Source organism: Scyliorhinus torazame, chromosome 2, assembly GCF_047496885.1.
Source record: "Scyliorhinus torazame isolate Kashiwa2021f chromosome 2, sScyTor2.1, whole genome shotgun sequence".
NCBI lineage: Eukaryota > Metazoa > Chordata > Chondrichthyes > Carcharhiniformes > Scyliorhinidae > Scyliorhinus > Scyliorhinus torazame.
The window spans coordinates 207,691,412-208,235,750 of NC_092708.1; the positions used below are offsets into that span (position 1 = coordinate 207,691,412).

At 47.6% G+C, this 544,339-nt stretch overlaps 1 protein-coding gene and 1 pseudogene across 4 annotated transcripts; both read left to right on the plus strand.

The window, feature by feature from the left end:
• Window positions 1–11,263: 11,263 nt before the first annotated feature.
• Window positions 11,264–328,774, plus strand: bard1 (BRCA1 associated RING domain 1). 4 transcript variants are annotated; one of them, XM_072483151.1, is made up of 11 exons: window positions 11,264–11,562; window positions 16,456–16,512; window positions 20,523–20,671; window positions 80,083–81,152; window positions 87,809–87,889; window positions 91,358–91,530; window positions 230,297–230,405; window positions 232,429–232,561; window positions 260,612–260,704; window positions 319,196–319,299; window positions 327,885–328,774. In XM_072483151.1, exons 1-11 carry the CDS (start codon window positions 11,450–11,452, stop codon window positions 328,218–328,220), a joined length of 2,418 nt encoding a protein of 805 aa, XP_072339252.1. In that variant the 5' UTR covers window positions 11,264–11,449; the 3' UTR covers window positions 328,221–328,774. The 4 variants fall into 4 exon arrangements, with proteins under 4 accessions (XP_072339252.1, XP_072339258.1, XP_072339266.1 ...); XM_072483157.1 differs by having other exon boundaries at window positions 11,267–11,539; XM_072483165.1 differs by lacking the exon at window positions 11,264–11,562 and adding an exon at window positions 11,590–11,608.
• LOC140408067 (U2 spliceosomal RNA) lies at window positions 275,031–275,232 on the plus strand (annotated as a pseudogene).
• Window positions 328,775–544,339: the final 215,565 nt, after the last annotated feature.

A 544,339-nucleotide genomic window follows, 5' to 3' on the forward strand; every position in this document is an offset into this window, starting at 1 on the left:
GCTCCTCAATGTGGATGCTAAGCTATTGGCGAAGGTACTGGCCACTAGGATTGAGGACTGTGTCCATGGGGTGATTCTCGAGGACCAAACGGGATTCGTAAAGGGCAGGCAGTTAAATACCAATGTGCGGCGGCTCTTAAACGTGATAACGATGACATCAGAGGAGGGAGAGGCGGAGATAGTGGCAGCTATGGACGCGGAAAAAGCCTTTGACCGAGTAGAGTGGTAGTACCTCTGGGAGGTGTTGCGCAGGTTTGGGTTCGGGGGAGGGTTCATTAGATGGGTTAAGCTCCTTTACAGCGCCCCGGTGGCGAGCGTAGTGACAAACCGGCGGAGGTCAGAGTACTTTTGGCTGTACCAAGGGACGAGACAGGGGTGCCCCCTGTCCCCCCTGTTGTTTGCATTGGCGATCGAACCCTTGGCCATATCACTTAGGGAGTCTCAGAAATGGAGGGGGATAGTCCGCGGGGGTGAGGAGCATTGGGTATCGCTATATGCGGATGACCTGCTGCTAGACGTGGCGGACCCAATGGAGGGGATGGTGGAGGTCATGCAGACTCTGAAGGAGTTTGGAGAGTTTTCGGGCTACAAGCTTAATGTAGAGAAGAGTGAGCTTTTTGTATTACAGGCAGGGGACCAAGAAAGAGGGATAGGGGACCTACCGCTGAGGAGGGCGGAGAGGAGTTTTCGGTATCTGGGGATACAGAGAGCCAGAAGTTGGGGGGCCCTACATAAACTGAATTTGACGAGGGTGGTGGAGCAAATGGAGGAGGATTTTAAAAGATGGGACATGGTCCCGCTCTCGTTGGCGGGTAGGGTGCAGTCGGTCAAAATGGTGGTCCTTCCGAGGTTTTTGTTCGTGTTTCAGTGCCTCCCCATCGTGATCACCAAGGGCTTTTTCAAGAGAGTAGGTAGAAATATTATGGGGTATGTGTGGGCAAATAAGGCCCCGAGGGTTAGGAGAGGGTTCTTGGAACGCAACAGGGACCGAACCTAGAGAGTTACTACTGGGCAGCAAATGTGGCGATGATCCATAAGTGGGTCATGGAGGGAGAGGGGGCGGCATGGAAGAGGATGGAGATGGCGTCCTGTAAAGGAACGAGCCTGGGGGGCGTTGGTAACGGCATCGCTGCCGCTCTCGCCGACAAAATACACCACAAGCCCGGTGGTGGCGGCAACACTAAAGATCTGGGGCCAGTGGAGAAGACACAGGGGTGCAATGGGAGCATCGGTGCGGTCCCCGATCAGGGGTAACCACCGGTTTGTCCCGGGGAAGATGGACGGGGGATTCCAAGGTTGGCATCGGGCGGGGATAAGAAGAATGGGGGACCTGTTCATTGACGGGACATTTGCAAGCCTAGGGGCACTGGAGGAGAAATTTGAGTTACCCCCGGGAAATGCATTTAGATATATGCAGGTGAGGGAATTTCCGTTGCTCCCGGCACAAGAAGTTCAAGATAGGGTGATCTCGGGGGTATGGGTTGGGGAGGGCAAGGTGTCAGAAATATACCAAGAGATGAAAGAAGAGGGGGAAGCGCTAGTAGAAGAACTGAAAGGTAAATGGGAGGAGGAGCTGGGGGAGGAGATTGAGGAAGGACTATGGGCCGACACCCTGGGTAGGGTTAATACCTCCTCCTCGTGTGCCAGGCTCAGTCTGTTACAATTTAAGGTGGTTCACAGAGCGCATTTGACGAGGGCGAGTCTGAGTTGGTTCCTTGGGGTAGAGGATAGATGTGAAAGATGTTCAGGGAGCCCGGCGAACCATGTCCATATGGTTTGGTCATGCCCGGCATTGGAGGGGTTCTGGAGAGGAGTGGCAGGAGCAATATCTCAGGTGGTGAAAGTCCGGGTCAAGTCAAGCTGGGGGCTAGCAATATTTGGAGTAGTGGATGAGCCGGGAGTGCAGGAGGCGAAGGAGGCCGGAATTCTGGCCTTTGCGTCCCTAGTAGCCCGGCGCAGGGTCTTGCTATTGTGGAAGGAGGCGAAGCCCTCTAGCCTGGAGGCCTGGATTAACGACATGGCGGGGTTCATAAAATTGGAGAGAATTAAGTTTGCTTTGAGAGGGTCTGCACAGGGGTTTTACAGGTGGTGGCAACTGTTCCTAGAATATCTCGCGGAGCGTTAGAAGAAGGTCGATCAGCAGCAGCAGCAACCCTGGAGGGGGGTGGGGGGGGGGAACGAGAGACTGTTTGAGGCGATGGACGAGCGGGAGATAGCATGGAGGGTGGGGGGAAACGGTACGCGCGGCCAAGAGCCAGTGTATAAAGCTATGTAAATATACCATCTTGCCTTGTATATATCTTGCTCAGGGAGAATTTGCGTTATTTTGTTACGGGGGGGGGTTATTGTTTGTAAGGGGAAAAAATTGTGTTGTTAAAAAAAACCTTAATAAAAATATTTTTTTTTTTTAAATGTAAGGGTCTGTATACCCTGCTTGATGCGGTCGAATGTCCTCTGGGCGATCACGGAGACCGCTGCACCAGTGTCCAACTCCATCTCAAGCGGGTGACCATTGACCCGTACTGTCACCTTAATGGGGGCCACATGTTGAGCTGCCACACAATGCAGCTGCAGGCAGTCGTCCTCCGTCTCCACGTCCTCAGGAGTAGTCGCCGCAGGTTCATCCACATGGAAGGTACGGCCCCTTGGCTGGTCCCAGTTTTGGTCGGAGCGACGGCGCCTCTGGCGCCCCCAGGACCGGCGTCCGTGACGGGGTCGGTGCCTACAAGTCTGACACAGACATGGCTCCTCATCAATTGGTTCTGGAGAAGGCTCCCTTCTGGGAGGAATGTCCGACGGCCACTGGCGTCGATCCGGACGTCGCCTCGCCCAAGGTACCGCAGGAGTGTGGGGGGACGTTTTTGGATGGAAGGGGTTGCGCCCTAAGGCATGCACTTCCATTCCCTGTAGCTCCTGCACTCCTCGTTCTGCGCTCTCTCGGGACAATACTATTTGAATGGCCAGTTGAAAAGTCAATGTTGGCTCAGCTAACAACTTTCTCTGGGTGGCCGCATTGTTAATACCGCAAACCAAACGGTCACGTAACATTTCTGATGAGGTCTCACCATAGTCACAGTACTCCGCAATCCTGCGTAGCCTGGATAGAAAGTCGGCAAGGGATTCTCCTGGGGTCCTGTCAGCGGTATTAAACCGGTAACATTGGACTATCGTGGACGGGGTTGGGTTAAAATCGAGGGGTGGCGATCTTGGTGGGAAAGAAGGTGTCGTTTGAGGCGTCGAGCATTGTGGCAGATAATGGCGGCAGGTACATAATGGTAAGTGGTAAGTTGCAGGGAGAGAGGGTGTATGCCCCGAACTGGGACGATGCGGGTTTTATGCGGCTTATGTTGGGTCAGATCCCAGACTTGGAAGTGGGGGGCCTGATAATGGGGGGAGACTCTAATACGGAGCTGACCCGGCACTGGATCGCTCCAGGTCTAGGACGGGTAGGAAGCCGGCGGCGGCTAAGGTGCTGAGGGGGTTTATGGACCAGATGGGAGGGGTGGAGCCTTGGAGATTTGCAAGGCCGGGGGCTAGGGAATTTTCATTCTTCTCACATGTCCATAAGGCTTATTCCCGAATCGACTTTTTCATCTTGAGTAGGGCATTGATAGCGAGAGTAGAGGATACTGAGTATTCGGCCATAGCCATTTCGGACCATGCCCCGCATTGGGTGGACTTGGAGATGGGGGAGGAGAGGGACCAGCGCCCGATGTGGCGCTTGGAGGTGGGGCTGTTGGCGGACGAGGAGGTGAGCGAGCGGGTCCGAGGAAGTATAGAGAGGCACCTGGAGACCAACGGCAACAGGGAGGTCCGAGTGGGGATGGTATGGGAGGCACTGAAGGCGGTGGTGAGGGGAGAGCTGATCTCCATTAGGGCCCACAAGGAGCGGAGGGAGCGGGGGGGGGGGAAGGGAGAGGCTGGTGGGGGAGATGGAGAGGGTAGACAGGAGGTATGCGGAGGAGTCCAAGGAAGGATTGTTGAGGAAGAGGCATAGCCTCCAGGCCGAATTTGATCTGGTGACCACCAGGAAGGCGGAGGTGCAGTGGAGGAAGACCCAGGGGGCGATTTACGAGTACGGGGAAAAGGCAAGCCGGATGCTGGCGCATCAGCTTCGGAAGCGGGACGCAGCTAGGGAGATCGGGGGAGTTAAGGACAGGGGAGGAAGTGTGGTGCGGAGTGGAGCTGGCATCAATGGGGTCTTCAGGGACATCTACGAGGAATTGTACCGATCTGAGCCCCCAAGGGAGGAGGGAGGGATGGGCCGCTTTCTGGACCAATTGAGGTTTCCAAAGGTGGAAGAGGGACTGGTGGCGGGACTGGGGGCCCCGATTGGGCTGGAGGAGCTGATCAAAGGGATAGGAAGCGTGCAGGCGGGGAAGGCACCGGGGCTGGACGGTTTCCCGGTCGAATTCTATGAAAAAATATATGGACCTGTTGGGCCCACTGTTAGGACCTTCAATGAGGCAGGGGAGGGGGGGGCTTTGCCCCCAATGATGTCCCGGGCACTGATCTCCTTGATCCTGAAGCGGGTCAAGGATCCCCTGCAATGTGGGTCTTACAGGCCGATTTCCTTGCTAAATGTAGATGCCAAGGTGCTGGCGAAGGTCTTGGCCACGAGGATTGTGGATTGTGTGCCGCAGATCATCCATGAAGACCAGACGGGGTTTGTGAAGGGGAGACAGTTGAACGCGAATGTGTGGAGGCTCCTGAACGTTATTATGTTGCCGGCGAGGGAGGGGGAGGCGGAGATAGTAGTGGCGATGGACGCTGAGAAAGCCTTCGATAGGGTCGAGTGGGGTTACCTGTGGCAGGTGCTGAAGAGGTTCGGGTTTGGGGAGGGATTTGTCAGTTGGGTTAGGCTGTTGTATGAGGTCCCGATGGCGAGTGTGGCCACAAACAGGAGGAGGTCCAAGTACTTTCGGTTGCACCGAGGGACATGACAGGGTTATCCCCTGTCCCCCCTGCTCTTTGCACTGGCGATTGAACCCCTGGCTATGGCACTGAGGGAGTCGAGGAACTGGAGGGGGTTGGTGCGTGGTGGGGAGGAGCATAGGGTGTCACTTTATGTGGACGACCTGCTGCTGTATGTGACGGACCCGGTGGGAGGAATGCCAGAGGTAATGAGGATTCTTAGGGAATTTGGGGACTTTTCGGGGTACAAGCTCAACACGGGGAAGAGCGAGCTGTTCGTAGTTCACCCAGGGGACCAGGAGAGGGGGATTGGCGAGCTCCCACTAAAAAAGGCGGAGAGGAGCTTCAGGTATCTGGGAGTCCAGGTGGTCAGGAGCTGGGGGGCCCTGCATAGGCTTAATGTTACAAGGCTGGTGGAGCAAATGGAGGAGGAGTTCAAGAGGTGGGACGCGTTGCCGCTGTCCTTGGCGGGTAGGGTGCAGTCAATAAAAATGACGGTGCTCCCAAGGTTCTTGTTCCTGTTCCAGTGCCTCCCCGTGTTTATCCCGAAGGCTTTTTTCAGGCGGGCTAACAGGAGTATAATGGGGTTTGTGTGGGCGCGAGGGACTCCGAGGGTGAGAAGGGTATTCCTGGAGCGGAGTAGAGATAGGGGGGGACTGGCACTGCCCAACCTCTGTGGATACTACTGGGCCGCCAATGCGACGATGGTGCGCAAGTGGGTGATGGAGGATGAGGGGGCCGCATGGAAGAGGCTGGAGACGGCATCTTGTGTGGGGCGCTGGCAACGGCGCCGCTGCCGCTCCCTCCAAGGAGGTATACCACGAGCCCGGTGGTGGTGGCTGCCCTCAAAATCTGGGGGCAGTGGAGGCGGCACAGGGGGGAAGTGGGGGCCTCGTCGGGGACCCCATTACGGGGGAACCACCGGTTCGCCCCAGGAAGAACAGGTGGAGGGTTTGCGGGGTGGCACAGCGCAGGGATACGAAAGTTGGGGGACCTGTTTGTGGACGGGAATTTCGCAAGCCTGGGTGAGCTGGAGGAGAAGTACGGGTTCCCCCCCGGGGAACATCTTCAGGTACTTACAGGTAAAGGCGTTTGCCAGACGGCAGGTGGCGGAATTCCCGCGGCTACGGCCACACACAGTACAGGACAGGGTGCTCTTGGGGTGGTGGGTGGGAGTGGGGAAGATCTCGGAAACTTACCAGGTGATGCAGGAGGAGGAGGAGGCCTCGGTGGTGGAGGTGAAAGGTAAATGGGAGGAGAAGTTGGGAGAGGAAACTGAGGAAGGGACGTGGGCAGCTGCCCTGGGGAGGGTGAACTCTTCCTCATCGTGCGCGAGGCTCAGCCTCATATAGTTTAAGGTGCTGCACAGAGCACACATGACCGGGACAAGGATGAGTCGGTTTTTTGGGGGAGAGCACAGGTGTGTTAGATGCTCAGGGAGCCCAGCAAACCACACTCATATGTTCTGGGCATGCCCAGCGCTGGAGGAATTTTGGAAGGGCGTAGCGAGGACGGTGTCGAGGGTGGTAGGATCCAGGGTCAAGCCGGGCTGGGGGCTCGCAATATTTGGGATGGCAGAGGAGCCGGGAGTGCAGGAGGCGAAAGAGGCCGGAATTCTGGCCTTTGCGTCCCTGGTAGCCCGGCGAAGGATTCTTCTTCAGTGGAAGGATGCGAGGCCCCCAAGCGTGGAATCCTGGATCAACAATATGGCGGGGTTTATTAAGTTGGAGAGGGTGAAATTCGCCTTGAGAGGGTCGGTACAAGGGTTCTTTAGGCAGTGGCAACCGTTCTTAGACTTTCTGTCAGAGCGGTAGACATTGGTCAATGGCAGCAGCAACTCGGGGCGGGTGGGGGGGGGGGGGGGTCACTTTATTTTTTTGTTTTTGTTATTTACACTGGAGGGTCTGAGGGGTTGTATATACTTGTTGTATTAAGTCAGGGTGCTAATGTTAATTTATTATTTATGTACAGGGGGGGAGGGGGGTATGGAGGGTTGTTTTTCTAGACTGTGTTTTGTACTTAACCCTGTTGGGTTTCTTTCTCATTTTGTTATCGATATTTTATGAAAACATTTAATAAAAATTATTTTAAAAAATATATTTTAAGTGTTGGTGGCCTGTATGTGTTCCACGGATCCAGAGCACCCAACACATCAGTTATAACAACTTGTTAGGCCACAGCTAGAGTATTGTGTGCAGTTCTGGTCTCCACACTATAGGAAGGATGTGATTGCACAACAGAGGGTGCAAAGGAGGTTCACCAGGATGCTGCCTGGGCTGGAGCATTTCAATTATGAAGAGGGGCTGGTTAGGCTGGGGTTGTTCTCCTTAGAGCAGAGAAGTCTGAGGGGGGGGACCTGATTGAGGTGTACAAAATGATGAAGGACATAGATAGTGTCATAATATACACCAGTATATCATGTTGCAGACACACACATTGATGGACACGTAGTGGGACCAATCAACACAAACAACACCGCAGCCAATCACCAGTTAGAGCACATGCACTATAAAGACAGGTGGCATCAGAGTTCCCGCTCATTCGAGCTGCAGCTTCCTAGTAGGACAGAGCTCACAGCCTGCAGCACAGATCTTCACCATGTGCTGAGTGCATAGACTGGTTAGGACAAGGCATAGGTCTTTAGTTCAATCTAATATTGTGTTAACCCACAGTGAAAGTATGTTAAACAATTTCTGACTTAATAAAATAATGTTGCACTATTTTAAGTGTTGGTGGCCTGTATGTGTTCCACGGATTCAGAGCGCCCAACACAACAGATAAGGTAGATCGGAAGAAACGTTTTCTCTTCAGTCAGGGTCGATAACCAGAGGGCATAGATTTAAGGTAAGGGTTCGTAGGTTTAAAGGGGATTTGAGGAAAAACCTTTTCACCCAAAGGCGGTAGGAATCTGGAACTCACTGCCTGAAAGGAGTGTAGAGGCGGGAACCCTCATAACATTTAAGAAGCATTTAGATGAGCACTTTAAATGCCACAGCATACAAGGCTACAGACCAAGTGCTGAAAAATGGGATTAGGATAGGTGCTTGATGGCCAATATGGGAACGATGGGCCGAAGATCCTCTTTCTGTGCTGTAAAACTATGACTCTATGACCAAAAGGTTGCTCTAAAAGGTAGATTTTAAAGAGTCTCTAAGGAAGCAAAGAGAGTTGGGGAGGTGCAGGGCCAGAGAACTAGAGCTTAGGGCCTAGGCTTCAGAAGGCACAGTTCCAATGATAGGGCAAAGAACATCAAGGATGCATGAGGGGACCAGAATTGGAAGCGTGCAGAGATCTTGCAAGTTGGAGAGCTGAAAGGGATGACAAGTGGTCTAGAGGGCGGCACGCAGGGATGGATTTGAACAGAAGAAAGCAAATTTTAAATTCTCAGTGTTGCTGGACCAACATATAAAATCCTGATGGGACTGGACAAGCTAGATGCAGGCAGAATGTTCCTGATGTTGGGGATGTCCAGAACTAAGGGTCACAGCCGAAGAATAAGGGGTAAGCCATTCAGGACTGAGATGAGGAAGAACTTCTCTCAGAAAATTGTGGACTAGGGGCTGGTTTAGCACACTGGGCTAAATAGCTGGCTTTTAAAGCAGACCAAGGCAGGCCAGCAGCACGGTTCAATTCCCGTACCAGCCCCCCCCCCCCCCCCCCCCCCGAACAGGCGCCGGAATGTGGTGACTAAGGGCTTTTCACAGTAACTTCATTTGAAGCCTACTTGTAACAATAAGCGATTTTCATTTCATTTCATTCATTGTGGAATTCTCTACCACAGAAAGCTGTTGGGGCCAGTTTGTTGGATATATTCAAGAGGGAGCTAGATGTGTCCCTTGCAGCTAAGAGGATCAAACGGTATGGAGAGAAAGTGGGAGTAGGATACTGAATTTGCATGATCAGCCATGATCAGGAGGCAGTGGCATAATGGCATTGCCACTGGACTAGTAAACCAGAGACCTGCTCTGGGCACCAGGTTCAAATCTTTCAGGGGCTGTTTAGCACTGGGCTAAATTGCTGGCTTTGAAAGCAAACCAAGGCAGGCCAGCAGCACGGTTCAATTCCTGTAACAGCCTCCCCGAACAGGTGCTGGAATGTGGCGACTAGGGGCTTTTTACAGTAACTTTATTTGAAGCCTACTTGTGACAATAAGCAATTTTCATTTTCATTCATGATCATATTGAATGGTGGTATAGGCTCGTAGGGCCAAATGGCCTACTCCTGCACCTATTTTCTATGTTTTTATGTTTCTAGGAGCCAATGTAGATCAGTGAGCACGTGCATAATAGCTGAATGGAACATGATGCGAGTTAGGATGGGGGCAACAGAACTTTCCTCCATCTCTCTTACAGTACTGAGGTTCAATAGCCAGGGATTCTGTTCTGAGTATTTGATAGAACGCTCATTTCAAATTATTCAATAAAATGAATAAACCTCCCATGAAGCAAGGTAATTTATCTGAAACATTAATTCCACTTTTGCCTACACAGATGCTGCCTGCCCTGCAAAGTGTTTCCAGCTTTTACTGCTGTTACTTCAGATTTCCAGCCTCTGCAGCACTTTTCTCATGCACGTTCTGTTGCATTGGAGTGTTCCACATTGACCGGCAATGGGATCTTTTGGTCCTGCCACTGTCAACGGAGTTTCCTGTCTTTCGCCACCCTCTGCTGCCAGGGGAACCCGCAGCAGGGGCTCACCAATGGCTGGACCAGGCGATCCCGCTGGTGGTGGTGGGGGGGGGGGGGGGGGGGGGGGGGGGGGGGGGGGGGGGGGGGGGGGGGGGGGGGGGTGGGGGGGGAAGGCCAGAAAATCCAGCCCCATGTTTTCAAGTGATTCAAAGCTGAGTAACACACCAGAACATTTTGACGGGATGTAGTTCAAAGAGACCAATCAAATAGATACGTGAATGTCAGTGGATTTAACATTCCAACCATATTGTGAGGCATTTCTGGCTCAATGACCCTCTGACCAGTAGACTTTGAAAAATACTTCAATTTATCAAGCTAGTGTGCACCCATCAAAATATTTGGATTTTTGACATTTTAGTCAGTGAATTTTCCAGTTTTTGAAGTATGTGCTTTCTTTCCATACGTAAATATTTTATGATATTCTACTACTTCTAGTAGAGTAGGTCAGTGTTAAACAGAATGCATCCTACCAAGCTGGGAGGAACAGGTGTAATGTTGAATCATGTATGCTGTGGTAATCTATTATTAACAGAAGAATATGTTCAAAACTTCAATTCTTCACAGCCCGCTCCTTCGCTGCCTCACTTTCGATTCCTCATTCTCTTGGTTTCTGGTCACCTAGGACATTCAGTGGAATGTAGGTGAAATGTACTTGTGCACATCTTTTCTTCCCAGGGTAGCTGCTCCACGGATCTGCAAGAGGACTTCGGGCTTTATTTTTTGGGGGTGCCTAATTTCTCCTCACATAATAAATAGGATGGCTGGAGGGTGAAACCCCAATAATTTAGTGAAAATAACACTGCCTGACCTTGTGAGTCCCTCTGTTAAAGAAGAACTAATTTCAGAGGATTTTAAGGCAATTCACTATAATCATCACCAGAGCCCATTTACAGACTTTGCAGCACACTTGAAGAAACACAAAACACTTGCGGTGTCCCACCAAATATGAAAATCCCTAAAACAACGCTAAAGCAGATTAGTTGCTCAGTATGACATTGTTGGCTGTAATTGCAATAATATTTGAAACATTGAGCAGTTGCCACCAATGTCATGTCACATTGCACTGCCACATTTGGGGTGCTCCGAGGGCAGCTGGCCTATGATTTTTAGCTGGGGTGGGGCCTAAGGAAGATCTTGTGGTGGTGGGTGGCAGGCTTCCTTCTGAGTCAGAGGCTTCAGGTGAGAGTGACACCCTAGGAGCTGATGGAAGTATGTGTGTTCCTTTTGTGGCCAAACAGGTTGATTATCTACCTGGAAATCCTTCTTACATATGCCAATGACAGGCAGTGAGATTGGGAAATATTCCTGGTCAGCAGCTGTGTGATGGAAAAAACATTAGAGCCCCTACCACTGAGCCAAAGCTCCAAACTAAGACATGCACATAAAAATGCATGTTGCCATAGTGTATTAGAGGGCTCCCTAACTTTCCTCCAAAATCCCGCACCCAGCCACTCAACCTGCCGCCTGTCGAAACTAGTTCATTCACCTGACCGGAACCCTGGGCAACTAACTCCTCCTTCCTCCCCCAAAGGGACAGTGTGAAGCCATCTGCGCACGCACCGCCCACCCTGACCAGCCGTCAATCAATTCCAAGCCGCGCCCCCGACAACTCGTCCAACCCATTCGGTCGATACTGACAAACCCGCGTCACCGCCGCCTGTCAATCAAATCCATCCCGAGCCCCCTGGACGACCAGAGAGCAGCGAAGCCCTACCCTGGGTTGTCAATCATTGAAAGGCCCCGCCCCTGTGCGGTCAATCATGACCAGGCCACGCCCCTATGCTGTCAATTATGGCGAGACCACTCCCGCTCCAACTTTGATGTTTTGGCGCGAATGACAGTGGCCGATGGAGCGAGCCGCGATGTTGGGGCCGCAGCCTGAGTCTGGGCTGAGACAGGACTGGAGCCGTACAGCCGGGGCCTTGGCCGCGCTGGAGGTGATGCTGCAGTGCTCGGGCTGGTAACTGCCGATCTTATAGCGCTGGCGGTTAGAGAGCCGGGGAATGGTGAGGGGCAGGGTGGTTGTTATGGGAGGGAGGGTGTTGTGGGCGTAGGGGGGTGTCTGGGTGGGGGTAGGAGGGTGTGTCTGGGGGGGGGGTGGTAGGGGGGTGTGTCTGGGTGACGGTGATGTCTGGGTGGGGGTAGGAGGGTGTGTCTGGGGGGGGTGGTAGGAGGGTGTGTCTGGGGGTGGTGGTGGGGGGGTGATGTCGGGGTAGGGGGGTGATGTCGGGGTAGGGGGGTGTCTGGGTGGGGTGGTAGGGGGTGTGTCTGGGTGGGGGGGTAGGGGGTATGCCTGGGTGGGGGGGGTAGGGGGTGTGTGTCTGGGTTGGGGGGGGGTAGGGGGTGTGTGTCTGGGTGGGGGGTAGGGGGATTTCTGGGTGGGGGTGGTGTTGGGGTGTCGGGGTAGGGGGTGTCGGGGTTGGGTGAGGGGGTAGGGGAGGTGTCGGGGTGGGGGGGTAGGGGAAGTGTCGGGGTGGGGGGGTAGGGGAAGTGTCGGGGTGGGGGGTAGGGGGGGTGTCTGGGTGGGGGGGTGTCTGGATGGGGGGGTAGGGGGGTGTCTGGGTGGGGGTGGTGTTGGGTCTGGGTGGGGGGGTTAGGGGGGTGTCTGGGTGGGGGTGGTAGGGGGTATGCCTGGGTGGGATGGTAGGGGGTGTGTGTCTGGGTGGGGGGGTAGGGGGTGTGTGTCTGGGTGGGGGGGTAGGGGGTGTGTGTCTGGGTGGGGGGGGGGTAGGGGGTGTGTGTCTGGGTGGGGGGTAGGCGGTGTGTGTCTGGGTGGGGGGGTAGGGGGTGTGTGTCTGGGTGGGGGGGGTAGGGGGTGTGTGTCTGGGTGGGGGGGTAGGGTGTGTGTCTGGGTGGGGGGTAGGGGGTGTGTCTGGGTGGGGGTGGTGTCGGGGTGGGGGGGTAGGGCAGGTGTCGGGGTGGGGGGTAGGGGAGGTGTCGGGGGGGTGTCTGGGTGGGGGGGTAGGGGGTATGCCTGGGTGGGGGGGTAGGGAGTGTGCCTGGGTGGGTGGGGGGGTAGGGGGTATGCCTGGGTGGGGGGGTAGGGAGTGTGCCTGGGTGGGTGGGGGGGTAGGGGTGTGTGCCTGGGTGGGTGGGGGGGGTAGGGGTGTGTGTCTGGGTGGGGGGGGTAGGGTGTGTGTGTCTGGGTGGGGGGGGTAGGGGGTGTCTGGGTGGGATGGTGTCGGGATGGGGGGGTAGGGGAGGTGTCGGGGTGGGGGGGTAGGGGAGGTGTCGGGGTGGGGGGAAGGGGAGGTGTCGGGGTGGGGGGGGTTAGGGGAGGTGTCGGTGTAGGGAGGTGTCTGGGTGGGGGGGTGGTGTCTGGGTGGGGGGGGTGTCTGGGTGGGGGGGTAGGGGGATGACTGGGTGGGGGGGGTGTCTGGGTGGTAGGGGGGTGACTGGGTCGGGGTAGGGGGGGGTGTCGGGGTAGGGGGGGGTGTCAGGGTTGGGGGGGTGTCGGGGTAGGGGGGTTGTCGGGGTAGGAGTTGTCTGGTTGGGGGTAGGGGGTGTGTCTGGGTGGGGGGTGTAGGGGGTATGCCTGGGTAGGGGGGTAGGGGGTGTGCCTGGGTGGGTGGGGGGGTAGGGGGTGTGTGTCTGGGTGGGAGGGGTAGGGGGTGTGTGTCTGGGTAGGGGGGTGTCTGGTTAGGGGGGGTGTCTGGGCGGGGGGGGGTGTCTGGGTAGGGGGGTGTCTGGGTGGGGGGGCTAGGGGGGTGTCTGGGTGGGGGGGTAGGGGGGTGTCTGGGTGGGGGGGTACGGGGTGTGTCTGGGTTGGGGGGTGTAGGGGGTGTGTCTGGGTGGGGGGGTAGGGGGTGTGTGTCTGGGTGGGGGCGGTAGGGGGGTCTGGGTGACGGGGTAGGGTGGGTCTGGTTGGGGGGGGTAGGGGTTGTCTGGGTGGGGAGGTAGGGGGTGTCTGGGTGGGGTGTTTGGGGGGGTAGGGCGTGTGTGTCTGGATGGGGGGGTAGGGGGTGTCTGGGTGGGGGTAGGGGGTGTCTGGGTGGGGGTAGGGGGTGCCTGGGTGGGGAGGTAGGGGGTGCCTGAGTGGGGGGGTGGTAGGGGGTGACGGGGGTAGGGGTGTGTGTGTCTGGGTGGGGGTTTAGGAGGTGTGTGTCTGGGTGGGGGGTTAGGAGGTGTGTGTCTGGGTGGGGGGGTACGGGGTGACGGGGGTAGGGGGTTTCTGGGTGGGGGGTAGGGGGTGTCTGGGTGGGGGGGGTCAGGGTCGGGGAGGGTGTCTGGGTGGGGGGGTAGGGGGTGTGTGTCTGGGTGGGGGGTAGGAGGTGTGTGCTTGGGTGGGGGGGTAGGAGGTGTGTGTCTGGGTGGGGGGGTAGGGGGTGTCTGGGTGACGGGGGTAGGGGGTGTCTGGGTGACGGGGGTAGGGGGTGTCTGGGTGACGGGGGTAGGGGGTGTCTGGGTGACGGGGGTAGGGGGTGTCTGGGTGACGGGGGTAGGGGGTGTCTGGGTGACGGGGGTAGGGGGTGTCTGGGTGACGGGGGTAGGGGGTGTCTGGGTGGGGGCGGTAGGGGGTGTCTGGGTGGGGGTAGGGGGTGTCTGTGTGGGGGGGTTGGGGGTGTGTGGCTGGGGGGGGTTGTCTGGGTGGGGGTTGGGGGGTGTCTGGGTGGGGGGGGTGTCTGGGGGGAGGGTAGGAGGTTTGTCTGGATGGGGGGATAGGGGGGGGTGTCTGGGTGGGGTAGGGGGGTGTCTGGGTGGGGTAGGGGGGGTTGTTTTTTTAAAACTTTTGTATTTAACCCTGTTGGGTTGCTTTTTCATTTTGTTATTGATATTCTGTGAAAACCTTAATAAAAATTATTTTTAAAAAAGAAAGAAAATCATAATATAATTAAGTCAACTCTGTTTTATGAAAGGGAAATTATGTTTGACAAATCTCAGTGTTTTTTGAGGGTGTAACTTGCATTTGGATTATCAGAAGGCGTTTGGTAAGGGGCTGCACAATAAATAGGCTTGTGATACACGATCACAACCCATGGGATTTGGGGTAAATTAGCATGAATTTAAGATTGTTTAATGGACTAAATGCAGACCTAAATGGATCATATTCAGGGTGGCACGGTGTAACTTGTGAATTGTTACAAGGACTCAGTGTAATAATAATAATTGCTTATTGTCACAAGTAGGTTTGAATGAAGTTACTGTGAAAAGCCCCTAGTCGCCACATTTTTATGCAAGTTTGCTGACAATGCATAGCTAATTAGCAAAGTAAGCTGTGAGGAGTATGTTCAGAGGCTGCAAAGGAATACACTCAGGTTAAGTGAGTGGGCAGTAAAGCGCGAGATGGAATATAACGTGAGAAAATACCCACTTTTCGTATAAAAATGGAAAAGCAGAAGGTAGACGTCAATAGATATTGGTATTTAAAGGGGTTTGGGCGTCATTGTCGGAGTTACAAAGTTAACATGTGGGTGCAGCAAGAAGTTAGGAAGGCAGATGGCATGCCAGCCTTTATTATGAATGGGTTGTAGTATAATCATAAGCAAGTCTTGCTGCAATTTAATGGGGCTTTGGTCATGCCACACCTGATGCTGTGTGTACAGTTTTGGTCTCCTTAGCTGAGGAAAACTATACTTGCCTTTGAGGGGGCGGTATGAAGGTTCACTCCATTGATTTCTGGGGTGAGAGGGCTCTCCTATGAGGAAATTTGGAGTAGAGGTGGACCTACATACTGTTGAGATTAGAAGAATGAGAGATGTCTAATTGAAGTAAGCATATAGAATTCTTTGGGAGCTTGACAGGGTAGATGTGAGAGACCTGTGTCGCCTTGCCGAAGAGTCGAGAATTGGAAATTTCAGGATAAAGAATTGGCTATTTGGGATGAGCTGGGGTGAAAGTTGTTATTCGGAGGCTTTAGAATTTTCTACTCCAGAGAGCTATGAATGCGTAGCACATAGAACATACAGTGCAGAAGGAGACCATTCGGCCCATCGAGTCTGCACCGATCCTCTTAAGTCCTCACTTCCACCCTATCCCCACAATCCAATAACCCCATCTACCCTTTTTGGGCACTAAGGGCAATTTAGCATAGCAAAACCGGCACATCTTTGGACTGTGGGAGGAAACTGGAGCACCCGGAGGAAACCCACGCAGGCACGGGGAGAACGTGCAGACTCCTCACAGACAGTGACCCAGCGGGGAATCGAACCTGGGACCCTGGCGCTGTGAAGCCACAGTGCTAGCTACTTGTGATGCTGTGCTGATCAAAAGCAAAGTGGAGAATGTGAGCAGTACTTGAGTATATTCAAGGCAGATGTCATAGTATTTAGGGGCACGAAAGGAATCGAGAAATCTGGAAATAGAATGCTAAAGCTAAGTTAACGTAAGAGTTCAGCCATGATCTTACTGAATGTTGGGGCAGACCCGTGAGATTGTAAGGCCTACTCCTGTACAGATCCTTATGTCAAATTATCACTGCCAGAACAAGAACCCATATGATCTGCTCATTCACTTTCTATGTTTAGGGGCTTTCTGCGAGTACTGCAGCTTCTCTGCATGGGTTAATTTTTTTCCCCTAACAAATACCAAAAAAACTAAAGCATAAATCATTTAAAAAAAAAAAAAAAAAATTTAGAGTACCCAATTATTTTTTTCCAATTAAGGGGCAATTTAACGTGGTCAATCCACCTAAGCTGCACATTTTTTGGGTTGTGGGGGTGAGACCCACGCAGACATGGGGTGAATGTGCAAACTCCACACGGACAGTGACCCGGGCAAACATCCTTGTCCGGTTTTTATATGCATTTCCTGTGGTGTGTTTTCTGTTTTCGATAGCTGCACATGGAGAGCAGAGAATATGTTGTTTATTTTATGGTATGTGTCTTGATTATTCAGGAGTGTTTCTCTTTTTCAGTTGCAAACTCCTGCAGGAGCCTGTCTGTCTTGGAGGCTGTGAGCATATATTTTGCCGGTAAGAGCGTAGTGTAGGAGGGGTTGTCAAAATCTGACTACTGTCAAATAAAATTGCTGTTAAGGATGCTGTTATCTTGTAATTATTGTAATTGCGCGGGAGCTATTAGCAATGACATTTCAATGAGCTAAGCCATCCCACAAACAATGTATCAGGAAAAAGCTCTGTAACACTGGCGTGTCCAGTCACAAATGGTGGTGGACAATTTAGTAACTAACAGAAGGAGGCGACTCAATGAACATCCCCCATCCTTAGTGACGTCAGAGCCCAGGAAAAGAAAAGGCTGAAGCAGATGCAACCATCTTCAGCCAGAATTGCTGAGTGGATGATCCTTCTCAACCTGCTAGAGCCCCCAGGATCATTGATGCCAGCCTTCAGACAATTCACTTCATTCCGCATGACACCTGAGTTCAGAGAAGGCAAAGACTACCAGTGCTGATAATAGCTGGCTGTCGTTTTGAAGAATAATTTTCCAGAACTAACTGGGCCTCTGTCTAAGCTGTTCCTGTACATGGCTATCTGTCTGACAATTTGGAAAGTTGCTCAGTTATGTATCTCCTGTCCACCAGATGCTCGACAAATCCAATCTGGCCAATTGCTGCCTGAGACGTCTGCTCTCCAGCATCAGTGAAATTGGTGAAGGTGTCATCAAACAGCATTTACTCAGTAATAACCTGGCCGTCGAGGCTCAGTTTTTTAGGACCACTAATCTCTGGACCATGGTCCAAGCATTGACAAAAGGGCAGAATTCCAGAGGTGAGACAGACTGCTCTTGATATTAAGACAGCATTACTCCCAAGTGCGGCACGAAGGAGTACTGGCAAAATTGAATCAATGGAAACAAGGGGGGAAATTCTCCGGTGACTGGAGTTGTACCCAGAACAAAGCAAAATGGTTATTGGGGGCCTGTCATCTCAGCCCTGTAACATTGCCACAGGACTTCCTGGCTTCTTGACCGGTTCGGCGGCTGGGTGTGGTTGATGTTAAAAATGAATTGGGATCCTCTGATTATGTTGAGAATATATGATTCCTGCTGCCAACTTAGAGGACATGTCAACCAGTGAAATAGATTTATTTTTCTCTAAATACATCCATACTTGCAGTATTCAACTGGTGAAATATATTTTTGCAACAGTCTCCTCATTCCTTTGCCTAATCACCCATGTTATCTCCGTGTCTGCTGTATCTTGTAGCTAGCATGCTGCGCCAGGGCTCTGCAAGGAATAACATGATAGTGCCGTAATTAGTATATTACTAATAGTAATAATAGTACTAAGCCAGTCTTCAACCTTTTTTTGTGGGAAACCTCTATCAATATTGATCGAAATGTGAACCCTTGTGATTACCTGCACATATATACACAGCACTCAGATAGGCGATTTTCGCTGAGCAGGCGAAATACATAAACATTGGGTGGTAATCTCTTTAGCCAAAGGTAGAAGGAGGAGATGTATGCAAGGTAATTTATAATTTCCAGCGGCCTATATCACCAGTGGAGGAAACATGTAGTTGTTTTGAATGCTGTCCTCCTGAATTATTTTTCTGCTTTCCTTTTCAGATTTCCAATATTTTGCTCTTTAATTTTATGCCAGTTCTTGGCCAAAATCAACACGTTGGACCACAGTCTTTCAATCTATATATAAGGAAAATTACTGTTTACTGTTCAAGCCCTTGGTAAAATGGTGATGTTAGGAGATGTAACTGCTAAGTGCCCAGGCCTGTCTCAACAGAAGGCCAGAAGTTGAGAGCTAAGATGCAAGTTCCCGTGGCCCTGTATAATGGTTATCTAAAGTATTGTCAAAGTGCAGGCATCTTTGCCATTGTCAAAGTTTCTATGGTTGAAAAGAAGATGGACTTGCACTTCCACAGGCCCTTCATGCCCTCAAAACGTTATAAATATCTTTTCAGCCAATTAAGTACTTTTGATCTGCAGTCACTTGTACTGCAAAAATGATGCATTGATATTGATAAATGGCTTTGATTTTATGGAATTATCTGAGCTGTAACCATTTATTGTTTTTTCAGCATTGCTGGGGGGGGTGGGGAGCTGGAATAGGCTAAGCCCAGGGATAGCGGGATTGATTAACAGCTCTGTTTTGCGAAGAGAGGGTATCATTGATTGGCTGGAATCTTCTTTAACACTCACGATAATTGTAGCTGAAGAAAGATATTCAATGCATCTTAATGTGTCCATCCATAATGACCCTAAAGACCCTGTACAGCAATAGCCAATTGATTCTTGATTTTGTTTGTTTGCTCTGGGGATATGGGCAGCACTGTCAAAGCAGTAATTATTATTGCATGAAGGGTCAATCCCAGTGGGATCGTGTTGCATGCTGGTGACTTTGTTATTTCATGTATCAGAGAGAATAGAGTAATGTATATTTCACTATTTCCTGCTCATCTGTCTGGTATAAATGAAAACAGTTGTTTCAAAGGCTGGGCACTTGATAGGAATGATAATTCAGTCCACTGAGGTTAATCATGTAGTCAGTGTTTAGAGCTATTCTGCTTATGTATTGCTATTACCGAGATAGTGAGGAGAAAAATGTGCCCTTTGATTTGCAAGGACCCTGAGGTGAAGGGTCCAATGACACTGAATCCAAGAGATATTTAGCTTATAAACTCAAATGTAATGATCGGAATTGTGAAAACAAGTTATTCTTCATTCGGCTAACTAATCTTAAAGTGAAACATTGTAAATTACTGTGCCTACCTGATCAATTTGATATAACTACTTCAAATGTATCATACTGTATTGCCCAATAAAAGCACCAGGGTTCTGTAATGAGAACTTAGTATTGGTACTCACTCCCACATTCCCCTTTGTCTCAAACAAAAGAAAAATTATCTGATAATGCATCTCATTGCTATGCAGAAGATGGCCATCACTTTTCCCTCCAGTCACCGTATTTGGATATGATGTGAAACCCTTTGAGATGTTTCTGAGACTTGATAAAGTGCTATATAAATGCAAGTCTGTCTTAACATTATTATAATTGAACATAGTTTGTTTCTCATTTAAAACAGATTCCTACCTGTGTAGGCAGACATGCACATACACATTCATGAAAAAGTTGAGATGGGTTATTGTGCCCTCCGTAGATTCCTCAACAGTACCAGAAGGACGACGATTTGAAAAAGCCTATTTCTTAATTTAACCGTGATAATTTCATTGGGGATACATTTCTTTTTCTCCCTCTTTATCTCTGTCTCTCTCTTTCTTATGTAAAATGCATACTCTTGACATTTCCCTCCACTTTTTTCTAATTGTGATACTACACCTGTCCACTTACTACACTAAATATGGTCCACACTTTCCTCCCACTGATTGACCTGCTGAGTGTTTCCAGTATTGTCCCATCTTTTTTCTTAAGATTTCCAACATCTGCATTATTCTGTTATTTAATTTACTTCAGCATGTTTTCAATTTTGGGAGGGTTGCTGGATGGTACAGGGAAGAGGCCAGGTTGCTCTCACTTGGAATAAGAGGGTGATAATAAGGCTGATTGTCCCTTAGCAATTGCTGCCCCCACACCCAGGGGCTGCCAGCAGAGTAATAATGGGATAATATTGAGAATGATTTGCCTGCTCCCACGTTCACTTGGGGAAACAATGGGTGGTGTGATGAATTTAGGGAGAGGGAAGGAATGGTTCATTAACGTGGCCATATAATCCATAAAATCCCCATAATGCAGAAGGAGGTCATTCGGCTCATCGGGTCTTCACCAACCCTCTGAAAGAGCATGCGACCTAGCCCTCCCACGCTCTATCCCCTTTAACCCCGCACATTGATCATGACAAATTCACCTAACCTGCACAACTTTGGACTGGGAGGAAATCGGTGCTCCCTGAGCAACCCAACACAGACACTGGGAGAATGTGTAAACTCCACACATGCAGTCACCCAAGGCCAGAATTAAACCCGGTCTCTGAAAAATTGCAGATGATTTGAATATTTTGTGTGAAGTTGGTATGAACTGAAGTATGATTTTTTGTTTTTGTTTCAGAGTTTGTGTTGCTGATTCTTTTGGGAAGGGTTGTCCAATATGTCACAGTCCAGCCTGGGTGAAAGATCTGCAGCCAAACAGACAGCTACACAGCATGGTCAACCTGTGCAGCCAGCTTCGAGCTCTACTGGATGACAGAGGCTCTCCAGGTAAGGCTACAACTTGAGAATGGTGTTTGCCATTGACAGTTTGATACTGACTCATACAATGAAAGCAAAATACCCGGGATGCTGGAGTTCTGAAAATCTCAGCAGCATCTATGGAGAGTGAAACCAAGTTAATCTTTCGAGTCCGCTGTGACTCTGTCCATTCCAAAGAATAGTTGCATTGGAGCCTATGTTAACTCTCTTTTTCACTCCAGAGATGCTGCTGGATTTTTCCAGTTCTTGCTGAAAATGACTTCTGTTCAGGTTGAAGGGAAATTATTGATTCTGCTACTTTGAAAAGTTTCCTTTTGCCTGTGTTGACTGAATTTGTCTCACTTGAGTTATTTTCTCCTCAAATAACTTGAATATAAGTTAAATAAGCTCAGCAAAGTTGAAATACTCTGAAAGTAATCTGTTGACGTCCTTTCCTAATGCTTTAGTGAGTGTATCTAGAATTTCCCAGCGTTTGTGTCTCCATGCTGCAGTGTGTGTTGTATGAATTTGTTTTAACTCCGTTACTCGACAGTAAATCAGGTGAGATCAAACAGGAGTTTAAACTTTTCAAACAAATGCTTTTATTTTAAAAAAAAGTATTTTATTACAGACATGTATCAAAACAGGTTACAGCCAATAAACACCCCGGGAAACATAGTTCCCAACAATCGACTATACAGCCTGTACAGATTCCCCCTCCCCCACACGATGACCAGCCCCTCAAACACGGTCACAAACATCCCCCACCTTCCCTCAAACCCCCCTGAAGAGCCCCTTAACTCATACTTTATCTTCTATAATCGCAGGAAGTCGTACAGGTCCCCCAACTAAGCCGCTACCCCCGGTGGCGATGCCGACCACCACTCCAGCAAAATTCGCCGTTGTGCAATCAGAGAGGCGAAGGCCATGACATCGGCCTTCCTCCTCCCCATGACCTCCAGCTTCTCTGAAACCCCCAATATCGCCACCAAAGGGTCCGGGTCCACCACTTCCACTATCCAGGCTAAGACCATGAACACATGCGCCCAGAATCTTCCCAATTTTTCGCAACCCCAAAACATGTGCGCGTGATTCGCTGGCCCCTGCTCACACCTCTCAGACTCATCTGCTACCCCCTGAAAGAACCCACTCATTCTCGCCCGAGTCATATACCCTGTGCACTACCTTAAACTGTGTCAGGCTCATCCTTGCACATGAGGAGGTCCCGTTTACCCTACGCAGTGCCTCACTCTATACTCTCCAATTGATCTCCGCTCCCAACTCTGCTTCCCATTTCTCCTTCACCTTCACCACCCGCTCACCTCCCTCCTCCCCCAGCCACTTGTGTATATCCCCAATTTACCCTTCCCTTCCACATCCTGAAGCAGCAGTTGCTCCAGCAGGGTGCATCCCGGCAACCGAGGGAACCCCCTCCAGATCTTTCGCGCAGAGCCCCTAACCTGCAAATACCTTAACTCACTCCCCCTAGGCAGCTCTACCCTCTCCCTTGGCTCCTCCAGACTGGCGAACCCTTCCTCCAAATACAGATCCCTCACCTTGACTAGCCCCACTTCCCTCCACCTCCTGTATACATTATGTATCCCCCCCCGGCTCAAACTCATGATTCTCGCACAGTGTCGTTAGCACCGACATCCCTTCCACCCTAAAATGCCTTCTCAACTGATTCCATATCTTCACTGTGGACTGCACCACTGGGCTCCTTGAATACCTACTCTGAGCCATTGGCAACGCTGCAATTACCATAGGCCTCAAACTAGACCCCTTACAAGATTCCTCCTCCATCCTAACCCACTCAACCCGTTCTCCTTCCCACCACCGCCGCATTTTGTCCACATTCGCCGCCCAATAATGAAGCAAGTTCGGCAGGGCCAACCAAACAAATGCTTTTATTAACAACCCAGATTTACATATAGTGATGCAGCCAGTGGTTAGCACTGTTGCTTCACAGCCAGGAACCTGGGTTCGTTTGCCGGCTTTGTTCACTGTGCGGAATCTGCACGTTCTCCCTTTGTCTGCGTGGGTTTCCTCCGGGTGCTCCGGTTTCCTCCCAAAAGACGTGCTTGTTAGGTGAATTGGACATTCTGAATTCTCTCTGTACCGGAACAGGTGCCGTAGTGTGGCGACTCGGGGATGTTCACAGTAATTCCATTGCAGTGTTAATGTAAGCCTACTTGTGACACTAATGAAGATTATTAAGCCAACCTTTAGATCATAAGTAGAGAGTTTGAAACTCTGAATTGCTGATTGTTCTGCTTCATAAACACGCAAAGGTTAATCCTCCGTGCGTGATAACTTAATAATCCACTGTCATTTTGTGTTGTGTTCTTCAGGTCTATCTTGTGGACAGACTTGCGGACTTTTCTTGAATCTATACTGTTCTTGAACCTATCAGTAACTTTCTATTCCCTTTCCTATGGGTACACAGACTGATGCTAACAGGCAGCACATGTGGGTACCACAGTTCCTGAAAGCCTCCTTTACTGTAGCCATCTGGTCAGTTTATGTAACTCTTTGAGAGTTTTGTTAACCTTCCCTGTATGCACTCTTGAACAGTTGATTTAACAGCCTTCTCCACCAACTGCCCTTTTTTTATCAGTTAATTTAGCTAAAGTGCAAGAATCCTTCAATGTGTATGTGTACATACCAGTGAGTGTCATCAGTTGTAGGTTTAGGCAACTTTATAATCGACAGGAATAATTCTTACAGAGGGAGTTTTCCAACGAGAATGGATTTTGAAATACTCACGTACACGTATAAATGTTCAATTTAGTTCAAGAATTAGATTAGAAAGCAGAGAATTTTCAATCTTTTCATTCATTGCTTACGTATTATTAAATAATTTCCTGATGTGTGGTGTTCAATTTGAATTGTTTCTTTCCATCCATTTTCCAAAGTAGAGATTGGGTCAACATAAGAATATGACTACAAGTAATAGCATAGTAGACCATATGACCTTCCCAGTCTGCTCCTCCATTCAATACCATCATGGCTGATCTTGGGCTTCAACTCCAGTTTTACATACAGTATCCTGTACAATTGCAACAAAACTTCTTTATTCCTGTACTCCAATCCCCTTACAGTAAAGCCCAACATCCATTTGCCTTCCTAATTGCTTGATATATCTGCAATCCTTGTGCAAGCACACCCAAGTCTCTTTGAATAGCAACACTTATAAGTTTCACACCTGTGATGAATGTAGGAAATTGCGAGATATTATATTTTATATTTATTGCAGTAATGTTATGAATAACCCTGGTTTAAGATATATACAGGCAGTATGTGTTCTAAAGCTGTGAGTAGGGGGTTGTAAAAGTGAGGTAATCATTGATTTTAACCATTTAATTTATCGATAGATGTCCAATGGAATCTTGTTTTGATTTTGGAGGATCCTGGGGTGTAGATAATTTACGAGGGATGGTATTAATCCTGGATAAACAGGACATCGTGGGACATATTGGTGAGAGGAGACTGAAGAATACCATATGATGTAATTAATGGGTGGAGCCAGGTCTGCTGTAGCTTGAAATTTGCTAAAGGATTTTAGTTTGATATATTAGACGTTTAGCTGCTGTTGTATAAAGAGTCCTACTCCTTTCCACAAACACCTTTATTTTGCTTTAACAGACTTTGCACAAAACTCTATCATCACATCACCTGACACAAAGGCCACCTGAAGCCTCTTTACATATCAGTGTCAATTATTGGATACTTAACATAAATGAGACAACTAATTGGAATGTCTCTTAACCCATTACTTAACATGATAAGACAGGTCTTCAGCTGGCTCTTGAAAGGTTCTCTCCAAGGTCTTTACACAGAGAAAAGCAAGTAAACCTGATTGTTAACTTTGTTTATAAGTGGCCTTTGAACTATATTGGTTTGCTTAATTGGAATATATAGTGATAGGTGTAGGGAGTAAGTTAAAGTTTTTCCTTTTATTTAAGAAGTATTTTAATTGATAACTAGAGCTGTTATTTTGTTCAGTAAGAAGCCTTACAACACCAGGTTAAAGACCAACAGGTTTGTTTCAAATCATTATCTTTCGGAGCACTGCTCCTTCCTCAGGTGAATGGAGAAGTAGGTTCCAGAAACATTTATATAGACAAAGTCAAAGATGCAACACGATACTTTGAATGCGAACATTTGCAGGTAATTAAGTCTTTACAGAGCCAGAGAGAGGGGTACCCCCGTGCATCCTGGGAAAGTAAGTGATACAAATACCTTTTCACTTGTGGGGGGAAAACTGAAGTGAAATCACAGTAAAACTTTGACCTGATTGGCTGGTAGGAAATCTGTTAAATTTGGAGAAAAAAACCCCATTGAGAATGTAACTAAATCTAATTGATTAAGTAGATAGTGGAGTAACTAAACCTGAGGGAAGAGATTAGTATTTAGCATTTAATTGTACAATAAAAATCTAGCATCAGGGTCACATAGTTAATTGTAATTCAATCTAACAATAATTCAGGTGTTTATTTTAAATTAATTAACTAGTGCTTAAATGTCACTCAGCAGGGTGCAGTGCTCCAACTGTGATATCTATCCCCCTCATTCTGCTGTCTCCTGTCACACTTGCATCCTTCTTCGCTCCCTCCACTTGAATGCCATTCTTCACTATGATGCCTTAGCCAGTCCACTCATCCACCTGCCCTTCTCATCCATACAATTAACAAGCAACTCGTACCTGTTCAACAAAGTCAGGGCCTGAGGTTTCTCCATCACTACATGCTGTTTTCCCATCCTTGCCTGACTTGCAGTCACATGCACCTGTCCCTGACCATTGACCAAACGTAAAGTTTTGCTTAACTATGGGGTGTGACTGCCTCCTGGAACAAAGTACCCAGGGAACTCTCCCTCCTCCCTAATGTCCTCCCTAATTTCCTGCAATGTCGGCAACTCGGACTCCAGCTCAACATGTCTGAGCCCGGGTTGTCTATACTGCAGACACTTTCTGCAGATATGGTTGTCTGGGATCGCAGTGTATTCCATGGATTCCCACATGCTATACTCATGGCACACTACCAACCTTGCCATTTATGTCCAGCCTTACTTATTCATTAAGATCCCAGACTATCTTTGGACTGTGGAAGGAAACCGGAGCACCTGGAGGAAGTCCAAGCAGCCAGGGGGAGAACGTGTAAACTCCACACAGACTGCACCCCAAGGTCTGAGCCGAACCCGGGTCCCTGGCGCTGTGAGGCAGCAGTGCTAACCACTTCAACTGTAAAATATTATATATTAGTAACATGTTTGTGGAGGTGGGGGCCTGCGGTTAGACCTCTAACAGAGAGTGACACTTGAACTATTTATCACCGTTACCTTAGTTTTTGGATGTGTTGCGTCAGAACACTCCAATCTTTCTGTTCAATTGGGGACTGGCTCAATTCTGCTTTGTGGCATTTGCTTTTTTAAAAATGTTTCGCTGGTTATAGGTGTCATGTTGGACAGTGATAAATGGCAGGCTCCAATAGTCTAATTATGTGGCTCGAGCTGATGGGTGCTTGTGTGAAATGATGTGACCTGCAGACCACAAGGTTTCATTTCACTGCATGTTACAAGAAAACAAAAGACCCTGAGTCTCTATATGGATTATGTACATTTCCTGTATCTGAGCAAACATTTCCCGCTTCGCTGTTCCTTCCAGTCTCGGAATATAATAATAACCTTTATTATTGTCACAAGTAGGCTTACATTAATCCCACTGCAATGAGGTTACTGTGAAAAGCCCCTAGTCGCCACACCCCGGCACCTGTTCGAGTACACAGAGGGAGAATTCAGAATGTTCAATCCACCTAACAGCACATCTTTCAGGATTTGTGGGAGGAAACCACCCGGAGGAAACCCACGCAGACACGGAGAACATGCAGACTCCGCACTGACAGTGACCCAAGCTGCGAATCGAACCTGGGACCCTGGCGCTGTGAAGCAACTGTGCTAACCACCTTGCTACAGTGCCACCTAAATTTTGTAAGTTTGTGTTTGATACTGACTTTCTAAGGGAGTCAGGAATGGTGGCAGTAAGCCTCAAAGTGGGTGATCCCAACATCAGCGATTCATTTAGTTTCAATTTTGTGGAATCGCTCTCCTGACACCCAACCAACCCCAGGCAATGGGATAAACTGTCTGAGCTCAGACTAGGCTGTGTGCAACCTTGGTGTCATATTTGTCCCCAAGATGGGTTTCTGACTTCCCGTGCTGTGAATAAGATGGCTTATTTCCACGTCCATAACATTGCCTGATTTTGCCTCTGCCTTAGCTCATCTGCTGGTGAAACCATCGCTCCTGCTTTTGTTACCTTTAGACTTGACCATTCCAGCTCACTCCTGGCTGGTCTCCCACATTCCACCCTTTGTAAACTTTGAGGTCATCTAAAACTCAGCTGCAGCATCTTTATTCACAAGTCCGCTCACCTATCATCCTTGTGCCCGCTGACCTTCACTGGCTCCAGTTCAGGTAATGTCTTGATTTATTAAAAAATTCTTAACCTTGTTTTCAAATCCAGCCCATTCCTAGATGGATAATCTCCTGCAGTCCCACAACCCTCCGAGACGTCCACGCTCCACTAATTCCTACCTGTTAAGAGCATCTCAATTTTGATTGCCTTGGCCCTGAGCTCTGGGATTTCCTCCCTAATGATATTGGCCCTTCTCTTTAAGACCCTCCTTAAAACATAACGCTTTGGCCAAGTTTTGACCATTTGCACTCATTTTCACTATGTGGCTTGTCGTCTGACTTTGCTCTCTAAGGCTCAGATGAAGTGCTTTGGAATGTTTTATTGCACGAAAAGCGCTATATAAAGATGGTGGTGTTTTGTCACTGCTGATCCCACCTGATTGTGAGGAGGGGCTACGCCTGACGAATGTGCAGGAATAGAATTCATTCTATAAAGTTCTGTGAAACTTCCACGTTGAGTGACACACGGGTAAAGTTTGAATGCATTTATGTTGTTAGATTTATTAACTCAGCTCTTTAATTAGAATTGCTCCCCAGCCCCCAACTATGATACCTATAGATGTTGAAATAAAACATTAATAACAATCAATAGAAAAAAAAGGAAGCTAATATTAAATAATACATACTTCTTGGTAATGGTCTGATTTTTTTTTTTTAATTGAAAAGAAAGGATATTAGAGGCACCAGTTAGTTCACTCCTCTTGTCGACAGTATTTTCCATCATATGTTTTCCGCTCCAAAAATCTTGGAAAATGCTACATTTCAATATGTGAACTGAGAATTTTCAGTGCCACAAGAAAACCATTGCACCCAACAAGTTTCTCCCCATTTGGCCTGAGTAAACACCACCTACCAACATTTTCACCATGCTCTTCAATTGCTTCTCTCAGTAAGAATTGGATCTGACCACTTCCGGTGGCGGGGATTGCTACGTGTGTTGGTGGGGCGGGGGGGTGTCACAAGCCTTCGACGGGTATGTATCCTGCAACCCGGAATAGGGAAGTCTCATAAGGGGGGAAATAATTGCTTAGGGCACCTCGGGACAGGAAGGAGAGGAGGGCTAGGCAGCAGTGGGTCGACTCCATATTGGAGGTGGACAGGCGGTACTCCACGGCCCTGACCGTGTAACTACTGGCAGAGAGAAAAACATTACACATGGTATTTGACCTGCTCCACTGGGAAAGCAGTGCACCAACTACGCCAGGCACGGGGGACCTTTTATGAGCATGGAGTCAAGGCAAGCTACCTATTGGCACACCAGCTGAGAAAGCAGGCTGCCACAAGGGAAATAGCACAGAAAAAGGACAGGAGAGGCAAGCTAGTCACAGCGCCGCACAAGATCAATGAGGCCTTTATGACTTTGTTGCTCTTTCTAGCTTTAGTCTATTTGGTCTGTTTAGGTCACCTTTTCTCATGAGTCGCCAGGTATCTTTATGATACCGCCACGTGGTTCAAGTTCAGGTTATGATTAATAACACAGCACACCGCTTAGTAAGGATTAAAACAACGGTCATTTATTATATACAACAAGCAATATTAATACCCTAATACTACTTTCTATATAACAAACCTATCACTACTGGCCAATACTTAACTTAGGAAGAGCCCACCAGGTCAGGGAAACGAATGGCTTGTCCAATCAAATCTGGCCCGCGGGATTCAAAAGGCTGCTACAGGTTGGTGGCTAGGTGTCTCTACCGAACAGCGATCGGATTCAAACTTACGATACACGGTGGCTGGTCTTGCGAAGGTCTCGGGCAGGCAAAGATGAGAGAGAGCGAGATCTGAACTTGGACCTTTACTTTTATAGGGCCCAGGGGCTTCCCGCCTCCCGTGCGGCCCTTGACCCTGAGTCCCAAATGATTGCATTCTGTCCCCAGTCTCTGGGGTCGATGTGTCCAATGGTGAGGCGATTCCTCGATCGGGGGGTGGTCGCTCAACTGTCTTTGTTTCGGCCACTGCAGGTGCCGACTGGTCTGGCCCGGTATTCAATTGCTAATATGTTGCAATTGTTCCCGGGGATAGCCGATTTAGTTGTGGATGTCTGAGTAGATTAGGTGTAAACAGTCCTGAATGCAACTGCGGATACCTGGGTTGATGAGCTGTTGATAGCCCTGAGTATCGATCTGGGCTACGTTCCCCGAGCTGAATATGCAAACCTGTCTGCAGCTGCCTGCTTGTGTCTTTTTGGCTGCTTTTCCCAGCAGTCTTTCGGGTTAGCCATTTTAAACTGGGTTTTGGCCAGATTAATCGGAACGCAGCCATTTTACATGGCTACAACTTCCTACCAAGCGCTGTATACCTACAAGCCCCCCGGAGGGGGACTTGAGGATGAGACCGTTCCTCGACGGACTGGAGATATCAGTTGTGGGGGGAGTAAAAGAAACAGGGACAGGGAACACCACTAGAACTGGGTGAAGTAATGGAGAGTATCAACTCCATGCTGTCGGGGAATGCACCTAGGCCGGATGGATTCCTGGTGGACTTCCATAAAATATTTGCGACAGCATGGCCCTGCACCTACGGAAGATGCTCAACGACTTGCTATCGAGAGGGACCCTGCCACTCACGTTGGCACAGGCCTCGATATCACTGATTCCTAAAAAAGACAAAAGATCGAACTGAGTGCGGATCATATAGACCCATCTCGCTCCTAAACACTTAACGCAAAGGTTCTGGCGAAGGCCCTTGCGAGACGACTGGAGAAATTAAAAAATATATATAAATTTAGAGTACCCAATTCATTTTTTCCAATTAAGGGGCTAAAGCGTGGCCAATCCACCTACCCTGCACATCTTTGGGTTGTGGGGGCGAAACCCACGTAAACACAGGGAGAATGTACAAACTTCACACAGACAGTGACCCAGTGCCAGGATGGAACCTGGGATCTCGGCCTCGTGAGGCAGCAGTGCTAACCACTGCGTCACCGTGCTGCCCTGAGACTGGAGATTTGTGTGCTAGATGTGGTCGTGGAGGATCAGAAAGGCTTTGTCAAGGGCAGGCAACTAATGGCGAACATCAGGCATGTGCTGAACATGATCATGACCCCACCTAGCACAGAGACACCAGAAGTGATCACGTCCCTGGACGTAGAGAAGCCAAAGTCGAATGGAGAGACCTCATGGAGGTACTGGAACAGTTTGGGTTTGGGCCAGGGTTCACCTCATGGCTGAAAATATTGTACAGCACTCCCATAGTGAGCGTCCGAACAAACTCCAGCTCTGAATACTTCTGGCTGCACAGAGGCTCGAGGTAGGGATGCCCTTCATCTCCTCTACTATTTGCCCTGGCAATCAAGCCACTGGCTATTGCTTTCAGGTCGGCGAAGGGGTGGAGAGGCATCCAAAAGGGAGATAAGGAGCACAGAGTCTCACTCTATGCGGATGACCTGCTTCTCTACGCCTCGAACCCCCAGCCAGCATGGAAGGAATAATGGAATTCCTAACGGAATTCAAAACCTTTTCAGGTTACAAACTTAACCTGAACCCGCGGATAGTGTGGTTGGTTTGGGGGGGGGCGGGGGGGGGGGAGGAGGGAGGGAGAGAGAGAGGAGGAATCAAAGCTGCGGAAGCTGCCGTTCATGCTGGCCGAAGCCAAATCCTGATATCTCAGGATCCAAATGGCCCATGACTGGACTGGAACCTGTCGAGTCTAGTGGAAGGGTAAAGAGAGGTGGGACTTGTAGGGGGGGGGGGTCCAAAATGGAGGAGAATTCCTGCACGGGGACAGATATCTGAGCAATGGCCAGGGCCCCACTCCAATTCCCCCCAGCCAGATACTCAAGAAGTCTAGTGATAGTGGCCACACTGAAAACTTGGAACCAACTGTGACACCACTTTGGCCTGATTGCAATGTTCACCATGGCCCCCATCTGCAAGAACCATGGGTGGGATTCTCCGGTGTCCGACGCCAAAAACGCGTTTGACGATCGGAGACTCCCGGTTTGCGACGAAATCGGAGACTGCGGCGCTTTTGCGATGATCCACCCCCTCCAAAGCAGCATACTCTAGGAGCACGCCATAAGGACAGCTTCAGGACGTTACCTGAGGCCCTCCCCCACACTTGTTGGGGCTGGATAGCCTTTTTTTGAGGCGATGTCCATGGTTGTGGGGGTGAGGGTGGAGCCATGCTCTCTAATAGCGGTTTTCGGAGTTTCGCAGCAGCCAGAGCTCTTTATGGTGGGAGGGGCAGGCACCTTTGCCGTTGCTTCCCGTATCTCCCACCGAAGACTACTGCTCGGCTGGCCATCAGCAGCACCACCCAAGGCCACCCGACTTGGCAGGTTGGTTGCCCGACTTGGCAGAGTTTTTCAAATTAAGAAATGAAATACGCCATTTGGGGATTGTAGGAAGCCTTCCACAGCACGCGGAGGCTACTCACCAGCCTGTTCCAAGACCTGTTTGTGACCAGCAACCAATAAGCGAGGGGAAGGGAAGGAGGACTGAACCAGACAATGGAGGGAGATGGGGAGGGGGGGGGGGGCGTTGGTGGGAAGGATAGGGATGGAGGGAAGGGGAGGGGGAATAAGAGGGCAGTGAAGATGCCAAGGCGAACACTAGGGCAAGCAGGACAGGGGAGCCAGAAGGGACAATGGGCGAAGGCACTGTGAGCGAACACAATGGCCACAGCAGCAAACCTGAAGCTCTCACACCGACGACAAACATTCCCCCACCCCAGTGCGGTTGTGACAACCAACCCCTGGGGGCTCACAAACAGGGGCCCCCATTCCTGTACATGGGTCCATTTGCGTGAATGTAAAAAGGTCTGTTAGTTCCTCATTATTTTCATTTGTATACCCATTTTGTGGATGTTCATTCTTCGTTGTTTTTACTATTGTGCGTTATCCATGACAAATGTTATTGTAAATAATTGTAAAACCAATAAAAACATTAAAGAAAAAGAATTGGGTCTGATCGTCATTTAGCCCATTTGTACTGCTCTGAGTTGGGTATTTATTGTAACTCTTCAGCTTAATTGGTGGTGAGAATCAATCGAGGCTTATTATTGTTAACTAATTGGTTTTTATTAACACTAAGACAGAAAGTTGACAAATCCATACTATCTTTTAAAATCAGTAGTCCGACTGGAAAGTCTGCTTTGGGAGACTGAGGGCTGAATTTTCCTTCTGGTGGCAGGAACAAGAAACGTGGACCAGTTTCCTGCATGGCCCAATCCAGGCCCACCCACTGCTATTTTTAAAGGAATGGCCAAGTAAGGGTCAGAGAGTGGGCACTAATAGGGGACTAATCTGGCACTTGCAGATTGGCTTTCTGCCTCGCCAAGCTAGAAACCGCTGATCTGAAGATGAGAGAGGGAGCCAGGTTAATCTTGTACTGAGGGACCCCGGCCCCGTTTCTTACTCTCCCTGCCCATTGCTCACTCTCCCCGCCCTGCCACAATCCCCCCCCCCCCCCCCAAGCTTTCTCCGGTTCCCCCCCTCGATCTCGCCCTACCATCCTTAAAATAAGTTAATGCTACAGCATCTGATAACTACACGAGTTCCTCACAGACTCTCGATAACCTTCAAGACAGCCTTCTGAGTGAGGTATTTCCACTGTGACGGACTCTCTCGGCACTTCCGTTGCACAGCCCATTTAACACTTTTGTCAAATTAACACTTTCACCCATACCCAGCTGCTTTAGCCGATAATTAAATTTGGTTAGCAGCCAATTCTTTTAGTTTCCAGAGAAGCGTTTTCCATTTTACATCTTGGCACTTTATTATACTTTGATGGGAAGTTCTGCTTGACTTAATTTTTTGCTCTAATACCCAACTCTATCACTTGTGACCACTGCTATTTGACTGTTCTGCTGTAGTGAAGAATTAACCCTGATCAATTTTGGTCTGGCCCCTCAATCTTGCAAACTTCAATTTGATGTCTTCAAAATCAATTTCCAAAACCCAAATTGTTAAATGTTTCCTGTAAGAAGTACAGTTGATGTTCTATGATGTGCTGTGTTTTTTTAAAAATGTGGCGTGTATTTCGAATAGTTTCCACACATCCCTGCATGAAATGTAATTCACACTTTTTAAAAAAATGTATTTTATTTCAAACATATTCAAAAATACAAAAACATAAATAATCTGGGGAACATTCTCCCCAACTCCCAATTTTATAGTCTATACAAGATTTTCCCCTTCTTCACCAACCCCGCCCAACGACAAACAATTCCTCAAACATGGTTGTGAACAATCCCCACAGTGTCTCAAAGCCCTCCGCTGAACCCCTCAATTCAAACTTAATCTTCTCCAACTGGAGGAAGTCGTACAGGTCCCCTAGCCAGGCCGCCACCCCGGGCGGCATTGTTGACCGCCATTCCAGCAACATTCTTTGCCGGGCAACCAGAGAGACGAAAGTCATGACATTGGCCTTCCTCCCCTCCATCAGCCCTGGCACTTCCGATACCCCAGAAATCACCATCATAGGGTCCAGCCCGACCTCTACCCCCACAATCTTTGCTAGCGTTCCGAACACCCTCTCCCAATATCTCTCCAGCTTCTCACAATCCCAGAACATATGCGCATGGTTTGCTGGTCCTTGCCCACACTTCTCACACTTGTGTGCCACCCCCTGGAAGAACCCACTCATTCTCGCCTGAGTCATGTGTACCACCTTAAATTGTATCAAACTCATTCTCGCAAACGAGGAGGTCGAATTCACCCTGCACAGCGCTTCACTCCATGCTCCCTAACCTGTCTTTCCACCCCCTCCCCCCCCCCCCCCCCAACCTCCAACTCCTCCTCCCATTTCTCCTTGATCCTTGCCACTTGGGCGACCCCCCTGCTCCCCCAGCCACCCATTTGTGTCCCCAATCCTATCTGCCCCTTCCACATCCGGAAGCAGCAACCATTCCAATAGGGCATACTTCGACAGCCTGGGAAACCCTGTCCACACCTTCCATGCAAAGTCCCTCACTTGTATATACCTAAATTGACTTTCCTTTGGGAGCTCTACCCTCTCCCTCAGCTCTTCCAGACTTGTGAACCTCTCCTGCAAATATAAATCCCTCACCCTCACCAGCCCCACCTCTCTCCACCTCCTGTACATGCCATCTGTCTCCCCCGGCTTGAACCTGTGGTTCTCACACAACATCGTTAACACTGACATCCCATCCACCCTAAAATCTCTCAGCTGGTTCTACATCTTTATTGTGGACTGTACAACGGGCTCTCAGTATGCTTCCTCGGTGCCAGCGGTAGCGCTGTCGTAACTTTGGCCCTCAGGCTGGACCCCCTACAGGACACTTCCTCCATTCTTTTTTAAAATAAATTTAGAGTACCCAATTCATTTTTTTCCAATTAAGGAGTAATTTAGCACGGCCAATCCACCTACCCTGTACATCTTTGGGTTGTGGGGGTGAAACCCATGCAGACACTGGGAGAATGTGCAAACTCCACGCAGACCGTGACCCAGAGCCGGGATCGAATCTGGGACCTCGGCGCCGTGATGCAGCAATGCTACTCTTCCTCCATCCTGACCCGTTCTAACTCCTCTTCTTCCCACCACCACCTCACATTCGCTGCCCAGTAGTAGTGCAGCAGGTTAGGTAATGCCAACCCCCCCCCCCGTTCTGCTTCTACCTCTGTAGCAGGGCCCTCTTTACCCTGGGCACCTTCCTCGCCCATATAAACTCCGAAATCACTGTGTCCAGCTTCCGGAAAAAGGCCGTCAGAGCATAGAACGGGAGTGTCTGGAATACGAATAGGAATCTTGGCAGGACATTCATTTTCACCACTTGTATCTTCCTCATCAGGTGCAGTGTATCCCACCTCCTGAAGTCCTCCTTTATCTCCTCCACCAACTTTGTTGAAGTTCCATTTGTGAAATGTCACTCACTCCCCCGTCACCTGGATCCCCAGATATCTAAACCTACCCCTGGCTACCCAAAATGGCAACACCCCTAAATTAGCTCCCCGACCCGCCTCGTTCACCGAAAACACCTCGCTTTTCCCCACGTTCAACTTATAACCCGAGAAAGCCCCGAGCCTCTAATAAGCCCATAATTCTCCCCACATTCGTCCGCATACAGCTACACCCGGTGCTTCCTACTTCCCCTCATAATCCCTGTCACTTTGCTGACCCCCTAAGGGCCTTCACCCAGGGCTTTATCGCTAGCGCAAACAACAGCGGCGACAGCCGTAAGCTCATCTTGTTGGTCTGTACACTCACCACCGGAGCCACGTACAGCAGACGTATCCATGCCACAAACTTTAGCCCGAACCCAAACCTTCCCAGAACCCCGAACAGGTACCGCCACTCCACCCGGTCAAAAGTTTTCCCCAACTCCATGAGCACCGCTACCTCCGGTACCCCTCCTCTCGATGGGGTCATGATCACATTCAATAGCTGCCTTATATTACTTGAGAGTTGCCTACTCTTCACGAAGCCTGTTTTATCCTCTGCAACCACCCCTGAAATGCATCCTTCCATCCTCCCCACCACTAACTTAGCCAACACTTTCACATCTGTATCCAACAGTGATCTGGGCCGATATGACCCACCCTCTTCCTTTCTTTGGAATTAGCGTAATCATTGCCTGTGTCATTGTCTCTGGCAGCTGCCCCTTCCCCAGCACCTCGCTAAACGCCCCCAGCAAATAGGGTGCCAACTCCACCGCAAACTCCTTATTAAACTCTGGCTAATCGTCTGACCCTGGGGCCTTCCCCAACTTCATCCCTCTTATGCTTTCCATCACCTATCTCAACCCTAACGGCTCCTCTAGCACCTGCCTCCTCTCCTCATCCAGCCGTGGGAATTACAACCCATCCAAAAACCGCCCCATATCCCCTTCCCCACCTCCCGGATCGGCCATATACAATTTCTCATTATACTCCCTGAACTCCTCATTTATCCTCCCTGGCTCTGACACTCCCTCCCCCTTCCCTGTCCTTACCCTCAGGGTTTCTCTGGACGCGGCCTGTCTCCATAGCTGATGGGCTAGTATACGGCTTGTCTTCTCTCCATATTCATTCTGCGCCCCACCCCCCTTGCCCTCCGTAGCTGCCCAACAGTCCTTCCCGTCGCCAGCCTATCGAACTACACCTGTAACCTCTTTCTCTATACCTCCCCATTTTGGTGAAACTCCATGTAATCCTTAATCTCCAGCCTTATCGCAGAACCCTCTGTCCGCTAACAGCCCCGGGTCTAGCTTCCATCCCGGCCTTTGTTCCTGTCTCAAGCTAAGTCGAACCTCCAGCCAGTGTGGTGCGTGGTCTGAAATTATGATTCCCGCATACTCCGCCCCCGCGACCAGCACCTCACAGCTCACCACAAAATAATAGATTCTGGAGTGTACCAGATGTGCGAGAAGAAGGAGTACTGCCGTTCTCCCGGGTTCTTAAACCTCCACGGGCCCACTATACCCATCCTTTCTATAAACCCTCCCAGTTCCTTCGCTATTCGTAGCCTTCCCATTGACCTGGGGCGCGACCTGTCCACCCTTGGATCCAGTACACAACTAAATTCCCCTTCCATAATCAACTGATGTATGGCCAAGTCCAAAATTGCTCCCAGCAACCCTCTCATGAACCCCACGTCGTCCCAATTTGGTGCATATACATTCACTAGCACTGCCGGCATTCCCTCCAACACCCGCTCACTATCATATATCTCCCACCTGGGTCCCACACTTCTTTGGCACTTATCGACTCTGTTTTCTTACTCAACAGAATGGCCACCCCCCGCGACTTAGAGTCAAAGCCTGAGTGAAATACCTGACCCACCCATCCCTTCCTCAACCTAGCCTGATCCCTCACCCGGAGGCGCGCGCGCACCCCCCCCCCCACCTTTCCTTCTTGATGTGTATAGACGGCTTCCTGTGAACTCTCCCATCCATAAGACATAGGAGCGGAAGTAAGGCCATTCGGCCCATCGAGTCCACACCACCATTCAATCATGGCTGATTTCAACTCCATTCACCCGCTCTCTCTCTCCATAGCCCTTAATTCCTTGAGTGATCAAGAATTTATCAACTTCTGTCTTAAAGACACTCAACGTCCCGGCCTCCACAGCCCTCTGTGGCAATGAATTCCACAGACCCACCACTCTCTGGCTGAAGAAATTTCTCCTCATCTCTGTTCTAAAGTGACTCCTTTTCATTCTAAGGTTGTGCCCCCGGGTCCTAGTCTCCCCTGCTAATGGAAACAACTTCCCTACGTCCACCCTATCTAAGCCATTCATTATCTTGTAAGTTTCTATTAGATCTCCCCTCAACCTCCTAAGCTCCAATGAACATAATCCCAGGATCCTCACACGTTCATCGTATGTTAGGCTTACCATTCCTGGGATCATCCGTGTGAATCTCCGCTGGAACCGCTCCAGTGCCATTATGCCCTTCCTGAGGTGTGGGGCCCAAAATTGCTCACAGTATTCTAAATGGGGCCTAACTAGTGCTTTATAAAGCTTCAGAAGTACATCCCTGCTTTTATATTCCAAGCCTCTTGAGATGACAACATTGCATTTGCTTTCTTAATTACGGACTCAACCTGCAAGTTTACCTTTAGAGAATCCTGGATGAGGACTCCCAAGTCCCTTTGCACTTCAGCATTATGAATTTTGTCACCGTTTAGAAAATAGTCCATGCCTCTATTCTTTTTTCCAAAGTGCAAGACCTCGTACTTGCCCACGTTGAATTTCATCAGCTATTTCTTGGACCGCTCTCCTAAACTGTCTAAATCTTTCTGCAGCCTCCCCACCTCCTCAATACTACCTGCCCCTCCACCTACCTTTGTATCATCGGCAAACTTAGCCAGAATGCCCCCAGTCCCGTTATCTAGATCGTTAATATATAAAGAGAACAGCTGTGGCCCCAACACTGAACCCTGCGGGACACCACTCGTCACCGGTTGCCATTCCGAAAAAGAACCTTTTATCCCAACTCTCTGCCTTCTGCCTGACAGCCTATCGTCAATCCATGTTAGAACTTTGCCTCGAATACCATGGGCCCTTATATTACTCAGCAGTCTTCCGTGAGGCACCTTATCAAAGGTCTTTTGGAAGTCAAGATAGTTAACATCCATTGGCTCTCCTTGGTCTAACCTATTTATTATCTCTTCAAAGAACTCATAACAGGTTTGACAGGCACGACCTTCCCTTACTAAATCCATGCTGACTTGTCCTAATCCGACCCTGAATTGTTGGGATATTACTCGTGTCTTCTACTGTGAAGACTGACGCAAAGTACTTATTTAGTTCCTCAGCTATTTCCTTGTCTCCCATCACTAGATTACCAGCGTCATTTTGGAGCGGCCCAATGTCTACTTTTGCCTCCCATTTGTTTTTAATGTATTTAAAGAAACTTTTACTATCATTCCTAATGTTACTGGCTAGCCTACCTTCATATTTGATCCTCTTTCCATATTTCTCTCTTTGTTATCCTCTGTTTGTTTTTGTAGCCTTCCCAATCTTCTGACTTCCCACTACTCTTTGCCACATTATAGGCTTTCTCTTTTGCTTTGATGCATGCCCTGACTTCCTTTGTCAGCCATGGCTGCCTAATCCCCCCCTCTGATAACCTTTCTTTTCTTTGGGATGAACCTCTGTACTGTGTCCTCAATTACTCCCAGAAACTCCTGCCATTGCTGTTCTACTGTCTTTCCCACTAGGCTCTGCTCCCAGTCGATTTTCGTCAGTTTCTCCCTCATGCCCCTGTCGTTACCTTTATTTAACTGTAACACCTTTACATCTGATTCTACCTTCATTCTTTCAAATTGCAGACTGAATTCTACCATATTATGATCACTGCCTCCTAAGTGTTCCTTACTTTAAGATCTTTTATCAAGTCTATCCAAACAAACAAAGATCCAAAACCACAGGTCACCTCTTCTAAAAAATAAATACCACCACAGACTGGTGGGGGGGGGGGGCTAATAAGTTTATTACCCCTTAACAAATAATCACCACAGTGAAATCTGCCCCCCCGAGAAGAAAGGGGGGAAAAAAATCCTCCGGCCCCCACACTACTCTCATCCGCCGAACTCCGTTGTGCCAAATCTTCCGTCTCCCATCAAAGTTCAGTTGGCCTCCTCTGGGGTTTTGAAATAATACTCCTGGCCTTCAGAAGTCACCCACGGTTTTGCTGAGTACAGCACCCCAAACCTGAACTGCCGTCGATAGAGAGCCGCCTTGGCCCTGATGAACCTGACACGCCTTTTCGCCAGCTCTGCCCCAATGTCTTGATATATTCAGACCTTAATCCCCTTCCATTCGCAGTTCTGTTTCTCCCTGGCCTACTGCAGGATCTCCTTTCTTCACAAACTTGTAGAGCCTCACAATCATTGCCCGTGTCGGCTCTCCGCTCTTGGTTTCGGCCTTAGGGACCTGTGTGCTCTATCCACCTTGTCCAGCACTCCCTCTGCCACGAGCCCCGCCAGCATCCTCGAGACATATCTTGTAGCACCCGTGCTATACCCTCCATACCCTCAGGCAAGCCAACGAGACGCAGGTTCTGCCTTCTAGATCTGTAATCCTGCTCCTCTACCTTTGCCCTTAACGACTTGCAAAGGTCCCCCAGGAGCCCTACCTCCACCTCCAATGCTACCACCCGATCGTTGTGGTCAGCCATCACGTCTCCATCTCCCGGATCTGTGACCCTTGTATCTCCAAGCACTTCGCGACTGTCTCCATCGAGCCTTTCAGGGGTGCAATCGGTCCTTCGATCGGTCTTCCTGCATCTCCTTTCTTTGTTGGTTGAACTCCTCTCGATGAATGCCATCAGCTGCTCCTTCTGGGGTTTTCCAACTTGCGATGACCCTCCCCTCTCTGCCATCTTTCCAGTTGTTGCTGCGCCACAGGTCTCTTCCAATTACTTGGCCAGGTCGTTAACCTTCTGGTAACCAGCAGACATGCCACTCCCGGGGGAACTTCTCCTTCACACCTTCAGCTACACTTTCCCATCAAAATTCTCCGGGTAGCACATTGGCGCAATGGGTAGCATTGCTGCCTCACGGCGCCGAGGTCCCAGGTTGGATTCCGGCTCTGGGTCACTGTCCGTGTGGAGTTTGCACATTCTCCCCGTGTTTGCGTGGGTTTCGCCCCCACAACCCAAAAAATAAAATGTGCAGGCTAGGTGGATTGGCCACACTAAATTGCCCCTTAATTGGGAAAAATTAATTGGGTACTCTAAATTTTTTTTTTTTTAAATTCTCCCGATTTTGTGTAAAAAGAGCTCAAATCCACGCCTTCGAGCTGGAGCTGCCCTGTGTGCGACCACTCACTCCATGGCTTCCACCCGAAGTCCTGTAATTCCCACTTCAGCTGATTTGTTCCCATTTGTTTTCTAATCAGATATTTTCTATTATAAGATGCAATGAAGCATGGACTATAAGATATTTTTTTTTAATGAATTTAAATTCTTGTTCAATTTCTTTCTAATAAAAATGTCATTCATTTTGTAGGTAACAAGCTAGACATTTTTGGTGGGAGGCTAATAAGGAGCTGAATTATATTTTATTGTTTTTGGCTGTGTACAACTTTTGCTTCTTAGTGCTGCTAGTTTGATTAGTCATGTTCATTCAAATCATTTCTTCTGTGGTATCTGTGTTGGCACCACCTGTGTAATAAAGGAACTCTGGAGTAATGGCCTGGTAAAGGGGCTCTAGTCTTGTGACTTGTTTTAAAGGAGCAGGCAGTAACTTTTTATTTTGTCACTGTAGCTACCCCTCAGTGTAGCATTGAGAAAATGGTTGTTGGTTCCTGTGTACCACTGCACAGCTAAATTGATTGCTCTTTCAATGGACTGGCCTCCAATAGTCTGTGGTTCAGTTCCACAACAACATGGTAAGCAAGTGGGTACTGTCATAAAATCCACTCGTGTATAAAATGAGATACAGACAGGCAGTGATTGACACATAGGATGACCAGTAAGCATACAACACAGCCAGTCATCAGACAGGACACTACCACTATAAAGCCAGAGGGCACTAGATTTCCCCCTCTCGGGACCCAGCTACTGAGACAGTCAGAATCCACGAGCTAGCAAGCACAAACACCATGCGGTAGCTAGTAAGTCTGGTCAGGCTAGTACAAGGTCACTAGTCAGATCAGTATAGTGTCGACCCACAGCTGAATATGTGCACCAGTTCATCTAGTTGAATAAAACAGTGTTGGATCTTCTCCTGTGTTAGACGTCTGTTTCTAACTTCCCTGCATCGAGTGCAGTCCACATCGAATCAACCTGCCTAACACATCATGGTACCAGAGTGATATTGATCTTGACGGACCTACCTCGAGTAAATCAGCATCGACCAGTAAGCAGCCATCCAGCGAAATGGAAAACATCCAGCCTCCTCCGCATCGCGCCAACCATTGGTGCCAACTGGAAAATCTTCAAGCAAAAGTTCCTCTTGTACATCCAGGCCTCCGACCTCTAGGCAGCATCGGATGCCAGGAAGATCGCGCTATTTCTCCCCACTGCGGGTGACCACGCCATCCACATCTACAATCCGCTTATGTTCGCCGACGGCGAAGACAAAACAAAATTCAAAACAGTCCTGTTGAAGTTCGACAGCCACTGCGACATTGAGGTGAATGAGAGTTTTGAACGGTACATCTTCCAGCAGAAGCTTCAGGGTAAGGATGAACCTTTTCAGTCCTTCTTGATCCATCTCCGCATCCTAGCGCAGTCATGTAACTATGACTCGACGGCTGATTCCATGATCCGGGATCAGATCGTTTTCGGGATCCACTCCGACTCCCTGCGGCAGCAGCTCAAAATCAAACAGTTGACCCTCTCTGTCGCTATCGAGACATGCGTTGTCCATAAGCATGCCAAGAATCGTTACTCCCACATCAGGGCGGCAGAAACTGCAAAACTGGCCTCCCACGAGGCAGAAAGGGTGCAAACTATTGCACAGATGCAGGGCCTGAGCATCGAGGAGCGTCGCCGTTTCACTCGTTTTCTCGGATCCCTGCCCATGCGCGCCACGACCGAGTGGACGACGAGCCCGAAAACCCGACTGCGCAGGTGTGTACGCCGACCGCACTGCGCATGCGCGATGGCGCACGGATCGCGCTGATGTCAGCGTCATGACGTGTCCGAATTGTGTCTCCGCCCACTTAAAGCGGCAATGTCTGGCAAGAGGACGCCGATGTCTCCAGTGTGGCAAGCTTGGCCACTCTGCAATCCTCTGCAGATCCGCTCCACCGCTCAGCAGCCAGCAATCCCATGCGGCGCAGAAGTATCCGCTCAATACAACAAGGCATGCCAAATTCTGATCCCGACAGCCTGATGCTGACTGCCTCAAGTCTCCATATCGGGTGGGCATCATAACCACACACGAGCTGGCCTCCACCACACCTGCGCACCGCCTCGCGATCCTCAGTGTGGATCCTGACGACGAGTGGTGTGCTGTCCTCACAATTAACAAGGCTCGCATCCGATTTAAACTGGACACCGGCGCGTCTGCGAACCTCATCTCCCAATCCGACCTCAACACCATCCGGGCCCGACCAAGCATTCTTCCACCGGCCTGCCAGCTCCTTGACTACAATGGCAATGCCATAGCTGCCAGTGGCTCATATCAACTAGGGGTATCCAACAAGGCGATCAAGGCAACGTTACGATTTGAAATCGTCAGGCCTAACAGGGCATCCCTGCTCGGTGCTCGCGCCTGCAAGCTCCTGAACCTGGTTCAGCGAGTCCACACCATGTCATCGTCATCGGCCTCGCCGATGGAAATTTGCAAGCCGACATAGACGACATTATCACGCAGTACCACAGTGTATTCGATGGAATGGGCACTCTCCCGTACCGATACAAAATACTGCTCAAGCCAAACGCTACCCCCGTAATACATGCACCACGCCGGGTGCCGGCGCCCCTCCAGGATCGTCTGAAAAAGCAACTACAGGACCTCCAAGACCAGGGCATCATCTCGAAGGTCACTGAGCCAACGGACTGGGTCATCTCCATGGTCTGTGTAAAGAAGCCATCAGGGGAGCTCTGCATTTGCATTGATCCCAAGGATCTAAACCGCAACATCATGCGGGAGCACTACCCGATCCCGAAGCGTGAAGAGTTAACCAGTGAGATGGCTCATGCCAAATTCTTCACTAAGCTGGACTCCTCCCGGGACCCCGTTCAGCCGCTACTGTTACAACCGCATATCTGCCTCCGAAGTGTTTCATCGCATGATGGAGCAGATGATGGAGGGCAAAGAGGGGGTACGCGTATACGTGGGCGACGTGATCATCTGGTCCACAACGCCCCAGGAACACATCGCTCGCCTCAAGCAGGTCTTCCAGCGAATTCATGAACATGGTCTCCAGCTCAACAGGGCCAAGTGCTCATTTGGTCAATCTGATATAAAGTTTCTAGGCGACCACATCTCGCGGCAGGGTGTGCGGCCAGATGCCAACAAGGTCTTGGCGATCAACGCCATGAAGACCCCGGAGGACAAGAAGGCGGTCCTCCGCTTCCTTGGGATGGTCAACTTTCTCGGGAAATTAATTCCCAATATGGCATCCGACACCACGGCCCTCCGCCATCTTGTCAAGAAGTCAGCGGAATTCCAGTGGCTGCGCACACATGAAGCGGAATGGCGTGAGCTGAAGGCAAAGCTCACCACAGCCCCAGTTCTAGCGTTCTTCGACCCAACCAAGGAAACCAAGATATCAACTGATGCAAGCCAGGATGGCATTGGGGCGGTGCTCCTCCAGCGAGTTGACTCTTTGTCCTGGGCCCCAATGGCATATGCCTCCAGGGCCATGACGCCCACTAAGCAATGGTATGCCCAGATAGAAAAGGAGTGTCTGGGTCTCCTGACGCGAATAGTCCAGTTTCATGACTACGTTTACGGCCTGCCGAAATTCACGGTGGAAACGGACCACAGGCCTCTAGTCCACATAATCCAGAAGGATTTAAATGACATGACACCTCAGTTACAGCGAATTCTTCTTCGACTCCGCCGCTATGACTTCGAACTTGACTACACGCCAGGCAAACAGCTGATCATTGCAGATGCCCTATCCCGGTCCATCACCACACCATGTGAACAAGGTGACTTCATCTGCCACATAGAAGCGCAAGTGCAATTGTGTGCCACCAACCTCCCAGCCTCTGAACGGGTGGTCCAAATTCGTGAGGAAACGACCAAGGATCCTTTACTGCAGCGTGTGATGCAGCAGCTGGCAGAAGGGACAATGTCCCCAATTCTTTAATGTTAAAGAGGAGCTGACGGTTGTGGAGGGAATCCTTCTGAAACTCGACAGGATCGTTATTCCTCAAAGCATGCAGGCTATGGTGCTGGGTCAACTCCATGAGGGTCACCTTGGAGGCGGGAAATGCCGACGCAGAGCTTGGGAGGCGGTTTACTGGCCGGGCATCAACCAGGACATTGCCGACACAGTCCTCCACTGCCCCACCTGTCAGAAGTTTCAACTGGCTCAACCCAAGGAAACACTGCAACAGCACGAGATCGTGACCTCTCCGTGGTCCAAAGTAGATGTAGACCTTTTTCACGCCAAGGGGTGTGACTACGTACTCCTGGTCGACTACTTCTCCAGTTACCCAGAAGTGGTGAAACTGTCCGACCTGACGTCGAAGGCGGTCATCAAAGCCTGCAAAGAAACGTTTACCAGGCACGTGATACCGCTCAGAGTAATGAGCGACAACGGTCCATGCTTTTACAGCCAAGAATGGTCTGATTTTGCACAGTCCTACAACTTCCGCCACGTTACCTCCAGTCCCCACTACCTGCAATCAAACGGGAAGGCCGAGAAAAGGGTCCATATTGTCAAGCGGTTGCTGTGCAAAGCTGCAGACTCAGGCTCCGACTTCAACCTGGCAATGCTGGCATACAGGGCAACCTCACTGTCCACTGGGTTGCCCCCAGCGCAAATGCTCATGAATCGCACACTGAGGACCATAGTTCCAGCCATCCATGTTCCAGACCTTGACCACCTCACGGTACTACAAAAAGTGCAGCAGTCCCAGGCCCAGCAGAATGCCATATATGATGCTCATGCCACGGATTTACCTGAGCTGGCTCCAGCCGATCATGTTCGCATCCAGTTGTTGTCAAACAAGTTGCCCCGAGGTCTTTCATTGTTCGCATGGCTGATGGCTCCTTGCTACGGCGCAACGGATGGACATTGCGAAGAGTTCCACGCCCACCACCTGACCGCAGTGCTCCGCCGGCTATCATGCTTCCTCCGGACGTACCCTGCCACGAGGCCACCGATCTGCCAGCGGTCCTGCCAGCCCACTCGACCACCGCAATGGCAGCGATCCCACCTCTCCACGTGCAGGCGGCTCCTGATCCACCTCTGAGGCGATCAACAAGAATTTGTCGCCCGCCACAAAGACTGAATCTGTAGACTTAACTTTTGTAAATTTTTGTCGACTTAACTCTTGTAAATATTGCTTAGTTTGCCATGTATCTGCACTATCGACACCTTCCCATGTATATACGTTTGTTCAATCACCGTTTGTGTATAGTCAGGCATGTGTGTATGTATATTATATATATATATATATATATATATTATGTACACACCTCAGTATTTATTTAACTAAGAAAAAAAAAGGGAGATGTCATAATATCCACTCGTATATAAGATGCAGACAGGCTGTGATGTGACACGTAGGATGACCAGTAAGCATACAGCACAGCACAGCCAATCACCAGACAGGACACTACCACTGTAAAGCCAGAGGGCACTAGGTTTCCCGCTCTCTCTGGACCCAGCCACTGAGACAGTCAGAGTCCACGAGCTAGCAAGCACAAACACCATGCAGTAGCTAGTAAGTCTGGTCAGGCTAGTACAAGGTCACTAGTCAGATCAGTATAGTGTCAACACACAGCTGAATATGTACAGCAGTTCATCTAGTTGAATAAAACAGTGTTGGATCTTCTCCTGTGTTAGACGTCTGTTTCTAACTTCCCTGCATCGAGTGCAGTCCACATCAAACCAACCTGCCTAACACATCAGGTACAAGGCGTTTTGGCACCCAATTTGTGTACTTCACAATATTTCAATTGCCAGAGAGATGCTGGATTATCACCAATCTGTGTGCAAACCCTTTCTTCTCGCAGCGCAGGGTAGGAATTATGCTGTCAGCAAGAGGATTAAATGGTGGCATCATTTTAGCAGCTTCTGCATGTATTGTTGCAACACATTTTGTCCCAATGTTTTGAACTCCGGAAATGAATGGTATTGTGAATGGTATTGTATGTTGAATAGCAGATGGCCGAGCAAGTTTCATGTGGTGGGGGCTGGTAAATTTAGTTGGCTGGGAGTGAGTTTTAGTCAACACAGCAGAGTGGAGCTCTTCATGAATGGCTCTTCCCTCTGGAGTATATTGAACTGGCATTTCCCATACATCTGCAGAAATGGTAATGTTGTTGGTGCAGACCGTAGCTTAGCACTGCGGCACAAACAGGCTTATGCATTTTCACAAGACCTTTTGGAGTTTGGCAGCGAAATGTGGAGCTGTAATTAGCAAGATGTTTTAAGTTCTGTGTATCAAATATCCCAAAATCATGGGATGGCATTGTAAAAGGAAAGAAAGAAGCTCCATAGTATGATGACCCTTAGTGCTTCACAGCCAATGAAATACTTTTGAAATGTTATCCATGTTGCAACATAGGATACGGGAGAGCAAGTTCCACAAACAACAATGAGATAATGACAGATAATCTGTTTTAGTGATGTTGGTTAAGAGCTAAATGGACATCCAAATTCAGTGGGATATTTGGCATAAACTTGAGAAGGTGGATGGGGCCAGGCTTTAAATCTCAGCTGACTAAAAAATTTGACCATTGTTTTTTGGGTGTGGGGATTGCAATGCTTGATTACCTCATGCTCGTTAGGGGCGCTGGAGGCAGCAAACATTGTGCTGCTCGCTCAGCATGATTACTACGTGCAGCTGAACACACAGCCGGCTGACTACACGTTCAGCAGAGGGCTCATACGTGGAATGGCTAGCTTGAGTCTCTGCCAGCCTAATGGTGTTAAAGCAGCCTGCGCCTCTTGAATTGGAGGCACATTTTGGCTGCAGCAGCTGCTTAAATTGTCTCAAAAGTATTTCTGGGAATAAATAAGACCACCAGTGAACTAGTAGGCCAGATAAAGGGTTTCCAGGTTATCTATGCCATGGAGACCTTAATCCAGGAAGCGGCAATAAGGAGAGAGCTCATATTTCTGCAGGAGTCCAGGTGACCCGTGAGGCACAAACTGCGGAGGGAATCGGAGCAATTAGCTGAAGATCAGTTCATGGAGTGTAGACCCGAGAACCTGGCTGCAGTGCAGCAAAAAGCTCAGTGATGACACATGGGTAGATAAGGTCAGTGAATACATCTTCAGTTGCGATTTCTTATCCACTGCACCATCAACTTTCACGCAATGCTTCTTGTACATCAGTCACCATTAAGCACGATAGTGGCAGAATCAGCGATGGTAATGCTATTGAATTTTTTGGAGTGATGGTTAAATTCTCTCTTAATAATAATAACCGCTTATTGTCACAAGTAGGCTTCAGTGAAGTTACTGTGAAAAGCCCCTAGTCGCCACATTCCGGCGCCTGTTCGGGGAGGCCGGTACGGGAACTGAACCCGCGCTGCTGGCCTTGAATTGTAATGCTGCTGGCATTACAAGTCAGCTGTTTAGCCCACTGTGTTAAACCAGCCCCTTGATGGAGATGGTCATTGCCTGGCACTTGCCTGACCTGAATGTTACTCCAGCCCAAGCCTGGATAATGTCCAGGTCTAGCTGCTATACATTGTGCAGTCATCACCCCTACTTCTGACCTTATTATGAAAGGAAGATCATTGATGAAGCAGCCGAGGATGGTTGGGCCTGGAGCACTACCATGAAGAACTGCAGTGTTGTTTTGCACTTGAAATGATTAACTTCCAACCACCACAGCCTTAGTGCTAGGTATGACTCAACCAGTGCAGGGCTTTCTCCCTGATTCCCATTGACTCCAGTTTTGCCAGGGCTCCTCAATGCCATACTCGATCAAATGCTGCCATGATATCAAGAGCAATCAATCTCATTTCACCTCTGGTGTTCAGCTCTTTTGCCCATGTTTTGAACCAAGGTTGTAATGAGGTTAGGAGCTGAGTAACCCTGGCTGATCCCAAACTAAGCAGTGAACAGGTTATTGCTAAGCAAGTGCGGCGTGTTAGTGCTGTTGATGATCCCTTGCATCACTTTACTGATGATCAGGAGTAGACTGATGGGCGGTAATTGGCTGGGTTGGATTTGCCCTGTTTCTTGTGTACAGGAAATACCTGGGCAATTTTACACATTGCTGGGTAGGTGCCAGCGTTGTAGCTATACTGGAATAGCTTGGCTAGGGGTGCAGCAAGTTCTGGAGCACAAGTCCTCCGTATTATTGCTGGAATATTGTCAGGGCCCATAGCCTTTACAGTACCATCAGCCATTTCTTGATATGTGGAGTGAATTCAATTGGCTGAAGACTGACATCTGTGATGTTGGAGGAGGCTAAATGAATAATCTACTCAGCACTTCTGGCTGAAGATTATTATAAATGCTTCAGCCTTATATTTTTGCACTGATGTGTTGGGCTCCTCCATTATTGAGGATGGGGATTTTTGTGTAGCCGGCCCCCTCCAGTGAGGTGTTTAATTGTCCACCACCATTCACGACTGGATGTGGCAGGACTGCACAACTTAGATCTGATCTGTTGGTTGTGGAATCGCCTAACTCTGTATATTACTTGCTGCTATGTTGTTTGGCATGCAAATAGTACTGTGTTTGACCTGGTGCCCTGAGACTTCATGAGGTCCGGAGTCGATATCGAGTACTCCCAGGGCAACTCCCTCCAGAATATCACTGTGACACTGCCACCTCTGCTGGATCTGTTGTGCTGGTAGGACAGGATATAACCAGGAATGGTGATGCCTGGGACATTATCTGTCAGATATGATTCTGTAAGTATGACTCGTCTGAAAATCGGCTCACCCAATTTTGGCGCAGGTAAGGAGGACTTTGGTTGACAGGTTTCAGTTCAGAGGGCATTTTCAGAGTCAACCGCATTGCTGTAGGTCTGGAGTCACATGTAGGCCAGACCAGGTAGGACCATTAGTGAACCAGATGGGTTTGGGTTTCATGGCCACCATTAGACTTTTAATTCCAGATTGTTCATTAAATCTGCCATGGTGGGATTCTAGTCCAGGTTCCCCAGAGCCTTATCCTTGTTTTCCGGATTACTAGCAGAGCGACAATATGTCTCTCACATAAAGTATTAGCATTATTGAAAGTAGAAACTCACAGCCCTACAAACTCCACTGGCCTTGGAAAAGTGCAGCATCAATCCTTCCAACATCAACAACTTTTGAGAGCCCTTTCAACAATGCAGGAACAAAAGAAAGACAAAAGCAGCTCACCTGAAAATCCCACAGAGATGCTATTGAATAGGGCTGGTGAGGAGAGACCTTGTGTTTGGCTGAGTGTGTTTTAGAGGGAGTTAACAGCAGCTGCAAGGTCTAAAATGGGAAGTGGGGCATCAAATCAGTATTAGACTCATGATTTGCCCACTCTGCTTCTGGTGCAGGCACAGCAAGTTCACGATAGAGCCTTTACATGCTGCGTGGTGCAACTCATCAATTTTGGGACTCTGGGCTTTGTAGCGCCAACACCAGTGGTACTACGGATCCAAATTTTGCTGCCAGCACTTCTGTACTGCACTGGAGTGTCAGCCTAGATGAGATTGTGTACACATCTTGGGTTTGAACCCATAGCATGAACCAGAGATGGGACTGCTACTTTTTGAACCCTGGCTAACGGATCTCTCTTTTATAAAAACATATCTATCCATTAATTACTATATAGAGTTATATCTAACTCTATATAATGTTTGAGATTCAAAATCCTTATTGCCTTACTGTCTGGCATCTGCTTTTACTTTTCATAGCTGCTATATCTTCCTTAGATGTCACTAGCAGCTGCTTCTTCAGATCTTGATGGATTCAGAACCATGTTCACAGGTTCCTTTATGTTTCACCTGTTTATTCTGCAGACAGCCAAATAAAGTATTCTGAGCTCTGTGCCTAGTTGGTCCCAGAAAGCACAAGAAGGCACAAATGTGGATCTGAATGACATTTAAAGATCATGTAAATTCAGCTGTGTTATCATAGAATTTACAGTGCAGAAGGAGGCCATTCGGCCCATCAAGTCTGCACCGGCTCTTGGGAAGAGCACCCTACCCAAGGTCAACACCTCCACCCTATCCCCATAACCCAGTAACCCCACCGAACACTAAGGGCAATTTTGGACACTAAGGGCAATTTATCATGGCCAATCCACCTAACCTGCACATCTTTGGACTGTGGAAGGAAACCGGAGCACCCGGAGGAAACCTACGCACACACACGGAGGATGTGCAGACTCCGCACAGACAGTGACCCAAGCCGGAATGGGGCCTGGGACCCTGGAGCTGTGAAGCAATTGTGCTATCCACAATGCTACCGTGCTGCCCCCCCCCCCCCCGTGTTGCGGTCTAATAACTGACCAAAGTGTACAGTTTTAACTGTGCGCTACACGGTATTTTTTTTCACAACAATGGCGTAATTTCTACCATTTGAAATTATTTTCTATTTAACTTTTTCCAAGAATGTATGATCTCAGTGATGTTTATAATCTGCAAAAACATGATGCCTGTCTGGTAGAACAGGGCCTTGAGAGCATTGGAGACTAAAACTCATGCTGCAAAGAACTTCAGGAAGTTTCAATAATTTATTTTATATTCAACCAATGCACATATTGTGAGTTTGATTATTGTACTATTTTAGTATCTTGCTGCAGCTGTGTTGTTTTTTTTTGCCTGTAAATAAATCTGATTTCATAGTTTTAGCCTGTTCTTGTTACCCTGGTGATAATTTTGATTGGGGTGGCCATTCCACATATTCTTCACCAGGCACTTTATTTACTCTGATCAGGGGTTCATTATTAAGTCTGCACAGAGTGAAATAGAATCCAAGTTTAATTTTATAAAGGACTGATGTACTTGTGGGATAATTCCAAAGATCAATGTGTTGGGTGTGGCGAGTATGAAGAGATCATTCAGCATCTTCCTTGTGTTTCTTCTGCTGCTTGGATGTATTGCACTCAATCACCTGATTGGCTGTGTGATGTCAGATACTGGGCTTGATTTTAACTATATGTTGGATGGAGTTTGAAAGTTAAATTTAATCTCCCCACTCCTTAAGATGAAGATAATTTTTTTCCTTGTGATGGCCATTTTGTTACTTGTTCTGTGACTTTAAAAGAGCAAGTTAAACATGCCAGATGGATAGCAATGGAGAAATTCTGAAGCTAAATGTACGCACCTTTGTCGTTTTCCACAGCTGAAGAATTGCAGAAGCTAAGGGCCCTGGGTGTATTGTAAATCTTTCTAATGTTGCTGGGGGATGGGGCAGCAGGGTGCTGCTTTGTCAGGAAAACAAATTTGAACTATTAAATATTTATTTTCCCTAAAATAAAATAAAGCTAGTCTGACTGATAATACTCTAGGGAAGCTCTAGGCTAGCAGTGTGAATCAAAATAATTCGGGGTGTCACTTAGTCACTGAGCAATTGCACAGAATTAATGGGACAGCCACAGAGCAGTTCATCATTTTATTTTTAACGAGTCTGCCACTGAGCCTTTTCTACAAGTGGAGCTTGGCTTCTGTCATTTTCATTTGATTCTATTTTGCTGCTTTCAAACTCTCAGGAATTGCACACCATAGGATTGGATCATTTGCTAGACCTTGATTGCAGACTAGAATTTGATTTTTTACAATGTTCTGTTTCACACCACGTTCACCTGCATCACCTGATGAACATGCAGTAGTTTTCCACAATTGACTGTGTTGTAGCAGCAAAATGCAAATGTGTACTGCGCCACTCATTGTTCAGCACAGGCATAGAAAATCTTTGGCATCTCTTCACGGAGTTACAGAAAGAATAAGTATATCATTAGTGATAACCTGCACAGTTATCAAGGTGATTGCATTGTTACTCTGCTGTTCTTGTCTGCTGTTATTGCTGGCTTTGTGCAGTCTTTTGGCGAAGCAAACAAATTATGATGGTTTGAGCAAACCAATTTAAGTTTGAACAATTGATGTATTCTAACCTCCAGTTTGACAGTCAATTACTTTTTTGGTCCCATGACGCTGTAGACTCTCAAAAGATGAAAATAAAAAGCTATAATGTTGACGGTTCACTGAAATGCGGCAATCTACTTGATTTTATTCATTGTTTTATACTTCAGGGTTCTGACTTATGTAGCTTATGCCATGCTATCATGGACGGCATGGAGGTCGAGAAGGCAGAAGCAAAAAAGCCACAGCCTTTGCAATTGTCCAACAGGTTTGAGGTTCTTTAACCCTATATGGATCAGAGCAGGGGCTACAGGGTTATGAGCAAATGGACCATGGCACTGGACGTCATTCAAGTGGTGGGGATTAAGTAAGTAGGGATGTAGTAGTGGGAACAGTAGAGTCCGAGGAATAGACACAGAGAGCATTACACAGAAGACTGTGTTGCCTACCCGGTGCCAGTTGCTCAGGGCTGGAAAGGAACCTGCAGTGTGAGGGGTGGATCCATTTGCGTATTCGATGTAGATACCAACGACATAGAATAGAACTAGGAAAGAAGTTCTGCTCCATGGAGTGAGCAGCTAGGGGTTAAATAAAAAAACAGCGCCACAAAGATGGTAAATTCTGGATTATTATCTGAGCCATGAGCAAATTGGCACAGGGTAAGTAAGATTAGGGAGTTGGATGTTTGGCTTAAAGATTGGTGTCGGCAGAATGGGTTTCGAGTCCTGGGGCACCGGCACCAGTATTACATGGGAACTGTTGGGACCGTCCTCATCTGAACGGTATAATTCGGGCAGTAGAGAGGGCTTTAATCTAATTGCGGAGGGGTGAGGATCACTTGAGAAAGATGTGGTAAATTAGAGGACAAGGCAATAATGTAAGGTAGCAAAAAGGGTAATAACAATAAGAAAGTACAAATTTAAGTGTGCACCAGTAGATAAGGCGAGAGATTGCAGAAATAGGAGAAAGTCAGAATTAAAGGCTCTTATCTGAATTTGTGCAGCATTCATAACAAAGCAGATCAATTTTAAGCACCAATACGTGTATGGCCTGATAGCCATTAGAGAAACCTAGCTGGGACCTGAATATTCAAGGGTACTTGGACAATTTTGATAGGCAAGAAACTCTGAAAAGGTGGTGGTAGGGTGGCCCTGTTAATTATTTTTTTGAAAATGTTTTTATTATTTGTTTGTTATTTACAGAGTAACCCAGTTGGTCCCATTCCCAGCACTATCTCTGTAGCCCTCTAAATTCATCACTTTCAAATAAATCTTCAGCTCTCTTTTGAAACCTCCTATGGAATCTACCTCTTCCACTCTCCCAGGCAGCACATTCCAAATCCCAATAACTGAGTAAACAAGTTTCTCCTCGTCACATTCCTTGCTCTCTTGCTGACCATCTTGGAATTGTGATCCCCAGTCACTAACATACCAATCAGTGGAAACAGAATATCCTTTCTTTACCCTGTCAAAATTGTTCAGAATTTTGAACATCTCATTAGAGTTTTTTTCTTTTGATACACAACAAAAACAAACATCAACAAATCTGTACACATCAGTTCCAGTTTAAAATTTACAAAAGCCCCGCATTAGAATTAGCCTCCTAACCCCAACTCCCCCACCACCCCTTCTCCGAGACCCCCTCCCCCTATTGCTATCTGCTGTGTTTTATTTATTTGCTTGTTCATCAATCTTGTACATAGCTAGGTAATATAGTGATACATATGTTACATTGTGATAGGTTGTTCTTATTTAATTGTCTGCATTTAAAAACCTTCGATTCTCCCCCCCACCCCCCGCCGCCTCCCAGGAACGGGGAGGGAGGGGTGAAATGAGGGGGAAGAAGAGGGAGGGGGTTGGTCAGCTTATGTGCTTCCCAAATCCCTCCCCACCCCTCTCTCTCCCTTTTTGTTGGTGTCTGTGGTTCCTCTGAGGGACCCCCCTTCCCTGCTGCCCTGTAGTCTACAAACAGGCCCTTGAACAAGTTGGTGAATGGCCTCCATGTCTTGTGGAAGCCCTCTTCCGACCCCCGGATGGTGATTTTGATTTTCTCCATTTGGAGAAATTCCGACAGGTCGTCCAGCCAGTCCACAGCTTTGGGTGGTGCTGCTGATCGCCAGCCGAGCAGGATTCTTTGGTGGCTGATGAGGGAGGTAAAGGTTAGGGCATCGGCCCTCCTCCCCATAAAGAGTTCTGGCTGTTCTGATACCCCGAAAACTTGCCATTTTCAGGCACGACTCCACCCTCATCCCCAAAACCTTGGACATTGCCTTGAAGGCTGTCCAAACCCGACACGTCTGGGGCATGCCCAGATCATGTGGGTGTGGTTGGCCAGACCTCCCTGACACTGTTCAAATTTGCCCTCCACCTGTGAGAAGAACCTGCTCATTTGGGTTCTGGTTCGGTGCGATCTATGTACTACTTTCAGCTGCATTAAGTTTAGCTTTGCGCATGTGGAGGTGGAATTGATTCTGTTCAGTACCTTGTTCCAGAAATCCCATCCTATTTCAAACCCTAACTCTTTCTCCCATTTTTCTATTGTCTCATCCAGTGGGGAGCGTGCCTTCCCCAGTAGTCGCCCATACAAGTCCCTGCTGTCGCGCCCCCCCCCCCCTACCAAGTTGTCCGCAACCAGTAGTTCTTCTAATAGTGATTGTCTCGTCGCCCGTGGGTATGTCCTCGTTTCCCACCGTAGGAAGTTTTTGATTTGCATGTATCGTAACTTGTTCCCACCGATCAGTTGGAGCTTCTCTGTCAGTTCCTCTAGTGTTGTCAGTCTGTTGTCCATGTAGAAGTCCTTAACTGTCATTGTCCGTCCCCCCCCCCCCCCCCCCCCCCCCGATCCTGTCTCCATCTTTTGAAGGTGACATCCATTTTGGCTGGCTTAAACCTATGGTTATTGCAGTTGGGGGCCATGACGGACATTTCAGTCAGACCTAAGTGATGTCTCAGCTGGTTCCACAACTGGAGTGTGGCTGTTCTTTTGGAGAAATCCGTCCACTTGTGCAGGGGCAGTAAAATAATGCTCCTTATGCTGGTAGGTAACCCAAAGCTTGGCTGGGTAAAGCATGCTAAACCTGACCCACTTTTGAACAGGGCCGCCTTCGCTCTGTTGAATTCGGCTTGGCGCTCGGCCAGGACTGCCCCAATGTCCTGATAAATTCTTATCTGGTGTCCCTCCTAGTGGCAGGTTTTTGTCTGCCTGCCCATCTCTGGATCCTTTCCCGTTCTTGGTACCGGTGCATCTTTGCAATTACTGCCCTCAGTTGCTCTCTGGCCCTGGGGTTGGGTCGGAGCTACCTGTGTGCCCTGTGTATCTCTGCCGGGCTGGGGAAGCTGTCCCTTCCCACCCAGGTTTCCCAGTATTTGGGCCACATAATCCGTGGGATTTCTGCCTTCGGTCCCCTCTGTCAGCCCCACTATTCTGAGGTTTTCTTGGTCATCCATCTTCCTCTTCAGGCTTCCAGGGTCGCCACGAACTTTGCTACGTCCACCTCTAGGGCGACAATCCGGTCACTTTGGTCCGTGGAGGCCTTTTCTAGTTCTCTTGATTGTGTTTTCCTGGGCCTGTTTGTCGAGGGCCGCTGCATGGTGGCCAGTATTTCATGACTGCCACCTTGATGGCTGCCTGGATCTCAAGCCTTATGCCCTCTTTGAGCTCCTTTAGCTCTCGGGTGAGGAATTTCCTTCAGCCATCGTCCGGCGAGGGGGGATTCCTTTCCCGGCTCATTAGCTCCTCTCTTTTGGGTGCAGCCAGGGTTTCCTCGCCTCGTGGGTCCATTGTCTCGCCCGTTGGTTTCTCTAGGCTCCTGTTGCCTCTCGTCTCCCAGCGCCATCTGGTGCAGCTGATGTTCGGGATTTCGGTTATTTACTTGTACCTTCTTTAGTGGGTTGAAGCGGAGGTGATGAGGGGATGCCTTTTCCCCAGACCTGGCACGCTAATTTTGGATAAAACTGCCTAAATTCAATTTCCTAGGAGGAGAGCCACCTTCCGTGTGTCCGCTCAGCACATCCCCATCACCGGAAAGGTGGATCTGTTAATTAAGGATGACAGTACAATAGTGAGCGATGGGCTTAGTTCTGAATCAAAATGTAGAAGCAGTTTGGGGAGAGAAAAGATAACGGTGAGATGTCACTTGGAGTAGTTTATTGGCCCCCCTAACAGTAGCTATAGTGTGTCAGACAGAGTCTACCGGAAAGAATAGCGGAGACTTGTAAGAAAAATATTCAAGGGTGAGAAGTGTGGATCTAAGACTAATGTTTTAAAACTTAAATCAAGGATATGAAGGCAGAACTGGCTAAAGTGAACTGGGATACTAGGCATGGCAGACATTTAAGAAGATAGTTCATAACAGACAACAAAGATACAACTCAGTGAGACATAAAGACCATGAGAAGGATACCCCACCCGTGGCTGACGGAGAAGAATAATATCAAATTGAAAGGAGAAGAATAATATCAAATTGAAAGAAAAAGTGTACAGTTCTCTCCAGAGTAATAGTAGAAAATTGGACTGGATTTAAAAAACTGCAAAGAATTATTTAAAAGTTGAATAAGGGGCGAAGAGAAATTAAGAGCGCGAGAGAAAGCTAGGTAGAAATATAAAAATAATTGATAATTTTTATAAATACTGAAAAATAAAAAGAGTAATTAAAATGAGCATTGGTCTTCCAGAGAGAGGCAGTCTGGAGAATTAATAATGAGAAACAAGAAAAGGAGCGGTATCTTTGAATAAATTTGTTGTTGTTTACTCCATAAAGAACATCCCAGAAATCAAAAGATGAAAGGGAAGGAGAAAATTAAAACAATTGCAATCACCAGGTAAAGTGTACTGAGGAAACTATGAGAACTTAAGGCTACCAAGACCCCAGAACCTGAAGGCTTGCACTCTAGCGTGTTAAAAGAAGTGGCTGCTTAGACAGTAAATACATTGGTTGCAATTCTCAAAACTGCCCTAGATTCTGGAAAGATTCCATCAGATTGTAAAATAGTGAATGGAATACTATTCAAGAAAGGAGGGAGACAGAATGTCTAACATCTATCATAGGGAAAATGCCAGAACCTATTAATAAAGACGTTATAGCAAGGCACTGAGAAAATCTTAATACAATCAGGCAGAGTAATCATGGTTTTTATTCGAGATCTTGGAGGACGTAACACGTCAATGGATAAAGAGACTTTGTGGTAGCTAAATTTGCTGATGACACGAAGATAGGAGAACAAGTTGTGAAGAGGGCATAACGAGTGTGTAGAGAGATTTAGATAAGTTGGGTAAGTGGGCAAAACTTTAGCATCTGGAGTATAATGTGGGAAAATGTCACCTTGTTCATTTTGGCAAACGAATAGAAAAGCCAAATATTATTTAAAGGGAGAGAGATTGCAGAATTCTGTGGTGCAGAGCGGTCTAGGTGTCCTGGTACACGAATCACAAAAGGTTAGTATGTCGATACAGCAAGTGATTAGGAAAGCAAATTAATGTTGATGGTTATTGCAAGAAGAATGGAATGTAAAAGCAGTGAAACAGAAAATAGGAGCAGGAGTAGTCTATTTGGCTCTTTGAGCCTGCTCTGCCATTCATTATGATTATGGTTGACTTCTGGTGACGGGGATGTGCTCAGCGGACGCACAAAAGATGGCTCTCCTCCGAAGAACTAGAAAATAGGCACTTTTGACCGAAATTAGCCCGCACAAAGCGGACAAAAATATCCCCTCACCCTCTAAAAAACACAGGCCAGGAGAGATGCTGGGTAGCAGTAGCTCCAGAGGCCGCAGAAGCCAAAAGCAGCAGCAAAGGGCAGGAGAAGCGAGAGGACAGATCAGCAGACCCACGAGGCAGGAGGCTCCCGACAACACCCGAGAGAGGGAGACCAGCAAAGCCACAAAACGAGCCCCCCTCCCCGCAGAGCATGGATGGGAGCAGGAGAGAATTCTGTGCTGGGTCAGGTAAATGAAGGCCTTCAACTTGGGGGGGGGGGGGGGGGGGAAATATATCGGGACATTGGGGCGGACCTGGCAAAGCACCTGTTGGAGGGAAGGAATACTCAGTCTTTTCTTGACTGCGTGGAGTTGTAAATGTTGTTTTTATTCAAAATTGCTGTATGCACACAGATTCTGCTGCTACCCTTTAGCTCGCAAAAGTCAGCTCTGATCATATTCAGGGTTACATGCATACATGTTTAAAGTTCTTTCAGAGTTACAAGTAGGCATTGACGTCATCGATTTATTCCAAACAATACAAGATGATCAGTAGGCATATTTTTCTCGGCTCCATAATGGGAAAACGATTTATTAATACAATGCATCTTTACAATTTCCCGGATCCTGTTCAAAATATTCCCCTTAACCTGAACTCCTTGATGGGGTGCAAATGTGTTTTTATTCCCTGCCTTTGGGCTGCACAATGAATCTCCTACAGACAGGCTGGAATCATGGTTTCTCTGACGTGGGTCCCCATTCTTATTCTAATGCTCTGTAGGATGATTGAATTATCCCGAGTGCAGGTGACTTTTCTTTAAGGTTCAACATTTTAACCCCTTGCCGACTGGTTTTCCCCATGCCTTGTGCTGCTATGAACCTGGAACATCTTTATTATTACTTATATCAATTCTTTAATACATATAGCAATTTCTTCCGCTAACAGCGCCAGGTAGAGTGCCAAATGTGGCAAAAGAACTAGGGGCATTTATGGAGCGGATGTGGGCAGTGGATTTGAGGAGATTCACGCACCCAGGGGAGGAGGAGCTTCATTCTTCTTGCAGATACACAGGGTTTACACTTCTTTGTAATGGGGAAATTGGTGCTTCCAGGGATAGAAAGAACGAAAACTCCGCAATCGTAATCCTCGGCCACGCTCCACAGTACATGTATGTGAGGTTGGAGCGGGACCGTTCCCAACACTCCATGGAGGTTGGACTTTATCCTGCTATCCACTAGGAAAGCAGTGCACCAACTCCACCAGACATGGGGGACCTTCTGCCCACTGAAGAATCCTGCTCGGCCGGCGATCTGCAGCACCACCCAAAGCTGCAGGCTGCTGGCCGACCTATTGGAATTTCTCCACCTGGAGAAAATCAAATTCACCATCTGGGGGTCAGAAGAGGGCTTCCACAAGACATGGAAGCCATTCACCAACCTGTTCCAGGATCTGTTTCAAGCCAACAGTCAATAGCGTGGGGGGGCTCCGCGGAGGGACCACAAAAGCACTAAAGAGTAAGGGAGAGAAGAAGTGGGGGGGGGGGGGGGGGGGGAAAGGGGAGGGACGGAAACCGCTAAGGCAGACAACAGGGGGCAAGGCCACAAAGAGAGGACCCGACAGCAGGTCAAAAGGTCCCAGGTCAGAACCGGGGGCAAGCACTTGCCAAACTAACCCTGCACAGGGAGGGGCACCACCCCGCCTCCTCAGATGGAAACATGTAAATAAAACTGGCGAACAAGCCAAACCAATACACATCCAAACGGGGACAGGGATAGATGTAAGGTTATCTGGATACCCTGCATATAATGCCTCCCGTTCCTGTTTCCAGATGGTGCTGCCACATGTAAATAACTAAAACCCTAAATATATGTATCATGAAATGCGAAACCGATGAAACAGTTAGGGCTGAGACAGGTGGGAGTTAGCTGATATTGGTGTGGGGGGAGGAGGGTGAAGGGGGTTACCCCTGTCATTAATAATAATCTTTATTATTGTCACAGTAGGCTTCCAGGCCCCTCATAATCTTGTACACCTCGATCAGGTCGCCCCTCAGTCTTCTCTGCTCCAGCGAAATCAACCCAAGCCTATCCAACCTCTTGTCATAACTTGGAAATATTCCATTCCAGGCAACATCCTGGTGAGACACCTCTGCATCCATCCCAGTGTAATCGCGACCTTCCTATAATGTGGCGATCAGAACAGCACACAGTACTCCAGCTGTGGCCTCACCATTATTCTATATAACTCTAACTGACCTTGCTTTTGTAATCGATGCCACGATTGATGAAGGCAAGTGTACCATATGCCTTTTTCACCACCCTATTAACCTGCCCTTCTGCCTTCAGAGATCTGCTTACAAACATGCCAAGGCCTCTTTCTTTCTCAGGACTTCCCAGTGTGGTGCCATTCATTTAATATTTATTGTCAAATTGCTCCTTCCAAAGTTTAACACCTCTCGCTTTTCAAGATTGAATTCCATCTGCCATTTTTCTGCCCATTTGACCACCCCGTCTATATCTTCTTGTAATCCAAAACTTTCAGCCTCACTGTTAACCACCTGGCCTATCTTTGTGTCATCCGCACACTTACTGATCCTAAACCCCCACATAGTCATCTAAGTCATTTGTATAAATGGCGAATAATAGGGGACCCAGCATAAACCCTTGTGGTACATCACTGGACCCTGGCTTCCAGTCACTAAAGCAGCCGCCTGTCAACATCCTCTGTTTTCTACAGCTCAGCCAGCTTTGAATCCACCTTATCAAATTCCATGGTATCCCATGTGCATTTGCCTTCTTTATAAGTCTCCCATGTGGGACCTTGTCAAATGTTTTGCTGAAAACCATGTAAATTATATCGACTGCACTAACCTCATCTACACACTTAATCATGTGCTCAAACAATTCAATCAAAACCATGACAAAGCCATGCTGATGATCCCTGATCAAATCGTGCCTCTTTAAGTGGAGATAGATTCTCTCCTTCATAATTTTCTCCATTAGTTTCCCGATCAGTGACATGAGACTCACTGGCCTGTAGTTCCCCAGATTATCCTACAGCCTTTCTTAAATAGTGGGACCACATTAGCTGTTCTCCAGTCCTCCGGCATCTCTACCATGGCCAGAGAAGAATGCAAAATTTGGATCAGGGCCCCTGCAATTTCCTTCCTCTCCTCCCACAGCAACCCGGGTCACAATTTGTCCAGGCCTGGAGATTTCTCCACTTTTAAGACTGCCAACACCTCCAATACCTTGTCCCGCCCCATGGCAACTTGCTCAATAACCTCACAGTCTCTCTCCCACAGTTCCATATCTGCCTCCTCATTCTCTTGGGTGAAGACAGATATGAAATATTCATTTAACACCCTAACAATTTCCTGTGGCTTCACCCACAGATTTCCCCTTTGGTCCCTAATGGGCCCTACTATTTCCCTAGTTATCCTCTTCCCATTGATATACTTAGAGAATATCTTGGGATTTTCCCTACTTTTGCCAGCTAGAGATCTCTCATATCCCCTCTTTGCTCGCCTAATTGCTTTCTTCAGCTCCATCCTGCACTTTCTGAACTCCACTAATGCCAATGTTGATTTGCACTTTAATCATTGAAAGCCTCTTTCTTCCTTCTCATTGTATCCTGAATATCTCTGATTATCCATGGTTCTCTGGGCTTGTTACTCCTTCCTATTACCTTACTGGGAACATGTTGGGACTGTACCCTCCCCATTTCCTCTTTGAAACCCGCCCCCCCCCCCCCCCAATGCTATTCCGTAGCTCTCCCCGCCAGTAACTTGTTCCAATCTACCTTGGCCAGATCCTGTCTTATTTTACTAAAGTCTGCTCTTCCCCCAATCCAAGACCTTTTTCTGCAATTTGTCTATTTCCTTGTCCTTAACAAACTTAAATTGCACCATGTTGTGGTCGCTATCACAAAAATGCTCCCCCACCATAACATCAACCACCTGTCCAGCTTCATTTCCCAGAATTAGGTCCAGCACTGCACCATCCCGCGTTGGACCCTCCACATGTTGAGCTAAAAAGTTCTCTTGTATATATTTTACGAACTCTGCTCCATCTGAGCCCTTAACACAATGACTATCCCAGTTAATGTTGGGAAATTAGAAATCACCCACTATAATTACCCTATTATTATTTTTGCACACTAATGCAAATTGCGCACATATTTGTTCCTCAATTTCCTGCTGACTATCTGGGGTCTGTAATAAACATCTAGCAATGTGGCTGTCCCTCTTTTATTCCTTAGCTCTACCCACAAAGCTTCATTTAATGCCACTCCCAAGATATCATCTCTCCTTACTGCAGTAATTGACTCCTTAACGAATAGTGCAAAGCCTCCCCATCCTTTGCCCTCTCCCCCTGCCTCCTAAAGATTCTGTATCCCGGGATGTTAAGCTGCCAGTCATGCCCATCCCTCAACCACGTCTCCGTGATGGCTCCTCTCTCATAATCCCACATGTCAACCCTCACCCTTAACTCATCCATCTTCCCTGTTATACCCGTTGCATTAAAGTAGAGGCCAACCCAGCCTTGTCTTACTCTCCTGAAACTTACTACTGTTGTATTCTCTCTGACTTGATTATTTTTCTGTGATACACTTGTGTCCCTATTCTGCTAACAGTCTGCGTCCCCTCCCCCACCAAACTAGTTTAAACTCTTCCCAACAGCACTAAGAACAAGAACAAAGAAAAGTACAGCACAGGAACAGGCCCTTCGGCTCTCCAAGCCTGCACCGACCATGATGCCTGTCTAAACTAAAATCTTCTACACTTCCGGGGTCGTATCCCTCTTCCCATCCTATTCATGTATTTGTCAAGATGCCCCTTAAACGTTACTATCGTCCCTGCTTTCACCACCTCCTCCGGCAACGAGTTCCAGGCACCCACTACCCTCTGTGTAAAAAAAACTTGCCTCTTACATCTCCTCTAAACCTTGCCCCTCGCACCTTAAACCTATGCCCCCTAGTAATTGACCCCTCTATCCTGGGAAAAAGTCTCTTAACTATCCACTCTTGTCTATGCCTTCATAATTTTGTAGACCTCTGTCATGTCGTCTCTCAATCTCCTTCGTTCCAGTGAGAACAAGCCAAGTTTATTCAACCTCGACTCATAGCTGATGCCCTCCATACCAGGCAACATCCTGGTAAATCTCTTCTGCACCCTCTCTAAAACCTCCACATCCTTCTGTAGTGTGGCGACCAGAATTGAACACTATACTCCAAGTGTAGCCTAATTAAGGATCTATACAGCTGCAACATGACTTGCCAATTTTTATATTCAATGCCCCGGCCAATGAAGGCAAGCATGCCGTATGCCTTTTTGATTACCTTCTCCACCTGTGTTGCCCCTTTCAGTGTTGTCCGCAAACTTACTAACTAGACCAGTTACATTTTCCTCCAAATCATTTATATATACTACGAACAACAAACGGTCCCAGCACTGATCCCTGCGGAACACCACTAGTCACAGCCCTCCAATCAGAAAAGCACCCTTCCATTGCTACTCTCTGCCTTCTATGACCTAGCCAGTTCTGTATCCATCTTGCCAACTCACCTCTGACCCCATGTGACTTTTGTACCAGTATGTCATGAGAGACCTTGTCAAAGGCCTTACTGAAGTCCATATAGACAACATCCACTGCCCTACCTGCATCAATCATCTTTGTGACCTCCTCAAAAAACTGTATCAAGTTAGTGAGACACAAGCTTCCCTTCACAAAACCGTGCTGCCTCCCGCTAATACGACCACTTGCTTCTAAATGGGAGTAGATGCTGTCTCGAAGAATTCTCTCCAGTGATTTCCCTACCACTGACGTAAGGCTTACCGGCCTGTACATAAGAACATAAGAACTAGGAATAGGAGTAGGCCACCTGGCCCCTCGAACCTGCTCCGCCATTCAATGAGATCATGGCTGATCTTTTATGGACTCAGCTCCACTTTCCGGCCCGAACACTATAACCCTTAATCCCTTTATTCTTCAAAAAACTATCCAACTTTATCTTGAAAACATTTAATGAAGGAGCCGCAAATGCTTCACTGGGCAAGGAATTCCATAGATTCACAACCCTTTGGGTGAAGAAGTTCCTCCTAAGCTCAGTCCTAAATCTACTTCCCCTTATTTTGAGGCTATGTCCCCTAGTTCTGCTTTCACCCGCCAGTGGAAACAACCTGCCCGCACCTATCCTATCTATTCCCTTCATAATTTTATATGTTTCTATAAGATCCCCCCCGCATCCTTCTAAATACCAACAAGTACAGTCCCAGTCTACTCAACCTCTCCTCGTAATCCAACCCCTTCAGCTCTGGGATTAACCTAGTGAATCTCCTCTGCACACACCCTCCTGCGCAGTACGTCCTTTCTCGGGTAAGGAGACCAAAACTGAACACAATACTCCAGGTGTGGCCTCACTAACACCTTATGCAATTGCAGCATAACCTCCCTAGTCTGAAACTCCATCCTTCTAGCAATGAAGGACAAAACTCCATTTGCCTTCCTAATCACCTGTAAACCAACTTTTTGCGACTCATGCACTAGCACACCCAGGTCTCTCTGCACAGCAGCATGTTTTAATATTTTATCATTTAAATAATAATCCTTTTTGCTGTTATTCCTACCAAAATGGATAACCTCACATTTGCCAACATTGTATTCCATCTGCCAGACCCTAGCCCATTCACTTAACCTATCCAAATCCCTCTGCAGACTTCCGGTATCCACGGCACTTTTTGCTTTACCATTCATCTTAGTGTCGTCTGCAAACTTTGACACATTGCACTTGGTCCCCAACTCCAAATCATCTATGTAAATTGTGAACAATTGTGGGCCCAACACTGATCCCTGAGGGACACCAGTAGCTACAGATTGCCAACCAGAGAATCACCCATTAATCCCCACTCTTTGCTTTCTATTAATTAACCAATCCTCTATCCATGCTACTACTTTACCCTTAATGCGATGCATCTTTATCTTATGCAGCAACTTTTTGTGTGGCACCTTGTCAAAAGCTTTCTGGAAATCCAGGTATACCACATCCATTGGCTCCCCGTTATCTACCGCACTGGTAATGTCCTCAAAAAGTTCCACTAAATTAGTTAGGCACGACCTGCCCTTTGCGTCTGCCCAATGGGACAATTTCCATCCAGATGCCTCGCTATTTCTTCCTTGATGATAGATTCCAGCATCTTCCCTACTACCAATGTTAAGCAACTGGCCTATAATTACCCGCTTTCTGCCTACATCCTTTTTTAAACAGTGGTGTCACGTTTGCCAATTTCCAATCCGCTGGGACCACCCCAGAATCTAGTGAATTTTGGTAAATTATCACTGGTGCATTTGCAATTTCCTTAGCCATCTCTTTTAGCACTCTGGGATGCATTCCATCAGGGCCAGGGGACTTGTCTACCTTTAGCCCCATTAGCTTGCCCATCACTACCTCCTTAGTGATGACAATCATCTCAAGGGCCTCACCTGTCATAGCCTCATTTCCATCAGTCACTGGCATGTTATTTGTGTCTTCCACTGTGAAGACCTGTTCAGTTCCTCAGCCATTTCTTCATCTTCCATTATTAAATCTCCCTTCTCATCCTCTAAAGGACCAATACTTACCGTAGCCACTCTTTTTTGTTTTATATATTTGTAGAGACTTTTACTATCTGTTTTTATATTCTGAGCAAGTTTACTCTCGTAATCTATCTTCTTCTTTATAGCTTTTTTAGTAGCTTTCTGTTGCTCCCTAAAGATTTCCCAATCCTCTAGTCTCCCACTAAACTTTGCCACTTTGTATGCTTTTTCCATCAATTTGATACTCTCCCTTATTTCCTTAGATATCCACGGTCAATTTTCCCTCTTTCTACCGTCCTTTTTGTTGGTATAAACATTTGCTGAGCACTATGAAAAATCGCTTGGAAGGTTCTCCACTGTTCCTCAACTGTTTCACCATAAAGTCTTTGCTCCCAGTCTACCTTAGCTAGCTCTTCTCTCATCCCATTGTAATCTCCTTTGTTTAAGCACAAAACACTAGTGTTTGATTTTACCTTCTCACCCTCCATCTGTATTTTAAACTCCACCATATTGTGATCGCTCCTTCCGCGAGGATCCCTAACTATAAGATCATTAATCAATCCTGTCTCATTACACAGGACCAGATCTAGGACCGCTTGTTCCCTCGTAGGTTCCATTACATACTGTTCTCGGAAACGATCGCGGATACATTCTATAAACTCCTCCTCAAGGCTGCCTTGACCGACCTGGTTAAACCAATCGACATGTAGATTAAAATCCCCCATGATAACTGCTGTACCCTTTCTACATGCATCGGTTATTTCTTTGTTTATTGCCTGCCCCACCATAATGTTACTATTTGGTGTCCTATAGATTACTCCTATCAGTGACTTTATTGCCTTACTATTCTTTGTTTCCACCCAAATTGATTCAACCTTATCCTCCATAGCACTGATATCATCCCTTACTATTGCCCGGATGTCATCCTTAAATAACAGAGCTACACCACCTCCCTTACCATCCACTCTGTCCTTCTGAATAGTTTGATACCCATGTATATTTAACTCCCAGTCGTGACCATCCTTTAACCATGTTTCAGCAATGGCCACTAAATCATAGTCATTCACGATGATTTACGCCATCAACTCATTTACCTTATTCCGAATACTACGAACATTCAGGTAAAGTCCACTTATGTTGGCCTTTATACCTCTGTTTTGAATCTTAACACCTCGATCAGTAACCTCTCCTAAGTTATATTTCCTCTTAACTTTTCTCCTAATTTTCCTTGTCGTTGAACCCATATCTTCATGTAACAACTTGCCGCGTCGATTTCCATTTATGTTTTTACTTCCCGTTTTATTCCTTTTAATATTACTGGTCCTATTCACTGAGCTCCCCTCAGTCACTGTACCTTGTACTGTCGCCCTTTTTGATTTTTGACTATGGCTTCTCTGCCTTACACTTTCCCCCTTACTGCCTTTTGTTTCTGTCCCTGTTTTACTACCTTCCGACTTCCTGCATCAGTTCCCATCCCCCTGCCACATTAGTTTAAACACTCCCCAACTGCTCTAGCAAATAGCCGCCCTAGGACATCAGTTCCAGTCCTGCCCAGGTGTAACCTGTCCAGTTTGTCCAGGTCCCACCTCCCCCAGAACCGGTCCCCATGCCCCAGGAATCTGAAACCCTCCCCCTGACACCATCCCTTCAGCCACGTATTCATCCTATATGTCCTCTCATTTCTACGCTGACTAGCATGTGGCACCGGTCGTAATCCTGAGATCACTCCCTTCGAGGCCTGATTTCTTAACTTCCTTCCTAGCTCCCTGTATTCTGCTTTTAGGACCTCATCCCTTTTTTTTATCTGTGTCGTTTGTACCGATGTGTACCACGACCACTGGCTGTTCATCCTCCCCCACCAGAATGTCCTGTACCTGCTCCGAGACATCCTTGACCGTAGCACCAGGGAGGCAACATACCATCCTGGATTCTCGTTTGCAGCCACAGAAACGCCTGTCTATTCCCCTTACAATTGAATCGCCTTTAACTATTGCACTGTCACACTTATCACCCCTCCCTCTGCAGCAGAACCAACCGTGCTACCACGAGTTTGGCTGTTGCTGTTTTCCCCCGAGAGGCCATTCCCCTCAACAGTATCCAAAGTAGGATAACTGTTCTGCAGGTGATGGCAGTTCCCTGGATTATCCTTGCCACCCTTCTTAAACAAAGGAACAACATTGGCTATTCTTCAGTCATCCGGGACATCACCTGAAGACTCGCAAACCTGCCAGCAAGGATGTTCGTCACGCTAGGATTTAGATGTAGACCATGCATTCATCTGTGCTAGTCTCCTATTTCTATACTCGCTAGCACGTGGCACTGGGAATAATCCAGAGATTACAACCCTAGAGGTCCTGCTTTTTAGACTACAGCATAGCTCCCTGAATTCCTGATGCGAATCTCATCTCTCTCTCTCGACCTATGTCATTGGTACCAACATGTACCACAACCTCTGTCTTTTCACCCTCCCCTTCAGGATGCCTGCAGCCGTTCAGTGACATCCCGGACCTTGGCACCAGGGAGGCAACCCATCATCCTAGGGTCACGTTGACGGCCACAATAGCGCCTATCTGCTTCCCTAACAATTGAATCCCCAACCACTATAGCCCTGCCATTCTTCCCCCTCCCCTCTTGTGCAGTAGATCCACCCATAGTGCCATTAAGTTGGCTGTCGCACTTCTCTGTAGAGTCATACAACCAACAGTATCCAAAACAGTATATCTGTTGGAAAGTGGGATGGCCACGGGGGACTCCTGCACTACCTGCCTACCTCTACTCTTCCTGGTGGTCACCCATGCCCTCTCTGCCTGTTCAATCCTCACCTACAGTGTGACCACCTCACCGAATGTGCTATCCATGACCTGCTCAGCATGGCAGATGCTCCAGAGTGAATCCACCGTCCGCTCCAGCTCCAAAATGCGGTTAGTCAGTAGCTGCAGTTGGACACACTTCCTGCATGCACACATGGCCACTAGGGACAACTGGAGCTTCCATGATCTGCCACATAGCACAGGAGGAGATTATCATGAGTGCGAGCTCTCCTGCCATGACTCGGCCCCTTATTTACTCCCTTTTTACAAAAGATTAAGCTATATAAGTTAAAGTAATCAATTAATTTGTTTAAAATAAACTTTTTTACCTGCCTTTGGTTTCGAGGTTTCCTGCACCGTGCCACTATCACTAATCACTGCTCAGCTAGGACATTGGGTGAGTGGTTGGCTGTGATTGATTAGGCAATCAACGGGATGTTTTGCTTTGTTCAAGATAAATACAAATTGTTGTGATACATCTTGGGCTGGATTCTCCGCCGGCGGGATGCTCTGTCGGCAGCTCGGGGGTTTCCCGATGGCATGGAGCTTCCCCACACTGGGAAACCCTATTGACCAGCCGGCGTAACAGAGCATCCCGCCGGTGGGGTGAACCTGCAATGTGGCGGGGCGGGGCGGAGAATCCAGCCCCTTGTGTTTGAATGCCCTGTGTACATTTTGTGGTTAGCTCAGATATGGGGCAATGTGCAAGAGGGCTTTGGGCATGTGTGCACAATGCCCCAGGCAAACGTGCCTGCCTACAGGAAAGAAAATGTGAAGGAAACAAATTTGAACTGAAATAATATTAGCACTACCCTCAGTTGAGTTTCTTTCATAGTGAGTGGTTTAATAAAGGCCAAGTTAAAAGCCAAATTTAGTATTTGGAAGGTTAAGGAGTAATTTGATCAAAGTTTTCACATTATATGGGGAACTGATGGGGTCGATAGAGACTATTTCTGCTTGTTGGGGAGTCTAGGACTAGGGACCACAGTCAAGATTAGAGCAAGAACCCTCGGGAGTGAAATCCGGAAATATTTCAACGCGCAAAGTGTGTTAGAAGTTTGAAACTTTCTTCAGCAAATGCCAATTGATGCGAGATCAATTGCTAATTCATTTTCAATCTGAAATTGATAGATTTTTATTAACCAAAGGTGTTGAGGGATACAGGGCAATGACGAGTACATGAAGTTAGGCAGCAGATTATCCATCATCTTATTGAATAGTGGAACTGGCATGAATGGGTAAATAGCCTACTCCTGTTCCTATTTTCCTAGTTTTATTGTACGTTGCTGCTAAACACATTGCAAAAAAACCTTTGTTTTGCTTTCTTAGCTGAATGCAGACTATAGCTTGCTGATAGCCACTGTTTTTTTTGTCACCGCCGAAGTATAACAGAAAGAGAGCCTGCACAGATCTGCACAGTTTGGTTTCCGTGTGTGGGAATGCAGCAGCTGGAATGAGCTAGCTCCGAATGACTATAATGGCTATTTATGCAGCAGTACCGAGCTTCAGCATCTGTGTACCTATGGCATAATGTTTTATAATTGTTTACCAGAATACTGAATTGAGGCGAAGGCCCTCCTACATTCAATTCACTGTCTTCATTGTGGCGGGTTCTTGATTGAGTAGAAAATTATAACTTTGTCATTTTGCAGTTGGACAGAGAAATGTTGGTTTAATACAGATGTTAGTTTAATTAGACTCCTTTCCTTGTAGGTATAAGTAGCACAAGCAACTGATCTGATCTCCTTTCAAACCCTATTGTGAGAATAGACCTGTATCTAGCTTTAATTGGTAAAAAAAACCAATTCACTTCAGCTGTGCAATCTCATCTTTATCTGTTTGAAAGGCGAAGGGGTTCATATTTTTGAAAAGATCTTTTATTTGTGATTTATTATTTAATGTGCAGAATTACTGTAATTATTGCAAGTAATTAGAGGGACTTGTCTGCTCAATGCCAAGCATTTAATGCCTGGGACAATTATGGTACAAGTTGCCTATTTAAAGCCAGCCTTGCAAGATTAAGCTTTCAATATGTCGTTGAACTACCTTTGTTTGATGTAAGATGTCGTTTGTTGAAAGAAAATTGACTCCAGTAAAGCTTTCTACTAGTTTGCTTCATATTTGTGCCTCCTTACTTTTCAAATTGTTAGATAAATGAGATTACTTCAATGTGTTGATTGCTCGATTTCTTTACTTTGATAACAGCTAAATTTTATGGATGGTTATAATCTGAGCAGTTCATTTTTCATTCTCCCTCATATAACGCGTTAGAGTGAAGTAATTTTGGGGGCATGAGGGGAAGAGGGAAAAACATAAGTGGAAATGAAATGAAAATCGCTTGTCACAAGTAGGCTTCAATGAAGTTACTGTGAAAATCCCCTAGTCGCCACATTCCGGCGCCTGTTCGGGAGGCTGTTACGGGAATTGAACCGTGCTGCTGGCCTGCCTTGGTCTGCTTTCAAAGCCAGCGATTTAGCCCACTTGACAAAGTGGTTAACAAAGTTAAAGAGAGGGCTAAATTGCAAAATGCTGGCATCATTGAGGAGTGTTGTTTCATTATTTGTTGACAGCAAGTGAGCCTAATGAGAGTGAGAATATAACATGGTACAAATACCAAAAGAAAACCTTCGGTCTGTCAATCCAGCCTATCCACTGCATCTTCTTGTACATTTCTAATAAGACTGAATCCCATATGTTGGCATCTTGTTGCTTCTTGAAACCTGTTAAAAGTTTCTGGTCTACTGCACATGCCACAGACATGATTAGCATAGTTAGCACACCTTTAGTTAAACAGTTCCTCCTGCATTTCCTATTTTATGTTGAACTTAATATATAAATCAAGTCCCTGTGTTTACAACAGGAATTTAAAATTCAAATGCAAGACTATGTGCTGTACTCCATGTTTAACAAAGGAGTGTTCCACTTTTAAAAATATTCAAATCCTATCTCTCACTTACCTTTATCCACAAGAGCTCAACCTAGACAGATGCTTTCTAGAAGGTTATGATTATACCCCAGCAATTAGAAGTCAACAGAACCTGCATTATTTCACATTCCACCAATAGGGCAGTGGAGTCAAAAGTAAATACTCTGTGATCCAAATGCAGTCTCAGAGAGAATGATTACAATTTTTCCCAGTATCTATCCATGTACAGCAGAAAATCTAGCATTGTCCTCACTATTTGCAAGTTTGGTTATTTGCTAACTGGTTTAATGAACAGCCCATTTTCACTGTGAACTCTCCCCAGAGTTAACCACTGTATTTTGGGGCCCCACTCCTTTTCACCGAGTGGGCTTTACGTGAAAATTTGCGACATAGTGAGGCAACTAACCCACTTTACTGCATCTTTTTTTTTTCCAATTAAAGGGCAGTTTAATGTGGCCAATACACCTACCCTGCACGTCTTTTTTGGTTTGTGGGGATAAGACCCATGCAAACGCAGGAAGAATGTGCTAAGTCCACACGGACAATGACCAGGACTTGGATCGAACGCGGGTCCTCGGCGCCCTGAGGCAGCATTGCTAACCACTGCGCCACGTGCCGCCATGAAATAATTATTGACAATTCATTTAGAAAATCTTAATATGATCAGACAAAGTCAACATGGTTTTATGAGCGTGAAGATCATGTTTGGTAAATGTATTACAACAGTTTGAGGATGTAACTAGGAGGGTTGGTAGAGGAGAACCATGGATGTAATGTACCAGGATTTTCAAAGGGTGTTTGTTAGGATGCCACATAAAAGATTGATATACACGATAAGATGGAATTGAGAGTAATATTGAAGCATGGATAAAGGATTGGCTAACAAATGGGCAGCATGTCTTCCGGTGGTGGCCATGGAGTGAGTGGCCGCTTATTTGGTAGGTCCCACTCGTGGTGGACCTTTGAGACCTTTTTCCCCGACTTATGGGGGATTTGATTGGCAAAACAGGAGATTGGTGAGGTAGAGGAGAAGGATTCTCCACCAGTGTATGAATTTGTGGACCAGAAGTGGTCTGAAAAGGAGGGATCGTTAGTCAAAGAAGGGAGTGGAGTCTGCAGCACAGAAAAATATGGCGGAGAGTCAGGGACTGGGATTGCCAGCCCAGTGGTCAACGGAGCAGCTGGTGGACTTCCTCCAGGAGAGCTTTGCCAAGCAGAGACAAGAGTACCTGGATCTGATTAAGATGGGGATTGACTGAGTGGAGCAAAGATTGGAAGCCCAGGGCCAGGTGATTAAGAAGGTTGAAGAGGTGGTTGCTGAGCCTGATGACCAGCTGGCCGCAATGGCGGTAGAGATGGGGATGATGAGGGACCACCAGAAAAGGCTGCAAGAGAAGATGGAGGATCTGGAAAACGGGTCGCGCAGGCAGAACCTGAGGATTGTTGGCCTCCCAGCGAGGGATCGAACGCAGGGGCATATGTGGCACGTATGTTCGAGAAGCTTCTGAGGGAAGGTGCGTTTGCTCGGCCCTTGCAGGTGGACAGGATGCACAGAGCGCTTATGAGGAATCTGCTGAAGAATGAGCTGCCGAGGGCGATGGTGGTACGAATGCACCGGTTCCTGGACAGGGAACAGATCTTGAGGTGGGCCAGACAGATGAGAAAGAAATGGGAAGATAACAAGCTGCATATTTATCAGGACTTTGCATGTGGAACTGACTGAAAGAAGGGCGAGCTTCAATAAAGTTAAATCGGCCCTCTTTAAGACGGGGATGAAGTTCGACATGCCTTACCCAGCACATTTGTGGGTCACTTCCGTGGGCCAAGAACTTTATTTCGGATCTCCAGATGAGACGACAAACCTTGTTAAGGACAGGGGACTGGCAGGTGATGGTGGACATGGAACTTGGGGTGAGTGATTCTGTACTGATGCTGCTAAATTCCTTTTCTCTTTGGGTTCTGTGTGTGTTGTTTTTGTACTAATTTTTGGGCTGTTGCTCAGTTTTGTATGCGGGTGAATTTGTTCTTGATGGGGGATGGTGGGTGGAATTTTCTTCTTTGTCTCTGTTGGGGATTGTGATGTTTTGCAAATGTATGTTCGAGTGGGGGTGGGGGGGAAGGGAGATCAGTGGGGGGTAGGATGCTTGGCACCATGGGCGGGGGCTAGCTGGGCACGCTAGCTCATGGAAGTGCAGTGGTGGGGGCGAGCAGGTGATAAGTTTATTGAGGGGGGTTGGGATTGCTATTTTGTAATAGGAAGGGAGGGGGGAATTATTCTGACCGGGGGAGGGTATGGCGCTTGGAAACACCTTGGAGGTTGATGACGGTGGGCACTCGAGGGCGGGTTTGAGGAGGCGTGGGATGTGGGCTGGAGGCTGGCCTAAGAAGGGTGATGGCTGGGTGGCCCCCTGACCAGGTTGACCCCATGGAACGTGAGAGGACTGATTGGGCCAGTCAAGAGGGCTCGTGTGTTCGCTCATTTGCAGTGTTTGAAGGTGGACCATAAGACATAGGAGCAGAATTAGGCCACTTGGACCATCGAGTCTCCTCCGCCATTCAATCACGGTTGACATTTTCTCATCCCCATTCTCCTGCCTTCTCCCCACAACGTGGCAATGCTGTAGGAGACATACCTTTGGGTAGTGGATCAGACTAGGCTGAGGAAGGGATGTGTTGGGCAGACTCTAAGACTAGGAGGGTAGTGACCTTGATCAATAAGCGGGTGTCATTTGAGGTGGGGAATATAGTGGCGGACTTGGGGGTAGGTATGTTATGGTGAGTGGGAAACTGGAGGGGATGCCGGTGGTATTAGTGAGTATCTATGGACCAAACTGGCATGACATGGAGTTTATGAGGCGGCTGTTGGGGAAGACCTGGACTTGGACTCACATAGGCTGATCATCGGGGGGGGGGGGGGGGGGAACGGTCGGGTTCAAGGACAGGGTGGGTGCCACCCGGGGCAAAGGAGGTTATGGAGCAGAAGGGAGGGGAAGATCTGTGGAGGTTCGGATGGTCAAGAGCGAACAAATTTTCTTTTTTCTCCTATTTTCACGAAGTGTACTCCTGGATTGAATTTTTCATTTTTTACAGGGCTTTGCTGGGCGGGGGTGATGAATGCCGAGTATTCAGCGATTGTTGTGTCGGACCATGCCCCACACTGGGTGGATTTATGGGTGAGCAAGGAGGGGGGCCATTGCCCGCAGTGGAGATTGGATGTAGGACTGCAAGTGGATGAGGTGGTGTACGGGCAGGTGAGGGAGGCCATCCAGAATTATTTGGAGAGAAATGACACAGGGGAGGTTTCGGCAGCAACGGTATGGGAGGCACTGGAGGCCATAGTTAGAGGGGAACTGATTTTGATATGGGCTCATAGGGAGAAGGTGGAGTGGGCAGAGATGGATAGATTGGTTAGGGAGATACCCCAAGTGAACAGAAAGTACTCTGAAGCCCAGAGGCGGGGCTGTTGAAGGAGCGGCAGAAGCAGCAGGTGGAGTTTGGTCTGATATCTACAGGGAAGGCGGTGGGGCAGTTGAGGAAGGCTAGAGGGGCGATATATGAGTACGGTGAGAAGGCCAGCAGGATGCTAGCACACCAGCTTGGGCAAAGGGAGGCGGCCAGGGAGATGGGAAGGGTGAAGGACCGAGGGGGAAACACGGTCTTGGACCCAGCGGGGGTGAACGGGGTGTTAAGGAGTTTTACAGTTGGCTGTATATGAGTCGGAGCCCCCAGCTGGGGGGAGGGGATGAGTCAGTTTGTGGAGGGGTTGGAGTTTCCGAAGGTGGAGGAAGGGTTGGTGGAGGGGCTGGGAGCCCCAGTCGGAATTGTAGAAGTAGGAGAGGGATTGGAGGCCATGCCGTCTGGTAAGGCCTCGGGACCAGACGGCTAGCCAGTGGAATTTTGTAAGACGTTTTCTGGGATGCTGGGCCTGCTGCTGGTAAGGGCATTTAATGAGGCTAGGGAGCGGGGTGTTCTTCCCCCAACAATGTCACAGGCTTTGATCTCATTGATCCTGAAGCGGGAGAAGGACCCAGATCAATGTGGGTCATACAGATCAATCTCCTGCTGAATGTTGACACAAAATTGCTGGCCAAGATTTTGACCTTAAGAATAGAGGATTGCGTTGCGGGAGTGATAGGGGAAGACCTGACTGGGGTTTATCAAAGGCAGGCAGTTAACGGCCAATGTTTGAAGGCTCTTGAATGTAATCATGATGCCCTCCGGGGGCGGGGGGGAAGAGAGGTGAAGGTAGTGGTTGCTATAGACATGGAGAAGGCCTTTGGCTGGGTGGAGTGGAATTATCTGTGGGAGGCCCTGGGACGGTTTGGGTTTGGGCAGGGCTTTGTGAGATAAACCGGGTGAGTTCAGACTACTTTGGACTGCACCGGGGGACAAGGCAGGGTTGTCCCCTCTCCCCACTGTTGTTTGCCTTGGCTATAGCGCCATTAGCGATGGCGCTGAGAGCGTCAAAGGACTGGAGGGGGCTAGTCCGGGGGGTGGGGGGGTGCAACACAGGGTCTTGTTGTATGCAAAGACCTGCTCCTGTATATATCTGACCCGTTAGGGGAGATGGGAGAGATCATGTGGATATTAGGGGAATTTGGCCGGTTTTCGGGGTACAAATTGAACATGGATAAGAGCCAGGTTTTTTTGATCCAGGTGAGGGGACAGGAGAGGAGACTGGGGGAGTTGCTGTTTAAAGTGGTGGGAGGGAGTTTTCGGTACTTGAAAATCCAGGTGGCACGGGGATGGGAGCAGTTGCATAAATTAAATCTGGCCCAGTTCGTTGAGCAAATGAAGGCGGACTTCCGGAGGTGGGACATGCTCCCGTTGTCACTGGCGGGGACGGTACAGACCGTAAAGATGGCTGTTCTCCTGAGAGTTTTGTTTGTTTTCCAGTGTCTCCCTATTTTTAAACCAAAGTCCTTTTTTAAGCGGGTGAATAGGGTGATCTCTGGGTTTGTGTGGGGGGTAAAACCCCGAGAGTAAGGAAAGTGCTGCTGGAGTGGAGCCGAGGTGGGGGAGGGTTGGCACTGCCGAACTTTAGGAACTGTTACTGGCCGGCAAATATAGCCATGATTAGGAAGTGGGTAGTGGGGGAGGGCTCGGTGTGGGAGTGGGTGGAGGCGGCCTCATGTAAAGGCACAGCTTTGCGGGCATTGGTAACGGCTCCTCTGCCTTTCTCGCCGGCCCGGTACTCCACAAGCCCAGTGGTAGTGGCTGCCCTGAGAGTTTGGGGACAGTGGCGGAAGCATAGGGGAGTGGAGGGAGCATCGGTGTGGGCTCCAATTTGTGGTAATCACCGGTTTGTCCCGGGGAGGTTAGATAGGGTTTCGGAGATGGTAGAGAGCAGGGATTGGGAGACTGCGGGATCTGTGTATTGATGGGAGCTATCCCTGTTTGCAGGATCTGGTAGAGGGGTATGATTTGCTGGTAGGGAATGGGTTTTGTTATCTTCAGCGAGGGATTTTGCGCGAAGGGAGGTTTCGACCTTTCCGCCGCCACAGGGGATACAGGACAAGGTAGTTTCTAGAACGGGAGTGGGGAGGGGAAGGTATCGGAAATCTATAAAGAACTTATGGAGTGGGAGGAAACCCAGATAGGTGAGCTAAAGCGTAAATGGGAAGATGAGTTGGGAAAGGAGTTAGAGGCGGGTCTGTGGGAGAATGCCCTGAGCAGAGTCAACCCGTCCTCATCATGTGCCAGGCTCAGCCTGATACAATTCAAGGTGGTTCAGTGGGCACATATGGCAGAGCCTGGATGAGCAGGTTTTTTGGGGTGGAGAACAGGTGTGTGAGGTGTGCAGGAGGACCAGCGAACCATGTCCACATGTTCTGGACATGCCTAAAGCTTAGGGGATTCTAGCAGGAATTTGCGGATGTCATGCCCACAATGCTAAAAATGAGTGTGGCGCTTAGTCCAGTGGTGGCGATTTTTGGAGTTTCTGAAGACCCGGGAGTCCAGGGGGCGAGAGAGGCTGACGTTTTGGCCTTTACCTCCTTGGTAGCCCGGAGACGAATCTTATTAGCATGGAGGGACTCGGAGCCCCCGAAATCGGGGGTATGGACTAGCGACATGGCAGGGTTTCTCAGGCTTGCGAAAATTAAGTTCACCCTGAGAGCATCAATGTTAGGGTTCGTTCGGAGGTGGCAGCCGTTTATCGACTTCTTTGGGGAAAACAAAACTGTTAGCAGATTCAATAAGGGGGGTTAGGGATTAAGGGGGGGAAGGGGGAGTTAGTTTAGTTTAGGCGGGAACAGTGAGAAGAGATGGAGGGGGGTGCTACGCACTGAATTATGTTTACATTTGTATTTGTATCTTTTGTTATAAAACCATAAATGCCTTAATAAAATGTTCGTTTAAAAAAAACAAATGGGCAGCAGAGTCGGGATGATCAGAACATTTTCATTAGACTGTAACAAGTGAAGTGTTGAAGGATCAGTGCTGGGCCCTCAGCTGTTTACAATCTAAAGAGACCAATAGTTTGCTAATGATACAAAGCTAGGTGGGAACATAAGGAGCACACAAAAAGGCTGCCAAGAGATATGGACAGATTAATTGAATAGGCAACAAGCTGACAGATGGCATATGATGTAAGGAAGTGTGGGATTATTCACATTGACAGTAAGAATAGAAAAGTAGAGTATTTTTAAAAAGGAATGAAACTTGCAAATGTGATGTTCAGAAGGACTTGGGTGTACTCATACAAGGAACAAGGTAGCATAGTGGTTAGCGCAATTGCTTCACAGCTCCAGGGTCCCAGGTTCGATTCCCGGCTGGGTCACTCTGTGCGGAGTCTGCACGTTCTCCCCGTGTGTGCGTGGGTTTCCTCCGGGTGCTTCGGTTTTCTCCCACAGTCCAAAGATGTGCAGGTTAGGTGGATTGGCCATGCTAAATTGCCCTTGGTGTCCAAAAATTGCCCTTAGTGTAGGTTGAATGGGGTTACTGGGTTATGGGGATAGGGTGGTGTGGGCTTGGGCAGGGTGCTCTTTCCAAGAGCCGGTACTGACTCGATGGGCCGAATGGCCTCCTTCTGCACTGTAAATTATATATGAACACAAAATGATCATGCAGGTACAGCAAGCAATTAGCAAGGCAAATAAAATAAAAACAGAAAATGCTGGATAAACTCAGCAGACCTGTCAGCATCTGTGGAGAGCGAGTTAACGTCTGTATGATTCTTCAGAGCTGAAGAGGGGTACAAGTGTGATGGATTATATAATGGGAGAGGGGGATGGAGAAGGTGGAACAAAATAGAAGGTCGGGGGTAGGCTGGAGCCAAGGAGAGATTGACAAAGGGCACAAGACAAAAGGGAGTGTTATTGGTAGCATTAAGGACTAAAAGTGCTGATAGTGGCATAAAGGTAAGATGTCAGAATGTTTTAATAGGAGAACAAAGGTCAGTGCTCAGTGAAAGGAAAACTTAACGAACAAGCAACAGCTGACCCTGGGAGGTAGGGGTGTCCCAACACAAATCCTTGTCCCCCATAATCTCAGGATAAGGGACCGATCATTTAAAACCAAGATGAAAACTTTCTTCACTCAAAGGGTTGAGTCTTTTGGAATTGTTGATCGCAGAGGGTTGTGGATGCTGCATCATTGAGTATTATGCAAGGCTGAGATAGGCTGATTTTTGAACTCTTGAGGGCATTAAGGAATATGTGCAACAGGCACGAATTGAGGCAGAAGATCAGCCACGATCATATTGAATGGCAGAGAAAGCTTGAGGGGAAGAATAATACACGTGCTCCTATTTCTTATGTTTCTATAACACCTTTCACAACTTTAGGATGTCCCAAAGCACTTTACAGTTTACTCTTATGTCTACCCACTGTTGTAATGTAGGAATACAAATTGAGAAGATCTTACAGCTTTTAACAAGGCTGGCAGCAAGCAGCTTTGAAAATGACAACCGTGAACCTATTTAAAAAATGCACGCGAGAAGCACCGCCTTCTGACGTCAGCGCGCTGACGCAGGGGAAGATTTTTTTAAAAGTTCACTGTAATCTTCCTGCCTGAAGCAAGGCAGAGAGCAGGTCACGTGTCCAGAACACTGACGTCATGTGCTTTGGGCGTGATTGCGAATCCTCCATTTTGTCAGCAGCAAACAAGTAAGTGAGAACCAAGCATGCTCACCTCTCGCATTAAAGGTAAGAGAAAATGGTGGGTCACAAATGTCGGCCGGTATGGGTCACTAAGGTCGGCCCGCCTGAGTCTTGAGGGTCGGCCGGCATGGGTCGGCCAGGAGGGTCGCGAAGGTCGGCCGGCGTGAGTCCCGAAGGTTGGCCGGTTGGTAAAAATGGGCCCCGGCAAAGAAGTTTGAAAAACACTGGCCGAGATAATGGATATAATTATATCATTAAGTAGTGCAGTTGGCAAGGCTAAAATAGATCTGGTGGTTAGAATTGGAATATCTGGAACTCTGGGACCCCTGGCATTGCAAAGGTAGGAGTGGGTCAGAGGCCTGGAAAATCAAATTGCTTTTTCCTTTTTAAAAAAAAAAACTAAATTTAGAGACCCAATTATTTTTTTTCCAATTAAGAGGCAATTTAGCGTGGCCAATCCACCAAACCTGCACCTCTTTTGGTAGTGGGGGTGAAACCTACGGAGACACGGGGACAATGTGCAAACTCCACACGACAGTTACCCAGGGCCGGAATACGAAACCGGGTCCTCAGCTCCGTAGTCCCAGTGCTAACCACTGCGCCACGTGCCACCCAAATTCCCTTTTTCCTAATCTTGCTTCTTGGAAAAGGGGCTTCTGCAACCCAAGGTGGAGGAAATTTGGAGTTTTTTGGCTAAAGGTTAAGGAAAGTTGGTCCTACATTTTGTTTCTGATGTACTGCTTATTTATTGGAAATTACATGCAAAGTATTTGTTTTTTAAATCATTGTCTAATTTCCTTGTTCATTTTAGCTGCTAAATGTATTCCAGCTGGACCAGAAAATAGTCCTGAAGGAGTAACTGGTAAAAAATGGCAAATGAGAACTTGGTTCAGTCCACGCAGTGGAAAAATGAGGTGTGTGCTGGATATGAATGTTATGACGAAGAACCAGAAAGTGAATCAAAGCTCTGATTTTATTGCGACGTCACCGTCTGTGTTTGAATTCTTGTCATCGCCATCTCCTCCACACGACTCTCCAAAGAATAAACCTCTGGCCAAGTCAAAACAGGCAGTGAGGAAAAGATTGGCTAATGCCAATAAAGATTGGGGTTTTGGAAAGCGAAGAAGCAAGAAAACAGAGGGAGAAAATGCCAACCCTGGAGAAATGGATTGTGATAGAGTTGTCTCGTTTTGCAGCCAACCAGTGGTCTTCAGCAGTCGGAGACAAACAATTCCAGGTGAGATGGGTGAGGATTCACTTGCCGATCCACTGGCTGACAGTTTGATTAGCTCCAGTGCAGAGTCTTCAACCAAAAATATGATTAACCATCTTTCTGAAGCAAGTTCCATTACAGCCGTTTCCAGTTCCAAGGATGTTACCCTTGAACAGTTGGGTCAAACCTTCAAGAAGAAAGGAGACACTTCTTCTTTTCCTGTACCAACAACCCATTTTAATGCCAAAAGGTCAAGAAAATCACCAGATTCAAGCACAAAAACTCCCTCAAAAAAGAGCAGAAAAGAAGTACCGAGTTCTTCTTGCTTTGAAAGACCACCTGCAAGTTATAGTGCGAATGAATGTGAGCCCGCTAAATTCGACACACACCAGGAATCTCCAGCTACTACACGACTTGGATCCGAGCTGAACGAGAATATTACTGGGACAGGAGCCTTCCCTTCAACAGAAAATAACTGTAGAACACCATCTGGCAGACACAATAGTCAGAGAAAACAATGTGCAACACCGAAATCTCCTCGAACGCCACTGCCTACGTATAGAAACCAGACACCTGGAAGTTGTGCAATGACTCCGATATCTCCTCTTACTCCCACGATGAAGAGAAATCACAAGGGTGAGACTCCACTTCACATCGCTTCTATAAAGGTACAGTACACCAATAAAAGCTGAAAGATGACAAAAGCATCCACTTCAAAATTACTTTCATTTTGCCTCTGTTCTGAACCACTCACAGCAGATTATCAGTATGTCATTTCTGGGTTATCTGCAGGCTTCAGCTCCAACCCTGTCCCGTCAGCTCCAACCCTGTCCCGTCAGCTCCAACCCTGTCCCGTCAGCTCCAACCCTGTCCCGTCAGCTCCAACCCTGTCCCGTCAGCTCCAACCCTGTCCCGTCTGCTCCAACCCTGTCCCGTCTGCTCCAACCCTGTCCCGTCTGCTCCAACCCTGTCCCGTCTGCTCCAACCCTGTCCCGTCTGCTCCAACCCTGTCCCGTCTGCTCCAACCCTGTCCCGTCTGCTCCAACCCTGTCCCGTCTGCTCCAACCCTGTCCCGTCTGCTCCAACCCTGTCCCGTCTGCTCCAACCCTGTCCCGTCTGCTCCAACCCTGTCCCGTCTGCTCCAACCCTGTCCCGTCTGCTCCAACCCTGTCCCGTCTGCAGCACGGTAGCACAAGTGATTAGCACTGTGGCTTCACAGCGCCACGGTCCCAGGTTCGATTCCCCGCTGGGTCACTGTCTGTGCGGAGTTTGCACGTTCTCCCCGTGTCCGCGTGGGTTTCCTCCGGGTGCTCCGGTTTCCTCCCACAGTCCAAAGACGTGCAGGTTAGGTGGATTGGCCATGATAAATTACCCGTAGTGTCCATAAGGGTTGGGAGGGGTTATTGGGTTGCGGGGATAAGGTGGAAGTGAGGGATTAATGTGGGTCGGTGCAGACTCGATGGGCCGAATGGCCTCCTTCTGCACTGTATGTTCTATGTAACCCTGTCCCGTCTGCTCCAACCCTGTCCCGTCTGCTCCAACCCTGTCCCGTCTGCTCCAACCCTGTCCCGTCTGCTCCAACCCTGTCCCGTCTGCTCCAACCCTGTCCCGTCTGCTCCAACCCTGTCCCGTCTGCTCCAACCCTGTCCCGTCTGCTCCAACCCTGTCCCGTCTGCTCCAACCCTGTCCCGTCTGCTCCAACCCTGTCCCGTCTGCTCCAACCCTGTCCCGTCTGCTCCAACCCTGTCCCGTCTGCTCCAACCCTGTCCCGTCTGCTCCAACCCTGTCCCGTCTGCTCCAACCCTGTCCCGTCTGCTCCAACCCTGTCCCGTCTGCTCCAACCCTGTCCCGTCTGCTCCAACCCTGTCCCGTCTGCTCCAACCCTGTCCCGTCTGCTCCAACCCTGTCCCGTCTGCTCCAACCCTGTCCCGTCTGCTCCAACCCTGTCCCGTCTGCTCCAACCCTGTCCCGTCTGCTCCAACCCTGTCCCGTCTGCTCCATCCCTGTCCCGTCTGCTCCATCCCTGTCCCGTCTGCTCCATCCCTGTCCCGTCTGCTCCATCCCTGTCCCGTCTGCTCCAACCCTGAACACTGGTATGGTTTAGTTGGTTAAGATAAGTAACATTTTTCTCTACTGGTTACTGCAGAATCACAAAGGGGGAGGGTTGCATAGAAAAGATGGAATAGCGAGAAAGACTCCCATGGCCAAGGAATGTGGGAAATAAAGTGTATAGTCCCCATGTGTGGACCATGCTTCTAGCTATGTATCAATAGGAAACCCCCTCTACTTGGTTAGGCTCTAGCATCATCCAGTTCCCATAACAGGACATCAACCTGAAACGTTAACTGTTTGTCTCCACAGCTAACTTGCCCAACTTGCTGAGCGCCTCCAACACTTGCATTTTTATTTTAGAGTTCTTGCATCAACAGCATTGCGCTTTTCTTTTTAAATACATTGGTGCTTACTTGGTCATTGGGATTTTATCCAATTTCTGTGACGTGACAATTTAAATTTGCCATCTGTTTAAATTTGACAGTCATATATTTATGGCTGGATGAAGAAAATTTGGTTGATTTGATATGCGCTATGGGAATGTGTCTGAAATGCGGTACAGATAATTAAAAATGGAATATTACAGCTTGAGGTCACTGTGCTTTGTCACTGTCTTTGTGACTAGTGTGCTGAAGCAGCTTCCACTTTGGAATGGTGACAGTGTGGAAGAAAGGTTTGAATTGTAATAGCACCTTTTCAAGACTGCCCAATATGCTTTAGAGCTAATTAAATACCTTTTAAGTATAGTTCCTGTTGCAAGGGAAGCATTCCACAACCAATAAAGAAATAAACAACCAGATAGTTTGTTCTCGGTATTGCTTGGGGAATAAAAATGGTCCAGGATGCTGTTGAGAATGCTCTGTCCTTCAAAAAAGTGTCAAGGGATCTTTTGCTTCGACCTGAGGGAAAACAGCGTCTCTGTTTAAAGTCTCACCCAAACGTTAGCTCCCTCCGTCAGAGCAGAACTCCTTCAGGAAGGCACTGGAGTGAAATAGGAGCGCTTTGCTATTCATCTGAGGTTTGCAACCGGCTGTAGGTCAACTGCGGTTCGGTCAGGTAGGGTCAGATACATCTCCCAGTAACATAATCTCATCTTGAGCTCGGTGACAGACGAGCAGGGAATTGTGAAATTGTGAATTCACCAAATGACATTTAGTGAAATGTCAGCAGATTCCTGAACTACCTACATGGGTTGAATGACATTTTATTGTCGGAGAAACAAAAAGAAAATGACCCCCTGATAGTTGTTTGGGAAGCTGCTCTGCCAATTTTATTTTCCTTTGCACACAAAGTAAGCTTGCCCCAAGTTCCCTTCCGACCCTTAGAATTTTTGACAAGTAATCCTAGTCATTCAGTTGATTATTTTTCATGTATTCATTTATTCATGGAGTGTGGGTGTTACTGGCAAGGCCAGAATTTATTGCCCATTTATAATTCCCTCAAAAGGTGGTGGGCTGCCTATTTAATTGCTGCAGATTGTATGATGAAGGTACTATTCCCACAGACAATGGGTAGGGTGCACCAGGATTTCTACCTGGCAATGCTGAAGAAAAGGCAGTGGGTTGGATTCACCGATTGCTGATGGTGAAATCGCAATCTGAGATCGGCCGCAGAAACCATTTTTACGCTGGAATTGGGGGCGGCCCTGTTTTCCGATGTTCCAACCCCTCAAAAACAGCGTCCTCTAGGAATATGCGCACGCTGTCGTGACGGCCTCGGGCATCACCTGAGGCCCTCCCCTGATGCTCCGTTCCAGATAGCGTGGGACACGTGTCCTCACACCCTTCGGGGCCTCGCGTGGCGGCTGCGGACTGTGTCCAGCGCCACCACAGTTTGGGGGGGGGGGGGGGGCGTCCGCTGGCGGAGGGGGGGGGCGTTCCGCTGAGGGGGGCTTTGGCGGGGGCTGGGGGACTGGTGAAGGGTGGTCCGGGAGTGGCGAGGAGGGTGCACATTTACGGATCTGGCCATTCTGCGGCCATATCCGCAGATAAAGCCGGAAGTGGCGCGGCTGCTAGCCCCCCACCGGGTGGAGGATCGGTGCGGGAGTGGCGCCGACTTTCTGGTCATAAGACCAGACGGATCCTGCGGACATAGCCACAGAATTGGAGAATCCAATATATTTCCAAGTCAGGATGGTGGGTGATTTGGAGCTGATGTTGTTGCCAAGAGTCTGCTGCCCTTGTACTTCCAGGTGATAGAGATTGTAAGTTTGGAAGGTGCTGCCAAAGGAGCTTTGGCAAGTTACTGCAGTGCATCTTAGATTGTGTATGTTGAACCCATGTTACATTAGTTGTGGAGGGAGTTAATATTTAAGGTGGTAGATGGGGTACCAATCAAGCTTTGTTTTGGTTGGTGTCGAGCTTCTTCGATATTTTTGGAGTTGCATTCATCCAGGCCAGTATCCCATCACGTTCCTGACTTGTGCCCTGCAGGTGTTGGAGAGGCTTTGAGGAATCCGAAGATGAGTTATTTGTCACAGAATAACCAGCCGCTGACTTGCTGTTATGGCCACAGTATTTACGTGACTGATCCAGTTACGTTTCTGGCCATTGGGGAATCTCAAAAGATGTTGGGGTGGGGCGTTCGACGATGGTAATGTCAGTGAATGTAATGGGGAGATGGGTCAACTGTCTCTTGTGGGAGTTAGTCATTGCTGTCACTTGTGTGGTACGAATATTACTTGCTACTTTTAAGCATGTGTATCATCCAGGTCTTGGTGAGGGCACAAACATTTCATTATTATGAATGGAACTGAAACCATTGCAATAATAATAGTAATCATCATATTTATTGTCACAAGTAGGCTTACATTAACACTGCAATGAAGTTAGTGTGAAAAGCCCCTAGTCGCCTCATTCCGACGCCTGTTCGGGTACACCGGGAGAATTCAGAATTCTCAGCTGGTCGGGGAATTGAACCCGCGCTGCTGGCCTTGTTCTGCATCACAAACTAGCTGTCTCTCCCACTGAGCTAAACCAGCCCTGGTGAACCCTCTGACCTATGCAGGAGACGTCATTGATTCAGCAGCTGAAGATGGAATATTTCCCTGAAAACTCCGCAATGTCCCGGGGCTTTGTGCTACACAGGACCCCAGCTAATGAATAGTTTCCCCTTCCAGTTACCATTGACGTCAGTTTTACTGGGGTTCCTTTGTGTCAAACTCGGTTAAATGCTTGCTGCCTTTGTGCCAAGAGCACTCGCACTCACCTCTGCTCTGGATGTTGGCTCTTTTGACCATGTGTAGACCAAGACTGTAATGAGGTCTGGAGGTGAGTGATCCTGGTGAAATCCAAACTGGACTCTGGTAAGAAGATTTTTGCTGACTAACAGCTACTCGATCGCTCTGCCAATGACACCTCTGCCACTCTTGTGATAGGATGGCAAGTGATGAATGGATTCTATTTGTCTTGCTTTTATGGGCTGAAAATATCCAGGTAATTTTCCACTTTGTTGGGTAGATGCCAGTGTTGTAGCTGTAATGGGGCAGCTTGGCTAGAGTTATGATAGTTTCTGGAGATCATTACAGTAGGGATGTTGGGGTCCATAATCTTTGCTATCTCTCGTGTACTCATGCTTGATACTGATACTATGTGGATTGAATTGGCTGAAGTCTGGCATCTGTGATAATGGGGCTCTTGGGAAGAAGCCAAGATGGATCATTCACTTCTTACTGGCTGAAGATGGTTGCAAATGCTTTAGCCTTGTGTTGCACTGATGTGCCGGGCTCTGCCATTGGTGAACATGGGTCTATTCCTAGAATCTCCTGAATTTTGCTTAATTTTCCATCACCACTCAAGACTGGATGTAACAGGACTGCAGAGCTTAGACCTAATTATTGGTTGTGTAATTCCTTCGTGTTCTCATTCTGCTCAGCATCCAAATATAGTTCTTTGTTTTGGCTTCACCAGGTTCGCACCTCATGTTTTCTGGTAGGCTCCTCATTCAAGTATTTCCAAACTGTACATGATTTCATTATTTCTTGTGGGTCCCCTTGTGACTGGATATGCAGGATTGCCATGGACACCCACAGAACTGGCAGTTCACATTGCTATTGATGTTTCTGGAAACTTCTGCAGCTGCACCACCCTCTGGGCATATTGTGTGTTGCGGATTTGACTTCGAAATATTCTGAACCATATTTCACTACTTGCCACTATGTGGATCGGTCGGCTGCATTGTTTTCTCAAGAGGAGTGGTCTAAAATGCTGAAACTTGTAAGGCTCTAGGTGTCCTAACATCATTTGTGTAGTTACGATCTCCATAGAGACTGATAACTGGAAGTTTGAATCTCTTTTTAAAAGTTTGTAACTGGAAGAATGACATGACAAGATTTCATGTTTTAAAACTTTTACTGGAGCATGTGACTAAAAGCACTACTGACTTAACACTGTTTTCTGTTTGTTGGCAAGTTATACTGAACCAGAGTGAGGAACATTCCCCTTTTATACCTATCATGTGTATCCCTCTCCACATAATTACAATCCTTATAAAAAAAAAACAGTCCGCAGTTGCTCTCAGCCTTCAGTGGGTTCCAGTTTCCCCCCTTTGCTGAGTAGTCACTTTGAGTGTTCATCTCCAGGCACTTTGCGCAGTTTTTGGAGAGTTTCTTAAATCCACCACCAACAGTAAAACCTGTTCTGATGATTCTTCTTTCTCCTAGCTGTGTCGGAACAAATTTGGAATCCGTAGAAGACTACAGGATGCGTCTTTTCGACTAGAAACTGCCCATATCTGGCTGTGGTGGCTCCCAAAGTTGAGCTGCCTTTGCTGACCACGGAGAACTTCTGCTGTCTGATACTCCTTGATTTGTTGGGATGCCTGTAACTTGATCTCAAAAATGGCTTCCTCTGCCCTCTTTCCCCATGGCAGTATGAATCACATTAACCTTGCATCTAGGTCGAACTGCTGAAGAGCTATTCTTCACCCAACTTTCTTTTATCTTTGACCTAATTCGATGGTATACAGCACAACTGTTCACACCCTGGTATCGACCAGGTTTGAAGGGCTATGAAGTTGTCTCATGTTCCTATCTCTTGTGTTCATATCATAAGGATTACAATGCTGAAGCGAGCTGAAGGCAATGGGTGAATTGTATTTAATATAAAATCTTTTAAATAACATTGCAGTTCTGATAAATTGCTCACTGTATATTACCTTACCAAAGCAAAATATTAAAAATGAATTTATGTATAAGCAGATTATGTACAAAAACGGAGTGTGCCGTATTATTTAACCAGTGTAATACTGATCCGACCATTTTACTGTGTTTTAGGGCGACATTGCAGCAGTGGAGCAGCTATTGGACAATGGAGCTAATCCAAATATCAAAGACAATGCAGGATGGATGCCATTGGTATGTATTTGTTCCTATTCACAAAATAATTTTTTTGTATTTCTGCATCTGATTTAAAAACGTAAACTAGTTCGAACTATTTGTCAATTAAGTGTGACTGTACGTTGCCAGTCAGATATGATTATCTTTTCTCAGTAGGATTGCTGTAACTTATAGCTTAGCTGCCTGCCTGCGAATTACCTGTCAGTTGTTTTAAAGGAGATGCTTACGTCTCATTGCAATCAGGATGATTCGCTTTGTCTCACTACCTTTCTCAAGGAGTAGCAGCAGCAACAAGTTTCCCTAGATTGGGATACCTGACAAAAAGCTTCAGACCGTTTACAGTGAGTTAACCCACTATAAAGGGCAGCAAGGTCGTTAGCACTGCTGCCTCAAAGCACCAGGGACCCGGGTTCGATTCTGACCTCGGTTGACTGTCTGTGCGGAGTTTGCACGTTCTCCCTGCGTCTGGCTGGGTTTCGTCCGACTGCTCCGGTTTCCTCCCGCAGTCCAAAGATGTGGAGGTTAGGTGGATTGACCATGCCAAAAATTGCCCCTTAGAGTCTAAAGATGCGCAGGTTAGCAGGGGTTACAGGGATAGTGTGGGGGGGGGGGGTGCATATGTAGTGTGCTCTTTCAGAGGGTTGGTGCAGACTCAAAAGGGCCGAATGGCCTCCTTCTGCACTGTCTGGATTCTATGGAATCTGAGGCTTCCACTCCCAACTAGAAACTGTCTCCCTCGAGCAACGTCCACCCATTTACAATGTAAGCACTGTTGCAGCTTTCATGGTAGATCAGAAAAGTGTAGGACTGCAACACCAACAATTGCCCAAGCTAAGGCATGAATTCAGTGTTATGGTTGCTGTTCAGTTAAGGAGCTGCAGAGGGTGATGTGCCATGACTGAGATCACTAGTTTGTGGTAGCCAAGTAAGGCAAACATGCTGTTCATGCATAGGTTCTGCTTTTTGCGGTTCTGGATTTTATCAGTGTTTGGGAAATGCATGTTGCGCTGCGTAAATTACCACACTTTTTCTGCACAGGTTAAACAACATCTATAGACATTCGCAATTTGCTTAATTGGCTTTTTCAATTCATTTGCATTTGACTGTTTCAAAATAAAGTAATTTACAGAACTTTTCAAAGATTGTGCTGTTAATTATACAAATTATTGCAATTGAAATGTTGCTGTTAAATAACAAATGCATTATCACTTAGCTAAGAGCCAGCCTTCCTGAAACTTTACTATTAGTGGCAATCAGATATTTGGCCATTATTTCATCTTCTGAACTTTTTATTTTCTTTCATGCAGCAAGCTTGGTAAAATTGGGATAGTTGCGTTTCCAGTAATGTGTGAACAGATGTGTCCACAGGTTCTCCAGGGAAAACCCACAGTATTCTTGTTCCTCAAGCAGTGCAGTGTAATAGACAGCTGTGCCTGGAGAGCTGAGTAGGAATTGGCAGCAGATCACAAATTGCATGGAATGAAATGATAGATCATGAGATTTTGTGACCCAGCAGTGCCAAATCCAAGTTTTGGGTATTTCATCACATGCTGCAATCTCAATGATCTTCCGCAAAAAAAGCCCTGATCAATGCCCACTGGCATGAAGTGTAAAAAGTAACAAAGACTTAAAATATAAGGAAAATTACAGTATCGTCCCCAAAAATAGAGTTTTGTTCAATTCTAGTCTCAAAATTGCACAAGCTGCAACAAAAGGAAATCACTTCAACATAATTCAGATTGTTCATCAATGTCTGGATGGCACTAAAGTAAAAGATATTTATTTTGCACAGTGCTTTCAACGAAAGGCAGAACTCCTTTAGATGCAGGCGATGGGAATGTATGAGAACAAGGGGTTTGTTATTGAGGCTCAGCTTAGTTTCACTGCATGTCGAACAGCACTGGCTGCATCTAAATCAGTTTGATGTCTATCCCCATATAGGTGATTAGTTTATTGAGAGCACTCTGGGCGAGCAAGCTACACTTAGCTGTGCTTTCTTGTAGCTTTCTTTTACCCACAAAAAAATTTCCATTTGCAACAGATCCACATCAGAAACCAGCCTGGAGTAGCTGATCAGAAAAAATGTTAAATACTGTTTTGCTTTATTCAAGTCCTTTGAAAGTTGGACGGTGCTAAAAAATAATTTACATTTCATAGAATTTATTTAATAGAATTAACAATGCAAAAAGAAGCCATTCGGCCCATCAGGTCTGCACCGGCCCTTGGAAAGAGCACCCTACTTAAACCCACACCCCCATCCTATCCCCATAACCCAGTAACCCCACCTAACCTTATTGGGCAATAAGGGCAATTAAGTACGGCCAATCCACCTAACCTGCACACTTTTGGACTGTGGGAGGAAACTGGAGCACCCGGAGGAAACCCACGCAGACACGGGGAGAACGTGCAGACTCCAGACTCTGCACAGTCAGTGACCCAAGCCGGGAATCGAACCTGGGACCCTGGAGCTATGAAGCAACAGTGCTAACCACTGTGCTACCAAACAGAAAATGAGTCCGTTTTTGGCAGACCTGTGGTGTTACATATAATTTTAAAAATTGTGTTTCTATTTTTTTATAAATTTAGAATATCCAATTCATTTTTTCCAATTAAGGGGCAATTTATCGTGGCCAATCCACCTATCCTGCACATCTTTTGGGTTGTGGGGGCGAAACCCATGCAAACACGGAGAGAATGTGCAAACTCCACACGGACAGCGACCCAGAGCCGGGATCGAACCTGGGACCTCGGTGCCATGAGGCACTTGCGCCACCGGGCTGCCGGTGTTACATATAATTAAGTAGAATACACGGCATGGAAATGGGTCATTCAGACCAGTTGACACATGCTGGTGTTCATGTTCCACACAAGTGTCCTCCCAACTGTCTTCATCTATTCCTTCTCAGCATATCCTTCTATTTCTTTCTTCCTTGTACTTATCTAGCATTCTTTATATGTATCAATGCTGTTCACCTCAATTGCTCCGTGTGGTAACAATTTCCATATTCTAATCAACCTTTGTTTAAAGAAGTTCATTTAGCTGTTGCAGATTGTGCAATGAAGTCTACCAGTGTTTGTCGCTGTGTTATAGTTTTTGTCCTGGGATCTTCCGATCTAGATGATGGAGAGCAGGAATTGAACATATGCGGGGGGTTGTAGATTAACCTCATTGCTCAATGGAACTCTGCCCCAATTTGCTGCTCAAGCTGTTTTAGCATTAGAATTTTTTATTTGGTACCTGCCCCTGTAACTTGTGAATATTAACAAAATGTATGCGTTTGTAGCTCCAATGTGTTCTCACAGAAAATAAATACTGCTTTTCTCTCAAATATTTGGGAACTGTCCAATGCTGGAGTCTTAAATCTATTGCTTGATTGCTAAGCTTATTCATCTGACCCCATGTTTTACTATTTGACTTGATGTTGGCATTGTGATCTTTGTGCATATCTTTCTTCAAGCTTTTAATAAATGGCTATGTGTTTGTAGCACGAAGCCTGTAACCATGGACATGTGGAAATTGTCGAGCTGTTACTGAAATTTGGCGTTCTATTGAACACGCCAGGATACCAGAACGATTCTCCCTTGCACGATGCTGTCCGGAATGGGCATGTGGATGTTGTCAAGCTGCTGATCTTGCACCGAGCCTCTCAGGATGTGATGTGAGTAATCATTGCTTGGTCCAATCATCAGCCGAGGGTTAAATCTAGTTCAGTATTACCAAAGAAAATATGTCATCCTGATTAAATAATGCTGTTAGAGGAGACTGCAGAATCTGTAATAAGGAATATACTTCATAATCAGCTGGAAACAAAATTTGCAAAGAAAATTGTCTTAAAGATTAAATCTTATTCTAAGGGTGTATATGATCAATTTGCAGCCAAGTAATTTTCTATTTCCAAAATATTTCTATGTTCAAAGGTGCATTATTGTGCAATATGAATAACGGCTAAGACTGGTGGAATTTTGAGATTATAATTCATTTGAGGAGTTCTGTTGCCCTCATAAATCTGCAGAGTAGTTTGAATGCTTTCAGCAGAGTCCTGACATTGAATTACAATGTTAAATTGTCTCTCTAATGTCTATTAGTTTATGTAATGCTTTTAGGCATAACTTTCACTTTTCGGTCATCAAAGAATAAATTGTTGCATTACCCTTGCCCTGGCAAGAGTTTGAATTCACTTATCCTAATTACATTATCGGTAGCAGCACAACAAACAGGGATGGTAATAGTTAGCCATTGCTTTGTCTGTGACGTTGTTTAATGTGTGATGGATTCAATAATTTGATAAATCTCAGTTCATAATTTTGCATTTTGTTGTATGACTTTGTAGTCCAGCACATGAAGCTTAAAAAAAGTAGAGCCTGCCTGATGCAGGCTATCCTAGCCCCACCTGAATCTTCTGATGCCTTCTGCCAATTCAATAGATGAGGTTCTTTGGCACTAATCCTCTGCTTTTTACCATTTATTTTCATTTCCACTATACTAAATTGATTGAATTTTTCGAGGAAGTGATTGGGTATGTGGATGAGGGTAGTGCCTTGATGTAGTTTATATGGATTTCAGAAAAGCCTTTGACAAGGCACGGTGGCAGAGTGGATAGCACAATTGCTTCACAGCTCCAGGGTCCCAGGTTCGATTCCGGCTTGGGTCACTGTCTGTGCGGAGTCTGCACATGCTCCCCGTGTGTGCGTGGGTTTCCTCCGGGTGCTCCGGTTTCCTCCCACAGTCCAAAGCTGTGCAGGTTAGGTGGATTAGCCATGCTAAATTGCCCTTTAGTGTCCAAAAGGTTAGGTCAGGTTACTGGGTTACGAGGATAGGGTGGAGGTGTGGGCTTTTAAGTAGAGTGCTCGTTCCAAGGGTCGGTGCAGACTAGATGGGCTAAATGACCTCCTTCCGCAGGTAAATTCTATGATTCTAAGGCCCATATGGGAGACTGATAAAGAAGGTGTCATGGGAGTGTCCCTTTAAAAAAAAATGTTTTTGTCTTATCACATGGCTTCAGTGATGTCACTGTGTGGGTGGTGCTGGGCTGTGGCTCTGAGTTTTACTTTTGCTTTGAGTTTGGACTGGTTTGAACTGCACAGGTTGAAAGAAGTGTCTCTCTGCAATTTAAAAGCTGTTTCCAGACCGCTTGATAACTTGAAAGAGATAATGGCTTTCTGGAAAGAATTCAAACCTGCTGTTTGAAAAGGGGAACAGAGTATCAGTAACAAGTCTTATACCAGTGAGAATGCCGTGTGCTGGGCCACACCTTTGAAAGGGGTTTCTGGTTTTACTTGGATTTTGTTATTGGATTGGAACAGTTAAGGGGAAATTCATTAAGGATTATACATAGATTACTGTAGCTGTGTGGGGTCTTTATGTTTCTAGTTGATAATTCTTACTCTGTGTTTATACAAATGTTAACTAAATTCTTAGAATAAAGCTTGTTTTTTTGATTAAAAGCGCCTAAGAACTCTGTTGAATAACACCTGAAAGACAGGCTCTTGTGCTCATCGTAACCAAAATCTATAAACAGTTGTAGGTCAAGTGAACATGATATACTTTGGAGTTTTCTAAACCCTGGCCCATAACAAAGATAAAACCACATCGGATCCAGAGTAACTTAGTAAGTTGGGTCCAAAACTGACTTAGTGGTAGGAGACAGAGGGTGGTGGTAGAAGGCTGTTTGTGTGACTGGAGGCCGGTGTCCAATGATGTACCACAGGAATCCGTGCTAGGTTTGTTATTGTTTGTGATATATAAACAATATAGATGAGAATGTTAGGGGGATAATAAGTAAGTTTGCGGATGACTGGAAGATTGGCAGGGTGGTTAATATTGCGAAAGAAGGTCTTAGGTTGCAGGAAGATATAGACAGGTTGGTCAGATAGGCAGATCAGTGGCAGATGGAATTTCACCCTGAAAGTGTAAGCTGATGCACTTTGGGAGGAGTAACAAGACAAGGGAGTACTCAGTGGACACCAGGAAGCTCAGAGGAATCTTGGGGTGCTTTTCCACAGATCCCTAAAGGCGCTGGACAGGTCAATAGGGTAATTAAGAAGGCATATGGGACACTTGCCTTTAGTCATGGCACAGATTTTAAGAGCAGGGAGGTTATGTTGGAGCTGTACAGAACTTTGGTTAGGCCACAACTGGAGTTGTGTGAGCAGTTCTGATCATCTTACTATGTGATTGCATTAGAGAGGGTGCAGGGGAAATTCATTAGGACGTTGCCTAAGAGGGGCTGGATAGGCTCTGGTTGTTTTCTTTGGAACAAGGAGGCTGAGGAGGGGGACCTGATTGAGGTGCACAAGATTGCGAAACAGGGTGGAGAGGAAGCAGCTGTTAGTTGAAGGATCAATAACGAGAGGTCATAACTTTGAGGTGAGGAGCAGGAGGTGTAGAGGGGATTTGAGGAAACATTTTATCAGCCAGAGGGTGAAGGGAATGAATGAATGAATGCACTGCTTGGGAAGGTAGTGGAGGCAGAAAACCTCACAACCTTTTAAAAAGTACATGGATGAGCACTTGAAATGTCATAACATTGAAGGCTAAGGGCCAAATGCTGGAAAATGGGATTAGTGTAAATTTAGTGTAGTTCAGTTGGTGTAGACTCGATGGGCTGAAGGGCCTCTTCAGTACTGTATGAATCTATTACCTCCAGCACTCACAGGGATGGTTTTTGAGGCTAGGAATTAAGGAAACATGAGGACACCAACTGGCCACTGAGTGCAACGAGTCACAAGAGTGTGAGCGTGGGAATTTGCTGAATGAGGACATTTTAAGGGTTAATCTCTTTCAAAAATCTAGTCTAGTTTGCATTTCAAATTTAACTACAATTTACTCGATCCCGGCCCGGGTCACTGTCCCTGTGGAGCTTGCACATTCTCTCCTTGTGTGTTTACCAAATTGGTCACGCTAAATTGCCCCTTAATTGGAAAAACACAATTGGGTACTCTAAATTTATTTTTAAAATTAACTACAATTTACTGTTAAAGTTAATTCTCTTTCTGTCTTTGGGATAAACAAGCTCGATGCAGGAGAGGCAGCTGAGGTTAGTTGGCTAGGTAGCTAGTTTGAACTAAATTCTCCAGGCAGCGGCACTGACTCATCTCTGTAGAATTTCAGCTAGTATAACTAGAGGTGGTCTTGTCAAGTGCATGAAGTAAGCAGGCGTGAAGACAGCGGCTGGTCACCCGAGTGCAGCTAGTTACAAATTGTGAGCTTGGAAAATTGGTGAATGAGGGAAGAGCTGCAATTCATGTAAGAGTTACCATAACTTTGAGTTTAAAAGAGTGTGGAGAAAGGCAAAGCAGTTTAAAAGAGCGTGGAGAAAGGCAAACCAGTTTAAAAGAGCATGGAGAAAGGTGAAGCAGTTTAAAAGAGCGTGGAGAAAGGCAAACCAGTTTAAAAGAGTGTGGAGAAAGACGAAGCAATTTAAAAGAGCGTAGAGAAAGGTGAAGCCGTTTAAAAGAGCGTGGAGAAAGGCAAACCAGTTTAAAAGAGTGTGGAGAAAGGTGAAGCAGTTTAAAAGAGCGTGGAGAAAGGTGAAGCAGTTTAAAAGAGCGTGGAGAAAAGCAAACCAGTTTAAAAGAGTGGAGAAAGGTGAAGCAGTTTAAAAGAGCGTGGAGAAAGGCAAACCAGTTTAAAAGAGCGTGGAGAAAGGTGAAGCAGTTTAAAAGAGTGTGGAGAAAGGTGAAGCAGTTTAAAAGAGCGTGGAGAAAGGCAAACCAGTTTAAAAGAGCGTGGAGAAAGGTGAAGCAGTTTAAAAGAGCGTGGAGAAAGGCAAACCAGTTTAAAAGAGCGTGGAGAAAGGTGAAGCAGTTTAAAAGAGCGTGGAGAAAGACGAAGCAGTTTAAAAGAGCGTGGAGAAAGGCAAACCAGTTTAAAAGAGCATGGAGAAAGGCAAACCAATTTAAAAGAGCGTGGAGAAAGGCAAACCAGTTTAAAAGAGCGTGGAGAAAGGCAAACCAGTTTAAAAGAGCGTGGAGAAAGGTGAAGCAGTTTAAAAGAGCGTGGAGAAAGGCAAACCAGTTTAAAAGAGCGTGGAGAAAGGTGAAGCAGTTTAAAAGAGCGTGGAGAAAGGCAAACCAGTTTAAAAGAGCGTGGAGAAAGGTGAAGCAGTTTAAAAGAGCGTGGAGAAAGACGAAGCAGTTTAAAAGAGCGTGGAGAAAGGCAAACCAGTTTAAAAGAGCATGGAGAAAGGCAAACCAATTTAAAAGACCGTGGAGAAAGGCAAAGCAGTTTAATAGAGCGTGGAGAAAGGCAAAGCAGTTTAATAGAGCGTGGAGAAAGGCAAAGCAGTTTAAAAGAGTGTGGAGAAAGGCAAACCAGTTTAAAAGAGCGTGGAGAAAGGTGAAGCAGTTTAAAAGAGTGTGGAGAAAGACAAAGCAGTTTAAAAGCGTGTGGAGAAAGGTGAAGCAGTTTAAAAGAGTGGAGAAAGGTGAAGCAGTTTAAAAGCGTGTGGAGAAAGGCGAAGCAGTTTAAAAGAACGTGGAGAAAGGCGAAGCGTTTAAAAGAGTGTGGAGAAAGGTGAAGCAGTTTAAAATTTCATTTCATTTCAAAACCAAGTCAAAGTATTTTGGGGAAAAAAAGCAAGTAGTGAGCCTGAGGATTGGGAACTTTTCAGAATTTAGCAAAGGAGAAACTGATAAAGCGAGGGTACATAGAATACGAAAGTAAACTTGCAAAAAACATAGAACGGACTTTAAAAGTTGATATAGCTTTGTAAAAAGGAAAAGATTATCAAAGACCTATGTAAGCCGGTTACAGGCAGAGACAGAAATGAAAATGAAATGAAATGAAAATCGCTTATTGTCACAAGTAGGCTTCAAATGAAGTTACTGTGAAAAGCCCCTAGTCGCCATATTCCGGCGTCTGCTCAGGGAGGCTGTTACGGGAATTGAACTGTGCTGCTGGCCTGCCTGGGTCTGCTTTCAAAGCCAGTGATTTAGCCCTGTGCTAAACAAGAATTTATAATGGGGCATAAGGAAATGGCAGAGCAACTAAACAAATACTTTATGTTTGTCTTCATGGGGGAAGATCCAAAAACCTCCCTGAAGTACTAGAAAACTTAGTAGTGGGAATGAGGAATGGGAAAACATTACTGTTAGTAAAAAAAGTAGTACTGGAGAAACTGATGGTGCTGAAAGTTAATAAATCCCCTGGACTTGATAATCTGAAAGAGGTGAGTGAATGCATTTGTTCTTTCCTTGCAAATTCTATAGATTCTTGAACGGCTCCTGTAGATGTTGCCTTTTTTAACCTGCTATAAATATGGCAATCAATAAGGTTGCCCTTCTTTCTTTTGATATCGATATTATATTGCTCAGAGTCGCCAGGTATCAAATGATACCACCACAAGGTTTAACCGGATCCCGATCAAAGAGCCAAACACCAGTTAGTTAGTTCTAGATCAATGGTACTTTATTTACACACACAATTATCATGCAACATAAACACTACTAGTTAAACTACACCTAACAACTCTGACAACCTGTACTTAACTTCAGGCATCCGTCTTAGGTCAGAGGAACAGTGGCCTTTGTTCGAATCTGGATCTACTGGGTCTGGAGAAGTAACTGCTGCTCAGCTGGGCTCATCCGTCTGGTAGTGGGCGTAGAACTTGAACTTGCTTCTGGTGGTGCTGCACTTGGAGGTGGACGTTTTCGGAGCGCCAGGTCCAAGAGAGGTTGAACGCATGGCGGTCACTCTTTATCCTTGGGGAGTTTCGCGCTCTTTTGGGCGATCCTTCGGTTTGGATGGCTGGGTGTGACCTAAGTGGTCATTGACCCTGTTGTTGATGCTTCCTGAGTACAGGGAGTGGCGCCAAAATGTCTGGGATTGTATTGGTTACTCAAGTATCAGTCTTTTATCTTACGGAGATGGGCCATCAAAATGCTAATCGGTTGGGGGTTTTGATGTTGTCTGGATTCTTCGCTCACAAATATACCTTCAGGCTCTGAGCCTGCCTGAACCTTATATTGTCCACATTTCTTGTTATGCTTTGCGACCTTCCATGTTTCTTATTGTAAGTGGCCATCCCAGGTGGCTACATAGATTAGAAGGTCACAAGTGTAACCCCGCTGTTAAAGAATGGAGGGAGTGGGAAAACGGGAACTACAGACCTGTTAGCCTGACATCAGTAGTAGATAAAATGCTAGAATTTGTGATAAAGGATGTGATAACTGAACAATTAGAAAATAATGCTAGATTGGGCCGAGTCAACAAGGATTTATGAAAGGGAAATCATGTTTGACAAACCTGGTGAAGGTTTTTGAGGATGCAACCAGCAGATAGATATGGGAGAGGCACTGAATGTGGTATTTAAATTTTTAGAAGACTTTCGATGAGGTCCATAAGCAATATTAGAGCCCATAGAATCATAGAATTTACGGTGGGATTGAGGGAAATATACTGGCGCAGCATGGTAGCACAGTGGTTAGCACAGTTGCTTCACCGCTCCAGGGTCCCAGGTTCGATTCCTGTCTCGGGTCACTGTTTGTGCGGAGGCTGCACATTCTCCCCGTGTCTGCATGGGTTTCCTCCGGGTGCTGCGGTTTCCTCCCACAGTCCAAAGACATGCAGGTTAAGTGGATTAGCCATGCTAAATTGCCCTTGATGTCCAAAGAGGTTTAATGGGGTTACGGGGATAGGGTGGAGGCGTGGGCTTGAGTAAGGTTCTCTTTCCAAGGGTTGGTGCAGACTAGATGGGCCGAATGGCCTCCTTCAGCACTGTAAATTCTATGAATTGGAATAAATGGGTTAGTCTCAGGTTGGCAGGCTGTGACTAGTGGGAGCTGCAGGGAACAGCGCTTGGGCCCGAGCTATTCACAAACTATATCAACGATTTGGATGTGGTGACAAACTATAATATGCTGATGACACAAAACAATTTTCTTTTTAAATTTAGAGTACCAAATTATTTATTTCCAATTAAGGGGCAATTTAGCGTGGCCAACCCACCTAACCTGCACATCTTTGGGTTGTGGGGCTGAGACCCACGCAGACACTGGGAGAATGTGCAAACTCCACACAGACAGTGACCAGGGGCTGGGATGGAACCCGGATCCTCAACGTGGTAGGCAGCAGTGCTAACCATAGCACCAATGTGCTGCCCCTGATGGCGCAAAACTAGGTAGGAAAGTAAATTGTGAGGAGGATGCACAGAGGCTTTGAGAGGATTTAGCCAGGCTAAGTGAGTGAGTGAACATGGCAGTTGGAATATAATGTTGAAAAATGTGAAGTTATCCACTTTGGCAGGAAAATCAGAAATACAGTTTTTTAAAATGATGAGTGATTTGAGATGTGTTGCTGTCCTAAGGGACTTGGGTGTCCTTCTTCAAGAGTCACTGATAGCTGACATGCAAGTTCAGCAAACAATTAGAAAGACAAAAGACCTGACGTTGGCCTTTATTACAAGAGAATTTGCATACTGAAGTAAAGGTATCTTGCTGCAATTTTATAGAGGCTTGGTGCAACTGCACCTGACATAATGTGTATAGTTTTGATCTCCTTACCTAAGGAAGGATATACTTGCCACAGAGGGTGTGCAACAAAGGTTCACCAGAATAATTCCTGGGGACCTCGGCGTGTTTGTCCATAGATCTCTGAAGGCAGAAGGACAGGGTAAGAGGGTGGTGAAAAAGGCATTTGGGACACTTGCCTTTATCATTCGAAGCATAGATTACAAAGTAAGAACTCTTACAACACCAGGTTAAAGTCCAACAGGTTTGTTTTGACTCACTAGCTTTCGGAGCGCTGCTCCTTCCTCGGGTGAATGAAGAGGCGGGTTCCAGAAACATGTATATAGACAAAGTCAAAGATGCAATACGATACTTTGAATGGTAATTAAGTCTACAGGTCCAGACGGAGCAACTGGGAGAGGGATAATCACAGGTTAGAGGTGTGAATTGTCTCAAGCCAAGACAGTTGTTGGATTTCACAAGCCCAGGCCTGATGGTGGGGGGGTGAATGTAATGCGACATGAATCCAAGTTCCCGGTTGAGGCCGTACTCATATTGGCCGAACTTGGCTACAAGTTTCTGCTCAGCGATTCTGCGTTGTCGTGCGTCCTAAAGGCCGCCTTGGAGAACGCTTACCCGAAGATCAGAGGCTTTGACTGCTGAAGTGTTCTCCGACTGGGAGGGAACATTTCTGCCTGGCGATTGTCATGCGATGTCCGTTCATCCGTTGTCGCAGCGTCTGCATGGTCTCGCCAATGTACCGCGCTTTGGGACATCCTTTCCTGCAGCGTCTGAGGTGGACAACATTGGCTGAGTCGCACAAGTATGTACCACGTACCTGGGGGGTGGTGTTCTCACGTGTAATGGTGCTACCCGTGTCGATGATCTGGCAAGTCTTGCAGAGATTGCCATGGCAGGGTTGTGTGATGTCGTGGTCGCTGTTCTGAAGGCTGGGTAGTTTGCTGCAAACAATGGTTTGTTTGAGGTTGCACGGTTGTTTGAAGGCAAGTAGTGGGGGTGTGGGGATGACCTTGGCAAGATGTTCGTCTTCATCAATGAAGTGTTGAAGGCTGCGAAGATGATGTCGTAGTTTCTCTGCTTCGGGGAAGTACTGGACGGCGAAAAACTCTGTCGGTTGTGTCCCGTGTTTGTCTTCTGAGGAGATTGGTGCGTTTTTTTGCTGTGGCGCGTTGGAACTGTCGATCGATGAGTCGAGCGCCATATCCCGTTCGTACAAGGGCATCTTTCAGCATCTGTAGATGTCTGTTACCCTCCTCGTCTGAACAGATCCTGAGGATACAGAGGGCTTGTCCATAGGGGATGGCTTCTTTAATGTGTTTAGGGTGGAAGCTGGAGAAGTGGAGCATCGTGAGGTTATCCGTGGGCTTGCGGTAAAGCGAAGTGCTGAGGTGACCGTCCTTGATGGAGATGTGTGTGTCCAAGAATGCAACCGCTTCTGGAGAGTAATCCATGGTGAGTCTGATGGTGTGATGGAACTTATTGATGTCATCGTGTAGTCGTTTCAGTGATTCTTCACCGTGGGTCCAAAGGAAATAAATGTCATTGATGTATCTGGTGTATAACGTTGGTTGAAGGTCCTGTGTGGTGAGGAGGTCTTGTTCAAACTTGTGCATGAAGATGTTGGCATATTGAGGTGCGAATTTGGTCCCGTATGGAACAACCATGTGACACTAATAAAGATTATTCTGTGTTCTATCAGGTGACCTGCAGAATGCAATAAACATATCTCTTGTTTCCCCCTGTGATCTTCAGGAGAACTCTTCTGTTTGAAATATACTTGCTTCTTCTTCCACCACTGCAACTTCCAGACGCTTGTACTTTGACATTTTGCCAAACAGCTTGAGGTGCATTGACCTTTTCCCACAACATTGACCAGGACTTCAATCAGCGGGAATGAGGGAGAAATTTGCATGTTATGTCCTCCATTGTAGTGTTAACCTTGACCCCTGCTTCTGAATCAGGGGATAGATTCAAATTCTACTCACGGGCAGCACGGTAGCATTGTGGATAGCACAATTGCTTCACAGCTCCATGGTCCCAGGTTCGATTCCTACTTGTGTCACTGTCTGTGCGGAGTCTGCACGTCCTCCGCGTGTGCATGGGTTTCCTCCGGGTGCTCCGGTTTCCTCCCACAGTCCAAAGATGTGCAGGTTAGGTGGATTGGCCATGATAAATTGCCCTTAGTGTCCAAAATTGCCCTTAGTGTTGGGTGGGGTTGCTGGGTTATGGGGATAGGGTAGAGGTGTGGACCTCGGATAGGGTGCTCTTTCCAAGAGCCGGTGCAGACTCGATGGGCCGAATGGCCTCCTGTACTGTAAATTCTTTGAAATCTATGAAATCCAGGTGCCCGGCTGACACAGTGCAGAACTGATGGATGGCTGCACTGTTGAAAATGCTATCTTTGGGATGGGATGTTAAATTCAGAATGTCTATGTCCAGGTGGAGTTTGCACATTCTCCCCGTGTCTGCGAGGGTCTCATCCCCACAACCCAAAAAGATGTGCAGGGTAGGTGAATTGGCCACACTGAATTGCCCTTTAATTGGAAGATGAGAATTGGGTAGTCTAAATAAAAGAAAACAATTACACGCAGGTTTTAGGATTAACAAGGATTACAAAGTACATCTTGATCTACAATGGTTTCATTAACACAAAGTCCCTTTAAAGCACACAGGATGACTGTGGTCAAATACACACCCATCGTTCTGAACCTAAGTTAATATCTGCGGATCTTTTCACAGATTCCCCCCAGATGCCGATCACATTAGAGTTTCCATTCTAAAATTTAAGTCCCGGTTTTACAAATGACTCTTTTAACACAAGCTTCCTCTCGATTCTTAACAGCGAATCCAGTGTAGGATTTTGCACCACCCCTTTTAGGTTCCTTTTGTCTTCACCACTTTTACACAAACTCGGCGACCCAGCCACCGATTTTCATAGTTACTTCAGCTCTCATTCCACAGGCTGTAGTATAATCTCACAAACCTGAAAGTTACTTCAGATATCTTTCCTGGAGTCTCCGCCTTTTTCTCAGTTCTGTTTATCTTTGCTGAACAGTTCTCTGTTCTCGTACCTTTAAGCTCAGACTTCTTGGAAACTTTTCATTTCTCTAGTTTCCTTAACTTGCTGCTCTTCAGGTCTTTGCACTTGGTTTCTTAACCAGGACTCCATGGTTTTTCTTCTCGCAAAGCTGAGGGCTGAGAGACTTCCAAAATAAACTGGTTCTAGCAGAGCTGTGAGAATTACCTTGTCTCTCACAACCTCTCTCAACTGCAATCAAATTAGCTAAACTAAAATTTAAAAGCTTCTCTATCTTACAAAGCCCCAGTTGCTAAACAACGTCTGCATACCTCTGCTGGCCTATTTGTTATTCACATCATAGCCCTATCTAAACACATTAGAAACACAGTTGGAACTTAATCAACATGCTAACACCTTTGTCCAGACTGAATGTATCTATAGCTTTTACCCTTCCAAGCATAGAAACATTAAATTAAATTAAATTAAATCAAACACACTTATTTCTAATGTTTACCAATACCAATCTAATTCCATTCAAACTACCTTTATTTTTCCAACACATTGGGCTGGATTCTCCGATTTTAAGGCTATGTCCTGATGTTGGTGTGGGAACGGTGGTGTTTTATGACTGAAAAGCCGGCGCAAAATGGACACCGATCCTCCATTTGGTGGGGGGAGCTCCCAGCCCTACCTGCCGATAAGGCCAGAGAATTGCCGAGTCCGTGGCTCCGCATGCGCACGGCGCCGGCCTGCAGTGACCACGCTGTGCAACATGGCGGTAGCCGCGCGTGGACCTGGCCTGACAAATAGTGCACCCCCTTTGGCCAGGCTCGCAACCCACGGACCACCCCTCAACAGTGCCCCCGGCCCCTGCCAAAGCACCCCCTGCCTGGCGCGCTCCCAAGTGTGGTGGCGTTGTACTCCGTCCGCAGCCTCCACGCCGAGTTCCCGACAAATAATAGCATGAGCGACCCATGCTGTCGGGAACCCGGCCGGTCGCGGGCGGAGCATCTGGGGTGGGCCTCGGGTAACGTCCTGAGGCCGTCGATACGGCATACGGTGTATTCCTAGAGTACGCAGCTTTGGAGCGGAGCATCGCAAAAGTGGTGCCACCCCCGATTTCGGCGCCAGCATTGATTCTCCGGTCGATCACGAACGCGATTTTGGCGTCGCCGACCAGAGAATCCCGCCCATTGTTATAGCAAGCACAGTGAGCCTCATGAATAGCCTTTTTCCAGTGCACCCTGAAGCTTTTGCTTTTGTGTTTATTTTAGCAACTTGGGCATCTCCCGTTTTCCTAGATGGCTTGCAATAATGTAGAGTTAGCCTGCTTATGTCTGAGGAACGAGAATTGAATTGGGGTTGCTATGTGAGCACTGTTGAATAACAGTTCTGGCAGGGCCCTGCCCTCCGGATCATGGCTGATTGTGGCTTTCCAATCCTTTTTGTTTCAGCTTTTATTTAAATTTTCCAGCATTTTCAGTACTTCTCATCGACTATTTTGTTCCTTTGGTATCTTTTCAGCAATTTACTGAAATGGAATTTATGATGTCACATTTTGTATTTTAATGAAAGATCTATTTAACTTTTAATACCTCTTCTTCCTCCATTTTGTTTTGTTTATTATCCAGTTTAAAATCGAGCTTCTATTTGCAACACTGAGAATTATTTAATATTTTATGGAGAGTGGGGAAGGATGGTTAACAAATTTATCTTTGTCTGCCTGGTGTGGTCATTGATATTCAAAAGAGTAGCCTGCCTTTGTATTGATTCCTCATAGACATGTTCTTGCCAGGGTAAAATTGATTTGATTGTTTTCTCATACTGTGTATGTGGATTTCACTCTGCAGAAGCATTCTGGATTGTTTCACCGGGTAATTAGATAAAAGGGAGCGGCCCTACTTTTGCAAAACTCTAATGAGACAGGTTTGATTTGTTTTGAGGGTGTAAGTATCTGCTGAAAACCAGTTATGAGCACAACCTTTTGTCTCTGAAGTAAGGCTTGATTGACAGTTACATCTTTAGAGATGAAGCAAGACCTATTACCGGAACTGTTGACAAATGCATTAGTTTACATTATTCAATTAATTAGTTCCGTGTTGCTGAGCTGTTGTCTCTACAGCCTAATCGATCATGTATAGCAAATAATTTCAGCCAAAAAGCCACAAAGGAAATAAACTATGAGAATTCTGACCTTGAGTTTTAAAGTATTGGTAAGAATGAAGTACTTTTTATTTATTAATGTGCAGTTTGCTTCCATATAATTTGTAGTATAATAAACTCTCTGCAACTTTTAGCCTAAGCCACATTGTCTGTAAGGTGGTGATATTTGCTAGTTGGAGAGATCTGGAAGACATGGTTAGTGGGTTGTACTATTTCTTGCTCCAGTATATTTAATGGTATCAAGATTAATTGTTTACCCTGCAGTGTACTAGCTAATACATCAAACACAAGATTAACTATTGGTTCAAAGGAATCGCAGAGGATAGTTTACTTTTTGTATCAAAAAAGTATTGAGTAAAAGTCTAACAGCGAGCTTGGTGAATATAGAATGCTGTACTCTGTTGTGTTACTTTCCCAAATATATTTTACTGACTTGGATCACTGAGGAGATATTACTGTGGTTCAGGGAGATTCACCGTTATAGGTTCTGAATGCAAATCTGGTTTGGGAACTGTTCATTTACAAATAAAATCACAACAAACGAAGTGAAATTGTGGAGAGAATATTCTAATTTTAAAAGTGGAGTGGAAATAAAAAAAATTCAGTGCAATAACGGGGAAATAAAAAATTGAATAGTAAGCGCAGGTAACTCTATCACCTACAATCACCATTGTAATCAATATGGTGTTTCAGTTGCATTCCTTCAGCCTTACTCTTTGTTGTTATAACTGAAAGTTATAGGACTTCCATGGAGGAGTAGGTCGCACATTTGATAGCTCCCGCCTGTAACGGACCGTTGGACCTTTTCCCCCTGTTTTTTTCAGATTTTATGGGATAAATCAGTGAAGAGTGAGATAGTGAGGAGAAATCCCTCTCCGGTGTATGGAGAATTGGACCAGAAGTAGCCGTGTGAGAAGACAAAGTCCTATAAGGGAGACGCAAGCAGAGCTGGTAACACGAGACAGCATGGCGGAGAGCAAGGGCCGCGGGGAGACGGCACAGTGGTCGACGGAGCAGCTGGTGAATTTTTCGAGGATTGCTTCGCCAAGCTGAAGAAGGACACGCTGGACCTGATTAAGGCTTCGATTGTTCAAGTGGTTCAGAATCAGGAAACCCACGGGAGAGCGATCCAGGAGGTCGAACAAAAGTTGTCAGAGCACGAGGAGTACATAACCGTGCTGGAAAACAAGGTGGGGATGATGAACGACGGCCAGAAAAGAATGCAGGAGAAGCTGGAGGACCTGGAGAATAGGTCCAGGAGGCAGAATCTCAGAACTGTTGGCCTCCCTGAAAGCAGTGAGGGGTCGGATGCGAGGGTTTATGTGATGGACATGTTGGAGAAGTTGATGGGGGCTGGGGCGTTCCCTCGGCCCCTGGAATTGGACAGAGCACACAGAGCCCTCACGAGGAAGCCCAGAGCGAACGAGCCGCCGAGGGCCATGGTGATATATTTTCACAGTTTCATGGACAAGGAACACGTTTTGCGGTGGGCCAAGAAAGAACGGGTCAGCAAGTGGGAGAATTGTGAGTTGCGCATCTATCAGGACCTGGGAGCTGATTTGCCAAGAGGCGAGCTGTGTTCAATAGGGCAAAAACGACCCTCTTTAAGAAGGGGGTGAAGTTCGGGATGCTGTACCCAGCCCATCTGTGGATCACACATGAGGAACGGGACATCTACTTTGAAACGCCAGATGAAGTATGGATCTTTATTAAAGAAATGAAGTTGGAGGCGAATTAAAAGACACTTAAGCCTTGCAGAAGTACTGTGGCAGCAATTTGTGGTGCTGGATTGTATAAATTTGAGTAGCTCTATGTGAAATAATGGGCTGTGTGGATGGTTAAAGGTTGATCTGTCTTGCAGGGACCTTGTTAGAGGGGGGATGGGCTTTGAATTTAGTTCTGCTTTTTGGTTGACTATTTTTCTAAAGTGATTGTTTCTTCACTGTTTTTTTCTGTTGTTTGTTTACTGGTGAATTGTGATGCTTTTAAAATGTTTATTCATGTGGGGGGGAGAGTACAATAGGGAGACAGACTGCTTGGTGCCAGGGGCAGGAGCTATCGAGTCGGCATGGGTCAGCTGACTCTCAGAAACGCAGTGTGGGGTGAGCAGGTATTTAGCTGGAGCTTGACTTGGGTGATTAGGTTTCTAGTGTTGTTGGGGTAGGGAGGGGGCTGGGAGCTGCTTTGCTGACAGGGGAGGAACTGTTACTACGGGACAAATGGGAGGTCGGGAACGGCGCTGGCCCGAGTGGGGACTCGAGGAAGCGTAGGGCACGAGCTCGAGGCTGGCCTAAAAAGGATGATGGCTGGGCGGTTGCGGGGGGGGGGGGGGGGGGTTTGGAAGCCCCCTGTCCAGGATGATGAGAGGACTGAATGGGCCGGTCAAGAGGGTTCGCCTGTTTGCGTAGTTGAGGAAACTGAAGGCGGACGTGGCAATGCTACAAGAGACGCACCTAAACGATACAGACCAGACGAGATTGAGGAAGGGGTGGGTTAGCCAAGTGTTCCACTCAGGACTGGACTCAAAGACCAGGGAGGTAGTGATCTTGATCAGCATTCGAGGCAGGGAAAATTGTGTCAGACAAGGGGGGTAGATACATAATGGTGAGTGGGAAGCTGGAGGGGGTGTGAGTGGTACTTGTGAACATACATGCTCCGAATTGGGACGTGGAATTTATGAGGCGAGTGTTAGGTAAGATCCCAGACATAGAGTCACACAACCTGATCAAGGGAGGGGATTTCAACACAAGTCATTGATCCGGAATTGGACTGGTCAAAATCCAGGACAGGGAGGAGGCCGGATGTGACAAAGGCATTGAAGGGTTTTATGGAACAGGTGGGGGGGGGGAGAGTAGACCCATGGAGGTTTGCACGGTTGAGAACGAAGGAGTTTTCCTTTTTTTCACATGTCCACAAGGTACACTGTCTCATTGACTTTTTTGTTCTGAGCAGGGCGCTAATACCGAAGGTGGTGGATACTGAATATTCGGCAATTGCAGTGTCGGGTCATGCCCCGCACTGGGTGGATCTAGGGGTTAGTGTAGAGAGAGGGCAACGCCCGCTGTGGAGACTGGATATGGGATTGCTAGCGGATGAAGCGATCTGTGGGCGGGTTAACCAGTCCATCCAGAACTACCTGGAAACATGATACGGGGGAGGTCTCAGCAGCGACGGTTTGGGAAGCTTTGAAGGCCGTAGTCAGAGGGGAATTAATCTCTATACGGGCCCACAGAGACAAGGTGGAATGGGCTGAGAGGGATAGATTAGTGGAGGAGATACTCCAGGCGGACAGGAGATACTTGGAAGCCCCGGACGTGGGGCTACTGAGGGAGCGGCAGAGGTTACAGGTAGAGTTTGGGCTGTTGACCACAGGGAAAGCAGTGGAACAGTTAAGGAAGGCAAGGTGGGTGATCAATGAGCACGGGGAAAAGGCAAGCAGAACGTTGGCGCACCAGCTCAGGAAAAGCGAGGCGGCCAGGGAGATAGGTAAAGTATACAGACGGTAATACTGTCCTGGACCCAGCGGGGGTGAACGAGGTGTTTAAGGACTTTTACAGTAAATTATATGTGTTGGAGCCCCCGGCTGGGGTGGAAGGGATGAGGCAATTTCTGGATCAGTTGAGGTTCCCGAGGGTGGAGGAGGACCTGGTGGAGGGGCTGGGAGCCCCAATTGAGATTGAGGAAATAATCAAGGGGCTGGAGGGTCTGTAGTCGGGCAAGGCCCCGGGCCGGCCTGACGGCTACCCGGTGGAATTCCATAAGAAATTTTCAGTGATATTGAGCCCTCTGCTGGTGAGGACATTTAACGAAGCGAGAGAGAAGGGAGAGCCTGCCCCCCAATAACCATATAAACCTTACAATGTCTGGAATTATTTCTGTTAGAGTGCGAATGGCTGTTGCAATTTGGTCAGCGGCTTGGGATACTGGAAAAATGAATGAATCTTTTAAAATTGATAAACCAATGTAGCAGGCCACGGTTTAATAAATAAAATAAAAATATTTTAATACAAATTTCAAGATAAATCAAGAACTAGTTCTTAGTCTTTTAATTTCAGCTCTGCTTTGGTTTTATAAAGCCTATCTGTTGAAGTGAGTAAGTCTGTTGGGCCGGAGAGTTTGCAGGTTTAGTGACAAGTTGAGATTTCCATTTGAGATGGGGGGAGATAATGAAGCCAGGAATGTTGATAGCTGCCCAGAACCAACCGGTGTAGTCATCAACATGTAAGAGGCGGTGTTTTGTTTTTCATAATTTTTCTTAGATTTGGACAATGGGGTTGCTCAGTGGATGGTGGTGAGTTCCCTCATTGAACCCTTGTAATTTTTGTGATATTTGTGTTCCCACAATAGTATGACGTAGGAAATCCACCAGGCTGGTTTAGCACAGGGCTAAATCGCTGGCTTTGAAAGCAGACCAAGGCAAGCCAGCAGCACGGTTCAATTCCCGTAACAGCCTCCCCGAACAGGTGCCGGAATGTGGCGACTAGGGGCTTTTCACAGTAACTTCATTTGAAGCCTACTTGTGACAATAAGTGATTTTCATATAGACTCAGTAATGAAGCCTAGATACCAGTCCACTCTAGAGGAAGTTAACCGTCAACAACATATTAGGAACTGAAGTCAATTATAGGTGAGGTCATGTCAGTGTGGCAGGCATCCTTCCCTGAAGAACATTAATGTACCAGTCAAGTTTTAAAAATATTTTGTGGTTATTTCTCTGGCGCCAGCTCAAATATGACTGAATTTACTATTTACTTTCTGTAATTTAAATGGTGCGATTTGAACTCTCAACTGGTGCTTGGTTGCAAGCCCTTGTAACACTTAAATTATATGAAGAAACTTGATTTGAAGAATTAAAAATATATTTTTACTGATCTTCCAAATGCATGGTTATAGAGGCCTCCAGCACACAAAAGGCCCTCGCGTCTGCGCAGGTCAAAAACAACCACCTAACCACCTTCTAATCCCATTTTCCAGCACTTGGCTTTGTATGCATTGGCATAGCAAGTGCACATCTAACTACTACTTAAATTTTATGAGGGTCTTTCACGCAGTGAGTTCAGGCTTCCACCACCCTCTAGATGCAAAGGTTTTTCATCACATCCCCTCTAAACCTCCTTCCTCCTACCTTAAATCTATACCCCCCTGGTCATTGATCCCTCCACCAAGGGGAAAAGTTCCTTCCTGTCTCTCTCTGCCCTTCATACTTTTATACATCTCAATCATGTCCCACCTCAGTCTCCTTTGCTCCAAGGAAACCAACCCCAGTCTATCCAATCTCTCTTCATAAACTAAGACTCTCCAGCCCAGGCAACATCCCAGTAAACCTCCTCTGTGCCAATTCCAGTGCTATCACATCCTTCCTTTGATGTGGATTCCAGAACTGCATACACAACTGATCAAGTGGCACTGAATTGGTCGTTACGTTTGGATCCATGAGGTGCAAAGGTGACCATAGAGTTAAAGTAAGAATGACAGAAAATATTCCATGTATATAGAAAGTAAAATATACCAAGCTTCCTGTTGCCCATCCTTTACCGTAACTTTTCAAATTGTAGCTCTATCATATTGTTCATAGATATATAATTTTCTCATTCAACTAATCACGTTTCTCAGAAAACCAAGCAACCAGTTTTTGTTTACAATCCTTCGTGGGTTACTAATTGGTCCTGCCGTTCTACAAATTACTCGTTAATGTTGGGTTGGAATAATACTTGTGGACCTAGGGGCTAGATTCTGAGATGCATCTATAATCACGCATCACTGCAGTTACTCATTTTGGTTGCAGGGCTCTAAGTAATATATGCTATTCACTAGGCAATATATTTTGCTCTTGCCTTTATTATTATCCAAAAAAATTCTAATTGGAAATTAGAAATTACTCTGAATCAGCATGCAACCTAAGAAATTTGAAAGCATAAAATGTTTTAGTCATTATTAAATTTATACAGGAGTCATCAGCCATGAACATTTTTATTGTATTCTTCCTACCGTATATTTTAGTAGAAATGATTTTGGAGCTACTTTAAAAAAAATATATATTTTAGAATATCCAATTCAATTTTTTTTTCTAATCAAGGGCAATTTAGCGTGGCCAATTCACCTACCTTGCACATCTTTGGGTTGTGGGGGTGAGACCCACACAACATGGGGAGAATGTGCAAACTCCACACAGACAGTGACCCTTGGCTGGGATTGGGGTCCTCGGCGGCGCCGTGAGGCTGCATTGCTAACCACTGCCTCACCGTGCCGCCTGATGCTATTTCTTCTGGTACAAGTTCCACCATTATAATCAGGTAGGCCACTAACTAAGTGATTTTGCCCAACTGCTTTGTTTTCCTGATGTGGCCTAGCCTGGATGTGACTCCAGTTCCCCGCTAATGTGGTTAAATCTTAACTGTCCTGTGAAGTCACTGAGCAAACCACTTTACTGTATCAAACACGTCTCAGAGAATCTGACAGTGGTTCAAGAAATCATGATTTTCTCAGATGGGCAAAGTTGCCTTGACAAGTGACCCCATTTCTGGGAATTGTTACGAAACCCCACTGATATTATGTACGGGAATGTTCCAACCTGAAACGCTGGTTTCACGTGGAATATTTATTTTGGATATTAGTGAGAAACATTTGCAGAAGCGATGAGAACTGAAACCTCTCTTTAATTAAACAACAATAAAAGTATTTATTAAAGTAAAAGAAAAATAATGAAATGCTACATAGAACAATCTTATACTTTGGCACATTAACAGTAAGCACTTAGGCCCTCAAAGACTGGAAACCTAAAAGCAGCTATTTTCCCATAGTCCTAAACTCTACTGAGACCCCTCCGTTTCCCAAGCATCACCATCAGTCTATTGGTCAAATCTAACCAGTGCCTACTACACCGTAGAGCTTAAGTGACCAGGACTTGGGAATGGCCTTTGGATTAAGGACAAAAACAGACTTTTGCACAAAATGACTTTTTGCCTTTAGCACTTCATCTCTAGCTGATCTGTTTTCCTGAGGTTAGCTGCACCCCCCCCCCCCCCCCCCCCCCCCCAACCGTTTCTTTCCCTCTCTTGCCGTTGCTTCTTCAACCCTGTGACAAACTTCCTTCCTGGCTTCTAAATGTATCAATTGCAAAGAACAACCTGTCCCTTATTTTTTCATTTTTCTTTCTTTCTCGTAGTTGTTGCCCAGACATGGTTTACAAAATACATGGCAATTTGATTTTAATTGTGCAAAAGAAATATTCATTTTAGTCGCATCCTACCAATTTGTGACAGAATTTAACAGTACACTTCTCCATCTCATAACAATGAATTTCTTGCCTTTTTATTTCTTCTGGTAAAAATGCATTGCGTTTACCTATTCAGGCCATTTAATTAGTCAGATAAAAGCTTAATGTGGCAGTTATACATTGGCATAAGGAACACTATTGTAATTAAAGGAAGTACTGGAATTTTCATCCTTCGCAATTTGGTGGAAGGCTTGTATTTTAAGTAACTTTATTCTGTACATTTTCAAAACAATATAATAACATGTTCTAAATGTGAGTCCTGCCAGTGTTTGGGTCAGCTTGAAACTAGTTAATTAAACCTATTATATTTTTATCAAGAAGAATAACTTTAAAAATATATTTTAAGCTGTAGTGTCTGGACATCAATATATCTCTAATGAATTGAATATAATTTTTTTAAATAATTCAGTAAAACTGGATGAGTTAACATTACTATGCACATGGATTTATCCATAAATTGTAATGTGAAACGAATTTGTTATGGTGTAGGTTGCTACAATTGTCTCCTTGCTTTGTGAATTGTTTCGCTCTTATCTCCTTTCAGTGGGTTAAGTACAGCCTGAAAACCGGTTTATGGTCACTTATCCAAAACACATCCTGCCTATGCGAAGTCCGCTAAGACCACCCAAAGTTATGCGCTGGGAGTGGAGTAGCATTCTGTTGGTTGTGGTTTGGCACTGGGGTAGAGTGCCCATAGTCATAAAAAATTATATTCAATTCATTAGAGATATATTGATGTCCAGACACTACAGCTTAAAATATATTTTTAAAGTTATTCTTCTTGATAAAAATATAATAGGTTTAATTAACTAGTTTTAAGCTGACCCAAACACTGGCAGGACTCACATTTAGAACATGTTATTATATTGTTTTGAAAATAATCCACTATGCATCATGGTGGCATGAGGAGCATTGGAACCACTGAGATACTCCTCTACCTGTGTGTCAGCACAGTAGCGCCGTGGTTCTCACTTAGGCTCTTTTTTGAGTCTAATCTTTTCCTGACATTTGGAGGCGTGGAACTTGTGTGGATACCTTGGTCATCAGTACAACCTGGACACTTGTGCTTCTTCCCGAATGCAAAGGAGCACATTGGTACAGTTTACATGGGTTTCAGTGTTTCTGTTCCTGTTTCTGTCCATTTTAAAAGATGCTCAACAGATGGGAAAATGTATCTATTCTGCTGCTAAAATTACCCCATTTGTGCTCTTAGAAATGCCAACTGAACCTGTTGACATTTTTTGAGCATTTGGTACTATGGTTCTTTTATCTGCAATAGTGCACCAGTGTATTACAACTGCATCAATATTAAACCAGTGTACTAAACGCTAAAATAAAATCAAAAGACTGTGGTTGCAAGAAATCTGATCTGAAATAAAAACGGAAGTGCAGGAAAGACTCAGCAAGTTTGACAGCATCAGTCGGGAGAGAAACCGAGTTAATGTTTCAAGTCCATGATGACTCTTCTTCAGAATTATAGTTAATTCTGTTTCTCTCTCCACTGATGCCAGGCTGGCTGAGTATTTCCAGCACTTTTGATATTTTAAACTAAGTACAATCTGTGTACCCATTTGCGCATGTTTTGGTCATTTTAATGAAACTTTGATTAATTAGCTCAGTCATTTTTGCTGCAAACATATAAAGGAACAGGCCAATTGGCAAAGGCTGTATCTTGACTGCTGCTAATTTCATCGTCTTAGCTCAATGGTGCAACTCCTCATTTTGGTAGGAAGAACGGGGCGAGGCGATATAAAGGGTACAATTGTGAACTGAATGCAAGAGCAGAGGGACCTTGGGGTAAATGTGCATATATAAAAATCATGAATTTCTTGTAATTTCCTGAATCACAATTTCCACTATTTTCTGTGTTCTTCAAAATGTGCCATGAGAATGGTTCCAGGGTTGAGGAACGTCAGTTATGTAGATAGATTGGAGAAGCTGAAGAGAACAATCTTTCTCCACCACTGACGCACAGTAGCAGCAGTGTGTACCATCTGCAAGATGCACTGCAGGAGCTCACTAAGGCTCCTGAGATCACACCTCCCAAACTCACAACACTGCCATCTAGAAGGTAAGTGCAGCAGATACATGGGAACATCACCACATGGACATTCCACTCCAAGCCCCACACACCATCCTGACTATATCAACTGTGTCACTGGGCCAAAATCCTGGAACTCTCTCCCGAACAGCACTGTGGGTGTACCTCCACCACATGGACTGCAATTGTACAAGAAGACAGCTCACCGCCACCCTCTAAAAGGCAATTAGGGATGGGCAATAATTGCTGGCCCCAACCAGTGACTTGCATGTTCCATAAATGAATTTTAAAAAACAAGAAGTAGTTGAGAAATTTGTGAAAGAAAATCATGAGGGGTATGGACAGAGTAGATGAAGAGAAACTGTTCCCATTGGTGAAAGGATCAAGAACTAGAGGACACTGATTTAAGGTGATTGTCAAAAGATCAACTGTTACGTGGTTAGGATCTGGAATACAGTGTCTCAGTGTGGTGGTGGCAGATTCAGTCTTTCAAGTGGCTTTCAAAATATATATTGATAATTTCTGAAGAGAAAAATTTGCAGAACTACAGGGGTGGTAAGTCTAGGTAGTTGGCTCATGTGAGACAGCGGCACAAACCTAATGAGCCAAATGGCGTCCTGTGACCACTCCATGCTTCTATAGCAACAACCTTGTCTGAGTCAGAATGGTGAGAGTTCAAGTCCCAATCCAGAATTTTAAATATACAAATCTAGAACTGATACTCCAGTACCAGTTGTAACAAAATGTTGCACTGCCTGAGGTGCCTCTTTTAGATGAGATATTGCACCAAGACTCCGGTCTTCCTCTCAGGTGAATGTAACATTTCTCATGGTGCAATTTGAAAGGTCAGAGCATTCTCCCAGTGGCCTGGCCAATATTTATCACTCAACCAACTTAATTGAAAGAGTTTAATTGTTCACTTGTTTCACTGCTGTTTGAAGGACCTTGTTGTATGTACGTTACCTGTCACAGTTCCCCCTAGAGTGACTACTTCAATTGGCAATGGCAGGCCTTGAAAAGCCATGAGATTGTGGAAGATGCTATAGAAATGTTCTCTTCCACCTGCAAACTCTGCTTCCTTGTATTGATTTTTGGAACAAAAGATGGTCACCGTAAAAATCATACTCTTGTTCTTCATTGTTTTGAAAGCTGTACCTCTGCATTATTTTGACTCCTGTTTGTTTACCAGTGTAGAAAACTTTCAAAAATTGCAAACATTTTGTTGTGCAAATTATAAATTCAGCCACTTCTGATTTAATTTTCAAAATGCCAATTCAAGCATTTAGCATGATAATTGTGTGCACATTGCTATCTCATGCATCAAAGCCATCGTAGGGATCGAAAACGGGCAACAGGACCCAATTCCTGCTCCAATGTCAGCATTTTCCCACATAAAAGCTGTATCAACTCCTTAACAATTTAGTGCAGAATGTAATAAAACAAGTATAAGCTCTGTCTTTGCTGGGCTCACCCGTCAGGTAGCGATCGTTGGTCTTGAACTTGACTGGCTGTTCCTGCTGCATTTGGGTTGGCACAGGCCAGATCCAAAAGACACATGGTTGTGCTGTCTTTTATCCCTCTGGGATTTCGTGCTCTTTGGGGCGGTCTTTAACTTTGAACCCAATAGTTTGACAGGGCTCTGATCACTGTCTTTGATTTCGGTCAATGAAGGGGCGGGTGCCTTGGTAGCTGGGCGGGTCCTTAGCAGTCATTGACCTTGGCAGTTGGGCTTTCTGAGTAAAGGGAGTGGTGCCGATCAGTCTGTGGCTGTATCGGTTGCTTGATTGGAGTTCTATTCTCCTGGAAAAATGGGCCATTTAAATGCAAACGAGCGGGGGTTTCGATCAGGTCTGATTACCTGTGTTTCAGATACACATAGGCTCTGTATCTGTCTGTGTCCTGGGTTGGCCATAATTCCCATAGCCCTTTGCAGGTGGCCATCTTAGATGGCTACATCCTGTCCTCTTGATCCTGAACGTGAAGCGTGGTGGATCACACTATTGATCCCTGTTCATCCTTGGCGACCTGGTCACCTTTGGTCAAGGCAAGGTTCTACTCTACCCTATCTTATGGTTTGGGACATTTACCTAATATTTCATTAATACATTCATAAATTAATTCATCTCTTAACGATTACTCTAATCCAGGTCACTATAAAACATTTAATTTATCCGCATAGTTGATCTCTAGCTAACACTATCTAAGCTACTCTCATGCTGCTGGTGAATATCAAAGAATTTGTATGCAGTACAAAATTTAAAACAGCTGCATCACATTTCTACTTAATCCTAATAAAGTTAAAGTGGTACATGGTTTATTCCTAGCAGCGATTAGTACATGCGTTTAATTTTGTTGAATTCCAAAGAAGGGGGTTCGGACTGTGTATATCGGGGAGCGGGAGGCTTTTACTCGCCAATTCCGGAATCTGAATGACACTGCATATTATTGCAATTACTAGAAGGGCCTCTACTATGTATGAATGGGGGTTCCATTTGGCAATGTTTTCACACCAAGTGGGGGTTTCGATGTCTGCCTTTATGTGTGGTGTAGTGTCCGGGCCGGTGGTGCCCTGTTGTGTGGTATTGTTCGAGGCTGGTGTGGGGTTTGTAACAAGAGTCCGTTGCGTGCGCAGTTGCAGAAGTCCAACGCATGTCAGCAGTCCTTGCTTCATCCTTTGTTTTCTGTTTTCCGGGTAATCCTGAGGGTGCAATCATAGTATCTGTTATTATCTTTGGTTAATATCTCGTTTTATTAGTCTTTCTCTCCTTACTCCAACTACCCGTTATGATTGTCACCATGTGTGATTCCCTCATTTTTTCTTTTTGAAATACCATTTTGGAGAGACAAGGAATGCAAATTCTTAAGTAAGAGACTCTTGCAGCTTGTGGTCGATGCGGGTAATGGGCAGACAATTTCTTTGACCCATCTTTTCTTTACTTCACAACAATTGGTGGTTGAGGCTGATCTTAACCAGCCGAATTTCAGGGCGGCCAGTTTTATAGCGTTTCGTCCCAGAGTTCAGAGGTAGTTCACGTGTATAGCAACCAATTGTGTCATATGTGTAAATAGCGGGTGGGGAGCGACCAGGGGATTACGGAAGGTAAAGGAAAGAAGGGGTGAGCATACAGACCGTGGCAAAATGCATTCTTTATACCACAACCAAAGGGAAAGTAGAGAAGGTGAAACTATGCCTGCTAAAGGCAGTGCAGAGTGTAGACAACCATTCCAGAGCGTATGAACTAACGGGAACATGAGGTGTGTGTGGGCCCCTGCGGGATAAGAATGGGTGGAATCCCTGGTAGGGCGGGGGTTAGTGCCGTTACTTCACTACCCGAGCTTAACTGACCGGATGCATTTGGGGTCCTCGGGTAGGACTGGGATCAGTGCCGTTACTCCCGACCTGGGTGGACGGAAAGAGTTTATAGTCGTGTGGAAACTTGCCATAAAGACTGGGAGAACAGTGATCTGTTTGTCAACAAACGTGCACCTTTAACTGTCATAGGGCATCGTACCCTCGAATCAGAAGAGTAATTTTGTGTCGGGCGACATGAGTTAAAACCATGTAGTAGAAAAAAGGAGGAAAAGGCGGGCAGGCTCCATCAGAACCCGGACACCTTAATACATAGGCGCTGTCTCTTTTTCATCATCTGGACACCTCAGGATTCTGTACCAAACAGTGTTGTAAAAGCATTACCGAAACGAGTCAGTATCTGAATCGTCACCATCTCCCGGTTGCCAGACTTGTGTCTGCCATTTCTGTCCCTTGGTTGCGTGGGCCGTCGGATTGACCGAATCGTCGTGCCTTACTAGTCTGCAAGAACTGTCGCGGTGCCAAAGAGGGGCTTGTTTGTTGTGAGACGTGTTGTCTGCGGTGGCTGTGGAGGGCAAGTTACTGTGGTCGGGCTGTGGCGGTGGCTGGGGGAGGGAATATAGGGGGTCAAAGATATCTAAGTCGTGGTTCCAGGGGCTGGGGTGACTGGGGGCAGAGAGATCGTGCCAGTGTTCAGGTGTAGTAATAAAATCCGGGAGGATCTCGCTGTCGTCGGAGTAGAGTTCAAGGTGAAAATCTGGACCTGTGGGCGGAGACAAGTTCGGGTTTGTGGGCGTGGACAAGGGATGAATGCCGGCATGGCTGGGGGAAGGTTGGCGTAGGGGTCAGACTGGGTTGTCGATGGGCGGGGCATACTTGCCAGAGAGATGTGGTGTGAGTGGCTACATTGGGATCCGTAGACTTTGAGTTGGTTGATGTGGAACCAACCAGTTATACCGTTTGGGTACGTTATCTTGTACACGGCGCTCGCTTTGTCGGAAATGGAGTAGGGTCCTGCAAATCTGGGGGAGAGGAAAGAACTGGGATTGTAAAGTGCACCCATTACTTGCTGACCGACTGTGTACTCTATGGGGTGGGCAGTTTTGTCAAAGCAGGCTTTACTCTGCTTCCTTCTCGCGCCTAATCGGACAGCTGCAGCGAGTTGTGCCGCTTTAATGTTATTTGTAACCTGTTGGACTGCTTTTTCGTGGGTGAGGGCGGTTACTGAAGGGCTTGCCAGATCGAGGCCTGATAAATATTCAAAACTCTTCATGGGACGTCCTGTCATGAGATTGGGGGTGGGAGGTGAAACCTGTTGAACTGGAAATGGTGTTCCGAATAAACATGAGAGCAAATGAGAGGACTGTGTCCCACGTGGTATTGTCCTGTTGCACCATCTTCCTAATGGTCGCTTTTAAAGTTCGATTCATTCTCTCGACAATGCCACTGGATTGGGGGTGATATGCTATATGGAATTTCTGCCTGATCCCAAAAATTGTTAAAACATTTTGCATAACTCTGCCGGTGAAGTGGGAACCTTGGTCTGACTCAATGCTGTGGGGAGACCCCAGCATGTGAATATCTGTTGGGTCAAAATCTTAGCGGAGGCGTTTGCTGTGTTTGTCCATGAGGGAAATGCTTCTACCCATTTAGTAAAGGTGTCGATTACAACCAGCACATACTTGAAACCATTTCTGCAAGGGGGAAGGGGGCCAATGTAATCTATTTTCAAGTTTGTCCAAGGGCCATTCACAGGTCGGGTGTGACGTAATTGTCCTTTCTTTGAGTAACGTTCAGGATTGTTCTGAGCACAGATAAGGCAATTCTCGACATAATGGGTTACATCGCCTTTTAAATCGGGCCACCAACAAAAAGGTATTAAATGGCAATGGTATTGTCTATTTTCTGATGTCCGTCATGAAATTGTAAATGAGCTGGTTTCTATCCTGGGTGGGGACCACATAAATTCCTTTTTTTAAAACTATGCCGTCCTGTACAGTCAGTGTGTCCTTCCATTTATCATAAGGGGCTGGGAAGTTGCCGTCTAAAAACTGTTGGAGGGTGTCGTCTGCTTTGAGATAGATCCTCAATATTGGTCTGGGAAACCTGGACTGAGTGTATCGGTTCGCTTTCGGGTGGCTGCCAGAAGTGACTATGGAGTGATCCTGCTTTGGCTAAGGTGCCTGCCTTTACATTACCGGGTGGGGACGAGCGATGATGGCTTCTTACTTTAATGATACCGTATGTGCGGTCTGAGGCTGTCTTGAGAATGTGTTTTAATAACGGGGCAGAGAGGGTAAGGGTTTTCCATCGGCTGAAACAAACCCTCGAGATTCCCACAGGGGCAGGAATTCTGTTAAACTGTTGCACACCTATAGGCTGCCGGAGTGTATGTCTGCGGGAGTTGGAAAAGAGTCAGGGTGCTGAATTACATAGGCTATGGCTGTGAGTTCTGCTGCTTGTGAACCTCGGTGGCCGGGCAATTTTAAAGAGATCTCTTCTAGTGGGCATCCCTGCAAGTCTTCTACGTAAATTCCACAACCAGTAATTCTAACTCCATTTACGATTGTGGAGGAACCGTCTACATACATTTTTAAAGCGTTCCCTGTGGTTTGGGAATCCTGTGTCTTACTGCCTGCTCGTGGGTATAGAGATTTTTGGGATAAAGGGTCCTGTGTGGTGTTGGGCTGCTATGAACTGGCACTCATGTGGGGCCCTGCATATTGGAGATTATCGGCCAGAAATGTGTGGGTCTTGGTGTGTTTTACCTGCCTTGTAACAATAGTGTCCAGCGAGATGCTCTGATCTGGCTGACTGAACCATCCTTTAATCTATCGTCTAGTAATAGTTGAGTGGGGGTGTGCTCGGTCAAGATCGTTACTGCGTTGAGGCCTGTGATGTACGCAAAGTACTGTACTGCCCAAAAGACTGCAAGCAAGTGCCGTTCGCAGGCTGAGAATCCTTGCTCTACGGGGTCTAATACTCTTGAGGCATAGGCTACAGGTCCTAAGTGATCTTGTCGTTCTTGCAGGAGTACTGCTGATAGGGTTCGGTCGGTGGTTGCTACTTCTATGGCATAGGGCAAGTCTGGGTCTGGAACTTGTAAAGCGGGGGCTGTGCCTAGGGCACGTTTTAAATCATCAATGACGTCTGTGTGCTGCGGAAGCCATTCCCATGCGGTGTTCTTTTTGCGGAGCTCTGGAGAGTGGGGCTGCTTTGGTGGCAAAACCATCTATATGATTTCTGCAATATCCTATCAAACCTAGGAATGACCAGAGTGCAGTGACATTTTGGGGCAGGTGCAATTTAACGATCGACTCGATCCGTTTTTGCTCAATTTCTCTCTTCCTGTGGGTGATGATGGTGCCTAAATAAAGAACTGTTTCCTTAAAAATCTGGGCCTTTTGGGGTTGACCTTGCACCCGATGAATTGCAGTAGGCCTAGTAATTCCGATAAGAGCTCTACATGTTCCTCTTTTGTGTCCGTTTGCAAGAGCAGATCGTCTACATATTGTATGAGGTAATCGGTCGGGAAAATTTAGAAAGTCCGTTGGCCAATTGTCAGTGGAAAATGAAGGGGGAGTTATGGAATCCTTGTGGGAGGCATGTCCTCGTGTACTGCTGCCCTTGGAATCGTAAACGCGAACTTATACTGACAGGCCTTGTCTAACGGGATGGACCAACAGCCATTGCTGATGTCCAGCACTGTGAAGTATTTTATCCGTACTCCCTGTTTGAGCATGGTCTCGGGACTCGTGACAACGGTGGGGGTTGCTAAAGGGGTTATCTTGTTAAGTTCTCGGTAGTCGATCGTTAGTCACCATGAACCATCGGGTTTTTTACGGGCCAAATTGGGGCATTATTTGTGGACGCTATGGATCGAATAACTCCTTGGTCTAACAAATTGTTAGTAACCTTCGAAATCCCACCCTCGGCTTGCTGTGGGAAACCGTATTGCTTTTGCGGCTTTGGACCGGGACCTGAAATCTTTACTGCACCTGGGATCTTCCCACGATCGTGTTTGTGTTGTGCGAACGAAGCTTTGTGATTTATGAGGACCTCTCTAATCGTCTGGTCTGCACTAATTGTTTGCGGATTAAACCAGTAGTCCCCTACTGAGCAAACCCTGTTTTCATAATCCCCTACTGTGAGCGTAGCAGGAGCCCTAGCTGTTTTGGCCATTTGCCATACACATTAGTTTACTGGGTCAAACGAAAGGTTATGGGAGCTCATAAAATCAATGCCTAAAATGTGCTCTGCTGTTTGGGGTAAGTCAACTAAAACGACGGAGTGTCTGGTGCTAATGTTCCCTATCTGGATGGGTACCGGAGCTGTGATATATCCTTGCTGTATGTGGCCGGTGAATCCACTCAGGGTGATGGTGTCTGTGGTGGGCCATTTGTCCTGTTGAAACATGGTGGAGGAGTTCAAAGTGGTGCGGGATCCTCCTGTGTCCCAAAGGAAATAGACTGTATGTCCCCGACTGTGCCTGTAACTACTGGTCTGCCTGATTTGTCCCAGCTTGTGTCACAGACCGAAGTTGGGGAGTTCGAACACCGTCAATCTGTGGAGTTAAACGCTAAATCGTCTGAACGGGCGCTAACGTTATGCATGAGCCTAACATTGTTCCTGAGTGGGAGGTTTGGTTGTTGGTGTCGGTGCTGGTTCGGGGGGTTTTGTCAGCAATCGCGGGCGTAATGTCCCATGTGGCCACAATTGTAACAACCTCATGGTGCCTGTGCTCTGGGGTGCTGTCCCTCGTGTCTACCCTTGTTTATCCATGCTGGATCCTGGCTAGTCCTAAGTGGGTGCATGTTTGCTTCTATCTCGCCCTGATCTGTCTGTCGGTGTAGGGTTTGTTCCCATGCTCTGGAAAGTCGTTTCAATACCCAAACTTCATTGTGTGTGTGGTCTGCGGGGTTGTAGTTTACACAAGCCTTTTGACCTGCGTCTGTGGCATGCGGGACCATTTAGTGGTGTCCTCCTCATTTAGGTGTGCGTGGTTCAATTGTCCATAGACTGCCATAAAATGAATCCATAGGCAACCAGCAAATGTGGTTGGATGCTCTCCCTTCTTTTGCCTGCAGTGATTTAAACCCTCGACTGGATCTCCTTTGTTGTACCTGATGGCATCTAATATGGCTGTTTCATTTCCTGTAGGGTTCCTGCTGCTACATTTTGGGGTTCAGGCAAAGCTGATCTTACAGACTGGCTAAGGCTCATAACTATTAGCTTTACTTCCTCTCTCTCATCAAGGCCGTACAAAACTTTTTGTTGGCGCACCTCCTCAAAGAGGGTCTGCGGTATGCTGGAATGGACTAATTTTCGTGCATGCTTCTCTTAATTGGGTTATGGATAGTGGGGTGGTGTAAACAATATCAGGCTCATCCTGATCTGATGACTTGCGTTGTGTGGTTCTGTTTCCTCTCTTACCAGGACTGTGTGCTGTGTATCTTGGTAGGCTTTATCGTACTGGGTTTGGAAGCTACGAAGGTGAACTAGACCAGATTGATGTGCACGTTTTACATCAACCATTTCCTTATCCTGCTAACTGTTCATGGAGTTGCTCAATTATCTTCTTGCTTTTGTTACTGTTTCCCTCATTCTGTTCTTCCTTCTCTATTAACTGCCTACGGAGCATCTTCACGACCTCCTCTGTGCCTCGCAACTGTGCCAAACAGGACACTATTGCCATCGGCTTTCTGACTTTCCTTACATTTTTCTTGTGGACCTCGCTTGGGTTCTCCCACCAAGTTTGTCCAATCTTTCCTGGACCTGACTCATCATTAGCGCAAAAATTCGACCAAAGGGGCCAATCTTTCCCCTTTAAGTATTCCCTTAACTCTTCCTCCCATATGGGGCATTGCTCTGCTCTGTTGGTCGCTGCGACCTCGGGTTCCTGTGGGTTCATCAATCTTTCCATTGCTTTAGTGGCCATTACTTCTCTTATCTCTTGCTTTACTTTTAATTTGGGACAGGGAAATAAGGCGGCGATTTGAACAGCGGATATGGCTTAAACTATTTTCCAGCTCACAATCCCTCGATAGTTGTACACAATTCTAACGAGTTTACTCTTCCTGTTAGGTACGCATGCGGGTTAGTATACACTTCCGAAATTCGGTTATTTAGTCGATATGGGACTTGCACTTGTGGTTCTTTCTCTTTCTCACAATTGGATTCAAAGTTTGTGGGTTCTCTCGGAGTTCTAATCAAGTCCCACCAGAATCGCCAATAATGTCCGTTTTCGATCCCAACAGCGTCGCCAATACTGTTGCTAATATTAATGATGTCCGTGAACCACAAGTCTTCCCTTATATCGATCAAATGACCACACAACCAGTTAGTTAGTTCAAAAGATGGTTTATTTACATACACAAGAGTTACTTCGACATGCAAACACATTAAACTACACCTACCAGCTACAATAACTTGTACTTAACTTCAGGGCAACCGGCACTGTGCAAATGGATAAGGCCTTTATCTGGATTTCACTCTGCTGGTTCGAAGAAAGTGGCTCTGTCTCTGTTGGGATCATCCGTCAGGTAGCGATCGTTGGTCTTGAACTTGGCTGGCTGTTCCTGCTGCAATTGGGTTGGCACAGGCTGGAACCAAAAGAGACAGAACACATAGCTGTGCTCTCTTTTATCCCTCTGGGATTTCGCGCTCTTTGGGGCGGTCCTTAACCTTGGACCCAATAGTTCGACAGGGCTCTGATCACTGTCTTCGATTTCGGCCAATAAAGGGGCGGGTGCCTTGATAGCTGGGAGGGTCCTTAGCAGTCATTGACCTTGGCAGTTGGGCTTTCTGAGCAAGGGGAGTGGTGCCGATCAGTCTGTGGCTGTATTGGTTGCTTGATTGGAGTTCTATTGTCCTGGGACGATGGGCCATTGGAATGCAAACGAGCGGGGGTTTCGCTCAGGTCTGATTACCTGTGTTTCAGATACACATAGGCTCTGTATCTGTCTGAGTCCTGGGTTGGCCATAATTCCCATGGTACTTTGCAGGTGGCCATCTTAGATGACTACAGTCCCTGCACATGGTTTAGGTGAAATAGGCACCAGTGAATTATGATTCCTAATACTGGACATTTAATTAGCACACTCGGTCAAATTAATAGCAGTTTGAAGCCATATATGCCTGTGAAAGAATTATGGCCTTTTACATTAACATTATTTTAATTATGAGTACTTTATTGTTCACTTGTTAAAACATTTCTAAGGTTGTCAATGCATGACATATTCAGCAACACAGTGGCCTAGAAATTGAGGTGTGTATAAAAAAAAAACAACCAAAAAAACATTTCATAGGCATAAAGTTACTGTCTAGAATGCAAGATGTTGTCCAAGGTGGATGCATGCATGATTCTGATAGGAAGACTGCAGCTCTCTACATTTAGTAGGAGAGCGCGCTCGTAAGAGTTTTGCATGCAAGGTGTGAAGGAGAGAAATCGCATGGACAATTGTATCGTTACCTGCAGGACATGCTTGCCATTTTGGAAGGCACCAGTGTGTCGGAGAAGATGCTGACCTCGCTCAGGAGAATTTAGTGATAGCAGGTATGAAGAGCCCCTGACCAGCAATGTTGAAAGGAACTTGCAGCAACATTTCTGGCCTATAAATGATGGCTTAACTTCTAGGTGACTTCTAGCACGATTTAAAAATCAGTTTATCTGCTCAGGGAGGAGGCAGGCTGCTTGTGCACTGCTGTTGTCGTTTCCTTCACACATTATAATGCTCAAAGTATAGGGATCTGTTTGGGAGACCTCTGGAATCGCAGCATGACTAGGAACATGAACCAAGAGATCACAGAGCAAGTCTACCTGCCACAAGAGGCTGGTATTCAGTGGGAAGCCATATAGACGAACGGTTTTCAGGAAGCACTTCTGTGTCAGCTTCAGTGAGGAACAAAATATGAGATGCCTTCATTTACCAAGGAGGCTGTTAGTGAATAACATCACCTGCTGAGGCCACAACTGCAAAGTTGAGCCAGAGTATGGACATTGCTGCCTGTGACTTTCAAGATCACCATTGCCCTCAACCTTTAATGCCGCAGGTTTTTTGTAGGCTGCAACAGATGATATTGGTACAGTCTGGCAGTTTGCTGTATACCAATACACTGTGGGATGGGGGTTGGGGTCACAAGTCTCTTCACATCGTGAGAAACATTTGCATCCCCTTTCTTTATAGACTGAGAGAATCACGGCTTTGCTTACACAAGACTTGCAGCACAGACGTGGCCATTCAACTCTTCGTGTCTGTGGCGGTTCGCTGCAAGAGAAACTCAACGAATTCCACTCCCCTCCCTTTCTCCATAGCCCTACAAACTTTCTCTCTCCGGCTGCTGATCCAATTTCCTTTTGAAAATCAGGATTGAATCTGCCTCGACCACACTTTCATGCTGTAACCATTCGCTCTGTAAAAATGATCACTATTGATTATTTTTCCAGTCACCTTAAATCTCAAAGAACAGCATCTCAACTTCTCCAGTATATCCACAATAACTATAGTTCCTCATTCGTGGAAATATTCTTGTAAATCTTTTCTGCACCTTCTCTAAAGCTAAAATGTGGTGTTCAGAAATGGACACAGTACTCCACTTCACCCTCACCTGGAGCTTTTGGAAAGGGTCATATCTTCCTTGTTCATGTACTCTGTACCTCCATCCATAAAGCCAGGATCTCATGCCTTTTTAGCCAATTTTTCTCAACCAGCCAGGCCACCATCAACGACTTGTACAACTATACACCCAGGTCTCGTTTCTGCACTCGCTTTAATATATATACCCGTCTAATATGTATTGCCTCTTCTAGCTCCTCATACAAAATATACCATTTCATACTTCTCTGCATTAAATTTCATCTGTTATGTGCCTGCCCATTCCATTCCACAGCCAGTCTATATACTCTTGAAGCCTATCACTGTCCTAGTTCACACTAATTCCAAGTTTTGTGTCAACTGCAAAGTTTGAAATTGTGTCCAGCACACCGATGTCTATGTTAATAATATGCATCAAGAATAGCAGTGGTCCTTGCACCAACTGTGGGAACCCCACTATATCTTCCTCATTCTGAGAACATATATTCGCTAATATCTGTTTCCTGTCATTCAGCCAACTTTGTATCCACCCTGTTACTGTCCCTTTTAATCCATGGGCTTCAGCTTTGCTACAAGTCTATTGCGTGACATTTTATCATACAGCTTTCGGAAATCCATGTACAGTATATCAACATGACAGGCTTGATTCAGTGCAAGGTTTCATTTACCGCATGCACAAGAAAGTTCATCAGTTGAAAGGGTTTCCACTACTTTAATGTGAAACTAGTTTGTGACCACAGGCAGCACATCATGCAGATCTGTGTCTGCTCTCCTGGAACAATTACAACTTTGTTCTCCATCAGTCCTCCTGTCACCTTTATTACAACCACGCCTCCCAAGTTAAAGGGTGGTTATTGGGCAACAATTGCTCATGGCTCTGCTAAGGTTTATAGTGAGGGCCTTGCTGACATTACGAATCCTCTTAAGCAAGCATTGAGAGTCATCCGTCAATGCTTCCACTGCATGGACCATATAGGATCAATTGCATCCACTGCTGAATGGATATCCAGATTTGTGGGATGTCCAGAATTGTGGCCATTTGCTGCACACTGCACTACTTTTGCCATTAGGAGGGACCAACTTTTACTGTCACCTGTACACCGATAAACAGGGGAAAAGAGGGGCAGCATGGTGGCTCAGTGGTTAACACCGCAGTCTCACGGCGCCGAGGTCCCAGGTTCAATCCCGGCTCTGGGTCACTGTCCGTGTGGAGTTTGCACATTCTCCCCATGTTTGCGTGGGTTTCGCCCCCACAACACAAAGATGTGAAGGGTAGGTGGATTAAACAGGTTAAATTGCCCCTTAATTGGAAAAAATGAATTGGGTACTCTAAATTTATTTTAAAAAACAGGGGAAGAGAGGAAGCAACCAAGAGAACCCATTTCTGCCCGAGCTCTGAAGAGAACAGCTGGTTGAGGAACTATTCAGTGAGCCACAGCTTCCAATCCCTATTCATTAGCAGTCCCTCACTCCTTGCCTATCTCTTTGCATTCATCATCACATTGTCCTCTCACTCAACCTTTTTTTAAAACTTATTTTGACTGCAAGCAAAAGCTACTCCAAATTCAAATTAAAAGACAAATTTATGAAATCCATAATCTCACCATTCCTTTGGTTGCTCTGTTCTTTTCCGTTGCCTATTCTGGTGCTCCTACGAGGTACTTCCCTAGTGGTTGAAGCTTGAGAGGCGGAAGGCAGTTGAGATTCCACTGAGGCGACTAGATTTCCTTGGAGGATGATCGCAAACAGTTTTGGGCTGCAGACTGCACCATCTTAAGCTGCAGCAATTTGACCTGGATGTCTGCCAGGCAGTAGCTAGGGCATTGGCAGTGGCAAGTGTGGGAACAGGTGTGCGATCATTGTGACTGATGAAACCGATTCCTCTTCCTACTGCCACTCTCCTGGGATGGTGCCTCAGCATGTTTAGTGATCTGTTGAAAATAGTTTGCTGGACTGCTGAGACATGCTGGTAACCTTTTGCAACAGTGGTTATCAGTCCCCTAAAGATAGCCACCTGAACCTCCAGGCCAGCAGTTTGTGCTATGATGTCAGATTCATAATGAAATGGTCCATCTTGCTGAATTCTACAGGTGTGCTATGGAGCAGACCTTCTACTTTGGAAAAGCTGGGCTCCATGCTCTGCAAAGTCCTGCATCAAATTGGTGGTGGACTCAAATATTTTCCAGCGGTTTTTACAGTCATAAACGATCTTCCCTTTAAGTGATGCTGACTGTTTTTAAGTAATGTTGTGGATTCCTGCAATTAACCCCCTCCTAATGTGTGTAGCCAGTAAATAGCATTGGTATTGGTGGCTGCAAACAGCAATTGTTTTAGTAAACAGGCAGCTGGTGGCAACGCTCCCAATGGGTATGGGTTAATCACACGCTGCAGCCCTTGAGCACGTGCTTCTGTGACTAATCATAATCAACTTGCAAGGCTGTTGACGCATTCAAATTGTCATGATGTCAATTCTTAGAGCATTATCAAAAGTAAATTCCTTAATATATCTGAACCTTTAAGTGAATTAAACCTATAAAACATGTTTTTGCTTGGCTGCTGTGCAATTTTATGCTGTACTTTAATGTGTTTTTAGTTAAAGCTGGGTATCTGATAAATTTGCCTGCTGGCCAATCACATTCAAATACAAAATTACTTCCAGTGGGACCAGTTGTCCTGATTTGTACAGATTCTTCATCCTCCTTATGTTTGTCTGGTGTATTCAACATTCCACACTCACTCATTTATTCTTATTATCCAACAAATGGAATGCACCCATGAGAAATCACTAGGGCAGAGTTTTGTGTCCTGGGAGTCTTGGATGAGTCCGTACTGTAAACTGTCCTGGGAGTCCATACTGGAAACTGCTTTTCAGCCTGTTGCTCAGTGGCTTACATTTTCTCCCTTATAAATCAAAAATGTTTTTTTTAAAAAAAATCTTTCTTGTGCCTGTGCCTGGATTCAAACTTTGCATTTTCCATTTGACTTTTTTTTGAAGATGGTGTTTATTTTGCTGATCACAACTCTGCTCGCCAACTCTCAATCTTCAAAGTTGGGTTTGCAGTTAAATCAGCTGAGTGATTTTTATATTTTCTCATTGATGTTAGTCTGTTTCAAAGCACTGATTCAGACACGCTACATATTGTTTCAAATGAGCAAGGGAAAACCATTGGACACTTCCACAAAATGTCTGATTTTCCTGTACTCGTTTCCGAAAAGCTCAGTGTCGTTTTGAGTCGCAAGTGATGTTGAAGTGCATACTTGGAAGTTTCTATAGCAAGGTAGTGTCTTGCTTCTATTGTCAACTTAATTGAAAGCATGTATGCAACCACTGGAACAAACCTCTTTGATGATCAAATGTATCCTTAAGTCATCAGTCGACACTTCACCTCTGTTGCACATTATATATTTGGACCAGAAGATGTCTTGTTGTCCCTTTCAGCAGGAGGATCAAGATAATAATAAAACAATCTTTATTATTGTCACAAGTAGGCTTACATTAACACTGCAATGAAGTTACTGTGAAAATCCCCTAGTCATCACACTCCGGCGCCTGTTCGGATACACAGAGGGAGAATTCAGAATGTCCAATTCACATAACAAGCATGTCTTTCAGGACTTGTGGGAGGAAACCGGAGCTTCTGGAGGAAACTCACACAGACATGCGGAGAACGTGCAGACTCCACACAGACCGTGACCCAAGCTGGGAATCGAACCTGGGTCCCTGGTGCTGTGAAGCAACAGTGCTAACCACTATGCCACTGAATTAAGAAAACATTTCTTTACACTGAGTGTAGTTAGGATGTGGAACATGAGGCCACATGGGAGTAGTTACGGTAAATAGTATAGACCAATTTAAAAGGAAGCTAGGTAAGTGCATGAAGGAGAGAGAAATAGAAACATCGATAGGTCCAGTGGGATGGAACTAGCATTGATGGGTTGAGCCAAATGGTCTGTTTGTCTGCTGCAAATCCAATGCAAATCAAAGAAAAACAAAACTAATTAAAATAAATGGATAAACTGGCTTCTGACTGTTACCTCAACACATGTTGAGCAGGTCTTTAAACAAGTTTGTGTCAATAGCAGCACTGCTGTATGTACCTTTACCTGGAGTATTTGAAAGTTTGCGTTTTACTTGAGTCCTAGAACCATTGGAGAGACCCACATGCATGGGAGTGTTGGAGCTAGTGGGGATATCCACTTCCATACCATTTCCTTGCCCTCCTACCAGCTCTGCAACAGCTGCAGTTTGAAAGGTTTTGAGTCAGCTCTCCCCAGCCTGAGCCTGGTGAACAGTATTTAGAGTCCCACTGGCAACTCGGGAAGTTATCTGCACTTCCTCACCAATGATCTTTGATGTTTCCCAAATGTGCATGAAATGAGGAATGGCCTGCTGAGAAAATATCCAAGAAATTGAATAGTTGGGGTGCCCAGAACATTTTCTTTTTTTTATAAGATGTTCTTATTTGAGTTTTCATTCATGACAGGGAAGTCGAATCAATATAAAGTTCAATTGTACAGTTGCATTGATCCTAACTGAGGTTACAAATAAATTATACCGTTTTACTTTACATGTGGTCTAAATTTACATTAGTGTTATCCAATAAAAACAGCAAAAGAAAAAACAAAAATATGACAAAACAGATACATTGTCTATTTACATTACAGTGATCCGCATAGTATGGGTATTGTCAGAGCTGTCCCTACGTGGCCAGAGTCGTTGGATACCTCGCGGATATCGCACCCCAGGTTGGAGCGAGACTCCTGTCCATGTACACGTTTTTTACCGTCAGTACCCCTCCGTCCTCTCTCCACATTTTAAAGGGGTTTCTATTTTGGCCGGGATAAATTTTAGGTTCCTGCAGATGGAGGCCGCAATTGACATGTCACCCAGTTTAAAGTGGTGTCTGAGCAGGTTCCTTGTCCGTAATGTGGTTACTGCAACCAGCTCCGAGTGCTTAGCTGGGGGGAATGGGAGTGAGGCAGTGGCCAGCACCGGAGGATCATCCCAGAAGGCTTCCTGCATCTGCGCCCATTCCGCCTCCTTCTCCCTCAACCACCCCGCACCCTCTCTGTGTTTGTTGCCGAGTGATAGACTATGAGGATCGGTAGAGCTAAGCCTCCTTTGTAGGACGGTTTTCCCTATCTTAGGGTTCTTTCCCACCCAGACAAATGCCATGATCAGTTTATCCACCCTGATGAAGAAGGATTTGGGGATGAAGATCAGGGGTGATCTGAATTGGAAGAGTAACCTTGGCAGCATGTTCATTTTTACCGTCTACAATCTTTCCGGCAAGGAGAACGGGAGCATGTCTCTGTCGGAGCAACCTGTGGGTCCAGTCCACCTCTGGGGGCTTGATGAAGCCCTCCTCCCCATTCAGCTTTTGGAGCACCAAACCACAAATTCTGTTGTGTCCCTCCCCTCTGTGCCCTCCGGTAGCTCAACGATCAGAAGATTCTTCCAACAGGACCTGTTTTCCACATCGTTTACCTTTCCCTTCAGTTCCTTCTGTGTCGTCAAAAAACCTGGCCACCTCTGCTTTGAGCGAGGCAATCAGCTCCCCCTGGTCTGTGGCTGCCTTTACCAGGTCCCGCACCGTTGCCTCTTGGGGCCCCCAGTCACCACTCCACTCTGTCCATTGCCTCCTTCATGGGGGCCAACGTGGCCTCACTGCCACCATGAGGTCGTCTTTCTCTGCTTCTCTGTGCTTCTGGAGTTCCGTTGTGATGGACTCCATTGGCTGGGCTGGCGTTGGTGGATCTGTTAGGTCCGGCATACTTGGTTATGGCTGCCTTGCGGCACCCCCTGTTCTGGGGTTGAGTTTTCCTCTCCCTACGTTTGCTGTTTTTGCGGCCTGGTTGCTGGCTCGTTGGCATCTTGGTCGGTTGAGTAGTAGATGGGGGTTAAGCTGGGGAACGCTTTGCACTTTTGGTGCCCATTTGGTGGGGTTAAAAGGTCTAAACCAAAGTTTATAAGAGAGAGACACCTTTCATGTGACTGCTCAGCTCATGGCCACCACCAGATGTCCAAAACCTAAAGCATTTTCTATGTAAGGCTGTGGTGAATATCCATCACAAATGGCTCAGGTTGCATCTGAATCTGGCAGGGCAACAGTGCTAGCCCCTTTGAAAAAGAATAATGCATTGCCAATGATTGTACTCAAATATTAACCATCACGTGAAATTGTTGGTGTTAATGGTATGTTAGTTACATTGTTTAAGATACACAGGTGAAGGGTATTGTTTAATTAAGTTCTTGAGCATATATAAGTAGGCGACAGCTGGGACTCTGGAGATTGGAGAGGATGAGACTGAACAATGTCAATAAATTCTCAGTCAAGAAAAGCTTTATGTTTTGGTTTTTGGATTCTATTAAGACCAGAGGACACTGGAACAGAAGTAGGCCATTCAGCTTGTTGAGTCTGCTTTGCCATTCAATGAAATCATGGCTGATCTGATGCAATCCTCAACTCCACTTTCCTGCCTTATCCCCATAACCTTTGATTCCCTCACTGAATAAAAATCTGCCTATCAGCTTTGAACATACTTAACGATCCAGCCTTTACAGCTCAGTGATAAAGAATTCCACAATTCACTACCCTCTGAGAGACGAAATTCCTCCTCGTCTCTATCTTAAATGGGTGACCCCTTACTCTGGGATTACATCCTCTCAGCATCTACCCTGTGAGGCCTCTGAGAATCCTATATGTTTCTATAAGATCACCTCTCATTCTTCTAAACTTTAATGAGTACTTAACCTCTCCTCATAAGAAACTCCCTCAATATCCGGGATCAACCTAGTGAACCTTCTCAGGACTGCCTCCAATGCCAGTATATCTTTCCTTGGATAACGGGACCAAAACTGTGCATGGTATTCTAGGTGTAGTACAACTAGTGCCTTGTATAATTTAAGCAGGACTTCCCTATTTTTATATTCCATTCCCTTTGAAATAAAGACCAACATTCCATTGGCTTCCCAATTATCTACTGAGCTTGCATATGCTAGCTTTTGTGATTTATGCATGAGGACCCCCAAATCCCCCTCTGCTGCAGTTTTCTGCCGTCTTTCTCCATTTAAATAATATTCAGCTCCTTTATTCTTCCTATCAGTGCATAACTTCACATTTTCTAAATTATACTCCATCTGCCAAATTTTTGCCCACTCACCTGTTTCCCTCTATAGACTATATATCATCCTCACCACTTGCCTTCCCACCTATTTTTGTGTCATCCGCAAACTTGGCAATGGTTCATTCACTTCCCTCTTCCCAGTTATTAAAATGTATTGTAAATAATTATGGCCCCAATGTGGATCCCTGTGGCACTCCTAGTTACAGGCTGCCATCCTAAAAATGCCCCAGTTATCCCAACACTGTCATAGAACATTACAGCTCAGTACAGCCCCCCCCCCCCCATAAGCCTTGATTCCTTTAGCCCCAAGAGCTATACCTAATTACTTCTTGAAATTGCACAATGTTTTGGCCTCAACTACTTTCTGTGGTGGTGAATTCCACAGGTTCACCACTCTCTGGGTGAAGAAATTTCTGTTCACCTCAGTCCTAAAAGGTTTACCCCTTATCCTCAAACCATGATCCCTAGTTGATGATAAGGATCAATCAGAAGAAATTGTACTGCTCATCAGAAGCTTTCGTCTGGTAATGGGTGTTCTAGTTGTGGGCTCATTAAATTTTATAATAATAATCTATAATAATCTTTATTGTCACAAGTAGGCTTACATTAACACTGCAATGAAGTTACTGTGAAAATCCCTCAGTCGCCACACTCCGGCGCCTGTTCGGGTACACACGGAGAATTCAGAATGTCCAATTCACCTAACAGCACTCCTTTTGGGACTGGTGGGAGGAAACCGGAGCACCCGGAAGAAACCCACGCAGACATGGGGAGAATGTGCAGGCTCCCCACAAACAGTGACCCAAGCTGGGAATCGAACCTGGGACCCTAGCGCTGTGAAGCAACAGTGCTAACCACTGTGCTACTGTGCCGCCCCGTGCTGTATTAAACAGTAGGTACACATCACACTGTGGAGTGGATCGGTTAAAGTGTTACCTAGATTCTCTAAATAGTAAAGACCGAAGTATGGTTAAGGAATATGAAAATTCTACTTCCTTCAGGTTCAGGAACGGTAACATATGGAGTGATGATTCCATGTAAAATAGTCAGGGTAAATGATTTTATTAGCACAGATGTAGTATCCAGTGAAATACCCTTACTGTTGAATGTGCCATCTGTGAAAAAAGCTCAAATGAAGTTAGATTGTGCTGAGCTAATTTCAGAGCTAGAGGCTGATCATTTGAAATCAGACTCAGTGGAATACGATGCAATTGTTTTGGGGAAATCTATAGATTTACACATTACACTAAGGGGACATTGTATCTGCTGAACAAGACCTAACATTTCTAATCATGATGTATAAGTATTCTTTACTTCAAGGGATAGGAATTTAAAGGAAAAAAGACAAATTATTTTAAGACTGCATCGGCAGTTTGACCATCCATTTTGTCATAGGTTAAAAATTCTACTAAAGGATGCAAGGGAAATGGATGCTGAGTATATTGAACTTATAAAAGAGATCAATGAGAAATTTAATGAATAGAATGGAATCTGAGGGACACCAGTAGCTACTGATTGCCAGCCAGATAAACACCCATTAATCCCCACTCTTTGCTTTCTATTAATTAACCAATCCTCTATCCATGCTACTACTTTACTCTTAATGCCATGCATCTTTACCTTATGCAGCAACCTTTTGTGTGGCACCTTGTCAAAGGCCCAGGCCCAATCCCTTGTGATATCCCTCTAACCCCACCTAATCTTTGGACACTTGAGGGGCAATTTAGCACAGCCAATCCACTTGACCTGCACGTCTTTGGACTGTGAAGGGAAACTGGAGCACCTGGAGGAAACCCACGCAGACACCGGGAGAATGTCCAAACTGGGGGTGGATGTTTGAGGGTAAATCAACATCTGACATGTGGAGAGGCTTTCAAATGTCAGTTGTAAGGAATTCAGGACCAGCATATTGCTGTGAGGAAGAAGGATAAATTTGACAAATTTCAGGAACCTTGGATACCGAGAGATATTGTAGGCCTTGTCAAAAAGAAAAAGGAGGCATTTGTCAGAGCTAGAAGGCTGGGAACAGGCGAAGCCTGTGTGGAATATAAGGAAAGTAGGAAGGAACTTAAGCAAGGATTCAGGAGGGCTAAAAGGGGTCACGAAAAGTCATTGGCAAATAGGGTTAAGGAAAATCCCAAGGATTTTTACACATACATAAAAATCAAGAGAGTAGCCAGGAAAAGGGTTGGCCTACTGAAGGACAGGGGAGGGAATTTATTTGTGGAGCCAGAGGAAATGGGCGAGGTACGAAATGAATACTTTGCATCAGTATGCACCAAAGAGAAGGAATTGGTGGATGTTGAGTCTGGAGAAGGGCGTGTAGATAGCCTGGGTCACATTGAGATCGAAAAAGACAAGGTGTTGGGCGTCTTGAAAAATATTAAGGTGGATAAGTCCCCAGGGCCTGATGGGACCTACCCCAGAATACTGAAAGACGCAAGAGAGGAACGTCCTGAGGCCTTGAAAGAAATCTTTGGATCCTCACTGTCTTCAGGTGATGTCCCGGAGGACTGGAAAATAGCCACTGATATTCCTTTGTTTAAGAAGGATAGCAAGGATAATCCAGGGAACTACAGGCCGGTGAGCCTTGCGTCAGTGGTAAGAAAATTACTGGAGAGAAGAATTACTTCTTCGAGACAGGATCTGCTCCCATTTGGAAACCAGTGAGCGTATTAGCGAGAGGCAGCACGATTTTGTGAAGGGGAGGTTGTGTCTCACTAACTTGATACAGTTTTTCGAGGCAGTCACAAAGATGATTGATGCCGGTAGGGCAGTGGATGTTGTCTATATGGCCTCCAGAAAGGCCTTTGACAAGGTCCCTCATGGCAGACTGGCATAAAAGGTGAAGTCACATGGGATCAGAGGTGAGCTGGCAAGATGGATACAGAACTGGCTAGGTCATAGAAGGCAGAGAGTAGCAATGGAAAGGTGCTTTTCTTTTTAAAAAATTATTTTTATCAGGGTATTTGCAAGTTTTTAATAATAATAACATTAACAGCGACATAAACATGGAATAATAAACATTTCCGCCCCCATCACAATCCTCAAACACCTCAACCATACAACAACAATCCGCCCCCCCACCCCTCCTTTGGAATACTGCATCTGCTGACATTTTAATTTTCCCCGAGAAAGTCGACGAACGGCTGCCACCACTGGGAGAACCCTAACATTGACCCTCTTAAGGCGAACTTTATTTTCTCGAGACTGAGAAACCCAGCCATGTCACTAACTCAGGTCTCTGCACTCGGAGGCTTTGTGTCCCTCCACATTAATAAGATCCGTCTCCGGGCTCCCAGGAAGGCAAAGGCCAAGACATCGGCCTCTTCCGCCCCCTGAACTCCCGGCTCTTCGACACTCCAAAGATCACTACTTCCGGACTCGGCACCACCCGTGTTTTGAGTACCGTGGACATTGCCTTAGCGAAACCCTGCCAAAACCCTCTAAGCTTCGAGCATGCCCAAAACATGTGGACATGATTTGCTGGGCCTCCCGTGCACCTTGCACACCTGTCCTCTACACCGAAAAACTTGCTCATCCGGGCCACCGTCATGTGTGCCCGGTGAACTACCTTGAAATGTATCAGGCTAAGCCTGGCATATGACGAGGATGTATTAACCATGCTTGGGGCAACCGCCCACAGACCCTCCTCTATCTCTCCTTGCTCGTCTTCCCACTTGCCCTTAAGCTCCTCCACCGGAGTTTCCTCCGATTCCACAAGTTCTTGGTAAATATCTGATACCTTCCCCTCTCCCACCCAGATACTGGAGACTACTCTGTCCTGTATCCCCCGTGGCGGCAGCAATGGGAAGGCCGGAACCTGCTTTCCCAGGAAGTCTCGCACCTGCAGATACCTAAACCCATTCCCTGCTGGCAATTCAAATTTATCCTCCAAGGCTTTCAAGCTGGGGCAGCTCTCGTCTATAAATAGATTCCCATCCTCCTAATTCCTGCTCTTTGCCATCTCCAGAACCCACCATCCAGCCTACCCAGTGCAAACCGATGATTATTATAAATCGGGTTCCAAATCGATGCTCCCTCCACTCTCTTATATCTCCTCCACTGCCCTCAGAGCCGCCACCACCACCGGACTTGTGGAGTATCGGGCCGGCGAAACTGAAGAGGTGCCGATATCAGTGCTCCCAAACTTGTGTCTTTTCATGACGCCGCCTCTATCCGCTCCCACACCGACCCCTCCCCCACTACCCACTTCCTAATCATGGCTATATTAGCCGCACAGTAGTAGTTGCAGAAGTTCGGCAGCGCCAACCCCCCCCCGACTGCGCTCCAGCAACACTTCCTTCACTCGCGGGGTTTTACTCGCCCACACAAAGCCCGAAATAACCTTATTCACCGGCTTGAAAAAGGCCCTTGGGATGAGGATGGGGAGGTACTGAAAGACAAACAGAAATCTGGGGAGGACCATCATTTTCACAGTCTGTACCCTCCCCGCCAATGATAGTGGGAGCATGTCCCATCTCTTAAAGTCCCCTTCCATTTGTTCTACGAGCCGAGATAGGTTTAACTTGTGCAGTGCCTCCCATTCCCAGGCCACCTGGATTCCCAGATATCGAAAGCTTCTTCCTACCATTTATAAAAAAAAAAAAAAAAATTTTTTTATTAAAGTTTTCACATATCAACAACAAAATGTAAAAGGAACCCAATAGAATTAAATACAAAACAAAAGAACCCAGCGCCCCCCTCCCCCTATACATAAATAATAAATTAACACCCGCCGAAACACATAGCAAATATATACACCCCCTCAGAACCCCCAGTATAGACAAACAAAAATAAAATAGAACCCCCCCCCCCCACGGGTTGCTGCTGCTGACCATTGTCTACCGTTCTGCCAGGAAGTCTAGGAACGGTTGCCACCGCCTGAAAAACCCTTGCACCGATCCCCTTAAGGCAAATTTCACCCTCTCCAATTTAATAAACCCCGCCATGTCGTTGATCCAGGATTCCACGCTTGGGGGCCTCGCATCCTTCCACTGAAGAAGAATCCATCGCCGGGCTACCAGGGACGCAAAGGCCAGAATGGCGGCCACTTTCGCATATTGCGAGCCCCCAGCCCGGTTTGACCCTGGATCCTACCACCCTCGACACCGTCCTCGCGACGCCCTTTCAAAATTCCTGCAGCGCTGGGCATGCCCAGAACATATGGGTGTGGTTTTCTGGGCTCCCTGAGCACCTAACACACCTGCCCTCACCCCCAAAAAACCGGCTCATCCTTGTCCCGGTCATGTGTGCCCTGTGCAGCACCTTAAATTGTATGAGGCTGAGCCTCGCGCATGAAGAGGAAGAGTTCACCCTCCCTAGGGCCCACGTCCCCTCCTCGATCTCCTTCCCCAACTCCTCCTCCCACTTACCTTTCAGCTCCTCCACTGAGGCCTCCTCGTCCTCCTGCATCACCTGGTATGTTGCCGAAATCTTCCCCTCTCCAACCCACACCCCCAAGAGCACCCTGTCCTGTACCGTGCGTGGCGGCAGCAGCGGGAATTCCACCACCTGAAGCCTGGCAAACGCCCTTACTTGTCGATAACTAAAGGTGTTTCCCGGGGGGAGCCCGTACTACTCATCCACCTCACCCACGCTCGCGAACTTCCCATCCACAAACAGGTCCCCAACCTTCTTATCCCTGCCCTGTGCCACCCCAAAAACCCTCCATCTATTCTCCCTGGGACAAACCGGTGGTTCCCCCATATTAAGGTCCACACCGAGGCCCCCACTTCCCCGCTGTGCCGCCTCCATTGGTCCCAAATTTTGAGGGTAGCCGTCACCACCGGGCTCGTGGTATATCTCATTGGAGGGAGCGGCAGCGGCGCCGTTGCCAGCGCCTCCAGACTTGTACCCTCACAAGACGCCGTCTCCAGCCTCTTCCATGCCGCCCCCTCTCCCTCCATCACCCACTTGCGCACCATCGTCGCATTGGCGGCCCAGTAGTACCCACAGAGGTTGGGCAGCGCCAGCCCCCCCATTCCTACTGTGCTCCAGGAACACCCTTCTCACCCTCGGAGTCCCTCGCGCCCACACAAACCCCGTTATGCTCCTGTTGACCCGCCTAAAGAAGGCCTTCGGGATAAGAATGGGGAGGCACTGGGACAGGAACAAAAACCTTGGGAGCACCGTCATCTTGACTGACTGCACCCTACCTGCCAGGGACAGCGGCAACGCGTCCCACCTCTTAAACTCCTCCTCCATTTGCTCCACTAGCCTCGTGAAATTAAGTCTATGCAGGGCCCCCCAGCTCCTGGCCACCTGGACCTCCAAATACCTGAATCTCCTCTCCGTCCCTTTTTAGTGGGAGCTCGCCAATCCCCCTCTCCTGGTCCCCTGGGTGAACCACAAACGACTCGCTCTTCCCCATGTTGAGCATGTACCCTGGGAAATTCCCTGAGCTTGTACCCTGAGAAACTCCCTGAGGATCCTCATTACCTCCGGCATTCCCCCACCGGGTCCGCCACAAATAGCAGCAAGTCGTCCGCATAGAGCGACACCCTATGCTACTCCCCACCCCGCACCAACCCCCTCCAGTTCCTCGACTCCCTCAGTGCCATAGCTAGGGGATCAATCGCCAGTGCGAAGAGCAGGGGGGACAGGGGACACCCCTGCCTCGTCCCTCGATGCAACCAAAAGTACTCAGAGCTCCTCTTGTTCGTGGCCACACTCGCCATCGGGACCTCATACAACAGCCTAACCCACCTGACAAACCCCTCCCCAAACCCGAACCTCTTCAGCGCCTCCCACAAGTACCCCCACTCTACCCTATCGAAGGCCTTCCCAGCGTCTATCTCCGCCTCCCCCTCCCTCGCCGGCATCATAATAACGTTCAGGAGCCTCTGCACATTTACGTTCAACTGCCTCTCCTTCACAAACCCCCCCACCGGCCTCATTGAAGGTCCTAATCAGCAACGGGCCCAACAGGTCCACATATTTTTTGTAAAATTCGACCGGGAAACCGTCCGGCCCCAGTGCCTTCCCCGCCTGCATGCTCCCTATCCTTTGGCCAGCTCCTCCAACTCATTTGGGGCCCCTAATCCCGCCACCAGTCCCTCCTCCACCTTCGGTAACTTCAGTTGGTCCAGAAAGCGGCCCATCCCTCCCTCTTCCAGTGGGGGCTCGGACCGATACAGTTCCTCATAAAAGTCCCTGAAGACCCCATTGATGCCAACCTCACTCCGCACCACACTCCCTCCCCTATCCTTAACTCCCCCGATCTCCCTAGCTGCGTCCCGCATCCGAAGCTGATGCGCCAGCATCCGACTAGCCTTTTCCCCATATTCATAAATCACCCCCTGGGCCTTCCTCCACTGCGTCTCCGCCTTCCTGGTGGTCAACAGGTTGAATTCGGCCTGGAGGCTACGCCTCTCCTTCAACAGTCCCTCCCACGGCACCTCCGTGTACCTCCTGTCTACCCTCACCATCTCCCCCACCAGCCTCTCCCTCTGCTCTCTCCTCTCCTTGTGGGCCCTAATGGAGATCTGCTCTCCCCTAACCATCACCTTCAGCGCCTCCCAGACCATCCCCACTCGGCACTCCCCGTCATCGTTGGCCTCCAGGTATCTCTCTCTGCGTCCTCGGACCCGCTCGCTCACCTCCTCGTCCGGTAACAGCCCCACCTCCAAGCGCCACAACGGGCGCTGGTCCCTCTCCTCCCCAGCTCTAGGTCGACCCAATGTGGGGCGTGATCCTAAATGGCTATCGTCGAGCACTCGGTATCCTCTACTCTCGCAATCAGCGCCCTGCTCAGAACAAAAAAGTTGATCTGGGAATAGGCCTTATGTGTTCAGTAATGGGTTAAGAGACATTGCAATTAGTTGTCTCATTTATGTTAAGTATCCATTAATTGATACTGATATGTAAAGGGGCTTCAGATGGCCTCTGTCAGGTGATGTATAGTGAGAGTTTTGTGCAAAGGCTGTTGGAAGGAAATAAATGTGTGTTTGTGAAAAAGGAACAGAACTTTAGACTCTTCATATCACAGCAACTAAAACGTCTAACAATTGGTAGCAGAGGATGGTTGCTGTGTAAATGTGAAGGGTTGAAAGATACAACTTTACAGATCAAACCAAGGAGTGAGTGAGAAAAGAAAAGAAAAAGGGATGTATGGCTGAACCAAGGATAAAGGTGGCTGGATATGACTATCCTCCCTTATTTTCTGAAAGGGGATCATACCAATGGAGAAGTGCAGTAGTTATGTGGACTAAGCTAACTCCTTTGGGAAAGAAAAAACAAGGTATGGCATTGGCTCTTTCTCTACGTTATGACAGTAAAATCCGAAACAAAGTGCTTTCTGAGCTGGAATTGGAAGAATTAGACTCAGAAGAAGGTCTGGAGACTTTATTACATTATATGGATAAGATTTATAAGAAAGATGACTTGTTAAGTGCGTATGAAGCATGGTCGGATTTTGCTAAGTTCCGGAAAATGGAGGATATCTCCATGGAAGACTATATAATGGAATTTGGCAGACTATATAAAAGACTGCAGAAACACGACCTGGAATTTCCACAGTCTGTGTTGGCCTTTAAATTACTTGACTGTGCTAGAGTGAGCAACATGGATAGGCTCCTGGTTTTGACAGGAGTTCAGTTTACTGATATGGATACCTTATTCGAACAGATGACAAAAGCTTTACAAAAGTTTCTGGGGAAACATTCGATTCCGATGGCTCTGATGACCCAAATAGGTCAGCCTGCAATAAGGCAGGATATGGAAGATACACTATTAACAGGATGGCAAAACCGTATGGCTACGAACAGGGCTCAAGACTATAGAAGGAGACCGAGACAAGGAAATTATGAAGACAGAAACCCAGTTAGAACCTACAATAGGAAGATGAACCCCAGAAATGCACGGGGCATGATAAATCGATGCTTTCGATGTGACTCTCAATACCATTATGCTTTCAACTGTCCAACTCATTATGATAGAGTGTTTGAAGCGATACATGACACGGAAGAGTCAGAAGAGGAAAAAGATAGTGACCAGAAAGAAGGCATTGACCTATTGACAAGCAGTTTTACGCTGGTAATGAGGGCGTTGGTTGCAGAATCCTTCAACTGTGCTGTTTTGGACAGTGGCTGCACATCTACTGTGTGTGGAATTGACTGGTTAAAATGTTACCTGGACTCTTTGAAAATCGTAACAAGGTTAAGGAATTTGAAAGTTCCACAAGTTTCAGGTTTGGGGATGATAATACTCTAAAGTCGCTGAAAAGAGTGGTGATCCCTTGCAATATTTCCGGAGTGATCATTTCATTAGCATGGATGTTGTATCAAATGAGATACCTTTGCTTCTGAGCAGACCGTCGATGAAGAAAGCACATATGGAACAGGATAAGTCAACAGTTTTTGGAAAGACGGTGGACTTACAATTTACACAGTTGGGACACTATTGTATTCCATTACTGACAAATAATTTTTCAAGTAAAGTGGTTAAGGATGTGTTAATGGCAGTTAAAAATGGGACTTTAGCTGATAAAAAGCTTGTGGTATTAAAACTGCATAGGCAATTTGCACATCCGTCTCCTCAGAGGCTGAAAAATGTATTAAAGGATGTAGGGGTAAGGGATGACGACTATACTAAACTGATAGAACAGGTTAGTGACCGCTGTGAAGTTCATAGGAAGTACAGAAGGACACCAGCACGACCGATAGTAACCTTACCTTTGGCCAGGGATTTTAACGACATTGTGGCCATGGACCTTAAGATCTGTGATAAAGCAAATAATATATTTATTTTGCAATTTGTAGATTTAGCAACCAGATTTAGTCAATCAACGATTGTACGAAGTAAAGAAAAGAGAGTAATTCTGGATCAAATCGTGGAAAAATGGATAGGGACGGGCAAAACTCCTTACGGACAATGGGGGAGAATTTGCTAATGATGAGTTTAGGGATATGTGTGAAAACATGAATATCAGAGTTATGAATACGGCTGCAGAAAGCCCATTTAGTAATGGTGTCTGTGAAAGAAATCATGCTGTCATCGATGACGTGCTTCGGAAGATTTTGTCAGATCGACCAAATTGCAGGCTAAATTCAGCTTTAGCATGGGCAGTACAAAGAATTCATTGCAGATGGTTGGGGGCTATAGTCCTTATCAATTAGTGTTTGGAAGAAATCATAAAACTCCATCCATTTTGGATGACCAGCTTCCAGCTTTGGAGGGGACTACAATTAACTCTGGTTTTGCTGAACATTTAATGCATTACATCACAGTAGAAAAGCTTTTTTGGAAGCAGAAGTCTCTGAAAGAATTCGCAGAGCTTTAAGACATAATGTACGTCCATCAGATGCTGTTTTTCAGCAAGGAGAAATGGTATACTATAAGAGAGACCATTCTAATGAATGGAAAGGCCCAGGGAAGATCATAGGCATAGATGGCAAAACAATTATTTTGCAACATGGTAATCAAACTGTTAGGGTACATTCATCAAGGATAATGGGTACAGATTACAAATTTTCAAACTCAGACAGACATGACGAGGAACCAGAGTCATCTGGTACGCATGTGTTACAGAACTATGAGGACCAATTAACTGATATAGACAGGGTTTCTGTGGAGGAACGCAACACTTCTGATGAATTAGAACAGGCCATTTTTCCGAAAGGGCAACTGCCAAAAGTTGGTACAAAAGTGACATACTTGCCTGAAGGGTCTAGTCAATGGCAGGATGCAACTGTTATTAGTAGAGCAGGGAAGGCCACTGGGAAAGTATAAACATTGGTTGAATGTACAGCATTCAGGGGAAGGAGTCAAGACAATGGATTGGGAAAACGAAGTTCAAAAATGGAGGGCACAGAAACGCAGTGCCAGTTCAGATAGTACATCAGATAGTGAATAGGTCCGCAGGAATAGGTCGAGAAATATTGAAAGGACATCCCACAGCAGAAGGGAAAGATCAAGCAGTAGCAGTACAGAACGAGATACCACGTGGGAGAGGGGACGTAGTTTATCAAGATCTCGGAACATGAGTAAGACTACGAATACTAATAGGAGTAGAAGCCCACATGCACGTGAGATTTTGGTGGCTTCAAATAAATTAGATGAAAAAGTTTTCAAAGAAGCTAAACAGCAAGAATTGCATATTTGGAGTGAATTTGGGGTATACACGGAAGTACCGGATAGGGGACAAAGAGCTCCATCCCACAGATGGATTTGCACGGAAAAGGTTCTTCCGGATGGAACTTATAAGGCAAAGGCCAGGCTTGTGGCAAGGGGATTTGAAGAAAACTTAGAAGATCAGGATTTAAGGGTAGATTCATCACAGCAGGAAAGGTTATTTTAAAGAGCTTCTTGGCTCGATTAGCCACAAAGGCATGGGAATGCAAATCTATAGATATAAAAGCTGCCTTTTTGCAGGGGCATCAGCTCCAGAGAGACATTTTTCTCCGTCCTCCTAAAGAAGCAGCTAACACAGAAGGGGTTCTCTGGAAGTTGAACAAATGTGTATATGGATTAAATGATGCATCTAGAGTCTGGTATTTTTCAGTAAGGTCAGTTTTGTTAAAGTTAGGCTGTTGCCAGTTGAAAGCAGATCCTACAATGTTTTACTGGCACTATAAAGGAAATCTTTCTGGCATTTTTATGATGCATGTCGATGATTTTTTGTGGGGTGGGACTAGTGATTTTGAAGCTATTGTGATCTCTGGTTTGAGGAAAGAATTCAGGGTTGAAAGTCAGGCTTCCGGTGCATTTAAATATATTGGACTGGAAATTGGACAGACTAAGTTAGGGGCAACTTTACGTCAGCAATCTTATTTGGAAAGCATCAGCCCAATAGCACTTAGTCGTGGCTGAGTTTCACAAAAAGACGCAATGGTTTCAAAGATAGAACCAATTAAACTGCAAAGTTTAATTGGGCAACTGAACTGGTTAGGTAGACAGACTAGACCGGACTTGAGTTTTGATGTCTTAGAGTTGAGTACAAAAATGAATGATCCCAAAGTGGAAGACATAATGAGAGCAAATAAAGCGTTGGCCAAACTAAAATGCAGGAGTGTGTTTTGAAGTGCCGGTTTTAGGTAACCGTAGGCACTTGAAACTCATATTTATAGTGGTGCTTCCTACGCAAATTTATGTGATGGGGTTTCAAGTGCAGGAGGTTTTATAATTTTCCTTTTGGGGAACAATGGTAAATGTTGCCCGCTTGTGTGGGAAACAAAGAAAATAAGGAGAGTGGTAAAAAGCACTTTGGCTGCTGAGATGTTAAGCCTTGTAGAGGCGGTGGATATGGCCTTTTATATAAGTATGATATTGACAGAAATTTTTGGATTAGGGGATTTGGGTAATATACCTATTGACTATCTCATTGACAATAAATCCCTGTGGGAAAATGTGCACTCTACAAAAAGTGTCAATGAAAAGAGGTTACGGATAGACATCACAAGTTTGAAGCAGATGTTGGACAGAGGGGAAATAACAAAAATTAAATGGGTCCACAGGAGCTATCAACTGTCAGACTGTTTTACGAAAAGAGGGGCGAGTTCACAGAAACTTTTGGATATTGTTAATGAAGGGCACTTGTTTCTGTGACTTTTTCTTTCTTTCTCGTCCAAACAAAAAAAAAGGGGGGAAATCATGTGTGTGTTTTTGAGTTTCTTGAAATTTTGTTTTCACCTAATTTTTTTTTCTCCAAGGAAGGGGAGACTGTTAAGTAATGGGTTAAGAGACAGTGCAATTAGTTGTCTCAATTATGTTAAGTATCCATTAATTGACACTGATATGTAAAGGGGCTTCAGGTGGCCTCTGTCAGGTGATGTGCAGTGAGTTTTGTGCAAAGGCTGTTGGAAGGAAATAAATGTGTGTTTGTGAAAAAGGAACAGAACTTTACACTCTTCATATCACAGCAACTAAAACGTCTACATTATGAACGTGCGAGAAGAATGAAAATTCCCTAGCCCCCGGCCTTGCAAATCTCCAAGGGTCCACCCCTCCCATCTGGTCCATAAACCCCCTCAGCACTTCAGCCGCCGCCGGCCTCCTACCCGTCCTAGACCTGGAGCGATCCAGTGCCGGATCCAGCACTGTGTTAAAGTCTCCTCCCATTATCAGGCCCCCCACTTCCAAATCTGGGATCCTACCCAACATGCGCCGCATAAAACCCGCATCGTCCCAGTTCAGGGCGTACACGTTGATCAGCACCACCCTCTCCCCTTGCAGCTTGCCACTTACCATTACGTACCTGCTGCCATTGTCTGTCACAATGCTCGACGCCTCGAATGACACCCTCTTTCCCACCAAGATCGCCACCCCCCACCTCCGATTTTTGGCATCCAGCCCCGAATGAAACACCTGGCCTACCCACCCCTTCCTCAATCTTACCTGGTCTGCCACCTTCAGGTGTGTCTCCTGGAGCATGACCACATCCACCTTCAGCCCCTTCAGGTGCACGAACACCAGGGCCCGCTTAACCGGCCCGTTCAGTCACCTTACGTTCCAGGTTAGCAGCCGGATCAGGGGGTTGTCAGCTGGATCAGGGGGCTACCCGCCCCCCCTCCCCCGCCGACTAGCCATAACCCCTCCTTGGCCAGCCACACGCCCAGCCCGTTCCCCACGGCGGCAGACCCCCGTCCCAACCCCCTCTACTCACTCCAGCTCCCCCTTGACCATACCAGCAGCATCCCGGTGGTTCTTCTCTCTCTCCCTCTCTTCCCCCCCCCCCCCCCCCCCCCCCCCGCGGCTAGGACCCCTCCTAACTGCATTGCTCCCCCCATTGCACTCCCGCCAGTCAGCTGACTCCTGCTGACCCCGGCTGCTCCCGCCTCTCCTTCGACTCCTCCCATTGTGGGACTTCCCCTCCCCCTCCGTTACCCACCAGCAGGCTCTCCGCCTCCCCCTTCCATCCCAAGCGCGGGAAAAAACCTGTGCTTCCCCACCCCGGCCCCGCCCCCTCCAGCCTTCAGCGCGGGAAAAAGCCCGCGCTTTCCACCTGCCCGGCCCCGCCACCTCTGACGCAGCTCCTTTGACAGGCCCAGTCCCCTCACCCCCGACTCGGGCCTCCCCCTCCCCAGCGGGGCCCCATCCCCCCCTACCGGCCATCCACTCCCTACTCCGTTTACTTGCCCCCCTCCAAGAGCCCACCTGACAGACCCAACCAAAACAGTGCCCAACCCACCCTAACCACCCACACCGAACCAAAAATAAACAAGAACAAAGAACCTCCCCTCAAAATGTACCACAACAACAACGATCCCCGACCACCCCCACGCCCGACCCCCCATCCCGTCCCTCAGTTTGTGTCCAGCTTCTCGGCCTGAACAAAGCCCACGCCTCCTCCGGGGACTCATAATAATGGTGCCGGTCCTTGAAGGTGACCCACAGACGTGCCGGCTGCAGCATGCCAAACATCACCCCCTTCCTGTGCAGCACCGCCTTCACCTGGTTGTACCCAGCCCTCTTCTTCGCCATCTCTGCGCTCCAGTCCTGATATGTTCGAACCTCCGCGTTCTCCCACCTGCTGCTCCTCTCCTTCGTGGCCCACCTGAGCGCACACTCCCGATCAGCGAACCGATGGAGCTGCACCAGCACCACCCGCGGCGGCTCGTTAGCCTTGGGCCTCCTCGCCAGCACTCTTTGGGCCCCTTCCAGCTCCAGGGGCCACTGGAAGGACCCCGCTTCCATCAGCGAGTTTAACATGGTGACCCCTACGTCCGATCCCTCCAGCCCCTCCGGGAGGCCCAGGATCCGCAGATTCTTCCGCCTCGACCGATTCTCCGTCTCCTCGAACCGTTTCTGCCATTTCTTGTGGAGCGCCTCGTGCGCCTACACCTTTACTGTTAGGCCTAAGATCTCGTCCTCGTTATCTGAGATCTTTTGTCGGACCTCGCGGATCGCCACCCCCGGGCCGTCTGGGTCTCCAGCAGCTTATCAATAGAAGCCTTCATCGGCTCCAGCAGGTCCGCTTTGAGTTCCCTGAAGCAGCGCTGGATAACCTCCCGCGGCTCCTGCGCCCACTGCATCCACGCTGCCTGGTCCCCACCCGCCGCCATCTTGCTCTTCTTCTCTCGCACTTTCTTTGGCTTCACCACCACTTTTTTAGTCGTCCTGCTCCTGGTCCAAGCTATACACTGTCGGGGAAATGTTGCAGTCCTCTTCCCACACCGGGAAATGTCAAAAAAATGCCGTTGGGGGCCCTGAAAAAATCCCAAAAGTCCGTTCCAAGCGGGAGCTGCCGAAAGTGCGACTTAGCTCTGCATAGCCGCAACCGGAAGCCTTCCTACCATTCTAAACGGCAGCTCTCCCAGTCTCTTCTCCTGCCCTCTTGTCTGGATCGCGAACATCTCGCTTTTCCCCATGCTCAATTTATACCTCGAAAAATTGCCCGACGATCCACATAACTTCCCCCATCCCCTCCAACGGGTCCGAAATATACAAGAGCAGGTCATCTGCGTAAAGCGAGACCCCGGTGCTCCACCCCTCACCCCGAACCAGCCCTTTCCAGTTCCTAGAGGCTCTTAACGCCATGACCAATGGCTCTATGGCCAGAGCAAACAGTAGCAGGGAGAGGGGGCACCCTTCACTCATCCCTCGATGTGGTTTAAAATACCCCGACCTCAGCCTGTTCGTGTGCACACTCGCTCCTGGTGCCTGATAGAGCAACCGCACCCAGTCAATGAAGCTCTCACCAAACCCAAACCTTCCCAGTGCTATCCACTCCACCCGATCAAAAGCCTTCTCCGCATCCATCGCTACCACCACCTCCACCTCCCCTCCTTCTGAGGGCATCATAATAATATTTAAAAGCCTTCGAACATTGGCCTTGTGTTGCCCCCCTTTTACATATCCCGTCTGATCTTCCCCTATCGCCTCCGGTACACAATCCTCTATCCTTGTGGCCAGTATCTTAGCCAGCAGTTTGGTGTCCACATTCAAAGAACAAAGAAAATTCCAGCACAGGAACAGGTGCTTCGACCCTCCCAGCCTGCGCCGATCCAGATCCTTTATCTAAACCTGTCTTCTATTTTCCAAGGATCTACTTCCCTCTGTTCCCCGCCCGTTCGTTTATCTGTCTAGATGCATCTGAAATGATGCTATCGTGCCCGCCTCCACCACCTCCGCTGGCAATGCATTCCAGGTACCCACCACCCTCTGCGTAAAAAAACTTTCCACGCACATCTCCCTTAAAATTTCCCCCTCTCACCTAGAAATCGTGACCCCTTGTAATTGACACCCCCACTCTTGGAAAAAGCTTGTTGCTATCCACCCTGTCCATACCTCTCATAATTTTGTAGACCTAAATCAGGTCCCCCCTCAACCTCCGTCTTTCCAACTAAAACAATCCTAATCTTCTCAACCTTTCTTCATAACTAGCACCCTCCATACCAGGCAACATCCTGGTGAACCTCCTCTGCACCCTCTCGAAAGCATCCACATCCTTCTGGTAATGTGGCGACCAGAACTGCACGCAGTATTCCAAATGTGGCCTAACCAAAGTCCTATACAACTGTAACATGACCTGCCGACTCTTGTACTCAATACCCCGTCCGATTTGGCATGCATGCTGTATGTCTTCTTGACCACTCTATCGACTTGCATTGCCAGCTTCAGGGTACAATGGACCTGAACTCCCAGATCATTCAGTAGAGAAATTGGCCGCATTGCTCCGGATCCTTTTCCCGTTTCAGGATCAATGAAATCGAGGCTTGCAACATTGTTGGGGGGAGGACTCCCTTCTCTCTTGCTTCATTAAATGTCCTCGCCAGCAGTGGGCTCAATATCTCTGAAAACATCTTATGGAATTCCACCAGGTAGCCATCCGGCCCCACGGCCTTGCCCGACTACATGCCCTCCAGCCCCTCAATTATTTGCTCAATTTCAATTGGGGCTCCCAACCCTTCCACCAGATCCTCATCCACTCTCGGGAACCTCACTGACCCAAAAACTGCCTCATCCCCTCCACCCCAGCTGAGGGTTCCGACTCCTATGATTTGCTGTCAAAGTCCTTAAACACCTCATTCACCCCCACTGGGTCCAGGACCATATTCTCTTTACTCTCCCTATCTCCCTGTCCGCCTCTCTTTTTCTGAGCTGGTGCACTAACATTCTGCTAGCCTTTTCCCCGTACTCATAAATCCCCCCCCCCCCCCCCCCCCCCCCCTCCTTGCCTGCCTCAGCTGTTCCACCGCTTTCCCTGTAGTCAACAGCCCAAACTCCGCCTGTAACCTCCACCGCTCCCTTAGTAGCTCCGCGTCCGGGGCCTCCAAGTATCTCCTGTCCACCTGGAGTATCTCCTCCCCTAACCTATCCCACTCAGCCCGTTCCGCCTTTTTTCTGTGGGCCCGTATCGAGATTAATTCCCCTCTGACCACTGCCTTCAAAGTTTCCCAAACCGTTGCTGCAGAGACCTCCTCCGTATCATTTGTTTCCCGATAGTTTTGGATGGACTTGTTCACCCACCCACAGATCGCTTTGTCTGCTAACAACCCCACCCCACATCCAGCCTCCATAGCAGGCGTTGTCCTCTCCCCAAACTAACTGGTCGATCCACCCAGTGTGGGGCATGATCCAACACTGCGATTGCTGAGCACTCGGTATCCACCACCCCTGGTATTAGAGCCCAGCTCAGAACAAAAAAGTTGATGCGAGAGTATACCTTGTGGACATGGGAGAAAAAAGAAAACTCCTTTGTCCTTGGCCGTGCAAACCTCAATGGGTCTACTCCCCCCATCTGTTCCATTAACCCCCTCCCTGTCCTGGATTTGGACCGGTCCAATTCCAGATCAATGACTGCATTAAAATCTCCCCCCATGATCAAGTTATGTGACTCTTAAGTCTGTGATCTTACCTAACACCCGCCTCATAAATTCCACATCATCGTCCCAATTCGGAGCATATCCGTTCACGAGTACCACCCGCACCCCCTCCAGCTTCCCACTCACCATAATGTACTTACCCCCCCCATGTCTGACACGATTCTCCCTGCCTCGAATGCCACTCGTTTATTGATCAAGATCGCTATCCCCCTGGTCTTTGAGTCCAGCCCTGAGTGGAATACTTGGCCAACCCACTCCATTCTCAATCTATTCTGTTCTATAGCCTTTAGGTGTAACATTGCCACGTCCGCCTTCAGCCCCCTCAAATGCACAAACACGCGAGCCCTCTTGAGCGGCCCATTCAGCCCTCTAATGTACCATGTAATCAGCCTGGTTTGGGGCTCCCCCCCCCCCCCCCCCTGCCAACAGGCCATCAGCCTTTTTAGGCCAGCCTCCAGCTCGCGCCCCTGGCCGCCTCAATCCCCCCCTCGGGCATTCGCCGTACCTGACCTCCCATTTGTCCCCTAGCAACAGTTTCTCCCCTGTATCAGCAAAGCAGCTCCCCCCCGCCCTGGTAACAGCACTAGAAACCCAACCCCCCTTCCCCATATCAAGCTCTAGCTTAACACCTGCTCGCCCCCCCACTGTGCTTCCGTGAGTCAGCTGACCAAGCTGATTTGCTAGCTCCCACCCATGGCACCAAGTAGTCTGTCTCCCTCGGCGGCTCGTTCACTCTGGGCTTCCTCGCGAGGGCTCTGTGTGCTCTGTCCAATTCCAGGGGCCGAGGGAACGCCCCAGCCCCCATCAACTTCCCCAACATGTCCGTCAAATAGGCCCTCGCATCCGATCCCTAACTACCTTCAGGGAGGCCAACGATTCTCAGATTCTGCCTCCTGGACCTGTTCTCCAGGTCCTCCAGCTTCTCCTGCATTATTTTTTGGCGGCCATTCATCTCCACCTTGGTCTCCAGCACGGTTAGGTATTCCTCGTGATCGGACATCTTTTTCTCCTGGATCTCACGTCCGTGGGTTTCTTGATTCTGCACCACCTGATCAATCGAAGTCTTGATCGAGTCCAGCGTGTCCTTCTTAAGCTTCGCGAAGCAATCTTCAAAAAACTTCACCAGCTGCTCTGTCGACCACTGTGCCGTCTCCCCGCGGCCCTGCTTCTCCGCCATGCTTTCCCATGTTGCCAGCTCTGCTTAGTCTTCTTAGTAGAACTTTGTCTTCTCACACGGCCACTTCGGTCCAATTCTCCATACACCGGAGAGGGATTTCTCCTCTCTGTCTCATTATTCACCGATTTATCCAAGAAAACCGGGCGAAAAAGGTCCAAAGGTCCGTCACAAGCGCGAGCTGTCAAATGTGCGACCTACTCTCCTCCATGGCTGCCACCAGAAGTGGCTGCTTTTCTGATTGGAGGACTGTGACTGGTGGTGTTCTACAGGGATCAGTGCTGGGACCTTTGCTGTTCGTGGTATATTTAAATGATTTGGAGGAAAATGTAACTGGTCTGATTAGTAAATTTGTGGAAGACACAAAGGTTGGTGGAAATGCAGATAGTGATGAGGACTGTCAGAGGATACAGCAGGATTTAGATCGTTTGGAGACTTGGGCGGAGAGATGGCAGATGGAGTTTAATCCGGACAAATGTGAGGTAATGCATTTTGGAAGGTCTAATATAGGTGAGGAAATATACAGTGAATGGTAGAACCCTCAAGAGTATTGACAGTCCGAGAGATCTAGGTGTACAGGTCCACGGGTCACTGAAAGGGACAACACTGGTGGAGAAGGTAGTCAAGAAGGCATAAGGCATGCTTGCCTTCATTGGCCGGGGCATTGAGTATAAAAATTGGCAAGTCATGTTGCAGCTGTATAGAACCTTAGTTAGGCCACACTTGGAGTATAGTGTTCAATTCTGTTTGCCACACTACCAGAAGGATGTGGAGGCTTTAGAAAGGGTACAGAAAAGATTGACCAGGATGTTGCCTGGTATGGAGGGCATTAGCTATGAGGAGAGGTTGAATAAACTTGGTTTGTTCTCACTGAAACGAAGGAGGCTGAGGGGTGACCTGATAGAGGTCTGCAAAATTATGAGGGGCATCGACAGAGTGGCTAGTCAGAGACTTTTTCCCAGGGTAGAGGGGTCAATTACTAAGGGGCATAGGTTTAAGGTGCGAGGGGCAAGGTTTAGAGGAGATGTACGAGGCAAGTTTTTTTACACAGAGGGTAGTGGGTGCCTGAAACTCGCTGCCGGAGGAGGTGGTGGAAGCAGGGACGATAGTGACGTTTAAGGGGCATCTTGACAAATACATGAATAGGATGGGAATAGACGGATACGGACGACAGAAGTGTAAAAGATTTTAGTTTAGACGGGCGCAGGCTTGCAGGGCCGAAGAACCTGTTCCTGTGCTGTACTTTTCTTTGTTCTTTATTCCGCACAGTCACTTGAGGTCAGAATTGAACCCGGGTCCCTGGTGTGGGCAGCCCATGTGAAGAATTCAATTCAAATGGTTTGGGGCTGCAGTCCCCATCAAATAGTTTGAGATTCGAAGTCCAAACGTGTGCAGGTATAGGTGGATTGACCATGCTAAATTGCTTTTGAACTTGTTGGCCGTCATTAAAGCTTCTCAGTCATGATGACTTCCACTTGTAGTGGTATTCCTAGCTTCTTCAGTCGTCCTTGTTCTTGTCAAATTACAACCTCTACTCGTCTCCCCCCCCCCCCTATCTCTTTCTGCTACTGCTATACGATCGCTTAGTGTCCAAAAGATTCTCATAATCATCATTATTGTCACAGGTGGATTTGCATTAACACTGCAATGAAGTTAGTGTGAAAAGCCCCTGGTCGCCACACTTCGGCGCCTGTACACTGAGCGAGAATTCAGGATGTCCAATTCACCTAACAAGCACGTCTTTTGGGACTTGTGGGAGGAAACCGGAGCACCCAGAGGAAACCCACGCAGATACGGGGAGAACGTGCAGACTCCGCACAGTGATCCAAGCGGGAATAGAACCTGGGACCCTGGCGCTGTGAAGCAACAGTGCTAACCATTGTGCTCCCATACCGCTTGTTGGGGTTACTGGGGTAGGGCAGGGGAGTGGGCCTCGGTAGGATGCTCTTTCCAAGGGTTAGACATAGAACATACAGTGCTGAAGGAGGCCATTCGGCCCATCGAGTCTGCATCGACACACTTTAAGCCCTCAGTTCCACTATATCCCCCTGAGCCAATAACCCCTCCTAACCTTTTTGGACACTAAGGGCAATTTAGCATGGCCAATCCACCTAACAGGTTGGTGCAGATTCGATGGTCCGAATGGCCTCCTGCACTGTAGATATTCTATGATTCCATAGAAAATTTGGTGAGCCTTACGGCAGTACATAAGGTCATTAGAAATCAATTTTAATCCTGGGACATGGTATGTTATAAAAGAGAAGAGCAAAATGACAGAAGGCTAGGACAGTGATGGAAAAACAATAATTTTGTAACATGATAATCAAACTGTTAGGGTACATTGGTCTAGGCTAATTGGCATTGATTATACATTTACAGATTCTGAATCGGTAATAGAAAGTGAAGAGGCATCATGTACTTCACATACACAAATGTTGGACAATTGAATGCAGCAGATTATGGCAGATAAGGACCTGACTGAATATGAACAAGTGATACTGAAGCGCAGGATAAGGCTATTTATCTTGAAGGACAACTACCAAAAGTTGACACTAGAGCGACATATGTGCCAGTAGGGGCCAGTGAATGGAAGGATGCCACCATTCTAGGGAGAGCAAGAAAAACCACTGGCAAAGACAGATTCACCTTGCTGAATATGCAAGGTGAGGGGCAGACGGTAAAAGACATTGGGCGGGATTCTTCCCCCCCCCCCCGGGGTGGGAGAATCGCCGGGGCGCCACGCCGCTCTGACCCCCGCACGCGATCCCCCCCCCCCCCCGAAACCAGCGGTGCACGAATCGCGCCGGGCTGCTCGGAGAATCGCGGTGAGCGGCGATTCTCTGGCCCAGATGGGCCGAGCATAAACGGCCTAGTCCCGCCGCCGCTCTCCACACCTGGTCACTGCCGGCGGGTACCCGTCGCAAAGGCGTGGGGGGGGGCCTCCGATGGGGTCTGGCCCGCGATCGGGGCTCACCGATTGGCGGGCCGCCCCCCCCCCCCCCCCCCCCCCCCCCCCCCACCCCGGCCTACTACCTTGCGCGACCGGCCCCAGAACCCCAGCGCCATGTTTGTGAGGGGCCGGAGACGCCGTGAGGTTACCGCACATGCGTTGGTTGGCACCGGCGCCACTGCGCATGCGCGGGACCCAAGGCGCCGCATCTTTTACGCGGCGCCGGGTTTCTGATGCCACGCCAAGGCCCCACTCCGTAAATCGCGCAACGCCCCTGCTAGCCCCACGGAGGGCGGAGAATAGGGGTCTGGGAATCGACGCCGGAGTAAAACACTCCGGTTTTTACTCCGGCGTCGGCACTTAGACTCCCGTTGGGAGAATCCCGCCCATAGAGTCCTGAAAATGGACCGGGAAGTGCTCAAAGCCCTTGGAAAAGACCGTGGGCTTGTAAAAGAGTATCTGGTCGTAAGAGCAGGTGATCATGTAGTGATAGTTCAGAAAGAGATGGAAGGCGAGTAGAGGTTGTAATTTGACAAGAACAATGATGACTGAACAAACTAGAAACACCACTGGAAGTGGAAGCTGCCATGATTGATAAGTTTTAGTGATGGGTGACAAGTTCATAGGTTGTTGATAAAGGATGCCAAACAAAAAGAGAGATTTGTTGATCAACGTGTCAGACTGGACATCCCCACTGCAGGAAAAGTGAGCTTGAAGATTTTCTTGGCTCTTTTAGCAACATATTCCTGGGAATGTAAATCAATTGACCTAAAAGCTGCATTTTTGCAGGCGAGAAATTTCAAAGGGTAGTGTTTTTGAAACCACCCAAGGAAGTTAGCGATATAGAAATTAATCGAGTGCAATTATGGGTTGAATGATGAAGCATCAAGGGTGTGGTGTTTCTTAGTTCATTCTGTCCTTTTGAAATTTATATTTAGCCATAGGCAGACCCAGCAATATTCTCTTGGTATCATCAGGAGAAACTAGCCAGCATTTCAATGATGCACGTTGATGATTTGATGATTTTCTATGGGGGCGTTCTGCAGAATTTGAGCGATGGGTGATAGGTAAAATTAAGAAGGAGTTTAATTTGAAGTGTGCCTTCAAGGACCATTAAATATATAGGGTTAGACATTATGTGAAATACGTCAAAACTGTCCTTGAATCAACAATGTTATTTTAAAAAAGTCAATTACATCCCAATAAATCATACCAGGTCCTCACCAAAAGGGGTGCATCCAAGGAAGATAAAGACCAATTACAAAGTTTGATTCAACAGTTCAACTGGTTGTGCTATGAGACTAGTCCTGATGCTAGTTTTGATATATTGGAACTGAGTGCTACAATGAAAAATGCTACAATTGAAGAAGTTTTGAGAGTAAATAAAACATTAAATTAAATTCAGAGAACACTCCAGCCTTGGGTGATCCTGAAGATATGAAAGTCAGTTTTGGCAAGCTTCACGTGCCAATCTTCTGGATTGATGTTCTGGTACAGCAAGGTTTATCATATTCTGGTGGGAAAGAATAAAAAATGTTCTTCATTATCCTGGGAAGTGCTTTGATCATACATAAATAGGGGACAGCTGGACACAGAGTTGAAAGGAGAGGTATGAGACTGAACAAAGTCAATAAACTCTCTTAGTAAGTAAAAACTCTGTGTCCTTTTCTTTGACTTCACCAACTGGCTTGGATTCTATTAAGTTAGGACACTTCAAAAAGTGCAAACATGGTATCTTGAAGTATGGGGAGTGAGCCAGATGGGGAATATAGTTGGATGATATGGAGAAAGAGCAGCAGTGCTGACTTGGTGAACAGAAGTTTGTGCTGAGCTCTGATGTTCCTCCTCCCAAACCAGCCCCAGAGGAAGGTTGCCTTTGAGTTGTCCAGAGTATAGCTTCTATATAAAGATTGACAGTTGGACAAGATTTACCACACTGAGAGTCAATACCTTCCGGAGAAGAAGCAAGATTGGTCAGCGACAAAAGTTTCTCCAATGTTTAAAAATATGCTTTATTCAAATAAGGAGAAACATAACAATGTACAATCAATCAGTAAGAAAATGAACAAAATGCAATCCTCCTAAAATTTAGATTTTTAAAATTTTATTTCTATTAACCCCCCCCTCCCCCACTTCTCCCTCTTTCCCCACTAATATATCTGCAAACAGAGACAAGAACAGATTCCATCTCATCCAGAATTCCCCATCTGAGCCACAAAGGGCAAACTTAATTTTCTTAAGTTTAAGGAAGTTCACAAGAGCCCCTAATCATGTCAATATTTTTGCCAGATCTTCGGATTTCCATTGTAATAAAATTCACCTCTGGACAATCAATATGGCAAAGGCCAGCACATCGCCTCTTTTCCCTTCTAATTGTCCTGGTATTTCGGACATTCCAAAAATTGCTTCAAGAGGTCCAGGTAATACTTCCACCTCCATAATTTTTGATAATGTTTTAAATACCAAGGTCTAAAACACCACAAATCATAGACATGGCCAGATCATGTGGAGTTGGTTAGCTGATCCTCCTTTGCACCTCTCACATTTATCTTCTACCTCTGTGAAGAATCTACTCATTCTTTCCTATGTCATATGGGCCCTCTGTACAATCTTGAATTGTATTAAACTTATTCTAGAACATGAAGATGCAGTATTGACCCTGTGCATAATTTCACTCCATAGTCCCCAATTCCAATTCCATATTAAACCCTCCCATTTTTGTTTTATTTCTTCAATCGGTGTTTTCTTTATGTCCATCAACCATCTAGCAATGTTGGTAATTTTCCCTTCCGATATTTCTACCTAATATTTTTTCCTATAAAATGGATAAAATTTTGGATTTTATATGGGCTAATAAAATTCCACGAACTCAACGGATATTTTTACAAATATACAAAGGAATAGGCGGGTGGAAGGGTTGAGCACTACCCAGCTCTAGTATTATTATTGGGTGGCTAATATAGGAAAGATTTGGCAATGGTGGAAAGAGGAAGAAGCGGAATAGGTACAGGTGGGGGAAGCATCATGTAAGGGAGCTAGCTTGAAGGTTTCGGCTGATGCCCAACTCCCATTTATCCCGGGGAATTTTACCGAACATCCGGTGGTGGCATCGTCCTTAAAAATCTAGAACCAATTGAGCCGACATTTTGGTATGGGAAACATGTCGGTGCTAGCCCCTATTTATGGAAGCCACTGATTCACCATGACAAGATTGGATATAACATTTAAACAGTGGCATAAAGAGGGATTAAGACATGTAAAAAAAATTATTCTTAGGTAGATTTGCCAACTTGGGAGAAGTGAGGGAAAACGCAAAATGCAGAAGGAGGAGAAGTTTAAATATCTTCAATTACGAAATTTGGAGAAAAAAGAATTGTCCGCTTTTCCTCGACTACCAAATAACAACCTCCTTGATACATTGCTCTTGCCAGATGATTTGCGAGATGGAAAAATTACTAACATTTATAGATGGCTGATGGACGCAAAGAAAACCCCAATGTTTTAATCATCCTGAAAACCCTCAACTGATGTCACTAATTCAATTTAAAGATCCCATGAAACAGAATATGAGTTTGCCGTGAATAATGATCACAGCAAGGATTGGAAATAGTGCCAACTCTTATTAAAATTTATTCTCATGCTACATGATTCTGAGTAGCAGACATCATGTTGTGTTTTAGTCACATTAAAAATTTAACACAAAACTATAATTTCTTCCAAAAGCATTTTGTCACCAGTTCAGGAAAATTTAATCCACTCATCTTCCAGGGAGTGATTTCTTTATACTGTTAGCAGCAAAGCAATCAACCGTACAAGGTGGATAATAAACCACTCTGATAATCACCAAAATTCTGGAGAGGTTAGGAAAATTGCAGTTGAAACAACAACAGATGACACTGAAAATGCTCTGCAGGTCTGGCAGCATCTGTAGAAGGGATAAATGAAGCAATGTTTCAGGTCTGTGATCTTTCACGAGAGAAGGATTGAACAGGATACGGGACTGATGCATCCAAATCATATTAATTTCCTGACAGGCTAAATTAAAATTTCCCTCCAAGTTGCATGGAGCCAAGGCAGATAGATAGAGTTAAGATATAGATCAGCCACGATGTTATTGAATGGCAGAACAGGCTTGAGGGGCAGAATGTCCTACTCTTGTCCCTGTCTCTCTTAGAGTAGGTTGCTGTCTCTGACAGTGCAAGAAAGCTGAGTTAATAAGCATACAGCTGAAACATGCTGAATTAATAATAATTCTCGATGATTCAGCTCCCTCACACTGTCCAAAGCTATAATTCTTCCATGCCATTGTTCCTAATTATTTCATTTGAACTCAATTTACGCATGGGAAAATTATATATTAAATACTTCCATTTTGTCTTGCAACTTATTTTCTTTTGGAAGTTAGCTAAAAGCATAATTGACTGTTTTATATCCTCATCCTTTTAATCTCCTACTCAACATCTTATTCCTCTTGTTAAAATACTCTGATATACAATTTTTTCATGGTGGAAACTGTAAAGAAGTGAGTTGTTTGTAACCATTGAATCTTTGGAAAAGAGTTCTGAAGGCGAGGCTTGCTTTTGCAAAATTGGCGCCCACTTGAGCCAACTGCAATAGATGCTCCGAGGGTTAAAGAATTTCACTGGCTTCCTTTAAATCTAGCTCTCCTGAGAAAGAATTGAAAAATCAAATGAAATGTTATAGACCACTAGACCTATTAATTGGTCAGCTGGCAACAGGAGACGTTAATCTCACAACAAATTCTCGAGTAATTTCAAACCACACAATATCACTAAATTTCATTCTCTGCCTCACATGCACACGTGGCTCGGCAATTTGGAATTCATTTGCTTGTTCCTGTTAGCACTGGCCTAAGTGCCTAGCAGCATTTATTTCAGCTAGTCTCCTTTTATCCCTCTTTTAAAAATTGAGAATATGGTTGCTTAGGATGAGGTTTCTCCTTTGATCTAATTTAGAACCTTCCTATCTCTGGTTGGTGTGTGTTCAAAATGAAATTATATTTGCACCATGTTTGCAGAGCAAGACGTTATGTTCTTATGTTGGCCTGCTTTAGGGATGTTGTGTTCCACAAATAATTCAGGGTCACACATTATCAGCACAGCCAAAGGCTTTTATATTGCAACTTCACACATGAAAGATGCTCCACTGTGCCAGGCGAAATCACTTTCTTTTAATTTAAAGTGGTTCGAGGAAATAGTGTGATTAAAAAATAATTAATATGTATGTATTTTTAATCCTGCTCTCACAATTTTGGAATATCAGGTTAACTATGCAGTTGAGCATAATAGAAATTCTGATCCATTTGTGCAGCTGGATCAAGAGAAGCTAGTTTCAGCTCGGAGTGCCGACACACATTCAAATGGGTTAGATATGAATCTTTTGTTTTTTTTCAAGGAACCTGCACCTGATTTACATTGCTTTTGATAGAATCTTGGTTTCCACTAATAAAGTACTGAACAATAAAATCGGTGCATCTGTAGCATTTTGATGTCGAGCTTGTACAAGACATTAGGTTGCAGTTGAACTATTCTGTACAATTCAGGCACATTATAGGAAGTAAGTTAAATGACAGGAAGGAACTTAATTTATGTCCTCACGATATCCAAAAGCGCTTCAAAATTAATGAATTACTGTTGATGTGTAGTCACTGCTATTTATGTAGTGTATACACAGCACATTCCCAAAGATGGCAGTTGGATAAATAACCATATAATCTGTTTTGATTATATTGGTTGAGGAATGTGATGCTTGGATGGGGAAATTTCCTGCTGCTCTTTGGCTCGTGCTTTTGATCTTTTGCATCTGTCTGAACAAGTAGACAGTTTAATGTATGAGTGACTAAGGTCTCAGCTTGTCTTTTTTATATTGAAATAAGATATTGCTATCTCTAAAAATTTAAATCTGGGCAATGACCTAAAATGCTGAATCTGTCTGTCTATGACTGCGAACAAAATAAGCTACCTGAAGGTATCAGGGAAACTTGCACATTGTTATCCCTGAAGAGCCAAATACCAAATTCAAAGAGTTATACAACCGCCATTGCATTTCATAACCCAGGCTGGCCAACAGGAGTCCACTTGTCTGCTAAGACAGAGGGACCCATAACCTTCCTTTCAATTCTAAATGGTCGAGATGTTTAACAATCCAGATGACGGATGCAGGTCCTTTGTGAAAGATCGTGTGGCGAGATGGGAGTCCTGTGACATGGGCTTGTGGAACCAATAATATTGTCTTGCTGAGCTGCAAAGTCTCAGGCTGCAATTTATTATCTAACTAGCAGCCTCACAGATGAGGTTCTCTGGCCCAAGTTGGATACCTGACCCCATCTCTATCCTGCTTCTGCTGGCAGTTCTGTACCATTGCCTAGGGCGGCACTGCAGCACAGTGATTAGCACTGTTGCTTCACAGCGCCAGGGTCCCAGGTTTAATTCCCGGCTTGAGACACTGTGCAGAGTCTGTACGTCCTCCCCGTGTCTGTGTGGGTTTCCTCCAGGTGCTCCGGTTTCCTCCCACAAGTCCTGAAAGACGAGCTGTTAGGTGAATTGGATATTCTGAATTCTCCCTCCGTGTACCCGAACAGGTGCCTGTGTGTCAACGGGGGATTTTCACAATAACTTCATTGCAGTGTTAATGTAAGCCTACTTGTGACAATAAAGGTTATTATTACAAGACTGACATCTCTACATGCTGATCTGAAGCAGAAGCCATGCATTTGTTTCAAAGTAAATTAAAATTTTAAAATACTTAAAAGAGTATAGAGCGCATGCAGGAGTGTGCAGTGGGACTAGATGATTTGAGTAGAAAAATATTGTCAAAGACTTGATTGGCTGAATGGCCTGTTTCTGTGCTGTAGTACTCTACGTAAACCTTGTAACAATTCAGTATGATGTGTGGATATTGCATTCAATTTAGACTGAAAAGTGTCAGCAGTAGAATTTGTCCCTCCAACCTTGGATTGTATTTGCATGGAATATTTTAACACTACAGCACTGGGGTGAAGTACTAGTGGTCAGCGGTGGAAACAATTTGAGATGATTAATTGAAAGCGTCAAGCAGCATTGAGGCTTATTGACTAAACCGGTTTCTTGTGCAGTATGTGCTAAGTAAAGCTTGTGGCAGAACTGCAGTGCTGGTGCGGAGGGTAGAGCTAGTGTACGGCATGACTTAAGTGCCTCCAGTTCTGAGTTTGGTGCAGACTTAAGCCATCATTTTTTGTGTATGCTTTACTTTGTCCAGACAGTTTCTGGATTACTCCTGTAGCATTATTTTGAAAATGGATTCAAGAATATTGAGATCGTCACAACTATCCTGATATGGCAAATAGTCAGTTCTGAAGAAGTCATATTGGACTCAAAACGTTAGCTCTGTTTGTCTCTCCATATATGTTGCCAGACCTGAATTTTTTTCAGCACTTTTTTTTTATTTCAGATCTTAGCATCTGCAGTATTTAGCATTTGTTTTATTATTTGATTCACTGCCACTTCTCTTCCAGGAGTGCCTACCTTGAAGAGGTTCAGCTCTTCTCTCTGGCGAGATTTTTGTTTTGTCTCTTTCACTTTTTTCGCCTTCAATGCTTTCCATTTCCTTCCTGGTGTGTGATAAGGTGTTCACCAAAGCTGACTTTCATTGCTACTTCTCCTTCTTCAGTGACTGTCTCCAGCTCTAATTTAACTCATATGGTAAGAAGTCTTACAACACCAGGTTAAAGTCCAACAGGTTTGTTTCGAATCACTAGCTTTCGGAGCACTGCTCCTTCCTCAGGTGAATGAAGAGGTAGGTTCCAGAAACTTAGCTTTGACAAAGAGTCATCGGACTCGAAACGTTAGCTCTTTTCTCTCCCTACAGATGCTGCCAGACTTGCTGAGATTTTCCAGCATTTTTTCTTTCGTTTTAGGTTCCAGAAACATATATATAGACAAAGTCAAAGATGCAAGACGATACTTTGAATGTGAATATTTTCTGGTAATTAAGTCTTTACAGATCCAGAGAGAGGGGTATTCCCAGGTTAAAGAGGTGTGAATTGTCTCAAGCCAGGACAGTTGGTAGGATTTCGCAAGCCCAGGCCAGATGGTAGGGGGTGAATGTAATGTGACATGAATCCAAGGTCCCGGTTGAGTCCGTACTCATGTGTGCGGAACTTAGCTATAACCCATATGAATTCCAACTGAAGTTCCATCCTTGTTTCAAATTCACCCAGGATTACAGGTATCTCAGCTGCACAACGTTCTTTGGACTGTTCGAACCACGACCTGAGAGCCACAGTTGATGCCCTGCGCCGCCACATGTAGTAGTAATAATAATAATCTTAATTATTATTAGTCAGTTTACATTAACACTACAATGAAGTTACTGTGAAAAGCCCCGAATCGCCACATTCTGCCGCCTGTTCAGCATTCAGGGAGAATTCAGAATGTCCGGACTACCGAACAAGCACGTCTTTCGGGACTTGTGGGAGGAAACCGGAGCACCCGGAGGAAACCCACGCAGACACACCGAGAACGTGCAGACTCCGCACAGACAGTGACCCAAGCCCGGAATTGATTGGGACCCTGGTGTTATGAAGCAACAGTGCTAACCACTGTGCTACCGTGCCGCCCACAATAAACCTCACTCTTCAGCAGCAGCCACTTCTATATCAAAGCTGCCTTGATCCCCAATTTTATTTAATTCGCCACCTCATGAACAAGAAACCTTTTTGCTTCCTCTCAGGTATTTTCTTCAAGCCAAGCTCTAACAACTTGTGGTACCAATGCCCCTCCAGATCCTTCCTCCACTTCCCTTCTCTCTGACCCTGTATTCACCATACCCTCTGACCTTCCCCTCTCTGATTCCAAATGACCTGTGCTCAGCAGAAGACTCAGTCCTTGCGCTTCAGGAGAAAGCAGTTCTAAAGAAAAGTCATGGCAGATGTGACTCAGCAGTACTATTTTGTAGACATTCTCTTGACTATTCCGTTGGTGTTGTGCCACTCATTGTGAATCCCAGTAAATTATCATGATAGCGTGTGAATTGTATGCAATGTCTTTATGGGAACAAATGAAGTGGTATAAAAGAAAGCTTTGACTTTTCAAACTTGGGTTCTAGAGTCATAAAAACATACCTGAGATGATGGGCTGGAAAAGGCCAATTGGTTCAACAGTCCTGTCTAATGCTCCTGATTGTTGGAGCATTGTGGCTCAACACTTCTTCCCTACTCTGATGGTAAATTTTCATCCTGGAATCCAGTTACCAGCTGTGTACCACAGGGATCAGTGCTGGGTCCTCTGCTATTTGTGATTTTTACCATTGACTTGGATGATGGAGTTGAAGGTTGGGTTAGTAAATTTGCTGATGACACCAAGATTGGTGGAGTAGTGGATGAGGTGGAGGGCTGTTGTAGGCTGCAAAGAGACATTGATAGGATGCAGAGCTGGGCTGAAAAGTGACAGATGGAGTTTAACCCTGATAAGTGTGAGGTGATTCATTTTGGTCGGACAAATTTGAATGTAATTACAGGGTTAACGGCAGGGTTCTGAAGAATGTGGAGGAGCAGAGAGATCTCTGAGTTCATGTCCATAGATCTCTGAAAGTTGCCACCCAAGTGGATAGAGCCATGAAGAAAGCCTATAGTGTGTGCTGCCTGGATTGGAGGGTAGGTCTTGTGAGGAAAGGTTGAAGGAGCTAGGGCTTTTCTCATTGGAGCGAAGGAGGATGAGAGGTGACTTAATTGAGGTGTATAAGATGATGAGAGGGATAGATAGATTGGACGTTCAGCGACTTTTACCTCGGGTGGATGTAGCTGTTACAAGGGGGCATAACTATAAGGTTCATGGTGGAAGATACAGGAGGGATGTCAGAGGTAGGTTCTTTACTCAGAGAGTGGTTGGGGCGTGGAATGCACTCCCAGCGATGGTAGTGGAGTCGGACACTTTAGGAACTTTCAAGTGGTTATTGGATAGGCATATGGAGTGCACTAGAATGATTGGGAGTAGGTTGATTTGCTCTTATTTTCAGACTAGTTCGGCACAACATCGTGGGCCGAAGGGCCTGTACTGTGCTGTACAGTTCTATGTTCTACTCCTGAACTACCCGTCATATCCACCCTCATTAATCTCTGAGAAGTAAAAAAAAACTTAACCAATAAGAGAAAAAATTCTCCATAAAATTCCTCTAACCCTCTTAGACAATTAAAAACAATACAGGAGTCACGTGGACCAGGTGTTATAGAACATACAGTGCAGAAGGGGGCCATTCGGCCCATCGAGTCTGCACCAACCCACTTCCTCGCTATCCCCGTAACCCAATAACCCCTCCTCACCTTTTTTGGTCATTAGGAGCAATTTATCATGGCCAATCCACCTAACCTGCACGTCTTTGGACTGTGGGAGGAAACCAGATCACCCGGACTCTTTGAAGAGATAATAAATAGGTTAGACTAAGGAGAGCCAATGGATGTTATCTATCTTGACTTCCAAAAGGCCTTTGATAAGGTGCCTCACGGGAGACTGCTGAGTAAAATAAGGGCCCATGGTATTCGAGACAAGGTACTAACATGGATTGACGATGGGCTGTCAGGCAGAAGGCAGAGAGTTGGGATAAAAGGTTCTTTTTCGGAACGGCAACCGGTGACGAGTGGTGTCCCGCAGGGTTCAGTGTTGGGGCCACAGCTGTTCTCTTCATATATTAACGATCTAGATGACGGGACTGGGGGCATTCTGGCTAAGTTTGCCGATGATACAAAGATAGGTGGAGGGGCAGGTAGTATTGAGGAGGTGGGGAGGCTGCAGAAAGATTTAGACAGTTTAGGAGAGTGGTCCAAGAAATGGCTGATGAAATTCAACGTGGGCAAGTGCGAGGTCTTGCACTTTGGAAAAAAGGATAGAGGCATGGACTATTTTCGAAACGGTGACAAAATTCATAATGCTGAAGTGCAAAGGGACTTGGGAGTCCTCGTCCAGGATTCTCTAAAGGTAAACTTGCAGGTAATTAAGTCCGTAATTAAGAAAGCAAATGCAATGTTGTCATTTATCTCAAGAGGCTTGGAATATAAAAGCAGGGATGTACTTCTGAAGCTTTATAAAGCACTAGTTAGGCCCCATTTAGAATACTATGAGCAATTTTGGGCCCCGCACCTCAGGAAGGACATAATGGCACTGGAGCGGGTCCAGCGGAGATTCACACGGATGATCCCAGGATTGGTAGGCCTAACATACGATGAACGTCTGAGGATCCTGGGATTATATTCATTGGAGTTTAGGAGGTTGAGGGGAGATCTAATACAAACTTACAAGATAATGAATGGCTTAGATAGGGTGGACGTAGGGAAGTTGTTTCCATTAGCAGGGGAGACTAGGACCCGGGGGCACAGCCTTAGAATGAAAAGGAGTCACTTTAGAACAGAGATGAGGAGAAATTTCTTCAGCCAGAGAGTGGTGGGTCTGTGGAATTCATTGCCACAGAGGGCGGTGGAGGCCGGGACGTTGAGTGTCTTTAAAACAGAAGTTGATAAATTCTTGATTTCTCGAGGAATTAAGGGCTATGGAGAGAGAGCGGGTAAATGGAGTTGAAATCAGCCATGATTGAATGGTGGAGTGGGCTAGATGGGCCGAATGGCCTTACTTCCACTCCTATGTCTTATGGTCTTATGCACAAGAATTGCTCCATTACGCGCACGCACACACACACACACACACACACACTTCGTATGTCACACTCATGGAAAAAAAGAATTGTACAACTATAGATAATAACTGTGAAGAACCACAGAAATGAATAATAGTTCACATGATTCCTGGAGTCCGGAAGTCAAATTCCAGTGTTTTCTTCGCAGGTGAATTCAGTCTCAATGTGTGTTTTTTAATAAATTTAGAGCACCCAATTCAGGGGCAATTCAGCGTGGCCAATCAACCTACCCTGCACATCTTTTTGGGTTGTGGGGGTGAGACCGACATGGGCAAATATGCAAACTTCACATGGTCAGTGACCCGGGGCCGGGATCGAACCCGAGTCCTCAGCGCCGTGAGGCAGCAGTGCTAACCACTGCTTCACGTGTCACCCCTAAGTCCCGATGTGTTAATGGTTGGAGACAACCATACTAAAACCTTTAACACGAATGGTGCTATAATACAATGGGTTTTCTATGCTTAGACCGCTTGGCAGGTGTTGATCAGAGACTTTGAAAAAATCAAGTAGGCTTCAATGAGTTAAGAGCTGATAACTGACTTCTTGCGCAGCCTCGTGGCTGGAGTCCTTTCCAGTTGGTGTTAAAACAGCAGTCTGCCAAAGGTATAACGTTAAACTGTTGGAAAGAGCCGAGGCTAGGGTCATGTGACTTGGCACATTAATTGCAGTTTAATAATCTGAAGTTCAGTGCTTCTGGTCAGAATCCATTGTTTCCCCCAATAATCCCATTTTTAAATGGATCTTGACAGTCCAGTGTATGAGATGAGCCTTAACAGCTCTGCAGGCATTAACAGTTTTGATTTCTTTCCTTTGTTCATGTTGGGGGATCAGTTTTTCTGCACTTCTTTTGCTTTTATTGATCAGTTACAAGGGGCCTGTACTATAAGGTGTGAGATTCACAGGCTGAGAATAATTATAAAAGCAAATTACTGCGAATGCTGGAATCTGAAACAAAAACAGAAAATAGTGGACAATCTTAGCAGATCTGACTGTGTTTGTGGAGAAAGAAGAGAGCTAATGTTTTGAGCCTGGATGACTCTTTTTCAAAGCTGAGAATAATTATTTTGTTCTAGTAACTCCTGGCGGAAGCTCCCAGCACTTATGGCCATGTGACTTGTATCAGTAATCCTTTTTGATTCAGCAGTAAGTCCTTTTTTAAATAGGACCAAAAAAAAAAGTTTTGGTTTTCTTTTCATACAATTGACAGTGCAGAAGGAGGCCATTTGGCCCATCGAAACTACACCGGCCCTTACAAAGAGCACCCTACTGAAGCCCACGTATCTACCCTATCCCTGTAACCCCCACTTAACATTTTGTGGACACTAAGGGCAATTTAGCATGGCCAATCCATCTAACCCGCACATCTTTGGACTGTGGGAGGAAACTGGAGCACCCGGAGGAAATCTACGCAGACACGGGGAGAACGTACAGACTCTGCACAGACAGTGACCCAGGAATCAAACCTTGGACCCTGGAGTTGTGAAGCAACCCTGCTAACCACTGTGCTACCATACTGCCCATGTCATGTGAACCCAACCTTGGTCTCTTCAATCTGAGTATGAGCTTCTATTTGCATTCTCCCTGACGAACATTCGATTCAGCATTTTCTCTGTGCAAGTTGCAGGACTAGCTGCTTCTATCGCCTCTCTTTTCCTTTTTGATGGCTGTAGATATCAGGGATATCTTCAAAACCGTGTAATTGGACACTTGAACTCTAACCTCCCATAAAGCCCATCTCCATAACATAGGAATCACATGGGCCTTGGAACCAGATGGAAATATTAATTAGCTATCCTCTAGCTATCTTGCATTTAACTTATGTGCCATATTCCAAGTAAAGATTCTTTACATGATAACAATTTCATTGCATCAGAGCTTGTACCAACCTGGCAACATTGCTTTCATTTATTATGTTCTCTGTATCAAAAAGAAATGTCTTTAAGTTAGACTTTTTAAAAAGGTTTCACAGTGATAAAATACCACTAAGTAACATACTCATTTTGCAATGGCAGCTTTCAATAATTTTCCATACAAATCACAAGGTTACGGGTTCAACTCCAGGCACAAAAATCAATACAGTACAGAGGGATGGGACAAGAATCAACGTTAGATGTTGCATCCGCTTGATTGGGCGAATGTTAAAAGTCCCATTGCTTTGTTCCAAAGAAGAGTTTTCCCCAGCGTCCTACCTGATGTCTATCCTTCAATCAACATCACCAAAACAAATGATCTGGTCATTATGACATTGCTGTTTGTGGGAGTTTGCTCTGCACAAACTGGATGCTACTTCTACAACGGTGACTACACTTAAAAGTACCTAATTGGCTGTGCAGCGCTTAGAGATGTCTGGTGGGAGTAAAAAGTGCTCTATAAATGCATGTTTTTCTTCTTACAATTCCTATTTGTTGGGTTCAGTAGATCCTACTTCACGTTAAAAGATACCTTGAATGATCTTTAGAGCCACACTTGCCAATTTTAAACCTTTCAAATCATACAATGCCATGATGAAACAAATATTCCAGTAATAAAATAAGTGAAATTTCCAAAGTCTTTGTGCAATAAGACTATTAAACCTAATACTAAATTTGAACGTAAATACATTTTTAAATTTTTTCTTTGATGTAACTTATTTCTCTTTTCTAAAAAGAAAATTAATTTAACCTCTGTTCCTATTGTGTTATTATATTGCAATCATTTTTGGAGAAGCCTTTTTTAAAAAAAGCTCTTTTGGAAACCTGGTTCGAACAAAAAGGGTGATGATCACATTATATAATTGCCATTCTTGCACTATTTTGCATATTACAAAACCATTGTGCCTTATGTTAAGACTTAAAACTTTTAATCCCTGCATCCAAATTATGTCTGCTGTTTTGGTAGTCTCCTTAAAAAACATTTTTACACTTTAGACCATTCTTCTTGAGCTTCATCATTCCATTTTTCTTATATTTCTTTCTTACCTCAGGCAACATCCATCTCGATCTCTGATATTTCGCAAGGGGACGACCGAAAAAGTGCAGCATTCACTGGTGTTTGAGATAGAGGGATAATTGGATCTAGGCAGAGGAATGGGTGAATAGGCAGGGAGGAGTGGGAAAGGGAGAGCAAGAAGATGGGAAAACGAGGCAAAAAGAAGGACCTGCTCAGTGGTGGGGAGGTAGAGGAAACATGCTTGAAGAGAAGGCGTCGGAAAACATGTTAGATATGCATACTCAATAAGAAGTTGCTGGGGAAAATAGTCAGCTGGGGCAGGTAACAAGGTATGCTGATACAAAATGGAAAGGAAGATTGGACGTTTTACTACCAATGGACAGCCTAAACCGTTACGGAGATGGCAACTGCAAGCTTGCTCAATAATGGCAATGGCAACTGCAAATTTGCCCAATCAAAACATCAGGACCATTCATGCCTGGACTGTTACCAGAAGAGCAACATATATAAATCATCATCTTCAGTTTTCTGACTGACAGCACGGTGATCTCCACCAAAGGCAAGCAAGGATGCAAGTGCCAAACACCAGCCGGAACAAGGATCATACCTATGCTGTTGCCACAAATCTTATCATGTCAGCTGTCCAGCCAACTAGGTCGGAATTACTGTGATACCATGCACTGTTACATTCCAGAAGTGAATAGCGGTGGTGGAGACTCCAATTTTATTTATATCACATGGCTGACCAGGAAGTCTTGCCATTCTTACTGCCCACCATATGTTGAAGGATTTACAGATTAGTATACAACCTGTGGCCATCAAGTCCTGAAAAGGGACAGGAAACCGCAGCTTCTGGCTCAGAGACGGGGATGCTACTCACTGTGCCACAAGAGCACCTTTTATATACATATATCTATAAACAGAGGTTAAAAAATATTAACAGACCGACTTTGTTATAATTTATTTTGTTGTAAATCAGTCCATCTGCTCAGGATTCTTTGTTGTGGAGCCACCCAGTGACAAGCATGTGGTGTTGCAGAAGTGCAGAATAACAGACTTTTTAAAATAAATTCATTCCTGGGATATGAGCATCTCTGGCAAGGCCAGCATTTATTGCCCCTCCCTAATTGTTCTTGAGAAGGTGGTGGTAGGCTGCCTTCTTGAACCTGCTGCAGTCCATGTGTTACCAGAACACCCACACTGCTGTTAGGAAGGGATTTCCAAGATTTTGACCCAGCGACAGTGAAAGAATGGTGATATAGTTCCAAGTCAGGATGGTGTGTGGCGCGGAGGGGAACGTGCAGGTGGTGGTGTTCCCATACATCATCTGTGCTTGCCTTCTGGGTAGCAGAGGTCACTGGTTAGGAAGGTACTGTCAAAGGAGTCTTGGTGAGTTTGCTGTAGTACATATGTAGATGATACACACTACTGCCGCTGTGCATCGGTGCTGGGGGTAGTGAATGTTTAAGTTGGTGGATGGGATGCTAATCAAGTGGACAGCTTTGTCCTGGATGGTGCTGCGCTTCTTGATTGTTGTTGGTGCTGCATACATCTAGGGAGTGGAGAGTTGAGGATTAGTTGGGGATTCAGCAATAGTAATGCCATTAAATGTCATGGGGAGATAGTTGGATTCTCTTTTTTTATTAATTCAAGGTATGTGGGGGAGGGGGGGGCAACTTCATTGGCTAGGTCAGCATCCAGTGCCAGTCCCTAATTGCCCTTGAGAAGGTGGTGGTGAACAATCTTCTTGAACCGCTGCAATCCATGTGGAGTTGGTACACCCACAGTACTGTTGGGGAGGGAGTTCCAGGATTTTGACCCAGTGACACTGAAGGAATGGCGATTACATTTCCAAGTCAGGATGGTTACCGATTTGGAGGGGAGCTACCAAGTGATGGTGTTCCAATGTGCCTGCTGCCCTTGTTCTTATAGGTGGTAGTGGTTGTGTTTGGAAGATTTGATCTTGTTCGAGATGGTCGTTGCCTGGTACTTGTGAGGTGCCAATGTTACTTGCCAATTATCAGCCCAACCTTGACCATTGTCCGGGTTTTGCTGCATATGACACAGACTGCTTCAGTATCAGAGGAGTCCCGAATGGTGCTGAACATTTGTGCAATCATCCGCGGATATCTGCACTTTATGATAGAGGCCATTTATGAAGCAGTGTAAGATGGTTGACCCAGGAGTCTCCCCTCAGGAACTGCTGCAGTAATGTCCTGGGACAAAGATAATTGACCTCCAAAAACCATCTTTGACAATAGAATTAGAATTTACAGTGCAGAAGGAGGCCATTCGGCCCATCTAGTCTGCATCGGCCCTTTGAAAGAGAACCCTAACCAAACCCATGCCTCCACTCCATCCCCATAACCCAGTAACCCCACCTAAGGGCAATTTATCATGGCCAATCCACCTAACCCGCACATCTTTGGACTTGTGGGAGGAAACCGGAGCACCCGGAGGAAACCCACACAGACACGGGGAAAACATGCAGACTCCACACAGACAGTGGCTCAAGCCTAGGAATCGAACCTGGGACCCTGGTGCTGTGAAGCCACAGTGCTATCCACTATGCTGCCATGCTGCCCAATTTTCCATACAAATCACAAAGCTTTTTTTGAAAATGTTTTATTCAGGTTTTCCTTATAGAAAACAAGGATGAAAGTGAACATACAAAAAATTTATATACATCAGGTAGAATTCACATTTTTTTCAGATGACCAGCTTTGACTTGGCCTCCTAAGCCCTTCTCCCCCTATTTCCCAATTTCAGTCCGGAGGAGGTCCCCCCATCTCTTCTCTCCTCTTTCTCCCCCCCCCCCCCCCCCCCCCCACACACCCCCTATCGGATGTGGGATGTCCCACTGTGAATCTCCCTCCCCGGCTGCTGGCTACAAACATGTTTTGGACAGGTTGATAAATGGCCTCCATCTCCCTCTTCCAACCCCGGATGGTGAATTTGATTTTTTTCCAATTCCGACAGGTCGGACAGCCAGTCCGCAGCTTTAGGTGGTGCTGCCGATCGCCAGCCGAACAGGATTCTTTGGCGGGCGATTAGGAGGCAAAGGCTAGGGCGTTGGCCCTCCTCCCCATAAAGAGTTCAGGCTGTTCTGATACCCCGAAGGCGGCCATTTTTGGGCATGGCTCAACCCTCATTTCCACAATCTTGGACATCGCCTGGTAGATGGCTGTCCAGAACCCAACAAATCTGGGGCATAGTCTCATAGATGTTTACAGCATGGAAACAGGCCCTTCAGCCCAGCTTGTCCATGCCGCCCAGTTTCTATCACTAAGCTAGTCCCACTTGCCCGTATTTGGCCCATACCCTCTATACCCACCCTTACAAAGCCATGCTGACTTTCCCTAATTAACCCTTGCCTGTCTAAATGCCTCTACATCCTGTCCCTCAGAATACCTTCGAACAATTTACCCACTATAGAAGTACGGCTAACCAGTTTGTAGTTCCCAGGCATATCGATACAGCTCTTCTTAAACAAGGGCACAGCATTTTGGTTGTGCCTCGATCTTCAGGCACCTCGCCTGTGGCTGTCGATGATTCAAATATCTCAGCTAGGGGTCCAGCAATTTCCTCCCTAGCCTCCCACAACGTCCTGGTATACATTTCATCAGGTCCCAGGGATTTATCTATCTTGATGCACTTTAATACCTCCAGGATATTTCCCCTCTGGTCTCTTTTATATCTCTCCCCTGTCTACCTTATCTATGCTCCTCATTATTTTACAGACTTCTATAAGATCACTCCTAAACCTCCAGGGAAAAGTCCCAGCCTGTCCAGCCTCTCCTTATAACTCAGACCATCAAGTCCTGGTGGCATCCACGTAAATCTCTTCTGCACTCTTTCTAGTTTAACAATATCCTTCCTATAATAGGGTGACCAGAACTGAACACGTGTGTGGTCTTACCAATGTCTTGTACAACTTCAACAAGACGTTCCAACTCCTGTATTCAATATTCTGACCAGTAAAACCTAGCATGCCGAATGCCTTCTTCACCACTCGTCCACCTGCGACTCTACCTTTAAGGAGCTATGAACCTGTACTCCTAGGTCTCTTTGTTCTGTAACTCGCCTCAACTTCCTATCATTAACTGAGTAGATCCTGCCCTGATTTGATCTACCAAAATGCATTACCTTAAATTTATCCAAATTAAACTCCATCTGCTATTCATCGGCCAATTTGGTCAAAGATCCTGTTGCAATCTTATATAACCTTCTTCACTATCCACTATGCTACCAATCTTCGTGCCATCTGCAAACTTACTAACCATGCCTCCTACATTCTCATCCAAATCATTAATATATATATAACAAATAACAGTGGACCCAGCACCAATCCCTGAGGCACACCGCTGGTCACAGGCCTCCAGTTTGAAAAACAACCCTCCACAACCACGCTTTGGCTTCGGTCGCACAAGCCAATTTTGTATCCAATTGGCTACCTCCCCCTAGATTCCGTGAGATTTAACCTTTTACAACAACCTACCATGAGGTATTTTGTCAAAGGCCTTGCTAAAGTCCATGTAGACTAGGTCGACTGCACTGCCCTCATCTACCTTCTTGGTTACCCCTTCAAAAAACTCAATTTCATGAGACATGACTTTCCCCTTACAAAGCCAAGCTGACTTTCCCTAATTAACCCTTGCCTGCATAAATGCCTCCAGATCCTGTCCCTCAGAATACCTTCGAACAATTTACCCACTACAGAAGTACGGCTAACCAGTCTGTAGTTCACAGGCTTATCCCTACAGCCCTTCTTAAACAAGGGCACAACATTTGCTACCCTCGATCTTCAGGCACCTCGCCTGTGGCTGTCGATGATTGAAATATCTAAGCTAGTGGTCCGGCAATTTCCTCCCTAGCCTCCCACAACGGCCTCGTATACATTTCAGCCGATCCCAGGGATTTATCTATCTTCATGCACTTTAATACCCCCAGCACCTCCTTCTCTGTAATATATACACTCATCAAGACATCACTTTTTATTTCCCCCATTTCCCTAACATTCATGCCTTTCTCACAGTAAATACTGACGAGAAATATTCATTTGAAGACCTCTCCCATCAACTATTTTATTTGGCTGTAAATAGTTCCAGCTCTACTGTTACTTGAGGGAGTCTTGTGTATCAGTGGGTAGCGTTCCTGTCTCTGAGCCAGAAGCTCCAGGTTCAAGCCCCACCCCAGGACTTGATGACCAGGGAAGGTGCGTTTAAAACTCAGTCGAAAAGATTGAGTGTTAACCTGCAAATCCTTCCAAACATGTCAATAGCTGGCAGTAAGAGTGGGGGAGACTCCTGGTCAGCCATACTGGATGTAGAATAGCACTCCTCAAGCCGTAAACCTCTGGTGACAGACAAGTCTTGTTCCTGGAATAACTAGCAATGGAAATGGATGAAAGTCTGCCTTGGTGCACCACTAGGTGCGGGAAGAGAATTGGGACTATTGTTATCTAATTTAGTCGCTCAGTGATTTCAGGCAGGAAATCCAGCACCTTTAACCATGCTAACTTGTTTTGCAACGAGGGATGGCATCTTTTAAAGTAACATTACAGAATAGACATCAATAAAGGAAGAATAATTTATTTAGAAATGACCATAAGTGACCACAGATTCATGACTCCCTGTAGATGCCAAATGGAGAAATATATTTTTTTGTCCTTGCATCATGGAACTAAATTTGAAATTTTTACATTCTGTATATCCCGATTACTATCCCAATCCATCATCGGTGGCAAGTGTATTATTTTCCAATGTACTCACTTTTATACTAACACTCATTCAAGCAAAGCCAATCAGTAGACATTTCTAAGACGAATGGTACTTGATGGCCCAATTTATAGGAAATGTATTCACTTTCCTGCAAAACAGTTTAATATTGTTTCTCTGAAGTGAGAAGCTCCATCTGGTGTACTCTTGGAGAAATTACGGAAATGATCACCCATCTACAATTCTTCATTCTTCCTTAATCGTGGTTTCCCACCCACTATGGTCAACGAGACTCCCAGCTGTCTGAACCATTACCCAAATCTCTGCCCTCACCCCCTCTCCTCCCTCCCAGAATGAGAATCATCCTCTGCCAGTTCCACCAAATCCAACATGATTCCACCACCAAACACAACTTCCCCTCACTCCCCCTGTCAGCATTTCACAGGAACCTATCCCTGGTCCACTCCTCCATCACCCCCAATACCTCACTCTCTTCCCACGGCACCTTCCCATGCAATGCCCCTTTACCTCCTCCCCGCTTACTATCTCAGGCCCTAAACACTCTTTTCAGGTGAGGCAGCACTTCATGTGCACCTCCTTCAATCTGGTTGATTGAATTTGCTGTTCCCAGTGCAGTCTACTCTACATTGAAGAGACTAAACACAGACTGGGTGATCGCCTTGCAGAACACCTCTGGTCTGTCTGCCATTTCAACTCACCGTCCTGCTCTCACATCCAGATGCCTGTCCTTGGTCTGCTGCAATGTTCCAGTGAAGCCCAGTACAAACTGGAGGAACAGAACTTCTGGGGACTAAGACCCCCACGCCGGAAAACGGGCGAGAATCACTCCGGACTTTTTCCTCGAGGGTCCGGGATAATTCTCCATTTTCCAGGGGGCTAGCAGAGCCCCGGCGTGCGTCCTGCAGCTCTGGCTGCCGGCGGGGTCTTGCTAGCCAGACCGCACGGCCGCGCATGCGTATGGTGGCCGCAAGCGGGTCCGCGCATGCGCGCGGCGGCCCACCTCGGTGCAGGCGCCGCCAACATGGCGGAGCCACACAGCGGGCCCGCGCGGAGGAAGGTAGATCCCTCCCAGATTGCAATGGCCCACCGATCGGTGGCCCCCGATCGCGGGCCTGGCCACCGCTGAGGCCCACCCCCCCCCGGGAGTCAGATACCCCGCCCCCCACCAGGGCCGCTACCGCAGCCGTGGGTCCCAGCTCCCACCTGGTGTACCACATGTAAACCACGCCGGCGGGGTTTCGGCCGGTCGATCGCGGAGAATCGCCGCGGGAGCCTGTTCCAACGGCCCCCGACCGGCGCCGCATCGACAACACGTGCGGGACTGGCGAGTCCGCGGAGAATCGCGGAAGCGCCGCAGCATCGGATTTCTGGCGTGAATGGCTATTCTCCGCCCCCGCGCAGGGTGCGATTCCGGCGCAGAGGGACGGAGAATCCCACCCCTCATCTTCCGATTTGGCACGTTGCAGCCTTCCGGTCTTAACATTGAGTTCAACAACTTCAAACTGTGAACTCTCTCCTCCATCTTCAGTTTTTATTTCTATCAATTTATTTTTATTTTCATTTCTTCAATTGATCTGTTTTCCCCTCACCATTGTTCCCCCCTCCTCCCACTCCACATGGCCAACTGATTCTAGTCGCCCTTTAACGCGCTGCTCAAATTTGTTCTGCCATTCAGTATTATAGTTATTATATTATAGAGTATTATAGTTAGCTATCGCATTTCTATTAGAAATCTAGTGCTAGGAAACAGATAGTTGACAGTAACTTTGCAATTTAAAAAAAAAGTATTTTTTAAAAAAAAAGACAAATTTTAATTAATTGACGCAATGTCAGTTAGAGGGGTGCTGTGCTCTGACTGTGAGATGTGGCAGGTCCGGGAGGCTTCCAGCGTCCCGGATGGCTTCATCTGCAGAAAGTGCATCCAACTGCAGCTCCTCACAGACCGCATGGTTCGGTTGGAGCAGCAATTGGATGCACTTAGGAGCATGCAGGTGGCGGAAAGCGTCATAGATCGCAGTTATGTAAATGTGGTCACACCCAAGGTGCAGGCAGAGAAATGGGTGACCACCAGAAAGGGCAGGCAGTCAGTGCAGGAATCCCCTGTGGTTGTCCCCCTCTCGAACAGATATACCCCTTTGGATACTGTCGGGGGGGATAGCCTATCAGGGGAAAACAGCAGCAGCCAGAGCAGTGGCACCACGGCTGGCTCTGATGTTCAGAAGGGAGGGTCAAACGCAGAAGAGTAATAGTAATAGGGGACTCTATAGTCAGGGGCACAGATAGGCGCTTCTGTGGACGTGAAAGAGACTCCAGGATGGTATGTTGCCTCCCTGGTGCCAGGGTCCAGGATGTCTCCGAACGGGTAGAGGGAATCCTGAAGGGGGAGGGCAAACAGGCAGAGGTCGTTGTACATATTGGTACTAACGACATAGGCAGGAAGGGGCATGAGGTCCTGCAGCAGGAGTTCAGGGAGCTAGGCAGAAAGTTAAAAGACAGGACCTCGAGGGTTGTAATCTCGGGATTACTCACGTGCCAGTGAGGCTAGAAATAGGAAGATAGAGCAGACAAACACGTGGCTAAACAGCTGGTGTAGGAGGGAGGGTTTCCGTTATCTGGACCACTGGGAGCTCTTCCGGGGCAGGTGTGACCTGTATAAGATGGACGGGTTGCACCTAAACTGGAGAGGCATAAATATCCTGGCCGCGAGGTTTGCTAGTGTCACACGGGAGGGTTTAAACTAGTATGGCAGGGGGGTGGGCACGGGAGCAATAGGTCAGAAGGTGAGAGCATTGAGGGGGGAATAGGGACAGTGTGGCTCTGAGGCAGAGCAGACGGGGAGAAGTTGCTGAACACAGCGGGTCTGGTGGCCTGAAGTGCATATGTTTTAATGCAAGGAGCATTACGGGTAAGGCAGATGAACTTAGAGCTTGGATTACTACTTGGAACTATGATGTTGTTGCCATTACAGAGACCTGGTTGAGGGAAGGGCAGGATTGGCAGCTAAACGTTCCAGGATTTAGATGTTTCAGGCGGGATAGAGGGGGATGTAAAAGGGGAGGCGGAGTTGCGCTACTTGTTCGGGAGAATATCACAGCTATACTGCGAGAGGACACCTCAGAGGTCAGTGAGGCTATATGGGTAGAGATCAGGAATAAGAAGGGTGCAGTCACAATGTTGGGGGTATACTACAGGCCTCCCAACAGCCAGCGTGAGATAGAGGAGCAGATAGGTAGACAGATTTTGGAAAAGAGTAAAAACAACAGGGTTGTGGTGATGGGAGACTTCAACTTCCCCAATATTGACTGGGACTCACTTAGTGCCAGGGGCTTAGACGGGGCGGAGTTTGTAAGGAGCATCCAGGAGGGCTTCTTAAAACAATATGTAAACAGTCCAACTAGGGAAGGGGCGGTACTGGACCTGGTATTGGGGAATGAGCCCGGCCAGGTGGTAGATGTTTCAGTAGGGGAGCATTTCGGTAACAGTGACCACAATTCAGTAAGTTTTAAAGTACTGATGGACAAGGATAAGAGTGGTCCGAGGATGAATGTGCTAAATTGGGGGAAGGCTAATTATAACAATATTAGGCGGGAACTGAAGAACATAGATCGGGGGCAGATGTTTGAGGGCAAATCAACATCTGACATGTGGGAGGCTTTCAAGTGTCAGTTGAAAGGAATACAGGACAGGCATGTTCCTGTGAGGAAGAAAGATAAATACGGCAATTTTCGGGAACCTTGGATGACGAGTGGTATTGTAGGCCTCGTCAAAAAGAAAAAGGAGGCATTTGTCAGGGCTAAAAGGTTGGGAACAGACGAAGCCTGTGTGGCATATAAGGAAAGTAGGAAGGAACTTAAGCAAGGAGTCAGGAGGGCGAGAAGGGGTCATGAAAAGTCATTGGCAAATAGGGTTAAGGAAAATCCCAAGGCTTTTTACACGTACATAAAAAGCAAGAGGGTAGCCGGGAAAGGGTTGGCCCACTGAAGGATAGGCAAGGGAATCTATGTGTGGAGCCAGAGGAAATGGGCGAGGTACTAAATGAATACTTTGCATCAGTATTCACCAAAGAGAAGGAATTGGTAGATGATGAGTCTGGAGAAGGGGGTGTAGATAGCCTGGGTCACATTGTGATCCAAAAAGACGAGGTGTTGGGTGTCTTGAAAAATATTAAGGTAGATAAGTCCCCAGGGCCTGATGGGATCTACCCCAGAATACTGAAGGAGGCTGGAGAGGAAATTGCTGAGGCCTTGACAGAAATCTTTGGATCCTCGCTGTCTTCAGGGGATGTCCCGGAGGACTGGAGAATAGCCAATGTTGTTCCTCTGTTTAAGAAGGGTAGCAAGGATAATCCCGGGAACTACAGGCCGGTGAGCCTTACTTCAGTGGTAGGGAAATTACTGGAGAGAATTCTTCGAGACAGGATCTACTCCCATTTGGAAGCAAATGGACGTATTAGTGAGAGGCAGCACGGTTTTGTGAAGGGGAGGTCGTGTCTCACTAACTTGATAGAGTTTTTCGAGGAGGTCACTAAGATGATTGATGCAGGTAGGGCAGTAGATGTTGTCTATATGGACTTCAGTAAGGCCTTTGACAAGGTCCCTCATGGTAGACTAGTACAAAAGGTGAAGTCACACGGGATCAGGGGTGAACTGGCAAGGTGGATACAGAACTGGCTAGGCCATAGAAGGCAGAGGGTAGCAATGGAGGGCTTTTCTAATTGGAGGGCTGTGACCAGTGGTGTTCCACAGGGATCAGTGCTGGGACCTTTGCTCTTTGTAGTATATATAAATGATTTGGAGGAAAATGTAACTGGTCTGATTAGTAAGTTTGCAGACGACACAAAGGTTAGTGGAATTGCGGATAGCGATGAGGACTGTCTGAGGATACAGCAGGATTTAGATTGTCTGGAGACTTGGGCGGAGAGATGGCAGATGGAGTTTAATCCGGACAAATGTGAGGTAATGCATTTTGGAAGGGCTAATGCAGGTAGGGAATATACAGTGAATGGTAGAACCCTCAAGAGTATTGAAAGTCAAAGAGATCTAGGAGTACAGGTCCACAGGTCATTGAAAGGGGCAACACAGGTGGAGAAGGTAGTCAAGAAGGCATACGGCATGCTTGCCTTCATTGGCCGGGGCATTGAGTATAAGAATTGGCAAGTCATGTTGCAGCTGTATAGAACCTTAGTTAGGCCACACTTGGAGTATAGTGTTCCATTCTGGTCGCCACACTAACAGAAGGATGTGGAGGCTTTAGAGAGGGTGCAGAAGAGATTTACCAGAATGTTGCCTGGTATGGAGGGCATAAGCTATGAGGAGCGATTGAATAAACTCGGTTTGTTCTCACTGGAACGAAGGAGGTTGAGGGGCGACCTGATAGAGGTATACAAAATTATGAGGGGCATAGACAGAGTGGATAGTCAGAGGCTTTTCCCCAGGGTAGAGGGGTCAATTACTAGGGGGCATAGGTTTAAGGTGAGAGGGGCAAGGTTTAGAGTAGATGTACGAGGCAATTTTTTTACGCAGAGGGTAGTGGGTGCCTGGAACTCACTACCGGAGGAGGTAGTGGAAGCAGGGACGATAGGGACATTCAAGGGGCATCTTGACAAATATATGAATAGGATGGGAATAGAAGGATACGGACCCAGGAAGTGTAGAAGATTGTAGTTTAGTCGGGCAGTATGGTCGGCACGGGCTTGGAGGGCCGAAGGGCCTGTTCCTGTGCTGTACATTTCTTTGTTCTTTGTCTTTGTTCACATATTCTAATCTCTTTCATTGTGCCACAATCAGCATCTTACTTAGCCTTCATCGCCTCCATTTACATTCCTTTCGCCTTCTGTCCTCGACATCTTGTCTATCTCCACCAATTGCCAGCCCCTCTATCCAGTCCCACCGCTCCACAGCCCCCCCACTAGAATATAAACCTGACCCCATTTCCAGTTCTCTCTAGCTTTGATAAAGAGTCATCCAGACTCGAAACGGTGAAGACCAGAACATGTGTGCATGGTTGACCGGTCCACCCTGGCACTGTTCACATTTGTCCTCGCCCGCGGGAAGAATCTACTCATCCGGGTTTTGGTTAAGTGTGCTCCATGTACCACGTTTAGCTGAACTAGGCTTAGTTTTGTGCAAATGGAGGTGGAGTTGACCCTATTCAGTGCCTCCCCCCAGTGTCCCCACTCAATTTCAAACCCACGCTCTTCCTCCCATTTTTCTCTTGCCTCGTCCAATGGAGAGCATGCCTTTTCCCAGTAGTCACCCATACAGGTCCCATATTGTCCGTCTCCCCCCCCCCCCCAGTAGGTCCTCTGACAGTGATTGTTTCGGTGCACGTGGGTATGCAGGAAGTTTTTAATTTGCAGGCATCTTAACAGGCATGCATCTTAACCGGTCGATTGGAACTTCTCGGTCAGTTCCTCTCGTGTATTTAGCTTGTTATCTGTGTCAAAGTGCCTGATTTTCAGTGTGGTGTCCATTTTGGCTGGCACGGGCCTGTGGCTATTGCAGATTGGGTACTTGATGGACATTTCAATTAGACCGAAGTGGTGTCTTAGTTGGTCCCACGACCAGCAGGTGGGCGTGGGGACTTAGTCCCCAGAAGGGTGAATCCTGCCCGAAGTTCTGTTCCCCCAGTTTGCACTGGGCTTCACTGGAACATTAGCTGTTACCGCTGGGCTCGTTGGGTGCTTAGCCGGTGGACATGGGAGCGCTGCCATTGCCAGAGCCTGGAGGGATGTACCCGTGCAGGAACCCTCCTCCATTCTTAGCCATTTGGCTTCCGGTTCCTTTATCCACCCTTCAATCTTTTGGCTGTTGCTGCCCAGGCCCACCCCCCATGCTTCTCATTCTTTGCCAGACTTTTCGGGGGATCCTTGGGTTCTTTCTCCCCTCCCCACACAAACGCCATGATCGTTTTTTCCAGAGAGTTGAAAAAAGCCTTGGGGGTATAGATCGGTATGATTCTGAACAGGAAAAGGAACCTGGGCAGTACCTTCACCATGATCATCCGTACACTCCCCGCCAGAGAGAGTGGTAGTGTGTTCCACCTCTGCAAATCCGTTATAACTTCCTCCACCAGACTGGGCAGATTTCACTTGTGCATCCATGTCCAGTCGTGGGCGATCTGGATCCCCAGGTAGCAGAATTTTTGGGGGGCTGTTTAAATCGAAGCTCTTCCCCCTCTCCCTTGCGGGTTCACCAGGAAGATTTCTCCTTTGCTCAGGTTGGGTTTGTAACGCGAGAAGGCTCCAAACTCTTTCAAGAGCGCTATGATTCGTTCCATGTTGCTTTATAGTTCTGTGACATGGGGAGCAGGTCATCTGCATAGAGCGAAACTCTGTGCTCTCTCTCCAGAACCCCTTCCAATTCTTTGCCGCTCTGAGTGCGATCGCTAGTGGCTCGATCGCTAGGGCGAACAACAGCGGGGACAGTGGGCATCCCTACCTTGTACCTCTGTGCAACTGGAAGTACTTTCAGCTGCTGGTGTTTGTCCACATGCTCGCCATGGGAGCACTGTAAAGGAGTTTCACCCAGGCGGTGAACCCTGCTCCTAGCCCGAACCGTTCCAGTACCTCTATTGGGTACTTCCATTCGACTCTGTCGAAGGCCTTTTTTGCATCCAGGGAGATGATTACCTCTTGTGTTCTGTCTACCCGTAACAAAGCCTGTCTGGTCTTCTGCCATCACCTCTGGTATGCAGTTCTACAATCGCCTGACTAGGATTTTAGCCAGTATTTTCATGTGTATATTGAGCAGTGAAATGGGTCTGTTAGGCCCGCATTCTGTTGGGTCTTTGTCCTTCTTGGGTATCAGTGAAATTGAGGCTTATGCTAGTCTCGCCTTGTGTGTCCGCCGTCTCAATCGCTTGATTCTCCTGATTTCTGCTGCTTTCATTACAGCCTCTGGATATACTGTTGCTCGGCACCGTCCCTTGTGCTGTTGTCAGATAGGGTGAGGGGATACATTTTTCCCTGTTTTAATGGGCTATTTTGAGTAAAAGAGCCTCATTTCAGGTTCTTAGGAGAAGTGCCACCTGGTGTGCGACTGCTCAGCTCACCCCCATCACTGGTAGTCCTACAAATCATAAAGTTATGGGTTCAATTCCAGGCGCAAAAATCAAGGTTAACACTCCAATACAGTACTGAGGGATCAAACATAAACCAACGAGAACTATCTTATTTTATGCTGGATTTTTCTCCAACCAGTGAAGAGTTTTCACCCTGATTCCCATTGACTCCAGTTTTGCTAGGGCTACTTGATGCCAATGCTGCCTTAAACTAAGGGGCAGTCACCCTCACCTTATTTTGAGTTCAGCTCTTTTGACCATGTTTGGACGTAGACTAATTGAGGTCAGGAACTGTGGCCCTGGCAGAACCCAAACTGAGCGTCAGTGAACTGGTTATTGCTGAATAAATGCCACAATGTAGCACTGTTGATGACACCGTCCATCACTTTGCCAATGAGTAGACTGATGGGACTGGGTTGGATTTGTCCTGTTTGTTTGTGGACAAGACATACCTCAGCAGTTTTCCATATTGCAGGGGAGATGCCAATGTTGTAGTGCTGCTCTGTTTACTTGCTATAAATATGGCAGTTAAATATGGTCGCCTTGCTTAATCCTAATTATGTGTATACTTTCAGAGTCGCCAGGTATCTCTTGATACCGCCACAAGGTTCAACCCGAATACCGATCAAAGAGCCAATACACCAGTTAGGTAGTTCAAAGTCAATACTATTTATTTACACACAGTAAGATCTACTCATGCACGATAATACTACAAACTAAACTATCTCTATCACTAACACCTATACTTAACTTCGGGTACCCACTTAGTCAGAGGAACAATGGCCGTTGTTCGGATCTGAGGCTGTTGGGTTTGAAGAGGTAACAGGAGTAAAGCTAAGGTCGTCCGTCTGGTAGCGTGCGTTGACCTTGAACCTACTCGCTTCTAGTGATGCTGGTGGATGGGTCTCTCCGCTTGAGAGCCGAATCCAAGAGGCTGAATCTCTGGTGGGGGGTTCCTTCTTGTACTTGGAGGGGTTTTGCGCCCTTTTAGGCGGGCCATAAACTTGGTCCCAATTAATTGGGCAGCTTCTTGATCATTGTCATCGATCTAAACCAATAAAGAGGTGGGTGCCCTGATGGCTGGGCGTGTCCTAGGTGGCCGTTGGCCTTGCTTTGTTTGTGTCTTTCGGTTGGGGTACTGGCGCCGGGATGTCTGCGACAGTATCGACTACCTGAGTATTAGTCCTTTGTTCCTCGGAGATGGGCCATCAATATGTTAATCGACCCAGAGTTTCGATTCCGTCTGCTGACTGCTTTCCAAATATACATTCAGGCTCTGTGCCTGCTTGTTGCTTAGTATTGTCCATATTTCCCTATAGTCTCTGTGAGTGTCCATTTTGTGTTCTGAAAGTGGCCATCCCAGATGGCTACAGTAGGTGAACTGGAACAGCTTGGCTCAGCATGCAGCAAGTTCTGGTGCACAAGTCTTTGGTACTATTGTCAGGGCCCATAGTCACTGCAGTATCCAGTGCCTTCATCGATTTCTTGATATCACAAGGAATGCATTGAATTTGCTGAAGCATGGCATTTGTGGGCCTGGAGACCTTGTGAGGAGGCTGAGATGGATCATTCATCCAGCACTTCTGGCTGAAGATGATTGCAAATACTACAGCCTTGTCTTTTGCATTAATGTGCTGAGATTTCCCCATCATTGAGGTGAGGATATGTTTGGGTCCTCCTCCTCCTGTTAATTGTTTAATTGTCCAGCACCATTCACAACTGGATGTGGCAGGATTGCAGGGCTGTTGCGTTGTTTGTGGGACCACTGCACTGTCTATTGCATGCTGCTTCCACTTTGTGGAGGCAAGTAGTCCTGTGTTGTAGCTTCTTCGGGTTAAAACCTCATTTATGGTTATGCTAGGTGCTGCTCTTGGCATACCCTCCTGCACTATGTATTGCATCAAGGATGGCTTGATGCTAATGGTAGAGTGGGGGATATGCCAGGCCTTGAGGTTACAGATTGTGATTGGTTACAATTCTGCTGCTGATGGCCCACAACCCCTTATGGGTGCCCAGTTTTGAATTGCTAGATCTGTTCAAAATATTTCCCATCTAATTATATCCCATCTAGCATGGTGGTAGTGCCACACAGCCCAATGGGGGTTATCCTCAATATGAAGATGGGACTTCATCTCAACAAGGACTATGCAGTGGTCACGCCTACCAGTATTGTTATCTGCATCAGGTAGATGTGTGAGGATGCGGTTCCGTAGGCTGTTCCCTCTTCTACTGAATCATAAGGGGCATGCGGTACATGGTAATCTTCAGGAAGTTTCCCATCCCTATATTTGGTCTGTTGCATTGAGATATAATGGGGTCGAGAGCCGATGCTAAATACAGGGCAACTTCCTCCAAACTGTATAGTACTGTCCCACCACCTCTGCTGGGTCTGTCCTGCTGGGGGACAGGACAGAGTCTGGGGTGGTGATGGTGGTGTCTGAAACATTGTCTGTAAGGTATGGTTCCATGAGCATGACTATGTCAGGCTGTGGAACAGCTTTCTAAATTTTGGCACAAACCCCTCGATGTTAATAAGACAGTCTTTGCAAGGTCAACAGGGCTGGATTTGCTGTTTTCCTTTTTGGTGTCTAAGTGGATGCTAGGTGATATGTTCATTTCACTCTTTTTAGAATTGGTAGTGCTTTGATACAACTGAGTAGCTTGCTAGGCCATTTCAAGGGCAGTTGAGAATCAACACCATTGCTGTGGATCTGGAATCGCATGTAGGCCAGATCGGGTAAGGACAGCAGATTTCCTTCCCCAAAGGACATTAGTGATCCAGGTTTTTACGACAAAGGACGATGGTCTCGTGGTCACCATTACCAAGACTAGCTTATAATTTCAGCGTTATTAATTGAATTGAAATTCCACCAGCTGCTGTGTGGGATTTGAACCTGTATCCCCAGAGCATTGGTCTGGGCCTCTGTGACCTCTGGCTCAGTGACATTTTCACTATTCCACCGCTTCCCCAGATGATGCTTTAGAAGATTGCATTTTTTTTTAAACTGAAATTTATCCATTATAGTGCCAATACAGATGTAATAGGTGTTGCATTCTTGTGAATTTGGTGGCCCAATCAACAATTTTAGCGTGTAGTAGGGAGGTAGCACTTAAGCATATGTGGTTGTCTAGCTGCAGCACATAGGAACACATTTGGAAAGGGGATCTCTGATTTTTTTCCAATCTTTTAAGCCAACCAGCAATATATGAGAAACAGCCTGACTTATAAACAGTTCCAGTGAATGTTTTCATTATAATTCTCTATGTCCACGTTGATAATGTAAACCGTATTGTGCTTGCCACTCTGCAATTTCACAGTGGAACTGCAAGTGTAGCAAGTTTCCAGAGGTAGTTTCTATTCTTCTGCAGACATAGGCAATTATAATGGAAAATACAAGGAAGTACTTCAAAATGTGAACAGAATTAAATTTGTGTACCTTGATCTTACTCACCTATCCTGCTCTGCCTGATCTTTTGCTCCCCCTAGGAGATCAACTGGCATTCCATTAAATTTCTTGGCTTCATTTCGGATTTATCATTTTTGATGTGGAAGTTCCCTGAAGAGACCATCTGTTATGCTTTTCGCACCACATCACCTTCTCTACCTGCATTATTTTTTTAATGTAAATCTCCCGAAAGGCTCAGATTGACCATGACCTTGATTGCCAGTGTTTCTGTTACATAAAGCTGTGATCAACAAGAAAAGACTTGCCAGCACAGGTTTGAGTCCACAGTTTGTGGAGTGCGGCTAAACTTTATGACGGTTTGTGGATTTCTACATGTTGGCTTATCCCAGTCAAGCGTTCAACTGTGCTTGACAAGGTGGGTCTCTTGTGGTGCATGCATCAAGGATCTCATCATTCTCCAACTTTGCGATCCTTATTATGGCGATGTAATTCTTCCTGTATGATAAATGAAGTTCCATTATTAAGAAAGCAAATGAGGGGTTGATGTAAATCTCCCTGAATTGGCTTCTAATAGCTTTCACTTCCAAACACTAACTGAATCAACAAGGAGCTGCAGAGAGACTCTGGAGGTTTGAGACGTGTCTGGCTGCAAACAACACAAACCTTATTGCATTAACTCTATTCTGTTTGCGAGTGGAGTTAAAATGATAAGGGACGGAAGGGCGGGAGACTGACCAAAACTGAAAATAAACCATAACTAAGATCTTCCAATTTGAAAGATCTTTCATAGTGTTCCACATGTACTTTGCTTTAGACAATCTTTTGATCTGCAAGGGAGTTAAGGGATAAGGGGGAAGTGGAGTTAAGGCCATGATGAGATCAGCCATGATATTAATATCAGGACGGGCTTGAAAGGCAGATTGGCCCACTCCTATTTCTTATGACCTTATGATCTTTCAAGAGAGCATTAGTGATTTTTTAATGACAAATGCATTGCTAATTATTCCATAAATTCTTTTTTTTTCTTGCCTGTAAAGCACTGAAATTTTGTTCTTCTACATGTGTCTTGTTACCAAATTTGGGCAAATCGTGCTGTTTTCACCAGTTGCAGAAGAGATGGTCTGCATTGAACAATGAGTAGGACAAGTTAAAATGAATCATTTATATTTCAGCACCGACTACACTTCAGAATTACTTCATTGGATGTTAAGTACTTTGGGGGAAGTCCTGAAGTCATGAATAGTGCCTAATAAAAGCAAACTTTCTTTTTCTTTAAAGAGAATGTGTTGTAAAGAAAGTCTCTTATGAAGTTATATAGTTTATTTATTCACTGATGTGTACTTGAACATTAAATGGTATAGATAAAGTGAACCTAAAACATCACTTCAAGTCAAGGTAGTTGGATAATAGGACATGATTTAAACTGCTGAAAGGTGAATTCTAGACCATAGAATTGTCAATATTTAATGGCAAATATTATAATATACACCGAAGGAGGCATTTAGCCCATCGTATCTATGCCAGCTCTGCAAGAGCAGTTCACCAGATGCCACTCCCCCACCTTTTCCTGCAGCCCTGGAAATGTTTCATCTTCAGGTAATGGTCCAATTCTCTTTTCAACACTATGATTGAATCAGCTACCACCACACTCGGGCAGTACATTCTAGATCCCAACCATTCGCTGCATAAAAATGTTTTTCCTCATGTTGCTATTGATCCCTTTACCAATCAGTGTCCTCTGATTCTTACACCAATGGGAAAAATTTCTGTCCTATCTACTTCGTCTAGGCACCTCATGGTTTTGGACATATGTATTACTGAGGAGAACAGCTCCGGCTTCTCCGATGTATCTGCACAACTGAAACTCCTCATCCCTGGAACTATTTTTGTGAATCTTTTCTGCACCATTTTTAATATCTTCACATCCTTTCTAAAGTATGATGCCCAGAACTGGACACACTACTCCAGTTGAGACCAAACCAGTGTTTTATAAGCTCACTGGGCTAAATCGCTGGCTTTTAAAGCAGACCTAGGCAGGCCAGCAGCACGGTTCAATTCCCATACCAGCCTCCCCGAACAGGCGCCGGAATGTGGCGACTAGGGGCTTTTCACAGTAACTTCATTGAAGTCTACTCGTGACAATAAGCGATTTTCATTCATTCATTTCATTTCATTCATAACATCCTTGCTTTTGTACTGTATCCCCTCTATTAAAATAAGAAATGTTTTTGTCTTAGCACATGGCTTCAGTGATGTCATTGTGTGGGTGGAGCTGGGCTGTGGCTTTGGGAGTTGGTTTTACTTTCGCTTTGTGTTTGGAGCTGGTTTGTGGCTCTGGGTTTATGCTTTTGTTTTTCACATTTGGCTGCTGTAGACTCAGACAGAGAAGTATTTTGGCCAATTTCTCTATTTTCAATTTTAAAGAGTTATTCCAAGGAAGAAATCCAATTATTATAGTTACCGACTGTTTTGGTAAAAAGGTTTTTTTGGTTTATGGGATCTTGTTATTGAATTGGAACAGTTAAGGGGGAATTTATTAAGCATTATGCGTAGATTACTGTAGCCGTGTGGGGTCTTTATGTTTCTAGTTGATAATTCTTACTCTGTGTTTATACAAATGTTAACTAAATTCGTAGACTAAAGCTTGTTTTTTGATTAAAAGTGTCAGAACTCTGTTGAATAACACCTGAAAGGCAGGCTCTTGTGCTCGTCGTAACCAAAATCAATAAACAGTTGCAGGCCAGGTGGACTCCATAATATACTTTGGAGTTGTTAAACCCTGGCCCATAACAATGAGACCTATTGCATTGCGTAAGCAATGGACATTATTGGAAATGTGAGTTTTGACCTTTTGTAGACTCGGAATATTGTAAATAGATTGTGTATTAATATCTAGCCATCGTTACAAGCAATTCTGCATTAGATTGAACTAAACTACACCATTTCCTCACCTGGATATTTCATCTAGAATTCTTTCTTCTATCCTTGAGCTCCATTAGTCTTTTCACACTCGATCTCTGCTGAAATGCAGCCTTTGCAGTCAGCATCCATTTTCTCCGATTTTTCTTTTTTTCTTAAAATGCTTCATTCGAACAAATATAAAGAACTTCTTGAGATTGATTCAGAATTGAGCCTCACAGTCAGTAAATGAGATCTGGAAAGTATTAGGCCGTCTCGCTCGGAAATTATATTGCTTACAGAATATTAATAACCAGGAGAATGTTAGAATGCTGTTACTGAAATAGGTTTGCAGATGAGATCCTCTAAATCCAGAGGCTGTTTGACATTTTATTTTCTTCTTCAACTTTCACTCTTTCTCTCCTAACAGTACTGACTCCTCATTGTTATATGTTTGTACAGGTCCAATACTTTGGCCAAATGGTGTGCTTCATATTTTGTAGACTTCTTAGCTGGACAGTATGTGGGGCTGTTGGGGGCGCAAGAAGGGAGCTGAGCACAGTCGCCCTGAAATTCCTCTGATCTGCTCCGACTTCACCAGTGCTACTTCACTGGAGATCCGATGGAAAATAGGGTTTATGTGCTTAATTGGGGCTTTTGCCACACTTCCAGTAATGCAGCAACGCAGCAGCAAAAGCTGTGAGGAATTTCCCAGCCAGTGAGTTGTAATGACGTGATTGGACTTCATACTAAAAACAGAAAGTATAGGGGCGTGTAATTAGAATAGCTGAAGTGATCAAATTGCTGGAATTGACCTGCTAAATCATGAACCTCCTGAAGAATGTGCTCAACAAAAGAAGTTGTACAAACCTTTCTTGCGCTCCTGAGAGGCCAGGCTGGTGCCTTTAGCCTCCACACTATTATGCTTATTTTTAAGTTTTCCCAGTACATAGCTCTGCAATGCAGTTTTCTTCTGGAATGTTTAAGTCATGATATACTGGTGAGAGAATCTTGTTGACTAGTTGACATTTTATTTTAGCTTTGAAAGTACAATGGTGTGTTTATGCAGTGCTAGGGTGAACTTTGAGTTGACTTGATTGGTGCCATTATCTGTTATGTGGGGGAATATTTTACAATTGATAGGAAAGCAACACATTTATTTATGTTACACAGTAACATGTAGTTCACTGATGGATCTCTGTGTCTATTCGGAACCCTGGATATCCGTTATCCCTTCTCTGTTCCCGAATAACAGAGTACCCCTGTGGTTTTTAGCAAAGTCCACTTGTACTTTATTTGTCAGCTGTGCCACTGGTAAACTTATTTTCAATACAAAATTTAGAAAGTTTCCAATTAGCCCTGCAGCAAGCTAATCAGATTGATTGTCTTAAGCGAATACAGTAGTTGATTTTTCATTCAGTTATAGATCGTAGTAATTCTTCAAATCATAATACACCGGATAAAATAACTAAGTAATTTAAACAAAAGAAAGATGCCGATTAGCAAAAGCAAGCAGAAAAGGAAATAGGTTTCAGAAATATAGATGGGGTGATCCCGGGATGAGTTTTTCCATCCTCGTGAGTGATTCTTAAGGAGATTATTATCTTAAGGTCTAGCCTTATTTTTACTTTGAAAGTACAATGGTGGGTTTATGCAGTGCTAGGGTGAACGGATACGGGGCCCTGAACTTACGGTCAGGAGTCCGCGGATGTGCACGGCGGCAGCCTGCAGCGGCCGTGCCGTGCACGATGACTGACTCGGACTGCGGACCGTCATCCAAAATGTAGGTCGCTCCCCCCCCCCCCCCCGAGATCACCCGCACCCGCGGATCTGTGCCGCCCAATTGCTCCCCTGGCTGTCCATGAGGACCCCCCCTCCCCAGTGATCGATCCCCCCCACCAGGACGGCCGCGGACTAAGTCCGCAGCCGCCACCCAAGGCTCCTGACGGCTGATACGTGGTTAGAACCACACCGTTGGGAACTTGGCCAGTTTTGCGCGAAGAATCGCGGGGGGTTGGCGCATCTGCCCCTAGCCGCGCTGCGTAGATCGTGCCCGAGCGATTCCCTGAGGACCAGGAAATCGCTTCAGCAACGCCGGTCCCGATTTCCTCGTAAATGGCCATTCTCTGCCCCCGCACCGAACGCAATTTCGGCGTGGGGCAGTGGAGAATCCAGCCCCTGGTTTCTGATCCAAGTCGCAGCTATTGAATCAACCCCAGGTCTTCTAAGGTACTTAAAGAGTTGTCTGATCTTCGCAGTATAAGGTTCAGGACAGGTCATTCAGGAATTGACCTAACCTGACCTAGAATGAAGAGTTGCTGAATATCCCATTACTTTAGAAATTAGGGGTTTAGCTGCATGCAGTCTGATCTAAGTGCACCGTGTTATAATGAAAGATCTTTTGATAAATTTATGCCATTAGGAATGTTAGCACAGGACATTTAAGGCATTTTGCATGTAATGTCAGTATTGAGCTTCCCAATTTGCATTTGGTATAACAAGATGCCTTGAGCTCAGCTTCAAACAAGCATTCCTCCTGGCCCTGTATTGCTTTTTTATGCTCTTAGACCACATTCTGTTTGATGATCCCAAATGTAGTGTCAATATGTGGGATGTTTTCTTCTGTAGCCCTGTGCTAGAAGGACCGCTGTTGAAACTCTCCCAAACTTATTTTCTTTCAGATCACAGATGAATATACAATCTGTCAGCCAGGTTTATAATTCAATCCCATCAGACTATTATATTTAAGGCTAGAATGTGGACTGTAATTAATGGCTTACTCCATTTTAGAAAAAGTACAAAAATTATTGCACTGAAAAATATGGCAGCTCGTATTCTTTGGTTAAAAAGAATGGCTAAAATATTGTAATTTCAAAAATGAATATTTGATAAGATTACTGTTTGCATGAGCTGTTTACTTAATGTCATTTGATATTCTTTGTTCTGTCATAAATGCATTTAGCTGTATTTCTTCTAACAACATGCAAATTGGATATTTAAATTGGGCATAGAATTTCCCAGCAGACAACTTGAAGCTATATCTTGATTAAGTTGCATTGTTATTAGAGTGGTTGTTGCTTGTAAATCACACACAATTTATTGGCTATAAAGTTTCATACTCCACAGGTACAAAGGATGATTAAAAACTCACACACGTAATGAAGTAGTGTATGTGATAAAACACAGTTAACGCTGCAGTGATACCAGTACTGAAATCCAATACCTGACTTCATTTGCTGGTTAGTTTATCTCTAAGAATCAGTCATTTTGATCCTTCAAGCATCCCCTCCATGGTGTCAATTGTTCTCTCTGTATGATGCCATTCATCAGTATTTGTTGTACAGAATTTACAGCACCAAAACGGGGCTTTCCAACAGGTCCATGCCACTGTTTATGCTCCACACGAGCCTCTCTCCATGCTACATCATCAAACTCTATTCACATATCTTTCTATTCCTTGCTCCGTCTTGTGCTTGTCTACTTTCCAGTTAAAATGCATTTATTCTACTTTCTTCAAATATTCCATATGATAGAATGTTGCACAGTCTCACCACCACTCTTTGAGTGAAAAGGTTTCTCCTGAATACCATTATTTGATTTAGAAATTACTGTCTCTTATTTAGGACTCCCGTGGAAGTCAACATCTCCTAAGTCTGCGCTGTACATCTCCTAAGTCTGTCCTGTCAAACTCCTTCATAAATTAGAGACCCCTGTTAGCTAACCTCCTGGTCTTCTCTTCAATGAAAAGAAACCAAGACTGTTCACCTGTTTGTTCGGAATTTGACTCGTTCCCCATCTGAAAAGATTTTGAACAATGGTTTGAAACCTTTTTGGGGGGTGGACAGGACAGCGGCTTACTGCTAGATAAAAATGTTTTTCCAGTCGAGAGCTGTGAATACTGGATGAAAAGGCACACTTGCTAAATTCTCTGTGTGCCCAGAAGGCGATAGAGTAATGTAGTTGCATTAAATGATCTGATAAAATGTATACATTACCCTGAATATACAATAGTGTAGAAAATGGCCCATTAAAATGATTTAAAGGTACTCTGAGAAAATGGTTTTGGTTTCTGAAAGTTGAAAATCAATTGCAAATTTTCTGGTGAACAGTCCTTTAAGTGCTTTTAACGCATTCCTTTTAAATACACTCTCCATCATTTGTGTCTTAGAATCTCCAGGGAGGTTTGTGGGAGAAGCTACATTCCCTGGGTGAAAATCACCATCCACCCATCAATCTAACCAAGCAGACAGTCCTTTCATGCAGTATTGAGCATATGTGCCAGAAATCTGGCTCAGAAGTATGGGCTGGCATTATTGAAAACCTGTCATTTACCGCTGTTTGTGGTTTTGGAATTGTTCAGTTCCCTAACCTCAGTTCTTACTGGAAGAGAAAAACAAGGTTATCACAACAAAATTCTCAATATACCATGCGCCCACTTCACCATATAAAAAGGACAACCATAACCTCGCAATTGTCTCTGAGATTACAAGAGTTGAATTTATTATCCTTTCCTCCTTCCCCTTCAAGCGCTATATATGTGATTTTCAGTGACTAATCAATATCGTTGTAACAAAATTTTAAAAAACGGCAAGAACAATTTGCCATGTGTGAGCTTCTTCTATAAAGTCTACTGATTTTCTTAGCTTTTCTATTTCAGCTATTTCTGTCACTGCTTATTACAACAAAACCAACAGAATTAATCTAACCATGTGAATTTATTTTTGCTGATCAAGTTGATATGTTGATTCCCAAATTTCTTTATCCGTCAGCCTGGCCTCAATAAAAGTCGAGATGGATTTGCACGTAAAAAGAAGTTATTTTATTCAGCTTGCAAGCTTGATTCATTTCACAGAAACATAAGAGACATCCAGTCTCCTACATCCCAGAAAGCGAATGAACAAAGAGACAAAGGGATCTCTGCAAATCAATTCAAATGGTATCAAGTTTCACATACTCGACGCCCATAGGTCAGCCTATATCCCTCCTGACCTGCTTGATCTATTCTGATTGGCTCACTTCCAATCCCTTTCTCTGGCCCCTATCAATGCAGCATCACTCTCATAGACACACCTCTTCCTGCTTTTTCCATGCGGTCTCAAATCCCTTTGTCTCTATCTGCCAGAATCAAAGTGGCTTATTTCTACATTACATTAACTAATATCTCTAAAGTAACTATTTTATATCACATTCGTCAGATAAATGATTTAATAGCCCCAGGTTTTACATACAAACTCCATGTTAAAACTCTGCGCAGTTTAGATACAATTCTGAAGCCTTTCCCGGTTGTCCCAACAATGTGATCGAACTCCAGTGTTAAATTTCCACTATCTGGGACACCAGGGGCACGATTCTCCGACCCCCCACCGGGTCGGAGAATCGCCGGGGGCCGGCGTGAATCCCACCCCCGCCGTGTCCCGAATTCTCTGCCACCGGAGATTCGGCGGGGGCAGGAATCGCGTCGCGCCGGTCGGCGGAAATCGCGCCGGTTGGCGGGCCCACCCCCGGCGATTCTCCGGTCCGCGATGGGCCGAAGTCCCGCCGCTGTCAACCCATGCCAGCCGGCGTGGTTTGAACCACCTTTTGAACGGTGGGACAAGGCGGCGTGGGCGGGCTCCGGGGTCCTGGTGGGGATCTGGCCCCGGGGGGTGCTCCCACGGTGGCCTGGCCCGCGATCGGGGCCCACCGATCCGCGGGCAGGCCTGTGCCGTGGGGGCGCTCTTTTCCTTCCGCCTTCGCCATGATCTTCGCTATGGCGGAGGCGGAAGCGACCCCCTCCACTGCGCATGCGCGGGGATGCCGTTAGCGGCCGCCAACGCTCCCGCACATGCATCACCCGGCGAAGTCATTTCCGCGCCAGCTGGCGGGACGGAAATCAGTCCGGCTCGGGCCTAGTCCCTCAAGGTGAGGGCTCAGCCCCTCAAGATGCAGAGAATTCCGCACCTTTGGGGCAGCGTGATGCCGGACTAATTCGCGCCGTTTTTGGCGCCGGTCGGCGGACATCGCGCCGATTGCGGAGAATCCCGCCCCAGAATTCTATTTATCAAATGGAAGTTCTGTGCCACAACCATGCTGCCATTCCTTTTCTATTTCCCCATTCCAGATATTATAGCTGCTGTGAGATTGCCCAAGTATGGGCTACTTATGTTTATGTTCTTGAACCCAATAAGTCTATCCAGTCTCACTTTGCTTATCAGAGAATGCTAATGCATAGAGACAGGCCAGTTATTTATGGTCTCCACTGATATAATTTCTCACTGAATTTAACTCTGTTTAATTTTTTTTTAAAATAATCTTTATTGTCTCACGTAGGCTTACATTAACACTGCAATGGAGTTACTGTGAAAAGCTCTTCGTCGCCACACTCCAACACCTGTTTCGGTACACTGAGGGAGAATTCAGAATGTCCAATTCACCTAACAGCACATCTTTCGGGATCTCTTTTGCTACCTTTAATATTTATTTTTTAAGCGGCTTTTTATTTACCTCTTGAAAGTTCTCGGTTCACCGCCAGCTTGCGGCAGGGAAGCAGAAATACACTGTGCAACCAATATATTCTTCGCTCACTTTTATTAAAGTGATCTTAAGTTAGCATTTTCTCATTAGTGTTTCACTGACTTTTCAAGGGGCAGCACAGTAGCCAGTGGTTAGCACAGTTCCTTCACAGCTCCAGGGTCCCAGGTTCGATTCCTGGCTTGGGTCACTGTCTGTGCGGAGTCTGCACGTTCTCCCGTGTCTGCGTGGGTTTCCCCCGGGTGCTCCAGTTTCCTCCCACAGTCCATATGTGGATTGGCCATGATAAATTGCCCTTAGTTTCCAAGAAGGTTAGGTGGGGTTACGGGGATAGGGTGGAAGTATGGGCTTAAGTGGGGCGTTCTTTCCAAGGGCCGGTGCAGATTCGATGGGCTGAATGGCCTCTTTCTGCAATGGAAATTCTATGATTTTAAGATATGACCTGTGGATAATAATCTGTTCCTTTTATCATATCTTTAGAATTTTGAACATCTCTTTCCTGGTCTTCTCTGTTATAGTGAAAAATACAACCCCCTTTCTTTCTTCTCCCTCCCTCTCTCACTCGACACCCCCCCCCACCCACACACACACACACTTCTTAAAGTAACAGCACGGTTCAATTCCCGTAACAGCCTCCCCGAACAGGCGCCGGAATGTGGCGACTAGGGGCTTTTCACAGTAACTTCATTTGAAGCCTACTTGTGACAATAAGCGATTTTCATTTTCATTTCATTTCAAGTGTTAATAAATTTTCATTGCTAACAGTCTTAACAAGTCTAACTGGGACCCTTTTCAATTTGATTTTTTTATCCTTCTGTTAAAGGGATATTCAAAATTGTAATTCAACAACAGCTTCATTAAGATCTTGTAAAGGTTCAACACTCCTGATTTTTCTGTTCTGCCAATAGCTAGAAAACTGGGATTCTGCTAGCCTTCATGGTCTAATCTGACCGCGTAACTACTTTATGATGATTTATTGTACCCACACATGTCAAGGTTCTTCACTCATTTAAAATGTTACCTTTCAAGTTGCACCTCCATTTCCTTTTTCGTACTTTCAGAAGGTGTTATCTCACCTTTTCTACTTTAAACTACATTTGTCACCAGTCTGCCCTTCTTAATGCCCATCAGTGTCCTTCTGCAGCTTTACACAAAGTGACCATAATTTAAAAAAAAATAAATTTAGCGTATCCAATTATTTTTTTCCAATTAAGGGGCAAATTAGCATGGCCAATCCACCTACCCTGCACATCTTTTGGGTTGTGGGGGTGAAACCCACGCAAACACGGGGAGAATGTGCACACTCCACACGGACAGTGACCCTGAGCTGGGATCGAACCTGGAACCTCGGCGCCGTGAAGCAACAGGGCTAACCCACTGCGCCACCATGCTGTCCCAAAGTGGCCATAATTTGATGTATTACCAATTTGGAACCAGCAGCAAATTTCAATGCGCCTTCAATTCCCAATTCCCAATCACTTTCTGTCTATATTACAGTATATTGAAAATATGTTTGCCATTTCAACTCACCGTCCACATGTCTGCACTTGGCCTGTTGCAATGTTCAAGTGAAGCCCAGCGCATACTCTAAACGGCAACTCCGCAACCACCTCTTCTTCCCCCTCACTTGAATCAGAAAAACATGGCTCTTCCACATATTCAATTTGTACCCCGAGAACTGACCAAATTTTTCCAATATGCCCATAATCCCCCCAATAACATCCAAAGGATTTGATATGTAGAGCAGTAAATCGTCCGCGTATATCATAGAATTTACAGTGCAGAAGGAGGCCATTCGGCCCATCGAGTCTGCACCGGCTCTTGGAAAGAGCACCCTACCCAAGGTCAACACCTCCACTCTATACCCATAACCCAGTAACCCCACCCAACACTAAGGGCAATTTTGGACACTAAGGGCAATTTATCATGGCCAATCCACCTAACCTGCACATTTTTGGACTGTGGGAGGAAACCGGAGCACCCGGAGGAAACCCACGCACACATGGGGAGGATGTGCAGACTCCGCACAGACAGTAACCCAAGCCGGAATCGAACCTGGGACCCTGGAGCTGTGAAGCAATTGTGCTATCCACAATGCTACCGTGCTGCCCCCTATAACAAGACCCTATGCTCCACCCCTCCCACACTATCCCCTGCCAATCCCTTGACGCTCTCAGCACCATTGCCAATGGCTCTACAGCCAAGGCAAAGAGCAATGGGGAGAATGGGTATCCCTGCCCCGTTCCCCGGTGCAGACCAAAATACTCCAATGTCACCCAGTTCGTTTGCACACTCGCTGTTGACGCCGGTACACCAGCCGGACCCAATCCACAAACCTCTGCCCAAACCCAAACTGCCCCAACACCTCCCACGAATAGTACCACTCCACCCAATCGAAGGCCTTCTCTACATCCATGATGACCACTACCTCCGCACTTTGGCTCTCCGGAGGCATCATTATAACATTTAACAACCGCCTGATGTTAGCCATCAGATGCCTCCCCTATCACCTCCGGCACACAGTCTACAGTCCTTGAGGCCACGATCTTGGCCACCAACTTAGCGTCTACATTTAATAATGAAATTGGCCGGTAAGACCCACACTGCTCCGGATCCCTATCCCTCTTTAAAATGAAGGAAATCGAGGCCTGCGATAACGTAGAGGGGAGCACCCCCTGCTCCCTCACCTCATTGAACGCCCTTACCAGCAGAGGCCCCAAGTACCCTGAAAACGTTTTGTAGAATTCTGCCGGAAACCCGTCTGGGCCTGGGCCTTCCCTGCTTGCATCGTCGCCATACCCTCCACCACCTCCAGCCAATGTAGGCTCGCAGTCCCTCCACCAGGTCCTCCTCCACCCTGGGGAACTGCAATCCATCCGAAAAACACCGCTTTCCCTCCACCCCAGCCGGGGGTTCCAACTCCTACCGTCTCTTATATAAAAGTCCCCGACACCCCATTCACCCCAACCAGGTCCAAGACCGCATTCCCCCTCTTATTCTTCGCCTTTCTCGATCTCTCTTGCCGTCTCCTGCTTCCTCAATTGATGTGCCAACATCCTCCTCGCCTTTTTCCCGTATTCATAGACGCCGCCGCCCCCCCCCCACCCCCAGCCGCCCTCAACTGCCCGACCGTCTTACCTGTGGATATCAGTCCAAACTCCATCTGAAGTTTCTGTTGCTCCCGTCTCCAGGGCCTCCACCTGCAGAATCCCTTCCACTAACTCTCCAGCTCCATCTTGTCTCTATGCGCCTGTATTGAAATAAAGTCCCACCCCTCACCATTGCCTTCAGTGCCTCCCATAGCACGGTGGGCGAGGCCTCACCCGTGTCATTGAGCTCCACATACCCCAGAATAGCAGCCCTCACCCGCTCACAAACCTCCTCATCTGCCAACAGCCCCACATCCAACCTCTATTGCGGGCGTTGACCCCCCCCTTCCCGATTCACCCTGCAAGTCCACCCAATGCGGCGCGTGGTCCGAAACCACAATCGCCGAGCACTCCGAACTGACCACTCCTGCCAACAACGTCTTGTCCATCACAAAATAGTCAATCCAGGAGTACACCCCATGTACATGGGAGAAAAATGAAAATTCCTCGGCCTCCTAAACCTCCACGGGTCCATTCCTCCCATCCGCTCCATAAACTCTTTCAATTCCCTCGCCACCGCAGATGCACTCGCCGAACTCGGACTCAACCAATCCAATTCCGACTCAAGAATTGTGTTAAAATCCTCCCCCATTATCAACGAGTGAGAGTCCAGGTCCGGGATCTTCCCCAGCACCCACCTCATAAACTCTACATTGTCCCAGTTTGGTGCATAAATGTTCACCAGTACCACTAGCATCCGCTCCAATTTCCCACTCACCATAACGAACCTGCCCCATGTGTCTGCTACTATGTTCCCCACTTCACACGCTAACCCCCTTGTCTTCAAATCCAATCCTGAATGAAAGACCTGCCCTACCCACCCTTTCCTGAGCCTAGTTTGATCCCTTCAGGTGTGTTTCCTGCAAGAATGCCACATCTGCCTTTAAGCTCCTCAAATGCACGGCCACAATTTGGCCAGCCCATTCAACCCTTTCAGCCTGTTTGGGGACCTCCATCCCCCCGATCAACCACTGCCCCTCTTGGGCCAGCCTCCAGCTTGCGTCCCGCACCCTATCAGGCCCACCCTCTGATGTCCACCGTCATCAACCCCATCATACCATGTTTCAAGAGCCCCTCCCCACCTGCTCACTCCCACTGCGCTTCCGTGAACTAGCCTGTCCAGCTAACCTGGCAGCCCCCGCCCATGGCGCCTAGAATTCTACCACCTGCTGATTCTTGGTGCATACAACAATATCAACAATCAAAGACAGAAAGAAAGAACACACCGCCACAGAAGAACAAAGGACAATGTCCCCCAGAGAAAAAACAGAGTCCAATGCACTCACCCACAACCCTCCCCCCAACAACCCCCCGCCCCCGCCCAGGGGAAGAAGAAAGAAAACCCCAACCTCCCCGGACAAGGGGACAGGGAGAACTAATCTCCCCAAACACCTCCAATGTGCAATGTCCTCCTTCTCCAGCCATTGTCTCTCTCAAACTCCATCGCTTCCTCCGGTGTCCCAAAAGAATGTTCCCGACCATTGTAGGTCACCCAGAGGCAGGCCAGGTACAGCATCCTGAACTTCACCCCCTTCTTAAAGAGGGCAGTGTTCAGTCTGTTAAAGCCCACTCTCCCCTTGACCAGCTCCGCAGCCTGATCTTAGTATACTTGAAGTTTGCTGCCCTCCCAGGTACATTGCCTCGTCTGCCTGGCCCACATCAGGATCCGTTCCTTATCAAGGAACCGGTGCAACCGTACCATCATTGTCCTCGGCAGCATGTTACCCTGCGGCTTCCTCACCAGCACCCTGTGCGCCCGGTCCACCTCCAGGGGTTGTTCGAAGACCGCCTCGCCCAGCAACTGCTCCAACATATTGGCTACATATGAGCCAAAGTCCAGTCCCTCATTGCCCTCTGGCAACCCCACAATCTTCAGGTTCTGTCTCCGGGGACCTGTACTCCAGATCTTCCTCCTCCTCCTGAAGCCGCTTCTAGGTATCTTGCAACACCCCATTTTCGGCCGCCAGCAAAGTAAGCTACTCCTCGTGCTCCCCCACTATCTCCTCCACCCACTGGATCGCCTAGTTTCCAGTCTCCAGCCTCAGCTCCATGCAGTAGATCCCCTCCTTAAGCAGATCCACCGTCCTCACCAGATCCTCCAGAGACTCCTTTCTCTGCTGGGTGAACGACTCGTTCAAGAAATCCACCAGCTGCTCCATAGACCACTGAGGTGGTAGGGCCGATCCCTTCCCCTGTGTCGCAGGAAATCTTTCTCGCTCTGACAGCTCCTTTCGCCTAAAACCACATCTGGTCCACGAATCCATCCACCGGTGGAATAAACTCTTCCTCCACCACTCCTGCACCTTTTTCCATTAAAACATCCGCCCGTTAATCGGGCAAAAGGCTCAAACACACCTCCACAAGTGAGAGCTACCAAATGTGGAACCACTCACACCATGGCCGCCGCCGGAAGTCCCCATTTTTATTTCTATCAATTCATTATCCTGTCTTCCACCGATCTGTTTTCCCCTCACCATTGTCCCCCTTCTCCTCTGCCCCACTTGGGCCATTTGTTCCGTGTTCCAGGTTGTCATTTGATCCACTGCTAACCTTTGCTCTGCCATTAACGTATTCTGATCTCTGAATGTAGCATTATCAGCACCTTTCTTGGTCATTATCCCTACCATTTACATTACCTTTGTCTTTCTGTCCACAACATCTTGTCAATCTCCACCGATCACTGGTCCTCTATCCAGCCCCACTGCTCCAAGCTCCCCTCACAACAGCATAGATCTGATCCTATTTCCAGTGCTCTTTATCTTTGACAAAGAGTCATCCAGACTTGAAATGTTAGCTCCTTTCTCTCTCCAGCAAAGTTGTCAGACCTGCTGAGATTGTCCAGTATTTTCTGTTATTGTGAAAAATACTCCAGTTGAGTACCAGGTTCAATTATTTTTTCAGTCAAAAAATTGTAAAGTTGCCTCCATCCTTTTTCTCTTTCTATTCTATCCATGTGACTGCATTGTCCCTTAATTCAGTATGCTATTATCTTTGTCATTGGGTTCTTATTGAATACTTTAAAAAATTCATGTGAATCAAGTTCACTTAATTTTCCATATCCTCTGTTATATCTTCAAACAATTCTTGATGGCTGGCCATGTATGATCTGTCTTTTAGAAATCCTGCTGCTGACCACTGCTGGTTAGTTTGCTGGAGGAGGCTCGTGGTATAGCCGACTCCTTTTGCTGTTCTATTTTCCAAATGCTTAGTAATTTCATTATGTATACTGAACTCTAATAGTTTAATGCAAGCGGAAGAACTCACATGTTCTAAATTCATCCTGTTGCCTTTACTGAAGAGAGGAGGCACATTTGCCACCCTCCAACGTTTTTACAATTTTGCTATCCACAGAATTTTGGAAAATTATACAATTTCACCCCCAGTTATTTTTAAATGTAAGCTATAAAGTTTACTGCTTTGTTTTATAAGGAATTGGAGGAAGCATAGAACATGACTGGAGGAGTTATGTCAGGTTGACGGTGCAAAGCGCTGAGGCTGCCTACTTCTTCCAGTAGCCTTGAAAGATACTTTACATTCACCTGAGGGGGCAGCTATCGAGCCTAGGGTTAATAACTCATCTAAAAGACTGCAGAGTATTTGCAGGGTATGGCGAAGATACAAAATGAATACCTTGCGTTGATTGGTGTTCACTGTTTTGACTGTCAGAATTCAATGGGAACTTTAAAAAAAGTTTTAGATAGCAGCAGCGCCTTAAAATAGGTAGGGCAGCCAGTTGGATGATATCCACTTGAGGGTCCACAGGGAGATGGGACATATGTTGTGCTGATGCCTGAGCCATATTGTTAACAGCTCACTGGAGTCTGAACTATTCTCTTTGACCAGAAGGATCAGCTAATGTCGTTCATATCTTTTTAAAAAATGCCGATAAAACTGATGGAGCTATCCAAAGGCACATTAGTTGATGTCTATAGTAGGAAAAGTGTTTTAGAGAATCGTGAGGGATGGCAGAGGTAAAGGATATATCGGGTTCACCCGACATGGCTTTAAAACTAGGAGATCCTATCTTACTATTTTGATTGTATATTTTGAAGAAGTCATCAATGAATTAGGGAAACACATTAATAGTTGGGTTTGTGATTGACAGATGTTTAACGTAGCAAAATTGTAGTATTATTCAACAAAAACAGAAAATACTGGACAATCGCAGCAGACCTGGCAGCATCTGTGGAGAGAGAAGGGAGCTAACGTTTTGAGTCTGGATTACTTTGTCAAAGCTGGAGAGAATTGGAAATAGAGTCAGATTTATATTGTAGTAGGGAGGGCGTGGAGTGGGGAGGGGGCCAGTGAAAGGTGGAGATTGACAGATGTTGTGGACAGAAAGACGAAAGGAATGTAAATAGGGATGATTAAGGGTAAGAAGGGTGCTGATAGTGGCATTTAAAGAGATTAGAATGTGTTAATGGCAAGCAAAGGTGAACAGTGTGTTAAATGGTAACAGGAAACATGGCCCAAGTGGGGTGGGGGGGAAGCAGATGATGGTGAGGGAAAAACAGATCTGTGGAATTGTTTGCCAATCACACATTCTAATCTCTTTATGTGCCACTATCAGCACCCTTTTTATGCTTGTGGGTAATACAAATACTGAACATGTATATACCCTTCAGGCAAAGTACGAAAGCAGGTGTAAAGAAAGATCTGAACTTCTAGCATGTAAATCTCCAAATATTTGTGACCAGTGCCATGGAAACAATAGCTCGAGGAAATTGAGTGCTAGAGTGTACTAACAGGGCAGCTGATTATATGGCTTGCATACTATTTTACTCGTTTATTTTCTTTATTATGGTTTCACAGCCAATGCTTGATGTAGCTCAAAGTTGTCGATTCCACTTTTTCTTCTACTTTGAATCTGCCAATATGTTTAGTTAATGCATGGTGTGACTCTGAATCAATGCCACTGTCTTGCCTTTCATGATCCTGTAATATCTTAAGAGCCCACAGTGATTTTTGGTTCCTTGTAGTTTTTTAATCCATTCACAGGATGTGGGCAACGCTGGCTAGCATTTATTGCCTATCCCTAATTGCCCTCGAGAAGGTGGTAGTGAGCTGCATTCTTGAATCGCTGCATTCCGTATGGTGTAGGTACACACACAGTGCTGTTACAATTGGGGTTCCAGCATTTTGACCCAAATCTGTGCATAAGAACATCAGAACTAGGAGCAGGAGTAGGCCATCTGGCCCCTCAAGCCTGCTCCGCCATTCAATGAGATCATGGCTGATCTTTTGTGGACTCAGCTCCACTTTCCAGCCCAAACACCATAACCCTTAATCCCTTTATTCTTCAAAAAAACTATCTATCTTTATCTTAAAAACATTTAATGAAGGAGCCTCAACTGATTCACTGGGCAAAGAATTCCATAGATTCACAACTCTTTGGGTGAAGAAGTTCCTCCTAAACTCAGTCCTAAATCTACTTCCCCTTATTTTGAGGCTATGCCCCCTAGTTCTGCTTTCACCCGCCAGTGGAAAGATCCTGCCCCCATCTATCCTATCTATTCCTTTCATAATTTTATATGTTTCTATAAGATTCCCCCTCAACCTTCTAAATTCCAACGAGTACAGTCCCAGTCTACTCAACCTCTCCTCGTAATCCAACCCCTTCAGCTCTGGGATTAACCTAGAGAATCTCCTCTGCACACCCTCCAGCGCCAGTACGTCCTTTCTCAGGTAAGGCGGCCAAAACTGAACACAATACTCCAGGTGTGGCCTCACTAACACCTTAAACAATTGCAGCATAACCTCTCTAGTCTTAAACTCCATCCCTCTAGCAATCATCATAGAATTTACAGTGCAGAAGGAGGCCATTCGGCCCATCGAGTCTGCACCAGCTCTTGGAAAGAGCGCCCTACCCAAGGTCAACACCTCCACCCAACACTAAGGGTAATTTTGGACACTAAGGGCAATTTATCATGGCCAATCCCACCTAACCTGCGCATCTTTGGACTGTGGGAGGAAACCGGAGCACCCGGAGGAAATCTATCTTACTCTTTATAGCTGTTTTAGTAGCTTTCTGTTGCCCCCTAAATATTTCCCAGTCCTCTAGTCTCCCACTAATCTTTGCCACTTTATATGCTTTTTCCTTCATGCACTAAGGCTTTAATCTGTATGTTCCCTGCATTGGAACCTGCCTATGGTGGTGCAATATCATTGCTGAGGTTTATCACCATCCAGTCCTTGTCAGATGTGGCTGATGGATAGGGCTCATGCCTCTTGATTCAGAAGTTCGCTGCTGCTCCTGGGACTTGATAACAAAATCTAGACCAAAGCCCCAGTCTGGCATTGAGGGAGTACTGCACTATTGGCAATGCTGTGTTTCAAATGCAGCATTAAGCCAAGGCACCTGTCTGTCCATCAGGAGGATATTAAAGATCCCATGTCAAGTCTTGGGCCAATCTTTATATCTCAATCAACATCACTACAAACAAATGATCTGATCATTATCACATTGCTGTTTGTGGAAGTTTGCTGTGCACAAATTGGCGGCAGAATTTCCTATATTACAACTGTGAATATGCTTCAAAAGCACTTCGCTGGTGTAAAATACTTTGAAAATCCTGAACTTGTGCAAGGCACTACATAAATGCAACTTTTGTCGCCCTGTGTTAGGCTGGTGCTTCCCAAACATTTTCCTGATTTGATCCCATTTTAATGCCTCAGTTTGAGTGAAAATTGGGAAGGACTTTGAGGATTGTTCAGCGTTTGCCGGGCTGGTGTAAACCGCAGAAAAAAGTGAAATCTCACCTTTTACAGGCTGTGGTTGCAACAATCAGCCTCAAAAAAACAGGCAATAGGGCCACAGCAATCAACAGAGAAAAACATTGAGATTTCAAATGACCTCGCAGCTGTCAAAATTCAGTCCCAAGCTCCAAGCCTGCCATGGCTGTCTCTGAGCTCATGACCCCACAGTTTGGGAACCCCTGCATTAAGCGCAGGACCTGCTGTTGAAGAATATCCAAACTGACGATTTTTAAAAAAAACAGCAAGTAACTCCCCTCTTGACCCCCCCCCAAAGCCTGTTCACCATCTACAAGGCACAAGTGTAATGGAATACTCTCCACTTGCCTGGATGAGTGCAGCTCTAACAACACTTAAGAAGCTCAACACCATCCAGGACAAAGCAGCCCGCTTGATTGCTCCTCCTTCCACAAACAAACATTCAAACCCGCCACCACTGACTAACCGTAGCAGCCATGAGTACCATCTACAAGATGCACTGCAGTAACTTGCCAAGGTTCCTTAGATAGCACCTTCCAAACCCATGACACTACTATCTAGAAGGACAAGAGCAGCATATACCTGGGAACCCCATCACCTGGAGGTTCCCATCCAAGTCACTCACCACCCTGACTTGGAAATATATCACCATTCCTTCACTGTCGCTGGAGCAAAATCCTGGAACTCTCTCTCTAACAGCACTGTGGGTATACCAACACCTCAGGGACTGCAGCGGTTCAAGAAGGCAGCTCGCCGCCACCTTCTGAAGGGCAACTAGTGATGGGCAATAAATGCTGGCCTAGCCAGCGGTGCCCACATCCCGTAAATTAATTTTTAAAAATTGAATTGAAGAAGAATCCCAACTGCGTCAGAGCAATTGAGGAGGGTCACGAGTTACCCAGCTAACTAGGCGAAGCAAAGACTGCACCTCTTATCTTCAACTGCTCTGGGGAGCAGTGGAAATGACGCTATAATCTGTGCTGGCATTTTTTTCATTGGGATCACATCCCCGGGTGTGGGGATCTGCGCAAGATTTCACACTCAGCTGTCCACCAGGATGGTACCCGATATGCCACACTGATTATTGTTGATGGTATCTTGTGGAAGATGAAAGTGAGAAGATGTGGAAAACTGGAGAGATCTTACAAATGCTGTGTGGATTTATTGGCTGGTTATTCTGTTCTTATTTAGATATCTGCTTCACTTTTTTAAAGCTTCATTAAATCAATAATTTGCCGGCAGCTTTTATGGTCTGCAGAGACAAAAATAAATCTTACACTTTGCTTTGGCCTCAAGGACTGTGTTTCCCTATTCCACACGGCAGCAGACCATTTAGGAATGCACAAAAATACAGCAGTTCTGAGTTGCACTAACTCCTGCAAACAATTCTGATTTGGCTTTTCCCTCACTGAGTAAAAAAGGACATTGGTCCTTTTAATCTAATTGCAGATAAGTTTTTTTTGTAAATAGTCGAATACAAATGCTGCCTGGTTTTCTGCCCCATTGTGCAGCACAGTGCATTCATCAAAGTGTAATCATTGCCTTCCAGTACAAAACCATCAGGGACCAGATGCTGCCCAAACATTTGAGGAGATTGAATTCTATTCAGGTCATTGGTTCCCAGGTATGTGGAGTATTTAGTGGTGTTTTAATTCCCTTTAGTTCGAACATTGCTGTAGGAATAACAAATGCTCAGCCATCTGTCTCCAAGCAATAATATGGTTCACCATTTAAAAAATGAATGCTAATTAAGCCAACAAATTTATTATTCTCAAGAGGTGTTTGTTAGAAAATGTACTTTATTAGAGAAAACAATCAACCCAATAATCTCAAATCTCCTTACTTCTTGGCAATCCAGAATGCCATATGGATTTTGCACAAAAGCAGAAAATATGTCACAGTTTCTAAAAACAATAAGCTTGGGGTGGTGCAGAGTGTGCGTGGAGCAGTGTGCATTCAAAATGTGTATTCTGGTTCTTTTTCAGAAGCTGACAGATCCATGTACATATGTCCACATTTACAGCATTCACAATTTTCCATTGTAACGGAGCAGTGGTTTCTGTGCTAGTTTGACACAGTAAACAGGCACTGGGCAGCTGCCTACAAATGTTAATCACCATTGCTGGCCTGGAGCGGGACGGGGGTGGGGGTGAAGAAGCAAGCAGCCACATCACAAGGAGAGAGCTGTTAAATGTTTCTTCAAGTGCCTCGAGTGAGTGCGTTTATGATGTGTACAGAGTTCTGAGTCGTTAGACAGTAGCAGATGAGCTGCAATTCCCGTGATGCCTTGCTATGCTTTAAACAATTACATTTAATCTAAGTGGAAGGCATGAAGCATTTGGTAATGTGCCAAATCTCTGTTCATTAGCTGTTGAGGGGCTTTCAGCTACGTGAAACAGTGTTAAATTAATTATTATAATCATAGCCAGCAAACCGCATGAGTCATTTAATAAGTTTTAACTGTTATAATAAATTTGAATGAAAAGCGTATGTCGGAATTTCAAGCCATGGCATATTAGTAATCTAATCAATGAAGCATGGCAGTTGTGTAAAACTCATTAAGAAGCTCAGCAGAACTTGGTGTTGCCATGAGTCCTACCTCCAATATGTATGCAAGCAGCACTGTATGATTTTATTTTTGAGTGTTCATAGCAATTATTATGGTTAAAGCATTGGTGACTATTTGCAACTAGATTTCCTTGTCATTTCACAGGACTCAATTTAGACAAAAACTGATTGCCTGATTTTAAGTTTCTAAAAAAAGTGTTTTCAAACCAGACTTTATTATGCCAGAAGAAGAAAAAAATATCATGACTGGCACATCAGACATTTTCTTTTATCTCTAAAAATGTAGTTGATCAATTCAATCTTGTAATTCCCACTTGTAACTTCCAACACGTTCATTGCTTCAAAATCTTTGCAGCTACCTATCTTGCCTCTGGCTATTCTTGCCATACCCTGAAGCAATGCTTGCTTTCCTCTTATTTCCCCTGTGAATGGCAAGTGCCTTTCTACAGTCTTCCTATTTGTTGTATTTAGTGCAAGTCCACACTTCAGCTACGAAAATAGGTTTTGTGGGATTTCATTAGGTGTCTGAATCTGGCACAATGAATTTAGCTCAAACGATACATTACTTGCTATTTTGTTTCCTTTTTATTAGTTACCAATTGCTTTCTTCTCAAATCGAAGTCCAAATCAACGATACGCTAGTTTCTTAATGCTGTCATCAGAAATGATTGTTCTAAAAATGTAAAACCAAATATGGATGCAATATTCTCATCCCAAGCAATAGTCAGCACAATATTTCAGTGATATCTCTCTTACTCCTCAATCAGGTGGTGATAGGTTCAAGTCCCACTCCGATGTTCTACCACCTCAGAGACTATAATCTAGGCTGATATTCTGTGCAGTAATTGAGGGAGTGCTATATTGTTCATGGTGTCAGCTTTCAGGTGCAGTATTTAAGTGGAGGTCCTGACTGCTTTCTCACGTGGATATAAAGGATCCCCCGACACTAGTCTAGAGTTTGGAAGCTCTCCTTGTGTCCTGGTCAATATTTATCCCTCAACCATCATCGCTAACAGATTATATGCTCATTCATTTGTTTGCAGGATTTTGATGTACATAGACTATTGTGTTTCCTACGTTACAGCTGTGACCTTAAAAAGTATTTCAGAGCGTATTACAAGCCATGAGGTTGTGGAAGTGTTATGAAACACACACACATGCTGTGAAATGGTAACAAACTCTTAAGAGCGGGATCCAGCCCTTCACAACATGTTTTGTGTGGGCGAAGGTGGCCCGTTATTGGCCAGAAACAGGATCTTCGGGTCCCACTGTTTGTCAACCCATGGTGAGTGGTCTGTGTTGGCGAGACTGAAAGATACTGTTGGCTGGAACAGCTGGAAAATCCTGCCCTAAGTATCACTGGTCTCTCTGGTATGACAAATGCTGATTCCACTGTGAAAATGCTCAGTCCTAATGGTATGCTGTTTTTATTTAAAAATTATTTTAAATTAATGTTTTTTAAATTTTTTATCTTTGCATGCATTATAAACAAGCAAATATTGTGTTGTCTGATTTGAGGTAACAGGTAGGGCGCCTATTTTATTGTATGCCATCCTTCTTTCTACTCCTTGTATAATGTAATCTGCCGGTCCTCATGCTGGTTCTTCAAAGCACAGAAAGCATTTCTCTGTCATTTGTATATAGTCCCAAGTGCCCTATAGCTAAATTTAAAATCTGCCTCGAGTTCATTTGCAGGCTTTAGCTTCTAAATCAAATACTTCATTCACCTTGTACATAACCACCCAGAATTTCACAAGGCTTCAGAAATTTGGAGGTTATAAAATTCTGAATGCAGCAGCACTCGTGGCCCAGATCAAGAAGCATGCAGGGCTGATCTATGAATCACTGCCTTCCATTTCCATTGGGAAAGTGTTCCATATTTATAGTGCGGCCAACTTTTTCCTTCCTTACTGGAATTTCAATTTGCGGAGAAACTTATTCAGACAGAGTAAAAGCCATCATCGGAGAATATTTTATGACAATTATTTTTTTTTGCTCCCTATCTCGATCCAGCTCTGCTAGAACTGATCTCAGAGCTGCAGGGGATAAACATTTCCTGCCAAGGGAAAATTTGATTCCGCAAAATGTCACATGTTGCTCTGCAGAGACTCTTATTGCAGTTCAGACCACTTGTTTTGTGTTCTGTTTAAGAATGTAGAAAATCTTTGCAAGAAATATTGGAGCCTACCCCTTCCTATTTCTTGAGGCTCAGCCTAAGGGTTTCATGAATATATTCGCTGACACCTCACAGTTGAGCAGCAATCAATTCTGTCAGAGGGAAATGTTGGAATGGGGTATTTTGAAATTCAGTAAAAATGTGTTGTTAATGCGGGTTAGCAATGGAACCACAAACAACTGGGTATTTATCACAGTTTGTGCTTGGTATTGTTAGAAAAGTGAAAACACCCCTTGAATTTGTTTGCTCAGTATTGGTCTTTGCTGTTTCCAAATAAGCTTCGCTGAGGATTAGGGTTCATGTAGTAAACAAAAGCTGTAGTTGTAATCTCCTCAAAATAACGAGGAGAGATCCTCAGTTAGGTTTGTGATTTCAAACTTTCACACCAGGGCTGTATTGGGTTCTTTTTTGTCAGTCCTTGTCCTGCCCGAGAGATGAGACGTGAAAGCTTCACTGCCTGATGAACGGTAGCGAGTTCTCCCAGTGGCCCAGTCAGCATCCTTTATCTGACAACTCCAAAAATAGATTTGGTATCCATTCACCACATTTCTGTATTTGGGGCTTTACCTGAGCACAAAATAGGTGTCACAATCACCTGGATAGCAAGTTACAGGATTACAAAGCAATTTATGTGTGAAACGCTTTGGGATGTTCTGACAAATATGGTGAGGAGTTATACTTTCTTATGCATGAGGCACTAGAAGAAATCCCTGCAGGATTTATTCTCAACAATCAGTTCCCTCTGAACCCATCGCAAATGATGGCGTTTTGGAACTTTAACTTTGTAGCCCTAGGCAGTTCCAGATACTGAAGCACAAGTATAGTAAATACCCAGTTGTTTATAGTTCCACTGTTAAAGCATGTAACCTTGTTGCATTTTTGTTCAGTTTCAAAACACCCTTTTCCACAATATTGTTTTAATAGCATTGATTGAAATTTCGCTATTAAATGAGTATTTTTTCATATATATTTGCAGGTATACTTAAGCCAAACCTTCTGTTTAACCTTGTTCAATAGACTGTAGTCAATTTATAGCTGTAGTGCAAGCACATGACAGTGAAGGCTACTGTTAATTAGACCATTAGCACTTTTCCATCTCAGCTGAGCGGAGGTCAAATTCACAGGTCCCCAGTGAGCCCTTAAAAAGTCACACTGCACATACAGTGAATAGCAATGATATTGTTTAATGTCTTCAAGGATGTTGACCGTGGCAGGAGTCTGGGACCAAAAACTCAGGATGCTGTGGCTTGCGTATGGATTAATATAAAACCTGTAATCCTAATCAGTTTTAGTAGTGAAGTAATTTGATGAGTGAGTAGTTTTTCAAAAAGCCAGGGCTGGAGCAATGTGGAAATGCTTCTGAAAATAACCTTGATTAAAGTTAACCCTCATTCAAACAATTATAAAATAGCCCACACTGCTATGTTTGCCAGGTTGCGGTCAATGTTCATTATAGTCCAATCCCGGTAATGAAAGAAGCTGAGGCCAACTGTAGCTTTCCAGCTCCCTCAGCAGAGCCCATCAAATTGCTCAGAGATCAGAGATGGAAGTCAGGGCAGTGTTGACCTGAGAGGTTCAATGAGACATTAAGCCTTTTGTGATATGGTAGTTTGGCAGTGCTTGTGACCAGGTTTGTGACCAAAATCCCCCTAGGATAAATTGTGAAATTGAGTTCAACAGATCAGCTAATTTGAGGGCGAGAGTAACCATGAAAGTTGCTTCTGTGTTGTAAGAAACCACTTATATCCTTCAGGAAAGGAAACCAGGTCTGGCCTCCATGCAACTCGTCAGATACTATGCAAATTATTACTAATTGCTTCTGAATTAGCCTAAGAATAGGCAATGAATGTGGCTTTGCCAACAACATAGGTAGATTGGCCACTCTAAATTGCCCCTTAGTGTCTAGGGATGTGCTGATTAGGTTATGAGGATAGGGCAGGATGGATGGGGGAGTGGACCAGGGTAGAGTGCTCTTTCGAAGGGTCGATGAGCCAACTGGCCTCCTTCCGCACTATAGAGATTCTATTCTCTGATTTCCCTCATCCTTCAAACCAACCTTTTAGGATTTCCACTAATGTATGTTAAATGTAAGGGTTTGAGATATGAATTCACCATATGAAACCTAAGAGTGCATTGACCTGATTTCTTGGTCTCAAGTCCTGCCACAGCCACCATTCTTGAAGACATTAAACTGCATATTTGCTATTCACCATGTGTGCAGTAGGACTTTTCAGCTGTTATCTGGTTGGAAGATTGCACAGATGAGTGATACAAATTGCTCTTGTTATTTTCACCGTGTGACTTGCTCTTCACTATGATGATATATAGCTAAAAGTGCTCTTTCTAGTCATGGCCAAAGATTGGAAGAACAAAAGAAGCAGAGGAACATTTGGAGAATATTTTACATGGGGAGTTATGTTCCTGAATGCACTGCCTGAAATTATGGCGTTAGTGGATTCATTAGTAACTGTCAAAAAGGAAATGTGGCTTGACATTTTTTTTTTAATGCATGGCTATGGGGAAAGAGCAGTGGAGTGGAACTAATTGAATAGCTCTTTCGAAGAAATTACACAATGGGCCAAATGGCCGCCTCCTGTGCTGTATGATTTGATGAAAATCTGCCTTGCATTTGTCACAGAAAAGGTCACCTCAGGCAAAGATTTCACTCAGCTTCAAATACCAATCCCCTCCAAAAAATGTGACAGCAGAGGTTTCTAATAATTCACTCTTGAGAAGCATACAAACCAACTGTTACATATGGATGTTTGATGTAGATTCTTTTTCTCTTGAAAGAACCATACATAATATGTGTGATTTCCAAAACCAGACTGCACTTTGATACAGAGAAACAAATTGGAAATAATGTATGTAATTATACGTTATCGCTATTTATATCTGTTAGCTTGGATCAGAGATCTTCAAGCTAACGAGTGTCATTCCATGAAATTAGGAAAGCTGTTAACCCAATTAATTTTTAAAAGGAAAACTTCAAAAGCATTGACAGATTGCTAGTACCAGATGTAAGTTTTTTTTTTGAAATGTGTACTTATGAAGGTGTGTACATTAATGCTAGACAATGGAACATACCTCCTCACTAGGGGCTGGTTTAGCACAGGGCTAAAGAGCTAGCTTTTAAAGCAAACCAAGGCATGCCAGCGGCACAGTTCAATTCCCGTACCAGCCTCTCCGAACAGACGCCTGAATGTGGTGACTATGGGCTTTTCACAGTAACTTCATTTGAAACCTACTTGTGACAATAAGCGATTTTCATTTCATTTCATTTTCATTTCACTAGCTGACACTGTAAATGGAAAAAGGGTGGGAAGGTAAGTTGTTAGCATTGGCATAGCCTTGAGTAGACCTGCATGCTGCCTGGGTCTGTTGTGGTGTGTAGATATACTACACAATGAGGGACATTGCATTTTTAAATTGTGATGGAGAGGATCTGAGCACACTGTTTAGAAATGTAATTGCAAAGGTCTTTCATTTGTGTACCACTCCCTTGCACATTTGTGAATCAGTTCAAGTCCCACATGGAACAAAATTGATCTTAAAAATAAATCTCAAAATGGAACCAGTCCAGCGTGAGAAGTATGCTGGTGTGCTGACACCCTGTGGCCCGGTGATGTAGGACATGGCTTCTCCCCTGTGGTTCTCTTTGTGCTGAGATAATGAACCCAGCTTTCTTGGTGGACATTGGGGTCATGGGAGGATCAAGTGCAATTCAAGTTGTAATTGGGTGTTTGAAATGTAGCAGAATTCTGATGAAAGATTTTGCACTTGTTATGATCCCCAAAGAGACTGTTAACTTTTAGAAAGATATCTGAATTTCCAGTGACTGACTGGAAGAATCACATGACAAGATTTCAAGTTTAAGAGTTTTACTGTAACAAACAAACTAAAAGTAACATTGACTAAACACTATTTCATTGGGCAGTGTATACTCTAAATCACAGGAAAGGCTTGCTGATTTCACTTTTAAAATGACTGAAAAGTCCACCTCCACAATTATACTTTACACTGTCCCTTAAGTGGACACTCAATCCTCCAGGAACCGGTACAAAGCTTTTCTAAGCTCCTGAAGGCCAGTTTCCTTTCCAACTAGATAACTCCTCGCCACAGAACTTCCTTTAACAATGAGGGGCGAATTGAAAATTCTTTCTTCTAACCAAGTTAGTCGAATTTTTCAGTCTCACTTAAATCCTCAGAAACTTGAACTTTTCAATTTGAGTGCAAGTTTCCACCTGCATTTTGTGTGGTGACTGAAAGGGCCAGCCTTTTCTCTACAGACTGCAGACACTGCAACATCAGGGGGGAGGAGAAATACCTGAACACCTGGACCAGAAGATGGTTACACTTCTTAGAATAGGTTCTTCTGTTTTGCTCAGCGCTGAAGGACAGAAGGGTGTGACATGAGTGAGGCAGATAAATGGATCCAGCAGACACTAGTTTCGGAGCCTCAGACCTTGCAATTGTCAAACCAGTTTGATGTGCTTAAAACTTGTGTGGACTAAACAGAGGTCTGCAGGGTGGATGAGCAGACTGACCATGGTACAGGAAGCCATTCCTGCAGGCAGAGCAAAAACAAATGTAGGGGGCAGTGTAATCAAGAGAAAGTCACTGTTCTCAGCAACCAAGAGCGAAAATCCAGAAGACTGTTGTCTGCTTGCTGCCAGGGTTTGGGATATCTGCTTTGGCTAAGGAACTTGCAGTGGGAGGGGAAGGGTCCGGTCGCCATGGTCCAGGTAGATATCAACAACTTGGGTAAGACTAGGAAAGAAATTCTACATAGAGAGTATGAGGAACTAAATGCTAAATTAAAAAGAATCTCAACGGTAATGCTCTCTGGATTATTACCTGAGCCATGTGCAAATTGGCATAGGGTAAATAAAAGTAGAGAAATGAATGCGGGCTCGAAGACTGGGAGAAGTGGGTTCCAGTTTGAGGTACTGGGGAAAGTGGAAGGCGATCTGCACCTGAACCATGCTGGGACCAGTGTTCTAGTGAACCGTGTAACTCGGAAAGTAGAGAGGATTTTAAACTAAATAGTGGGATCGAGGAATAAAATTTGGGAAGATGTGGTAAATCAAAGTTTTAAGACAAGACAGGAGAGAAAGGCATTAATGTGGGAAATGAAAAGCAGACATGACAGAAAGAGACAGAGTAAACGTCAAAGAGTAAATCAGCAGATAGGTTGGGCGTTACAAAAATAAAAGGACAAACAAAAGGCTCTGGGTGCAATCTTCCAGAAAAATTTCCAAGTGTGCTGGCGAGCGGGAATTGTTGCAAGTTTCCCGGCGCTCAGTCCAGCGAGGCTGGCAACACTATTCAACATTAATTGGTCCACTTAATGAGGCTTCGCGGGCTTCTCGCCCCGAATGTCGGCTCGCCAGCTGACTCACCGGGACCACGCTCACCAGCCCCCCGCTAACAAGGTCGAGAAGCACCTTGAGCTGCATTTGCTCAACCAACTCTAGCCAGCTCGCAACAATGGCGTGGAGGAGACCGGCCCCAAGATTCGGGGATGCTGACCTGGGTACGCCCCTGGATGCAGTGCAGGCCACGAGGGAGGTCCTGTTCCCACGAGTGTCCCGGAGGGTGAGCCACAAGGCAGCCAGTGCTGCCTGGGACGAGGTGGAGGCAGCATTCAGCTCGGGCAATGTGACCAGTGCTGCACCATTGGGAGAGTGGGGACATATATTGAACAAATAAACACCCTTGTGCACAACCAGTCGGAAGCCTCTGTCACTTTCTTCTGCATTGCATCACCACGTGCAGGTGATGGGTGTGAGTGAGCACTTCTTGGACAGACTGGTCAGACTATGGCATAGATTGAGGAACACCAGCGCCCAGCTCTCTGTGGGTTCTCATCACCTCCCTGCCCTCGACAGTGACCCGCTGACAGTGCCGATGATGTGACATATCCCTGGGGAGGATGGGAAATGGGGGTGATGGGTGGGTAAGGATGAGACGATGGCCCAGGCTACGTCCTAGGTGAATCAGTCCAGTATGAGGGCCTCCCTGGCCCTCCGGGCTTGCTGGACCCTCACCTCTGCTGCATGTCCTGCAGCGTCCGGCTCAACCTCAGGTTCCTCCCTAGCCTCGTCCTCCAGACCCTGCTGGTCCAGCGCTTCCTCATCATCCTCATCCCCACCCCTCTCCGAGGTGGCCACATGTTGTCCTCGTCACCAACCTCCAGCTCGTCGCCCCACTACTGTGCAAGGTTTTGGAGAGCATAGCAGACCACAGCAAAGCAGGCGACCCTCCGGGCGGTGTACTAGAGTGCATGTCTGGAGCGGTCAAGGCATCAGAACCGCATCTTGAGGAGTCCGTTGCAGTCCGGGTGGCTGCATGGGCCTCGTTGTACCGGGTCTCTGCTTCAGTCTCTGACCTCCGTACTGGCGTCATTAGCCAGGTCCTCTGCGGATATCCCATATTCCCTAAGGGCCAACCGCCCATCCTGGGGTGCTTCTCGAAGAGGGCAGGGATGACCGACGGCCCCAGGATGTAGCTGTCGTGCACACTCCCCGGGAGCGTGCACACAAGTGCACTATCTTCATCTGGTGGTCGCACATGAGCTGTATGTTGAGGGAGTATGTTGAGCGCAAGGCAACTTGCATGGCATCTATGACTCCCTGGACTGACTCATCCCAGCGATGGCAGAGAAACCAGATGCACCTGTAGGCTATGGCCTGTGAAATACCACACAGGTCCCCACTCGAGCCCTGGAATGATCCCGTGGAATAAATATTCAGAGCTGCAGTGAACTTGACGGCCACCGGGAGCAGGTGCCCTCCTCTATGTGGTGCCTAGCTGCCGAGGATATGGCACAGATGCTGCACCATCTCCTTGCTGAAACGGAGCCTCCTGCGGCACACACTGTCCGTCGTTTGTTCGAATGACTTGCGGCGCCTGTACACCCTGGGTTGTTTCAGGTCTCCTCCTCTGGGTCCATCCCTAGCCTGATGGGTGGTCAGGTCCCCGGGGTGTGGGGCGAGGTCTGGCACATGGGCCGCTGCCTTGAGCATCTGAAGAGCCTGCTGCATTGCATGGCACCAGCACCATCTTCTGCGCCCAACGTCCCTGCCATAGCGTTCAATATCTGTAAGTCATCAAGAGAGTGTGTTAGACCGACAAACAGCAGTGGCTCCCACCCCGGGGCACTCCATTCCCCCATTGATTCCCACCCACACCACCCTACCCAGAACGCCCTCCCCACCTACCCAAGGCCGTAGCGGGGCTCCCCTCATCGGGACCGATCCTGTACCCCGGACACCCGCTCACAACATCATCCGGATTGGGTGCTGGCCCCCTCCCTGTGGCACGCCCACCCTCTGGCCGTGGACATGTCGTTGCAGCTGTGTCCCATCCCCTGGGTGTTCGGATATTGGCTGTTGCATGTGTGGTGTTGCCTCCCGCAGTGTTCGGGTACACTATGGTCTGATTGGGATGCTAGGTGATGACTCCCACATGCTATATGGCCCGCCCACCCACACAAATACAATTGGCAAGTGTGAAGTGCTCACTTAATCACGATTGCCAATTCTTTATTAGCAATAGCCTTCAGCTGCACGGCCAGAGGCCTCGGCAGTCGGTGGGGGTTATGGCTGTTCCGGGGCAGACGGGCAAGGATAAGGGTTGCCCTGGAACGGGTACACACGATCCAGGGGTTGGCATGATGGTGTAGCAAGCGGTGGGTCCCACACCGAACACAGGGGCAGCAAGCCCAGCACCTCCGGGCTCTTTGCCTGTGAGCAAAGGTGGCTACTCACCTCCTCTGCTCCCCACAGAAGCCCTTCCGTCAAGTTCACGTTTTTCCAAAGGAATCGGAGCCAACGTGAGCACTTGCTGGGGAGGCCGCTGAATGACGGGACGCCATTGGATAGGGGTGGCTCTCGTTAATTGTATGGAATTGGCCCACGTGATGATAATTGGTTTCTCGCCACACTACGGCAAGATTCCGATTTCGCCTGTAGGAGCAGACCGGTTCCATCGCAAACTGTTTGGCACCTGGCATGGTTCTCGTTTTTGGCCTCTCCCGCTATTCAGTGGCCTCTTTACGCTTGAGCACGAATGTAACAAGGCCGGAAGATTGTGCCCTCTGTATCTGAATGCACATAGCATTCAAAACAAAACAAATTAACTGATGGTGCAAATAGAAATAAAACATAAGAACGATTTGATAGCCATTACAGTGACATGGCTGCAGGATGACATAGATTGGGACCTGAATATTGAATACTGAATATGGTATTTAGGAAAAGGTGGAGGAGGGGCTCTGTTAACTAATCATGGTATTGGTACAGAGAGGGATTCCAAAAGTTCAGGAAACCAGGATGTATAAGTGGAGAAGCGGTTTGGATAGAAAATATAAAGGTAAGAAGTTACTTGTGGGAGTTGGTGTCCAGGCCCCCGAATAGTAGCCACGTGGTAGAACAGAATATAAAGGAAGGAATAATGGGAGTTTGTCAGAAAGATATGACAATAATCATGGTGGATTTTAATCTTTGTGTAGACTGGAAAAATCAGATTTGCAGATTAGCCTAGGTGATAAATTCAGAAAATGTTTTTGGGATAGTTTCTCCAAATAGCACGTTCTGGCACCAACCCAAGAGCAGGCTACACTGGAGCTGGTATTATGCAACAAGATGGGATTACTTAATGACCTCACAGTGAAGGTGCAGAATTCAAAATATGATTGTATTTTACATTCTGTTTGAGGGAGAGAAGAGTGGTCTATGACTAATTTTGTTAATTTAAATAAGGGCAATTATGAGGGCACGAAAGCAGAGATGGCTAAATTGAACTAGCAAATTAGGTTAAGGTCAATGGCGATGCAATGCCAGACATTTAAGGGTATATTTCAGATTGCATAGTATAGATACATTCCAACAAGAAGAAAAATCTCAAGGGAGGAACCTCCATCCATGGTTAAAAAAATTATAGATAGTATCAAAATTGTGCAAAGATGGTGGCAGGTCAAAAGATTGGACATTGTGAACAGCAAAGAATGACTAAAAGATTAATGAGGATAGAAAAATTAAAGTATGAGAGAACGCCAGCTAGCAATATAAAGACAGTAGAGTTTCTGTCAGTGTTGAAAAAAGAAGAGTTAACAAAGTGGGTGTTGGTCTTAAAGAATGTGAGTCTGGGACTTCCGGTTGCGGTGATGCCTAGCTAGCCGCACGTTTCGGCGGCTCCAGCTCCGACGGACCTTCGGGCTCTCTTAAGAGCCCCAACGGGGAATTTTTTGACGACGCAACCCGGTGTGGGGTGTGTGCAAGGCGGATGGGAGTTCCCCACACGGGGGGGTCGTGGAGTGAGCAGGAGTAGCCGGGGTCAGTTGAAGTCAGCTGACTTACGGAAGTAATATGGGGGGAGCAATCCTGCTAGAAAGCGATCTAGCCGGGGGGGGGGGGGGGGGGGGGGGGGTGTGGACAACTGGGTTGCTGCTGCGGAAATCCAAAAGGAAATGGCTAAAGAGTGGGTGGGCGGGGATGGTGTGCGACGCTGGGGGAGTGAGCGGGAGCGTGGAGGCGGGATATAGGACTGGCCTAGAGAAGGTAATGGCTAGTCGACATGGGAGGGGGGCAGGTAGCCCCCTAGTGAGGCTGATCACATGGAACGCGAGAGGCCTGAACGGACTGATAAAAAGGGCCCGAGTGCTCGCGCACTTGAAAGGACTAAGGGCAGACGTGGTTATGCTCCAAGAGACGCACCTAAAGGTGGCGGACCAAGTTAGGTTAAGGAAAGGATGGGTGGGACAGGTGTTCCACTCAGGACTGGACGCAAAGAATAGAGGGGTGGCCATTTTGGTGGGGAAACGGGTAGCATTTGAAGCAAAGAACATCGTAGCAGATAGCGGAGGTAGATATGTAATGGTGAGTGGCAGGCTGGAGGGAATGGAGGTCATGTTGGTTAATGTATATGCCCCAAACTGGGACGATGCGAGATTTATGAGACGGATGCTGGGGCGTATACCGGACCTGGAGGTAGGAATCTTGATTTTAGGAGGGGAATTTAATACGGGGCTGGACCCGGGGCTAGATAGATCCAGCTCAAGGACCGGAAGAAGGCCGGCAGCGGCCAAGGTACTTAAGGGGTTTATGGACCAAATGGGGGGAGTGGATCCATGGCGATTTCTTAGACCTAGGGCTAGGGAGTTTTCCTTCTTCTCCCATGCCCATAAAATGTACTCCCGGATAGATTTTTTTGTTTTGGGAAGGTCGTTGATCTCTTGGGTGGAAGAAGCTGAGTACTCAGCCATAGCGGTTTCGGATCATGCCCCACATTGGGTGGACCTGGAATTAGGAGAGGAAAGGGAGCAGAGAACACTCTGGCGATTAGATGTGGGACTGATGGCGGATGAGGGAGTGTGTGCTAGAGTGCGGGGGTGTATTGAGAGACACCTGGAGGTCAATGACGACGGCGAGGTCCCTGTGGGAGTGGTATGGGAAGCACTAAAAGCGGTGGTCAGAGGAGAGCTGATCTCCATTGGGGCCCACAAAAGGAAAACAGAGGCCAAGGAAAGGGAAAGATTACTGGGGGAGATTTTATGGGTGGATAGGGAATTTGCAGAGACCCCGGAGGAGGAATTGTACAGGGAGAGGAGACGACTCCAGACGGAGTTTGACCTTCTGACCACCAGAAAGGCGGAGGTACTGTGGAGGAAGGCACAGGGGAGGAGGTATGAATATGGGGAAAAGGCTAGTCGCCTGTTGGCTCATCAATTGCGAAAGAGGGCAGCAGCGAGGGAGATAGGAGGAATTAGAGACGAAAGGGGAGACACGGTGCGAAGGGCAGGAAAGATAAACAAGGTGTTCAAGACCTTCTATGAGGAACTGTATAGGTCTCAACCACCAGAGGGAAAGGAGGGGATGCGGCAGTTCCTGGACCAATTGAGGTTCCCGAAAGTGGAGGAGCAGGAGGTGGTGGGCCTGGGGGCACCGATTGGGGTGGACGAGGTTATTAAGGGACTGGGAAGCATGCAAGCAGGGAAGGCCCCGGGACCAGACGGGTTCCCGGTGGAATATTACAGAAAATATGTGGACATGTTGGCCCCGTTGATGGTGAGGACGTTCAATGAGGCCAGGGAAGGGGGGGACTCTACCCCCGACGATGTCAGAGGCGACGATATCGTTAATTTTGAAGAGGGATAAAGATCCGTTGCAGTGCGGGTCCTATAGACCCATTTCATTATTGAACGTGGACGCCAAATTGTTGGCAAATGTACTGGCATCGAGGATAGAGGACTGTGTCCCAGAGGTGGTGCACGAAGACTAGACAGGGTTCGTAAAAGGGAGACAACTGAATGTTAACGTGCGACGACTATTAGGGGTGATAATGATGCCCCCAGTGGAGGGGGAGGCAGAGATAGTGGCGGCAATGGACGCAGAGAAGGCATTTGATAGGGTGGAGTGGGAGTATTTATGGGAAGTGTTAAGGAGGTTTGGGTTTGGGAACGGGTTTATTAGCTGGGTTAGACTTCATTATGGGGCTTCAACGGCAAGCGTAGTTACAGGCCGACATGGATCGGAGTATTTCCGACTATATAGGGGAACAAGACCGGGATGCCCGCTGTCTCCATTGTTGTTCGCGTTGGCAATTGAACCTCTGGCCATGGCGTTGAGAGACTCCAGGAAATGGAGAGGGGTGATTAGAGGGGGAGAAGAACACCGAGTCTCGTTATACGCGGATGACCTATTATACGTGTCGGACCCAGCGGGGGGGATGATAGAGGTTATTATTTGTGATACATCCAGGGGACCAGAGTAGAGAGATAGAAGGCTTGCCTCTAAGGAAAGTGGAAAGAAACTTCCGATACCTGGGGATTCAGATCGCTAGGAGCTGGGGAACCTTGCACAGACTTAATCTGACACGGCTGGTAGAACAAATGGAGGAGGACTTCAAGAGGTGGGACATGCAGCCTCTATCGCTGGCGGGCAGGGTGCAAGCAATTAAGATGATGGTCCTCCCGAGGTTCTTATTTGTACTTCAATGTCTCCCTATACTAATCACCAAGACCTTTTTTAATAAAATAGACAGGAACATCACGAGCTTCGTGTGGGCAGGGAAAGTTCCGAGAGTAAGGAGGGGGTTCCTTCAGCGTAGTAGGGACAGAGGGGGATTGGCACTACCGAACTTGGGCGATTACTATTGGGCCGCCAATGTGGCAATGATACGTAAATGGATGATGGAGGGTGAGGGAGCGGCGTGGAAAAGACTGGAGAGAAAGTCCTGTAAAGGGACGAGTTTAGAGGCGCTGGTGACGGCGCCGCTACCGTTCTCACCTATAAAGTTTACCACGAACCCGGTGGTGGTGGCAACATTGAATATTTGGGGACAGTGGAGGCGACAGAGAGGGGTGCGGGGAGCCCTGGTGGGGTCCCCAATCAGGAACAACCATAGGTTCGCCCCAGGAAGAATGGATGGAGGATTTCAGAGCTGGTACCAGTTGGGAATTAGGAGGGTGGGAGATTTATTTATAGATGGGACTTTTGCGAGCTTGGAAGCATTGGAGGAAAAGTATAAGTTGCCCCGGGGAAATTTCTTGAGATATATGCAGGTGAGGGCGTTTACTAGACAACAGGTGAGGGAATTTCCGTTGCTCCCGACACAGGGGATACAGGACAGGGTGCTTTCAGGGGTGTGGGTCGGAGAGGGCAAGGTGTCAGAGATTTACCGAGAGATGAGGGAAGAGGGGGAGGAGTCGGTGGGCGAACTAAAAGGAAAGTGGGAAGAAGAATTAGAGGAGGGTATGTGGGCTGATGCCCTAAGCAGGGTAAATTCCTCTTCCTCATGCGCCAGGCTTAGCCTGATTCAATTTAAGGTGCTACATAGAGCGCACATAACAGGAGCAAGATTGAGCAGGTTCTTTGGAGTGGAGGACAAATGTGGGAGGCGTGGCGGGAGTCCGGCAAACCACGCACATATGTTTTGGGCGTGCCCGGCACAGGAAGGGTATTGAAAGGGAGTGACGGGAGTGATTTCGCAGGTGGTGAAGGCCCGGGTCAAACCAGGCTGGGGGTTAGCTCTATTTGGAGTTGCGGAAGAGCCGGGAGTGCAGGAGGCGAAAGAGGCCGACGTTGTGGCCTTTGCGTCCCTAGTAGCCCGGCGCAGGATCCTACTCATGTGGAAGGAGGCGAAACCCCCCGGACTGGAGGCCTGGGTAAATGATATGGCGGGGTTCATTAAACTGGAGCAGATAAAGTTTGCCCTGAGAGGATCGGCTCAAGGGTTCACCAAGCGGTGGCAGCCATTTCTCGACTACCTAGGGGAACGTTAGAGGGAAGACAGATGACCAGCAGCAGCAACCCAGGGGGAAGGGGGGGGGGAGGTGGGGGTTTTAGTTTAGTTTAGGTCAAAAGATAATGGGGTTTTGTCACTTGTGTATTGTTAAAAATTTCTGTATTATTGTTGCGTTTGCTTTGTAAGAGGGGGAAAATTGTTGTTTGGGAAAACATTTTCAATAAAATATATTTTTTTAAAAAAAGAATGTGAGTCTGGGGAAGTAATATGGAAAATAAGGAAATGGCAGAAAAATCAAATGGGTATTTTTGCACCGGTCTTCGCTACAGATGACAAAAGCAATCTCAGGAAATTAAAGGGAGGGAGGAACACTCGCAAATTACAATCGCCAAGGAATTGGTACTGTGGAAGTCAATATTTTTGCTTCTGTGAGAGAAAAATTCAACACACTCGTTAAGTCAGAATAACAAGCTTTATTTTCAAAAACAACTGCTTGCAGTAATGGCTGCAACTTGAAGTCAACAAAACTGCTCAGTCTGTCACAAGTTCTGCGCTTTGCGGAGAATTAAGTTAATATTTATACATTAACTTTATCAAGATTATATGAGAACAGTATGGTCAGGAGTTTAATCGGAAATACAAATGGAAGCAAAGACCAGACCATGTTTGGTCATATCACTCATACCATTATTTAGTCCTCGGAGGGAACATTGAAAGGTCAGAATAGACTTGTTTCTTCCTGAACTATCTTTGTTTTAAATTCCTACGGCCCTGGGTTATGACGAGTTAGTTTTATCAGGAGTTGCCGAGGTCCGGTGTTTTGGAATGGCTCGACCTTCGCTGATCTTTTCAGACTTCAAGTTATTTCATAGAATTTACAGTGCAGAAGGAGGCCATTCGGCCCATCGAGTCTGCACTGGCTCTTGGAAAGAGCACCCCATCCAAGATCAACACCTCCACCCTATCCCCATAACCCAATAACCCCACCCAACACTAAGGGCAATTTTGGACACCAAGGACAATTTAGCATGGCCAATCCACCTAACCTGCACATCTTTGGACTGTGGGAGGAAACCGGAGCACCCGGAGGAAACCCATGCGCACACGGGGAGGATGTGCAGACTCCGCACAGACAGTGACCCAAGCCGGAATCGAACCTGGGACCCTGGAGCTGTGAAGCAATTGTGCTATCCACAATTCCACCGTGTTGCCCAGTTGTGCAGAGTTGGCCCATGGCCGTACAGCTTTGAAAATGGTTAGGGCAGCATTCTTTACCTGGGCCTGGGGAGCTGGAATGAGTAGTTTCAGTCTATCTGGTATTGTCTCAAACCTTTTGACCAGTCTTCCCATTGACCAGTTTTCCCATCATGCCATTACTTAATTCGTACCATTTCACAGTACAAAGCAAATTGTTGGGGGACGCAGGCTGACAAGTCGCCGGATCCTGATGGACTTCATTCCAGGGTCTGAAAAGAAATGGCTAGTGAGATATTTGATGCATTGGTTTTAATTTTCCAGAATTCCCTAGATTTAGGAAAGCCTGCATTAGATTTGAAAATGGAAAATGTAGCTCCTTTATTCAAAAAGAGAGGGAGACAGAAAGCAGTAAACTACATGCTTAGCTTAACATCTGTCACAGGAAAAATTTAAGAAACTATTATTAAAGATGTTATAGCAAGGCTTTAGATGAATTCAAGGTAACAAGGCAGAGTCAACATGGTTTGTGAAAGGGAAATCATGTTTAACCAATTTATTGGTATTCTTTGAAAAACATAATGTGCTGTAGATAAAGGTGATCCAGTGAATGTATTGTACTTAGATTCAGGTTCAATTTCCGGCTTGAATCACTGTCTGTGCGGGGTCTGCCAGTTTTTCCTTTGTCTTTGTGGGTTTTCTCCGGTGCTCCAGTTTCCTCCCACAAGTCCCGAAAGACGTGCTTGTTAGGTAAATTGGACATTCTGAATTCTTCCTCTGTGTACCCGAACAGGCGCCGGAGTGGTGATTCACGCAGCTTTAGCTGCAGATATGGGCCTCCGCACTTCCGGTTTCGAGTCTGCGCACGGCAGCGGCCTCCAGCGGCCGCGTGAGCGCCATGGCGGGCTTCGACCACGGAGGCGGCATTAAGATGTAGGCCACCCCTGATCGGCCGCGCGCCCTTGCATCCGACCCGCCCGATCTGTACCGCGGGCGCCCATAAGCCCCCCACCCCCCTCCTGTGCCCGATTTTTTTTTTTTCCCCCCCCCCCCCCCCACCAGAGCGGCCGCGGACTGAGTCCGCTGCCGCCACGTGAGAGTCCCGACCGGCCATAGAATGTTAGTTTCATGCTGTTGGGAACTTGGCTGGTCGGGAGCAGAGGATTGCTGGGTGTCCTCTGGCAATGCCCCCCCCCCCAGCCACGTGGAGTAATTCACAAAAACGCCGATTCTCGGGTCCTGGAGAATCGCCGGACCGGGGCCGCGCCTGGTTTTGGCTCAAAAGTGGATTCGCCGCCCCCGCGCCAAATGCGATTTCGCCGCAGGGCTGCGGTGAATCCAGCCCAACTGAGTGGGCTAAGATCTGGCAAATGAAATATATTGTGGGAAAATGCGGAATTCTCCATTTTTTGGCAGGAAGAATAAAAAAGAAGCATATTATCTAAATGGTGAGAGATTACAAAGTTCGGAGATGCAAAGGGATCTGGGTGTGTCTTTGTGCATGAATCGCAAAATGTTAGCAGGTGATTAAATAATTAGAAAGCTGATAGAATGTTATTGTTTATTGCGAAGGGAATTGAATACAGAAGTAGAGAGATTATGCTTTAGTTATACAGAGCATTGGTAATAATCCTTTTTGTCATAAGTAAGCTGACATTAAGACTGCAATGAAGTTACTGTGAAAAGCCCCTAGTCGCCACATTCCGGCGCCTGTTCGGGTACACAGAGGGAGAATTCAGAATATCCAAATTGCTTAATAGCACGTCTTTCGGGACTTGTGGGAGGAAATCGGAGCACCCGGAGGACACCCACGCAGACACAGGGAAAATGTTCAGAATCCTTCCACTGTGCTACCGTGCTGCCCCTAAGGTGCAGGACTAGCTGTTTATCTCTTTATGCTCTCTTACTCTCAGACCGTTGCAGACTAACTTACCTGTAAGATTCAGGGAAATTTTATGAAAAATCCTGTAACCCAATACTAGGCTTACACTGCCCTGTTCTCCCCTCAAAGACCAGAAATTGTATGGACCTTGTATGCATGTAGAAATGCTGATTAACTATCTTTTAAAATTCCTAACACCGTTCTATCTTAAATTAAATAGACAGTTTTCTTCCTTGTGAGACTTGGAGACGAACTGTCAACCACGGGCATCACAGATTCCTTTTCCATTGTCCACAGATGTGAATACTTTATGCCTTCCTCCCAATAATACGACTTGGGGCCCTCTTGAAACTTTAATAACCAAGGCATCCAAGGTCCTTGTTGGGCAGTACTCGAATCAGGTCACATAACCTCCTTCATGCCTGAATTTTACCCTAAATTAAGAAGAGAGTCCAAAAATAATCCTTAATCCTTCACATTTTTAACGGTTTAATCGCACAAAGGCGCATATTGCTAAAGGTCTAAGAAAGGTTAAATATTTCTTACTGAACAAGCAATTGTTAGATTGCCTGTGATTGAGCTGCCAAACCATACAGGCCAGAACAAATCTGGTCCTACTCCCAGTCGATGTTGAGTTTGCTAACATCAGATGCCATCGAGGTGCTGCAATTGATATCCGGGCCAGTGGACTTGAGCGAGGAACATGACTGGTGAAATCCTTTTCCTTTTTAAAATAAATTTAGAGTATCCAATTCTTTTTTGTGCAATTAAGGGGCAATTTAGTGTGGCCAATTGACCTACCGTGCACATTCTTTTGGATTGTGGAGGTGAGACCCACACAGACGCAAGGAGAATGTGCAAACTCCACACAAGCAATGGCCTGTGACCGGGATCAAACCCGGGTCCTTGGCGCCGTGAGATAGCAGTGATTGCCACCGTGCTGCCCCCAAATCCTTTTCCTGATCACGTCTCTGTGATTCCTGTTAGATAAAAAGAGATTCTGCCACCTGATAGACTTGGCTGTGTGATCCATCATTTCATAGACTTCCCAACACTCAGCCTCTCGGCTTTATAACTAGGATGCCACTTAACGGATAACCTAATGATGACTGATGCCCGTGGTATCACATGTGACTCGCTTTCACCAGCTGCTGAATTACTTTTGGAAAAATTGGCACTCATTCAAAACTGTTGTATTTATAGGCCGATGGACAATGTTGTATAGGTACTTTCATTATAAGTAATTTTTCTGTCATATACTGGGTTCCTTTCAAAATGAACTAGAAGAAACAAACTGCTTGTTCTCCAAGTGTCCAGCATTAATAAATTTAAGATTTTGTGTATTTGAGGTACTTAACAAAAATTAAACCAGGTTCCATTATAAGATCTACTGAATTTCTTATGTCTGAAGAAAGGTAAGATTTCAATCAAGTTATCAAGCTGGTTTTTTACAAAAACGTAGAATGATTTCAGATGTATATTCTTACAAATCCTGTAATTTTCTTCCGTTATCAGGTTGACAATCTCATTCCAGAATACACTTAGCAGAAGAAGTGTGGGGCTAACTCAGGAGATTTTCTTGGGGTTTGCACTGAGTGCAGTCAAGTGTGAAACCATGCCTGACAACGCCCCCCCCCGCCCCCCCCCCCCCCCCCCCCCCCCTGGTGTTGCATTTAGAAAGTTTCCATACATGCGCTTAACCTCTTTAGTCACTGGGAAGGCGACAACAGTTCAACAAATTTATGCCAACAGTGCATACTATCTAGGAGCATGTGTGAGGCCAGTGTCGCAGTTAGATTTTACAAAGAGTTTGACCACTTGGCTTAACTGGCCCATTTTATGCAGCTATGCTCCACACGATCCTCTACCCACCCCTTTCCATCCAACCTTACTGGTGTTCCTCTTAAAAGCATCCATGTTGTTTGCTTCGACTATGCAGCATATTCCACATTCTAATCACTGAGTAGCACGTTACACATTCTAACCACTGAATAAAGTTTCTCCTAAATTCTTTATTGGGTTTATTCGTGACTTTCTTATTTATGGCTCCTTTTTGTGTTCACCCTGCGAGTGGAGGCATCATCTCTGTGACGACTTCATTCATAAAATATGTAACCGTGCATTTTATATAACAGTTCAATGAACCTCAACAGAAACCACTGCAGCTCTTTCCAGACCCCTGTGAAAAGGCACATTCCAGACAGAGTTGCGCGATGGTCTCTTCCCCATCGCAGCTACCTCAGGGCACCATGCAAAGGCGGAGAGATTCTGGGCCTGCAGGAAGGATCTAACTTTTCCCAAATCTATTATGTGCCAAATTAATTGTACTTGCACTAGATTTAGATAATCTTGACTTTTTACCCTGCAGTGACATTTTCTTGTTTGTGCTGGGCATACATTTTTCCAATGAGGTTTTAATGCTTTTGTAAATTCTCATTTCGATCACTGGTTCACAATGAGAAGACTGAAAAATATGGGAATAGCTTTGTCATCTTAGTTATGGTTTTTTTCAGTCAAGGTTTGGCAGTCCGCTGTTGTTGTGTATGCAGTTAATCATAGTTTCTATCAACCAGTCAGAAACCAGTTTGGTCTTAAAACTTGTCTTGAGTAATGGAGTGACATTTGCAATTTTCTAATCCAACAATACAGTGCACAAATACAACACTATTGAAAATTGTGACTGACACATTTAGAATTTCCCAACTGTTCCTTTTAATACCCAAGAATTGAAACTTTTAGGCCCTGCAGATTTGTCTACCCTGAGCGCCATTATTTGCTCCATTGACTTTTTTTAAATATGTTAAATCCTCCATCTTGTTCCCCTTGGCTTGTGTGTACATAGGGGTTTGAGTTTGCTGACTAGCATCTCTTCTCGTGCAAGTATTTCTTGAGTATGCCTTGCAATATTAGAGTACAGAGGAAGAATCAGAAGAGGCAATCTTAAAATTGTTTAAATAATCAAAGAAATATCTCAAATTCTTTTAAAGCACGTTTTGCAGTGATAAATCTGAGGCACAGAAACAGGAGAAGGTCACTCAGTGAGATCAAGACTTGTGGATTTGTGGATAATCATTCAGTTTTACTTTATGGAAATTTTTGTTTCCTCCAAATGTTAAATTGGTACTATACAAAATACTGAGCTGCCCAATTCTCCACTTTCGGTGCTTAATGTCTGAGATGGTGAATGTGTCTTTTCAGTCTTCCCTCAGAATGTTTTTTGAAAGAATTGAGTATCCAGAATTATCAAATGTGGTTCCCAAAGCTATGAACAATTAAACTGTGGCTGATCACATTTCATGTGTTTTAGGAATAAATCTGTCGTACCAAGTTGCTGAAATGTTCATCTTTAAATTGTCTCTTCAGCAATATCTTTGGTTTGCGGCCTGTTGACTATGCAAGTTCTGAAGAAATGTTTGCAGCTCTACAACACTCCCCGAAAGTTGAAGATCCATTTGCTGAGCAGTGCTTTGCAGTATGTATTCTGAGATAAGATACAATTCTTTTTGCGTTGAAGTGTTTAGTATCTTGTGACCTATTCATTGTTATTAATTGTCTTTAACGATCAAGACATCTTTTATTACTGCAATATTCTATGGAATAAACCTTTAAATGGACACTTAGATTCAAATTTTAGCTTCTTTCAGCACTGATGTTGTCTAATTTATTTTCACCATTTGAATGGTATGCAGTTCCATGTACAATGGTAGACTTTTAGCACATTGCCCAAGTGGCCATTTTTGTATGAACACGGATAGTGACTTTTTAATCCGAATGGGTGCCAGAGACAAACTCCATCTCATGTCTCAAATCCACATGCTTTCGGCACTGATATTGGATAATGAATTAAATAGGAATGGATGGTGGGAACATATCCATTGGACACATTCCAATAGCCACGCCAGGCCCAAAAGGCAGCTCGCAGCTGTGCGGCGTGGCCGATAAAAGCCGTGAGACCCCGCTCCCAAAATCTCCCGGCTCAGGCCTCGTGAGATCCAATGCCATCTAGCGAGACGTTGCGATGTAAATCCCTCCCATTGTGGGCGGGATCACTTTTTGGTAAAGCTGCATATTCGAGCGAGACAGCTAGCCTCACTCCAATGTGCAGATTCCTGAAGTACCAGAGGCTTTGGGATTCATTCCCTTCACCTCGAAGACGTAGGGCAAGCGCTTTTCAACACTGGTCCCTACAAAGGGGGACCAGACGGAACAGCACTCGTGGAGGTCTCCCAGGGGATTGGAGGCCCCCATCTGCATCCCCTTTGGGAAGGGTGGTGCCCTGGCAGTGCTGGTGCCACTTGGGAACCCTGGTAGTGCTAGCTGGGTGCTATCCTGGCACTACCAAAGTGCCCAGATGGCATTCCCAGCTGGCAGTGGCACTGCCACCGGATCAAATTTGCATTTCTGCACGCGTGCGATCAGGCTGGGAGTGCCCTGCGTGGCGGGGGCTGGGGCCCCTTCCATAGTGCATTTGGGGTTGGGGGGGGGGGGGCGTGGGGAGGTTGGGATCGCTTCAGTGTACAAAACGGGGCTATGTGCAGCCTTGGCCGCGTGTTCTCCATTGAGGCCCCTTGTACAATCTGAGTCGTGTTGAATAGTTATGTGTTTCTCAGCGCTGTGAACGCCGGGAAACATGTGGCTAAACACGCTCGCTGTGGGACTTTGTTCCCAATTGACTTGAGCTCTTTATTTTATTTTTGGATTGCACAGGTGATTTGCTGAAGTGCCTGGCTCCTTGGAATCTCTGGATTGACAACCTAAAAGGGCTCACGTGGACACATTCATGCAACATACAGGGAACATTGGGTGGTGGGAGTCTGGAACTCTATCTGAAAGCACAGAGGCAGAAACTCTCATTGCAATTTAAAGAATATTTGGATATGCACTTGAAGAGCCATAACCTACCAGCCAATGGCACAGGAACTGGAAATAATAGCTCTTATTCGGCTGCCACAGATATAATGGGCCGCATGGCCTATTTTCTTGCTGATATTTTCAGTGTTTCTATGTTTTTAATGGATACACTGGCTGGTTTTGTTTTTTATTCTCCTCACCAGCCCCTAGCCTAGTTATTGCACGCTAACTGGGATCAGATAACACCATATAAACAGGGGTCTGACCTGGATTCAAAACTATATCACATTGTGGGATTACTCAGTCAGCCATCTGGGGCAGCTTAATTTTCTAATCAATCACTTTGTTCAAAACACAATTAGCAGTATTATTGACCCAGGAGTAATAATTGTTGCAGCTGGACTGTAATGTTTGCAGTCCATCTTATGAGTAGTTGTATTTAGTACTCATTGGCTGCTCCGTTGCTCTGAGAAGACTTATGTTAGTGCAAGCATGTGTTTTGCATTCTCAAGTTGGTATCTGGGAGGTATAATTGATGGTGTATTCGTTATGAATGCTTGGTTCTCAGTTCCATGGTATATGAGCTTGTTTAATCCTAAGGATGGCTAACAGGCTAACCTGTTCCTTGTCTTTCCAACGATTAGGTAACTGCGAGCCAGCGAAGGGAAGGGCCTACAGTGTTGCTGGGAAGTGAGCTCCGACCAGCCAGCAAGAATAAACTTGACAAGTTGGTAAAGCTGCTGAAAGCTGGGAACTGCAGTGAATTCAATACCTCAGGTATGCTCCTTTGAATAGGCATTCTAAATGTTAACTCGTTGCTTAGCTGGACAAGAACACACAAAGATGGAAATGAGAGTCATTTCCATTAATTTTCTTAAAAGATTTTGGAAATTTCGAACAAAAATGTTGTAAAGAATATAGATTGATACCCAAGTATTGAGGAAGTACCGGCAAAATCCACCTGTGTACCCCCTACCCCCCCCCCCCCCCCCCCAAATACACACACACAGTTGATCAAACTAGTCTGGTCTTGATGAAACTAAACTGTCTTTACCTTAATCAAGAGGTGATCTCTATTGCAACCAGAAAAAAATCCCAGCTCCTGCATGATGGAAAGAAGAGGGAGGTTCTTTCCACGTTTATATAATGAATTTTAAATCTGTTGAATTTATGGAGATAGTAGTTGATGCTACTTTTCAATAATAATGTTTGCTCAGGATAGATGAGGTAGATCAAGATAATGTACCTGTGGGACAGCAGCGAGAGGCATGATTGAACATAACTGGAGCCATAAACCTGTTGGAAAGCCTAGAGTGAGTTACAAATCCTTCCAGGCCAGTGAGAATATCATTTATTACTATTTATTACCATTTATTAACAATTCAGTAACAAATAACGTTTATTTCACTGGTCTAGAAAGAAAGGACAAAAGAACAAAAGTGAGGGATTAACAACAAAGAATTTGCCAAATCCATCGCGGCATGTATAGTGTTTAGTGCCAAACGAGGGAATATCTTGCATGCCATACTGCAGGAGGTAGATTGGTAGCAGTAATTGGAAGACCCAGTGGGGGAGATATTTGGGGCCCCAAGAGGTCAGATTGCAAATTAAGGAATGAGATTGGCTGAATATTTAGCTTGATCGGGTAAACTGATCAACCGATTGTCGGTCATTCAGAAAAAGCAAAGGATTCTGCATTGGTGTAGCACTGTTGACGAACTAAAGCCATTGTTTTGTTTGAACATTGAGGCTGCAAAGACAAATGACTTTGACAGAAAGGAAGTTAGCTGAAAGATTTTGAATGTTTGATTTTTTTTAAAAAATTCAGAGTACCCAATTCATTTCATTTAAAAAAGCTCTTAAGAGTAGGAATCAAAATGGGGAGACATTTTTCACTCATGAAAGAACAAATTCAGGTTCAAAACACAACTATATTAGGAAAGAGGTAAGTTAAAAGCAACATAAAAAGGAAAATAATGAAACGATGGGCGTGCTAAATAATTACTTTGCATCAGCATTTGTAGTAGAGGAAGATATAGCATGCTGGACATTCCAAGAAAACTAATATTGTATTAGGGTCAGAGATAAATAAAATGAAGTTAAATTAGTCAGGTAAAATGATAGGCAGACTTGTCCTTGTTTCTTGCCTTTATTTTGATATGACAGTGCGATTAAACAGGATACAGTCAAGACTAGGCACAAGCTTTACTGACGATATCTTGGTCGAATCATCATCTATACGTTCAGATAACCTTATTTTTGTTAACTCCATGATTGGCTATAAGTTTGTGCATTGTCTTGTATGCGGCACCATCCTCTTCTGTTAGTGCTTCCCTCAGCAATCTAACTTCGCGCCTGAGGTAAATGCGTTTCCATGCACCTAATTTAATAAATTGCTGAGGTGATCATGGCCTTTGTCTTCTAATTTAATAATCCACGCGTTATCATCTGTCCCAACTGTCCTATCTGCTCATTTTCAACTTAACTCCTTCCCCTTTCTCAAATTCTTACATTTTTGCTTATTTCTTGTTCTCTATCTCAATATATTATCCTTTCTTCAGTCAAGCTCGCTTTACTGCTCTTGTTATTCCTTGCTCCTTTTCCATTCTTTGTACCTCTGATATTTTTCAATCCAATGCCGAGGACTATCAGCAATACCATTAACATTACTAGTCCCTTCGGAACAGCCATGTCCAAAGTTATGATTCTTCACTCGTGGCATTCCCCTGCCATCCATGATTTCAAACACTTTAATCACTGCCTCAAAATTGTTGTTATTTTGTAACACGTACATGATATGTACATTAGGGCAGCACGGTAGCATTGTGGATAGCACAATTGCTTCACAGCTCCAGGATCCCAGGTTCAGTTCCGGCTTGTGTCACTGTCTGTGCGGAGTCTGTGCATCCTCCCTGTGTGTGCGTGGGTTTCCTCCGGGTGCTCCGGTTTCCTCCCACAGCCCAAAGATGTGCAGTTTAGGTGGATTGGCCATGATAAATTGCCCTTAGTGTCCAGGGTTGCCCTTGGTGTTGGGTGGGGTTGCTGGGTTGTGGGGATAGGGTGGAGGTGTTGACCTTGGGTAGGGTGCTCTTTCCAAGAGCCGGTGCAGACTCGATGGGCCGAATGGCCTCCTTCTGCACTGTAAATTCTATTTGTTTGAGAAGTTCCAGTTTTGTGGATTATGGATTTCCGTAACAATGGAAGGAAGAAGGAAATGTGTGACATGTGGATTGCCCTGTAGAACTTCATCTTCCATTGGCATAGTTATTTGCATTAAAGTGGTGGACAGGAAATAGGTTTTACCTCCAATTTTTATGCTTCCTCTCCCAAGTCACATGCAAAATGTAATCTGTATGACAGACTTGTTTCCACCATATTGCTAACTGCTGTGGTTGTTACACAATACTTCCTTTTACCATTATAATTAATTAATAGTATTAATACTGTAATTAACAATAGTTCAGAAGCAGGCAAAATGGAAGAGAGTAGAGTAACAGTAAGTCAGAAATTGCGCTTTAGATACATTGGATAAAGGAAAAACTAAAAAATAGAACTCATTTAGAATGGAAGAATGATGAGATACATGCAAGTAAAACATTACAGCTGAAGGCCAGGTTGAGGTGTGTGGCCAACATAAACTTTATACAGCACAATGAAACAAATAGAATGAATTGCAAGTGCAAATTCAACTTGGAGGGTACTGACATGAGGCTACAGGATGGTCAGGATTGGAATTTAAATAAACTAGGCTATAAGGTCTGGAGAAATGATTGTGAAAATGGTAGAGGAGAAGAAGGAGTAGGATCCTTTGTGATTAAGGATGAAATCACTTACTTCAGTGTTAACAAAGGATATAATCGGTGGTAAGCAGACAGTGAAGGCTTTATGAATAGTATTGAGAAATGGAAAAGATTTAAGACTATAATGGGTGTTATCTATAGGCCCCAGTGGCAGGTATGAAGTGGTAGATTTTTTTAAAAAAAAATGTATTTTATTACAAATGTGTATAAAAACAAGTTGCGGTACATAAATATGCTGGGAAATATACTTCCCAACAATCAACTATACAGTTTGCCCAACTTTTTCCCACTTTGATCTTTACCACCCGCTTGCCTCCCTGCTCCCCAAACCACCTTTATTTATTTATATATATATATCCGGAAGCTACAGTCACTCCAGCAGGATGTATCCCAGCAACCTAGGGAACCCCTCCAGATCTTTCGCGCAAAGTCCCTAGCCTGCAGATACCTGAACTCACTCCCCCTTGGCAGCTCTACCCTCTCCTTTAGCTCCTCCAAAATGGCAAACCCTTCCTCCAAATACAGATCCCTCACCTTGGCCAACCCCACTTCCCTCCACCACCTATATACACTATCCATCCCCCCCCGGCACAAACCCATGATTCTCGCACAAAGCGGTGTTAACAGCGACATCCCTTCCACCCTATAATGCCTCCTCAACAGATTCCATATCTTCACTGTGGATCACACCACCGGGTTCTCTGAATACCTACTCGACGCAATTGGTAACACTGCCGTCACAAAATTCCTCCTCCTACCCTAACCCATTCTACCCCTTCCACTTTCCACCATTGCCGCACCTTTTCCACATTCGCCGCTCAGTAATAATAAGCAAGTTCGGCAACGCCAACCCTCCCCTGCTGCCTCTGTAGCAGGGTCCTCCTGACCCTCAGCACCTTCCCCTCCCATACAAAGTCCGAAATAATCGTGTCCAGTTTCCGAATAAAGGCCTTTGGTATAAAGATCGTGAGTGTCTGAAAAATAAACAGGGACTTCGGCAGAATGTTCATTTTTGCCACTTGGACCCTCCCCGCCAAAGTCAACTGCAGTGTATCCCACCTCTTAAGGTCCCCCTAGCCTTCTCCAGCAGCTTTGTTACTTTCTACTTATGGAGCCCTGACCGTTCCCTCGCTACCTGAATCCCCAAATATCTGAACCTATCCTTCACCACCTTAAATGGCATCCCCCCCTAAATTGGCTCACTGTCCAAGCTCATTCACCGGCAAAACCTCACTTTTCCCTACATTCAGCTTATACCCTGAGAACTTCCCAAACCTCCCCAGCAGGCCCATGATCCTTCCCCTACTCTCCAGCGGGTCCGAAACATACAACAATAGATGTTCCCTTTGTCCCCTCATAATCTTCTGCCACTCCACCGACCACCTAAGAGCCATCGCCAAGGGCTCTATGGCCAGCGCAAACAACAATGCAACAGCGGGCACCCCTGCGTAATTCAAAGCTTCACAAACTCATATCATTCGTCCTCACAATCGCCCTTGGTGCCACATACAGCAACAGCACCCATGCCACAAACCTCGGCCCAAACTTTCCCAGAACCTCAAACAAGTACCGCCACTCCACCTAGTCAAATGCCTTCTCCGCGTCCATGGACACCACTACCTTTGGTACCAGGGCTCCCGACTCATAACTACGTTCAACAACCTTTTATTACTCGCGAACTGCCTGCCTTTCACAAAGCCTGTTTGATCCTCTGGAACCACCCCCGGGACACAATCCTCCCTGCCAACAACTTAGCCAATATTTTCACATCCATGTTCAACAGTGATATGGGTCTATACAACCTACATTCCATCGGGTCCTTACCCTTTTTTGGGATTAACGTAATCACTGCCTCCTTCATCGTCTCCGGCAGCTCCCCCTTCCCCAATGCTTCATTAAACACCCCCAAAAGATGTGGTGCCAAGTCCGACACAAACTCCTTATAAGATCCCGCCGGATACCCATCCGGCGCCGGGGCCTTCCCCGATTTCATACCCCTGATACTATCCAGTACCTCCCTCAGCCCCAGGGGCTCCTCCAACACCTGCCTCTTTGCTTCCTCCAACTGAAGAAACTCCAGCTCGTCCAGAAACCATCCCATGTCCCCCCCCCCGGTCCGCCTTGTAAGTCCCTGGTAATACTCCCTGAACGCCTCATTTATCTTCCCCGGCTTCGATTCCACATCTCCAGCCCCCGTCCGTATCTTCAATATTTCCCCGGACGCGGCCTGTCTCCGCAACTGTGTGCGCCAGCATGCAACTCATCTTCTCCCCATACTCATATTGCACCCCTCTTGCCCTATGTAGTTGCCCTACCGCCCTCCCTGTTGTCAGCCTGTCAAACTGCCCCTGGAAATGTTTTCTCCTCGCCAATCCCTCCATGGTGGCAGCCTCGAATACTCCCTGTCCACCTCCACTATCTCGCTCATTAGGCGGTCATATTCCTCCCTCCATTTCCTATCCGCGCGAGCCTTGAACGAGATACTTTCCCCATGGATCCACCATACCCATCTCTTCCATAAACCCACCCAGCTTCATTGCCATTTGTACCCTACCCATCGACTTGAAGCTCGACCTATCCACTGTCGGCTCTAGGACACAATTAAAATCTCCTCCCATGGTCAACTGGTGCGTGGCCAATTCCGGGACTGCTGCCAGTAACCCCCTCATAAAACCCACACCGGCCCAATTTGGTGCTTACACATTTACCAACACCACTGGCTCCCCTTCCAATACCCCACTCACAATCACATATCTCCCACCCGGATCCCTCACCTCCTTCGCACTCTCAAATCCCATTTTCTTGCTCAATAAAATTGCCACTCCTCGATTTCGAATCAAACCCCAAGTGGAAAACCTGCCCGATCTGCCCCTTCCTTAACCTAACCTGGTCCTTCCCGCATGGCGTGTTTCCTGAAATAATAATAAGAAAGACCACCTCCGCTTTCAAGCTCCTGAGGTATGCAAACGCTCGAGATCTTTTAACCGGTCCATTAAGTCCCCGAACGTTCCACGTTACCAACCTTACCAGAGGCTTACGCCTCCATTCCCCTCTACCGTTCTTCATCTTCCCCACTTATCTCCAGCCCCATTAATTCCACCCTATACCTCGCCCATCCCAGACGGCCCCCTTCTCCACCCTTGACCATGTCATCCCTCACCCCCTGCCACGTCACGCCAACCCCCCTCCCTGGCCAGCTCTCTTGGCCTTCTCTCCTAGCTCACTTCCGTTCACCAGCACTACTTGATAGCGTGGCAGGCCCTGCGTAAAGGCTCCTCCCAATGACCTCCATTCCCCCCACTCCTCAGCTCAGGGAAGCAGGCTCCCTGCTGACCTTACCATTCCACACCCAACCATGAGACTCATTCTGAACTCCAAGTCACCTCCCCCGAAAGCAAACAAACAAACGTTAAACACAAACAGCCCGAGAAACAGGAAGTGGGGGGAGGATGGGAGCATCCATCCCCGCATAAACATCTTACCCCGACCACCCCTTACAATCCCAATAGTAAACAGCAAACCCAAAAACGCCCCCTCCAAACCGGAGGGAGGGAAAATCTCCCAATCCCTACCCCCACTTGAAAATGCATCCCCAACCATTACAAAATACCAGCACCCTGGTTCCTAAACAATGTCCACTCAGTTCTCCCCCTGTTTATGCTCCTTGATGAAGTCCTCGGCTGCTTCTGGGATCTTGAAGTAATATTCACAGCCTTCAAACGTCACCCATAGTTTCGCCGGGTAGAGCACCCGGAACCTGATCCGCCGCTGGTACAGCACCGCCTTGGCCCTGTTGAACCCTGCCCGCCGTTTCGCCAACTCGGCTCCAGTGTCCTGATATATTCGGACCTTGTTTCCCTCCCATTCACAGGTGCGCTTCTCCCTGGACAACGCAAGATCTTATCTTTCTATCCAAATTTGTGGAGTCTCATGATCACCGCCCGCAGCAACTCCCCAGCTCTGTCCACTTCAGGGGCCTTATCTATCACCCTCTCCGCCACCAGCCCTGCCAGCATCTTCAAGACGTACCTCGTGGTACTCAGACCTTCCACTCCTTCGGGTAGGCCCACTATTCGCAGGTTCATTCTGCCTTCTCGAGGCATTCTCCTGCCCCTCCACCTTTGCCCTCAACGTTTTGCAAATGTCTGCTAAGAGCCCCACCTCCACCTCCAGTGCCATCGCTGTTGTCCGAGATCACTCCTTCGATCTCTCGAATGTTCGTCCTCTGCTCCTCCAAGCATTTCTCCACCGGCTCCATCGAACTCTTCAGCGGTGCCATAGCTCCTTCGAATGCCTCCGAGCGCTCTTCCCACATTTCTTTCCTCTGCTGGCAGAATTCCTCCTCAATGAAAGCCATCAACTGCTCCATCTGGGACTGTCCACTTTGTACCAGCCCTTTCCTCTCTGCCATCCTCACACCGACTGCTGAGCCATCGGTTTCCTCCAACTCTTTGGCCAGGCCTCTCACCTTCTGCCAGGTTTGGTAACCAGCGGACATACCACTCCTGGGGGAAACTACTCCTCTGGCCTTCAACTACACCTTTTCGGGTATCGGGTAAAAAGAGCTCTTTCCTATGCCTTTGAGCAGGAGCTGCCCTGTGTACGACCACTCACACCATGGCCGCCACCGTAAGTCCGTATGAAGTGGTAGATTGCATAAATGGAGATCTTAAACACGCAATTAATGAACGCAGAGTGGTTTTGACCAGGGATTTTGACTTGCATGTAGATTGAGACAAGCAGACCAGTACATGTTAAAAAGGTAGTGAATTTCATGAGTGCATCTGGGATAGTTTTCTGGGATATATCCTCGAGCCAACAAGGAGACATGCAATATTAGATTTAATAATAAGGCAGATTTAGTTAACAACCTAACCGAGCATTAACATTTATCTAATCACAATCATAAAATTATCAAGTTCAATGTAGTGTTTAAAAGGGGGAAGTGTGAAACAGCTACTAAGATTCTATAATAAAAGCAAAGCGTAGGAAATAGTAAGCGGGTCTGGCAATGGCTGTCGAGAGAAAAAAAATTATTGTTTCATGTCGAATATGACTCTTTCAGAACTGAAGGAAGATATTAATATGATGGGTTTTATGCACAGTGGGCTAAATAGCTGGCTTGTAATGCAGAACATGGCAGCAGCGCGGGTTCAATTCCCGTACTGGCCTCCCCGAGCAGGTGCGACTAGGGACTTTTCACAGTGACTTCACTGAAGCCTACTTGTGACAATAAGCAATTATTATTATTATGCCATTGAAATGGGGAAGGTGGAGGAGGAGCAAAAGGGAAAGTCTGGGATAGGTTTGAGGGTAGGGAGATTAAATGATAAAACTATCATGAAACAAGGCTTGGGTCACTGTCTGTGCGGAGTCTGCATGTTCTCCCCGTGTGTACGTGGGTTTCCTCCGGGCGCTCCGGTTTCCGCCCACAGTCCAAAGATGTGCAGGTTAAGTGGATTGATAAATTTCCCTTAGTGTCCAAAATTGCCCTTAGTTGTTGGGTGGGGTTTCTGGGTTATTGGGATAGGGTGGAGGTATGGGCTTGGATAGGGTGCTCTTTCCAAGAGCCGGTGCAGACTCGATGGGCCGAATGGCCTCCTTCTGCACTGTAGATTCTATGACTAAGGAGTGGTAAGGTTGCTTTGCTTTTTTTTTTGTCCCTTTCCTACCACCAGTGTTTCTCTGTCCTCCGCCTGCTCCCTGCTGCAGTGTTCCATTGGAGCTCAATGCAGCCTTAAGGAACAGCACCTCATCTTTCGGTTAGACACTTTACAGCCTTCTCTCAACGTAGAGTTAAACAATTTCAAACCATAAACTCTTTGTTATATTTTTTGTTTTTTCGCATGTGCTGATTTTAACCTAATTTTTTTTAAATATAATTTAGAGTACCCAATTCATTTTTTCTAATTAAGGGGCAATTTAGCATGGTCAATTCACCTAGCCTACACATCTTTGGGTTCTGGGGGCGAAACCCACGCAAACACGGGGAGAATGTGCAAACTCCACACGGCTAGTGACCCAGAGTCGGGATCGAACCTGGGACCTCGGGGGCGTAAGGCAGCAGGGCTAACCCACTGCACCACCGTGTTGCCCTTAACCTCATTTTTCATGTATTTGCCTTTGTATCTTTACTGCAGCCATTACCACTCCCTTTGCCTTTTTGTTCCATGAAATCTTTTGTCAGTCAATCTCTCCTGTCCTGCAACCTAAACTGAAGTGGAAGAGCTGGACTGGGGTAAAATGACCTATGGTATCTGAAATAGAATGAATTTAAGATGGATGTTAAAACAATTTTAAACTCATTAGTTGACTCTGAGTTAGTGCAAGCCCACACCAATGATTATTTGATTTGCGGTCTGCAGTCCTTTGCCTCAGTTATGTCAGTTTGAATGGTTAAAGATAAAGGATCTGGATCGGCGCAGGCTGGGAGGGCCGAAGGGCCAGTTCCTGTGCTGTAATTTTCTTTCTTATTCTTGTTCTTTGTTCCAGAAATAAGTGCTTGCCCAACATATTGCAGCCCCTTACTATGATAAGCTATTGTATAATACAAGAATATTGAGCAAGCCATTACAATAGGAGATGCTCAGAAACAAAGCTCTAGTTATAAGCTGTGCCCAATAGTGATGTGTCTGTTTCCATTTTAGCCCCATCAGACCTAGTCCTGACAAAATGAGTGGCAAATGAGATGCATTGGCTGCAAAAAGAATTGAACCATGAAAAATTTAACAATTAGGAGGATTACCTACAAGGTTGGATAATACTTATGATTTGCCTCTTAGTATTCGTGGCAGACTGGAAAGGGCCTAATTGTTCTCTCCATGTAGCTCAGGATCAGGTCATGGAGGCAGGGTATGGGAAAAAATTGAAACACAAAGGAAAGTCCCTGCTCTCACTGTCCCTTTAATCTCAAACTTCAGTGTTGCTAAAAAGTGTATTCTGTGGCACTTTATCAAATGTCTTTGCAAGAGCATTTATGCAACTTCTACTGTACGACTTTTGTTAATCCTCCATGTTTTCATTGAAGAATTGGTCAGACATGAAATATCTTGATGTCTGTAATTTATTAACCTTATATTTAAAATGTAAACATAAAGTAAATTAGCACTTCCTTATGCAGTGTGTGTAATTGGCAAATTAATTTCAATATGGATGAGTGTGAGGAGGTACACTTTTGCAGGAAATATAAGGATGCCATGTATTCCTTGGAAAATAAGAATCAAAATATGGTTGAAGAGTAAATGGATCTCGGGGTTAGAAATATACAAATCACAGGGTGGCATGTGGTGCAGTGGTTAGCACTGGGACTGCGGCGCTGAGGACCCTGGTTTGAATCCCAGCCCCGGGTCACTGTCCATGTGGAGTTTGCACATTCTCCCCATGTTTGCGTGGGTGTCGCCCCCACAACCCAAAGATGTGCAAGTTAGGTGGATTGGCCACGTTAAATTGACCCTTAATTGGAAAAAAATATAATTAGGTTCTCTAAATTTATTTTAAAAAAGAAACATACAAATCACAAAGTAGCGAAACCGGTTGATAAAACCATTTTGGAAAAAAAAGTGTAGGGTTCACTTCCACACTTAGTATTCAAATTAGATGAAGAGACGGCAGTAATATATTTAGGTATTCAGATGATACCAAGCCAGGTGGAATGGAAACTGTGGGGAAGTCACAGAGACGGCAAAGAAATGTACACAGGTTAGGTGGGTGAGCAACAAGATGGCAGACGGAGTATAATATAGTTAAGTGTGTCGTTTTGGGCTCCACATTTATAAAAGGATACACTTGCATCATAGGAAGTACAGGCAGGTTCGCTAAGTTGGTTCCTGGGATAAGGGGGTTGTTCTATGATGTACTTTAAAGAAGGAAATCTGCCATCCTCACCTGGTCTGCCCTCCATGTGACCCCAACCCCACAGCAACGTGGATGACTCTTAAAATCACCACTGAAATAGCCTGACAGGCTGCTCAGTTCAAGGGTAATTAAGGGATGGACAATAAAAGCTGGCCCGGACTGTGACACCCACATTCCATAAATTCATTTTCAAAAATGAGAGGCTGAGTAAATTGGACTTGTACTCTCTGGGGTTTAGGAGAATGAGAGGTGATCTCATTGAAACCTACAAAATTCTGAAGGTGCTTGATAGGATGGGCCCTGGGAGATTGTTTCCGCTGGTTGGGGAGTCTGAAACATGGGCCACAGTCTCAGAATAAGAGGCCGATCATTTGGGACTGAGATGTAGAGGAATTTCTTCATTCAAAAGGTTGTGAATTTTTGTAATTTTCTATCCCAGAGGGGGGCTGCTCCATCGTTGAATGCATTTAAGGCTGGGTTAGACATTGTTGGGGTCTCGGGGAATTTGGGGAGTGGGTGGGAAAATGGAGTTGAAACCCAAGACCAATGATCGTATTAAATAGTGGAGCAGGTTCAATGGGACATGTGGTCTGCTCTTGCACCTATATCTTCTGTTCTTAAAAGCAGAAATTATATATTAAACATGGATAACATTTTGATTAGCCCACACTTGGGATACTGTGCACAGTTCTGCTCTCCATATTAGAAGAGAATATACTGTGCATTGGAAAAAGTGTAAAAAAGATTTATGGTGATGACAGCAGAATTGACAGGTTATACTTATCCAGAAAGATTCAACAGGCTGGGACTCTTTTGTCTATAAAAGGGAAGACTGAGGGCTGACCCGATGAAGGTCTTTAAGATTTATAAAAGGGCTTGACAGGGTAGACCGAGGAAAGATGTTACCATTTAATGTGGAGCCTAAAATTAGGGCCGTAAGTACAGGATGGTTATCAATAAATCTATTAGTGAATGCAGGAGAAGCATTTTTACCCGGAGGCTGCTCTCACAAGAAGTAGTTGAGGCAAATCGCAAAGATGTATCTCCGAGGAAGGTAGATAAGAAATAAATAGGTAGGGTTGCGTGAAATGGGTGGGGAGATTGTATGGGGCATCAAAAGGAATGTGGACCAGCTGCATTGAATAGAATATTTCCATGCTTTTAAACTTCGTGTAATGTAGGAATTATCCATTAACTTAATTGAAAGAAATTTGTTCTCCCCATTGTTGATATTTAAAATTTGTGCTTTAAGATTTGATAAAGTCCACCAAGAAATTTCCTTCCAGATGAAAATTTGATGTATGCTAAAGGTAAATATGAAATGTGAATAAACTACAGATCTGCTGCTACGCTCTGTTATAAGAAAGTTCCGGAAATATGAATAAATCACAGCGTTAAATCACCATTCCGTTAAACATGAAGAATTTTCATGTAGCGCGTGAAAAGCTCCATTTCAGTTCGACTTGCACCAGTGAAAGTACAGAATTGTCGGTCTTTTCCAACATGTCTAGTTCAAACAAAACCTCCAATTAAAATGTGGCTGTGTATTTTCTTCATGTTAATAGCACATTAGATTGAAAATGCTAAAACAATAACAATGTTATGCATCTTCCAATAGAATGAAATACGATACTCAACAAGCACTAAATTAAATTATTTAATGGACAGTTTTCTCTTTCGTGATTGAGAGTTATTGGACTGGGATTGTAATTGGTCTCAGGCTCGTAAGTCATCATGATTTCAATCAATGGCACGTCGCCCTGAATCTACCGATCAGGCTGCAAAGCCATTCTCTTGTGTGCCAGACCAAATAATTGTAAGGGTCCTTTCTGTTTATTTCCTTTATTCACATTTCTTTTATTATTGTTGGTCTGTGGACCCATAATTGAAATGTGTCTTTAAGCAGAAAAGTCAAGCTGAAGCAGAAGAGTGCTTGCCAGGACATTGCGTACCCACGTCTTGTTTTGGGAGGAGAGGTCAGACTCCTCGGCACCGGAGGAAGTCAGTTCGATTGGCTGGCTGACATTCGGAGGGTTGACCAGGGACGGTGTTTTGCCTGACAAAGTCAGTGATTGGTCAATGAGTGATGCTTCCTGAGAGGGAACTTGGCAGAAGTGTTTAGACATTGGAAGGCGAAAGAACATTCTCTCTCTCTCTCGCTTACTAAAGTGAGAGAACTACTTTATTGTTCTAAAACTAGAGAGTGCCTGGCACATCTTTGCAGTAAATTTGAAATGATCCTGAATCTACAGAGAAAATAGGCAACCTTGCCAGAGAAAACCATCTCAAGCATAGATGGAAATAGTACCCCAAAACGAAAACCTGCACTTCAGAAAGACATTAACTTGAAGCCACCCCAGTACATCAAATAAACTTTATCCTTCTATTTTATTATTTCGCCTTTTCAACCATTCTTTCCCCACTGTTGTTTCTCTCTGTGTGTGTATGTATAGAGAGTAGGGGTAATTATAAAGGAGGGGCGGTTAGCTAAAGGGTGTTAGATCATCAGTTACATTTTCTGTCAGTTTAATTATAATACTGTCCATAATGAAAGGTTACTTCTGTTAAAGTTACAAACTTGGTGACTGCAGTTTATCGGGCTCAGCCAAGGACCTTGGGTATTTAAAATAAAATCTAATTTCACTGTGTTGCGACTTCGGGTCGAGTGAGGCTGGAATTGACCGCGCACTAGCCCAGGATGTCATGACATAATTCAGGGACTCTGTCCTGTGATCTTTGGAACAGTCGACAGTGACTTTTTGGGATACAGTAGAAATTAAACCGGTACCAGATTTATTACAAGATGACAAGATGATGTAGGGCAGCACGGCAGCATTGTGGTTAGCATAATTGCTTCACAGCTCCAGGGTCCCAGGTTCGATTCCGGCTTGGGTCACTGTCTGTGTGGAGCCTGCACATCCTCCCCATGTGTGCGTGGGTTTCCTCCGGGTGTTCCGGTTTCCTCCCACAGTCCAAAGATGTGCACGTTAGGTGGATTGGCCATGCTAAATTGTCCTTAGTGTCCAAAATTGCCCTTAGTGTTGGGTGGGGTTACTGGGTTATGGGGATAGGGTGGAAGTGTTGACCTTGGGTAGGGTGCTCTTTCCAAGAGCCGGTGCAGACTCGATGGGCCGAATGGCCTCATTCTGCACTGTAAATGCTATGACTCTGCAAACTCTTGAAGCGTTTTTTCAGGTGGTGGACTTGTCTTTGGTTTATTTACAAGGACTTGGAAAAGACAAGTTAATTAAATTGGCAAGTGAATTAAAAGTAGAGGTGCAGGTTAAGGCTAGGAAGGCAGAGATATAGAATGTATCAGTTGAATGCTTGGGTCTGTTAGAAACACAGGAGAGCCCACGAGCAAGTAGTGCAGAAAGTGTAGCATCAGAAGCACTTTCTGGTGAGGAATCTGATCTGGAGAGAATGTGATTGCAGTTCGAGCATGAGAGGGAATTTTTAAAAATGGAATTGGAGGAAAGAGCATTATGAAATAAGGAAGTTGGAATTAAAGGAAAAAGCGAGAGAGAGAGAGTTCCAGCTTAAAATGGTGGAAATTAAAGGAGAGCTGCCAAGAGCTAGAGTGGAGCCTAATCCTAGGACAGGACCCAGTTGGAATATGCTCAAGTTTATACAGGCCCTCCCAAACTTTGAGGAAAAGGATGATGAGACATTCTTCATGGCTTTTAAAATAGAAACTCAAATGGAGTGGCCGAAGGAAAAGTGGACATTTCCCACGTAAAATAAACTGGCAGGATGGGCACAGAACGTTTTTTCTTTCCTGTCAGAAGGGGTATCTAAGGATTACAACGAGGTAAAATGATCATGAATCTACAGAGAAAGTAGATAACCCATAGAATCCCTACAGTGCAGAAGGTCATTTGACCCATCGAGTCAGCATTGGCCCTGAGTGCACTCTGCTGAGGCCCACTCCCCTGCCCTATCTCCCTGCACATTCATCATGGTGAATCCACCTAATCTGCACATCTTTGGACACTAAGGGGCAATTTAGCATCGCCAATCCACCTAACCTGCACATCTTTGGACTGTGGGAGGAAACTGGAGCATCCGGAGGAAACTCACACAGACACTGGCAGAAAGTGCAAACTCCACACAGTCACCAAAGTTAGGATCAAACTTGGGTCCCTGGTGCTGTGAGGCAGCAGTGTTAACCACTGTGCCGCCCATCTTTGACAGAGGAAGCAATCTCAAACTTCGAAGGAAGAAGTACCAAATTGAAAACCTGAACATCAGAAAGATATTAACTGGAAATCATCCCAGTGCATCAAATATCCTTTAAATGTATTAATATTTTCTTTACCTTTCAACCACCCTTTCCCTTCTGTGATGTTTATCTTTATGTATGTTGAGAGTCGGGGTTGCTAGAAGTGGGGGGGGGGGGGCTGTGTTGGGAAAGTGGTATTAGGTAGTCAGTTACATTATCCGTCAGTTTAATTATAATACTGTACATAATTAAAGGTTACTTGTGTTAAAGTTACAAACCTGGTGACTGCAGTTTATTAGGCTCGGTCAAGGACCTTGGGCATTTAAAATAAAATCTAGTTTCATCTTTGTTGTGACTTTGGGTTGAGTGGAGCTGAAATTAACCATGCAATAGCCCAGGGTGTCGTGACATAACACAGACATTTCTAGTGCAGTTCCTTCCATTCACTGATCTCCGCTAATGTAACATTACATTGCTGCAGTTCATTTCATTGCTAGTCAAAATATTGAAGCCAAAAACCATCAGCGCTGCTACTAACAGTTCTTGCGAGATAATAGTACAAGGGTTAGGGAATACATGTAAGGTTTTGGGCAAGAGATGCAGGTGGATGTGAAGAAAAACTTTGTTAAGCAGCAAGCGGTAATGACCTGGAATTCGTTGCCCACCAGTTTATTGGAAGCGGAGACATTGAATGATGTTGAAAGGAAATTGAATGGCCACTTAAGGGAAGTAGACTAGCAGGACTACCACGATAAAGTGGAGGAATGGGTCTGATTGGATTGCTCTACACAGGTGGTATGGACTCCATAGGTCAAATGGCCTCCTGCAAAATACTGTGATTCAAGTGTCATCTTAGCAATTTTTTTAAAATGTAAGTTTAGAGTACCCAATTCATTTTTTCCAATTAAGGGACAATTTAGCATGTCCAATCCACCTACCCTGCACATCTTTGTGTTGTGGGGGCGAAACCCACGCAAACACGGGGGAAAATGTGTAAACTCCACACGGAAAGTGACCCAGAGCCGGGATCGAACCTGGAACCTCGGCACAGTGAGACTGCAGTGCTAACCACTGTGCCACTGTGCTGCCCCATCTTTGCAATTTTAGCTGTGGCCTGGTTGGTAGCATTCTTGTCACTGAGTGAGAAGGTTGTTTGTTCAAGTCCCACTCCAGAAACTTGAACACAAGGCCTCAGCTGACACTACTGAGGGAGTGCTATTCTGTGGGAGCTCCCATCTTTCAGGTGAGAGGTTAAACAGGAGCCCCATTTGCGCTCTCCGGAAAACTTAAAAAATCACAGCAGTATTTGGAAGAATGGCAGGGAAGTTTCCCCTGATGTCCTGGTCAATATTTATCCCTCAAAAAAGAAAATCAAAATAATTATTTGTCCATTTTTCACTTGGCTGTTTGTGGACAAGGTTGCGCAAAATGGCAGCAGTATTTCCTACATTAGAACAGTGGCCACACTTCAAAAGTACTTTTAACTTAGGAATAATCTACAGAAATGCAAGTCTTTATTTTATTAATGGTGTGTTGAATGTCATTCAGCATGCTAACAAGTCGGATCGAGGAAAAAAATCTAAGTCGGGGTGCGTGTGATATTTTGGGAGACGAGTTAAAATGTTAATCAAACACACATTTTTCACTAGTTGTTACATATTAAGCTACGCTCATAAAATACCAAACTCAAATTTTTAAGAAAGGAGAATCACCTTTGGCGACTTCTGAATCTAATTCATTGTAATTCAAACTCGTCCTGGCAACTTTTATTGGAACCAAAACTCCCTCCAGTGAGAAGTTGACTATTATATGTAAATCATATTGGATGCCACATATTTGAAATAGGAAAATTTTACATATAGGTTTACAACAAAGTTATGAAAGGATTTACGGGCATGCTGTTAAATATTTTATGGCTCCATCTTTTGATTTAATTCTTTGAGTTATAGAAATCTTGAGGCTACGACTGATACTCAGATTCCTGGAGTCTTGCTGCTGAAAGGTAACTCGATCGAGATGCTTCACTAATCTGTAGATTCGAAAGAAGCAATTCTTGAAATTAATTATCGTGAGCAGATATGCTACAACAGAACTAACAGCCTCTGGCTTCCCCTTCAAGGAGTGAACTGTTGCACTAGGTGTAGCAAACACAGATTGTATACAGCAAAATGAAAGGTTCAGATTTTTCAGTTAACATGGTTTTATTTTTTGCACCTAACCCCAGGACTGTGGCATGTGTTTTGACCTTGGGGACTGATAACTAATTAAGAAAAAGATTTGAATTCCCATTCCCAGTGATGTACTCAAAGTATCACACAAGTTTTCATATTTTAAGACTTTTACTGTCACAAACTAAAATCAATATTGACTAAACAATACTTGGTAGGCAACTAATATATTAAACTACAGAAAAGGTAAATTTTTCTTAACTTCCTAACATGACCGAAAACCCCACATGATGCTTGTACGTTGTACTGCACTCCACAGAATGATAGTCTTTACAGAGCTAGTCCAAAGTCACTCCCAGCTTCCAATAGGCACGCTTCTTCCTGTTGTGCTGATCGCTCCATCCAATATCCGCCACAAGTAATTTCCCTCGGTGTTCTGAGAATTTGCAAACCGACTTCCAGCTGAATGGCCTATACCAGTGAATTCTGGCCCCACCAGGGCGAACCTTCCAGTGTCCTTAAATCTCCATCTTTCCCTAGCTCTTCAACTAGAGAAATGAACACCTATTATGTCTTGTCAGTGACAGAGAGCACCCTGGGCTCGATTCTCTGTCCTGCCGTGCCACATTTCTGTTTTACCCCGCCGGCGGGATGCTCCGTTATGCCGGCTAATCAATAGGGTTTCCCATTGTAGGGCAGCCCCACGCTGTTGGGAAACCCCCAGACTGCCTGCAAAACGGAGCATACCGCCGGCGGAGAATCCAGCCCCCTATCTCCAGGGTCTATAAATCTGTAAGTCTGCAATCAGAAAGCATTTCCATTGTGTTCAGGTGTGAATTGCAGCCATTTTCGGGTTTTAGTAGGACTTGTCTTGCCCCCTCCCAAGTTCCTAGGCAACTTGGTCACACAGGATTATCATTGGGAAGGACTAGTAGGAGGTCAAATGCTCCTCCCCACTTCTCCATTTTGCCTTTAGTTGAAGAAGAACACACCACAAGACCATTAACATAACCATTTTATAAAATCTTGCATTCGGAATCATAGAATCATCATAGAATTTACAGTGCAGTAGGAGGCCATTCGGTCCATCGGGTTTGCACCGGCCACTTGAATATCTTCTGACAAATTTTCTTCCCTCCCCAGCCATTTAGGTTTTGGTTCCTGCTGCACTAATTGAACTCTGCTACTTTGCTATTGCATGAATAGTATGTGTTATCAAGTTATTTAGCAGTGGGCGATATTGCAGCTGTGCCTGATGATGTCCCCATCCAGTGTCTGTATATGGGCTTTCCAGCCTGGATCACTGGATCATATTTTCCCCCTTACACTCTGCATCCATGACCCTAGTTACAGTACATAATCCAAATACTGCAGCTGCTGGAAATCTGAAATAAATGGCAAAAAAGCAACAACAAAAAAAGCAAGACCTTCTCAAGTCGAGTGACTTTTCATCAGAACCCAGTTGTCGTGAATTCCGGTGACGGGGATTTGTTGTGCAGTCACACATCAGGTGGCTCTCCTAAGAACCAGAATTTAGGCACTTTTACTCAAAATAGCCAGCTACAACAGGGAAAAAGGATCCCCTCACCCTAAACAACAACAGCACAAGAGAAGATGACGAGCAACAATAGTTCCAGAGGCCATAAAGAAACAAAAGGCGGCAGAAACCAGGAGAAACGAGCGATCGAGATGGCGTTCACACAAGGCGACAAAGTGCTGGCCACATTAGAACAAGAGAGACCAGCAAATCGCACACTGGGGCTCCCCCTCCCCAAAGGGTAGATGGTTGAAGTTCCTCTCGAGGGAATTAAGGGAGGTCAGGGAAGAAATAAAGACCGGCATTCAAGCTGCGGTCAAGGTGGTGGTTGTGGAGGCCCAGGCCACCATGCAAGCGGCCCGGGACAAGGCAGAGGCGACTGGAGGCTCAGGGAAGCACCTTGAAGGCACTAGGAAGGCCTCAACAGATCAGAGCGACCGGCTCGCCACTATAGAGATGGAAATAGCGACCTTGGTGGCGACGCAGGGAAGTCTAAAAGGGAAAATCGAGGACCAGGAGAACTGGTTATGGTGTCAGAACTGAAGGATAGCGGGCCTGCCGAAAGGAACTGAGGCCGGGACCCCAATAACTATGTGGCACAGATGTTGGGAAACCTGATGGGAAGGGACAGCTTCAGCCAAAACCCAAAGCTGGAGAGCAGTTGAGGGCGATAATCATCAAAACGCACCGGTACCAGGACCGGAAAGAATCCTGCACTGGGCCAGACAAACAAAGACCTGCAATTGGGAAGGGCACTAGATCAGGATGTACCAAGATATAGGGGCAGACCTGGCTAAGTGCTGAGCAGGGTTCAACAGATAGAAGGCGGCTCTGTACAACAGCAAAGTGAAGTTTGGGATGCTGTACCCGAGCAAACTCTGGGTCACATTCCAGGGCAGGGAGCCATACTTCATGGCCCCTGTGGACGCGGACAAATTTGTTCAGGAAAACAATCTGGGAAAGAAATGGCAAAGAAAAGATCACCCGAAGGGACTGAACTGACCTGAGAGACACTTTGCGCAGGACTGCACTGCCTCGCTCTGAATACTAGAGCCAAAATGTAGTAAGAAAGGGACAAGGGCAGCAGAACACAGGAAAGGGTGAGGAGGATAGCAGGAGCGGAAACTATATAGCGGGCGAAGAGTAGGCGGATAACCAACCCCAGAGAGGGGCCACCACGGTAGCGGGAAAGCTACCGGCCGGATGTATGAGTGAAGGGGAACAGAGAAGTGAGGGCCTAGCAACGGAAAGGGGGGGGGGGGGGGCGATGTACACAACACCAATAGGGGAACAGCTAGGGGGGTAAATAGGGGAAAGGTGGTGGTGGGGGACAATAATAGGAGAGGGGTGGTGAAGACAAGGGGGGCAGAATCATAGGGGAAACACAGGGACAATGATGGTAAGGACTCTAGGTTAGCTACAACAGGCCACACATGGCGACCTGGAACAAAAAGGCACCACAAGTAGCCACTTTGGAGGGTCCCCAAACAATGGGTGGCCCTAGGGCAAAGGGAAACCACAGAGCACAGGGACCCAGCCTCCTGGTGAGACAGGTGACCCCAACCATATTGGATGGCCCCCGAACAAAGGGAAACCCCGGAGTGCAGGGGTGCATTCACAGGGTAAGTATGGTTGATCCCACAGGAGGGGGGGGGGGAGAACCAAAACCCACCATCAGAATAGTCCTCTGGAACGTCAGGGGACTCAACAACCCAGTGAAAAGATCCGGCATTTCGCAGACCTGAAAAGTATGAAAGCCGACATAGTCTTCCTCCAAAAGATGCACCTGAGGGAGAAGGACCGACTGGGTAAGAAAGGGCTGGGACAGACCTACCATAGTTGCTACGGGACGAGAACTAAGGGGGTAGTCATACTGCTAAATAACAGGTCAATGTCTACGGCGACTAAGATGGTTACGGACCAAGGGAGACGATACATTATGGTCAGTGGTGCCCTGGACGGGAATTTATAAAGAAGACCATGGCGGAAATCCCCGCCATTGACACCGACTTATCATATGGGGGGGCTTAGTGTACAGCAGGGTTTTTCAAATTGCGAGTCACAACCCGCGGGTGGGTCGCAGGCGGGTGCCGGAAGGGTCATGGAGCAATTGGTTGTGGCATTCCCGATCGCAGAAGTGCCCAACGGCCACGACCGGCTTTTAAGAATGCCGGCAGCGACTGACTGCTAAGTTGAGATTGTCGGCCGCAATCGGCCTTTAATTACGAACTAATGGGTTGTGGTGATATGTATCACTGTAAATGCACAATGGGTTAATGTAAATACACTACGACTAAGTAAACACTAAAGGGAGCACCAGAGACGTCATGACGTGCAGACATACAGTTAATGAACACACAGAATAGGACATGACCAATGGGCAGTCAAGACACCCAGAGGTGACACTACCACAAGGGGGCATTACACAACCCATGTATAAGGACAAGGCACACATGCTCTGTCTCTTTCCACAGGCGACACTTAAGAGAGTAGGACAGGGGCAGATCAGAAGCATCACACCCACCACGTGGCTTAGAGCAGAGTGGTTCGTTAGACTGAGTTACTATAGCGAGATTAGCAGGAGAGTCGAACTCCGAACTGTGCTAATGGTTCAGAAAATCACATTGAACTTACTTCAAAGTCTGGAGTATCTTTTGGTCACAGCTGCATCGAGTTGCAGCCTGTGTTATCCCAGAGTACATAACACAACAGGGGTCTTCCCGGCAGAGAGCCGGTCACGTGCCCGGCACATACACTGACATCACGCATCTGTACGTCCGTACTTTGGGCGCAAAATCACGAAGGAGAGATTTCTCCATTTTGTAGCTCCCAGCAAGCAAACCACAGGACTGTGAAGAACTGAAGATGGATCATTTTGTAATAAGAAAGAGAGAGCCAGAGACACACACAGGCCAGGATCTCTCAACTGAATCTGCTGGTGTGAGCTGCACAGGAGAGTCCCCGGCAGAACAAAGTAATGCTCGTCTGAACTGGATTGACTTAATTGTAGTGGGGAAATCGGTGCTTCCAGGGGTAGTAAGAGCGGAATCTCCAACCACACACCACATCACATGGATGTGAGGTTAGAGACGGGACATGCCATCACACGCCTTGGAGGTTGGACATGGCCCTCCTCGCCTCTGTGAGAAACTATCACAGGCCATATTACTGACAACCGGAACGGGGAGATCCCACCCTCCACGATCTGGGAGGCGCTGAAGACCGTGATCAGCGGTGAAATTATTGCTTACAAAGCACAAAGAGACGGAAGAGAGGGTGGCTAGGCATCAGCTAGTCGACTCCAAAGTGGAAGTGGACCGGCAATACTCCACGGCCCCGAAAGAGCTCCTGGCGGAGAGGAAAAAGCTACAAATGGACTTTGACCTGCTCTCCACGACGAAAGCAGTGCACCAAATCCGCGAGGCACAGGGAACCGTGTACGATCACTGAGACAAAGCCAGCGGCCTGCTGGTTCACCAGCTGAGAAAGTAGGCAGCCACGAGCTAAGAGCATAGATTAGAGTCAGCAGGAACAAACTAGTAGTGGAGCCGGAAAAGGTCAACAACGCATTTGAGACCTTCTACCGGGGTCTGAATACCTCCGTGGCTCCCTTAAGGAGACTAGAGGATGAAGCAGTTCCTCAATTGACTGGACATGCTAGTTATAGGTGAAGATAGGAAACCATGGGATGGAAGCACCATTAGAACTGGGAGAAGTCATGGAGAACATCAACTCCATGCAGGCGAGGAAGGCGCTGGGACCTGATGGATTCCCGGCGGAGTTCTGCAAAAACAGTGCAACACTGGCCCCGCACCTGCGGGAGATGTTCAAGGACTCACTGGCGAGAGGCATCCTATGCCTACACTAGAACAAGCCACAATTTCACTGATGCCCAAAAAGAACAAAGACCCAACAAAATGTAGGTCCTCCAGACCCATTTCGCTGCTCAATTTAGACATGACAATACTGGCCAAAATCCTAGCCAGGCAACTGGAGAACTGCGTACCAGAAGTGGTGACAGATGTCTCGATGGGCTTTTGTTATGGTTGGACAGCTAATGTCAAACATCAGGTGCCTGCTGAACGTAATAGTGATCCTATCCAGAGAGAGAACACCTGAGGTGATCATCTCTCTGGGCACAGAAAAGGCCTTCGACAGAATCAAATAGAAGTACCTCATAGAGGTATTGGAGTAGTTTGGGCTTAGAACAGGTGAAACTCCTGTACAGCGCTCCCGCAGACTCACCACCAACTCTAAAGACTTGCAGCTACACAGAGGCACAAGGCAAGGATGCCCGTTGTCCCCGCTGCAGTTTGCTCTGTCGATCGAACCACCAGCGATCGTGCTCAGAGTGCCAAATAACTGGAAGGGACACAGAGAGGAGACCGAGAGCAGAGTCTCGTTCTATGCAGATGATTTGCTCCTTTACTTTGCAGACCCACAAAGCAGCATGGAGAGAATCATGGCGCTCTTGAAAGAGTTTGGAGCCTTCTCAGGCTACAAACTCAACCTGAGCAAAAGTGAAATCTTCCCGGTGAACCCAAACATGCAATATTATCACTGGGCAGTAACAACGGAAAGAGTAAAGGGATGGATAAAGAAACCAGAAGCTGAATGGGTAAGAATGGAGGAGAGTTCCTGCACTGAAAAATCCCTCCGTGCTCTGGCCACGGGGAGCTCCCATCCCCACCGACTAAGCACTCAATGAGCCCAGTGGTAATAGCCACACTCCGGCTGTGGAACCAGCTTTGAATTCACTTTGGTTTAACCAAAATGTCCATCAAGGCCCCCATCTGCAACAAACACATGTTCGCACCAGCCAGAATGGGTGCCACCTTCAAAAGGTGGAGACAAGAGGGGGGGGACACTGACAGTTAGGAACTGCTACACAGACAACAGACTGACAGTACTTGAGGAACTGACCGAGAAGTTACAACTGACCAGGGGAAACGAGCTAAAATGCATGCAAATTAAAAACTTCCTACGTAGAGAAATAAAGACATACCCACGAGCACCGAAACAATCGCTGTTAGAGGACCTAGTGGACGCAGACAACGTAGGGAGGGAAACTGCGGAACCTGTATGGGCAACTACTGGGAAAGGCATGCTCTCCACTGGATGAGACAAGAGAAAAATAGGAGGAAGAGCTAGGGTTTGAAATAGGTGGGGACTCTGGAGCAAAGCACTGTACAGGATCAACTCCACCTCTGCTTGCACAGAGCTAAGCTTAATGCAACAGAATGTGGTACACAGAGCACACTTAACCAGAACCCAAATGAATAGGTTCTTCTCGGAGGTGGAGGACAAATGTGAAAAGTGCGAGGGAGGCCGGGCCAACCACGTTCACATGTTCTGGTCATTCTCCAGACTTGTTGGGTTCTGGGCAACTTTCTATGAGGTGATTTCCAAGGTTGTAGGGATGAGGGTGGAGCCATGCCCGAAAATAACAGTCTTCAGGGTGTCAGACCAGCCAAAACTCTTAATGGGGCAGGGTGCCGACGCCCTAGCCATTGTCTTCCTAATGGCCCGCCCAAGAATCCTGCTCGGCTGACAATTGGCAGCGCAACCCAAAGCCGTGGACTGCTCTCCGACCTGTTGGGATTTCTCCAAATGGAGAAAATCAAATTGACCATCCGGGGCTCAGAAGTGGGCTTCCAAAAGACGTGGAAGCCATTCACCAACCTGTTCCAAGACTTGTTTGTAGCCAGTAGCCAATAAGCCAGAGGGAGGGGGGTCCACAGAAGAGCCACAGACACACCTGTAAAGAGAGGGGAGAGGAGGGAGGGAGCAAACAAAAAGCACAGAACCCAATCATACCCCCTCCAGATCAAATACGGTTTTGAACAGGAACAACCAAATAAGACCAACTTAACACGAGGCAACACACATAGCACCAAGCTATCCCGATAGGTTCAGGATTGATGAACAAGCAAACAAAGAAAACACACCAGATCGCAAGAAGTGGTTGGGAAATAGGGGGAGTTATAGTTAAGAAGCCAAGCCATAAAGCTGTGCACTTGTAAAAAAAAATGTGAATTGTAACTGATGTATATAGTTTCTGTGTATGTTCACTTTCATTTTTGTTTTGTATAAAAAGAAAAACCCTAATAAAAACATTTTCAAAATAAAAAGAACCCAGTTGTCGTACCTTAGTTCAGCACTGTCTTGAGAGCAGAAAGCTTGTCCCACATTGGGATTGAACCTGGGACCTTTGGTTTGTGTGGCTCAGCCTTACCCAAACCAAGTTAGTCATCAGAAGAAGCTACTGTAAATCTTTAATAATAAATGAATCATTTTTTCCTGTTCAAGTTTGATGTAAATTCGGTCTGATTTATTATCACTATTGCAGTTTATTTTGATGTATTCGATTTTGAATTCACTTATTTTCATTCAGTCTCTACATTGACTACTTTCATTATATAGTGCCTTTAACATAATAAAACAAACTGAGTCACTTTGCAAGAGTCTTATCAGGCAAAATTTGATATTGAGCTATATAAGAGACAATTGGACAGTTGAGTAAAGGTTTGATCAAAGAGAGGTTTTAATGAGCATCTTGTAAAACAGGTAGAGCAGTTTAGGGGAGGGCCGAGGCAGTTAATGGTACAGCTGCCCATGTTGAATCAAAGAAAGTTTTAGATGAGCAAGAGTACAATTTTGTACACCCATTGATGGTACAGGGAGAAGGAAAACAATAGAGGATATTCTTCCTTCTGGAGCTTTGTGCCATACAAGGCTGCCCTGATTAGATGCTACTCCCCAGTCCATTAGGTCTCATGCTGAGCTACATTTTCTCTTGCTTCCTGAAACAATGCCAATTGTTGTTATGCTCAAAGAAGAATTCCTGTTGTCTGTTCAAATGATCTTTGCTTGAATATGTGGGACACAATACAGAGCATGGTTAATTGAAGAGATTCTGTTGGTAACTTCAAGAGGACATTGGCACGTTTGTAAGATTGGGCAGATGTCAGGTAGAATGTACTGCAAAGAGAAAAATAGGTGATACATTGTTGGAGTGAAAAATGATGAAGAAATGTACATTAAAAGAAGTAGACACAGTTTAAATTTTAGTTGCACAAATCTTTAAAAATGGAAAATAATTTGTCATCAACTGTTGTAGCAATGACATGTTTATATCAGCATTTCAAGGCACTTCACAGAGGTATAATCAGAAAGTAAACTAGCCAAAGAAAAGGATATTGGAATCCTTGATGATATAAATAGGGTATGGTGCATAACACGAACAGATGATCCCAAATGTATACAAATCATTGGTTAGGCAACAGTTAGAATATCATGTCCATTTTGTGCAGCCTACTTTAGGAAGGATCACGAGATCATGAAGAAGGTAAGGAGAGATTCATGAAGATCAGATATGAGAGAAACTTTGGGGCAGCACGGTAGCCTTGTGGATAGCACAATTGCTTCACAGCTCCAGGGTCCCAGGTTCTATTCCGGCTTGGGTCACTGTCTGTGTGGAGTCTGCACATCCTCCCCGTGTGTGCGTGGGTTTCCTCCCACAGTCCAAAGATGTGCAGGTTACGTGGATTGGCCATGATAAATTGCCCTTAGTGTCCAAAATTGCCCTTAGTGTTGGTTGGGGTTACTGGGTTATGGGGATAGTGTGGCGGTGTTGGCCTTGGGTAGGGTGCTCTTTCCAAGAGCTGGTGCAGACCCAATGGGCTGAATGGCCTCCTTCTGCACTGTAAATTCTATGAAACTGGACTCTTCAATTGAACAGTGAACACTTATGAGGAAATCTGATCAAAATGTTGAAAGAGTATGACATGCTTTGAGAAGTAAATTGGGGGGGTGGGCAAACACATTTTCCACTGTTGGAAGAGTTTTTTCAAGGAAAAAATGGGTAAGTATTTAAGAAAGAATAAAATGGTATTGGGAATGTGGTGGGAAAATTAATAACTTGATCAGTGAGCCAGCAAAGGTGTGATGGACCAGTTGACCTTCTATGCTGTCGTTATCTATGATGTATTAGTGTTTTATAGTTCATAATGTAATTATGCTAATTAATTTTGCAGGCGCTCGGTAAATGATTTTTGAGATGTTTCAACATCATTGCTGTCTCTTTGGGTGCTGTGCCTTTGATTGTGTTTTGGTCAGCTGAGACCCACCCCTTTATCATCCCCTCTGGCAGATTTCCATTCAAATCATTTTTGAAATCCTGTTGTATGCAATTCATGGAGTCGTGCCAGGCTCCATTCCCTGAAGTACTTGCATTGTGTACTGATCTTGTATCAGTTCCAAAACTGCACTGTCACCTCAGGAAAGATAAGAGAACTGGAACAGAGGCACTAAAGGGAAGTAACCCTGAGGTTTCCTTACGGAGTTAGCACAGATCACACACCAAGCTTCTGCAGTAGCATTTCTGGAGAACGGAGCTCTGTATAAAACAGTTTGGCTTATGTCGTCACCTCCATGGGCAGCAGCAGCACCAGGGGGAGAGATGGTCACCTTTTGTGGATAGATTGAACATCAGACCCCCTGCCCCCGACGAGATCCCTTGCTTGAACCTTTGTCGACAGTTGGGGATGGTCTGGCACCCAGAAAGCAATTGCTTGCCACGACTTACGTGCACAGTTGTCCACTTCTTTCTACAGCGCTACTGAGTCTGTCTCCACAATGAGAAATCACAAGCAGCTGTGGACTTCAAGAAACCATTGTGTGGAGAAGACTTAGAGAGGAATGGTGGCAGGGAGAAGTTTGTAACTATGGAGTGCACTCATCATTTGTGGTGTGACCATTTCTGATTTGGCTGGTGTGTGCGGTGCTACCCGCTGAGTTTGCAAACATTGACCTTTTCAGGTGTTAAGTTGATGGTATTTTACAATCAATGTTGCATTGTGTGTGTATTTTTCAGTTGCATATATCTTGCATTACACTCTTTTTGAAGGATTCACTGGGAAAAATTGTGATCTCTTGTTTTTCAGTTGCCAATTTTAATATTGGCAGGTGAATGCAGAAAATCCAGTATCATATCACTATTTAATTAGATAATACAATGAAACATGGACAGAGGTTTAAAGGTCTACATGTCTTTCATGTAATTCAGTTTGTAGTCATGGTTGCCTCACTTTATCTTTTATGAATGGGCAAATCCTATTATCTGAGCTATCAGAGCCTGACATGCAAACTAAAGTCCATTGGGGAAAAAGGGATAATGATTTATTATGTTATAGTCTGTTTGAAATAATTTTTAACCAAGCGTTTTGATTTCCTATTTGCTTTTAGTGACGCACATTATTGTTCCCAATGACCTTGCTCTCTGTACCATGAAATGTTTGATGGGGATCATCTCTGGCTGCTGGCTTATGGATTTTCAATGTAAGTAGACCATGAGATTAAAATAATTGCATTCTAATTCACATCAATGCTGAGATGTTAAATGGAACAGCAAGGCCAGAGATTACACAGGGATACTTGAAAATGTTGATGCTTTGATATTGGATTAAATTTTAACAACACTTGTAGTAAATCACTTGCACTTTAGGAGTTAACTAATCACATGTTTCCTACTTTAGCATCTACCTGCTGCCTATTACTATGAAATAACCCAAATTCCTTATACTTATCTGCATGGTTTTGTGATGTAAGTGGCCAGACTCTCATCTGTAGTTGGATTTTATCTGTATCTGCTGTGTTTGAGACAGCACCTAGCTTGAGCAGAAAAAAAGAGTGACTTTATTAAATTGAACTTGCTGAGCTAGTATCTTATTGAAAGGCCAACTCTTGCTCATCATTTTCAGTTTTCTCATCTGGCTCCAGGATATGGTTCTGTGCCTGCCAGCAGCCCCTCGGTGTCTTGCTCAAGTTGGCTGACGTTCATGTGTGACACAAGGCATGCTATTTGGCTGTGGAAGCCATCATGGCTATAGTCCTTCCCATCATCCACAGCAGAAAAGAGACCCTTTCCTGACTCTGTTTTTGGCATGGGTTACTGGTAAGCAATAAACATGGGCTAGTCCTGACTGATTTCTTTTTAATCCCTCTGATGCAGTTGAGGCCAATTGTAATGCCCCTAATGATGCACTTGCTGAGATGTGCTAAGTCAGTACAGATCAGGAATTGAAGAGCTTTTCTGCTATATTTGGCCTAAAGATGTACTGACCTCTGTTTAAAAAGTCAAGAACTACCACACAAAAGTTGCAACACTTTACATAGTTGGTTTCGATGCACAAGACATATTCAAGTTGCTTCTTGGAAACCTACACAAAATAAATTATAGAGTTGAAGATAGCTTAAGAGGTGAGATCTGAACCTGTTGAACCACTGGGCACAAGTAGACTGAAATCAGGGCAGCAGGTGCCAGCTTGTGGGAAAGCAACATCACACACGAGTTCCCTGCCGAGGATTCAAATTAGGCTTTTGCTCGGGCAGCCATTAGAAGCTGTATGAAAATGAAAAGCTTGGTGTATTGGGAGGCCAGCCTGCGGTCAATGTCATAAAGATGTAGAGGCCCAGCACCAACTTAGTACAGAGCTTTCCATTGACTTTAGTACCCATCCATTCTACTTGAAAGTGTTAGCCAACTTTGTTGCACACTTGTGAACCCAATCATTAGAATCTGCTGGCCAATGTCTCAGCTTCTGTTAAGCCCTATGTCTGAGTGTTGCAGCAGAAACAGAAGCTCAGGCTGTTGTTGTTCAAGCTCAGCTTAATGCCATCAAAGCTCGGACTGCTGCCATCATTGCTGTATATTTGTGTGCAAAGAGGATTGCGGGACCTCACAGCGTTCAAGTAATCATTCCTCCAACAAATTACTGGGATTGTTGCGGTGCCTCCCTAGGAAAGTGGCAATAGCTCTGTGGAGTAGGAACCTGCTGTTCTTTCTCAGGGTGACAGCAAATGTGCGTCCACTGCCAGAGCCTTTGCTGTTGTCTGTCAGCCGCATAGCCCAGACTGCTACTGTCTGGCCAAGATGGTGCAGTCCAGAGTTGGGCCTTCCTAGCTGAGCTACTCGAAATTGCCTTCCAAGGCCATCTGCAGTCTCCTGCAGTGAAATTCAGCAAACCTCTAACAGCCATGTTGTAGCATTGAGGGTAGCACTGAATATGAGCACTAGGAGGGGAAAGGCCCCCAGAAGACAGGCCATTGGGGTCCACAAGAGTGATCAGTCGATCTTTGTATGCCAAATGTCATAATTGTATTGTTAAGTTTAGTTTGGAATGTTTAATTTGAAGTGGCTTTTACATTTGGCTAGCTGGGCACTGCTGCAATGGTCAATGATCGAGGAAAGGAAAGGAATGAAACTTGGTTAACGATTTGAGATTACGTTTATTGGTATCACACTGCCCCTTATTGACAACCCAACATAAAAGAGTTGTCTAGATTTCATCCTCTTCTTCCTCAGCTGCTCACCATATAACTGGTGACTAAGTTTGTTTCCTGATGATGGTGAGGTTGTGCAGCATGCAGCAGACCATGATGAATCTTGACACCTGTGATGAATGTAAAAATTGTTATATATTATATTTACCCTTTCCTTGTTTACATATGGTGGGCTAATGGGATATTATGATTGCTGGAGATTCCCTGGAGAGTAGATCATTTAAGGGGTTGTATTTAGTCCTTGCTAAGCAGGCCATGTGACATCTTAGTGGAATATAGATGATGCAATTAATGGGAGGAGCCAGGCCTGATTGATTTTGCCATAGGATTTGTGTCTGTCAAAACAGAATGCTTTTAAGTTGATCAGCAGTTTTACCAAATGCTACTGGGTTGGGCAGAAGTGCGCTGGTTCTGCTCATGAAAGGGTCTCTTTCTGTAAAAGTCATGTCACAACTAAACAAGTAATCTGTTAACTTCATAAGTGTCATTTGAACTGAATTGGGTTCCTTGATTGGAGTTAGTAGCAGGTATAGATAGTACGCTTTTCCTTGTATTTAAGAACTGATCATTGTAACACTATTTTCTTTGATGTTAATGTGGTTAATTCTATGATTAAATTAAAGTTTTTATTAATGTTAAAGATGCCTATTGGTCAGAGTCATCACTCCTGGGGTGAAGTAACCTTTCCTCACAGTTTACAAACTAAAAAAAATTGTTTGGGGTTCTTGTCCGGTATTCTAACAAATGTTGGGGTCAGGTCTAGTATCCTAACACACCTGCTCTACTGAGTACAGCAGGGCTGCCCAAGCAGAAGATGTGTTGTTTCAGTAAGTTAGTGGTTTACATTTCATGTGGCGTCACAGCATTCATTCTATACATGCTGCACACCAGAGACCTCAGCCATGTTATCAGCGGTATAGCCCTTATTGTCCAGTAATCATCCTTTGGCATCATTACGTCTTCAAGATGCTGTGCAAAGATCTACATGATTCACAGCCTATGGTCTCGCACCAGCTGGACGTTCAACAAGTGGGATCCTTTTCAGTCCTAGTATGGGACAGAGTTGACATGTTGCACCTGGAAACTGAGGCAAGTGTAGTCAGTGATACCCTGCCCTGTCGGAAGCCATGGACTTGCTTCACCAGCTTCTCTCTGGCAAGAGGACTGAAATATATTCAACTCATGGAGCAAAGAGTTTCAGTAAGCTCCCTATGTCAAGTTGGTGATGGGTTCACATGGAGATTTGGAAAGTTAAAGAGATAAGACAACAATGCAAAGTAGCGATATGGGTATTGATAACCAGACTGTGACAGAAGGGACAGAACGAACAAACATGAGTGCACCAGAAAATATGGTTGAAATAGGGAAACATGGCTTTAAGCTAGAAGAAATGGAGGTGGGTGAAGGGAGACTTAGAAATCCAAATCTAAAATTTGAAGCAATAGGAAAATATATTGATATGAGTGAAGAAAAGCTGAGTGGGACAGGAAGGGACAGCAAGTTTAACAGTAAGTGGGGCAGCACAGCGGTGCAGTGGTTAGTACTGGGACTACGGCGCTGAGGACCCGGGTTCGAATCCCAGCCCTGGGCCACTGTCCGTGTGGAGTTTGCACATTCTCCCCGTGTCTGCATGAGTTTCACCCCCCAAAAAAACAGAAAAAGATGTGCTGGTTAGGTGGATTGGCCATGCTAAATTGCCCCTTAATTGGAAAAACAATAATTGGGTACTCTACATTTATTTATTTTTTTTAAAAGAAGAAAAAAGTGCAGTAAAGAATAATGAAAAAATAGAATTAAGCTCATTATCTGATTGAACGGAACACCTTTGATAAGGTAGTGACATACAGATACATGGTTTTGCGTTAATCACCATTACAGTGATATGGTTACAAGGTGATCACGGTTGAGAAATAATTATTTCAGGGTACACAACATTTCGAAAAGATATGCATACTAGAAAAGGAGGAGTAGCTCTGATGGCAAAGGATGGCAGGGAATTTGTGAGAAAGGATCTTAGCTCAGAAAATCAGGAAGCGGCATCAGTATGGATTGAGAGTAGGAATAGCGAGCGTCAGAAAATGCTGGAGGAGTAGTTTTTAGATCCCACAGCAGCAGCTATACCATTGTTCAGAGCATTAAACAAATTATTAGAGCTTGTAATTAAGGCAATGTAATATTGTGGCAGACTTCAATCTTTGTATAAATTGGGTGACTCAAAGTTGGCCTACTGTTGTAAGCATGTTCAGATGTGCACGGTTAAGAGGGCTTTGGTTGGAGTGTTGAGAAGAAAGGTGGTCACCAAATCTGTGTTATTGACTTCATAATCTGCGTGCTCTGCATACTTTCAACGGACGTTCACTGCACGCACTGACATCTACACACACATGGCATCCACCCCACAAGTGTGCATCCACTTTTCAGCTCCCCCCAAAAAAGTGCGATTGAACCAAATTTCCCAGCCTTTTGTGGAATGATTGCTTCACTAGCAGGTCACGTGATTAAGTATCTGTGTCTGATGTGACTGAAGAAAGCGAAATGATACATTAGAATAATGAATTGTCAGGTTGAATTAAGTATTTGATGTTCAGTCATCCAGGCCGTTCTGCATGCACATGCAACAAACCCGAAAAGTGACTGTTGCTTTTATACTTGGAACTGTTCTGTTTATTATTTCATTTTTTTAATATAAATTTAGCGTACCCAATTAATTTTTTCCAATTAAGGGGCAATTTAGTGTGGCCAAACCACCTACCCTGCACATCTTTGGGTTGTGGGGACGAAACCCACGCAAACACAGGGAGAATGTGCAGACTCCACACGGACAGTGATCCAGAGCCGCGATCAAACCTGGGACCTCGGCGCCATGAGGCAGCAGTGATATCCACTGCACCACCATGCTGCCCATGCCTATTATTTCTCATTGTTTTTCTCTTAGATTTCTTTCTCTGCACAATTGTAGCATTGGCTTCTTTTTTTTAAATGCACACCTAGCAGAAGAGAAAACATGCCAATGAATTTTGCAGAAGCTGTGGTTTTTGTCATTGGGAACTAATTATATTTTCTGTGGTCTGAATTCAAAGTTCTTAACATGGTGAAAATAGTTACACAATGCCGCTGGTTTGAGGTAGATCACATGGGCAAAAGGAGACTGCAAGAGTGACCATCAGTGACTACTGTCCATGTGGGGAAAGGGATAATGTTTATATGTATTCTTTTGTTCCTTGACCTTTGCCTAACCGGTCATCCTGTGTTCATTTTTAAAATAGCCAGCTTTTTAAAATGAGATTGCTTGATCTTTGAATCGTTCTTGTTTAATATGTCATTATGGTTTGTTCTCCGCTCAACATTTCCTGTTTCCCTCTGCAATAGAGTTTAGTCAATTCCAGACTTAATTAGTCAGTTTCTTACTTAATCCTTCAGACTGCTGTCAGAATTGCTGGCGTCCCTTTTCCTTGTGTCAGCCGTGGCACAGTGCTGGCATCCTCGCCTCTAAGTCAGAAGAGAGTGAGTTCAAGTACCTCCAGTGGGGACACCATCTAGGCTGATAGTCCAGCGCAGTACTGCGTTGTCTCTCACGTGACAGGCCCTCTAAGGTGGGCACAAAAAATCCTATGGACCTATTTGAAGACAAACACGAATGTTCGACGCAATATCTTTATCCTTCAACGAATGCCTTGGACACACATTATGTGGCTATTATCTCATTACTGTTAAAGTTATGTGCAGATTAACGGCCGTATTCTTTACACTATTACACTTGTGTGATTACACTTCAAAAAGTACTTATACAAAAGCAAAATGCAGGTGATGCTAGGAATCTCAGATAAAAATTAAAAATGCTGAAAATTTGAAGGTTATATCAGATCTCATTAACTGGCGGAATAGACTTGATGGGTCGAATGACCCATGAATATGGTCTTAAATATTCAACAGGACGGGCAAAATCTGGCAAGAAAGAGTTAAAGTTACAGTTCGAGATTATCTTTAGGTTCGGATGAAAGGTAGAAATGTATAGCGTTCAAGTCAATGGAAGAGGGGGAGAAGAAGGAAGAACCAAAGGATAGGGTGGCAAGCAGGAGATTTAATGGTGCTACATTTCTGACTCCCTTCAGTTCATTTTTTAAAATAAATTTAGTGTATCCAATTTTTTCCCAATTAAGGGGCAATTTAGTGTATCCAATCCACCTAACCTGTACATCTTTGGGTTGTGGGGGTGAAACGCACACAGACACGGAGAGAATGTGCAAACTCCACACAGACCGTGACCCAGGGCCAGGATTCGAACCCGGGTCCTCAGCGCCTTAGGCAGCAGTGCTAACCACTGTCACCGTGCCGCCCATTCCTTTAGTTCTGATGAAAGGTCATCTCGACCTGAAACATTAACTCTTCCTCTCCACAGATGCTGCATGGCCTGCTGAGTATTTCCAGCATATTTTACTTTTATTTCAGTAAGTACTGTTGACTGTAGAGCACTTTGGCTGGGATAGGGCTTTGTGAAAGTCAAGTTTGTTCTTTCTTGTGTGCTTTGGATCCTATCCTATCACCCTATCTTGGCCATGATGCTGACATATTAGAATCTCACTGATTAAACCGACTGATGGTTGAGAAATTGTTGTGATGAATTAAACCTCTCATTTTAATGTTAGTCATTGAACCTTCTCCCATATATCTGAGAGCATTTCCATGATGCTGTTCCCTGCAGTGCTTTGAAAAGAGAAAATAATGATTATCCGTATGTAGTGTTCATGCTATGAAGGTGTAAGCTGTGTAATCAGTGCATGAACATTGAAATGGGGAACCTTAATTAAGGCAACTGGAGAGAAAAATTGTGAAGTGCTTCAAATTTTCTCAGATACATTATTCCTATTTATCCAATCAGCTCAAATATACGTGACCTTTAGGCAAGTCTTTATTTCATGATCAAAGATGTTTCGGTTCGGCGTTTTCAAGCAAAGGATTTATTTTTTTGTAACTTCGGAAGTTATAACTTGCTGGTAATTGCAATGCTAAGTCCTGCTGATTCAATTTGCCACCTGTCGATCTTAATCATGTCTATGGAATGTAGTTGTCATTTGGATATTCCATCAATTAATGGCTTTATTGTGATGCTTCAGCTCAGGGTAACTTCCAGATTTATTTACGGGTGCTTTCTGCAATTGCATGACAGTCTTCTTCATCTACTTACCCAGGTAAGAAATGCTAGTGGTGACAAAAGGAAGCAGCTTCTTTCTCTCTCCGCTTATACCCAGCATTTATTTGCCCCCTCGCTGCCTGAAGGTACTGATTGCTTGTGGAGATATGACACCACAGTGTCCCATATCTCATCCAAAGAAAGCCTGTGTAGAAGTCATTGACAGATTATTGAGTTATTGAGACCATCACAGCCGATCTTGCCATCAATCTTGCCCTTATTTGACATCGACATACATGCACTTACAGGTGACTCCTGATATCTTGACTCCTTTTGACCTTCGACATCTTTAACCCATGACTGTTGAAATGAAATGTTTTTTTTTAAATATTTTTTTTATTAAGGTTTTTTAACAACACAATTTTTCCCCTTACAAACAGTAACCCCCCCCCGCCCCGTCACAAAATAACACAAAATCTCCCTGAGCAAGATATATACATGGCAAGATGGTATATTTACATAGCTTTATACACTGCCTCTTGGCCGCACGTACCGTTTCCCCCCACCCTCCATGCTATCTCCCGCTCGTCCATCCCCTCGAACAATCTCTCGTTCCCCCCTCTCCCCCCCCCCCCCCCCCCCAGGGTTGCTGCTGCTACTGATCGACCTTCTAACGCTCCGCGAGATATTCTAGGAACGGTTGCCACCGCCTGTAAAACCCCTGTGCAGACCCTCTCAAAGAAAACTTAATTCTCTCCAATTTTATGAACTCCGCCATGTCATTAATCCAGGCCTCCAGGCTAGGGGGCTTCGCCTCCTTCCACAGTAGCAGCAAGACCCTTCGCCGGGCTACTAGGGATGCAAAGGCCAGAATTCCGGCCTCTTTCGCCTCCTGCACTCCCGGCTCATCCACTACTCCAAATATTGCTAGTCCCCAGCTTGGCTTGACCTGGACTTTCACCACCTGGGATATTACTCCCGCCACTCCTCTCCAGAACCCCTCCAATGCCGGGCATGACCGAAACATATGGACATGGTTCGCCGGGCTCCCTGAACATCTTTCACATCTATCCTCTACCCCAAAGAACCTACTCAGCCTCGCCCTCGTCAAATGCGCTCTGTGAACCACCTTAAATTGTATCAGACTGAGCCTGGCACACGAGGAGGAGGTATTAACCCTACCCAGGGCATCCGCCCATAGCCTTTCCTCAATCTCCTCCCCCAGCTCCTCCTCCCATTTACCTTTCAATTCTTCTACTAGCGCTTCCCCCTCTTCTTTCATCTCTTGGTATATTTCCGACACCTTGCCCTTCCCGACCCATGCCCCCGAGATCACCCTATCTTGAACTTTTTGTGCCGGGAGCAACGGAAATTCCCTCACCTGTCGCCTCACAAAAGCCCTCACCTGCATATATCAAAATGCATTTCCCGGGGGTAACTCACATTTCTCCTCCAGTGCCCCTAGGCTCGCAAATGTCCCGTCAATGAACAGGTCCCCCATTCTTCTTATCCCCGCCCGATGCCAGCCTTGGAACCCCCCGTCCATCTTCCCCGGGACAAACCGGTGGTTACCCCTGATCGGGGACCACACCGATGCTCCCATTGCACCCCTGTGCCTTCTCCACTGGCCCCAGATCCTTCATGTTGCCGCCACCACCGGGCTTGTGGTGTATTCTGTCGGCGAGAGCGGCAGCAGTGCCGTTACCAACGGCCCCAGGCTTGTTCCTTTACAGGACGCCATCTCCATCCTCTTCCATACCGCCCCCTCTCCCTCCATGACCCACTTGCGGATCATCGCCACGTTTGCTGCCCAGTAGTAACTCTCTAGGTTTGGCAAAGCCAACCCTCCTCGGTCCCTGTTACGTTCCAAGAACCCTCTCCTAACCCTCGGGGCCTTATTTGCCCACACATACCCCATAATACTTCTACCTACTCTCTTGAAAAAGCCCTTGATGATCACGATGGGGAGGCACTGAAACATGAACAAAAACCTCGGAAGGACCACCATTTTGACCGACTGCACCCTACCCGCCAACGAGAGCGGGAGCATGTTCCATCTTTTAAAATCCTCCTCCATTTGCTCCACCACCCTCGTCAAATTCAGTTTATGTAGGGCCCCCCAACTTCTGGCTATCTGGATCCCCAGATACCGAAAACTCCTCTCCGCCCTCCTCAGCGGCAGGTCCCCTATCCCTCTTTTCTGGTCCCCTGCCTGTAATACAAAAAGCTCACTCTTCTCTACATTAAGCTTGTAGCCCGAGAACTCTCCAAACTCCTTCAGAGTCTGCATGACCTCCACCATCCCCTCCATTGGGTCCGCCACGTATAGCAGCAGGTCATCCGTATATAGCGATACCCGATGCTCCTCTCCCCTGCGGACTATCCCCCTCCATTTCTGAGACTCCCTAAGTGATATGGCCAAGGGTTCGATCACCAATGCAAACAACAGGGGGGACAGGGGGCACCCCTGTCTCATCCCTCGGTACAGCCGAAAGTACTCCGACCTCCGCCGGTTCGTCACTACGCTCGCCACCGGGGCGCTGTAAAGGAGCTTAACCCATCTAATAAACCCTCCCCCGAACCCAAACCTGCGCAATACCTCCCAGAGGTACTCCCACTCTACTCGGTCAAAGGCTTTTTCCGCGTCCATAGCTGCCACTATCTCCGCCTCTCCCTCCTCCGATGTCATCGTTATCACGTTTAAGAGCCGCCGCACATTGGTATTTAACTGCCTGCCCTTTACGAATCCCGTTTGGTCCTCGTGAATCACCCCCGGGACACAGTCCTCAATCCTAGTGGCCAGTACCTTCGTCAATAGCTCAGCATCCACATTGAGGAGCGAAATCGGCCTGTGCGATCCACATTGCAGTGGATCCTTGTCTCGCTTTAGAATCAAGGAGATTGTCGTCTCCGACATTGTCTGAGGCAGGATTCCCTCCTCTCTTGCCTCGTTGAAGGTCCTCACTAGTAGCGGGGCCAGCAGGTCCACATATTTTCTATAGAATTCCACCGGGAACCCGTCCGGCCCCGGGGCCTTCCCCGCCTGCATGCTCCCCAAACCCTTACTCAACTCCTCCAACCCAATTGGTGCCCCCAGACCCACCGCCTCCTGCTCCTCCACCCTCGGGAACCCCAGCTGGTCCAAGAATCGCCTCATCCCCCCCCTTCCCCCCCTGGGGGCTGGGATCTGTACAGCTCTTCATAGAAGTCCTTCAATACCTTATTTATTTTCGTTGCACTTCGAACCGTGGCTCCCCTTCCATCTTTGATTCCCCCTATTTCCCTCGCTGCCGCCCTCTTACGGAGCAGGTGCACCAGCATCCGACTAGCCTTTTCCCCGTACTCGTAAGTCGCCCCTTGCGCCTTCCTCCACTGTGCCTCCGCCTTGCCCATGGTCAGCAGGTCAAACTCCATCTGGAGCCATCGCCTTTCCCCAAGTAATCTTTCTTCCGGGGCCTCTGTGTATCTCCTGTCTACTCGCAAGATCTCCCCCACTAACCTCTCCCTTTCCATGCCCTCTGTCTTCTCCCTATGAGCTCTGATGGAGATTAGCTCTCCCCTGATCACCGCCTTCAACGCCTCCCATACCACCCCCACTCGCACCTCCTCGTTGTCGTTGGCCTCCAAGTACATTTCAATACACCCCCTGACCTTCCCACACACCACCTCATCGGCCAGCAGTCCCACATCTAGCCGCCACAGCGGGCGTTGGTCCCTCTCCTCTCCCAGCTCCAGTTCCACCCAGTGCGGGGCATGGTCCGAAACGGCTATGGCCGAATACTCCGTTCCCTCCACTCTCTGGATGAGTGCCCTGCCCAGAACAAAGAAATCTATCCGGGAGTAAACCTCATGCACGTGGGAGAAAAAAGAAAATTCCCTGGCCTGCGGTCTTGCAAACCTCCATGGGTCCACTCCCCCCATCTGATCCATAAACCCCCTAAGTACCTTGGCCGCCGCCGGCCTCCTTCCCGTCCTTGATCTGGAGCGGTCCAGTGCTGGGTCCAGCACCGTATTGAAGTCCCCTCCTCATTATCAGTCCTCCTACCTCCAGGTCCGGAATGCGCCCCAACATGCGCTTCATAAATCCCGCATCATCCCAGTTCGGGGCGTATACATATACCAACACCACCCACGTCCCTTGCAACCTACCACTCACCATCCCATATCTCCCTCCTTTATCCGCTACGATAGTCTTGGCCTCAAATGACACATGCTTTCCCACCAGAATTGCCACTCCTCTATTTTTTGCGTCCAATCCCGAGTGAAATACCTGTCCTACCCATCCCTTTCTTAACCTGACCTGGTCCGCCACCTTCAGGTGTGTCTCTTGGAGCATTGCCACGTCTGCCTTCAGTCCCTTCAAGTGCGTGAACACTCAAGCTCGCTTCACCGGCCCATTCAGGCCCCTCACGTTCCACGTTATCAGCCGGATTGGAGGGAAACCCGCTCTCCGCCTAGCGACCTCCGCGCTCCAGTCCGGGTATATTCTGATCTCCGCATTGTCCCACTTGCTGCTCCGTTCCTTCTTGGCCCATTTCAGGACCCTCTCTCTGTCCGTAAACCGGTGAAATCTCACCACCATCGCCCTTGGCGGCTCTTTTGCCTTGGGCTTCCTCGCTAGCACTCTGTGCGCCCCATCCAGCTCCAGCAATCCCGGGGGGGGCCTCCGCACCCATCAGCGTCCCGATCATTGTGCCCGCATATGGCGCGGTATCGGCCCCCTCCATTCCTTCTGGGAGACCCAGGATCCTCAAGTTGTTTCTCCTTGATCTGTTCTCCAGGTCTTCGAGTCTTCCCGCCCACGTCTTGTGCAGCGCCTCGTGCCACTCCACTCTCTCCGCCAGGCCCACGAGCTCGTCGTCGTTCTCACTCACTTTTTCCTGGATCTCCTGGATCTTCACCTCTTGGGCTTTCTGGGTTGCTCCAAGTTTTTCCACCATTGCCAGTATAGGCGCCACCATCTCCTTACGCAGCTCCTCGAAGCAGCACTTGATGAACTCTTTCATCTCCTCTCTGTCCGTGGGCGCCGCCATTTTGTTTTTTCCTTTTTCTTCTTTCTTCTCCCGCTGCTCCAGGGCCGCTTTTTTCGCCGTTTCGCTGCGGGTCCGATCCATGCAGGTCTGTAGGGGACTTTCTCCTTCCTTCCCCATGGGTTGTTTTTTTTAAAAAATGCCGTTGGGGCTCCGTTAGCGGGCCCAAAAGTCCGTTTTCGCGGGAGCTGCCGAATCTCGCGTTTAGCTCCGCATCGCCGCAACCCGGAAGTCTGAAATGAATGTTGCTCCCCGAACACCACCACAACTAAGATTAATTAACTCAGCACACACCATGAATCAGACCTAGGAATCCTGGTACTCATTGATTGAGGAGCCACGTTGGTCAACTTTTTCCAACTCCAGGTGTAATGCCCTTCTGCATAATGTATCTAAATTGCAGGCCCTCGTCAGCTGTTCACTTTTTCTTTTATCCCACTTCTTTTTACAGAAGGCTGCCTGATTGAAACCGATTGAGGTTGCCAGAAGAGAGGGAAATTTCTGTGCTGCATGTTCACAATTATTGGAAAATGGATCCATGCTGACCAAATCCTTTTCACTTAAGATGCTTAACAGCTATCAACAATCTTTATCCATTCTATCTTAAGTTGGATTCAAAGCTATATCCCGTAGCTTAAAGTCCAATATTCCAGCTGACAGCACTCTTCAGGGATCTGAATGTTTGCGATTTGACAATCTCGCTATGTTTTTCCTTCCCCATGGAAGTGCATTGTTCAAAAAAAAATTAAGGCCAGTAAACTCAAACAGGTGAAAGCACCTGAAGCTTTTATATTTATACATAATACATTTTATGCCTAATTCTAGGAAGCAATTAAGAATTTTCCCGTTCGAGTTTGTACATTTTAATTACTTCAGTCTTCTGATTGGATGTGATTTCATCACTATGAAAAAGCGTGATTCAAATGGTAATTTAGAAATGCTTTCATTGTACAGTTACTGCATATTGCTTTCTTGAAACGGTTTTAGTGCATACAGATTCATCACGAGGTGCTTAGTTCGGCTTATAGCTGTCTGCTGCAGGTAAATTGCTTGTCGTTCAAATGGAGCAGTGACAATCTTGAGTTTGATCCAAACAAATTAAAGAAGTGGCGGGGGCAGGGGGAACGACCACTGGTTTGTATGGACTGTATATCATCTGAGGGAAGAACTGTCCTCTTATCATTTGCTTTGTTCAGTCCTCCAAAATTAAGAGAAATGCTCTGTTTCAAGCAGCTGATCACGGGAATTTTCACCTTTTGGCTAGAATAAAGCAGAGACGCTTTAATCATTCCTGTTTTACCTTTATGAGTTTGGAGATTATTTAAAGTGTCACGATTTCCAAAGCACAAAAGATTATCCTTTAACTTCTCTTTACAGTAATGGTATCCCCCATCTCTAATTTTTAGAAAAGCCGTCAACCACATACTAAACAAAAATTGATTGCATCAGAGGACCTCGCCAAAAGGTCACTTTACACATGGGCATAGTCAGCACGCTCTGAACCAGCTAAATGGAGAAAGAGCTTGAAGAGGACTGCTTCAGCTAGAAGAGTAGTTCCTGAATTACTGAGACATAAAAAGCATTTTGAAACATTCAAATGAGCACCAGGAGGCTACATTCAAATTAATGGGCCAGAACTTGAGTCAAAATAATGGTGAGGTGAATGGTGCTCGGTCTTATTTATGGGTAAGTGGTGCAGCAACTTTAGGTGTGAAGCAGAGGAGTGGTTAAATGTGAAAAGTGCTGTCTGAGCAAGCTTTGCGAAAATGGCATTCTGCTCTCTAGCTAACACAGGAATGCATCAGGTGTCATAAAGTGGCTGTATTTTTGTTTCAGATGCAAATTAAACCCATGCAAAATGTTTATGGCTAGTAATTAGTAGTCAAAGTACCCCGTTTAACAATGTGAGAAATGTTGCCGCCAATCAATCTATCTTGAACTGAAAATTAACTATTACAGAGGAGTTGCATTCCTTCAGGGTTTGAATTTTTGGAAATATATGTTTTTAAGATTCAATTATTTTTCAATCTTTTATTTTTGTCCTTTTGCTCAATCTATTCTTTCTTACCTTTATATACCTGACATAACATTCAACTCACCCTCCCTCTGAATCCCTCCTGTTTATTTCCTAATCATTCAATCTGGTTAAGAAGTTACACTTATCGCTTCTCAGCCTTTTGGCTAAGATCAAGTGTAGTATCTGCTCGGCCTTTTGGCTTAAGATGTGGTATGTCTCTCTTGTGGGTACCATGAATTGGATTCAATTTGAATTGGTTTTTGGAGCAGGCGAGGAGCTGGATTAGGGGTTCGCCCCTGTCCACACTCTTGAGCTCTGGCTTTGTAACTCTGATAAAGTAATTTTTAAAAAAGAAGTTACACTGTTTTGTGTCCTGCTTCCCTCACTACACTGTTGTCAGCTTGCACTTTCAACAACTTTGTGGGCAAACATTTTCTGAGCAGATGTCATTAGATACCCTGTCACAGCAACATTCTAGCCCAATGGTCTAAAGAAGATACTTGACGAAATGCCTTTTTTCTTTTTGTTCTCCTGCAGAGAACAGAGAATGGTGGGGTAAGGACCATTGGCCACTTCTATGAGCTTGCATAGTGATTGTTAGTGGGTTCTACCATGGAACCCATCTTAACGGAGTTAAATCCTGCCCACTTTGTGTGTACTCATGTACTTTCCAGAAATTAACATTGCTTTTAAGTTGGCTTTTTCTCCCAAAGGCTTCTGTCCTCAAAATCACAAGCCAGTGCCAGTGAGGTATTTTCTGTGTTTGTACAACTAGATGCTGATAACTAATGCAACATGTAATCTTACCTGTCATGAGGGGAGTCTCAACCTATATGTGTTCATATTCGAGAACATATCTGTATGAGGGACAAGGTTAGAAAAGACCCATTAAAGCTCTGATAGTCTGACTCTCCCTGTGTAATGTCTAGCCGTATTTCAGAAATCCTTGGTGTCCTTGTCTCTTACACTACCTGACAAATTATTTCAATACTTACCCTTTGAGAAACAAAGTTCTAAATGTCTAATGCTCCTGGAAGCCTTTCAAAAATAGAGTTAATCTATTGGCATGCACATGGATTCCTGGCATCTCAGAAGATGGAAAACTGACGCAACATTACTACTGACTGAAGGCTAAATGGCACGGGCACGTTTGGTTACGGATAAAATGATTAAAACAAAAAGGCACACACAATATGAAATAGTGCAGGACTTATTCAAACTTTCAGACATCTATCAACATTTCTTGGAGGACCTCCACTGGTCAGTGTGTAGTCTTTTAGGACAGGCCTGATGCACTTATCATACCAGAGTCATCAATGTTTCCACTGACCCTGAACATCTTTACCAGAACTAACAACTTTGGTGTTATTACCACTTTGATGTAGAGGCTGCTTGTTTTGATCTGGACAAACTAATTGACCAACAACCTGATAACTTGGTACGGTAAAGTGTTTGCACTTGATTTTCCTTTTGTATTTCTCCAAGACTAGGCTTCGGGCCTAATCACAATTAGAAATTGGCCATCAAAGAATCAATTTACCTTTCAAACAAGCAGTTCCAGTCATCGAAACAGGTTTATCTTCACTGATTTCTGAGCACTGCCCCAGTGTCTTCACCCAATGTTTCCAGTCTTCTATGTTGAAATTTAGAGCAAGACGCCAGGTTTAATTTTGATAGTTGCTATTTTAAAATGTACAGGATAAAGACATGAATTCTCGAATTGTTGCATTCTTTCAACCTGCTCCATGCTGGCAGGAGATTTCATTTTGATTAACGGAAGCCCGATTTACCAACACCCTCCCCCACCTCCCTGTTATTCACTGATCCCCATGGCAGGGAATCCACCGGGCAGGCTTTGGTACACGATTTGCCAAAACTTGGCCCTGACGTGGTGGACCCTGAGGTGGGTCAAGGGGATTAGTACATTACTGAGGTGCCCCCTAAAATCCATCGAAACGCCCCTCTCCGCCGCCGCCCCCCCCCCCCCCCCCCCAGCAACACAAATCTTGCCCCCTCTAGCTGACAAGTAGAGGCATTCTCTTTCCAACCCCTTCCCTCTCCCCCCAACCATAAGAATAATGGGTCATTCCGCCCTCACACAGCACACACGCATGAGGGTGACCCGACCCCCATCAGTCACCCTTGCCTGTACAGAGCAATACAGTGAAAGGTCACTGCATTTTCACTTACCCGTCCCTAAGATCTGCGGACTCAGATAAAAGTGTTTAAATCAGGAGCTGTTACAAGTGTCAGAGGGCTCTTCGAAAGTCAAGTACACTTGAAAGGGCTTCAAATCCCCTGACAACCTTTGAAATGTAAAACCTTCATTCAATTTCACATAGCAATACATTGCAGTAGCCAATGATTGACAATTTATTAATCCAAAGACACATGCTTGGTGAATTGTTGATCTATCTTTCCCTTCACGCTTGAATGCCGCCCAAGTACCCTGCTTTGATGCTAACCACAATGTTTCTAAACACTCTTGTTATAATTGGCGACATCTCACCATATCATAAGCAGCTAAGTGTTTTCTGCTGTAATTAAGAGGAAATTAAGCCACTTAGCTCCATTTTGCACAGGTGGCCCAATACCAGGATTCCATTCTGACAGACTCCATTGGGCTCCTCCCTATGCATATATTTGCATGGTTAAGGAGAGAGACTCGCACCTCGGCGCCGCTCCCAGCACGTTAGTCTCCAGAACAGAGAACCCCAGCCCATATATTGCACTTTAGCTCTGCCTTTTACAAATGGTGTTTATGTTAATTTCCAAGTTGCCATTCTGAGATCAATTATTCAACTTTTACTTCTAATGGACCCAAATGAAAACAGAAAATGTTGGAAACGCCCAGCTTCGGCAGTGTCTATGACGAGGGAATAAATTATGGTTTCAGGTCGATGACTTTTCTTCAGGTCTTCGACCCGAAATATTAGCCCTGCCTCTCTTGTCCCAGACTAGCTGACCTCCTAAGCATTTCCAGTATTTTCTGTTTTAGTCCATATTTCCAGCATTTGTCACATTTAAGGGCTGGATTCTCCGCACCCCAATGGCGAAATCGCGGCCGGCGCGGGGAGGAGAATCCATTTCCCCGTATGGAATTGGGAACGGCGCCGGTTCACCAATTCTGTGGGCCCCAAAAAGCGGCATACTCAGAGTACGCCACGCTGCCCAGAACCTACCTGGAGCCATTGATGGAGGCCCGCTCCACCATTCTCCGCCCCTGACCAGCCGAAGTCCCGACGATGTGGATCTAATGTGGTCCAGCCAGTCAGGAAACTAGCGTGGCGGCTGCTGACTCAGTCCGTGGCCGCCCTGGTCGGGGGCATCCAATTGAAGGGCGGGGGGGGGCCTTATAGGCGGTCGGGAAATGTTTGTGTAGGCGTTATGGGGTAGGGTGCGTGGCCGATCGGGGGGTTTACTTTCAGGACCCAGGTCCGAGTCTGCCATGGAGCGCGGCCCGACCCCTGGAGGCTGCCACCGTGTGCATACCCGGCCTCCGATCCGGAAGTGCAGGGGTCCATATCTGCCGCAAAAGATGCTAGATCTACGCCAGGTCCCTGCTAGCCCCCTGCACGGCTAGGAGAATGTGGCCCTTTCACGCCAGTTGTTCTGGCATGAAAGTCCACAGTTCTGAGGCCGGCGTGGGGACATAGTCCCAATAACGGAGAATCCAGACCAATATGTATATGTTTGCACCTCGTTCTCTTCACTCTATTCGACTGTGTTGCTTTGCGCTGTCCTGCTTGAAAACCTCTCCAATCTATTTCAGCTGTTGTCAGTATTCACTGTTGGAACAAAAAATAAAAGGTCAATCGAATTTAATAGGCAGCCACTTCCGGTGGCAGTGGGCGGGAGGCAGCCACACACTGGAGGGCTCCCACTTGGGAATAGAATTTTCAGGGCTTTAACGCCCAGTCCCAGGGGCAACGGAGGCTGAGAAAGTTGTAAGAAGGCACAGTGAGGAGAAATGTCCAAGTTTTGGGAAAAAACAGAAGTGAAAAAGGGGGTTAATGAAAGTCTGCCTGTGAGTGGAAAAGTCAGCGTGAGAACTGTAAGGAAAGCGGAGGCTGGGTCACCAGGGGAGGCCGCATTGCTCACGGCAGAAGAAATTACCAAGGTGATGGCCGTGGAACTTGAAAAATAGTTCACAAAGCACATGGAAGTGATGACGAAGGAGATGGGGGCGGTATTGAAAGTGCTGGTGAAGGAGGCCATTGCCCCGGTGAGGGCGGCGGTATCGAGCGCAGCGGCGGAGGCGCGGGAGCAAGGTGAGGCGCTGAGTAAGGTGGAAGAGGCACTATCGCAGCACAGTGATCAACTCACCTTGATGGGGAAGGAGCTGCGGAAGGTGATCGAGACCACCAAGGGTCAGCGAGCCAAAATAGAAGACCTGGAAAACAGATCCAGGTGGCAGAATCTGTGGATCGTGGGTCTACCCAAAGGGGTGGAAGGCCCGAGGCCGGCGGAGTATTTTGCCACGATGATGGCGGAGCTATTGGGGGAGGGGGGTGATCCCTCTCGATATGAACTGGATCGGGCTCATCGGTTGTGGAGGCCTATACCAAAGGCGAGTGAGCTGCCAAGAATAGTAACTTTCCGTAGGTACAGCCTGAAGCAGAAGGTCCTGTGCTGGGCAAAGCAGAAGCGGGTGGTGCAGTAGGCTGCATATACCAGGACTTTACAGTGGAGCTGGCGAGGAGGCCGGGTGAAGAAGGCACTGTACATCAGAAAGGTGCAATGGGGCATAGTGTACCCAGCTAAGTTGAGGGTGACCTACAAATCCAAGGACTTTTATTTTGGGACGGCGGAAGCGACGGAGGAGTTTGCGAAGGCAGAAGGACTGTGGCCGAATTGAGAAATGGGACTGAGAACGGGTCTTGTACCGATGTAGTCTCATTTAACTTTATATTTTCACTGCGTGTTGGTGTATGTACTAAATGAGTCGACGCTGTATATTTGGACAAGGGAAGAGTTGGGACTTTCATTTGTAATGATGGTTCTGTGGGGCGTGGGTGTGTATGCTGGGGTTGAGTGCTAAAGGGGATTTCTTGGTTTTCCTGGGACTGGGCAAGGGGGAAGGAGACCTGGCAGGGAGCCTCCCCGCTGCCAGTTTAAGCCGGCCAGTGAACGGGAGTGAGGTGGGGGGAGGGGCTGCGACCATCAGAGCCTGGTAGAACAGGTTTCGGTGAGTCTAGCCGGGGTGAAAAGTTGGGGGGAGGCGTTTACAAGAGGAAGTGGAGGGGATGAGTCTGGAATGGGGGGGGTTTCTACAATTCATGGGTGTCATTCACGGTACTCTTTCGGGGATTGGATGGCATTGAATATTAGTGGGGGGTGGACTATATATGTCAATGGTGACCATAGGCGATTCCTGATTCCTTTTTCTTTTTTCTTTTTTTTTTCCTTGGGAGGTTTTGTTTTATTTGATGCTAATATTGTCAGACAGGCCTTTGTCTGGGGGATGGTGGGAGGATGGGATCATTGTTGTTGATAAGGGGATTGACATTGTATTTGTTACCGCTCACTCTTTGTTCGTGGGGTGTACATTTTGAAGAAAATGTGAAAATTCAGAATAAAAATTTATTAAAAAAAAAAAAAAGAATTTAATAGGAAATGATCAAAAAACAAGAGGGTTAGATTCAATTCCTTGGAATCTTGTAACTTATTCTGGCTGCTTTATATTCAACAGCAAGTATCTGTTGAAACTATGCCGCCCTGTTCTAGACCAGGTAGAATAGTGTTGATCTCATTGATCAATATAATTGGCTGATACATGTTGTAAGGAGCAAAGATTCAATTCTCAAAAAACACTTGTCATTTAAGAGAGGACAAAAGGGATTCAATTTTTTGCTCTATAAATTCAAAAAGTGACCTTATTTATTTTCAAGGACACATCTTTGTAAATATTCCACGGAAAGGATATTTTCTCTGATTTCCCATCTGTTTGAAAAAAGCATTTTCTTTTTGCCTTTGCCAATCTGCATTCAGATCTGGTTGCGTATTACTTATTATTGGAACCTGACATCCGGAACGCCAGTTCGGGCCTCAGCCAACTCTGGCAACTTGACCACAGAAAGGTAGTCGAGCACATTGTAAAAATTCAATCTGATGAAAATATCAATATAATAGTACAGCTTGACTTCAGATACCAACAGTAGTTACACACAACTATACCGGAGCTCCTCGTGGCAATACTGAAAACCTGCGCAAGCCCGGGCTACCAATGACGACACGCGTGCGTGCTCACACTTGACAAAGACATCCATACATATAATCAATTAGAAAGATGTGTAATATAACGCTTCTTTCCCCTCGTCACCCCCCTCTTAAATTTCAATCCTCCTTCGAAAAATGAACATAAAAACACACACGTCTCAATTATACGTCAGCCTTTCGGGAGCTTTGCGACTATGTTGTGATCTTTGGAGAACCCCGAGTGAAACTTAGCTCAGTTGAGCGCAATAGTAGGTTGGGTGTTAGTGAAAGAAGGTCCCTCAACTTCTCCCGGAGTAGAGTCCACTGGATGCTCCTGAGCAACAGGAACCACTTCCAGTCGAATTTCCACAGCAGCAATTCCCCTCCGGAAACTTAGCTGTCTCAGAGTCGTGGCGTCGGCGAATGTGACCTTTGAGTCTGAGGATAACCCTTCCAGTCATTAGTTTCAGCAATAAAGATACTGGACCACTTTGGCTCCGAATAACTCTAGGCAGCCATCATTGCTTACTGCCAAAATTCATCCATAGACACCGTCATTTGCATTGAAATGCCTCTCCTTCGCATGATAGCTATGCCTCTCCTGCTTTTCCTGTCTCCTTCCCATTCTCGTGTTGACATCTGGATGTAGCAGATCCAGATGAAACTTTGGTTTCATGCCCATCAACATTTCAGCCGGTGGAAGTCCTGTTGTCATTTGTGGCGTATTATACTGGCAGAACTGTGAGAACTTTGTTCCCAAAGTACCGGTCTGCCATTCTCTTCAGACCTTGTTTCAATGTCTGTACAGCTCACTCTGCTAAACTATTTGATGCTGGATGAAAATGAGCAGTACATGCATGGCGTATTCCATTTCTTTGCATAAACACTTTGAACAAATCACTCTTGAACATAGGGCCTTTCTCAGAATTAAAAATGCTTCTTTAACTGTGTCTTTTGATTTTCTGTTGCCTTTTAAAAGATCATTCAATGGCTGAGCTATCTGAGTGAAAGAATCAGTCCAATTTCTGTTAAAATTACACAGTCCCAAAAAAGATCTCACTTCCTGGACAGTTGTAGGTTCCTTTGCAGCTTTGATGGCAGCTGTTCTGTCCTGAGTCAGTTCCCTTTTGACGTTAGATATTTTCTGACCTAAGTACACAGCTTCACCCTGGCAGATTTGTGCTTTGGCAAGGCTAGCTTTGTGTCCATTATCACTGAGGTGATCCAAATCCAAATACAAGTCTTTTTCATGATCATCTTTATTAATAGATGCTATCAGAATGTCATCTACATACTGGGTAATGGTGGAAGGTAGGACAGGCAGTTGCCTGATGTGGTTCTGTAGAGCCATGGTAAACAGTAGGGCTATTGTGAAAACTTTGTGGTAGTCTAGTCCATGTGCACTGTTGTTGGTTTATGGTGAAAGCAAACCATGGCGCTACATCCTTAGCTAGTGGTACTGACCAAAAACCATTTGCCATGTCAATGACTGAAAAACCTGGAAGGTCTGGTGTTAAAGAGTTAAAGACTGTAGATGGATCTGCCACTAAAGGAGCTTTCCTGACAATGAATTGGTTTGTTTTTCTATCGTTAATAGTCAGGCGCCAGGTGCCATTAGCCTTTTTGACAGGCCATACTGGGCTGTTTGATGAGCTGTGAATGCGCACTAAGATTCCCCTTTCTTCAAATTGTTGTACTATAGGAAGTTTGCCCTGAATTGAAGTTTTGTTAATAGTGTACAGTTTGGTACAAGGCGGTGCAGATCCAATGAAGGTGACTGGTTCCATCTTTAATAGGCCACAATCATTTTTGTCTTTAGCCCAAATTGAGTGATTTTGTATCTCGCTCTTTTTGATGTTTCTAATGGACCAGGTGATTTTTCTGTTATTAAAATTGAGTGAAGAATTTAGTTGAGATGGGATGTCCATACCTTGAAGTGCCTGTGTGACCGGACCTACCCAAATTGATGCCATCAGTTGATGTGGTCCAAATTCTAATAGCATTGGATCAGTCTTTCGGAGGGTAAGAGAATCTCCTCCTGCTGCAAAGGCGTTAATCTTTCCTGCATTTAGGGGAAATAAATCAGCATAGTCTTGAGTAACACAGGTAGGTTCAGCTCCAGTATCAAAAAAAAAATCGAAAAGATATCCTCCCACTCTAAATGAAATATATAATCCATCCTTTTTCTGTTAAAGTAATTCATGCAATGAAATGTGAAAAGAATCACCAAGAGTGGGGTCGGTATTAGTTATTTGAAGCTTCCAGCAGAGATCGTTTTAGTGCATGGGTTAAGTTGCATCTCATTCATTTCATTGTCGTCATTGCGTGCGTCTCTACGTGGCAACGGCTGGAGGGGCCTAGACTCCCTGTACGTGTCTTGTTGGAACGCAACTCTGGGCGTGTCCTGTCTGTACGCATGACGTGACTGGCCACGGGGCGGGAACGTATTGTATGAGTCATTGGACATTTCACCAGGCGAATTGATACCGGAACTGTTATTTCTTTGTTCGGCTTGCATTTTGTAACAACATGTTTTCATCCAATGTCCTGTTTTACCACAATAAAGACAATGTGAAGATGTTTTATTTTCTTTTATTGGGGCAAGGGAGCAAGTATTGGAACCCAATGCTTCTGGAGAAGTTGTATTTACGGCTGATAACCCTGCAGCAGCTGCCACTGGAGCGGCAGCTGGCACAGGCTGACTTTGGCCAGCTGGAGGGTTAATGTTTGACTGACCATGCATGCCGCAGGCACCCCAGTTCAACTGAATTTTCGTGAGCCCGTCAAGCTCAAGTAGAATATGCTCATGCTCTTTTACTACCAGGAGCCATGCTCTTCCTTGTTGGCTGTTACATGCAAGCCCGCCTCTAACGATCCGAGTAACGGTGAAGCCTCTCCATTGTACGTTTGAAGGTTGATCCCTGCCTGAGTATTGGCTGGCGCCTGGTTAGAGCTCCAAATCCTCCTATAAATTTGTGGCAGACACTCTTGGAAAGGCTGAGGATGGGGCAACAGCAGTCCCACATCGGCGGGGATGCTGGTGTTGGTGCTGGCAGGGAGACAGTCCAACTGGGCAGGAGTAGGATTGGCACAACAAGGCCCGGACATGATGGAAGAAAGCGAAATACAGCAGCCAGGAGCAGTGAGGCCGCCTGTAACATCTTCACTTACCACCGAAGTAGCCTAGCTTTCCCCAGCAGCAGGCCAGGCCAGAGGAGCCAGGAACAGGAAGATATCCAACAGCAGTGGCTGGAGGAGCAGAGGAGGAGGAACAAGAAAAGGAGAAGCCAAAGGCGGTGATGATGCAGGACTAAGATCAAAAAAGGGGAAAGAAAATTTTTAATTTTTTTTTTTAACCCAAGATGGTATCTTGGCGTGGCAAGACTCTGTGAGCTCTCCCCTACATCTTTCATAATCTTTATTTATAGTATGTTCTATGTTTTCATGTGTGGAGCGATCTGCCTGGTCTGTAAGCAGAACGATACTTTTCATTATACCTCGGTACACGTAACAATAAATAAATCAAATATCGGTCCCCTCACTGATGACCAAAGCAGAGGCTCCTGGGTCCACCTCCCATCTTAGGTTTCTGTCCATCGACTACCACTGTAGCACAGATAGACTCCGTGAGCTCCTCACGCACATTGAATATGTTGTAGGACTTCCGGTTGCAGCTATGCCTAGGTAGGGCGCACGTTCGGCAGCTCCCGCCGGGAACGGACTTTTAGGCTCTTCAGAGGGGCCCCAACGGCAATTGTTCGACTGCTTCCAGTGTGGGAAGGTGACAGCAAGGTCCCCCCGACATTACATGGATTGGACCAGGAGTGGAGCGGTTAAAAAAATGATCCTGGTGCAGCGAAAAGTGCGAGGGAGGAAAAGCAAGGTGGCGGCGGGTGGAGACCAAGCAGCGTGGGCGCAGTGGTCGCAGGAGCAGCAGGAGTTTCTTAAACGCTGCTTTGAGGAGCTGAGGACAGAAATGCTGGCGCCAATGAAGGCGGCGATTGAGAAGCTTGTGGAGACCCAGAAGGCCCAAGGGGCGGCGATCCGGGAGGTGCAGCAAAAAGCTTCGGAGAACGAGGACGAGATCTTGAGCCTGGCGGTGAAGGTGGAGGCGCTGCACAAGAGGTGGGCAGAAAAATTCGAGGACCTGGAGAATATGTCGAGGAGGAAGAATCTTCGGATTCTGGGTCTCCCTGAAGGAGTGGAGGGGCCCGATGCCGGGGCATATGAGCACGATGCTCAATTCGCTGATGGGCGCGGGAGCTATCCCGAGGGCCCTGGAGCTGGATGGGGCTCATCGGGTCCTGGCAAGGAGACCCAAAGCCAACGAGCCGCCAAGGGCGGTAATGGTGAGATTCCACCGCTTTATGGACAGAGTGTGTGTCCTGAGATGGTTAAAAAAGAACGGAGCAGCAGGTGGGAGAACACGGAGATCCGAATTTATCAGGACTGGAGTGCGGAGGTGGCTAAGAGGAGGGCTGGTTTCAACCGAGCTAAGGCGGTGCTCCATCGGAAAGGGGTGAAGTTCTGGATGCTGCAGCCAGCGCGATTGTGGGTCACGTTCCAAGATCGGCACCACTATTTTGAAACACCTGATGAGGCATGGAACTTTGTACAGTCTGAAAAGTTGGACTCAAATTGAGGGTTTGGCGTGGGGGGATGTTTACTGTGTTTACCGCGTTTGGGGAATGTTCTTTTTGTTTGAGTGCTGGGTGGGGATGGGTAAATGGATTTGATGTGGGGGCTGTGGGAGAGTGTGGGCGTCGGTGCTGGAGGGGCAGGGTGCTGGAGGGGCAGGGCCCCACGGAGGAAGGGGGGGGGTGGAGGCCCAGGGATGGGGAGTTGGGGCAAGGCCGCAAAACGGAGCTGCGCCAGATGGGGTGGGGCTGGCTCAGGAAAGCGAGGGCTTTTTCCCGCGTTAGGGAAGGACGGGGGGTGGGGGGGGTGGTTGCTGGAGAGGAGCGCACACTGACTGCCAAGGGGTGGGGGGATTCTCAGACTGGGGGGTCGATGGAATGGCGGGAGAGGCCGGGGTCAGCAGGAGTCAGCTGACTTACAGGAGTGTCATGGGGGAGCAAAATGGCTAGATGAGGATCTAGCGGGGGGGGGGGGGGGGGAGAGAGAGAGGAGGGGGGGACTGGGTTGCTGCTGCATTTGCCAAAAGGGAGCTGAAAGTAGGAGAGGTAGTCGGGGCGGGGGTTCGCAGCCTGGGGGAATGGAGGATGCGGGAGTCGCGGGCACGTGGCTGGCCTGGAAAAGGAGATGGCTAGTCGGCGGGGGGGGGGGCGGGGGGAGGAGAGAGTAGCCCCCCCATCCGGCTGATAACTTGGAATGTGAGGGGCCTGAACGGGCCGGTCAAGAGGGCCCAGGTGTTCGCGCACTAAAAGGGACTGAAGGCAGATGTGGTTATGCTCCAGGCGACACATCTGAAGGTGGCAGATCAGGTTAGGCTGAGAAAGGGATGGGTAGGGCAGGTCTTTCATTCAGAGCTGGATGCGAAGAACAGAGGGGTCGCAATACTGGTGGGGAAGCGGGTGTCGTTCGAGGCACTGAATATTGTAGTGGATAATGGAGGTCGATATGTGATGGTGAGTGGTAGGTTGCAGGGGGTGCGGGTGGTACTGGTGAACGTATATGCCCCGAATTGGGATGATGCCGGATTTATGAAACCCATGCTGGGTCGGATTCCGGTCTGGAGGTAGGAAGCTTGATAATGAGGGGGGACTTCAACACGGTGCTGGACCCAGCACTGGACCGTTCTAGGTCCAGGACGGGTAAGAGGTCGGCTGCGGCCAAGGTGCTCGGGGTTTATGGACCAGATGGGGGGAGTGGATCCATGGAGGTTTGCCAGGCCACTGACCAGGGAACTTTCCTTCTTTTCCCACGTCCATAGAGCCTACTCCCAGATAGATTTTTTCATTTTGAGTCGGGCACTAATCCCGAAAGTGGAGGGAACGGAATATTCGGCCATAGCCATCTCGGACCACGCCCCGCTTTGGGTGGAGCTGGAGTTGGGGGAGGAGAGGGACCAGCGCCCGCTGTGGCGCCTCAATGTGGGACTGTTGGCGGATATGGGGTTGTGCGGGGGTGTATTGAAAGATATTTGGAGGCCAACGACAACGGGGAGGTGCAGGTGGGGGTAGTCTGGGAGGCGGTGGTCAGGGGAGAGCTAATCTCCATTAGGGCCCACTGGGTGAAGAGAGAGAGGAGGGAGAGGGAGAGGTTGGTGGGGGAGATTCTAAGGCTAGACAGGAGGTATGCAGAGGCCCCCAAGGAGGGGCTACTTGGGAAGCGATGGAACCTCCAGACGGAGTTCGACCTGTTGACCACGGGGAAAGCAGAGGCACAGTGGAGGAAAGCGCAGGGGGCGACGTATGAGTATGGGGAGAAGGCGAGTCGGATGCTGGCACACCAGCTTCGTAAGAGGGAGGCAGCGAGGGAGATTGGTGGAGTTAAGGAGAGAGGGGGGAATACGGTGCGGAGTGCGGTGAGAATAAACAATGTATTTAGGGACTTCTATGGGGATCTGTACAGGTCTGAACCCCCAGCAGGGGAGATGGGGATGCAACGATTCCTAGATCAGCTGAGGTTCCTGAGGGTGGAGGAGGAGGAGGTGGCTGGTTTGGGGGCGCCAATTGGGCTGGAGGAGCTGGTTAAAGGATTGGGGAGCATTCAGGCGGGGAAGGCCCCGGGGCCGGATGGATTCCCAGTTGAATTCTACACGAGATACGTGGACCTGCTGGGCCCGTTGCTCGTGAGGACTTTTAATAAGACGAGGGAGGGGGGGGCCTTGCCCCCGGCAACGTCCAGGGCGCTGATTTCTTTGATCTTGAAGCGGGACAAGGATCCATTGCAATGTGGGTTGTATAGACCGATCTCGCTCTTCAATGTTGGCGCTAAGTCTTTGGCGAAGAGAATTGAGGACTGTGTCCCGGGGGTGATTCATGAGGACCAGACGGGATTTGTGAAGGGTAGGCAGCTAAACACAAATGTGCGGAGGCTCCTCAATGTGATTATGATGCCCTCGGTGGAGTGGGAAGCGGAGGTAGTGGCAGCTATGGACGCGGAGAAGGCCTTTGATCAGGTGGAGTGGGGGTATCTTTGGAAAGTGTTGCAGAGCTTTGGGTTCGGGGAGGGGTTCATCAGTTGGGTCAGGCTGCTATATCGAGCCCCAGTGGCGAGTGTGGCTACGAACCGGCGGAGGTCAGAGCACTTTCGGCTGTACCGGGGGACGAGGCAGGGGTGCCCCTTATCCCCCTTGTTGTTTGCACTGGCAATTGAGCCGTTGGCCATGGCACTGAGGGAGTCCAGTAAATGGAGGGGACTGGTCCGGGGGGGGGAGAGGAACACCGGGTGTCGTTGTATTCCGACGACCTGTTGTATATGGCGGATCCAGTGGACGGGATGGCGGAGGTCATGCGGATCCTTAGGGAGTTTGGGGACTTTTCGGGGTATAAACTCAACGTAGGGAAGAGTGAGCTTTCTGTGGTGCATTCAGGGGACCAGGGAAGGGGGATAGACGAGCTACCACTGAAAAGGACGGAAAGGAGCTTTCGGTACCTAGGGATCCAAGTAGCTAGGAGTTGGGGGGGGGGGGCCCTGCACAAGCTCAATTTGACACGTATGGTGGAGCAGATGGAGGAGGATTTTAAAAGATGGGATATGCTGCCACTCTCACTAACGGGTAGGGTGCAGTCGGTCAAAATGACAGTCCTCCCGAGGTTTCTCTTTGTGTTCCAGTGCCTTCCCATTATAATCCCCAAGGCCTTTTTCAAACGGGTAAGCAGGAGCATCATGGGATTTGTGTGGGCGAATAAGACCCCGAGGGTGAAGAGCGTGTTTCTGGAGCGTAGCAGGGACGGGGGGCTGGCGCTGCCGAATTTGTGTGGCTATTATTGGGCAGCCAATGTGGCGATGATCCGTAAGTGGGTAATGGAGGGAGAGGCGGCGGCGTGGAAGAGGCTAAAGGTGGCGTCCTGTGGGCACGAGCCTGAGGGCGCTGGTGACTGCACCGCTGCCGCTCTCGCCGAGAAGGTACACCACGAGTCCGATGGTGGCGGCGACGCTGAAGATCTGGGGGCAGTGGAGGCGACACGGGCGAGATGGGAGCCTCGGTTTGGTCCCCGATTCGGAAGAATCATCGGTTCGTCCCGGGAAGGATGGATGGGGGGTTTCGGATCTGGCATCGGGCAGGGATTAGAAGAATGGGGGACCTGTTCATTGATGGGACGTTTGCGAGCCCAGAGGCGCTGGAGGAGAAGTTTGGGCTACCCCCGGGAAACGCTTTCAGGTACATGCAAGTGAGGGCGTTTGTGAGGCGGCAGGTGAGGGAATTCCTGCTGCTTCCGGCACGTGAGATTGTGGGCAGGGTGATTTCGGGTGCATGGGTTGGAGAAGGCAAGGTTTCGGCGATTTACCAGGAGTTGAAGGCAGAGGAGGAGGCCTCGGTGGAGGAGTTAAAGGGCAAGTGGGAGGAGGAGCTTGGGGAGGAGATAGATGAGGGCCTGTGGGCGGATGCCCTGAGTAGGGTTAATTCTTCCTCCTCTTGCGGCAGGCTCGGCCTAATCCAGTTCAAAGTTACTCACAGAGCGCATATGACAGGGGCGAGGTTGAGTAGGTTCTTTGGGGTGGAGGACAGATGTGGGAGGTGCTCGGGGAGCCCGGCAAATCACGTCCATAAATTCTGGTTGTGCCCGGCGCTGGATGGGTTTTGCGAGGACTATGTCCAAGGTGGTGAATGCCCAAGTCAAGCCGAGCTGGGGATTGGCATTATTTGGAGTATCGGACGAGCCAGAAGTGCAGGAGGCGAAAGAGGCCGGTGTTCTATCCTTTGCGTCCCTGGTAGCCCGGCAGAGAATTTAGCTACTATGGAAAGATGCGAAGCCCCCTAGTGTGGAAGCTTGGATCAATGAAATGGCAGGGTTCATCAAGCTGGAGAGGATAAAGTTTGCCTTGCGAGGGTCTGTGCAAGGGTTCCTCGGGCGATGGCAACCGTTCCTAGACTATCTCGCGGAGCGTTAGGAGGAGGTCAGCAGCAGCAGCCCGGGGGGGGGGGGGGGGCGTTCTTTTGGGGTGGCGTTTGGGTGAAGGTGGGGTTTTCCCTATTTGTGTTTTTAAATGTTATATGGGGGGTTATTGTACATGGGGAAAATCCAATGTATAATTTCTGATTGTTGTGTTCTTGTTTCTTTCTTGGTGTTGGGGCAGCCCTATCTAAACACCAGGCAGGCTCACCTGTTGCATTAAAGGTAAGCGAAAATGGTGGGTCGCGAAGTTTGGGTGGCGTGGGATGCAAAGGTCGGTTGGCGTTGGCCACAAAGGTCGGTCGGCATGGGTCCCGAAGGTCAATCGGTTTGTAAAAATGGGTCCACGGAAAAGAAGTTTGAAAATCATTGGCCTATGCAAGCACATACACTGGCAATCACACAAGTAAATTACTTAATATGAATATATAATAAATGGTCCCTGATGGGAGTTACCATTGATAACAAACCCATTTATGTGATTGTGCAAGTGCTGGACCCCATCTGTTCCTGTCCATCCATGAGTTATTAAACAACTTCAGGAGTCATTGCATATTCGCAGTTGGAGTAAATAGTCGGTGCTCTGCTAAGTGAATGTTTGTGAAGTATTTGTTCCCTTTATTTTCGGAGTTGTCAGAGGAATGTTAGAAGTAATATATTATCAAATGCGCAGCATTCTACCCAGCTCAACTTGGTTGCAGCGAAGAGGGGAGGGGGATAAATTGATTGGGGGCCCAAAATAAATCTTTCCATGTTCAATGATGTAGCAGCTAGCTGGAAAATCACTGAAGTGATGCTACATAGTTAGTGTTTGCTTTGTACAGAGTTGCAGGTAATTTTTTAAATAAATTTAGAATACCCAATTATTTTTGTTTTCCAATTAAGGGGCAATTTAGTATGGCCAATCCACCTAACCTGCACATCTTTGGGTTGTGGGGGCGAAACCCATGCAGACATGGGGAGAATGTGCAAACTCCACATGGACAGTGACCCAGGGCCAGGATTCGAACCCAGGTCCTCAGCGTTGCAAAGTGGGTTATTTTAAAGGCTGGACCATTGGCTGCTCTCCTTTTTGAGGGAAAGAGCTGACTGATGGTGATTAAATCTGTGGATTGGCACACGCCAAGCGAGGGGCAAGGTTGAGAAGGCAGGACCTTCATGAATAACATCAGCCCGTGCGGGAATTGAACCTGCATTGTTGGCATCACTCCACACCACGATCCAGCCATCAAGCCAAATGAGCTAAAAGTCACATATAGTGATACCAGAAGTCCCAACCAGAATATCGATGGTTGGGTAACTCCCCTGCCAATGACACTTGAAGACCGCACTGTGATGATTGGCTGGTGTTGCTTTTACGCACATGATTTGTACTAGGTAAGTATCTCTGGACTTTTTAGGGAATGCAGTAAATATTGACTTACTTAAGTCTTCTACCATGTCATTAACTTCATTAAAGATGAGAGTTACTTTATTTATTCCATAATCTTATAAACCTTTACTTTGTTCATCTGGGCCTTTGGCTTTATTGTTTTTCATCTTATTTATTGTTCTTTTTGTCGTGATCTATGGCCCATCCTGTTTTTTTTAATTTGTTGTCTTTTCTTCTCCCTTGTCCTCAAGTCTTGTATGTATTCAGTCCATCTTGCAAACTTAGTCCGTTTCCATGATAACTTCCCTGTGCTTCCCTTTTCTTACTACAAGGCGATGAGCAAATTTCAGAAAGATAAGGCTTGGCAAAACAATAATCTGAACTTCAGAAAAAGTTGAGGTTTTAAGAAGAGAAACAATTGCTGAACAAGTGTGAAGCAATAAAGTAGCAATAAATTATTGAGTTAAAAAAGAGTAAGCAATAAAAATTAGCAGATTGTTGGAGGTTCAGTGTATGTCTGCGAACATAGTCGCAATACATTAGGAATCAAACCATTGTCTTTTGCATCCACACACAGGTTTACCACGTTGGAGCCTGTTGAACCTGCTCCACCATTCAATACGATCATGACTGACCTTCAATGCCTTTTTCCTCCACACTATCCCCAAATCCTTGACTTCCTTTGTTAGCAGTATCATCGATACTGATAAGGAAACCGATAAAATTCCTTATCCTACAAAGATACATGGAGGCGTCATAATTTTACATAACAGAACAATTGGAACCCAGAATGGATAGATGCATCAATAATCAGTCAACGAATTTCAAGTCACCACAGGAGGCATTTTCACAGCAAAGGCACTTTAACATAGACGACTTTGATCCCAGGAAACTTAGCTTAAAACAGTGATTCTCCCTTGCCACAGGGATGAGTGCTGTCCAGCAAGGTTAGCAATTTTGATATTTCTTTAATCCTTTTATTGATCAATTTTCTTTCATATTCCCCTCTTTTCTCCTGTCAAGGACAGTGCAAAAGGTAACCACTGCGATAGTCCTAAAAAGTGAAGATACAATTCCAAATAGTGCTATTCCACTGTTCCGAATGAACATGGGTGGTAGCAGAGGTTAATCAAACTAAATTTTCGCCACTCTTTCCATTTCCAGTGAGACCTGGGTATCTCCGAGTCCAGCAAGGAATTAGGCTGTTCAAACTCTAGATTCATCATCTGTGTCTCAAGAGACAGCAATAGCACAGAAAGTAAATCTCTGGCAACCCGTACGACACAAGTGACCAGGACCCGAATAGAGACAAGAATAAAAATAATAACATTAGAATATCCTTGCCCCAAGAGCCTATCAGACTCTGGATCCCACAAATCGGTCCGCAACAAAGTCCTAAGTCTGAGTCTCTGTCTATATCTCCGGCCGCTTCTCCACCCTTCTCAATTTGTTCTGTTATGTTCCAAATAGTTTGATTGAAATCACCAATCCACGTACACCACTCTAGTCCAATAATGGAGCATGCCCACCCCCCCTTGGCTGTAAAGAGGAAGTCGAGAGCCATACGGTTCTGTCAAGTCATAATCCTGATTTCAGAAACTTCTTGTTCAACGATTCGAATACCTTTTGCAGTCACGTTTGCCAGTTTTTCAAAGTCCCGAACTAAATCTCGAGTCTGGTCCAAGGACAGTAAGGCGCCCAGCATTCTGTTCCACTCAGTCTGGTGATGTGTATCTAAAGGGTAATTTTACTTATTTTGTTGCGGGTGATTAGTTGGGGTCCTGAGTCCTGATGACCAGATCTGTCGGGCTTCCCACTCAGGGTCAACAGGCAGAACATTGTACTTCAAGACGCAAGGGTGGAAGAACGTGACAAAGTCCACAGGGTCCTTTGAATCCAGCCGGTAAGTACTTGTATGCTATATGGCTACAAGCCCAGTAGGTCCCTTTCATTGATGGTAGAGCACACCTTTTGCTCGCCATCAGCAGTCGTATCAAACTTCGGAATTGTAAATGCGCACAGTCACTTGGTGGGCCGTCGAATGCCGTTGCGTCCAGGATTTCAGTTAAGGGGCGGGATTTTCCAACCCCCCGCCGGGTCGGAGAATCACCGGGGGTGGGGGGGGCAGCGTGAATTCCGCTCCCGCTGGCTGCCGAATTCTCCAGCGCCGGGTTTTGGTGGGGGTGGGAATCGCGCCGGTCGGGGGGCGTTGGCAGCGCCCCCCACCCCCAGCGATTCTCCGGCCCACGATGGGCCGAGTGGCCACCAGTTTTTGGCCGGTCCCGCCGGCGTAAATCACAACAGGTCCTTACCGGCGGCACCTGGCTCCACGGGCGGCCTGCAGAGTCCTCGGGGCAGGGGGGATCTGGCCCCGGGGGGGTTCCCTCACGGTGACCTGGCCCGCGATCAGGGCCCACCGATCCGCGGGCCTGTGCCGTGGGGGCACTCTTTCCCTCCGCACCGGCCGCTGTCAATCTCCGCCATGGCCGGTGCGGAGAAGAACCCCCTGTGCATGCGCTGGGATGACGCCAGCACACGCAGCCGCTCCCACGCATGCGGCAACTGGCCGGCGGAGGCCCTTCGGCGCCGATTAATGTGGCGCCAAGCTCTTCCACGCCGGTTGGCATGGCACCAAACACTCCGGCGCCGGCCTAGCCCCTGAAGGTGCAGAGGATTCCGCACCTTTGGGGCGGCCCAACACCGGAGTGGTTCACGCCACTCCCCGGCGCCGGAGTGGCCCACCTTGCCGGTTCGCGGGGAATCCCGCCCAAGGTATCAAGCATCAATCCCATGGGATGTGATCATCCTTTTGCACAATGAACAGTCCAAGCCCCCAAGGTCTATCGTGCCATCAGTATGTATCAAACAAAAGTCAAAAGGTGTAACAGTCGTCACCGGGAATCCAGAGTGGCACTTCCATAGTTGGCAACCTCTCCGGTACATGTAAGTGTTCGCATCCTGTTCTTGAGAGTGGGACAAGCAGAATAATTATACTGAGTGGGTGAATTGAAATGGAGCATTTGTCACCACCACACAGTTTGAGATGGGTAAAGTCATAACGGGCACGCCGGCTCCCACAGAGCGGGGTGTGGGCGTACATAGCACACGCTTGTCCTTGGTCCAGTTACTCAAGCGTTCAGTAATTTGTCCGAGCAATTTACTACAGGTTTTCTCCCTAAATGACACATTCCGCTGCAAAGGTTCTTCTGGTTGAACAGAAAGAAGTCTTGTACCCAGAAAGAGAAGTGGTGATCTGTGTCCCCAGATCCATTTGACAATAATCCTTATAGTATGTAAGGTTGACGAGGTAAAACTGTGTTTGTAGGCAGGTCATATCACAGAGGCAGGCATACTGCCCATACATATTGACACAGGTCCTGTTGCCACAGTAATGGGATCCATCAGCACATTCGTTCAGATCTGTGCATCCAGCGCTTCCACTACCAGTTCCATCAAAGTCCTGGTTGCAGACGCACCTGCTAGAAGCATCATTGCAAGTCCCTTGAGAATAACACTTGGTAGTGCCGTTGCATTTTCGGTGGGGATTTTCAGTCCAAGTTGCTTCATCGCTCGTTGGTGTTGTTAAGCTTGCTGCTGAGGCACTGCGGGTGCTGGCCTCGGAACAAACGGTAATGCTGATGAGTCCAAGAACGATCGTTTGCAATGCGAGCTGTGGATTCATCCTGGTTTTCCTTGAACTTTCACTGCGGTGTGCGTTGTCAGGAGTACCTGATGAGGGCCTGTCCACCTTGGATCGAGGGTATTTCGATAAAAGGCCTTTATAAAGATATTGTCTCTGATGTGTTATGTGAGTTGGTTTAACACTGACTGCAACTGGATACAGTAAGACGAGAAACAGGCTTCCGACACAGGAGATGGTTCTACACTGTTTTATTGAACATGCCGATTGCTGTACATAATCTGCTGTGGGTTGACACTCTCTTAATCTAAACTGATAACCTCTGTCTGGCTTGACCAGACTGGCGCTCTGTCACATGGAGACGGTGCTCACTGCACTGTGCACCCTGACTATCTCTGTAGCTGTATCCAGTGAGAAGAGGCAGAGTCTTGATGCCTCGTGTGTTTTATAGTGGTGGTGTCCCCTGCAGTGTCCTGTCTGGTGACTGGATGTTCTGTTTCCTGTGTTTATTGGTTATTCTGTGTGTCAGTCACTGCCTGTCTGTATCTCATTATATACATGAGTGGATATTATGACAGTCTCCTGGGTTTAGATTGTGGTACTCTGCTTAGGTTGGCTTCCTCTGCGCTTTTCGTGCCTGTGAATAGAAACGTGATAAGGTTTTGGCTAAGGACTTCACATATCTAAACATTGTTTCTTCCATTACATGAGTATCAAGGCCTTTATCTCCCGTCAGTGGGGCTGAGTAAGGCTAACAAAGGGGCCTTTCAAAAACAAGTCTTCCCGGTGTTAACTTGGTATCCTTTTGGGGAGTATTTCTCAATTGCATCATAACTACAGGCAAGAGTTCTGTCCATTTCAGGCCTTTTTCAGCTATTAATTTAGCCAATTTAGTTTTGAAAGTTCCGTTGGCTCTTTCCACTATCCCAGCTGATTGTGGATGGTGTGGACAATGCAGATGTTCATTAATCTGTAAGGCTTTGCACAGTCTGTTTATCGTAGCCACAAAATGTGGTTCATTATCGCTAGACAGTCTCTCGGGAATACCAAACTGGGGAATAATGTCCATCAACAGTATTTTACATACAGTATGTGCATAATTATTTCTACATGGAAATGCTTCAATCCATTTACTAAAAAGGCCAATAATCACTGAAACATTTAAATCCACTATCCGGCGGCAGCTGAATAAAATTCATTTGCATATGTACAAAAGGTGCCAATGGTTGAGGTTGGGTGGCAGGAACAGTTTTAGTGACTTTGCCAACATTGTTATGTTCTATGCTGTTGGCAAATATGGCAATTTCTCTTCATTTGCATACCAGATTTTCAAAATCATGTCTGCCATCCCTCCTTTTCCTGCCTGTGTCCATTTATGGGGGGAAATGCAGTAACCATGGTAACAATAGTGAAAGTGCCACAATACGGCCGTCATTGTGCTGTCAAACACTATCAGTGTTTATGAAACAATTGTCAGTAAGCCAAGAATCCCTCTCCTTCTGGGAGGCAGAAGTTTGAAAGTCAACAACATCAGTTAGATGGGGCGGGTGGTCAGGCGGATTGGAAGGATCAAAATCCTTGATTAACTACTGCGAAACGTCCAGTCCAGACTGGGCCGCTGCATTGACTGCCACGTCAGCGAAGGCATTACCTTTAGAAACTTCATCTTTAGCATTAGTATGCACTCAGCATTTCATAATAGGAAGTTTTAATTTAATAATCTTTATTGTCACAAGTAGGCTTACATTAACACTGCAATGAAATTACTGTGAAAAGCCCCTAGTCGCCACATTCCGGCACCTGTTCGGGTACACAGAGGGAGAATCCAGAATGTCCAATTCACCAACCTGCACGTCTTTCGGGACTTGTGGGAGGAAACCGGAGCACCCAGAGGAAACCCACACAGATACAGGGAGAACATGCAGACTCCGCACAGACAGTGACCCAAGCCGGGTTTCGAACCTGGGACCCTGGAGCTTTGAAGCAACAGTGCTAACCACTGTACTACCGTGCTGCCCTTCAGAAGGAAGGAGAATAGCATCAAGTAAAGAAAGGTTAGTTCGTTGCAAAAGCTGTTGATGGTTAGTAGATGAAGTTTCGTCTGGCTGGCATCCCTATTGCGGATATTGATTCAGGGGTTGAGACTGGGAATGAAATGGATTATTTACCGTGAAATTAGGTTGCTGCAGTTTTGGTCTGACACCCTACTGTAGAAACCAATTTTGCTGAGGTGGCCATTGCTGTCGGCTCACCTGATCTGCCTGGTTTCCCTCCCCTGGAAACTAAAGAGGTTGTTGTTGGCCTTGAGGTAAACTGGGATTGGGCTGAATTTAAAAAGGACAATTTCTACTCCAGTGACCGGGTTGGTAGGAAGTATAGCACACTCCAATTTCACCATAGCGCAGATTGAAGGGTCAGTCTCTACCCCGTCCCCGACTTCGGCCTCTATTATAAGTGTAATTGTGATGAGAACCACCGACAGTATAGGGGCAGTATTTACAGGAGGTGCATGCTGTACAATCGGGACCTTCTCTCAGAATTTCTTCTCCTTATTTTTACACTGCTGTTCTTGACAGTGAACAAGAATAGGGGTTAGTTCCTTGATAGTTTTAACTTCCCATCCAATACACAAATCTTTGGCCATCCGAGATATCTCAGGCAGGAGATTATTCATAGGCTGATGAGAAATGCCCCCGACAATCCTCCCCTTTACCCATTCCCGAATTAGCGGAGAAAATGTCCGAAAATCTAGGAATGAAATCCTCTACATCTTCATCATGGTTCTGCCTGCAAGCGCTTATCTTGCTCCAATCAATTTTTAGCTTGAAGTTTCATGCTATGGCTACCACATGTTTCTGCCTGTCTTCGTCTCTATCATTAATGTCTCTTTTCCCTAAAGTTTCGTGTTTACCCAAGTTTGCCATGTCCAACAATTTTCCCAACCTTGTGTCCCCAATTTTCCCTTTCATGGTCATATTGAGGTCAAAAATGATTGGATCATAGCTCAAAATTATGGTTTCTAATTCTTTACAGCATCCAATCACATCATCCTTGGGATGGGGCAAGGAACTCAGTAGATCCTTAAGTTCCACTGCAGTTCAGGGTCGGTGAACCCTAGTTGTCCCTCCGGTAGCATTAGGGAATTCCCTCAGCGGGTAATTACCTCCCCTTCCATTTCTGTGACTGCTAGAACAAACGGGGTGCAAGATCTCCTTGATCTGGTCATGGAATGATGAAGCTGAGGGAAGGGGCTCCTGCATTAGCGAGGAGGGGATTGGATTATAAGGTGGAGGTATTCCAAGGCAGGTAGCCGCACAGGCCACCGCATCCTCTTCATTTTGTACATCCCTGGAACCAGCCGGAGCCTGTTTCTTAGGCTCCATAACTGGGAACATACCTTCAGTTGGAGGCGGGTGCTGAACTTTAAAATTCCTTTTTCCCTTATCGAATTCCCTACATTCAAAATATACCCATTTTATCTTTTGGGGCTCTAACCTCCCTTTTTTTTTACAATGGGGTACTCTAACCCTCTTCTAATGCACGAGCCGTGAATAAAGAGCACCCGTTGTAGGTTCGTTACCTCTCCGGAATGGTGTCAACTGGAAACCTTCAAGTGAGGAGAACAGGTACGATCAAGCCACAAGCAAGAGTGAAACAAGGTTCTTACCTTGATGGCCACTTAATTCGATTCAAGCTCTCAGCCGCGTCTGGTCTTTTGTCGCTTGCCGATCTGAGAACATCTATTGGCATCCCACCGCTGCCACCAAGCTGTCGAAGAAATTCTCTCGAACAAGAGTTTAGACTTAACCACGGATAATCTTTATTCACATCAGTTTTACTTGCAAGGAGACACAGCTTTTAACAACACAGAGAGAAAGATTTTTTTTCCCCCTGTAGCTCCGTCTACCAAAGGTTTGGAGGTGGGGATCTTTATACAAAAAAAGGCAAGCTGTGGTGTTTACTGACACAAGAAACACAATGCATTGGCTTAATCTAATTTCCTATGTAAATACAGTAACATCGATACTGATAAGGACATTGATAAAATTCCTTATCCTACAAAGACACATGGAGGTGTCCTAATTTTACATCACAGAACAATTGGAACCCAGAATGGATAGATGCATCAATAATCAGTCAACAGATTTCATGTCACCACAGGAGGCATTTGCATAGCAAAGGCACTAGAACACAGACGGCTTTGATCTTCAGGAAACTTAGCTTAAGACAGTGATTCTCCCTTGCCACAGGAATGAGTGCTGTCTAGCAAGGTTAACAATTTTAAGATTTCTTTATCCTTATAAAGCTGGTACTGCTGTCTAAGACTTTGATAACAAAAAGCAGAACATGTATCACGCTGTGGAATATTGATTGTTTCTGCTCCCCTTCAACACTCGCAGCAAGTGTAGTCAGTCTATGATCTTCAGTATCGTTCTTCACGTTCTGTTGTTGAAATTCTATTCCAAGCAGTTTAATTTTTCTGGGTGAATTGGGGATCAGGAAGAGGTGGCAGGGGGCCATTGGATGCAATCTTTTGGAGGTGGCCAATTAAAAATCCACCTCCGGAAGCTGTGTCTAAATAGGGGCAATGTCCAGGTTTCAACATCAAGGTTCCATTCTGCGCACCATGTGACTAGGATCGCTGCCACCCTTGCAATGTAGTTGCTGCTGAGGAGCCAACAGCGTGTGTGTCAGCAACACCAGGGAGACACTTTCATTGGGATGGAATTGGCTACCTCTGCAGCAGCGAGAACTACATTATCTGTCTCCATGAAGTGACTGCAGTGATATGTCTTCTGTCTGGGGAGACATGAGCACACCACAATTGAATATCTGATAAAACAATTACTCTGAGAAAACTTTGTTCATTGTCCATTCTGTCTGATTAATGACATTCCATGCTGGTTTTAAAGAAAAAATGTTATCTGAAATCTATTTTAAGTATTTTATGCCTCTATATCTTGTATACTGGGTTTATCCTGATGAATATTAGGGCAGTTGAAATCTCCTACTATTACGGCCCTATTGGGAAGAATTTTAACTGCCAGTGGGAGATGAGCACTGGTGTAGGCATGGATTAAATTCCCCAAAAGGGGCATTGAATCACGTAGATGATATGATCCTGCCTACTCCATGTTTGACCCCGACAAGCGGGACTGCCCTCTGCAGATGGCACAGTATTCTTTAAGCTCTCTGTACCTCACCAGGGTAATGGAGACGAGCACTGTGGGGAGCATCTGTTTCGTCAAATTGATGTGTTGGGAAGACTAAGGAGTGTACTCACTACACTTCTGGTCAGCAACTGTGAAAGGTTTGAGTTTGCAGGTTAACTTGACAGCTTGAAATCACTGCATTCAGTTCAATTTCAACCTTTTGGAGTTTTTAAGTACCTTGGAGTTTACTGGTCTTCCATCTAAATTTGCCTGTTGTCAGCCTTCACTACAGCAAGGGAGTGAAATGTGAAGCAGTAACCTGGGGATCTGAAGAGAAACAGGCATACCAGCACAACTGCCACATTTGCAGCCACAGAACAGAGGGGAAGAACCGAGAGGAACAACTCAAAGGAGGCAATACACCCGGCACATGGTCTACAGACTGAGGGTGAGCTTTCTCGACGCAGTGAATCATAGAATCCCTACACTGCAGAAAGAGGCTATTCGATCAAATGGGTCTGCACCAACCCTCTGAAAGACCACTCCACCCAAGCCCACTTACCCACCCTATCCCAATAACCCCTTAACCTAGCCTACACATCCCTGGACACTAAGGGACAATTTAGCATGACCAATCTACCTAACCTGCACATCATTGGACTGTGGGAGGAAACTGGAGCACCCGGAGGAATCCCACGCAGACACGGGGCGAAAGTGCAAACACCAAACAGTCACCAAAGGCCGGAATTGAACCCAGGTCCCTGCTGTGAGGCAGCTAAACACCGTGCCGCCCCTATAGAGCAAAGAGTGCCTCAGGATCATAAGACATAGGAGCAGAATTAGGCCACTCAGCCCATCAAGTCTGCTCCGCCATTTAATCATGGCTGATATTTTTCTCATCCCATTCTCCTGCCTTCTCTCCTGATCCCCTTATTAATCAAGAACCTATCTATCTCTGTCTTAAAGTCACTTGGTGATTTGGCCTCCACAGCAAAGAGTTCCACAGATTCACCACCCTCTGCCTGAAGAAATTCCTCCTCATCTCTGTTGTGTCCTCTGCTTCTAGTTTTTCCTGCAAGTGGAAACATCCTATCCACGTCCACTCTATGCAGGCCTCGCTGTATCCTGTACATTTCAATAAGATCCCCCCTCATCCTTCTAAACTCCCAACGAGTACAGATCCAGAGTCCTCAAGCATTCATCATACGACAAGTTCTTCATTCCAGGGATCATTCTTGTGAACCTCCTATGGACCCTTTCCAAGGCCAGCTCATCTTTCCTTAGATACGTGGCCCAAAATTGCTCACAATACTCCAAATGGGATCTGACCAGTGCCTTATATACCCTCAGAGGTACATTCCTGGTCTGGTATTTTAGCCCTCTCAACATAAATGCTAACAATTAGCCCTCTCAACATAAATGCAACAGGGGGCAGCACGGTAGCCTTGTGGATAGCACAATTGCTTCACAGCTCCAGGGTCCCAGGTTCGATTCTGGCTTGGGTCACTGTCTGTGCGGAGTCTGCACATCCTCCCCGTGTGTGCGTGGGTTTCCTCCGGGTGCTCCGGTTTCCTCCCACTGTCCAAAGATGTGCGGGTTAGGTGGATTTGCCATGATAAATTGCCCTTAGTGTCGGGTGGGGTTACTGGGTTATGGGGATAGGGTGGCGGTGTTGACCTTGGGTAGGGTGCTCTTTCCAAGAGCCGGTGCAGACTCGATGGGCCGAATGGCCTCCTTCTGCACTGTAAATTCTAATGCATTTGCCTTCCTAACTGCCGACTGAACCTGCACGTTCACCTTAAAAGAATCGTGAACAAGGACTCCCAAGTCCTTTTGTGCTTCTGATTTCCTAAGCATTCCCCCATTTACAAAATAGCGTATGCCTCCATTCCTCCTCGCAAAGTGCAAATCCTCACACTTTTCCACATTGTATTCCATCTGCCACTTCTTTGCCCACTCTCCTAGCCTGTCCAAGTCCTTCTGCAGCCCACCTTCTTCCTCTATACTACCTGACCCTCTACAGATCTTTGTATCATCTGCAAACTTAGCAACAGTGCCTTCAGTTCCTTCTTCCAGATCATCAATGTATATTGTGAAAAGTTGTGGCCCCAGCACAGACCCGTGAGGCACACCACTAGTCAGCGGCTGCCATCCTGAAAAAGACCCCTTTATCCCCACTCTCTGCCTTCTGCCAATTCTCTATCCATGCCAGGATCTTACTCTTAACACCATGGGTTCCTCAGGCTTTCCTGGCAGGTCATTGCAGATGGTTGCAGCCTCCTGGAGCAAGACCAAGAGGAGTAAGGGCCATGCATTACCACTCGCTGTCAAGGCCACGACAGCCCTGGATTTCTACACCCTAACTACTTATAGGGATCTGTTGGTGATATCTCTAGGATTTCTCAATCGGCGGTCCATACATGCATCTCCCCGAATCACTTTGTTCACCAAGGTTGTCAATGATATGAACTTTGCCACTGCTGAGGTCAGTCAGACAGAGGGCTGCCGGTTTCGCTGTGGTAGCTGGATTTCCAATCCCCCAATGTCCCGTTGCTGACCATCAGATTTCCATATTACATATCCAGAGAACTGCCATGACTCATTCATTTTGCAGCGATCTCAACTCCCACAGATTTTCTTTGCTCAACACAGCCTCAGCAGCTGGCTCTTGGGAGACGAGGGCTATCCTCAGATGACCTGATTTTTAAAAAAATATTTTTATTAGAATTTTCCACTTTTAACAATTTAACAATTAGACATTGAAAAACACATCATATTTACAGAATGAGACGATTCTTATGCACAATTTACATGTTCCCCTTTCACCAGCCCGCCACCTCCTATTGCTAATCGGGCTCCATCTTGGCCCCTTCTTCCGCCATGGGTATTGTAGTCTTTCTTTCATTTTGTAATTGTTGCTGTGCCCCTATGGCTTTGTTGGAAGGAGCTCTTTGGCTCCCCCCATCCCCTCCCAGCCCCCTCGCTCTTTCCCGTGTGCCCTCCTGATATTTCACTGGGCTCCTTCCTTACTGTCCATTCGGTAGCTCCAGCCGCTCCGTTAGCTCGTCTAGGGTTGCAAGTCTGTCCCCCATGCAAAAGTCCCTGATCGCTAGCATCCCCCCGTCTTGTTTCCACTTCTTAAAAGTGGCGTCTAGCATGGCAGATGAGGGCCATGGTGGACATCTCGGTTATACTGAAGTGTTGTCTCATCTGGTTCCACGTTTTTAATGTAGTTACCACCACTGGGCTGGATGTGTATTTTGCTTGGGGGGGGGGGGATGGGAGCGCTGCCGCGGCTAGGGCTCGGAGGGTTGTTCCCTTACAGGAGGACTCCTCCAGCCTCATCCATTCCGTGCTCAGTTCCCTTACCCATCCCTTCACTCTCTCGGCTGTGGCTGCCCAGTGGTAGTATCGCAAGTTCAGAGGGACCAGGCCGCCCATGTTTCTGCTGCTCTGCAGTGTAATCTTGGGGATTCTTTTATCTTGCTCGCTCTCTCTCTCTTCCCCCAACACAAGCAAACGCTATGATCATTTATCTATTCCTTGGAAAAAGGCCTTGGGATGAAGATCGGTGTGGATCTAAACAGGAAGAGGAACCTTGGCAGTACGTTCACCTTGATCATCTGCACCCTCCCCGTCAGGGCGAGCGTGAGTGCATCCCATCTCTGTAGGCCCTTTTTCACTTCTTGAGGTCCTTTTTCACTTCTTCCGTCTGACTGGTGAGATTCTACTTGTGGGTTTGTCTCCAGTCGTGGGCTATCTGGATCCCCAGGTACCGAAAATTGCCTTGGGCTAGTTTGAATGGTAGACCCTCCAGCTCCATCCCTCCCCCGTTCGAGTTCACCGGGAATACCTCGCTCTTGCCCAGGTTGAGGGCCGAACTCTTCCTGGAGCTTCATGTTTACCTTCAAGCCATTCTGTAGGTCCGAGATGCAGAGGAGCAGCTCATCCACGTAGAGTGAGACTGAGACTCTGTGCACTCTCCCTCCTCTTCGGATGCCTTTCCAGCCTCTCGTGTCCCGCAAAGCAATCACCAGGGGTTTGATTGCCAGGGCAAACAGGAGTGGGACAATGGGCATCCCTGCCTTGTGCCTCTGTGCAGCTGGAAGTATTCAGAGCTGGTGGTGTTGGTCCAAACCCTCGCCTTGGGGGCATTGTACAGGAGTTTCACCCAGAGGGTGAACCCCGTCCCTAGCCCAAACTGCTCCAGTACCTCAATGAGGTACTTCCATTCGATTCCAGGCCTTGTCTGCATCCAGGGAGAACTCTGGTATTCTCTCCCCAGATTGGGTCAGTATCACATTCAGCAGCCGCCTAATGTTCGCAGTTAGCTGTCTACCCTCAACAAAGCTGTCTGATCCTCTGCGACCACCTCTGGTAGGCAGTTCATCAGTCTTTTTGCCAGGACTTTGGCGAGTATTTTCGCATCTATGTTGAGCAGCGAAATGGGTCTATATGATCCGCATTCTGTCGCGTCTTTGTCTTTCTAAGGCGATGTAATGGCCTGTGTTAGCGTAGGAGGCAGGGTGCCCCTCACTAACGAGTCTGCGAACATCTCCCGTAAATGGGGGCCAGAGCTGGTGAGTTTCCAGCGCCTTCCCCGCCTGCATGGAGCTGATGCACTCCATGACCTCTCCCAGTCCTTTTCTTTTTAAATGTATTTTATTACAAACATGTATCAAAACAGGTTACAACACATAAATACCCCGGGAAACATACTTCCCAACAATCAACTCTATAATCTGTCCAAATTTTTATCCCCCCCGCGACGAACAGCTCCTCAAACACGGTCACAAACAGCCCCCACCTTTTCTCAAACCCCTTTACAGAGCCCCTTAACTCATATTTTATCTTCTCCAACCGTAAGAAGTGGTACAGGTCACCCAACCAAGCCGCTACCCCCGTTGGCGATGCCGACGGCACTCCAGTAAAATTCGCCGCTGTGCAATCAGAGAGGCGAAGGCCACCACATCGGTCTTCCTCCTCTCCATGAGCTCCGGCTTCTCTGAAACCCCAAATATCACCACCAAAGGGGACCTCTCCCAGTCCCATTGGTGCTTCCAGCTCCTTCCGTCTATTGTCCCCCACGACTGGCTTGTCCAGTCCATCGAGGAAACGTTTCATCCCCGAGCCCCCGTCTTCTGTCGAAGGCCTCAAAATCTTGGTTGACCATTTTTGGTTTCACTACCACTCCGCCTCTGCTAGCCTTCACCTTTGCTATTTCCCTCGTGGCTGCCCGCTTTCTCAGAAGGTGAGCCGATTAGCACAAGGCTAAAGAGCTGGCTTTTAAAGCAGACCAAGGCAGGCCAGCAGCACTCTATTCCCATACCAGCCTCCCCGAACAGGCGCCGGAATGTGGCTACTAGGGGCTTTTCATAGTAATTTCATTTGAAGCCTACTTGTGACAAGCAATTTTCATTCATTTCATTCTCTCTGTGCTCATAAAAGGTCCCCCGTGCCTGGCGGAGTTGGTACACTGCCTTCCTGGTAAATAGCAGGTTAAAGTTCATTTGCAGCTTTTTTCCTCCATCAGAAGCTCTACAGTCGCGGCCTCGGAGTATTGTTTGTCGTCCTCCAGGATGGTGTCGATCAGTTGCTGCCTCGCCGCTCTCTGTTCCCTGTCTCTACGAACTTTGTCTCTCCCCTAATCGCCACCTTCATTGCCTCCCAGAGCGTAGATAGTGAGACTTCCCCTTTCCAGTTGTTTCTAACGCACTCACCTATGGCCTGTGATGTTTTCTGGCAGAAGACCTTGTCGGCCCAGAAGTCTGTGTCCAACCTCTTTGTGGGGCACTGTGCATGGCCCATCTCCAACCTCACATTCATGTAATGTGGAGCGTGGTCGGAGATGACTATTGCGGAATATTCCGCTCTGACTATTTCTGGAAGCAAAGATTTCCCCACTGCAAAGAAGTCGATACGGGTGTACACCTTGTGTACCGGTGAAAAGAATGAGAATTCCTTCTCACCAGGGTGTAGGAACTGCCAGGGATCCACTGCCTCAATCTGCTCCTGAACGTTCCCAGTTCCTTAGCCATACCTGTCTTTTTCCCCGTTTTGGGGTTTGATCGGTCGGTCAATGGGATAGGCCCTGTACACAGTTAAAGTCCCCCGTACCCCCCACCCCCCAAGATCAGTTGGTGTAATCTAATCTAATTTTTTTATTATTGTCACAAGTAGGCTTACATTAACACTGCAATGAAATTTCTGTGAAAAGCCTCGCGTCTCCACACTCTGGCGCCTGTTCGGGTCCACGGAGGGAGAATTCTGAACGTCCAATTCACCTAACAAGCACGTCTTTTGGGACTTGTGGGAGGAAACCGGAGCACCCGGAGGAAACCCACACAGACATGTGCAGACTCCGCACAGACAGTGACCCAAGCCGGTAATCAAACCTGGGACCCAGGCGCTGTGAAGCAACAGTGCTAACCACTGTGCTACAGTGCCGCTTTCGCCATGATCTTCTTTATAAAGTCCGTGTCATCCCAATTGGGGGCGTACATATTTACTCGATCTCGCCCCCGTCCAGGACACCACTGACCATGACGTACCGTCCCCCTTGGTCCGTAATTGTCTTTACCTCTGTAATCATGATAGCTATCTCCTGACCCTCATCCCATAACATGAATGATATGTCTGTCCCACTGAAGGAAATCAACTATTTTCTGATAGGTAAAAGGCTATTTTAATGTAAATATTAAAGCCCAGTTTTTAATACCCATTTTAAAATAAGGATTTCAGTATTCAGAACCTTAGGTCATGACAAAACACAACTTAAACAGAGGCACAAAGCCTGACAAATCCACAAACTAATTGGCGATAAAAACAACATTTTTGCTGACAATATGAACGAACTATTGGTTCTAATGAACAGATTTCAAAGTTAGTTTCATGTTAAGAAATGAACTGTACCAGTAATCAATATCAAGGTCGAAATAAGCACCATAGCAATATGAAGACACCATTGTTCAGAATATGGATAAAGTAAAGTCGGCAGAAAACCAGTAAAAACTACTCTTGATTACAGCACAAAATCGCTTTCCATAGCATACACAAATAGTCAAACATGAAACATTCAAAACTTATGTAGCACATCGAGGATTGACAGTTAACCATCAAATCAAATGTATTTGAAACTTGCCCAAACCAATTAGGACGACATAGAGGTACAGACAGATGTCTTCAGACTGATTACATTCTCCTTAAACATTCTCCTTAAACACAGCCATTTTCTATCCAGGATCACTCTATACTTTGATCTAACTACTTGCTACCCTTTTCATATTTACGCTTTTCTACTCTTACTCTTGAAGTTCGCGCAAGCTGTTTTGCCGTAAGCAAGAAACCATTTCTGTATTATTTTGAAAGTTAAATTGTTTTATAAATTACTTCTCTTTAAGTCTTTTGCTAGCAAGACTTTATTGAGAATAGATTTAAATTTCTCTCAATTGTAATCAAGTAGAGGCAATAAAAGATTCTTATTTGCATCCGAGAAGTGTAACTCAAATTTCTACTGGGTTTTAGTGTTGCGAGACTTCACTTGAACCGCATGGTAGATCGCTACACCCACCCAGCCCTTCCTTACCCGCAGTCGGTCCTTCTTCCACAGGTACGTCTCTTGGGGAAAGACAGTCGGCTTTCAAACTCCTCAAATGGGCGAAGACTCTGGATCTTTTCACTGGGCCATTAAGTCCCTTGACATCCCAGGTGATAATCCTAGTGGGGGGATTCTATCCCCTCCCCTCCTGCGGGTTCAACCATATTTGCCTGGTTAATGCGTCCCTGCACTCCAGGGTTTCCCTTTGTTAGGGGGCCGTCCAAAATGGCCACAGTCACCGTTCTCACCATGAGGCCGGGCCCCTGCTCTCCGGTGTTTCCCTTTGTCCAGGGGGCACCCAACGTGGCCACCAACTGTGTGTACGCCACGTGGGTGCGCCACTGAACTCCGGGGTCTCCCTTTGTCCAGGGACCCTCCAAAATGGCTGCTTGCGACGTCATCTTGTTCCTTCAACCTGTAACTTGCCTGCTGAAGCCAATCTGAAAACCATCCCTTTCTTATCCTTGTATATTTCCTTTGTGTTGCCATTCCCCCCATCTGTCGCCCCTGCTACCCACTTCTCCCTGCCCCTGTGCCCTCCTTTCCAATCTACCCCCTTTCTACTTCCCATCCCTGCCCCTGTGACCCCCCTCCCCACACGCCAGACCTCCCTCCCTGCCGAGATATGCGCCACAGCCCCACCTTGTTCTCATACTTCCTGCACTAGCTTCCCCGCTAGTGTGGTGGCCCACCCTCCCGGAGTTGATCATATCCCTTTCCTGTGCCCGCAAGATTGCTGTTCCCTCTGTCTCCTTTTCACCCTCTCTTGCGCTCCGCAGCCCTCGCCCTTTCCTGTGGTTTAACATTTCTGATCAAAGCGAGGCAGTACTGTCCCGCACAGACATGGTATAACTCCATCATAGTTCTTTTCTTTCTCCCCTTTCTCTTCCTCTGTTTAACCATCAGCGCTGTCTTGCCTGCCCTTGTCCAGGGTGTTCATCCGCACAAACTCATCCACCTCTGCTGGGGTGTTGAAGTTGTGTTTCTTGTGACCCAGAGCCTGGCTGGGACCAGCATTCCAAACTTCACTCCGTTCTTGTACAGGGCCGATTTTGCCTTGTTGAATTCATCCCTGCTCTTTGCCAGGTCGGCCCCAATGTCCTGGTAGACGCAAATTCTATGTCCTTCCCAGTTGTTCACCTTTGTCTGCCTCGCCCACCGCAGGATCCTCTCCCGATCCCGATGTAATTTGGCAATTATTGTCGTTGGCTGTTCCACCGCTTTGGGCTTCAGTCGGAGTGATCTGTGCGTCTTGTCGATCTCCGGCGGTTTGGGGAAGCTGTTCCTCCCAACCAGGTTGCCCAGCATCTGGGCCCTATCGCCCATCGGGTCCCTGCCCTCAATTCCCTCTGGCAGGCCCATGATCCGTAAATTCTAGCAGGGGGACCGGTTCTCTTGGTCCTCTTCCCCTTTAGGCTCCACTGGGTTGCCACCAATCTTCTCATTTCGGCCTCCAGAGCAATAATCCTGTTACTCTGGTCCGTCGATGCCTCCACAAGCTCCTGGATCGCCTTGACGGGGCATTGAATATAAAAACTGGAAAGTCATGCTACAGTTGCATAGAACTTTGGTAAGGCCGCACTCGGAATATTATGCACAACTCTGGTCATCACACTACCAGAAGAATGTGGAGGCTTTGGAGAGGGTGCAGAGGAGGTTTACCAGGATGTTGCCTGGTCTGCAGGGTGTTTGCTATGTGGAGGCGCTGAATAGACTCTGACTGTTTGCATTAGAACGACGGAGGTTGAGGGGTGGCGTGATAAACGTCAACAAGATTATGGATGGTATGGATAGAGTGGATGGGCAGGCACTCTTTCCCAGGGTGGAGGGGTCAGTCACCAGGGGGCATAAGTTTAAGGTCTGTGGGGCAAAGTTAGAGGAGATGTGCGAGGCAGATTTTTTACACAGAGGGTGGTGAGTGCCTGGAATGTGCTGCCAGGGGAGGTTGTGGAAGTAGATACATTAACGGCGCTCAAAAGGCATCTCGACAAATGCATGGATAGGATGGGTTTAGAGGGATACGGCACTAGGGAGTGTTGAGGGTTTTGGTCAAGGGTGGTATCATGACCAGTACAGGCTTGGAGGGCCGAAGGGCCTGTTCCTGTGCTGTACTGTTCTTTGTCTTCCCTTGAGCTTCAAGCTTCTTCCCCAATCCGTCCATCACCGTATGCATGGTGACCCAACGCCGCCTTCACTGCCACCTGGATCTCCACCTTTATCGCCTCCCTCATCGCCAACAGTTCCTTGGTCAGGAATGTCTTCCATCCATCTCCAGGCCGGGGGTGGTGGTGGGGGCGCCATTGTTCGGGTCGTCAGTCTCACTCTCTGGGGTGGCCAGGGACCCTCTTGGCCTTTCCCTCCGCTCCTTCCAATCCTTGACCTCTAGAGCTCCCGTTCAATGGCAAGTTTTTCCTATTCTCTACCTTTCTTGTTTATGGGTGAAATGAGTCCAAATGTTCAGGCTAAATTCGACTAAAAGTGCCTGTTTGGTTGTATTCTGGAAGACTCAGCACACCGCCACTGAAAGTCACCAGAGGCCTGATTTCTAACCCCTGTGAGAAACCCTGCCAATGAACCAGCGGAGAGATACAATCGGAGGCCTCATCGCCATGTGGGCGATAATAGATTAATCCACTGGGTTGCTCAAGATGTGTTTCTGGAGGTGCTCCATCTGGAAGATTTGTGGTCTGCTGTGTCCTTCACAACATTGCCTTGTGGAGAGGGATTGGAGCTGCAGCAAGATTAAGGTTAAGAATGGTCAGCATTGCAAGGCCATATTGGATTTGGTACTGGGTAATGAACCAGGACAGGTGTTAGACTTAGAGGTAGGTGAGCACTTTGGTGATAGTGACCACAATTTGATTACGTTTACTTTAGTGATGGAAATGGATAGGTATATACTGCAGGGCAAGAATTATATCTGGGGGAAAGGCAATTATGATGCGATGAGGCAAGACTTAGAATGCATCGGATGGAGAGGAAAACTGCAGGGGATGGGCACAATGGAAATGTGGAGCTTGTTCAAGGAACAGCTACTGCGTGTCCTTGATAAGTGTGTACCTGTCAGGCAGGGAGGAAGTGGTCGAGCGAGGGAACCGTGGTTTACTAAAGCAGTCGAAACACTTGTCAAGAGGAAGAAGGAGGCTTATGTAATGATGAGACATGAAGGTTCAGTTAGGGCGCTCGAGAGTTACAATTTAACTAGGAAGGACCTAAAGAGAGAGCTAAGAAGAGCCAGGAGGGGACATGAGAAGTCTTTGGCAGGTAGGATCAAGGATAACCCTAAAGCTTTCTATAGATATGTCAGGAATAAAAGAATGACTAGGGTAAGAGTAGGGCCAGTCAAGAACAGTGGTGGGAAGTTGTGCATGGAGTCCGAGGAGATAGGAGAGGTGCTTAATGAATATTTTTTGTCAGTATTCACACAGGAAAAAGACAATGTTGTCGAGGAGAATACTGAGATTCAGGCTACTAGACTAGAAGGACTTGAGGTTCATAAGGAGGTGTTAGCAATTCTGGAAAGTGTGAAAATAGAAAAGTCCCCTGGGCCGGATGGGATTAATCCTAGGATTCTGTGGGAAGCTAGGGAGGAGGAGCCTTTGGCTTTGATCTTTAAGTCATCTTTGTCTACAGGAATAGTGCCAGAAGACTGGAGGATAGCAAATGTTGTCCCCTTGTTCAAGAAGGGGAGTAGAGATAACCCCGGTAACTATAGACCAGTGAGCCTTACTTCTGTTGTGGGCAAAGTCTTGGAAAGGTTTATAAGAGATAGGATGTATAATCATCTGGAAAGGAATAATTTGATTAGAGATCGTCAATGTGGTTTTGTGAAGGGTAGGTCGTGCCTCACAAACCTTATAGAGTTCTTTGAGAAGGTGACCAAACAGGTGGATGAGGGTAAAGCAGTTGATGTGGTGAATATGGATTTCAGTAAAATGTTCGATAAGGTTCCCCACGGTAGGCTACTGCAGAAAATACAGAGGCATGGGATTCAGGGTGATTTAGCAGTTTGGATAAGAAATTGGCTAGCTGGAAGAAGACAAAGGGTGGTGGTTGATGGGTGATGTTCAGACTGAAGTCCAGTTACTAGTGGTGTACCACAAGGATCTGTTTTGGGGCCACTGCTGTTTGTCATTTTTATAAATGACCTGGAGGAGGGCATAGAAGGATGGGTGAGTAAATTTGCAGATGACACTAAAGTCGGTGGAGTTGTGGACAGTGCGGAAGGATGTTACAAGTTACAGAGGGACATAGATCAGCTGCAGCGCTGGGCTGAGAGGTGGCAAATGGAATTTTATATCAGAAAAGTGCGAGGTGATTCATTTTGGAAGGAATAACAAGAAGACCGATTACTGGACTAATGGTAAGATTCTTGGCAGTGTGGATGAGCAGAGAGATCTCGGTGTCCATGTACATAGATCCCTGAAAGTTGCCACCCAGGTTGAGAGGGTTGTTAAGAAGGCGTACGGTGTGTTAGCTTTTATTGGTAGAGGAATTGAGTTTTGGAGCCATGAGGTCATGTTGCAACTGTAAAAAACTTAGGTGCGGCCGCATTTGGAGTATTGCGTGCAATTCTGGTCGCCGCATTATAGGAAGGATGTGGAAGCATTGGAAAGGGTGCAGAGGAGATTTACCAGAATGTTGCCTGGTATGGAGGGAAGATCTGCTGAGGGAAGGCTGAGGGACTTGAGGCTGTTTTTGTTAGAGAGAAGAAGGTTAAAAGGTGACTTAATTGAGGCATACAAGATGATCAGAGGATTAGATAGGGTGGACAGTGAGAGCCTTTTACCTCGGATGGTGATGTCTAGCACGAGGGGACATAGCTTTAAATTGAGTGGAGATAGATATAAGACAGATGTCAGAGATAGGTTCTTTCCTCAAGAGTAGTAAGGGCGTGGAATGCCCTGCCTGCAACAGTAGTGGACTCGCCAACACCAAGAGCATTCAAATGGTCATTGGATAGACATATGGACGATAAGGGAATAGTGTAGATGGGCTTTAGAGTGGTTTCACAGGTCGGCGCAACATCGAGGGCCGAAGGGCCTGTACTGCACTGTAATGTTCTATGTTCTAGAGAAGGAGCTAGATGTGACCATGGTGCCTGCACCCAGCTACCAGAGAAGTCCGTTATGCACTCATCCAAAAATGCCATACTTAATATGTGCTTGTGGAGCCATCTAAGAGTGTCACCATCAAACCTGAGACCCCTACCCACCAACCCACACCTCAATCGAGCAGAAAACCATTACATTCAGACCCTTTGCTCCATAACGGCTGACCATTCCTTAAAGCTACTTTTCAGAATGAATGGGGAAATACAACAAAATGGAGGCCAAGGAAATGAGGAGTGGTTTTTACTTCATTGAAATAAACATCATTATAACTACGTTAGCATTAGTATAAGCACCCAAGTGCAACTAAGGCATCTTTCTCAGAAGGAGAGCATTTGGCTTCATGTGAGTGGTGAGTTGAGCCACCAGAGCAAAGCTTTGCTGTAAATGTGTAAACTGGCAGATAGTGTGCAGACCATTATTGGCCAGAATATATTCAGTTGCCTGTTGCATCTGATGTTCCATGCAGGTGGCCACGTTTTCTCATGGAGACAGAGATCAGCGCAAAGGTCTGATTGAAATAAGACCAGCAATTTATCCAATAGCACTGCCTAGAGAATCATGGCTGTTAACAGGATGAAGTTGATAGTTTTTATTTATGGGGGAGAGTTTATTGACTTGGTTCAGTCTCACAGACCTCCCTCACAGGCACAGTGTCCCAGCTATCCCCTGTTTATACTCTTCAGTCAAACAACAGAACAAAAATAAATAACAAATTTATGCCATATTTACATATGTTCCAAGTACTTAATTAAACAATGCCCTTCACTTGTATATCCTAACAATATCAATATACCATTGACATTGGCACTCATGTTAGTGATGGAGTCCACGAATCCTTCCTTAGTGGTGCCCCTGGATGTGCTGACAGAAGCATACACATTTCATGTGGCTGCCCCATGGATGACCCCAAGACTCAGCACCTACATGCAGCTGAGCAGAACTTGAAGGGTCCTGAACCCTCCAATGTGGACACTCCACTGCTGTCATTGTCTCCAGCTCATGCAATCTACTCCTCGCTGTGTGCCAACCTATCTTGCCAATGCAGGCCCACCAAATTGTATATCTGGCCTGTTGGAATGTGTGCCTGAATCATGTGATGGTGCATCCTCAGAGTGTTCATCCTCCTCTGGGGACACCACAATCTCCCCCCTCCCAGAGAGAAAAGAACACAAAGCGACAGAGAAAGACAGACAGAGAGAGAAATATGCGCATACATATATATTTTTTGTGTGGGACCTGTGCGAGATAAGAGATGAGTTAGTGCTGATATTGAAAAGGGTACAAATTCAGCACCGTGCTTTAAGTTCTCTTGTTATGGAATGTGGGCACCTCTGTGAAGATGGTGGTGAGCCGCCTTCCTGAACTGCTGCAGTCCATATTTCATGCCAACCTTGGGCCCTAAAGAGAGTAGGAGCATTGTTAGATGTATTTAGGCATATGTTAAACCTATTAAGCTTGTTGGGAAAATTGAAATGGGAAGAAGGGCAGTAGCCACATGGACAATTAGTTAAAAGATAGGAACTAGTTGTGGTGAATGCCATATCTTTGTTGAAGACACGATTCAGATTTGAGGAATGAATGAGCAGGGCCATGATTCTTTGTGGATGCTAAGGCAGACATCTCTTTAGCTAGAAGCTACAGGTTGCAGATTTATATTTGATTTGCAGCCATCAGAGGTACAGTACATGCCTGAAAATGTATGTGCAACATCTCATTGATGTTCCAATGCAGTACTGAGGGAGTGCTGCACTGTGGAGAGGTGCTTTCAAATGAGACATAAAACAGAGACCCCATGTTCTCTCTCAGGTGAATGTAAATAATCCTCTTGCACTATTTAACGGAAGAGTAGGGCTGTTCTCTCCAATGTCCTGGTCAATATTTATTCCTCATATCACTTATAAATACATATATATATAATAGAACATACAGTGCAGAAGGAGGACATTTGGTCCATCGAGTCTGCACCAACCCACTTAAGCCGTCACTTCCACCCTATCCCCGTAACCCAATAACCTCTCCTAACCTTGTTGGGCACTAAGGGCAATTTAGCATGGCCAATCCACCCAACCTGCACGTCTTTGGACTGTGGAAGGAAACCGGAGCACCCAGAGGAAACCCACGCAAACACGGGGAGAACGTGCAGACTCCACACAGACAGTGACCCAGCAGGGAATCGAACCTGTGACCCTGGCGCTGTGAAGCCACAGTGCTAGCCACTGTGCTACCATGCTGCCCATGAAATATGAAACCTGGTCATTATCACACTGTTGCTTGTGTGATCTTGCTGTGTGCAAATTGGCTGCCACATTTCTTACATTGAAACAGTAACAAGAGTACTTCACTGGTTATTAACTGCTTTGGATTTTTGAGATCATCAAAGGGCTCTACAGTGACAAGTAAAACAATCCTGTTTTATGGTGGCGTCTTGCATTCATGTTCAGCATAAAAACAGAAAGTGATGGGAAAACTCAGGTCTGGCAGCATCTGTGGAGAGAGAAACCGAGTCAATATTTTGAGTCCGAATGACTCTTCAGAGTGTTCATATTTTGTGGAGGAGATTCATAAAAGTTTGTAATTTTTGTAAATGTGCTACCTGTTCAAAATATCGTCTGTATATCTGTTTTGAATTCACTAAATATATGTAGTCATTATAAGTTTTGATTGGCCTTGCCTGACCTTGCTGAGTGTTTGCAGCATTCTTTGTCTCTATCTAACTGACAATAGACCCGAGGTGAGACTCTCTCTTAAGCAGTGAATTATGATGATCTTGAATGCAATGCCTGAAAATGGCTCGGGTGTCACGGTGGCACAGTGGTTAGCACTGCTGCCTCACTGCTCCAGGGACCCAGGTAGAATTCCGACCTCGGGTGACTGTGTGGAGTTTGCACTTTCTCCCCATATCTGCGTGGGTTTCCTCCGGTTTCCTCCTACAGTCCAAAATGTGCAGGTTAGGTGGATTGGCCATGCTAAATTGCCCCTCAGTGTCCAAAAGATTAGGTGGGGTTATGGGGATGGGTGGAGACGTGGGCTTGAGTAGGGTGCTCTTTCTAGGGACTGGTGCAGACTTGATGGGCTGAATGGTTTCCTGCGCTGTAAATTCTATGATTCTACAAAAGGTGGTACAAGTAGATTCAGTAGTGTTTTTCAAAAATGGAATTGGATAATATCTGAAAAGAAGCGATCTGCAGGACTGTGGGGCAAGAACAAGAGGAGTAGAGATAATTAGATAATTGTTTCAAAGAGCTGGCACAGACATGATGGCTGAATAGCCCCCTGTTCTGTATGATTTTCTAATTAAGGTTGTTATTTGACCTCTCAAAGTCAGGATCACCTGACACCATGAGATATATCCAATAAACTGGAGTACATTGATGAGGCTCTCTGTTCAGCCTGAGTCTTGTACCTTTCATCTAGAAAATGGGCAGATGAAAGCACACATACGCCGATTTGTATGGGGGTGTGAGGTCAGTTTAAAAGACTGACAAGCACTCTCTGGTATTAAAACCCAACAGTTCGTGACAGTCACCATTTCTTTGACAAACATCATTAATAATGGGTCAGTGCTTGACATTATTCCCTTATGCAAATGGGTAAGTCTGGACTCTTTCCATGTGCGTTCACGCAACAAATTATTCTCACCCAGCCCTTGATTAATTCTGTTGTTGACATGGCTATTTTTCAAAAATGCTTTAGTATGTGTAACAGCTGTAGAGAGGTATAAAATTCCTGCTCGGCTCTCTGGGGAGATGAAAGCAATCCACGATTTTCTTTACTCAAGGAAATCAGGTTTCAACCTGAATTCATTATTTTAACAGACTTCAGGTAAATAATATGTTTTAGTTTTGGGCTAGTTTATTCAAATTCTTTAAAATTATAATAAGGCATTTTCTAAATATAAATATATTTAATGTTGTTCATTAATGCAGTTATAATTTTATGAAAACCCATTTGTTCTGTTAACGTGGCTTTTCTATTTTAAATATAAAATGTTTTCTCTGCTACAATTCATTGAAGACTTTTAGTAACTTTCCAGGACCGAGTTTGTAATTTTATCTCTCGTCTTTTGTCGCTTTGTGAATGGAAAATCATGTTTCACATTTTGATTGAGTTTTTGAAAGGGTAACCAAGAAGGTAGATGAGGGCAGTGTAGTCGACGTTGTCTACATGGACTTTAGCAAGACCTTTGACAAAGTACCACATGGTAGGTTGTTACATGCAGTTAAATCTCACGGGATCCAGGGTGAGGTAGCCAATTGGATACAAAATTGGCTTGACAACAGAAGATGAAGGGTGGTTGTAGAGGGTTGTTTTTCAAACTGGAGGCCTGTGACCAGTAGTGTGCCTCAGGAATCAGTGCTGGGTCCACTATTATTTGTTATTTAGATTAATGATTTGGATGAGAACTTGGGAGGCATGGTTAGTAAGTTTGCGGATGACACCAAGATTGGTGGCAGAGTGGACAGTGAAGAAGGTTATCGAGGATTGCAATGGGATCTTGATTAATTGGGCCGATGAATGGCAGATGGAGTTTGAATTAGATAAATGTGAGGCGATGCATTTTGGTAGATTGAATCGGGACAGGAGCTACTCAGTTAGTGGTACGGTGTTGGGGAGAGTTATAGAACAAAGAGATCGAGGAGTACAGTTTCATAGCTCCTCGAAAGTGGAGTCACAGGTGGATAGGGTGGTGAAGAAGGCATTCAGCATGCCAGGTTTTATTGGCCAGAATATTGAACACAGGAGTTGGGACGTCTTGTTGAAGTTGTTCAGTTGAAGTTTCATAGAATTTACAGTGCAGAAGGAGGCCATTTGGCCCATCGAGTCTGCACCGGCTATTGGAAAGAGCACCCTACCCAAGCCCACAACTCCACCCTATCCCCACCCAACACTTAAGGGCAATTTTGGACACTAAGGGCAATTTAGCATGGTCAATCCACCTAACCTGCACATCTTTGGACTGTGGGAGGAAACCGGAGCACCGGTTGTCCAAGTTGTCCAAGACATTAGTACGGCCATACTTGGAATATGTGCACTGTCCTGGTCACCCTATTATAGAAAGGACATGATTAAACTAGAAAGAGTGCAGAAAAGATTTACTAGGATGCTTGATTGTTTGAGTTTTAAAGAGAGGCTGGATAGACTGGGACTTTTTCCCCTGGAATATAGTAGGCATAGGGGTGATCTTATAGAGGTCTATAAAATAATGAAGGGCATAGATAAGCTTTTCCCAAAGGTAAGGAAGTCTAAAAATAGAGGGCATAGGTTTAAGGTGCGAGGGGAGAGATACAAAAGGGTCCAGGGGGCAATTTTTTCACACACAAGTGGTGAGTGTCTGGAATGAACTGCTAGATGCAATAGTCGGGGCGGATACAATTGTGTCTTTGAAAAAGCATTTTGACAGTTTGCTGGATAAGATGGGTATAGACCAATATGGGCCAAATGCGGGCAATTGGGACTAGTTTAGTGGTTAAAAACTAGGCGGCATGGACAAGTTGGGCCGGAGTTCCTGTTTGCATGCTGTAAACCTCTACGACTCTATGACTTTGCTTGATGTTCGTCCCAGAAAAGACTGTCTGTTATGAACCACATGTTTTTACTTTAGTCAGACGTTAAATTCTATACCCAAAATCTCTACATTTTTAGCATTTTTCAGCAACTGTATTTGCATAGACTAAGGTATTGCCCAAAGCACCCTGAGGAAACGGGGGGAGGGAAATATCAGAGTTGCCTGTGGCCCCATTAATTACAGTCAACTCAAGATGTTAACCAGCAGGGTTGTTGAGTCAACTTGCATTGCATTAAGCTAAATAACATGTTATTGCCAGTTCAACGACCTCTATTTTGCTGTGTCTTGTCGCAAGGCTTGGCTGTAAACCAAGCTTTGCCAGCTTACAGTCGGCAGATTGATGCCTTATCTAACAGTGGCATATGCATGTATAAATATTTCAAATAAGTAATGGCAAGAAAAAAAAAATTTAAAGTACACCTTTAGAATAAAAACATGTCTTTTTTTGCCAGTAAGGGGACAGGAGCTCTTTGCACAGAATAGTTGCACAGTGGTTTTACCATGACATATGCTTACTCTGCTGTGTCACTTTCTTTGTATACTGACAGGAAAAGCACAATTGTGTGTGCTAAGTATTAGGGAGAATTGCTTCCATGTGGCGTTAATGCTCGTTAACAGTAATATTTTTCTTCTCTCAATTGCCAAGGGGTGACAGCTTGCCTGGAGATCAGTGACAGAGTTGCTGAAGAAGACTATGAGATAAGCAGTATAAATGGTCCCAAACGTGGGCGACTCAACCAAGAGCAGCAGGTAACACAAATCTCCTTTTCTCTAATGATGGATATTGCAACATTACTTAATGTCACAACACCATTTCTGTTTTTTAAACTGTCAAATTTTTCTTTCACCTCACATTTTGCAGCATTTGAAACTGATTCTTGTAAAGCTGATTTTTGAGAACTGTGCTTAAAAAAAAAAAATCATAACTGCTTGTCATCAGAATGATTTTGGGGTACCATAGCACCACTGTATGTTTATACACATGCCCTAACAGATTGATGAAAATATCTAATGAGCTTTTTTTTACCCTTTGACATTGGGAATTGTATCTCTGTCAATGCTGGTTTCCACTGTGGAATCATAGTGACAGCTTTATATTGATGCAGTAATTTGGATTATGCAATGACATGAAAATGGCAGCAGAACTTGGACAGTGCATTTCAATCAAACTGTCACTTGTACTCAAACAGTGTGGTGTGATTCCTCCTCCATGAGACCATCTCATCCAATTTGTGGTGCAGTTGCATCCCAGGCCAGTGCTACGTTGTACTCGGCCAATGCCCAGGTTATCCATTGGATTGTGCGGGAATTGATAGAAATGCATTTAGAATCATCTTAAAATAAAGCAAATACAATAAAAAGTGTAAACAATGTGCTGGGATTAATTTCCACAGGAACAATTCAAAGAGAAGGAGTTAGATTGCATTTGTAGAGGACCTATGTTAAATCACACTGTGTACTATGCACCATTTTTGAACTCCATATTAGAAGAGGATTAGGCACTGGAGAACGTTTTGGTATCATCCTTATAAATCTTTGTTGCACTGAGAGTTCATAGCAATCAAGAAATACTGCAGGCTAAGGTTCTTTTCATAGATTATCATAGAATTTACAGTGCAGAGGGAGGCCATTTGGCCCATCGAGTCTGCACCGGCTCTTGGAAAGAGCACCCTACCCAAGGTCAACACCTCCACCCTAGCCCCATAACCCAGTAACCCCACCCAACACTAAGGGCAATTTTGGACACTAAGGGCAATTTATCATGGCCAATCCACCTAACCTGCACATCTTTGGACTGTGGGAGGAAACCGGAGCACCCGGAGGAAACCCACGCACACACGGGGAGCATGTGCAGACTCCGCACAGACAGTGACCCAAGCCGGAATCGAACCTGGGACCCTGGAGCTGTGAAGCAATTGTGCTATCCACAATGCTACCGTGCTGCCCTTTTCTCTAGCAAAGTGAAGGCTGAAAGGTAACCAAATGGAGGTTTTGAAAATGATGAAGGGGTTCAATATGGCAGAGATACAGAAAATGTTCCCACGTTTTGGAGAGTCCAAAACTAGGCGCCATAAATATGAGATGGTCACTAATAAATCCAGTAGGTAGTTCAGGCGAACCTTCTTTACACAAAGTGATTAGAATGAGGAACACGCTATCTGTGAAGGCGGGTTTAGCTCAGTGGGCTAGACAACTGGTTTGTAGAACCTCAGGTGAAGGAGCTGCGCTCCGAAAGCTAATGATTTGAAACAAACCTGTTGGACTTTAACCTGGTATTGTAAGACTTCTTATAATACAGAGAAAGTGGGAAATCTTTATACTGTGGAGTGAGAATGAAAGATAAGTCATAGCCACAGAAACCCAGGGAAACCGCATGCTAATAGCCACAGAAAACACAGGGAAAGAATGTTAATGGCAGTCCCCAGAGAGGACAAAAGGTGTTAAAGGCCATTCAGCAGAGAAACTAACATCAGAGGGTAAACTGGGACACATGTAGATGTGGGGGAGGGGAAGGGGGAAGCAAAGAGGAGAAAGGGTAAGGAAAGGTGGATAAGATGGGGGGGGGCGGTGTTAGATATATATAAAGAAAGACAAGAGAGAAAGAAATGGTAAAAGACAGTTAAAATGAATGGGATGAAAACAAATGGTGGGGTAGAGCTAATCATCTGAAGTTGTTGAATTCGATGTTGAGACCGCAAGGCTGTAGCGTGCCTAACTGGAAGATGAGATGTTCCTCCAGTTTGCGTTGAGCTTCACTGGAACATTGCACCAGGCCGGGCAGACATGTGGGCATGGGAGCAGGGTCTTGTGTTAAAATGGCAAGCAACAGGAAGGTCAGGGTCCTGAGTGCCCACAGAACGAAGGTGCTCAGCAAAGCGATCACCCAGTCTGAGTTTGGTCTCTCCGATATGGAGGAGACCACTTTGAGAGCGGCGAATGCAATAGACCAGATTGAAAGAGGTGCAAGTGAAACGCTGCTTAACCTGGAATGAGTGTTCTGTGCCTGGGATGTTTAGCATGGAAGAGGTAAAGGGGCAGGTGTTACACCTTCTGCGATTGCATGGGAAGGTGCCATGGGTTATGGGAGAGGATATTCCAGGATATTGACCCAGTGACTGACGGAATGGCATTATATTTCCAAGTTAGAATGGCGTGTAGCTTGGAGGGGAACTTAGGGGCAGCACGGTAGCCTTGTGGATAGCACAATTGCTTCACAGCTCCAGGGTCCCAGGTTCGATTCCGGCTTGGGTCACTGTCTGTGCGGAGTCTGCACGTCCTCCCCGTGTGTGCGTGGGTTTCCTCCGGGTGCTCCGGTTTCCTCCCACAGTCCAAAGATGTGCAGGTTAGGTGGATTGGCCATGATAAATTGCCCTTAGTGTCCAAAATTGCCCTTAGTGCTGGGTGGGGTTACTGGGTTATGGGGATAGGGTGGAGGTACATAGAACATAGAACGATACAGCGCAGTACAGGCCCTTCGGCCCATGATGTTGCACCGAACCAAAAGCCATCTAACCTACACTATTCCATTATCATCCATATGCTTATCCAATAAACTTTTAAATGCCCTCAATGTTGGCAAGTTCACTACTGTTGCCGGTAGGGCATTCCACGGCCTCACCACTCTTTGCGTAAAGAACCTACCTCTGACCTCTGTCCTATATCTATTACCCCTCAGTTTAAAGCTATGTCCCCTCGTGCCAGCCATTTCCATCCGCGGGAGAAGGCTCTCACTGTCCACCCTATCTAACCCCCTGATCATTTTGTATGCCTCTATTAAGTCTCCTCTTAACCTTCTTCTCTCCAATGAAAACAACCTCAAGTCCATCAGCCTTTCCTCATAAGATTTTCCCTCCATACCAGGCAACATCCTGGTAAATCTCCTCTGCACCCGCTCCAAAGCCTCCACGTCTTTCCTATAATGCGGTGACCAGAACTGTACGCAATACTCCAAATGCGGCCGTACCAGAGTTTTGTACAGCTGCAACATGACCTCCTGACTCCGGAACTCAATCCCTCTACCAATAAAGGCCAACACTCCATAGGCCTTCTTCACAAACCTATCAACCTGGGTGGCAACTTTCAGGGATCTATGTACATGGACACCTAGATCCCTCTGCTCATCCACACTTCCAAGAACTTTACCATTAGCCAAATATTCCGCATTCCTGTTATTCCTTCCAAAGTGAATCACCTCACACTTCTCAACATTAAACTCCATTTGCCACCTCTCAGCCCAGCTCTGCAGCTTATCTAGGTCCCTCTGTAACCTGCTACATCCTTCCTCACTGTCGACAACACCACCGACTTTAGTGTCGTCTGCAAATTTACTCACCCACCCTTCTGCGCCTTCCTCTAGGTCATTGATAAAAATGACAAACAGCAACGGCCCCAGAACAGATCCTTGTGGTACGCCACTTGTAACTGAACTCCATTCTGAACATTTCCCATCAACCACCACCCTCTGTCTTCTTTCAGCTAGCCAATTTCTGATCCATATCTCTAAATCACCCTCAATCCCCAGCCTCCGTATTTTCTGCAATAGCCTACCGTGAGGTACCTTATCAAACGCTTTACTGAAATCCATATACACCACATCAACTGCTCTACCCTCGTCTACCTGTTCAGTCACCTTCTCAAAGAACTGGATAAGGTTTGTGAGGCATGACCTACCCTTTACAAAGCCATGCTGACTATCCCTGATCATATTATTCCTATCTAGATGATTATAAATCTTGTCTCTTATAATCCCCTCCAAGACTTTACCCACTACAGACGTGTGGCTCACCGGTCTATCGTTGCCAGGGTTGTCTGTACTCCCCTTTTTGAACAACGGGACCACATTTGCTATCCTCCAGTCCTCTGGCACTATTCCTGTAGCCAATGATGACATAAAAATCAAAGCCAAAGGTCCAGCAATCTCTTCCCTGGCCTCCCAGAGAATCCTAGGATAAACCCTATCAGGCCCTGGGGACTTATCTATTTTCAGCCTGTCCAGAATTGCCATCACCTCTTCCCTACGTACCTCCATGCCATCTATTCTAATAGCCTGGGTCTCCGCATTCTCCTCCACATTATCTTTTTCCTGAGTGAATACTGACGAAAAATATTCATTTAGTATCTCGCCTATCTCTTCGGACTCCACACACAACTTCCCATCCCTGTCCTTGACTGGTCCTACTCTTACCCTAGTCATTCGCTTATTCCTGACATACCTATAGAAAGCTTTTGGGTTTTCCTTGATCCTACCTGCAAATACTTCTCATGTCCCCTCCTTGCTCGTCTTAGCTCTCTCTTTAGATCCTTCCTCGCTACCTTGTAACTATCCATCGCCCCAACTGAAACTTCACACCTCATCTTCACATAGGCCTCCTTCTTCCTCTTAACAAGAGATTCCACTTCTTTGGTAAACCACGGTTACCTCGCTCTAAGCCTTCCTCCCTGCCTGACCAGTACATACTTATCAAGAACACGCAGTAGCTGATCCTTGAACAAGCTCCACTTATCCAGTGTGCCCAACACTTGCAGTCTACTTCTCCAACCTACCCCCCCCCCCCCCAAGTCACGTCTAATGGCATCATAATTGCCCTAATGGCATCATAATTGCCATTGACTTTGGGTAGGGTGCTCTTTCCAAGAGCCGGTGCAGACTCGATGGGCCGAATGGCCTCCTTCTGCACTGTAAATTCTATGAATTCTATGATAATCTATGAAACTTGTTCCCTTCATCTTCTGCCTTTGTCCTTCTAGGTGGTAGAAGCTATGGATTTAGAAGGTGCTGACGAAAGAACCTTGGGGAGTCGCTGCGGTGCATCATATAGATTTTACATGCTGCACTGTGTGCCAGTGGTTGAGGGAGTAGATGTTGAAGGTGGTGGATAGGATACCAAACAAGCGGGCTGCTTTGGTGCAGCACTCATCTAGGCAAGTGGAGAGTATTCCATCATACTCCATTACCTGGGCCTTGCAAATGGTGGACAGGCTTTGGAAAGTCAGGACATGATTTACTCACCACAGATTTCTAGTCTCTGACCTCTTTGTAGACCAGTCAGCCTGACATTGTTAGTGGGGAAAATGCTAGAGTCCATTATAAAAGATTTAACGGCAGAGAACTTGGGAAACAGTGGCAGGATCGGGCGAAGTCAGCTTGGATTTACGAAAGGGAAATCATGCTCGACAAATCTAAGAATTCCTTGAGGATCTAACTAATAGAGTTAATGATAAGAAGCCTTAGATGTGGTTTATTTGGACTTTCAGAAGGCTTCCAACATGGCCCCACTTAAAAGAATAGTGTGTAACATTATAGTGCATGGGATTAGGGGTAGTGTATTGAGATTGATAGAAAACTGGTTGGCAGACAAGAAACAAAGAGCAGGAATAAACGGGTCTTTTACCAAGTGGCAGGCACTTATGACAGAAGGAAGGTAATTGATGAAGTCGCTGGAGATGGTTGGGTCTCTGCTTGGGTTAAGGAACTCCTGCAGTGATGTCCTGGAACTGAGATGATTGACCGAAAGCAGCCACAACCATCTTCTTTCGTGCCAGGTATGACTTCAACTAATGAAAAGCTTTCCCCTGATTCCTATTGAGACAAGTTTTGCTAGGACTCCTTGAGAGCAGCACGGTAGCACAGTGTTTAGCTCTGTGACTTCACCGCACCAGGGTCCCAGGTTTGATTCCCGGCTGGGTCACTGTCTGTGTGAAGTCTGCACGTTCTCCCCCGTGTCTGCGTGGGTTTCCTCCGGGTGCTCCGGTTTCCTCCCACAAGTCCTGAAAAACGTGCTGTTAGGTGAATTGGACATTCTGAATTCTCCCTCCGTGTACCCGAACAGGCGCCGGAATGTAGCGACTCAGGGCTTTTCACAGTAACTTCATTGCAGTGTTAATGCTTGTGACAATAAAGATTATTATTACTATGATGCCATGCTCAGTCATGCAAGGCCAAATGAGGCCTTGATGTTGAGGGCAGTCACTATTACCTCAGCAGTCACTATTACCTCACCTCTTGAGTTCAGCTCCTTTGCCCATGTTTGATGTAAGACTGTAATGAGGTCAGGAGCTGAGAATGGGGAGCAGGTTACTGTCACCTCATTCTATCTACAGACACAGGACTTTGGTGTTTGGAATATTGTCTGGAAGCTATGATTCGGTGAGAATGACATGTCAGGCTGTTGCATGGCGGAATTTGAACCCTGGGCCTCTGGATTACTAGTGCAGTGACATTACCACAACATCACCGCCTCCCCTCAGAGGAAGAAATTTGAACCCATCCTAGAGTAAAAATTATCTATCTGAACTAGTGCTGGATTTATGTTCGATTATTTAGTTTGCATGTTTTTACGAATGAAAGCAGTGTAGCCATTGTATCAGGTCATAACTTTCAAAGTTCTATAGATTAGATTAGATTAGATTTAGATTTATTGTCATGTGTACCGAGGTACAGTGAAAAGTATTGTTCTCAGGAGGAGAAAGAGGCAGATGTTCTAGCCTTTGCTTCCCTGGTAGCCCGGAGACGGATACTATTAGCTTGGAGGGACTCAAAGTCCCCGAAATCGGAGACCTGGATATCTGACATGGCTAGCTTTCTCTGTTTGGAGAAAATCAAGTTCACCTTGAGAGGGTCACTGTTAGGGTTCGCCTGGAGGTGGCAACCGTTCGTCGACTTCTTTGCGGAAAATTAATCATCAGCAGAAGGAGGGGTGGGGTTAGTTTAGTTTAGCTTAGAGTAGGGGGTTAATAAAGGTGGGACCTGTAAGGGAGGAAGCAGGCTTTTGCACTATGTTTATAGACTCATGTACATTGTTTGTATTGTTGTAAAACCAAAAATACATCAATAGAGTGTTTATTAAAAAAAAGAAAAGTATTGTTCTGCATACAGTCCAGGCAGATCGTTCCATACATGAAAAACATCAGACATAAGATAAATATAGAATGTAAATACATAGACATAAACATTGGGTTAAGCATACGGAGTGTAGTACGACTCAGTAGAGAAGATGGGTATCTATGTTTGATTAGGTCTGTCACAAGCAACTTCATGCCAAGTTGAAAACCAAACAGGATGAATAAGGAAATTGTTACTTGTGTAATCAATTGCTGGCAAATGGGAACCCAGGGCAAATTTAAAAATTGTAATTCGAGTTGGCCAAATATGTCCAATACAGTCAATGTGTGTTGGTCCTCAAACCTAAATTTTTCATTATAATCATTCAGGATATCGAATGTAATTATGTGGTTAATTAAAATGCTCCAACAAGAGGGATATAATTAAGAGTTCTGCTGAAACCTGGCAATTAGGCCAATGACTGGGGGATGGGAAAGGATTTCATGAAATCTTATGCGATATTGATACTAGAATGACATGTAATTACAGAGTGAAGAGTATGTTATTTAATCTGGAGTTGAGATAGGGATAATTTGATTTGCTAGTTGAGTGAGTGTACATCTGGAGTAGCAAAAGTTTCAATAAGTGCATTTTGAAAAAAGCTAGTAAGCAAATAACTAATTCTTCAGAAGAGGGGGGAATAAAAGTCATCTTAGCAATCTTAGGGTTGACCTGATGGAGGTCTTTAAAAAGGGTTTGATCGAGTACACGCAGAGAAAATTTTCCATTTGTGAGTGAGATCAAAATTAGAGGCCATAAATATAAGTAGTCATTAATAAATCTAGTTGGGGAATTTGGAAGAAACGTCTCCACCCAGAGAGTGGTTAAAATGTGGGGTTAATCGCTGAGATGAATACCGTGGATACATTTAAGGGATGTGTGAAACACTGGGGGAGGGGGGAATCGAAGGGCGTTTTGAAGGGGCTGAGATGAAGTTGAGTGGGAGGAGGCTTGTAAGACACATAAGCACCAGCACAGGCCAAATAGCGTGTTACTGTTTTAATTCTGTTTAATTTAATCTTAAGTCCTGAATATGGTATGAGCTGGAAAGGCTGAATGCCTACTCTTCTCTGTCGTCCTCATCATTCATATTTATTCCTGTACTGGCATAGTCTGTTCTATTTTGCGCAAATTGCTTATAACCTCCTTCATGGAAGAGCAATATTATTGAAATTAAGATCATTACAGCTGAGCCCCTTGCTTCATATTTGTTCGATAGTTCAACGTTGGTGAATGTGGAAAATGCTGATATTATTTAAGCAAATTCATCTGACATTCCATAATCTAATACTTTATTACTGTGTGAGCAGTAATTCTTTCTGCAGATCCTTACTATGTACTGTGCATGCTTCTGGTACAGGTTGAAATGCATTGTAATGAATCATTGTCCCATGCTGTCACATACTTCTAATCACATGTTTTCTGGGTTTTTGATTTTTTTTTTGACTGTTAGCTGCCAAAGCTGTTTGATGGCTGCCACTTCTACTTCATGGGGCCGTTCAAAAATTGCAAGAAAGAAGAGCTTGTTCATTTGGTCAAGGTTGGTGGTGGCCAGGTCCTTGCCCGGCAGCCCAAGCCGGATAGCGACGTGACTCAGAGCATCAACACTGTTGCTTACCATGCATTCCCTGGCTCAGATCAGTCGTTCTGTACGCAGTACATCATCTATGACAAAGACAGTAATTACAAGCCTGAGAAAGTGAGGCTGGGTAAAGTGTGGACGACCCATTCTACATGGCTGATTGACTGTGTGAAATCATTTGAACTGCTCTTGGTTCCTGAGCAGTAATGGAATTATATCTATAAAAAGAGTTGATTTATTTTATAAAATGAAGACTCAAAATAATGTGCATCTATATGTTATTGATTCAAAATTACGTGAAAAAGACGCTTTAAAATGTAAAAACAGTTCAGAAAAAATGTGAACAGCATTAAAATTATGGGTCAAAATTTGGTTAAGCTAATCACTGTAAAAATTGCTTTATAATGACCTTCCTCTGCTAACTTCACTTATACTGTCACATTAAGTATTCATTACGCTAAATTAAGCTCATTCAATAAAAAGATTTATTTTATTTCTTGCTCTACACGTTTTTCCACACTCAATTTGTTTTAACATGAAAAGAATAATGAAATACATCTGTTTAACTTGAATCCAGACGTGCTGTGTGGCAGCATTTGTAGGTATGTGCTAATCCTTTCTTTGTTAACATGCTAGTTATCAAATCATGTGCTTTGTAATGAGGGATTGTCCCAGAGTTATTTCTGGCCACCACTCGGACTCTTGCCATATCACTGAAATGAAAAGCAGTTTAAATAAACCAATAAAATAATCCAATAAAATCTGTGGAACAGTTCTTGATTTACTCAGGTCTATAATTTTCGGATAATTGGGATCATCATTGTCGGTCACTTCCATTCAGGATGGAGAGCTGTGCAAGCAAACTTCCACCTGTAGCATCTTACTGGATAATTATCAGCAGTATTGTCAGTTTAGCCTGGTCCAGTCAGCCAGGACAATGGAAACTACCCTGTGTTTAGAGGTTATGAATTCAGGCAAAGCCGTAGAATCGGAAACCATGGAATGAGGCCATTTATGTCTGTGCCGGTTCTCAACCCCAGAGCCCTGCAAATGTATCCTTTTTAAAGATGCACCCAGTTCCCTTTTGAATTAAATCTGCTTTCATCCTCCTTTGGCAGCCACTCCAGATCATTGTAACATGATGCGTGTAAATTAGCATCTCCCCACTGATTCTTTTACCAATTATTCCAAATCTGTGTCCTCTGCTTACTAACCCTGCTGCCAGTAGAAGCCATGGGCAGAATTTTCACAGCGCACGAGTGGTATGTTGGCACAGTGAATCTGGAGGGAGCCAAAATTTCAGGAACCCACTGGGGTAAAATCCCATTGCAATTCTCCCAATGGTGGATTATTTTTCCCACTGACAGGTTTTTCTTGCTGGCAGAAAATTGCGTCAACTTCAACCCCGATTGCTAATGAGTGGGGTGCACAAGGCTGGCCTCAGTTGGCTAGAGACACTGAGGTGACTGCAACAACTTTCTGACACAGTGCTGTGCTGCTCCTGATGCACTGTACATCACTCTGCCGGGGGAGAACCGTTCCTGCCTCCATCTCCATGCCTGGTCCTGGCCTTATGGACAGCACCGTGCTGCTGGACCCATCGACCCTCCTGTGTCACCGAGTCGGATCAGTACTGCACTTGGGGTTGAGGACTACAGGGATCTTCTGCCTGGTGTCACACAGCAGTGTTTATCTGGACAGGACTCACGCAGCCACCGCAACAAAGGTTTAAAGTTCAATCGGGGGTGGAGTGCCAGGTGAACTGGGGGTGAGGGGGGTGTGGCCTAAGTAAGACATGGGGGTTATGTGCAAAGGAGGGCTGTGAAGGAAAGGGGGGAGGGCAAGGGTTCACGGCGCAAAGAGGGGCAAGGAGGTGGATGAAGAAGATGAACAATGGAAGGCAGAGGGGAGGGTAGCTGCACCCTGATAAGGCTACATGAGAAGCTCACAAATAAGAAGACTAAAGGGATACACATCGGTTACTGGAAGGGGATGGATTACGACTCCAGATGTTATAGTAGAGGTCTAAATGATGCCTGGTCCCCTCGCAGGTGATGGGCTCAGGACATGGTAGCTGAATTAAGGAACAGGCTTTCTCTTGAGGCTGAGAGTTTTCTCTCTCTGGGTTGCTGACATCCTGCCTGGTCTCGTGAAGACAGGTGGGTTGGCGAGAGTGATATGAGCGTGCTGGACTGGTATTTAAACATTGCATCAGGTTAGGTGGATTGGCCATACTAAAATTGCCCCTTAGTGTCCAACAGATGGGCTGGTTTGGTGGGTTTATGGGGATACGGCAGGGGAGTGGGCCTAGGTAGGGGTGTTCTTCCAGAGGGTCGGTGCAGACCCGACGGGCTGAAAGGCCTCTTGTTCTGTAGGGGCTCAATGAAGTGTGGCATCCCACCATTCTGGGCGGCAGGTCAGGAACATCCGCCACCGCACTTGGTCTCAAAATAGGAGAATTCCACCTTTTATCTCTTCATTTACTTCAACACCCTTCATAATTTTGAACACCTCTATTAAATCTTCCCACTTAAGGAGAAAAGCTTCTCTAGTCTTTCCACATGAAATCCGTCATCTCTGGTATCATTCTAGCAAATCTCTTATGCACTCTCTCCAGTGCCCCTCATTCTTCCTAAAGTGCAGTGCTCAGAATTGGACCCGATGCTCTCTCTGGGGCTTAGATAGTGATTTATAAAAAATTTAATATAATCCAGGTATATTCCTGCCCTCCCTTTCAACTACCATTGTGTTCACATTGCCCATATTGTTCTTCCTCCAGAACGTTATTGCAGATGGGTATTTTTATTCATTCATGGGATTTGGGTGTCACTGTCTGAGCCAGCGTTTATTGCCCATGCCTAATTGTTCTTGAACTGAGTGGCTTGTGGGGCCATTTTTTTTTTTTTTATTTCAATTTTACAAAAAATTAATATGTTTACAAATCCACCGATACCATACAAGAAAAAGTACTAAAAAGAACACAACCCATAACCTGTTGCACCCATCCCACCCCCCACCCCTAGCAACTGACGGTGATTAGTTCCTTAAAATAGGCAATGAAAGGCCGCCACATTCGGTAGAATCCCTCGACCGATCACCTCACGGTATATTTGACTTCCAGATACAAAAACCTCATTAGTACTCCTGACCATACCAAGGCGCTGGGTGGGGTTCGAGATCTCGCCCCAGCAGAACTCACCTCTGGGCAATCAAAGAGTTGAAGGCAAGGACATCCGCTTCCATCTCTGTCTGTAGCCATGGCGAGTCCAACGTCCCAAATATGGCAACTAGAGGGCAGGGCTCCAATTTGACCTTAAGAATCGCCGACAAGGTGCGAAAGAAGGAGATCCAAAAGCTCAAGTTTGGGACAGGACCACAACATGTATGTGTGTGTGATTAGCCAGGCCCCCGAAACACCGCTCCGAGCTATCATCTACCTCCGAAAAATAAACTCTCATCTTTAGCTTGGTCTGATGTACCCTAAACATTACTTTGAGCTGAATCAAGCCCAGCCTCGCACACGAGGACATGGAGTTCACCCTGCGAAGGGCCTAACTCTGCACCTTGTCATCTACTATTGGCCCCAGCTCCCTCTCCCACCTCGCTTTTACCCCTTCCACCAGGCCCACTTCCTCTGACAGGATCCGCCCATAGATCACATATGTGCTATCCTCCTCCGACCCATAAGAGACGTAGGCGGCATGTCACAACGAAATTCCAAAACTGGAGATATGTAAACAAATTTGACCTTGCGAGCCTATGGTTTCCCGTCAATTCCTCCAGACTGGCGCCTCGTCCTTCCAAGAACAAGTCTACTAATCTGTCCAGCCCTTCCCCATTCCCCAAACAAGGTGTCCAGTCTCGCCAGCTCAAACAGGTTGTTGATGCAAATAGTGGCCAACTTCCTGAGCTTAAAATGTTGCCTGAACTCCCACCATATCCTCAAACTGAATACAACCACAAGATTAGTTGAATATTTTGTTGGGGAAAACGGGAACGAAGCTGTCACCAGTGCGCCCAACCCAGACCCCTTACATCACCCCGCTTCAACCTGCACCCGAGCGGCCCTTGGGTCACCACAGAGTGGTGCACTTCTTCAGAGTGCACACCTCCTCTGCCTCCTCCTGTACCAGATCCTGTGTGACACTTGACATTAATTAGAACTGTCCGCTAATTGATAAAGTCCTCATTGTGTAGATTTCAGTAATGGATGACATTAAATCAACATGAAGTGAAGGTTGTACCATGTGTCTGGTAACTTTTGTAATTTCATTTTTAAATTTGTTCACGAGATACAAGTGTCACTGGCTGGGCCAGCATTTGTTTCCCATCCCATTTTGCCCTTGAACCGAGTAGCTTACTAGGCCATTTCAGTGGGGGCAGTTAAGAGTCAACCACATCGCTGTGTGCGTCTGGAGTCACATGTAGGCCAGACCCGGTAAAGACGGCAGATTTCCTTCCCTGAAGGTTAGTGAGACATTAGTGAACCAAATGGGTTTTTATGACAATCAGCAATGGTTTCATGGTTATCATTCGACATTTAATTCCAGATTTGTACTGAATTCAAATTTCACCATCTGCCGTGGTGGGATTCAAACTCAGGACCCCAGGGCATTAGCCTGGGTCTCAGGATTACTAGGCCAGTAACAATACCACTATGCCACTGCCTCCCCAAGTTCTGTAACCAGGTGTTTGGGAGAAGCCTCCCTCCCCTTCTCCATCTCCAGTGGCCATGGACTCCACCACTGCTGATCTTCAAGAGCTGCTCTTCCGCATCGATCAGAGTGACTATGACAACTCTGGATCTCCGCCTCACCCTGATGTTCTGTATTCTTTTCAGCAAGGAGAGAGGGTTAGGTATGCGTGAAATTGAATGTTTTGAGAGGTTGGGCTGACTGTCGCGATTTGTGGAGGTGACTGCGAGGAATGGAGTTGGGATGGCAGCAAAGTGAATGTTGTCATGAGGATGTTGCTTTAAGAAATGTTTGGCTGCTCATGTTACTGCAGGAATGTCAGAGTGTGGGTGGAGCTGAGCTCTGGTTCTGCTTTTTAGTTTCACTTTGAGAAAAGCTTGGGTGTGTCTCTGTCTTTTTGGTTTCGTTTTTCAGTGTGTTGCAGCTGAAGTCAGCCGAAGCAGCTGTATTGTTGAGCTCTCTGCCATGAAGGACTATCTCTTAATCATTTGGTGAATTCAGAATTACAAATGTTTTCAGTATTGAATGTAAACCCTGATGTGCTTCTGTTTAAAGGTTGTTAAGTCTTTTGGATGAAAAGGACAGCTTAAAGGATTACTTAGTGTTGTATTCTTTGGGGGCTATCTTTGAATTAATGGCTGCTAAGATATTCACTGTTTACTTTAAAAAGGTTAACTTGAGTTCCTAAAATAAACATTGTTTTGCTTTTTAAAAATACTTTTCCATTTCTGCTGTACCACGCCTGTAGAGTGAGCCGTGTGCTCCCCATACCACAATCTATTAAAAGTTGTGGGTCAGGTGAACTCCATGATACACTTTGGGATTCTCAAAACCCTGGCCCATAACAATGTGAGTATCAATGATGGCTGTTCAGGTGGGAATGTAAGGTGGTACCTTGAGAGAGAGGAATAGGTGGAGCTGCAAGGCATGCTGGTCTGAGGATAGCTGCAAGGCATGCTGGTCTGAGGATAGCTGCAAGAAAACTCTGGAGAAGATAGAATATAGGGATTGCCACTTCAATGTGGTGTGCCATTTGGTAGCACAATCGTTAGCACTGTTATTTAGGGGTTGGTTTAGCACAGGGCGAAAGAGCTGGCTTTTAAGCAGGCCAGCAGCACGGTTCAATTCCCGTACCAGCCTCCCCGAACAGGATTGCCGGAATGTGGCGACTGGGGCCTTTTCACAGTAACTTAATTTGAAGCCTACTTGTGACAATAAGCAATTTTCATTTTCAGGGCCAGGTTCAATTCCTGGCTTGGGTCACTGTCTGTACAGAGTCTCCACGTTCTCCCCATGTCTGCGTGGGTTTCCACTGGGTGCTCCGGTTTCCTCCCACAAGTCCCAAAAGACGGGCTTATGAGGTGAATTGGACATTCTGAATTCGCCCTCAGTGTACCCGAACAGGCGCCGGAATGTGGCAACTAGGGGCTTTTCACAGTAACATCATTGCAGCGTTAATGTAAGAGTACTTGTGACAATAATAAAAATTATTATCATTTACCTTTTCTGCCCTGATGTTGCCATTGAACCTGTTTAGACACTGTATTCATGATCAAAGTACGTTCGTGCTCACTGCAACCTCACCTGATTGCACTCAGAGGCTGGTATCTTCCATTTCCCAGAAAGAATATCGCCCTGCAGGCCTTTGAAACAAGCGGTATTTGCTCCAAGGATACCTCCATGAGCTGTGGATAGCCATCATACAGTGACAGCCCATTCTGATCCCCGCTGAGGTCCATTTAGATACTGAAGCTGGAAGACTGAGGCATGGGTCCTTATCATGCTCGCCCACCCTGCTGGATCAGTGACTGGAAGCTAAAGCCATGGTTGAGTTGAAAAGTCACAACCAAACATGTTCCCCGCTCCTTCAGGTTCCTGGCCCGCTGCAAGCAGGTCCAGCGGTCAAAGTTCTGCTCAATGTGCAATTTTCCAACCCTGTTCATCCTTGCAGAGGGCCTCCTGTCCATCCTTGCAGAGGGCCTCCTGTCCATCCTTGCAGAGGGCCTCCTGTCCATCCTTGCAGAGGGCCTCCTGTCCATCCTTGCTGAGGGCCTCCTGTCCATCCTTGCTGAGGGCCTCCTGTCTTTCCTTGCAGAGGGCCTCCTGTCCATCCTTGCAGAGGGCCTCCTGTCCATCCTTGCAGAGGGCCTCCTGTCCATCCTTGCAGAGGGCCTCCTGTCCATCCTTGCAGAGGGCCTCCTGTCCATCCTTGCAGAGGGCCTCCTGTCCATCCGTGCAGAGGGCCTCCTGTCCATCCTTGCAGAGGGCCTCCTGTCCATCCTTGCAGAGGGCCTCCTGTCCATCCTTGCAGAGGGCCTCCTGTCCATCCTTGCAGAGGGCCTCCTGTCCATCCTTGCAGAGGGCCTCCTGTCCATCCGTGCAGAGGGCCTCCTGTCCATCCTTGCAGAGGGCCTCCTGTCCATCCTTGCAGAGGGCCTCCTGTCCATCCTTGCAGAGGGCCTCCTGTCCATCCTTGCAGAGGGCCTCCTGTCCATCCTTGCAGAGGGCCTCCTGTCCATCCTTGCAGAGGGCCTCCTGTCCATCCTTGCAGAGGGCCTCCTGTCCATCCTTGCAGAGGGCCTCCTGTCCATCCTTGCTGAGGGCCTCCTGTCTTTCCTTGCAGAGGGCCTGTCCATCCTTGCAGAGGGCCTCCTGTCTATCCTTGCAGAGGGCCTCCTGTCTATCCTTGCAGAGGGCCTCCTGTCCATCCTTGCAGAGGGCCTCCTGTCCATCCTTGCAGAGGGCCTCCTGTCCATCCTTGCAGAGGGCCTCCTGTCCATCCTTGCTGAGGGCCTCCTGTCCATCCTTGCAGAGGGACTCCTGTCCTTCCTTGCAGAGGGCCTGTCCATCCTTGCAGAGGGCCTCCTGTCCATCCTTGCAGAGGGCCTATCCATCCTTGCAGAGGGCCCCCTGTCCATCCTTGCTGAGGGCCTCCTGTCCATCCTTGCAGAGGGCCTCCTGTCCATCCGTGCAGAGGGCCTCCTGTCCATCCTTGCAGAGGCCCTCCTGTCCATCCTTGCAGAGGGCCTCCTGTCCATCCTTGCAGAGGGCCTCCTGTCCATCCTTGCAGAGGGCCTCCTGTCCATCCTTGCAGAGGGCCTCCTGTCCATCCTTGCAGAGGGCCTCCTGTCCATCCTTGCAGAGGGCCTCCTGTCCTGTCGTTGGACCCTCGTGTTGTGAACCTTGAGTCTGAAGTATTTCAATTATGTTGGGTAGTCTGAAGAGCAAGCACTGCCTGACAAGCCATCAAACAGAACTGTGAATTTAATCAGTCAAGCACCTGGGAAGGATTTTAGAGCTAGGAACCGAACAGGTTGAGTGAACAAAACAAGTTGGCTTGTAAAGCAGATATAATGCGCAGCCTCTTGCCTGTAAAGTTGTCCCAGAGGGTACAGGACATGAAAACTAATCTCCTGTACATTGCTGGCAGCAACTCAGAGAAACACTACAGGGGCACTGAGAAAAAACATTGCAGACTTCTCTCATTAGAGTCATAGAGTCCTACAGCACAAAAAAGGCCATTCGGCCCATCGTGTCTTCACCAGTCGAAACCAACCACCTAACTATTCTAATCCCATTTTCCTGCACTTGGCCTATATGGTATACTTTATTAGCCTTGTATGCCTTGGCATCGCAAGTACACAAGTAAATACTTCTTAAATCTTATGATCGCTGCCTCCACCACCCTATCAGGCAGCGAGTTCCAAACTACCAGCACCCTCTGGGTCAAAACATTTTTCCTCACATCCCTCTAAAACTCTTGTCCCTTACCTTAAATCTATGCCCCCTGGTCACTGATCCCTCCACCAAGGAGAAAGGTTTCTTCCTGTCTATCTACACCCCTCATAATTTTATACATCTCAATCATGTACCCCTCAGTCTCCTCTGCTCCAAGGAAAACAACCCAGTCTATCTAATCTCTCTTCATAACTAAAACTCTCCAGCCCAGGCAAAATCCTGGTAATTCTCCTCTGCACCCTTTCCAGTGCTGTCACACCCCTCCTGTAATGTGGATTCCAGAACTGCACACAATACTCTAGCTATGGCCTAACCAACGTTTTATACAGTTCCAGCATAACCTCCATGCTCTTAAACTCGATGAATCGGCTAATAAAGTATACCATATGCCTTCTTGACCACTGTGTCCTCTTGCTCTGTTACCTTAAGGGACAGGTGCACATGTATACCAAGGTTTCTCTGATCCTTTGTGCTTCCCAGGGTCCTGCTGTTTATCATGTATTCCCTTGCCTTGTTCTGCCCAAGTACATCACCTCACACTTACCCGGATTGAATTCCATTTGCCACTGATCAGCCCATTTTAGCAACCGTCTATATCCTCCTGTAATCTAAGGCAATCCTCCTCACTATTTATCACCCCACAACTTTTCGTATCACCGTGAACTTACTGATCAACCCTCCTACATTTGTATCTAAATCATTTAAATAAATCACAAGCAGCAAGGGCCCCAACACTGACCCCTGTGGGACCACATTGGACACAGGCTTCCAGTCAGAAAAATATCCCTCAGCCATCCCTCTCTGCTTCCTGCCACTCAGCCAATTTTGGACCCTGTTTGCCAAATTTCCTTGGATCCCATGGGCTCTTACCTTCGCTATCAGTCTCCCATGTGGGACCTTATCAAAAGCCTTGCTGTAGCCCAAAAATACTATGTCAAATGCATTGCCCTCATCTACACACCTGGCCACCTCTTTGAAAAATTCAATCAAGTTGGTCTGACTTGACCTCTGCTTAACAAAACCGTGCTGACTGTTCTTGATTAATCCCTGCCACTCTAAATGCAGATTAATTCTGACTCTCAGAATAGCTTCCAATAGTTTCCCCACCACTGAGGTTAGACTATCTGGCCTGCAGTTTCCTGGTTTATCCCTTCCTGCCTTCCTGAATAACGGTACCACATTGGCTATCGTCCAGTCCTCCGGCACCTCTCCTGTGACAAGAGAAGAATTGAAAATTATTGCCAGCGCCCCAGCTATTTCCTCCCTTGCCTCACTCAGCAGCCTGGGATATATTTTAGCTGGCCCGAGAGATTTGTCTATTTTAAGCCTGCCAGATCACTCCTCTCTGTCTCTGTTAATCTCTTTAATTTTATTACAGTCCTTCTCCCTGATTTCTATACCCACACTGTCTCTCCCATGAGTGAACACTGACACAAAGTATTCATTTAGAACCGACCTACATCCTCCAGCTCCACACACAAATTATCACTGTGGTCCTTAATGGGCCCTTCTCTTTCCCTAGTTATCCTTTTACCCTAAGGTATTTGTAAAACAACTTAGGATATTCCTTTATTTAACCTGCCTGTATTGTTTCATGTCTCCTTTTTGCTCTCCTAATTTTCTTTTTAAGTTCCCTCTTGCACACTCTACACATCTCCAGGGCTTCTGCTGTTTACAGCCCTCGATCCTGCCAAAAGCCTCCCTTTTTCTTTTCTCCAATGCTGCATTTCCATCGATATCCAGGGTTCACAAGACTTGTTGGTCCCACTCTTTTTCTTGATTGGAACAGGTTTAAAAATTGGCAGATTTTTCTAATTTTCCTTCAGCGATTTATTTTATTAAGCACAAAGGATATTAGCGATGGGGTCAATTTGACTTTAAAGGGACAGTTGGTCATGTGATTATACCTGCAGAAATACATCCAGCCAGAGTCGGCAATCCTGATTGCCCTAAAACCTAACGATGTATGGTTAGGTTGGTTGTCGGTCTTGAAGAGCGGTCATATCGGTGGAAGTCAGACCTGCTCCTCTGGCTACTGTGCCCATCAGATTGTGTAATGATTTGGGTTATTCATGAGGGCCCGCCTTCTCTTTTTAAAAAAAAAAATAATTTTTATACAAATTTTTGCAAAATATCAACAACAAAATACAGAAAGAAAAGAACAACCCCCCCTGCATACATAAATATTAAATTAACAGCCTTCATCAACACTAAAGCAAATATACACGCTCACTCAAGAAAAACGAGCTCGTGGTATACCTCGTTGGAGGCAGCGGCGCCGTCACCAGCGCCTCCAGGCTCGTGCCCACACAGGACGCCATATCCAGCCTCTTCCATGTTGCCCCATCCCCCTCCATCACCCACTTACGCACCATCGCCACGTTGGCGGCCCAATAATACCCACAGAGGTTAGGCAGCGCCAACCCCCTCCCTATCCCTGCACCGCTCCAGGAACACCCTTCTCACCCTCGGGGTCTTCTGCACCCACACAAACCCCATAATGCTCCTATTAACCCGCCTGAGAAGGTCTTGGGGATCAGGATGGAGAGGCACTGGAACAGGAACAGAAATCTCGGGAGCACCGTCATTTTAACTGACTGCACCCTACCCGCCAGGGAGAGTGGCAGCACGTCCCACCTCTTAAACTCCTCCATTTGCTCCACCAGTCTCGTGAAGTTAAACTTATGCAGGGCCCCCCAACTCCTAGCCACCTGGACCCCCAGGTACCTGAAACTCCTCTCCGCCCTTTATTGTGGGAGCTCACCAATCCCCCTCTCCTGGTCCCCTGGGTGAACAACGAACAACTCCAGCTTATACCCGGAGAAATCCCCAAACTCCCTGAGAATCCTCATCACCTCCGGCATTCCCCCCACCGGGTCCGCCACATATAACAGCAAATCGTCCGCAGAGAGCGACACCCGATGTGTCCCCTGGTGTAACCGAAAATATTCTGACCTCCTGCTCGTGGACACACTCGCCACCGGGGCCTCATACAGCAACTTAACCCACCTGACAAACCCCTCCGCAAACCAGAACCTTTTCAGCATCTCCCACGGGTACCCCCACTCTATCCTATCAAAGGCCTTCTCCGCATCCATCGCCGCCACTATCTCCGCCTCCCCTTTCACTTCCGGCATCATTATAACATTCAAGAACCTCCGCACATTCGTATTCAGCTGTCTCCCTTTCACAAACCCCGTCTGATCCTCGTGAATGACCTGCGGCACACAGTCCTCTATCCTCGTGGCTAAAATCTTCGCCTACAACTTTGCATCGACATTTAGGAGTGAGATCGGACTGTATGACCCACATTGTAGGGGATCCTTGTCCCGCTTCAGGATCAAGGAGATCAGCGCCCGATACATCGTCGGGGGCAAAGCCCCTCCTTCCCTTGCCTCGTTAAAGGTCCTTACCAACAGAGGGCCCAGCAGGTCCGCATACTTCTTATAAAATTTGACCGGGAACCTATCTGGCCCCGGTGCCTTCCCCATCTGCATGCTTCCTATCCCTTTGACCAACTCCTCCAACCCAACCAACGCCCCCAGCCCCGTCACCTGCCCCTCCAGTGGGGGCTCGGACTGATACAGTTCCTCGTAGAAGTCCCTGAAGACCCCATTGATACCCACCCCACTTTGCACCATGCTCCCTCCCCCATCCTTAACCCGCCCGAACTCCCTAGCTGCTTCTCGCTTCCGAGCTGGTGCGCCAGCATCCGGCTCGCCTTTTCTCCATATTCATATACTGCCCCCTGCGCCTGCCTCCACTGCGTTTCCGCCTTCCTGGTGGTCAACAGATCGAATTCATCCTCCGGGACCTCCGCGTACCTCCTGTCCACCCTCACCATCTCCTCAACCAGCCTCTCCCTCTCTTCTCCCTCCTCTCCTTATGGGCCCTAATGGAGATCAGCTCTCCCCTGACCACCGCCTTCAGCGCCGCCCAGACCACCCCCACTTGGACCTCCCATTGTCATTAGCCTCCAGGTACATCTCTATGCACCCTCGGACTCGCCCGCTCATCTCCTCATCCACCAGCAACCCCACCTCCAAGCGCCACAGCGGGCACTGGTCCCTCTCCTCCCCCAGCTCGAGGTCTACCCAATGCGGAGCGTGATCGGAAATGGCTATCGCCGAGTACTCAGTATCTTCCACTCTCGGAATCAGCGCCCTACTCATAACAAAGAAGTCAATCCGGGAATAGGCCTTGTGGACATGGAAGAAGAATGAGAATTCCCTGGCCCCTCCCATCTGGTCCATGAACCCCCTCAGCAACTTGGCCGTCGCCGGCCTCCTACCTGTCCTAGACCTGGAGCGATCTAGTGCCAGGTCCAGCACCGTATTGAAATCCCCCCCCCCCCCCCCATTATCAGGCCCCCTGTCTCCAGGTCCGGAATCCGGCCCAACATACGCCGCATGAAGCACGCATCGTCCCAATTCGGGGCGTATACATTGACCAACACCACCCGCTCCCCCTGCAGCTTGCCACTTACCATCACATACCTACCGCCATTGTCTGCCTCGAAAGACACTCTCTTCCCAAATCGCCACCCCCCGATTTTTTGCATCCAACCCCGAATGAAACACCTGTCCTACCCACCCCTTTCTCAACCTTACCTGATCCGCCACTCTCAGGTGCGTCTCCTGAAGCATGGCCACATCTGCCTTCAGTCCCTTCAGGTGCGCGAACACCCGGGCCCGTTTGACTGGCCCGTTCAGTCCCCTTACGTTCCAGGTTATCAGCCGGATCAGGGGGCTACCCGCCCTCCTCCCCCGCCGACTAGCCATATCCCCTCCTAGGCCAGCCACGTACGTGCCCGTGCCCCCCGCACGGCCCTTTCCCCACAGCGGCAGACCCCCGCCCCGACCTCCTCTACCGGCTGCAGCTCCTTCTTGGCCATTCCAGCAGCAACCCGGCTCCCCCCCTCCCCAATCACCCCCCCCCCCACTAGGTCCCCCCCTAGCTGCAGTGCTCCCCCCATTGCACTCCCGTAAGTCAACCGACTCCTGCTGACCCCGATCGCTCCCTCGACCCCTCCCAGTGTGGAACTTCCCCTCTCCCCCCATTGCCCACCAGCGGGCTCTCCCCCTCCCCCTTCCACTCCCAGCATGGGAAAAAGCCCGCGCTGCCGAGCTCCGGCCCCGCCCCCTTCAGCCCTTAGCGTGGGAAAAAGCCCGCGCTTTCCACTTGCCCAGCCCCGCCTCCTCTGGCGCAGCTCCTTTTTCAGGCCCGGTCCCCTTACCCCCAACTCAGACCTCACCCCGCCCCCCATTGGGGCCCCATCCCCCATGCCAGCCATCAACCCCCCAAGCCGTTTACCTGCACCCCTCCACGAGCCCACCCGGCGGACCCAACCGAAACAGTGCCCAACCAACCCCCGAAAAACAAAGAACCAACAATGAACAAAGAACCCCCCCTCAAAATACAACACAACAATCCCCAACCATCCCTTCACCGCGGCCCCCTGCTCCTGACCCTCAGCCCAAGGCCAATTTTTCGGTCTGGACAAAGGCCCACGCCTCCTCCAGGGACTCAAAATAATGATGTCGGTCCTTATAGGTGACCCACAGACGCGCCGGCTGGAGCATGCCGAACTTCAACCCCCTCCTGTGCAGCACTGCCTTCGCCCGATTGTACCCTGCCCCCTTCTTCGCCACCTCCGCGCTCCAATCCTGGTAGATTCGGACCTCCGCGTTCTCCCACCTGCTGCTCCGCTCCTTCTTGGCCCACCTTAGCACGCACTCCCGATCAGCAAACCGGTGGAACCGCACCAGCACCGCACGCGGCGGCTCGTTGGGCTTGGGCCTCCTCACCAGCACTCGGTGGACCCCCTGCAGCACCAGGGGCCCCTGGAACGACCCCGCTCCCATCAGCGAATTCAGCATGGTGACCACGTAGGCCCCCACGTCCGACCCCTCCAACCCGTCCGGGAGGCCCAGGATCCGCAAATTCTTCCGCCTCGACTGGTTCTCCATCTCCTTGAACCTCTCCTGCCATTTTTTATGGAGCGCCTAGTGCGCCTCCACCTTCACCGCTAGGCCTAGGATCTCATCTTCGTTCTCAGAGACCTTTTGCCGGACCTCCTGGATCGCCGCCCCTTGGGCGGTCTGGGTCTCCAGCAGCTTATCGATTGACGCCTTCATCGGCTCCAGCAGATCCGCTTTCAGCTCCCTAAAGGAGCACTGAAGAAACTCCTGCGCCCACTGCATCCACGCTGCCTGGTCTCCACCCGCCACCATCTTGGTCTTCCTCCCTCGCACCTTCTTTTGCTTCAATGCCACCTTTTTAGTCGCCCCACTCCTGGTCCAAGCCATACACTATTGGGGGAATGTTGCTATCTCCTTCCCACACCGGGAAACGTCGAGCAAGCGCCGTTACAGGCTCGAGCCCAAAAGTCAGTTTCTAACAGGAGCTGCCGAACAGGCGACTTAACTCTGCATAGCCGCAACCGGAAGTCCAGGGCCCGCCTTCTCAACTTTGCCCCTCACGTGAGGTGTGATGACCCTCAGGTTAAATCACCACCAGTCATCCCCCCCCCCCCCCCCAATCCCTTCTCAAAGTGGGGAGCAGCCTATAATCATCTGGGACTGTGGCAACTTTCCTTTTCACTGATTTGGGAAGTTTCCAATGTACAGAGCCAACATCTATTATCGCACGGCATGCAACATTTTGCAACACTTAAAACTTTGCTCCTACTTAGTGGGACTGTTCCTGAATATTTTGTCTTTCCCTCCAGAGTACTGGATTAACTTCTTTTTCATGGTTGGATGTTTTTGCAAACTTCCACCTCACCTCTTCTAAAGGCATTGACCTGATGGACTACATCCCATTTCCAATCCTCCTCCCTCACCCCAGTCACCATTTCCCCTTCTGTACCCAAGAAGTAAACACGAGTTTTTGACAAAGGTCATCTGGACTCGAAACATTACCGTACCAGCCTCCCCGAACAGGCGCCGGAATGTGGCGAGTACCACCTATCCACCTACAGAATCTCTTCCACCAACCTTACCATCTCTGTTCGTTCCACCTTTTCCCTGTGCGCCTGAATCGAAATAAACTCCCCCCTAACCATGGCCCGGAGTGCCTCCCACAGTGTGATGGCCGTGACCTCCCCCCTATCGTTGAGTTCCACATATCCCAGGTGGCAAACCTCACCCGCTCGTACACCTCCTCATCCGCCAACAACTCCATCTGAGGTCATTTAACTCGATGCAGATCAGATAACCAACTTCAGACCTGCTGGACTCTATGACTTGCCACCAAGAGTCCAAAGATGTGCAGCTTTGGTGGATTGGTCATGATCAATGCACAGGGTTACGGGGATCGGACGAGGGAGTGGGCCTAATAGAGTACTCTTTCGGAGGGTTGGTGTAGACTTGATGGGCCAAATGGCTTCCTTCTGCACTCTAGGGATTCTATGGATATCACAAGTTTCTAAAAGAATATATCAAGCAGTTCTTAGGCTCATGTGGCACAGGTAACTTAGTTTATAATATGAGACAGTGAACATTTCTTGTCGATGGTGAACAGGCTTTGGGGAGTCAAAGATGAGTTACTTGCTGCAGAATTCACAGTTTTTGATGAGCTCTGTAGCCAGAGTATTTATATGGCTGGTCCTATTACATTTCTGATCAGTGGTGACATACCCCCAACACCCAGGTTGTTGATGGTGGGGTTTTCAGTGATGGTGAAGCCATTGAAAGTCAAGGGGGTTGATTAGATCTCTCTTGTTGGAGATGGTCATTGCCTGGCATTTGTGTGGCATGCACCACTTAACAGTTGAAGCTTTACTGTGCTCCAAGTCTTGCCACACACAGACTATTTCAGTATTTAAGGAGTTATGAATGGTACTGAACACTGTAAACATACCACTTCTGATCTCAATTTGGAAGGAAGGTGATTGATGAAGCAGCTGAAGATGCCTGGGCTGAAGGTACTAATAATAATAATATAATAATTGCTTATTGTCACAAGTAGGCTTCAATGAAGTTACTGTGAAAAGCCCCTAGTCGCCACATTCCGGCGCCTGTTCGGGGAGGCCGGTATGGGAATTGAACCCGCGCTGCTGGTCTTGTTTTGCATTACAAGCCAGCTGTTTAGCCCACCGTGCTAAACCAGCCCCTGGTACTATCTTGAAAGTACTACCAAGGTACTTTGAAGAACTCCTGCAACGATGTTCTGGGACTGAGATGATTGACCTGCAACAACCACAACCATCTTAATTTGTGCCAATATAATTCCAACCAGTCAAGTGTTTCCCTCCTAGTGCAGGATTGGATTTGTCCTGCTTTTTGTGGACAGGGCATACTTTAGCAATTTTCCACCAGTTCCATTAGGGATGGGCAATAACTGCTGACCTTGTCAGGGACGTTCATATTACAGGAGTGAATACAGTTTTAAAAAAATGCCTGGTGGATGTCAGTTTTGTAACTGTACCGGAACAGCTTGGCTAGGTGCACACTTGTTCTGGACTCTACACTCAGGTCAGGGCCTATAGCCTTTGCAGTATCCAGGGCCTTTGGTCATTTCTTGATATCACGCTGAGTGAATCAAATCGGCTGAAGACTGGCATCTGTGGTGCTGGGGGTCTCAGGAGGAGGCCGAAATGGATCATCCACTTGACACTTCTGGCTGAAGACGTTTGCAAATGCTTCTGTTTTGTCTTATACGCTGATGGGGATGAAGATGGGGATGTTTGTGGAGTTTCCTCTCTGGTTAGTTATTTGATTGTCCAACACGATTCATGACTGCAGAGTTTTGATCTGATCTCTTGGTTGTGGTATCACGGAACTCTGTCTATCACATGCTGCTTCCACGATTTAGCATAGACATGTTTCTGTTTTGTAGCTTCACCAGGTTGGCAATTCATTTTTAGTGATGCCTGGTGTTGGTCCTGGCATGCTTTCCGGCACTGCTCATGGAACCAAGCTTGCTCCCTGACCTGTTGGTAATGGCAGGTGCCAAACTATGAGGTTATAAATTGTGATTGAACACAATCCTGTTGCTGCTAATGACCCACAGCATCTCATGGGTGCCCGGTTTTGAGCTGTTAGATTTGCTCTCAGCCTATCCCATTTAGCATGGAGTTAGGGTCAGATAACTCGAGGAAGGTGTCCTCAGTCTCCACAAGCACAGTGTAATGGTTACTCTTACCAATGCAGCCATGGACAGAGCAAGCTGCAACATGCAGATTATGCGGGTGCGGTTAAGTAGCTTTTTCCTTCTTGGAGGTTCTCTCACCACCTGTCACAGGCCCAGTCCAGCAGATATTTCCTTCAAATCTCAGGCAGCTCAGTAAGTAATAATGCTGGATATTAAAGCACTCCCCATCCAGAGTACATCCTTGCTACCATCAATGCTTTTTCAAAGTGAAATCTAGGTGTTCAACATGGAGGAGTACTAATTCACCAGCTGTGGGAAAGTTGTAGATGGGAATTAGCAGGACTTTTACATGCACAGTTTTGACTTGAAGCCAATGAATTCATTGGGCCCTGGAGTCAATGCTGAGGAGACCAAGGGCCATTCAGTCCCATCTGCGTACCACTCTGCTGCCACCTCTGGTGGGTCCATCCTGCCGGTGAAACGGGACATACCCAGGGATGGTGATGGAGGGAGTCTGGGGCATTGGCAATCTGGTACAATCCAGACTGTTGCTTGACTAAACTATGGGACAGCTCTTTCAATTTTGTCACAAGGTCGCAGATGTTAGTGAGAAGAATTTCACAGGGTTGACGTTGCCATTTCTGGTCTCTAGTCGGGGTCGGTTGGTCTGTTCGGCTTAATTCGTATTTGACTTTTCTGTAGCAGTTTGATAACATTGAGTTGCCTGCTCGACCATTTCAGAAGGGCAGTTAAGAGTCAGCTATACTGCTGTGGGTCTGGAGTCGGATGTAGGCCAGACCAGATAAGGATGGCAGATTTCCTTCACTGAAGGGCATTAGTGAACCAAATGGGTTTTTACGACAATCTGGTAGTTTCAGATTCATTGATTATTTGAACTTAAATTCCACCAAGTGGTGGGATTTGAGTTTATATCTTTGGAGAATTGGTTTGGGCCTCTGGATTCCTCATCTAGTAACATTACAGCCATGCTGCAGTTCCTATTCTCCACCTGAGCTTCCTACCACCCATCTTCACCTAATCCAATCAGGGTGTTCCTTTCTTCCTCATGTGTTTATTCAATTTCCCTTTAAATACATCTATGGCATTCGCCTTATCTACAACTTCTGGTAGTGAGTTCTACTTTCTAACCATTCTGGGCAAATATGTTTTTCCTGAATTCTCTATTGGATTTTGGGGGGTAGTGGGGTAGTGGTATTGTAACTGAACCAGTAATCCAGAAACCCAGGGTGATGCTGACTTACCCTTTTGTGAGCCCCACACTCTCCCTTTTTATGGAGCCCTATGTCATGCCCCATCCCCTGGTGATGTGGTGGCTCTCCCCCAATGATGTCATGTCCCACCCACAATGATGTCAAGCCCCATCCCCAATTACATCAATGCCCTCCGAACCCCTCACTGTGAATTTTCAGTCGAGAGGTAGCGCCAAGGCCAATAGTACTGACAATTCCCAGAGCAGCATCTTTGCGTTTCAGCTTGAATTTGTGCTATTGTCACTGGAGACTGAATTTCTCTGAGCCCTTTTGCCTCGGAGAAGTGGGGAAACAAAAAACATTGCTGAATCATGCTCAGTATCCCGTTAGGATATATAACCGGAATTGTTCATTCAATTCAAAATCACATTCTGTCAAGCTTCTTACATCTGTGGCTGAAGAGAATCATTCTGACAATCTTGTCATTCTAGCAGCATGGCAGGGCAGCACTGTAGCACAGTGGTTAGCACAGTTGCTTCACAGCACCAGGGTCCCAGGTTCGATTCCCAGCTTGAGTTACTGTCCGTGTGGAGTCTGCCCGTTCGCCCCGTGTCTGCGTGGGTTTCCTCAGGGTGCTCTGGTTTCCTCCCACAGTCCAAAGATGTGCAGGTTAGGTGGATTGGCCATGATAAATTGCCCTTTATTGTCCAGAAAAAAGGCTAGGTGGGGTTACTAGATTACGGGGATAGGTTGGAAGTGTGGGCTTAATTGGGGTGCACTTTCCAAGTGCCGGTGCAGACACGATGGGACGAATGGCCTCCTTCTGCACTGTAAATTCTATGATTCTATGATATCTGGGGCAACAACTCGCATTGAAGCAGTTGGCATCAAGGACGGACGGAGGGGGGGGGCAGAGTCACCTGACCACGTCTGAAGATATTTCATTTCTGGCATCACAGTTCAATCTACAGACCAGTAACTTTGAAAAGCGGAAGCTCATTTGTTGGAAGATGGGAGGGGAGGGTTGGAATTGTGACGAGTCCAAAGGTGGAAAGGTTCAAGTGTTCCTTGAAGAACCCGATAAAACCCTCCTCATTTGATGATGTGGGAATCTTGACTTGTACTATTCAATTTCCCATTAAACAACAAGAAAATAAACATACGTTTTAAGGAAACATAAATTTTAAAACAAAACGTTATTATGACTACAATATTAAACTTTTGAACTTCACACCAAAAAGAACAGTTTACAATTTACCCCTTAAACACTACTACTCAATTTCCCATCAAACAACAAGAAAATGAACATACAGCTCTCAATCTATCTTAAAAGTCCACAAGAGTAATACTTGCATCACAGAACAGTTTTGGACTCCTGGTAGAACACCTTCAGACTCTCCTGAATATCTTCAAAAGCTAGTTTTGCTGCACTGTAGCAGGGAATATATGTCTATAAATCACTTTGAGATAAGCGCTTCTGTATAAACTGAGTTTTTGATTTGTTTGCTGCAGCTTTTCTTTGCTTCTATCCTTCTGATCCGTTCCAATTCAGCAATTTCCAACACAAATGCAACACCTACTGGGCAACTAATATTGAATGTGTGTGCGTGTGTATTTATAATATATCATGATTTGACGTTTGTGTACGTACAATAAAATATGTTTTGTGTATCAGTTGAAATTGATGTATGTCTTTGGCCCAACACCATCTCCGTAATTGTAATCATCTCACCTATTACAATCCCAGCCCAGACCCCAATAGTGGTTAGGATACTGGGCCGAAACCCCAATGTTTCAGTTATTTGTAAGAATGCGTGGAAAGAATGATTTGAGGCAGGAGTAATTGCATGAAGAAATAGAGTTTGGGTATTTTTTAAACAAAACTTTATTATGAATACAATATTATACTGTTAACTTCACAACTGAAAAGAACAGTTTACAATTGCCCTTAAACACTACTACTCAATTCCCCATAAAACCACAAGAAAAGAAACATACAGCTCTCAATCTATCATAAATGTCTGCATGGAATAGAGTAATACTTTCTTCATAGAACAGATTTTGACTCCTGGAACCCCTTCAGACTCTAGTTGAGTATCTTCAAATAGCTGGTTCACATGGCATGTTTCAGCTTCTTCCTTGTCCCCAGACAAGCCTGCTCTGCTTTACATCTTACTCTTTTATAACTATCTTACTGTGGGAGAATTGTGGACTCAGCATCGGGCAGATTAAAATTCAACATCTCCCTCCCAAGCTTTCTCCTAAAACTGCCTCTCTAAAGTTTTTCAAAATGTCTCTCTGCATTCCTTGGCTCGACCCAGCAATGACCTCATCTCCCCAAGCTGAAAAACAAATGATCTCTGCAGGCAGAAAAGCACAGTAACTCCCCAGGAACTTTCCCACTCAAACCACAGTCCATTAGCCCAGACTGAAAAACGCATTCCTTTGTCAATCTCACCTTCTGGCTGCTAAAACACCCAGGCCCTGCAAAATATATTTTTTTTTTTTAATGACCACTGCAGTCAAACACACTCTAACCCCAGGCTTTTAACCATTAAATTGCCTAATACTTAGAATCCAATGTTCCTAAATTCTTCCAGTGGCCACATCAACAAACACTTGAGGTCCCCACGTTCACTTCACAATATTCTGTCCCCATTATTTTATGTCCGTGCCTATCGATCACCATAACAAATCATTTCCCTTTGGAGGTCAGCTTCATGGAGTTAACCTGGGACCAAACAGACTCCATTGCATGGGACAGTTGTTTTATTAAATCCACTACTTTCTTGCCATGGCATTCTATCTCCTGCCTCTTTCAGTAAATGCACCCCAAATTGCAGCAAGTACAGTTCATTCAGATCTCAGCAGCAACCACGAAAACCGCCTCCCCATGTCTCTGTTTGTCAACGGAGTGTCAGCTGGGGCCCAAAGCGGAACACTGATTCATAAAGTGGTGGTTTTAAGTCTCATTGCAAGCCCGACAACAAGGCTGACCCACTGGAGGCATTTCTGAGCAGGAAATTCTGTGGTCGGTCAGACTGTCTTTTAATGTGATGTAAAACTAAACCCCGTCTGTTCTCCAACATAGGAGTAAAGTAACCCATGGTTTAACTTTGCTCTGTTCTGATGCCCTGTAGCTGCAATTGTGGCCCTGTGATCTGTACAACAATGTGGGCTGGAAGGTTTTCAAAGAGGCGTCAGTGGTCCACCAGCTTGCTGCCGTGGGCAGGGATTCACCTCCGAGCACCGGCCAGGCTTCAGCCTCAGTGCGAGGGCCACCTGCCATCAGGAAGATTCCACTGGCAGCAATTTACCCCCCAAGTGATCGCGCCCTTCCCACGCGCCACATTCTCAATGACCTCAAAGGCCCGTTCCAGCTCCACCTCTTCGGGATCCCAAACAAGTTCTTTTTGCACTCACAGTCAGAAGCAGACCTGTTATTGTCCATCTCGGCACCCTTCTTCCGCTTGACTAAACTGCATGTCTGGAAGCCTGGTGGCAAGATGGCTCTTTCGGTTAATCGGCACGGCCCTTGTTACTGGTGTAAGAACAGCTACCAAACCATGAACACACAAGTATGTTTGCAATTTCATTTTTCCAACTGGTTGCCTGGTATTATGTTATTAAGTACATGTGTTCAATATCTGGCATTGATTGTTAAGTGGTATTAATTCCACATGGGGTCCCAATCATCCCAAAGGGCATACAAAAAAGCAGAGGCGGACTGACACTGATTGGTGCTCCATGCTCCCACATCACTGTGGGTGGAGCCCCACGTTGCAGCACTGTGTGTTTCATGGTATGTCTGCTCTGGGGACCTGGGTGTAAATCCCACCACAGCAGATGGTGAAAGCTGAATTCAATAAAAATCTGGAGTTAAAATGATGACCATTGCCGACTGTCAAAAATTCCCATCTGGTTCACTAATGCGCTTTTGAGAAGGAAATCTGCCGTCCTTACCTGGTCCAGCCTGCACGTGACTTCAGATCCACAGCAATGTAAAGGTAAAGTCGCCATAATCCCAGATGACCATAGGCTGCTTCCTCCTTTGAGGGGGAGAGCTGACTGATGGTGATTTAACCTGAGGATCACCACACCTCAGGCGAAGGGCAAGATTCAGAAGAGTAACCTTCATGAAAAACAGCAATGTGGTTGACCCTTAACTATTCCTTCGTTCAAGGGCAATTAGGGATGGGCAATAAATGCAGGCCCGATCCAACAAATTAAAAAAACATATTTCTGATCTCTGGTTTTGGATTCCTTTCAGGTGGAAACACCATTTCTAGATCTACCCTGTTGAACTTTTTCATAATTCTCAGGACCCCTAACAGGTCAAAACTCAACCTCTTCTGCAGAAAAGGACTTCATTCTTCTGAATCTCACCCGATGATTATATCCTCTCAATTTTGGTATCAGGCTTGAAATCTTTTCTCTGCTAGTGACCTCTATGATCTTTTCATAATGCAGGGAACAGATCACTTGCTGAGCTTCAAGTCTTTTCTGACAAAAAGATCATTGACTTGAAACGTTAACTCTGTTCTGCCTCCCCCATTGCGGCCTGATCTGCTGAGTATTTCCAGCATTTTTGATCCTTATTTCAAATCATTTGCCGAGCATAGACGAGGCTGGGAGATTTATTATTCGTAAGTGCATGAATTATTTATAGTTTTTGTTTGAAATAAGCTTGGGGAGGTGAAATGCACAGATATGCCGAATGCACACACACTTTGGAGTGGCCAAGGGTCAGTCAAGTGAATTCTGCAAGAGATTTAACTTGGCATGTCCCATGTCACAATCAATTTTCTTTCTCAACTGCGAAGAATTTTATGAAATCCTGGATTGAGATGTGTGAAGTTGTTTGTCTGTCCAAGGGCAGACCTGTCCCTGGAGTTCTGTTTGCCGCTATATTGACCTACATATTTTTGATTTCTTGGGAATGGCCATGTATCGTTATTGTGTCCTCATGTCTAAACTCTTTGCCTTTGGTTGACTGTTTTTCTTCCAAAAAATACTCAAATCCAAATAAAAGGATCTGACTAAATAGCAAATGGGGATTTACACCGGGCGGCACAGTGGCACAATGGTTAGCACTGCTGCCTCACAACTCCAGAGTCCCGGGTTCAATTCCAGCCTCGGTTGGTTGTCTGTGTGGAGTTTGCACTTTCTCCCCATGGTACGGTGGTTAGCACTGCTGCCTCACAGTGCTAGGGACCTGGGGTTAATTGCAGCCTTGGGTGACTGTGTGGAATTTGCATGCTCTCCTCGTGTCTGTGCGGGTTTCCTCCGGGTGCTCCGGTTTCCTCCCACAGTCCAAAGATGTGCAGGTTAGGTGGATTGACCATGCGTTGGCTACCTAACAAAGGTTAGGTAGGGTTACTGGGTTACGGGGATAGGGTGGAAGCATGGGCTTACGTAGGGTGCTCTTTTCAAGGGCTGGTGCAAACTCGATGGGCTGAATGGTCTCCTTCTGCACTGTAAATTCTATGATTCTATGACACAATGTCCCACTTTCAGGTACTCCTCTCTGGCACAATGGCTCACCTTGCAAAAGGCAAGCAGCTGGTAACTTTTTAACATTGACACTGGTGTGGGCCACTGAGTTTCTATGGGTGGGATAGGAAGAAGCAGCCAAATCAAGTGAGCCTAAAACTCGGGTCAGACGGATATTGGAGTTGCATCAAAATAGTGGACATGCATATGCAATGCTTCAGAGTCTCCAAACTTAGATATCTGGAAATCTGGGTGGATGTGCCCCTGTACATTCTCAATTCTCATCATAGCCATGCCTTCAGCTTCTTGGATTGTAATCCCTGTCATTTCCTTCCCCAACTGCGGTGCCGCCCCACCCTCCTTTAGGATGATCCTTGACCATACTGTTCTAAAATATCCCAGTGTGGCTCAGTGCCAGACTTTGTTGGATAATGCTTCGGAGATTATCTCGGTGTAGTAACCAGCACGGCCCATATGTTGTAGGATGATTGTTTCCCTGTGCTCCTTGAGCAGTACGAGCTGCCCCGCTAGGGCCAGTGTGGAACTGACCAACAGAGAGGGAGCACCCAGTGAGGTTTATCCGGGTTCATGCATATACCAGTTGTTCAAATAAATGTATTTTCTCTTTACTCGCTGCAGACTGCCCATGCCTTATTAAACTTGAGATGTTTCAGAGAAGCATAGAAAATAGGAGTAAGAGTAGACCTTTCGATCCATCAAGCCTGTTCCAACATTCAATGTGATCATGACTGATCCTCTATCACAACACCACACTCTCGCTCTCTCCCTATACCACTTGATGACTTTATTTTCTAGAAATCTATTGATTTCTTTCTTAAATATATTCAGTGATTTGGCCTCCGCAGCCTTCTGTGGTAGAGAATTCCATAGGTTCACCTGAATGAAGGAGTTTCTCCTCATCTCAGTCCTAAATGGCCAATCCCATATCCTGCGACTGTAACCCCTTGTTTTAGACCCCCAGCCAGAGGAAACAGCATCCCTGTATCCAGTCTGTCCGGCCCTGTCAGAATTTTATATGTTTAAATGTGATCCCCTCTCGTTCTTCTAAACCCCAGTGAATAAAGGTCCAGTTGACCCAATCTCTCATGCGACAATCCTGCCATCCCAGGGACAATCCTGCCATCCCAGGTATCAGTCTGGTGAACCATTGCTGCACTCCCTCTGTGGGAAGTATACCCTTTGTTAGGTAAGGAGATCAAAACTGCTCACAGTACCTCAGGTGTGGTCTCACCAAGGCCCTGTACAGCTGCAGCAAGACATCCTTGCTCATGTATTCAAGTCCTCGCGCAATGAAGGCCAACGCATCATTTACCTTCCTAACTACTTGCTATACCTGCATGCTTGCCTTCATTGACATCCAGAACACCCAGGTCACTTTGTCAGTAACACTTCCCAAATCTATCACCATTTACATAATATTCTTCCATTCTGTTTCTCCGTTCGAAGTGGACAACTTCACACTTATCCACATTATACTGCATCTGCCATGCATTCACCCAGTCGCTCAACTTGTCTAAATCGCCTGGAAGCCTCATTACTTCCTCCTCACCACTTACAATTCCACCTAGTTTTTTGTCATCGGCAAACTTGACCCAAATTGTTGATATATTGTGAACAGCTGGGGCCCGAGTACTGCAGGGGTGATGTTTCACTTCATTAAAGATTATGCATAAATGCAAGTTGTAGTTATAGAATTGTTTTACAGCCTCTGCTCAAAGGGACACATATGTCACCTAGTTAAATGCAGAGTTTGAAGGTGCGGAGCCATGTCTAATGGTCGCCTAGATATGTTCAAAACTGCAGCTGAAGTACAACCAGTATAACTTGCAGTTCCTACCTGTGCAAAGTGCTGATTAGATTTCTGCTGTGTCCAACTTGGAATCTATCCATTTGAGAGTTACCTTACTCAAGAATTGACCACAGCGTAACGGGAAGCATCCCAGCTCTCAGGAACAGCTCGATCTTTTCCAGTTCCAGTGTCAGACTGACTGATCATTTTTCAGTGGTTACCTGTGTAGCGCACAAAGACTCCGAGAGACGAATAGAGTGAAGTCAATGAGGCTTTATTAAGCGTGACTGTTTCCCCCGCAGTTCGGTAGTAGACTGCCTGCGGGGGAGGACTCCAGGTACTTATACTCCACCTTCAGGGCGGAGCTAGAGGTCAACGTCCAACCAGGACCCGGGATCTGTCAGCCAATGACATCATGGCTGCACAGTCCCACATGACCCCTAATGCATACTACCACATTCACCCCTTGTTAAAAATGAACCCGGCGGGGTGATGCTTCGCATGGTGGTAAGGGTTTACAAGGCTGGTCCTGGGAGGAAAACTTTCACATGTTATTACAGTATGTACAAGGTTTTTTTTTGTTTCAAACTATTTACAGTAATCCCAGAAAAAGACAAAAAGTTCTCGTTAAAAGTCCACATTGTACTGTTAGATCGACGCCACGAGTCGGTCGGGCGGTCTGGTCGTCCGTGTCGATCGCCTCGGCCCCGGTGGTGGTGGTGCTTATTCCGGTGTTGTCTTCTCCGGGAGCCTTACGGTTTCAGCTTGGGCTTTATTCCTGGTCGGGCCTGGGAGGAGGACTGATCCTCCTGGGAAGGGGGTGGTCGCGGGGTGCGGCGGTGGCAGGAAGGGGGGGGTTGGGTGATTGGTGTCGGGGGGGTGTGTGTGTTGCCGGCGGGCGCCAGATCTCGCAGAGAGACCGTGTCCTGTCGGCCGTCGGGGTACTCCACGTAGGCGTACTGCGGGTTCACGTGAAGGAGGTGAACCCTTTCGACCAACGGGTCCGACTTGTGCGCCCGCACGTGCTTTCGGAGCAAGATGGGTCCTGGGGCCGCCAGCCAGGTCGGCAGCGACGTTCCAGAGGAGGACTTCCTGGGGAAGACAAGGAGGCGCTCATGAGGCGTTTGATTAGTGCTAGTACACAGTAGTGACCGGATGGAGTGGAGGGCGTCCGGAAGGACCTCCTGCCACCGGGAAACTGGGAGGTCCCTGGACCGTAGGGCCAGTAGAACGGTCTTCCAGACCGTGCCGTTCTCCCTCTCTACTTGCCCGTTCCCCCGGGGGTTGTAGCTGGTCGTCCTGCTCGAGGCTATCCCGTTGCTGAGCAGGAACTGGCGCAGCTCGTCACTCATGAAAGAGGACCCCCTGTCGCTGTGGACGTATGCGGGGCAACCGAACAGTGTGAATATGGTGTTCAGGGCTTTAATGACTGTGGCCGCGGTCATGTCAGAACAGGGGATGGCGACTGGGAAGCGGGAGTACTCGTCCACCACATTAAGGAAGTATATGTTGCGGTCGGTGGAGGGGAGGGGTCCTTTGAAATCCAGACTAAGGCGTTCAAAGGGGCGGGAAGCCTTAATCAGGTGCGCACCATCCAGCCTGAAGAAATGCGGTTTGCACTCTGCGCAGATGTGGCAGTTCCTTGTGACTGTACGGACCTCCTCTAAGGAGTATGGGAGGTTGCGGGACTTGATAAAGTGGAAAAACCGAGTGACCCCCGGGTGGCAGAGGTCCTCGTGGAGGGTTTGGAGGTGGTTAATTTGTGCGTTGGTACATGTGCCGCGGGATAGGGGATCGGACGGCTCGTTCAGCTTTCCGGGACGATACAAGATCTCGTAGTTGAAGGTGGAGAGCTCGATCCTCCACCTTAAGATCTTGTCGTTTTTGATTTTGCCCCGCTGTGCATTATCGAACATGAAGGTTACCGACCGTTGGTCGGTGAGGAGAGTGACTCTCCTGCCGGCCAGGTAATGCCTCCAATGTCGCACAGCTTCCACTATGGCTTGGGCTTCCTTTTCCACTGAGGAGTGGCGGATTTCTGAAGCGTGGAGGGTTCGGGAGAAAAAGGCCACGGGTCTGCCCGCTTGGTTAAGGGTGGCCGCTAGAGCTACGTCGGAGGCGTCGCTCTCGACCTGGAAGGGGAGGGACTCGTCGATGGCGCGCATCGTGGCCTTTGCGATATCTGCTTTGATGTGGCTGAAGGCCTGGCAAGCCTCTGTCAATAGAGGGAAGGTCGTGGTCTGTATTAGGGGGCGGGCCTTGTCTGCGTACTGGGGGACCCACTGGGCGTAGTATGAAAAGAACCCCAGGCAGCGTTTCAGGGCTTTTGAGCAGTTCGGGAGGGGAAATTCCATGAGGGCGCGCATACGTTCGGGATCGGGGCCTATTATCCCATTGCACACTACGTAGCCCAGGATGGCTAGCCGGTTGGTGCTAAAAACGCACTTGTCCTCGTTGTACGTGAGGTTCAAGGCTTTAGCGGTCTGGAGGAATTTTTGGAGGTTGGCGTCGTGGTCCTGCTGGTCGTGGCCGCAGATGGTTACATTGTCGAGATACGGGAACGTGGCCCGCAACCCGTGTTGATCAACCATTCGGTCCATCTCTCGTTGGAAGACCGAGACCCCGTTTGTGACGCCAAATGGGACCCTTAGGAAATGGTATAATCGCCCGTCTGCCTCGAAGGCTGTGTACTTGCGGTCACTTGGGCGGATGGGGAGCTGATGGTAGGCGGACTTGAGGTCTACGGTGGAGAAGACTTTATATTGGGCAATCCGATTGACCATGTCGGATATGCGGGGGAGAGAGTACGCGTCTAGTTGTGTGTACCTGTTGATGGTCTGGCTATAGCCTATGACCATCCTTTGCTTCTCCCCTGTCTTCACTACTACCACCTGTGCTCTCCAGGGACTATTGCTGGCCTGGATTATGCCTTCCTTTAGTAGCCGCTGGACTTCGGACCGAATGAAGGTCCGGTCCTGGGCGCTGTACCATCTGCTCCGAGTGGCGACGGGTTTGCAATCCGGGGTGAGGTTCGCAAACAAGGACGGGGGTTGCACCTTGAGGGTTGCGAGGCCGCAGATAGTGAGTGGGGGTATTGGGCCGCCGAATTTGAAGGTAAGGCTCTGTAGATTGCACTGGAAGTCTAATCCCAGTAATGTGGGGGCGCAGAGTTGGGGAAGGACGTGGAGCCTGTAGTTTTTGAACTCCCTCCCCTGCACCGTTAGGGTAACTATGCCAAAACCTTTGATCTGTACGGAGTGGGATCCTGCAGCTAGGGAAATCTTTTGTGCGCTGGGATGGGTGGTCAAAGAACAGCGTCTTACCGTGTCGGGGTGGATAAAGCTCTCCGTGCTCCCGGAGTCGACTAGGCATGGTGTCTCGTGCCCGTTTATCAGCACCGTTGTCGTCGTCGTCTGGAGTGTCCGGGGCCGAGCTTGGTCCAGCGTTATTGAAGCGAGACGTGGTTGTAGTAGTTGAGCGTCTTCTTCGAACCCCGTGGAGCCGTCGACACTGGGGTCCGTTGTTGCCGTCCAAGATGGCGTCGGGGATGAACAAAATGGCTGCCCCCATGCATCGCACATGGCTGGGGGGTCACAAGATGGTGGCGGGGTGGACAAAATGGCCACCCCCATGCGTCGTACAGGTCTGGGGTGGTCCAAGATGGCGGCGCCCTTCCTCCCCTCGTGGTGGCCGGGACCCAAAATGGCGGCGTCTGCGGGTCGCACATGGGGCGCTGGGGGGGTTGGGGAGCGTTAGGAACGCGCGGGGCTCCCTCATCTCTGGGGACAGCGGTGGTCGGGACCCAAATTGGTAGCGCCGGCGGGTCATACGTGGGGCGCGGGGGGGGGGGGTTTGGGGGGCACTAGAGGCGCGCAGAACTCCCTCTTCTCCGTGGAGAGCGGTGGTCGGGACCCAAAGTGGTAGCGCCGGCGGGTCATACATGGGGCGCGGGGGGGGGGTTGGGGAGCGTAAGCGGCATGCAGGGCTCCCTGTTCTCCCGGGACAGCGGCGACCTCGCGGGACCGGCACACAACCGCGAAATGGCCCTTTTTTCCGCAGCTCTTGCAGATCGCTGCGCGGGCCGGGCAGCGCTGCCGGGGGTGTTTCGCTTGGCCGCAGAAATAGCAGCGGGCGCCCCCGGTGTGACTTGGCGTTTGGACTGCGCAAGCCTGTGGGGTGTCCGGGGGGGGGGTGGGTTTGTCGCGACGGGTACGTACGGAGCCCAATGGGCTGCCGCGCGGTCGGGGCCGTAGGCGCGGGTATTTCGCGTGGCCACGTCTAGGGAGGCTGCTAGGGCCCGTGCCTCTGAGAGTCCTAGCGACTCTTTTTCTAGACGTCTTTGGCGGATTTGGGAGGAGTTCATACCTGCCACAAAAGCATCGCGCATTAACTTGTCCGTGTGTTCAATTGCGTTCACCGACGGGCAGCTGCAGGCTCGTCCCAAAATTAGTAGCGTGGCGTAGAATTCATCTATCGATACTCCGGGACTTTGCCGTCTCGTTGCGAGCTGATAGCGAGCGTAGATCTGGTTTACTGGGCGGACATAGAGACTTTTCAGTGCTGCGAACGCCATCTGGAAATCCTCTGCGTCTTTGATGAAAGAGAAAATCTCCGTGCTTAACCTCGAGTGCAGGACCTGTAGTTTTTGGTCTTCTGTGACCCGGCCGGTGGCCGTTCTGAGGTAGGCCTCGAAACAAGTCTGCCAATGCTTGAAAGCCGCTGCCGCATTCGCTGCGTGGGGGCTGATCCTCAGGCATTCCGGGATGATCCTGAGCTCCATAGTCCTTTTTAGGCACGCTTAATAAATTGTAGCGCACAAAGGCTCCGAGAGACGAATAGAGGGAAGTCGATGAGGCTTTATTAAGCGTGACTGTTTCCCCCGCAGTTCGGTAGTAGACTGCCTGCGGGGGAGGACTCCAGGTACTTATACTCCGCCTTCAGGGCGGAGCTAGAGGTCAACGTCCAACCAGGACCCGGGATCTGTCAGCCAATGACATCATGGCTGCACAGTCCCACATGACCCCTAATGCATACTACCACATTCTGTTTCAAGTTTCCAGTCAGTGATCTTTTCACAAAGCCCAGACTTGTTCGATTATCGCAACTGTCACAGAGGATTGGTTTGGTTCCAAATTTCCATCACTTGTATCATCCTGAAGCCATTTTGATCTTCGATGAACTCTGTTTCTTTCCTCTCCCTCCCCCATTGCTCGAGGATTGTCAGCAGGTAACCAGTTCCACCCCTCTCCCTGGCAGCAAATTGTGATTAAGTCCGACTGTTCACAACCTTGACCCTAATATGAGTTTCCGACCTCATGACATCAGTAAGACCTTCTATTTCCACCTCTGTAATATTGAGCAAAGCCACCCCTGTCTCAGCTCATGTGCTGTTGAAACCCTCATTCATACCTTTGCTACCTCTGTACTTGACTACTCCAATGCGCCCCTGGCCGGTCTCTCAAATTCTACCATCCATAAACTTGAGGCCATCTAAAACTCTGTGGGTGGGGCCTTAATTTGTGGCGGATCTCGTTGTCCGATCACCCCTGTGTTTACTGACCTACACTAGCTCCTGATCAAGCAATGTTTCAATTTTCAAGTTCTCATTCAATCTCTGTGACCTCTTCCAGCCCCACAACCCTCCGATACATCTGCACTCCTTTCATTCTTTAGCACCCTGCTTTTAATCGTTGATGGCTGCAGCTTCAGTTGCCTAGGCTCTGAGCTCTGGAATACTCCCCCTAAACCTCTCCGTCTTTCCATCTCTCTTTCCTACTTTAAGATGCTCCTTAAAACCTATCTCTTTGGCCAAGCTTTTGGCTAGCTACATAAAATCGCCTTGTATGGCTCTGAAGCATCTTAGAACATAGAACATAGAAAAATACAGCACAGAACAGGCCCTTCGGCCCACGATGCTGTGCCGAACCTTTGTCCTAGATTAATCATAGATTATCATAGAATTTACAGTGCAGAAGGAGGCCATTCAGCCCATCGAGTCTGCACCGGCTCTTGGAAAGAGCACCCTACCCAAGGTCATCACCTCCACCCTATCCCCATAACCCAGTAACCCCACCCAACACTAAGGGCAATTTTGGACACTAAGGGCAATTTATCATGGCCAATCCACCTAACCTGCACATCTTTGGACTGTGGGAGGAAACCGGAGCACCCGGAGGAAACCCATGCACATACGGGGAGGATGTGCAGACTCCGCACAGACAGTGCCCCAAGCCGGAATCGAACCTGGGACCCTGGAGCTGTGAAGCAGTTGTGCTATCCACAATGCTACCGTGCTGCGCTTAAGAACAAATTAATCTACACTATATCATTCTACCGTAATCCATGTACTTATCCAATAGCTGTTTGAAGGTCCCTAATGTTTCCTACTCAACTACTTCCATAGGCAGTGCATTCCATGCCCCACTACTCTCTGGGTAAAGAACCTACCTCTGACATCCCCCCTATATCTTCCACCATTCACCTTAAATTTATGTCCCCTTGTAATGGTTTGTTCCACCCGGGGAAAAAGTCTCTGACTGTCTACTCTATCTATTCCCCTGATCATCTTATAAATCTCTATCAAGTCGCCCCTCATCCTTCTCCGTTCTAATGAGAAAAGGCCTAGCACCCTCAACCTTTCCTCGTAAGACCTACTCTCCATTCCAGGCAACATCCTGGTAAATCTCCTTTGCAACTTTTCCAAAGCTTCCACATCCTTCCTAAAATGAGGCGACCAGAACTGTACGCAGTACTCCAAATGTGGCCTTACCAAGGTTTTGTACAGCTGCATCATCACCTCACGGCTCTTAAATTCAATCCCTCTGTTAATGAACGCTAGCACACCATAGGCCTTCATCACAGCTCTATCCACTTGAGTGGCAACTTTCAAAGATGTATGAACATAGACCCCAAGATCTCTCTGCTCCTCCACATTGCCAAGAACTTTACCGTTAACCCTATATTCCGCATTCATATTTGTCCTTCCAAAATGGACAACCTCACACTTTTCAGGGTTAAACTCCATCTGCCACTTCTCAGCCCAGCTCTGCATCCTATCTATGTCTCTTTGCAGCCGCAACAGCCCTCCTCACTATCCACAACTCCACCAATCTTCGTATCGTCTGCAAATGTACTGACCCACCCTTCAACTCCCTCATCCAAGTCATTAATGAAAATCACAAACAGCAGAGGACCCAGAACTGATCCCTGCGGTACGCCACTGGTAACTGGGATCCAGGCTGAATATTTGCCATCCACCACCACTCTCTGACTTCTATCGGTTAGCCAGTTCGTTATCCAACTGGCCAGATTTCCCACTATCCCATGCCTCCTTACTTTCTGCATAAGCCTACCATGGGGAACCTTATCAAATGCTTTATTAAAATCCATGTACACTACATCCACTGCTTTACTTTCATCCACATGCTTGGTCACCTCCTCAAAGAATTCAATAAGACTTGTAAGGCAAGACCTACCGCTCACAAATCCGTGCTGACTATCCCTAATCAAGCAGTGTCTTGCCAGATGCTCAGAAATCCTATCCCTCAGTACCCTTTCCATTACTTTGCCTACCACTGAAGTAAAACTAACTGGCCTGTAATTCCCAGGGTTATCTCTATTCCCTTTTTTGAACAGGGGCACGACATTCGCCACTCTCCAATCCCCTGGTACCACCCCTGTTGACAGTGAGGACGAAAAGATCATTGCCAACGGCTCTGCAATTTCATCTCTTGCTTCCCATAGAATCCTTGGATATATCCCATCAGGCCCGGGGGACTTTTCTATCCTCAAGTTTTTCAAAATGCCCAACACATCTTCCTTCCTAACAAGTATTTCCTCGAGCTTACCAGTCTGTTTCACACTGTCCTCTCCAACAATATAGCCCCTCTCATTTGTAAATACTGAAGAAAAGTACTCGTTCAAGACCTCTCCTATATCTTCAGACTCAATACACAATCTCCCACTACTGCCCTTGATCGGACCTACCCTCGCTCTAGTCATTCTCATATTTCTCACATCTTGGGACATGTTACGACATTAAAAGCGCTCTCTGTGCAAGCCATTGTTGCTGAAGTTGTTGGTGTGGCCTGAATATCTGGCAAATGAAGAGGACAAGAGTGAAAAGGAACAAAGGAATAGGAGTAGGCCATTCAGCCCCTCGAGCCTGTTCCACCATTCAAGGGCTGATCTGTGACCTAACTCCATACACCTGCCTTGGGCCCATATCCCTTAATATTTTTGCTTAACAAAATCCTATCTATTTCAGATTTAAAATTAACAACTGGTCTAGCTTCAACTGATGTTTGTGGGGGAGAGCTCCAAACCTCTACCACCCTTTGGGTGAAGAAATGCTTCCTAATATCTCCTGAACCGTCTAGCCCTAATTTTTAAACTATGATCCCTAGTTTTAGGATCTACAACCAGTGGAAATAGCTTATCTGTATCTACCCTGTGGGATATAAATACAACTAAAAAGATTGTGGATTTTCCAGCCTGTGCACTAGGCATCCAATCAAATGCTAACTACTCTGCATTTGCTGATAGACTCAATCAGCACCAATGCAGAGCGAAATCAGACTCTGATTGGCGAATCTGAACGATGGAAAAACACTGATCTGGCAGACACAAAAGTGAGGAGCTGAAAGCCACCACAAGGTGAGATCAGTCGCTGAGCTCAGCAGGCGAGGCAGACAGGTTTACGACTCGACCCAGGGCAGGCCAGAATAAACAAGGTGCGAGGGACTAAATTAAGCCTTAGTCACAAGGAGACGACGAGTGAGGCAGTCGGCTGCCTTGAAGACTCCAGGCGAATGAGGTGACTGAGATTGTGAGAATGGGAGAGTGTGAGGGATGGGGGGAGACTGTGAGAGGATGGGGGTTTTGGGGGAAGAGTAGGGGTGGGGGTGAGGAGAGCAGGTGAGGGTTGAGCAGACTTGCAGGGAGGAGAGTGTATGAGGGCCCGGTTGCATTTTGGAGGGAAGGTGAGTTTGTGAAGGGGGCATGGGCAGGAGAAGAGTGGAGAGTGTTGTTTGAAATCCAGGACATAGTTAAAAGATGAATCCATAGAATCCCTACAGTGCATAAGGAGGCCATTCAGCCCACCAAGTCTGCACAAATCCTCCAAAAGAGCACTCAACCTAGGCCTACTCCCCCACCCTATCCACATAACCCTGCGCATTGATCATGATCAATGCACCTAACCTGCACATCTTTGGACTGTGGGAGGAAACCAGAGCATTCAGAGGAAATCCACTCAGACATGGGGAGAACGTGCAAACTTCACACATCAGACCTCCAAGCCCAGAATTAAACCCAGGTACTGGCCCTGTGATATAGCAGTGCTAACCACCGTGCCGCCCAATTTTTGCACAGCTTGAATTGAAGTTGTTAAAAATGTGGGATTGACAGGGCAAAAGTTGTTCTTTCAGTCTTTACATTAGAATCATGAGGGGTTCCTTTTCATGGGACACTGGCATCAATTTTGGGACAGGGGGGACCTATACCGTTGGGATGGTCTCCATCGGAACCGATCTGGGACCAGTGTTCTGGCGAAAAGAGCAAATAGGGTGGTCAATAGGACTTTAAACTAAAGATTGGGGGGGAAGGGAAAGTCAGGGAACCAAGAGGTGAAGTAATCAGTGGGAAGCGTAGCTGCTTAGGAATACAAAAAAGCACGAAAAGACAGAACTCAGGAGAGGTTACAATAGTCCCCATCCCACAAAATATGACACAGTGTATGGAAAGGCTCAGTAAACCAAGGTCCACCACACTAAGAAAAGGGACGGTCAATAGAGAATTAAAGGTGCAATATTTAAATGCGCGCAGTGTACGGAACAAGGTAGATGAGCTTGTGGCCCAGATTGTGACTGGCAGGTATGATGTGGTAGGCATCACAGAGACATGGTTGCAGGGGGTTCAGGACTGGCATTTAAACATCCAGGGATTCACAACCTATCGAAAAGACAGAGAGGTGGGCAGAGGGGGCGGGGTTGCCTTGTTAATTAGGAATGAAATTAAATCAATAGCACTAAACGACATGGGGTCGGATGATGTGGAGTCTGTGTGGGTAGGGTTGAGGAACCACAAAGGCAAAAAAAACATAATGGGGGTTATGTACAGGCCTCCGAACAGTGGTCAGGACCAGGGGCACAAGATGCACCACAAAATAGAAAGTGCATGTCAGAAAGGCAAGGTCACAGTGATCATGGGGGACTTTAATATGCAGGTGGACTGGGTAAATAATACTGCCAGTGGACCCAAGGAAAGGGAATTCATTGAATGTTTACAGGAGGGCTTTTTGGAACAGCTTGTGATGGAGCCCACGAGGGGACAGGCCATTCTGGACTTAGTGTAATGTAATGAGCCAGACTTGATTAAAGATCTTAAAGTAAGGGAGCACTTAGGAGGCAGTGATCATAATATGGTCGAATTCAATCTCCAATTTGAAAGAAAGAAGGTAGAATCAGATGTAAAGGTGTTACAGTTAAATAAAGGTAACTACAGGGGCATGAGGGAGGAACTGACGAAAATCGACTGGGAGCAGAGCCTAGTGGGAAAGACAGTAGAACAGCAATGGCAGGAGTTTCTGGGAGTAATTGAGGACACAGTACAGAGGTTCATCCCAAAGAAAAGAAAGGTTATCAGAGGGGGGATTAGGCAGCCATGGCTGACAAAGGAAGTTAGGGAATGCATCAAAGCAAAAGAGAAAGCCTATAATGTGGCAAAGAGTAGTGGGAAGTCAGAAGATTGGGAAGGCTACAAAAACAAACAGAGGATAACAAAGAGAGAGATAAGGAAAGAGAGGATCAATTTTGAAGGTAGGCTAGCCAGTAACATTAGGAATGATAGTAAAAGTTTATTTAAATACATTAAAAACAAACGGGAGGCAAAAGTTGACATTGGGCCGCTCCAAAATGACGCTGGTAATTTTGTGATGAGAGACAAGGAAATAGCCGAGGAACTGAATAAGTACTTTGCCTCAGTCTTCACAGTAGAAGACATGAGTAATATCCCAACAATTCCGGAGAGTCAGGGGACAGAGTTGAATATGGTAGCCATCACAAAGGAGAAAGTGCTAGAGAAACTAAGAGGTCTAAAAATTGATAAATCTCCGGGCCCAGATGGGCTACATCCTAGAGTTCTAAAGGAGATAGCTGAAGAAATAGTGGCGGCGTTGGTTATGGTGTTTCAAAAGTCACTGGAGTCAGGGAAAGTACCAGAGGATTGGAAAATCGCTGTTGTAACCCCCCTGTTCAAGAAGGGAACAAGGAAAAAGATGGAAAACTATCGGCCAATTAGCCTAACCTCGGTTGTTGGCAAGATTCTAGAATCCATTGTTAAGGATGAGATTTCTAAATTCTTGGAAGTGCAGGGTTGGATTAGGACAAGTCAGCATGGATTTAGTAAGGGGGGGTCTTGCCTGACAAACCTGTTAGAGTTCTTTGAAGAGATAACAAATAGGTTAGACCAAGGAGAGCCAATGGATGTTATCTATCTTGACTTCCAAAAGGCCTTTGATAAGGTGCCTCACGGGAGACTGCTGAGTAAAATAAGGGCCCATGGTATTCGAGGCAAGGTACTAACATGGATTGACGACTGGCTGTCAGGCAGAAGGCAGAGAGTTGGGATAAAAGGTTCTTTTTCGGAATGGCAACCGGTGACGAGTGGTGTCCCGCAGGGTTCAGTGTTGGGGCCACAGCTGTTCTCTTTATATATTAACGATCTAGATGACGGGACTGAGGGCATTCTGGCTAAGTTTGCCGATGATACAAAGATAGGTGGAGGGGCCGGTAGTATGGAGGAGGTGGGGAGGCTGCAGAAAGATTTAGACAGTTTAGGAGAGTGGTCCAAGAAATGGCTGATGAAATTCAACGTGGGCAAGTGCGAGGTCTTGCCCTTTGGAAAAAAGAATAGAGGCGTGGACTATTTTCTAAACGGTGACAAAATTCATAATGCTGAAGTGCAAAGGGACTTGGGAGTCCTAGTCCAGGATTCTCTAAAGGTAAACTTGCAGGTTGAGTCCGTAATTAAGAAAGCAAATGCAATGTTGTCATTCATCTCAAGAGGCTTGGAATATAAAAGCAGGGATGTACTTCTGAAGCTTTATAAAGCATTAGTTAGGCCCCATTTAGAATACTGTGAGCAATTTTGGGCCCCACACCTCAGGAAGGACATACTGGCACTGGAGCGGGTCCAGCGGAGATTCACACGGATGATCCCAGGAATGGTAGGCCTAACATACGATGAACATCTGAGGATCCTGGGATTATATTCATTGGAGTTTAGGAGGTTGAGGGGAGATCTAATAGAAACTTACAAGATAATGAATGGCTTAGATAGGGTGGTTGTAGCGAAGTTGTTTCCATTAACAGGGGAGACTAGGACCCGGGGGCACAGCCTTAGAATAAAAGGGAGTCACTTTAGAACAGAGATGAGGAGAAATTTCTTCAGCCAAAGAGTGGTGGGTCTGTGGAATTCATTGCCACAGAGGGCGGTGGAGGCCGGGACGTTGAGTGTCTTTAAGACAGAAGTTGATAAATTCTTGATTTCTCGAGGAATTAAGGGCTATGGAGAGAGAGCGGGTAAATGGAGTTGAAATCAGCCATGATTGAATGGTGGAATGGACTCGATGGGCCGAATGGCCTTACTTCCACTCCTATGTCTTATGGTCTTATGGTCTATATCTATCTTATCAAACCTCTTCATAACCTTGAAGACCTCTATTATATCATTTCTCTGCCTTCTTCTTTTGAAATGAAAGAGCCTCGACCTTTCAATCTTTAGACAAATCTAGTTATCTCATTACTTTATTTCTAAGTTGCACGATGTTTAAGCAAATCGATCTAATTAGAAATGTCAGCAATTTCTTGTAGAACGTGAAAACTCTGAGTAAAAGGACTCACAGTTTATTATTTTATTACTCATTAAATAGTTAATCTTTCAACAAGAAGACTATTGGTCATTTTATCATCCTGGTGGATTCAAGAGTAATATATATATTTTAGATAAGTCATTATTTAAAATATAACACATCCTCATCCAAAGTATGTGTGAATTATCTGACTTGTCGATTTCCAGAGATACCACATTGCCTGAAAACATTAAACAAGAAGCAGATTTCTGAAATGACAATGGAACTACATGAAATTGCTGATATTTTGTTGAAGGGAGGGAAGAAACATACCATGAAGACATTGCCTTCTCAACAAAATATGTTCCACTGTTCCACTGGGTATGATAAAAATGTAGAAAAAAGGCTATCTGAATTGCCATACCAACAAGGGATGAGTCATAGAGGTCTACAGCACAGAAAAGACCTTTCAGCCCACTGCGTCTGCACCACTTCTAACCCATTTCCAGCACTTGGTCCCTAGCCTTGTATGCCTTGGGATCGCACGTGCACATCTAAATACTTCCTAGAGGGTCTCTGCTTCCGCCACCCTTTCAGGCAGTGAGTTCCACGCTCCCACCACCCTCTGGATGAAAAGGTTTTCCTCACATCCCCTCTCAACCTCCTGTCCCTTACCTTAAAACTATGCCCCCTGATCGTTGATCCCTCAACCAAGGGGAAAAGTTTATTTCTGTCTACTCTATCTTTGCCCCTCATAATTTTATACATCTCAATCATGTCTCCCCCCAGTCTCCTCTGCTCCAAGGAAAACCCGAGTCTATCCAATCTCTCTTCATAAATAAAACTCTCCAACTCAGGCAACATCCTGGTAAATCTCCTCAGCACCCTTTCCAATGCTGTCACATCCCTCCCAAAATGTGGATTCCAGAACTGCACACATTAATCTACCTGTGGCCTAACCAACGTTTTATTCAGTTCCAGCATCACGTCCCTGTTCTTAAACATTACGGACGGGATTCTCTGTTTCTGAGACTAAATGTTGACGCCATCACAGATTTCATGGACTTTCATGACAGCAAAACTGGTGCCGAACCTGAACCGATTCCATTACTGTGGAGGGGCTGGCACCAGGCGCCACGTGGAACATAATCGATTCCAATGAAAAACGGTGTGAGATTCGCCGGGTCCGTGATGACACTCGGGAGGGTGACAAGCTGCAGATGCATATACAAATTACAGTTCCCACACGCACTCATCCCAGCCAACAAGATGGCACTGGTTGTGCTGGAGCGTGCCCATACAGCTGATGGTTCGGCTGGGGCCAGAGGGCACCCAGGGGCCTGCCCTGGGGGAACACCCATACCACCCATGGCACTAAGTTCAAAATGGGCTGTTCGCGGCGTGCACAGCTGCATGGCTGCCTTGCCGACTGCGCCAATGGTGTTCCGTTTTCATTCACCCCGGCCCCCACAGCCCACCTCCTGGCCATCCCCCGCTATCCCCCCGGCCCTGGCAGATGCCATCCGGCAAAGGCACAATTGTGAGACAACTGTGACGATGTTGGACACTTTCCGTACCCTCTCTCTCTCCCTCAGCAGCCACCACACCGGTTTCGCGATTTTTAAAAGCACACGTGAACCGAGCCGTCGAGTACTCGGCCTATCGTAGGAGTAGTATCGCGGAGCCCCGGAGAATACCGGGGCGGGCCCGTTAATGATATGCAAACCGTGTTTAATATCCGTGCATTCCAGAACGTATTTGCACCACTGTTGAGGTAACGGAGAATCGCAATATGACGTCAAATCGGGCCCACCGCGATTTTGGCATTGGAACTGATTCTCCGCCCAATCGCGTTTCGGAATTTTGGTATTGACCAATGGAACTCCCACCCGATGTCTTTGCTAATAAAGGCAATTATACCATATACCTTCTTAACCATTATCCACCTGCACTGCTACCTTAAGGGATGGGTGTACATGCACACCAAGGTCCCTCTGATCCTCGGTACTTCCCAGGGTCCTGCCGTTTATTTTTTTAAATAATCTTTATTGTTGCAAGTAGGCTTAAATTAACACTGCAATGAAGTTACTGTGAAAATCCCCTAGTCGCCACATTCTGGCGCCTGTTCGGGTTCACGGGAGGAGAATTCAGAATGTCCAAATTACCTAACAGCACGTCCTTCGCGACTTGTGGAAGGAAACCGGAGCACCCGGAGGAAACCCACGCAGACACGGGGAGAACGTGGAGACTCCGCACAGAAAGTGACCCAAGCCAGGAATCGTACTTGGGACCCTGGCGCTGTGAAGCAACAGTGCTAACCTCTGTGCTACCGTGCCACGTATTCCATTGTCATGTTTGTTATACCCAAGTGCATCACCTCACACATACCCGGATTGACTTACATTTGCGACTGATCAGCCTATCTGACCAGCCCGAATATATCCTCCTGTAATCTAAGGCTATCCTCCTCATATTTACCACCTTTCCAATTTTTCTATCACCTGCGAACCTACTGATCACCCTGCTACATTCTTGTCTAAATCATTTATATAAACCACAAACAACAGGGGACACAACACTGATCCCTGCATGATCCCGCTGGACACAGGCTTCCAGTCAGAAAAACACCCCGCGCGGACTTCCGGTGATGGCGGGCGGGAGGCAGCTGCACAATGGAGGGCTCCCGTTCGGGAACGGCATTTTCGGGGCTTTAAGCCTGGTACCAGGGTCTACAGAGGCGGCAAAAGCAGGGAGAAGGCAAGAGGAGGCACAGTAAAGGAAAATGTCAAGGGTGTGCAAAAAAACGGCCGTAACAAAAACAGCTGAAGGTCCATCGGGGAGTGGAAAGGTCACCGCGGGGTCACCAAGGAAAATGGAGACTGGAGCACCAGGGGAGGCCGCATTGCTTACGGCCGTAGAAATAACTAAGGTGATGGCTGCGGAATTCGAAAGGCAGTTTACAAAATACATGGAGACAATGAGGAAGGAGATGAGGGAGGTTTTGAGTGCGCTGGTGGAGGAGGCGATTTCCCTGGTGATGGCGGCGGTGGCGAGCACAGTGGCGGAGGTGCGAGAGCAAGGGGAGGCGCTGAAGGAAGTGGAGGAGACGTTATTGCAGCACGGTGATCAACTTACCTCAATGGGGAAGGAGATGCGGAAGGTGATGGAGATTAACAAGGATCTGCGAGGAAAAATGGAAGACCTGGAAAACAGATCCAGGTGACAGAATTTGAGGATTGTGGGGCTGCCCGAAGGAGTTGAAGGACTGAGGCCGACTGAGTATTTTGCCGCGATGCTGGCGAAACTATTGGGGGAGTGGGAGGATCCCTCCCGATATGAACTGGATTGGGCTCATCGGTCATGAAGGCCTGTACCAAAGGCGAGTGAACCGCCAAGGGTAGTGACTCTGTGCTTCCGTAGGTACAGTGTGAAGGAGAAGGTCCTGTGCTGGGCCAAGCAGAAGCGGGTGGTGCAGTGGGCTGGAGCTGGTACACGTGTATACCAGGACTTTACGGTGGAGCTGGCGAGGAGGCGGGCTGCCTTCAACCGGGTGAAAAGGGCACTGTACATTAGCAAGGTGCAGTTCGGCATTCTATACCCAGCGAAGCTGAGGGTGACTTACAAGCTCAAGGACTTTTATTTTGGAACGGCGGAAGCAGCGGAGGAGTTGCAAAGGCAGAAGGACTGTGGCAGAACTGAGAAATTGAGAAATGGCCATGTGCCGATGTAACCTCATGACTGTATTTTCTTCTTTTTTGTTTCACTGCATGCGGGTGTATGGGCTAAAGGAGCCAATGTTGTGTATATTTGGACAAGGGAAGTGATGGGACTTTCACTCAAAATGAGGGCTCTTTGGGGTGTAGGTGGATATGCGGGGTTTGTGTGCTAAAAGGAGATTTCTAGGCTTTCCTAGGGCCGGGCAAGGGGGAAAGGGACCCGGCGGGGGGGCCTCCACGCTGGCTGGTTTAAGTCGGCCAGTGAACGGGAATGAGGTGGGGGGAGGGGCTGCGGCCATCGGAGCCTGGCAGAACAGGGTCCGAGTGGTCTAGCCGGGATGGAAAGTTGGGGGGAAGGAACCGTTGTTGGGGGGGGGGGAGAGGGGTTTTACAAGAGGCAGTGGACGGGAGGAGTTGGAGAGGGATAGGAGTGTTTACAACTCTTGGGTATCATGTACGGTACTCTTTCAGAGGTTGGGTGGCGTTGAGTGTGAGGGGAGGGGTGGGGGGGGAGTGGACTCTATAGGTTAATGGTGACCATGGGCGGTCCCGGACTCCTTTTTCTTTTTCTCCGTTTTTTGTTTCCACCGTGCGAGGGTTTGTTTTGTTGGGTGCATATAATGACAGGTGGGTCATTGTTTGGGGTGGTGGGAGGATGGGATCATTGTTATTGTTAAGTGGATTGATTTTGTACTTGTTACCGTTTACTGTCTGTGGGTGGGGTGTAAATCTTGAAGGAAAATGTGAAAATGGAGAATAAAAACATTTTTAAAAAGAACACCCTGCAACCATCATCCTCTACTTCCGGTCACTCAGCGAATTCTGGCTCCAATTTGCCAAATTTCCTTGGATCCCATGGGCTCTTACCTTCATTATCAGTCTCCCATGTGGGACCTTATCAAAAGCTTTGCTGAAGACCAAGTAGACTACGTCAAATGCATTTCCTTCATCTACACACCTGGGCACCTCGTCGAAAAATTCAATTAAGTTGGTCAGACATGATCTCCGCTTAACAAAACCATACTGACTGTTCTTTTTTTTGAATAATATTTTATTAAGGTATTTGAAAAAAAATTTATAACAGTCACATAAACAATGACATCAACATGATATAATAAACATTTCCACCCCCAGCCCAATCTTCACGCACTTCAACCATACAACAACAATCCGCCGCCCCCCCACCCCCTTGGAATTCTGCATCTGCCGACATTTTAATTTTCCCCGAGAAAGTCGACGAACGGCTGCCACCTCCGGGTGAACCCTAACATTGAGCCTCTTAAAGCAAACGTTATTTTCTCGAGACTGAGAAACCCAGCCATGTCACTAACCCAGGTCCCTACACTCGGGGGCTTCGAGTCCCTCCACATTAACAAGATCCGTCTCCGGGCTACCAGGGAGGCAAAGGCCAGGACGTCGGCCTCTTTCGCCCCCCTGAACCATACTGACTGTTTTTGATTAATCCTTACCTCTCCAAATGCACAGTAAGCAGTCTTACAACACTAGGTTAAGACTTCTTACTGTGCTCACCCTAGTCCAACGCCGGCATCTTCACATCATGGCTCTCCAAATGCAGATTAATTATGTCTCTCAGAATAGCTTCCAATAGTTTCCCCATCACTGAGGTTAGACTGACTGGCCTGTAGTTTCCTGGTTTATCCCTTCCTCCCTTCTTGAATAATGGTACCACATTTGCTATCCTCCAGTCCTCCGGCATCTCTCCTGTGGTTGGGGAGGAATTGAAAATTATTGCCCGCACCCCTGCTATTTCCTCCCTTGCTATCTCAACAGCCTGGGATATATTTAATCCGGTCCTGGAAATTGTCTACTTTTAAGCCTGATAGATCACTCAGAACCTCCTCTCTGTCTATGTTAATCTCTTTAATGTTATTACAGTCCTTCTCCCTGATTTCTATACCCACACCGTTCCTCTCACTAGTGAACACTGACACAAAGTATTCATTTAATGTCCTACCTACATCCTCTGGCTCCAGACACAAATTATCGTTGTGGTCCTTAATGGGCCCTACTCTTTTCCTAGTTAACCTTTTACACTTAATCTCCAATTTAGGATTTCTCTTTATTTAACCTCCCAGTATCCATTCATGTCCCATTTTTGCTCTCCTAATTTCCCTTTTATTTTCCCTCTTGCATGTTTTATACGCACCTTGGGCTTCTGGTGTTTTGAGCCCTCAATATCTGTCGTAAGCCTCACTTTTTCTTGTCATTAAATGCTACATATCCCTCGATATCCAGGGTTCACTGGATTTGTTGGTCCCACCCTTTTTCTTTACTGGAACATGTTGACCCTGCACTCTCCCTATTTCCTCCTTGAATGCATCCCACTGTTCTGTCACAGATTTACCTACAAGTGTCCGCTTTTTCTATGTCCGCTCCCAGTCCACTCTGGCCAAATCACAACTTTGATTCTCTGTTCCTTCAGGCTAACGGGATTCTTCGTTCCCGCTGCAGTGAATAGAGATTTGGCTGAGCGCCAAGTTCTCCATCCTCGCTGGCAGTGGTAGCGAGGTGGACTTACAATGGAAAATCTCGCCCCAAATCTGATCTTATTAAAGTAGGCCTTCCCCCAGTTTCGAACATTGATTTCAGTCCAATCATTGTCCTTTCCATAACAATCTTAAATCTAATGGTGCTATGAACATTGTTTACAAAATGCTCCCCACTGATACTTCAACCATTTGCCCAGCTTCGTTATCTAAAACTAAGTCCAGGACCATCCACTCTCTTGTAGGTCCTTCTACATACTCGCACAAAAACGTCTGCTGGTTGTATTTTAAGAATTCCACTCCCTTTAAACCTTTTACACTATGACTACCTCAGTTAATATTGGGGAAGTTGAAATCCCCTACTATCACTACCCTATTACTTTCACACTTCTCTGAAATTTGCCTACATATCTGTTCTTCCAGTTCTCTCAGACAGTTAGGGGCCTAAAGAACATTCCCAGCAATGTGATTGCTCCTTATAAGTTCATAAGATATAGAGCAGAATTAGGTCATTCGGCCATCGAGTCTGCTCCACCATTCTATCATGGCTGATATGTTCCTCATCTGCTACCTACAATGTTACAGACCAAGAGCTGGATTGCAAAATCAGCCAGAGCATCTCCTCCCTAGAACAGATGACTTGGGAGCGGGAGTAGGCCAATTTAGTCTCCCGAGCCTAACACCCTCAATGTGATGTTTGGTAATTAATGTCCTTTTTGGTATGTCCTTTATGGTATTTAAGTTCTACCCATAAGGCTTTATTTGAAGAGCCTTCTAAGATGCCGTACCTCCTTACTGATGTAATTAATTCCCTAATCAAAATTGCAACACCCCCTCCTCTTTTATCTCCTTCGCTGTCTCGCCAGAATATTGAGCTTCCAATTCTGCCCCTCTACCAACCAAGTCCCGATGACAGCATGACATCATACCCCCATGTTTTAATTTGCGCCCTCAACTCATCTGCCTTCTTCGTCAGACTCCTTGCATTAAAATAAATACCATCCAATCTTGCCAAACGTCCTTGTTACTTAACTGGTCTAAAACTTTGAGGCCTTCCTGACTCACTTGCTCTCTCTTCTAATTTTGGTTCTGGATCTCCCCCTGCTGAACCTTCTGTCAGGATACCACCCCCCTGACAAGTTCGTTTAAACCCTCCCCAATGACAGCAGCTAACCTCCCGGCAAGGACACTGGTCCCACTTCGGTTCAGGTCCCACCTTCCCCAACTACGATTCCATGTCCAAGAAATCTAAAGCCCTTCCTCCTGCACCATCTCTCCAGCCACACATTCATCTGGACTAATCTCCTATTTCTATTCTCACTAGCACGTGGTACTGGAAGTAATCTAGAGCTGACAACCTTCTGGGTTCTGCTTTTTAATCTACTTCCTGGCTCCCTAAATTCTGCTTACAGGATCTCATATATCATTGGTGCCAATATATACTACAATATCTGCCTGTTTGCCCTCCCCCTTGAGTATGCCTAAAACTGCAGTGATATCCCTGACCGTGGCACCAGGGAGGCCAAATACCATCCTGGAGTCTTTTTTGCGGCCGCAGAAATGCCTGTCTGCTTCCCTAACAAATGAGTCCCCTACCACTACAGCCCTGTTGTTCTTCCACCTCCCCTCTTGTGCAGCAGGGCCACCCATGGTGCCCTGAAGTTGGCTGCCACTGCTTTCCCCTATACAGTCATCTTCCTCAATAGTGTCCAAAACAGTGTTTCTATTAGAAAAGGGATGGCCACAAGGGACTCCTGGATGACCTGCCTTCCTCTGCTCTGCCTGGTGGTCACCCATGCCCTTTCTGCTTGTTCAGTCTTCACTTGCGGTGTGACCACTTCACTGAACCTGCTATCCACGACTTGCTCAACATTGCAGATGATCCACAGTGAATCCACCCTCAGCTCCAGCTACGAAATGCGGTTAGCCAGTAGCTGCTGTTGGACACACGTCCTACACACATGGTGGAACAACTGAAGCTTCCACGATTTGCCTCAGAGCACAGGAGGAGCATATCACGGTCCAAGCTCTACTATCATGCGTACTCTTAAGCCCCTTATGGATTCCGCTTTTTAACAAAAGCTATGTTTATATAATACTATTAATTTACCCCCCTTATCCTAACTTTACTTCCCTTACCCTACTTTGTTACTTATATTACTTTATTATAATGACCCTGACTTTCATTTATTTGTGTTGTTTCTCAGTTAACTCCTTCTTTAAAAACACGACTACATCACTATGATGCTGACTGCGAGGACACTGTTCCCAGACCACTTCACTGTAACGCTGACTGCGAGGACACTGTTCCCAGACCACTTCATTGTGACACTGACTGCGAGGACACTGTTCCAAGACCACTTCATTGTGACACTGACTGCGAGGACACTGTTCCCAGACCACTTCACTGTAACGCTGACTGCAAGGACACTGTTCCCAGACCACTTCATTGTGACACTGACTGCGAGGACATTGTTCCAAGACCACTTCATTGTGACACTGACTGCGAGGACACTGTTGCTAGACCACTTCACTGTAACGCTGACTGCAAGGACACTGTTCCCAGACCACTTCACTGTACCATAAGAACTAGAAGCAGGAGTAGGCCATCTGGCCCTTCGAGCCTGCCCCGCCATTCAATTCGACCATGGCTGATCCTTTGTGGACACAGCTCCACTTTCCGGCCCAGAACACCATAACCCTTAATCCCTTTATTCTTCAAAATACTATCTATCTTTATCTTAAAAACATTTCATGAAGGAGCCTCAACTGCTTCACTGGGCAAGGAATTCCACAGATTCACAACCCTTTGGGTGAAGAAGTTCCTCCTAAGCTCAGTCCTAAATCTACTTTCCCTTATTTTGAGGCTATGCCCCCTAGTTCTGCTTTCACCCGCCAGTGTAAACAACCTGCCCGCATCTATCCTATCTATTCCTTTCATTATTTTATATGTTTCTATAAGATACTCCCACATCCTTCTAAATTCCAACGAGTACAGTCCCAGTCTACTCAACCTCTCCTCGTAATAAAACCCCTCATGCTCTGGGATTAATCTAGCAAATCTCCTCTGCATACCCTCCACGTCAGTACACCCTTTCTCAGGTAAGGAGACCAAAACTGAACACAATACTCCAGGTGTGGCCTCACTAACACCTTATACAATTGCAGCATAACCTCCCTAGTCTTAAACTCCATCCCTCTCGCAATGAAAAACAAAACTCTTTTCACCTTTTTAATCACCTGTTGCACCTGTAAACCAACTTTTTGCAACTCATGCACTAGCACACCCAGGTCTCTCTGCACAGCAGTATGTTTTAATATTTTATCATTTAAATAATAATCCCTTTTGCTGTTATTCCTACCAAAATGGATAACCTCACATTTGTCAACATTGTATTCCATCTGCCAGACCCTAGCCCATTCACTTAACCTATCCAAATCCCTCTGCAGACCTCCGGTATTCTCTGCACTTTTTGCTTTACCATTCATCTTAGTGTCGTCTGCAAACTTCGACACATTGCACTTGGTCCCCAACTCCAAATCATCTATGTAAATTGTGAATAATTGTGGGCCCAACACTGATCCCTGAGGGACACCACTAACTACTGATTGCCAACCAGAGAAACACCCATTAATCCCCACTCTTTGATTTCTATTAATTAACCATTCCTCCATCCATGCTACTACTTTATCCTTAATGCCATGCATCTTTATCTTATGCAGCAACCTTTTGTGTGGCACCTTGTCAAAAGCTTTCTGGAAATCCAGATATACCACATCCATTGGCTCCCCGTTATCTACCGCACTGGCAATGTCCTCAGAAAATTCCTCTAAATTAGTTAGGCACGACCTGCCCTTTATGAACCCATGCTGTGTCTGCCCAATGGGACAATTTCCATCCAGATGCCTCGCTATTTATTCCTTGAAGATAGATTCCAGCATCTTCCCTACTACCGAAGTTAAGCTCACTGGCCTATAATTACCCGCTTCCTGCCTACCTCCTTTTTTAAACAGTGGTGTCACGTTTGCTAATTTCCAATCCGCCGGGAACACCCCAGAGTCTAGTGAATTTTGGTAAATTATCACTAATGCATTTGCAATTTCCCTAGCCATCTCTTTTAGCACTCTGGGATGCATCCCATCAGGGCCAGGAGACCTGTCTACCTTTAGCCCCATTAGCTTGCCCAACACTACCTCCTTAGTGATAACAATCATCTCAAGGTCCTCACCTGTCATAGCCTCATTTCCATCAGTCACTGGCATGTTATTTGTGTCTTCCACTGTGAAGACTGACCCAAAAAACCTGTTCAGTTCCTCAGCCATTTCCTCATCTCCCATTATTAAATCTCCCTTCTCATCCTCTGAAGGACCAATATTTACCTTAGCCACTCTTTTTTGTTTTATATATTTGTAGAAACTTTTACTATCTGTTTTTGTATTCTGAGTAGGTTTACTTTCATAGCTCTTTATAGCTTTTTTAGTAGCTTTCTGTTGCGCCCTAAAGATTTCCCAGTCCTCTAGTCTCCCACTAATCTTTGCCACTTTGTATGCTTTTTCCTTCAATTTGATTCTCTCCCTTATTTCCTTAGATATCCACGGTCGATTTTCCCTCTTACTACCGTCCTTCCTTTTTGTTGGTATAAACCTTTGCTGAGCACTGTGAAAAATCGTTGGAAGGTTCTCCATTGTTCCTCAACTGTTTCACCATAAAGTCTTTGCGCCCAGTCTACCTTAGCTAGTTCTTCTCTCATCCCATTGTAACTCTGACTGCAAGGAGACTGTTCCCAACCCCCTTCACTGTGACACTGACTGCGAGGACACTGTTCCCAGACCCCTTCACTGCGACACTGATTGCAAGGACACTGTTCCCAGACCCCTCCACTGTGACGCTGACTGTGAGGACACCGTTCCCAGACCCCTTCACCGTGACACTGACTGCAAGGACACTGTTCCCAGCCCCCTTCACTGTGACACTGACTGCGAGGACACCGTTCCCAGACTCTTTCGCTGTGATGCTGACTGCGAGGACACCGTTCCCAGACCCCTTCACTGTGACACTGACTGCAAGGACACTGTTCCCAGCCCCTTCACTGTGACACTGACTGCGAGGACACTGTTCCCAGACCCCTTCACTGCGACACTGACTGCAAGGACACTGTTCCCAGACCCCCTCACTGTGACACTGACTGCGAAGTCACAGTTCCCAGACCCCTTCACTGCGACACTGACTGGGAGGATATGGCTCCCAGCCCTTCACTGCGGCACTGACTGCGAGGACACCGTTCCCAGGCCCCTTCACTGCGACATTGACTGTGAGGACACTGTTCCCAGACTCCTTCACTGCGACACTGACTGCGAGTACACCGTTCCCAGACTCCTTCACTGCGACACTGACTGCGAGGACACCGTTCCCAGACTCCTTCACTGCGACACTGACTGTGAGGACACCGTTCTCAGACCCCTTCACTGTGACACTGACTGCGAGGACACCGTTCCCAGACTCCTTCACTGCGACACTGACTGCGAGGACACCATTCCCAGACTCCTTCACTGCAACACTGACTGCGAGGACACCGTTCCCAGACTCCTTCCCTGTGACGCTGACTGCGAGGACACCGATCCCAGACTCCTTCACTGCGACACTGACTGCGAGGACACCGTTCCCAGACTCCTTCACTGCGACACTGACTGCGAGTACACCATTCCCAGACTCCTTCACTGCGACACTGACTGCGAGGACACCGTTCCCAGACTCCTTCACTGTGACACTGACTGTGAGGACATCATTCCCAGAGCCCTTCACTGTGACATGACTGCGAGGACACCGTTCCCAAACCACTTCACTGTGACGCTGACTGCGAGGACACCATTCCCAAACCACTTCATTGTGAGGACACTGCTCCCAGAAAAGCAAGAAAATCTTTAAAATCTGTCCATCTTTCAGATTTGCTCTGTTAAATTCTGTTTTTCACTATGTTGGTCTGATGAAAGAACAAGAACAAAGAACAAAGAACAATACAGCACAAAAACAGGCCCTTCGGCCTTCCAAGCTTGTCCTGGTGATGATACCACTCTTGGCAAAAACTCTCAGCACTTCCTAGTGCTGCATCCCAATGCCTTATAGTAATGGCAACAGCTGGTCACATGCTGATAATTCTAACCACCACTGCCCTCAAGACGGGCCTTCCGAATGACTCTGGGAATCCTGCAAGACTAACCATTGATATTGGGCTTAGACTCACTGGACATGGCAATAACCGTGATTTTGAAACTGAATGAAACTCCTAGAAATATTCTGGATGGCAGCATATGCATCTTGTTGATTGGAGTGTTTGCTCCTGTCCTGCACTGGCCTGTGCTGCAGGATATCGTCGGCTGATGTTTCCATCTCGTTGCTCATCAGCAAGTTCTGTGTTTGCTCGCCTCAAGACTCACATCTTTACCGTCATTCTGATAAGAGGTAAGATTGGATTTTAATTCAGCGATTATATGTACCGGCATGTTCTTACAAGTTAAAAGTCAGTGATCAATTTGTGTGTTTTTGTGGCTTCCACCTCTGAGACCTGTGGGGTGAGGGTGTGGGGTGCTAGGAGGGGTGTGAGGTTGGGTCGGGGGGGGGGATTTGGAGCAAAAATGAAGGTGAGCATGGGACCCTGCGAACTGTAAATCTGCCTCTGAGGATGTCATTGAGTGGAAGTATTTTCAGGCACCAGGCACTCCCAGGTCGGGTACAGCAGAAAGGGGAACAGTGTGAAGCTTCTTCCGCTTGGCTCTGTGAATATTCATTAGTCCCACTGCCACAACACTTCTCTTAACCAATGTGATATTTCCATTCCCTCATCCACTACCTCAGAACCTTCTGGAGTAATGCAGCCAGTTAGTGCATTGATCTGGAACAGAAGTCTTTTCAATCGGCTGAATATGTTTAGGAAACCACAAGACCCATGCAAAGTTGGGATCCAATTGTTTCCGAGTTGTTATGTCCTTTGGGATGAATCTCAGAATGTCAGTCTGATCTGAATGCGTAATCTTAAATTGTTTAAAATGGGAAAAGGGTTCTGTATGCTGTTGCATTCATTGAGCCATCTGTGCAAATCAATGCACTGTTTGTTTCGGAAAGTAAAAGGCAATGAATGGATTTGATTTAAGCATAAGTGGTGCATTCAGCATTCAAAAGAACATTGAGACATCTTAGTCCTTTGAATCAATGAGACAAGCCTCTACCGGAAGCCATACTTTTTGTCTCTTGCACAGACTGCCATAACATTAAATGATAATGGCTACATTTAACATTACATCAAATAAAAAGGATAGTTTCCTGAATCAAACCATTTCAGCACGGTAGCAATATGGTTAGCACAATTGCTTCACAGCTCCAGGGTCCCAGGTTCGATTCCGGCTTGGGTCACTGTCTGTGCGGAGTCTGCACGTTCTCCCCGTGTGTGCGTGGGTTTCCTCCGGGTGCTCCGGTTTCCTCCCACAGTCCAAAGATGTGCAGGTTAGTGGATTGGCCATGCTAAATTGTCCTTAGTGTCCAAAATTGCCCTTAGTGTTGGGTGGGGTAACTGCATTATGGGGATAGGGTGGAGGTGTGGGCTTGGGTAGGATGCTCTTTCCAAGAGCCGGTGCAGACTCGATGGGCCGAATGGCCTCCTTCTGCACTGTAAAATTCTATAAATAAATAAAAATAACTACTCCTTAATTTTGATGTCCTTTCTATGTGGAGTAACCTTCCATTTGGTATTGTAGCAAAAGCCTTGTTGAAATCCAGATTAACGATGTCCATGGAATTTATTTAAATCTAGAAACTTCCTCACCAGTTGCTGATAGGTTTATAAAACACAATATTCTCATCTCCTTTTAGCAGTCTGAAGAGACCATTGCCTCTGTGACATCCTAGGCCAGTCCTCAGCCTTTCCATGACACCCCCCCATGCAAGTGCAGGAGCTTCAGTCCCAGTCCCTTTACCTCCAACCTCCTCACCCACCAAGGCCTCAAACAGTCTTTAGTAGCCTCAGAGGAGTCCACAATGAGAAGGGTAAAGAAACTTATTTTGTCACACGGTAAACAATATACACAGTACACACCAGGCCCCAGCCGGGACTACACATGCTCGGCTCTGATCTGGGCCGGCTTTTACGCTAGAGTCCATTTACTCCGCTGATGGGCCCCCACCCCTCAGCGCGGAAGCTCACATTCTACGAGGCTCATGGGGAGGCTGATTGGTCCGTCCCCATATGTCTCGTGTTGGTTAGCACCTGTCCCCCCCCCAAGTCCGAAGAACCTTTGGGGGAAGGTGGAGCAGGAGGGCGCCTGTTCTTTTTGCCAGTAGTTTTGCATCTTGTGCCTGTGGGGCAGATCAGGAGGCGTATATCTGCACGGCGAATGCTGTTTCCTTGCTGATCGCTGTGGGGAGACCACCACTGGCGGTTGCTCTCCGGTTGGTTTACCACCTGCAACTCCCGATGCCTGGCTCCCAATCGGAGTCCGAGTCCTCCCACATCTCCGCGTCGGGTCCCCCAGGGGGCAACACCCTCGGATTTACTGGTGCTGTGGCTGCCTGACTTGAAACTGGTACCTCCGGAGGAGTTTCGCGTGGAGCTGGTCTCCTCCGTTTGCGGTGGTCTCTGTGCTTCTTCATTACCCAGTCCTGAGCTCGAACCTGGCATGAAACTGGCCCTGTCTATCGAACTACCATCCCTGGAACCCCACTTGGCGCCATCACCGAAGTTTCGAATGTAGACTGTGTCACCTGGTCCGAACTGTCTGGCCTGCATCTACCTGTGTGGGCAATCCTCTACTGTTCCTGACTGCGGCGTATGTTCCTGCCAATATCTGGGAACGCGAGGCTAAGACAAGTCCGGAGTCTTCGGCCGATTAAGAGTTCTGCCGGCGCTACGCCAGTCGTGGCATGTGGGGTGGTATGGTACAGAATAAAAATCTGGCCTGTCATGTGTTGAGGGCTGATGCGCAATCAATTACTCTCAAGCCAAAGTGATTTCATAACTGAAGGCTTTAATCTGCTAGAACTCTTCCCCAGCAGCTTCGATACAGAAAGTGAAGGCTGCTGGGATGGCACCGGTTCTTATACTCCGCCTATCAGGGCAGAGCTATGTACATCAGCCAATGGTAGACTCCTGGGTCTAACCAATGGTCATCCACCTCTCAGGTACTGCAATACCTGGTATTACCACATTCACCCCTGTTAAAAAAGAGCCCGGCGGGGTGATGCTAGCGTTAATAGTCGCCTTTCGCATGGTATGACCAGGTATGGAGGTACCGTGATGTCGAGGGTAATAACAAAGTGTTCATGGTGCAGCAATCAGTCGATCGGGTGGCCTGGTCATCCTTCTGGAGCGTCTGGGCTTCGGCGGTGATTCTGATGTGGGTCCTGGCGGTTGCGACTCCGGGAGCGTGATGTCGTCCTCCCAGGCAGCTTTGTCACCCCTAGGCGGCGCTGTTGGGGCAAATGATGGACAGGGGGGTAGGCGCCTGTAGGGGGCGTCAGTGTGTGTTCGGGCCTAGGCAGGAGCGGCGGGAGTACTGACCCTCCAGTTAGGTGCTGTGGGGAGGGTGGGGGCAATGGTGCGGGTGCGCGTGGGGTTCCGGTGGGAGCCAGGTCCCGAAGGGAGACCGTGTCTTGCCGGCCGTCAGGGAACGCTACGTAGGTGTACTGGGGGTTGGCGTGCAACAGGTGGGCCCTCTCGACCAACGGGTCCGACTTGTGCGCCCTCACATGTTTCCGAAGCAGGATGGGTCCGGGTGTCGCTAGCCAGGTTGGGAGTGAGGTCCCGGAGGAGGACTTCCTGGGAAAAACAAGATGACATTCATGAGGTGTCTGATTCGTGCTTGTACAGAGCAGTGACCGGATGGCGTGGAGGGCCACCGTGAGGACTTCCTGCCAGCGGGAGACTGGGAGATTCCTGGACTGTATGGCCAGCAGGACAGTCTTCCAGACCGTTCAGTTCTCCCTCTCTACCTGCCCGTTTCCCCGGGGGTTGTAACTTGTCGTCCTGCTCAAGGCGATGCCCTTGCTGAGCAAGAATTGATGCAGTTCGTCGCTCATAAAGGAGGACCCCCTATCACTGTGTATGTATGCGGGGAAACCGAACAGTGTAAAGATACCCTGGAGGGCCTTGATGACGGTGGTTGTGGTCATGTCTGGGCAGGGGATGGCGAATGGGAACCGGGAGTATTCGTCAATCACGTTAAGGAAGTATGTGTTGCGGTCGGTGGAGGGGAGGGGGCCTTTGAAATCCATGCTGAGGCGTTCAAAAGGACGGGAAGCCTTTATCAGATGCGCCCTCTCTGACCGGTAGAAGTGCGGTTTGCACTCTGCGCAGATTCCCCGGACGGTACAAGATCTCGTAATTGAAGGTGGAGAGTTCTATCCTCCACCGTAAGATCTTGTCGTTCTTAATCTTGCCCCGCTGTGCATTATCGAACATGAAGGCAACCGACCGTTGGTCCGTGAGGAGAGTGAATCTCCTGCCGGCCAGGTAATGCCTCCAGTGTCGCACAGCTTCCACTATGGCCTGGGCCTTCTTTTCGACCGAGGAGTGGCGAATTTCGGAAGCATGGAGAGTGCGGGAGAAGAAAGCCACGGGCCTGCCCGCTTGGTTGAGGGTGGCCGCCAGAGCTACGTCGGACGCGTCGCTCTCGACCTGGAAGGGGAGGGACTCGTCGATGGCGCGCATCGTGGCTTTTGCAATGTCTGCTTTGATGCGGCTGAAGGCCTGGCGGGCCTCCGTCGACAGGGGGAAGGTTGTGGACTGGATCAGGGGTCGGGCTTTGTCTGCGTAATTAGGGACCCATTGTGCATAATAGCTGAAGAAACCGAGGCAGCGCTTGGGGCAGTGAGGGAGGGGGAACTCCATGAGGGGGCGCATGCACTCAGGGTCGGGGCCTATGACTCCACTTCGCACTACGTAGCCTAGAATGGCTAGACGGTCGGTGCTAAACATGCATTTATCCTTATTGTATGTCAGGTTAAGGATTTTCGCGGTCTGGAGAAATTTGCGGAGGTTGGTGTCGTGGTCCTGCTGGTCATGGCCGCAGATGGTGACGTTATCCAGATACGGGAAAGTTGCGCGTAAGCCGTACCGGTCAACCATTTGGTCCATCTCTCGCTGGAAGACCGAGACCCCGTTCGTGACACCGAAGGGAACCCTTAAGAAGTGATAGAGCTGCCCGTCTGCTTCGAAGGCAGTGTACTGGCGGTCATCATTATGGAGGGGTAGCTGGTGGTAGGCAGACTTGAGATCCACCGTGGAGAAAACCTTGTATTGCGCGATCCTGCTCATCAGGTTGGCTATACGGGGGCGAGGGTACGCGTCCAGCTGCGTAAACCTGTTGATGGTCTGACTGTAGTCAATGACCATCCTATGTTTCTCCCCGGTCTTTACCACCACTACTTGAGCTCTCCAGGGAATGTTGCTCGCTTCGATGACCCCTTCCCTCAGCAGCCTCTGGACCTCCGACCTGATACAGGTCCGGTCCTGGGCACTGTACCATCTGCTCCTGGTGGCGACGGGTTTGCAATCCGGGGTGAGGTTCGCAAACAGGGAAGGCGGGTCGACCTTAAGGGTCGCGAGGCCGCAGACAGTAAGGGGAGGTATAGGGCCGCCGAATTTAAAAGTCAGGCTTTGTAGATAGCACTGGAAATCCAGCCCACGAAGGGTGGCTGCGCAGAGGTACGGCGGAACGTACAGGCGGAAACTGTGGAATTCTCTGCCTTGGACAGTGAGGTTCGCGCGGCAGAACCCCTTTATCTCCACCGAGTGTGACCCGGAGGCCAGGGAGATCCTTTGATTTATGGGTTGGGTGACAAGAGAACAGCGCCTTACTGTGTCGGGGTGGACAAAGCTTTCTGTGCTCCCAGAGTCAATCAGGCACGACGTCACGTGGCCGTTGATGGAGATCGTCGTTGTAGCTTTCGCAAGCGTCCGGGGCCGACTCTGGTCCAGAGTCACCGAGGCCAGCTGAAGTAATGGAGAGTTCTGGTCGAGCAGCATGTAGTCGGCTGTGCTGGGAGCCTGGGGACCCATCCAAGATGGCGTCACCCATGGGTCGCACATGGTGTCTGGGGATGAAGAAGATGGCGGCGGCGAGGGACAAAATGGCGGCGCCCACCCATCCAGCGTGGAGTCCGGGGGGCAAAATGGCCGCGCTCGCGGGTTGCACGTGGCCTTAGGATAGGGGGGTGGCGGTGAGCGTTGGGCGGTCGGGGCCTGAAAGGGGGGTTGCCGGTAGTCGCTGGAGACCGCGGCCACGGCGCGAGCCTGGCCGACCCCCACATAGTGGCCCTTCTTGCCGCACCCTTTGCAGGTGGCAGTGCAGGCCGGGCAGCACGGGCGGGGATGATTCGCCTGCCCGCAGAAGAAACAGCAGTGTCCGGCAGCGTTAGCGGGCCGTCTCGCCGCGCAGGCTTGCGGGGTCAGGGGGAAGATCTGAGGGGCTGCCGCTACGGGGTGCCACGCAGCCCAGGGGGCCGCCGCGCGATCGGGAGCAAAGGACAGCACGTTTTTGTAGGCAATGTCCATGGACCATGCCAGGGCCCGTGCCTCTGCAAGTCCCAGAGTGTCCATTTCTAGGAGCCTTCGGCGGATATCGGGGGAGGTCATACCTGCCACGAAAGCATCCCTGATCAAAAGTTCCGTGTGCTCGTTCCCCGAAACTGGCGGGCAGCCACAGTTTCGGCCCAGCACCAGCAGCGCCCGGTAGAAGTCTTCAACTTTTCCTCGGGGCTTTGCCTCCTAGTCGCCAGCAGGTGATGAGCGTAGACCTGGTTCACAGGGTGGATATAATGTCCTTCTAGCAGCTCGATCGCGGCAGCATAATTCACCGCCTCCTCGATAAGAGGGTAGATCCCAGGGCTGACCCGTGAGCGTAGGAGATGCATCTTTTGTCCTTCCGTGGGGGTGTCGGCAGCCGTGTCGAGGTAGCCCTTAAAGCATGCCAGCCAATGTTTGAAAATAGCAGCTGAATTGTTTGTGTGGGGGCTGAGCTGAAGGTACTCCGGTTTGATACCGAGATCCATCCTTTCAACTGAAGTTGTAGCAGATTAAATTGATGCGCAATCAATTACTCTCAAGACGAAGTGATTCAGAACTGAAGGCTTTAATCTGCTAGAACTCTTCCCCAGCAGCTTCGATACAGAAAGTGAAGGCTGCTGGGACGGCACCGGTTCTTATACTCCACCTCTCAGGGCGGACCTATGTACATCAGCCAATGGTAGACTCCTGGGTCTAACCAATGGTCATCCACCTCTCAGGTACCGCAATACCTGGTACTACCACAAGGGCCCCCGAGGTGTGCTTTCTCAAGGTTCTTTTAAGCGTTTGCACCGCCCTTTCGGCCAGCCCATTCGAAACTGGGTGGCACAGGGCAATGAGGATGTGACGCACCCTGTTTGCCTTAATGAAACTCCCAAACTCTTTGCTCTTGAAAGGAATGCTGCTGTCGGTGATCAACACCTTCGGTACACTGTGTGTACTATACAAGGGTCACAGATTTTCAATCGTCATCATCAAAGTGATGGATGACATCCTGTGGACCTATAGCCACTTTCAATGGACATCCACAACAAGTAGAAACATGGAGCCCTGGAAGGGACCGGCAAAGTTGGCCTGAAGCCGCATCCAAGGTAAACCTGGCCATTCCCATGGGTGTAGAGCTTCTGCTACTCCTGGCAAACGCCGCACTGGTGAGCCAGCTGCTCTGTCTCCGCATCCAGGCCTGGCCACCAGACGTAACTTCGGGCAAGAATTTTCATTTCTGATATGCCTGGTTGCCCATTATGCAGATGTCGCAGTATAAAGTTCTGACCCTAGTGTGGGATCATGATGCGAGTTCCCCATAAAAGGATGCCATCTTCGACACTGAACTCAGTAATCTTAGTCAAAAAGTTTTTTTTAAACTCGTTGGACGGTGTATGGCGTTGACCACGTTTAACATGATATGGCGGACTTTGGACAATAAAGGATCAGTTTGTGTCCACTCATGTATTTGCATCACTGTGACTAGCATAAAGTTTAACATAGCTACAACTTTGTCGGCTCTGGAGTTGGGGTTCAGGTGGTCATCTCGGCAGGGGAAGTCTACTCAAAGCACTCGCGTTCGCGATCTGCATACACAGTTGGTGCTCGAAAGGCTACTCATATGCCGCCAACAGGAGGGCCCATCTCTGGTTACAGGCTGATGTGGTGGGTGGAATAGCCTTGTCCTCCTTGAAGAGCCCCAACAGCAGTTTGTGGTTGTCAGTATCGTAAAACGCCGTCCATACACATATTGATGCAACTTTTTGACTGCAAAACTACGGCCAATCCTTTTCTGAATTGTGTGTAGTTTCTCTCTGCCATGGCCAGTGTTCGGGAGGCAAATGCAATTGCCCGCTTTATACCGTGGTCTATGCGATGTGACAACATGGTGACAATTCCTTCCATATGACGAGGCATCGCACATGACTACTAGTGGTTTGGTGAGATAGTAGTGCGTCAGCAGGCCGGATGAAGACAATTGCTTCTTGACTTGGGTAAACGCCTCTCCCTCCAGCATTCTCCACACACATGGCAGTTGTTTAGCAGGATGTGCAGGAGAGCTAGAAAGGTTGCAAATCCAGGGGGATGAATTTTCCATAATAATTCACGAGCCCCAGAAATGAGCGCTGCTCAGTTGTGTTCTCCGGCGTGCGGGCCTGTGGAATTGTTCGCACCTTCTCTTCTATCAGGTGTAGAGCATCCCAGTCGACGCGGTACCAGTAATGACCTGCCTGACACTTCTCCCTTCTGAGGCAGACACCCGACTCTGAAAAGTGGCGGAGCACCTGGTCCAAGTTGCTCAAGTGTTCTCTCCCCGTCATATGTCATCCAAATAAGCCACCCCATGTGGCAGGCCCCTCAGAATATTTCCTGTGAAGCACAGGAAAATGGTGCAGGCTAGCGATGTACCAAAAGGTGTATTTCATAAAGGCCCCTGTGGGTATCTATGGTCACGTATTGTCTGGACTCGGGGTCCAATTCCAGTTGAAGATAAGCATGACTCATGTCAAGCTTTGTAAATGGGTGACCTCCAGCCAATTTCACATACAACCCTTTGATGTGTGGTATAGGATATCTATCCAATCGGGCGTGCCTATTTACTGTCAATTTGTAATGACCACAAAGTCAAACAGTTTTGACCGGTTTAAGGTCAGGATATCGGTGCTCCCCAATCGGCGAATTTAACCAGCAGAATGATCCCGAGGCTCTCTAGTCGGCAGAGCTCTGCCTCAACTTTCACCAGTAGCGCATAGGAGATGGGCGGGCCCGAAAATATTTAAGCCATGCTTCAGGGCCGAAATGTATTTTAGCCATGGTTCCCTTGATTTTCCCCAGTCCAGTTTGGAAAACATCTGGGTATTTCCCCATTACCTCATAGAGACCTCCAGCACTCATCTAAAAATTCCGCTGCCAATCTAGGCACAGCCAAACAGACTAAGGCCTTGTCCTTTTTCACCACAATCAATGGGAACCTTATAGATTGATCACTGGGGTCATCATGGTCCCAGCTATGGAATGTAGCCACCCCCCCGCCCACCCATGTAGGTTGCCAGCCTTGCCTCCGTACCTCGTAAAGTAAACACTTGTACTCCTGACAGGATTTTTACAAACTTTTCTTTACCTCTGACTGAGACTGCAGCTCCCGTGTCCAATTCCATTACGAGAGAGTGAGCGTTTACTTAAACGGTGATACGAATGGGGGCCACTTTGGGTGCCGCAATGCATTCAGCTGCATGCATTCATCATCAGGCTGTTCCAAATGAAAAGTGCGGGTTCTGGGCTGATGCCTACCTCAGGTGGAGCGACGGGTTTGTTGGCTGCCTGTGGCTTTTGCTCCCTGTGATGCTCTCGGCCGCACACCCCAAACTGTCTGGGGTCTCCCTCTACAGATTTGGGGGACTAATCTGGCCTAGTCAGTTCGGGCCTAGATACATGGCCCTGGCCCCATCTGTGTTATCCCCAAGGTGGAGATCTGGATGTCCCAGTTCAAGGGGGTGCTGAACACCGGGAGGGAGGCTGTACCATACTGTTCACTTCCATCCCTTGGGAGTTCCTGTACTCCCTTTTCTGCACTTTCCTTTGAAAGAGATATTTCAACGGCCATCAATGGATTGGCCAGTAACTTTCATTGGGTCGTCATATTGTTCACGTCACAGACCAACCGGTCCCACAGCATCTCGGGAAGGGAAGGGCCATAATCACAAAACTCAGCTAGTTTCCTCAAACCCGTTAACAGACTCCCCCGGGGTCCTCTCCGCCATGTTAAACTGGTAATGCTGCACGATGACCGATGGCTTGGGGTTGCAATGGATCACCACTAGTGCTACCAGCTCTTCACAGGTCTTGGAGTTCGGGGCTACGGGTTACGTGAGGCTTTTTATTACACTGAAGGTGGGGGCACCACAGGCAGTCAAGAGTATTACTGTCTGTTGCTCATCACCACTTATAGCATTATGAAAAAGTAGTTCATACGCTCTGCGTATTGCGTCCAATCTTCCATGCTAGCATAATAATAATAAAAATCTTGATTATTGTCACAAGTTGGCTTACATTAACACTGCAATTAGGTTACTGTGAAAAGCCCCTAGTCACCACACTCCGGCGCCTGTTCAGGTATTCGGGTACACAGAGGGAGAATTCAGAATGTCCAATTCACCCAACAGCACGTCTTTCGGGAGGAAACCGGAGCACCCGGAGGAAACCCACGCAGACACGAGGAGAACGTGAAGACTCCGCACAGACAGAGACCCAAGCCGGGAATTGAACCTGGGACCCTGGTACTGTGAAGCAACAGTGCTAACCCCTGTGCTACCGTGCCGCATCGAACACATCAAGTTCCCCCAAAGAGCGACATTTTGAAACAGTGCAAATCTGATTCTGGTAGTGCGATAGGAGAAGGCCATTCTTCCAACAGTTAGCAGTGCCGGTTGTCGCTCCACTTTTATCCTTGTTGCCACAGAGGAGTCCAAATGAGAAGCTTGGAGAACTTATTTTATTACAAGTAAACTATATACACCGTACACTCTAGGCCCCAGCCGGGACAACTCATTCCCAGCTCCCATCTGGGTATTGCTCGTGTCCATTACTTCGTTGATGGTCCCCCACCCCTCAGCAAGGGAGCTCGCATTCCACGAGACTCACAATGAGGCTAATTGGTCCATCACCGTAGATCTCATGTGGGTTATAACATCCTGCAACGATTAGAACCTTAGAACATAGACTCTCCACAGTGCAGAAAGAGGCCATTTGGCCCATCAAATCTGCACTGATCCTCTGAAAGATCACCCTACCTAGGCCCACTCCCCCACCCTGTCCCCGTAACTCCCCCCAACCTGCACATCCCTGGATACGTAGGGAAAATTTTTATCATGGCCAATCCACCTAACCTGCACATCTTCGGACTGTGGGAGGAAACCGGAGCACCCGGAGGAAACCCACGCAGACACGAGGAGAAAATGAAAATTCCACATAATCACCCAAGGCCAGAATTTAATCCAGGTCACTTTGTGCTGTGAGGCAGTAGTGCTAACCGTGCCGCACTTTCATTGAGAGCGAGGGAAGTTTTGCAACACCTCTTGCAAAGTCAGAAAGGAACAGCCTGACCTCAAGGTTACCTTGTTTAAAAAGGGAAAAAAATAAGTGAGATAGTGCTAAAAACATTATGGCACATTTGTGCTTATGCAAGCCTTCCCATAGTAAACTGGCAGGAGTTTTGGCACCATGGGACTATATGATAAAAGCACCGAGCACTGGAGCTCATACACTGAAAAATTCAAATACTTTGTCCACATGAACAAAATTACAGCAAACGTAGTCATCCAGATCTTCCTGAAAAAGATGGGGGGGGGGCGGGATTGGGGGGGAATCTCTCAACCTCTACAAAGTCTGGTGAAAGCTCGGAAACCTATGGTGAAGTAGTGGAGATATTGCAGACACTTCTCACCCAAACCCTTGGTCATCGCTGAGAGGTGCAGGTTTGGGCAGGCTATCAGTCAGTCTAGTCTAACAGTGTGCAGAGAAGAAATGTTTCCAAAAAAGCTCTTGTTCGTTTGTACCATCGTGATCTGAAAGCCTACCCTTTAAAAATACCACAAGAACAGCTGTCTTGGCTTTGCCAAAAGCAGAAGCAGAACAATGGAGCACTGGGAAAGAACGCAAGTCCCAGAAACTAGAGGGCAGTTAGTTGTAGAAACTAAAGAATGAAGAGAGGTTTCCAGGATGATTGAGGTAAAAAGGAAAACAGGAACTGGAGTTTGAGAAGGGAATTGTTGACTGAAGTTAAAGGCACAACTTGAAAAGGCAGGCTTGAGTGAAAATTGAGTAAAAAGAGAAAGCCAAGTATCTGAAGCAGCCATAAAGTTGGTGTCCATGGGGGCTGGACATGGACGGGAGGCTGCCCAACGCCACCGGCTGGGCCAGCAGGCACGGGAGGAGTTGATAGCCACATGTTTCACCAATTGGGGGGGTGTTTGGCTGGCCAGGGGCACGGACACCACAGTATGGGACCACCTCACCACCCACCCCTCTCACAACACCCTTGCGACTCACCTCCCCCACTAGCGGCCACACTCACCACCCCCACCACTGTCCAACCTTACCTCCCATAGCACCGCATCACCCGCATGCACACCACCCCTCCAGTACACATCGACCTGCGGCACAATGAGCTGTGCTCACACGGTTGCTATTCAAATCGGGTCTGGTCCATGCCATGGAGGATGATCACAGCCCGCTCTGTGATGAGCTCTGAGCTCCACGTTGTTAGGCAATGTCTGACTCATGGCCACACTAACACCCTCCACCTGGTGGTCCCTGTATGCGGGCTGGACACTGCATCGCATGGCCCTGTTGTCTCGCTGGAGGCGGGGTGGCGTGGGCGACCCAGGGACGCACGTCTCACACACCGGGGCCCGACGTCCCATCGCCCCTCACCCACATGGCACTCAGTTCCCGCCCCACCCCCACAAGCATCGAACAGAGCACAGAGGCAGCTTTCATAGGTGTTACAGTGTGTTTAGTTACAGAAGTTCGGTACATGTGCCCTAGTCCATATTACTAAACTGTGCCAACTTATCAAGTGTCTACCTTTCTGGCCTTACGGGCCCTATGACTACATCTCGGTGCTTCCCCAGATGGTACAGCAGAGGTGGAGGCGGACTGCTGAGACTCCTGCCCTGCGACTAGGGTCCTCGTTGACGGTCGTTTCCTGGGGCGGCCCGTCCTGGATAGGCCAGGCTGCGCCTCGGGCGACTGGGGTGGTATGCTGCCACCCTGTTCTGCCCGCTGCCTACCAGATGCACCAGGGACGGTAGGGGGGGAAGTCTGAGGTGCTGCGATTTCTGGGACCTCCCCTGCAGGGGGACCCGGAACGGCCCGCAGCACCTCCTCCTCCCTTGGGGCGCCCAATGGCCCCCGGGCTTCTCCATGGGATGGGGTACGAGCGGAGACAACCCCCGAGGCACCCCCAGCACCTGGCGCTGCCAGTCCTGGAGGCCCGCTCTGGTATCGACCAGGGTCTGCAAGTTAGCAGCCATGGAGCTCAGGGAGTTGGCCATCCCTGTCTGGGTCTGTGAGACGCTGGCTAGCACCTGGGCAATGGCGCCGATGCCCTCAGCTGAGACTGGGCCATGATGAGGAGCGCCGCTGCGATCTGCAGCTGGCTCTGGCTCATGCCTCATGGCTGTCTGAGAGAGGGCAGCCCTGCCTGGGGCCACGGAAGCCATGTACACAGAAAGCCTCAGGCCTTGCATACTCCGACCCATGTCCGACATCGTCACCCCCATTACCTCCACCGCGGGCGCCACCCGTGAGGCTTCGACCTGGGTGACATTCATGACCGGCACCATTCCCTGCTCCTGCACGCGGAATCATTTCTCCACCTGCGTCTGCAGGTGCTGGAAACCAGCCATCATCCCCTTCTCTCGTCCCTGGGTCCCTGCCTGCATCGTGTCTATGGGTGTGTGAGAGAATTCCAGGAACCCGGGACCCGTCTGGGCGGCAGCTGGTTGCTGGGGCCGGGCTGCCCTCCGACCGTCCGGCCCCTCGGCTGCTCCTCCCTCCACCTGCTGTACCAGAGTGGCTGTGTGGTGCTCACCAGTGAGTGTCCCAGAAGCCTCATCGCTAAAGATACCAACCAAGGTGATAGTCTCTGCAATGGTGGAGGGTGTAGGAGACAGCAGTGGCGCACAGTCCAGTATGTCCTCGTCAGAGGCAAAGTCCGGGATCTCTTGTGACGGTCCGTGGTGTGATGGTTCCTGTGTCACTGTCCCCTGTGTGTCCGTCCCCTGTGTGTCCGTCCCCTGTGTGTCCGTCCCCTGTGTGTCCGTCCCCTGTGTGTCCGTCCCCTGTGTGTCCGTTCTCTGTGTGTCCGTCCCCTGTGTGTCCATCCCCTGTGTGTTCGTCCCCTGTGTGTCCGTCCTCTGTGTGTCCGTCCCCTGTGTGTCCGTCCCCTGTGTGTCCATCCCCTGTGTGTCCGTCCCCTGTGTGTCCATCCCCTGTGTGTCCGTCCCCTGTCTGTCTGTGTCCTGGGTGTCCGTCCTCTGTGTGTCTGTCCCCTGTGTGTCCGTCCCCTGTGTGTCCGTCCCCTGTGTGTCCGTCCCCTGTGTGTCCGTCCCCTGTGTGTCCGTCCCCTGTGTGTCCGTCCCCTGTGTGTCCATCCCCTGTGTGTCCGTCCCGTGTGTCCGTTCTCTGTGTGTCCGTCCCCTGTGTGTCCGTTCTCTGTGTGTCCGTCCCCTGTGTGTCCGTCCCGTGTGTCCGTTCTCTGTGTGTCCGTCCCCTGTGTGTCCATCCCCTGTGTGTCCGTCCCCTGTGTGTCCGTCCCCTGTGTGTCCGTCCCCTGTGTGTCCATCCCCTGTGTGTCCGTCCCCTGTCTGTCTGTGTCCTGGGTGCCGGCAACTGCGTTCCTGTGTCCTTGGACTCCATGGGGGGCGCAGGCCTGCTGTGACGGCTGCCCTCCCCGTCGTTGCCTGCGTCCCTGGAGGCCGCCGGCCCTGACACTGGCTGGGTCGGGGTGTGCCGGATGTGCCGGCACCACCGCCGGCTGCTCCTGTAAGACACAAGACAGCATGTATGGTTAGACAGGTGGGCGGGGGTGAGGGGGTGGGGTCAGGGGCTGGTTTGAGGGGGTGGGATGAGGGGGTGGGGTGAGGGGCTGGTTTGAGGGGTGGGGTGAGGGGGTGGATTGAGGGAGTGGGATGAGGGGGTGGGGTGAGGGGCTGGTTTGAGGGGTGGGGTGAGGGGGTGGATTGAGGGAGTGGGATGAGGGGGTGGGGTGAGGGGCTGGTTTGAGGGGTGGGGTGAGGGGGTGGATTGAGGGAGTGGGATGAGGGGGTGGGATGAGGGGGTGGGGTGAGGGGCTGGGGCCAGGTAAGAGGGTCTCATTTTGTGGCACGCCCCTGATCTCGGCATTGTCAACCTCCCGGTCCTCAGGTCCGCCAGCGAGGTGCAATGCCCTCTGCTCCTGAACGGTGAGGGGGTGCAATACACCCGCTCTGGTTTTCTCCCTCTCCCTGCAGTTATGGGTGCCCTTATCCTGGGGGGGGGGACACACAAACATCAGCAGTGTTAGGCGGTCCGGCGCATCGGCCCAGCGGTTGGGTCTATGATGGCGTTGGTGCACAGGGCACCCGGCATGGGTGGGAGCGGCCATGTGGATCAGGGTGGGGGTTATACCGTCCCCCTGGGGGGGGGGTGGATGATGTGACATGTGCGGGGGGTAGGGGGGTTGGTGCCAGGGGAACACTGCTGGGTACTCACCCTGGCTGCCCTGAGTAGGTCGTTCAGCTTCTTGCGACACTGCCTGTCCTGGGTGTCGGCCCGACGGCGCTGACAGCATCGCCCACCTCCCTCCACATACGCAGAACGGTGTTGCGTGGGGTCCTGCGGCCGGTTCCGGGGTACAGAGATCCCCTCCTCTGCTCAACGGCATCCAGGAGCGTGCCGAGGTCGCCATCCCGGAACCTTGGCTCTACGCGGCGGGCGGCCATCTTCCCAGTGTCGGCTGTGTGTGTGCCATTATTTAATTGCAGCACGGACGCGGTGCGCGTATCGGACGTCGGTCTGGGGCCGCCCCTCCGATCTTCTCGTGGCGCCCATGCTGGCCCCTTGTAGGCCGCAGAATTGGTGCACTATGGGGCTCGTTGACGCCGGCATAAAACGCTCCGGTGTTTACGCCGTTGTCAACACTTAGCCACTATATCGGTGAATCCCGCCCATGGTCTTTTGAACCAGGGTTCCATTCTGGGATCTTCCCGCCCAGCAGTAACATCAACTGGGATTGTAACATTTAAGAGGAGATTTGATAGAATGTGTTCAGAATTATGACAACCGAGGATAGAGCAGGAAGCTGTTCGCCATGACAGAATGGTTACTAAACCAGGGGTTACTAATATTTAAGGTGATTAACAAAAGAACCAGAGGGTACACAAGGAGATTTATTAATGCAGCGAGTTGTTGTGATCTGGGATGCACTACCGGAAAGATTGGTGGAATTAGGCTCAATAACAAAATTCGATAGATACTTGAAGGGAAAAAATGTAATGTCTATAAGACTATTTAGATAGTTCCACCAAAAAGCTGGAACAGTGGACAATGGACCAAATGGCTACCTTCCTTGCTGAATCAATTTATGATTCCATTAATCTGATCTGAATTAGTTATGTCACCATATTTGGGAAGACAATGATGTTGTGGAAATGCTACTCTACTCGTAATCCAGAGGCCCCTGCCTAATGTCTGGGGACACCGGGTTCCAGTCCCACCAGGGCAGAGGGTGGAATTGTAATTCAAATGAACAGAAATCTGGAATTGGAAGCGAGTCTCAGGAATGGTGACCATGAACCATCATCGATTGTTGCAAAACCCGTCTGGTTCCCTGCTGTCCTAATGTAAGGAAATATGCCATCCTTACCCAGTCTGGCCGACATGTGATACCAGATCCAGTAATGTGGCTGACCCTTAACTACCCCTCTGAAATGGTCTAAAGTCACTTAGTTCAAGGGCAATTAGGGATGGGCAACGAATGCCGGCCTTGCCAGCGAAGCCCACATCCCCATGAAAGAATTTTTAAAACCATTCCTCTTTTTTGTGAATGCAAAAATTACCCTTGATAAATCAGAAATATATTCCAATACTCAACTGTGAAAGTCACTGTTCATATATTGAGGAAAGGATGAATCTGAAGACAACATTTTTCTTAATCCAGGTTTATTCCCAAGACAGCAGAGTAAAAGCACAGATTCTCCCACCGCCCAGTGTGCACTGGTGTTTATACACTTGCAATAATTCCCTACTCTTTCCCCAGCTGGTGGCAGTTGCTCTCAATTACAAACCTAAAGTATGCATTTCATCACAGCATGAATCTAGCGCTAACATGCATAAATATAGTCATGTGAAAGTACCTTTAAGAAATGGGTGTTTAAGAAATGTACCTTTAAGAAATGGGTGTTTATCAGTGATGTCAGAGTGTGGGAGGAGCTGGGCTGTCGGTCAGCTTTTTACTTTCATTTTAGGCTGTTTGCTGTAGGGTGTGTTTTAGTTTCGTTTTCAGAGTTGGATAGCTGCAGTCACAGCCAGAAGAGGTATTAGTCTCTCTCTGTCATCTAAAAACTGTAAATCGATCCTTTGGTGATTTAAAACTAATAACTTCTCTCAGTAGTGACTTTAACCTGATGTGCTTTAACATCTTAAGGATGTTAAAAGGACAGCTTAAGGATTACTTAGTGTTGTATTCTTTGGGGGTTATATTGGAATTGATGGTTGCTAAGATGTTCATTGTATGTTTTAAAAGGTTAACTTAAGTTCATAGAATAAACATTATTTTGCTTTAAAAAATACTTTTCCATTTCTGCTGTACCACACCTGTAGAGTGCTCCCCATACCACAATCTATTAAAAGTTGTGGGTCAGGTGAACTCCATGATACACTTTGGGGTTCTCTAAACCCTGGCCCATAACAAATTGGGGGCTCGTCCTGGATAAAAGTCTATCTATTGGATTGGCTTAGTGAACTTAAAGACAGTGAGGGGTGAGCATATTGTGATTGCTTTTCAGGTATGGTATTTCAGTTTAAGTAGGGAGTGTGTTGTGGACAATGGCTCTTTCAGAGGGTTTGAAGTTTTGGGGGTGGAGACGGTAACACGCAGTACCTTACGGACAGAGACTAAAAACAGACTGTTAGATTTGGCAAAAACATTGCAGTTAACATTCACTGACAAAATGCGAAAAGATGAGGTAATTATGGCAGTGGCTAAGCACTTAAAGTTGCCTGAGATACAGTTTGACTCATTGGACATGGCAAAAATTCAGTTATAAATTAAATAAATGGAACATGAGAAAATATTAAAGCAGCTTGAATACGAAAGTGAGGAAAAAGAAAGAGAGAGCGGAAAAAGAAAGATAAAGAGATAGTGAGGAAAAAGAAAAGGAGAGAGAAGAAAGGAGGAAAGAAAGAACAGCCCTAGCAGAAAAAAAATAAAGAGAAAGGGAGAAACAGATCAGGGAAAAAGATAAAGAGAGAGAGTTTGAACTTCAGAAAATGGCGATGAAACATGAGTCAGTTAAAATTGGCAGATGTAAAAGGAAACGTACAGTTGGATGACAGTGATGAGGATAGTGAGAAAGAGCGTCAAAGTCGAAGGCTTGGTGGGAATCTATTTAAATATGTCCAAGCATTGTCAAGATTTGACGAGAAGGAGGTTGAAGCCTTTTTCGTTTCATTTGAGAATGAAATGGCCACAGGATATGTGGGTATTACTGATTCAAACAAAGCTGATAGGTAGGGCTAGTGAAGTGTTTACATCACTGCCGGAGGAGGTATCTGGAACGTATGAGGAGGTGAAAAAATCTATCTTAGGTGCATATGAACTAGTGCCTGAAGCCTACAGACAAAGGTTTAGAAAATTAAGGAAAGAATTTGGTCAAACATACATGGAGTTTGAAAGGCTCAGAGTAATTTTGATAGGTGGATAAGGGCTTTGAAAATAGACCAAACGTATGAAGCTCTCAGAGAAAATATACTTTTGGAGGAGTTTAAAAATTCAATTCCTGATGTAGTGAGAACTCATGTGGAAGAGCAGAGAGTTAAAACTGCGAGATTAGCAGCAGAAATGGCAGATGATTATGAATTAGTTCGTAAATCAAAGCTTGGTTTCTGACATCATTTTCAGCCGGTGAGGGATAGAAACTGGGGACATGAGAAATACTCAAGTGGTAAAGGTAAAGGACATCTGATGGTAGATAATAAGGAGAGTGTACCTCAGATTAAAAAAGAAATCCAGGAAGGTGGAAGAGACATGAAAAGTTTCAAATGTTTTCACTGTAATAAACTAGGCCATGTAAAGTCACAGTGTTGGTGGTTGAAGAAAAGCACTGGGAAGGCTAATGTGGTAAAACAGGATAAGACAGTGGGGTTTGTTAAAGTGGTAAAGGAAAGCCCCAGTGAAGCGAAGGAGGTGCAAAAGATTGTACAGCATGATCAAGAGGTGATTGATGAGAAGGTGCCAGATCTCTTTAAAGAATTTACTTGTGTGGGTAAAGTTTACTCATGTGTATCAGGAGGAGCAGGTAAAGAAGTCACAATTTTAAGAGATACGGGAGCTAGTCAATCTTTAATGGTAAGAGATGAGGGGCTATGTAGTTTGGGAAGAATGTTGCCAGAAAAGGTGGTAATATGTGGAATTCAGGGTGAGAGGAGTAGTGTTCCATTATATAAGGTAAGATTAGAAAGTACAGTGAAGAGTGGTGAAGTGGTAGTAGGAGTAATAGAGAAACTATCTTGTCCAGGAATACAGTTTATCGTGGCTAATGATATAGCTGGATCGCAGGTGGGAGCGGTGCCTACTGTGGTTGATAAGCCAGTGGAAAATCAGACAACTGAAGGGTTGAAGGATGAATATCCTGGGACTTTTCCGGATTGTGTAGTAACAAGGTCGAAAAGTCACAGGGTGAGACAAGAGGAGAAATCAAAGAGTGAAGATGACGTTGAAGTGCAATTATCAGAAATGATTTTTGATCAGATGGTTGAAAAAGAACAAGAACAGGTGGAGGATAAGGCAGATATTTTTAGTTCAGGAAAATTGGCGGAGTTGCAACAGAAAGATATAGAAATAAAACGGATGTATCAGAAAGCATACACGGAAGAGGAATCTGAGTGTATACCAGAGTGTTATTACCGTAAAAGTGATGTCTTGATGAGAAAATGGAGACCTTTACATATGCAGGCAGATGAAATGTGGGCAGAGGTTCATCAAGTAGTATTGCCGGTAGGGTATAGAAAGGAGGTGCCAGTGGGAGGTCATTTGGGAATAAGGAAAACTCAAGCTAAAATACAGAAACATTTTTATTGGCCTGGACTACATAAAGATGTAGTTAAGTTTTGTCAATCATGTCACACATGTCAAGTGATAGGGAAACCTCAAGCAGTGATAAAACCAGCACCCTTAATACCCATTCCAGCATTTGAGGAACCTTTTACAAGGATCCTAATTGATTGCGTAGGACCGCTTCCTAAAACAAAAAGTGGGAATCAATGTCTTTTGACTACAATGGATGTGTCTACTAGGTTTCCAGAGGCCATTCCAGTACGTAATATTACAGCTAAAAAGATTGTGGTGGAGTTACTTATATTCTTTACAAGATATAGACTAACCATTGAAATACAATCGGATCAAAGAGCGAATTTTACCTCAAGGTTATTCAAAGAAGTTATAGAAAGCTTAGGAATAAAACAATTTAAATCAACTGCATACCATTCAGAATCACAGGGAGCGTTAGAAAGGTGGCATCAGACATTAAAGACAATGTTGAGGGCTTATTGTCATGATTATCCAGAGGATTGGGATGAAAGAATTCCATTTGTCCTGTTTGCAATTAGGGATGCACCTAATGAGTCAACCAAATTTAGTCCTTTTGAACTAATTTTTGGTCATGAGGTAAGAGGACCACTTAAATTGATTGAGGAAAAATTGGTGAGTTAGAAATCGGAAATTACATTATTGGATTACGTGTCAAATTTTAGAGAATGATTAAATAGAACAGGTGAATTGGCGAGACAGTATTTAAAAGTTGCACAAAACGTGATGAAATGGGTAGCGGACAAGAAATCTAAAGTTCGTAGTTTTGCCAGTGGAGATAAAGTTTTAGTATTGTTACCAATGGTAGGTGAACCTTTAAAAGCAAGGTTTTGTGGACCTTATCAGATTGAAAGGAAATGAAGTAAGTGAATTATGTGGTAAAAATACTAGATAGAAGGTTGACTCACCGAGGTGTGTCACGTGAATATGTTTAAAAGGTATTTTGAAAGGGAAGGAGAGAAAAAGAAGGAGGTTTTAATGATTATAACTCAAAGTGACATATCAAATCCAGATGACTGTGCATTTGACATACCTCAAATTAAATTGGAAAACGAGATGTTTTTAAAAATTGGGATAAATTGTTGACTTACCTTCCAGAGGAAAAACGGACTGACCTGAAAGAGTTATTGATATCACATGGGTATGTTTGTGTAGATAGATTAGGAAGTACTAAAATGGCTATACATGATGTAGATGTGGAAAATGCTGTTCCAATCAAAAAACATCCATACAGACTTAACCCTTTAAAATTGGCACAGGTTAACAAAGAGATTGAGAGTATGCTTAAAAATGGCATAATTGAAGTGGGTTGCAGCCAATAGAGCTCACCCATCATGATGGTGCCTAAACCAGATGGTACCCAATGGTTGTGTGTGGACTATAGAAAGGTTAATGCAGTTACAAGAATGGACTCTTATCCTATCCCACATTTGGAAGATTGCATTGAGAAAATGGGACGAGCAGCTTTTATTTCCAAACTGGATTTACTTAAAGGTTACTGGCAGGTACCTTTATCCAAAAGGGTGAAGGAGATTTCAGCTTTTGTGACTACAAATGATATATACTAATTCAAAGTTATGCCATTCGGCATGAAGAACACCCCAGCCACATTTCAACGGTTAACTAACAAAGTTGTTTCAGGATTACCCAATTGTGCGGTATACATCGACGATCTGGTAATTTTCAGCTAGACATGGAAAGAACATTTAAAACAGCTGATGGAGTTATTCGATTGACTTCAGGAGGCGGGTTTGGTGATAAACCTAGCCAAAATTGATTTTGAAAAGTCCAAGTCACTTTCCTTGAGGAGTTTCCGATACCCTCGAGACGAAGAGAAATAATGCGATTTCTTGGCATGAGTGGATTTGATCGAGCATTTGTGAAAAAGTTTTGTCGCGTGATTCCTCCACTGATGAACTTGCTGAAGAAACGTCGAAAATTTCAGTGGACAGCGGACTTTCAACAGGCATTTGACTGCCTGAAAGCTGTGATAACCAATGCTCCTGCGTTGGAGAATTACAAGGGATTCTGCAATCAGATTGAACTAAAGTATCTGACTTTAAAGAGAAATGCCGAGGTGTAGAGAAATAGACGGATCGTGCAGAGTCCTTCCTGTTCAAAGAGACTGTCAATCGGGAAGGATTCCAGTTGGAAGAAGACGAACAAAAATGGACTATATTATTATACCTGTTTGCGTTTGTTGTTGTTTTGAAACGAAAAAGTATATTTACTGTGTGCATTTCTTAAAGGATAGTGAAAAGGTGAAAAATGAAACCATCTTGAAGTTGATGGTTTATTTTTTTTCTTGGGGGGGTGTCATGTGAGAGTACCTTTAAGAAATGGGTGTTTGAGAAATGTACCTTTAAGAAATGGGTGTTTCTCAGTGATGTCAGAGTGTGGGTGGAGCTGGGCTGTCTGTCAGCTTTTTACTTTTGTTTTAGGCTGTTTGCTGCAGGATGTGTTTTAGTTTCGTTTTCAGAGCTGGATAGCTGCAGTCACAGCCAGAAGGGGTATTAGTCTCTCTCTCTCTGTAATCTAACAACTGTAAATCGATCCTTTGGTGATTTAAAACTAATAACTGCTCTCCGTAGTGACTTTAACCTGATATGCGTTAAAGTCTTATGGATGTTAAAAGAACAGCTGAAGGATTACTTAGTTTTGTATTCTTTGGAGGTTATATTTGAATTGATGGTTGCTAAGATGTTCACTGTATGTTTTAAAAAGGTTAACTTGAGTTCATAGAATAAACATTGTTTTGTTTTAAAAAATACATTCCCATTTCTGCTGTACCACTCCTGTAGAGTGGGCTGTGTGCTCCCCATACCACAATCTAGTAAAAGTTGTGGATCAGGTGAACTCCATGATACACTTTGGGATTCTCTAAACCCTGACCCATAACAATATGGAATCTGCTTCAAGTTCTACATTTTCAATGCAATATCTGATGGACTCTAACTACTTTAAGCAATGCATATTTGGGGAAAGAGAAGTGTTGATCACTGAGTTTGAACGGCATTGCGGTGTGGGATGTTCTTGAGCTGCTTGAGAATGCTGAGGGCAGGGTCTGGGATCAGGGAATCATGGGAAATTTGCGAAGAGTGAATATCCAGCAAGATTGGGGAGTGGATTATTTTGCACCATGGTGGTTGGGGCAGTGAGGAGTATTATTGATGATATCCGAAATGGGTGGATGGTTCCTTTTCCTCAGACATTGCCTCTGCTCACAAAATTCAACACCTGCTCCCCTGTCCTTACAAACTACCTCCACATCTCCATTTGGCCTATTCTCTTCAAAGTGTTGGCACCATTCAAATCTTTCTTGCATTCCTCATTTCAATCTCCGATCAGCCTCCCCCCCCCCCCCCCCCCCCCCCCCCCCCCCACCCCCCACTCCCCGGTTTACCATCTAAGCAGCCCTAATTAGAGTCACAAGTGTCATTGTCCACCTGCCATTCCCTTCCTCAACCTCTTTTGACACGGTTATCAAGCCATCCTCCTGCAAAGCCTCTCTCCCATTGCCCGCTTGGGGGAGCTATACTTGCTTTTACTTAGTGGTACTTATCCAATTGTAGTCAGAGCATCTCGGGCAGTGGCTTCTGTGAGTATCCCTGAAAGCTTTACCTCCACAATTCCCCAAGTATCTAACTTTGACTCCACCCCTTCCTCATCTACATGTTTCTACATATGTTATAACCCACAAGTATCTTAGGAGTTGGGAACAATTAACTTCCCTGTGGACCTTGCAGAATACAAGCCCCCCCATGAATGGGATGGGGGATCTCTAAACAATGTGTAGTTGTAGGGTATATAAAGCCAGCCAGTTAGGCACCGACAAGGCAGACCCAATTGGGATCTACCATATGATGTATGTAACAATGATTGTAAATAAACTAAGTTTCTTTGGACGACTCGGTGTAGACTCCTTTGTCATCTTAGAAAACCTTGTTAAGATGATATTCCGATATGCGGTCAGCTTCACCACATTTACAGCTCCCAGCTCCATCATTTTTCTGTCTCACCATTGTATCTCTGTTGTTACACTGCTTGACTGAGGCCCAGTTTTGAATGAATCCTATCAGTTATTGGGGAGGCAGTGGCAATGTGGTAATGTCACTGGATTAATAATCCAGCGACCCAGGGTAATGGGGAGCCGGGTTTGAATCCTACTATGGCAGATGGTGAAATCTGAATTCAATAAACATTTGGAATTAAAAGAATAATGATGACCATGAAACTATTGTCGATTGTCATAAAAACCCATCTGGTTCACTAATGTCCTTTAGGGAAGGAAATCTGTCATCCTTCCCTGGTCTGGCCGACACGTGACTCCAGACCCACAGCAATGTGATTGACTCTTAAATGCCCTCAGAGATGGACAATAAATGCTGAACCAGCCAGCGACGTCCGCATCTCGTGAACAATTTTTTTAAAAGATTCCTTTTGGAAATCTAACATATATAACATCCACCAAATTGCTTATATTGCTGTAGCTACCATACTGTAACTATAAACTGATACTTTTGAATGTTCATGTTAATGGTTTGCTTTCCTTGCGCTGTGAATAGTGCACATTAAACATGATTAATCCACCAAAGACTCAAAACCACATGTCCCTATAAGGCTCCCTGCTAGCATTAAGCCATCACAATTAAAGTCTTTTTGTAAGTGGCTGCTTGGACATTTCTAATATGGAGAGCAATATCCTGATTTTTAACAATACATTGTTATGTTACAGCTCAGATATTAACTACATTCTGGTCACTGTCCAGTTTTTGGTTTAGTAATTCTGGTCTGAATGAGCCTCACACAGAGAGAGGTTTCAGGAATGTTAGACACCCAGCTGCTAAGTGTTGCTGGAAATTGAAAGGGCTACAAGAAAAGGGCAGGGGACTGGGACTAAGTGGCTAGCTTGTGTAGTGATCTCTGTGTATCAATATACATGATCAGTGCATGTAAAACTAGTACAGTCAATTCAACACTAGGGGCGGGATTCTCCGACCCCCCGCCGGGTCGGAGAATCGCCGGGGGCTGGCGTGAAACCCGCCCCTGCTGGTTGCCGAATTCTCCGGCACCGGATATTCGGCGAAGGTGGGAATCGCGCTGCGCCGATTGGCGGGCCCCCCCCCGGCGATTCTCCGGCCCGCGATGGGCCGAAGTCCCACTGCTGGAAAGCCTGTCCCACCGGCGAGAATCAAACCACCTCTCTTACCGGCGGGATAAGGCGGCGCGGGTGGGCTCCGGGGTCCTGGGGGGGTGGCGCGGGGCGATCTGGCCCCGGGGGGTGCCCCCACAGTGGCCTGGCCCGCGATCGGGGCCCACCGATCCACGGGCGGGCCTGTGCCGTGGAGGCACTCTTTTCCTTCCGCCTTCGCCATGGTCTCCACTATGGCGGAGGCGGAAGAGACCCCCTCCACTGCGCATGAGCTGGGATGCCGTGAGCAGCCGCTCCCGCGCATGCGCCGCACGGCAAAGTCATTTCCGCGCCAGCTGGCGGGGCACCAAAGGCCTTTCTCGCCAGCTGGCGGGGCGGAAATCTGTCCGGCGCAGGCCTAGCCCCTCAAGGTGAGGGCTCGGCCCCTCAAGATGCAGAGAATTCCGCACCTTTGGGCCAGCGCGATGCCGGACTGATTTGCGCCGTTTTTGGCGCCGGTCGGCGGACATCACGCCGATTGCGGAGAATCCCGCCCTAGATGTCTCACTATCAGGTGATATAGAAAGGACTTTCCCGCTCTTTCTGAGAGTGTGTGCATCAGGAGAGTGAACAGACAAGACATAGAATAGCTCGAGAGAAAGAAGTTATAAGTTATTTCATTATTATATTGTATAGTTAGTTGTCTTTACTATATTTTATTTGTTTACTAGTTGAGTATTAAGTGAAAAGAACTCAGAAATATAATTTATATTACTCAATAAATTAGTTTATCTTTACAAGAAGACTACTGTTCATTTCATCAACTCGGCTGCTTCAAAAGAGTAATGTACACAAAGTAATATAACAGTTTGTTCAGAGGGCCAATGGCTGAATGAGGGGAGGAGGCGAGGGGAGGGAAATGGGACTGACTCTGTAGCTGTTTCAGGGGACAGGTAAGATGAACGACACAACCTCCATTTGTGCTATCAATGCTATGAGTGAGGGGGCACGCTGATGACACCAAGGTACAGCTGCCATGGCCACTGCAATGTGGCACAGTAATGGCTCTCACACTGGGTGCAAGTTAGTGACCACAAAACACAAATTAGTGGGCAATGTAAACGGCGAATCCCAGCTATTTGGACTTTATGCTGGCAACTTGGTTTATTATTTTACAAACTACTGTTTTGACTCTCTCCTTCATAAAAATCGATGTGCATAACACGCTCTGCCCATCACATTACAATCAGACCAGACAATTATTGGAGAATATCAGTGGGTCAAGACCCGAGTTTGTATTCTCCAAAAACTCTGGTTTTTAGTAAGTGACTCCATGGGCGGGATTCTCCGACCCCCCACCGTGAACACCCCCACCCCCCGCTGGCTGCCGAATTCTCCGGCGCCGGGGATTTGGCGGGGGCAGGAATCGCTCCATGCCGGTCGGCGGCCGCTGGCAACGGCGATTCTGCGCCCCGCGATGGGCCGAGTGGCCGCCCGTTTTCGGCCAGTCCCGCCAGCGTATATTACACCAGGTATTTGCCGACGGGACCTGGCGGCCTCCGGGGTCCTCGGGGGTCGCGGTGGACCTGGCCCCGAGAGGTGTCCCCACGGTGGCGTGGCCCGTGATCGGGGCCCACCGATCCGCGGGCGGGCCTGTGCATTGGGGGCACTCTATTCTTCCGCGTCGGCCGCTGTAGTCCTCCGCGATGGCCGACGCGGAGATGAACCCCCCTGCGCATGCGCTGGGATGACGTCAGCACACGCTGGCGTTCCCGTGCATGCGCCAACTCACGCCGACCGGCGGAGGCCCTTCGGCGCCGGTTGGCATGGCGCCAAGCCCCTTCACCACCGGCCAGCGCAGCGCAAACCACTCTGGCGCCGGCCTAGCCCCTGAAGGTGCGGAGGATTCCGCACCTTCGGGGCGGCCCGACGCCGGAGTGGTTCACGCCACTGCGTCCCGTTGGAGTTGCCCGCCCCGCCGATTATGGCAGAATCCCGCCCCATATTTGTCAGGTCTTTCTGTCTGCACCAAGTGAGTCTGCAGCTAAATAACTCTCAGTTCATGGACAATGGATTGCGGTTTAAACATCTCAATGTGCAACGGTTAATCAGTCTGCTGTCAGTGAAGCTATTACCTTCTGACATAAAACCAGTTACGATGCTCAGAGTCTTATTTTTTGATGCTTGCACATATTCCCATGTGTGCTGAGACCAGTAAAGTACCCTTTCTTCAGTCGCTGCGTTTGTACTGTTCAAGGTTATAAGCCATCCAGTTGAAGAGGCATTGGTGGTTTAGAATTGCTTGAGCTTCATATCATTACATAAAACCACAGGATAGTCCAGGACAGAAGGAAGTGATCCGACCCACTGGGCCTGTTCTGGTTCTTTGAATGAGCTACACAATGGAAGACTTTTTCCGGCCTTGTTAAGCCCGCCGCAAATCACGCTATTTGGAGAATAGCGGAAGAATCCCTCAATGGAATCTGCACCAGGCGGCAAACAGTGCCCATTGCAAATAATATAATTTGGTTCATGCCCTTGCTGGGCGTGAACCAAGGGGTGCCCTTGCAGCCAGGCTTGCTGGTATGTTTAGGCCCCACCCTTCTCAGTGCAAAACGCGCACCTCCCCCCTCGAGAAATATTTCTAAATGTGGGTGGATTGCAATCGGGATCATGCTGAACCACCCGGCGCGAATCACACCACACGTAGAAAGGTTTTGGGTGAATTTCGCCCAATTAGTTACAATGGACGGGTTGAAAGCGGATTCTCCCAGCTCCTGGCATAAATCCACCCGTCGGCGCAACATGAAGCCAGAGGAAATCACTACTGGTCTCCACCACCAGAGACCAGGGGCGGGATTCTCCGACCCCACGCTGGGTCGGAGAATCGCCGGGGGCTGGCGTGAATCCCGCCCCCGCCGTGTCCCGAAGACTCCGCCACCAGAGATTCGGCGGGGGTGGGAATCGCGCCGCGCCAGTCGGCGGGCCCACCCCCACCGATTCTCTGGCCCGCGATTGGCCGAAGTCCCGCTGCTGGAATGCCTGTCCTGCCAGCGTGGATTAAACCACCTTTTGAACGGCGGGACAAGGCGGTACGTGCAGGCTCCAGGGTCCTGGGGCGCGAGGCGATCTGGCCCCGGGGGGTGCCCCCACGGTGGCCTGGCCCACGATCGGGGCCCACCGATCCGCGGGCGGGCCTGTGCCGTGGGGGCACTCTTTTTCTTCCGCCTTCGCCATGGTCTTCACTATGGCAGAGGCGGAAGAGACCCCCTCCCCTGCGCATGCGCAGGGATGATGTCAGCAGCCGCTGACGCTCCCGCGCATGCGTCGCCCGGCGAAGCCCTTTCGGCCCCGGCTGGCATGGCGCCAAAGGCCTTTCCCGCCAGCCGGCGGAGCGCAAACCACTCCGGCGCGGGCCTATCCCCTCAAGGTGAGGGCTTCGCCCCTAAAGGTCCAGAGACTTCCGCACCTTTGGGGCGGCCCGACGCCGGAGTGGTTCCCGCCACTCCATCACGCAGGAACACCCCGCCCCGCCGGGTAGGGGAGAATCCTGCCCCTGATATCATGACCATTTCAGGGGGCTCTGTGGACGTTGTAGCCCCTGGGTGGTTGGGAACAGGGCAGAACAGTGACATGGCACTGCCCCATGGTACCCTGTCAGTGCCGGGTTGGCACTGCCAATGGGCAGGGCTTGAAAGAAGGGTGGCGGGGAGGGGGGGGAACGAAGGTGATCCATTGGGAGGGCCCCGATTCCAACGATCCTTATGAGGGTCGGGGTGATGAGAGGAGATTGACACTGGCAGAGATGATGGTGTGGTGGGGGGGTCCTTAAGCCACGAGGGCTGTAATGGTGGTGGCTGGGGGTGGGGGTGGCAGAGATGTTGAGAGGAGCTTTATTGACACTTTGAAATCGGGATGCCCTTGAAGCCAGGCCTGCCGGTGTGTTTAGGCCCCACCCTTCTCAGTGCAAAACGTGCGCCTTCCCCCTCGAAAAATATTTCTAAGTGTGGGTGGACTGCGATCGGGATCACGCTGAACCACATGGCGGGAATCGCACCACGCTTAGAAAGGTTTTGGGTAAATTGCGCCCAATTAGTTACAATTCATAGATTCATAGAATTTACAGTGCAGAAGAAGACCATTTGGCCCATCGAGTCTACACCGACTCTTGGAAAGAGCACCCTACCTAAGCCCACACCTCTGTAACCCCACCTAACCTTTTTTGGACATTAAGGGCAATTTAGCATTGCCAATCCACCTAACCTGAACATCTTTGGACTGTGGGAGGAAACCGGAGCACCCGGTAGATACGAGGAGAATGTGCAGACTCTGCACAGTCAGTGACCTAATCGAACCTGGGATCCTGGAGCTGTGAAGCAACTGTGCTAACCACTGTGCTACTGTTCTGCCATGTTCTTTCCCCACACTCCTGTACATTTTTCCTATCAGCTATTTATCTAATTCATTTCTGAAAATTATTGTTGAATCTTCTTCCACCATCCTTTTAGTCAGAGCATTTCAGATCATAACTTGCTGCGTAAAAAAGCCTAAACTCTAGCTCTTTTGCCAATTAACATAAATCTGTGACCTTTGGTTACTGACTCCCTGCCAGTAGAAACAAATCTTCTCATTTACTCTGTCAAATCGTTTATAATGGTGAACACTGTTATTAATTCTCCCCTTAACTTCTTCTGTTTTAAGGAGAATTACTCTCGCTCCTTCAGTCTGAAGTCTTGCCAGTCTGATATCGTTCTACTGAACCTTCCCTGCACCTTCTCGGAAAATAGGAAATGTTTTAATTAGAATACAAATTATACAAAGCATACAATAACACAGAATAACAACCAAACAGTAACCCCCCCTTCCCCTTACAACACAGAACCTCACTTCTAAACCCCCCCCAACACCCTATCCCCCTACCTCCTAACAGTTAACGGTGACCAGCTCTTTAAAGTACAATACAAACAGCCATTATCTACGGTAAAACTCTTCCACCGACCCTCTCTCGGTAAACTTGACGTTCTCGAGGTGCAAAAACCCCATCAAATCACCCAACCACATTGGGGCGCTCGGCGGAGTAGTCGACCTCCAGCCCCAGAGGATCCGCCTCCTTGCCACAAGCGTGGCAAAGGCCAGGATGTTTGCCCCCACCCTCATCCGGAGCTTCGGAACATCGAAAACCCTAAAATCGCCACCAGTGGGCAAGGCTCCAACCCAATGCTCAGGATTGTTGACATAGTCTCAAACAAGGACCCCCAGAAGCCCACCAGTTTTGAGCATGACCAGGACATGTGCAAGTGGTGCACTAGCCCTCACGAACAGCGATCACATCTATCCATTATCCCAGCAAAAGAACAACTCGAAAGAGAAGTCCTTTGAATCAAACGTGACTCAGCTATGTAGGGTACATCACCCCAAATCGCAATTGTTCACGACCATCTTCACCTTACTGAGGGCTGCCTGTTGCCTCGCCAGTTCCATGTCTTGGTAAATTCTCACCATATTAACATCCCAATTAATGCTCTGGGGCATTTCTTGGCCCACAGGACCCGCTCCTTCCTCTGAAAACTGTGGAACCAAATGATCACCACACACAGTGGCTCACTCAGTCGGGCCTTCTGCGTCAAGGCCTGGTGCCCCCTGTCCAGCTCTGGCACAGCAAACACCTCCTCACCGCTGGGAGAACTTCACAGAAACATATTCGGTCGGCCTTGAACCCTTGACTCCCTCCAGCAGACCCACCAGCCTCAGGTTCATGTGCCTGGACCTGTTCTCCACATTATCAAGTTTCATCTTGAGGCCCTTATTTCTGTCGCCAACAATCGCCATTTCAGTTTCCAACGATGTGAGTCAGTCCTCATGCTCAGAGAAGGCCTCCTCCATGCCTGTCAACTTCTCAGCCTGCTGGCATACCGCCTTAGCCGTTTCTTGACTGGGCCTACAGCCTCCTCCACCATAACTTTAAATGATGCCCTCCTTTCCTGACCATGACTCAGGAATCACCCGTCCATCTCCCCACCGATCTTCTCCAGCTCATTTGCCATCACCCCCACCATCATCTTGAGGTGATGGGCGTGGCCGCTTCCACCGCCATCTTTGTTGACTCCTTGCTTTGGCTCGGTACTTGTAATTTCCCCTCAACGCGTCTCTTCGATGCCGACCTCAACATCACCCGATTCACTGCCTTTTGCTCCACTGGGCTGCCGGGTTAGAACCCGAAAATTCCTTGCAAAAAGGGCAGTAAAGCCCAAAGTAACGGGACCTGCAAAGGGAGCCACCTATAGTGCGTCCGGCTGTTCCATGTCACCGCACCAGACGTTCCTGTGAATGTAGATACAAATTGGCAGGGAAACTGTTTGAGTGCAGAGGACGTCGTAGTCAAGCCTGACCCGATGTCCACACAGGAGCAGGAACCCGCCCTGATTCTTGTCCTTAATGAAATTTGCTAATGAAATGACTATTGGCATCGCTGTGCCAGCCAATCAGTTGGAGTCAGGGTGAGTGTTCCGACAGAATGGGCGAGGGTCATTTACTCCAGAGATAAATCTATTTACTCAGAAGGTGCATTCTCGTTAAATAGAGCCTTGCCAACCTGCACAAAACAGAACTCATGACCAGAACTACAGTACTATTTTCCCGATAAATGCAAGGTAATTTCTTCGGCAAAGTGGAGTTAGTGAAAAAGAGTGTAAATTATGGGCATAAAATCACCCCAGCCACTCACAGCAGTTAAAGTCCCCAGGCCCAATGACAACCTTAGTTGGAACTTGTGGTCTAGCTTTATAAAGCTTTCAGGAAATGTAGGAAGTTAAGGAAATACTTTCTTTATGATTGGGGGAGTAGCAAAAAGATGGAACAGTTTGTCAGGGCTGATTTAGCTCAGTTGGTTAGACAGCTAGTTTCTGATGCAGAACGAGGCCAGCAGCGCTGGTTCAATTCTTGTACCAGCTGAGAATTCTGAATTCTCCCTCTGTGTACCCAAACAGGTGCCAGAATGTGGCCTAGGGGCTTTTCACAGTAACTTCATTGCAGTGTTAATGTAAGTCTACTTGTGACAACAAAGATTATTTATTTATTGAGTAGAATTCTAGGTAACCCAATATTTAAGAAAGATTCTTAGAATTTTGAAACATCCCAAAGCTGTTTGCACCCAAAGATGGACGGCACGGTGACTCAGTGGTTAGCTCTGCTGCCTCACAGTGCCAGCGACCCGGGTTCAATTCCGACCTTGAGTGACTGTCTGTGTGCAGTCTGCACGTTCTCCCCATGTTTGCAATGGTTTCCACCGGGTGCTCCGGTTTCCTCCCACAGTCCAAAGATGTGCAGGTTATGTGATTGGCCATGCTAAATTGCCCCTTAGAGTCCAAACATTAGGTGGGGATATGGGGATGGGGCAGGGGAGTAGACCTGGGTGGGGTGCTCTTTCAGAGGGTCGGTGCACTCGATGGGCTGAATGGCCTCCTTCTGCACTGTAGGCATTCTAATGCAAGAAGGGGAACACAAACATGTAGAGAAATGTCTCGCCTATAGCAGTGTGATAATGAGTTATAAATCTGTTTTTATCAATCATATTGATTGAGGGATGAATATTGGTCAGGGCAAAACAGGAAGTATACCCCTACTCTTCTTTGAATGGTGCCCTGGGCCCTATTAGCTGCACCCTGGAATGGCAGACAAGGCCTCAGTTTAACAAAACAACCAAAAAATAGTGGTAAGAGCTTCCATCTGTTCACACCAGTGGGATCGTCCAGTCCTGCAACCGTGCTCCCCCGCTGTGAGTTTCCCGGCTGTATGCATTGGATTCAATGGGAAATCCCATTGACAGCGACTGGACCAGAAGATCCCACCTCCAACTAACAGCAGGCGGCCAAGAAACATGCCACGGGGAGGCCAGAGAATCTCTCCCAGCAGCTCCAACAGTGCGACACTCCCTCAGTAATGCGCTGGAGTGTCAACCTAGATTTTGTGCTCCAGTCTTTGGAGTGGGTCTTGAACAATGTTCTGAGCCAAGAGTGCACCACTAACCTTCTAATTTAGCTTTACTGCAGAAGCCCATTGACCATTTCCCTGAGATTGAACGCTTTATCTGGACTGAGGGACCTATAATTCTCTTTTCAATAAAATGGACATTTTCCTGCTGAATTAACAGACTAAACTGCACAGTGTCAGCAAATCTGATTCTTGGGAATGTGACTTCATTAGCGTTGAAGAAATGGGAGTTACCTATAGATTCTTTAACTGTTTCTGAACTAACTAACCATTTAACCACAATAAAGGGGGTAGAGTGAGCACTTATTCGAAGTAGGATTAAACAGTGACTGAGAGCATGAGAAGGCCCGACAAAGAGTGGACTTAGATTTATCGAATGTCTTTTACAATCTCAAGACATTGCAAAGTGCTTGGCAGCTGTAGAATCCACACAGAGTGATCACATGGAATGAAGGATAGGATGCAAAAATACAGATTTATTAGTATGTACATTAACTACTTCAACCCCGAAGTGTCACCCGCCCTGACCTACACTCGGGCCGGGGGTTTTAGACTCTGTAGGCTCCCCTCGTTAAAGGGAAGCCCCGCCCCGATACCGGAAAAGTTTGTTCTCTGTAGAGGTCAAGGGGAACCGGACTATCGTGGGGGTCCCCTCGTCCTCTCTGTCTGGGGGTGGCGCTCAGGCAACGTTTAGGTGAGGTCCGGAGGCAAATACTGAACAGGGGAATGACACTTCTGCGTGGAGTGCCTGTGTGGAGCCGGTGTGACTGGCTCAGTGTCGGGAACTGACGTGGTTGTCACTGCCGATGGCTGAAATTCCATGCCGGAGAACTTCGGCCATGTTCTGCATGGAGGAGGACCCAGTCGGAGGATCCAGAAACTGGTGCCAGGCAATGACCATCTCCTACAAGAGAGGATATAACCATTGCCCCTTGACATTCAATGGCATCAACATCGCTGAATCTCCCACTATCAACATCTTGGGGGGTGCCATTGATCAGAAACTGAACTGGACTAGCCACATTAATACTGTGGCTACCAGGACAGGTCAAAGGCTAGAAATCCTACAGCAAGTAACGCACCTCCTGACCCTCCAAAGCCTGTCCACCATCTACAAGGCACAAGTCAGGAGTGTAATGGGATACTCTCCACTTGCCTGGATGAGTACACGTTTAACAACACTCAGAAGCTCCACACCATCCAGGACAAAGCAGCCCGCTTGATTGCTCCCTCTTCCACAAACATTCACTCCCTCCACCACCGAAAACCAGTGGCAGCCGTGTGTACCATCTACACGGTGCACTGCAGTAACTCAAGGTTCCTTAGTCAGCATCTTTGAAAACCAGGGCCACTATCATCTAGAAGGACAAGAGCACCGGCGCGGCGCGATTCCCGCCGCCCCCGAATCTCCGGTGCCGGAGAATTCGGCAACCGGCGGGGGCGGGATTCACGCCAGCCCCCGGCGATTCTCCGACCCGGCAGGGGGTCGGATAATCTCGCCCCAGGAGTCTGTTCAATCTAGTTAGTTCAACTCAGCAAGATCCGTGACAACCAGCAAATGTATACCGGCACAATGGACAAGATTCAGGCTCCTCACCAGCTCAGGACCTCCGGAAATCTCAGTGCCAACTGGCGGATATTCAAGCAGAAATCTCATCAGACCTCAATGGTGCGTCTGATATATTGAAGATAGCTCTTTTCCCCACCACTATGTTAATCACGCCCTGGAAATATTAAACTCCTTTCACATCGCCGAAGACCAGGACAAGACAAAGTTTAGGACCATCCTGGACAAGTTTGACAGCCATTGTGAGGTGGACACCAACGAAATCTTCGAGTGCTACATACTCAAGCAGCGATTGCAAGGTAAAGACGTATCCTTCATGTCATATTTAACTAACCTTAGATTGCTAGTGCAATCCTGCAACTTCGGTGATATCACTGACTCCATGGAATCTATCATTCAGGAGGAAATAGCGGGGCACCTGGAGGGAAATTGTCCCATTGGGCAGATGCAGCATGGGTTCATAAAGGGTAGGTCGTGTCTGACTAATTTGGTAGAATTATTTTTTAAAAAAATATATATTTTATTCAAATTTTTTTCGGCAAAACAAAACAGTACAAACATTTTTCCCTTTTACAACAATAAAACAATATAAATAATAGTGACCGTTTTTTAACAAATAAATAAATAATATATAAACTAAATGGCAACTGCCATAACAAAATATTAACTCTCCCAAATAATAAAGTCAAACAAGCCAATATACATATCCAAGTAAACATATCCATACAAAAACACCCCTGAAGACCCACCCGAGCCCTCCCGCCCCTCCCCTCCCCCCCCCCCCCCTGGGTTGCTGCTGCTACTTTCCCAGTTCCTTTATCGTTCTGCGAGATAGTCAATGAACGGTTGCCACCGCCTGGTGAACCCTTGAGCCGAACCTCTTAGTGCGAAATTTATCCGTTCCAGTTTTATAAACCCTGCCATGTCGTTTATCCAGGCCTCCACGCCCGGGGGTTTAGCTTCCTTCCACATTAACAATATCCTTCGGCGGGCTACTAGGGACGCAAAGGCCAAAACATCAGCCTCTCTTGCCTCCTGCACTCCCGGCTCTTCTGCAACCCCGAATATAGCCAACCCCCAGCTTGGCTCGACCCGGACCCCCACCACCTTCGAAAGCATATTTGCCACCCACACCCAGAACCCATGCAGTGCCGAGCATGACCAAAACATGTGGGTGTGGTTCGCTGGGCTTCTCGCGCATCTCCCGCACCTATCCTCTACCCCGAAAAATTTACTGAGCCTTGCTCTGGTCATGTGCGCCCTGTGCAAAACCTTGAATTGTATCAGGCTAAGCCTGGCACATGAGGATGAAGAGTTTACCCTGCGTAGAGCATCTGCCCACAGCCCCTCTTCGATCTCTTCCCCCAGCTCGTATTCCCATTTCCCCTTCAGCTCATCCACCATGATCTCCCCCTCGTCTCTCATTTCCCTGTATATATCTGACACCCTACCATCCCCCACCCATGTCCCCGAAAATACTCTATCCTGAATCTCCTGCGTCGGGAGCTGCAGAAATTCCCTCACCTGTTGCCTCACAAAAGCCCTCAATTGCATATACCGAAATGCATTCCCCTGGGGCAACCCGTATTTTTCCGTCAGCGCTCCCAGACTCGCAAAGGTCCCGTCTAGGAACAGATCCCTCAGTTGCACAATCCCTGCTCTCTGCCATGTTCTAAATCCCACATCTATTCTCCCCGGGACAAACCTATGATTATTCCTTATCGGGGACCGCACCGAGGCTCCCGTCTTTCCCCTATGCCGTCTCCATTGCCCCCAAATTTTCAGCGTTGCCACCACCACTAGGCTTGTGGTGTATTTCTTCGGGGAGAACGGCAACGGCGTCGTCGCCAATGCTTGTAGGCTGGTTCCTTTACAGGACGCCATTTCCAGTCTCTTCCACGCCGCTCCCTCCCCTTCTCCCATCCACTTACACACCATTGAGATATTGGCGGCCCAATAATAATCACTTAAGCTCGGCAGTGCCAGTCCCCCCCTATCCCTGCTACGCTGCAAAAAACCCCTCCTCACTCTCGGGGTCTTCCCAGCCCACACAAAGCTCATAACACTCTTCTCAATTTTTTTGAAAAAAGCCCTCGTAACCATCACCGGGAGGCACTGGAACACAAAAAGAAATCTCGGGAGGACTACCATTTTGACCGCCTGCACCCTGCCCACCAGTGACAGGGACACCATGTCCCATCTCTTAAAATCCTTCTCCATCTGTTCCACCAATCGTGTTAAATTAAGCCTATGTAGGGTTCCCCAGTTCCTGGCTATCTGGATCCCTAAGTACCGGAAATCTCTTGTTACCCTCCTCAGCGGTAAATCATCTATTCCCTGCTCTGCTCCCCTGGATGCACCACAAACAACTCACTCTTCCCCATATTCAATTTGTACCCCGAAAATTCCCCAAACTCCCTGAGTGTCCGCATTATCTCAGGCATCCCCTCCACTGGGTCCGCAACATACAGCAATAGATCATCTGCATACAATGATACCCGGTGTTCTTCTCCTCCCCTGAGTACTCCCCTCCACTTCCTAGAGCCCCTCAGTGCTATGGCCAGCGGCTCAATTGCCAATGCAAACAGTAACGGAGACAGGGGACACCCCTGTCTTGTCCCTCTATAAAGACGGAAGTAGTCAGACCTCTGCCTGTTCGTGATCACACTTGCCACCGGGGCCCTATATAGCAGCTGCACCCATCCAATAAACCCTTCTCCAAAACCAAATCTCTTCAACACTTCCCATAGGTAGTCCCACTCCACTCTGTCAAATGCTTTCTCGGCGTCCATCGCCACCACTATCTCCGCCTCCCCCTCCAGCGGGGGCATCATCATCACCCCTAGCAGCCTCCGTATATTCGTGTTCAGCTGTCTCCCCTTAACGAACCCAGTTTGATCCTCGTGGACCACCCCCGGGACACAATCTTCTCTATCCTTGTCGCCATCACCTTGGCCAGGAGCTTAGCATCCACGTTCAGGAGGGAAATAGGCCTGTAAGACCCGCACTGCAGCGAGTCTTTTTCCTTCTTTAAGAGTAACGATATCGTCGCCTCCGACATAGTCAGGGGCAACTTCCCCCTTTCCCTGGCCTCATTAAATGTTCTCGTCAAAAGCGGGGTCAGTAGGTCCATGTATTTCCTATAAAATTCCACCGGGAACCCATCCGGTCCCGGGGCCTTCCCCGCCTGCATGCTCCCAATCCCCTTTACCACCTCCTCCACCTCAATCCGTGCTCCCAGTCCCGCCCTATCCTGCTCCTCCACCTTTGGGAATTCCAGCCGATCTAGGAAATGCATCATTCCCTCCTTCCCTTCCGAGGGCTGAGCCTTATACAGCCTCTCGTAGAATGCCTTAAACACCCCGTTCACTCTCTCCGCTCCCCGTTCCATCTCACCTTCCTCATCCCTCACCCCACCTATCTCCCTCGCCGCTCCCCTCTTCCTCAGTTGTTGGGCCAGTAACCGGCTCGCCTTCTCTCCATACTCATACTGTACTCCCTGTGCCCTCCTCCACTGTGCTTCTGCCTTGCCCATGGTCAGCAGGTCAAATTCCATATGTAGCCTTTGTCTTTCCCTGTACAGTCCCTCCTCCGGAGCCTCTGCATATTGCCTGTCTACCCTCAGAAGTTCTCTCAACAGTCGCTCCCTTTCTTTGCTCTCTTGCTTCCCTTTATGGGCCATTATGGATATCAGTTCCCCTCTGACCACCACCTTCAGCGCCTCCCAGACCACTCCCACCTGGACCTCTCCGTTATCATTAAGCTCCAGGTACCTTTTGATACACCCCCTCACCCTTAGACATACCCCCTCATCCGCCAACAACCCCATATCCAATCTCCAGAGTGGGTGCTGCTCCTTTTCCTCTCCTACCTCCAGATCTACCCAATGTGGAACGTGGTCCGAAATGGCTATGGCCATGTACTCCGTCCCTGTCACCTTCGGAATCAGTGCCCTTCCCAGGACAAAAAAGTCTATCCGTGAATACACCTTGTGAACATGGGAGAAAAATGAAAACTCCTTACTCCTAGGCCTAATAAATCTCCAGGGGTCTACTCCTCCCATCTGTCCATGAAGTCCTTAACCACCTTGGCCGCTGCCGGCCTCCTCCCGGTCTTAGACCTAGACCGGTCCAGCCCTGGATCAAGCACCGTAATGAAGTCTCCCCCCATTGCCAGCTTTCCCGCCTCCAGGTCCGGGATACGCCCAGCATACGCTTCATGAAGTTTACATCATCCCAGTTCGGGGCGTATACGTTCACCAGAACCACCGCCTCCCCTTGCAATCTGCCACTCACCATCACGTATCTACCCCCACTGTCCACCACTATGGTCTTTGCCTCAAACAGTACCCGTTTCCCCATTAAAATAGCCACCCCCCTATTCTTCGCATCTAAGCCCGAATGAAACACCTGCCCCACCCATCCTTTACGTAGTCTGACCTGATCTGCCAGTTTCAGGTACGTCTCCTGCAACACGACCACATCTGCCTTTAAGTTCTTTAGGTGTGCGAGTACCCGTGCCCTTTTAATCGGCCCATTCAGCCCTCTCACGTTCCACGTGATCAGCCGGGTTGGGGGGCTCTTTACCCCCCCCCCCCCATGTCGACTAGCCATCCCCTTTTCTAACCCAGCTCCTCGCCCAGTTCCCACGTACCCGTATATCCCACCGACGGTGCTCTCCCGTCCCGACCACCCCGCCCCATAACAGCTCCCCCTTCCCCTTAGCAGCAGCAACCCAGTTAACACCCCCCCCCTCCGCTAGATCCCTTTCTAGCGTAGTTGCACCCCCCATGTTGCTCCCAGAAGTCAGCAAACTCTGGCTGATCTCGGCTTCCCCCATTTGTCCTCGGCCCCTCATTGTGCGAGGCCCCCTCCTTCCTGCGTCCCCGTTCCCGCCACAATTACCATAGCGCGGAAGCAAAGCCTGCGTTTCCCACTCGGCCCCACCCCTGATGGCGCAGTTCCCTTCTCCTGCCCCTTTCCTTCCCACCGGCTCCCACAGTTCGCCATACTCCCCCCCCCCCCCCCCACGAGGGGAAAAGAGAAAAGTTACAAAATTGAAAAATTGAAAAAATTGAAAAAATTCCCCCCCCTTCCCCTTCCTCGTCCCACATAAACGCCCCACCACTTTATTACAGAAGCTTTTTCTCTCGCCAGACTATTCCAGCTTCTCGTCCACAATGAATGTCCACGCCTCTTCTGCCGTCTCAAAGCTTCCCTTGGTGTGTGACCCACAGTCTCGCCGGCTGCAACATTCCAAATTTAACCTTTTTGTGGAGCACCGCCTTGGCCCGGTTGAAACTTGCCCTCCTTCTCGCCACCTCCGCACTCCAATCCTGGTACACGCGGATCACCGCGTTCTCCCACCTGCAGCTCCGAGTTTTCTTCGCCCATCTTAGAACCATCTCTCTGTCATTGTAGCGGTGAAACCTCACCACTATGGCTCGAGGTATTTCTCCTGCCTTTGGTCTTCGCGCCAGAACTCGATAAGCTCCCTCCACCTCCAAAGGGCCCGTCGGGTCCTCCGATCCCATTAGCGAGTGAAGCATCGTGCTCACATATGCCCCGACGTCCGCCCCCTCTGTGCCTTCGGGAAGACCCAAGACTCTTAAATTCTTCCTCCTCGAGTTAGTCTCCAGGGCTTCCAACCTCTCCACACACCTTTTGTGCTGTGCCTCGTGCGTCTCTGTCCTTACCACCAGACCCTGTATTTCATCCTCATTCTCCGCAGTCTTTGCCTTCACGACCCGAAGCTCCAACTCCTGGGTCCTCTGTGCTTCCTTTAGCCCTTCAATCGCCTGTAGCATCGGGGCCAACACCTCCTTCTTCAGCTCTTCCACACAGCGCCGCAGGAACTCTTGTTGCTCCGGGACCCATACCGAACAGCCACCTTCCTGCGCCATCTTGCTTCGAGCTTCCCTTCCTTGCCGCTGCTCCAGTGAATCCACTGCAATCCGGCCGCTATCCTCTCCTTTATCCATATTTATCCGGGGGGATTCCCTCCTATTTCACCGCACAATTATTTTGGCCGTTAAAAATTGCCGTTGGGGCTCCTAATAAGAGCCCAAAAGTCCGTTTCAATGGGAGGTGCCGAAACGTGCGACTTAGCTGGTCATCGCCACACCCGGAAGTCCTTTGGTAGAATTTTTTGAGGACGTTACCAGTGCAGTAGATAATGGGGAGCCAATGGATGTGGTATATCTGGATTTCCAGAAAGCTTTTGACAAGGTGCCACACAAAAGGTTGCTGCATGAACTAAAGATGCATAGCATTGAGGGTAAAGTGGTAGCATGGGTAGAGGATTGGTTAACTAACAGAAAGCAGAGAGTGGGGATAAATGGGTGTTTCTCTGGTTGGCAACCTGTAACTAGTGGTGTCCCTCAAGGATCAGTGTTGGACCCGCAGTTGTTCACAATTTACATAGATGATTTGGAGTTGGGGACCAAGTGCAATGTGGCAAAGTTTGCAGACGACACTAAGATGAGTGGTAAAGCAAAAAGTGCAGAGGATACCGGAAGTCTGCAGAAGGATTTGGATAGGTTAGGTGAATGGGCTAGGATCTGGCAGATGGAATTCAATGTTGCCAAGTGTGAGGCTATCCATTTTGGGAGGAATAACAGCAGAATGGATTATTATTTAAATGGTAAGATGTTAAAACATGCTGCTGTGCAGAGGGACCTGGGTGTGCTGGTGCACAAGTCGCAAAAGGTTGGTGTGCAGGTGCAGCAGGTGATTAAGAAGGCTAATCGAGTTTTGTCTTTCATTGCTAGAGGGATGGAGTTCAAGACTAGGGAGGTTATGCTGCAATTGTATAAGGTGATGGCGAGGCCACATCTGGAGTATTGTGTTCAGTTTTGGTCTCCTTACCTGAGAAAGGACATATTGGCACTGGAGGGAGTGCAGAGGAGATTCACTAGGTTGATCCCAGAGTTGAGGGGATTAGATTATGACGAGAGGTTGAGTAGACTGGGACTGTACTCATTGGAGTTTAGAAGGATGCGGGGGGATCCTATTAAAACATATAAAATTATGAAGGGAATAGATAGGATAGATGCGGGCTGGTTGTTTCCACTGGTCGGGGAAAGCAGAACTAGGGGGCATAGCCTCAAAATAAGGGGAAGTAGATTTAGGACCGAGTTTAGGAGGAACTTCTTCACCAAAGGGTTGTGAATCTCTGGAATTCCTTGCCCAGTGAAGCAGTTGAGGCTCCTTCTTTAAACGTTTTTAAGAAAAAGATAGATACCTTTCTAAAGAATAAAGGGATTTGGGGATATGGTGTACGGGCCGGAGAGTGGAGCTGAGTCCACAAAGATCAGCCATGATCTCATTGAATGGCGGAGCAGGCTCGAGGGACCAGATGGCCTCCTCCTGTTCCTAGTTCTTATGTTCTTATGTTATGTTCTTATGATCAGAGACCAAATCGTTTTTGGAGTTCACTCTGATCCTCTGAGAGAGCAGTTACTGAAGATCAAGCATATGACCCTGCCAGTCCCGATTGAAACATGCACAGTGCATGAGGACGCTGAAAATCGCTATTCCCAGTACAAAATGGCAGAAAATTATAGATTAGCCTCCCACGAGGCGGAGAGTGCGCAGGCCATCTCCTGGATGCAACGCCTCAACATTGATGAATAAGGCCATTTTGCGTGCTCTTCCCGGGGCCCGACGCATTCGCGATGCGAACGGGATAACGAAGCAGCCGAAACCCACACTGTGCAGGTGCAGACATCTGAGAACCGCACTGCGCATGTGCAACGACGCATGGAGTGTCAGGACGCCGAAGTCATGACATGTTCAAACTATGGCACCACCCATTTAAAGAAACACTGCCCTGCAAGAGGCAGACGCTGTTTAAACTGCGGAGAGCCAGGCCACTATGCATCCCTGTGCAGATCCACGGCGCATCCGGAGTGTGCAACAACGCCTACAGGATTCTGATCCCGGCAGTGCAACGGATCCAGATGATGAATGCCTGGACATAGTCTGCATAGTCCAGGTCAGGGACAACAGGGGGGCATGGCACTGGCAGAGGATCACGTAGCGAGCGCGGTACGAGACGAAGGGCACGCCGATTACGGTGCAGAATGGAAACATCCGGTAGACAAACCAGGAACGAGCGGGGAGCCACCTGCCGAAGAACCGCAGCAGTTGCAGACCAGCCACCATCCAGAAGGTGGATGGGGACATTGTCATCTGGAGCCAGAGCAGGGAGATCAGCTGCACAGGAGTCATGAGCCGCCTTGTGCTGTGCACGAGACAGTTGCATTCGTTGAAGGACCGGAACGTGGTCGAGGTCTGGGATGTGAATGGACGGCACCGTCGTCCTCAGGGTGTGACCCATGCGCAGCTGGGCTGGCGACAGGCCAGTGGACAGTGGGGCCAAGCGATAGGCCAGCAGGGTGAAGTAGAAGTCGGATCCTGCATTGGCAGCCTTGCAGAGGAGCCGTTTGACTATGTGGACGCCCTTCTCCACTTTGCCATTGAATTGGGGGTACAGGGGACTGGATGTCACATGTACAAAGTTGTACCTCCTGGCAAAGTTGGACCATTCCTGGCTTGCGAAGCAGGGGCCATTGTCCGACATCACCGTGAGTGGGATGCCGTGACGAGCAAAGGTGTCCTTACAGGCACGGATGACTGCAGACGATGTGATGTCATGCAAACGTATCACCTCCGGGTAGTTTGAAAAATAGTCTACAATCAGAACATAGTCCCTGCCCAGTACGTGGAACAGGTCAATGCCGACCTTGGACCAAGGGGACGTGACCAACTCATGGGGCTGTAGGGTCTCACGTGGTTGGGCCGGCTGGAACCGCTGACAGGTGGGGCAGTTGAGCACTGTGTTGGCGATGTCCTCATTGATGCCGGGCCAGTACACTGCCTCTCGGGCCCATCGGAGGCACTTCTCCACGCCAAGATGGCCCTCGTGTAGCTGTTCCAAGACGAGCTGGCGCATGCTGTGCGGGATAACAATGCGGTCCAGCTTCAGGAGGACACCATCGACTACTGCCAGATCATCTCTGATGTTGTAGAACTGCGGGCATTGGCCCTTGAGCCACCCGTCTGCTAGGTGGCGTGTGACACGCTGTAGCAGGGGGTCAGCCGCAGTCTCGCGGCTAATTTGGACGAGGCGTTCATCCGTGGCTGGTAGATTGGAGGCCACGAAGGCCACATGGGCGTCAACCTGACAGACGAATCCCGCTGGGTCACATGGGGTGTTGACTGCCCTGGACAGAGCGTCGACTATGATCAGGTCTTTGCCTGGGGTGTATACCAGCTGAAAGTCATATCGCCGGAGTTTGAGCAAGAATGCACTGGAGGCGAGGCGTCATGTCGTTCAAGTCTTTTTGTATTATATTGGCCAGCGGGCGATGGTCGGTCTCGACGGTGAATTGGGGAAGGCCGTCCACATAATCATGAAATTTGACGACACCGGTCAAAAGGCCCAGGCACTCCTTTTCCATCTGCGCGTAGCGCTGTTCCGTGGGGGTCATGGCGCGTGATGCATATGCAACGGGGGCCCATGATGAGGCCTCATCGCATTGCAGGAGCACTGCCCCAATGCCAGATTGGCTGGCATCGGTCAAAATTTTTGTCTCTTACACTGGATCCAAAAAGGCCAATACCGGGGGCCGTGGTAAGTTTGGTTTTAAGTTCTGTCCATTCGCTCTCGTGGGCAGGAAGCCATTGGAAGTCTGTCGTCTTCCTGACCAGGTTCCTGAGAGCTGTGGTTTGAGAGGCGAGGTTAGGGATGAATTTCCCTAGGAAGTTGACCATGCCCAGAAATCGGAGGACCGCCTTCTTGTCCTCTGGCTTTTTCATGGCTGTGATGGCAGCCACCTTGTCCGCATCCGGCCGCACACCCAACTGGGAGATGTGGTCCCCTAGGAACTTGAGTACCGTCTGACCAAAGGAGCATTTGGCTTTGTTGAGGCGTAGGCTCTGTTCCCGTATGCGTTTGAACACGTGCTGGAGACGACTGATATGCTCCTTTTGGTGGACCAAATGATTATGTCGTCAACATAGATGCGAACACCTTCAATGCCTTCCATCATTTATTCCATGATCCTGTGGAATACCTCTGACGCCGATATGATCCCAAACGGCATCCTGTTGTAACAATATCTGCCAAAAGGGGTGTTAAAGGTACACAGTTTCCTGCTGGACCTGTCTAGTTGAATTTGCCAGAATCCTTTTGAGGCGTCAAGTTTGGTGAAGAGCTTGGCCCGAGCCATGTCGCATGTGATCTCTTCGCGCTTGGGGATTGGGTAATGCTCCCTCATTATGTTGCGATTCAGATCCTTTGGATCAATGCAGATTCTGAGCTCACCGGAAGGCTTCTTTACGCACACCATGGAACTGACCCAGTCGGTTGGTTCCGTAACTCTGGAGATCACTCCTTGGTCTTGGAGGTCCTGCAGCTGCTGCTTGAGGCGGTCCTTGAGAGGTGCTGGGACTTTGGGAGGTGCATGCACCCTGTTTGAGTATGATCTTGTAAGTATATGGGAGTGTGCCCATGTCTTCGAAGACGTCGCGGTGCTGGTCGATGATGACGTTGAGTTGCGCCCTGAAGTCAGCATCCTGGAAGGCAGGCGTGTCATCAGGAGAGAGAGAGTGAACTCTTTGAACGAGGTTTTGCAATTTGCACACCTGTGCGCCAAGCAGAGAATCCTTCGAGGAGCCCACGATCTCAAAAGGAAGGTTGGCGTTTCATGACTTGTGCGTCACTTCGAGTTGGCATGAGCCGGTAGCAGGAATGATGTTGCCATTGTAGTCCAATAGCTGGCAGGCCGATGGGAGAATGGTTGGTTTGACACGAAGGCTTTGGAAAGCAGACCACGCCATGAGATTGGCGGAGGCACCAGTGTCCAGGCGGTATCTTATTTGGGACCGGTTGACCGTCAGGGTGGCACACCACTCATCGTCTGGATCGATGCTGTATACCGACAGCGGCTGGTGTCTTTGCTTCGGGGACAGCCTGTTTTTCGTTACGACACCGACTCGAAAAGGTGCCTTTGGGTCCTCGGTGTCACTGCTGTGTGGGAGGTCGGAATCGGACTCGGTGACCGTGGGTTGAATTGCCCGAACATTCCTGCGAGGCTGGCTGAAGCGATATGAACTGGCAGGCTGAGCTGCTCGACAGCAGGCAGCATAGTGGCCAAGACTTCCACATCGTAGGCATTGTCGGGATTTTGCGGGGCATTGCCGCTTTAAATGGGCGGAGCCACAGTTGCCGCACATCGTGACGTCAGCACGTTCGCTGCGCAACCGCGCATGCGCGGTGCGGTCGTGCGTGGTGCACGCCTGCGCATTACGTTCCTCCATGTCGCCGTCCCCTCGTTTGGTACGTACAAGCGCAGGAGCCTGCGAAAAGCGCGCAAAGTGGCTGCCCTCATCCAGGCTGAGGCCCTGGAGGTGCTCAATCACTTGGACCCGTTCCGCCTCATGGGGACCTTGCTGCGCCGTTTCAGCCGCTTGTATATGGGAGTACTGACTGGTGGCATTTTTATGTAGGACACAGGACTCGATGGCGGTCGCTAGGGTGAGTTGCTTTACTTTGAGGAGCTGCTGACGTAGGGGGTCCGACTGAACACCGAAAACGATCTGGTCGCGTATCATGGAGTCGGAGGTGGGCCCGTAGCTGCAAGATTGCGCAAGGATGCTGAGGTGCGTTAAAAAGGATTGGAAAGATTCGTCCTTACCCTGCAAACGCTGATGGAACACGTAGCGTTCAAAACTTTCATTCACCTCTACGCTGCAGTGAGTGTCAAATTTGAGGAGAACCGTCTTGTCTTCATCATCTGCAAAGGTGAGAGAGTTGAAAATATGGATGGCATGGTCCCCGGCCGTGGCGAAGAGAAGAGCAATCTTTCTGGTGTCCGAGGCGCCCTCCCTGTCCGTGGCTTCGAGGTAGAGCTGGAAGCGCTGTTTGAAAATCTTCCAGTTGGCCCCGAGGTTGCTGGCGATGCGGAGCGGCGGCGGCGGGCTGATGTTGTCCATGTTGCAGAATGACGGAATGCTGGCGGAAGGCAGATCACTTGCAGGTAGGTCTAAGAAGTGCTAGTATGCAACCACTCCTGGTACCACGATGTGTTGGGTGTTCTGGATCACATACAGGTCACCAACACTTGAAGTAGTGCAACACTATTTTATTAAAAGGTTAACTATTTAAACATACTTGAACTGTGGGCAAATACGATACCAGCTTTAACTAAAGACCTTTGCCTTGTCCTAACCAGTTGATGCACTCAGCACATGGTGAATGTCTGTGTTGCAGACTGTGAGCTCTGTGCTCCTAGCTAGCTGCTACTCGAATGAGCGGGAACTCTGATGTCCCCTGTCTTTATAGTGCACGTGCTCTCACTGGTGATTGGCTGCGGTGTTGTGTATGTTGATTGGTCCCACTGTGTGTCCATCAGTGTGTGTCTGCACCATGATATACTGGTGTATATTATGACAATGGCCTGCACACTCTCTGCCTCGTGGGAGGCAAGTTTCTCATTTTCAGCCGATTTGTGCTGGGCATAGCGATTTTTGGCGTGCACATGCACTGTGCATGTTTCAATCGCGACTGGCAGGGTCATATGCTTGATTTTCAGTAGCTGCTCTCTCAGAGGATCAGAATGAACTCCAAAAACGATTTGGTCTCTGATCATGGAGTCAGCAATATCACCAAAGTTGCAGGACAGCGCTAGCAGGCGGAGGTAAGTTAAGAAGGAATTGAAAGATTCATCTTTACCTTGTAGACGCTGTTTGAATATGTAGCACTCGAAGATTTCATTGGTGTCCACTTCGCAGTGACTATCGAACTTGTCCAGGATGGTCTGAAACTTTGTCTTGTCCTGGCCTTTGGTGAAGTGAAAAGAATTGAAGAATTTGATGGCTTGATCACCCGCTGTTGAGAGGAAAAGCGCGATCTTCCTTGCATCAGACGCACCCACGAGGTCTGAAGCTTCGATGTACAGCAGAAACTTTTGTTTGAATGTCCACCAGTTGTCACTGAGATTGCTGGAGGTCCTGAGCTGGTGAGGAGCCTGAATCTTCTCCATGGTGCCGGGATACATTCGCTGGTCATCACGGAACGGACTGAGGTGAACCACCTAGATTAAGCAGCCTCCTGATAACATGTTGTGTTATGTACTCTGGGATAACACAGGCTGCAACTGGATGCAGCTTTAACCAAAAGATACCCCAGGCCTTGAATCTGATTTATTGAACCAGTAGCACAGTTAGCACAGCTCTCTCTGAGTTCGACTCTGCTAACCTAACTGTGGTTGCTCTGTCTGACTGAACCAGACTAGCTCTTAGCCACATGCTGGAGGTGTGATACTGTACATACACCCTGACTCACTCTGTAGATGTTCATCAGTGGAAAGAGGCGGAGTGTGAGTGCCTCATGTCTTTTTTAGTGAGATACCACCCCTGAGTGTCCTGCCTGCTCATTGGTCATGTCCTGTTCTCTGTGTTCATTAGCTGCCTGTCTGTATATCATTATCTGCATGTCTGCATATCATGACAAGGTGCAGGCCACACCTGCTCGACATTTCCACATAAGAAAACCCCTTAATCCCAGGTATTGGCCTGGTGAACCTTCTCTGAACAGCCTCCAATGCAGGTATATATATCGCTGTTCCTTCACTGTCGCCGGGTCAAAATCCTGGAACTCCCACTCAATAACAGCACTGTGGATGCACCTACACCTCACGGACTGCAGCGGTTCAAGAAGGGAGCTCACCACCACCTTCTCTAGGGTAACTAAGGATGGACAATGACTGCTGGCCTTACCAGTAACACCCACATCCCGTAAATTCATTTAAACAACAAATCCCTCTTTCAGTAAGGAGACCAAAATTGTTCAGTGTGATTGCCAACTCTACACGGTTGCACTGGTGTCTCCAGGAATGAAAGATTAATCTCCCAAGTCGAGGCTGCGAGCAAATATCCAAGAGGAAATTCAAAGGGCATTCAAAGTAAATATGCTTTTTAAACATTTTCTTTGAGCAATTTTGTTGATTAGTTAGTAAAACATCAGGCATAGGGATGAAGGGCTGAAAAACAGCATATTCAGTTCCGACTGTTGTATGAAGAATTGAACACCCATGGCAGTGCGTGTGTCAGACAATTAGTGAAGGGTGTTTGTCTGCAGGGTAATTGACGGGAACATATCATGTGATGAAACTTCAAGTAATAGGCCAAACCGAATTGATGATTCTAAGGGGCAAGCATCTTGTGTTCTGCTGCCAGTTACGACATGGGCAGCTGCAAAGTTCCAGGCGAGCGGCCACATGGAAGCGATGACTGTTAGAAAAACTCTATATTTTTTTATCTACTAGAATACAACTCCTACTCGCAGCAGGGTCTCCCGTGGCCGGCCCACACTTGGGCCGGAGTATTTATGTCCCATGGGGCCCTTGGCTTAAGGGTGTAGCTCTGCTCCCTCATCTGGGGAGATCATATTCAGGTGAGGCCACAGGGACTCTGATGTTGCAGGCCCCGTGGCCTCTGGCCGGATTGTAACAGCAGCCATTTCCTGTCCCAACGGGGCACTTGCTCTTTGATAATCAAGGCGTTTACTGCAAGGAATTACCATGTGGACAGTAGGAATTACTTGGGGCCCAGCAAACAAGTGAAGGAGCCGAATCACAATGGACAGAAATAGCAAAACAACCTGGGTTAATGACTGTGTTAGTTATGTTAATTTAGCTCCTTAATGCTGTTGGGCCGAGTACATTCTCCCAGCTCATTCACTTCATCGTTTAGACAGAAATAATGTAACATCAAAACAACTAGACACTGAAAAGAGCCTGGAGGAAGTTTTGCGATAACTCTCATAATGAATTCATTATTAACAGGGGCATGATTCTAAGTGAGTTCAAGCACAGCACAGTCCCTTTTGAGGAGTTTCAATGTATTTTCACTTGCATAGGTGTCGATGCGCTGGTTGTATGGAAAATCTGGAGATATTCTCAGGGCCTGTGTCCCTGCAGTGATTCCCTCTGAGGCCGCTGAAGAACCCAGCACATTGTTGACAGAGCCAGTCCACCCCTGTACCGTATTTACAGGGATCCTCAGGAATCTGGGGCGGGATTCTCCAAGCCCCAACTGGGCCGGAGAATCACCGGGGGGCAAGGCGAATCCCGCCCCGACACTGGCTGCCATATTCTCCGGCGCCGTTTTTCGGGCGCGGGTGGGGTTCACGCCACGCCGGTCGAGAGCCGTTGACAGCGGCCCCCCCGGCATTTCTCCGGGCCCCGATGGGCTGAGCAGCCGTTCGTTTTTGGCCAGTCCCGCCGGCGTGGGTTACGTATGGTTCCAGACGGCGGTCCCTGGCAGGTAAGTCGGCATGGGCGGTCCTCGGGGGGGGGGGGGATCTGACCCCGGGGATCAGATCACAGATCTGCGGGGGCAGGCCTCTGCCATGGGGGGCACTCCTTCCTTCCGCGCCATCCCCTGTAGGGCTCCGCCATGGCCGGCGCAGAGAAGAGAACCCCCCGCGCATGCGCCAAAACACCTCGGTGGTTCGGCGCATGCGCAAGATCATGCCGGCCCTTTGGCGCATGCGCGAACCCGCGCTGTCCCTTCGCCGGCAGCTGGAGTGGTGCCAACCCCACCGGGCCCCCAAGACAGGTGAGTCATTGGCGCCAGTTTTCCCGCTGACGTGGGGACTTAGTCCCATGAAAGGAAAATCCTGGCCCTGATTACTGGGGGAAGGCCGATGGCGGTCATGGTGTGAATGGTCACACATTTGGCAGCTCCTGCTCGTGGCGGCTTTGTTGGTCCTTTTCCCCGATTAATGGGCGGATGTTTTGAAGGAAAAAGGTGCAGGGGTGGCGGAGGAAGACTTTACTCCACCGGTAATGGATTTGTGTGGATTTAGAAGAAAGGAGGTGCTGGGGCAAGAAACTCTTCCTGCAACACAGGGCAAGATGGCGGAGAGCAAGGGGTCGGCCCGACTGGCTCAATGGTCGATGGAGCAGCTGGTGGGCTTTCTGAAAGCAAGGTTCAGTCAGCAGAGAAGGGAAGCTCTGGAGGACCTGGCGAAGGTGGTAGACCCGCTGAGTGCGGGGATCGACCGTGTGGAGCTGAGGCCCAAAGCCAGGTGATCCAGTACGTGGAGGAGGTGGTGGCGGAGCATGGGGAGCAGCTTACCTCATTGGCGGCCGAAATCGGGATGTTGAGGGATAACCAGAAGCGGCTCAATGAGAAAGTGGAGGATCTGGAGAAATGCTCCTGGAGACAGAAATGGAGGATTGTGGGGTTGCCAGAGGGCATTAAGGGAGTGGATGGAGGCAGCCTCTTGGAAAGACTCGAGCTTAGGGGCACTGTTGACGGCGCCTCTGTCGTTCTCGCTGGCCAGGTACTCCACAAGTCCAGTGGTAGTGGCGGCCCTGAGGGTGTAGGGACAGTGCTGGCAGCACCTGAGGCTGGAGGGTGCCTCGATTTGGTGTCATGTGAGAGTACCTTTAAGAAATGGGTGTTTATTACTGCAGTGATGTCAGAGAATGGGTGGAGCTGGGCTGTCTGTCAGCTTTTTACTTTTGTTTTTGAGCAGGCTGCAGGGTGTGTTTTAGTTTTGTTTTCAGTGTTGGAGCTGAAGCCAGACCAAGCAGGTGTACTGCTGTTCTCTCTGCCATCAAAAGACTATCTCTTGATCATTTGGTGAATTCAGAATTATAAATGTTTTCAGTAGTGACTTTAACCTGATGTGTTTCTGATAAAGGTTTTGTTTTTAAGTCGTATGGATGTTAAAAAGGAAAGCTTAAAGGTTTACTTAGCGTTGTAGTCTTTGGGGGTTGTATTTGAATTAATGGTTGCTAAGATGCTCACTGTATGTTTGAGTTCATAGAATAAACATTGTTTTGCTTTAAAAAAATACTTTTCCATTTCTGCTGTACCACACCTGTAGAGTGGTCTGTGTGCTCCCCATACCACAATCTAGTAAAAGTTGTGGGTGAACTCCATGATACAGTTTGGGGTTTTCCAAGCCCTGGCCCATAACATTGGGCACCGATCTGCGGGAATCATAGGATTGCTCCGGGTGGACTACACGCAGGGTTCCGGGGCTGACGGCGCGCGGGCATTGAGCGGCTTGGGGACCTAATCGTTGGGGTCAGCTTTCCGAGCTTGGAGATGCTGGTGGAGAAATATGAGCTGCACAGCGGGAATGGGTTCCAGTACTTACAGGTGAGGGACTTTGTGAGGAAATAGGTGGCGTTGTTTCCCGAACTGCTGCCCCTGGGATAAGGTGGTGTCGAAAACAGGGGTTGGTGAGGGCACAGTTTGGAGATCTATAAGGAATTGATAGACTGGGAGAGTGTAGCCATCTGGGATGGCCACTTCCCGATTACAAAATGGACACTTTGCAAAGATTGCAGGGAAAATGGACAATGCATGCCTGAATGTCATAGCGCCCTGTAGAGTTTTATAATGATGTATGTATGTAAAATGATTTTAGGTAAAATTGTGATTCTTGGATAGGGCAGTGTAGAGCCCGTGAAGTGCTTTTGGGTGCCCTGCTTGGTCAGAGAACGAAGCCGACACGGTAATGTGATCCTTCACGCTTTGCATTGAGGATCACAAGGAGGGAGTGTAGCCATCTGGGATGGCCATTTCCCGATTACAAAATGGACACTTTGCAAAGATTGCAGGGAAAATGGACAATACTGAGAAAATAAGCAGGTTCAGGGTTTGTCTGTATATTGGAGCCGCAGCTCCCAGACAAGACCAAAACTGCAAACCCATTAGCATACTAATGGCCCATCTCCGGGAACAAAAGAGTAACATTTGAGTAACCAATACTAAGGTAGACACTCCGGCGCCAGAGGAGACCAGAACAAAGCAGGCCAATGGCCACCTAGGACCAGCCCAGCCATCACGGCACCCACCCCTTTATTGGAGGAAATCGATAGGAACGATCGAGAAACAGCCCAATTAATTGGGGCCAAGTTCAAGGCCCGCCCAAAAGTGCGCAAAGCCCCTTTGGGTATAAGAAGGATCCCCCAAGAGAGATTCGCTCTCTTGGCTCCGGCTCTCACCGAGGAGTGACCTGCCCAACAGCTGCACCAGAATAAGTAGGTCCAAGGTCAACGCACGCTACCAGACAGACGATCTTAGCTGTTCCCCTTCACCACTTCGACCTCAGCAGCCTCAGAACCGAACAACGGCCGTTGTTCCTCTGACTGAGTGGGCGCCCGAAGCTAAGTATAGGCTTTAGCAGCAGTGATAGTTTAGTCTGTAGTATTTGTGCATGAGTATATTTAACTGTGTGTGTAAATAAATAAGCATTTGACTTTGAACTAACTAACTGGTGTATCGAGTCTTTGATCAGTATTCGGTTTGAACCTTGTGGCGGTAGCAAAAGATACCTGGCGACTCTAGAGCAAAACGTAATTAGAATTAAGAAAGGTGACCGCCATATTCAGAGCCAAATGAAGAGAGATATAAACAAATAGGAACAAGGGCACCCTGGTGGAGAAGTCAATTGCAAGTGTGAGGCTAAGCTGTGGAGGGATGCTTTGTGGAGAGTGAACTCATCCTCTTTGTGTGCTAGGCTTAGCTTTATTCAATTCAAGGTAGTCCACAGGGCACCTATGATGGTGGCCAGAATGAGCAGGTTTTTTGAGCGGTTGGAGGGTAGGTGTGAGTGGTGCACCCACATGTTTTGGGCCTGTCCAAAACTAGAGATATTTTGGCGGGGTTAGCTGATGTGATGTCTGACGTGTTGAGGATGAGGTGGTCCCAAGTCCAAAGTGGCAATCTTTGGAGTGTCAGGCGACCTGGAAGTCCAGGGGCGAAAGAGGCTGATGTGCTGGCCTTTGCCTCCCTGGTAGCCTGGAGACAGATCTTCCTGGAATGGAGAGACTCGGGGCCGCTGAAACCGGCGATGTGGGTGAGCGACCTCGCAGAATTCATCAAGTTGGAAAAGATCATATTCGCCTTGAGAGGAACTGTGGAGGGGGTTGCCCGGTGTTGGAAACGGTTTATCGCAACAAAATCTTCAAAAATGGTACAATATAATATCCTGAGGGCAGTACGGTAGCACAGTTGCTGCACAGCTCCAGGGTCCCAGGTTCGATTCCCGGCTTGGATACCTGCCTGTGTGGAGTTTGCACGTTCTCTCCGTGTCTGTGTGTGTTTCCTCCGGGTGCTCCTGTTTCCGCCCACAGTCCAAAGATGTGCAGGTTAGGTGAGTTGGCCATGCTAAATTGCCCATGGATCATGCTTTGAATGTGAGTATTTGCAGGAAACTAAGTATTTACAGGTCCAGACAGTGTGACTGGAGAGAAGGATAATCACAGATTAAAGAGGTGTGAATTGTCTCAAGCCAGGACAGTTGGTAGGATTTTGCAAGCTCAGGCAAGCTGATGGGGGGTGAATGTAGTGAGACATGAACCTGAGATCCTGGTTGAGGCAGGGTGCATTTTCAGAGCTGGATAGCTGCAGTCACAGCCAGAAGGGATATTAGTCTCTCTTTCTCTGTAATCTAAAAACTGTAAATCGATCGTTTGGTGATTTAAAACTAATAACTGCTCTCAGTAGTGACTTTAACCTGATGTGCTTCTGTTAAAAGTTATTTTTTAAGTCTTATGGATGTTAAAAGGACAGCTTAAGGATTACATAGTGTTGTATTCTTTGGGGGTTGTATTTGAATTAATGGTTGCTAAGATGTTCACTGTATGTTTTAAAAAGGTTAACTTGAGTTCATAGAATAAACATTGTTTGGCTTTAAAAAATACTTTTCCATTTCTGCTGTACCACACCTGTAGAGTGGGCTGTGTGCTCCCCATACCACAATCTATTAAAAGTTGTGGATCAGGTGAACTCTATGATACATTTTGGGGTTCTCTAAACCCTGGCCCATAACAAATTGGGGGCTGGAGAGGGATATTGGATTGGCTTAGTGAAATTAAAGACAGTGAGAGGTGAGCATATTGTGGTTGCTTTTCAGGTATGATATCCTAGTATAAGTAGGGAGTGTGTTGTGGACAATGGTTCTTTCAGACGGTCAAAAGTTTTTGGGGGTGGAGACGGTCACACACGCAGTACCTTATGGAAGAGACTAAAAGCAGACTAGATTTGGCAAAAACATTTCAGTTAACATTACCTGACAAAATGTGAAAAGATGAGGTAATTATGGCAGTGGCTAAGTATTTAAAGTTGCCTGAGATACAGTTCGACTCATTGGAAATGGCAAAAATTCAGTTAGAAATTAAACAAATGGAACATGAGAAAGAATTAAAGCTGCTTGAATACGAAAGAGAGGAAAAAGAAAGAGAGAGAGAGGAAAACAAAGAGAAAGGGAGATACAGATCAGGGAAAAAGATAAAGAGAGAGAGTTTGAACTTCAGAAAATGGCCATGAAACGTGACAGTCAGTTAAAATTGGCAGACGTAAAGGGAAACGTACAGTTGGATGACAGTGATGAGGATAGTGAGAAAGAGCGTCAAAGTCGAAAGCTTGGTGGGAATCTACGTAAATATGTCCAAGCATTGCCAAGGTTTGACGAGAAGGAGGTTGAAGCCTTTTTCATTTCATTTGAGAAGGTAGCTAAACAAATTAAATGGCCACAGGACATGTGGGTATTATTGATTCAAACAAAGCTGATAGGTAAGGCTGGTGAAGTGTTTGCATCACTACCGGAGGAGGTACCTGAGACAAATCGGTGCATTTGAACGAGTGCCTGAAGCCTACAGACAAAGGTTTAGAAATTTAAGGAAAGAACCGAGTCAAACATACATGGAGTATGAAAGGATCAAATTTTAATAGGTGGATAAGGGCTTTGAAAATAGACCAAAAGTATGAAGCTCTCAGAGAAATTATACTTTTGGAGGAGTTTAAAAATTCAATTCCTGATGTAGTGAGAACTCATGTGGAAGAGCAGAGGGTTAAAACTGCGAGATTAGCAGCATAAATGGCAGATGATTATGAATTAGTTCGTAAATCAAAGTTTGGTTTCCCACATCAGTTTCAGCCAGTGAGGGATAGAAACTGGGGACATGAGAAATACTCAAGTGGTAAAGCTGATCTGATGGTAGATAATAAGGAGACTGTACCTCAGACTAAAAAAGAAATCCACGAGGGTGGAAGAGACATGAAATATTTTGTCAATCATGTCATGTGATAGGGAAACCTCAAACAGTGATAAAACCAGCGCCCTTAATACCCATTCCAGCATTTGAGGAACCTTTTACAAGGGTCCTAATTGATTGCATAGGACCGCTTCCTAAAACAAAAAGTGGGAATCAATATCTTTTGACGATAATGGATGTGTCTACTAGGTTTCCAGAGGCCATTCCAGTACGTAATATTACAGCTAAAAAGATTGTGGAGGAATTACTTAAATTCTTTACTAGATATGGACTACCCACAGAAATACAGTCGGATCAAGGATCAAATTTTACCTCAAGGCTATTCAAAGAAGTTATGGATAGCTTAGGAATAAAACAATTTAAATCAACTGCATACCATCCAGAATCACAGGGAGCGTTAGAAAGGTGGCATCAGACAGAAAGACAATGTTGAGGGCTTATTGTGAAAATTATCCAGAGGATTGGTATAAAGGAATTTCATTCGTACTGTTTGCAATTAGGGATGCACCTAATGAGTCAACCAAATTCAGTCCTTTTGAACTAATCTTTGTTCACGAGGTCAAAGGACCACTTAAATTGATTAAGGAAAAATTGGTGGGTGAGAAATCGGAAATTACATTATTGTATTACGTGTCAAATTTTAGGGAATGATTAAATACAGCAGGTGAATTGGCTTGACAACATTTAAAGGTTGCACAAAATGTGATGAAATGGGTAGCGGACAAGAAATCCAAAGTTCGTAGATTTGCCAGTGGAGATAAAGTTTTAGTATTGTTACCAATCATAGGTGAACCTTTAAAAGCAAGGTTTTGTGGACCTTATCAGATTGAAAGGAAATTAGGTGAAGTGAATTATGTCGTAAAAACGCCAGATAGAAGGAAGACTCACCGAGTGTGTCATGTGAATATGCTTAAAAGGTACTTTGAAAGGGAAGGAGAGAAAAAGGAGGCGGTTTTAATGATTCTAACTCAAAGTGATGAACCAAATCCAGATCACTGTGACTTTGACATACCTCAAATTAATTGGAAAACGAGGATGCTCTTAAAAATTGGGATAAGTTGTTGAGTTACTTTCCAGAGGAAAAAAGGACTGACTCGAAAGGGTTATTGATATCACTTGGGCAAGTTTGTAGAGATAAATATGGGAAGTACTAAAATGGCTATACATGATGTAGATGTTGGAAATGCTGTTCCAATCAAACAACATCCATACAGACCTAACCCTTTAAAATTGGCACAGGTTAATAAAGAGATTGAGAGTATGCTTAACAATGGCATAATTGAAATGGGTTGCAGTCAATGGAGCTCACCCATAGTGATGGTACCTAAACCAGACGGTACCCAACGGTTGTGTGTGGACTATCGACAGGTGAATGCAGTTACAAGAACGGACTCTTATCCTGTCCCACCATTGAAGGATTGCATTGAGAAATTGTGACAATCTGCTCTTATTTTCTCTTATCCTATCCCACATTTGGAGGATTGCATTGAGAAAGTGGGACAATCAGCTTTTATTTCCAAATTGGATTTACTTAAAGGTTACTGGCAGGTACCTTTATCCGAAAGGGCGAAGGAGATTTCAGCTTTTGTGACAATGGCATAATTGAAATGGGTTGCAGTCAATGGAGCTCACCCATAGTGATGGTACCTAAACCAGACGGTACCCAACGGTTGTGTGTGGACTATCGACAGGTGAATGCAGTTACAAGAACGGACTCTTATCCTGTCCCACCATTGAAGGATTGCATTGAGAAATTGTGACAATCTGCTCTTATTTTCTCTTATCCTATCCCACATTTGGAGGATTGCATTGAGAAAGTGGGACAATCAGCTTTTATTTCCAAATTGGATTTACTTAAAGGTTACTGGCAGGTACCTTTATCCGAAAGGGCGAAGGAGATTTCAGCTTTTGTGACTCCGGATGGTATATACCAATTCAAAGTTATGCCATTTGGCATGAAAAAGACCCCAGCCACATTTCAACGGTTAACTAACAAATTCGGACTTCCGGTTGCGGCTATGCGGAGCTAAGCCGCACGATTCGGCAGCTCTCGCTATTACGGACTTTCGGGCTCGCTAGAGGAGCCCCAACCTGAATTATTTCGAAGACAACCCGTGGGGAAGGGAAGAGAGAGGTCCCCCTCCAACTTTTATGGACCGAACCAGAAGTGCAACGGGCAAAAAAGCGGAATTGGAGCAGCGGGAGAAGCGAGGGAAAAAAAATAAAATGGCGGCGGCCGGGGACAAAGCGGAGTGTGGGGAGGAGCTGCAGGAGTTCATCAAGCGCTGCTTCGAGGAGCTGCGCAAGGAGATGTTGGCGCCTATGCTGTCGGCAATTGAAGGACTAGGGATGACCCAGAAGGCCCACGAGGTAAAGATCCAGGAGGTACAGAAAAGAGTCAGTGAGAATGAGGACGAGCTCTTGGGCCTGGCGGTGAGAGTGGAGCAGCACGAGGCGCTACACAAGAGGTGGGCGGGAAGACCCGAAGACCTGGAGAACAGGTCGAGGAGAAAGAATCTGCGGATCCTGGGTCTCCCTGAAGAAGTGGAGGGGGCCGATGCCGGGGCATATGCGAGCACGATGCTCGGGACGATGATGGGCGCGGAGGCCCCTTTGAGGTCGCTGGAGCTGGACGGGGCACACCGGGTGCTAGCGAGGAAGCCCAAGGCAAATGAGCCGCCAAGGGCGATGGTGATGAGATTTCACCGGTTCACCGGTCCTGAAATGGGCCAAGAAGGAGCGGAGCAGTAAGTGGGATAATGCAGAGATCCGAATATAGCCGGACTGGAGCACGGAGTTTGCAAAGCGGAGAGCGGCTTTCAACTGGGCCAAAGCGGTGCTGCACCGGAAAGGAGTGCAATTCGGAATGCTGCAGCCAGCGCGATTGTGGGTCACATACAAGGACCAACACTATTACTTTGAAACGCCTGAAGAGGCGTGGACCTTCATACAAACCGAAAAGTTGGACTCTAACTGAGGGTTTGTGAGGGTGGGGGGAATGTTTGAGGTTTGATGTGTGATGGTTGTTGTATATAGGGGGTCAATCACACGCAGGAAATGTTACATGGGCTGGGGGAGAGAGACAAGGCCGCGACAGGAGCTGCGCCAGAGGGGACGGGGCGGGCTTTGGAAAGCGCGGGGTTTTTCCCACGCGTGGGAAGAAAGGCGGGAAGGGGAACAAAGGAACGCATATTGATTGGGAGACTCCCACACGGGGAGGTCAATGGGACGGCGGGGGAAGCCGGGGTCAGCAGGTGTCAGCTGACTTACGGGAGTGATATGGGGGGAGCAAAAAAGCTAGACAGGGGTCTAGCGGGGGGGAGGGGAGGGGGGGAAGGGGGGGGGGGGAAAGGGTTGCTGCTGCACTGGCCGAAAGGGAATGGGACACAGAAGAGGTGGTCGGGATGGGGGTCCCCCGTCTGGGGGACTGAAGGATGAGGGAGGCGCGGACACGGGACTGGCCCAGAAAAGGAGATGGCTAGTCGGCGGGGGGTGGGGGTGGGGGGGGGTGGGGGGAGCCCCTCCAATCCGGCTGATAACGTGGAACGTGAGGGGCCTGAATGGGCCGGTGAAGAGGTCTCGAGTGTTCGCGCACTTAAAGGGACTGAAGGCAGACGTGGTCATGCTCCAAGAGACACACCTGAAGGTGGCGGACCAGGTCAGGTTACGAAAGGGATGGGTAGGACAGGTATTCCACTCGGGACTGGACGCGAAGAATAGAGGGGTGGCAATATTGGTGGGAAAGCGGGTGTCATTTGAGGCCAAGACTATCGTAGTGGATAATGGAGGGCGATATGTGATGGTGAGCGGTAGGTTGCAAGGGACGTGGGTGGTGTTGGTAAATGTATACGCCCCGAACTGGGATGATGCTGGATTCATGAAGCGCATGTTGGGGCGCATTCCGGACCTGGAGATAGGAGGCCTGATAATGGGAGTGGATCAGTGTTGGATCCAGCATTGGACCGCTCCAAATCAAGGACTGGAAAGAGGCCGGCGGCCAAGGTGCTTTGGGGGTTTATGGATCAGATGGGGGGAGTGGACCCATGACGGTTTGCAAGGCCGCAGGCCAGGGAATTTTCTTTTTTCTCCCATGTGCACAAAGCCTACTCCCGGGTAGATTTTTTATTTCTGGGCAGGGCGCTCATCCCGAGGGTGGAGGGGACGGAGTATTCGGCCATAGCCGTTTCGGACCACGCCCCGTACTGGGTGGAACTGGAGCTGGGAGAGGAGAGGGACCAACGCCCGCTGTGGCGGCTGGATGTGGGACTGCTGGCGGACGAGGTGGTGTGTGGGAAGGTGAGGGGGGGTATCGAAAGGTACTTGGAGGCCAACGACAATGGGGAGGTGCGGGTGGGGGTGGTATGGGAGGCGTTGAAGGCGGTGATCAGGGGAGAGCTAATCTCCATCAGGGCTCATAGAGAGAAGACAGAGGGCATGGAAAGGGAGAGGTTAGTGGGGGAGATTTTGAGAGTGGACAGGAGATACGCAGAGGCCCTGGAGGAAAGATTACTTGGGGAAAGACGACGGCTCCAGACGGAGTTTGACCTGTTGACCACAGGGAAGGCAGAGGCACAGTGGAGGAAGGCGCAGGGGGCGACCTACGAGTATGGGGAAAAGGCTAGTCGGATGCTGGCACACCAGCTCCGTAAGAGGATGGTAGCGAGGGAAATAGGGGGAGTCAAAGATGGAAGGGGAGCCACGGTTCGGAGTGCGACGAAAATAAACAAGGTATTTAAGGCCTTCTATGAAGAGCTGTACAGATCCCAGCCCCCAGCAGGTGAAGAGAGGATGAGATGATTCCTAGACCAACTGAGATTCCTGAGGGTGGAGGAGCAAGAGGTGGCTGGTTTGGGGGCACCAATTGGGTTGGAGGAGCTGAGTAAGGGTTTGGGGAGTATGCAGGTGGGGAAGGCCCCGGGACCGGACGGGTTCCCGGTGGAGTTCTACAGGAAGTACGTAGACCTGTTGGCCCCGCTACTAGTGAAGACCTTTAATGAGGCAAGAGAGGAGGGGACCCTGCCCCCGACAATGTCGGAAGCGACAATTTCTTTGATCCTAAAGCGGGACAAGGACCCACTGCAATGTGGATCGTACAGGCCGATCTCGCTCCTCAATGTGGATGCTAAGTTGCTGGCAAAAGTGCTGGCCACGATGATCGAGGACTGTGTCCCGGGGGTGATCCACGAGGACCAGACCGGATTCGTAAAGGGCAGGCAATTAAACACTAATGTGCGGCGGCTCTTAAACGTGATAATGATGTCATCTGAGGAGGGAGAGGCGGAGATAGTGGCAGCTATGGACGCGGAGAAGGCCTTTGACCGAGTAGAGTGGGAGTACCTCTGGGAGGTGCTGCATAGGTTTGGGTTCGGGGGAGGGTTTATCAGTTGGGTTAAGCTGCTTTACAGAGCCCCGGTGGCGAGTGTAGTGACGAACCGGCGGAGGTCGGAGTACTTTCGGCTGTACCGAGGAACGAGGCAGGGGTGCCCCCTGTCCCCCCTGTTGTTTGCATTGGCGATCAAACACTTGGCCATGTCATTGAGGGAGTCTAATAAATGGAGGGGGTTGGTCCGAGGGGGAGAAGAGCATCGGGTGTCGCTATATGCGGATGACCTGTTGCTGTACGTGGCGGATCCAATGGAGGGGATGGTGGAGGTCATGTAGACTCTAAGGGAGTTTGGGGAGTTTTCGGGCTATAAGCTCAATGTAAGGAAGAGTGAGCTCTTTGTATTACAGGCAGGGGACCAAGAAAGAGGGATAGGGGACCTACCGCTGAGGAGGGCGGAGGGGAGCTTTCGGTATCTGGGGATCTGGAGACAAAGAAGCAACACAGTTTTTAAGGCAGATGACATACAGAATTGATACCACAAGCACAAGAAAAAGTCCACATCAGACAACATAAGTGATTCAACCATTCGAATACCCGATGATGACTTATTGGAACTTCAACACCACGAATGAAGACTAAGGACAGTCTTGATGTGTAAATAATTCACAGTCAATTTGTGTAATCATTACTCATTTTGCTCTGTACACAGTTATACATATCATGTTTTGGTTATCATATTGTTATACAATTTCCTTTGTTAAAATAAGAAAGAAATGTTTAAATAAAAAGGGGGGATGTAATGATATGTAGACAGACATGTAACTAAAGGGTTAATCACAACACTTGGCTGTGGCACTGCCACTAGAGGGGACCACAAGATCACGCTGTATAACTGAGCTCGCAAAGGCACTTGCTCTCTTTTCCACACAGAAGTAGCTAGACAGTAGTAGTATAGTATAGTTAGATCACAGCCTGGACACCACGCATAGTTCAGATACAGTTTATATAGTTATATCTCATTACTTTACTTCTAGAGTTAGTTCAGTAGAGTGTCAAACTCATTTATTAATTTTATCGTTACTTAATAAATTTGTTTACTTTACATCGAAGACTCGTGTATTCTTCAAGATCATCTGCAAACAGTAACGACAGATATTACTTTAAACAAGTAATAGAACATGCTACCAGGAGTAGTAATATAATGCAACACTCTTCAGGAAACCGGGTGCACATACACTCCTGCTCCCGGCCCATCTCCCCGAATTGATCAGGATATTCAACATACCATGCAGCAGGATTTCCAGGGACTGAATGTGTGTCCCCACCGAGGTAACTGTCCTACCAACTGACAGGATTCTCTTCGTAGAATCCCTACAGTGCAGAAGGAGGCCATTCAGCCCATTGAGTCTGCACTGACCCTCTGAATAAGCACTTTACCTAGGCCCAATGCCCCACCATATCCATGTAACCCCACCTTGGGGCAATGTAGCTTAGCCAATCAACCTAACTGCACATCTTTAGCCCACGGGACTGAGGCAGTGTCCAGTCACAGACCACCATTGCCACGACCTGCAAGGGAGCCAACTTGGCTGCGCATCCTAGTGACCACTGACCTTGGCCCCTGGTTCTGCAGCCACAAGGGTGCCCCCAACCCCCCACCTCTCCCCACCCCTGCAACCCACCCTCTGCCGAACCCCACCACCCAGCTGACACCCACAGCCAGGGCATCACGTGGCCCACTCAAGGGCAACGGCCACTGTAGCCCCTAAGGGGATGCCAGACTGGGCCGCAGAGCGTACCGCTGGCAAGGGCAGTGCCAGCCAACTTTACACCTGGCAGCAGGGTTGGGTACCAGGGCCAGAGGCCCCCAGGTGCCGAGCAATGACTGGGCCAGAGGTGTGCGGAGATAGGGGTAGGCACATGCGGCGGCAGAGCCCTTAGTGCCAACCGGGAGCACCATGTAGCCCGGTGGACCTGGTTGGGCACAGGGGGTACGCACCATGCTAACATGTCGGCCTTTCACCCCCCACAGACAATGGATATTGGAATTCAACCAGCAATGGTGGCCTTCCTGCTAGTTGCTGCAGCTCTGGGGGTGCATTGCGTCTGTACGAGCAGGAGCTGCTCAAGGAAGAGGAGGAAGTTGCGGCAGCAGAACCTGCCCAAGAGGAACAGTAGGCAGCCGCCCAGGACGGAGAGCCGGCTGCCCAACAGGGCGAGGAGGAAGAGGTGCAAAGGAGGCACCGCATGAGGCCTCGTGTGTACCAGCAGCGCCTGTCATTCGAAGACCTGCCGGACCGAGCATGCCGTTGAATACTCAGGCTGAGCAGGGAGACTGTGCGACATATCTGCCAGATCATGGCGCTGCTGGCACCGCAGCGTATGGGGGAGGACACCCGCACCCGGTGGCCGTCAAGGTGATGGTCGCCCTAAACATTTATGTCACGGTGTCCTTCCTGTCGCCGACTGGGGACATGTCCGGGATCTCACAGACCTCGGTGCAGAAGTGCATCTGCGCCATTACGGAGGCCCTACATGCCCAGGCGGATCAATCCATCCATTTCAATGTGGACCGAGCCCACCAGGATGCCCAAGCTGCAGGGTTCACTGTCTTTGCCGACATGCCCTGGGTCCAGGAGGTGATCGACAGGATGCATGCCCCCCTACGAGCCCCTGCGGATGACAGGCCGCTCTACACAAAGCGAAAGGTGTTTCACTCGATGAACATGCAGCTGGTTTATGACCATCAGCTGTGCATCGTACACATCTGCACCCGATGCCCGGGCAGTGTGCATGACTCCTTCATCCTGGCACACTCGACGATTCGTGACATGTTCGAGATGCCCATCCGGCTGGGAGGTTGGCTCCTGGATGACAGGGGTTATCCACTGCGGTCATGGCTGATGACACCTATCCCGAGGCTATAGACTGACACGAAGACCCGCCACAACGATCCCCACGCAGTGACCAGGAGTGTGATCGAGCGGTGCTCCTGAAGACGCGGTTCAGGACAACCCGCTCTGCGATGAGCTCTGGTGCTGTACATCGTTTGACAATGTCTGGCTCCTGCCCACGGTAGCACTTTCCACCACCCACCTGGGTGTGATCCCTGGCTATCCCATCACACGGTGCCATCGGATCCCTGGGGTGATGGTGGTGGGGACGGTCAGGCATGGGGGGTGGTGGGGGTGAGGCGGGGAGTCCAGGACACCCACAACGTCTGCCCATTCCCCCGCCCCCACCCTCCCACAGCCCGTCTGTGGCCAGCTCAGACCAGCCCACCCCTCACACTCATCTGACTGAGCACCGAGACAGGCTGTAATGATGTGAACTGGTGTTTAAGGTAACAACATAAATACAGAATTGTGCCCTCGCCCCTGTTATTAAACTGTGTCCTGCACCTGTGCCAACTTAACTGGTGATGCACTATCAATTACCACAAAGACGAGAGTAGTGGAATAATCAAGGCTTTATTGAGCAAAGATGTTGTGCCTCCTGTAGCTGCCACCAGAACACACATTTATACGCCGCCTACTGGGCGGAGCCAGCAGGCAGGGATTTACCCATGTACCTCTATTATACGTGTCTTACCGTAATACATATAATACTGCTAGTGGTGACTACCACAACTGGTGTCTAACTTTCTGGCCTTATGAGCCCTAACACTATGCCTAGGTGGATCTCCAGACGGTACATCAGGGGTGGAGGCAGTCTGCTGTGGCTCCTGCCCTGTGACCTGGGTCCCTGTTGGCAGTTGTCTTCTGGGGAGACCAGGCCTGGATGGGCCCGGCTGCTGCTCGGGTACCCTGGGTGCCATGGTGCCGCCCTGTTCCGCCTGTTGCCCACCAGATGTGCTAGGGACAGGAGGGGGGGGGGGGGGGGGCAAGGTGCTGCGGTGTTCCAGCACCTCCCCTGTAGGAGTCTCTCCGGCACGGTTCCCATCACCTCCTTCTCCCTCGGGGTGCCCGATGGCCCCTGGGCTACTCCATGGGACGGGGGTTGAGCAGAGCTAGCCCCCGAAGCTCCACCCACCAACTGGCTCTGCCAGTCCTGGAGGTCCAACTCTGGTCACGGCTCGGGTCTGCATGCTCGTGGCCATGGAGCACAGGGAGTGGACCATCTCCATCTGAGAATGCGCCACACCACCCATTGACTGTGCCATCACCTTCTGAGTCTGTGTCACATCACCCAGTGACTGCACCACCTCCCTCTGGGACTGGGCCACCTCCCTCTGTGTCTGCGCCAAGTCGGCCAGCGGCTGGGCAATGGCACCTACGTTCCCACCATGGCCCGCTGTGATTGGGCCATGCTCGGAAGTGCCGCTGCAATTTCCAGGTGGCTCTGGCACATGGCTGTGAGATGCCAACCCTGTCCCTTTCCTCTGGGCCGCTAACCACGTGCAGGGTCTTCTGCTCTGCCATGGTGAGGGGCCGCAGGTCCGGTGGTCCCCCTCCAGTTTTCTCTCAGTCCCGGCGGTTATGAACAGCCTTCTCCTGCGAGGGGGGAAACAGAAAATGCAGTGTTAGACAGTCCAACGCATGCATCCAGGGGGTGGGTAGGTGGGGGCCTCAGTAGCCAGATCATCTGGCCATGGAGGCCGGTCTGGGTGCCAGCATGTGGTGCTGGGTGGGGGTTCGGCTGCCTCCGAGTGGGGGGGGGGGGTTGGGTTCCGGTTGTGTGGGAGGGGGGCTAGTGGCAGGGGCACAGTGCTGCCGGCTCACCCTGGCCGCCCTGAGCAGTTGAAATGAAAATGAAATGAAAATGAAAATCGCTTCTTGTCACAAGTAGGCTTCAAATAAAGTTACTGTGAAAAGCCCCTAGTCGCCACATTCCGGCACCTGTTCGAGGAGGCTGGTATGGGCAGTTTTTTACGGCATTGCTGGCCGGTCCGGACGGTGTTGCTCACGGCACTGGCCGCCTCTGCCACCTATGCCCAGGCACGGTGGACGGCAGAGGCTGGCAGCCTCCTTCCTGGGTAGGGATACAGGATCAACCGCCTCTCCTCCACCGCTCCCTCGACGTCTGTGAAATGGGGTGCAGCTCTCCTCACTGCCACCTTGTTAGCTGGGATGGTGTGTGTGGGGAATGCAGTGTGTATATGCAGCTGCAGCTTGTCAGCCTCCTGAGTGTCAATCGCAGACCTGGTGAATCCGGCACCGTTTTGCATTGGGATCGATTGTGTTCCACGTGGCGCTGGTGCTAACCCCTTAACAGTAGCTGAACCGGTCCAGGTTCAGCGGCAGTTTTGTTGTCATGGAACTCCACGAATCCTGCCCCAGCGTCAAAACTTAGTCTCAGGAACGGAGAATCTCGCCGAACGTGTTTCATTGTAAATCCACCTCTGCTGGGAAAGTCTTGGATGTTTACAAAGGCTCTTTGGGAATGTTGACTCTTTATAGGGGGTCGCTGGGAATGTCTTGAATATTTACAAGGAGCCCCCCTCCCCACTCCTTATTCAGAGCTTAATACTTGTTTGATTATTTCCAATTTTATTCGGGTGACAACTATATATCGCACTGTGTTCACTGTGCAGAGTGATGAAGATCTCTCCTGTGCTCAGGCAGCTGTATAGAGGGAGCATTGAGGCAAGCATCTTGCTTTGTGTAATTCCCTTAACTATTGCCTGCAGATTCCCTGTTATCAGTGCAGTCAGAGAGAGAGAGAGCCACAGAAGTGTTGTTTAATCCACATGTGACGCCAATGAAGACAGAAATGTCAGACTGACTGCCATGGTTTCTCTTTGTTTTTCCCTTTTAAATTTTGTGACATTGTAGAATATTTTTTGCTTACTTTGAATGTGACATTAATGACCAGTTCCTTTGAATACTGTCTAAAAGTCACGTTCCTTCCATCATTGAGATGTGTGTTGTAAGACAGGTTAATGAGGCATTTAGTCTTTACATCACACTTTTATTGTTCTGTTCTGGCAAGGCTGCATTTTTGCCCATCTCGTCAGCACAAACCCACTTGAGTGTCAGACTAGGTCAGTCGGACAAGATTTCCATCTCTCAAGGACACAAATGGACCAGTTGGATTTTACAACATCCCATTAAATTTATTGAACATAACCTCGTATTTTGTCCTGCCAATTATTGAACAAAAATTTGCCTCGGTGCCACAGAATATATTCGGACAGGCTCATCAAGGAAGTAAAGTAGTGTTGCCATAGTCCCAGGTGACCATGGGCTGCTTTCCCCTTTTGAGGGGGAGAGCTGACTAGTGGTGGTTTAACCTGAGGATCACCATCCCTCAGGCGAGGGTCAAGGTTGAGGAGGCGGAGTCTTCATGAATAACCTCAACCGGTGCGGGAATTGAACCCACGCTGTTGCCGTCGCTCTGCATCACAAAAACGCACAAACTCAGTGCCCAAATCGCTAAAACTGAGCTACCCCCCCCCCCCCCCCCCGCCAACCCCTGTAGAGGAGGTTCAGTTTTAATGGGTGCCTTAAAGGAGAAGAGCGAGGTGAAGAGTTTATGGAGGGGATTGCATAGTTTAGGCCCAATTGAGGCAGCTGAAGGTATGGCCTCCATGAGGCTGAAGGGAAATAGTAGATGTATGGGAGGACAGAATTGGAGGAATTCGGGTATCTCGAGTGTGATAACTTTGCACTGGAGGCGTAGCTGGGCAGAGTTCGGATAAGTGTCTGCTAAGCAATAAGCAGAATACAGAAACGTGAGCTGCTCAGGGGACTTAGTAGCTGCAATAAGTTTGTTGACTTGGGCGGAATAGAAAATGGGAAGACACGTAGAACAGGCACCTGTCACCATCACACAAAGTCCAAATTTTCCCCACAGCGTATGAGAAACAAAGCAAAGACAGGATGTTGCACTACATTGTCAAGCTGGTGCAATACTGAAGCTCCACTCGGAGGACGATATCGTTGTTATAGTTCTGATCACCAAATTGGACTGAGATGATACTTAGGAGAAGACCAAGAGTAAACGCAGGTACCAGAGGGAAGAGATGTGAGGGGGCCCGCTTCAAAAGAGATGTTTCAGAGAGAAAACCTTGGATTGAAAATCAACATTTCTGAGTGTCCGTACAATCAGGTGGCCTTATAATACGATCTCTGAGTCCGGCAGCACTTCACTGGAGTGTCAGCTTGGTTTTCGTGCTTGGAAATTGTCATAATATGCACCCATGCACATCATGAGGTAAAAACAGGCAGTGACAGACATCCAGGTTAGCCAATCAACATACAGAACAGAACACAACCAATCACCAGACAGAACACCAGAGGGGGGCTTCCAACTATAAAACACACGAGGCATCAGCACTCTGCCTCTTTCCACTGGTAACAACTGTAGTGACAGTCAGGGTGTATATATCAGTCAGCACCTTCTACACGTGGATCAGAGCTAGCCTGGTCTAGTAAGTTAGAGTTAATACACTTAGAGTAGTAGAGTGTCAACCCACAGCCAGCTGTGTGCATTGTTACAGAAGTTCAATAAATCGTATTGAACCAACGCCTATGTTTGGTGTCTGCTTTACAGTTCATCTGCATCCTGTTGCAGTCCATGTTACCTCAGGGTGAATAACATGACAGAAATCTAGAGTGGAACCTAAACACATGGTCTTCTGATGCAGCGGGTCATGGCTGACACCTAATTTAGATCAATATCAGGACGTAACAGAGGCTAGGCAACAGCTGGAACTGATGCCTGGAAGGGAGTTTAGGACCAGGGGCAGTGGGTTCATTTAAGAAACACCTCAATTCTGGAATGGATAGACAGGAATATATTCTATATTTAGGTATATTCAGGAAGGATCCAATCAAATGAGACTTTTTGATCTCAACCTACCTTATGGCATCACTCATCCTGCTGGTCGACTGTGCCCCTCTGACTCCTGCTGGTCGCAGGAGCACAATTCAGGAGGCAAAGTAACAGGAGTATCAGTCTCATTGCAGAGCAGCAGGGAAGGTTTCCATAGAAATCTATCAAGGGAACGCTGGCTCTCGAGAAAAGGCTATTTTTTAAAAATGACAGATTGCTCATTCTCATTCTTTGACTGAAAGTCTATTTCATAAAATAAACTTAGCCACCTTTGGCTGCAACAATAAGGGCCTATTTTCATTAACATGTGTAATTCCACAGCCCATGTATGAATGATTAGCACCTAGCATCATATAAATGTTTATAATGATCCCCATTCTGATCCGAGCAAATGTTAATCCACCAGCTGTTCTTCTTGAAGAGAGTTTAATGTGCTCTTCCTGGCTGAGAGGCTTGTTCACAGGCAGGCTGTTGGATACTAGCCTATAATTGTGAAGTAGGGATACTCAACAACGTATTGTCCAGGGACTGCAGTCCTAACTTCACAGAGGCTCACAGAACAGTATCACAACGCTAATTTTGACTGATATTGGGTCAACTCCGCCCCTGTTTATTTACATCATCTTCAAACAGGCTGCTAATTCACTTTTCATTTAGCTTTTGCCTGCTATAACATACGTTTTGCTCTCGCGGCCTCTCACCTCCCTCCCAGCCAACCCCCATCCCCGACCCCCATCACCCTTTCCGTCCAACTTCAAACTTCTCATAACATCCCAGAGCATTGGACCTGCAATAACATTGCTGAGGGCTGCTACTGATGGCACAAAGAGAGGTAGGAAAGTAAGTTGTGAGGAAGACATACGGAGTCTGCAAAAGGTCATAGATTAAGTGAGTGGGCAAAATTTGACAGATGGAGGCTAATGTGAACTTGACCACTTTGACAGGAAGAATAGAAAAGGAGCACCTTATTTAAATGGAGGAAGATTGTAGAACTCTGGGGTTCAGAGGGATCTCAATGTACATGGATCAAGAAAAGTTTGTATACAGGTACAGCAAGTGATGAGGAAATGGATGGAATGTTGGTGTTTATTGTGAAGGGAAAGGAATTTAAAGTAGGGGTGTTTTGCTATAGATGTACAGGGAGTTGGTGAGACCACATCTGGAGTACTGGGTACTGTTCTGGTCTCCTTATTTAAGAAAGGATTTAAATGCGTTAGAAGACAGCTCAGAGAAGGTACGCTCGACTGATACCTGGGAAGGGGGGGGGGGGGGGGGGTTGGCTGATGAGAGAAGGTTGGACCAGTTGGGCCTTTATCCACTGGAGTTTTAGAAGAAAGAGAGATGATCTTATTGAAACATATAAGATCCTGGGGGGATTTGACAGGGGATGGGTGCTGAGAAGATGCTTCCACTTGTGGGAGGCAATAGTACTGGGGGACACAGTTTAAAAATAAAGATGTCTCCCACTTATGCCGGAGATGAGAAGACTTTTTTCTCAGAGGCTCATGAACCTTTGGAACCCTCTTCACCAAAGAGTGGTGGAGGCAGTGTCAATGGATATATTGAAGGTAGAGGTAGATAAATTCTTGACCAACAAGGGAGTCAAGGTGATAAGGGGTAGGCAGGACTGTGGAGTTGAGGCCACCATCATGATCGTATTCAATGATGGAGCAAGCTTGGGGCGCCAAATGGCCTGCTCCTAATTTTCATGTTCATATACTCACAGTGAAGGGAAAGTAACCTCTGGCCTTATCATGGATCTCTGTGAGCAGAGAGAGGCCTCTGTCTCTCTCTTCAGGCACCAGCATTTCAATTCGCAGATTTACAAGAACTCCATTTTGGACTTAAAGGATCAAAAAGGGGAATAGAAAATGAAGGCTTGCCACAGAAAGGGACCCAGAGGAAATTAAAAATGAACGCATCTGTAGGTACCTGTGATAACCCTCACGAGGACCATGCGGATCACTCATTGATCTCCCTGTTGGGCTCGTGGAGTACGAGCTTCCATGGCAACAGCTGGAGGCCTGTCCAGCTGGGACTCGTTATCGAGCTCTTTAAATGTTGTCCCAGACACGGACTGGAAGGTCCAGCGGACCGGGACAGTAGTTTTGCATGCTGCAGGTGCAGCTTTACTGTCGTGTTAAAATAAATTTACTTTAACTTTTATCTTCATGACTCCTGGATTACTACAATGGTGACGAGGAGCAAGAACAGGTTTCTGGACAGCCCTGCTCAAAAGAAAAATACCAATAGTAAGAATTGTATGAAGGGATCCGGAAATACCGTTATTTGGGAAACTCGAGGCGCATTTTAAATTAATTTACAGGATGTGGGCGTCGCTGGTTAGGCCAACATTCATTGCACATCTCCAGTTGCCCTTCAGAAGGTGATGGTGAGCTGCCTTGTTGAATCGCTGCAGTCCTTGAGGTGTAGGTACACCCAGTGCTGATGGGCAGGGAGTTCCAGGATTTTGCCGCAGCAACTGTAAATGGACGGCTATATTTCCAAGTCAGGGCATTGAGTGACTTGGAGGGGAACCTCAAGGTGGTGGGGTTCCCAGGTATCTACTTTTCTTGCCCTACTAGATGGTAGTAGTCATGGGTTTAGAAGGTGATGTCTAAGGAACCTTGGCGAGTTACTGCAGAGCATGTTGTAGATGGTACACATGGCTTCCATTGTTCGTCGGTGGTGGAGGAAGTGAATGTTTGTGGAAAGGGGAGCAATCAAGGAGACTGCTTTGTCCTGGATGGTGTTGAGCTTCTTTAGTGTTGTTGTGTGTTTGGCTGTCAGGTGTATGGCTATGTCACATGTGTGTACATGTGTGCTGTGTTACGTGCATGTGGGCTGTGACACGTGTATGTGTTGGAGCTGCACTCACCCAGGCAAGTGGAGAGTGTAATGTTCTTTGATTATGCTGATCTTGGATCTTGATGTGGTATTGTTAACAAAGAACATTAGACTTTGTTTTACAACAAAACTATTTATTACTAACACTACTCTGAAGGATTACTATAATGTCTAAGATTAATACAGTTGGAAATAATGGCCTAACACTAACTTACACTGAGATACTACAGAGCTACTATAATATACGACTGCTAATAACTCCTCACTAACACCTTCTGCCAGGACACATGGTGCTTCCGGGTCACATGTCTGCACACTCGCACCATCTGCTGGTCGGATGCTAAAATGACAACACTAAAACATATAACTTATAATACACATACAGATGATAATGATCTACAGATATTGTATTCCAATGATAGTCTACCTATCACCAGAGAGTATTCCATTACACTCCTGACTTGTGTCTTGTAGATGGTGGACAGGCTTTGGGGGTCAGAAGGTGAGTTACTCGCCGTAGGATTCCGAGCCTTTAACCTGCCACAGCATTAATATAGTTAGTCCAGTTCAGTTTCTGATCAATGGTAACCCCCAGGTTGTTGATTGTGAGGGATTCAGTGATGGACATGCCATTGAATGTCAAGGGGCGATGGTTAGATCCAGTCTTGTCGGAGATGGTCATTGTCTGGCACTTGTGTGGCGTGAATGTAACTTGCCACATGTCAGCCCAAACCTGGATATTGTCCAGGTCTTGCTGCGTTTAGACATGGACTGCTTCATTATCTGAGGAGTTGTGAATGGTGCTGAACATTGTGCAGTCATCAACAAACATCCCCACTTCTGACCTTGCGATGGAATGGAGATTACCATGAGGAACTTCTGCAGTGATGTCCTGGAGTCGAGATGATTGACCTCCAACCACCACAACCATCTTGCTTTGTGCCAGGTATGACTCTGTGGCCATCTAAAATGGTCACCCGTAAGGATAATGGGAATTGTGGTCAAGTTGGGACACAGACAGTGCACACAGCCCCTGTGTATTGTGCAAAGGAAAACCAGACCAAACTGAAACTTGCACCTGTTAAAGGTCAATCACTGATTTCCCCAGGACAATAGACTCAAATCAAGGAATAGCAATAGTAGCAGACTCACCGGCGCCGCTTCCCCTTATTTGGAAAGGCATACGTACTTGGGACAATGGTAATTAGGACCTGCCCAGCCATCGAGATACCAGCCGTAATTGGCTAGAATCGATTAGGGTGATCGAGGCCCTATCGATCCATTGGATCCTGAGTTTACCCCACCCAAAAGGGCGCGAAAGGGGGGAAGGATAAGAGGCACTGCGCAACTAGGGATCGGTCTCTTTTGGGACTGGCCTGTGCCCACACCAACTGCAGAATAACGACCAGCCAAGTTTAAGACCCGTGATCGTTACTTGAGAGAGACGGGCCGCAGCCGAGACAAACCTGACGACTTCCAGCTGACACACGAGGGGATTCAGATAAAGGCCTTATCTACCTGCACAGGGCCGGTCAACCAGAAGTTAAGTAAAGGTCATCTTAGTTGATAGGTGTAGTTTAATGCGTAGTCGCATGTATCATTGCACAGAGATAAGTCTTGTGTTTAATAATAAATTGTCTTTTGAACTAACATACTGGTTGTGTGGTCATTTGGTCAATGCAAGAAACATACTCGCAGCTTGTGGTTATTATTAGCAACATTATTGGTGACTCTGACGGGATCTCCATTAAAAGTGACTTTGTTACTCCGAGAGATCCCACAACTTTGAATTAAATTGGAAAAGGAAAACAAACCACAAAAGCAAGTTTCGTATTGGCCAATTAACCGAATTTCGGAAGCGTGCACTAACCGCATGCGTATCTAACAGGGAAGGGTAAGGTAAACTCGACAGACTTGCATGCAAATCTAGAGGGATTGTGAACGGGAATATAGCCATAAGCCGTACCCGTTGTTCAATCGACTCCTTATTCCCCTTGTTCCAAATTAAAATTAGAGAAGAGATGGCAGCGCAATTGGTAGAGAAGATGATGAATCAGCAGCAGCAAACCAAGGTTATAGTAGTTGACAAGTCAGAGCAGTGCCCCGTATGGGAGGATGTGTTGAGGAAGTATTTAAAAGGGGAAAGGATGGTCGATATTTTGTGCAAACACAAAATCACCGAAACACCAGGAAAGATAGGACAAACTTAGTGGGAGAATCTATGTGAGATTTACAAGAAGAATGCAGTGAAGTTCAAAAAGCCAATGGCAATAGTGTGTTGCTTGGCTCAGTTACGAGGAACCGAGGAGGTCGGAGAGACACTCCGAGGTCAGTTAATAGAGAAGGAGGGGGAGAATAAGAGAAACAAAGAGGAACTTCGGGAGATGTTAGCCGTTAAGGAAAGAGAAATCACCGATTCCCTGTTCCTAGAAACCCCCTGGCCAATTACGGACACCACTACACGAGGTGGATTCATTGGACACATGCAGGAAGGATACATTACAGCCCCTTTACCTGTCCATGTTGGAACTATAGCCACTAAGCACCCTGTCATTTTAGTCGAGCTACCCCCAACCGCAGAACACATTCTCGGTATGGATTTCATGAACTCCAATAACCTTTCCTTTGACCCCATAAATAAGTGTGCATGGCAGATGTCTAAAGCAACAAGGGCCCCCGCAATGCTATCAGCAGGGGATTATGCACACAGGATCTGCCCAATAGTGGACTATAGGTTTAATCCCTCAGCAATTAGCACTGACGCGACCATTAGAGAGGTACTCACCAAACACAAAGACGTTTTCGCCCAGCACAAACACGATTATGGGCAGATAAAAGGAACAATCATGATCTCAGGTCCTGATCCCAAACCGCAGAAACAATACGGCTTTCCCCAGCAGGCTGAGAGCGAGATTTCAAAGGTCATCAACAGCCTACTAAAACAAGGAGTAATTCGACCCATAGTTTCCACTAACAATGCCCCAATTTGGCCAGTAAAGAAACCAGATGGCTCATGGCGACTCACAATTGATTATCGCGAATTAAATAAAGTTACCCCTTTAACAGCCCCCACCGTTGCCACAAGTCCCGCAACCATGCTTAAACGGGGAGTGCAAGCGAGATATTTCACCATGCTGGATATTAGCAGTGGTTTCTGGTGAATTCCTCTAGACCGAGCTTGCCAATACAAATTTGTGTTCACGTTTCAAGGTCAGCAATACACATGGACATGTCTCCCACAAGGATTCCATAAATCCCCCTCCATTTTCCACAGACAGCTAGCTGCTGGTCTCTCTAAATTCTCCCACCCCGAATGCCTAGTCCAATATGTAGACGACCTGCTCCTGCAAACTGACACCAAGGAAGAGCACGTGGCTCTGCTGGCCGAATTGCTAGCCCTGCTCCAGTCCATCGGGTGTAAGGTAAACCCCAAAAAGGCTGAAATACTGAGGGAGAAGGTACTCTATTTAGGGACAATTATCACCCACGGCAAAAGAAAGATTGAACAGAAGCGAATAGACTCCATAGTTAAATTGCCCCTGCCCCGTAATGTAAGTGCATTCCGTTTATTCCTAGGTTTAGTGGGATACTGCAGGAATCACATAGATGGGTTTGCTACCAAAGCCGCCCCACTCTCAGAGCTCTTGAAAAAGGGCACACCCTGGAATTGGCTTCCGCAGCACACAGACGCCATTAATGATTTAAGTCGCACCTTAAGAACAGCCCCCGCATTACAAGTTCCCGACCCTGTCTTGCCATATGCCTAGAAGTGGCAACCACCAACCAAACACTATCAGCAGGGCTCCTACAGGAACGCCATGACCGATTAGGATCAGTGGCCTATGCTTCCAGAGTTTTAGACCCTGCAGATCAGGGATTTTCTGGCTGTGAACGACACCTGCTTGCAGTCTTTTGCGCAGTTCAACATTTTGCATACATTACAGACCTCAACCCAGTCACGATTCTCACCGAGCACACCCCCACTCAACTTTTGTTAGTCGGCAGACTAAAGGACGGTTCAGTAAGCCAGGTCAGAGCAGCTCGCTGGACATTATTACTGCAAGGCAGGGACATCTCCATAAAGCGCACCAAGACCCACACATTTTTACGTGACAATTTACAATATGCAGGGACCCCACATGAGTGCCAGATCATTACGGCCAAACACCACACAGGAACCTTTATTCCGCAGTCACTACAGCCACGCGCAGGCAGCAAGAAACCAGGGGCGGGATTCTCCGCAATCGGCGCGAAGTCCGCCGACCGGCGCCAAAAACGACGCGAATCAGTCGGGCATCGCGCCGCCCCAAAGGTGCGGAATCCTCCGCATCTTGAGGGGCTGAGCCCTCACCTTGAGTGGCTAGGCCCGCGCCGGACTGATTTCCGCCCCGCCAGCTGGCGGGAAAGGCCTTTGGTGCCCCGCCAGCTGGCGCGAAACTGACTTTGCCGTGCGGCGCATGCGCGGGAGCGTCAGCGACCGCTCACTGCATCCCCGCGCATGCGTAGTGGAGCGGGTCTCTTCCGCCATAGTGGCGAAGGCGATAGGAAAAGAGTGCCCCCACGGCACAGGCCCGCCCGCGGATCGGTGGGCCCCGATCGCAGGCCAGGCCACCGTGGGGGCACCTCCCGGGCCAGATCGCCCCGCGCCCCCCCCCAGGACCCCGGAGCCCGCCCGCGCCGCCTTGTCCCGACCGGTAAGATAGGTGGTTTGATTCTCACCGGCGGGACAGGCATTCCAGCAGCGGGACTTCGGCCCATCACGGGCCGGAGATTCGCCGGGGGGGGGGGCCCGCCAACCGGCGCGGCGCGATTCCCACCACCGCCGAATATCCGGTGCCGGAGAATTCGGCAACCGGAGGAGGCGGGATTCACGCCAGCCCCCGGCGATTCTCCGACCCGCCCGAGATTCCCAAAATTCAGGGGACACATTTAAAATCTATGTGGATGGCTCCTCCACTGTAGAGGATGGTGTTAGGATAACTGGATGTGGGATTTATATGGAAGATTCACAGGGACGTTCACTAGAAGAGGTATCTTTAGAATTTCCAGGACATTTAGGAGCCCAGGCAGCAGAGCTCGCAGCCATAGCCTATGTAGTTGACCACCCGGACTCTTTCCCAATGCCTGCGGACATACACTCAGACAGCATGTATGTTTGCAACAGTTTAACCAAATTCCTCCCCCTGTGGGAAGCTTGTGGTTTTGTGTCCGCCGCTGGAAAACCCCTACCCTCCGCCCCTGTACTGAAACACTTCCTTAAAGAAGCCGCCGGCCGCACATATGGCATCATTAACGTGAAAAGTCATCACCGCACCTCCCCGCCTGATAATCTCAAGGCAGACGCCTTAGCTAAAGCTGAAGCCCGTAATGGTCACTTCTGGCAGCCATCCGAAAGAGAGCAGATGCATACACTCCAGGTATCCCAAACCAATATCGGAGATCTGTCCCAAGCACAGAAGGCAGACCAGTCCCTTAAACAGGTTCTGAACGGCACCTACCCAGCCCCTTCTGACAAATGGAAAGACACACTCACTATACAGGACGGCATAGTTTTAAAGGACAAAATGTATGTTGTCCCTACCCAGGACAGAAACCAGTTAATTTACCAGTTCCATGACGGACCCGGACATCAGGGAATAGACACTACCATTGCCAATTTAAAACCTCTGTGTTGGATGCCCGAATTGAAAACGACGTCACCCATTATGTTGAGAATTGCCTCATTTGTGCTCAAAACAATCCCGACCGTTATGCAAAAATGGGACAATTAAGACACACCTGACCTGTAGAGGGCCCCTGGACAAATCTTCAAATCGATTACATTGGTCCCCTCCCCCCCTGCAGAAATGGTTTCAAATAAGTTCTGGTTGTTAGTGATACATTTACTAAATGGGTCGAGGCATTTTCCACTCGTTCCAACATAGCAAAGGCCACCGCTAAAATCTTGACCCATCAGATATTCACGCGCTGGGGTCTTCCACGCAGCATTGAGTTAGACCAAGGTTCCCACTTCACTGGCAGGGTAATGCAAAACATAATGACAATATTTGACATTAAACAGAGATTCTACATAGCATAGCACCCCCAGTCCAGTGGCATCGTAGAGCGCATGAACCGCACTTTAAAAATGACTATCAGGAAAACGGTGCAGCAGAACAACACTACTTGGGACGCAGTACTTCCCTTTGCCCTCATGTTCATTAGAAACATGGTTTCCAGTTCCACAGGTTTCACTCCCCACACACCCATGACAGGGAGACCCATGAAAGGCATTGAGTATTTACTAGGACTTGATTTGGCCAACCCCGCAGTAACCGCTCTCACCCACGAAAAGGCAGTGCAACAGGTCACAGAAAACATTAAAACTGCACAACGCGCTGCTGCTGTCCAACTAGGCGCTAGGAAAAGGCAGAGTAAAGCCAACTTTAACAAAAAGGTCCACCCCATAGAATACACAGTCGGCCAGCAAGTTATGATCTTGTTGTACAACCCAAGCTCCTTCCTATTCCCTAAATTCGCAGGCCCCTACTCCATTTCTGACAAAGTAAACCCCTCCGTGTACAAAATAGCATATCCTAACGGTAAGACTGGTTGGTTCCACATCAACCAACTCAAAGCCTACGGAGCCCAACGTAACCACGCCCACCACGTCACCTTGGCAATCAGTCAGGATACCACCCAGCAACTGTTAGAGATCAAGACCAAAACCCCCACCTGGTGGGAAGACTTTGCAAAATGGAACCCCCTCTCCTACATAGTCGAGACCCCCCTCCTGATCTCGGTAATATATATTGTCCTCCTCACATTCCAACTCCGTAAATGGTAGACAAAAGCCTCCCACCCCCAGGTACACACGGTCCGAGCCCCCCTTCTTGGAATTCAATAAGAAGGTATGAGAGTAGGTTAGCTTAGAAAGGTTAGTTCGAAATAACTGTCTTTATATGAACTTAATTTAAAATGAGATAATAATTAGCAATAGATTTAATTTTGATGAGTTGTATGTAATAATGAATGAATTAGGTAAAACTGTGCAATGAATTTAGTACGAAGTCTTACAACACCAGGTTAAAGTCCAACAGGTTTGTTTTGATGTCACTAGCTTTCGGAGCGCTGCTCCTTCCTCAGGTGAATGAAGAGGTCTGTTCCAGAAACACATATATAGACAAATTCAAAGATGCCAGACAATGTTTGGAATGCGAGCATTAGCAGGTGATTAAATCTTTACATTTATGTTATAACCTGCCTACTGACGATTGGCTGGGGACTAATGATTATCCCACAATCCTATGGGAGTATGAACTTCCCCAATGAGGGGGGCGGAGAAACTCCTACTATAAATAAGCTGGCCAGTCCAGGAACCAGGAGGAAGGAGAAGGTAGCAAGGGAAGTTACTGCTACTGCTATGTATATATTGTTATAGTAAATAAACTTTATTATTTTGTATCCTTAAAACTCGTGCTGGATTCTTCATGGCCCTTACAAAACTGGCGACGAAGGTAAAAGTGAATAGCTGTCTACACTGCTGAAGCCACCTCCCTGGATTTTTGTTGGATACAGGTTGGAAGTTGTTTTCTATTATACCATGCCTCTGTACGGACGTTTGGATGTTTTTGATGCTGCGCTGGAAAGCTGGAACCAGTACACGCAACGGATGCGTTACTATTTCCGGGCAAACAATATCACTGAAAACGAGCGCCAGGTGGTCATATTGCTCACCGCCTGCGGGCCGCATACGTTTGGGGTGATTAGGAGCCTTACGTACCCAGCTGCGCCGGACACCAAAACGTTTGACGAACTTGTGAATATAGTGGGGCAACACTTTAACCCAACCCCGTCCACGATAGTCCAGCGTTACCGGTTTAATACCGCTGAGAGGACCCCTGGAGAATCCCTTGCCGATTTTGTATCCAGGCTACGCGGGATTGCGGAATACTGTGACTATGGTGAGACCTTGTCAGAAATGTTACGCGACCGTTTGGTTTGCGGTATTAACAATGCGGCCACCCAGAGAAAGTTGTTAGCGGAGCCAACATTGACTTTTCAACAGGCAATACAAATAGTCTTGTCCCGAGAGAGCGCAGAGCGAGGAGTACAGGAGCTACAGGGAATGGAAGTGCATGCCTTGGGGCGAAACCCTTTCCGCCCAAAAACGTCCCCTCGCACTCCTGCGGTACCTTGGGCGAGGCAACGACCAGACTGACGCCAGTGGCCATCGGACATTCCTCCCCGAAGGGAGCCTTCTCCAGAGCCAATGGATGAGGAGCCATGTCCGTGTCAGACTTGTAGGCGCCGACCCCGTCGTGGACGGCGGTCCTGGGGACGCCAGAGGCGCCGTCGTTCCGACCGAAACTGGGACCAGCCCAGGGGCCGTAACTGGGACCAGCCCAGAGGCCGTACCTTCCATGTGGATGAACCTGCGGCGACCACTCCTGAGGACGTGGAGACGGAGGACGACTGCCTGCAGCTGCATTGTGTGGCAGCTCCCCGTGTGGCCCCCATTAAGGTGACAGTACGGGTCAATGGCCACCCGCTGGAGATGGAGTTGGATACTGGCGCAGCGGTCTCCGTGATCGCCCAGAGGACATTCGACCGCATCAAGCAGGGTATACAGACCCTTACACTAACTGACTCACAGGCCAGGTTGGCCACCTACACGGGGGAACCACTGGACATTGCAGGAACTACAATGACCCCTGTTGTCTATGGACGCCAGGAGGGGCGTTTCCCACTTATCGTAGTGCGTGGCCATGGGCCCAGCCTGTTGGGTCGGGACTGTTGCGCCATTTGCGGTTGCAATGGCAGCACATCCTCCAAACAGTTTCTGGAGGGTTGACTGAGGTGCTAGGACGATACCCAGAGGTATTCCAGCTTGGTCTGGGGAAAATAAAAGGGGCCGTAGCCCGTATCCAAGTTGAACCAGGAGCCACACCGCGCTATTTCCGGGCGCGCCCAGTGCCTTACGCTTTGCTCGAGAAGGTAGAAGGGGAGCTCACTCGTTTGGAGAGTTTGGGTATTATCAGGCCTGTCCGTTTTGCTGACTGGGCAGCACCAATTGTGCCAGTAATGAAGCCAGATGCCACAGTTCGCTTGTGTGGCGACTATAAACTTACAGTGAATACAGTTTCCCGACTCGACCGATACCCAATGCCTCGCATAGAGGATCTCTACGCGAAACTTGCAGGCGGACTCTCATTCACAAAATTAGATATGAGTCACGCCTACCTGCAGTTAGAGCTGGACCCTGCCTCCCGACCATATGTAACAATTAACACACACCGGGGCCTGTATGAATATACACGGTTGCCCTTTGGAGTATCCTCTGCCTGCGCAATTTTTCAACGTGTTATGGAGGGCATTTTGAGAGGTTTACCACGTGTGGCTGTCTACCTAGATGACCTGTTGATTACAGGGACGTCGGAGCAAGAGCATTTGGAAAATCTGGAGGCTGCCCTTAAACGCCTTTCGGAGGCTGGAGTCCGTTTACGTCACACAAAGTGCGTATTTCAGGCAAAAGAAGTAGTCTACCTAGGTTATCGGGTGGACCGCGAGGGTCTGCACCCCGTCGCAGAGAAGGTGCGTGCAATTCAACATGCCCCCACCCCGACTGACACTTCGCATCTTCGTTCTTTTCTCGGTCTCGTAAACTATTACGGGAAGTTCCTCCCCAATCTGGCAACTACTCTGGCCCCCTTACACCTGCTGCTAAAGAAAAATCACACCTGGGTTTGGGGTCAGCCGCAAGAAACCGCTTTCCGGCGGGCAAAGCAACAATTGTCGTCGTCTGGGTTACTAACCCACTATGATCCGGGAAAGCCTTTGCTCGTCACATGTGATGCATCCCCGTATGGTATTGGGGCTGTCCTGTCCCACAAGATGGAGAACGGGGCCGAGCGACCGATAGCTTTCGCCTCCCGCACATTGACTGCAGCGGAGAAGAAGTACGCGCAGATCGAGAAGGAGGGCCTGGCAGTGGTTTTCGCGGTGAAACGCTTCCACCAGTATGTGTACGGCCGCCATTTCACTATCGTGACTGATCATAAGCCCCTGCTGGGACTCTTCAGAGAGGATAAGCCGATACCGCCCATTGCTTCTGCACGGATCCAGCGCTGGGCTTTGTTGCTTGCTGCATATGAGTATTCTCTGGAGCACAAACCAGGTACGCAGATAGCAAATGCCGACGCACTGAGCCGATTGCCTTTATCGACCGGCCCCATGTCGACCCCCACGACCGGTGAGGTGGTCGCAACCCTAAATTTTATGGACACCTTGCCTGTCACGGCATCACAGATCCGTGAGTGGACCCAGACGGAGCCAGTCCTGTCAAAGGTTCGGCACATAATCCTGTATGGTGGGCAGCATAGACCGCTCCCAGGCGAGTTACGGGCATTTTCCTCCAAGCTGTCAGAGTTCAGCATGGAAGACGGTATCCTCTTGTGGGGGACGCGTGTGGTTGACCCGGATAAAGGCCAGGAGCTGATATTATCAGACTTACACAATGGGCATCCGGGCGTGACCAAGATGAAAATGTTGGCCCGGAGTTATGTCTGGTGGCCAGGCCTCGACACCGACATTGAGAAGGTGGCCCAAAACTGCTCCATTTGCCAGGAGCATCAGAAGCTTCCGCCGGCCGCGCCCCTACATCACTGGGAATGGCCAGGGCGGCCTTGGGCACGCTTACATGCAGATTTCGCAGGCCCTTTTCAGGGATCCATGTTCCTTCTACTAATTGACGCCCAGTCCAAATGGCTGGAGGTGCATAAGATGCAGGGGACAACGTCCTGCACAACAATTGAAAAAATGCGTTTATCATTTAGCACGCATGGCCTCCCCGAGGTGCTGGTCACGGATAATGGCACTCCATTCACGAGTGAGGAGTTTGCTAGGTTTACAAAGATGAACGGCATCCGCCATATCCGCACTGCCCCTTACCACCCGGCTTCAAATGGGTTGGCAGAGCGTGCAGTGCAAACATTCAAAAGAGGCCTAAAGAAGCAGTCTTCCGGATCAATGGACACGAGACTGGCTCGGTTTTTGTTTACGTACAGGACCACCCCCCATACAGTGACTGGGGTAGCTCCCGCAGAACTCCTAATGGGCCGGAGACTTCGCACCCGCCTTAGTATGGTCTTCCCGGACATTGGCGCAAAAGTACGCCGCACACAAGAACGGCAGGGACCGGGATTGTCTCAGCATCGGCCGATTCGGCAGTTTGCGCCCGGTGACCCAGTATTCGTGCGGAATTTTGCTGGTGGTGCCCAATGGGTTCCTGGGGTAATCTTTCGCCAAACGGGCCCTATATCGTACCAAGTGCAAGCCCAGGGTCGTCTCCAGCGAAAACATGTAGACCACGTCCGGTCCAGAAGATCATCCCCGCAAAAGATCCCCCGCCCCCGGAGCTCAGTTCAACAGCGGCAAAGACCAGAAACAAGGGAAGGTAGTCCTCCAAATCTTCCACTGGTGCCTCACTCAAAGCCTGTGCAGGTCATGACGGGACCGAATGGGGACAGAGACGCTGACATGACGGAGGCAGCAGACCCTGACTCCGAGATGGAGACACAGGATGAATCAGAGGGGGAATCCTCGGGTCCACAGTCCGTGGATGTACAACCGCGCCGTTCATCACGGAAGCGCCGGTCTCCGTCTCGTTATATGCCGCCTGATCCAGCGCCGCGTGCAAATGGCGTCCGGCCTGCGGCCAAACGAGTTCGACACCTTCCTTCGCCAGGGCCTACGGTGGATTCCTTGGACTTTGCGGGGGAGGGATGTTATAACCTGCCTACTGACGATTGGCTGGGGACTAATGATTATCCCACAATCCTATGGGAGTATGAACTTCCCCAATGAGGGGGGCGGAGAAACTCCTACTATAAATAAGCTGGCCAGTCCAGGAACCAGGAGGAAGGAGAAGGTAGCAAGGGAAGTTACTGCTACTGCTATCTATATATTGTTATAGTAAATAAACTTTATTATTTTGTATCCTTAAAACTCGTGCTGGATTCTTCGGGGCCCTTACAAAAATTTATTAAATCTTTACATATATTAAATCACCTGCTAATGCTCGCATTCCAAACATTGTCTGGCATCTTTGGGATACAGACAGTACACAGCCCTTGGAAATTGTGCAAAGGAAAACCAGACCGAACTGAAACTTGCACCTGTTAAAGATCAATCACCAATTTCGCCAGGACAATAGACTCAAATCAAGGAATAGCAACAGTAGCAGACTCACCGGCGCCGCTTCCCCTTATTTGGAAAGGCATACGTACTTGGGACAATGGTAACTAGGACCCGCCCAGCCATCGTGGTACCCGTCCCTAATTGGCCAGAATCGATTAAGGTGATCGAGACCCTATCGATCCATTGGATCCTGAGTTAGCACCGCCCAAAAGGGCGCGAATAAAGGATAAGAGGCACTGCACAACTAGAGATCGGCCTCTTTTGGGACTGGCCTGTGCCCACACCAACTGCAGCATAACGATCAGCCAAGTTCAGGACCCGCGATCGCTACCTGAGAGAGACGAGCTGCAGCCGAGATGAACCTGATGACTTTCAGCCGACACACATGGGGATTCAGTTAAAGGCCTTGTGGTAGTCTGTGTAGAGGTATTACGGTAGCTAGTAATGCTGGAACACCATTGGTAGATATTGTATGTTTCCCATTGGTCAAGCTGTATGGTAGCTCCGCCCTGCAAGGCGGGGTATAAGAGCCCGTGCCGCCCCAGCAGCCTTCTTTCTGTACCTGAGCTGCTGGGGGAAACATCTAGCTTATTAAAGCCTTCAGTTGGACTACAACCTCGCTTTAGTAGTCATTGATCGTGCATCAATTTAATAAGCTAGATGTTTCCCCCAGCAGCTCAGGTACAGCACTGTCTGGCCCAAGCATCCACCTGCAAGGGATGCGGTAAAAAGGGCCACTTTGTGGCGGTATGCCAGGCCCGAGCAGTCGCTGCGGTCTCCTGTGGCGAATGCGGACCGCCACCACAATCCTCTCCACGGTCCCCGTGCGGCCAGCGGGGGCCACCATCGTCCTCCTCCAGGGCCACGTGCGGCCTCCGGGTGCCGCCACCTTGTCCCGCGGACGCCACGTGCGATGGATGGGCGCTGCCATTTTGTGCACCCTCAGCCATGTGCGACCAATGGGACCATCTTGGATAGACTCCCAGGACCCCAGCTCGGCTGACCACACACCGCCCTGAGAGAACATTCAACTGCTGCCGCGATTAGCCTCGGTGACCCTGGACCAGTCCCGGCCTCGAAAACTCTCAACTGCTACAACAGTACTAATCAACGGGCACAAGACGTTCTGCTTAATCGACTCTGGGAGCACGGAGAGCTTCATACACCCCGACACGGTAAGGCGATGTTCTCTCCCCGTCCATCCCGTTAATCAAAAAATCTCCCTGGCCTCCAGTTCCCACTCAGTAGAGATAAAGGGGTTTTGTGTAGCAAACCTCACGGTCCAGGGAAGGGAGTTTAAAAATTACCAGCTCTACGTCCTTCCCCACCTCTGCGCGGCCACACTCCTAGGGTTAGACTTCCAGTGTAACCACCAAAGTCTAACTTTCAAATTCTGCGGCCCTACACCCCCTCTCACAGTCTGCAGCCTCGCGACCCTCAAGGTCGATCCGCCTTCCCTGTTTGCGAACCTCACCCTGGATTGCAAACCCGTCGCCACCAGGAGCAGACGGTACAGTGCCCAACATCGGATCTTTATTAGGCCGGAGGTCCAACGGCTACTGAGGGAAGGAGTCATTGAAGCTAGCAACGGTCCCTGGGAGAGCTCAAGTAGTGGTGGGAAAGACCGGGGAGAAGCATAGGATGGTCATCGACTACAGTCAGACCATCAACAGGTTTACGCAGCTGGACGCGTACCCTCTCTCCCGCATTTCCAACCTGGTAAACAGGATTGTGCATTACAAGGTCTTCTCCACGGTGGATCTTAAGTCCGCCGACCACCAACTCCCCGTCCGCACTAGTGACCGCAAGTACACTGCCTTCGAGGCAGATGGGTGGCTCTACCACATCTTAAGGGTTCCCTTCGGTGTCACCAACGGGGTCTCGGTGTTCCAGCGCGAGATGGACCAAATGGTTGACCGGTATGGTTTACGGGCAACATTCCCGTATCTCAATAATGTCACAATCTGCGGCCACGACCAGCAGGACCTCGACACCAACCTCCGAAAATTCCTCCAGACTGCAAAGATCCTTAACCTTACATATGACAAGGATAAATACGTGTTTAGCACCGACCGCCTAGCCATCCTCGGCTACGTAGTGCGAAATGGAGTTACAGGCCCCGACCCTGAACGCATGCGCCCCCTTATGGAGTTACCCCTCCCTCACTGTTCCAAGGCCCTGAAGCGCTGCCTAGGCTTTTTTTCTTACTATGCCCAGTGGGTCCCCAACTATGCGGACAAGGCCCGTCCCCTGATCCAATCCACAGTTTTTCCCCTGTCGATAGAGGCCTGCCAGGCCTTCAGCTGCATCAAAGCAGACATTGCAAAGGCCATGATGCACGCCATCAACGAGTCCCTCCCCTTCCAGGTCGAGAGCGACGCGTCCGACGTAGCTCTGGCGGCCACCCCCTCAACCAAGCGGGCAGACCCGTGGCCTTCTTCTCATGTACCCTCCATGCTTCCGAAATCCGCCACTCCTCAGTCGAAAAGGAGGCCCAGGCCATAGTAGAAGCTGTGCGACATTGGAGGCATTACCTGGCCGGCAGGAGATTCACTTTCCTCCCTGACCAACGGTCGGTCGCCTTCATGTTCGACAATGCACAGCGGGGCAAGATAAAAAACGATAAGATCTTACGGTGGAGGATCGAACTCTCCCCCTATAACTACGAGATCCTGTATCGTCCCGGGAAGCTAAATGAGCCCCCTGATGCCCTGTCTCACGACACATGTGGCAACGCACAAATGGACCACCTCCGAACCCTCTACGAGGACCTCTGCCACCCGGGGGTCACTCGCTTTTTCCACTTTATCAAGACCCACAACCTGCCCTACTCCAACGAGGAGGTCAGGACAGCCATCAAGGACTGCCAAATCTGCACGGAATGCAAATCGCACTTCTACAGGCCAGAGAAAGTGCACCTGATAAAGGCTTCCCGTCCCTTTGAACGCCTCAGCATGGACTTCAAAGGCCCCTCCCCTCCACCAACCGCAACACGTACTTCCTGAACGTGATTGATGAGTACTCCCGGTTCCCATTCGCCATCCCCTGCCCCGACATGACCGCAACCACCGTCATCAAGGCCCTCCATAGCATCTTTACGCTGTTCAGTTTCCCTGCTTACATACATAGCGATAGGGGGTCCTCCTTTATGAGCGACGAACTGCGTCAATTCCTGCTCAGCAAAGGCATTGCCTCGAATAGGACGACCAGTTACAACCCCCGGGGAACGGACAGGTAGAGAGGGAGAACAGAGCGGTCTGGAATACCGTCCTACTGGCCCTACGGTCCAGGAATCTCCCAGTCTCCCGCTGGCAGGAAGTCCTCCTGGATGCCCTCCACTCCATCCGGTCACTGCTTTGTACCACGACCAACCAAACACCTCATGAGCGTCTCCTTGTCTTCCCCAGGAAGTCCTTCTCTGGGACCTCGCTCCCGACCTGGCTGGCAGCTCCTGGACCCATCTTGCTCCGAAAACACTTGCGGATGCACAAGTTGGACCCGTTTGTTTAGAGGGTCCATCTTCTCCACGCTAACCACCAGTATGCCTACGTGGCGTACCCCGACGGCCGACAAGATACGGTCTCCCTACAAAACCTGCCGCCCGCCGGATCCCCACGCACACCCCAGCCACCAGTCCCACCCTCCCTCCCACTGGTGCACCTTACAGCCGCCCCCTTCCCACGAGGATCGGTTCTTTCGCCGGCCCCGTCTAGGCCTCCCCGCCCACTGACGCACCCCGCAGACGCTCCCTTCCCAGGTCAATCGGCTTCCCCACCAGCGCCGTCTAGGGGTGTTGAAGCTGCCACAGAGATCGAGGCCACGCTCCCGGAGTCACAGACGCCCGAGCCTCCACCGGCGTCACCACCAAAGCTTCGACGATCACAGAGGACGACCAGGGCTCCCGATCGACTGATTGCTTCATTTTAAAGTGTATATAGTTAATTGTGAAATTGTAAATAGTTACAACAATAAGACAAAACGCTGTACGGAGGTATTACGGTACCTCCATAACTATCATTTCTACCACGTCACCATGTTGTAATTTCAAGCCACCACCCCCGCCGGACTCTTTTTTTTAACAGGGGGTGAAAGTTGTAGTCTGTGGAGGTATTACGATACCTAGTAATGCTGGAACACCATTGGTAGATATTGTATGTTTCCCATTGGTCAAGCTGTATGGTAGCTCCACCCTGCAAGGCGGGGTATAAGAGCCCATGCCGCCCCAGCAGCCTTCTTTCTGTACCTGAGCTGCTGGGGGAAACATCTAGCTTATTAAAGCCTTCTGTTGGACTACAACCTCGCTTTAGTAGTCATTGATCGTGCATCAGGCCTTATCTACCTGCACAGACCCGGTCACCCAGACGTTAAGTAAAGGTCATCTTAGTTGATAGGTGTCGTTTAATGCGTAGCCGTGTGTATCATTGCACAGAGAGATAAGTCTTGTGTTTAATAATAAACTGTCTTTTGAGCTAACATACTGGTTGTGTGGTCTTTTGGTCAATGCAAGAATCATACTCGCAGCTTGTGGTTATTATTAACAACAACTCCAATCAGCAGAGAGTTTCCCCATGATTCCCATTGACTCCAGTTTAGCTAGGGCTCCTTGATGCCATACTCGGTCAAATGCTACCTTGATATCAAGGGCAGTCACTCTCACCTCACCTCTGGCATTCAGCTCTTTTGTCCATGATTGAACCAAGGTTGTAATGAGGTCAGGAGCTGAGTGACCCTGGTGGAACCCAAACTGAGCGTCCGTGAGCAGGTTATTGCAAAGTAAGTGCCACTTGATAGCACTGTTTTGTTCTTTTTAATTTAGAGTACCCAATTCATTTTTTCCAATTAAGGGGAAATTTAGCATGTTCAATTCACCTACCCTGCACATCTTTGTGTTGTGGGGACGAAACCCACGCAAACACGGGGAGAATGTGCAAACTCCACACGGACAGTGACCCAGAGCCGGGATCAAACCTGGGACCTCGGCTCCCTGAGACTGCAGTGCTAACCACTGAGCCACCATGCTGCCTTCTTGATAGCACTGTTGATGACTCCTTCCAAGACTTTGCTAATGATGGAGAGTGGACTGATAGGGCAGTATTTGGCTGGGCTGGATTTGTCCTGACGCTTGTGCACAGGACACACCTGGACAGTTTTCCACTTTGCTGGGCAGATGCCAGTGTTGTAGCTGTACTGGAACAGCCTGGCTAGGGGTGCGGCAAGCTCTGGAGCACAAGTCTTCAGTACTATTGCCGGAATATTGTCAGAGCCTATAGTCTTTGCAGTGTCCAGGGCCTTCAGCCGTTTCTTGATATTATGTGGAGTGAATCATATTAGCTGAAGACTGACATCTATGGATGCTGGGAACGTCTGGAGGAGCCCGAGATGGATCATCCACTCGGCACTTCTGCTTAAGATGGTTGCGAATGCCTCAGCCTTATCTTCTGCACATTTGTGCTGGGCTCCTCTATCATTGAGGATGGGATATGTGTGGAGTCTCCTCCTCCAGTGGGTTGTTTAATTGTCCACCACCATTCACGGCTGGATGTGGCAAACGATCTGATGCGTTTGTTGTGGAACCGCTTAGCTCTGTTGATACCTTGCTCCTTCTGCTGTTCGGCATACAAGTAGTCCTGTGTTGTAGCTTCACCTAGTTGATGCCTCATTGTTTTGGTATGCCTGATGTTGCTCCTGGCAGGCTCTCTTGCACTTTTCATTGAACCAGGGTTGATGCCCTGGCTTGGTGGTAATGGTAGACTGGGGGACATGCTGGGCCATGAGGTTACAGGTTGTGGTTGAATCCAATTCTGCTGCTGATGGTCCACAGCGCCTCATGGATGCCCAGTCTTGAGTTACTAGATCTGTTTGCAGTCTATCCCATTTAGCACGGTGGTAGTGCCACACAACACGATGGAGGATATCCTCAATGTGAAGACGAGACTTTGTCTCCACAAGGACTGTGCAGTGGTCATTTCTACTGATGGACAGATGCATCTGCAGCAGGCAGATTGGTGAGGATGAGGTCAAGTATGTTTTTCCCTCTTGTTGGTCCCCTCACCCCCTGCTGCGGTCCCAGTCTAGCAGCTATGTCCTTTTGGACCCGGCCAGTTCAGTCTGTGGTGGAACTACCAAGCCACTCTTGGTGATGGACATTGAAGTCCCCCACCCAGAACATGTTCTGCACTCTTGCCACCCTCAGTGCTTCCTTCACGTGGTGTTCAATATGGCAGAGGACTGATTCATTAGCTGATGGTGGCCAGTATGTGGTAATCAGTAGGAGGTTTCCTTGCCCATGTTTAACCTGAAGCCATGAGACTTCATGGGATCCAGAGTCGATGTTGAGGACTCCCAGGAAAACTCCCTCCTGACTGTATACCACTGTGCCGCCACCTCTACTGAGTCTCTCCTGCTGGTGAGACAGGACATACCCAGGAATGATGATAGTGGTGTCTGGGACATTCTATGTAAGGTATAATTCTGTGAGTATGACTATGTCAGGTTATTGCTGAACTAGTCAGTGAGACAGTTCTCCCAACTTTGGCACAAGCCTCCAGGTGTTAGTAAGGAGGACGTTGCAGGGTCAACAGAGCTGGGTTTGCCGTTGTCGTTTCCGGTGCCTGGTCGATGCCGGGTGGTCCATCCGGTTTTATTCCTTTTTTGTGTTTTCGTAGCAGTTGAATACAATTGAGTGAGAGGGCATTGTTGTGTTTGGTCCTTTGTACCTTACGAAGGAATCCACCAAACACTGCGACTTGTCCAAACCGGATTCTTTATTGAGTCTTTTGTGGTAAGATAGTAATCTGATTTGGAGCACGTTATCATGGAGTCTGCTTACTACTCCTCTGGAACTTGCACCCAGCATGACTATTAACATGTATGTCTTATTACCCTTTCAATCTTCTTCTGAAGATGGCTGGGTGTGTCTCTCCTTATATCGGAATTACAGGTAAGGGCTGAACCTGGGCATCTAGAAAACCTTGGCATAATAAGCCCAGTACAGTTTGTGGAAAGTGCAGTGCCTGTAGTTCCGGTACTAAAGCCCGACAAGTCTTTTTGGAGACTATAAATTGACTGTCAACAGAGCCTCCTGCCTTGACCGGTACCCTGTGCTTCTTATCAAAGATCGCCATGCAAAGCTGGCGAGAAACCACATGTTTACCAAGCTGGACATGAACAATGCTTACCTCCAGCTGGAGCTCAATACAAGAAGTTCGCCACCATCAGCACTCATAAGAGGTTGAATGAATACATCCATCTGGGGAGTCTCATCAGTGTATGCCATTTTTCAACGCGTAATGGAAAATAAATTTCAAGGGCTGCCCAGGGTAGCAGGGTACCTAGACGATGTATTAATCACAGGAGCCACCGACAAAGAACACCTGGCAAACTTGGAGGAAGTCCTATGACGATTCTCGGGTGCAGCCGTCTGCCTCAAATGGGAAAAGTGGGTGTTTCAGGCGGGCAAGGTAACATACATAGAAACATAGAAAATAGAAGCAGGCGGAGGCCATTCAGCCCTTCAAGTCTGCTCCGCCATTCATTATGATCATCAAGTTCAATACTCTGATCCTGCCTTCCCCCCATATCCCTTGATCCCTTTAGCCCGAGAGCTATATCTAATTCCTTCTTGAAATTACACAACGCTTTGTCCTCAACTACTTTCTGTGGTAGTGACTTCCACAGATTCACCACTATCTGGGTGAAGAAATTTCTACTCACCTCAGTTAGTACACTAGGCTAAATCGCTGGCTTTGAAAGCAAACCAAGGCAGCCAGCGGCCTTGGTACCAGCCTCCCCGACAGGCGCTGGAATGTGGCAACTAGGGGCTTTTCACAGTAACTTCATTGAAGCCTACTTGTGACAATAAGCGATTTTCATTTCATTTCCCAAAAGGTTTACCCCTTATCCTCAAACTATGATCCTTACTTAGAATTTTGTAAGTTTCTAAGAGATGCCCTCTCACTCTTCTAAACGGATATAATCCTAACTGATTTAGTCTCTCATCATATGACAGTAATGCCATCCCAGGAATCAGCCTGGTAAACCTTCGCTGCATTCCCTCCACAGCAAGAACATCTTCCTTAGAGAAGGACACCATAACTGCACACAATACTCCAGGACTCATCAATGCCTTACCCAATTGCAGTAAAACATCTCTATTCCTATACTCAAATCATGATCACTATACTCAAACCATCTCACTATAAATACCAACATATCATTTGCTTGATTGAAGGCCAACATACCTCGGTTACTGTTTCAAGGAAACAGCCTGCACCCTGTATAAAACAAAATGAAGGCCATAAAAGGGGCACCGACCCTGTAAATTACAATGGAATTGAAGTTGTTCCTAGGCCTCATCAATTATTATGGGAAATGCATCCACAACTTAGCCACCTCACTGGTACCTCTGCACGCGCTGCTAAAGAAAAAACAGAAGTGGCCGTGGCAGTCACCACAGGATGAAGCATTCACAAAAGTGAAGCAACAGCTGCAGTGGTCCAATATCTTTGTACACTACGATCCCACAAGGCCACTGTACTAACACGCGATGCCTGTCCCAGTGAAGTAGGGGCCGTCGTCGCTCATCAGTGGGATGATGGCATTGAGCGACTGATTGCATATATGTCGCGAATCCTGGCAAATGTGAAGCATTTCTGACATAAATCAGAAAAGAGGGTCTGGCCGCGATATTCGGAGTGAAGAAATTCCATCCTATTTCTTTGGCCAACACTTTATGATAATCATGGACCATAAACACATGTTGGGCCTTTTTAAGGGGGACAGAGTGATCCCATCCATTGCCTCGGCTCGGATCCAGTGCTGGGCACTCTTGTTGGCAGCACATGGGTAATCCTTCGAGCACCGCCCGGGAACGCAAATAGCCAATGCTGGCACCCTGAGTCGTCTACCACGGCCCACAAGCTTGCACTCCCAACCAAGAATGGACAAGGGCATCATGATTTCAAATGTTATGGACACACTGCCTGTGTCAGCCAGGCAGATCCAGATATGGACCCAGAAAGTTGGCAAAAATATACCACGTGATCATAAGCGGCAAAATTCAAGGACACCCTACAGAGGATGTAATGATCTCAGACCAGACCCCAACAGTGGCTAGGATATTGGACAGAATCCCCAATATTTTATTTTAATTTTGTAAGACTGTGAGGAAAGGATGACTAGGTAATCTATTTTAGTGAAGTTGCCAGTGGTATAAATATTGCTCAGACTCCCCGGCTCTTCTTTAAAATAGAGCCATGGGCTCTTTACATCCACCTGTGGAAAAGGTAGAGCCTCAGTTTAATCTGACACCTCCAACCAGACAGTCTTGCTACAGCAATACACTGGAGTATTAGAAAAAAGAGTGGGACTTCAACCCACAGCCTTACGATTTTGAGACAGGGTGCTACCACCCCATCTAGTAGCCTCAGAGCTGTTAGCCATTGATCTTTGTTGATGCAATGATTGGCCACACTCAGTATGGAGTCTCAAGTCTTGGGGCCCCCCGCCTTGCTAGTTGAAGACAGGTCACTAATATGTCTCCATTATGTTCCCAGGTATAGCCCTTATTAGAATCATAGAATAGAATCATAGAATCGCTGCAGTGCAGAAGGAGGCCATTCAACCCAACAAGTCTGCACCGACCCTTAGAAAGATCATCTTACCTAGACCCCCTACCCTATCCCCATAACCCAGTAAACCCATCTAACCTTTTGGACACTAAGGGGCAATTTAGCATGGCCAACCTTTGGACTGTGGGAGGAAACCGGAACACTCGGAGGAAACCCACACAGACACGAGGAGAACGTGCAAATTCCACACAGTCACCCGAGACTGGAATTAAACCCAGGTTCCTGGCGCTGTGAGGAAGGAGTGCTAACCACTGTGCCACCCTGCCACCTATCAAATTTTATCTGCTTTGCTTTTCCCATGGGTAAATATAAGGGCCAGTTCTCCTGCCTGTCCAGCAGGACCACTCAGTTACTTGAACATTGCCAGGAAGGAAAAGGGGCAGAGATCTCGTTTTCTGGGACTCTATCCCTTTCGCGTTGCCCCCGGGAATTCTGCAAGTTACAATGCTGGGCTGAGTGTGTGAGTGGTGCATCCATGTCAGAGGCATGCAAATGAAATGTGAGGAGTCCCTGGCCAACATGCCCTTAAATTCTGGGGTGACAACTGGCCGGGATTCTCAAAATCGTGGCAGTAGGGCTTTGTCTCCAAATCCCATGACCACCACCTACCCCAAATGCAGGATATCAAGATCATTTGCTTTTGTGGGATCTTGCTGTGCACGGATCAGCTGTCGCAATCGCCTGTATAATAATGGCACCCACACTTCAGAGCTAATTGGTATGGCTGTAAAGTGGTTCGGGAATCCCTGAGGACACAAGAGGCCTATATAAAATGCAAGTCTTGTTTCCACATTGCAATGCACCAATGCCCAAAGCTGTATTTCATTTGGCTGCACTAAGCCTCATTTCATGCTGCAAACTAAATATTAATGAGGCCGTCCCCGCTGTATTGTCACACTGCATCTCTGTCAGGGGACCAGAGTGTGTGAAAGGGCTCAATTGATGGAGGAAAAAGTACTTAGATAATTACACTAAAAAAAACACTTCTCACAAAAATAAATCACAACTATATCAGCCGTTCCTTCACTGTCGCTGGGTCAAAATCCTGGAACACCCTCCCTAACAGCACTGTGGATGTACCTACGCTGCGTGGACTGCAGCGGTTCAAGAACAAGGCTCACCACCCACCTTTTCGAGGGTGATCAGGTTTTGGGCAATAAATGCTGGCCTATGTCATGTCCAGAAAATAAACTTTAAAAATAATACATCTATGCTGAAGTTCTCCTCTGGTGACAGCGCAGTTGTTTCATGATCATCTGATTTTGAGCAAATGAAGCTTTGAAACAGGGTTAGATAGCCACAAAATGTGGGGAGGCGTAAATGCTGCAGTGTGGATCAGGCAGAACAGTGCGTACAGTTTCTTGGATACCTGAGTGTGCCTGAGCCTGGAACTCTATCAAAGCATTAGACAGAGAACAGCACTAATCAACACCGACTTCCTTTGACTGTCTCAGCCACCAACACTTTGACTGTTAAAATGATCACTGTGTGTGTCACCACCATGGCTGAGATTGGAGAAAATGACCAAATACCTAGATTACAATTTTCCAAGATAATCTGTTCCAGTTCTTCATGTGTTGAAGCAATATTTTTTTTTAAACCTAGCTGTGTGGCATAAGAACATTGAGAGAGAGGCCGTGGCCTGAATACTCAAACCCACATTTGTGGGAGATTAAATCGTCTTGAAATCTTTAAGGTGTGCTTTAAATCGGAGGTTATCCAGGATCAGGGTCAGCCCTCTCTTATCTTGGGCACTCTGAGAACAGGGAAAGGGAGTTGTTACCGAGAGAACAGTAAGTCCAGGTATGGGGCATGCCCAGAGGTCTGCGGCATTGTTACATTAGAATGGAAACACATCAAGTCTCTGCACGTATCTTAGCAACCCTGCCCGTCACTCAGAGACACTGCGGTGTTGGACCTGAATGTGAGGAAAACATGAAAGAAACATTCGACACATGAATTTACGAATACGTATAAACAGTTGTATTCTATTGCCATCCAAAATCCAGCTGGTCATTTCCTAAATTGCACCAGGTCCCATTTACCCAACACCCCTATGTACACACCAACTGAATATTGGCACCTTATCCATAACACACTTAATTTTAAAATTCTCATCCTTGTGTTCAAATCCCTCACCTCGCCCCATCTTGGAAACCTCCTCCAGCCATGCTACTATCCCAAGGGGAGTTTGGTTAGCTCAGTTGGCTGGTCCGTGATGTGGAGAGGTGCCATCAGCGAGCCTTCAATTCCCATACCGGCTGAGATTATTCATGAAGGTCACGTCTTCTCAACCTTGCCCTTCGCCTGAGGTGTGGTGACCCTCGGGCTAAATCACCACCAGTCAGCTCCCCAAGGAGAAAGGAGCCTATGGTCCCCTGGGACTGTGGCAACATTTAGAAACGCATGTTGCTGATTTTTGAAGGCTGCAGAAGAGGTTAGCAGAGGTTGAATCAAGGGTTATGGGGAGAAGGCAGGAAAGTTGAGTTGAGGATTGTATCAGATCAGTCATGAATTCTTTGAATGGCGGAGCAGGCTTGATGGGCCGAAATCCTACGTCTTATGGTCTTATGAAATCCTGTGTTGCCTTTTCCTCAGGTAGGCTACTCTAGGTGAAGCTGAATAATTGAAGAAACAGCAGGAGACAACCAGCTTTCCGTTATTCACATCAGAAGAAAGCAACCATTAACCATAGAATTCCTACAGTGTAGAAGGAGGCTATTTGGCCTATTGAGTCTGCACCAACCCTCTGAAAGAGCACTCTACCTTTGCCCATTCCTCCACCCTATCCCCATACCTCAACTAACCTGCACATCCGTGGCCACCAAGGGGCAATTTAGCATGGCTAATCCACCTAACCTGCACATCTTTGGACTGTGGGAGGAAACCAGAGCTCCCGGAGAAAATCCTCCTGTAAAGAACACAGGGAGAAATGCAAACTACACACAGTCACTCAACTTGCACCAATTTTTTCATAGATTTCACAGAATTGCTACAGTGCAGAAGGAGGCCGTTCAGTCCATCGAGTCTGCCCCAACCCTCAGAAAGAGCACCCTACCTAGGCCCACTCCCCCACACTATCCCTGCAGCCCTATAACTCTACCTTCGCTGCACATCTTCGGACACTAAGGGACAATTTAGCATGGCCAATCCACCTAACCTGCACATGTTTTAGGTCCTTAAATAACGGTGACACGAGTTGGAAATCACAATCTTAAGACTCAGTGAAGGAATTTATTGCTGTGAGTTCACCATTTCTTGGGCTCAATTGTTCATGGTGATTTATCCCCATGTTGAACTTGGATCGATTCTAATGAGATTAGGAAGATACATGGGCCTTTGTTCAACATTGGCAAAATGCCACAGCTCTTGTCATTTAGGTGGCAATACTCGGTCATGCCCATGGCAGCGTCTCCATTTTAATGGTATATTTTATTGGTGGAGCATTTAGGCAGAGGTCATCCAGTAAGCTATATAAACAATGGTTTCAAACCAGTTTTAACCCCTACCCCCCGACCCTCCCCCCAGCAAGCTTCCTTCTCTCCCACTTTCTCTCAGCTTCCCAGATATTTGCCTCTCTTGGCTATTCACACGATGGCACAGAGGTTAGCACCGCTACCTCACAGCACCAGGGATCCGGGCCCAATTCCAGCCTTTGGTAACTGTCTGTGTGGAGTTTGCACATCCTCCCCGTGTCTGTGTGGGTTTCCTCCGGTTGCTCTGGTTTCCTCCCACAGTCCAAAGATGTGCCGGTTAGATGGACTGGCCACGCTAAATTGCTCCTTGGTGTCCAATGATGTGCAGGTTAGGTGGGGTTACGGGGATAGGGTGTTGGAATGGGCCTGGTTGGGGTACTCTTTCGGAGGGTTGCTGCAAACACGATGGGCCAAATGGCCTCCTTCTTCACTGAAGGGATTCTATGATAAGGTACATGAAGAAAAGATCCTTTCACTTGCAGGAAAAGTCCCAAACTAGGATTTTTGAATGAATACCTTTTGTATCTTTATTGGATGAGATCTTTCGGCTGTTCACCCCAGTGAGGTTTTCCAGTCCCGACCACGATGCACCCCACCACGAGTTTCCCTGCACCGCAGGGTGGGTTGAGAGCGGAGGAACCAGAAGATCCCGCCACCAGCCAATAGCGGTCCACCTCCTGCCACCAGGTAACATGACACGACGAGGCCACCGAATCTCTCCCAATGTATCAAAGCGTCTGCCCTGGTTTCACTGGTATGCTCTTTACATCATGTTAGAAATCTCACCTCTGAGTCAGTAGATTGTGGGTTCTAGTCCCACTCGAACACACCATTTTGGCTAATGTTTCAGCTTAGTACTGATGAGGCGCGCACTGCTGGAGGTGATGTCTTTTGAGTGAGACATGAAACCAAGGTCCTGCCTGCCTTTTCAGGTCGGTGTAAAAGATCCCGTGGCATTATCTAGAAGAAGAGCAGAAAGGTTCTCACATCCCTCAACCAACACTGAAAGCATGTTACCTGATAAATATCCCATTGCTGCTTGTGGGACCCTGTTGGGCGCAAATTGTCTTCTGTGCTTCCTACATTTGTAGTGACTGTAGCATTAGGGTCTGGCAAATATATGGTTAATGTGGGATTGAGTACAGTACCACCCACACAGTGATGTAAGAGAACATGCGACTGACACCTAGGGGGTCAGTCTAGTGTTGGACAGAACCATGTGTGCAAGCAAGCATGGAGGCAGCTCCGAGCTTTGCTGGACATATTTATATAACTATTGTAGTTAAGAAATGCATACAATTAAACAACTTAATAAAACAAAAAGACTTTTATTAAAGGTTTTCATAAAATATCAATAACAAAATGAGAAAGAAAAAAGAACCCAACAGGGTTAAGTACAAAACACAATCTAAAAAAGCAACCCCCCAAACCCCTCCCCCCCTGTACCTAAATAATAAATTAACATTAACACCCCGACTTAACACAACAGGTGTATACACCCCCTCAGACCCTCCAGTGTAAATAACATAAACAAAAATAAAGTACCTAACACACCTGTCCTCACCCCCAAAGAACCGGCTCATCCTTGTCCCGCTCATGTGTGCCCTGTGCAGCACCTTAAACTGTATGAGGCTGAGCCTCGCGCACGAAGAGGAAGAGTTCACCCTCCCTAGGGCATCTGCCCACGTCCCCTCTTCGATCTCCTCTCCCAACTCCTCCTCCCACTTACCTTTCAACTCCACCACCGAGGCCTCCTCCTCCTCCTGCATCACCTGGTAAGTTTCCAAGATCTTCCCCACTCCCACGCACCCCCCCGAGAGCACCCTGTCCTGTACGGTGTGTGGCAGTAGCCGTGGGAATTCCACCACCTGCCGTCTGGCAAACGCCCTTACCTGTAAGTACCTGAAAGTGTTCCCCGGGGGGAGCCCGTACTTCTCCTCCAGCTCACCCAAGCTCGCGAACTTCCCGTCCACAAACAGGTCCCCCAACTTTCGTATCCCTGCCCTGTGCCACCCCGAAAACCCTCCACCTGTTCTTCCTGGGGCGAACGGGTGGTTCCCCCGTAATGGGGTCCACGCCGAGGCCCCAACTTCCTCCCTATGCCGCCTCCACTGCCCCCAAATTTTGAGGGCCGCCACCACCACCGGGCTCGTGGTATACCTCCTTGGAGGGAGCGGCAGCGGCGCCGTTGCCAGCGCCCCCAGATTCGTACCCACACAGGATGCCGTCTCCAGCCTCTTCCATGCAGCCCCCTCCCCCTCCATCACCCACTTGCGCACCATCGTCGCATTGGCGGCCCAGTAGTACCCACAGAGGTTGGGCAGCACCAGCCCCCCCTATCTCTACTCCGCTCCAGGAACACCCTTCTCACCCTCGGAGTCCCTTGCGCCCACACAAACCCCATTATACTCCTGTTAACCCGCCTGAAAATAGCCTTCGGGATAAACATGGGGAGGCACTGGAACAGGAACAAAAACCTTGGGAGCACCGTCAGTTTGATTGACTGCACCCTACCCGCCAGGGACAGCGGCAACGCGTCCCACCTCTTGAACTCCTCCATTTGCTCCACCAGCCTTGTAAAGTTAAGCCTATGCAGGGCCCCCCAGCTCCTGGCCACCTGGACCCCCAAATATCTGAAGCTCCTCTCTGCCGTTTTTAGTGGGAGCTCGCCAATCCCCCTCTCCTGGTCCTCTAGCTGAACTACGAACAGCTCGCTCTTCCCCATATTGAGCTTGTACCCCGAAAAGTCCCCGAATTCCCTAAGCATCCTCATTACTTCTGGCATTCCTCCCACCGGGTCCGTCACATACAGCAGCAGGTCGTCCGCATAAAGCGACACCCTATGCTCCTCCCCACCCCGCACCAACCCCCTCCAGTTCCTCGACTCTCTCAGTGCCATAGCCAGGGGTTCAATCGCCAGTGCGAAGAGCAGGGGGGACAGGGGACACCCCTGTCTCGTCCCTCGGTGCAACCAAAAGTACTCGGACCTCCTCCTATTTGTGGCCACACTCGCCATCGGGACCTCATACAACAGCCTAACCCACCTGACAAACCCCTCCCCAAACCCGTTCCTCTTCAGTACCTCCCACAGGTACCCCCACTCTACCCTATCGAAGGCTTTCTCAGCGTCCATCGCCACCACTATCTCCGCCTCCCCCTCCCTCGCCGGCATCATGATAACGTTCAAAAGCCTCCACACATTCGCGTTCAACTGTCTCCCCTTCACAAACCGCGTCTGGTCTTCATGGATGATCTGCGGCACACAATCCTCAATCCTCGTGGCTAAGACCTTCGCCAGCACCTTGGCATCTACATTTAGCAAGGAAATCGGCCTGTAAGACCCACATTGCAGGGGATCCTTGTCCCGCTTCAGGATCAAGGAGATCAGTGCCCGGGACATCGTCGGGGGTAAAGCCCCCCCCTCCCTTGCCGCATTAAAGGTCCTAACTAACAGCGGGCCCAACAGGTCCATATATTTTTTTATAGAACTCGACCGGGAAACCGTCCGGCCCCGGTGCCTTCCCCGCCTGCATGCTTCCTATCCCTTTGATCAGCTCCTCCAGCCCAATCGGGGCCCCCAGTCCCGCCACCAGTCCCTCTTCCACCTTTGGAAACCTCAATTGGTCCAGGAAACAGCCCATCCCTCCCTCCTCCCGTGGGGGCTCGGATCAGTACAATTCCTCGTAGAATTCCTTGAAGACTACATTGATGCCAACCCCACTCCGCACCACGCTCCCTCCCCTGTCCTTAACTCCCCCGATCTCCCTAGCTGCGTCCCGATTCCGAAGCTGATGCGCCAGCATCCGGCTTGCCTTTTGCCCATACTCGTAGACCGCCCCCTGGGCCTTCCTCCACTGCACCTCCGCCTTCCTGGTGGTCACCAGGTCGAATTCGGCCTGGAGGCTGCGCCTCTTCCTCAACAATCCTTCCTCAGGCTCTTCCACATACCTCCTGTCTACCCTCACCATCTCCCCCACCAGCCTCTCCCTCTCCCCCCGCTCCCTCCGCTCCTTGTGGGCCCTAATGGAGATCAGCTCTCCCCTCACCACCACCTTCAGTGCCTCCCATACCATCCCCACTCGGACCTCCCCGTTGTCGTTGGTCTCCAAGTACCTCTCTATACTTCCTCGGACCCGCTTGCTCACCTCCTCGTCCGCCAGCAGCCCCACCTCCAAGCGCCACAGTGGGCGCTGGTCCCTCTCCTCACCCATCTCCAAGCCCCCCCCCCCCCCCCAGGCTAGGACCCATCCTAGCTGGTTTACTCCCCCCATTGCACTTCCGCAAGTCAGCTGACTCCTGCTGACCCTGGCCACTCCCGCCTCCCCTTCGACTCCCCTCATTGTGTGGCACACCCTCCTCTCCCGCTCCCCATCCACAGGCTCTCCTCCTCCCCCCTCCCTTCTAAGCGCGGGGAACAATCCTCTCCCCCCCCCCAGTCTTCGGCGCGGGAACAAAGCCTGCACTCCCCACCTACCAGGCCCCGCCACCAACCAAAACAGTGCCCAACCCGCCCCATCCACCCTCCCCAACCCGAAAGAGCAAAACACAGAGAAAAAGAAACCCAAAACAATGCAGAGGCCCCCCCCCTCCGAACCAAAAATAGGCATAACATATCCACCACAGTCCCCAATCGCCCATCCCGACCCTCAGTCTGTGTCCATCTTCTCGGCCTGAACAAAGGCCCACGCCTCCTCCGGAGACTCAGAATAATGATGCCGGTCTTTGTAGGTAACCCACAATCGCGCCGGCTGCAACATGCCAAACTTCACCCCCTTCCTGTGCAGCACCGCCTTCGCTCGATTGTACCCGGCCCTCCTCTTCGCCACCTCCTCACTCCAGGCCTGGTATATCCGAACCTCCGCATTCTCCCACCTGCTGCTCCTCTCCTTCTTGGCCCACCTGAGCACACACTCCCGATCGACGAACCGATGGAACCGCACCAGCACCGCCCGAGGAGGCTCATTAGCCTTGGGCCTCCTTGCCAACACTCTATGGGCCCCTTCCAGCTCCAGGGGCCGTCTGTGTCTCCAGCAGCTTATCAATAGAAGCCTTCATCGGCTCTAGCAGGTCCGTTTTAATCTCTCTGAGGCAGCGCTGGATACCCTCCTGTTGCTCCTCCGCCCACTGCCTCCACGCTGCCTGGTCTCCGCCCACCGCCATTTTGTCCTTCTTCCCTCCCTTCTTCAGGTCCACCACCACCTTTTTTGTTGACCCGCTCCTAGTTAAAGCCATATACTGACGGGGAGCTATTGTTAACTCCTTCCCACACCGGGAAACGTCGAAAAAGTTCTCTTGGGGGCCCTGAAAAGAGCCCAAAAGTCCGTTTTTGCGGGAGCTGCCGAATGTGCGACTTAGCGCCGCATAGCCGCAACCGGAAGTCTCGAGAGGGAATCCTTTTGGCAGTGTTCGCTTCACTCTGCCCCAAAAAGTCTGTGGAAACTCCTGAAAAAGGTCTGAGAGTCCGTTCCAGACGGGAGCTGCCGAATGCGCGACCTACTCCTCCATGGCCGCCACTGGAAGCCTCGTCCCCGCTTCTTCAATGGCCTTGGTAGATCTTTTCACAGTTGTTCCCTCTGCTGCTAGAATTCACCTTTAATAAAGGCCATTAAGTCAGCTTGCAGCCTTAAGCTGCATGCTGGAAGAGGCTTTGTTTGTCCTGCAGTTATAGCCAAATCTTTTACTGTTTCTGCCGGGTCTGGTAACCAAGAGACATACCATTCCTGGGGGACACTGTCGGGGGAATGTTGCAGTCTTCTTCCCACACCTGGAAATGTTGAACAAATGCTGTAGGGGCCCTGTAAAGAGCCCAAAAGTCCGTTCCAAGCAGGACCTACCGAACATGTGACCTAGCTCTGCATAGCTTCACCCGAAACCAAAGACTTCATTAAGGCATACCAAGCGGTATCCAACATCCTGCATCAGCGACTACAGGTGAGAATCGCTTCATTGACTGGGAAAATTTTCAGGATATCCCAAGATTGTGAAAGTTGCTATAAAAATGTAAGTTCATTCACCTGGGCATTATACTGCTCATGATTTCTGTTTCTAATGACTTTTATATATTTCTGCCCAGCCCCTCCTGCCTCTGCAGTGTTGCCCGCTTGATGTGCAACGTCGCCATCTGGGATGGCCACTTCCAGAACACAAAATGGATGCTCACAGAGAACGTAGGGAAATGTGGACAATATTAGACAACAAGCAGGCACAGAGCCTGAATGTATGTTTGGGCAGCAGTTACCAGACAGAATCGAAACTCTGGGTCGATTAACATATTGATGGCCCATCTCCGAGGAACAAAGGACTAATACTCAGGTAGACAATACTGTCGCAGACATCCCGGTGCCAGTACCCCAACTGAAAGACACAAACAAAGCAAAGCCAACCTAAGACGCGCCCAGCCATCAGGGCACCCACCCCTTTATTGGTTAAGATCGATAACAATGATCGAGAAGCTGCCCAATTAATTGGGACCAAGTTTAAGGCCCGCCTAAAAGCATGCAAAGCCTCTCCAAGTATAAGAAGGAACCCCCACCAGAGATTCGCTCTCTTGGATTTGGCTCTCAAGCAGAGAGACCCATTCACCAGCATCACCAGAAGCAAGCAAGTTCAAGGTCAAGGCTCGCTACCAGATGGACGACCTTAGCTGTTCTCCTGTATCTCTTCAAACCCAACAGTCTCAGATTCGAACAACGGACATTGTTTATAGAATCATAGAATTTACAGTGCAGAAGGAGGCCATTCGGCCCATCGGGTCTGCACCGGCTCTTGGAAAGAGCACCCTACCCAAGCTACACCTCCACCCTATCCCCATTACCCAGTAACCCCATCCCACTAAGGGCAATTTTGGACACTAAGAACAATTTATCACGGCCAATCCACCTAACCTGCACATTTTTGGACTGTGGGAGGAAACCGGAGCACCCGGAGGAAACCCACGCACACACGGGGAGAACGTGCAGACTCCTCACAGACAGTGACTCAAGCCGGGAATCGAACCTGGGACCCTGGAGCTGTGAAGCAATTGTGCTAACCACTATGCTACCGTATTCCTCTGACCAAGTGGTCACCCGAAGTTAAGTATAGGCGTTACCGTTAGAGATAGTTTAGTTTGTAGTACTGTTGTGCATGAGTAGATCTCACTGTGTGTGTAAATAAATAGTATTGACTTTGAACTAACTAACTGGTGTATTGGCTCTTTGATCAGTATTCAGGTTTGAACCTTGTGGCGGTATCGAGAGATACCTGGCGTCTCTGAAAGTAAAAATAATTAGGATTAAGGAAGGCGACCATATTGACCGCCATATTTATATCCAAGTAAACAGAGCAACATTACTGGCAACATCTGATGGGACTTGACCTAGAAGTGGCTTTGTCACTCAGAGAGAACCCAAATTTGAATTAGAAATCCAATTGGCAAAAGTAAAAACCACAAGCGTAAGACCAGTATCGATCAAACCACCAAGTTTCGGAAGTGTGTTATTTGCATGCGTACTAACAAGGGATATAAGGTAAACTTGATAGATTTTGTTGCGTAAAACTGTTGGGAGCTTTGTAGACCGGAAAATAGCGTAAGCCGTACCCGTGGTTACATCACCACTTTATTCCCCCCGTTCCAAATTCGGTAGAAACCCAGAGATAGCAATAGAAATGGCAATCAAGGCAATGGAACGCTTTATGAACCCCCAGGAATTCGAGGTCGCAGCGACCAATAGAGTAGGACAGTGCCCCGTATGGGATGAGGAAATTAGAAAATATCTCAAAGGGAAAGGATGGCCCCTTTGGAGCGAATTTTGTGCAAACGATGAAACAGGTCCCGGAAGTATAGGACATACTTGGTGGGAGAACCTGACCGAGATTCATAAGAAAAGCTTAAGAAAAGTTTGTAAGCCGATGGCAATCGTGTCCTGCTTGGCACAATTGCGAGGCACAGAGGAGGTTGTGAGGACGCTCTGCAGAGAGATTGAAGAGAGAGATAAGAATAGTGAGGGAGACGTTAGTGAGTATGAAGAAGTTAACAGGGAACTTAGAGAGCAGTTAGCGGCGAAGGACAAGGAGATGCCGGATGTCAAACGGGCACACCAATCTTGTCTCACCCATTTAAGCAGCTTTCATTCGCAATATGATAAGGCCTACCAAGACACACAATGTGCGATGTTGGTAAGAGAAGAAACAGAACACCAAGTCGAGCAATTGCAGAAACAATGTAATGATTTAAAAGCAGCCCTACGAGCACTCCACAGTTCCACGACAGAACAAAGGCAGACTTCGGTAAACGACGCCAAATGCCGAAAGCAAATTGCAGACCTGCAATCTCTGCTTTCTGTACAAAATGGATTCCAGAATGCATTTGGACCCCAGTTAGATCAAGAAAATGGCCCCGATTCGCAGGAGTTAAATGAGACTGCCCATCGATATGTACATGGAACATGTACTCAGGACAAACCTCAGAAAAGAAAAGCACCCCCACCCCCGACTGCACAGGCAGAGCACAATCCTATGAACCCCATCACCACAAAGCGCAGGGCCACAACAGATGGAGACCCCGATTTTCTGTACACCACCCCATTAACCGTCACTCAATTAAGGTACGTGTGCGATAAGATAGCACCGTTCCTACCCACATCAGACCCACACCATTATTTCGCAAGAGTCAAACAACAGGCGACCATGTACATGGTCTGGATGAAAAGGAGCAAGTGAAGCTCACAGTTTTGAGCCTCGACCCCTCAGTCGTGGCAGCCCTTCCTGACCCACAAAATGTAGGAGGAGGCACCCTCCAGGAAATGCATGCAGCGATCCTTGATGCGATCGGCTACAATAAGAGAGGCCCCCTAGAAGACCTAAACAAATGTAGGCAGAAAAAGACCGAGCGTTTGCTGGATTCCTGTGGATTCATTTCACAGCTGTATTCGGAGAGTTAGCCCACGCCCATTTGACCCCAGACAATATGGCCAAATGGACTTGAATCCTAGCCTCTCACGCGATTGAAGCAGGACAGAGAGCTTGCACAAATTACAGCCCCTCAGACGAGGCCCACAATGAGAAATGGGTACTAAAGCGATTGTCCCGAGCTTGGGAACAGTCCATTCAGGGAAAATCAGCCTATGGTAAGGTAGAGGAAGTGCAGGCAGATGCTAACATGCATCCAGTTAGGACGCACCAGAACCCTGCATGGGTAAATGAGGGAAGAAACAGCCTACAGCAGCCTAAATCCCAAGAATGTTACAATTGCGGACAATTAGGACACTACGCACGAGAGTGCAATGCGTCCCAGAAACAGCAACGAAACCAGCAGACAGGCACCCTGAATAAGAATAGGGCCAAGCCAATTGATAGTGTTAGCGCCGTTCCGAGAACGTAGGCATGAACGGTACCGATTGACGGTGTTCGGACTCCCCACCTTGGGTCTGCGACACCCTTTGGGACAAATCCGGTAGACCGGTAGTGGTAGGCACAGTCCAAGGACACCCTGTAGAATTTCTTTGGGACACAGGAGGGTCCCGCACCACGCTCAACTCCTCCACAATGTTTCAACGAGACACGTGGCCCACCACAGACACCATTACTCTCAGTGGTTTTACAGGGCACTTACAGCAGTGACACATCACAGCCCCTGTAGCGATTCAGATAGGGAACATTAAAACCAAACACCCCGTAGTTCTAGTCGATCTACCCCAGACAGCCGAACTCATTTTAGGTATAGATTTTATGAGCTCCCACAATTTATCGTTCGACCCCATAACAAAATGTGTGTGGAGAATGGCAAAGACAGCACAAGCCCCCCCCCCCCCCCCCCCCCCGTCACGCTCACAATTGGACACTACGCACACAGAATTAGCGCAGTTGGAGACTTCTGGTTTGACCCTCGAGCCATTAGTCAGGACAGAGAAGTTAGGGACGTTTTGCAGCGACACAAAACAGCTTTTTCCCAGCACAAACACGACTATGGCAAGATCGCTGGCTTAGTAAACATTACAGGTCCCGACCCCAAAGCCCAAAAGCAGTACGGTTTTCCCCAAGAAGCAGAGGGAGAAATCGCAAAGGTTATCCAGAGTATGCTTGACCAAGGCGTACTCCGTTCAGTAGCCTCAACGAACAATGCCCCAATTTGGCCCGTCAGGAAACCCGATGGATCATGGTGACTTACCATCGATTATAGGGAACTAAACAAAGTAACCCCAGTAGCAGCCCCCACCGTAGCCATGAGTCCCGAGACAATGTTGAAACAGGGACTTCAGTCAAAATCTTTTTCGGTTTTGGACATCAGCAACGGCTTTTGGTCCATTCCATTGGATTAAGCGTGCCAATACAAATTTGCTTTCACCTTCCAGGGACAGCAATACATGTGGGCGTGCCTACCATAAGACTTCCACAACTCCCCCTCCATTTTCCACCATCAGCTGGCGAATGGATTAGCCAAATTTTCCCACCTGATTATCTTGTCCAGTATGTAGATGACTTGCTACTGCAGACGGACACTAAGGGAGAGCACATTTCGCTTCTCACCGAATTATTAGGACTCCTTCAACAAATTGGATGTAAAGTGAACCCCAAAAAGGCCCAAATTCTACAAGAAAAAGTACTTTACATAGAAACATTGATCACCCATGGCAAACGCGAGATCGAGCAGAAACGCATCAACTCCATTGTCAAATTACCCCTGCCCCATAATGTCACAGCCCTCCGGTCATTTCTAGGACTGGTTGGCTACTTTAGGAATCACATCGACTGTTTTGCCACAGAGGCAGCCCCTCTTTCCGAACTCCTAAAGAAGCAAGCCCCATGGGAATGGCTTCCACAGCACACGGATGCCGTGGATGCTTTAAAACGAGCCCTCAGCACATATCCTGCATTACAGGTCCCAGATCCACTCTCCCCATATGCAATTGAGGTTGCAACCACCGACCGAACTCTTTCGGCCGTGCTCCTCCAGGAAAGATACGATCGTTTAGGCCCCGTAGCATATGCCTCACGAGTTCTTGCCCCAGTTGAGCAAGGATTTTCTGCCTGCGAAAGGCACTTGCTTGCAGTTTTTTGGGCTGTTCAATACTTCGCCTACATAACAGGACTCAACCCCGTCACCATTTTAACAGAGCACACCCCAACCCAACTTCTACTAGATGGTAGACTAAAAGATGGCACAGTCAGCAAATTTGTGCCGCCCGATGGACCCTTCTCTTACAAGGACGGGACATTACAGTAAAGAGGACAAAAACACACACTTTCCTTGCAGACAATTTACATTACGCAGGCACCCCACATGAGTGTGAAATAATCACCACCAGGCACAATACAGGATCCTTTGTACCAAAGTCAGCTCTCCCAAAGCCAGGTACTACACCCCAGAGACCCCAGCCCACAGACATAGGTGCACCCCTTAAGATTTATGTGGATTGCTCCTCCACAGTTTTGAATGGTAAACAAATTACTGTTTGTGGCATATCTGTAGAGGACACGCAGGGACGCGCGTTAGAGGAGATATCTTTGAAATTGCCTGGACATCTAGACTCACAGGCAGCAGAACTAACAGCCGTAGCGTATATTGTAGAGCACCCCGACTTGTTCCCGACCTCAGCCGACATATATTCCGACAGTCTATATGTCTGTAATAGTTTAACGGAATTCCTACTCCTGTGGGAATCTAGAGGTTTTGTTTCCGCAGATGGAAAACCACTACCCTCAGCCCCATTACTCCAGCATATTCTAAGGACAGCTAAAGATCGGAACTATGGTATTATTAAAGTTTGTAGCCACCATCGTTCATCCCCCCCTGGTAATGTTAAGGCAGATGCCCTAGCAAAGGCAGGTTTCAGACACGGTCACTTTTGTAATCCCCCCAAGAGTGCCCCAGTACACGCAATCCAGGTCTCACAGACCAATATTCAAGATTTGGCTCAAGCCCAAAAGGAAGACGCACAGCTCAGGGAAGTTTTAAAAGGCAACTTCCCAGCCCCCTACGCTAAATGAAGAAACACTTTGAAGCCACATGACGGCATAATTTGAAAGGATGGTATTTATGTGGTCCCCACCCAAGATAGAAACCAAATTATCTGCCAATTCCATGACAACCATGGACACCAAGGGATAGAGCAAACCTTGCTCACCTCAGACCTCTCTGCTGGTGGCCCGATTTAAAACTCAAAGTAACACATTACATTGAAAACTATTTAATCAGAACAATCCAGACAGATATGCAAGGAAAGCTCAGCTCAGTCACACCCGCCCTGTTAATGGCCCCTGGACGAATTTGCTGATTGATTATATAGGACCCGTACCCCCCTGCAAGAATGGTTTTAAGTATGTGTTGGTAGTCATCGACACCTTCACAAAATGGGTGGAAGCTTTTCCATCCAGAACTAACACGGCAAAAACGACAGCCAAGATCCTAATGCAGCACATCTTCACAAGATGCAGCATAGAGTCAGACCAAGGCTCACATTTTACAGGACGAGTGATGAAAAACGTCCTCACAATTTTCGGCATCAAACAAAAATTCCACATTGCATAGCACCCCTAATGAAGCGGAATAGTAGAGAGAATGAATAGGACTCTCAAGGCAACCCTAAGGAAAATGGTGCAACAGCACAATAGCACCTGGGACACAGTTCTCCTCTTTGCACTAATGTTCATAAGGAACACGGTATCCACGTCGACAGGATACACCCCCCCCACATCCTCATGACCGGATCACCCATGAAGGGGACAGAATACTTGTTAGGACTGGATTTGGCCAGCCCCACAGTCACCGCCCTCACCCATGAGAAAGCAGTTCAGCAGATTCTCGATAATGTAAAAACAGCCCAGCTCGCAGCAGTGGTTAGGCTTGGGACACAGAAGAAGCAAAGTAAAGTTTGTTTTGACAAAACAGTACACGCCACAGAATTTGTAGTAGGGCAGCAGGTCATGCTATCCCGATATAACCCCAGCTCATTCCTCTCCCTCAAATTTGCAGGACTCTACTCCATTTCCGATAAAGTCAGCACCTCCGTGTATAAGATCACCTATCCCAATGGCAAGTCTGCATGATTTCACATAAACCAGTTTAAGGCTTATGGCACACAGAACAACCACTCACACCACACCTCACTTGCAGCAGCAGATGAACACGCCCCGCCCACGAACTGCCTATTACTACCCTCACCCAACCAGTCCAGCCCATCATCAGACACTACTGCGACTCTACCCCCAGAGGCACGATTCCGCCTCTCCCTTCATTCATCCAGCACCGACAATGACAGCGATAGCGACAGCCCCATGGCACCGCCACACGATTACACTCCTGCACCAGGCCCCACTCCCAGTGACTCCGAACAAGATTCCAGTGACCCCTTTGAGACCACGTATATCATAGCCCCTGATCGGGACCCACTGCCCGACGACTATGGATTGCGCCCTACCACCTCCAACCTCGACACGAAACATTGGCACCGCGACAATTCTTATAGACTCATCCGGAATGATGAGATGGACCCCAATTCGCCCCAGGCAGCTTTGGCACAGCTACTCCAGTCACGAGTGTGGCAACCGGGAGAAGATGACGACTTAGAGTCTGACTCCCACCAGAGGAGTCCCTTTGTGACTCTGTTTGCTATAGAGCAATGAGGTGCCCATAGAACCACCATAGGAAGCATCCTATCGGGCTGCATCACAGCCTGGTATGGCAACTGCTCGGCCCAGGACCGCAAGAAACTTCAGAGAGTCTTGAACACCGCCCAGTCCATCACACGAACCTGCCTCCCATCCATTGACTCCATCTACACCTCCCACTGCCTGGGGAAAGCGGGCAGTATAATCAAAGATCCCTCCCACCCGACTTACTCACTCTTCCAACTTCTTGCATCGGGCAGGAGATACAGAAGTCTGAGAACACGCACGAACAGACTCAAAAACAGCTTCTTCCCACTGTTACCAGACTCCTAAATGACCCTCTTATGGACTGACTTCATTAACACTACACCCTGCATGCTTCATCCGATGCCAGTACTTATGTAGTTACATTGTATATGTTGTGTTGCCCAATTATGTATTTTCTTTTATTCCCTTTTCTTCTCATGTACTTAATGATCTGTTGAGCTGCTCCCAGAAAAATACTTTTCACTGTACCTCGGTACACGTGACAATAAACAAATCCAATCCAATCCAGATGATGGTAAAAAGGAACCGATGGAGATTTATGGTGTCCTTCTGATGGAGCCTGCATGATTTTGTTGTGTTAGTTTGTTACTGTAAATGTTAAATGTTGTTTGTTCACCTAACGTTTATTCATGGCCCCACGCCACCACTCTTTTCACGCCCACTGGTAGTTAAAGGAACTAGTTTATCGGCAGACAACAGATCATAACTACTCTTCTGATTCAAAGGTAATCACAGGAGGCAACATCCACGGCGAACACAAATTCTTTCCGTTCTTGTCCGCTCGCTCAGGCAGTGGAGTAACAGCACTGGTCCCCGCCCTGCCTGAGGACCCCCACCTGGTCAGCTACGCTCGGGTGGTGCACTTACGGCACTGGTCACCATCCTACCCGTGGACTCCACCCATTCTTACCCACCGCAGCCCATATGCACCTCATTCGGAACTTTTGATTCAAAACTCTTTTGTTTGTTTTCCGGCGACCCTTAGGTTGCTCTCCCATATGCTATTTACATTCTCAAACACTTGGATGGAACACTTTGCTGCTGGATGGAGAGATTGTCCGCCCACTCACCGCATCGCACACACAGGCTGCGAGACTGCTCGCACGGTGACAGTATTTTCTTTTGCACGTCTTGTCCCCAAAATAAATGGTTTAAAAAAAAAATGAGGGAGTCACAGATGGTGACCAATTATAATGGACAATTGGTAATAAAAGGACAGACAGACAGACATGTGAGATCTTAAACAAGATAATAACAGATTTATGCTTCTGTCCACAGGAACCCAGAACCACAGAAGGCACAGGAAGGCCAAAAAGGAAGAGGAGAACATGAAGACAGACATCATGGTCTACATTTGGATCTTCGCGGGATCCCTCCAGTTGCGTTCGGATCCAACCCCCCTGACCCCTATCCCATAGGCCGTGAATGTTTTCCATCCCTGCCATACACCATACCCAGAGACAGCAACTGATACACCAACCCGGTGTGACAAATTTATCACCTGGCATTCCCTGTCCTACATTGTAGAAGCACTGTTAGTCATTGCAATACTCTGCAGCATCATCCAGACACTGAGACCTAGGAAATGGCGAAGGAAAGCCTCCCGCACTCCGGTATATACATTCAGACCCCCTATTTTCAGACTTCAGCAGACCCCCTCCACTCGCTTTAAGTGAATAAAATGCATCGCCTAATTTTTTTGTTTGTTTGTTATAATAAAAGAAAGATGTAAAATCCTGTACTTGACCGCCAAGATAGAGATATGTATTGCTGCTGTTGTATAGTTTATACTGTTGTAAATTCTTTTAAGTGACTAAGGATAGTTTAGATAGGAATAGTTAGAGGTTCCTGTGTTTTAATTATAATGCATGCCTGAATGTCATAGCACCCCGTAGAATTATGTAATAATGTGTGTATATAAAACAATTATGGTAAAGTTCCAATCCATAGAGAGAGTAGAGTAGAGCCTGTCCTTGATTACGGGTGCTCGACTTAGGCAGAGACCAAAGAAGGCTCAGTAATATGATCCTTCACGCTTCGCGTTGAGGATCACAAGGAGGGTGTGTAACCATCTGGGATGGCCACTTCCAGAACACAAAATGGATGCTCACAGAAAATGTAGGGAAATGTGAACAAATACTAGACAACAAGCAGGCACAGAGCCTGAATGTATATTTGGGAAGCAGTTACCAGACGGAATCGAAACTCTGGGTCGATTAACATATTGACGGCCGATCTCCGAGGAACAAAGGACTAACACTCAGGTAGTTGATACTGTCGCAGACATCCCGGTGCCAGTACCCCAACTGAAAGACACAAACAAAGCAAGGCCTACGGCCACCTAAGACTCGCCCAGCTATCAGGGCACCCATCCCTTTATTGGTTATGATCGAGAAGCTGCCCAATTAATTGGGACCAAGTTTAAGGCCCACCTAAAAGCGCGCGAAGCCCCTCCAAGTATAAGAAGGAGCCCCCACGAGAGATTCGCTCTCTTGGATTTGGCTCTTGTAGCCAGGTAAAATGGCTAACTCCCAATTTAGAAAGGCTAACTCCTGATTTAAAATGGCGAACGGCAATGGCAGATGGGAAAGTCAGCCAACAGGACACAAACGAGCAGCTGCAGGTTGAGTGTGTATTTACCTCTGGAAAGGCCAGACAAGTTCGATACCGGCAACCATCAGCATAACAAAACATCAGCCATCTGCATACTAATGAGCAATCCCCGGGAACAATGAGCAACATTTAGACACACAAAGCAAAACCAGACTCTTTGGCGCCAGCAGAAGCCTACACAAAGGGAGGTGAACGACCACCTCAGGACCGCCCATCGATCAGGGAACCGCTCCAGCATTGGAGAAAATCGAACCAAGTGATTGGGACAAAGTCCAATCACTTGGAACCGGGTACAGGGTCCGCCCCGAAAGACGGGAAGCCCCTGGGGACTATAAGAATTAAGCCCAAGTTCAAATCGTTCTTCTTGACCGGGTCACTCAGCAACGCGAACCAACCCTTGACAGTGACCGGTTCAGCCACCGCTGATATCCAGTAAGTCTCACTTCAACGCTCGCTATGAGATAGGTGCTCCTAGCTACCAATCTGTACCAACTTCGAATCCCGCAGGCTCAGAACCCGAACAAAAGGCCATTCGTTTCCCTGACCTGGTGGGCCAGTTCCAAGTTAAGTATTGGCCTGTTAGTCGTAGAAGTAGCTTAGACATAGAATTTATATATGAGTAGTGATTACTGTGTATAATAAATGTGCTTTGATTTAAATCTTACTAATCGGTGTATTGGATTATTGATCATTACTCGGACTTGAACCACGTGGCGGTATCAGAAAGATACCTGGCGACTCAAGAGCAAAGGTGATAAAACAGAGCAATTAAACTAAGGCAAAAGTTAGCAACATTATTTGGCGACATCCTGACGGGACCCGATCTAGACGTGGAAAACCACTCCGGGAGAACCCAGAATTTGAATTAGAGATCCAATTGGAAACAGAAAATCACAGGTGTTCAAGCAGTTCTGATCAATAGTCATAATTCGGAAGTGTGTGTATGCATGCGTAACTAACAGGGCGATAAGGTAAAACTGATAGATTTTTGTTGCGTCAAAACTGTCGGAAGTTTGTATATCGGAAAGTAGCGAAAGCCGTACCCATATTTACAGCACCGCCTTAGCTCCCCTGTTCCAAATTTAAAAGAAGCATTCGGATAGGAAAGATGGCAATGCAGGCAATGCAGCGCCTAATGAACACCGAGGAATTTGCAGTCGCAGCGACCAGCAGCAGTAGAGTGGGACAATGTCCCATTTGGGAGGAAGAGATCAGGAAATATCTCAAAGGGAAAGGATGGCCCCTTTGGAATGAATTCTGCGATAATGAGGAATCAGGTCCCGGGAGTATAGGACATACTTGGTGGGAGAACCTGAGCGAGATCCACAAAAAGAGCTTAGGGAAAGCTCGCAAGCCGATGGCAATCGTGTCCTGTTTGGCACAATTGCGAGGCACAGAGGAGGTCGTTAGGACGCTCCGGAAAGAAGTAGAGGGCATACATCGGATGAGTAAAGTCGTGTAAGCGAGGTAGAAAAGGAGAATTTAGACTTGAGAAGGAAATTGGCAGCAAAAGATGGAGAGGTGGATGACGCCAAAAGGGCTCACCAGCCTTGTCTGGCACACTTAAGCAGCTTCCAGTCTCAATACGAAAAGGCCTATCAGGACACGCAACGTGCAGTCCTGGTACGAGACGAAACGGAAAAACAGGTAGAGGCATTACAAAAACAGTGTGGTGACCTCAAGGCAGCATTAAGAGCACTCCATGCTGCCACCACTGAACACAGACTAAGCACATTAGACCACACAAAGTGCCAGAAGCAGATTGCAGAGCTGCAATCACTGCTTTCTGTTCAAAAAGGTTTTCAGAAAACCTTTGGAGAAAGATTAGATCAGGAAGACAGCCCTGATTGGGAAGAATTGAATGAAATAGCGCAGAGATATGTTCAGGGAACATGTGGGCAGGGAAAGCCACAAAAGAGAAAAGCGCCCCAACCCCCCACACAGCAGATAGTTCAAGCTCCAATGAACCCAGTAACCACCCACCGCACAGCCACATCGGACGATACGGAATTTCTATATTCCACCCCCCTAACAGTGACCCAATTATGGGACGCGTGCGATAAGATCACACCGTTCCTTCCCACCTCAGACCCCCACTATTTCTTTGCCACAGTTAAACATCAGGCGACCATGTACGGCCTGGATGAGCGAGAGCAGGTAATGCTCACAGTTTTAAGTTTAGACCCGTCCACAGCAGCAGCCCTTCCCGACCCACAGAATGAAGGAGGAGGCACCCTTGCAGAAATGTAGGCTAAAGAAATCCGAGCACCCCACAGCGTTTGCTGGACGCCTGTGGATCCACTTTGCAGCAGTCTTTGGAGACTTAGACCATGCCCATTTGTCCCCAGGCAACATGGCCAAATGGACCCGCACCCTTATCTCCCATGCCACAGAAACAGGACAGAAAGCTTGTGCGAGTTATGATCCCTAAGAGGAGGCCCATAACAAGAAGTGGGTAGTGAAAAGATTGTCCCGCGCTGTTAAGAATACCGAGGAAAAGCAGGCCGGCGCAGATATGCAGGCAGTAAAAGCACACACCAGAACCCCGCATGGGTGGACGAGGGAAAGAACAGCCCCCTACCCAAGTCACAGGAGTGTTACAACTGCGGACAGTTGGGACACTTCGCAAGAGAGTGCAATGCCCCTAAAAAGCCACAGAGAGGCCAGCAGACGGCACTCTGAGTAAGAAAAAGACAGAGCCCATTTATGGCGTTAGCGCCCATTCAGATCAGACGGACTTGACCGGAACGGACTGATGGTGTACAGGCTCCCCCAGTTGGGTCTGCGACACCCTTTGGGATAGGTCCGGACGACCGGTAGTTGCAGCAAAAATTCGGGGACAGCCCATCGAATTTCTATGGGACGCAGGAGGGTCCCGCACCACAATAAATTCCTCCACCCTGTTTCAAAAAGACACGTGGCCCACTACAGCCACCATCACCCTCAGTGGCTTTACAGGCCACTCACAGCAGGGACACATCACAGCCCCTGTACCCATTCAAATCGGTACCATCACCACCAAGCACCCAATGGTTTTAGTTGACCTGCCCCACACAGCAGAACACATTCTGGGAATTGATTTAATTAATTCCCATAATCTTTCATTCGATCCAGTCAACCAGTGTGTCTGGAAGATGGCAAAATCCGCAAGAGCCCCCGCAATGCTCAACATAGAAGAGTACATGAACAAAATTAGCGCAGTAGGCGAATTGTGGTTCAACCCAACTACGCTTAGTACGGACAAGCAGATTAGGGCAGTTCTGCAAAAGAACAGGGCAGCATTCGCGACCCACAAGCACGACTGTGGACGGATGACTGGCTCCGTACAAGTAACAGGACCTGACCCTAGACCCCCAAAACAGTACGGATTTCCCCAAGAGGCAGAGGGAGAAATCTCCAAGGTAATAGAAAGCTTATTAGAGGAGGGCGTACTTAGATCAGTAGCGTCCACTAAAAATGCCCCGATTTGGCCAGTGAGAAAGCCCGGTGGATCATGACGACTGACCATCGATTACCGGGATCTCAACAAAGTCACCCCCGCAGCAGCCCCCACCGTAGCAACAAGTCCCGAGACCATGCTCAAGCAGGGACTCAATTCCCGATACTTCACGGTTTTGGACGTCAGTAATGGATTCTGGTCCATTCCATTGGCAAAGGTGTGCCAGTACAAATTTGCCTTCACCTTTAAAAATCAGCAGTACACGTGGACATGCCTTCCACAAGGATTCCACAACTCCCCCTCCATTTTCCACCGACAGCTGGCAAATAGTTTAGCCAAATTCTCTCGCCCCGAATGTCTGGTACAGTATGTAGACAACCTACTACTGCAGGCAGACACCAAGGAAGAGCACATTGAGCTTCTGTCCGAACTCCTGGAACTATTACACTCAATCGGTTGTAAAGTCAACACCAAAAAGTCCCAGATTTTGGAAGAAAAAGTGATATATTTGGGAACAATTATCACGCACGGTAAACGCGAGATCAAGCATAAAAGGATTGACTCGATTGGTAAATTGCCCATTCCCCAGAACGTTTCAGTCCTCCGGTCATTTTTAGGACTGGTTGGCTACTGCCGAAACCTCATTGATGGTTTCGCCAGCACGGCAGCGCCCATCTCAGACCTCCTGAAGAAAGGAGCCCCCTGGGAATGGCTTCCGCAGCATATGGATGCTGTGGGCTCTTTAAAACAGGCACTCATAGCAGCCCCCGCACTACAAGTTCCTGACCCGCTTTCCCCTTACGCCATAGAGGTAGCGACCACAGACCGCACCCTTTCGGCCGTGCTCCTCCAGGAACGGCACGAACAGTTAAGGCCCGTAGCTTACGCCTCCCGACTTTTAGATGCTGTGGAGCAGGGATTTTCAGCCTGTGAGAGGCACCTGCTCGCAGTATTCTGGGCAGTCCAGTATTTTTCATATATTACCGGACTGAACCCCATCACAATTCTCACCGAACACACCCCCACCCAACGTTTACTGGACGGACGACTCAAGGACGATACAGTTAGCCAGATTAGAGCAGCTAGATGGACCCTTCTCTTGCAGGGACGGGACATCACTGTTAAAAGGACAAAGACGCACACCTATTTACAGCTATTGACAACTTACAGTACCCCGGAACCTCCCATGAATGCGTAATTATCTCTCCACACCACAGTGCAGGCCCCTTTATCGCTAAAACACCCCCCAGATAGATAGGTAGTTCAAATCAGAGCCCCCAGCACATGGACACGTGTGAGCCCATAAAGGTCTATGTTGATGGATCTTCCATAGTCTTGGATGGGAAACGCATACCAGGTTGCGGTATCTATGTCGAGGACGCGCAGGGATGCGCCCTCGAGGAAATATCGTTAAGACTACCCGGACACTTAGGCGCGCAGGCAGCAGAGCTTGCGGCCATCGCATATATACTTGAGCACCCAGATTCCTTCCCCAGCCCAGCAGACATATACTCGGACAGCCTCTATGTCTGCAACAGCCTCATGGAATTTCTGCCCCAGTGGAAAGCAAGAGGATTTGTTTCCGCAGACGGAAAACCCCTCCCCTCAGCCCTATTGCTCCGTCATATTTTAGAAAGAGCCCAGAACAGGACTTTTGGGATCATCAAAGTTCGCATTCACCATCGTTCCTCCCTCCCTGGAAATGTGAAAGCCGACGCACTGGCTAAAGCAAGTTCCAGACACGGATACTTTTGGACACCCCCCGAAAGCGCCCCAGTGAGTGCAGTTCAGGTCTCACAGACAAAGATCGAGGATCTAGTGGAGGCCCAGAAGCAGGACAGCAATCTCAGGCGGACTGTAAAGGGAAAATATCCAGCTCCCTATGAGAGATTTAGAAATGCACTGACCACACATGACGATGTGGTGTTAAAAGACACCCTTTATGTGGTTCCTGAACAGGACAGGAATCAATTGATTTGCTTGTTCCATGACGGTCATGGACATCAGGGAATCGATCCCACTACAGCCCACCTCAGGCAGCTTTGTTGGTGGCCGAATTTAAAGGAAGATGTAAACCATTACATAGAAAATTGTCTTATCAGTGCCCAGAATAATCTGGACAGATATGCCAAAAAGGCTCAACTCAGCCACACCCGACCCGTTAATGGTCCCTGGACCAACCTCCAGATTGATTTTATAGGACCATTGCCCCCTTGCAGGAATGGCTATAAATATGTACTTGTGGTAATTGACACATTTACAAAATGGGTGGAAGCATTCCCAGCCTGCACAAACACTGCAAAAACCACAGCCAAGATTTTGACCCACCAGATCTTTACAAGATGGGGACTCCCCCGCAGCATTGAATCAGACCAAGGTTCCCATTTTACGGGACGTGTCATGCAGAACGTCCTCACGATATTTGGCATCACCCAAAAATTCCACATAGCATACCATCCACAGTCGAGTGGTATCGTGGAGCGCATGAATCGGACCCTAAAATCCACCCTCAGAAAAATGGTCCAGCAGAACAACACCACTTGGGACTCAGTCCTCCCCTTTGTGCTGATGTTTATACGTAACACAATTTCTACTTCCACAGGTTACACCCCACACACCCTCATGACCGGACGCCCCATGAAAGGCATAGAATATTTATTAGGTTTAGACTTGACCAGCCCCGAAGTGACGGCCCTCACACACGAGAAAGCAGTCGAGCAATTAGTTGAAAATGTTAAAACGGCTCAGCTAGCAGCCGCAGTAAAATTGGGCACCAGAAAGAAACAGAGCAAGGCTTGTTTCGACAAGACAGTGCATGCGACTGAGTACAGTATAGGACAGCAAATTATGCTCTCTGTATATAACCCCAGCACATTCCTGTCACCAAAATATTCGGGTCCATATTCCATTGCGGACAAAGTAATCCCTTCCCTGTATAAAATAATGTACCCCAATGATAAGACTGCGTGGTTTCATATAAACCAGCTGAAGGCATATGGAACACAGTCGAACCACACACACCACGTCATGCTCGACGCAGCACACCACACCCCGCCCACAGCCAACGTAACCCTACCATCCCCCAACACGTCCAGCCCAGCCATGGACTCGACCTCGACTCCACCCCTGAAATATACACTCTGCCCCAGAACGTCCACAGACTGCAGCAGCAGAGACAGCGTCTGTGACTCGGACGATAGCCACAGCACGCCTCCCGACTATCCCCATGCAACAGGACCCACACCCAACGATTCCAACTACGATCCAAGTGATCCCTTCATGATCACTTTCCTAAATAAACCCCACCACTGACCACCGAACCACACTGACGACCCCGATTTTGTCCCCACACAGCTAGACACCAATTACTGGCACCGAGATAACTCGTTCCGATTCGTCCGCAACGACGAGAGCGACCCCACCTCACACCAAGCAGCCCTTTCAGCCCTGATACACGCAAGAGTGTGGCACCTGGGAGAAGAGGACGACCTTGGGTCTGACTCCCAAACCGAGAACCCCTTTGCGACCCTGTTCGCAACCGAGAACTGAGGTGTCCAGATGATGTTTTAAAAGGAACCGCTTGGGAGAAGTGGTGTCCTTTCTGATGGAACCTGCAGAATGTTTTATGTTGTTTGTACGTTTGTTAAATGTTGTATGTCCGACAGGAGAATTTTTTTTCTCACTGCCCCACGCCTATTCGGCCGAAACCTCTGAGGACTTGCCTACAGAGACTCACCATTGCCAGACACTAGTTCAGCAGAAACCTCTGAGAGCTTGTCTGCAGAGACTGGTTAAGGAACCAGACGCCTGTTCGTAACTGCCCTTCTGGTTCGAAGGTAGAACCACTATGGCAGCCCCACCACGATGACTACATTTTTTGCCTGTTCTTGTCGGTTGCTCAGGCAGTGGAGAAACGGCTTGGGACCCGCCCTGCCTGGGAACCCCCCTTCTGGTCAACTACACTCCGGTAGGAGAGACACGGCATTGGTAACCGTCCTACCCGGGGACTCCATCCAACTCTAGCCTGTCGCGGCCCATACGCACCTCATTTTGGAAACTTTTGTTCAAAAAGTTTTGTTTTGTTTCAGGTAACCTTTAGGTTGCCAACCACATGCTATTTACATCCTGAAACATTTGGATGGTAAATTGCACAGTCTGCGAGACGGCTCGCACTGGTTCATTATTGGGAAGTGTGTCTTGTCCTAAAATTCGATTTTTGAAAAAAAATGAGGGAGTCACACTAAGTGACCAATTATAAAGGGAGTAATTGGCACTACAGGACAGACACACTATCGTACGAGATATTAAACAAAGATAGTTACAGACACTGTGCTTGTTTCCACAGAACTCCAGAAGCTCCAGGGCCGGAGAAGAGAAGAAAGGAAAGGAAAGAGAAGAGCCATGAGGACTTCCTTCATATGGATCAGCATCATATTTATGGACATTTGGTTGCGCATGAACGCGAACCCCATGACTTCAAGCCCCCCAGCCGTTAATGTTTCACTTGCCCACAGTACCCAGAGCCCAGTCACCAGCGACACCACATCATCTTGGTGTGCCAGGTTTATACCATGGTACTCTCTGTCATATGTAATAGAAACCTTACTGGTATTAGCGATACTCTGCTGCATCGTGCAGACTATGCGTCTACGGAAATGGAGAAGGAGAGCCTACCGCGCTCGAACCCCGGTATATAGGATCAGATCCCCTATGTTCGGATACGACCAGACCCCCGACCCCTGCGATCTATAATAAAGAGCATTCACTTGCGTTTATTGTAAATAAAGAAATGTAAAGAACTGTTCATGAGTAAATTGTACGATCCTGAGCTTGACTGCCAAGCCAGGAAGACTGATGTATAAAATACTGTGATTTTGTTGTATGATTGAGGAAGGTAGGATAATGAAATGTTTAAGTGAGTGTAGTGCATTAAGAATAGTTAGAGGTTCCCAGTTTATTGTTTTGTAATGCATGTCCCTGTTTGACATAGCGCCCTTAGAATTGTTAGTTAAACATTTTTTCCATAGCTATGGTCAGTGCAGAGGCCATGAAGGAAGTGTCCCTCCCAAGTCAGGGAATGGAAAGCAACATAGTGATGTGATCCTTCATGCTTCGCGTTAGGATCACAAGGAGGGAATGTAGCCAGGTAAAATGGCTAACTCCCGATTTAGAATGGCTAACTCCCGATTTAAAATGGCGAATGGCAATGGCTGATGGGAAAGTCAGCCAACAGGACACAAACGAGCAGCTGCAGGTTGAGTGTGTATTTACCTCTGGAAAGGCCAGACAAGATCGATACCGGCAACCATCAGCATAACAAAACACCAGCCATCTGCATGCTAATGAGCAATCCCCGGGAACAATGAGCAACATTTAGACACATAAAGCCAAACCAGACTCTTTGGCGCCAGCAGAAGCCTACACAAAAGGAGGCGAACGACCACCTTAGGACCGCCCATCGATCAGGGAACCGCTCCAGCATTGGAGAAAGTCGAACCAAGTGATTGGGACAAAGTCCAATCACTTGGAACCAGGTACAGGGTTCGCCCCGAAAGGCGGGAAGCCCCTGGGAACTGTAAGAATCAAGCCCAAGTTCAAATCATGCTTCTCTTCTTGACCGGGTCACTCAGCAACGCGAACCAACCCTTGACAGTGACCGGTCCAGCCACCGCTGATATCCAGTAAATCTTACTTCAACGCTCGCTACGAGATAGGCGCTCCTAGCTACCAATCTGTACCAACTTCGAATCCCGCAGGCTCAGAACCCGAACGAAAGGCCATTTGTTTTCCTGACCTGGTGGGCCAGTTCCAAGTTAAGTATTGACCTGATAGTCGTAGAAGTAGCTTAGACGTAGAATTTATACATGAGTAGTGATTACTGTGTATAATAAATGTGCTTTGATTTAAATCTTACTAAGCGGTGTATTGGATTATTGATCATTACTCGGACTTGAACCACGTGGCGGTATCATAAAGATACCTGGCGACTCAAGAGCAAAGGTGATAAAACAGAGCAATTAAACTGAGGCAAAAGTTAGCAACACTCTCAAGCGGAGAGACCCACCCACCAGCATCACCAGAAGCAAGTAAGCTCAGGGTCAACGCTCGCTACCAGACGGATGACCTTAGCTGTTCTCCTGTATCTCTTCGAACCCAACAACCTCAGATTCGAACAACGGCCATTGTTCCTCTGACCAAGTGGGCGCCCGAAGTTAAGTATAGGCGTTACCGTTAGAGATAGTTTAGTTTGTAGTACTGTTGTGCATGAGTAGATTACTGTGTGTGTAAATAAATAGTATTGACTTTGAACTAACTAACTGGTGTTTTGTCTCTTTGATCGGTATTCGGGTTTGAACCTTGTGGCGGTATCGAGGGATACCTGGCGACTCTGAAAGTAAACATAATTAGGATTAAGGAAGGCGACCATATTGACCGCCATATTTATAACCAAGCAAACAGAGCAACAGCAAACAATAGTCTTTGACTTTTAATGAATCTGTGGAGCTGTCAGAGGGATTGTGATGGATTTGGAGACTGATCATTCATGCTCGATAGTCTTACCGATGTTCATTTCTGGAGTTCAGCTGCAAAGGATGAAAGGAAATGTCAACTGCAGATGCCCTGCGGTAAAATCCTTCTCTTCTGAGGACTGTGTCTTCACATTGCCAAAAGATCCAAAGCCACTGGCCAAGGTGCAAGAAAGTAGGAATGCTGCAAGGTGGCCTGATAGAGGTCTTTAAAATTACGATGGGGCTTGAGAGGATGGATGCAGAAAATATGTGCTTTCATTTGTGGAGGGTATCCAAAACTACCAGTCATTAGTGTAAGATAGTTACTAATAAATCCAGTTGAGAAGTAAGGAAGACACTTCTTTACCCTGGGCGTGGTTGCAATGTGAAATTTGCTACCACAAGGAACAGCAGAGGTGAATACCTTTTATGCATTTTAGAGGAAGTAAGATAGGGGCAGGAGGGAGATCAACAAAGGATATGCCAATGGAGTTAGATGCAGTGGAACGGGAGGTGACTTGTTTGGAGAAGGAACATGGACCGTTTGGCCTGAATGGTCTGTTTCTGTGCAGTAAATTCTTTATAAAAATCCATTTTATTTTAAGCAAAAGGCATCCACGTGTTGCAAGATGCAAATTGGAGAACTTAATAAGTAACATGTTGGCCATATTCACATAGCTTCTGGCAAAGTGTGAATGGAAAGAACATTCAGTCCTGCTGCAGAGAGAGGTGCCACAGCAGCTTATTTGCCTTTGAGAAGGAATTAAATCTGAAACTGGATTCTCCATCTCGCAATGTGGGGAACGTGAATCGCGATTGGCTGGAGCATCGTACAGAAATTAAGGTTTCCGCCCGGCGCCGATTGCAGTGCCATGCTCCCAGGCCCTCGCTGGTGGCCATAATGAGGATTGCACCCCGTGCCGGTGGCAACATGCAACACCGATATTTGCATGCATTTAAATGTGATTAGCGGGTTGGACACAGTATGCTCTGCCCTTCCACAATGCTTCGCCCCTCTCAGATGGAAGTCACACGGGCACGATTTGGTGCAAGCATTTACAAATGGAGACTGGGCACCATAGCTGCTGAGGGGGAGCGAGAAGGTAAGCAAAGTTTTTAAAAGTCTTCAAAATTGTTGGGCTTGCTTGGGTGGTGTCTGCCTGGGTTGGGGGAAGTAGCAGGCAGTGACTTGGTGACAGCTCCGTGGATTCTGAGCATCCCCATCGGAATCGAGGTGGCCTGGCTCAGACTGCCATTACTGGCGAAGACAAATGTAGGTCCCTTACACTTAGAAACAGGGAAATGTATTATAGGGCACAACTGAGCAACTAAATACATACTTTGGTTTGTCTTCACAAATGAGGACACAAATAAGATACCAGAAATGTTGGGGAATACAGGGTTTAGTGAGAAGGAGGAACTGAAGGGGATCAATATCAGTAGAGAAATGGTGTTGGGGAAATTGATGGGATTGAAGGCTGATAAATCCCCAGGGCCTGATAATCTACATCCCAGGGTACCGAAGGAGGTGGCTCGAGAAATAGTAGATGCATTGGTGGTCATCTTACAGGATTCTATAGACAGCGGAACAGTTCCTGCAGATTGGAGGGTTCTAATGTAACTCCACCATTTATAAAGGGAGGTCAAGAGAAGGCAGTGAATTACAGACCAGTAAGCCTGATGTCAGTTGTGAGGAAAATCCTAGAATCCATTATCAAAGATTTTATAGCAGAGGACTTCTAACAGTGGCAGGATCGGACAGAGTCAGCATGGATTTATGAAGGGGAATTCATGCTTGACAAATCTACTGGAATTCTTCGAGAATGTAACTCGTAGAATTGATGAAGGGGAGCCAGTAGATGTGGTGTATTTGGACTTTCAGAAGGCTGTTGACAAAGTCCCGCAGAAAAGATTAATGTGTAAAATTAAAGCGCAAGGGATTAAGGGTCGTGTATTGAGATGGATAGAAAACTGGTTGGCAGACAGGAAACAAAGAGTAGGAATTAACGGGTCTTTTTCAAATTGGTAGGCAGTGGCCAATGGGGTACGCAGGGATCGGTGCTGGGACCCCAGCTATTCATAATATATGTTAATGATTTAGATGAGGGTACAAAATGTCATATCTCCAAATTTGCAGTTGACACCAAGTTGGGTGGGAGGGTGAGCTGTGAGGAGGATGCAGAGATCCTTCAGTGTGATTTGGACAAGTTGAGTGAGTGGGCAAATGAATGACAAATACGGTATAATTTCGTAGCAAAAACAAGAAGGTAGGCTATTGAATGGCCATAAATTAGGAGAGGGGAACATGCAACGAGACCTGGGAGTCCTCGTACATCAGGCACTGAAGGTAAACGTGCAGGTGCAGCAAGCGGTAAAGAAGACAAATGGTAAGCTGGCCTTCATTGCGAGAGGATTCGAGTACAGGAGCTGGGATATCTTTCTGCAATTATACAGGGCCTTGTTGAGGCCACCCCTGGAATGCTGTGTGCAGTTTTGGTCTCCTTATCTGAGGAAGGATAATTCCAGCTATAGAGGGAGTGCAGCAAAGGTTTACCAGACTGATTCCTCGGATGGCCGTACTGACGTATGAGGAGAGATTGAATCCGGTAGGGTTGTATTTGCTGGAGTTCAGAAGAATGAGGGGGGTATCTCATAGAAACCTATAAAATTCTAACTGGACTGGGCAGGGTAGATGCAAGAAGGATGTATTTGATGGTGGGGGTGTCCAAAGCCAGGGGGCGCAGTCTGAGGATACGGGGTAGATCATTTAGCACAGAGATGATAAGGAATTTCTTCATCCAGAGAGTGGTACTATGGGCCAGGGTTTAGAGAACACCAAAGTATATCATGGAGTTCACCTGACCCACAACTTTTCATAGATTTTGGTTATGGGGAGCACAAGGGCCCACTTTACAGGTGTGATGCAACAGAGATCTAAACTTTGTTTAAACAAAACAATGTTTATTCTATGAATCCAATTAACGTTTTATAAACACACAGTAAACATCTTATCAACTACCAACACTGATACCCCCTCCAAAGATACGGTACTCTATAGGTAACCCTTAGTAACTTTCCTAACAACATCCATAAGTCAAAGACCCTTTTTTAACAAAGACAATAGGTTTGCATTCCTTACAGAAATGGGTATTACTTTGAAATCATCAAGTGATCTGGAGACATTCTTTAGCATGCAGAGAGTGGCCAAACAACACCGCCTTGGTTTGAATGCAGCTCTCCAACTGAAAACGATACTAAATCTCAGAGCCAAAAACAGCTTCCAGCTCAAAACCAAAGTAAAAAGCAAAGCCCAGCTCCCCCACACAGTGACATCACTGCTGCCACTTGAGAAGCTGTGCTGGTCCTCCTGGTCAGGCTGGAAGCACTGACCGCTTCTGCCACCTCCTCCCAGGCCTAATTTAGGATGGCAAACTTTAGTCTCTTGCCCACCTTGGGGAAGAGAGTGCCCCGCCTCTGCTCAACTGGGGCACGTCTCCATGGAGCCATCTTCTTGGCTGGAATGAGAGTGCGTGGGGAGTGGAGTGCTTATAAGCAGCTCCACCCCAGCGAATCCGATGCCAGCAGGAATGAGAATTACTCTAGATTCACGTTGGCAGAGTGCTGGCCCATTAGCATATCCTGAATTGCTCTCCGAATAGCGCCCTGGACGGGAACGCAAACGGCATGCAATTCTGCCCCGGCATCAACATTAGTCTCCCAAATGGAGAATCCTGACCCTTGTTGTGTGATCCTTCCAAACAACCACTGGAAATCTGAATATCTTTCGAAAAGTTATCATTCTTTACAGAGATCATAACACAGCTGAAAGCAAACCTAGAAACAGGCTGCTGGCAGTCAGTGAGCGGATATTTATACTCCACAAGACTAACTGAAAGAAAATTGCTGAAGGTCTAGCTTTTTCAAAGCTAATCTTTATTTCCTACTGTTGAAAATCAGTTCAAATGCTTTTAAATTATGGTGTAACAGGCTCGAGGTGCTAAATAGCATACTCCTGTTCCTAACCTTCTGATATAACTGTCCGTTGAAGCACAGGAACACATATATATTAACACACAGGTTTTACATTTCCATTATGGTCTGTTTGACAATAATGCACTTGATGGAGTATGTCAGCTGCTCCTGCCATGAACGCTTAACCCCTTTGTTGAAGACCATGTTGGCAAGGCTTTCGTAGATCTTTCAATTGCTGCTGGTTTCCCGCCCACAGAATGGTATCAACAAAAAGTTTGTCAAGCTAGGGGCTGTATTTTCTCACTGAGATCAGGGATGCAATGCTACCTTGAAATGTTAATACCCTAATTGAGCCAGAGATAAGCTCGGCGTTCAACTTGTGACACCGAGCGACACATGGAGGCAGGATCTGCCTGCAGAGACTGAGAAGAAAGGCAGACAGCAGCCATGATGGGGCCTGCCACTGTCTTGTAAAAGAGATCAGGCTGTATCTTGGAAAGTCCAACAACTCCTCCGGATACAAAAGTCACCAAACAGTCAGGTGAAAGGTTAAACACCTATTCTGGTGCAAGATTCCCCCAGCTCCAAAGGTATTTCAGCATTAAAGGATGACTGCCCACTTTGAACCCGAAAGCTGTGCATCAAACCATACAGGTTTGGTGATTCCAACTTTGAAAATGCCATTCTCCCTCCCCAGTCTGTTAGCAACCTCCTCAATGGACCATCAACTGGAGGCGAATGGGGTCCCCTTTCCCCTTCCTCCCTTTGAAAATTGTATCGCATCCCAGAGGCTATGGGATCCAGTGTCAGTCTCTGGGAACACAATTTTCAAATTGCACTCGCACCAACAATGGAAAATCCCAGCCAATCTTCCGAAATAAAGTTCCTCAAAAACATTCTAGAAGCAAAGGCCTTGATTTTAGCCACTGCTCTACCAGCCCGAGGAGTTATGATCCAACCCTCTACTCATTGTGTTCTTTGACAGCGTCATATTAACAGCTGCAATTCGCACCCTCAAAAACGCTCCTGATAAAACCAATTGGGGGCTTCAGAAGCATCGTCCAGCGATGGCATCGGCACTGCAATGTCATTTTGATGTCATCCTGGGGAATGGAGGGTCTCTCAAACGGTTTCAAGGCCGGTAGCAGAACCATGGCTAAATGTGGCCCACGTTAAGTTACAAAATTTGTCTTATCTTTGAACTCCACGTGGGCCAGGAGGAGCAGTCACAGTTTAAGAATAAAAGGTCTACCATTTAAGACAGGGGTTTTCAAACTCAGGGTTGCAACCCACAGGTGGGTCACGGGCAGGTTTCTGGAGGGTAGCGGCGCTTTTAAAATGGCGGCTGTGACAGACGTTTTAAATTGCTGGCCTTCCCGCGCATGCGTGCCGGATCAAGCAGTGCGCAGGCCCGGAGCCCAGCGGGGTGGACCGTGTCCTCCTGACGTCAGCGTGCTGTCCAGGGCCAGTTTTCTTTTCAGCAAACAACAGAGTCCTCCCACCGGAAACGGCGGCAGAGTGCAGGTCGCACTCCCCTTACTCTGACGTCACGTGTTCTGGGAGCGAGAGAGATTCCTCCATTTCGCAGCTGCCAGCAGCGCTGGTCTGAACTCCAGGGCCTCTGGTGAACAACCCATGAAGAAGAAGATGAAAACAGGAACAAAGCAGCATAAAAAGGATTACTTAAGGTATGGGTTTATTAATTGTGCCACTCCAAATCAGGATTCAAAGTTCATGTGTGTTATATGCAGGGAAGCACTGGCAAATGAAAGTTTAGAACCCTCAAAACTTCAAAGACATTTGAAGACTAAACATGGCGTGTTTGAGGACAAACTTCCTTATTTTGCTCAACGGTGCAGGGAGATCATAAATCATCAGGCGTGAAGGGCCAGTGGCCTCCTCCTGCTCCCAAGTCCTACATTATTATTCTGTTGCCAATCACTCAAGCTTCAGTCTTGCTCAATGTGAAAGTAGCGAGTTTGAATGTCCTCATATCTCATTGGGTTCGCTGAGCTTTCCGAGTTACAGGTAGACACTGCCACACAAAGTTCAATCTACCCCTTTAATGGAACCATTGGGTCAAGATTCAGTGGGTTACCATTTAATTAGTACACAAAGCAAACATTTGGTCCCATTTCACAAGACAAATCAGAGATGAATACTTAAGTGGGGTGATTATGTCTCGAAAAACCATTCTCCGAGCCCCCGCTGGGTCGGAGAATCATCGGGGGCGGCGGCGTGAATCCCGCCCCTCCCGGCTGCCGAATTCTCCGGCGCTGGAGATTTGGCGGGGGCGGGAATAGCGCCACGCCGGTCGGCGGCTGCTGGCAGCGGCCCCGTCGGCGATTCTCCGGCCCGCGATGGGCTGAGTGGCCACCTGTTTTCGGCCAGTCCCGCCGGCGTATGTTACACCAGGTATTTGCTGGCGGGACCTGGCTGCGCGAGCGGCATCCGGGGTCCTCGGGGGGGGGTGCGGGGGGATCTGGCCTGGGGGGTGCCCCCCCGGTGGCCTGGCCCGCAATCGGGGCCCACCGATCCGTGGGAGGGCCTGTGCCATGGGGGCACTCTATTGTTCCGCGTCGGCCGCTGTGGTCCTCTGCGACGGCCGACGCGGAGATGAACCCCCCTGCGCATGCGCTCAGATGATGCCATGCTCCCGCGCATGCGCCAACTCCCGCCAGCCTGCAGAGGCCCTTCGGCGCTGCTTGGCGTGGCGCCAAACCCCTTCCCCGCCAGCTGGTGCAGCGCAAACCGCTCCGGGGCTGGCCTCGCCCCTGAAGGTGCGGAGGATTCTGCACCTTTGGGGTAGCCCGACGCTGGAGTGGTTCACGCCACTCCTCGGCAGCGGGACCCCCCGCCCCGCCGGGTAGGGGAGAATCCCGCATGTGTGCAGAAGATTATGGGGTGATCTAAATGAGTATGTCAATGTGCATGGACAGAAACTATTTCCTCAGGTGGGAGAGTTCAGAACAATTGGAGATAAAGAGGGTGGTCCAGTCAGGAGTATCTTCCTCACAGGAAGCTCATTGGCAATCAAGAACTCTCTCCTTGAAGAAGCTGCCAAATCTTGGAGCTCCGATTCAGAATCAATTGAAAGTTCCAAAACTGAAATGGGATTTTTGTTGGTTATTACGAGTGACAGAACCAAGGCAGGTAATTAGAGTTCAGAGGCAGGTCATAAATGATCTGACTGAATGTTGGAACAGGCTCAAGGAGCTGAATGATCTCTTCCTAGCTTCCCAGAAGAGATGTTTGGAGAAATATGTGCATTCTGGTGAACTTATTAAACCCAAAAATAATTCTAAATAAATGTGGAAAATGGTTAGAAATATTGGAAAACCAAAGGGAAAATGGGAATAGGGAGGGGAGAGAAAAACGGAATGAAAGTAATGATTCTCTAAACGTGATTGCCTAAGGATTTTTATAATATATCTATGAATATATTGAAACCAGATTTATTGTAAGATTGGATGGTTTCTGGCCCTCGGGACTTGGTGAAGTGAGTTGAGAAATGGCTGGCCCTCGGGGACAGATAATGTCAGTGCTGTTAAGAATTTGCAAACTACCCTTTGCAATTGAAATCTAAAAGGATTTTTATATACCACAGAGAGAGGAAATAATAGTGTGATTATTAGGCAGGAAAAGGCAGTAATGTTGGAATACCAGAGCAGGAGGCGGCCATTCCGCCCCTCAAAGCGGTTCCACCATTCAATTGGTAAGGGGCAGGAAGTTTAGAGGGGATTTGAGGAAAAACATTTTCACCCAGAGGATGGTGGGAATACTCACTGCCTGAAAGGGTGGTGGAGGTGGGAACCCTCACAACATTTAAGAAGTATTCAGATGAGCACTTGAAATGCCACGCCAATAGGGCAGCACATTGGCGCAGTGGTTAGCATTGCAGTCTCATGGCGCCAAAGTCCCAGGTTCAATCCCGGCTCTGGCTCACTGTCCATGTAGAGTGATGCACTACCAATTACGATGAGACAAGAGTAGAGAGTAATCAAGGCTTTATTACGCAGAGATGTGTTGCCTCCTACAGCTGTTGCCGAATTGGCTGTGTTGTGTTGGGTGCTCTGGATCCGTGGAACACATACAGGTCACCAACACTTGAAATAGTGCAACACTATTTTATTGAATTATTAACTGTTGTAACATACTCACTGTGGGTTAACATGATACTAGCTTTAACTAAAGACCTTTGCCTTGTCCTAACCAGTCGATGCACTCAGCACATGGTGAATGTCTGTGCTGCAGGCTGTGAGCTCTGTCCTCCTAGCTAGCTGCTACTCGAATGAGCGGGAACTCTGATGACCCCTGTCTTTATAGTGCGTGTGCTCTAACTGGTGATTGGCTGTGGTGTTGTGTGTGTTGATTGGTCCCACTGTGTGTCCATCAGTCTGCACCATGATATACTGGTGCATATCATGACATCCTACTTTTATAAAAGAATGTACCTGTGTGGCAATAAATAGTGTCTGGTGAGAATGTCCCTGACTACGTGTGTGCAAAATATTTACAGGACTATGTACATGAGAACCAAGCTATTTACATGGGAAGGTGCCTGGTGCTGAAAAACAGTATGCAACAAGAATAACGAGATGAACACTATATACAAACCATGTAAACGATCAAACGGAAGAACAGAACAAATCAGAAAGTCCATAAGTCCACAAAGTTCCCAAATTAAGTCTCTGAGGTGGGCGACGAATTCTGGTTGACCGCCTCAAGGGTGGGTCGGGAGCCGCCGGCTGAGTAGCGGGCTGGACTGCGTCAGAGTGAGGAGGATGCAGAGTGACAGGGATCTCTGCATAGTCCATGGCAGGGTCAGCAGGAGGGCGAGGTGACAGTGGAGGATCACGTAGCGAGCGCGGAACGAGACGAAGGGCGCGTCGATTGCGGCGTAGAATGGAGCCATCCGGTAGACGAACCAGGAACGAGTGGGGGGCCACCTGCCGAAGGACCACAGCGGTTGCAGACCAGCCACCATCCAGAAGATGGATGCGGACGTTGTCATCTGGAGCCAGAGTTGGGAGATCAGCTGCACTGGAGTCATGAGCCGCCTTGTGCTGTGCACGAGACAGCTGCATCCACCGCAGGACCGGAACATGGTCGAGGTCTGGGACATGAATGGACGTCCTCACCGTCGTCCTCAGGGTCGACCCATGAGCAACTGGGCTGGCGACAGGCCACTGGACAGCGGGACGGAGCGATAGGCCAGCAGGGCGAGGTAGAAATCGGACCCAGCACGGCAGACTTGCAGAGGAGCCGTTTGACTATGTGGATGCCCTTCTCCGCTTTGCCGTTGGATTGTGGGTACAGGGGACTGGATGTCACATGTGCAAAATTGTACCGCCTGGCAAAGTTGGACCATTCCTGGCTGGTGAAGCAGGGGCCATTGTCCGACATAACTGTGAGTGGGATGCCGTGACGAGCAAAGGTGTCCTTACAGGCACGGATGACTGCAGACGATGTGATGTCGTGCAACCGTATCACCTCTGGGTAATTTGAAAAGTAGTCCACGATCAGGGCATAGTCTCTACCCAGCGCGTGGAACAGGTCGATGCCCACCTTGGTCCAAGGTGACGTGACCAACTCATGGGGCTGCAGGGTCTCACGTGGTTGAGCCGGCTGGAAGCGCTGACAAGTGGGGCAGTTGAGCACTGTGTTGGCTATGTTCTCATTAATGCCGGGCCAGTACACTGCCTCTCGGGCCCGTCGGCGGCACTTTTCCACGCCAAGGTGGCCCTCATGTAGCTGTTCCAGGACGAGCTGGCGCATGCTGTGCGGGATGAAAATGCGGTCCAGTTTCAGAAGAACCCCATCTACTACCGCCAGATCATCTCTGATGTTATAGAACTGACAGCATTGGTCCTTGAGCCACCCGTCTGTTAGGTGGCGCATGACTCGCTGTAGCAAGGGGTCAGCCGCCGTCTCGCGGCGAATTTGGAAGAGGCGTTCATCCGAGGCAGGTAGATTGGAGGCCACGAAGGCCACATGGGCGTCAACCTGGCAGACGAATCCCGCTGGGTCACACGGGGTGTTGACTGCCCTGGAGAGAGCGTCGGCAATGATGAGGCATTTGCCTGGGGTGTATACCAGCTGGAAGTCGTATCGCCGGAGCTTGAGAAGAATACGCTGGAGGCGAGGCGTCATGTCGTTCAAGTCTTTCTGTATTATATTGACCAGTGGGAGATGGTCGGTCTCGGCAGTGAATTGAGGAAGTCCGTACATATAATCGTGAAACTTAACCACACTGGTCAGAAGGCCCAGGCACTCCTTTTCTATCTGCGTGTAGCGCTGTTCCATGGGGGTCATGGCGCGTGACACATATGCAACGGGGGCCCATGATAAGGCCTCATCACGTTGAAGGAGCCCCAATGCCGGATTGACTGGCATCGGTCGAAATTTTGGTCTCCTTTGCTGGATCAAAGAAAGCTAAGACCGGGGCCGTGGTGGGTTTGGTTTTGAGTCCTCTCCATTCGCGCTCGTGGGCAGGTAGCCATTGGAAGTCTGTCGTCTTCCTGACCAGGTTCCTGAGAGCCGTGGTATGAGAGGTGAGGTTAGGGATGAACTTCCCTAAAAAGTTGACCATGTCCAGAAATCGGAGGACCGCCTTCTTGTCCTCTGGCGTTTTCATGGCTGTGATAGCAGCCACCTTGTCCGCATCCGGCCGCACACCCAACTGGGAGATGTGGTCCCGAGGAACTTGAGTTCCTTCTGACCAAAAGAGCATTTGGCCCTGTGGAGGTGTAGGCCCTGCTCACGTATGCGTTTGAACACGCGCTGAAGGCGACTGACATGCTCCTGCGGGGTGGTGGACCAAATGATTATGTCGCCGACATAGACGCGAACACCTTCAGTGCCTTCCATCATTTGTTCCATGATCCTATGGAACACTTCTGAAGCAGATATGATCCCAAATGGCATCCTGTTGTAACAATATCTGCCAAAGGGGGTATTGAATGTACACAGTTTCCTGCTGGATTTGTCGAGCTGGATTTGCCAGAATCCTTTTGAGGCGTCGAGTTTGATAAAGAGCTTGGCGCGAGCCATCTCGCATGTGATCTCTTCGCGCTTGGGAATTGGATAATGCTCCCTCATGATATTGCGATTTAGATCCTTGGGATCAATGCAAATTGTCAATTTGCCGGAAGGCTTTTTCACACCTACCATGGAACTGACCCAGTCGGTTGGTTCCGTGACTCTGGAGATCACTCCTTGGTCCTGGAGGTCCTGCAGCTGCTTCTTGAGGTGGTCCTTAAGGGGTGCCGGGACCCTGTGAGGTGCGTGCACTACAGGCGTGGAATTCTGTTTCAATAAGATCTTGTAGGTGTATGGGAGCGTGCCCATGCCTTCAAAGAAGTCGTGGAGCTGGTCGATGATGGCGTCGAGTTGCGCCCTGAAGTCAGTGTCCTGAGAGGCAGACGTGTCATCAGGAGAGAGAGAGTGAACTCTCTGAACTAGGTCCAACAGCTTGCATGCCTGCGTGCCAAGCAGGGAGACTTTCGAGGAGCCCATGATTTCAAAACGAAGGATGGCTTTGCGTGACCTGTGCGTCACTTCAAGTTGGCACGAGCCGCCAGCAGCAATTACATTGCCATTGTAATCCAATAGCTGGCAGGCTGATGGAAGGATGGCTGGTTTGACATGAAGGCTTTGGAAGTCAGACCGCGCAATGAGATTGGCGGAGGCACCAGTGTCCAGGCGGAATCATATTTGGAACCGGTTGACCGTCAGGGTGGCACACCACTCATCGTCTGGATCGATGCTGTATACCGACAGCGGCTGGTGTCTTTGCTTCGGAGACACCCTGATTTTTGCCACGACACCGACTCGAAAAGGCGCCTTCGGGTCCTCGGTGTCACTGCTGTGTGGGAGGTCCGCATTCGACTTGGTGACCGTGGGTTGAATTGCCCGGACATTCCTGCGAGGGTGGCTGAAGCAATATGAATTGGCAGGCTGAGCTGCTCGGCAGAAGGCAGCATAGTGGCCAAGTCTGCCACATCTTAGGCATTGTCGAGATTTGGCAGGGCATTGCCGTTTTAAATGGGCAGAGGCACAGTTGCCGCACGTCGTAGCGTCAGCACGTTCACTGCGCCACCGCGCATGCACGGTGCGGCCGTGCGTGGTGCGTGCCTGCGCATTGCGTTCTTCGACGTCGCCGTCCCCTCTTTTGGTGCGCACAAGCGCGGGAGTCCGCGAAAAGCGCGCGAAATGGCCGCACTCATCCAGGCTAAGGCCCTGGAGTTGCTCAATTGCTTGGACCCGTTCCGCCTCGTGGGGACCTTGCCGCGCCGTTTCAGCCGCTTGGATGTGGGAATACCGACTCGTGGCATTTTCGTGTAAGACACAGGTCTCAATGGCGGTCGCTAGGGTGAGTTGCTTTACTTTGAGGAGCTGCTGTCGTAGGGTGTCCGACTGAACACCGAAAACGATCTGGTCGCGTATCATCGAGTCGGAGGTGGGCCCGTAGCTGCAAGACTGCGCAAGGATGCGGAGGTGAGTGAGAAAGGATCGGAAAGGTTCATCCTTACCCTGCAAACGCTGTTGGAACACGTAGCACTCGAAACTTTCATTCATCACTATGCTGCAGTGAGTGTCAAACTTGAGGAGGACCGTCTTGAACTTTGTTTTATCTTCATCATCCGCAAAGGTGAGAGAATTGAAAATGTGGATGGCATGGTCCCCGGCCGTGGATAGGAGGAGAGCAATCTTCCTGGTATCCGCGGCGTCCTCCCTGTCTGTGGCCTCAAGGAAGAGCTGGAAGCGCTGTTTGAATATCTTCCAGTTGGCCCCTAGGTTGCCGGCGATGTGGAGCGGCGGTGGGCTGATGTTGTCCATGGTGCAGGATGACGGAATGCTGGCGGAAGGCAGATCACTTGCAGGTAGGTCTAAGAAGTGCCAATATCCCTCAACTCCTGGTATCATGTTGTGTTGAGCGCTCTGGATCCGTGGAATACATACAGGTCACCAACACTTGAAACACTATTTTATTGAGTCATTAACTGTTGTAACATACGCTGACTGTGGGTTAACACGATACTAGCTTTAACTAAAGACCTTTGCCTTGTCCTAACCAGTCGATGCACTCAACACATGGTGAATGTTTGTGCTGCAGGCTGTGAGCTCTGTGCTAGCTAGCTGCAGCTTGAATGAGCGGGAACTCTGATGTCCCCTGTCTTTATAGTGCGTGTGCTCTAACTGGTGATTGGCTGCGGTGTTGTGTGTGTTGATTGGTCCCACTGTGTGTCCATCAGTGTGCGTCTGCACCATGATATACTGGTGCATATTATGACAGGCTGCAGCTTGGTGAGCACACACATTTATACTCCGCCTACTGGGCGGAGCCAGCAGGCAGGGATCTACCCCCGTACCTGTAGTACAGGAGCCTTACCGTATTACATCTCATATGTGTACTATATACAAACCGTGGTAACTACCACATAGAGTTTGCACATGGCTGTTTAGCACAGGGCTAAATCGCTGGCTTTAAAAGCAAACCAAGGCAAGCCAGCAGCACGGTTCAATTCCCGTACCAGCCGTGCCGGAATGTGGGGACTAGGGGCTTTTCACAGTAACTTCATTTGAGGCCTACTTGTGACAATAAGCAATCGTCTTTTCATTTCATTTCTCCCCGTCTTTGCGTGGGTTTCACCCCCACAACCCAAAGATGTGCAGCGTAGGTGGATTGGCCATGCCTAATTGCCCCTTAATTGGAAAAATGAATTGGGTACTCTAAATTTATTTTAAAAAAAGGAAATGCAACAGCAATCAAGGTTAGGGACCAAATGCTGGAAAATGGGATTAGAGACAATAGGTGCTTGATGGCCGGCACACACACAATGGGCCAAAGGGCCTCTTTCCATGCTGTAAAAACTCGATGACTCAAAGACTCTATATTTCAACTCCAGTTACCAGCATTGATTCCATATCCCTTAATACCCTGACCTGACAAAAGTCTATCGATCTCAGTTTCAAATTGATCAATTGCCCCCCTCACACCCCACTACCAGTCTTGGCTACAACAGTTTTTTGGAGGACAGAATTCCAAATTTCCACGACGTTTTCTGTGAAGATATAGGGCGGGATTCTCCGCCCAGCATCGCCGGAATTGCGAAACGTGATTGGGCGGAGAATTGCACGTGAAGCGGAAATCATGGCCAGTGCTGGGCGCCTGACGGAATGCCCAGTGCTGGGTGCCTGACGGAATGCCCAGTGCTGGGTGCCTGACGGAATGCCCAGTGCTGGGTGCCTGACGGAATGCCCAGTGCTGGGCGCCTGACGGAATGCCCAGTGCTGGGTGCCTGACGGAATGCCCAGTGCTGGGCGCCTGACGGAATGCCCAGTGCTGGGCGCCTGACGGAATGCCCAGTGCTGGGCGCCTGACGGAATGCCCAGTGCTGGGCGCCTGACGGAATGCCCAGTGCTGGGTGCCTGACGGAATGCCCAGTGCTGGGCGCCTGACGGAATGCCCAGTGCTGGGCGCCTGACGGAATGCCCAGTGCTGGGCGCCTGACGGAATGCCCAGTGCTGGGTGCCTGACGGAATGCCCAGTGCTGGGCGCCTGACGGAATGCCCAGTGCTGGGTGCCTGATGGAATGCCCAGTGCTGGGCGCCTGACGGAATGCCCAGTGCTGGGCGCCTGACGGAATGCCCAGTGCTGGGCGCCTGACGGAATGCCCAGTGCTGGGCACCTGACAGAATGCCCAGTGCTGGGTGCCTGACAGAATGCCCAGTGCAGGGCGCCTGACAGAATGCCCAGTGCTGGGCGCCTGACGGAATGCCCAGTGCTGGGCGCCTGACAGAATGCCTCCTTCCAGTGTCTCAACAGCAGGATTAATGCATTCTATCTCGCATGTACAGTAAATGCCGTTGACATATCAATAACGGGCCTGCGCCGGTATTCTCCGGGGCACCCTGAATGCTCCGCCCCCACTGGGAAGAATTGCCAGTGGTGAGCTTCACTTGTGGTTTTAAAAATTGGGAAACAAGCGCCGTGGCTGCTGAGGGAGAGAGGAGAGGTAGGACACGTTCCCAGAGGCGCGACTGTGGGCTGCGCTCCTGCCTCTGGCAGGGCTGGCTGCGGGCTGGGGGGGGTTGGAGGCATCTGCCAGGACTGGGGTTGAGGAGCAGGGCATGATGGGGGGTGACGAGAGCATGGGCTGTGGTGTTGGTGTGACCCTTCAGGACCGGGGTGGCCAGGTACGGGCTGCCACTGTCACGGCCTGCACACCAGCCACCTTGCTGCGCACCCCACTGACCGCCCACCATGGCCCACCATGGCCCACCATGGCCCATGCTTGTGCAGAATGATACTGGCTGTATGTATGCTCTTACCCCACCCTCCACCCCACCAACCCTGCCACCCTCCCCAAACCGGGTGCCACCCACTGGCGGGCAGCACATGGGCCACTCAAGGGCAATGTCCACAGCAGCTCGTACAATAGGGTGCCTGACAGGGTCCGTGGAGCAGACAGCTGACATAGATAGTGCCAGCCACTGGTACCCCTGTCAGCAGGGATGGGTGCCTGGGTCAGAGGTCCTCACAGTGCCAGGCACCGATGGAGCCAGGGGAACGCTGCGGAGAACAGAGTGCCAGGGGGACCAACCAGGTGGGGGATGGGGGAGGGGAAGTGGGGGAGATATGTGGATGCAGGAGCTGCAGTGCAGGCCGGGGCAAGTATAGCAAGGGGACATTGAGAAAAGGGAAAGGTGAAATAATACAACTGATTACATTTATATAGCACGGTTAAGGTAGTACAACGTCTAAGGGACAGAAGCGTGATCTGACAAAATTGATTATATATTTGAACTTTAAAAGTATTCTCATATAACGTACAAAATAAATTATTTTAAATTTTAATCCCTTGCGCCTAATCCTCTCATACTAAATTGTGCAGATAGTATCCCATGTCTCTCGGTGATCAATTCCTCTTTGTTTTCTTCTTTCCCTCGACTTGCCTCTCTTTCGCTTTAACAGCCTCATTCCTCATGCTGTGTTAGTTAATTAGTTCTGAAGTCTTGGGCGTTGCTGTCCAGCCAGCATTTACTGTCCATCACTAATTGCCCTTGAGAAGGTGGTGGGGAGCCACCTTCTTGACCCACTGTAGTCTACGTGGTGTGGGGACCCACAATGCTGTGAGGGAGGGAGTTCCAGGGTTTTGACCCAGCGACAGTGAAGGAACGGCGATATATTCCCAAGTCAGGATGGTGTGTGACTTGGACGGAACTTCCAGATGGTGGTGTTCCCAGATACCTACTGCCCCTGTCCTGTTACATTTCAGGTTTGGAAAGTACAGTTGAGGGTGAGTTGCTGCAGTGCACCTTGTAGATTGTACACATTGCTTCCAATTTGTAGCAGTGTGGAGAGAGAATGTTTAAGATGGCGGATGGGTGTCAATCAGTGGGCTGCTTTGTCCAGGATGGTGTCAAGCTTCGTAGAATCTAACCTTTTGGACACTAAGGAGCAATTTAGCACGGCCAATGCACCTAACCTGCACATCTTTAGACCTTGGGAGGAACCTGGAGCACGCGGAGGAAACCCACGCAGACACGGAGAGAAAGTGCAAACTCCACACAGTCACCAGAGGTCGGAATCGAACCCGAGTCCCTGGAGCTGGGAGGCAAGATTGATAATCAGTGTGTTGCCCCTTTAGTGTGGATGGAGCTGCACTCATCCAGGAAAGTGGAGAGTCTTCCATCATACTCCTGATTTAGGCCTTGTAGATGGATAGTGGACATGTTTTGGGAAGACATGAGGTGAGTTACTCGCTGCAGAATCTCCAGCCTCTGATCTGATCTTGTGGCCACAGTATTTATGTAGCTAGTCCAGTTCAGTTTCTGATCAATGATAAACCCCAGGATGTTGATAGTGAGTGGATAATGTCATTGAGTGTTAAGGGGAGATGGTTAGATTCTCTCCAGTTTGGCAACAATCTTGTGTGGTGCGAATGTTTGCCACTTGTCAGCCCAAGCCTGGATATTGTCCAAGTCTTTGCTGCATGTGGACACAGACTGCTTCGGTTTCTGAGGAGTTGTGAATGGCACTGAGTACTGTGCAATCACAGAATCATAGAATCCCTACAGAGAAGGCCATTTGGCCCATCGAGTCTGCACCAACTCTCTGAAAGAGCACCCCACCTAGGCCCACTCCCCAGCCCTATCCCTGTAACCCCATCTAACCTTTTGGACACTAATGGGCAATTTAGTTTGGCCAATCCACCAAACCTGCGCATCTTTAGATAGTGGGAGGAAACTGGAGCACCCATGCAGACACGGAGAGAAAGTGCAAACTCCACACAGACAATCACCAGAAAACATTCACACTTCTGACCTGATGGAGGGAAGGTCATTGATGAAGCAGCTGAAGGTGATTGGGTCAGACATTGCTCTGAGGAACTCCTGCAGTGATGTCCAGGAACTGAGGTGATAGACCTCCAATTGCCTCAACCGTCTTCCTTTACGTTTGATGTGACTCCAACCAGTGGAGAGTTTTCCCCTTGATTTCCAAGGACTTTAAATTTTTGGGGGCTCTTTGGTACCACATTCAATTGAATGCTGCCTTGTTGTCAAGAGCAGACTACCGACCGATGGCCCTGATGTCTGTCATCATGAAATGTTTCGACCGGCTAGTCATGAGACGCATCACTGCCAGCCTCCTAGACGGTCTTGATCCACTGCAGTTTGCCTATCATCACAACCGGTCCACAGAAGATGCTATCTCCCTGGCTCTACAATCAACACTCAAACACCTTGACAACAAGGGCACCTATGTAAGACTGCTGTTCATTGACTGCAGCTCTGCTTTAACACCATTATCCTGACAAGACTAATAACCAAACTTCGCAATCTTGGACTTGACCCCTCCCTGTGCAGCTGGATCCTCGACTTCCTCACCAACAGACATTAATCTGTCAGGATAGGCAACAGCACCTCCTCCACATTAATCCTCAACACCAGGGCCCCGCAGGGATGTGTGCTCAGTCCCCTACTGTACTCCCAATACACACATGACGGTGTGGCAAGATTTAACTCCAACTCAATCTATAAGTTTGCAGATGACACGGCTGTGGTGGGCCGGATCTCAAACAACGGCGAATCAGACTACAGGAAGAAGATAAATCTGGTTGCATGGTGTACCGAAAACAACCTCTCTCTAAATGTCGGAAAGTCCAAGGAACTGATCATCGACTTCAGGAAGCGTAGCACGACACACACTCCCGTCTGCATCAATGGCTCCAAAGTGGAGATGGTCGATAGCTTTAAGTTCCTGGGGGTCACCATCACCAACAGTCTGTCCTGGTCCACTCATGTGGATGCAACAGTCAAGAAACCCAACAACGTCTCTACTTCCGACGGAAGCTAAAGAAATTCAGCATGTCTGTATCGACTCTCACAAACTTCTACAGATGTTCCATAGAGAGCATCCTATCCGGCTTCATCACAGCCTGACATGGCAACTGCTCAGTCCAAGATCACAAAAAACTGCAGAGTGCGGTGAACTCAGCCCAACGCATCACACAAGCTTGCCACCCCTACATTGATTCTGTATACACCTCCCGCTGCCTCAGGAAGGCAGACAGCATTGTCAGAGACCCGACCCACCCAGGCTTTGCCCTCTTCCAGACCCTTCCATCAAGGAGAAGGTACAGAAGTCTGAAGACCCGCACATCCAGGCATAGGAACAGCTTCTTCCCCACAGCTACAAAATTGTCCCACAATTGAGAAACAAAATGAATTGGGAATTTTAAATTTATAAAAAAAGAAAAATATGAAGATGTCAGTGATTCCCATCTTCCACACTAACATGCTTAGTGCTTGAAGAAATTGGTACCTAATGACTACACAAGAAAATCAACCCCTGATGGTGGTAAACTATTGAAGACAGATTAATGAGTCACGATGTGAGTAAAAGCTTCATTATTGACCTTTAATCCCATAATGTGGAGATGCCGGCGTTGGACTGGGGTGAGCACAGTACGAAGTCTTACAACACCAGGTTAAAGTCCAACAGGTTTGTTTTGATGTCACTAGCTTTCGGAGCGCTGCTCCTTCCTCAGGTGAATGAAGAGGTCTGTTCCAGAAACACATATGTAGACAAATTCAAAGATGCCAAACAATGCTAGGAATGCGAGCATTAGCAGGTGATTAAATCTTTACAGATCCAGAGATGGGGTAACCCCAGGTTAAAGAGGTGTGAATTGTCTCAAGCCAGGACAGTTGGTAGGATTTCGCAGGCCAGATGGTGGGGGATGAATGTAATGTGACATGAATCCCAGGTCCCGGTTGAGGCCGCGCTCATGTGTGCGGAACTTGGCTATAAGTTTCTGCTCGGCGATTCTGCGTTGTCGTGGGTCCTGAAGGCCGCCTTGGAGAACGCTTACCCGGAGATCAGAGGCTGAATGCCCTTGACTGCTGAAGTGTTCCCCGACTGGAAAGGAACATTCCTGCCTGGTGATTGTTGCGCGATGTCCGTTCATTCGTTGTCGCAGCGTCTGCATGGTCTCGCCAATGTACCACGCTTCGGGACATCCTTTCCTGCAGCGTATGAGGTAGACAACGTTGGCCGAGTCGCACGAGTATGTACCGCGTACCTGGTAGGTGGTGTTCTCACGTGTAATAGTGGTATCCATGTCGATGATCTGGCACGTCTTGCAGAGATTGCCATGACAGGGTTGTGTGGTGTCGTGGTCACTGTTCTGAAGACTGGGTAGTTTGCTGCACACAATGGTTTGTTTGAGGTTGCGCGGTTGTTTGAAGGCAAGTAGTGGGGGTGTGGGGATGACCTTGGCAAGATGTTCATCGTCATCAATGACGTGTTGAAGGCTGTGAAGAAGATGACGTAGTTTCTCCGCTCCGGGGAAGTACTGGACGACGAAGGGTATTCTGTCGGTTGTGTCCCATGTTTGTCTTCTGAGGAGGTCGGTCCGGTTTTTCGCTGTGGCGCGTTGGAACTGTCGATCGAGGAGTCGAGTGCCATATCCCGTTCGTACGAGGGCATCTTTCAACGTCTGTAGATGTCTGTTACGCTCCTCCTCGTCTGAACAGATCCTGTGTATACGGAGCGCTTGTCCATAGGGGATGGCTTCTTTAATGTGTTTAGGGTGGAAGCTGGAGAAGTGGAGCATCATGAGGTTATCCGTGGGTTTGCGGTAAAGCGAAGTGCTGAGGTGACCGTCCTTGATGGAGACGAGTGTGTCCAAGAATGCAACTGATTTTGGAGAGTAGTCCATGGTGAGTCTGATGGTTGGATGGAACTTATTAATGTCATCGTGTAGTCGTTTCAGTGTTGAAATTGTCGATTGTTGTAAAAAAAACATCCGGTTCACTAACGTCCTTCAGGAAAGGAAATCTGCCGTCTTTACCCGGTCTGGCCTCCATGTGACTGCAGACCCCCACAACGATGAGGCTGACTCTTAACTGTCCCCCACTGAAATGGCCGAGCAAGCCACTCATTCCCAGGGCAATTTGGGATGGAAAATAAATGTTGCCCCAGCCAGCGACCCCCACAACCCAAGAATTAATTTTTAAAACATGTAAATTGCTATTGTTATCCTCATCCAGCTGCGGGTCGCCCAATAGCAAGCTGAGGTGAGGACAGTGACTGAATTTGTCTCTGTCCTGTTCATCAACTTCTGTTAATTGTTTACCTTCTCACAAAGTGTTAGATACTTGGGCGCCTTGATAAAGCTGTCAGCGGTGCTATTTAATTTCTATTGATTCTGGATGATGGGCCAAGACTTGAGAGCTGGAGGCCGTGAATGAACAGCACAATTAAAACTTGGACATACTAATGTGATGATTAGTTAGCAGAAAAAAGTAAAAGAGAAAGGACCCATGATGATAGACTGTGTGGTGCCTTTAGCCGGCACACATTAGCTAGGTTTAAAACTATTAATTACGACTCACACCCTGCTCCCTTCTTTCGCTACAATGCCTGTTTCAAAGAAATAAACTGAAGAGATCTTTAAAGTAATTTTTACAGATGCTCCAATCGTTTTACAATAAGCTGTACATCATATTCTAAGACCTTGGGCTGGATTCTTCGCCCCGCCGCATTTCAGGTTCGACACGCTGGCGGGATGCTCTATTTCGCCGGCTGGTCAATGGGGTTTCCCATTGTGGGGCAGCCCCACGCCATCGGGAACCCCCGGGCTGCCAGCAAAACGGAGCATCCCACCGGTGGAGAATCCAGCCCCTGGTGTTGCAAGTACAGGGCAATAGAATGAGATGTCAAAGAAGGAGGCCATTCATTCCATCATCCATGTGCAAGCCATTTGAACATGTTATCCAATTAGCCCCACTCCTCTGCTCTTTCCCCATAGCCCTGCAATTGTTTTCACTTTACGTATTAATCATTTTACTGTTGAATCTGTTTCCTCTACACATTCAAGCTATGCATTCCTGTTCACAGCATTCACCTGCATAAAATAGTTTTCTTGAAATGAAAAATGAAATGAAAATTGCTTATTGTCACAAGTAGGCTTCAAATGAAGTAACTGTGAAAAGCCCCTAGTCGTCACATTCCGACGCCTGTTTGGGGAGGCTGGTACGGGAGGTAGTTGCCTGGTTTTCCTGACAATTATCTTAAATCTGTATCCTCTGGTTATTGACACTACTGCACCTGTTGTGATCATTATTCCACAATGATTAAAAAAAACGGACAACAGTCCAAAAAGTGAATAGCCTCACTCATTAGAAACTCAGAAAAAGCATTAACTATAAATGACTTCAGAATTGATTTGTGGTTGGAATATGTGCGGGGAGAAGCTGCTTCACAAGTAACATAAATAAATGCCTGGTTTGAAAACAATGACAAGTTTGCGTGTGCAGAGTGCCTACGATGTTCACTCCCTTCTATTCTCCCATGGGGCTGGGTTCTCCGTTTTCGGGATTATGTCCCCACGCCGTCGTGTAAACTATGGTCTTTTACGCCAAGAAAACTGCCTTGCAGGGGGCTAGCAAGCAGCTGTTGTGGAGCTCCAGCTTCCGATACGGCCCCCCGCACTTCCGGGTCAGAGGCCACGCCGTGCTCCATGGCGGACTCAGCCCACGGACCTGGATCGGCAAAATAGTGTCCCCGATCGGCCGCTCGCCCACCCCAGACCGCCCACACATATAGCCCCTATTCCCGAATGAGGCCCCCCCACTGCCCTCAGATCGGCCCGCCCCCGATTGTGGCGGCTGAGGACTGAGTCCCCAACCGCGCGAGAGTTTCCCAAACAGGTAAGCAACAATCTGCTGGCGAGTGCCCCTGCAGCCCATAATTTACCCATACCCACCATCACAGCTTCCGAAGTCAGATCGGCCTTCCTGAAAGTGAACCCTCGGAAGGCGACGGGCCCGGACGGGATCCCTGGCCGTGCACTCAGAGCCTGCACGGACCAGCTGGCAGAGGTATTCACGGACATCTTTAACCTGTCCCTACTCCACTCCGAGGTCCCCACCTGCTTCAAGAAGACCACCATCATACCGGTACCAAAGAAGAACCAGGCAACGTGCCTCAATGACTACCGACCAGTGGCCCTGACTTCAGTCGTAATGAAGTGCTTCGAGAGGTTGATCATGAAGCGCATCACCTCCATACTCCCAGAACGCCTTGATCCACTGCAATTCGCATACCGCTGCAACCGGTCCACATCAGACACCATTTCCCTGGCCCTACACTCATCCCTAGAGCATCTTGAAAACAAGGACTCCTACATTAGACTCCTATTTATTGACTACAGCTCCGCCTTCAACACCATAATCCCAGCCAAGCTCATATCAAAGCTCCAAAACCTAGGACTTGGCTCCCCACTCTGCAACTGGATCCTCGATTTTCTGACCAACAGACCACAATCAGTAAGAATGAACAACAACACCTCCTCCACAATAGTCCTCAATACCGGGCCCCGCAAGGCTGCGTACTTAGCCCCCTACTCTACTCCCTGTACACACACGACTGCGTGGCAAAACTTGGGACCAACTCCGTCTACAAGTTTGCTGACGATACGACCATAGTGGGCCGGATCTCGAATAACGATGAGTCCGAATACAGGAGGGAGATAGAGAACCTAGTGGAGTGGTGTAGCGACAACAATCTCTCCCTCAATGCCAGCAAAACTAAAGAGCTGGTAATTGACTTCAGGAAGCAAAGTACTGTACACACCCCTGTCAGCATCAACGGGGCCGAGGTGGAGATGGTTAGCAGTTTCAAATTCCTAGGGGTGCACATCTCCAAAAATCTGTCCTGGTCCACCCACGTCGACGCTACCACCAAGAAAGCACAACAGCGCCTATACTTCCTCAGGAAACTAAGGAAATTCGGCATGTCCACATTGACTCTAACCAACTTTTACAGATGCACCATAGAAAGCATCCTATCAGGCTGCATCACAGCCTGGTATGGCAACTGCTCGGCCCAGGACCGCAAGAAACTTCAGAGAGTCGTGAACACCGCCCAGTCCATCACACGAACCTGCCTCCCATCCATTGCCTCCATCTACACCTCCCGCTGCCTGGGGAAAACGGGCAGTATAATCAAAGATCCCTCCCACCCGGCTTACTCACTCTTCCAACTTCTTCCATCGGGCAGGAGATACAGAAGTCTGAGAACACGCACGATCAGACTCAAAAACAGCTTCTTCCCCACTGTCACCAGACTCCTAAATGACCCTCTTATGGACTGATTTCATTAACACTACACCCTGTATGCTTCATCCGATGCCAGTGCTTTTGTAGTTACATTGTATATGTTGTGTTGCCCTATTATGTATTTTCTTTTATTCCCTTTTCTTCTCATGTACTTAATGATCTGTTGAGCTGCTCGCAGAAAAATACTTTTCACTGTCCCTCGGTACACGTGACAATAAACAAATCCAATCCAATCCAATCTTAACGGCAGGACCACATTAGAAATACGCTGTCGGGAATATGGCAGTGGGGGACGGAGAATAGTGGGCCAGGCCTCAGGCAATGGCCTGAGGTGGTGGATATTCAGCGCAGCGCACTCCCCGAGTACCCTGCTTTTCGGGGGGGGGGGGGGGGGGGGGGGGGGGAGGAGAATCGAATCGCAGAACAGGCGCCGGTCCCGATTTCATGTGGGAAAATGGATTCTCTGCCCCGTCGCCAAACGTGATTTTGCGTCAGGGTGCGGAGAATCCAACCCCACATCACTACTTAGTGGCCAGTATCTAAAACTACATCGTGACAATTTATGTAACAAATGGGAATGGATAAAGTTGACATAGCAAAAGTAGTTTGAAGATTTGATGAACATTGCACCCCCAGAAAGTATGAAATTTATGAACACTATGTGTTTACATCACATTTACAGAAGACAGAAGAGTTCATAGATCATTTCATCACTGATTTAAAGTTAAAACCTGTAATTTTTCTGCGGTGGAATCTTCCATGATTCGGGACCAGATTGTGTTTGGTGTGAATGAAAATAAGCTGAGGGAATAGTTGCTAAGGGAGTCGGAGCTGTCTTTGGAACAAACAGTTAAGATTTGTCAGGCTCACGAGTTGCAGCACAGCATTCTAAAATGTTTCTCAGTAATGGTGGCGTCTTCTTGGAGGAATGCACTCCGGTTGCCCCCCTTTTCCCAAAAAGGCGGGAGACTTCCAAGAAAAGGCAGAAAAGTTCCTGCAGCTCCTCGCAGACCAATCAATAGGTTAAAGACCAGGACAAAGTATTTCTGTGTAAAAGATGTGGTCAAAGGCACAAATTAAGGCAGTGTCCAGCGTTTGGCAAGTTTTGTTCCAGATGCAAAGGAGAAAAAAATCACTGCTCTGAATTGTTACTCTAAGCTCAACCCCAGATTAGTCGGCACAGTGGAAGACACAGGGCGGGTTTCTCCATCCCGCCGCACCTGGTGCGGCACGCCGTCGGGATTCTCCATTTCGCTGGCTGACCAGGAAACCGTCGAGCTGCCGGCAAAATGTAGAATCCCGATGGCGGAGAATTTAGCCCACTGCCTCCAAATGGTGAAACATCATTGTCCGTTGGAGTAATAACAGAGAAGAATAGTTTTTTGGAGATATCAAAAAATTCGCCAGCACTTAGAAAAATGCATACTGATAGTCCGTTTAAAATAAATGCGATTGATGAGGACAAATGGCTGCTACCACCTGAAGTGAACGGTACAGGGGTCCAATTGAAGTTAGACACTGGTGCCAAAGTCAATTTAATCAGCATGACTGATTTTAAAAATCTAAAAATCCAGCCGATTAGAAGAAATAACAAAATATCTCTGAGAGATTATAATGGTTCAAGCATTAAATGTTACTGTGCTTGTGACCTGAGTGTGGTAGAGAAGAACACAATTTATTCCGTCCCATTCTGCATTCTAACTGAGGGCTTGGATTCATTCTTAGGTGATCAGTCCTGTGAAGAATTAAGTCGAGTGGAGTTGATAAATAGCATCCACAAAGGATTGGATCAACACTCTGACGATTTTGAGCAAATTATCTACAATTTCAGTGATGTGTTCACAGGTTTTGGTACACTACCATTCACCTACGAGATACAACTCAAAGAGGATTCAAAACCTGTGATACATGCACAAAGAAGGGCACCTCTTTGGAATCGCCTCAAAAAGAGCTAGACAGAATGACAAAGTTATAAGTAATCAGAAAGATAGAAGAACCTACCGATTGGGTAAATTCCATGGTATGTGTAAAGAAAAAGAATGGCGATATTTGCATATGCATGGGTCCCAAATATCTTAATGAGAATATTAAAGAGAACATTAGCAAATACCAAAGTGTGAGGAAATCACATCTGAGATGGCTAGTGCACAATTCTTTATGAAACTTGATGCATCTCATGGTTTCTGGCAGCTAAAGCTAGAGGAACAAAGTACAAAGTACTGCACTTTTAGCACGCCATTTGGATGGTACTGCTTTCTGAGAATGCCGTTTGGCATAATCTCGGCAGCAGAAATTTTTCACCATGCCATGGAGCACATAATCGTAGGTGTACGTGTGTACGTGGATGGTATCATCATTTGGGGCTCAACCATAGAAGAGCACAATACGAGGTTGCTTAAAATTCTAACGAGCATCAGGAGAAATGGGCTGAAGCTCAACAAGCAAAAGTGCCAATTTGGAGTAAGTGAAGTCACATTCCTGGGTGACAAGCTCTCATCGCATGGCATTGAACCTGACAAGGACAAAATCCAAGCAATTCTTAACATGCCAAAACCACACGACAAGAAAGTTATCTCAAGAGTCATGGGTATGATCAATTTTATCGGGAAATTCATTCCAAACCTGTCAGCAAAAACAACACAGTTACGTGATCTCCTGCACAAGACAACAGATTTCACTTGAATTGAGAAACATGAGAAAGAGTGGAAGAAGCTCAAGACTTCACCAACCACCACACCAATTCTCACATTTATTGACCCACCTAAGCAGATTAAAATGTCAACAGACGTGGCAAAAGATGGTCTGGGGCAGTTCTTCTGCAACTCGAGCATGACGATTGGAAACCAGTCGCGTATGCATCACGATCCATGATGATAACAGAGCAGAGATATGCTCAAATCGAAAATCATGCCTAGGTTTAGTTGTAGGCTTGGAGAAATTCCACGGCTACGTGTATGGTCGTCCAACTTTCACAGTTGAGGCAGATCATCGTCCTTTGTCCTTGACAAGAAAAATGTCAACCAAATGTCTCCGCGCATTCAGAGGTTGATGATGAAGTTACAACGTGATATCTTCAATCTCATCTACACGCCAGGCATGTAGATATTCTCAGCAGATGCATTATCGAGAGCCGATACAAAATATTAGTAGTGGAATTGCTGCAGATGTTGATCTGCGTGTCAATCTAATTTCCCCACAACCACCAGTATCAGATACGAAACCACGCGAGATCCAAAAAGAGACCAAGAAGGATCAAACTCTTCAAGAGGTGATGAGGAACATCAACTCACACTGGCCCAGAGTTAAATTATGGAGATCTACAATATAAGATCTGAATTCAGTATCATTATTGGAGTGGTACTTCATTTGAACACTATAGTTATACCTCAAACTCTTTGCAATGATGTACTTAAGAAGATACATGAAGGATATCTCGAGATTGAGAAATGTAAAAGGAGAGCTCGTGACTGTTTACTGGTTGGGTACAAACCAGGATATTGACAAGATGGTCAGTTGTTGGGACACATGCCAGACACATTATTGCAAACAGATGAGAGAACCTCTGCAAATATCTGATTTACCTACGGCACCATGGCAGAAAGTAGCTATGGATCTCTTTCACCGATGAGGGAAAAACTATTTAATTATCATAGACTATTTTCCAAACTATCCCAAAATGGCTCTACTGTCATAACGGCAAGCAGTGTAATATTGCGTACTCAGTCAATTTTTGGTAGACACAGAATTCCTCAAGTTGCCATGAGTGACAACGATCCTTGTTTTAGCTGTAAAGAGGGGCAACACTTTGCAGTCACATACGATTTCAATCACATTACGTCAAGTCCGTTGTACCCACAGCCAATAGAAAAGCCGGAAAAAGTGTACAATTGTTGAAGAAGGCAATGGACAACCAATCTGACCCATATCTCACACTATTGAGTTACAGAGCGTCACCAGTGTCACATGGTAGAATACAAGCAGAGTTGCTCATGAATAGAAAGTTGGGTACTACACTTCCATACTTGGAAAAGAAGGAGGAAAATGCAGTGGTACTGCAGGAAATGCAAAACTTTAAAGCAAAACAAAAGCAGTTATGTGATAGAGTGTCTGGAACTCTGCCACCTCTGAGTAGTGATGAAATTGTGAGAATAGAAGATTCAGGCAATTGGTCAAGGAAAGCCATTGTACTTGAAAAAGTAGCACCTCGTTCCGACAATGTACAGATAAAGGGATGGATGGTTTTAAGAAGAAATCGTCGCGCACTCTTGAAAACCAGAGAAGACTTTCACAACAATGTGATGGATAACGAATCTACGTCAGAATCAACATCAGCTGCAGTGTCAGATAGTTCAGCAGTTCCTGAGCATGAGAATGTCATGGAGAACATTGAATCTACAAGTTCTGAGCAGCAAGGTCAAACTTTGAGAAGATCAATCAGAGAAGAAACCCTGATCGACTCAATTTGTAGATTTGGACTATTTGTACATGCTATTGTCATGCGAGAGTGCCTTTAAGAACTGGATGTTTAAGCAATGTACCTTTAAGAAAACAGTGATGTCATAGAGTGGGTGGAGCTCAGCTCAGTTCAGCCATTTTGCAGTTTTGTTTTGCAGTTAGTTTAAAAGCAGTGTCTGTGTGTTTCCAGAGAGCTGCAAGTTTTGCAGTTTGGTTTTGCTGAGAGCAGCTAAAAAGTGCCTGGCTGGTTTTGCTGAGAGTAGAAAGTAGAAAGCCAGTTTGCGACAGTCTCTACCATTCTACAGAAAAAAAATATATCCTTTAACCTGATGTGATAGTGTTTAAAGGTGTTAAGTCTCTTGGAAGTTTGAAGGAACATTTTAAGGAATTATTTACTGTTGCAATATTTTCTGAGTTATCTTTGAAGGGGTGTTAGGAGATCCAATGTTTATTTAAGATATTAAGTTGAGTTCATGGAATAAACAGTGTTTTGTGTTTAAAAACCCACGTGTCCATAATTGTAATCACACACCTCGGGAAAAAGCCGTGTGCTCGGAAAAGCAACAAATCCATTAAAGGGAGAGGTTGGTTGAACTCCATGATACATTTTGGGGTTCTGAAAAGCCTCGCCCATAACACTATGATTGCTGTTCTTGTATATATATGTATATACATATATATATATTTGTTAAACAAGTTTTTAAAATTTTGAAGAAAAAAATTAACACTGTTAGACTCACAGGCTGATGATGCCACATGTAAATATACTTATACTGATGATAATGTATTAATTTATTCCTTCAAAGAAAAGGGGATGTAGTGATATCATGGTTGTATTGTAATTCACCGACTGACCACTAGGAGTCTAATTAGTATGCAAGTGAATGTTAGAGTCAGGTGATCTCAGACTGACTCGGGAGCTGGTAGAGAGGTTGCTTGTGCATGTTCATACTGTTATTCATCTGTTGTTTTGTATATATTTGACCCACAGTTCATGTCAATAAATCATTTGTAGCTTTAGCTACATGTGTTCTTGTAATATAAATCAGGCCATCCAAGAACATTACAAATGGCATGGCTGGAATTACTGACTTAGTCCTTCATTCCTAATCCATGCTGTCCTTCTTTAATTGTTGGATCGTGCTCCCTCCGGCGATCTTTTTTTTGGGGGGCACTATAAAGGTCCAGAGGAAATTTGAATTTCAGCCCACCCCTCTAACTTTGTTGCAAAGGTAACGTGTGGGAACTCGGTCAGGTCAGGTCAGTCAGTTTGTGAGTCTTGGGGAAGCCTGCTGTGGAGTTAGGAACCCTTTTCACAGGTACGTTCAAAAGGTCTTGCCAATGCCCTCTCATAATCTCCCATGACTCCTCCATACATCCTCATATCGTCATGCTTCCTCTTCACATCCCTTATACCCCAAAGCTCCCCCACCCCTTGCATCTTCCTCATCCTTTCTATTGTGCTCTGTCTCTTCCGTAACCCCTGCCCACTCCTGCAATATTCACTATGTGCCCTTGCCATTGGCAAGTCAAGCAAGTCTTAAAGTGCTCCTGACACTGACACAACAAGCACTGGCACTTTGAATATCTCATTTGAATAAAATTGCTTATCTTACAAATTCATAAAAGTATCAATAAATTAGACATTCATAGAATCAATGAATAAAGCTACTTAACACCACTTAATATTGTCCAAATAAACAAATAGGCATTTAGAAACCACATCAAAGAAAGAAAAATTATGTACAAACATCAAAAAAGAATCAATCAAACAAAGTTAGCACTCCTCATCAAGCTATGTCAACATTGTCTTCAAGGCTGAATCCATTAAGCAGTCTTGAGTTCATCAATTCTAAAGAGGCCATCTGGTAAAACAGATGTCTCACCAGCTGTTCCGCCTGATTCTGTTCATACAATTGCCAAATGGCAGTAGTTTGAATACTTAACTGAGTTTCAATCCTGAGCAATGGACTTATTCCTTTAGACAATGTTGACACACAGGGAGATGTTAGTTTTGTTTGATTTACATTTTATGAGATTTGAGCAGATTTTTCTTTATTTGATGTGGTTTTTCAATGCCTGAGTGTTTATTTGAACAGGGAATCGAAAGGGCATGGGGAATATCGGGGTGAAGGCTACGGACCAAACAACCATGTAGAGGAAGAGGCCAATGTCCACAGAGAACCAAGGTGATCTTCTAAACCAACCCACCTCACCAGCTGTATGCTTTTAGACTTGCCTAGGAAGACAGCAGACCTGAACCTTGCCCTCCCATGTCTCACAGAGGTGAAAATACTGTGGGAGTGGGATGGAGTGGAGATGGAGAAATGACATGACTTTCAGTTCCTGCTGCTGAGGGGATGATCTGGCCCAAAGCTTCCCAATGTCCAGCACCACTCCCCTGCTGACTTAACCAACTTAAACAACTCCTCCAACAATTCAATACAAGTCGATAGTCAAAAGCAACTAACCTGCAAGTTAGATGGTGATGCTGTTGAATAGCATTGGTGGGGGATCCCTCGTTCAGCTAAACACATGTTCCTGTGTGTGTATTTAAGACAGGGTGTTAATGGGAGTTGTGAAGCCCAAAATAGCAGGCGGGGTGTTATAATGCTGACTGGCATCATAGCCTCCCCTATTATGCTTAAGTCTGGTGCACAAATATAATGCCCGTGCTGTTGCCACCAATGGACATGGCAATCTGCACAGGCCACACCGGACGTGATTAGGAGGAATATTAATGCTATATTTCACCTCAACCGGCACCCATAGTGCCAAAGGTACCCTGCTATGGGGCGGAATTTTGCAGCCTATATCACCCCGATCTATCCAACGCTCTGTATAATTGCAGTGGGATTTCCTACCTTTGTCTTTCACTGAGTTTTGTCTGTTGTAAAGATTCTATGACTAACACAGGAACATGGATGTCAGCACGCACTTCTTATCCCTCTCATAAACATGGCAATTGCGTTTAAAAGAAAGAGGTTGTAAAATTAAATAATCTCCATGGAGCTGCCAACTCTATAAAAATGGCATGTGAGATAGAAACTGCGGTAAAGATGCAATGTTTTCACAAGTGACCTAACACAGTAAAATCCTATCCAGCCTGCTTGCCACTTTGGACTGAGGGGGACAGCTAGACTGTCAATTCCATCGGTGCAAAAACTCCTTCAGCAGATATTGGTAATTCGGAAGTTAGCAGCTGAAAATGTTACTGCTCATTCAAGCATTTTAGCACTTTACTGGAATCTTTGAAAGCAGCCACTGGTGTTATAATTGGCAAAAGCAGGAATATGGAAAGGTTGATGTGCTTTTCAAAAAATACCCCTTGTGTTGAAATTCTCAAGGGTACAGCATCAAAGGTACAGCAAAAGCAACATGTTGGCTGATTTATGTCTTCAGCAAAGTGAAAATGATGCTACAGCATTTCAGGTTTTTTTCGTGCAGCATTGTTCACCCCCTGATAGAAAGGCAGACTGCTTGAAATTGCAGGAGGGAATCACATTTAAGATGGTGCAACTTCTTGGAGGTCGGAGTGGGAGGGCCGCTGGGCTCGGGCATTGCTGCTTGGTATGTCTTCACACGCCTGGTCGAAAATCAGTGCCCCCACCCCTCCCTCGGTATTTGTCTGGGCCCGCAACTCTCCAACCCATCTCTTTAACCCCTCCCTGAGCAAAGAAGCCCATCTTCAAAACCAAAATGACTTGCTCATCTTCCTCACCTGGACAGAGCTAGTGGGGCCCACATCTGTGCTTGTGAAGGATGACACAACAACTTGTATTTGTATAGCACCTTTAATATAATGCAATGCCCCAAGGCACCTTATGGGAGCATCTTCAGACAGATTTTGACACCAAGCCACATAAGGAATGGCGACCAAAAATCTGACGTTCCAATGAAGGCAGGAAATATTCAAAAATCATTTAAATTAATATATCAAGTATTTACAAATATGTATATGTGAGAATGAAAATGTGAAAAACGCAAAAAGGGCCGGAATTTTCCAACCATTGCAATTCACTTTTCCTGCTGCCAGTGCACTCCCATCCATGATTTTCCCAGTGGCTTGGGGTGTCTTCAGTGGGAAATCCCATTGACAAGGGGTGTGAGTGTAGAATCCCATTACCAGCGAACGGCGCAACACCGAGAAACACACGGCTGGGTACCGGAGAACCCAGCCCAAGATTGTTAAATCACTATTTGTGACAGTTATTTTAAGGGACGTCTGTGGCAGATAGGTCTAGGGGTGAAAATCAGCTAAAGACAAGGGGCGGGGGATTCTCCGTGTAGAGACGCAGAACAGGCAAAGAATTCGGCATCAGCCAAAAATTGAGGTTGGTGCCGGCGGCAGGCAGAATGCCATGCTCCGTCCCTCGACAGCGGCGTGAATGCGTTCTATGCCATCTTCCTGCATGGGCATGCAAATTTCACAGTAAAGGCCGTTGGCATATCATTAATGGATCCAACACGGCATTTTCTGGGCCTTCCCGATGCTCGAGGAATTACCGATGGCAAGGTTCACTTGTGATATTTCAAATCGGGAAACAGGCGGCGTGGCTGCTGAGAGTGTGGGAAGGAGTACAAACAGTGATCAACATCACTATAGCGTGTTGATGGTTGTGCTGCTGGCCGGGGGGCATCTGCCAGGGCCGGGGGGAGTAGCGGGGTGCAGCTAAGAGGTGGGTTGTCGGGTCAGGATGGCTTGCATAGACCGCCATTGCCGCAGCCATGTGGCTGCGCACACCGCTGACTGTCCATTGGGAACTTAGTGCCACGGGTGGTATGGGTGCCACCCCCCCCCCCCCCCCCGCCCCAAGGTATCCTCTGGCCCTAGCTGACCCATCAAAGGGATGGGCATGCTCCTGAGCAACCATGCCACCATCTTGGCTGATGAGGGTCGGCGTGCATTGGAATTGTGTGAGTTCTACGTGGCGCCGGTGCTACCCCATTAACTGGACCTGAATCACACTGGGACGGCACCGCTTTCATCCACGTAGAAAACTCGTAATTCAGTCCCAGCGTCAGCACTTAGTCTCTCAAACAGTGAATTTTGCTAAAGGTCACTAGTGATTAAGCAATGGGGGATACACAAGACCTCAGAACGAGGACGTCACAAAGGTTAATGGAGTTGGGGATAGTGAAGAGGATTGTGAGAGGATACAGCAGGATATACATTGAATGGAAACTTGGGCGGAAATAGGCAGATCAAGTTTAATCCAGACAAATGTGAGGTGATGCATTTTAGAAGGTCAAATACAGGTCGGAATTATGCAGTGAATGGCAGAGGCCTTAGGAATATTGACAGGCAGAGATATCTGGGCGTACAGGCCCACAGATCACTGAAAGTGGCAATGCAGATGGATAAGGTAGTCAAGAAGGCATATGGCATGCTTGAGTATTAAAGTTGGCAAGTCATGTTAAAGCTGTACAGAACATTAGTTAGATCACATTTGGAATATTGTGTACAATTCTGGTCGCCACAATACCAGAAGGATGTGGATGCTTTGGAGAGGGTACAGAAGGGTTTACTAGGATGTTACCTGGCATAAAGGGAATTAGCTATGAGGAGAAGGTGGGTAAACTCGGATTGTTTTCACTGGAATGAAGGAGGTTGAGGGGGCGACCTGATAGAGGTTTACAAAATTATGAGTGGCATGGACAGACTGGATAGTCAGATGCTTTTTCCCAGGGTGAAAAAGTCAATTACTAGGGGACATAGGTTTAAGGTGCGAGGGGGAACATTTAGAGGAGATGTGCGAGGCATCTTGACGAATACACGACTAGGATGGGAATAGAGGGATACGGACCCCGGAAGTACAGAAGGTTTTAGTTCAGACAGGCATCATGGTCGGCACAGGCTTGGAGGGCCTGTTCCTGTGCTGTACTTTTCTTTGTTCTTTCTTTGTTCTTTGGAGCTGTGCAGAGATCTCGGAGGGTGATAGAGCTCTGGGGAGGTTACACAGATAGGGAGGGGATGAGACCATGGAGGGACCTGAAACCAACAATGAGAATTTAAAATTTTTGAGGTGTTGCATTGTAGAGTCAATTAGATGTCAGCGAGAACAAGGGACAATGGGTGGATGATGTGAGGTAGGGTACATGTAGCAGAGAATTGCATGAAGTGACGATGACTGAGGGTGCAAGGTTGGAGGCTGATGAGGGGAGAATTGGAATCGTCAAGTCAGGAGGTAACAAAGGCTTGGATGTAGGTTTCAACAGCAGATGAGCTACAGCAGGAGCACAGACAGGTGCTGTTACTGAGGCCTTGGTGATGGAGAGAGTATAGGGAATGTATGAAACTTAGTAATAATTTACAGCAATATTTCCTGTTGTCAGGTCAGCCCATGTCACTCTCGAATCCTTTATTAAGATGTTTCCCAAGCTTCTGGTTGAAACTGGATTGGATTGGATTTGTTTATTGTCATGTGTACCGAGATACAGTGAAAAGTATTGTTCTGCGTAGATGCCAGATAGATCATTCCATACATGGAAAAACAACAAAGGGCATACATAAATACACAATGTAAATACATAGCCACAGGCATATGGAGTGTAGTACTACTCAGCAGAGAAGATGTGTGAAGAGATCAGATCAGTCCATAAGAGTGTCATTCAGAAGTCTGGTAACAGTGGGGAAGAAGCTATTTTTCAGTCTGTTGTCTGTGTTCTCAGACTTTTGTATCTCCTGTCCGATGGAAGAAGTTGTAAGAGTGAATAAGCCGGTTGGGAGGGGTCTTTGATTGAGCTGCCCATTTTCCTCAGGCAACGTGAGGTGTAGACAGAGTCAATGGATGGGAGGCGGGTTCGCCTGATGGACTGGGCTGTGTTCACGACTCTGTAGTCTCTTAGTGTCTTCAACCGAGCAGTTGGCAACAGTCAATGTGTACATGCCTAATTTCCTTAGTTTCCTGAGAAAGTATAGTCACTGTTGTGCTTTCTTGGTTGTAGCGTCGATGTGGGTGAACCAGGCCAGATGAAAAAAATAATAAAATGAAAATTGCTCATTGTCACAAGTAGGCTTCGAATTAAGTTACTGTGAAAAGCTCCTAGTCGCCACATTCCGGCGCCTGTTCGGGGAGGCTGATACGGGAAATGAACTGTGCTGCTGGCCTGCCTTGGTGTGCTTTCAAAGCCAGCAATTTAGCTCTGTGCTAAACAGCCCCTGTTGGTTGTTGGTGATGTGCACACCTCGGGATTTGAAGCTTTCAACCATCTCCACCTTTGCACCATTGATGCAGACAGGGGTATGTACAATACTTTGCTTCCTGGAGACAATGACCAGCTCTTTAGTTTTGCTGACATTGAGGGAAAGATTGTTGTAGTTACATCATTCCACTAGGTTCTCTATCTCCCTCCTATATTCTGACTCATTGCTGTTCGAGATCCGAACTACTACAGTCGTGTCATCAGCAAACCTGTAAATGGAGTTAGAGCCACATTTTGCCATGCAGTCATGTGGGAACAGGGAGTAGAGTAGGAGGCTAAGTACGTAGTATGCAGGGCCCAGGTATTGAGTACTATCGTGCAGGATGTGTTGTTTATCCTTACTGATTGTGGTCTGTGGGCAGCATGGTAGCATAGTGGTTAGCACAGTTGCTTCACAGCTCCAGGGTCCCAGGTTCGATTCCCGGCTTGGGCCACTGTCTGTGTGGAGTTTGCACGTTCTCCCTGTGTGTGCGTGGGTTTCCTCCAGGTGCTCCGGTTTCCTCCCACAGTCCAAAGATGTGCAGATTAGGTGGATTGGCTACGCTAAATTGCCCTTAGTGTCCAAAAAAGGTTAAGTGGGGTTCCGAGGATAGGGTGGAGGTGTGGGGATAGGGTGGAGAGGTATGTGCTTCAGTAGGATGCTCTTTCCAAGAGCAGGTGCAGATTCGATGGGCCAAATGGCCTCCTTCTGCACTGTAAATTCTATGATTCGATGATAAGTCGAGGATCCAGTTGCAGAGGGAAGAGCCAAGACCTGGGTTTTGGAGTTATGATGTGAGCTTGACTGGGATTATGGTGTTGAAGGCAGAGCTGAAGTCATCAGATCTGACGTAGGAGTCCCTGTTGTCGAGATGCTCCAGGGATGAGTGTAGGGCCAGGGAGTTGGCATCTGCTGTGGACCAGCTGTGGCAGTATGCGAATTGCAGTGGATCTAGGCATCCTGGGAGTATGGAGTTGATGCGCTTCATGACCAACCTTTCGAAGCACTTCATAATGATCGATGTCAAGGCCACCAGATGGTTGAGGCACGTTGCCTGGTTCTTCTTTGGCAACGGTATGATGGTGGTCTTCTTGAAGTAGGTGGGAACATTGGAACGGAGTAGGGAGAGGTTTAAGATGTCTGTGAACACATCCACCAGCTGATCCGCGCAGGATCTGAGTGCATGACCAGGGATTCCATCAGGACCCGACACTTTCTGAGGGTTGACTTTTAAGAAGGCCGATCTGACTTTGGAAGCTGTGACGGTAGGTATGGGTGTATCTGAGGCTGCTGGGGCAGTTGAAATGGTTTCATAGTTTCCTGCTTGAACTGAGCATAGAATGCATTGAGTTAATTGAGGAGGGATGTGCCACTGCCAGAGATTCTACTCAGCTTCGCTTTGTAGCCTGTTCTGTTGTTTAAGCCTTGCCACAACCGACAAGAGTCCGTGTCATTAGTCTGTGAGTCTAGCTGAGTCTGATATTGTCTCTTAGCATCCCTTTTTAAAAAAATATATATTTTATTGAAAATTTTTGGTCAACCAACACAGTACATTGTGCATCCTTTACACAATATTATAACAACACAAATAACAATGACCTATTTTATAAACAGAAAATGAATAAATAATAAATAACAAAAATGAAAACTAACCCTAATTGGCAACTGCCTTATCACAAGTAACACTCTCCAAAAATATAATTTAACAGTCCAATATATAATTATCTGTAGCAACGACCTATACATATTATACAGTATATATTAACAACCCTGAGAGTCCTTCTGGTTCCTCCTCCCCCCCCCCCCCCCCCCCCGATCCTGGGCTGCTGCTGCTGCCTTCTTTTTTCCATTCCATCTATCTTTCTGCGAGGTATTCGACGAACGGTTGCCACCGTCTGGTGAACCCTTGAGCCGACCCCCTTAGGACGAACTTAATCCGCTCTAGCTTTATAAACCCTGCCATGTCATTTATCCAGGTCTCCACCCCCGGGGGCTTGGCTTCTTTCCACATTAGCAATATCCTACGCCGGGCTACTAGGGACGCAAAGGCCAAAACATCGGCCTCTCTCGCCTCCTGCACTCCCGGCTCTTGTGCAACCCCAAATATAGCCAACCCCCAGCTTGGTTCGACCCGGACCCCTACTACTTTTGAAATCACCTTTGTCACCCCCATCCAAAACCCCTGTAGTGCCGGGCATGACCAAAACATATGGGTATGATTCGCTGGGCTTCTCGAGCACCTCGCACACCTATCCTCCACCCCAAAAAATTTACTGAGCCGTGCTCCAGTCATATGCGCCCTGTGTAATACCTTAAACTGAATCAGGCTTAGCCTGGCACACGAGGACGACGAGTTTACCCTGCTTAGGGCATCTGCCCACAGCCCCTCCTCGATCTCCTCCCCCAGCTCTTCTTCCCATTTCCCTTTTAGTTCATCTACCATAGTCTCTCCTTCGTCCCTCATTTCCCTATATATATCTGACACCTTACCATCCCCCACCCATGTCTTTGAGATCACTCTGTCCTGCACCTCTTGTGTCGGGAGCTGCGGGAATTCCCTCACCTGTTGCCTCGCAAAAGCCCTCAGTTGCATATACCTGAATGCATTCCCTTGGGGCAACCCATATTTCTCGGTCAGCGCTCCCAGACTCGCGGACTTCCCATCCACAAACAGATCTTTCAGTTGCGTTATTCCTGCTCTTTGCCACATTCCATATCCCCCATCCATTCCCCCCGGGGCAAACCTATGGTTGTTTCTTATCGGGGACCTCCCCAAGGCTCCAGTCTTTCCCCTATGCCGTCTCTACTGTCCCCAAATCTTCAGTGTAGCCACCACCACCGGGCTTGTGGTGTAGTTCCTCGGTGAGAACGGCAATGGGGCTGTCACCATAGCCTGTAGGCTAGTCCCCCTACAGGACGCCCTCTCTGATCTCTTCCACGCTGCTCCCTCCTCCTCTCCCATCCACTTACTCACCATTGAAATATTAGCGGCCCAATAATACTCACTTAGGCTCGGTAGTGCCAGCCCCCCCCTATCCCTGCTACGCTGTAAAATCCCTTCCTCACTCTCGGGGTCTTCCCAGCCCACACAAAACCCATGATGCTCTTTTCGATCCTTTTAAAAAAAGCCTTCGTGATCACCACCGGGAGGCACTGAAAAACAAAGAGGAATCTCGGGAGGACCACCATCTTAACCGCCTGCACCCTCCCTGCCAGTGACAGGGATACCATATCCCATCTCTTGAAATCCTCCTCCATTTGTTCCACCAACCACGTTAAATTTAACCTATGCAATGTGCCCCAATTCTTGGCTATCTGGATCCCCAGGTAACGAAAGTCCCTTGTTACCTTCCTCAACGGTAGGTCCTCTATTTCTCTACTCTGCTCCCCTGGATGCACCACAAACAACTCACTTTTCCCCATGTTCAATTTATACCCTGAAAAATCCCCAAACTCCCCAAGTATCCGCATTATTTCTGGCATCCCCTCCGCCGGGTCTGCCACATATAGTAACAAATCGTCCGCATACAAAGATACCCGGTGTTCTTCTCCTCCTCTAAGTACTCCCCTCCACTTCTTGGAACCCCTCAACGCTATCGCCAGGGGCTCAATCGCCAGTGCAAACAATAATGGGGACAGAGGGCATCCCTGCCTTGTCCCTCTATGGAGCGAAAATATGCAGATCTCCGTCCATTCGTGACCACACTCGCCATTGGGGCCCTATACAGCAGCTGCACCCATCTAACATACCCCTCTCCAAAACCAAATCTCCTCAACACCTCCCACAAATAATCCCACTCCACTCTCTCAAATGCTTTCTCGGCATCCATCGCCACTACTATCTCCATTTCCTCCTCTGGTGGGGGCATCATCATTACCCCTAACAGCCTCCGTATATTCGTGTTCAGCTGTCTCCCCTTCACAAACCCAGTTTGGTCCTCGTGGACCACCCCCGGGACACATTCCTCTATTCTCATTGCCATTACCTTGGCCAGGATCTTGGCATCTACATTTAGGAGGGAAATAGGTCTATAGGACCCGCATTGTAGCGGGTCCTTTTCCTTCTTTAAGAGAAGCAATATCGTTGCTTCAGACATAGTCGGGGGCAGTTGTCCCCTTTCCTTTGCCTCATTAAAGGTCCTCGTCAATACCGGGGCGAGCAAGTCCACATATTTTCTATAGAATTCGACTGGGAATCCATCCGGTCCCGGGGCCTTTCCCGCCTGCATGCTCCTAATTCCTTTCACCACTTTTTCTACCTCGATCTGTGCTCCCAGTCCCACCCTTTCCTGCTCTTCCACCTTGGGAAATTCCAGCCGATCCAAAAAGCCCATCATTCTCTCCCTCCCATCCGGGGGTTGAGCTTCATATAATTTTTTATAAAATGTCTTGAACACTCCATTCACTCTCTCCGCTCCCCGCTCCATCTCTCCTTCCTCATCCCTCACTCCCCCTATTTCCCTCGCTGCTCCCCTTTTCCTCAATTGGTGTGCCAGCAACCTGCTCGCCTTCTCCCCATATTCGTACTGTACACCCTGTGCCTTCCTCCATTGTGCCTCTGCGGTGCCCGTAGTCAGCAAGTCAAATTCTACATGTAGCCTTTGCCTTTCCCTGTACAGTCCCTCCTCCGGTGCTTCCGCATATTGTCTGTCCACCCTCAAAAGTTCTTGCAGCAACCGCTCCCGTTCCTTACTCTCCTGCTTCCCTTTATGTACCCTTATTGATATCAGCTCCCCTCTAACCACCGCCTTCAGCGCCTCCCAGACCACTCCCACCTGGACCTCCCCATTATCATTGAGTTCCAAGTACTTTTCAATGCACCCCCTCACCCTTAGACACACCCCCTCATCTGCCATTAGTCCCATGTCCATTCTCCAGGGTGGGCGCCCTCCTGTTTCCTCCCCTATCTCCAAGTCTACCCAGTGTGGAGCGTGATCCGAAATGGCTATAGCCGTATACTCCGTTCCCCTCACCTTCGGGAGCAACGCCCTTCCCAGCACAAAAAAGTCTATTCGCGAGTAGACTTTATGGACATAGGAGAAAAACGAGAACTCCTTACTCCTAGGTCTGCTAAATCTCCACGGGTCTACACCTCCCATCTGCTCCATAAAATCTTTAAGTACCTTGGCTGCTGCCGGCCTCCTTCCAGTCCTGGACTTCGACCTATCCAGCCCTGGTTCCAACACCGTATTAAAATCTCCCACCATTATCAGCTTTCCCATCTCTAGGTCCGGAATGCGTCCTAGAATCCGCCTCATAAAATTGGCATCATCCCAGTTCGGGGCATATACATTTACCAAAACCACCGTCTCCCCCTGTAGTTTGCCACTCACCATCACGTATCTGCCCCCGTTATCCGCCACTATAGTCTTTGCCTCGAACATTACCCGCTTCCCCACTAATATAGCCACCCCCCTGTTTTTCGCATCTAGCCCCGAATGGAACACCTGCCCCACCCATCCTTTGCGTAGCCTAACCTGGTCTATCAGTTTCAGGTGCGTTTCCTGTAACATAACCACATCTGCCTTAAGTTTCTTAAGGTGTGAGAGTACCCGTGCCCTCTTTATCGGCCAGTTCAGCCCTCTCACGTTCCACGTGATCAGCCGGGTTGGGGGGCTTCCTACCGCCCCCCTTGTCGATTAGCCATCCCCTTTTTCCAGCTCCTCACCCGGTTCCCACGCAGCTGTATCTCCCCCAGGTGGTGCCCCCCCGCCCATCCCCTCCCATACCAGCTCCCCCCTCTCCCCAGCAGCAGCAACACAATAATTCCCCCCTCCCACCCCCCCCGCTAGATCCCCCGCTAGCGTAATTACTCCCCCCATGTTGCTCCCAGAAGTCAGCAAACTCTGGCCGACCTCGGCTTCCCCCCGTGACCTCGGCTCGCACCGTGCGACGCCCCCTCCTTCCTGCTTCTCTATTCCCGCCATGATTATCATAGCGCGGGAACCAAGCCCGCGCTTCTCCCTTGGCTCCGCCCCCAATGACCAACGCCCCATCTCCTCCACCTCCCCTCCTCCCCCCATCACCACCTGTGGAAGAGAGAAAAGTTACCACATCGCAGGATTAGTACATAAAACTCCTCTTTCCCCCCTTTTTAACCCCCCCCTTCGCCCCCCACATTCGCCCCACCACTTTGTTCAAACGTTCTTTTTAATAACCCGCTCATTCCAGTTTTTCTTCCACAATAAAAGTCCACGCTTCATCCGCCGTCTCAAAGTAGTGGTGCCTTCCTCGATATGTGACCCACAGTCTTGCCGGTTGCAGCATTCCAAATTTTATCTTCTTTTTATGAAGCACCGCCTTGGCCCGATTAAAGCTCGCCCTCCTTCTCGCCACCTCCGCACTCCAGTCTTGATAAACGCGAATCACCGCG

Bases quoted from the DNA above. Each gene is read 5' to 3' on its own strand.
- bard1 (XM_072483151.1), top strand. From the start codon at position 11,450: ATGGAGCGAGCCGCGATGTTGGGGCCGCAGCCTGAGTCTGGGCTGAGA. The intron at 11,563-16,455 runs GTAACTGCCGAT...TCTCTTTTTCAG, and splicing joins ATGCTGCAGTGCTCGGGCTG to TTGCAAACTCCTGCAGGAGC. The intron at 319,300-327,884 runs GTAACACAAATC...TTTGACTGTTAG, and splicing joins GACTCAACCAAGAGCAGCAG to CTGCCAAAGCTGTTTGATGG.